Raw genomic sequence first — 576,716 nt, forward strand, 5'->3', positions numbered from 1 at the left:
TTTCCATCCATTTCTGGGTGCTTTTTTAAGTAGGTTTGGGGTAATTGTCCTGCTGGAAGACTCATGACATAGGATGCAAATCCAGCTTTCAGACACTGGGAACTATATTGTGACCCAAAATCCTTTTGTAATCTTCAGATTTCATGATGCCTTGCAAACAGTCAAGACACCTAGTGCCAGAGGCAGCAAAGATACCCCAAAACATTCTTGAACCTTCAACATATTTGACTGTAGGTACAGTGTTCTTTTCTTTGTACGTCTCATTCCATTTTCGGTAAACAGTAAAATGATGTGCATTATCAAAAATTTTTTATCTTGGTCTCATCTTTCCACAATATGGTTTCCCAGAAGGATTACTCATGTAAATTTTGGCAAAGTGCAGTCTAGCTTTTTTTTATATCTGTTTTATATCTCTATATCCTCCTCCTCTGTGGGGTCATCAGTGGTAACCTACTATAGTGTTTAATTTCATTAAAATTTTGATGGATAGTTTGAACTGACACTGATACACTCTGAGCATGTAGGACCACTTGAATCACTTTGGAATTTGATTGGGGATGGTTATCCACCACATGGACTATCCTGAGTTGCAAACTTTCATCATTTTTTCTCTGCCATCCATGTACAGTGCTCTTGATTATGTTGAGCACTGTGGGCAAAGGACCATCAGCTCTGGAAATGGACTTGTAACCTTGAGACTGTTGATATTGTTCAGCAATTTTGGTTCTCAAATCCTCAGACAGTTGTCTTCTCCACTTTCTGTTCTCTGTGTTTTGTGTAGCACACACAGCCACACAATGCAAAGATTGTGTCAACTTCACTTTTTATCTGGTTTCAGATGTGCTTTTGATATTGCCCACACCTGTTACTTGCTTATGGTGCCATCAGACAAGGAATAGGAGTTCACAGGGAGACACTGAGCACATACTGCTCAGTGTTTCTGCTGAAAGACAGGCTATTTGGTCGCATCATGCAACCATGCAGCCTGCAGAACTAGACCCATTATGGAACAAATGGAGTAGAAACATCTCTGGGGAAAGGTAAGGAATATTGATGTTTTTTATTTTTAACTCTTTTGCAGAAGACAAGGGCGTTGGTGGAATGGGTGAGGTCGTAAGTAAGGTTTAATTAAGATTTATTAAAGGAGTCTGCGTCATTCTTTCAATTAAAGGGCTTTATTCTTAATGTCTGCGCTTTCATACAATGTGACTATGGGCTTAGTAATGGGGACGTCTTATTGACGCCTCTCCATTGCTAACCTTGGGGCTTGATGTCACCTGACAATATAAAGATGACATCAACCCTCCAACTATCACCCCATTAGCCACCTCAACAGAGCAAATTGGAAGAGCGAGGCTAAGTGCTAAAATTGGCACATCTTAGAGATGTGCCTTTTCTGGGGTGGCAGAGAGCTGACGTTTTTAGAAGGGGGCTGTGTCCTTCCTAGGTTATTAATATCAGCCTGCAGCTGTCTGCATAGCCTTTGCAGGTTATTAATTAAAGGGGGACCCTACATCTTTTTTTAAGGCTCCTCCATTTTAATAGCCAGTAAAGGCTAATGTACAGTTGTGAGCTCATATTAATAGCCTGGGAAGCTCCATAGGTATTACCCCCTTCCCACGCTATAAACATCGGCCTCCAGCTGTTGGCTTTCCCTCTGCTGGTTACAAAAGTTACATGGAAGCCTACGCCATTTTTTTAGAAAGATTATCTTTCACTCATTAAATAGATGCACAGTAAGCTGCAAGCACTCTACTAATTGAATTTGTCACAGACATTTATATATCTACCTATTATATTTGTATTTATTTATTTATTGAATGTAATCCTTCTATTCTATTCTGTTCTCTCCTGCTATGATTTTACAGTAAGTGGCTGCTGATTTGCTGGCTTTTCGTCAATCTATAAAATATGCATATATACGTCACTGACATCTATATATATATGTATTCTGTTGTGAATTCACTTTCTGGCCTACCTCTGGTTACTAGTGAAGGTAGTGGAGCTGGTTATATTGACAGAGGGGTCATGAGTTCTCTTTCCGGGCTCCCTCTGGTGGTTACAGGAGGTAATGGAGCTGATCTAATTAACAGATGCCTGCCACCTGATAATGAGGTGGACGATTGAAAATCTGGAGTTTCTGACTGGATTTAAGACAGCCGACTCCCTCTATCCCTGCTGGTGATTTTTTCCTGCCTCCTGAGGTCTTAGTTTCCAGTTCAGTCCCTGCATGCTCATGCTAAGTGTTCTTTTGCTATTGTTCACATTTGATTTGGTTTTGTCTATTTAGTTTTGTGTGGTCAGCCAGCCGCGGCTGGGGCTGTGCTGAATTTCTATCCTTATGTTACTGCTTGTGCCAGTTTGTTTTTGTCCCTTATTAGATTGGCCTCTTTTTGCTCTGCTTTCAGAATATGCCAGAGTGCTGATATAGTGGGCGAAGTCGAGTGACTTCAGTATTTTTCAGACGTGTTGGACATTTTTTTGCAGGGTTTTTTGCATCATTGCAGACAGTGTCTTTCCTTTCCTGTTTAGTTAGTGTGGGCCCCATCGTATGTTCAGCCTATTTTCCTACCTGCGTTTGTGTTTTCATCTTGTCTCACCGACAATATATGTTTGGGGGCTATCTATTCCTTTGGGGTCTGCTCTGGGGCAGTTTAGATTTCCCCTTTCTTGCTTTAGGCTTATTTAGTTCTTCCGCTGTGTCGAGGCGTCTAGAATCATCATAGATATGCTCCACGGCTACTGCTAGTTGTGTGGATAGGATCAGGGGTCTGTAATCCGCTTAGTTACCAACCTCTCTGGTTTTCTGTGGCTTAGGCTGGTTTCACACTTGCATTTTTTTGCGCTGGATTTTAGCGCTAAAAAACGCATGCGTTTTTTTCCCTATATTTTGCATGGGATGCACTTATGTGCGCATACACATGCGTTTGTATGCGTTTTTCCGAGCATGCGTTTTTTTGTGGTGTGCGCTCGGATGCACAAAATGCATCCTGTTGCATTTTTTGGGCGTCCGACTTGCCTCAAAAAAACGCATGCGCGCGCAATGCGTTTTTTTACAGCAAGACACCCATTATAAGTCTATGGGTGCGCATATGTGCGCATTGCCATGCTCATGTATGCGTTTTTTTGCGCATGCATTTTTTTGTTGACCATTAGTTAGACAATGGAATTTAGGGGTTTGGGTTATAGTTAGGGTTAGTTAAGGGGGTTTAGGGTTAGGGTTAGGGTTTGGGTTAGGGTTAGTATGGTTTGGTTAAGGGTTAGGGTTTAGGGTTAGTTAGGGTTTAGGGTTAGGGTTAGGGTTAGGGTTTGGGTAGGGTTTGGTTAATGGTTAGGGTTAAGGTTAGGGTTAGTATGGTTTGGTTAAGGGTTAGGGTCAGGGTTAGGGTTAGGGTATGGTTTGGTTAAGGGTTAGGGTTAGGGTCAGGGTTAGGGTTAGTAAAGTCATGGTTTGGGTTAGTGTGAGGGGCCAACTAATGTTGGAAAAAAACGCAAATGCGGTAAAAACGCACTAAAAACGCATACAAACGCATAAAAACGCTGCATTTTTTTCATGCATGCTCATAAAGATGCTTGAAAAAAACGCAGCATTTGTATGCGTTTTTTCCATGCATTTTTTTGCGGGAAAAACGCGCTGCAAAAAAAAGCAAGTGTGAAAGTAGCATTAGCTTGGTCTTGCTTTCCTCCTCAGTGACCCAATCATAACAGAATCACCAGCCTAAACTGCAGATTCTAGGGTACTCAAAAGCAGGAGAGAATTGTAAAAAAAAAAAAGTGTCAGAATTTTTTTTATATATATATATATTTTTTTTTTTTTTCCTCTTTTTCTCTGGGGCCGTAGGAGGATTTTTCTTTAATGGAGATTAAGCAATTGTCTGATCGTGTTGAGCAGGTCGCTGCTGAAGTGCGGGGAATTTCCGCCTATCTCGCTCAATCACCTGCTGTTGAACCAAAAATCCCTACTCCTGATGTGCTTTCTGGGGATCGGTCTAAATTTTTGAATTTTAAGAATAATTGTAAACTATTTCTTGCCTTGAAGCCTAACTCATCGGGGAGCTCTGTGCAGCAGATTAAAATTGTCATCTTCTTGCTGCGCGGCGATCCCCAGGATTGGGCTTTTTCTCTGACACCTGGAAATCCTATTCTTACTAATGTGGACACATTTTTTCAAGCCTTGGGGTTGTTATATGATGAACCTAATGCTATTGATCAAGTTGAGAAAACCCTATTGGCGTTGAACAAGGGTCAGGATTCTGCAGAGTTATACTGTCAAAAATTCCGAAAGTGGGCGGTCCTTACTACATGGAATGACGATGCCTTAGCAGCTCTCTTTCGGAGGGGTTTATCAGAAACCGTAAAAGATGTTATGGTGGGATTTCCTGTTCCCTCTTGTCTTGATGCTTCTATGTCATTAGCCATTCAATTTGATCGGCGTTTATGTGAACGTAAAACTACACGAGAGGCGTTGCCGCCTTTTGAACAAACGTCTGAACCCATGCAATTTTTGGCTAGGGCGCAACGTCAGGAGTTTAGAAGGCGTAATAAGCTGTGTTTTTTTTTGTGGGGACGCCTCTCATACTATTTCTGTCTGCCCTAAACGAGAGAAACGTTTTGCGCACACATTTGCTGTGGGCAGTGAACAACCTAAGTTCCTTTTGGCAATTACTCTGATCTACTCCTTATCTACATTTTCCACTACGGCTTTTGTAGATTCAGGAGCAGCTTTGAATCTGATGGATTTGGACTTTGCTAAATGTTGTGGTTTTTCTATGATACCTCTGCGGACTCCTGTCCCTTTGAGGGGTATTGATGCTACTTCTTTGGTGGAGAATAAACCCCAGTTTTCGACCCAGGTGATAATGCGGGTCGCCTCGGACCACCAGGAAAATTGTAAATTTTTGGTGCTGCACAATTTGCATGATACTATTGTTCTGGGTTTTCCCTGGTTGCAAACTCATAATCCTGTTTTGGATTGGAAATCTCTGTCTGTGGTGAGTTGGGGTTGTCAGTGTGTTCTTAGTGACACTCCTGTTTTATCCACCTCTCCCCAGTCTCATGACATTCCTGATTATTTGGCTGATTTTTCTGATGTATTTAGTGAGAGTAAGTCTGCGTCTTTGCCTCCTCATAGGAGTTATCACTGTGCAATTGAGTTAATGCCCGGGTGTAAATTTCCCAAGGGTCGGCTTTTCAACTTATCGGTACCCAAACATGATGCTATGCGATCTTATATCAAGGAGTCATTGGAGAAGGGTCATATTAGACCATCCTCTTCACCCTTAGGTGCTGTTTTTTTTGTGACCAAGAAAGATGGTTCGTTAAGGCCTTGTATTGACTATCGCTCCCTTAACAAAATCACGGTTAAATATCAGTACCCGTTACCCCTGATTTCTGATTTATTTTCCAGAGTTAAAAGTGCCTGCTGGTTTACCAAGCTTGACCTCAGGGGGGGTGTATAATCTTATTCGCATCCAGCATGAGGATGAATGGAAGACGGCGTTTAATACTCCAGAGGGACATTATGAGTACCTGGTGATGCCTTTTGGGCTCATTAATGCCCCTTCTGTCTTCCAATCCTTTAGGAACGATATTTTCCAGGACTTTGTGGATGTTTTTGATCATTTATCTGGATGATATTTTGATCTTTTCCAGTGATTGGGATTCTCATGTGGAGCATGTCCGGACTGTGTTCCGGATTTTGAGGGAAAATTCCCTGTATGTTAAGGGATCGAAATGCCTCTTTGGTGTACAGAGGATTCATTTTTGGGATTCATTTTGTCTCCGTCGGCTATTGAAATGGACCTGGCCAAGGTACAGGCCATTTATGATTGGGTTCAGCCCACTTCTTTGAAGGCTCTCCAGAAGTTTTTGGGTTTTGCTAATTTCTATAGTAAATTTATAGGTAATTTTTCTGGTATTGTCAAACCACTGTCTGATCTGACCAAAAAGGGCGCTGGTGTGGTGAATTGGTCTCCAGAAGCAGTCTCAGCATTTCAGGAGCTTAAGCGGAGATTAACTTCTGCTCCGATTCTACGGCAACCTGATGTCTCACTTCCATTTCAGGTGGAGGAAGATGCTTCTGAGATTGGTGCAGGAGCTGTTTTGTCCCAAAAAGATCCGGTGACTTCTAAAATGAATCTGTGCCTTCTTTTCTCGAAAATTCTCCCCATCTGAACGTAACTATGACGGGGGGAATCGGGAATTGTTGGCCATGAAATGGGCATTTGAAGAGTGGAGACATTGGTTGGAGAGAGCTAGACATCAAGTTGTGGTCCTCACCGACCACAAGAATTTCATTTATCTTGAATCAGCCAAACGCTTGAATCCTAGACAGGCTAGGTGGGCCTTGTTTTTCACGCATTTTAATTTTGTGGTCTTTTTTCTTCCTGGCACTAAGAATGTAAAGGCGGATGCCCTTTCTAGGAGTTTCTTATTGTGACCAAGCCTACTGCCATTCTAGGTGAGGTGGTAGTTCTTTCCTCCATCTCACCCGATATGAGACGTGCCCTGGAGGAATTTCAGGAGGACAAACATTGCCCTATGAGAAAATTGTATGCTCCTGACCAGTGGAGGAAGAGAGTGATGTCTGAAATTCATTGCTCCGCGTTGGCTGGTTATCCAGGTATTTTTGGTACCAGATATTTGGTGAGTGGGTCTTCTTGGTGGCCTGCCTTATCTCGTGATGTCAGGAATTTTGTTCAGTCCTGTGGGACTTGTTCTTGGTCTAAACCCTGTTCTCGTTCTAGTGGGTTGTTGATGCCCCTGCCGGTGCCCAAGAGGCCATGGACCCATGTCTCAATGGATTTTATTTCTGATCTTCCTGTCTCTCAGAGAATGACTGTTATCTGGGTGATTTGTGATAGATTTTCTAAGATGATCCATCTTCTACCACTCCCAAAGTTGCCATCTTCTTCAGAGTTGGTGCCCTTGTTTTTACAACAGGTGGTTCGGTCGCATGGGATTCCTGAGAACATTGTGTTGGACAGAGGAGTCCAGTTTGTTTCCAGATTTTTGAGAACTTTTTGTTCCAATCTGGAAATTCAGTTATCTTTCTCCTCTGCATTTCATCCTCAGACAAATGGGCAGACTGAGAGAACAAACCAGACTTTGGAGTCCTATTTGAGATGGTTTATATCTGCTGAACAGGATGACTGGTTCTCACTTTTGCACTTGGCCGAATTCGCGCTGAGCAATAGAGCTAGTTCTGCCACTTTGATGTTGCCCTTTTTCTGTAACTTAGGGTTTCAGCCTCGATTTTCTTCAGGGCTAGTGGAATCTTTGACCTGCCCAAGTGTGGACACTGTGGTAGAGAGAATGCAGCAGATTTGGGACCAAGTGGTGGATAAGTTGTCCCTCTCTCAGGAAAAAGCCCAACGGATTTCCAACCGGCATAGGACCATTGGTCCCCGGTTTAAAGTGGGTGATATGGTTTTATTGTAATCAAAGAATATTCCTGTGAAGGTTGTGTCTCCAAAGTTCAAGCCAAGATTCATTGGACCTTATAAGATTTTGGAGATTCTTAATCCTGTTTCTTTTCGATTGGCTCTTCCAGTTACGTTTAAGATCCTTAACTTGTTTCATAAATCTCTGTTGAAGAGGTTTGTGGAGCCAGTAGTTCCTATGGCAGCGCCTCCTGACCCTGTATTGGTTTAAGGCAATGTGGAATATGAGGTAGAGAAAATATTGGATTCTCGTTTGGCTAGACAGAGACTCCAGTACTTGGTCAAATGGAAGGGTTATGGCCAGGAGGATAATTCTTGGGTCTCTGCTTCTGACATTCATGCCAATAGATTGGTTCATGCTTTTCACTGGTCCCATCCTGATCGGCCTGGTGGCGTGGATGAGGGTTCGATTACCCCTCCTCAAGGGGGGTACTGTTGTGAATTCACTTTCTGGCCTACGTCTGGTTACTAGTGAAGGTAGTGGAGCTGGTTATATTGACAGAGGGGTCACAAGTTCTCTTTATGGGCTCCCTCTGGTGATTACAGGAGGTAATGGAGCTGATCTAATTAACAGAGGCCTGCCACCTGATAATGAGGAGGACGATTGGACATCTAGAGTTTCTGACTGGATTTAAGACAGCTGACTCCCTTTATCCCTGCTGGTGATTTTTTCCTGCCTCCTGAGGTCTTAGTTTCCAGCTCAGTCCCTGCATGCTCAAGCTAAGTGTTCTTTTGCTATTGTTCACATTTGATTTGGTTTTGTCTATTCAGTTTTGTGTGGTCAGCCAGCCCCCAGTGTCTTTCCTTTCCTGTCTTGTCTAGTTAGTGTGGGCCCCATCGTTTGCTCAGCCTATTTTCCTACCTGCATTTGTGTTTTCATCTTGTCTCACCGACAATATATGTATGGGGGCTATCTACTCCTTTGGGGTCTGCTGTGGGGCAGTTTAATTTCCCCTTTCTTGCTTTAGGCTTATTTAGTTCTCCGGCTGTGTCGAGGCATCTAGAATCATCGTAGGTACGCTCCACGGCTACTGCTAGTTGTGTGGATAGGATCAGGGGTCTGTAATCCGCTTAGTTACCAACCTCTCTGGTCTTCTGTGGCTTAGCTTGGTCTTGCTTTCCTCATCGCTGACCCAATCATTACAGTATTCTATGTGTTTATAACTATTCTATGTATTCTATTATAACCTGTCACTCTGTGATATTCCTGTGTGCGGCACATGAATTGCCAGCTTTTCAAAGGAAACTGGTGCGTAACAATTGGACAGCACTCGCATGGTCTAAGTGCTGTGTGATTTTTTTTCTTACACCCATAGGCTTGTATTGGCGAGTCTCGACATGCTGCGATTTTACACGCATGCCAAATACGGCTGAAAAAATAAAGGCTGATTAGAGGTGCCCCATAGAGTAACACTGGGCCGAGTGCTATGCAATGTTTTCTAGCATAGTACTCGGCCATATTCTATGGTAATGTGACTCCGGCCTTGGGCTACGTTTCCATAATGAGCTTTTGGTGCATTTTTAACTCGTGCTTCAAAAACACAGCATTTTACAGTTCCTGCAAAGTGAATGGGATTTAGCATAGTGAAAACTGACCTGCGGTGCGTGTTTCGAATCTGCAACATGTAAATTTCTCTTCAGGGTACGCTGAGTTTTCAGTTCAAATTTTCACCAGAGACTTGTATTAGGTGCAGAAATTCTGCCGGTAAAAAACACACATGCATTTTAAGTGTGTTTTCTCAGCAGAAAAACATCAAAAACTCATGTAGTGTGCACGTAAGTATGTCCATGAAGTTAGTTTTGCCAATGTCAAGTACCAGGTAGTATCAAAAATAAAGCAGATTTATATAAAGTGTGACACACCAACAAGAGAAAAAGACACAGACTCAAAAACATGATGAAAATGCATGTTTAAAAACTGCACACAAAAATTCAATGAAAAACCGTACGTAACCTAATTTAAATAATAGGTGCAGAAATTTTGCAACATGATAAAAGCACCAAAAGTGGGAATGTAATCTAAGAATAGGTTTATATTCCCTGTGACAGGTTTGAAAAAAAAACCCTCAAAAAGGTCCAGGGTTCGGGAATGAGGAAAAGCAGAATGGAGTCTTCTCCATCAGAACAGTCCTGATACTTTAGTTGTGAAGCAGAAGTTAGCGCACCAGATATGGGTTTTCTATTAAACTGTGTCTGACTTGTGGTCCTCACTCCAGAGTAAAAGAATTTCTGTAAAGTCACTTCCATGTGCTGGTTTACTCCAAAAGAGTCACCTTGTTACATCGAATAATGGAAAGCAAACGTGGGCAAGACTTCATATTGCAAATAGTGATAGGCTGTAACAGATCAAAAGCTTAATGCATATTTATAAATGACTCATTCTTCTTGATCCAGATCTATTACCTTACATGAATTAGATAAAGCAATGCTGTAATGCATTACAGTATAACTTATAACAATGCAGTCACACTATGACAGCGGCATTCAATGATCAGAGTTTAACTCATCATCAAATCTGAAATGGGAATACAAAGTAATAAAACACAAGTCAGAATTCAAGCTGTTCCAATTAAATGACATATTATCAAAGTACAGAATATAGGCCATGACATAATAGCAGTGGGCTCTGCCTATATGTAGAAACACCTCATTCTGCTGAATGCCAGCACCATATACCACCTAAAGCTTGTCTGGGCAGAGACAATCTCCCGTATTATTGTAATAGTTTACAAAGGAAACATAACTCTTCATGGGCTTATTACATGTAGCAGCTAGTAAGTGCTTGGGGATGGTGTCATTTCATGAATCTGATTTAACAGGGTGTGTACCAAAACAGATTGTTTAAGGTGAAAGATTTTGTAAGGGAACATCTTTGTGGTTGTTTGGGTGAGACATTCTTCATTATAGAACACAGGACAAGAAATGAGTAATCCCGCTGTCTGGAGGAGACTGCATTATCCTTATAGCATGCTTCTTCATAACCTTAGTTACCTTTTATGTGCCTAGTAAGTACAATGGAATTAAGGCGAGGAAAGGCAGACAAAGACCCTATGTACAGAGAGCCATTCTATTTGATAGAAGTCTGTTTTTTGCCTTAAGAATTTCTAAATGATTCTTGCTAACGTAATGAATGTATTTGCACATTGACGACGTCATACATACCCCCTCTAAATTACTGAGTAAATGCTGCTGCTGCAGCCCCACTGAGTTCAACTGGACATTGCTCATGGACATGGCATTGCATGTGCTTGGAACTTAGAGGAGTTTCCTACAAACAAAGTACATTTTAACCCCTTTACCCCCAAGGGTGGTTTGCACGTTAATGACCGGGCAAATTTTTACAATTCTGACCACTGTCCCTTTATGAGGTTATAACTCTGGAATGCTTCAACGGATCTAGGCGATTCTGAGAATGTTTTCTCGTGACATATTGTACTTCACTTTAGTGGTAAAATTTTTTTGCTATAACTTGCGTTTATTTATGAAAAAAACAGAAATATGGCGAAAATGTTGAAAATGTTGCAATTTTCAAACTTTGAATTTTTATGCCCTTAAAACAGAGAAATATGTGACAAAAATAGTTGCTAAATAACATTTCCCACATGTCTACTTTACATCAGCACAATTTGGGAACCAAATTTTTCTTTTGTTAGGAAGTTATAAGGGCTAAAAGTTGACCAGCGATTTCTCATTTTTACAAAAAAGCTTACAAAACCATTTTTTTAGGGACCACCTCACATTTGAAGTCACTTTGATGGGTCTATATGGCAGAAAATACCCAAAAGTGACACCATTCTAAAAGCTGCACCCCTCAAGCTACTCAAAACTACATTCAAGAAACTACATTCAAGAAGATATTTAACCCTTCAGGTGCTTCACAGGAGTAGAAGCAATGTGGAAGGAAAAAATGAACATTTAACTTTTTAGTCACAAAAATGATATTTTAGCAACAATTTTTTTATTTTCCCAAGGGTAACAGGAGAAATTGGACCCTAAGAGTTGTTGTCCAATTTGTCCTGAGTACGCTGTTACCCAATATGTAGGGGGAACCACTATTTGGGCACATGGCAGGGCTCAGAAGGGAAGGAGCGCCGTTTGACTTTTTCAACCTAAAGTTGGCTGGAATTGAGATTGCACGCCATGTCGCATTTGACGAGCGTCTGATGTGCCTAAGCAGTGGAAACCCCAGACAAGTGACCCCATTTAGGAAACTAGACCCCTAAGGAACTTATCTAGATGTGTGGTGAGCACTTTGAACCCCCCCGATGTTTCGCTAAAGTTTATAATGCCCGGGCGTGTAAAAATATTTTTTTTTCACAAAAATGATTTCTAAGGCCAGTTTCACATTTGCGCTTTATAGCGCAGCGACGGCCTGCGCACAACCGCCGCTGAGCCCCGCCCCCTCCCGGCTCCCTGCCCGCCCCATCCGGTCATCGCCGCCTACTAGCGCACATGGACGCTTGTGATCTGCGCACCCTATCTTTAGATTAGGGTGCGCAGATCGTGCACTGGCCGTGCGCTAGCAGGATTTTGCCATGCGCTGCGCACTTTTGAAGGTGCGCCCGTGTGCGCCGAACGCAGCATGTTACAGGAGGGGGCGGGGCTTAGCGGCGGCTGTGAGCAGGCCTTCTCTGCGCTATAAAGCGCAAATGTGAAACCGGCCTTGGTCCCTAATTTTTAATTTTCCCAAGGGTAACAGGAGAAATTGGACCCGAAAATTGTTGTCCAATTTGTCCTGAGTACGCTGATACCCCACATGTGGGAGAAAACTACTGTTTGGGCACACGTCTGGGCTCGAAAGGGAAGTAATGACGTTTTGGAATGTAGACTTTGATGGAATGGTCTGCGGGCATCAAGTTCCTTTTGTAATGCCCTTGATGTGCCTAAACAGTAGAAACCCCCCAATAAGTGACCCCATTTTGGAAACTAGACCCCCTAATGAACTTATCTAAATGTGTTGTGAGCACTTTGAACACCCCAGTGTTTCGCTAAAGTTTATAATGCCCGGGCATGAAAATATAAAATCATATTTAGTTCCCACATAAATGATCATTTACTCCCCAATTTTTAATTTTCCCAAGGGTAACAGGAGAAATTGGACCCCAAAAGTTGTTGTCCAATTTGTTCTGAGTACGCTGATACCCCACTTGTGGGAGAAAACTACTGTTTGGGCACACGTCGGGGCTCGAAATGGAAGTAATGACGTTTTGGAATGCAGACTTTGATGGAATGGTCTGCGGGCATCATGTTCCATTTGCAGAGCCCTTGATGTGCCTTGTTACGTGTTACAGAACCACTCAGCACCCAGAATATGTTGAGCAGTTATATGTATGTATAATAGGTTCTATGTGAGATGCATGTCCCTAATGCATTAGCCCACAGGCTGCGCCCCTGGGCAGAGGGGACACAATATTCTCCTTTTGTCCGCCCTCCCCCCACCTTTGTAATTCCCACAGTAAACATCGGCAGGCTCTGGCCACCTGCAGCTTTTGTAATGCATGTCTGGCCTGCCACTTTTCTATTGGGCTGCCCTCTGTATCTGTGTGATATATTCTGTGTCCTGTGAGTAAAGTGTTGTCAGACTGGAAATACGTGGAGAAGCAGTGATCTTTTATATGCGCCCATGTAACCAAGGAATTCCAGCCAACGTCATTCATTCACACACCAGCCAACGCAGAGCGGACCTCCGTAAACACGGGGTGGTACTGAAAGAGGTACCCCAGCCTAGGTAGACCCCGTTACACTGGTGGCAGCAGTGGGATTTGATACCCCTTCTACAGGAGAAAAGGAATGAATGGAAAATAACTACCAGAAGTTAAAGAGGACTATATTAAAAGATCTGGTGGAAGCCCGAGGGTTGATCGCCAGCAACAAAACAAAAGCAGATTTGATAGCAGCCATCATGGAACACGACAGTGCAGTGCCCCCAATGTGAATGTGGAGGAGACCGAATTCCAGAGGGAGGTAAAGAACAGACTGGCGGTCTATGGCCTAAACCCTGCAGTAGAGATCATACGAGAGGTGATGGCTGATGTGCGTACTGATCTGAAGGAAAAGATGGCCGAGCGGACCAGGATAGAGCTAGCCAAGATGGAGATGGCAGAGCGGACCAAAGTGGAGTTGGCCAAGATGGAGATGGCAGAGCAGAGAGAGGAGAGTCAGCGAGCAAGGGGAGCTCTGGCCTTCGACCAGGTACCTTCAACAGTAACCCACAAAAAGATCCAGTATAATGCCTTCTGACAGTTGGGGGAGGCAGAGGAAGACATTGATGGCTTTCTGCAGGACTTTGAGCGGCAGTGTGCCCTTCATCAAGTGAAGCCGGAGGAACGGGTTCAGATTCTGGCCAGCAAGCTGACAGGCTGGGCAGCGGACGCCTATCGCACGGTACCTGATGAGGACTGTATGGACTATGAGTGGATCAAAGAAGTGATCTTGGCCCGGTATGCGCTGACACCAGAGGCCTACCGCCAAAAGTTCAGCGGACTTATAAAATGCGTAACCGATACCCACGCTGAATGGGCCTGTAAATTACGGCTGTCACTGCTACAGTGGGTACAAGGGAGCCAAGCAACCACTAAGGAGGACGTCCTCCAGCTCTTCCTGTTAGAACGATTCTTTAATGGACTAAACCCCGAGACACAGGAATGGCTTCGGGACAGGCGGCCAACGACTCTTGAGGAAGCCGCTTGTCTGGCCGATGAACATCATGATGCCAGGAGGCCGCAGTTGTCCGGATCAAAGGTGGTCACTAGGGGCCCGCCCATGGACCTGGAGGGCCCCAAACCACCAAAGATTGTAGGGGGACCAGCTAGAAACCCGGCCTACCACAGTCCCCCTGGGGTGCGATGCCACACCTGTCGTCAGCTGGGCCACCTGCAAAGACAATGTCCCAACCGGACTCAGCATACAAAGCGGCCAAAGGCGGGAACAGGTACCATCAGCCGGGCTGCTGTACACTGCTACCAAGGCGAAGCTGACCCAGCATTGGGGGCTACGACTAACCAAGGGGTGGAAGAGATGGAGGAAGTGCTGCATGAAGTAGACCTCGTGCAGGCAGCCCAGGCAGATAATCAACAACAGCATCGACAGGTCGTATGGGTTAATGGGAAACATATGCAGGGACTAAGATTCCGGGGCAACTTTGACCCTTGTGAAGCCTCATCTCGTCCGGGACCAAGAGAAGATGGAGCGGACAGTGGCAGTCCGTGTAGCAGGGGGAGCTATACATCGACTACCCACTGCCAGGATTCACCTAAACTGGGGAGTCGGGGATGGCCTTGTTGAGGTTGGCTTGATGGAGGATTTGCCTGCAGACGTCTTGCTGGGAAATAACTTGGGGCCCATGTTGTCTGCATTCTCGGTGGCCCCTCTGGCTGAAACCTATCCTGTGACCACCCAGAGACAAGCTCGAGCTGCGGAGGTGGAATCACACTCAGAGGAGGCCCAGGTAAAACATCCCAGCCCTGCATGTATTCCCATAGCCAGACACATTTCTTGGGCCACCCCAGATGAATTTAAGAGGGAGTTACTTGAGGATCCTTCATTAGAGGGATATTGTGGGAAGGCACAGGAGGGGAGAGGAGTACTGGAAGGGGAACAGTTTGCATGGAAGCAGGAACTCCTCTACCAGATCACAGAGCAGCACCACACAGGGACGAGCCCCACTATAAAACAAAAGCTGGTAGTTCCCAAGAAGTATAGGCAGGAGTTACTGCGTATCTCTCATGATATAAACTTGGCTGGGCACTTCGGCATCCGTCGCACCAGGCATCGTCTGACACAAAACTTCTTTTGGCCGGGGGTAACCTATGATGTTTGTCAGTACTGCCAGACCTGTGACAGTTGTCAGCGCATTGGCAAGAGGGGGGATCGATGCAAGGCCAAATTATGCCCCCTCCCCATTGTGGAGGAACCATTTAGCCGAGTAGTGGTCGATCTGATAGGGCCGTTAGCCAAACCCAGTTCGTCCGGGAAAAAGTATATATTGACAGTGGTAGATTATGCCACACGGTATCCAGAGGCGGTTGCGTTACCTAACATACTGGCAGAGACGGTGGCGGCCACCCTGCTCCAGGTTTTCTCACGGGTTGGATTTCCCTGGGAGATTATCTCGGACCAGGGTACCCAGTTTACAGCAGAGGTGACCAACCAACTGTGGAAGCTGTGTGGCGTAAAGTCCATTAGAAGCACCCCGTACCACCCGCAAACCAATGGGTTGTGTGAACGCTTTAATGGGACATTAAAACAGCTCATTGGGACTTTTACCAGGACCTACAGGGACTGGGAGAAATTCTTGCCACACCTCCTGTTTGCCTATCGGGAGGTGCCCCAAGAATCCACGTGGTTCTCCCCGTTCGAGCTGGTATACGGGAGACGGGTAAGGGGACCCCTAGACTTAGTGCTGGAACACTGCGAAGGGGAGGGCCTCATAGAAGGGGTACCTATTGTACCCTATGTGCTGGAAATCCGGGACCGCCTACAGGAGCTGACCCAGGTTGTACGTGAGAACCTGCAGGCGACACAGCGGCGCCAGCGCGTATGGTACGATCGGAGGGCCAGAGAGCGCACTTTGGAAATAGGACAGAAGGTCCTGGTGTTAGAGCCCACTAAGCAGAATAAGTTTCAAGCTGCATGGCAGGGGCCCTACCAGGTAGTGGGGAAAGTAGCCGACACAACCTATAATGTCGCCGATTGTGACAACCCCAGGGTTACCCGCATGTTCCACGTGAATATGTTGAAGCCCTACCGGGAGCGCCCTGAAGAGGTAGTGGCCATCTGTGCACCTGAAGCAGAGGATTTAGCCGGACTTCCCTTACCGGATGTGTTAGGGGAAAGGACTCAGTCTAAAACATGGGACCAGGTACACTTGGGTGAAGACCTAGGCCCCCAGGAGAGACAGCATGCGGAGGCGTTGTTGAGGCTGCGACAGAGGATGTTTTCAGAGAGACCGGGGTACACTCACCTGGCACAACATAAGGTTGAGACCCAGGATCAGACTCCTCTGCGACAAAACCCCTTCCGTGTCCCTGAGTCTGTACGAGAGGGGATGCGACAAGAGATACAAGAGATGTTGCGTTTAGGGGTCATTGAAGAGTCAGATAGTCCCTGGGCATCCCCCGTAGTGTTAGTGCCCAAGAAGGATGGGACTACACGGTTTTGTGTAGACTATCGTAAGCTCAATGAGAAAACAGTAACGGATGCATACCCCATGCCGCGTGTGGATGAGTTGTTAGACCGGCTGGCGGGGGCAAAGTATTTGACCACCATCGATCTGTGCAAAGGCTACTGTCAGATTCCCCTTAGTCATGACGCTATTCCCAAGTCGGCATTTGTCACCCCGTTCGGCTTATTCCAGTTTCGAGTTAAGCCATTCGGGATGAAGAATGCCCCGGCGACCTTTCAAAGGCTGACTGACCGGCTTCTGGATGGTCTCCAGGACTATGCTTGTGCCTACCTGGATGACATTGCCATCTACAGTGCGACATGGGAAGAGCATCTAAATCACCTAGAGACAGTATTGGACAGGATCCACCAGGCTGGAATCACCCAGAACCCAAACTAGTGTCACGTGGGCAAAGCAGAGGTTCAGTATTTAGGGCATTGGGTGGGAAGTGGGGAAACAGCCAAGATTAAGGTCATAGCCAAATGGCCCATCCCACGCACTAAAACCCAGGTCATGGCGTTTCTAGGGACAGCGGGGTATTACAGGAAATTCGTTCCCACTTACAGCAGCGTAGCCAAGCCCCTCACTGATCTGACCCGTAAGAACCAACCCCGCCAGGTATCCTGGACCTCAGAGTGTGAGGAAGCCTTCCGCCAACTAAAGGACGCCCTCACCAATACCCCTGTATTGGCCGCACCCAATTCAACTAAACGTTTCCTTGTTCACACAGACGCTTCTATGTATGGATTGGGGGCAGTACTGAGCCAAGTCGGGCCAGACGGCCAAGAACACCCGGTAGCTTACCTGAGTCGAAAACTACTGCCCCATGAAGTAAGCTATGCGGCCATCGAGAAGGACTGCCTGGCGGTAGTATGGGCACTAAAGAAGTTGCAACCATATTTGTATGGATGACAGTTTTCCCTCCTAACGGACCATAATCCCCTAGTCTGGCTTAATCGGGTCTCCGGAGACAACGCCAGATTGCTGCGGTGGAGTTTAGCCCTACAACCTCTGGACTTCACCATCCACCACAGACCCGGCAAACAAAATGGTAACGCCGATGGACTAAGTCGACAAACGGAACTTGTACCAACCCCATAACCTTCGGTCATCCCCAAACCGATCCGTTGAGGATCAGACTGTGTATACCGATCGTGTCGCTGAAAAGGGGAGCCGTGTTACGTGTTATAGAACCACTCAGCACCCAGAATATGTTGTGCAGTTATATGTATGTATAATAGGTTCTATGTGAGATGCATGTCCCTAATGCATCAGCCCACAGGCTACGCCCCTGGGCAGAGGGGACACGATATTCTCCTTTTGTCCGCCCTCCCCCCACCTTTGTAATTCCCACAGTAAACATCGGCAGGCTCCGGCCACCTGCGGCTTTTGTAATGCATGTCTGGCCTGCCGCTTTTTTATTGGCCTGCCCTCTGTATCTGTGTGATATATTCTGTGTCCTGTGAGTAAAGTGTTGTCAGACTGGAAATACGTGGAGAAGCAGTGATCTTTTATATGCGCCCATGTAACCAAGGAATTCCAGCCAGCGTCATTCATTCAGACTCCAGCCAACGCAGAGAGGACTTCCGAAAACACGGGGTGGTACTGAATGAGGTACCCCAGCCTGGGTAGACCCCGTTACATGCCTAAACAGTAGAAACCACCATAAGTGACGCCATTTTGGAAACTAGACCCTCTAAGGAACTTATCTAGATGTGTGGTGAGCACTTTGAACCCCCCAGTGTTTCGCTAAAGTTTATAATGCCCGGGCGTGAAAATATAAAATCCTATTTTGTTCCCACATAAATGATTATTTAGTCCCTAATTTTTAATTTTCCCAAGAGTAACAGGAGAAATTGGATCCCAAAAGTCATTGTCCAATTTGTCTTGAGTACTCTGGTACCCCACATGTGGGAAAAAACTGTGTAGGCACATGTCGGGGCTCGAAAGGGAAGTAGTGACGTTTTGGAATGCAGAATTTGATTGTCTGCTGGCGTCATGTTCCGTTTGCAGAGCCCTTGATGTGCCTAAACAGGAAAAAAACCCACATGTGACATCATTTTGGATACTAGACCCCCAAAGAACAAATCTAGATGTGCCCCCAACTAATCTAATGTAAATTAGTAGTGCATGGAGGTGTGGTACAATTTGAAGCAATCCTTCATACACAGGCCCGGTTTTTCTGGGGCTGGTGTCGCATTGATAAATGGTGTCCCTGTGTATTCCTTTTTTGTAACACACTCAACACCTTTTTTGCGGCTTACCTTTTCTTTGGGTTGGTGGGACCACCCCTGGAAAATGCTGACCTGGTACAATACGATCACCTTCAGTTCCAGAAGTACTGGGGCCCGCTCTTTCCTGAGCGCTAAACATCAGGGCCTTAACCACTACCTCCTGGAAATGAAGGTACAATGTATCGGTGTGGCATGCACATTGTGACAGCAGGAACGCGATAAGCATTGCCATTTGGGCGATGTGCACGTCCAGTTTTTTATACCACACCTTGGCCTTCCTCAATGCATTGTACGGTTGGAGGAGTTGATCAGAGAGATCAACGCCCCCCATGTTTTTGTTGTACGCCACTACACAGGTCGGTTTGCGGACCTGTGTAGAGGTACCGCATACAGTGCAGAGGGTACTGCGATCACCATGTATAGTGGTCAAGAGACCTCTTGTCCTTGTACTTGACCACCAGCAGGTGGTCGCTACATTGGGCTCTGGTCTCACCTTTTCGGAGCATCTGCCTAAGTAGCATCTTTGGGAGGCCTCTCTGATTTTTGCGGACAGTACCGCGGGCTGCGGTACCTCGCTCAGAGAGGGATTTGTAGAGTGGGACGCTGGTATAAAAGTTATCAGTGTAGAGGTGATAAACTTTATCCAGCAGTGGCTGCACCAAATCCCAGACAATTTTCCCACTCACTCCCAGGAAAGGAGGACACTCAGGGGGTTCAATCCGGGTGTCCTTCCCTTCGTACACTCTAAACCTGTGGGTGATCCTGAAGTACTCTCACATAGCTTATAGAGTTTGATTCCGTACCTGGCCCTCTTACTGGGCATGGAAATTGACAGAATCGCAGCCTTCCCTTGAAGTGAATCAAGGACTCATCCACGTCCCTTTGGGGCACGTACACCTCAGCAAACTTTTTGTTGAAGTGTTCAATAACTGGCCGAACTTTGAAAATACGGTCAAAGTTGGGGTCATCTCGTGCGGGACACTGTGCATTATCAGTATAATGCAGAAATTTGTGGATGGCCTCAAAACGCGTCTGGGCCTTGACCATTCAGTACAAAGGAGTGTTATATAAAATATCAACACTCCAATATTGCCGAAGTTCGTGCATTTTCAGGATCCCCATATGGAGGACCAGCCCCCAAAACTGCGTAATTTCAACTGCGTCTACAGGAGACCAGTTTTAAAATGATGAACGCGGGTTTTGCTCCAAATTAGTTTGCTCCACCATGAAGTTAATAAAATCCTCAGAGAAAAAGACTTTGAAAAAGTCAATTTCTGTGAGGCCGGTGGTGTCAAACTTGATTCCTGATTCTGCCACAAAATCAGGAATCAGTGGCTCATAATTTTCGGGGGGCGAGGTCCATACGGGGAGCACTGGGTCAGCTGCGGGCATGGTGGGTGCTGCTTCATCTTCTATCCTGGAGCGTCTGTGTGGCGGTTCCTCAGGACCCGAGGAGGAAGATGAGGAGGGGAAGAGGAAGAGGAAGAGGATGAAGAATCTGAAAAATAAAGAAAAGTGGGATCCTCATCCTCACTATCAGTGTTGGAGGCAAGTATAGCATATGCCTCGTCCATTGAATAGCGCTGTTGGGATGAATTTTATGACATTTTTGTGTAAATACGGTGCTTGGGTGTACACTTTATTGAAAACTGTGTATGTGTGGGGGGGTAGTGATTGGTGTAAACTTTCTGTAAAGAAAAAGCTGTGGAAAAAAGTCTAAAACAGCAGGCCCTAGCTCTGATAAGTGAACAGCATGTCACTTATCAAAATTAGGCTGCTGTATGTGTGCACGGGAGTGGCGCAAGGGGGGGTGAAAAAAGAAAAGGAAACAGCAGGCACAAACTCTGATAAGTGAACTGTGTCACTTATCAAAGTTTGGCAGCTGGGGGAAGTGTGTATGGAGTTAGCGCTAAGGGGGCTGAGAAAAAAAGGGAGCACGAGTGTTGATCGGTGAACTGCGTCACCAATCAACATTCGGCGGCTGGCAAATGGGGGTGGATGAAGAGAGATTGGGCAGGGATCAGTTAGGGTTGTAGTTAGGTGGCACAAAGGGGAGTGAAAAAAATGAAAAACGGCAGGCGCAAGCTTTGATAAGTGACGTGTGTCACTTATCCAAGTTTTGCGGCTGCGGGATGTGTGTATGGAGGTGGCGCAAAGGGGGCTAAGGAAAAAAAGCGAGCACAAGTGTTGATCAGTGACGCAGTTCACCGATCAACGCTTGGTGGCTGCGCACGAAGGCGGCGCAAAAGGGGGGATGGAGGGAGGTAAAAAGAGGGGGAAGGGGAGGATGGGGGGGATTGGGGGGGTGAAGATAGATTGGGCAGGGGATCAAGGATCAGGAACACTTACGATTGGCGCTTTTTTCTCTTTCTTTTTTTTCTGCAGAGATTGTGATGCTATAAATTGTGGCACCACAATACCGAGCACAGGAGCTCTTGCTGTGTCTGACCTCTCTGCCGAAATTCTCAGCTAGAGTGAGGACCCCTGCAGAGATGTCAGATAGGTCATCTGCAGGTCAGAGATAGGTCACAGAGCGGTCACATTGCTGCTGTGACCTGTCATTGGTGGGATCGAATGATTACATCGATCCCACCAATCCCTGCTCTGCCTGGTGACCATGGCAACTGCCTAAGATCGGAGCTATTCCTAGGCAGGTCATTGCCAGGTCACCAACAGGGCACAGAGTGGTCACAGCGTGACAGCAGCTGTGCTCTGTGATTGGCGCGATCGCCGATCTAATCGATCGTGCCAACCAGCTCCTGCAGGCCCTGCCAGGCCTGCACTAGGCTCTGGCCTAGGATCGGTGCTAATACAGCACAGATCCGGGCTCGTACTGGCAGGGCACAGTGGCGATATAGTGCCTCTATGCCCTGTGATTGTTGAGATCGATTAGATCAGCGATCGCGCAAATCCGGGGGCTTTTTGCCAGTGCCTGGCATTGCCAGGCACCGGCTCTAGGATCCAGTACATGGGTACTCCGATCCTAGCCTATGACCTCATTGTTTCAGCTGCTCCGATTGGCTGAAACAATGAGAAATGCTGTGTTTGGCTGTTCAGAATTGAACAGCCAATCACAGCGCTCTGGATGCCAGGGGGACTTAAGTCGCGGTATCGCATTAAAGGGCTGGAAGTACTATCCCGTTCACGGTCATACGGGCCCGGGTACCGTGAACGGGATAGTACATCGGATGTCGGGAAGGGGTTAATTAAAAGATCTTGGAATAATCATAATAATAAGTTCCGCAGTAGGATGAGCTAAAAATGTTTCCCTGTGCTGAGATAATCTTAGAAATGTGCCCCTGCTATGTACTGTGTAATGACTACATCTAACCATGCAGATTTGCTCCAGTTTGTAGACGGCACATATGACAGCTCCTGCCCATGGTAGAAGCATAAGTCACTTATGACAAGTAAGTATACATATGAAACAGTAGGGGCTTGCACCTGCTGCTTTCTGAGGTAACACATTTCCTTGCCATTTCCCTGCCTGTTTTATCACAGGAGTGAGTCTTTTGGCCACATCATGTCACCAATCCTGTGAGCTCATTATAAATCAAGTCAGTGACATATACTGTAAATTCAGATGCCCATGGACTGACTTAATTGATAAGCTCCAATGGGCTGGAGTTGTGATAGAAATACTCACTACTGTGTTACCTGGGACAGTAAAATGCAATACCTAAAAAATGCAGCTTTGAGCGCCACTGTTTCATCTGTATACTCACTTATCATATTTGATATATGCTTTTTGCCTGGCCAGGAGGTGTGTTATGTGCCAACCATAAACTGTAGCATTCGTCATGGTTGTGCACAGTGATTACAGAGTACATAGCAAGGGCACACTTATAAGATTACCTTTGCACAGGATATTATTATTATCTATTTTATTATTTCTAAACACTGTTTTTCAGTGATTACTTTGTATCTCCGTTCATATTCCACCCACACACACAAATGATACACCATTTAAAAGGTAAACTTGCCCCCTTCAACAAGAAAATAGCCAAACAAACCACACATCCACGATTTGATCAGAAAATACAGTTTAAACATTAATTTTCATAAACCTGCAGTAAGGAAAAATGACCTGCAGGTAGCACCACACTACCCCAAAGCTGCTTACAGACATCAAAAACAAATCCAAACATTTGCCTTGGGGGCTTTCGAGCTTGCCCAAGTGCTTGCCCAGCCTATTTCAGGCACATTGAAGGATTGCTCACGTCACTGCAGGCGAGTCCCATATGCAAACACTTGTAAACATGCACTGCTTTTTCGCTGATTACTTCGCCATACACACACACACAAATGATACACCATTTGAAAGGTAAACTTGCCCCCTTCAGCAAGAAAAGAGCCAAACAAACCACACATTCATGATTCTAGCACTAAATACATTTTAAACATTCATTTTCATAAACCTGCTGAAAGAAACAATGACCTGCAGGCGGCACCTCAACTGGCGACATTTATTGGCCTCTACTTATCAAAAATACATATCCAAACAGTCCCTCATAACCAAATGAAGGGCAAAGAAGAGATCCCACAATAAACTTCAATTAAAAGGTATATATTTTTATTAACAAAATTCTAAAAACAATGTGAACAAGCAGCAAGATAGCCATGGTAGAGAATACCTAATAATGAAAAATGGGCTATAACATTGTGCAGGGTATAGGACAAATCCAAACACATGAATAAAGGGATATTTAATATAAATCCATTGTAATACACAATGAGGAATTCCAAGTGAAGAATAATCCCCTAATACAATAGTTAAATATTTCACCCTTAATAATCCATGCTGCATAAGTAAATTACCCCATACACATACTATGTAAAAACCCTAACAATGGTAATTAGCCACAAAGGAAGATAAACCGTTACCAGAGCTCCATTATTAAGGACCATAAATCAGTCGGTAAATAAACCCTAATAGGGAAAAAAATAAATAAAGGAGCAAAAAATTATATCTACCTGTGGCACAGAATCAAAAGGTGTCCCCACACCCCGACGCGCATTTCCCCGGAAGAAGCTGGCGGCAAAATGCGCGTCGGGGTGTGGGGACACCTTTTGATTCTGTGCCACAGGTAGATATAATTTTTTGCTCCTTTATTTATTTTTTTCCCCATTAGGGTTTATTTACCGACTGATTTATGGTCCTTAATAATGGAGCTCTGTTAACGGTTTATCTTCCTTTGTGGCTAATTACCATTGTTAGGGTTTTTACATAGTATGTGTATGGGGTAATTTACTTATGCAGCATGGATTATTAAGGGTGAAATATTTAACTATTGTATTAGGGGATTATTCTTCACTTGGAATTCCTCATTGTGTATTACAATGGATTTATATTAAATATCCCTTTATTCATGTGTTTGGATTTGTCCTATACCCTGCACAATGTTATAGCCCATTTTTCATTATTAGGTGTTCTCTATCATGGCTATCTTGCTGCTTGTTCACATTGTTTTTAGAATTTTGTTAATAAAAATATATACCTTTTAATTGAAGTTTATTGTGGGATCTCTTCTTTGCCCTTCATTTGGTTATGAGGGACTGTTTGGATATATATGGTTGAAGTGCCCTGTTTACTTTTTGGGACTATTGGTTGTTATATTATCAAAAATACAGCAAAAAAGGCAGAGATGCTTACCTTCCCAGGCCTCCAAACAAATGCACTAGCAGGATGCAGTGGACCCATATAGTTAAGATGGCGGCAACACAGGTGCAATAATAACAATGTGACCACCGCTCACATCCTACCAATCCATGGAGGGGGAGGTTGCTTGGTATCTTAATGCACAATTAAGACTTGTATGCGGCGCTGTTCACACTATGGCAATGTACAGCATCCAGGTTAACAGCCTATTAGTTACACCCTTCTATTAGATCAGGCGGGCTGCCAGCGCTATCAAAATGCATCCCATGTGATGCATTACTACTTATCAAACCAATTTATTGTATTACCAATCTACATACTGTGTATAAATACCTGTCTGTGTTCATCATCTCATGAAATACATTTACATATGACCAGCTTGCTTTTTCTGAAATTGCCTGCGCCCCCAACGACCAATGTGTGAAAATTTTGCACGGGCCAACTAGTTATTATTATTATTATTATTATTATTATTTAAAATGTACTTTGTTTCCTTTAAAGAGTTAAGAACATGATCATGCAACTGTTCAGTCTTGTAAAAATGTGAAAAAGAGATGTCATAGGAGTTCAAGAAACCTCCAATGTTGCTCCTCTTGCCTCCAATTTCATACAGCAGCATACAAAAATGTCCTGTCAGATTTGCCATCTGAGAAATAAATGATTACAGTCACAAGGGAGCACTCAGATGGTGGCCACACAAAATTAGTGGGGGGGGAGAGGGTCCACTGCTTCTCCAGCCGGGTGCCTCCAACGGAGGAACAATTGCAATAGTAATAAATACCACAGTCAAACGGAGCGCACAGTACACATAGTGAAGATTAGAGATAAGCGACTTTGCCTTTTTTAGGGTTGAGTCGGGTTTCATGAAACCTGACTTTCTCAAAAGTCGAGTCGAACGAAATCGGCTGACTATCGGGAAAAGTCAGTGGTCCGACTGAAACCTGAACCCAATGCAAGTCAATGGGGAAGCAAAGTCGACAGGGAGTGGAGGACAGTAAACACACCTACAGTGCCCATTTCAATGCCAACAGCATCAATTCTCATTACTTAAGCTTGTCAACCTTAATTTACTTTATAATAATAGTTATGCATTGAAAACAGGAGGTTATTTGGCTAAAGTTGTAGGGGGGGTAGGGCTGGCTCCAGGTTTTCGTGTGTCCCGGGCCAAAGAGTGTCAGTGGGCCCCTTTAACACATACCACAATTCATGATGCTCCAATACGGCAGAGAAATATTGGTATAGTGCAATGAAAAATACTTCACTTCTTACATGACATGACTGATATCTATTTTAAATTCTACAATAGCTCAAAAAACGGACAATATATTACTCCATACAGTATTATGGCCACCACATAGTGCGCCATACAGAATAATGAGCCCTACATTTTTCTCCATACAGAATAATTGGTCCCATACAGTATATGATGAGCTCCACATAATGCTACAGTATATGTTGGTCCCCATGGATGATGCTTCAGTGTCTTATGGGCCCAAATAATGCTCCATATATGATGGGCCCCATTTCTAATGCTCCAGTGTATAATGGGCCCTGTAAATGCTGCTCCATTGTCTGATGTCCCCCTTTTGGAATGCTCCATTATATGATGGGCCTCATGGATGATGCTCCAGTGTATGATGGGCCCAAATAATGCTCCATATATAATCTGCCCCATTTAGAATGCTCCAGTATATGATGGGCCCCATGGATGATGCTCCAGTGTCTTATGGGCCCAAATAATGCTCCATATACAATGGGACCCATTTCTAATGCTCCAGTGTTTAATGGGCCCCGTAAATGCTGCTCCATTGTCTGATGTCCCGAATGCTCCAGTATATGATGGGCCTCATGAATGATGCTCCAGTGTATGATGGGCCCAAATAATGCTCCATATGTAATCTGCCCCATTTAGAATGCTCCAGTATATGATGGGCCCCCTGGATGATGCTCCAGTGTCTTATGGGCCCAAATAATGCTCCATATACAATGGGACCCATTTCTAATGCTCCAGTGTTTAATGGGCCCCGTAAATGCTGCTCCATTGTCTGATGCCCCCCATTTGGAATGCTCCAGTATATGAAGGGCGTCATGAATGATGCTCCAGTGTATGATGGGCCCAAATAATGCTCCATATATAATCTGCCCCATTTAGAATGCTCCAGTATATGATGGGACCCATGGATGATGCTCCAGTGTCTTATGGGCCCAAATATTGCTCCATATATAATGGGCCCCATTTCTAATGCTCCAGTGTATAATGGGCCCCGTAAATGCTGCTCCATCGTCTGATGTCCCCCATTTGGAATGCTCCAGTATATGATGGGCCTCATGAATGATGCTCCAGTGTATGATGGGCCCAAATAATGCTCCATATATAATCTGCCCCATTTAGAATGCTCCAGTATATGATGGGCCCCATGGATGATGCTCCAGTGTCTTATGGGCCCAAATATTGCTCCATATATAACGGGCCCCATTTCTAATGCTCCAGTGTATAATGGGCCCCGTAAATACTGCTCCATTGTCTGATGTCCCCCTTTTGGAAAGCTCCAGTATATGATGGGCCTCATGGATGATGCTCAAGTGTATAATGGCCCCCATATATCATTCTCCAGTGTATAGTGCTCACCACAAATTGCTACCAACCTTTAAAAATTTAAATACCTCTCCTCACTGTGCACTCCTCAGTGTCGCCATCTTCCAGCTCTCTGCACTTGGACTGTTTAGGCATAGGGCATACAGACGTGATGCTATCATGCTCTCTGACCTGAATATCGCTATCAGGAAACACGGAAGACGTCACGGCGGTGGAGCAGGGAGAGGTAAGTATTGCAAGTGCTGTGGCCCTGAGCAAGCAGGGGGGCCCACTCGTGTGAGACGGCACTGGCACAGGGCCCCTCATAGTATGACGGTGTGTCTGACGGCGAGTGGGCCCTCCCACAGGCAGAGACACTTTTGCGTACTATGAGGGGCCCTGTGCCAGTGCCGTCGCCCACGTGTATGCCCCCCCACCAGCTCAGGGAACCAGCACTTTCATCAGCACCTTCCTCTGTGTCACTGTGTAAGGTGGTTTAGTATGCAGGAAGAGGCACCTGAGTTTCATCAGGGTCTGATTCTGGCTCAGTAGATTGCAAGGGAAATGTATTGCTCTGGGTCAATGTACCAGCAGAATCATCTAGCAGTGGCTGTGCATCAGTGCACTCCATGTCAGATTCATCTTGGACTGGGGAATTCAGGATTTGACTTGATAACCCAGGCATGGTATGTGAAAAGAGCTCCATAGAGTAATCTGAAGTGTGGTCTGCCGCATCCTTCACTTTTTGTGTGGGTGAAGGACACGGAAAGGTGTTGTTCCTGACCAGAAGCCTGCACTGACGACTCAGTGCTTGCAGTTTTTGAAACTTCTGAAGAAGAGGCAATAGAGCTGGAGGCTGTTTCAGCAATGTAAGCCAAAACCTGTTCCTGATGCTCCGGCTTTAAAAGTGGTTTTGCTACTCCAAGAAAAGGAAACCTTACAGACCTTCTTGGGCCAGACGATGACGCAGGCTCAACACCTCCTGCCTTAGCTGCTATTGTGCTTTTGCCATAACCAGCAGATGCACCACCACCATCAGTACCAGCTGCATCCCCCCACCCACGAACGCGGCCACTTCCACCATACTTCCTCATGTTTGGGAAAATGTACCAAAAATGCCAGCAGAGATATGGTACTGTATGAGGAGCGTACAGCTGTATAAGGTGTATGGAAAAATTTAAATCCCCGTATATATTTCCTTAGTCACAGACACTCTCCCAGTATGTATTTGACCGTAATCCAACCAGCAGATATACGGTACTGTATCAGAAGTGTACAGCTGTATATGTTTTTGGGGAAAATGTCAATCTCCGTAGATTTGTTTCTGGAGTCACACACAGACGCTCTGCCAGTATGTATTTGACCGTAATACAACCAGCAGATATACGGTACTGTATGAGAAGCGGACAGCTCCATACGGTGTATGGAAAGATGGAAATGTCCGTATAAGTATTTCCGGAGTCTCACACACACACGCTGTCTCTGTATAAATGTGACAGTAATACAAACAGCAGATATACGATACTGTTTGAGAAGCGGACAGCTCTATACAGTGTATGGAAAAATGGAAATGTCCGTATATGTATTTCCAGAGTCTCACACACACACACGCTGTCTATGTATAGATGTGACCGTAATGCGAACAGCAGATATACGATACTGTTTGAGAAGCGGACATCTCTATACGATGTATGTATGGAAAAATGTAAATCTCTGTGTATTTTTTTAACAAAGTCACACACATATAGCATGTATTTGTCCGTGATACCAGAAAGTATGCGGTAGTGTGTGAGTAGTGTACACCTCTATACGGTGTGTGAAAAAATGAACACTCGGTAACTGTGCAGAAAAAAGGAATAAAAGTATTTTTGCTTTGAAAAAAGCAGTCTGCACAGCAGTGTGCACACAGCAATGCAGCTATCAGGTAGCCTTATAAGGCAGCCTAATAACCAGCGCTGCTGCACACAAAAAAATCCTCCCTTGTCACTGCACACTAACTGTAGTGTACAGTGAAAATCGCTATCAGCAGAAGCATAGATTTTTTTTTCTTTCCTGCCTAAACACTCTCCCTATTGAGAAAGAGCAGCAGCAACCTCTCATTATGCTAAGATCGGCAGAAGTAAGATGGCGGTCAGCGTTCAGGGCTTTTATAGCCACTGTGATGCCACACAAAGCAAGCCAATCACTGCAATGCCCTTCTCTAAGATGGTGGTGGCCGCTGCCCCTGTCATCGCATTGCCCACAGTGTGCGTCCTTGATCATTGGCTGAGAAAAGGTGCTGGAAGCATTATGGGAAACGCGATTTTGGCACTCGAGTCGGTGACTGCATGGCCGACCTCACACTATGGTCAGGTTTCGATCGGCGAAACCCGACTTTAGCGAAAGTCGGCGACTTTTGAATTTGACCGACCCATTTTGCTCAACTCTAGTGAAGATGATTGTCTTTAATCCACAAAGTGTTTTGACCGTCAACGCCGTCTTCATCAGGTGGCAGTGTTTGCCATCTGAGCATTGATAATAGCAGCATTTGAGCATACAGTAGATAATAGCAGTATGTGGAATTTTTTTTGCTTCTTACTAGTGAGCTGTAAACTCTCCATACAAGATTTTTCTGCCAGAAAATCTGCTTCTGATGCTGTTTTCTGCATATGGTATTTTTGTTTAAATTTATTCCGTAGCCGAGTTTTTTCTTCCAAGAAGTAACTCAAATACTTGCCATTTTTTTCCACGCTAAAAAAAACATGGATATAAAAACAGTGCCATGTGCAGTAAAGCTTATTCAAAGGGCATTTTGATGACAGAATTTGCTCCAATATTCACGTAAAAAAACTTCATGTGGCATATCCTTTTTTTTTATGCTCTCAGGATGGAATGTGATGAAGGATAGCAAAGTATTTTTTAAACTTCATTAAGGCAGGGTATGACACAGTAGAAATAGCAGGCAGCAGATGTTCTGTATGTTACAGTTATGTATACATAATAATTATGCAGTATGTATAACAAATTGTTTTAGCAAAATGCACTATAAATTGGGGAGGAGTAAAGTTGGATTCATATGCAATGTTTAGGAGTAGAGTTGAGTGACTTTTGCTTTTTTAGGGTCGAGTTTCGTTTCATGAAACCCGACTTTTCCAAAAGTCGGGTGGAGCAAAATCCGCCGACTATAGGGAAAAGTCGGGGGTCCGACCGAAACACGAAACCCAATGTAAGTCAATGGGGAATTAAAGTCGGCAGTGAGAGGAGGACAGGAAACACACCTACAGTGCCTATTTGAATGCCAAAAGCATCAATTCTTCTTACTTAAGCTTGTCAACCTTAATTAACTTCATAATACTAGTTACGCACTGAAAAATGTGGGTTATTTGGCTAAAGTTGTGGGGGGGTAGGGCTGGCTCCAGGTTTTCATGTGCCCTGGGCAAAAGAGCGCCCCTTTAACACATACCACAACTCATGATGCTCCCATACAGCAGAGAAATAGCGGTATAGTACAATGAAAAATACTTCACTTTTTACATCTCATGACGAGGCCCATCTATTTCTCTATACAGAATCATTGGTCCCATATAATGTTTGAAACAGTATATGATGAGCTCCACATAATGCTACAGTATATGTTGGTCCCCATGGATGAAGCTCCACTGTCCTATGGGCCCAAATAATGCTCCAAACATAATGGGCCCCATTTCTAATGCTCTAGTGTATAATGGGCCCTGTAAATGCTGCTCCAGTGTCTGATGTCCACCTTTGGAATGTTCCAGTGTATGGTGGGCCCCATCTATCATTCTCCAGAGTATAGTACTCCCCAAAAATTGCTGTCCCAACATTGAAAACAATGAAATAAGTCTCCTCGCTAGGGAATCCCTGTACTAGTCTGGACTCCTCGTCGTCCCCATCTTCCATCTCACTGCACAGTATTTCAACCTTGCAAGTGCTGTGATCCTGAGCAAGCAGGGGGGCCCACTCGTTGGTGACGGCACTGGCACAGGGCCCCTGATAGTACGGTGGTGTGACTGACGGCGGGTGTGCCGAACCTGCACTTTCATCTGCAGCTTCCTCTTTGTCACCGTGTAAGATGGAACTGTATATGGGAAGGGTAACCTGAGTTTCATCAGGGTCAGATTCAGGCCGTGTAGCGTGCGAGGGGAATGTCGTGGTCTGGGTCAATGTACCAGCAGATTCATCGAGCAGTGGCTGGGCATCAGTGCACTTGTGTCGCCCCCTGGAGTACGGTCGCCACAGTGGCATTACCTTCCTCCTAGGGAGTGTGATGTCATGCTTGGGAGCAACGAAGGATCTCTCTAGCAGGTTAACTTATTGGGCGGCGTTATTTCCATGAGTCACGACCCTCCAAACAGCATTCATGAAGGCAAAGTGTTTGTTTTACGTGGGCAGTATGGTTGCAAAGCTGAACCTTAAAGGAATGTCCAGAAGGGCACCACCTGGAGTGGAGCCTACGGCGTAATTTGATTCATCATGGGCAACCTCAACCATCCAGCCACAAAAAAGATGCACACATTGCAAGCTTAATTCCGTTAACGAACAAGACTCCGTCATGCCCCGCGGTCCGAGTCCGGCTTACTAGAGGGACATGCGAGGCTCTGGCACGTGAGATTGGCCAATAACTGGTGTGTCATGCCCTTACATGTCCGTGGCTGCATGTGCGCTACACTGAAAAGGCCAGCGTTTGTCGCTTACAGTTGCAGATAACCCACTGAACAACGTTAGTGATGGGGATCTGGGATTACAATTATTACCCGTGAACGATGATTTCCCAGTAAGTGCAGGTCAACCGCAGTTCCGGAATTAGGCCTAACCGTCATTCCTGAAAAAATGAAAAACTTACGTGTGCAAACCACAGGTGCTGTAGCTTGCTTAACAGCTCGCCAGCCGTTCTCAGGCCCAGTATGGATTACATGTGATTGCACAAAGGTGAGAAAGGGTACCGTATCCCCGGATAGCATGTATGGATAGCATAGTGTACACATTCAAAATATATGTCTACAGATCAGGAGGCAGGCTCAGACGGTGTAAGGCCCAGTATGGATTACACGTGATTGCACAAAGGTGAGAAAGGGCACCGTATCCCCGGATAACATGTATGAATAGCATAGTGTACACATTCAAAATATATGTGTATAGATCAGGAGGCAGGCTCAAACGGTGTCAGGCCCAGTATGGATTACACGTGATTGCACAAAGGTGAGAAAGGGTACCGTATCCCCGGATAACATGTATGGATAGCATAGTGTACACATTCAAAATATATGTCTATAGATCAGGAGGCAGGCTCAGACGGTGTCAGGCCCAGTATGGATTACACGTGATTGCACAACGGTGAGAAAGGGTACCGTATCCCCGGATAACATGTATGGATAGCATAGTGTACACATTCAAAATATATGTGTATAGATCAGGAGGCAGGCTCAAACGGTGTCAGGCCCAGTATGGATTACACGTGATTACACAAAGGTGAGAAAGGGTACCGTATCCCCGGATAACATGTTTGGATAGCATAGTGTACACATTCAAAATATATGTCTATAGATCAGGAGGCAGGCTCAGACGGTGTCAGGCCCAGTATGGATTACACGTGATTGCACAAAGGTGAGAAAGAGTACCGTATCCCTGGATAACATGTATGGATAGCATAGTGTACACATTCAAAATATATGTCTATAGATCAGGAGGCAGGCTCAGACGGTGTCAGGCCCAGTATGGATTACACGTGATTGCACAAAGGTGAGAAAGGGTACCGTATCCCTGGATAACATGTATGGATAGCATAGTGTACACATTCAAAATATATGTCTATAGATCAGGAGGCAGGCTCAGACGGTGTCAGGCCCAGTATGGATTACATGTGATTGCACAAAGGTGAGAAAGGGTACCGTATCCCCGGATAACATGTATGGATAGCATAGTGTACACATTCAAAATATATGTCTATAGATCAGGAGGCAGGCTCAGACGGTGTCAGGCCCAGTATGGATTTGACGGCCCAGACTACACAGCGGAGGAGCAGGGAGAGGTAAAGATTGCAAATGCTGGGGCCCTGCCCATGCAAGGGGGGCCCACTTGTGGGCGTCGGTACTGGCACTGGGCCCCTCATAGTACGGCGGTGTGTCTGACGGCGGGTGTGCACCACCACCGTCAGAGACACTTGATTGCACTATAAGGGACCCTGTGCCAGTGCCCGCGCCCAAGAGTCGGCCTACCCACCTGTCCAGGGCAACGGCACTCGCATGGTTTCGTGCGCTAGGTGGTGACCCCGGCCATGGGGGGGGGGGAGGCAGCACTGTTAGGGAGTTTTAGAAAGTGGCATATGTTGATGTTGGACATTCAGCTGATGCAAAAGGCGAAATTGTTCAAGTCCCAGGAAGAGGAGGACCAAAGCAAGCCATTTTTCTGTCACCCTATGTGTCATCAGGGGAAGGTGGGACAAAATCCTTGGAAACCCATGCATGGTTCATTTTAATGGAGGTTAGATCATCCACATTTTGGGTTGACAGACGGGTCCTTTTTTCTGTCAGGATTGATCCAGCTGCACTGAAGACTCTTTCCGATAGCACACTTCCAGCTGGGCAAGCGAGCTCCTGTAAGGCATATTGTGCCAATTCAGGCCAGGTGTCCAGTTTAGCCGCCCAATAGTCAAAGGGGAATGACCTGTGTGGGAGAACATCGATATGGGACGAAAAGTAGTTTGTAACCATAGTTGACAACTGCTATCTCCTGTCACTTTCCATCGATGCAGTATTACCAGTTGTGTGACCGGTACTTGAAAAATCAGTCCACAACATTGTCATGAAACCCCTGTCTCCAATGCCACTTCTGCTGTGTGCACCACGAACACCTCTGCCAAGCTGCCCCCGGCCCGTACGGCTCGTGTGAGAACCATCACCGCTGCTGTGTGCTGGGAATGCCTCAACCAACCGGTTTACCAGAGTTGCTTGTTTATTAGCCAATATTAGGTCAAGGTTCTCGTGTGGCATGATGTTTTGTAATTTGCCTTTATAGCATGGATCCAGGATGCTGGCCAAGCAGTAGTCATCATCGTTCATCATTTTGGCAATGCGGAGGTCCCTTTTTAGGATCTGCAAGACATAATCTGACATGTGGGCCAATGTTCCCGGTGTCAATGATGCACTGCGAGTTCTGGTTGGAGGAGCACTTTCTGGCAAATCCACATCCCTCCAGTCATGCAAAAACCCTGTACCAGACCTTGCCACGCCAACATTTTCACTTGCCCCACGAGATGCATCCTCCTCCCCTAAGTAATCATCCTCATCATCATCCTCCTCATCCTCTTCTTCCTCCACCTCGTCCAGGAGAGGTCCCTGAGCAGACAATGGCTGAATGTCATCAAGGATTCCCTCCTCCTCTTCCTCCTTGTCAACATTGGCTGCAGACGCCTGCTCCTTAAGGTGCGTCAAAGTTTGCATGAGCAGACGCATAAGTGGGATGCTCATGCTTAGGATGGCGTCGTCTGCGCTTACCAGCCGTGTGCATTCCTCAAAACACTGAAGGACTTTACAGAGGTCTTTCAGCTTCGACCACTGCACACCTGTCAACTCCATGTCTGCTCTCAAAGTGCCTGGCCGTGTATCCTCCCACAAATGCATTATGGCCTGCCTCTGTTCGCACGGCTGCTCAACCATGTGCAGGGTGGAGTTCCACCTTGTTGCAATGTCGATAATGAGGCAGTGGTTGGGAAGGTGGAGCAATCGCTGCAGCTTCTGCATACGTAATGGATGCATACGTAATTCTGTAATGGAGTGTACAGGCAACCGGCGGATGTGCGCGCACAGTCTTCGCACCTTCTGGAGCAGGGCTGTTAACTCCGGATAATTGTTGAGGAAGCACTGCACCACCAGGTTCAAGGTGTGAGCCAAGCAAGGTATGTGGCTGAGTTTTAAAAGGGCTATGGCTGCCACAAAATTACGGCCATTATCACTAACTACCTTGCCTGCCTCAAGATGTATACTGCCCAGCCATGACTCAGTTGTCGCTGAAAGTACTCGGCCAGCACCTCCGCGGTGTGTCTGTCGCCCAAACACATCATCTGCAACACAGCCTGCTGATGCTTTCCACTAGCTGCTCGATAGGGGGACACCTCGTGTGCAACAGTGGCAGCTGCAGATGAAGTGCTCTTACGACTGCGCTCTGTGGACGAGCTTTCGCTTCTGGAGGAGGAGGAGGAGGGTCGAACGCCTACAGCCAACTGTTTCCTATACCGTGGGCTAGGCAGCACTGCCCCACCACCGCTGTCCCCTGTGGACCACCATCCACCACATTAACCCAGTGCGCGACACATAACGGCCCTGGCCATGCCGACTGGACCATGCATCTGTTGTGAGGTGCACCTTTCCACTCACTGACTGCTTGAGTGCATGGACAATGCGGTCTTTCACATGATGGTGGAGGGCTGGGATGGCTTTGCGGGAGAAGAAGTGGCGACTGGGTAGGTCATAGCGTGGTACTGCATAGGCCATGAGTTCGCGGAAAGCTGCGCTTTCCACCAACCGATAGGGCATCATCTCTAATGAGATTAGTTTGGCAATGTGGGCGTTCAAACTCAGTGTACGCGGATGAGAGACTGAGTACTTTCTTGACCTACTCATAGTCTCTGGGAGGGTGAGCTGGACTTGAGCGCTGCATATGGTGGAACTAGCGGTGGACAGGGCGGACTGAGAGAGGGTTGATGATGGTGATGGAGTTGGTGTTCTTTCTGATGGCCTAGATTCAGTCTTTCGTTGATATAACAGTGGGATTCCCTGACTGCTTTGGTCTTGCAACGACACCTCAACATTTGCTGCTGTGCTAACCGGTGGGCTTACAGTGCGGGAAACAATGTAGCGTTGCTGACTACCTTCTTTGTGATCAGTTGCACATGTGGTACTTGAGGTTTGGTGTTGTGTCCACGCTTGCAAGTGCATGATGGTTAAATGTCTAAGCATGCAACTGGTATTCAAATTTTTCAGATTTTTCCCTCGGCTAAAGGTCTTTGCGCACTTCTTACAGATAACCTTGGCCTGATCATGAGGATTTTGTTCAAAAAAGTGCCACACTGCACTCTTCCTGCTTTGGAAGACATTTTGCGGCCTAGCACGCTGTGCTATTTTGACCGTCTGGACAAGCTGTCCAGCAACTCTTTTGATTTTTGGAACCTGTCTTTGGAGGGCTCCGGGCCTGCCAGATAACAGCTGTTGCGATGTCGATGTCTGCTGTGGATGCTCCTCCACCTCATCTGAGCTATTGGAAGCAGCACCCTCTTCCCCCATTCTGGGTCAACAACTGGGTCATCCATCACCTCCTCTTCAATGTCATATGCACCTTCCTCTGTGTCACTGTGTATGGTGATATAGTATGCGGGAAGGGGCACCTGAGTCTCATCAGGGTCAGAATCTGGCTCATTACACTGCGAGGACAATGTAGTGCTCTGACTGAATGTACCAGCAGAATCATCTCTCAGTGGCTGTGCATCAGTGCACTCCATGTCAGATTCATCTTGGCCTGGGTAATTCACCATTTCACTTGATAACCCAGGCATGGTATGTGAAAACAGCTCCATGGAGTAATCAGTTGTATGGCCTGCATCATCCTTCAATCTTGGTTGAGGTGAAGGACACAAGGAAAGGTGTGGTTCATGAACATGAGCCTCCAATGACGACTCAGTGCTTTTATTTTTTACAACTTCAGAAGAGGAGGCGATAGAGCTGGAGGCTGAGTCAGCAAAGTAAGCCAAAACTTTTTCCTGATGCTCTGGCTTTAAAAGCGGTTTGCCAACTCCTAGAAAACTAAGCCTTCGAGGCCTTGTGGAGCCAGACGATGACGCAGGCTCAACACCTCCTGCATTCGGTCCTATTTTGCTTTTGCCACTACCATCAGATCCACCACCAACACCATCATTACCAGCTGGCAACCCCCGCCCGATTCCACGGCCTCTTCCACCAGCCTTCCTCATTTTTGGTAAAAATGTACACAAAATCCCACAAACTATATAGTAATGTAAAACAAGGTACAAGGTGTATATAGGACAGGGGAGACGTCGACTTTCTGAACACACTTGTGGACACTGTTGGATTGTGTGGGGCCCAGTTAATATCACACGCTATGTCACAAGCTCAATGTCGCAGGTGTGAAAAATGTCACTATAGGACAGGGGAGATGTAGAATTTCTGAACACACTTGTGGACACTGTTGTGTGAGGCCCAGTTAATATCACACCGATATGTCACAGGCTCTATGTCGCAGGTGTGAAAAATGTCACTATAGGACAGGGGAGATGTAGAATTTCTGAACACACTTGTGGACACTGTTGGATTGTGTGAGGCCCAGTGAATATCACACCGCTATGTCACAGGCAGAAATTGGCTAGTGTATGACAAACTACTAGGTGTATAAAGAATTGGGCAGAATAGGAATCTCCCTAGAGTGTAGGTCTGTAAGAACGGAACATGTCCTCGACTTATTCTTACAGAGTGACACACAGATAGCTTCACTGTGGCCGTGATAACAGCCGTTACACGATACTGAGAGAGGAGCGTGCACGTACACCGCTGTCCGGTGTCTGTAAAATTGTCAAGCTCCGTGTTTTTTAAGTATACGGACTGACACACGCTGTCTCTCTATAGTTTTGAATGTGATCAAACAGCAAATATACTTAATTGTTTGAAAAGCAGACAAAACTAGAAGGTGTAGGTCTGTAAGAACGGATCATGTCCTCGACTTATTCTTACAGAGTGACACACAGATAGCTTCGCTGTGGCCGTGATAACAGCAGTTACACGGTACTGAGAGAGGAGCGTGCACGTACACCACTGTCCGGTGACCGTAAAATTGTCAAGCTCCGTGTTTTTTAAGTATACGGACTGACACACGCTGTCTCTCTATAGTTTTGAATGTGATCAAACAGCAAATATACTTATCTGTTTGAAAAGCAGACAAAACTAGAAGGTGTAGGTCTGTAAGAACGGAACATGTCCTCGACTTATTCTTACTGAGTGACACACATATAGCTTCACTGTGGCTGTGATAACAGCCGTTACATGGTACTGTGTGAGGAGCGTACACCGCTGTATGGTGTGAAAAAATGCACGCTCAGTACCTCACCAGGACAAAAAAAAAAATTTGGATTGCTTTTAAAAAAGCAGTTTGCAGAGCAGTGGGAAAACAGCAATGCAGCTATCAGGAAGCCTTATAAGGCAGCCTAACAACCAACACAGCTGATCCAGCAAAATATAACCTCCACTTGCACTGCACACACAGTGACTGGTGTGTTGTACAGGCAAAATCGCTAGCAGCAGAAGCAGTTTTTGGTGTCTTCTTCCCTGCCTAACGCTCTCCCTACAGAATCAGCAGCAGCAGCAGCTCTCCCTATTCTGAGATCAGCATGAGTAACATGGCGGTCGGTGTGCACACCCTTTTATACCCCCTGTGATGCCCCCCAAAGCAAGGCAATCACTTGCATGCCCTTCTCAAAGATGGTGGTGACCCCTGCCTATGTCATCACGTTGCCCACAGTGTCCGTGGATCCTGATTGGCTGAAAAAGAGCGGAAAACAAAGTTTTGCAATGCGACTTTGGCGCTAAAGTCGCCGAGCTCGTGGCCGACCTCACCCTAGGGTCGGGTTTCGTTTCATGAAACCCGACTTTACCAAAAGTCGGCGACTTTTGAAATTTTTCGACCCGTTTCGCGCAACTCTATTTAGGAGTTCAGAGCCCAAATTATCCTTAGGCATTTTGTGGATGGTGGCAAAATTTCTAAATGGAGAATGTTGTATGTGTGCCATTTTTATGGCAATTTTCTCAGTAGATTTAAACATAATGTAAGACCGTGCTTACTGAGTGTGTTGGGGGACACTCGCTTGGCACCGGATTAACGTAGACAGGCACAGTTTTGCACATAAAACAGTCTATATCGGCTTATTTTACACAGCATAAATCACACGGTAGGCCCTGTTGCACATCACAGGCCTACCACCGTCCATCATATTTAAACATATGGTTTTAACTTGCAGTCCCTTGACACTCTGGAGCTGTCTGTCCAGTGACCGGGGGCGATCGCACGCCAAACAGTTCCTTAACATTCATAAAACATGACAAGCGCTAACAGTCTGTGGAGGTACATTACAGGTGCTCCTGCTCCAGACGCCTTGTCAGTTCTCTCTCTTCTCCAACGCAGGGCTGTCACAGACTCTGCTCACACCTGGTATCAGCGGGTGCTATTCAGGATGTCTGTCCTCCCCTGGGACCATCCAACACACCAGCCTCACTGGGTGCTATTCCGGGATCCTATCCTATGACCAGGACCTCCCTACAAACCGGCCTCCAGGTCCAAGGCCTCACCATATGCTCTTCAGGAAGATAGCAGCTCCCAACACAGTACCTTGCATTCTGACCACTCAGGTTCCAAACACACGCCCATGTGACCAGACCTCAGTGAAGCTATATATCCCAAACCACCCCCATATGTGGGTAGTGTACGTGTGGCTAGTCGATCCTGTCCAGCTCTCCGAATAGCCCTATAAGCCACCCTTATAGGTAAATAAAGTCATGGACTTCAAGTCCCAGCACAACATCATTTTTGGGCTTACAGCGCAGAGGACCTCTGCGACACATACCGGCCTTTTACAATCATGCCGGTCACTGTTTCACCACCACAATCAAAGAAACACCCACATGCATATCCTGAGGAGCTCATACAGCGCCTACTAGCTGTAACAGGGGTCACTGCCTCACAATACTTTTCAAGATAATGTTAAAAAAATGCATACCCAAAAATGCTTGAGTTATTAATTTACAAAAACACCAATATTTTGGGATTTTTTGACACAATAGAGGCTACATAGCTGCACACTTGTCCCTTGTGCAGCTATATAATGCTTAGGCAGATGATGCATGTGGAGCGCCCCGCGGGGTCAGGGGTACTTGGTACTGGGCCCGTCGACTTCCATGGGGGACGGTGTCACGGCGGCGATCCGGTTCGTGGCCCAGAGGCGTCCAGTAATAAAATAGGGGAAAGTTGTGTGGTATTTATGTGGTAAAAAAGATGAAAATAAAGTTATTAGATGGTGAAATACGTGTCGCCACCTGTGGTATTCTAGTCAGAGGTTACCAGTGCTGCGGTGTTGCTTCTCTGGGATGGATGTTGGGCGCAGCTATGATGTTGTAGCCCTCCACAGGTAGGGCTGTAGTCCCAGGGCAAAGATGTTAAATAAATAGTAAAGATGGCTGTTAACGTTGGGGTGCAGATAAATGAGAGACACAGAGAGGTGCAGTTTCTTTACCTTTTGCTGGTAATAGGTTGCAGTCCGGAGTACCACATACAGGTGATGGAATGAGTCCAGCTCGCCTGGAGGCATTCAGGGGATCCACCTTGCCAGGTGGGGATTTAGGACCTTCCTTTCTGCGTTTTGTGTGTGGGTCTCCGCTGTATTTAACTATGCTGCGACCCTCTATTCGTGATTAGTGTTGAGCGATACCGTTCGATACCCAAAAATATCGTATCGGATGGTATCGCCCGATACGAAAAAAATATCGGGTATCGCCGATTCCGATACTGGATTTCCCATTCAAGTCAATGGGACTTCCGGTATCGGAATTTATAAAAGCCCTTTATTTCCTTGCTGGCTAATTCTACATAATTGAAAACAAATAAGAATCATGTAGAATGTATTGTGGGAGGTGGAGGAGACATTAAAGGCATAGTGGTTTATTCAAATCATATGGCATAGCATTAATTCCAATTTTTTTTTTCAAGACGTTCGGAGTTAAAAAGATATTGACTATGTTAACTTTTTTATATTTTGTCAGATATGTATGTTTCACAACTTCCATGCTCTTCACCTTCTTTTGTACTTCTCCCACACTTTCTCCTTCATGATCCGCAGCAGTAGCATTTTTTTCATCAACTTTTTCTTCACCTTATTCATCTTCTTCTTCTTCACCTTCTTCCCATTAATTTTTTTTTCCATTCTTCGTATTCTTCTTATTCAGCTATTATTAATTTTCATATGCTATTTCTTCATCTTCTTCCTATTCTTCTTTTTCTTCATTTTCTTATGGTGACAGGCATTCCTGTAGTACTTATCTATAAAAGTTATAAGATTACACCTTATGTTCTGCCTGTCACAAAAGAATTACAACAGGATTTGTCTGCGTTCAGTTTGGCCTGCAGCAGCAGGCATTTTCCAGGGGCACCACGAGGAGGAACGGACTCACCCCCATTTACTGCTTAGTCTTCTTCTGCTTATAATTTTGATTTCTTCTATGCTGATTTTTAGTCTTATGCTTAATGTTCTTCTGCTTTCTGTTCTTCTGCTTTTGCTTCTTCTGCTTCTTGTTCTTCTGTCTTTTGTTCTGTATCTTGGTGGTTGTCTTCATGTTCTTTGTCCTCTTGGTCTTATTATTTAGGGTCATATTTCTGGTCTTCTTTGGTGTGGTCTTCAGGGTCGTCATCATCAGGGTTGTCTTCATGGAGATCAATAAGGATTACCAAAGACAATTTCAAAAAGCTTGATCTTGGAAATGTAGCAGAAGGTACAAGAAGGCTGAGAAACTGGCGAGAACCAGCTGACAGTACTGGAACCCGTAGTGGCGGCAGAAGGAACAATAGCCAATGGCACTACTGAGGAACAGCTGACGGTGCTGGACCCCGGTTACTATGCAGGAGGTACCTGTGCTAGAAACCACTACCAAGGACCAGCTGACGGTGCTGGACCTCGGATACCGAGATGGAGGCACCTAGGCCAAAGGCTCTGGCGAGAACCAGCAGACAGTGCTGGAACCCGGATGGGTAGCAGAAGGAACAAGAGCCAATGGCACTACCGAGGACCAACTGACGGTGCTGGACCACGGTTACTAAGCAGAAGGTACCTGTGCTAAAAAGCACTACCAAGGACCAGCTGACGGTGCTGGACCTCGGATACCGAGATGGAGGCACCTAGGCCAAAGGCTCTGACGAGAACCAGCAGACAGTGCTGGAACCCGGATGGGTAGCAGAAGGAACGAGAGCCAATGGCACTACCGAGGACCAACTGACTGTGCTGGACCACGGTTACTAAGCAGTAGGTACCTGTGCTAAAAAGCACTACCAAGGACCAGCTGACGGTGCTGGACCTCGGATACTGAGATGGAGGCACCTAGGCCAAAGGCTTTGGCGAGAACCAGCAGACAGTGCTGGAACCCAGATGGGTAGCAGAAGGAACAAGAGCCAGTGGCACTACCGAGGACCAACTGACGGTGATGGACCACGGTTACTAAGCAGAAGGTACCTGTGCTAAAAAGCACTACCAAGGACCAGCTGACGGTGCTGGACTTCGGATACCGAGATGGAGGCACCTAGGCCAAAGGCTCTGGTGAGAACCAGCTGACAGTGCTGGCACCCGGATGGGTAGCAGAAGGAACAAGAGCCAATGGCACTACCGAGGACCAACTGACAGTGATGGACCACGGTTACTAAGCAGAAGGTACCTGTGCTAAAAAGCACTACCAAGGACCAGCTGACGGTGCTGGACCTTGGATACCGAGATGGAGGCACCTAGGCCGAAGGCTCTGGCGAGAACCAGCTGACAGTGCTGGCACCCGGGTGGGTAGCAGAAGGTACCCATCCAAAGCAAAGTAGCCAGGCCGCAAGCCGGCCGCAGTTACCGAAACCCACAGTCCTACAGGGGGTCCATGTCCCATTGACACTACGGATCCAGCCTTCAGTGCCAGTTCCCGCAGCCCACATAGGAGTCACCTAAACTGCAGGCACCGTAGAGTCGGCTAACCCGGCCGCAAGACGACAGGACAACGGATTGGTGGCATAGTGACCTTGACACTACCCGGAAACAGCTGGCGTGTTTGAACCAGGCTGGGCAACAGGGAGTACCCGTGCCAAAGACACTGCCGAGAACCAGCTGACGGTGCTGGAACCCAGATGGGTAGCAAAAGCTACAAGAGCCAATGGCACTACCGAGGAACAGCTGATGTTGCTGGACCACGGTTACTAGGCAGGAGGTACCTGTGCTAAAAAGCACTACCAAGGACCAGCTGACGGTGCTGGACCTTCGGATACCGAGATGGAGGCACCTAGGCCAAACGCTCTGGCGAGAACCAGCTGACAGTGCTGGCACCCGGGTGGGTAGCAGAAGGTACCCATCCAAAGCAAAGTAGCCAGGCCGCAAGCCGGCCGCAGTTACCGAAACTCACAGTCCTACAGGGGGTCCATGTCCCATTGGCACTACGGATCCAGCCTTCAGTGCCAGTTCCCGCAGCCCACATAGGAGTCACCTAAACTGCAGGCACCGTAGAGTCGGCTAAGCCGGCCGCAAGACGACAGGACAACGGATTGGTGGCATAGTGACCTTGACACTACCCGGAAACAGCTGGCGTGCTGGAACCAGGCTGGGTAACAGGGAGTACCCGTGCCAAAGACACTGCCGAGCACCAACTGGCGTTGTTGGAACCCAGGGACAATCATGGTGAAGGCCGAGGCCTACTTGGTGGTAGGTTTAGATTGTTTGTAGGCTACAACAGACTGTCAACGTGCTCCAATTAGGCATCTGTCTCCACTCTGTTTCCAGGATTTCACGTGATCACCAACACCGCCAGTTTATGCGTACAGTAGCCGTCTGCCCAATCCACACATGTTACTGTGTTACTGGGGTTCTGTAGTGTCAGCAGATCCCCTGATGTGTGTCTGCCAATGTCTCCTGCTCTGTCCACATTCACACCACTTGCAGTGGGAAGGTGGACAGCGCAGGAGACAGTGTCGGACACACATTGGGGGATCAGCTCACATAACAGAACACTAGGAACACAGGAACAAGTGTGGAATGCGTGGACGGCAACTGTGAGCAGGAACTGGCTGTGTTGGAGGTCAGGGGAAATACTAGAGACAGAGTGGAGACAGAGGCGAAATCAGAGAATGTTTAAATCTGAAGTAGTTACAATTTGGAGGCAGCAGCACTTTGCCCTCCACACAGCATGGGATCAGCTGACGTTACCGAACCCCACTTTCACATGAACGAGTGTTTTTTTCTGTGTGGACAGCACTTCCGAGCACCAACTGGCTTTGTTGGAGCCCAGGGACAATCATGGTGCAGGCCGAGGCCTACTAGGAGCCAGATGTAAATCTGAGGTATTTTGACTTTGGAGGCAGCAGGAGAGTTTGCCGTACACACAGCAGGGGATCAGCAGACGTTACCGAACCCCTCTTTCACATGAACAAGTGTGTTTTTCTGTGTGGACAGCACTTCCGAGCACCAACTGTCGTTGTTGGAGCCCAGGGACAATCATGGTGCAGGCTGAGGCCTACTTGGTAGCAGTTTTACATTGTTTGTAGGCTACAACAGACTGTCAACGTGCTCCAATTAGGCATCTGTCTCCACTGTGTTTCCAGGATTTCACGTGACCACCAACACCTCCAGTTTATGTGTACAGCAGCTGTCTACCCAATCCACATGTGTTCCTGTGTTACTGGGGTTCTGTAATGTCAGCAGATCCCCTGATGTGTGTCTGCCAATGTCTCCTGCTCTGTCCACATTCCCACCACTTGCAGTGGGAAGGTGGACAGCGCAGGAGACAGTGGCGGACACACATTGGGGGATCTGCTGACATTACAGAACCCCAGTAACACAGGAACACGTGTGGAATGCGCGGACGGCAACTGTGAGCAGGAACTGGCGGTGTTGGAGGTCAGGGGAAATACTAGAGACAGAGTGGAGACAGAGGCCAAATCAGAGAATGTTTAAATCTGAAGTAGTTACAATTTGGAGGCAGCAGCACTTTGCCCTCCACACAGCAGGGGATCAGCTGACGTTACCGACCCCCACTTTCACATGAACGAGTGTTTTTTTTCTGTGTGGATAGCACTTCCGAGCACCAACTAGCATTGTTGGAGCCCAGGGACAATCATGGTGCAGGCCGAGGCCTACTAGGAGCCAGGTGTAAAGCTGAGGTATTTTGACTTTGGAGGGAGCAGGACATTTTGCCCTCCACACAGCAGGGGATCAGCTGACGTTGCTGACCCCCACTTTCACATGAACAAGTGTGTTTTTCTGTGTGGACAGCACTTCCGAGCACCAACTAGCGTTGTTGGAGCCCAGGGACAATCATGGTGCAGGCCGAGGCCTACTTGGTGGCAGTTTTAGATTGTTTGTAGACTACAACAGACTGTCAACATGCTCCAATTAGGCATCTGTCTCCACTCTGTTTCCAGGATTTCACGTGACCACCAACACCGCCAGTTTATGCGTACAGTAGCCGTCTGCCCAATCCACACGTGTTCCTGGGTTACTGGGGTTCTGTAATGTCAGCAGAGCCCCTGATGTGTGTCTGCCACTGTCTCCTGCTCTGTCCACGTTCCCACCGCTTGCAGTGGGAAGGTGGACAACGCAGGAGACAGTGGCGGACACACATTGGGGGATCTGCTAACATTACAGAACCCCAGTAACACAGGAACACATGTGGAATGCACGGACGGCAACTGTGAGCAGGAACTGGCGGTGCTGGAGGTCAGGGGAAATACTAGAGACAGAGTGGAGACAGAGGCCAAATCAGAGAATGTTTAAATCTGAAGTAGTTACAATTTGGAGGCAGCAGCACTTTGCCCTCCACACAGCAGGGGATCAGCTGACGTTACCGAACCCCACTTTCACATGAACGAGTGTTTTTTCTGTGTGGACAGCACTTCCGAACAACAACTGACGATGTTGGAGCCCAGGGATAGTCATTTTGTAGGCTGAGGCCTACTTGGAGGCAGTTTAAGATAAGACGTTGTTTGAATTTGGAGGCAGCAGGAGAGTTTGCCGTACACACAGCAGGGGATCAGCTGACGTTACCGAACCCCACTTACACATGAGCGAGTGTTTTGTCTGTGCGGACAGCACTTCTGAGCAACAACTGGCGGTGTCGGAGCCCAGGGAAAATCAGGTAGTAGGCCGAGGCCTACTTGGTGGCAGTTGTCGATTGTTTGTTTCTAGACTACTACTAACTGTCAATGTACTCCAATTAGGCCTCTGTCTTCACTCTGTTTTGAGTATTTCCTCTGGCTTCCAACCACGCCAGTTGCTGCTCTGAAATGCCGTCTGCACAACCCACACTTGATCCTGTGTTACTGGGGTTCTGTAACAGCAGCTTCTCCCTAGAGGTGAGTCAGGCAATGTCTCCTGCTCTGTCAACTTTTCCACTACAAGTAGTGGGAATGTAGACAAAGCAGGAGACATTGCCGGACTCACCTCTGGAGATGAGCAGATTTTACAGGACCCAGGTAACACAGGAACAAGTGTGGATTGTGCAGACGGCACTTGAGAGCAGAAACAGGTGGTGTTGTAGGCCGGAGGAAATACTCAAAACAGAGTGGAGACAGAGGGCAAATCAGAGAACATATTAAATCAGAGGTAGTCAGAAGTTGTAGGCAGCAGGAGAGTTTGCCGTACACACAGCAGGGGATCAGCTGACGTTACCGAACCCCACTTACACATGAGCGAGTGTTTTGTCTGTGCGGACAGCACTTCTGAGCAACAACTGGCGGTGTCGGAGCCCAGGGAAAATCAGGTAGTAGGCCGAGGCCTACTTGGAGCCAGGTGTAAATCTGAGGTTGTTTGACTGTGGAGGGAGCAGGACACTTTGCCATACACACAACAGGGGATCAGCTGACGTTACCGAACCCCACTTACACATGAGCGAGTGTTTTGTCTGTGCGGACAGCACTTCTGAGCAACAACGGGTGTTGCTGTAGCCCAGGAAAAAAAGTTCAGGTCATAGAAACATGAACACAACAGGAGACCTGGATCCTGTCGCCAGCCAATTATTTATTCTGGAAGAGGACTGGCAAATTCAGGTGAGATCCAGGCCTTGTTCATTTTCAGAAAAGTAAGCCGGTCAACATTATCGGCGGATAGTCGCGTGCAACTGTCTGTTACCACACCACCTGCAGCATTAAAGACACGTCCCGATAATACACTGGAAGCAGGGCAAGCCAGCACCTCCAATGCATACTGGCTAAGCTCTGGCCATGTATCCAGCTTAGAGACCCAATACTTGAACGGGGAAGAGCCGTCTGGGAGTACACTAACAGGGCAAGACAAGTAGTCTGTCACCATCTGACGGAAACGTTGCCTCCTGCTGACTGGAGCCGTCTGTGATGGTGTAGCCGTTTGTGGCGGTCCCACAAAACTTTTCCACATTTGGGCCATACTGGCCTTGCCTTGTCCTGCGGCACTGCCTCTGCTACCTCTTTGTGCAGAGCTTCCTCCACTGCCTCTACCCACATGGCTGCTTTGAAAAGCACTACCAGCAACACTTGCGGGGGGAATGGAGAACTTGATGGTCTGCACAAGTGTTTCTTGGTACTGCCGCATTTTTCGCTCCCGGTTCAACTGTGGTATGAGGCTTTTTAAGTTGTCCCGGTAGCGAGGATCTAGGAGGGTGTACACCCAATAATCAGCCATGTGGAAAAAGTTGGCGATGCGGCGGTCATTTAACAAGCACTGCAGCATGAAATCAACCATGTGCTGCAGACTGCCAACTGGACCTGAAACGCTGTCCCCAGCTTGAGGCAGCATCTCAGCCTGCTCAGCATCACCCCACCCTCGCTGTACACACTGACTACTAGAGCCTTGTGTACCTCCCTCCTCTGGAGAGATGTGTTCCTCCTCCTCCATTGACTCCTCGTCATCCTCCTCACTAAGTGTCCCCTGCCTGGGCCTTTGTGTGGAGGCACATTGCGCAGACTTGCCAGAAGCAGATGGCATTTCTGACTCCTCATCCTCGACCTCTTCAAAAACCTCCTCACTTAGTGCTTGTAAGGTTTTTTGAAGCAGACAGATAAGGGGGACAGTCATGCTGACTAGTGCATCATCTGCACTGGCCATCCGCGTGGAGTCATCGGAGGCACACAAAACTTGGCAGATGTCCCTCATAGTGGCCCACTCAGTGGTGGTGAAGTGTGTCCGACGCACAGTGCGACTTGTTTGCGCATGATGCAGCTGGTACTCCATTACTGCTGCCTGCTGCACACACAACTGCTCCAACATATGTAACGTTGAATTCCACCTGGTGGGGAGGTCACATATGATGCGATGTTCTGGCAGGTGGAATCGGCATTGCAGAGATGCAATGCGCGATCTTGCCATGCTGGAACGCCGCAAGTGAGCACACTCTAGGCGAACCTTGTGCAGCAGTGCATCAAGATCCGGATAGTCCCTCAGAATGCTCTGCACGACCAAATTGAGTACGTGTGCCAGACATGGTATGTGAGTGAGGTTGCCTAGGCCCAGAGCTGCCACTAGATTTCGGCCATTGTCACTCACTACCAAACCTGGCTATAGATTCGCTGGCACAAACCACACATCGCTCTCCTGCTTTATGGCATTCCAGAGCTCCTGTGCTGTGTGGCTCCGATTCCCCAAAGAAATTAATTTAAGGACGGCCTGTTGACGTTTGGCCACACCTGTGCTCATATCTGGCCTAACAGGCTCATGCAGTGCTGATTCCGAGGAACTAGAGTAGGAGGAGGACTCAATATGTACAGACTACATTCCTGCAATCCTTGGAGTTGGCAGAAAATGTACAGAGCCACTCTCCAGATCTGTACCCGGCTCCACAACATTGACCCAATGGGCAGTGAGGGAAAGGTATCGTCCCTGTCCATGGCTACTGGTCCACGCATCGGTGGTCAGGTGGACCTTGCTACTGACGGCATTTAGTAGCGCATTTTTAATTTTTGCCTCCACATGCTTTTGCAGGGCAGGGACAGCTTGCCTGCTGAAATAAAAGCGGCTGGGCACATTGTATTGTGGAACTGCCAATGACATAAAGTTCCGGAAGGTGTCAGTCTACACCAGCCTGAATGACAGCATCTCAAGGGCCAGTATTTTGGCAATGCCGGCATTCAGAGCCAGTGCTCGGGGATGGTTTGCCGAGTATGGACGCTTTTTCTCCCATGCCTGTGCTACCGATTGCTGGTGAGTGGCCTGGAAGTGTGCTGATGACTGAGAACGTGGTTCAGTGGGTGGAATTTCACTGGGTCTCTGGACAACAGTGGCAGAGGTTCTTCCATGGCGTTCCAGTGAGGAAGCTGAACCAGCTGTGTGTGAGCTGGAGGAAGAGGCCCCAACACGAGCTGAAGAGGTGGTAGGTGCTGCTGAAGGTGGGCCTACATCTTCAGTGTGTCTGTGTAACTCCACCTCGTGCTTGGTACGCACATGTTTCCACATATTTGTGGTATTGAGGTTGCTCACATTTTTCCCTCGTTTAACTTTCTGATGACACAGCTTGCATTTGACAAAGTAAATGTCATCTGCAACTGTGTCAAAAAAAGACCACGCACTGCAAGTCCTGGGAGCGCCCGTTTTCTGTTTTGGAAGAGGATTGCTCCTCACGGGTGCCAAAGTGGAGGCTACAGGCAACCAAGTCTGCTCCCGCCCTCTCCCTCCTCTTTTGCCGTTCGGGGAATCTCTTCCTCAGAGCTGCTCCCACCACCTTCCTGTGGCTGACGCCATGTTGGGTCAAGGACCTCATCATCTCCACTCCCTTCTTCAAGCACCGGCTGGTCCTGGGTTGTCTCGCCAGCACCGTACGCACCAGAAATTGGCAACTGAGTCTCATCATCATCAGATGAGCACTGAGGTGTGCTGACAATAGGCACTGGCCCACCCGCCTCTTCAGATTCAGAGGGACAAAGCAGTTGCGCATCACTGCATACTCCCATTTCTTCACGCTTTAGAATGCTGCTTGGCTGGCCACCTCTTTCCAAGCCAACAGATTCTGAGAACAGAAGTAAAGATTGAGATGGATCCTGTCCAGGGCTCTCAGACTGCCTGGGCAATTTGGCAGGTGGTGAAGAGACAGATGGTTGCTCTTCAGTGCTCTGGCCCTGGGAGGATGCGGAAGTCATTGAAGTGGATGCGTTAGCTGCCATCCATCCGACAACGGCTTCAATTTGTTCGTCACGCAGCAGTGGGGTACGGCGAGGTCCTACAAAGCTGCGCATGAAGGACTGTTGCCTGGTAAAAGTGGGGGATGCCGGGTCACTGGTGGCCGCAGCAGACACCGAATCCCCACGTCCTCTCCCTGCTGAATCCCCCCGTCCTCTCCCTGCTGAAACGCCACGGCCACGACCACGTGCCTTACTCCCTGCCTTCTTCATCTTGGTAGACTGATAAAGATAGGCAGAAAAGTAAAAAAGGGGTGGCTTATTGTTCTTATTCCCTAACACCTGCTAACCAGTATAAGAAACACTAGTTTGGCTAGGAGTGTGTGTACTACACTTTAATATGATCTAATGTGGCCTACACAACTGTAAAGTGGAGTGTTTGGTGAACTTTATTTCCTTTTTTTTTGGGGGGGGGAAGAAAAGGATGTGACCAAAGTTTGAAAGCTATAGTATCACAAACTTTTTGGAGCGATTACAATGCAGGAAGCTAACCTACAATGCAATTGATGAGGCTCCAAAAAATAGGGTGATACTAGTCTGGCTGGCCCTGAAGGGCACAAGCCAGCAAAAAGGCTCCTCTATCTAATCCTATATAGTGTTTGCAACCAATCAATGACAATGGATGCGGTTGGAAGCACACTAATATAGGAGCAAAAATCTGGCTAAATTTGCTGCAAAAAAAGGACTATGTATGAGGCAGTGACGCACGCTGAGTGGACTACAATGAGCGGTGGCTGTAGAACACACTGCAACGTGAGCTGCACTCACACACAGAGAGACCTATCAGACAGCCAAAAACAGTGCAGAGAAATGGGCTATAGCACTGAAAGGCTGCTGAAAGGCTCCGCTGTCCACTCCTTTAGTGTTTGCAACCAACGTATATGGATACGTATGGAAGCACACTATACAGGAGAAAAAGGAGGAGGTTTTTATAGTGCATCATGACATCATTTCAGCAGCCAATCACAGCCATGCCAGTAGTTAATATGCCTACATGCCTAACAGTATGTGTCCACACTTCTGAGGATTCCCATTGGCTGAATCAAATCGAGCGGGCTCCTAGCATTATGGGAACTTCCAATTCCTGTATTCGATATGAAAAAAGTATCGGAACTAAGTATCGGAATTCCGATGCAGCGAATATCGGCCGATACCCGATACTTGCGGTATCGGAATGCTCAACACTATTCGTGATGGTTTCACTAACCTGTCAGCGTGAGCCTATTCCATGGGTACCGTTCTCTTCACCGTCGGCCCTGGGCTCCTTATCCGGTGAAGTGCCCTCAGGTGATTAATGTGCACAGGAATTTACAATCCCCTGTACTTTCAGATTCGGCTATCAGGATGTACAACTCCTGTCAGCCTTGGACTCTGATGTCCCTTTTCACTTTATGAGCGCTTCAGTCAGGGGTCTGCTATATGCAGTATTTTAGCTACCCTAGAGTCTCTCAGTCTCTGCTCTTGTCCTTTCCCTCTTCACAGATCAGCTCTCTGTTTTTATCTCACAGGATCTTCCAGAAACATCTCTTTACCTCACCTCCTCACGTTTAACTGTCATCATTTTTCCTCACAGCTCATAGCTGTTTCGTTTCCATGACAACCCCCTCAGCTGATTTATAGCTGACTCACCAACCCCCTCTGCTGTCCAGAATTTATAAGGCATCTCCCTTTTCTGACTTGCAGCAGGAATTGTGATTTAATCTTTGCTGCCTGGCATGGGGTCCCTTTCTGCCTCCAAGCATGACTTTACCCATTAGAGGGAGGTAATGTCACTGTGACAACCGGACTCTGGGGTGTCACACATGTATGAAACTATTCTTCCCTAGAAAAATAGTGCAACATCTAAGATATGAAATCCAACAGATAAAAACTATAAAACTGCAAGAAGACAGTTGTAAAGTAAATACTACATATCTACAGGATTAGGGCTTTGCATAAGTCAAAATAATATTACGACTGTGTGCATGAGCCTTATCTCTTGAGATCATAATTTTTGTTGTTGTATAGCCATAATTATGAATTATATAAACTTTTAATCAAAAACCTAGATGTTTCACTTTTCTGGTGATATGATCATGTAGTATTGGTACATTTAAATTTCTATGTAATTAATGGGGTACTTCACTCATAGTATGTAATAATAACATATTGAATGAATATGCTAATAATCTTTCGCTTATTTCGATTTTTTCCTGCAAATTGCCAATGACATGGAGCCAAGTGCAGTGCTATTACTACAACTCAGGCTACGTCCCCATGATCAAGAATAATAGTGTTTTAATTGCCGTCCTTGTTTGTTGGTACATATGAATTCACTGCATGTAATGACATTGAATTGGTCAAAATACGCAGTGGAGACTAGCATCTCCGCTGCAGAAATTGACATGCTGCGGCTCGTAAACCCGCACCGCCAGTGAGTTTACGCAGCGGTAAATAGAATCACAGTGGGCATAGGATTTCTATAAATCCAATATACTGTGCTTGTAATGTAGAATGCAACATTTGGGGCGCAGCACAAATGCATCCAAAAAGCTGCTATTCCTGATCGTGGGCATGCAGCCTCAAGTTGAGTTTTCCAAGAGGAAAAGGCTTCAGGAAACGTCCTTTTTTAGCAATATTTTTGGTTGTTTTTTTTGGTCATTTCCTGACACTAGGGTTTTTTATTTGTATCATTTTTAGGGTGTCTTTTTAAATTGTGTATTCCAGATTTTTTTTTAATCTCCATTCAACAATGAAGTAACCGCTAGCAGTTTTTGAAGCAAAAGATCCCCAGGCATCTTCCTGGTGTCTTTTGCACCTTACCATTAACTTCTATGATAAAGTATAGAGCGTCTTCTGACCAGAAAATGCCTGAAGAATTGTCAACTTACTTATTTTATCCGCTTGGCAACTTTGGAAAAATGAAGTGGTTTAAAAAAGTTCAAAAGACTGAACATATGAACATCAAGTGATTTTTACAAAATATGCATATGTGGCGCCCCTGAGGGTTCAGTCGCCACAGAGGTACTGCACCTCATCCTGAGGTGTAGTATCCCACTTCCCAGGTAAGATGGTAACACCTGACCAGACTCCAGCACCTGCGTCCAGCGCAGACACCTTAGAACAGCAGAGCACCCTTTATGGCAGCTGCTTTGGTTCATGAAGGGTGCTGGGGGTGGGTGGAGCTTAGGAACACTAAGAAGGGAAAGCTGACAGGAAGTTGGGTCAGTCTCCCCTATGGGGGAAGGAGAGGAGGAAGGCAGAAATTCCCCGCAGGGGGTAGCGGAGAGGAGAACTCTCGACAGTGATTATCCCCAGTGGAGGGATAGAGAGAGAAGGTGGTTGCAGCAGCCTCCTGTAAGTTGGAGCTGTTAGGAAGGAAAGAGAAGAAAGAATGATCAGTTGTTCAGAAGGAAGATAGATAAGAACGGAACGTGAGGAGGAGAGAGACTGGGGATGAGGGCTAGAGTAGAGCCTTTCCCTAAGTTCATTGTGCCAAGGCTGGGCGCTGGTATCCAAGGCTGTTTGTGATAGTAACCATCCTGCAGCAGAAACCAGAGGAATAGGAGTTGAGACGGCTCTATTCCCACCAAAGACTCGAAGACACAGTGGCAACCTATGAGTGAGCTGGGACATGATTGATGGAGTCCCCAAAGCAGGCTACAGCCACCTGTCATACGAGTGGAGCTTAAGTAACATCGAGAAGGAGGCACTTGAGTGTAATTCAGAACTGCAAGTACTTCAGATTAGCGCTAGAGAGGAGACGTTCGGAACAGGCACACGAAAGGAAGTGCTGGAAGGGTTAATTCCATCTGCCTGGGAGTTGGCTGAGTCCCTGACCTGGAAGCTGCAGCATTGAAGTGGGCACCTGTCTGTGCCAGAACCGTGAGTAAAAGAATTGGAACTGCAGTCATCTGTGTCATTGCCTTTCTCCTGTGCCAACCTACTCAACACTACACCATCTACCTCAACACCTATTCTACTACTGCCCTAGGACTACAGCTCTACCTGTGGAGAGCTATTACATCTTTGCTGCACCCCACCATCTGTCCCAGAGGATCTGGACTGCAGCGTCAGCTGAACACCTTCCTTGCCGAGTACCACAGGTGGCGTCACGAACTATCTACATATAAACTTTATTCCATTCAACTGATTTTACATTGGACTCTCTGGGCCACTGACCAGGTCACCACCACCATGACACGTCCCTCTGAGACACTGGCCCGGTACCGAGTATCCCACAGCCCTGGGGGTGATCCACATATTTTCATTCTTTTGAGCATTTATTAACACTTTTTCAGGCAGTTTTTGGAGAAGAATCTGCCTGAATAAGGTATTGTGTGCACATGTCCATGGTCCTGTTTATCTAATCTCACCTCCTATCATAGATAGTAAAGGTGCCACAATAAGAAAATGATTAGGGCCCCCTCAATTTTTGGGACTCTTATTTGTTTGCTGTGCTTGAACCCCCATCGATTTTAATGGTACATCCTATTACAGGATAACCCTTAAATATAACATTTCTACAAAGTAATGTACTACACTTAATGTACTACACATACAAACAATTTTAATTAATTCGATAAACTGATTACAATATTTTACTTTCCTGCCATACTGTATAACTTCAGTGCTCATAATACAGTATGAATGTGTTACATAACACAACCCCTGGAATGGTTAGAAAACATAAATAATGTCATATGTTTCAATTTTTACTTAAATGTATGATTTTTACTATTTAGTTTTGCATTGACGCTTTAATTGGATTTTTATAGTAAAGATTTTTTTTTATAATTTAAATCAACCATGGCCTCTTTGTGATTTCCCAATCACGCAGTGCCAGCATGGGACCCTTCTAGATACTGCTAGCAGCACTCCTATCTAATTAATATATCTAATTAAAAATAACCTTTTGTTAATCAACACATACCGGTTATAGAGAGTGCTGCTCTACACAGTATACAATGATGTCAAACTACTGCTCTAGTTAAATGAGTCATTAGGGCAAGAAGCATATCTGCAACTGCATTATACATTGCATCTATCATCAAGCCCAAGCATGTTGTAGAAATATATACCTTTTAAGGTATGTGCAGATGATCTGGAACTGGCAGTGCTTTGGAGTAGTAGACGCATGTTCACTGTGTCCAAAGTGATGCCATCTATTGAACGGAGGTGATTCTGCATATGTTCACTGAACCCTGTGGATTCGCCCCATCCAATAAATTCTATGGGTGAAATTTATCTTGTGGAGACTTGCGTCTCTGCAAGATAAATAGACATGCTGCTGTCTGGAGAGGTGCGCCTCATGTCAGTCTCTGCGGGTGATCCACAGGTGTCTCTGGATGCATAGTGAACATGGTATTTCTCGAAATCCCATCCACTATGCTGTAACAGCTGGACGCTGCAGGTTGGACGCTTCACAAGTACGCAGCATCCAACCTGCAACTGTCATGTCGGACACTGTTCATACCAGGGTGTCCGGCAGACAGCGGTAATACCCTGTTGGGTATTCTGTTCCAGTCGGGATAGGGTTAACCAGGTTGTCATGCTGGCTGAGGGCTGGGCCACGCCCTTGGTCTTTAAATAGTTCGTCCTGACTATGGGCGTCGCCGACTTTAGCTTTAGCCTAGTGCTAGCAATACCGGTTAGCAGTGGTGGTGTTGGAGCATCTGATATCTGGTGCAGTATATCCCTCAGTGGTTCTTTCTCCAATCTGTTATATATATATTTGGTTGCCCTTGCACATTATTGTATTCTCTTGTGTATTAACTGTGTGGTGTTTTTTACCCCTGTCCATACGTATTTGTGGGGTCTGGTGTCTGGTCCCCTCACTGGGTGGAGGGAGGTGGGTTCAGCTTAGGGCTGGACTGGAGACAGGGACAGGGTGGAGGCTCAGGCAGGCACACCTTCAGTGTAAACCCTGGGTAGAGGGACAGACAGGGTTCCCCTAGTCTGAGGGACATCGCAGGGGTCCCGGGGTTTTTGCTTAAAGTAACCTAGGCATACCATGACATTATAGTCGGCCCAAATAATAAAGTGAGAGAAAAAAAAAGAGGTATAGATAGGGAATATAGGGGTTAATTACTATGGATCCTATACTTTCCCTAGCCAAGCAGCTGGAGGCTCTATCCATACAGGTCACTGACCTCAGGGGGGCGGTCCAGCAACAAGGCCTGTCAGCTCCTGCAGTACCTGCTGAGGCTGCAGCCAGGGCAGCTGAGCCCAAGTTTCCCCTTCCTGAACGATTTGCTGGTGATCGTGGTAAGTTCACGGTGTTTCGTGAGTCATGCAAATTGTATTTCCGTATGCGTCCACATTCCTCAGGTAATGAGGCTCAACGCGTGGGCTTGGTGATTTCTTTGCTGAGTGGTGACCCACAGGCCTGGGCCTTTTCACTCCCTTCAGACTCACCGGCATTTGAATCTGTAGATTTTTTTTTCTCTGCTCTGGGTTTGATCTATGATGATCCGGATAGATTAAACTTAGCAGAGTCTAAGATACGCTCACTGCTACAGGGTGATCGACCAGCTGAGGATTACTGCACGGAATTCCAGTGCTGGGCGGTGGACACGCAGTGGAATGACCCTGCGCTTAGAAGTCAATTTTTGCATGGGGTTTCTGGAAGGGTTAAACAGACTCTCCTAATGTACGAGACTCCCGCCTCTCTGGAGGCTGCGATGGCACTTGTAGTACGCATAGACCGACGTCTCCGTCAGGGGGCGCTGGTTTCGCTGCCTCCGGGAGGTGGGGGAGTGGTCGGTGAGGTTGCCGCTGGTGAATCCGTGGAACCCATGCAGATCGCTGGTATAGCACAGACACCGAGTAACAAGCCTAAACGTCCTTGGCACAGAAGGCAGGGGCTCTGTTTTTTTGTGGCAAAGGAGGACATTTTATTAACGCTTGCCCCCTGGTACCTAAGAAGGGCGCACCGGCGGAAAACTGATAGGCTCAGAGGGTTTGGAGGAGTCTAGTCTGAGCCTTTGTGTATCCTCCGTCATGGTTTCCCAGTGTATGCTCCCTGCTAAGGTAGCACTTGGGGGGCAAATGCTCTCTATTACAGTGTTTGTTGATAGTGGCTCAGCTGCCAATCTCATTGATGAGAAGTTCGCGCATACAGCGGGATTTCCGGTGGAGAAATTGCCGAACCCCATCCGGGTGGTTACCATCAATGCTTCCCCGTTGTCTCAAGGGGAGATCACAGAGTGTGTGTTGGATATACAACTCCACATTGGAGTATTACACTCAGAGCGGGTAACTTGTAAGGTGCTTAGTAACTTACCGGCTCAGATGGTTCTGGGCTTTCCATGGTTGTCAATGCATAATCCTGTTATTGATTGGAAGACCCAGGACATAATTCAGTGGAGCAGGGAGTGTCAGGAGAAGTGCCTGGCTACATGTATTTCCGCTTTGACCCCCAGTATCCCGGAGCCGTTGCTGGACTATGCGGATGTATTTTCTGAGAAGGGTTGTTCAGAACTACCACCGCATCGCCCCTATGACTGTGCTATTAGGTTGAAACCAGGGGCCAAGTTACCTAAAGCTAGAATGTTTAATATCTCAGGTCCCGAGAGGCTAGCTCTCAAGGAATACATTGCGGATAGCCTGAGCAAGGGTCATATTAGACCTTCCTCTTCTCCTCTGGCTGCTGGCTTCTTCTTTGTTAAAAAGAAGGATGGCGGTTTACGCCTGTGTCTGGATTTCAGAGAACTCAACCAGATTACGGTCCATGATCCTTACCCTATGCCACTTATACCCGATTTATTCAACCAAGTGGTTGGTGCCAGGTGGTTCTCCAAACTGGACCTCAGGGGGGCGTACAATCTTATAGGAGTCCGTCAGGGGGATGAGTGGAAGACGGCGTTCAATACCCCTGAGGGTCACTTTGAGAGTTTGGTAATGCCGTTTGGGTTGACTATGGCACCAGCGGTCTTTCAACACTTCATTAATGATGTCTTCTCTCAGCTGTTGGGGAGGTTCGTTATAATTTATCTTGACGACATCCTCATTTTCTCTCGCGACCATGATACACATATAGAGCATGTTAGACAGGTTCTGCAGTTGCTCAGAGAGAACAGGCTCTATGTCAAGCTTGAAAATGTGTGTTTTTCGTACAGGAGCTACCGTTCTTGGGTTATATAATCTCCGCCTCAGGTTTTAAGATGGACACCGCAAAGGTGCAGGCGGTACTACATTGAGATCGGCCTGATAATCTTAAGGCGCTTCAGTGATTTCTTGGCTTCTCCAATTACTATAGGAAATTTATTAAGAACTTCTCTATGATTGCCAAACCACTGACTGACATGACTAAGAAGGGTACCGACTTTTCTGACTGGTCTGAGCCTGCGGTACAGGCGTTTGAATTCCTCAAGAATAGTTTTGCCTCAGCGCCCATTCTGGTGCAGCCCGATGTCTCCTTACCGTTTGTCGTGGAGGTGGATGCGTCGGAGGTTGGAGTGGGGGCTGTACTGTCTCAGGGCCCCTCTTGGGCCAAGTTGCATCCGTGTGCCTTCTTTTCCAAGAAGCTGTCGCCTGCGGAGCGTAATTATGATATTGGCAACAGGGAATTATTGGCCATCAAATTGGCATTTGAGGAGTGTCGACACTTCTTGGAGGGGGCTGTTCATCAGATTACTGTGATAACCGACCATAAGAATTTGCTTTATTTAGAATCTGCTAAGCGCCTGTACTCCAGACAGGCTCGCTGGGCATTATTCTTCACCCGGTTCAACTTCATTGTTACCTATCGACCTGGGTCGAAGAATGTTAAGGCAGACGCTTTATCCAGGTGTTTTCCTGGTGGAGAGTTATGTGAAGAGCCGGTGCCTATTCTCCAAAAGGGTGTGGTGGTATCTGCCATCACGACAGAGATTGAGGCAGAGATTGCGGAGGCTCAGGAGGTGGTACCGCCGGGGTTGCCTGCTAATAAATCTTTTGTGCCGCTACATCTACGCTCTAGAGTGTTGGGCGAACATCACGACACGGTACTGGCAGGTCATCCAGGGGTTAAGAGCACTCTGGAACTGGTATCACGTCGTTTTTGGTGGCCTAAAATCCGGCAGGATGTGGCCTCATATGTGGCTGCCTGTACCACGTGCGCACGGGCCAAGACTCCTCGTTCCCGTCCCGCTGGTAGCTTGCAGCCTCTCGGGGTGCCCAGTAAGCCATGGACTGAGATTTCCATGGATTTTATTACTGACTTGCCCGCCTCGGCAGGGAACTCGGTCATTTTGGTAATTGTTGATAGGTTCTCCAAAATGTCACATTTCGTTGCTTTACCGTCTTTGCCCAATGCTAAGACTCTTGCTCAGATATTTATTCGCGAGGTGGTCAGACTTCATGGTGTCCCGTCTGACATTGTGTCTGATCGAAGTACGCAGTTTGTGGCAAAGTTTTGGAGAGCTTTTTGTTCTTGCCTTGGAATCAAATTATCTCATTCATCGGCTTTCCACCCTCAGTCGAATGGACAGACTGAGCGGATGAACCAAAAGCTGGAGCAATACTTGCGCTGCTTTATTTCCGACAATCAGGAAGAGTGGTCAGCGTTTCTTCCTCTGGCAGAATTCGCAATAAACAACCATTGCCAGGAATCGTCTGGGGAATCTCCTTTTTTTTGTGTGTATGGTCAATATCCTCAATTTTGCACCTTGCGTCAGGGGTGCTCAGTTGGCGTCCCTGAGGAGGACCAGTTGGGAGCTCAATTGTCGTCTGTTTGGAGGAGAGTCAAGCAGCGCTTGTTGAAGGTGGGTTCCAGGTACAAACGGGTGGCTGACTGCAGACGTGTGCCAGGTCCAGACCTGTGTGTGGGTGATTGGGTGTGGTTATCTACTAGGAACATTAAGCTCAAGATACCGTCACTTAAGTTGGGTCCCAGGTTCATTGGCCCATTTAGAATCTCCGCAGTGACCAACCCCGTGGCATTTCGTTTGGAGTTGCCGGCTGTGTATAAGATTCATAATGTATTTCACAAAGCATTGCTAAAGAAGGTCGTGGGTTTGGTGGATGGTTCCCCCGGGCCACCACCTCCCGTCTTGGTGGATGGCGCGTTGGAATTTGAGGTGTCCAAAGTGGTGGACTCTAGGGTTGTGCGTCGCACTCTACAGTACCTGGTCCACTGGCGTGGCTATGGTCCTGAGGAGAGGACATGGGTGCCGGCCTCTGACATTCATGCTGATCGACTGGTTACTATGTTCCATCGTCGCCATCCGGACAAGCCAGGTCCTCGACATGGTGAGGTTCCGGAGGTCCCTCGTAGAAGGCGGGGTACTGTCATGTCGGACACTGTTCACACCAGGATGTCCGGCAGACAGCGGTAATACCCTGTTGGGTATTCTGTTCCAGTCGGGATAGGGTTAACCAGGTTGTCATGCTGGCTGAGGGCTGGGCCACGCCCTTGGTCTTTAAATAGTTCGTCCTGACTATGGGCGTCGCCAACTATAGCTTTAGCCTAGTGCTAGCAATACCGGTTAGCAGTGGTGGTGTTGGAGCGTCTGATATCTGGTGCAGTATATCCCTCAGTGGTTCTTTCTCCAATCTGTTATATATATATATTTGGTTGCCCTTGCACATTATTGTATTCCCTTGTGTATTAACTGTGTGGTGTTTCTTTTACCCCTGTCCATACGTATTTGTGGGGTCTGGTGTCTGGTCCCCTCACTGGGTGGAGGGAGGTGGGTTCAGCTTAGGGCTGGACAGGAGACAGGGACAGGGTGGAGGCTCAGGCAGGCACACCTTCAGTGTAAACCCTGGGTAGAGGGACAGACAGGGTTTCCCTAGTCTGAGGGACATCGCAGGGGTCCCGGGGTTTTTGCCTAAAGTAACCTAGGCATACCATGACAGCAGCGTTTACTTATAGTGTGCACATACCCTATCTATCATACCTTACATATTAACATTATCTTGTAGGTTAGTATTTAGGCTTCGCACACTTGGTCAATCTTCTGTATATGATGTCATTGAGAAAAAAACATTTGTGTTAAACAGCCAGAATTTGCCTGCAAGTGTATGTGCACATAATGCTTTTTTGGGCTTGCCCTCTCCAAAACCTTCTTTTAACTATTTCAGGTCTTGAAAGGCACAAAGCTGCAGAAAAAATTATCTGACCATTCTTCAGGTGTCTTCAGTTTATAGGCCACTCTCTAGTTTGTATCTTCTGTAAAGAAAAATGCCAGCAGCCAAGCCACCACAGAAACAATCAATAAGACGCCAAATAAGATGCTTCAGGAAAAACACTGACAACATTTTCCTGACGTGTTTTCCTCTTGGGAAACTCAACAGATTGCCAAAGTTTAAAAGGCCTTGTTTGTTTAAATGACTTGTTTTTCAAATGTCCATTATTTTTAACATCTTTTTACTGCTTTTGGTTTCCAAAGACACCAAGTGGTTAAAACAAATGAGCTAACGATTTATTAGGCGATATAAGATCTGAAGATGCTCTATACTTTGCAATAAAAGTTAATGGCAAGGCTCAATATATGACTGGCAAACTGTTTTTGCTCAAAAAAACAACTAGTGTTGTTTTCATTGTTGACGAGAGTTAGGCCGGGGTCACACTGGCGAGGAATACGGCCGAGTGAGAGGCGCTAAAAGAATGCATTAGACACGGACAAATGATTCTCTATGGGGTAGCTCCCAACAGCCGTATATTTCTCATCCGTATTCTACGCTCCGTGCCAATCGCAGCATGCTGCGATTGTCAGCGTACTACGGCCATAGTACGCCAATGCAAGTCTATGGGTGCGCAAAAAATGCGGATTACACAAGGACCACACATGTGACTTGCGAGAAATACGCACCCGGTGTCTTTTAGCAAAGCCGGCAATTCAGTACGCTATACAGTAAACTCACACTGACAGTTTTAATAAAGAAACTAATTAATAGATATATACACATAGAATACATATATATATATATATATATATATATATATACAGTGTGTATATATATATATATATATATATATATATATATGCATGCATATATATGCATTCTATGTGTCTATATCTATTCTTTGGTTTCTGTTATAAACCCTGTCATAGGACTCCATTATATGTCCATTTTGCAAGACTGCGAGAAAATCTCGCCATACGGATGCCATACGGATTACATAAGGATGCTTACATGCGCAAAATACGTGACCACACCTTGATTACGGATGACATACGGAGCACTGTTTAGGGGCCAATCATCCGTATTACGCATGTAAAATACTGACCGTATTTTGCGTCGGTTAGTGTGACCCCGGCCTTAAAGAAAAAGTTCTGTAAAAAAAAACTACATTGACAAATTCTGGAAAAGTGCTAAAAATATGCTGGTTTCCAAAAACATTGCAAAAGCACTCAAGCACTCAAGAAGTTACCAAAAAAATGCAAAAAAAATTCTTCAGGAAAAATATGCTCTAGCTTCCTGAAATGCCATCCTCTCTCACTTGTGAGAGACTCGCACGATTCTTGTGCGAGTCTCTCACATGAAACCTGGCACTGCCACCGGCACTCAGACCGGAGCATGGAGCTGCATAGAAATACATGTACCCACATGCTCCGGTCCGAGTGCCGGCGACAGTGCCAGGTTTTCGTGCGAGTCTCTCGCAAGTGAGTATGATCCCATAGATATACCCTAACTTCAGTGCCCGGAGCAATCACCAATCACTGTAGTTTAACTGTTTAAATTCCATTGTCAGCTAGTGACAGTGGAATTAAAATTATCTGCATAGGCTCCCACCGACCCCCACCCGAGATGCAATCAGAGAGAGTCTATCAGTTAACAGTGGAGCCAGTTTAGGGGCCTGTTGAGATCCAAACTGCCATTTTAGTATTTCTTTGAAGGTCAGCTATTAGCTGAGTTTTATATTTGAGAATAGCAATTTCAATATATACTGCAATAATTTGTTGTTGCAGAATGTAAACTAAAAACTAAAGTAAATATTGAAAAAAAAATTAACAAACATAAAAATATAAGTTTAAATCACACCCCTTTTTCTGTCTTCAAAAATAAAGGATTTATTTATTTAAATAAACATATTTAGTATTATCATGTCCATAAAAAGTATAATGTATCAAAATATTAAATTATTTAAACTGCATGTTAAATACCAAAAAAGTAATGAAATGTCAGAATTGCCCTCTTTTTATAGCAACAAAAGTTTTTTTAAAAAAAGTTCAGAATTTTTTTAACCACTAAAATATAAAAAAGCTTATGTTTGGTATAGTCTTAATTTTTATGTCTTTTTTTACTGCAGAACGATCGCCATAAAAACAGTTCACAAAAAAAACAATGGCGGAATTCACCATTTCTCCCGACTTGGATCTTTTTTCCCCATTTTCAATACATTATATGATAAAATGAATGGTGTAGTTTAAAACTTTGACTAGTTTCATAAAAAACAAGCTCTCATATGGTTACCGTATGTCTCTTGGAACAATTGGAGGAAAAAATGAAAGCAAAAAAAAGTCTGAGTCCTTAAAGAGTTAAAAGATTTCAGGGGAAGTAAAATATGGCTGTTTTCTTCTAAAATAGTGCCACAAATACAATTGTTGTATGTTGTGTGGCAGCTCAGTTCTAGCATTAACGTGAATGGGGCAGAGCTGCAATGCCACAGACAACCTGTGTGTTGTGTCATTTTTCAAAAGGAAGCATGCATGTATAATCCTGGACAACCCCTTTAACTTTAAAAAAGAATCTCTAACTGAGCAAGGCACTGTAAGTTTTAATGCCCATTTAATCAGACTGCCTATATTTCATCCAGAAGTGAAGCAGTGCTTTACCTATGAAATCCCTTATGTCACCATTTTGTTCTTGTTTCGTTTGGCTCCAGTGTAATGCCATGAGCAGTGTTGAGCGATACCACCCGATATTGAAAAATATCGGATCGGATTGGATCGGCCGATATCCAAAATGTATCGGGTATCGCCTATTCCGATCCTGGAAGTCCCATTCAAGTCAATGGAACAGAAATATCGGAATTAAAAAAAACCCTTTCTTTCCTTGTAGGTTAATTCTACATGAAGAAAAACAACTAATAATAATGTAGAATGTATTGTGGGAGGTGTAGGAGACATTAAAGCCACAGAGGTTAAGCCCAATCAAATGGAATAGCAGGAATAGACGTTCGGAGTTACAAAGATATTGACTATGTTAACCTCTTTTATATTTTGTCAGATATGTATGTTTCACTACTTCCATGCTCTTCACCTTCTTTTTTACTTCTCCCACACTTTCTCCTTCATCATCCTCAGCAGCAGCATCTTTTTCATCAACTTCTTCTTCACCTTATTCATCTTCTTCTTCACCTTCTTCCTATTATTCTTTTTTTTACATTCTTCATATTCTTCTTATTCAACTATTCTTCTTCTTCATATTCTACTTCTTCATCTTCTTCCTATTCTTCTTCATCATATTCTTATTTGTGACAGGCATTCCTGTAGTTGTTATCTATAAAAGTTTAAAGATTACACCTTCCGTTCTGCCTGTCACAAAAGATTTCCAACAGGATTTGTCCGCGTTCAGTTTGGCCTGCAGCAGCAGGCATTTTCCAGGGGCATAAGCGAGGAGGAACGGACTCACCCCATACACTGCTTAGTCTTCTTCTGCTTATAATTTAGATAATATCATTTGCTCTGATTTTCAGTCTTATGCTTAATGTTCTTCTGCTTTTGGTTTTTCAGCTTCTTGGTCTTCTGTCTCTTGTTGTTCTGCATCTTGGTGGTTGTCTTCTTGTTCTTTGTCCTCTTGGTCATCTTCTTCAGGGTCATCTTTTTGATCTTCTTCAGTGTGGTCTTCAAGGTCGTCGTCTTCAGGGTCGTCGTCAGGGAGATCCAGAGTGAGAACCAAAAACCATTTCCACAAGCTCGAACTTGGAAAAGTAGCAGAAGGTACAAGAAGGCTGAGGAACTGCTGAGTACCAGCTGATGGTACTGGAACCCAGATGGTTAGCAGAAGGAACAAGAGCAAATGGAACTATCGAGGACCAGCTGATGGTGCTGGAACCCGGAGGGGCAGCATAAGGAACAAGAGCCAATGGAAAACTGTGTACCAGCTGACTGTGCTGGAACACGGTTACTAAGCAGGAGGTACCTGTGCTACAAAGCACTACTATGGACCAGCAGACGTTGCTAGAACTCGGATACCAAGAAGGAGGCACCTAGGCCAAAGGCACTGCCGAGAGCCAGCTGACGTGCTGGAAACCCGGATGGGTAGCAGAAGCTGCAAGAGCAAATGGAACTAGCGAGGACCAGCTGACGGTGCTGAAACCCCGAGGGGCAGCAGAAGGAGCAAGAGCCAATGGCACAACCGTGGACCAGCTGTCAGTGCTGGAACACGGTTACTAAGCAGGAGGTACCTGTGCTACAAAGCACTACCAAGGACCAGCAGACGTTGCTGGAACTCGGATACCGAGAAGGAGGCACCAAGGCCAAAGGCACTGCTGAGAACCAGCTGATGGTGCTGGAACCCGGATGGGTAGCAGAAGTTACCCATAATAAACAAAGTTGCAAGGCCGCGAGCAGGCCGCAGTTACCGAAACCCACAGTCCAACAGGGGGTGCTAGTCCTATTGGAACTACGGAACCAGCCTTTATTACCAGAAACTGCAGCCCACATAGGAAGCACCTAAACTGCAGGCACCATAGACTCGGCTAACCCCACCGCAACACGACAGGACAATGTATTGGTGGCAAAGTGACGTTGACACTCCCCGGAAACAGCAGGCGTGCTGGAACCAGGCTGGGCAGGAGGGAGTACCCGTGCCAAAGACACTGCCGAGAACCTGCTGACGGTGCTGGAACCCGGATGGGTAGCAGAAGCTACAAGAGTCAATGGAACTACCTAGAACCAGCTGACAGTGCTGGAACCCAGAGTGGCAGCAGAAGGAACAAGAGCCAATGGCACAACCGCGGAAAAGCTGATGGTGCTGGAACACTGTTTCTAAGCAGGAGGTACCTGTGCTAAAAAGCACTACCAAGAAACAGCAGACGTTGCTGGAACTCGGATACCGAGAAAGAGGCACCTCGGCCAAAGGCACTGCCAAGAACCAGCTGATGGTGCTGGAACCCGGATGGGTAGCAGAAGCTGCAATAGTCTATGGAACTACTTGAGAACCAGCTGACGGTGCTGGAACTCGGAAGGGCAGCAGAAAGAACAAGAGCCAATGGCACAACCGTGGACCAGCTGACGGTGCTGGAACACGGTTACTAAGCAGGAGGTACCTGTGCTGCAAAGCATTACCAAGGACCAGCAGACATTGCTGGAACTCGGATACCGAGAAGGAGGCACCTCGGCCAAAGGCGCTGCTGAGAACCAGCTGACGGTGCTGGAACCTGGATGGGTAGCAGAAGGTACCCATAATAAACAAAGTTGCAAGGCCGAGAGCAGGCCGCAGTTACCGAAACCCACAGTCCAATAGGGGGTGTGTGACATCGGCGGCTATGCCCGCCGATGTCCCTCCAGCAGCAGCGCACGCCGCAGCGTCCTCTTACCTGCGCGCCCCCGTCCAGGTGCGCGCCCGTCCTGCGTTCCCCCTCACAGCGGCTCCTGGCACCTGCTCCCTGTCGCGCGCATGCCCCCTCCCGCTATCTCCCTCCAGTGGTGGGCGGCGCTGAGGGGCAGGACAGGGGGACGCACTTCCGGGTGTTAGGATACTTCAGGCGTCCTGCTGTGAGGAGGACGCCTGATGATTGTGTAGCTTTACTGCACCCTCTGGCCGCTACAGTACTCCTGTAGTCCTCCCGTTCTCTGCCTTGATCTCCTCTTTCTCCAGCCCCTCCAGGCTCAGCCTCCCTGCCGTCCTCGGTCTTGATTCCCCCTGTCTCCAGCCTGTCCAGGCTCAGTTCCCCTGCCGTCCTCTGTGTTCCTTTCCCTCTCTCCAGTCAGTCCAGGCCAGCCTTCCTGCCGTCCCCCGTATTGCATTTCCTCTGTGCCCTCCGGTCCTTGGCCGTATCTAAGCCCACCGTCTCCCGAGTCCTCATATGTCCGTGGAGCCGTTCCCTCTTGGTTCCGGCTGTCGCGCCTCCGTCCACTGTGGTCCTGCCCCAAACGATCCCTGTATAGGGGTCGGTCTTCACCTGGCGTGCTCGGCCCAGGGGCTCCGGATCCGCGATCCAGAGGGTCCACTCTCTGACATAGTTTTTACCTAAAAACATTACAGTATCATCAGGCCATGGACCCCGCCGGTGCCGCGGCTGCCACTCAGAAAGAACTGCTTTTCTTAAGAGAGAATCAGACCCGAATTATGTCATTCATGAAGTCCATGGACACCCGGCTCTCCGCCCTGCAAACCGCTGACCCAGCGCATGCCCCTCTCTTAGCCAGCCTCCAGCAGGAGCTCGCGCAGCAGCGCGATGCGCAATCTCACAATTTGGGGTATATGGCGTCCGTGGATGATCGGCTGCTTGCTCTGCAGTCCTCCGCGGCCGCTTCTACCCAAGCCCGGGACGCTGTCTCATGCCCACCTCCCCGCCTTGGAAAGCCGCCCAGGTACTGTGGGGACCCAAAGTTGTGTAGGGGTTTTTTAAACCAGTGCAGACGGCACTTTGAGCTTCTGCCCCAACAATATCCCACGGACCGTGCTAAGGTGGCCTTTATAGTGTCCCATCTAGAGGGAGAGGCGTTGGCTTGGGTGAATCCGTTGTGGGAGAGGGATGACCCGGTGGTTACTAATATCCAGAGTTTTTTGGAAACTTTTCGTAAGGTGTTTGATGAACCCGGGCGCCTAGCTTCCTCTACGGAGGCCCTTTTTAACCTCCGCCAGGGGTCCCTTACGGTAGGGCAATACGCCATCCGTTTTCGGACCTTGTCCTCGGAGCTGGGGTGGAATAATGAAGCCCTTGTAGGTGCCTTTTGGAGAGGTCTTTCTAGTAAAATCAAGGATGATCTGGCTGGGCGTGACTCCCCAACCACCCTGGAAGATCTCATCTCTCTAGCTACTCGTATTGATCTGCGTTTTCAGGAACGCGCAAGAGAGTCAACCAGGGAGAGGAGGCCCTTTAGGTTATACCAAGCCCCCATTCCGCGTGCTGTTGCTCCCTCTAGTAACTCTGCTCCTGAGCCTATGCAGGTGGATCGCGTCAAGCTGTCCGAACAACGGCGCAAGGAGAGGATGACTAATGGACTCTGTTTACATCGTGGAGGGGCCAATCACTTCGTACGCTCTTGTCCTGAGAGACCGGGAAACACATCCACCTAGGCCAGGTAGGAGAGGGCCCCCTAGGTGATCAGACCCCCTCTCTTTCACTTACTGTTTCAGCTCTGCTTATTACAGGTCGGGGGCGAGGCTCCGTGGAGGCGTATGTGGACTCGGGCGCAGCAGGCAACTTCATCCGCCAGGAAGAGGTTGACAAACTCCAGATTCCCGTGGTCGTCTTAAGTAATCCGCGAGCAATCACCTCCATCGATGGCAAACCTCTGCCTGGACTCATCACCTCGGTTACCACCGAAGTTAAGCTTCAAATTGGCGCACTTCACTCCGAGAAGATTGCCTTTTATGTCCTGCCTCAACTATCCCACGCCATTCTCTTAGGGTTACCTTGGCTCAGGCGGCATGAACCAGTTGTCGACTGGCGCTCCGGGGAGATCTTGCGCTGGGGGCACGTCTGCCATGCACGCTGTTTGCGTACCCTTGTTCGTCCCCATTCTCTGCCTAGGCCAACGGATCTCCCGGGCCTTCCTGTTCCATACCACGCCTACGCTGATGTTTTCTGCAAGAAGGAAGCGGATTCCCTGCCTCCACATCGGTCCTATGACTGCCCTATCGACCTGATTCCCGGAGCTGTCCCTCCCAGAGGAAGAACGTACCCTCTTTCTCCAGCCGAGACTTCTGCCATGATGGAATACATTCATGAAAACCTGACCAAGGGGTTTATCCGGAAGTCCTCTTCTCCTGCGGGCGCGGGTTTTTTCTTCGTCCGGAAGAAGGACGGATCACTGCGGCCTTGTATAGATTACCGGGGCCTAAACAATATCACCATTAAAAACCGATATCCCCTTCCGTTGATTCCGGAGCTCTTTGACCGGCTGAGAGGACCTCGGATCTTCACGAAGTTAGATCTGCGGGGAGCTTACAATTTGATCCGGATCCGCGCAGGGGATGAGTGGAAAACGGCCTTCAATACCCGTGACGGGCATTATGAATACTTAGTCATGCCATTCGGTCTTTGCAATGCCCCAGCTGTGTTTCAAGAATTTATCAACGAGGTGTTCCGTGATCTGCTCTATTCCTGTGTGGTGGTGTATTTAGACGACATTCTCGTTTTCTCGCCCGATCTGTCCTCCCATCGCAAGAGCGTACGCTTGGTCTTGCATCGCCTTCGAGAGAATCGACTCTACGCCAAGATTGAGAAATGCCTTTTTGAGCAGACGTCATTGCCCTTCTTGGGATATATCGTCACCGATTCCGGTCTGAAGATGGATCTCGAAAAACTCAGTGCGGTACTCAAGTGGCCCCTTCCAGTGGGGATAAAGGCCATCCAGCGGTTCCTTGGGTTCGCAAACTATTACCGTCAATTCGTGCCTCATTTTTCTACGGTTACTAAACCCATCACAGCATTGACCCGTAAGGGAACGAAACCCAACAGCTGGTCCCCCGAAGCTGAAAACGCCTTCCTGGCTCTGAAACGTTCTTTTGCATTGGCACCCATCTTGCATCGGCCAGTGACCAGCAGGCCCTTCGTCCTAGAGGTGGACGCCTCCTCCACTGGAGCGGGGGCAGTCCTGTCCCAGCAGGCTTCATCCGGGCGGCTGGCCCCTTGCGGCTTCTTTTCTAAAACCTTTTCGCCTGCGGAGTGCAACTACTCCATTGGAGACCGGGAATTACTTGCCATTAAGATGGCCTTGGCTGAATGGCGATATTTACTCGAGGGGGCTGTACATCCCTTCACCATCCTCACGGACCACAAGAACCTGGCTTACCTGCAGTCTGCCCAAAGACTCAATGCCCGGCAAGCCAGGTGGGCCCTGTATTTCTCCCGCTTTGACTTTCAACTTCACTTTCGACCTGGTAATAGGAACATCAAGGCCGATGCCCTTTCCAGGTCGTTACAGTCACCGGAGAGGGATGAAGACCCATCCTATATTATCGAGCCTACTAAGATGATCACAGTGGCTCCTGTGAATTTTTCTTCTCCTCCGCCTGGTAAAACTTTCGTCCCTCAAGGCAGACGTTCAGAGGTGTTGCGCTGGGGGCATTCCTCCAAAGTTGCTGGACACGTTGGGACTAAGAAGACTCTCTTGCTGCTTTCCCGGTATTACTGGTGGCCCACGCTTCGCCAGGATGTGATGGACTATGTAGCCTCGTGCACAACCTGTGCCCAGAACAAGGTGGCTAGGGCTTTGCCCTCCGGTCTTCTTCACCCATTACCAGTTCCAGAGGCTCCCTGGCAGCAAATCGCCATGGATTTTGTGACTGATTTACCCCGCTCAGCTGGATGTACCACCATCTTAGTCGTAGCAGATCGTTTTTCCAAGATGGCCCACTTTGTTCCCTTACCAGGACTGCCGTCCGCCCCGAAGTTGGCCGAGATCTTCATCCACCAGATCTTCAGGCTACATGGTCTTCCTCAGCGGATTGTGTCAGATCGGGGGGTCCAGTTCACCTCTCGCTTCTGGAGGGCTCTCTGCCGGCTTATGGGTACATCTCTCGACTTCTCCTCTGCATACCATCCTCAGACCAACAGGCAAGTGGAGCGAATTAATCAGGTGTTAACTACCTTCTTACGTCACTTCTCCAACGCCCATCAGGACAATTGGGTCGCGCTGAAAACCTTGGGCTGAATTCTCGCACAATAACCATCCCAGCGAATCTACCGCCAAGTCACCATTCTTTGTGGTAACCGGTCAAAATCCAGGTATTCCGCTACCTTTTTCCACGTCTATGGGAGTGCCCGCAGCTGATTCACTCGCAATGGAATTCTCGCAGATTTGGAGAGAGACCAGGGAAGCGCTCAAGAGTGCCAACAACCGAATCAAGAAACATGCGGACAAAAGACGAAAGGACGTGCCTCCGTACCATCCAGGTGACAAAGTCTGGCTTTCAACTCGACATATCCGTCTGAGAGTCCCCTCTTACAAGTTGAGTCCTCGGTACATTGGGCCATTTGAAGTGATCGGACGCATTAATGAAGTGGCTTATAAGCTGAGGTTGCCTGCTTCGCTCCGGGTTCCCAACGCCTTCCATGTCTCGCTCTTGAAACCCATAGTCCTGAATCGGTTCCAACCAGTTTCCATCGCCCCTCCTTCACCAGTTGTCTCGGACAACGTCTTTGAGGTCAAGGACATCTTGGTTATGAAAAGAGTCAAGGGAAAGACCCTTTTTCTTATCGATTGGAGGGGTTTTGGCCCCGAGGAAAGGTCCTGGGAGCCTCAAGAAAATATCAATGCTCCCCGGATTCTGAAAAAGTTTTTGGCCAATCTCAGTAGGGGAGGACGTAAGGAGGGGGGTACTGTGACATCGGCGGCTATGCCCACCGATGTCCCTCCAGCAGCAGCGCACGCCGCAGCGTCCTCTTACCTGCGCGCCCCCGTCCAGGCGCGCGCCCGTCCTGCGTTCCACCTCACAGCGGCTCCTGGCACCCGCTCCCTGTCGCGCGCATGCCCCCTCCCGCTCTCTCCCTCCAGCGGTGGGCGGCGCTGAGGGGCAGGACAGGGGGACGCACTTCCGGGTGTTAGGATACTTCAGGCGTCCTCGCTGTGAGGAGGACGCCTGATGATTGTGTAGCTTTACTGCACCCTCTGGCCGCTACAGTACTCCTGTAGTCCTCCCGTTCTCTGCCTTGATCTCCTCTTTCTCCAGCCCCTCCAGGCTCAGCCTCCCTGCTGTCCTCGGTCTTGATTCCCCCTGTCTCCAGCCTGTCCAGGCTCAGTTCCCCTGCCGTCCTCTGTGTTCCTTTCCCTCTGTCTCCAGTCAGTCCAGGCCAGCCTTCCTGCCGTCCCCCGTATTGCATTTCCTCTGTGCCCTCCTGTCCTTGGCCGTATCTAAGTCCACAGTCTCCCGAGTCCTCATATGTCCGTGGAGCCGTCCCTCTTGGTTCCGGCTGTCGCGCCTCCGTCCACTGTGGTCCTGTCCCAAACGATCCCTGTATAGGGGTCGGTCTTCTCCTGGCGTGCTCGGCCCAGGGGCTCCGGATCCGCGATCCAGAAGGTCCACTCTCTGACATAGTTTTTACCTAAAAACATTACAGGGTGCTAGTCCTATTGGCACTACAGAACCAGCCTTTATTACCAGAACCCACAGCCCACATAGGAAGCACCTAAACTGCAGGCACCATAGACTCGGCTAACCCCACCGCAACACGACAGGACAATGTATTGGTGGCAAAGTGACGTTGACACTCCCCAGAAACAGCAGGCGTGCTAGAAACAGGCTGGGCAGGAGGGAGTACCTGTGCCAAAGACACTTCTGAGCAGCAAGTAGTAAATAAGATGTAGTGTGATTTTGGAGGCAGCAGGAGACTTTGTAGTCCACACAGCAGGGGAGCAGCTGGCATTACTGAACCCCACTAACACTGGAGCATGTGTTTTTCTGTGTGCAGATGGCACTTCCAAGCAACAACTGGCTGTGTTGAAGCCCAGGATCAATCATGGAGCAGGCTGAGGCCTACTTGGAGCAAGTAGTAAATAAGATGTAGTGTGATTTTGGAGGCAGCAGGAGACTTTGTAGTCCACACAGCAGGGGAGCAGCTGGCGTTACTGAACCCCACTAACACTGGAGCATGTGTTTTTCTCTGTGCAGACGGCACTTCCAAGCAACAACTGGCTGTATTGAAGCCCAGGATCAATCAAGGAGCAGGCTGAGGCCTACTTGAAGCAAGTAGAAAATAAGATGTAGTGTGATTTTGGAGGCAGCACGAGACTTTGTCGTCCACACGGCAGGGGAGCAGCTGGTGTTACTGAACCCCACTAACACTGGAGCATGTGTTTTTCTCTGTGCAGATGGCACTTCCAAGCAACAACTGGCTGTATTGAAGCCCAGGATCAATCAAGGAGCAGGCTGAGGCCTACTTGGAGCAAGTAGAAAATAAGATGTAGTGTGATTTTGGAGGCAGCAGGAGACTTTGTCGTCCACACAGCAGGGGAGCAGCTGGTGTTACTGAACCCCACAAACACTGGAGCATGTGTTTTTCTCTGTGCAGACGGCACTTCCAAGCAACAACTGGCTGTATTGAAGCACAGGATCAATCAAGGAGCAGGCTGAGGCCTACTTGGAGCAAGTAGAAAATAAGATATAGTGTGATTTTGGAGGCAGCAGGAGACTTTGTCGTCCACACGGCAGGGGAGCAGCTGGTGTTACTGAACCCCACTAACACTGGAGCATGTGTTTTTCTCTGTGCAGATGGCACTTCCAAGCAACAACTGGCTGTATTGAAGCCCAGGATCAATCAAGGAGCAGGCTGAGGCCTACCTGAAGCAAGTTTTATATCGGTTGTACGCTACTACTGATTGTAACCGTGCTCCACTTAGGCCTCTGGCTCCACTGTCTCTAGTATTTCCTCCAACCCCGCCAGTTGCTGCTCAAAAGTGGCGTCTGCACAATCCACACTTGTTCCTGTGTTACTGGGGCCCATTCACGTTAGTTGATCCCCTGATGTGTGTCCGGCAATGCCTCCTGCTCTGTCCACATTCCCACTACTATTAGTACTTACTACTAGTAAGGCAGGCCAATAACTGAAGCAACAAGACGCTGCACGTGAAGCTGTCCTGTGTGACACGGCCCGCAGGCCGGTAACTGTAAACAACAAGACAAGTGAGTGGGACAACAGTTACAATGGTGGGCCCTGCGATAGGGAAAGGGGACGTGGAGACCTCCTGCACTCCCCTGAGTCAGTGTCCCTAATGCTCCTAACGTTCCCTATGCCGGTTCTGCACCGGGCGCCGCTCAGGATACCTGTCGCCCTAGCACACCCTACACCTATCCCTTGCTAGGGAGCTGGGTGGAGCTTGCACTGGCCCCACCGCTGTACTAATACACACGAAGGGACAACAAAAACAGGGGAACACCACTTAGCTTTACTCTATTGCTCTTGCTCCTGGCAACAGAGTCCACCACCAGAATGCAGCTCTCCTCCTGAAATGCTGCCACCAAGCTCTGTCAGAGCTACAAGGAAATCCCCTATGACTCCTTCCACACCAGGGCTAAGACAGTGCTGCAAGGAACGTTCTCCAGCTACTTCCTCCACCAAGGATGGTTGAAATGAATACTATCACCAACTCTGATTGCAATACCTGTGACTCTTTTATAGCAGAGCCAGCAATCACACCTGCATTATAAATGTGCACTTAACTAAAGAAACAGAGTGCAATGACGCTCACCACCACCGGGGGCAAACTTAGAACAAACGACACCACAGTGCAATAATCCAAATGGCCACCGGGGGCAAAAACCAAATTTAAGCACAGAAAAAAAAGGTTACCTGTGCTTTATATCAGTCCTGATCCAGCATGGATCATGACACCATACCTGTCCGGCGATCAGTCATGTCCCACAGTGTAAATCCATCTTGGGGGGTTAATCAGTTTACAGGCAGAGGGGTGCTAATGCGACTACTCTGACTGTAAACTACTGGGGGATGAATGGAAACAGCCAGCTCATGCTCAGTAACTAGCCGTGACAACACCGCTCATCACTGAGTCTGCCACACAGATGCACCACATATCCACACATAGTGGTGAAACTAGCCTCTCTGCTGCCTGAGGCGAACAGCAAAATGACGCCCCCCACACACACAAAGTAGATTTTTACATCTATCCTGTAAAACTGAGTACAATAGTGGACATTTTGATTTAGATAAATAGAAAAAAAAATGGTAATAATAGGCTTGGCACAGGCCCGGCATTGGACAAAAATGTAGCCCTGTCACAAATCCCACCAGCCCACAAACTATAACACTCATCACCCCGATCAGTGAATTTTTGCTATACTTTGTCGTCCCTTCATCACTCTATCTTAAAGGAATTATTTGAAGAGCCACATGTGAATGGCACCACAGTGCGTATGATCCACCACAGCTCCATTTACATGGTGCTCTTCAAAGCTACATTTCCCAGGATCATTGGATTCCCAGCGGTCAGATCCACAACAAGCAGAAAGTCATCCCCTATCCCCACATAATGCTCCATACAGTATTATGAGCCCATATATTACTTCATACAGTACTGTATATTAGTCCCCATATATTACTTCATACAGTATAATGGGTCCCATATAATTCTTCTTCCCAAACCCTGCTGCTCTGGTCTCCTCAGTGTATTCTGATCCTCCGCACTGCTTGGCACAGGGACATCATTATCTTTACGTATATAATTGTCCACTTGGAGTGATAGTAATAGTGATTTGTTTGTACCCTGTTGCCTGGGGCTGGCCCACTTTATGGGAGTGCTCACGGCATATGATTATACACCAGTAAAAAGTATGAGAGGCTCAATGTGATCAGTGCCACCTAGTTTCCTACTCCTCTTACTCTCCTGGTACTGTGGGCACACTGACTGGTACTGAGGAAAAGAAAGAAAGAACAGAGAGAGAGAAAAAAGTAAACAGAGAGAGAAAGAAAGTACAGAGAGAGAGAAAGAAAGAGGGGAAAGAAAGAAGAAAGGGAAAGAAAGAAAGAGGAGAAAGAAAGAAAGAAAGAAAGAAAGAAAGGAGAGAGAAAGAAAGAACAGAGAGAGAGAAAGAAAAAAAGAAAGGAGAGAGAAAGAAAGAACAGAGAGAGAGAAAGAAAAAAAGAAAGATTAGAGAGAGAAAGAAAGAAAGATTCTATAAAGATATTATAGCAGCCCAGCTCCCATTGTAATGCCCACCTGAGCCTCCCGATGCAGGACATATCATGATCTGCTCACATGGCTGGCTTCCCCGAGTCCAAGGAAATCCCGCTGTCCGCGCTGTTGGAGGAGGACACGGTGATGATCTGAATCATTCCCTGAAGTGCCTCCATGGGTCCGTCACAATCTTCTCCCGAAATTACCTCATTTCCGGTCACCTTCTAGCACGTCACTTCTGGTGGAACGTCACGTGCGAATTTTAAAGTGCTCCTCTGGGCTCCGCCGTGTACTCCTGTGTCTATTGGAAAAATAAGCTCCCAGCTGGGGCAAACTCTCACTCAAAATCGGGACTGTCCTGCTGGGAGGTATGAATGCTCCCCACCATACACCTTGTACACGTATGGCTCCGCACACCTCCTACACACACAGTTCCGCTTTTTATGCCTCATACACACATGGCACCACTCTGTACACCTCACACACATGGCTCCACTCAGTACACACATGGCTCCACTCCGTAAACCTCGTACACATGCGGCTCTGCTCCGTACACCTTTTACACACATGGCCACGCTCTGTACACCTTGGACACACATGGCTCCATTCTGTAAGCCTTGCACACATGCGGCTTTGCTCAATACACCTCGTACACACACGGCTCTGCTCCACTCCGTACACACACAGCTCAGCTCCGTACACACAGGGCACCATTTTGTACGCCCCATACACACGCGGCTCTGCTCCGTACACGCGCGGCTCCACTCCGTACGGCTCTGCACACCTTGTACATACATGGCTCTGCTCCGTACACACTGTACATGCGCGGCTCTGCTCCATACACCTTGTACACACATGGCTCTGCTCCGTACACCTCACACACAATCGGCTCTGCTCTGTACACCTTGTATACACATGGCTCCTCTCCGTACACCTCACACACCAGTGGCTCTGCTCTGTACACCTTGTTCACACATGGCTCTGCTCCATAAACCTTGTACACACATGGGTCTGCTCCGTACACCTCGCACACACGGCTCTGCTACATCCACCCTGTAAACCCCCCCTGACCCCACATATAAACTTACTGATCCAGCACCATGATAACCAGCACAGCAGAGTCCTGCACACACTGAGGGCTGTGCCACAGAACCTGTGATGAGGTCACAGGAGGGGAGGAGTCAGGGATCACATGATCAGGGGGCCCTGACTCCTTCCCTCCTGTGACCTTATCAATTACAAGGCTCTGCACGCTACCGCAGCACCAGTGTGCGGAAGCTAAATTGTAGGTGCTGTGGGTAGGAGAGCACATAATGCCGCCCCCTGCTGCCTGCCACTTCAGCAGCTGGCTCAAATTGCCTCATTATAGGTGCAGCCCTGTCCACACGGACACGGATACCTACAGTACTGTTTTCTGTTTTAAGTGGACGTGTGAGACTGCCCTTAGGCTTTTTTAAATGATCCAATATATGTAATTCAGTAACTAAAATGATTGGTGATGTGCTCAAACCAATCACTCATTTCCTAATTTTTATTTTCAAAAAAGTTATTTTTAATTTTACACAATTTTTAATTGGAAAAAAATTTTTTGTAAAACTTTAATTAAAAGCGTTATACTTTATCCAATACATCCAATATCCATCATTAAATTAGAGCTGACCCACAGGATGTGATGAATATTGCTGATGACATTCTTCTTGACTGTCAACATCTTAGATTTTCTGTAAGAAACCAGGGAGATTCCGAATTGAGAGTCCTCAGTTGTTGATACCTTTTAATGACTAACTGAAAAGATGGTAAAAAATAGCAAGCTTTTGAGACTACTCAGGTCTCTTCATCAGGCACTGACTGGAAACCTGATGCAGTGAGGCTCTTTGATGCACTTTGATGTATCGCCCCTCCCCCAACTGCATGGTCTGCTATGAAATGACTTAAGCAAATGGAAGTGCTTTTCTTCCCTTATTCCCTGTTATTTTGTAATCATTGTGCATATTTCAATTGTCTCATGTTGTAATACCTTTTTATATCTTTTGTAAACACTGCTTACCTTTTTGAAGGAAAACATAAAATTACTAGCTTTGTTTCGCCTTGCTCTATAACGTACTGTCACGTCCTCTGAAGTGAATTACGCTACTAATTCGGGTTAGCTCCAGACCTGTTATTAGTTAAGAAATCGGAGCTGGTGGCAGCAAAGTGTGTTCTGGTCTTGTTGGGTAAAGCTGGCAGTGATGGAATGGGTTTAATAAGCGTATTGCTTGGCTGCGGCTGGGAGTAATTAGCAGCTTGCCTAAAAGCCAGTACACATCCAGGCAGCCCGTCTGGAGACTAACTATCCTGGGTGAAGTTCCCTGACTGACCTGAGGGTAAGGGGGTGCTGGAGAGCAGCAAGTTCCAAACCGGAACTGGAAAGTGGGATATACATGAATCCCTGCAGTTGGTGACATATTGGTGGCAGCAGTGGGATAACTAAATATATCCTCCCTGCAACTGCGATATTTGTATGGTTTCCTCACATATTGTTGAAGAGACCTGAGTAGTCTCGAAAGCTTGCAATTTGTTATCATCTTTTCAGTTAGCCATTAAAAGGTATTAACCACTGAGGACTCTTAATAGTGAATATTTTTCTCTCTACTATCTAACACATTACAAAGATATACATCTTTCCTGTATCAACAGGGAGATTCCATCATTGTGCTCTCTTTCTAGTGAAACACGCCGTACAGTACTGCTTACAAAGAGCACTAAATGAAAATGAAATGCAAGTCATTCAAGGAACACCCTGAAGCTGATTTGAATCACTTACAATTATATGTGCTGACTTAGTTCAAAACATGATTTTTAATTACATTGCAATCTTAATCTAAATAAAGAGAGCCATTTTCCCAGATAAGCCCAGTGGCAAACATTAAATGTCTTATGACTTCGGCTTGACCATACTTGGACTTTGATTAACTGACTGACTTGATGAAAAAATGGCATGAAATGTAAGATTCTGAACAGATTAAGAGCCTTCCAAGTTATGGCCTCGAGATACGGATTTGTCCACTAAATGTCTGCCTAATTACTAAAATGCAGTTGTATTGTATATACCGGGGTAGTGTCGAAATCTTAAATATACATTTGTTCTCAATTATCTTCAGCCCAAATTGCAGCATTTAAGCAGATTAAACAGATAATGTTTTTCTAATGGGCCATCAAAAAATCTGTTTGAAAAATTCTATAATTCAATACGTTGTTGAAAAAGCTAAATTTTAATTCCAAGGTTAATGCATGATTTACAAAACCAGCCTCTCCATGAAATGTTTTTGAGGTTTTATGTGTGTGTATGGTTCTAGTTACAGAGTCAATGTATTAGTTCCTCCTGTCAATTATGTTCATGGACAATTTGAGCCAGCTTTAGTTTCCCATTAGATGCAAATTATAATCTTCAACTAAATTTCCCCTTACGTATATAAGTGTTGAATGATTGGTCTTCAAAAATGATTTCATATGTTAATTTGATCTGCAAGCAAGTACTGAATTTGGAAACAAAACTAAGCCCAACAGAAGATTCTGTGGCTGAGACATATTTATAATATTGTGGTCTCCTAATATGGAAGATGGGCCTTTAAGCCTTCTCAGTTTGCATAAGGCAGAAGAGGTGGTTATGTAGCTATTTTAAAATGTTATTCAGAGTTCGATTTTTATTTTTTTTATATTCAGAGCTCAGTGTTCAATTTTATTGGCAATAAGTAAGGGGGCAATTGAGTGGTAGATGCTTCTGGCTCCGCTCACTACCTTAGAACAAAACTTTAACCCTATTCCTGACTGGAAAACTTTCCTTTCTTGCTTCCCCTTTTTCAAAAAGCTTGACTTTTTTATTTTTTTTCTGCCAACATAGCCATTGAGGTCTTATTTTTTGTACCATAAGTTGTACTTTCGAAATATACCATCCATTTTAACATGGATAGCAGGAAAACAATTCTAAGTGTGTCAAAATGCAAAGAAAATGCCTTCAATAGGTTTATACTCCCAAAAATGATGTATAACAGAGCATACGGTGACCTAACAGGCACCATTATTATAAATGGCCCTGTCGGCGCATGCTCCAGAATCATGTTTTTTGTGGGGATTTGGATGGAGCCACTGAACGTGTGGCAAAGAATGTAGTGTGAAAGCACCCTCAAAAATGCAACTTTTTGATTTACCCTACTAACAAACATAGGGGGCAATGAGACTGTCACCATATATTATAGAAGTAGGAAATCTGCAGAGTAAAAAAAGTGCAAATAGGGTCTTAACTGGTTAAAAACATGGGGTGTACCGGGGAGAGGTACACTCACCTTGTTTTGATGTAGCTAAGCAAAATGTAAAAAGCATGGATCATCTGCTGCAGGACATGAGTCCAAAGACCGTGGATAATGGTGAAACCGGGTGTATGAGTCCAAATTTACGCTGCTGATAAAGATGGATGGTGGACGATATTCTTCAAAGCTTTATTTCAAACAGGTTAATAGTCAACGTATTTCGAGGTCATGCAGGACCTCTTCCTCAGGACAAAACCTTACCTATGTTATGTTTTGTCCTGAGGAAGAGGTCCTGCAAGAACTCAAAGCGCGTTAACCTGTTTGAAATAAAGCTTTGAAGAATATTGTCCACCATCCATTTTTATCAGCAGCGCAGATTTTGACACATACACTCGGCTTCACCATACATTATATATTGTTGGTGAATCCTGTTGGCATCTAGAGATCTTCTGACAACTAATGTGTGTGAATAGTTACTGTATTATACCAATTAATTTTTATATGAGATTCATAGCAACAATGATGCTCATTCTGATAGACAAGAAATTGTTTGTTTCATCTGATCTACTAAAATTAAGAATTCATAGGTTTAAAGCAGACAATTAAGATTACCAATAGAAAATTCAACTGACTAGTTATTTTTTAAAAGGAAAAGTATGGCAGTAGCCTTGCTACATTTCTATTCCTGTCCAAGAAGGGTGAAACAATTATCAAACTGATGGTGGTTTCCCAAGCTTCTTGAATCAAACAGTCCATGAAAAAGAAACTGCACACAGATTGGATTTCATTGCTGTTTGATTTTTTTTTATTGACCTTCAAGTCTGATCCAACACTTAGATCAATACTGTACAAGTCTCCATGCTTTTGTGTGGACCTATCGCTCCAAGGAAAAAAAAGGATATGTGAACAATAGAGATGAGCAATCATCGTCGCCTCCCTCCTTATTCAGCAAGCTAAAGTGCTTACCGAAGAAGCTGCATTGGGAACCCAGATACCTGGAGTGCTCCCGATGATCAGCTGTTCAGTGTCACGGCTGTGTGACAGTCACAACACCCAAGCTCTCCATCCATGTGTTGTGACTGTCACACAGCCGCAACTCATGCAGCTGTGGCATTGAACAGCTGATCAACAGGAGCACTCCAGATATCTGGGTTCCCGATGTAGCTTCTTCTGTAAGCTCTATAGCTTGCTGAATAAGGAGGGAGCTGATGATGTTCCCTCATCTCTAGTGAACAACCCCATAGGCATTCATAGGTACGAGCGCTCTTGAAAAACACTGATAACACTAGTATGAAAAAACCTGATATCCGAGCCCTAACAGTGACAACACTAACAGCGATGAGCACTAACAGTGAAAAGAAGTTTGGATTGTCACACTGAATCATGCTTGTTGGCAAAGCATTCTAGTAGATAGTATAAGTTATATGAAAAATGTCAAATGGAACATTGTTGTATTTGACCTAAATACAATCCTTAATGAAATCTAGTTTTAAAATTCTGTCATGTCTGTAGACTTGGTACATCCTCACCAACCCATTATAAAATATTTAATTAACTTTTGTGAGTCACAAGTATGCTTTTGAAGTTTGTTCATAATGTTATGTCTGGTTGGACAGGTTGTGGTGACATCATGTTGGGCTTGATACAGCAGACATTTTATGGTTTTTATACAATTTTAGAATTGACTGGAGGGCATATTTAAAGACTTTTACTATGATAAAATCATAATTAATACAATTAATATGATAAGCTGCTAACATATTTCATAAATATGTCTCTACATATTTCTGGAAGTTATCAGAACTGCAATGTTCCGAGGGGCGATAGTCTAAGGCAGACTGCTGTCTGAGAAGGCTGAAAACAATTAATAGGCTGTATATTAGGTATTACATTTGTATTACAGATCTTCGACAATCTAAGAGAGCGAAAAAAACAATAATATTATAGGAAAACAAGAATTAGAAATATTTTATTTTTACAATTCAAAGTTCCCTGAGGAGAGAAGCGGTGCTATACATAGTGATGGTCACTTTCACTTTTACTTGCTGAGATCACATGCATGCCTGGCCCATTTAAATGTATTATTAATTACTAAGTTGAGAGCAGGTTACCAACTGTCAGTAAATTTACAAGCAGTCTATAAAAACAGGGGATTGCCGTCAGACCTTTCTACAGCTGTGTGAACAGAGGCTAGAAGAACCTTTCTATCTGTTCACATATGACATTTTTTATTTGTGTGTAGGGATAGAAAGTGGAATGTGAAATTAAAAAAAATATGATTTTAGGTTCACATAATGCAAGGTGTGACATTCATGCTCAAATCTGTGCCCGATGGATGCTTTTCTCAAAATGTAACATATTCCCTTTAAGGCATGAGCTCTCTTCACTTTACTTCACTTAGGTTTAAGGGGTAGCATTTCTCCTTATGGAGACTGACATGCTTGACATGCTTGGGTAAGGACATTTTTAAGCCATGCAATGATCCTCTGGGAAATTGAATATGCAAACTATCTTTTCAGAGAGGAAGAGGACTTCAACTTTAGTGCCATCTATTGGAAGTAGTAATCCTAAGGTCACCTTCAAACATTCAGTATTTGGTCAGTATTTTACATCAGTATTTATAACCAAATGTCCTACACTGTCCAAAACCTGGCACTTCACAATACTAGTAGCCTCATTTCGGACTTACATATAGCACAGCTGAAAGAAGAATTCCAGAATATAAATATAAAACCATACAATATTTTATTCAGTATTTAAAATAACAACAATTTTAAAACATTTAATCAAAAAGCACCCAAAACTAGGGGGGATCTGCAATATGTGCTGAATATCCGGCAGCTCACACACCACTATAAAATATATCCCATACTAGGTTCACAATATAGCGCTATATATCCACATTGAAATAAACAGTAAAAGTCAGGACACATTACCAGGGAACGTAGGTTGAAGGTGAAGGCAGCAGAAACATGGATAATTGCACATCCCTCCTCACCCCAATGCGCATTTCGCATCCAGCTTCTTCCGATGGATGCTTTTCTCAAAATGTAACATATTCCCATTAAGGCATGAGCTCTCTTCACTTTACTTCACTTTACTTAGGTTTAAGGGGTAGCATTTCTCCTTATGGAGACTGACATGCTTGACATGCTTGGGTAATGACATTTTTAAGCCATGCAATGATCCTCTGTGAAATTGAATATGCAAACTGTTTTTTCAGAGAGATAGAGGACTTCAACTTTAGTGGCATCTATTGGAAGTAGTAATCCTAAGGTCACCTTCAAACATTCAGTATTTGGTAAGTATTTTACATCAGTATTTATAAGCCAAAACCTGGAGTGGGTGATAAATACAGAAGTGGTGACATGTTTCTATTATACTTTTCCTCTGACTATTCCACTCCTGGTTTTGGCTTACTAAATATTGATGATAAATACTGACCAACTAAACGTGTGAATATGGCCTCAAAGTCAATATCAATTCTTTAACCATAACTTGCCACATAACTTACTATAAAATGCAAACAAGACTCTCTAATTTACAGACACGTGTTTCAGTGGGGTGCTTCTCCTCAGTGCAAAGCATGAAATCTGATTTGGCTTTATGAGAGGCTTCTGACAGGGTTTTAAGGGGCAGTGTTTTTCTTTCTGGAGAGTCACATGCCTCTCCAAGTCCACGTATGAAAGCAGTCTAGACATGCCGGCAACTACCCAAGCAAAATGCTTGGGATATTGGATGTTTCATGCCAACATTAAAGTCATTGAGTACTTAGTGGATGGTAACCAATAAAACCTTTGATATTTTTAATTGCTATTTAAATTCATTATTAAAAAAGTATATATCAGACACTGGTGATTTTTCACATAGATCAAAAAACAGACTGTCGTTCATAAGTGTTTTGGATCCAATTTGCATCAGAGTATGGTTCATTTTTACCATCAGTGTTTCATTGGTTATTTTCATGTATGAAATTCTAAATAGATTGTTAACCCTCTCCTATTCATTGCAACATTAATCATGAACATCACTTCGATTACTGGATGCAGAAGTTGTGATCTAGTCAGAGATTTAAGATATAGCATGTAGCAGAGCTCAGAAAGTTAACCCCATCCACACCACATCTTTTTGTGTACATTGTATATTGACAGGAAGCTGCTAATCAGTGCTGGGGACATGGTTGGACCAGGGCTCACATGGACACATCACCCTGGCAGTAATTTCCTGCCGATAAAACACTCATTGTACTGAAACTACAGCAAACATCTTAATAACGCCTATTTCACACTTCCTGATATTTCTGGTACCAAAAATAAACAGTACTGGAGATATCAGTGTCTGAGTGTTCATGCGCACGTGTCTGTAATACTTGTAGCGTAAGTGTTGCAACCGTGTGCCACCTGTGTGCAGCATCAGTACCACACGTACTGGCGCCTGGGAAGCAGTGGTACTGTACGTGCTGTTCCCCAGTGTCGGGTGCTGAAGAAGGATGTCATGATTCTTCCCTGCTCTGCCAGTGATCAGTGCAAGTAGGGGAAAATGATGAGAGTTATATTCAACTGATAACAGTGAGAAGAGGAGGTGGCTGATGGGAGTATTCAAAAGCCGCTGCCTGCACTATAAATAAAAAAATAAAAAAACTTTGTGGGTTCCCCTGTATTTTTGATAACCAGTCAGGCAAAACTGACATCTGTGGGCTGCAAAACTCAGCTGTCAGCTTTGGCAAGGTTGGTTATCAGAATAGAATAATTTCTATGATTTAAAATAATTTTAAAAAAGTGTTGTTGGGTCCCTCCCATTTTTGACAAGTCTTTCTAAAGTAGACAGTTGAGGCTGGTATCCTAATGCTGGCAAGAGGCCATGGATATTGCCACCTCCAGCCCAACAATAGCCACCCAAAAACATCTGTATTGTAAAAAAATACACAGCTAGAATAAATATACACAAATAGTCCACAAACAAAATAAATTTGGACAGAGAACCCAAAATTAGCAAATACAACGCAAAACCACTTAGTATAATCCAAAAAAATATTTTTTATTGAAGTTCAAAAAACATCAAAATGAGTAATAAACCAGAGGCTACTAATGCACACAGAAGGACTAAACACTAGCAAAGTATCTGAAAATAATGCAAAAAGCCCATAATTAGATAGTAAAAATTAAGTAAATACCATAAAGACATAAATACAAATATAACTGAGACCTGCAAGAAATAAAATGCATAAAGTAACACAGATTAGTCACGCCTGAATGTTACAAGAGACCCATACATGAATGAAGTGAATTTAATGAATAAATGTGCCAAGTGACAAGAATGTATAATGTAAACACGAAAAGTACTAAAGAGATTATATATGCAAGAACCTGCATTCATTGTCTGCAAACTAAAGTGCTGTTTAGTGCATAATGAAAGGAAAAGTGGTCATGGAAAGACAGTCAAACAGTCAGGGACTCATGAGACATACTAAAAGGATATCAGTATAAGAGGCAAAAATATGCAAAGCAATCTGATGAAGTGAGACGCGAAATGTGCGTTGGGGCGGCTGGACTTCCACTGGCTTCTTGTAAGATTACTTTGCATATTTTTGCCTCTAAGGCCGGGGTCACACTAGAGAGGAATACGGATGAGTGTGAGGCGTTACACACGGACAAATGATTCTCTATGGGTCAGCTCCCAACAGCCGTATAATTCTCGCCCGTATTCTACGGACCATGCCAATCGCAGAATGCTGTGATTGTCAGCGTACTACGCCCGTAGTACGCCAATGCAAGTCTATGGGTGCGCAAAAATTACAGATTACACACGGACCACACGTGTGACTTGCGAGAAATATGCAGGTCTTTTGGCTGGTGACAGGAAATGGGCCAATCCATCATCAGGAAGCTTAGACATGCAAATGAGCTCAAAAAGTACGCCTCCATGGAGTACATCAGCGTCATGGCACCATATTTTCTGAATGTGGAGATGTTGATTGTGTTAGTGCAGGAGCAGCCCGAACTCTGAGACCAACGTGATGCACATTATGCCAGCCGAGCAAGAAAGGAGGCATCATGGAGGTGCATATGTCGCCAGATGTTCCATGATTTTGGTGATCGCCCACGTGAGGAGCAGCAGCAACTGAGTAAGTACAACCCAAAAGCTGTTTAAAAATGCCTCACATCAAAATATGCATATAGAATCAGCCCCCCCTTCCTGCACTTGCACTTTTCTCCTCATGAGGCTGGTAGATTTTGATGTGACCCATGGTTTTAAACTGCCATCATTTGGCACAGGCCACAAGCTCCTCATCCTCCTAGCCAACCAAGTTATTAAGTGTAGTTACTTCATACCTGAACTATTGTGACCCTGTGTATCTGGCCTGGATGGCCCAATTAGATATGCCTCCCTTGGTAGAAAGCACACCCCAGAAGGCCACATGCCTAGGCTACTGGTAGCAAATTTGACCTATCAAATATGTGAAATTGAGAATATTTCCTGTCACATTGCAGTGGAAGATGTGATGAGATGCTGGCACAGCATGCGCGACCAATACAGGCGGGAACGTCAGCAGCGGTCCAGGAGTGGTGATGCAGGCCACCTAAAGAGGAAATACATTTATTATGACCACCTCTCCTTCCTCGCCCCTATTCTGGATCTGAGACCATAAGTAGATACCTCACACCACATTACACACATATTTTACAGAGCCAAAAATATTGATTTATTTTTGGCTCTGTTCTATTTCATAATAGAACTCAGTCCAACCTCACGGAGAGAGGAACTGGCTCAGATACAGAGCCCATCATTGAACCTGTAGGGGATGAGGTGGCTGGCCCATCTTCTCCCCCTACAAGAAGCATGGGTGAAGAATCCTCTCAGGAAAACCCATTGCCTGCTTCATAAACCCCACCACCAGGACCACATCCACAACCAGGACCGTCTGCTGCTGCTCCATCAGCCATACAGGAGGAGCAGGACAACAAGAGCAGCAGCCCAACTGCCCAGATCCCGGGCTCCCCACAGCCTGTTGGACCATCCCAGCGAGGAAGAAGAAGGCGCCATATCCCTGCCCAAGATACCCATACCAATGTGTACACAGGGCTCCTCAACTATCTGTCTACAGTGAATAATGATCATGGCGAGGAGGCATACTCACGCAGCCTGGCCCTTTATCTTCGTGCCCTTTCCCATGAGGTGAGGCTCTGTATTCGAGGATGTTTTCAGATCCTGCTTGATGCAAGCACACACCCAAATACCCCATATGAGTTATTTGACTATCTGGAGAGGTGGCAGCTTTCTTGAAAAAATCTAATGCTCCTTAGACCACCCACACACATGCTTGCTCAAGCAGGCTCTGAGCATCCTCAAATACGTGGGCCTACACCTCACCCCCTTCCTCCCCCTACCCAACCTTTCCAACAGCAGCCACATGTGTCTGCCTCTAGCCAACCTCACCAATATGACCACTTTTTCCCACCCAGTGTTGGAGGCTGGTCCCAACCTGGTTGGGGACGACATAGCTATATTGGTGGGTATGAGACACGGGCCTACCCGATCCAACAAGATGCCCCTGTTCATTATCACTCTGGCCAGTACCAAGCCCAATCCCAGGAGGCAGTACAGTACCCACATAATGGGCAACAGTATGCCCCCACACAGGGCGATGGGCAAGTTGGGCAAAGTAGCCAGCAGCAAACACAGGCTGGTCTTCCGCCTTCTCCTCCCCCAACGTACCAACATTTATAATATTTCCATTTTGTTATTGCCTAATGTTATTTTTGTTGTTTTCTATGTGTGAAAATTTTATTGTTACACAATGTTGACATCTGCAAAAAGGCCAATTTGGGCCATTGCCACATTTCTGATATGGCAAGAATATGTTTTGCTTTAAAAAAAAAAAAAAAAAGGCAAAAGTAAACATTTGTCTACTACATTTTACGGCTCTGTCTCAATTCTAAAAAACCGTGTCAGCATAATAACATACGCTTACCAATGCAATTCAACAGTCATAAAATCAGAAGGGGAATAAATATATATATTTAGACACACAGAAACCAGAATATTATAACATAGACACAGCATGCTCTTGCCAAGAAGTTTCCCCCTCAGGTGACATAAAGTAATTTGTGAAAATATCATGCACTTTGAGGCCAGAGAGCGGTCTACGTTGAGGGTTGATAGGTGGTCTCGTCCTACGCACATTGTCCAACCCACGCACAACACCAGCAGAGGAGGAACAATCATGTATCCTGGTGAAGTTATGAAGAACCACACAGGCTTTAACTACTTCATTAATATTTTGTTCACTCAGCTGAATGGCAGACTGGAGTACCCACCATTTTGCACAAAGAATGCCAAAGGAACACTCCACCAGTCGTCGAGCACGTGATAGGCGCAAGTTAAAAATTCTGCGCCGGTGGTCAAGGTTGTGCCGGGGATATGGCCTCATGACATTGCACGTTAACTGAAACGCCTCATCTGCCACAAGGACATAAGGGACAGATTCTTGAGTGGAGCCTGGTAGCTGGCGTGGTGGTGGTAGATCCAACTGGTTGGTGCGTAGCCGCCGAGCCATTATGGAAGTATTGAAGACTCGAGAGTCTCCCGTCCTTCCATAGGCCTCAATGTCAACAATTATAAACTTGTATTGAGGGTCGACCAGAGCCAACAATACAACAGAAAAGTATTGTTTATAATTGAAGAATTGGGAGTCAGAGTTCGGCGGCTTACGCACCCGATATGTTTGCCATCAAGAGCCCCAACACAATTAGGAAACTGGCAGGCCTCAAAACCGTTAAATGTCCATTTTGCAAGCCTGCGAGAAAATCTCGCAATGCGGATTCCATACGGATTACATACGGATTACATACGGATGCTGACTTGCGTAAAATACGCGACCACACCTTGCTTACGGATGACATACGGAGCACTATTTATGGTCATTCATCCGTTTTACGCATGTAAACTACGGACCATATTTTGCGTCAGTTAGTGTGACCCCGGCCTTATGCTGATATCCTTTTATTACATCTCATGAGTCCCTGACTGTTTTACCACTTGGTCTTTTCCTCTCATTATGCACCAAATAGCACTTTAGCTTGCAGAAAATGAATATAGTCCCATGCATACAAAATTTCTTTAGTACTTTTGATGTTCACATACATGCACTAAATAGCACTTTAGTTTGCAGACAATGAATGCACGTTTTTGCCTCTTAGAGTGGTTTCACATTAGCGTTTCAGGCCGCAGCGTCGGCCTGTGCATGGCCGCGTCTAAGCCCCGCCCCTGCCAAGCCTCCTCCGGTAGCTCCGCCTACGGGCGCATGACGCTGCATGCATCCTGCGTCCCCTATCTTTAGCACTGGGGACGCAGGCCGTGCGCAGGTATGCGTTTGGCGGCGCATGCGTCCTTTTGACGATGCGCCGACCAGCGCCAAACACAACAGGTTGCATTTGGCGTTGGTCGGCGCACCGTCAAAACCACAGACGCGCCACCAAACACATACCTACGCACGGCCAGCATCCCCAGTGCTAAAGATAGGGGACGCAAGACGCATGCAGCGTCATGCACCTGTAGGCGGAGCTACCGGAGGAGGGTCGACAGGGGGCGGGGCTTAGCCGCGGCCGTGTGCAGGCCGACGCTGCGGCCTCAAATGCTAATGTGAAACCACCCTTATACTGACATCCTTTTAGTAGGTCTCATGAGTCCCTGATAGTGTTGAGCATTCCGATACTGCAATATCGGGTATAGGCCGATATTTGCGGTATCGGAGTTCCGATACTGAGTTCCGATACTTTTAGAATATCGAATACCGGAATCGGAAGTTCCCATAATGCAATGAGCCAGTTTGATTTTATTCAGCCAATGAGGAATCCTAAGAAGTGTGGGCACATCCTGTTATGCATGTTAAGCATGTTAACTAATGGCATCGCTGTGATTGGTTGCTGAAATGATGTCATGATGCACTATAAAAGCCGCCGCCGCCATTTTGGGTTCACTCTGCTGTGAATTTACTTAGGGACAGGACGCTGATGTTCTGACTCTGAGTGACAGTTAGAGCTAGTGATTTGCTTTATTGTGCTTTACCCAGGCTACTTTAGCAACCGCTGTGTGAGAAGCTTTCTTTTGCCTTGCAGCGCTGTTCACGGCTGTCTGCGAGGTCTCTCTGTATGAGTGCAGCTCACGCTGTAGTGTGTTCTGCAGCCACCTCCAGTTGTAGCCCGCTCAGCGTGCGTCTCTGCCTCATACATTGTCCTTTTTTGCATTAGTGCTGCTCATTTTTCCAGATTTCTCCTATTAGTGTGGTTCCATCCGTATCCAGCTAGATTGCTTGAAAACACTATATAGGAGTAGATAGAGGAGCTTTTCTGCAGCCTTGCAGCGCTGTTCACGGCTGTCTGCAAGGTCTCTGTGTGTGAGTGCAGCTCACGCTGTAGTGTGTTCTGCAGCCACCTCCAGTTGCAGTCTACTCAGCGTGCGTCACTGCCTCATACATTGTCCTTTTTGCATTAGTGCTGCTCATTTTTCCAGATTTCTCCTATTAGTGTGGTTCCATCCGTATCCAGCTAGAATATTTGCAAACACTATATAGGAGTAGATAGAGGAGCCTTTCTGCTGGCTTGTGCCCTGCAGCCCCAGCCAGATTAGTATTAGCCTATTTTTTGGAGCCTCATCTATTGCATTGTAGGTTACCTTCCTGCATTGTAATAGCTACAAAAAGTTTGTGATACTATCGGTTTTACATCTTTGGGCACATCCAGTGTCTTTTTGCGAAAAAAAAAGTTAATAAAGTTCACCAAACTCTCTACTTTACAGTTGTGTAGGCCACATTAGCTCATATTAAAGTCTAGTCCACACTTTATAAAATTAGTGTTTCTTATACCTGTTAGTAGCTGTTCAGGAATAAGCACACTAAGCCCTTAGTACTTTTCTGCCTATCTTTATCAGTCTACCAAGATGAAGAAGGCAGGGAGTAAAGCATGTGGTCGTGGGTGTGGAGTTTCTGCAGGGAGAGGATTCTGTGCCTGCTGCAGGCACCAGTGACTCAGCATCCCCCAGTTTTACCAGGGAACAGTCCTTGTAGGAGCACGCCGTACGCCACTGCTGTGGGACGAACAAATTGAAGCCGTTGTCGGATGGATGGCATCTAACGCATCAACTTCAATTAGTTCCAGATCCTCTCAGGTCCAGAGCACTGAAGAGAACCCATCTGTCTCTTCACCACCTGCCAAATTGCCCAGGCAGTCAGAGAGCCCTGGACAGGAGCCATCTCTACTTCTGTTCTCTGAATCTGTTGGCTTGGAAAGAGGGGGCCAGCCAAGCTGCATTCACGAATTTGAAGAAGAGGTAGTGATGCACAACAGCTTTGTCTCTCTGAATCTGAAGAGGCGGGTGGGCCAGTGCCTATGGTCAGAACACCTCAGTACACATCTGATGATGAGACTCAGGTGCCTCTTTCTGGTGCGTACTGTGCTGTCGAGACTACCCAGGAGAAGCAGTCGTTTGTAGAGGGTAGTATAGATGATGAGGTCCTTGACCCATCATGGTGTGAGGTATAGGAAGCTGGTGAGAGCAGCTCTGAGGAAGAGATTCCCCGAACGGCCAAAACAGGAGGGAGAGGGAGGGGGCAGACTCGGTTGCCTGTAGCCTCCACTTCGGCACCCATTAGGAGCATGCCTCTTCCAAAACCCAAAACGGGCGCTCTCAAGACATGCAGTGCCTGGTCCTTTTTTGACACAGTTGCAGATGACATTTGCTTTGTCAAAAGAGGGAAAAGTGTCAGCAACCTAGGCCAACCTACAGCGCCACCTACCACCTCTTCAGCTTGTGTTGTAGCCTCTTCCTCCAGCTCACACACAGCTGGTTCGGCTTCCTCACAGGATCGCTATGGAAGAACCTTTGGCACTGTTGTACAGAGATACAGTGTCATTCCACCCACAGCAACACGTTCCCTGTCATCCTCACCCTCCCAGGCCAGTCTACAGCCATCAGTAGCACAGGCATGGAAGCAAAGGCGTCCATACTTGGCAAAAGACCCCCGAGCACAGGCTCTGAATGCTGGCATTGCAAAACTACTGCCCCTTGAAATGCTCTCATTGAGGCTGGTGGAGACTGACACCTTCCGTAACTTCATGGCATTGGCAGTCCCACAATACAACGAGCCCAGCTGCTTTTATTTCAGCAGGCAAGCCGTCCCTGCCCTGCAAAAGCATGTGGAGGGAAAAATTAAACATGCACTACAAAACGCCGTCGGTAGCAAGGTCCACCTGACCACCGATGCGTGGACCAGTAACCATGGACAGGGACGATATCTTTCCCTGACTGCCCATTGGGTAAATGTTGTGGAGCCGGGTACAGATCTTGAGAGTGGCGCTGTACGTGTTCTGCCAACTCCAAGGATTGCAGAAATCCAATCTGTACACATTGACTCCTCCTCATACTCCAGTTCCTCTGAATCAGCGCTGCAGGAGCCATCACAGTCTACCTCCACATGGACCTGTGAATGCTAACCGGTTACGACCGGTATGAGCACAGCCGTGGCCAAACGTCAACAGGCCGTATTGAAATTAATTTCTTTGGGGAATCGAAGCCACACAGCGCAGGAGCTCTGGAATGCCATCAAGCAGGAGAGCGACGTGTGGTTTGTGCCAGCGAATCCCCAGCCAGGCATGGTAGTGTGTGACAATGGCCGAAATCTGGTGGCAGCTCTAGGCCTAGGCAACCTCACTCAGATCCCATGTCTGGCACATGTGCTCAAATTGGTTGTGCAGAGTTTTTTGAGGGACTATCCGGATCTTGATGCACTGCTGCACAAGGTCCGCATAGAGTGCGCTCACTTGCGGCGTTCCGGCATGGCAAGATCGCACATTGCAGCTCTGCAGCGCCGATTCCGCCTTCCGGAACATCGCATCATATGTGACCTACCCACCAGGTGGAATTCAACGTTACATATGTTGGAGAGGCTGTGTGAGCATCAGGCAGCAGTAATGGAGTACCTGCTGCATCAGGCGCAACAAGCCGCACTGCGAGCCGTTCATACTTCACCACCACTGAGTGGGCCTCTATGAAGGATATCTGCCACGTTTTGCGTTCCTTCGATGATTCCATGCGGATGGCGAGTGCAGATGATGCACTAGTCAGCATGACTATCCCCCTTATCTGCCTGTTTGAAAAAACACTGCAAGCACTAAGGGAGGAGGTTGTGGAAGAGGTGGAGGATGAGGAGTCACAAATGCCATCTGTTTCTGGACAGTGTGCACAATGTGGTTCCTCACAAAGGCCTAGGCAGGGGACACTTTGTGAGGAGGATGAGGAGGAGTCAATGGAGGAGGAAGACATCTCTCCAGAGGAGGGAGGTACACAATGCTCTAGTAGTCAGTATGTAGAGCGAGGATGGGGTGATGCAGAGCAGGCAGAGATGACGCCTCAAGCAGGGGACAGTGTTTCTTGGCCAGTTGGCAGTCTGCAGGACATGGTTGATTTCATGCTGCAGTACCTGAGAAATAATCGTCTCATCGCCCACATTCTCAACACGGCTGATTTTGGGTGTACACCCTCCTAGATCCTCGCTACCGGGACAACTTACTAAGCCTCATAACACCGTTGAACCGGGAGCCTAAAATGTGGGAGTACCAAGACACACTGGTGCATTCCATCATGTTCTCCATTCCACCCGAGAGCAGTGCTGCTAGTGCTTTACAAAGCAGCTCAGTGCGTCGAGGCAGTGGAGGAAGCTCTGCACAAAGAGGGAGCAGAAGCAGCACCTCAGCACAAGGCAAGACCAGTATGGCCCAAATGTGGCAAAGTTTTGTGTCCCCACCACAAATGTCTACACCATCACAGACGGCTCCAGTCAGCAGGAGGTAATGTTTCCGTCAGATGGTGACAGACTACATGTCTTGCCCTCTCAGTGTTCTCCCACATGGCTCTTCACCCTTCAAGTTTTGGGTCTCTAAGCTGGATACCTGGCCAGAACTTAGCCAGTATGCATTGGAGGTGCTGGCTTGCCCTGCTTCTAGAGTATTATCGGAATGCGTCTTTAGTGCCGCAGGTGGTGTACTAACAGACCGTCGCATGCGACTATCCTCCGATAATGTTGACCAGCTTACTTTTCTGAAGATGAACAAGGCCTGGATCTCGCAGGAATTTGCCAGTCCTCTTCCAGATTAAATAATTGGTTGGCAACAGTATCCAGGTCTCTTGTTGTGTTCATGTTTCTACCACCTGAACTGTAATCCCTGGACTCCAACATCGCCAGTTGCTGCTCAGAAGTGCCATCTGCACAGTCAACACATGCTCCAGTGTTATTGGGGTTCAGTAACATCAGCTGATCCCCTGATGTGTGTCCGGCAATTTCTCCTGCTCCGACCACACTCACACTACTACAGATATTAAACTTGCTCCAATTAGACCTCTGGCTACACTCTGTTTCTCCTGTAATCCCTGGGCTCCAACACCACCAGTTGCTGCTCAGAAGTGCCGTCTGCACAGTCAACACATGCTCCAGTGTTATTGGGGTTCAGTAACATCAGCTGATCCCCTGCTGTGTGTCCGGCAATTTCTCCTGCTCTGACCACACTCACACTACTACAGATATTAAACTTGCTCCAATTAGGCCCCTGGCTGCACTCTGTTTCTCCTGTAATCCCTGGGCTCCAACACCACTAGTTGCTGCTCAGAAGTGTCTTTGGCACAGGTACTCCCTCCTGCCCAGCCTGGTTCCAGCACGCCACCTGTTTCCGGGTAGTGTCAACGTCACTTTGCCTCCAATACGTTGTCCTGTCGTGTTGCAGTCGGGTTAGCCAACTCTATGGTGCCTGCAGTTCAGGTGCTTCCTATGTGGGCTGCGGGATCTGTCAATGAAGGCTGGTTCCGTAGTGCCAATAGGACAAGCTCCCCCTGTAGGACTGTGGGTTTCGGTAACTCCGGCCGGCTCGCGGCCTTGCAATTTTTTTTTCATGTGTACCTTCTGCTGCCTATCTGAGTTCCAGTACCATTAGCTGGTTCTTTGGAAGTCAATCTTGAATATGTCCCCCTGGGTTCCAGTAACGTCAGCTGGTTCCAGGCAGAGCCTTTGGCTTATGTGCCTCCTTCTCGGTATCCGAGTTCCACCAATGTCTGTTGGTCATTGGTAGTGCTTTCTGGCACAGGTACCTCCGGCTTAGTAACCGGGTTCCAGTACCATCAGCTGGTCCTCAGTAATTCCATTGGCTCTTGTACCTTCGGCTACCCATCCAGGTTCCAGTACCGTGAACTGGTTCTCAGCAGTTCCTCAGCCTTCTTGTACCTTCTGCTACATTTCCAAGTTTAAGCTTTTTGAAATGGTTTTTGGTAATCACTCTGGATCTCCCTAACAATGACCCTAAAGACAATGACCCTGAAGACCACCCCAAAGAAGACGACGACCCTGGAGACGACGACCCTGAAGACCACCCCGAAGATGACGACCCTGAAGAGACCCTGAAGAAGACCAAGAAGATGACCCTGAAGAAGATGACCAAGAGGACAAAGAACAAGAAGACAACCACCAAGATACAGAAGAACAAGAGACAGAAGACCAAGAAGCAGAAGAGCAAGAAGCTGCAGAACAAAAAGCAGAAGAACATTAAGCATAAGACTAAAAATCAGAGCAAAAGATATTATCTAAATTATAAGCAGAAGAAGACTAAGCCGTGTATGGGGGTGAGTCCGTTCCTCCTCGTGGTGCCCCTGGAAAATACCTGCTGCTGCAGGCAAAACTGAACGTGGACAAATCCTGTTGTAAATCTTTTGTGACAGGCAGAACGGAAGGTGTAATCTTCAAACTTTTATAGATAACAACTACAGGAATGCCTGTCACAAGTAAGAATATGATGAAGAAGAAGAATATGAAGAAGATGAAGAAGTAGAATATGAAGAAGAATAATAGTTGAATAAGATGAATATGAAGAATGTAAAAAAAAAAAGAATAATAGGAAGAAGGTGAAGAAGAAGATGAATGCGGTGAAGAAGAAGTTGATGAAAAAGATGCTGCTGCTGAGGATGATGAAGGAGAAAGTGTGGGAGAAGTAAAAAAGAAGGTGAAGAGCATGGAAGTAGTGAAACATAAATATCTGACAAAATATAAAAGAGGTTAACATAGTCAATATCTTTGTAACTCCGAACGACTTAAAAAAAAATTAATTCCTGCTATTCCATTTGATTGGGCTAAACCTCTATGCCTTTAATGTCTCCTCCACCTCCCCCAATACATTCTACATTATTCTTAGTTGTTTTCCTTCATGTAGAATTAACCTACAAGGAAAGTAAGGGTTTATTTTCATTCCGATATTTGTGTCCCATTGACTTGCCTTGGTTTCCGGTATCGGAATCGGCGATATCCGATATTTTTGGGGTATCGGTCCGATCCAATCCGATCCGATATTTCCCGATATCTGAAGGTATCGCTCAACACTAGTCCCTGACTGTTTGACTGTTTTTACATGACCACTTGGTCTTTTCCTTTCAGTATGCACTAAATAGCAATTTAGTTTGCAGACAATGTATGCAGGTTCATGTATATATAATCTCTTTAGTACTTTTGGTATTTACATATACATTCTTGTCACTTGGCACATTTATTCATTAAATTCACTTCATTCATATATGGGTATATTTGTATTTATGTCATTATGGTCTTTACTTAATTTTTACTCTCTAATTATGGGCTTTGTGCATTATTTTCAGATACTTTGCTATTGTTTAGTCCTTCTGTATGCATTAGTAGCCTCTGGTTTATTACTCAATTTGATGTTTTTTGAACTTCAATAAAAAATATTTTTTTGGATTATACTCCAAGTGTTTTTGCATTGTAACAGCTAGAATAAAGTCCTTTATTTGAAATAAAAACAAAACGCACTTTTCCTTTTTATTTAAAAATAACAAACACCAGTTATACTCCCCTAACACCCATTCTATTGAAGCCCTCGCTTTCTGTAATGAAACAAATATTTTATTTCAAATAAGACTTTATACTTGCTGTGATTTTTCTCCAATACAACTATAGGATTAGTAATGGATGGGTGTCTTATAGACGCCTCTTCATTACTAACCCATGGGCTTGATGTAACCAGACAATACAAAGGTGACACCAACCCCACAAATATGAACCACATTTGCCACTGCAACAGGGGCAAGAGGAAAAAGCTGGGCAAAGCACCAGAATTGGTGCATTTAACAGATGCACCTTTTCTGGGCCACTGCCAATATCAAGGGTCCCTTACCAGCCTGAGAATACCAGCCCCTAGATGTCTGCTTTATCTTGGCTAGTTGTCAAAAATGGGGTGGACCCTTTGCCATTTTTTTTAGTTATTTAATTAAATAATTAAAACATATGGCATGGGGACCCCTCTATTCTTGATAACCAGTTTTGCTGAAACTGACATCTGAAGATTGCAGCCCACAGCTGTCAGTTTTGCCTGGCTGGTTATTAAACATATAACACATGCTGTTTTTTTAATTTATTTATAGCGCGATGGCAGCAGCTGATGAATGCTCTCATCAGCCCCCTCCTGCTCTCACCATTATTAGCAGCAACAGGTATTTCCTGATGGGAGTAGTAGTGCCTTCAGCCGCCGCCTGCTCTCACTGTTATCAGTTGAATACAACTCTCAACATTCTGCTAGTGAGCATGGAAGAATGATGAGAACTGTCTTCAGCAACCAGCGCTGGGGAACAGCACTAACAGTACCGTTGCTACCCAAGCACTGGTACGTGTCACACTAATGACACGTGGATGTCATCCGTGTGTCATCAGTGTGTCATCAGTGTGCATGTGTGTGGGACATTTTGCAACCTGTGCTGTTGTTAAAAAATGGTCATGTCAGTGTATTTTGCCAATGACACATGGTCTGTGGAAACACACTGATGTGTACAGACCCATTCACTTCAATGGGTCTACATGCGTAAATGTCTCTGGTACGTGTAAAAACTGTCACCACACATACCAGACACACTGACGTGTGAAAGAAACCTAAGTGACACATTGCTGAAATCAGTGTCTCAGCCTCTACTTCATGCTGTCCTCAGATTACATAGCATAAACCTACTAACAGATTCCCTTTTATGGGTTTGTGCTACATTTGTGAAAATCACATGATTCACACACATCTGAGTGAGGCCTTAATGTGAAAAAATAAAATTGTGTTTATCAATTGTAAAAAGTCCTCCAAGTAACTTTTTAATATTAACAAATTTGATTATGATACAATAGACTGCATCCTTCTATTTGTCAGAGTGTGACCGCCGCTGCTGAGTTCCTAATCGAAAAGCTGAGAAAAATGCTGATGTGTGCACTCGAGCCACATGAAGAATGCACGGTTTACCTAAAAAGTTTGGAGAGGTATAAAGTCATTTCCCTATCCTCCATCATTCATTTAGTTTCATGGTTAGCTGAATGGCACTTCCCCTCTGGAGACAGAGGCATAACACTTAGAGGTGGGCCGCGGGACTTATTTATACAAAGATAAAAAGATTTCCATCTTGTTATACTTTCCTTACACTGCTATTAAACATACATGCTAAAGAGCCTGAGTGGCTGCGAGTGCTGAGCTGCCGGAGATATGGAGATTACATCCGACCCCTATGACAAATCTCTTGCCGTGATGAATCTAGGGGATTTCTCAGTATCTGCAGGTAGAAAATGTGAATTATGAGGTCACCGATACACACTCCTAGTTATAATCCAGTAAAATGGCTTCTCACATGAGAACCCTTATACATTTCCACTATCCCACCAATAATAAAACATCAACAGCAAGTACACAACATGCCTATATCGCTGCATACAGATGTTGCAGAGGTTAGTTTGTATATGTAGCTCGTCTGAGTTTTCCCTAGAGCTTGAATCTTCTTGTTATACATGTTTTTTTGTGGTTTACTATAGCAATACAGGACTATGTTCTGAGAACTGGATTATTTTAATGCAAAAAAACAAAAATACAGCATGTATTTTGGTGTTTTTATTTTGTGGCCAGACATTGGCTGTCATTGAGAAAATACGTGTTTATTGCATTTATTTTACCGTTTTTCCATGTGTGCAAAAATGCATAGAAAGCATGTGCATAAAAAAGTCGAGAAAACTACAAAAACCTCTGGTTTAAGGAAGTGTAATGCTGTGTTCACACATTGCGCTCTTGCTGCATTTTTTATGCAAATGAAAAGCTCCTTTTTACAATACAAGCAAAAGCTATGAGATTTCAGAACTCTTATGCACACGCTTGTTTTTTTTTACTGACTGACTTGGAAAACTGATGTTTAGTTAACAAAAAACCTGAACCATGTCAGTTCTTCCATAATTTTGCAGCATTTTTTCACCTATATAAAGCAATGAGTAAGTGCAAAAAGGCAGTAAAAAACATTGCCATCAGTACAGGGTGGGCTATTTATATGGATACACCTATATAAAATGGGAATGGTTGGTGATATCAGCCTCCTGTTTGTGGCAGATTAGTATATGGGAGGGGAAAACTTTTCAAGATGGGTGGTGACCATGGCAGCCATTTTGAAGTTGGCCATTTTGGATTGCATCTTTTAAGTGGCCCACCCAGGTGTATCCATATAAATGACTCACCCTGTACAACAGGATGTGAATCCCATTTATTTATATTATTTATTTTTATTTTTTGCAATGATTTTGTTGCCAGTGTCTTTTTTCACTTTTTACATAACATATTGACATCTTCCAAACAGAAGCCACCTGAAGAATGGACAGGTCTCCTCTTTTAGCCGATTCATTAGCTTTCAAAGCTTGAAGAAATTATAGCAAGTGACTAAAGAAAGAAGATATGCAAATCAAATAATGTTGAGATTGTTGTGCATAAGTTAATTTTCTCTTTTAGGCTTTTTAGTCCTTTTTCAGTTGGATTCCAGACTGGATCCACCTAAAAATTACATTGTGCTCACTTTTAGGCCACAGTCACACAAGCTTATGGCATCCGATGAATTGACTCCAGCTCTGCTGCGAGCGTGAGCAGAGTGTCAGTGCTCTGTGCTCTGATCCTCTCGCATGTGAGAATCACTGCCCAGGTGTGGAGGAGATGGAGAAAGTAATTTCTTCATCTCCTCCATTGCCAGTATCCTGGAATCGCACTGCACTTGGGTGATATTTGAGTGCAGTGCGATGTTTCACACCCACCCATAGACTTATATAAGACACCTATCTATTACTAATCCTATTGTTATATGGTAAATAAAGACACAGTAAGTATAAAGTCCTCAATTTGAAATAAAAGCAAAACACACTTTTCAATTTTTATTTAAAAATAGCAAACACAGTTATTCTCATGTAATGCCCATTTCATGCTATTGTCTCCTGCAATAAAACAAAAATAAAAAAACAACAAAACAACCATAACCCTTATCTGTCTGTTGTTCTGTCCCATGCCATAATCCATGTCTGGGGATAAACAGTTTTCAACCTGGATGGTGCCCAGATGTGACCGTCCAGGCTGACAACCACTGGTGAATGAGCTTCTGCTAGTGCAGCATCAGTGACTAGAGGTAACGTCATCAAGGTTGCCGCCGGTCACTGAGGCTGCGTGGGATGGAGGGATTGCTGGCTGGATGTAGGGATGGATGGATAGAGGGATGGATGATGAGGAATGAATGAATGGATGGATGAGGGATGGATGGTTGAGGGATGGAGGAATAGCTGTAGGAGGAATGGCTGGATGAGGGATGGATGGTTGAGGCATGGAGGGATAGCTGGATGAGGAATGGCTGGATGAGGGATGGATGGATGGAGGGATGGTTGAGGGATGGAGGGATAGCTAGATGAGGAATGGCTGGATGAGGAAGGATGGAGGGATGGATGTAGGGATGGCTGAATGAAGGATGGATGGAAAGATGGAAGAGTGATGGATGATGACTAAATGTAGGGATGGATGGGTGGGTGGATGAGGGAGGGATGGAGGTATGGCTGGATGAAGAGATGGCTGGATGGATGAGGGATGGATGAGGGATGGATTGCTTCTAGTCTTTCCTTGTGCAAATGAGAATAAAGATGATGCTTCTGCAATGTGACAGCCCTTGAGATATTTGTAGACAGCTATTAAGTCTCCTCTCAATCTTCTTTTTTGCAAACTAAACATTCCAAAATCCTGCAACCTTTCCTCATAGGACATGGTCTGCAGATGGGTCACCATTCTGGTCGCTCTTCTCTGAACTTGCTCCAGTTTGTTGATGTCTTTTTTAAAATGTGGTGCCCAAAACTGGACACAGAATTCCAGATGAGGTCTAACCAAAGAGGACTAGAGGGCAATAATAACTTCACGTGATCTAGACTGTATGCTTCTGTTAATATATCCCTCAATTGTATTTTCCTTTTTTGCTGCTGCATCACACCGTTGACTCATGTTCAAATTGTGATCTATTAGTATACCCAAGTCTTTTTCACATGTACTATTGCTTAGCCCTATTCCTCCCATTCTGTATATGCTTTTTTCATTTTTATTGCTCAGAAATAGTATTTTGCATTTTCCCTGTGAAAAACCATTCTGATAGTTGCTGCCCACTGCTCCAGTTTATTTATATCTTTTTAAATCCTCTCTCTCTCTCGACTCTAGTATTAGCTATTTCTCCCAGCTTTGTGTCATCAGCAAATTTAATTAGTTTACCCTCAATTCCTTCATCTAAATCATTGATAAAGATGTTGAACAATACAGGGCACAGGACAGAGCCCTGTGGTATCCCACTTGAGACATTCTTCCAACTGGATGGGCAGCCATTTACAACCACACTTTGGGTCCAATCACTAAGCCAGTTTTAACAATTATATGGGTACTACAGATCTGATTGTGTAGATAATACAAAACTGAGACCAAAGTTGATGCAAATGAGTATATTAGCAAGAGAAACAAAACTAGCAGAGCACTTCCTGCAATAGTAACAAAAACACAGCACAATATTGAATGATGCAAGTAAAGCAAAACTAGCAGAGCATTTCCTGCAACAGTAACAGTAATGAATGCACAGCACAATATGGAAATGTCCAGTGTAACTGAAGAGTGGGGCACCACTGCTAATATGAATCAGTCCAACAGCAATATGGTGCAGGTATGCACGAGGCACTAAACGTGGGAGTCTAGCAGTAAGTATGAGAGTAAGCACACCGTGTTCAATAAAGAAGTCCAGCTATATTATGAATAAGCAAGCACACAGCACTAAAGTGTAGAAATCCAGCAATCATATGGGTGGAAATGCACACGGCACTTAAGCGTAGAAGACCAGATTTATATGGTAGTGGCATAAACAGCAGAAAGTCCCTATATGTACCTTTTTGGGCTGAAAGTCCCACACAAGTCCAGCACTGCAGCCCAACAAACACAGGTCTAGAGGAGATGGTGATGTCAAGATTCTTTACAGGCCACAGCAGATCCAGAGGTGAATAGTTTCACTCTAGATGTCCAGGCAGTAGTTAAAGGGAATCTGTCACCCCATTTTTGGCCTATAAGATGCGGCTACAGCCATCAGGGGCTTAGCTACATCATTCTGTAATGCTGTAGATAAGTCCCCGATGTAACCTGAAAGAGAAGAAAAACGAGTTAGATTATACTCACCCGGGGATCCGGTCTGGTCCGAAGAGTGATGCCGTCCAGTACGGCGCCTCCCATCTTCTAGAGATGACATCCTCCTTCTTACTTCTGCCATGGCTCCTGCGCAGTTGTTGTTTCTCTGCCCTGTTGAGGGCAGAGCAGAGTACTGCTTTGCGCAGGCGCCGGACTTCTCTGACCTTTTCCGGTGCCTGAGCACTGCAGTACTTTACTCTGACCTCAATAGGACAGATAAAGTACACCTGCGCAGGAGCCACGGCAGAAGTAAGGAGGAGGACGTCATCGAAGATAGGAGGCACCGGACAGGACCGTGACACCCACCACACCTGCCCCCGGTGAGTATAATCTAGCTTGTTTTTCTTCTCATTCAGGTTACATTGGGGCTTATCTATATCATTACAGAATGCTGTAGATAAGCCCCTGATGGCAGTGGCCGCAGCTTATAGGCCGAAAATGGGGTGACAGATTCCCATTAAGCACAGACAGCATCAGGGAGATGCACAGAGGACTGTAGGCAGCATAATGTGGAGAGGCAGAGCACCCAGTAATAAGCAGCAGCGAGTCCACAGTAGACAGGCAGGAGCTCATGAGCCAACAGCAACAAAATACTCAGGCAAGGAGGAACACACGACCCGGACTTAAATCACAAAACAGACAGGAAATTCTATGACAGGGCGAGATACAAGACTCCATCTTGAATAAGAGCAAACAAGCACAAAGGAAAGTCTGGAATCCTTACACCATGAATCCATCTAACAGTTGCCTTGTCTATTCCATACTTAGTCATTTTTTCCATAAAGATTGTGTGAGATACTTTGTTAAATGCTTTGCTAAAGTCAAGATATACTATATCTAAAGCATTTCCCTGATCCACTCAGTCAGTGATTCTGTCCTAGAAGGAAATTAAGTTAGTCTGACATGACTTATTATTTACAAGCCCATGCTGACTCTGGTTAATCAATTCATTCTTATCTGGGTATTTACATACATGTTGTTTAATAATTTGTTCAAAGATCTTTCCTGGTATAGAAGTCATACTCATCGGCCTATAGTTCTCTGGGTCCACCTTCTTCCCCTTTTTGAAGATAGGAACAACATTTGCTCTTCTCCAGTCTTCTGGGACTTCTCTTGTTCTCCAAGAATGTTCAAAGATTATGGACAGGGGTTCAAAATATTCTTCTGCTATCTCCTTCACTACTCTGGGGTGTAATTCATCTGGACCTGGAGACTTGAATTCATTTATGTTAGCTAAGTGTTTCCTCACTATCGTTCTGTTTATAGATATCCTGGATTCTTCTATTCCTTTAATAGGACAGTGAGGATCAGTTGATGTTACATTTCTTTTCTGAGAGAAAACATGCAAAATAGGTATTTAAAAGTTGGGCCTTCTCAACATCCTTTCTTACCATTTCATCATTTTCATCCTGTAAAAATCCTATAGCATCTTTGACTTTTCTTTTACTTTTGACATATCCCCCAAATCCTTTTTTATTGCTCTTGACATCTCTTGCAAGCCTTAATTCATTGTAATGATGTGCATTGGGAGAAAGCGGAAAAAATACTAACAAAATGCTCATAAGGGCTCGTGCAAGCAACCTTATTTTAAGTCCGAGTGTGAGCCGACAAAACATTGGATCTCAATCAGACCAATGTTATTCTATGACGTTGTACACATGTCCGATTTTTGGCTTGGAGCAAGTCTGTTCAAGGAAAAAAAAATTGCAGTATGCATGATTTTCATCCATAAATTGGATCACACTCTGTTCACACTCTATGTGATTAAGACCAATTTCCTCGGATTAGAGAAAATAAGGTCTTCCGACCCTATCCTGAGGCCCCATTCTCATGTTCAGTATTTGGTCACTATTTTATATCCATAATTGTAAGCCAAAACTCAAGGACTCATTATAATGAAAGGACTCCAACTTTAGCTCTTGTTGCTGCGTTTTTATTGAAAAACAAACATCTAGTATGTAATTCAATGCTGTTACCATGGGATCTGTCATTACTTCTCCTGGAATCATTGGAAGATCTTTGAATGGATGCCCATGCCCCCTACATTCTATCATGTGCTACTTATAATAGTGGTGCTTTTTCATGTGGCAAAAGGAACATGTCAACCCCATCAGAAATGTGGACCAAATCTAGATCATTACTGTAATTTGATCTTTTTGACTATTCTTTGGCTAATGCAAGGAGGTCATTCCACCAAAAAAGTCTCATTCAGGCTTCTTTTACAGTTGCCGTGTATTTGCAGCCTATTTTTGCGGGGCTTTTTAAAGGGCAGTATTGCCATAATTTTCATGGTCTTCCGCAAAAATGGGCAGCAAAAATCTTCTCGGATCACCGTTTTTCGGGTTTGGAATAGCTTTTGAAAAGTAGGAAAAAAAGAGGAAATTGTAAATAAAATTGAAAAAAAAAAGTACGGCGTTCCGCAAATACGGTCATCACGCAAATTCAGCACACTGAGCAAGCTTCCGTTGTTTTTGTGGCCCCATTGATTTTCAATGGGGGCTGTATCCGTAAGCCGTGAAATATATCGAGCAGGCTCGATATTTTTTCACGGCCATAAATACGGCTCTCACAACCATACGGCATATGGCGCTCCGACGAATTTTTGTGGCCCATTTTTGCGGCCCAATAGAAATCTATTGGGGCCGCAAAAACAAAAACAGGCTGCAAAAACACGGCAAGTATAAAAGAAGCCTCAAACTACAAAGCCATTTGTACAGAGCTTGCATGGGGGCACAAACAGCTTCTACATTTTAATGTCAGTTAGCCTTAGAAAGTGTGACCCAATTCATCTCTGTTTTTCCACTTTTGAGGAGTAATTTGTCATTTATTATTGGCTTTAGAAATTGCACCATATTCTCCGTTTTTTAATTTGTCTTTTAAATCTTTTTTGCTATTTCATCTTTGCTTATCTAGATGTTTTTAGACTGATTCATGAAAAGTGACTTTTAAAAACATTACTTTTTTTGGCACATCTCACTACAGTCCCTGGTTGGATTAAAGTTCATGGTCAATTTTTATTTTAGCCTATTTTGATGGATTTTTCTTTTTATGTGTCCATACATTTTTATAGGTATGGATCCACACAACATAAATGGACAATACAGCTGTGTGCATGAGCTCTTTGGCTGGACATACTCATAGCACTTAGATTATGCACTTGTTAGGTTTATAACAACCCAATATTTATTTTTTTTTAGGACAATGCATTTTTTTGTACCTTTTTGGGGCATTTTTGACCATAGTAGCGTTTATTCCACAGTTTTGAATATGTTTTCTATTTCTAGATCAGCAGCTTCAAGACTCTATGGTTAACTTTCCACAATGAGTTTTTGACACTACATGTTCTGTAGTAATCTCATGCTCACTGCGTGTTTGAAATCTGCAACAGGTCATTTTCTCTTGCAGGTACGCTGAGCTTTACGTGCAGATTTTCCCCACAAAATTGCATTAGATGCAGAAAATACAAAGGCAAAAAACATATACATTTTTAGTGCATTTCCACTATGGAAACATACTAATAATACATGTAATCCATACATGACTTTATTTATAAAGTTTTGTCAAAGCCAAATACCAGGAAGTCTAAGGGCTTATACTCACATGCGAGAAACTCGGACAAGTCTCGCACCGTCAATACTCAGCACTGCCGCCGGCACTCGGGACTGGAGCGTACAGCTGCATAGAAATACATACAGCTGAATGCTCCAATCCGAGTTCCGGCGGCAGTGCCAGGTATTAACATGCGAGACTCCTCCGAGTTTCTTTCATGTGAGTATGAGACCTTAAAAAGCAGATTTATTTAGAACATAACACACCACAAAGTGACAAAAACCATAGTATCACATAAAAACGCAATGAAAAAAATGCAAGTAATACATTTAAATAGGTGCAGAAATGCTACAGAAAATTTGCAACATCATAAACTCACCAATACTCATTGTGGGAACGTAACCCATCTCACAATTATCTGTGTTTTAAGATGCAAGTAAAAATATGCCCAAATGTCTAAGGCCTTGTTCACATTCTATTTATGTAGTTTGTCGAAGGCTTCCATCTGTATTCCCAAAAAATGGTATTTAGAAGAACCTCCCGATTTGAGCCATAGGTACAATGATACAAATGGACTTTATTTGTGCTTTTTCCTACTTCTACCTATTATAGTATTCTACCCACCTAGACCAACAACCTAGTGAGGATCACTCACTTAACATAAGAATAGCATATATGGATATTCATGAAAGACAATAATAACCTTCTCAAAAATGAACAACCAAAAAAGTCCATTGGAATAAAGACTTGAAAATATTTTTATTTAATTACACAGTAAAAGGGAAATCCTAACAAATGGACATAATACAATACCATAATCTATCATAGTATAAGAAGATAATTACATCATGAGCACATGGGCCATAAGTAAATACCGTGATCATAAGAAATCCATGAACAATATAAAGTGCATATAGTGGACAGACCTAAGGTCTGTATACCCAAATAAAGTGCATAGGAAATGTAATAGGATCATAAATACCCGTGGTAAGTGGCTCAATGTGTCTCCTTGAGAAAGCCACGGTAGGCAAAACGTACGTTGGAGGGAGCTGGAGACACATTGAGCCACTTACCACGGGTATTTATGATCCTATTACATTTCCTATGCACGTTATTTGGGTATACAGACCTTAGGTCTGTCCACTATTTGCACTTTATATTGTTCATGGATTTCTTATGATCACGGTATTTACTTATGGCCCATGTGCTCATGATGCAATTATCTCCTTATACTATGATAGATTATGGAATTGTATTATGTCCATTTGTTATGATTTCCCTTTTAATGTGCAATTAAATAAAAATATTTTTAAGTCTTTATTCCATTGGACTTTTTTGGTTGTTCATTTTTGAGAAGGTTATTATTCTACCAACCTAAAAAGACAAACAGCATCAGCACAATAGCTCAAAACAAGTCCATTTAAACCCCATTTGTGTCATTGCAATCTGCTTCCAAAATGTCTGGCATTTGGCTAGATCCCGAAGTGTACTGCATAGCCACAGTGTGACCAGAGCCTAAGGCATTTTTATGATGTTTTTAATATAGTTGTTTTTTATGATTCTGTGCATGCAATTTTGAATTCTTAAATAATTAAGAAATAAATAATAAAGAAAAAAAAACACTGTAAAGAATGGGGTGATTTTGTGAAAAAAAAATTCACAGAAATCCAAAAATGCTATAAAAATGCCGCAAGCCAAATGCTATGCAGACTTTTGTGGATTTTAATACTCCAAAAAGAACATCTGGCTCCAGCACTTTATTACTAACAAATGCAGGGTGAAATGCAGCATCAAAGAAAACTTGTTGTGTTGCTTTGTTAGGCCTTATTCAGACGTCAAAAGTAGTGAAAATCGTATCCCCCCTTTTCCTTTTGTCTGAGTCCGTATGTTTGTTCGTTTGTGAACTTTTGCTTTATATATTTGAAAATGTTAAACCGAAAGTTAAAGAATTATTATAGAATAATATTGGTTGACAACCTATAAATGATAGCGAAAAATTTAAAATGGATTTTTTTTTTCTTTTCCTGTAAAATTTGAAAAAAGTATTTCTATAAAAATTACAATTTAAAAAAACGGTGTGAGTTTCACCAGTGTTTTCGATCAGAGTGTCATCAGAGTTTGAACAGTGTTAGATTTTACCATCAGAGTTTGGCCACATTCACACTATCAGTATTTGGTCAGTATTTTACCTCAGTATTTGCAAGTCAATATCAGGAGAGGAACAATCAGAGGAAAAGTAGAACCACGTCACCACTTCTGTATTTCTCATCCACTCCTGGTTTTTGGTTACAAATACTGAGGTAAAATACTAACCAAATATTGAATTTATTAGGCCTTAGGCAGCTGATGGCAGCTTATCCAATTAAACAATTCAAGAAAAATGGATAGCACACTGATGGCATCCGAGGGCTGTTTGTTTTTTTTTCACAGAACCATAAGACTTTCATACTGATAGAACTTTTATGAGAAAAACTGATGTATGAATGAGCCTTTCGTCGAACTACTCTATATCAGGGTCCGTCAAGCAGTAGCTTGTGGACCCCTGCTGTGTGCCATTCAGCTGTCTGCTTCCTCAGTGTGATAGTGTCAGAGCAGACAGCTAGAAGCAGGAGGAAGAGGAGGATGAGGAGCCATAAAGAGGTTAAGGCTGCCTCTTCCTCCTTGCTTGGGACATCATCTCATTCAGCATGTGGCTAGCTCCGCCCCCTGAAGAGGGCTATGCATTCAGTATTGCAGCACAGTGAGGGGATGTTGGCAGTCAAATAAGAGAGCAGAGACCAAAGGCCAACACCATGCAGTGCTGTCTGCATGACTTATCAAGTGAGTACTATTACCAGCTTGTGCAGGCACATCTAATGCTGCTGAGACCATTCCATGCCTGTGGGCCATTACTAGCAGTCACTTCAAAAACCCTGGACACAGCTCAAACCTCCCTTAACCTTCTATCAGTTCTGAAAGACAATTGTATGTCACTCAACCTGTGACTGGATAAACAGCATATGTGGCCACCACAGCCGCCAGCCCCATTATTTTAACCCTTTACCAATTTCTGACTAGCGGGTTTAACACCAGTGGGGAGCACCGATTTTACGCACCCATCAGCACACCCGTCAAGTGATCGCAGGGAGGCGATAGGTTGTCATGACAGTCGGGGTCTACTGATGACCTCCGTGCCTGTTATTACAATATTTCTATATTCCTGTGAACTCTTGCCCATGGCGGGCATTCAAATAAGATCGTGGTTTCTGCTTTACATTGCAGTACTGATGCACTGCTACATATAAGGGCAGTTTCACACGTCAGTGTCTCCGGTACGTGTAGTGACAGTTTTCTCATGTACTGGAGACACTGACACACATAATAGACACATTCGAATGAATGTGTCTATGCAGATGTCAGCGTGTTTTCACGGACCGTGTGTCCGTGTGCAAAACACGCTGACATGTCCATTTTTGTGCAACAGCACGGATCACACGGACCCATACAAGTCAATGGGTCCGTGTAAACACGTAACGCACACGGATGCTGTCCGTGTGCAATCCGTGTACGTTTTTAAAAGTCAAAGGGTTAACATTGAAAATAATTTTTCAAAAACACGGACACGGACACATGGACAGCATACTGACAGCACATGGACAGCACACGGATGGGACATACGGATAGCACACAGATGTCACACGGATGGCATACGTATGCACACGGACACAGATAGCTCCGGTACCGGTTTTTCCGGTACCGGAATTATCTGGACGTGTGAAACTGCCCTAACACAGGCGATGAGACGATCACAGCTTCAAGTCTTCTAAGGGGACTATTAAATACAGTGAAAACTTAAAAAAAAGTTTTTAAAAATAAAGTTTAAATCACCCCACTTTTGTCCCATTATAAATAAAACAATTAAAACAAAATAACACATAATTGGTATTGCTGCATTCTTAAAAGTTTAATCTATCAAAATATAAAATAAATTGATCCGTCCTGTAAAATCCTTAATGGGAAAAAATCTAATTGCCATAATTACATTTTTTTCAGCTACAGTATTGCAATAACATGCAATAAGAGGTGATGAAAACATTGTATCTGCCCCAAAACGGTATCAGTAAAAACATCAGCTCATGGGGCATGAATCAAACCCTTATACAGCCCCAGAACCCAAAAAATAATATTGATGCAGGTCTTCGAAAATGGTGACAAAATATATATATATATATATAGATAGATAGATAGATAGATATTTTTTACAAATTTCCAAGTTTTTTTTCACCACTTAAGTTTGAAAAAAAAACTATACATTTAGTATCTGCGTACTCGTACTGACCTGGAGAATCATATTGTCCAGTCAGTTTTTCTATATAATTAACATGATAAACAAAAAAACTATTGTGGAATTGCACTTTTTTTTGCAATTTCAACACACTTGAAAATTTTTCCAGTATGCTATATGGTAAAATGAATGGTGCCATTGAAAAGTACAACTTGTCCCACAAAAAAAAAGCCCTCATACATTTATATGGCCAGAAAATAAAATGTTATGGCTCTTGGAAGAAGGGAAGTAAAAGAATAAAACGAAAAAACTGAAAATTGCCTGAACATGACTGGGTTTAAGGTGATGTCCATGTTAGTAAAGTGATCCCCAAAGTATGAAAAGTATAGAATACAGAAAACTTTTCAGGTACTTGCCCCACCAAGGTTCATCGCCGGCTTCCACTGTGGTTGCAGTCCCGGTGTTATGACTAAAGCAGTAACGTTACATCAGCTTGTCACATCTCTAGCCAGTCACCGAACTCAGCGCTTATGCAGAGGTTGATGGCACGTGATGCAGAGCTCAGTTACTGGCTAGAGCAGCGACATGCACTGTGGATGTGACATCACCCTTCTTGTCACAATACCAGGACCGCAGTAGCAGATGACACTGGCACTGTACCCTGGTGGGGCGAGTACCTGACGAGCTTATGTTATGTACTCTATGCATTTTGGGGACCATTTTACTTAAATAATTAGTCATCCAAAGGGGAATATTAATATTGGTATGTCACTTCTTCATAAGAAATTCTATAATTACACCAGAGTGTAATTGATGTAGGGCAGTATCAGTAAGTCAAATTTAAGGCGTCCATGTTTCACAGTCCGAGTACAGACTGCAAAGCACAGAAGGGAAACGGGTCTCCGGACCCAAATTTAATAGACAGATATAGGTGCTTCTCACAATATTAGAATATCATCAAAAAGTTAATTTATTTCATTTCTTCAATACAAAAAAATTAAACTCACATATTATATAGAGTCATTACAGACAGAGTGATCTATTTCAAGTGTTTATTTTTGTTAATGAATATGGTTTACAGCCAATGAAAACCCAAAAGTCATTATCTCAGTAAATTAGAATAATTAACAAAAACACCTGCAAAGGCTTCCTAAGCATTTAAAAAGGTCCCTTAGTCTGTTTCAGTAGGCTCTACAATCATGGAGAAGACTGCTGACTTGACAAATGTCTGGAAGGCAGTCATTGACACACTCCACAAGGAGGGTAAGCCACAAAAGGTCATTGCTAAAAAAAAGCTGGCTGTTCACAGAGGTCTGTATCTAAGCATATTAATAGACAGTTGAGTGGAAGCAAAAAGAGTGTTAGAAAAGGGTGCACAAGCAACCGGGATAACCGCAGCCTTGAAAGGATTGTTAAGAAAAGGCCATTCAAAAATTTGGAGGAGAGTCACAAGGAGTGGACTGCTGCTGGAGTCATTGCTTAAGTGCAACCACACACATTCGTATCTAGGATATGAGCTACAAGTTTCTCATTCCTTGTGTCAAGCCACTCATGAACAATAGACAATGCCAGAAGTGTTACCTGGGGCAAGGAGAAATAGAACTGGACTGTTGCTCAGTGGTCCAAGGTGTTGTTTACAGATGAAAGTAAATTTTGCATTTCATTCAGAAACTAAGGTCCCAGAATCTGGAGGAAGAGTGGAGAGACCACAATCCAAGTTGCTTGAGGTCTAGTGTGAAGTTTCCACAATCAGTGCTGCTTTGGGGAGCCATGCCTTCTGCTGGTGTAGTTCCACTGTGCTTTATCAAGACCAAAGTCAGTGCAGCAGTCTACCAGGAAATTTTAGCGGACTTCATGCTTCCCTCTGCTGACAAGCTTTTTAGAGATGGAAATTTTGTTCTCCAGCAGGACTTGGCACCTGGCCACACTGCCAAAAGTACCAATACCTGGTTTAAAAACAGCAGTATCACTGTGCTTGATTGACAAACAAACTCACCTGACCTTAACCCCATAGAGAATCTATGGGGTACTGTCAAGAGGAAGATGAGAGACACCAGACCTAACAATGCAGATGAGCTGAAGACTGCTATCAAAGCAACCTGGGCTTCCATAACACCTCAGCAGTGCCACAGGCTGATCACCTCCATGCCACACTGCATTGATGCAGTAATTGATGCAAAAGGAGTCACGACCAAGAATTGAGTGCATTTACTGAAAATACATTTCAGTAGGCCAACACTAGATTTTAAAATCATTTTTCAAGCTGGTGTTATAAAGTATTCTAATTTACTGAGATAATGACTTTTGGGTTTTCACTGGCTGTAAGCCATAATCATCAATATTAACAGAAATAAACACTTGAAATAGATTGCTCTGTTTGTAATGACTCTATATGAGTTTCACTTTTTGTATTGAAGAAATGAAATAAATTAACTTTTTGATGATATTCTAATTTTTGTGAGAAGCACCTGTATATGAACCATACTACTCAATCATTCCTGATTCACAGACATTGTCCTGATTTTAGGGAGCTGTCTTGCTGGAAGTAAGGGCTACAGTATGTTCCGACTTCAGTTTTATCTGTCATCTCAGGACACAGATAATATTGAATATGACGGTGGAGCATGGAACCATCATACTCTTCTTCACAATTCAGTCTATGCAGAGACAAGAGATCTCACCTGGACCCTTGGGTGCTTTGAGCCCAATATGATAAAAGCGCAACATGAATGTTTTGTTATTATGTGACATTCTGGCATGACCAATAGTTCCTGGTAGGATATTCAGCCTTTGCATAGACTGAACAATGGAAGAAAGATCCAATAGCTTGGCAGTGGAAATGAGGAGCAAGACCCATTAAGAGAAGTCTCTCACGTCCAGATAATTCCGGTACTGGAAAAACGGTACCGGAGCTATCCATGTCCGTGTGGATACGTGGTGCAACCATGTGCCGCACATGTGCCACATCAGGACCACACAGACGGCTGCCAGGGAAGAAGCGCTACTGTAAGCCGCTGTTCCCCGGTGGTTGGTGCTGAATGCAGCTGTCATTCTTCTCTCCTGCTCTGCTGGCAACAGTGAGCAGGAGAGAAGAATGAATGAAAACCAGATGTAGTGTCCCCCCTCAGTTTGTGAACCAACCCGGCAAAACTCACAGCTGGGGGCTGCTATTCTCAGGCTGGTAAGGGGCCATTGATCTTGGCCCCCCACAGCCTAAAAACAGTAGCCCCCAGCTGCACAGAAAAGCCTCTCCATTACTAATCCGGGCTTAATGTCACCTTGCAATAGAAAGGTGACATTAACCCCTTATGACCCCACTTGCCACCACTACAGGGCAAGTGGGAAGAACCAAACAAAGCTCCAGAATGAGTTAGTGCATATATAATACAGAGATCGCTAGCAGGACCACATCCCTGAGGAAGGAGACAGGCATCTCTGAAACGCGTAGGATAGCTTTTTGGTTCTCATTGCGATCTCTAGTGGCTGCAGCCCAGCGCATCAAGTGTTTCTGATGTCACACAGGTCCTGTGCTGACGAGCACATTGTGACGATTGGGCACCCAGCATAGCACGCAGGTGCGTGCGCGTGTGTGTTTTTTCTACCCAGCCTGCAATTAGCGTTTGCCACCACCGGCCGGGGCAGCATCGCTAACACTATTGCGGCTCTCAAGCAAGTATTATCGGCAACCCTCCACCAGATTATTATTGTTTACAGAAGAACCTTTGGATCTTTGAACGCTGAATCTGTGCCCACTTGCCAGACTGAGCCCGTCCTCCTCATCTGTGACTGTTAACCCCTACCGCATCAACTGTGACTGTTAACCCCTACCGCATCATCAGGTAACTTTGGTTCTATGAACTGCAAGTGTTAGCAAGCATCCTATGGGTTATATGATCAATTTACTTTTTCACTCTTTGCTCGTTTCTGGTATTTTTACCTATGCTTGATTGTGCCTTGCATTTTGAGTATATTGATTGGTGATCCATCCTGTGGTAGTTGTCAGATACCAGTGACTCTAAGCGCAGTAGTAATTCTTTTATTTATATAGATTTTTCTTCTGACATCTATAATGACTGGTGTCTTTTTACTTATGCTGCTTGAGTCCTTTTATACACCTTAGCGCCACTAAGGTTTTTAAGATTATAAAGCTCCAGAATAGGCCAGCATGGTGTAAAAAACAGGGGGAGGGCCCCACGCGTATCGCCACTTTTCCCCTGAGGAAGCCACGCTGTTAGGTGGCGATATGCATGGGGCCCTCCCCCTCTCTTTTACCCCATGCTGGCATTAGGCTTTCTCTTTGATGATCCTTTGAGTATGTGATCCACCTTCCTCATTGGTTTGTAGCTCACTGGCTCTTAATTATCTGCATTAGAGTACCTCTTCATGCCTCATGCTTTGTCCTTTTTGGACTTCTTTATTCACAAGATTATTGCCATCTTATTACTTTTGCCATCTGTATAGTTCCACTCATTGTTATTTATTTTTGGCTGTTTGTCAGTTGCATATATTTTTTGTTTTTTTTTTTACTTTTCATCTGGTTATTTCTTATGGGTTTGCATTCCTGTCCTCATTCGCTATCATAATGTTGGACAGCAGCATGTGGGTATATTATAATAAGCCACTATATGTGTAGTTTACAAACCAGAGGTGTTGATTTATGATTAATCTTCTTATTGCTTATATTTTCTTTTGCCTAGCATATTGGAGGAGGAGAGCTTTAGATCCTCACATGGACATAGGTGGTGTTTACATAGGGCCAATTTTTGGCTTTTTAATTGTTTTTAAATTTTGTCTCTTTTATGTGTCTTGTTTGCATCAATAATAAAAAATTGTTATTTTTCTATGTATTATTGTTGCTCCTATTGTGCGGTTGATCGTGACCTTTCTACACACTACTTTTTCTTGTTTTCTAGTTCATATGCATTTGTCTGTGGTCTGTGATCCCCTTTAATATTTAGTAGTGCCCTCAAGTTTCTACCTTTGCATCGGGTGCCATATGCTAAGGTGACTCTGACCATAGTATGTTCTCCCTGTGTTTGCATGAATTTCCTCCGATTTCCTCCCATACTCCAAAGACATACTTACTGGGGCTCACAATCTTAATTTCCTATGTAGACAGTAATGATAATGTCTGTAAAGCGCTGTGGAAATTAATGGCGCTATATCCCGTAAGTGAATAAAATAAATTAACTAACTTTGAGTCTTCGGATTTGAATTTACACCCTCATAGGCACATATGGGCCTCAAATTTAATTTTTATATGAAATCTGTTACATAATTAAATGGAATATGGAAGTATTTTCCCCATAGACTCATTGCTTCTATAGACAAAAATGGTTCATAAGACTAAAAGATCATAATAATGTTAATATTCTAATTTTCGATTTTACCTATAAGTGAAAAACTTACGCTATATAAAATGCATTCTCTATTTTTACACAAAACTGAAATGTTGAAACATGTAAGAACAATAAAAATAAAAATAAGATTTGTGACAGCAAAAATATATTTAAGAGTTTCCTGAAACTTTAAAATGCTGCTTAAGAAATGTAGACAGGCGGTGGAGCAGCAAACTTCAGACTATCGCAGAAATCTCTGAAGAAAGGCATGTAACCAAATGCCATATGCCCTAAAAAGCTAACAGCAGCAGTAAAGTGCCCAGGGAGATGTTTGTCATTAGCCCCTCAGTCAGCAGAGGTGGAAACTCATTCAGCCTCATGCTGGACTTTCATTATGGCAGATCTGTATCAGATGGTCTGTTCTCCTCTCAATCAGTTCTGTGTGCTGCCATTGCTTAATTCCTGAACGTCACAGCCTTCAATCCAGGGACTTGCCAAAAGGACATCACGAAACACCATGTTCTGCTGATTCTTAAGGAACGGCACCAAGCTTTTGTTTTATTTGAAAACTGTTCCATCTGAAAAGTATGGTAGAATGTAATGTTAGTTATAATAGTGACGGATAAGCAGATAGATGGCAAAAGTGCGGAACATATAAAACGCTGCATAAAAAAATAATTCCATTTCAAATAAATCATAGTATGACAATGTCCGCATTTCTGCCGTGTCAGGTTTGGAGGGACAGCACATGGCGGAGTTAACAAATAACACCATTCTTGGAAGCAGAAGCGTTTTCCAATGTGCTGCACTATTTTATTCCGTTTGATAGCAAACATGCAAAAAGATACAGATGTAGAGTAATCGATATATTGTATTATCACAAGGTAACAGTATAATTTACTTTTGCCACACTTTTACTTATTTTTACGGAAAGTGAAATAAAAGGGACATGGCCTTTTGGTGCTTAAATATGTAGCAGGGCTGAATTTAAGGCCCTAGTTACACTTTGCTAAGTATTTTTCATCTTTTTTATTGTTTTAATCCAAGATCAGGAGTGGATTTAAAATTTAAGAAAGCCGTATAAGGCCACGTTCACATTATCAATTTTTGTCAGTATTTTACCTCAGTATTTGTAAGCCAAAACCAGGAGTGGGTTATAAATCCAGAAGTGGTGACGGGTTTCTATTATACTGTTCCTCTGATTGTTCCTCTCCTGGTTTTGACCTGCAGATACTAAGGTAAAATGCTGAGTGTTTGGTGATTTTTTTTTTACCTCAGTATTCGGTGAGTTTTTTACCTCAGTATGTTAGCCAAAACCAGGAGTGGGTGATAAATCCAGAAGTGGTGACGTGTTTCTATTATACTGTTCCTCTGATTGTTCCTCTCCTGGTTTTGGACTGCAGATACTGAGGTAATATAATGAGTGTTTGGTGATTTTTTTTACCTCCGTATGTTAGCCAAAACCTGGAGTGGGTGATAAATCCAGAAGTGGTGACGTGTTTCTATTATACTGTTCCTCTGATTGTTCCTCTCCTGGTTTTGGACTGCAGATACTGAGGTAATATAATGAGTGTTTGGTGAGTTTTTTACCTCAGTATCTGTAAGCCAAAACCAGGAGTAGGTGATAAATCCAGAAGTGGTGATGTGTTTCTATTATACTGTTCCTCTGATTGTTCCTCTCCTGGTTTTGGCCTGCAGATACTGAGGTAAAATACTGAGTGTTTGGTGATTTTTTCTACCTCAGTATTTGGTCAGTTTTTTACCTCAGTATTTATAATCCAGAACCAGGAGTGGGTGATAAATCCAGAAGTGGTGACGTGTTTCTGTTATACTTTTCCTCTGATTGTTCCACTCCTGGTTTTGGCTTACACATACTGGTGTGAAATACTGACCACATACTGAATGTGTGAACTTGGCCTAAGGCTTGGGCTACCCTATGACTTTTTGTAGCACTAGTGATTGATTTTAACTATTTGTAGCTACAGCTATATATTGACCTGCATACAATTGCGAGGACTGCAGCTGCCACTTAATAGTTAAAATCAATAAGTCGCAGTGTAGCCCAAGCATATAGATTTCCATTAAATTTCCACTCCTGGTTTTGAATTTCTAAAAACAAAAATTAAGTACAGATAAAAATAAGATAAATAGGTTTATAATAATAATTTTAATTAAAAATAGTGATCAGACGCTAAAGTGTAACTGCATCGATTAAGTAAATCCTGACATATGATATAAAATCTTAGTTTTGCTCCATCTGCATTTATTATAAAGACGTATTTAAATGACTCACCTGGAAGAGAACGATATTGTAAAGTGATGTCTCCATGATGGCCCATTTTCCACATATACATTTTCCAATATACCGGAGATGGAAAAAAAAGTCTTTCTGTAAAATAACCACATGAAAGAAAAATATTTTTCATGTGGCTAAAACGGTAAAGTCTGTGCTGTATTTCATTGACTGAATGTGATTTGTCACTAACTTGTACATATATTTATAGAATATCTTAGAATAATGGATAGCACGAGTGAGCGGCAATGTGAGCTGTGTGAAGGCGCCATCTACTGAAACTTTGCAGTATTACCTCCGTAAGATACGCTCCGAAAGCCGGGGATGATAAATCATTGATATGTTTTGTTGTTTCAGCTTCACCTGCAAATATAAAAAAGTACATTTCCTCGTACGTATCTCATCTAAAAGCATTGCTATGCAATTTAGATGGAGTGTGTTCTAATTCATTGTTCAGATTGCTTCCCCTTGGCTAATCACCTGATTTAGATGAGATGCAGTTTAATGTGAATATGGTGCAATTGTAGTAATTGGATAAACATTGCTCTTCAATTTCAACTTTGACCGTCTTTGAGCAAGAAAGAAGAAAAGCAAAATCGAGGTTGGATATAGCATTTACATAGAAATCTGCCAGAGAACAAGATAGATTTGTTTTAAAAAAAAAATTCAGACAGTTACAAAACGGTACTCAGAAGCGATTACTTGCAGTTTTAATGAGCCATCACCGTAAGTTCAGGTTCACACACGGGGGATATTGTACCATATGTTAAAAATAGTAACATTTGGATTTGGAGTAAATGTAAAAAGTAAAAGGCATTGGTGCTCTCTTCCAAAAATAGTATTTCACATAGGGAGGTAGTTGGGTACTGCAGCTCAGTTCCATTCATTGCAGTATGAAGTCAAGCTGCAATGTCAGACCTAAGGAAAGAAATTCACATTGAAATGAATGGTGGTGAGCAGTAATACACACACAACCTCTCCACAAGAGTAATTCTGTTTTTAGAAGAAAGCAGACACATTTTTCTAATACTTTGTACTGCCTTTATTGGGAACCTATTGCTTTAAAAAGCATTTAATGTGCCGGTATGGGGTTAATCTGCAGGTTAATAGTGTTCTGAAGCCTTGTGGCTATAAGAACAGTTATCGGGAAGAAATAAACTTTATCCATTCTGACGGTCTCTGGCTTTCATTCATGGAGGCGTGGCTTCAGTCACCGCTCAGTACATAGTGAGTGGTGGCTGTAACTATACCCCTCCACTGACTGACAGCCATCTAGGCAGTGCATCAGTGTTGTGAATGAAAGCTGGAGGCTTCCTTCCTGTAGCCGGGCCTTCAGTGCAGTGGCCAGACAGCTTTAGAAGGCTATTAACCTGCAGAATGACCCCATATCTGGAGTATGCTAGTGTTTTGACACGGCAGGTTCCCTTTGCAAAAATTGCCTCAAGTGTTTTTATTACATTCTGTTTTTTTGGGAAAGGGTTGCCACTGTATGAAATATTACATCAATTTCATAGCTGAAAAGATCTATCAGCTTCTTTAGTGAATGGTGGGTAGAGGGGGCTACATATGCACTTAAAGGGGTTGTCCCCTTTCAGTAAATCTGTGCCTTTACTCATTCTTCTGGGGCACACCACACCACTGAGTCTCTGCTACTGCTCCCAGTGTGTGACATTGACTGCACTGCTGCCATAATGACAACATCGCAGCAGCCAATCAATAAGCACACCTTCTCTGCCCGTGTAGATAGGAATCCCGTCTCCGAGCTGCTGAGCTCCGTGATTGTCTGCCCTTGAACAGTAGGGAGACTCAATGGTGGACCAGGGGATGGTGAGTAATGTGATCGGGATTATTTATAACAAATTGCACCCAGGGACAGGGATTTTTTGAAAAAGACAACCTGACTGTGTTCAGACTGTCTTTTGTTTCAATGTTTAAAACATCTGTTTTTCAAGCGGAACGCGCTCATAGGAATTGTCTGCTCCAGAGATTTGTAAACCCAAATCATCTTTTTATATGGAAAACAGAGTCACATATATCATAGCCTAGCGGCTGTGTCCACACATTGCAGCCCCATCAAGAAGACCACAATGTGGACAAAAAGCAAAATCACAGGCTAAGCAGCGTTACTTGTAACAGCAATTAAAATCACTTTAATTGTTAATGACTGTGGGGAATCTTCATTTCATACCCTCAAATCTTGTCTGTACAGTCTTATTTAATATTCTAAGGCTGAATTCACACATCCATTTCCATATTAAATGGATACTTTTTCTTTCATGTGTTAGCCATTTACGTCTATTTTGCATCTATGCGGCATCTATTTTTTAGCATCTATTTGTAAAATATGTAGCAGGTAGATTATCTGAATTTTGTATCCATTGTTTCTAAGCAATGCATCAGTTACAGGGAAATCTGTCAGCAGGTTTTTCTACCTACTTTAAGAGCAGGGTAATCTAGGCAAACGGAAGCTAAATCCAAGGATGTATCAATTAGGCTATGTGCACACGCTGCGGGTTTTGCTGCGGTTCCGCTGCGATATTGGCCGCAGCAGAACTGCAGCAGTTCTGCAGACAGTGTACAGTAGCTTGCTATCCTATGGGATTTACATTCTGCTGTGCACATGCTGCAGATTTTTAACTGCGGAAAAGCTGCGGTTTTTAATCCGCAGAAAGAAATGACATGTCAATTCTTTTCTGCGGATTCTGCTGCGGCTTACCATCTCCTCCATTGTAGAGATGATAAACCGCAGGCCAATCCGCAGGTAAAACAGCAGGTCTTTTTACCTGCGGTTCTGCAGATAAAAAATCCGCAGACCAATCCGCAGCGTGTGCACATAGCCTTCGATTACTGGGTGTAGCCATTCTGACACAATCAGAGCTTTTATATTTAGAATGAAGCAGAGCTGAGAATGCTAACTCCGCCCACATCAGGCTCTGTATATACAATGTCTATAGCTTATCACGCAGGGGGCAGGGTGTTGCTGGACTAGTTTAGTGTGGCATTGTTAATCTCTTAGTGATTAATCTGTCACAGTTAGCAAATAACAGCACATGCACTTTGACAAGTGAAACTTCCCTGAAATCTATGCTTCAGCCTCTATCTCCTGCTGTCTTCAGATTACATAGTAAAAACCTGCTGACATATTCCCATTTAAAATGGATAACACACTGAACACTGATGAAATACTAATGCAAAAAGCATACATTCCATATAAGTGATCCCCACATAGACTTGGTGAGTCTTACCTGCAAAGCAGATGAGACTACAACGTGCTCTGAGTCTCACTTGAAACACATAGATTTATAAAACTGATGTGTGAATGGATCATGAAACTATGACTGAAAAGATGAAACTGTAGGGACGGTGACCTGACGGACGGACTAGTCAGAGAGAAGAAGGAAAGGTTTGCACAGTGTAGGTAGGTGTCAGTTATTACAGTGGGGAAACAGCTAGGAAAGTGTAGTGGACGTGCAGTACCTTGGGTTGACCAATAGATGGCAGGGAGGAGTGTGAGCAAAGGACTTGACATCAGCTTAGGGCTTTAGAAACCGTTGGTCATGGGGGGCGTGGTGACAGTGACAGTTTCAAGGAACCGGGTTAGCTATAAATACTGAGGGAGGGTTCCAGAAGGTTCGAGTCCCCAGGGGGAGCCGCAGTGACAGGAGGACTGCGACGGTCTGTGCGCTCTGAGGAGAATCCGACCAGGGGGACTGAGGAGAGAGAACAACAGGGGGGTGGTCCTGATAGATACACCGCACCAGAGACGAGTTAAAAGGGAATAGGCACACCGCGTAGAGTACGACGTCTGACCAGTGAACGGACTGTTGGTGATTTGGCTTAGGGCAGCCACAGTGTCGGAAGCTGTAACTACGTTAGGAAAGGAGAAAGGACAGGACGTATATATACGTCCTCGCCGAGAAACACGGTGTGTGAAGCGGCTCTAGGTATAGAGGGCCATGAGTGAGGTACTGTGCTGTGTCGTGAAGCGGCTCAGGATGCGGAGGGCCGAGAGAGAGCGATATGGCGATGTGTTGCGAGGGCCGTCAGACGGACGGCGCGCAGAAATAAACTTGGACCTGTTGTACCCAGTACCTGCCTCCATCTTGTCTCTGTTTCGTCTCTGCACGGTAAGAAGAGGGACCACCCCCCCAGCTCGCCCCCACCGACCCTACATTTGGCGTAGTCGGCAGGATCGCCGCCGCTAATACATCATCTTCTGCGGCAGACCTGCCTCAAAGAATGGAAAAGGACTTGGACTACTCTGTTTGGATTACAATTACCTGTGGATTACAAATGACTTACCTGTGGATTACAAATGGAGAGCGCTGTGGTGACTCCGTGGTGCTGACCGAAGATCCAGGGTGGTATCAGGAGCTGCGCAAGATGGCGGCATTACTACAGCGCAGGGGAGAGGTCCGGGTGTTTGCAGTCGTGTTGAATGGACTGGGACCCCCTCCAACGTACCCCAAAAGGAAGCAGTATGTGCCTGGAGATCGACGCTTCCATATATTGGACCCTGACAGGTGGGTGGAGAGGCCTGCCGACACCCCACCTCACAGAGGGAGTGGCACAGAAGAAAAACTTGGCTGCGGCTGTCTGATGCCATTCAAATGCTGCCCAACGGACGGTATGAGACGCTGCGGGTGTCGGGGCATCGGCCGCCTAGAGTGGCAATGGCGGCGAGAGATGGAGCTGCACCAGAAGTCATCTTCAGAACCACGGGCAGGCAGCGGGATGCTGAGCCGGGAAGCGGAGCCTGAGCAGAGTCAGCGAGAACGGTCGCCACCAATACCAGCAGAGGACTTCTCAGCGGAGCCCCCGAGTCCGGAGGGAAGGCCCGCAGGACAGTGGAGCAAGGAATGGAGGCTGCGTGGGAAACCGCGTGATGATGGGATGGAGGCCGCAGCGCCGGGGAAGGTGAGAGTACCCCCGGCCCTACCAGTGCCTCCGCAAGCGGCCCCCGCCATTCTGCTGCAGCATGCGGCCCCCTGCGCATCGGAAGGCCTAGTTACCATGGGCCCCGTGGTGTATGCGGAGCTGAGCGAGGCCCCCGCTCATGTCCCCGAACTACCCCGCCCGGAGTCACCAGTGCAGAGCTCACCCAAAGAAGACGCTGCTGCGCTTCCCCTGCTAATAGCAGCTACATCGTTGGAACCGGCCGTTACTCCAGCTCCGTTGGAAGTAGTGGATGCGGCCTGTCCTGAGGCCGCGGTTATGCCGCTGCTGGACTCGACTGCAGCCGACTTAGTGGGCCCTGTGATTCCAGCCCCCGAGGACCCGGTTGTCCCCATTTGCCACCTGACCCCAGCGGCTGCTGGGCCACAGAAATCTTTGGCCGTTTCTGTCTTGCGGTCTTTTTCAGCGGAGTCCCGCCCGCCGGAATCCAGGGCCCGTGCTGTTCCCTCCGTGTGGGTAGCAGAGGTGATCAGGAAGAAGAAGGCCTGGGAGCAGGAAGTGTGGAACCTGCTCCACACTCAAGGAGAGGCCGACATGGAAAAGAAGAGGACTTGAATGGACACCCTCAGTATCCCCGGGGGCTCCACGGCTGTGGGGTCCCTCACTACTAGCCACTGCGTAGTGAAGTAGGCTGTCAGGAGTTCGATGCATGCACCGTTGTGCAGATTATAAGGACAGTTGCATTTAGGAAAAAATGTTTTTGTTGTTGTTTAACTGATGCAACTATTTTCTCTCTCTCTCTTTCTTTCTTCTTTCTATGTTCTTTATATACGAAAATATGTTTACCTGACAGAACGGGGATACGGAAAAGCGGAGGAGTGTCCAGGTCTAAGGAAGGGGGGGAGGAAGAAAGAGGATCTGCCATGTTATGTTGTTATATTTTGGTTTTAAAAGCAAGAGAAAATGAAAAAAAAATTATAAAAATGGGTACTTGTGATATTGTAAAGTTGTTTTGGTGTACAATATACACAAGAAAATGCAACAGGTCCGGGTACGGGAAGGTCTGCGGGACCAAAGGAAGGTGTGAGATCCGGTAGGGATCTAAGAGTTGAGGAGGTCTGGGAGACCGGGACGCCGACCATGACATGTTATTGAAAGAAAGGAAAATGAGTTGGAAGACGTGAGAGAGACAGCCGTCCTAGGTCAGGTCCCCAACACCACGGACACCCCTGAAGAAGGAAGGCGGGCGCTGGTAATGATCTGGAAGGTAAGAGACCTCGATCATGGCGTACCGAATAGTGGAAGGTGACAGTAGGGGAGAGTAGGGGAAGGTACATGCCATAGAGAGAATATGGGTGTACCTAGCCCAATTTGAAAGACGTTGTCATGTGGCGTGCGCGCTGGTGAGTAGCAGTAGGCTGCTCAGAGCATAGTGCTCCCAGTATGGTTCGGCCCCCGCAGATAGTGGGTTTGGTTCAACAGCTGGTCCGACAACAGAATGTAGGTGTAGCTTCAGAACGACGAAGGCAGGGATGGCGATTGTCGAGGATGACAATGGACAATGGAAGGGAGAGTGTAGGGACGGTGACCTGACGGACGGACTAGTCAGAGAGAAGAAGGAAAGGTTTGCACAGTGTAGGTAGGTGTCAGTTATTACAGTGGGGAAACAGCTAGGAAAGTGTAGTGGACGTGCAGTACCTTGGGTTGACCATTAGATGGCAGGGAGGAGTGTGAGCAAAGGACTTGACATCAGCTTAGGGCTTTAGAAACCGTTGGTCATGGGGGGCGTGGTGATAGTGACAGTTTCAAGGAACCGGGTTAGCTATAAATACTGAGGGAGGGTTCCAGAAGGTTCGAGTCCCCAGGGGGAGCCGCAGTGACAGGAGGACTGCGACGGTCTGTGCGCTCTGAGGAGAATCCGACCAGGGGGACTGAGGAGAGAGAACAACAGGGGGGTGGTCCTGACAGATACACCGCAACAGAGACGAGTTAAAAGGGAATAGGCACACCGTGTAGAGTACGACGTCTGACCAGTGAACGGACTGTTGGTGATTTGGCTTAGGGCAGCCACAGTGTCGGAAGCTGTAACTACGTTAGGAAAGGAGAAAGGACAGGACGTATATATACGTCCTCGGCGAGAAACACGGTGTGTGAAGCGGCTCTAGGTATAGAGGGCCATGAGTGAGGTACTGTGCTGTGTCGTGAAGCGGCTCAGGATGCGGAGGGCCGAGAGAGAGCGATATGGCGATGTGTTGCGAGGGCCGTCAGACGGACGGCGCGCAGAAATAAACTTGGACCTGTTGTACCCAGTACCTGCCTCCATCTTGTCTCTGTTTCGTCTCTGCGCGGTAAGAAGAGGGACCACCCCCCCAGCTCGCCCCACCGACCCTACAAAACTATGGGTTAATGTGCTGTCAATTTTAAAAGAACAGACAGCACATGGACGTGTACAACGGATGTGAGAATGTAGCCAACGGCAGGATTATCACAACATGTTAAGCTCTCCAAGTACGAACCACAGTGCATGAATCTGCTGAAGATCTCCTGACTGGAATTGGATAGCATCATAGACAGTTATATCTGGACTGAAAAACATGGTGAGTATCCAGTCCTAAGGCCTTCAAACACTTAGCTGAATGCACCATGATCTTCTGAGTGCAATTGGTGAATTCAGACAGTTTACGATTTTATTTGCATGAATCGCCCCAAAAATTAACACAATCATTATACAAATTGCAAAAGATTGCAAGGCAACAAAAGGCTCACATGACTTCAGGTGAGATAGGCTTCCTCATAATAATAATGCAATCACATCTCATGGTATAGCACAGCCAATCAGTTAGTGATTTTGAATGATGAGGGGATTTCAAAGCTCACGTCACTAAAATATTGGTCAAATACTCCAGACAGTAGTATGTTGTAGTACAACAGCAAAGGAAATGAGTGTCATAGACTTTGAGTAAGGGTACGCTCACTATTGCGTATAACATGGCCGAGTGCATTCCAATGTTTTATAGGATAGTACTCAGCCCAAAGTTATACTTTTGAGCAGTACAGATCTGCGATTATTTTCTCATGCCAATTAGGCATGCTGAGAGTGACTCCAATATTTGGATCGCACTTACCCATACAAGTCTATGGGTGCATGTGTAATATCGGACTACACTCGGATGTCATCCAAGAGCAGTTCGAAGTACACTCAGAGACGATGGAGAACATGGAGAAATTACCTTCTCCATATTCTCCACAGCTGTGCTGCAATTCTTGCATGCGAGAGAACTGGATGACAGTAAGGCCCACTTTACATGTTCCCTTAAAAAAGCATACACATGAGATTATTATTATTATTATTAATATTTATTTATATAGCACCATTGATTCCATGGTGCTGTACATGAGAAGGGGTTACATACAAATTACAGATATCACTTACAGTAAACAAACTAACAATGACAGACTGATACAGAGTGGAGAGGACCCTGCCCTTTCGGGCTTATATTCTACAGGGTGTTCCATTTTTACAATCTATGTGGTTTTGTGTTGGCTGTCCATGTGTACCTGTGTACCATCCATGTGTACGTGTGTTTCATCCATGTGAAATCTGTCTACCATCTGTGTGACACGTACTGGAATAGAATGCAAAATAGAAATGACAGATTTTTAGGTGTTATAGTTGTGCAAATTGTTAGATATGGGGTAAATAGATAAATAAATATCTGTGAAATATATAATTAATACCTTGCATGTATATTTTACTGTAAATGTACTAACAGTAAATAAATGAAAAAAAATGATGTGTGGTCCCCCCCATTTTTGGTGATCAGCAAAGGTAAAGCAGACATCTGTGAACTGATGTTATCAGGCTGGGAAGGTCCATGGTTATCGGGCCCTTTCCAGCCTAAAAATATCTGTCTGCAGTCTTTGATTTTCCTGATTGCTGGTAGTTGGGGTTGATGTTAGCTGTGAATTGTCCAAAAGCACAGCTGACATCAAACCATGTTGTTAGTAAAGGAGAGGTGTCTATCGGACACCCCATTACTAAATCAGTCCTAAAAAGAAAAAAAACGCACAAATACTTTATTCAGAAATCGCTCAGCAACGCTTTTCCTGGCTCATTAATTTATTAAAAGAAAAATCCCATGCAAGTCTAATGTAGTCCAGGGAATTAAATGTAGTCCACAAATGGATATCTGAAAAACATAGAGAGAAAAAAACAAGACACTGTCCCTTGTTTGCCAATTTATGTGCTTTAAGGCCCTTTTACATTTAGTGATGCACCAGCGATACGACCTGATCAGGATCACTGGTCCATCGCTAAATGATTGCTAGTGAGCTTTCACACAGAAAGATCTCACAGCGATGCAGCAGCGATCTAGCGGACAATACTTACCTTTCAGATGAGGCGCTCCTGACGTCCTCCATCCGCGTCCACGCGTCGCTCGTCGGCGCCAGCAGGAAGCCCAGCAGGAAGCAGACGACGAGAAATGGAGCCGCCCGATCTCACACGATCAGCGATGGACAGCGGGGGAGCCAGTCGGAGGTAAGTATCACACATAGCGATATCGCTAGCAATATCGCTATAACGTCACAAAATCAGTGATGTTTTAGCGATATCGCTATGTGTAAAACCCCCTTTAGTAGCAGCCACTCCCAGCTCACGTGACTGTGAAGAGCAGTAACGTTACTGACATCACCGCTCATCATAGTCACCCAGTAATCATGGACCTTCCTGATAATATTAGCTCTCAAGATTCTACTTTAAATAAATAATAAAAAAGGTGTAGGATCGACCCCATTTCTGACAACCAGCCAAGTCAAATCAGATGGCTGGGGGCTGGTATTCTTCATACTAGGAAAGGGTCCATTGATATTCTCCCTCCCCAGCCTAAAAATAGCAGCCCTCAGCGGCCCCAGAAAAGATGTATCTATTAGATGAGCCAATTCTGGTGCTTTTCCCATCTCTTCCCACTTTACCTAGTGCGATGGCAAGTAGAGTAATATTTGTGGGGTTGATGTCAGCTTTGTTATGTATGCTGACCTCAAGCCCACAGGTTAGTAATGGAGAATTGTCTATAAGACACCCCAATTACTAACCCCATAGTAAGAATAAAGTCCTTTATTTTAAACTCTGCACCTATGGATGTGAACTCAGGTAACCTTACCAGGATTCACAGCCACTGGGTCTCCCAGCAGCTGCAAGGCCTGGAAACCTCCTGGATACTTTGAGGGACATTTTAAGGTTACTGGATTTTCCAGCTGCAGGAACACCTGGAGGCTGTGAACTAAGGTTACCTTGAGAGTATATTTTACTGCACGTGTTAATAAATAAATAGAAAAGGCTAAACAGACGTCTGCAGACTAATATTAATAGCTTAGGTAAGGGACCATGGATATTACCCCCCTCCCAGATTAAGAACATCAGCCCTCAGCCACTTCAGAAATGATGTAACCATAAGATGCGCTAATTCTGATGCTTAGTCTCACTATTCCTATTTGCCCTGGTGCGGTGGCAAGTGGGGTAATATTTATGGGGTTGATGTCAACATTCTAATCTCAGCTGATATCAAACTCAGTGGTAAATAATTGTCATGATCCATTTTTTGTGGTAGATCTGGTTTCTTTAACTTAAAACTTTTTCCTTTCTGGCCATTGGGGGTTAATGTCAGTTTTTCTCCGCTGGCCTGCTGTTGTATTGCATTGCTGCTGGGTCAGCAAATGTGGGTGGTGACCACTCCCACCACCCTTCAAGAGGTCACCTGATGCATCAGCTGACTGTCTGTGTTAGAGAAATCTGCAGTGACCAAGCTGGAGCGAGGAGCTTTCTGGGAGCAGTGGTGCTTTAGCTGAATGCTTTGATCGGGTATCTTTATCCTGCTGTGCGGTGCTTTGCAGCAGAAAGCTAAGTGTTATTTTTGTTTCTTAGTCCCTTCAGTGTCTGTCCCTTCCCTGTATTTCTAATCCTGCAGTGGTGAGGCTAGTGCTCCTTTCTGGCTAGTGCATTAGCTAGGGCAGTTGTAGGTGACATTTATGGACAAGGTATCCTGAAGTTGGCAGGGGGAAGGACCTGCATAGGGTCTTAGGTTAGAACAGGGACAGGCTCAGGTTGGAGCTCAGTGAGTGACTTTCCCTGATTCCCTATTGTCAGGGCCTTCCTCTCCCCTATTCCATCAGCATTGAGTTGTTTTGCTGTTTGGTGACCGACCAACCGTTAGGTCGTGTCACACTGGGTCAGTCACTCCATGACATTAATGGAGAGGCTGGTATATGACACTCCCATTACTAATCCAGTACTGAAAATTAAAAAAAAGACACAGAAAACAATCCTTTTTTTCTAAATAAATGCTGCCCATCCTCCTTTACCTTTTTATTACTGTCAAATTTAAAATGCTAAAACACCACTTTCCCAACCTGTCTGCAGATAATTCATTTGTGCCATGAGGAGCCCAACTCTGCTTCATCTGTATTGAATAGCTGAGCGGTGGTATGATGTGACCGCTCAGCCATGAATCTAGGAGACACTGAGCAGAGCCTGAGAACCGCTTCCTGTTTCTGATGGTAACTTCAATGACATCACCGCAGATTACTAAAGCTCCTTTCAGGTTCACCTCAGTGTCTCCTGGATTCATGACTGAATAGTCGCGCCATGCAATATAGATGTAGCAAATTTGGAGCACATCGTGTGACATATGCATTATATTCAGACATGCGAGGAATATGATGTTTTATTATTTTTAATTTTACAGTAATGGGTGAAAGAGGGTGGAGAGGGTTTCAAATAACAAGTCTGTGTTTTTACTTCAAATAAAGAATGTTTGTCTGTGTCTTTATTATATTTGACTATGGTATTAGTAATGTGGGTGTCTTATAGATGCCTCTCCATTACCAACATGTGGGCTTGATGTCAGCTGACATTATAAAGCTGTCATCAACCCCACAAATATTACACACCAATATTGCCACCACACCAGGGCAAGTGGGAAGAGCCAGGCAATTAATATATGTGCCTTTTCTGATGTGGCTGCAGGCTGCTCCTTTTAAAAAGGAGGGACAATATACTTGGCCCCTTTCCCAGTCAAAGAATATTAGTCCCCAGCTGTCTGCTTTTGCTTGGCTGGTGGTCAAAAATGGGGGGATCTCATACCATTTTTTAAAATTACTTAAGTAATTTAAAATAGTAATGTTTGTATCCCTCTATTTTTGATAACCAGCCAAGATAATGCTGACAGCTGAGGGCTGCAGCCAGCAGCTGTTGGTTTTGTCTTCACTGGTTAGCAAAATTAGAGGGGACCCCAAGCCACTATTTAATTGTATTGATTGCACAGGCACTGGTTGATGAATACTCTCATCATCGTATGCCAGCTCTCACTGCTATCAGCAAGACTAGGCATACGATAGCGAGACCTTTTTACTGACGGTCACAGCTGCTGGCTCACACGCTGTCATTGGTATGACAGCATGGGTACCGCAGCACTCTTACCGACCATAACGAGCTTAATGCCAATCAGAGCCGATGTTCCTCATGCTGTCACACAGAAGAAGTCTGTATTTTGGGTCCATGCACGGACATTAGGAGTTTGGTACAGATCCTGAACTTTACCATTTGGGTTCACCCTTCCCTAGATGTGATAGCGTAGAAAAAAAACATAGCGCAAATAAGGATGTGGCAGCCTCTAGGAGAAGCAGAAGCACCGCCACTAACACTGATACCAGCTATACGGGCAGTAGCACTACCAAACGAAGATCACAATAAGCCCCCTATGCCCCCGTCAAATTTATTAGTGGAGGAGAAGTGAAGGGTATTATGATATTTAAGGAACATCACTTGTCTCAAGCACAGAAGGATAAAGTTATCTATATACATAGAACATCGTTCAAGTCAATATTCTACATAGAATAATCTGTATGACCACAAAGGCTCAACAGGGATAACTTTTGGCCCATTTTTTTAATTTCACAAAGCCTAAAATGTCTGCCAGTGCGCTCTGTTATAATACGTGCTGTTGCCTGCTACCAGTTTACTATCTGTTCCTATGGTGAGGTCACTATTGCATACAGGTATAAAATTTGAAAGGGGTTGGATACAGTTCTAGGAGACGACTGAGTGATACACAAATCTTTTCAGTGCATTTGAGGCTTTGCAGTACTGTTATTTCTGACAAATCAACTTGTTACAAATCAAATTTAAAATATAAACTTATTGAACCTGGTTAATATGAATTTCAAAAGATGAGATCACATCTAATTACAGTAAGTTACATTTCACTGATACTAATGGGTATTCATGAACATCAAGATGGCTTTGACAGAGCTAGATATGCAAATTGAGATTTTGGTTTTGGCTTTTATCTTAAAGGTACTGTCACAGTTAGTTATGCACCAGCGATCCCGACCAGCGATATGACGCGGTCAGGATCGCTGGTGCATCGCTAAGTGGTCGCTGGTGAGCTGCCACACAGGCAGATCTCACCAGCGATATAACAGGGGTCAGGGGTCGTTACTTACCTGTCAGATGAGGCGATCCTGACGTCCTCCCGCCCGCGTCCACGTGTCGCTCGTCGGCGCCACAGGAAGCCCAGCAGGAAGCTGACGACGAGAAACGGCCCAGGACGTTCTCACGCGATCAGCGATAATCAGCGGGGGAGCGGTCGGAGGTAAGTATCAGACATAGCTATATCCCTAGCAATATCGCTGCTACGTCACAAAAACCAGTGACGTTACAGCGATATTGCTAGTGATATCGCTTAGTGTGACAGGCCCTTAAGTCATGTGACAAGGCTCGTTAAAGGGTCGACATTGACTTTTAGGATTGCTACTTCCAATAGGTGGCACTAGAGTTCTAGTCCTCTTCCTCTCTGAAGAGACAATTTGCATATTTCCCAGAGGAGCGTTGCAGCTTTAAGTCGCCTCATTTCGGCATGCTTAGCATGTCAATCTCCGCAAAGAGAAACGATACTTCTTGGATAACAGAGCTAGATAGGAAGGAATGAATATATTTTGAAGGATCCCATAAATACAATAAATACAAGTATAATATACACATAATTGATCATGATATAGATAGCAAGTGTTCCAACAAGTCATTTATCCAATGTTCTGAAATCTGTTAATACTTACAAGACTTAAGTAAGCACAAGAAAAGTAGAAATAAACAAATCTTTAAGTCAATTGCTATAAAGTCTTTGAGCTGTGTATTATTCAGCAATTAATTCACTGAGTTGGAATAATTTCCATAGGTTTAATTCTTTCCTTTATCACCTATTGAGTCTCATTGCTCAACGCTTTGATTGTTTCAGTCTCTGACTCAGCTCTGATGTGTCCCTAAGGCATGCACGCCTGTCTGTAACTCACACAGTTTAACCGGCATTCCCATCTCCCACTAACCAGCTCACTGGATCCTTCTTCTAAATTTATATGGGTAACATTTGACAGACTATTAGTTTAACAGTTGTTTATCTATAAAATGTGCTTAAAACTCAGTAGAGAAAAAAATATTAAGTCAAGTTACGTTAAGAACTAAACCATTTCAAATTCCTGCATAAATATCTACAGTACTATTGGAACAGAAACGGATTTTCCCTAGTAGCTTCTTGCTTTGCTACTCATCTAAAGGAGCCCTACAGGGTTACTGTAAAGTGGCTGTAGGAAAACGTAGCAAGGATCTTAATCTTTATACGTATATGGATAGTAAATAGACATATGATGCACATATGAGGCTGATATAGCATTAATTCAGTATTTTGAGATGTCATAGCAACAGATAATGGGATAGAGGTCTTCATTAAACGCAAAATAAGGACTAAAAAGGTGAAAATATGGTTAGAATGACTTGTGTCTGGGGTGATCTCAAAAGACAGGACCATTATGATGTCAGGCAGCAAAATTCAGATTTATATGTTTACAATTGCTTATCATATCACTATCTTAGGTTCAGAAAAAATACCATTATTGAGCATTAGTTAGCCAGATCATTAGTAGATGTTGGCCTTCTTTAGACAGCAAGTCCATTACAAATTGCGTTCTTCCTGAGAATTATTATTGTTATTATGGTTTTCTTTCTTCTGTTATGTGCTGTGTTTTATCAAATACTGTAAATGAAACTAGTCAAACACATTTATCCAAAATATGTATTGACTGTTAAACGAAAAAGTCCAGTGAAAGCAAACTAAAAGAGAAACTGATTTACCAAATACATGATGTCAGCACAGATACAATGAAAATGTAAAATTATACTAAAACACTTCACTTTTTGAGGTTCGAATATGAACAACGAAGAATGGCATGGCCATGAGTTTCCTAAACCAAACTTGATGGCTCTCGAGTATGGATCAGGACACTCACAGCTGGTCCATGCATTGCCATGTATTCTTACAACATTAAACCCAAATGTTTACATCCAACCCAATATAACAAATGGTTTCTGTAAACTCAACACAAAATGGTTACATTGACAATCCAACACAAGGGGCAGCACTTTGAACACATTTTATAAGTGGACATAAACTTGTAAATAACTCATGACAGAATAAAGTTATGCTAAAACCAAGCACACCATTGTTTTTCTTGTGAAATTCTCAATAAGTCCCTTTTTTGCCATTGGAAAAAATAAAGTTGGATCCAAAATGACCGACTTCAAAATGGCTGCCATGGTCACCACCCAGCTTTTAAAGTTTCCCCCCTCCCATGTACTAATGTGCCACAAACAGGAAGTTGATATCACCAATCATTCCCATTTTAGATGTATCCATATAAACGGCCCACCCTGTATATGAGAGGAGTTTACTGTATGCAAAAGAACTGTCATGAATGACCTGAGCTGTGATGCCATTGTATTTGCATCATGGAGGACAATCATAACAACATCACTTAAGGGAATTAGAAGGAGAGTTCTCTAGATTGGCATTGCTACATCTTTGCCTGAATATACTGCTGCAATTCCTGGCCTGGTCGCTAGGTGGCATTGCACTAATACTGCAGATACTGGTGGGCACTGACAATGTGTGGGAGTTTTGCTTTTAGATTCCTTAGAGTAGTTGCACCTTTCCTGTTCACTTGTGTTTTGCTGCAGTGAGATGCTATACAATTAGCTCTCTGCTGTGAGCCTTGGGTGGGATTCCCTCTGATTTAACTCACCCTTCCTCCAGAAGACTGTCTCTTGCTGTCATTTAGTTAGTTATTTTCAGCTAGAGCTGATCTCTTTGATGCTTTGCTCCTGTGTGTTAGCTTGTATATTTTTTTTCTAATCTTGGCTTGTATTTTGACTACCTGCTAACCCTCTGGTTTTGTCCTTGATGTGACTTTGCGGCATTGATCCCTCATGATGACTCCTCTTGCTTCTGCTTTGCTCCTTTGGCCAGGAAGTCCTTCCATGGCATCAATTAAGTGGACCCAGTTGTAGGACCAGATCTCTCTGCAAGTCGTTAAAGGGTGTAGATCAGGGGTTCCTAAAGAATCTGCCAGTAGGAGTGGCTTGTGCTAAGTCAGTCTGAGGTAGCCTTTTTGAGCCTGGTGGGTTCTGTCAGACGTAACTTAAAGGTAAAATCTCCAGAAAGCTAGTACACATAAGGATCTTGGGACTCTCTTTCACTGTAGGTATGCTTTATGATTGGGCTATATTACAGAATTGCTTGAGTATAATTATTTGAGTTGCTTAATTTTTTATGGGACCAGCTGCTTATTTGTAAAATGGAGCTTTTCACTGTCTCTCAGTTTTCCCTAAGTCAGTAGCTTCTCCAAGAATCCCCTTAAGTTCATGTTAAGGTGTTATCACCATTTCAATAAACAATTATTTGATCATTATATAATATGGATTTTTAGTGTGGAAATTCACGAATGATGATCATTTCTTTCATTGTGGAAGTCTCCTTTGTATACAGGGCTATACATGGTGCTACATTCAACTACATATTTTTTAATATATCTACTACCTCTAACTTGTATTTTTTATTTGTACTAAACTGTTAGTACTAATGAAAATAAAAACAATTAAAGCATCCTTCTATCAATAATCAATGGCATATGGGTGTCAGATGGTTTTGGCCTTATGACACAGAATCTTTTCTTACTTTTACCCAATGTTGTTGCCTCAGGCAAGAGAGATTAGACAGTCTGCCATTTAGCAGTGTATTCCTTGGTATGGTCTTAAGTGTGGAATGCCAAAAATGCTGTATTGGAAATTTTTTTGTGCATTCATTCCAGCTAAGCACACGTGAACAGGTCTTTTAAAAATGTTTTTTCCTATTATCTTTCAATGCTTTGAGTATGGAAGGTTTATTGTTAAACTCATGTGAGGACATAATGACCAAGTAAAGAAGTTTCTTTTCCATCCAAAACAAGTGTCTGTCTTGGTCTGAGCGCCCTAATCAGCCGTACTTCTCTTTCCTTGTATTGTTAAACTCATAGCTTTTATTGACTAACTAAGAAGATTGAGAGTGCAAGCTTTCAAATCAAATCAGTTTCTTCAGCAGACATTGACCATCATTTTATGCTATATCCTCTGAACCCTAAAGTTAAAAAATCCAAAGAAATGACCATTATACCAAGCGGATGAAAAAACATTGAAATTCCTTTTCAGTCAATTGGGACCAGTAATAAAGTTTAAACTTCAAGAAGAGATCTAGTTCAGCCTGAGTGTAGAGCATTAAAAATACTTTCATGTTCTAGAGGAGTCATCATGTCCACATATTAAATGGATAACCCATTAAATGTACTGCAAGGTTTTACTTTAGGCTACTTTCACACATCAGGTTTTCGGCGTCAGGCGCGATCCGGCGTCGTGCCGGAATACCGGATCCGGCAAATGTTTTGTAAAACCTGATGTGCCGTATCCGGTTTTCTGCCGGATCCGTCTTGTTCTTGACAGACAAAACCGGATCCGTCTCATCCGGTTCATCCGTTTTTCTATCCGTTTTTCGACAGATTATGCCGGATCAGGTTTTTAAAATTGACCCTTGTGGCCTTCCGAACGGGATTGGCTACTGGAAAACTATATATAGCATGTTCCTACAGCCCTTCTTTGACAGGTTGTAGAGAAGAAAGTGCAGGTTGGAGAGAAGAGCAAGTTACTGGCGAAGATGGATGTTGTCATTGGAAATATTACCACTAGAAGTTCTGTGACGGTTTCAGGGACAATTTTCCACTATACTTTATGTCACCTCAAGGCAGAGTACACTGGGATGACAGAGTGTGAAAGATTTGTGCCCTAACCAAACTTGTGTACCTTCTGGACCAACAGTATATATCTTTGCCAACCAAAGTTGGCTATCTTATTATGGTCTTACTATTTTTAGCTTTAGGCCACAGGTGTGTACCTGGTTGTGTTTTATGCAAAGTATTTCACCTTTTAACAAAAGTTGTGTACATTGGTAGGAAATCACCAACAATAAACACAACTTTTTAGGTGAAATACTTTGCTTCAAACACAACCAGGAACACAACTGTGGCAAAAAGCTAAAATTTACCCACAGTTATATACCTGGTTTTGAATACCTTTTTACCTTTGAAATACCCTGTATTTAACCTTTTTTTTAAACATAGTTCGCCGCAGAAACAAATGACAGACAACCATTGTGAAACGATAATTTAACTTTTATTTAAAATTTTTTTTTTTTTGTAAAATGTTTTTAAAGTGCAAAAAACTTTTTTAATAAAGGTTTTAAACCCAATGGGCATTTTTATTACAAAAAACACACATTACAAATCTGTGTACTGTGGGGTGGAAATACTGCTGGAGGGGCTGCGGGACACTTCGACACTGGGTGTGTGGAGAGAGGACTGGGATCGTGGTGGGGAAGGAACAGTTAGAGGTGAAGGTGTGGAAAAAGCTACAGAATGGGTGGACATGTGGGAGGCAGAAGAGGTGGTGGGCGGTGGAGTGGAGGGTTGGGCAGGGACTGTAGGAGCAGATGATGTTGATGGAAAGTTGTATGGGGAAGGAGTTTGGTACGGGGAAGGAGTTTGGTACGGGGAAGGAGTTTGGTACGGGGCAGGTTGCTGGAAGTGGGGAGATGTCTGGTACTGGGGAGGTTGCTGGTACTGGTGAGGTTGCTGGTATGTAATAGGAGGGGGAGGATGGAAAGTGGCTGGAGGGGGTGCAGATGTAATAGGAGGGGGAGGATGGAAAGTGGCTGGAGGGGGTGCAGATGTAATAGGAGGGGGAGGATGGAAAGTGGCTGGAGGGGGTGCAGGTGGAGGAACTACAGTGGTGGGAGGTGGAGGTTGGGAGGTAACCTGCTGTAGAGCACCGTGGCACGAATGCATTACATGCATCTGCTGGGTAGGAGATAGTGTTGCCATGCGCTCCACAACAGACCTGAAAAAGGTGTGGTTTGGCGAAGATCTTGCTTCTGAATGCATGGTTTGCAGAAGTGTCTTCACCTCCAGAATGCTGGAGTTGATCTGCTGAAAGCCTGCGGAGATTTGCTCTGACAAGACTTTTAGACAGTTCTGGAAAGATGCATTCAGATGCAAGAACTCTTGCGCATAACTCTTTTCCTGACCCCTCTGCCGCTGCCGCCCAGTACCCGCAGGTGTACTAGAGGTGGCAGGGGCAGAAGGGTGGGGTAAAGGGAAAGCGATCTCCTCACCAGCAGCTTCATGTAATGTAGGCGGCCACGATGCTCCTGTGCTGGTGGATGGGACAGATGGGTCGAATGTGTGGGAAGGCTGGGAAGGTGCAGATGTACCGGGGCGGTCGAAGTGTCCCTCAGTGCCGGTCTCCTCAGGGATCGCCTCAGAAGGGTCCAATCGTGCAGGCTCCCGAGTGCTGCTCACCGTGCTGTGGAATAAAGAGAAAAAAAAACAATTAAAATACTGACATGGTATGGCCCTGGCTGAAAAAAAAAAGTTACATCTAACATTTTTTTCACATGTGGTGTGTAATATTTACCTTCTGGTGAGCATTGTTTCCCGGAGGAACGACAGGGCTTGTGCGTACTTGTACTTGCTCCTGCATCCTCCAGATCCACTCGGGGCCCGCATCTCTTTATTGAACTCCTTCTTGAAACGATCCCTCACAGACCGCCACCGATTCACAATTCTGTTCCCTGAAACGAGAAAGGAGTGGTTAGTATACAACATCAGTGTTTCACAAACTCCAGTCCTCATGGTCCCCAGGGGTCATGTTTTCAGGATTTCCATAGTAAATAGAAATCCTGAACACATGATCCGTGGGGACCACGAGGACTGGAGTTCGGGAAACACTGGTTTACATCAAGCAACCGGTACTGTATATACTTACGCTCTTTAATCTGGGCCCGAACATCGAGGTCCTCCCAGCGGCCCACAAGGAGCGAACAGATTTCCTCCCAGAGTCGTCGGGTAACGATCAGGTCAGCGTGGTGGCGGTCAGCCATATTCCAGAGCGGCTCCCTTTCTCTGACGAGATCGATGAGGCGGTCCACATCAATCCCTCCATCCTCACCGTCAGAGTCGGGAGCACGCTGTGAAGGCTGTTAAAGAAAAAGACAAAAATAACATAATTAGCCTCCACAAAAGAAATGAAATAAAAAGTGCAAAAAAACAAAGCAAAAATATTTATACTTACACGCTGGTGACCGCAGCGTTGCTGTCGCCGACGACCCTGGGAGGCACTGCGAGGACCTCTTGGCCGAGCACCAGATTGGGAAGACTAGAGAAGAAAACAAAAAATGTTATGTCTTTGGATGTAGGCATTTGTTTGCTGTGTGTGGTCTGCAGAACATTGTTTTCTATGTGTTGTGTGTAGTGTGATGTTGTGTTTCTGCGTTTGATGCAAAAAACTTACCAATTGTGAGCCCACTCCAGGTGTCTGTCCACCCCTTCCTTCTTCTTCTGGGAGCTCCTCTTCATCTTGTGATTCCTGTTTTGAAATAAAAGGCAATGAATAGACATATATTACAGAGATGATGGATTTTGGAAATAAAAACTTACCGTCAAACGCTGACGATGCGAGGGAGGGCTCCCAGAAGAAGATGTGCTGTCCTGTTGATGGCCAGACTCCATGGCTGTGGGTATTGCTGCTGCTGTTGCTGCTGCCAGTGATGCCATTTCTGCTGCTGCTGCTGCTGCATCTCTTTGGCGGCTGTTGAATAAAGAGAAACAAAGGGCCAATGAATATCTTGATATTCCATGGCCCTAGTTTGGAGGAATGGGGGATTTGATAATTACCGTCTCTCATCTGCTGCTGGACTCCCCTCCTCAGCATGTTCCATTTGCTGCTCCATTTGGGGTGGTGCTGATGGTGCTGCTGCTGCAGATGTCTGCTGCCTTCTCCTGCTCCTGGTTCTTGGCTTGGGTGGCATGTTGGGTGTGGCTGAGGGTCCCATTGTCTTGCTTTTATATATCTCCTGTGGGCAGAGCTACTGAGCATGCTCAGACCAAAAAACCGGATCCGGCGCATTGCGGCGCTCATAGGCTTTCATTGTGTGAAAAAGCCGGACGCGCCGGCTCCGGCGTGTCCGGCTTTTTCGCCGGAGACAAAAAACGTTACAGTAGCCGTTTTTTCCAGACGCCGGATCGCGACACATTGCCGGATCCGGCGAAAACCGGATGAAACGCATGGCCATCCGGCGCGATCCGGCGCAAATGCAAGTCAATGGGGGGGAAACCGGATCCGGCATTGCATTTCGCCGGATCCGGTTTCTGTCAAAAGCGCCGGATCGCGCCTGACGGCGAAAACCTGATGTGTGAAAGAGGCCGTTAGTTAAATGGAATACTGGCTGCTGGGTAAGGCCTCTTTCACACATCAGGTTTTCGCCGTCAGGCGCGATCCGGCGCTTTTGACAGAAACCGGATCCGGCGAAATGCAATGCCGGATCCGGTTTCCCCCCCATTGACTTGCATTTGCGCCGGATCGCGCCGGATGGCCATGCGTTTCATCCGGTTTTCGCCGGATCCGGCAATGTGTCGCGATCCGGCGTCTGGAAAAAACGGCTACTGTAACGTTTTTTGTCTCCGGCGAAAAAGCCGGACACGCCGGATCCGGCGCGTCTGGCTTTTTCACACAATGAAAGCCTATGAGCGCCGCAATGCGCCGGATCTGGCGAAAGCCGGATCCGGCGGCCGGATCCGGTTTTTTGGTCTGAGCATGCTCAGTAGCTCTGCCCACAGGAGATATATAAAAGCAAGACAATGGGACCCTCAGCCACACCCAACATGCCACCCAAGCCAAGAACCAGGAGCAGGAGAAGGCAGCAGACATCTGCAGCAGCAGCACCATCAGCACCACCCCAAATGGAGCAGCAAATGGAACATGCTGAGGAGGGGAGTCCAGCAGCAGATGAGAGACGGTAATTATCAAATCCCCCATTCCTCCAAACTAGGGCCATGGAATATCAAGATATTCATTGGCCCTTTGTTTCTCTTTATTCAACAGCCGCCAAAGAGATGCAGCAGCAGCAGCAGAAATGGCATCACTGGCAGCAGCAACAGCAGCAGCAATACCCACAGCCATGGAGTCTGGCCATCAACATGACAGCACATCTTCTTCTGGGAGCCCTCCCTCGCATCGTCAGCGTTTGACGGTAAGTTTTTATTTCCAAAATCCATCATCTCTGTAATATATGTCTATTCATTGCCTTTTATTTCAAAACAGGAATCACAAGATGAAGAGGAGCTCCCAGAAGAAGAAGGAAGGGGTGGACAGACACCTGGAGTGGGCTCACAATTGGTAAGTTTTTTGCATCAAACGCAGAAACACAACATCACACTACACACAACACATAGAAAACAATGTTCTGCAGACCACACACAGCAAACAAATGCCTACATCCAAAGACATAACATTTTTTGTTTTCTTCTCTAGTCTTCCCAATCTGGTGCTCGGCCAAGAGGTCCTCGCAGTGCCTCCCAGGGTCGTCGGCGACAGCAACGCGGCGGTCACCAGCGTGTAAGTATAAATATTTTTGCTTTGTTTTTTTGCACTTTTTATTTCATTTCTTTTGTGGAGGCTAATTATGTTATTTTTGTCTTTTTCTTTAACAGCCTTCACAGCGTGCTCCCGACTCTGACGGTGAGGATGGAGGGATTGATGTGGACCGCCTCATCGATCTCGTCAGAGAAAGGGAGCCGCTCTGGAATATGGCTGACCACCGCCACGCTGACCTGATCGTTACCCGACGACTCTGGGAGGAAATCTGTTCGCTCCTTGTGGGCCGCTGGGAGGACCTCGATGTTCGGGCCCAGATTAAAGAGCGTAAGTATATACAGTACCGGTTGCTTGATGTAAACCAGTGTTTCCCGAACTCCAGTCCTCGTGGTCCCCACGGATCATGTGTTCAGGATTTCTATTTACTATGGAAATCCTGAAAACATGACCCCTGGGGACCATGAGGACTGGAGTTTGTGAAACACTGATGTTGTATACTAACCACTCCTTTCTCGTTTCAGGGAACAGAATTGTGAATCGGTGGCGGTCTGTGAGGGATCGTTTCAAGAAGGAGTTCAATAAAGAGATGCGGGCCCCGAGTGGATCTGGAGGACGCAGGAGCAAGTACAAGTACGCACAAGCCCTGTCGTTCCTCCGGGAAACAATGCTCACCAGAAGGTAAATATTACACACCACATGTGAAAAAAATGTTAGATGTAACTTTTTTTTTTCAGCCAGGGCCATACCATGTCAGTATTTTAATTGTTTTTTTTTCTCTTTATTCCACAGCACGGTGAGCAGCACTCGGGAGCCTGCACGATTGGACCCTTCTGAGGCGATCCCTGAGGAGACCGGCACCGAGGGACACTTCGACCGCCCCGGTACATCTGCACCTTCCCAGCCTTCCCACACATTCGACCCATCTGTCCCATCCACCAGCACAGGAGCATCGTGGCCGCCTACATTACATGAAGCTGCTGGTGAGGAGATCGCTTTCCCTTTACCCCACCCTTCTGCCCCTGCCACCTCTAGTACACCTGCGGGTACTGGGCGGCAGCGGCAGAGGGGTCAGGAAAAGAGTTATGCGCAAGAGTTCTTGCATCTGAATGCATCTTTCCAGAACTGTCTAAAAGTCTTGTCAGAGCAAATCTCCGCAGGCTTTCAGCAGATCAACTCCAGCATTCTGGAGGTGAAGACACTTCTGCAAACCATGCATTCAGAAGCAAGATCTTCGCCAAACCACACCTTTTTCAGGTCTGTTGTGGAGCGCATGGCAACACTATCTCCTACCCAGCAGATGCATGTAATGCATTCGTGCCACGGTGCTCTACAGCAGGTTACCTCCCAACCTCCACCTCCCACCACTGTAGTTCCTCCACCTGCACCCCCTCCAGCCACTTTCCATCCTCCCCCTCCTATTACATCTGCACCCCCTCCAGCCACTTTCCATCCTCCCCCTCCTATTACATCTGCACCCCCTCCAGCCACTTTCCATCCTCCCCCTCCTATTACATACCAGCAACCTCACCAGTACCAGCAACCTCCCCAGTACCAGACATCTCCCCACTTCCAGCAACCTGCCCCGTACCAAACTCCTTCCCCGTACCAAACTCCTTCCCCGTACCAAACTCCTTCCCCGTACCAAACTCCTTCCCCATACAACTTTCCATCAACATCATCTGCTCCTACAGTCCCTGCCCAACCCTCCACTCCACCGCCCACCACCTCTTCTGCCTCCCACATGTCCACCCATTCTGTAGCTTTTTCCACACCTTCACCTCTAACTGTTCCTTCCCCACCACGATCCCAGCCCTCTCTCCACACACCCAGTGTCGAAGTGTCCCGCAGCCCCTCCAGCAGTATTTCCACCCCACAGTACACAGATTTGTAATGTGTGTTTTTTGTAATAAAAATGCCCATTGGGTTTAAAACCTTTATTAAAAAAGTTTTTTGCACTTTAAAAACATTTTACAAAAAAAAAAAAAAATTTTAAATAAAAGTTAAATTATCGTTTCACAATCGTTGTCTGTCATTTCTTTCTGCGGCGAACTATGTTTAAAAAAAGGTTAAATACAGGGTATTTCAAAGGTAAAAAGGTATTCAAAACCAGGTATATAACTGTGGGTAAATTTTAGCTTTTTGCCACAGTTGTGTTCCTGGTTGTGTTTGAAGCAAAGTATTTCACCTAAAAAGTTGTGTTTATTGTTGGTGATTTCCTACCAATGTACACAACTTTTGTTAAAAGGTGAAATACTTTGCATAAAACACAACCAGGTACACACCTGTGGCCTAAAGGTAAAAATAGTAAGACCATGACAAGATAGCCAACTTTGGTTGGCAAAGGTATATACTGTTGGTCCAGAAGGTACACAAGTTTGGTTAGGGCACAAATCTTTCACACTCTGTCATCCCCGTGTACTCTGCCTTGAGGTGACATAAAGTATAGTGGAAAATTGTCCCTGAAACCGTCACAGAACTTCTAGTGGTAATATTTCCAATGACAACATCCATCTTCGCCAGTAACTTGCTCTTCTCTCCAACCTGCACTTTCTTCTCTACAACCTGGCAAAGAAGGGCTGTAGGAACATGCTATATATAGTTTTCCAGTAGCCAATCCCGTTCGGAAGGCCACAAGAGTCAATTTTAAAAACCGGATCCGGCGTAATCCGTCGAAAAACGGATAGAAAAACGGATGAACCGGATGAGACGGATCCGGTTTTGTCTGTCAAGAACAAGACGGATCCGGCAGAAAACCGGATCCGGCACATCAGGTTTTACAAAACATTTGCCGGATCCGGCATTCCGGCACGACGCCGGATCGCGCCTGACGCCGAAACCTGATGTGTGAAAGTAGCCTAACACATAAATTACATCTAATCACTAGACCTTTGGTAGCAGATCATGCTTTGATCAGCATACCATCAGGCAATATTCAAACTCATAATGAAACGTACTTAATCTCATTAAACTATAGAAAATCTATACAACTGTAGAACAAGGCATAGATAGCAATACTTTATAAACCACAGCTTCCCACACACAAGAGAGACTGGAATCAAGTGGAAAAGAGGCCAATTTTGACAATTTCCCCACTCAGACTTTAAACCTATTAAACACCATGCACTATAATGTATAATATGTGATTTTTGGATTTAGACTGGTTTTATACACCAGAATTTCATGGTCTCTATATGAACCACAACACATTATTGGAACGTAGGCCTCCCAGTTCAGGTCAGGAAACATGCATTAATTCCATCCATTTGGGTCTATATTGTACGTATCATCAAATGCGGCAATCTGTACCCAAACTTAATCATGCACCATGCAAATGTATGATACAGGTGTTCCCAAAGAGGGGATTTTAAATTATGACTCATCTCTACTACTTAAGAACTGAGATCTAGTGCAAAGAAAGTCCTTGCTATGAAGGACCCAGAATCTAAAGAAACAGGGGAATTGCATCTGGCCATTGAGGTACCTAGATATCAGACAGACAACTGGCTTGTCACATAAACAGAGATTACGCATATATTGCATCATAATAATTTTCGTAGGTGTAAATATTTCTTTGTGTAATTTCAGCCTTTATTCATTCTTTACATTGCCACAATTCCAAATTAAAACACTACAAAATATTACCACAAGTAAAGTAACAACCTGGAGCTTCTTCTTCCTGTCCAATAGGGTGGCAAAACAGGAACCAGGGCCAACATTAGGCAAAGAAAAAACCTTGCTCAGGGACAGAACCTTCCAACAGCAGCTTCAAAGTAGAGTGGAAAAAACATCTCACGCCAAAACATTATCGGTCGTCGAGCACTGTTAAAGGGTTTTTGTTTTTCATATGATTTTTTTTAACCCATTTGGCTTGCTCTAGATACAAATAACAAGATCAACTACGTTCACCCTGTGCTTCACTGCTGCTGCCATTCCTTGGTGACAGGTTGTATCGGTGACATCATGACTTCATTTCGCATGACTGCTGCGATCACTGAGCTCAAGGTCTTAAGCTGACTACATCGGCCAGCACTGTTTCCTTCTTTTCTCCATCCTGTTATCATAAAATAGAGTGCCCCGCAGGGGCCTGGGGGTACTCGGTGCCGGGCCCGTCGACTTCCATGGGGGACGGTGTCACGGCGGTGGCGACCCGGTCTGTGACCCAGAGGCGTCCAGTAATAAAATAGGGGAAAGTTGTGTGGTATTTATGCGGTAAAAATGAAAATAAAGTTAATAGATGGTGAAATATGTGATGCCACCTGTGGTATTCTGATCAGAGGTGACCAGCACTGCCGTGTTGTTCCTCTGGGATGGATGTTGGGAGCAGCTATGATGTTGTAGCCCTCCACAGGTAGGGCTGTAGTCCCAGGGCAAAGATATTAAATAAATAGTAAAAATGGCTGTAAACGTTGGGGTGCAGATAAATGAGAGACACAGAGAGCTGCAGTTTCTTTGCCTTTTACTGGTAATAGGTTGCAGTCCGGAGTACCACATACAGGTGATGGAATGAGTCCTCCTCACCTGGAGGCATTCAGTGGATCCACCTTGCCAGGTGGGGATTTAGGACCTTCCTTTCTGCGCTTTGTGTGTGGGTCTCCGCTGTATATAACTATGCTGCGACCCTCTATTCGTGATGGTTTCACTAACCTGTATGGCTGTCAGCGAGAGCCTATTCCACGGGTACCGTTCTCTTCACCGTCGGCCCCGGGCTCCTTATCCGCTGTCGTGCCCTCAGGTGTTCAATGTGCACAGGAATTTACAATCCCCTGTACTTTCAGATTCGGCTATCAGGACGTACAGTTCCTGTCAGCCTAGGACTCTGATGTCCCTTTTCTCTTTATTAGCGCTTCACTCAGGGGTCTGCTATATGCAGTATTTTAGCTTCCCTAGAGTCTCTCATCTCTGCTCGTGTCCTTTTCCTCTTGTCAGATCAGCTGCCTGTCTTGAACGGACTGGATCTTCCAGAAAGATCTCTTTGCCTCACGTCCTCATGTTTTAACTGTCATTATCATTTCTCCTCACAGCTCACAGCTGCTTTGTTTCCATGACAACTCTCTCAGCTGATTTCTAGCTGGCTCACCAACCCCCTCTGCTGGCCAGAATTTATAAGGCATCTCCCTTTTCTGACCTGCAGCAGGAAATTGTGATTAAATCTATGCTGCCTGGCATGGGGGTCCCCTTCTGCCTCCAAGCATGACTTTACCCATAAGAGGGAGGTAATGTCACTGTGACAACCGGTCTCTGGGGTGTCACAAAAGCCAGCATTGTAACTTGGCATTAGTGGAGATGAAAAGGTTTTAATTGTAATTGAAGACGGGCTTCACATTAGAACTATTCTTTAACCTCACATATATTAAGTAGTATTGCTTTTATCAGGAAACATGCTAGCCCGCTGTGTACCTTAATAACGTATTGTTAGCAAGAAGTGAAACTGTTAAATGGAAAATTTTGTGGTTTCTGTATTTTAAGGTAATTGAAAGAAATCTTTAGAACGACAAATCAGCAAATAGGCCAGCGGCACTGGAAAATAGCTTCAAAGTGGTCATACAAATTAATATTTTAGAAAGAACTATAAAATTGCATCTATGATGTATGGCATACAAAAGCAATATTTAAATGAAATTGTTATGGATGTAAGTAGTTTCACAGGCATTTTAACTACCGTATTTCTAGCTAAAATAAAGTTCAACTTCATGTACAGCATACTCCTCAAAATCGTAATTGCAACACCAAAAAGGAAAAGTTGTGGAACTATGGAAATCACAGGATCGATAGACATGTTAATAATATTTAAATGATGAAAACATTGAAACAAAATTTTCAAAACATGTCAATTTATTCGGTATCAACTATGAGAGATTGGTAGGTTATTCCAGATGTTTGGAACAGCGTCCTTGCTGAGTTCCTTCACAAACTGCATAAGTGTGCCTAGAAAAGTTTGAGTTCTGATTCTGTTTTGAATCATTGATTTAAATTACTTTTTTTGTTCAATCACTTTGTATTTTTAACTGATAAAAATAAAACTAAATAGTAGTATTTATATTTTTGAAAGTATCATTACTTTGCAGCATGTTTTCCACACCTACCTAAAGACTTTGCTCAGTACTTTGTGTATACTCATAGTAATAGATTTTAAAGGGGTTGATCCTGTTCAAATTGAGAAGTCTGCAGTCACTCTGTGTGACTTCAGACTTAGGAATCCCCAAGAGCATGCACTGTTAGAATTCACTGGTTACTGAGCTGGGACCAGAGGGTATCTATGCGTTATACATACTCCAGGCCAGAACCCATCCAGTAAGTGTGGCTTCACTGCATGCACTTGTGTAAAGCAAGACCGCGCCAACTGGATGGCCATTTCACAGCGAGGCTGTGCAGGGGTCTGTCTGGGAGTATGTATAATGCATACGTACCCTCCAGTCCTGGGTCAGAAACCAGTGAATCCTCACAATACACGGTGCGTGTGCTCTGGCGATTCATAAGTTTGAAGGTTAATTGAACAATCGTTGTTTGTTAATATGTTGAATGCTTGTCATTTGCACCATCTGGTTTTTTTGATGGAACTGTACTATAGGTTGTTTACTGATGGAGATCCAATAAATTATTACCATAGTATGCTACCCTCAACTTGTGGTGCCTGAGTAGTATTCTACCCATGGGGAAGGAGTGCGAGTGTTCGGTGGAAAGAGCCCTGGTCCACGCGGTCTTTCTAAAGACATCCAGGCCAATGGATGAGAGCACCTACTGACCTTCGTGTCTCCACACTCGGTGGCAGTGGTGGGATATTACTAAGCCCCCCAAACCTCTGGATAATACACTGAATGACAACTGTGGGTATAAAAGGGACCACGCCTTCTCCAGGGAAACTCTACAGGACAGCAACCAAGAAACCATGTCACCAACTTGAGGAATATAGATCTGCTCCATTGACCATACCTGAACCCTTAAAGATATTTGGAGAACACAGGTTGGAACAATAAGGTCACATGGTTACATAACTCAATATAATCTGTCAGCTTCCTAAGCTTGCCGCTACCTCCTCTCTGTGGGTGTCCGCCAAAAGCAGAGGGCCACTCGTATGCGTAATTGGCCCTGGAAGCCCCAAAGTCACAGATGTTCTAATTCTGGGCGAGCCAGCGGAAGGATGAGGATCTGCCGTTTGCACCATCTTGTGTGTTTGCTGGGACTATACTATATGTTGTTTGCTGTTGTTGATCCAATATCCAATAAATTATTGTCATAGTGTGTTAGCCTAAACCTGTGTAGTCTGAGTAGTATTCTATCCATGGGGAAAGATTGCTGGTGTTCAGGGGAATGTGCTTTAGTCCATGCGGTCTTTCTAAAGGCAGCCAGTTCAGCGGACGATAGCACCCACTCATCCTCTTTCCTCCAAATGTATGTATCTCAATCTTCGGGAGTACAGATAGAACCCCCAACACACTCCAAAATGCGTAGTCAAAATATATTCTGAATATACCCTAAAAAATGCCAGCATACTTTTTGGACATATAGAGGGTGCAATTTAGGAAACAATTGGTCAATATTCAGGGCGTTACCTCATAAAAAATGTGGTTATTTGTGGTAGTGGCAATTTTGTAAATAGATATATAAACTGATGTCTTAAAGAAAATGTTCAGTCAAAACTAATACACTGTATGAAAGTGATCGTGTCATGTGATTTATATTGCCCAAACCACGGGAAGCATGAATTGGAGTCTGGCTGCTTGGATGTAGCCAAGGGTATTTTCCTCTAAAAGGCCACTGGCCAGCTCTTCCTAACAATGCTTCAGGGGATTGATAGGTCTCACCCATAGCCAACAGCAGCAGGACTTGGGGGAACTTTAAAGAATGTTTTGTCTGAAATGCTCTAGCTCTAATTCATGCTGCCTGTGGCAGCTAACACAGGTGACAGATTCCATTTCTGGCAAATGGAAAATGCTTGAGAGGGTGATGCATGATATAGGGATTATTTATTTACTGTTTCTCCCCCCTATTTTTTTTTATCAATAATGTTATTTTTATGGTAGTCTGTCAGGACAAAATAACTGCTCAAACGAAGTACAGACCCTTGATGCCGTTATGCACCCTTGGCATAGCCAAGAAGTTCAATGCACTTTCCCAAATATTTGTTCTCCATCTCTGACCTCCTTTGACTCCTTCAAAGTCAGAATTGTGAATCAAAGAAGCTGATGGACAGAGATAAATGCAAAAAAGTAGGTGAGAAGGTCCACTGAAATGTTTGGCCACGCCAAATGTGCGTCGGGTGCCTGTGCTTGGTTTGAACTATCATTTTGTATTGACAGACTCTCTTTAAATATTGAAGGAAATTGCCTAAAACATAACATTTTAGGAGCAATGGTAAAATAAAATTACTGTAATATTTAATATGCCTTTGCAGGCAATTCCTCAAATATAAGCAGCTGCATAATGTAACTAATGAGCAAAGTAATGGATTTAAAAGAAAACAAATAAATAAAGGTAAATTTACAGTTTGTGGCTGCTTGAAATAGCAAAATAGGAAAAATGGAAATCCCTGATATAATACTATGGAACAAATGCACAGAATGATGGCTTTTTTCTCAGTATTTTCTCACGTCAGCAATATTTTTTCTTTGCAAACGTGAACTTATAATTTCTTATTCAAACATAGTATAAAGGGTTAAATCAAAATCCACTTGATTACAAATTATACATGGTAGTCTTTTCCTTACATGATCATAGTATGTCCTAAATGAACATCAAAGCAACTTCATATACTGTAGCAACAAATTATATACAGGAGAAAAGGAGAGAAGTCTAAAGTGTTTCAAATATAACAATCCTTTTATTTTTAACACATATAATTAGAACCTCCCAAACAAACACTGTTGAAAGATGATCACAACAATGAGCAAGGCTGACACCTACATTAGGTGCAAACAAGTAAAATTGAAAGACTCTCAGCATAACAGTATATGATATTTAAAGTGACAGAAAATGCATGAGTCTTTACAAGTATCTGGCATGAGTATATTCATAGTCCAACATACATAGGTGAACCATAGAATGCAACATATAATGAATAAATACACACTTATAGTCAGAGAGAACATAACAAATTGAGAAGCACCAGAGAGGAAGTTATCCCAGCATGTGGAATCCCGAGGTTACCTACGCGCGCTTGCTTTTTCATATGTGTCACTTCATCATGGGGGGATGGTTAACCATTCACCTGACAGGACCCTTCATTGTTGTGACAACCAGCAATGTTACTGGGATAATACCCAATAGGTATGATAGAGGCGGAGCGCCTCACTGACCGCTTTACAAGCCCATCTCCGCTATAACAAAGCACTGGGCACCTGCATGAGAGCGATGGGCGCATGCGTGGGAGCATGGACTCATCACCATAGCTTCTGGACATGTGCACCGCCCTGAGGTGACACTGTGGAGAATGAGGGCGCTGGGCAGGAGGCAAGCACATGTGCTCATCATAGCCGAAGGCATTCGATAAAAATGCCTGCCGTCTCTTTCAAGTCAATTGTGTATTATCCGTGAGCGGTTGGGAGGACCATAAAAGGTCCTGTCGGGTGAATGGTAAACTATCCACCCCATGATGAAGCGGCACATACGATAAAGTGAAAGGTGTGTTGGGGACCAGCGGGGTTCCACATGCTGGGCTAACTTCCTCTATTAAGCTTCTCAATTTGGTATATTCTCTATGACTATAAGCGTTTATTTATTCATGATAAGTTGCATTCTGCAATTCACTTATGTATGTATTTGAAGCACTTTAGACTTCTATAATTTTCTCCTGTATATGAAAGATAGTATAACACATGACCCACATTCATGTGTTTTATTGCTGATAGGCTAAAGATGTCCTAACCCAGGAAGTTCAGCATTTTTTTTAACCTCCACACATAGGACTAAAGGGTTAATGATAAAATATAAAGGGCGACATTATTAAAACAACCAAACATGATGAAGGAATAATAGAAATCTGCTTTCTACGGCAGCTATTTGTTTAAACACATATGATAAAACCTTCGCACATTTTTGCTCTTTCAAACTTTAGTTTGGTTCATTGTTTGAACAGATGGTATTTTAATAAAGTCCAGTAGGAATATTGTATTGGATAAACATTTAGTGCATGCCAATTTCATAATTGCTACGCACTGATACAGTCTCTTACCTGCTGTATCCAAATTGGGAGAAAACCAACTGCTCTTGCACACCTACTGGCAGCTGCCAATCTCACAGCTGTAGGAGGCCTGCACAGTTACAGTACATTCACAACGGAAGGTAAACTGCAATTCAAGTCCTATATCTTGGCATCAGCGGAGGCTCCTCTGCCAGCTGGCACTAGCTGAGTTCCTGTGTGTTAAAATAACTTGCATTTAGTTGCTATCCAGATACTTACAAAGATTGCTATTATATTAAATAAATAATCATAGATATTAATATTGCAAAAATATGGCTATAAGTAATAGAAAAGCCTTTGTCTATTTAAACCTGGTGAACTCCATAACATTTATTATATAATACAGTGGGAAGCAAAAGTTTTGGACCCCCGGGTCAAAATTACTGTAAGAGCTTGTGCACATGTTGCATTTTTGGTGCGTTTTTGCCATACAGATTTGCTAGCAAAATCTGAAGTAATACTGATGCCAGCAAAGTGAATGAGAAACTTGAAGTGTCTTGGATATGTTGAGCATTTTTGGAGCAGAAAATAATCTGCAGTATTTCAATTCTCTGTGCGTGTTTCACCATGGACCTCACTCAAATGAGTCCAAAAACGCAGCAAAAACTCACCTTTTTGCAGCTGTGTTTTTCCTGCCAAGAGATGCAGAAATGATGCAGAATTTTCTGCATCCATTTTCTCAACATGTGCACATAACCTTACTGTACTGTAAACAAGCGAGTTGAAATTGAAATGATAACTAAATTGGCTAAAGTTAAAAATAACACATTTCCTTTGTTTTTTTTAGGCAAAACCCGAAAAATATATTGTCATTTGTTTCATTTTAAAAATTATAAAAAGGAAAACAGACAAATGCAAAAGTTTGGGCACCCTGCATGGTTAGTACCTAGTAGCACCCCTTTTGCATATATGACAGCTAAAAAAAACACTTTTTGTAGCCAGCCAAGAGTCTTTCAATTCTTGTTTGAGGGATTTCCATCCATTCTTCCTTGGAAATTATTTTTTAGTTCTATGACATTCCTGGGTCACTGCTATTTTGAGGTCTAGTCACAGAATTTCAATGATGTCCATATCAGGGGATTGTGAGGGCCTTTGTAAAACCTTCAGCTTTCACCTTTGAGGTAGTCTATTGTGGAACTGAGTGTGTTTAATCCATTTGTAAAAGCTATCCTCTCTTCAGCTTCAGCTTTTTTACAGATGATGTTACAGTCATATGTAAAAGTTTGGGCACCCCTATTAATGTTAACCTTTTTTCTTTATAACAATTTTGGTTTTTGCAACAGGTATTTCAGTTTTATATATCTAATAACTGATGGACTCAGTTATATTTCTGGATTCAAATGAGGTTTATTGTACTAACAGAAAATGTGCAATCTGCATTTAAACAAAATTTGACCGGTGCAAAAGTATGGGCACCCTTATCATTTTCTTGATTTGAACACTCCTAACTACTTTTTACTGACTTTCTGAAGCACTAAATTGGTTTTGTAACCTCATTGAGCTTTGAACTTCATAGCCAGGTGTATCAAATCATGAGAAAAGGTATTTAAAGTGGCCACTTGCAAGTAGTTCTCCTATTTGATTCTCCTATGAAGAGTGGCATCATGGGCTCCTCAAAACAACTCTCAAATGATCTGAAAACAAAGATTATTCAACATAGCTTTTCAGGGGGAAGGATACAAAAAGTTGTCTCAGAGATTTAACCTGTCAGTTTCCACTGTGAGGAATATAGTAAGGAAATGGAAGAACACAGGTACAGTTCTTGTTAAGCCCAGAAGTGGCAGGCCAAGAAAAATATCAGAAAGGCAGAGAAGAAGAATGGTGAGAACAGTCAAGGACAATCCACAGACCACCTCCAAAGACCTGCAGCATCATCTTGCTGCAGATGGTGTCACTGTGCATCGGTCAACAATACAGCACACTTTGCACAAGGAGAAGCTGTATGGGAGAGTGATGCGAAAGAAGCCGTTTCTGCAAGCACGCCACAAACAGAGTCGCCTGAGGTATGCAAAAGCACATTTGGACAAGCCAGTTACATTTTGGAAGAAGGTCCTGTGAACTGATGAAACAAAGATTGAGTTGTTTGGTCATACAAAAAGGCGTTATGCATGAGCTGTATTGTTGACCGATGCACAGTGACACCATCTGCAGCAAGATGATGCTGCAGGTCTTTGGAGGTGGTCTGTGGATTGTCCTTGACTGTTCTCACCATTCTTCTTCTCTGCCTTTCTGATATTTTTCTTGGCCTGCCACTTCTGGGCTTAACAAGAACTGTACCTGTGTTCTTCCATTTCCTTACTATGTTCCTCACAGTGGAAACTGACAGGTTAAATCTCTGAGACAACTTTTTGTATCCTTCCCCTGAAAAGCTATGTTGAATAATCTTGGTTTTCAGATCATTTGAGAGTTGTTTTGAGGAGCCCATGATGCCACTCTTCATAGGAGAATCAAATAGGAGAACTACTTGCAAGTGGCCACTTTAAATACCTTTTCTCATGATTTGATACACCTGGCTATGAAATTCAAAGCTCAATGAGGTTACAAAACCAATTTAGTGCTTCAGGAAGTCAGTAAAAAGTAGTTAGGAGTGTTCAAATCAAGAAAATAAGGGTGCCCATACTTTTGCACCGGTCAAATTTTGTTTAAATGCAGATTGCACATTTTCTGTTAGTACAATAAACCTCATTTGAATCCAGAAATATAACTGAGTCCATCAGTTATTAGACATATGAAACTGAAATACCTGTTGCAAAAACCAAAATTGTTATAAAGAAAAAAGGTTAACATTAATAGGGGTGCCCAAACTTTTACATATGACTGTATGTTTGCATCTAGAATTTGTTTGAATTTCATTGAATCCATTCTTTCCTCTACCCATGAAATAATCTCTGTGCCATTAGCTGCAACCTTCAGCTGTCAGCTTAAAAAGACTGGTTATCAAGAATAGAGGGGTCCCCACGTTGTTGTTTTTTAAAATTATTTAAATAAATAAATTTAAAAAATGACATCGGTCCCCCCATTTTATACAAGCCAAGCTAAAGCTGATAGCTGGGGCCTGATATTCTCAAGCTGGTAAAGGACCATGGATATTGGTCCCCCAGCCTAAAAATAGCAGCCCACAGTGCAGTCCATTGACTTTAAGTGCACAGGTTAGTAATGGAGAGGTGTCTATAAGACGCCTCTCCATTACTAATCCTATAGTTATATTGTAAATACACAGCCGGTATAAAGTTCTTTACTTGAAAGAATGACACAGACTCCGGAATCAATCAAAATTAATGCATCATGCAACAATGCAGCCTGCCATCTAGAAATAGCAGAGATAGATCCGTCACGGGACAAATGGATTATTAGCTTCTATGAGGACAAGTGAGGAATATTGTTGTTTATTATTTTATTCTGTTACAGGAGACATTCGCTGTGCACTGTACAATGACATGAGTATGGTTTAATTTAGATTCATTAAAGGAGTCGGTGTTATTCTTTCAATTAAAGGACTTTATTCTTGGTAAGTTTTTATACAATATGACTATGGGGTTAGTAATGGGGGTATCTTATAGATGCCTCTCCATTACTAACCTCTGGGCCTGATGTCACCTGGCAATACAAAAGTGACATGATACAAAAGTGACTAAGTGCCAGATTTGGCGCAACTTATGGATGTGCCATTTCTGTGGCGGTTGAGACCTGATGTGTTCATTGTATAGCTTGCTGCTATCTTTTGTGCAATTGGGTAACATCCCGGGGTACTAACCTCTATCTGGCAAAATAGGACATAAATATAGCACACTGGTCCCCCCAACATATTTCACCACGTATGTAGTGTCATCAAGGACATAGGCTACAACAGAATAGATTCTAGCCTATTCTAGCCTATGTCCTTGATGACACCGCAGATGCAGTGAACCATGTTGGGGGACTAGTGTGCTAAGTTTATGTCCTATTCTTTCAGATATAGGTTACCACCCTGGGGTGTTATCAATTGCACAAAACATAGCAGCAAGCTATGCTATACTATGATAAGGTGAAATAATTAGGCAGATTAGGGACATTTTTATACCCTCTCTGAATTTTAATTATTAAATAGTAAAAGTTAGTTTTTAGGCTTTCTAGCAAGGTTTTATTTGGGGTTCTCTCCAATTTGTTAATTTACATACCCCTCCAAAGCATGTATGTCCTCAAATTTGTGATTTATCCTGCGATACTCAATCGAGTAACGAGCGTACCTGAGCACCCCGATGCTTGATCAAATATTGAGCAGTGGCGAGCGCATTCGCTCATCACCAATCATAGCTCTTTTAAACAATGGCTTTTCTAATATGCTTTTAACACCAGCATTTCTTCTATGAGCTCATCTCAATGTGGGTAACGTAACCCTTTGATTTTATGCAGGCACTGCTTTTTGTCTGTTACTTTTCACTGATGACGCGGTAATACGCGAAACGGCCGTCGTTCACTCCTGCACTTCCAGCATTCCTCCCTAGCCTACCAGCTAAAATGCCTGTACCATGTAGGTGAAAAAGGACTTTTGAGATTTACTTCGACGTGCTGAGTGCAGCAAGTTTTTCTTATTATACTTATAATGGACATGTTTTTCATTTCTGACCAGTTGAATATGCTGTAGTTATTCAGTAAAATAGAGGAGCATTCATTGAAAATCAGTGTGAAAAACTTCCCTCTAGTGCAGTTCACTTTTTCTCTGTTTGGATTGGTCGCTTAGTTACTCCCCAGACCATGGCACCATGGGTCCACGATCCACTCACAAGCGTGACACCTGGGGGTGGAAGAATGAACCCTCATATACTAATGCTTTGTAGTGCCATGGATTTCAAGAAGTAAAAGGTTGTTACCATCATTTACATTTATGGAATGACAATAACAAATGTCATATATGTTTGTTAGATGCAGGGTGCATCACTTGGCCCAATATCTGTCTCAAGAATGTAGCCCAGTCACATGCCGCTGTCAGATGAGAAATGGCAATGCATATGTGCTCTCTCCATCTATTTCTAAAGTAGTTCGAAAAATTGTCAAGCACATTTGTTTTCAGCAGTAACATAGAAGTGAATTTCTTCACATTTTTGATTAGATCCTAAAAATATGTAAGTTCATGGAATAAACTTTAGGGCTTGCTCACACGAACATATAACTTGGACGAGTGCTATCTGATATTTTATTGAATAGCACTCGGACCAAGGTTATTCTCTGGGGCAGTGCTGATCTGAATATTTTTTTCATCATGCCGATTTGGCATGAGAAAACAATTGCAGCGTTCTGAGAAAGGCTTAGCAAATCAGAGCATTTTCATCCATTCAAGTCTTATGGGTGTGCTTAAAACATCAAACTGCACTTGGATGACATTCACGTGCAGTGCAGTTTACACGGACACAGACAATGGAAAAGGTGAAGAAATTAAGTTCTCCATCTTCTCCTTACCTGTGCTGTATGAGTGAATCAGATCACAGTAATCTGACACTCGGCTCAAACTTGGATCAGTGTCATTAGCATAATCAAGCCAAATCTCACGCAGCTGAGAATCAATGCTCTTGTGACCCGGCCTTAGTTTGCGTTCAGTCTATTAACTTGCAGCATAAACAGCCCTTTTCTTTAAAGCATTAGAATTATTCTTTTGCAAGATTATAAGTCCTTTCTCCTGAAAAGATTGATTTAAATACTTATGTCCCAAAAAACTGAGAAAAGTATTCAAGGAGTGATACCTTTATTGGCTAACCAGAGAAATTACATTTGCAAGCTTTCAAATGCAATTTCTCTGGTTAGCCAATAAAGGTATCACTCCTTGAATAATTTTCTCAATTTTTTGAGACATAGCATAGCAACATAGTTTTGAAGGCTGAAGGAAGACCTTATGTCCATCTAGTTCAGCCTACTTTTAGTACAGTTGTTCTGCATTGTTGATCCTGGGGAAGGCAAAAAACCCACAGAGTAGAAGCCAATTTTCTCCATAGGGAAAAAATTCCTTCCCCTAAGCTGGGTCAACCATCTACCTATAATATTATGTTATTCGTAACCTTCTATACTGTTACTCACAAGAAAAGCATCCATTCCTTTCTTAAATTCATTCAGTGAGTTGGCCATCACCACTTCCTCAGGAAGAGAATTCCAGAGCCTCACTGCTCTTACCATGAAGAACCCTCTTCTATGCTGGTGCAGAAATTGTCTTTCCTCCAAACGAAGAGAATGACCCCTTGTTCTTGTCACAGTCCTTAGTACAAACAGTTCATTGGAGAGATCTCTGTATTGCCCTCTGATATACTTGTACATATATATTAAGTCTCCCCTAAGTCTTCTCTTTTCTAGAGAAAATAGACCTAATTTTGATAACCTTTCTGGGTATTGTAGTGAACCAACTCCATTTATCATTTTAGTAGCCCGCCTTTGAACCCTTTCAAGTTCAGTAATGTCTTTCTTGAGCACCGGTGTCCAAAATTGCACACAATACTCCAAGTGTGGTCTGACGAGTGATTTGTACAGAGGGAGAATTATGTTTTCATCTCGTGTCCCCAGACCTCTTCTAATGCATCCCAAGACCCTATTTGCTTTGGTGGCAGCTGCCTGACACTGGGCACTCCAATTTAGCTTCTTATTGACTAAGATGCCTAAGTCTTTTTCCATGTCTGATTTCCCCAGCAGTTTCCCATTTAGTAAGTAATTATACCATCTGTTTCTCCTTCCCATGTGCATAACCTTACACTTATCTGTGTTAAACCTCATTTGCCATTTTTCAGCCCAATTCTCCAATTTACTCAAATCTGTCTGTAGTTGCAAACTGTCCTCCTTTGTGTTAACTACCTTACATAGTTTTGTATCATCTGCAAATACTGATATTTTACTGTGTAAGCCATCCACTAGATCATTAATAAATCTATTAAATAGTAGGGGGCCCAATACAGAACCCTGTGGTAACCCACTAGTAACCCTGGCCCAATCTGAGTATGCACCATTAATAACCACTCTTTGTTTTCTATCACTAAGCCAGCTACCTACCCATCTACACACATTTTCCCCTAGCCCAAGCTTTCTCATCTTACTTACCAATCTTTTATGTGGGACAGTGTCAAATGCTTTAGAGAAGTCGAGATAAATGACATCCAATGATTCTCCTTGGTCCATTTGAGAGCTTACATCCTCATAGAAGCTGACCAGGTTAGTTTCACAGGAGCGATCCTTCTTAAATCCATGTTGATATGGAATTAAACATTTATTAACATTGAGATATTCCATAATGGTATCCCTTAGAAACCCTTCAAAAATTTTACCCACAACAGATGTTAAGCTTACCGGCCTATAGTTTCCAGGTTCCCTTTTACACCCCTTTTTGAATATTGGTACCACATTTGCTTGCCGCCAATCAAAAGGAATAGACCCTTTTTCTATAGAGTCTTTAAATATAAGGAATAGAGGCCTGTCTATCACATTACTTAACTCCCTTAATACCCGAGGGTGAATGCCATCAGGGCCTGGTGATTTGTCAATTTTAATCTTACTAAGGCGGTTCTGCACTTCTTCCTGGGTTAGGACGATAATACTTAATGGGGAGTTTACAATATCACTCTGCATTTCCCCTGGCAAATCCTTTTCATGTGTGAACACTGTTGATAAAAAAGTATTTAAAACATTTGCTTTTCCCACATCGCTCTCTATGATTTCACCCTCATTGTTCTTTAAAGGACCGACACCATCAATTTTAATCTTTTTACTGTTTATATAATTAAAGAATAGTTTGGGGTTTGTTTTACTTTCCTTAGCAATGAGTCTCTCAGTTTCCACTTTTGCTAAATGTATTTGCTTTTTACACATTATATTTTTTTCTCTATAACTTTTTAATGCTTCTTCATTGCCTTCTTGTTTTAGCTTCCTAAATGCCTTGTTCTTGTTATTTATTGCCCTTTTTACATTCTTATTTAGCCACATTGGTGTTCTCCTGTTCCTAGCCCTTTTATTTCTGTACGGTATGGCTAGCTCGCAGTGGGTGTGTAAAACTGATTTAAATATTTCCCATTTATTTTCTGTGCTCCTAGTTTTGAGGACGTTGTCCCAATCAATTCAGCGAAGGTCCTCTCTAAGCTGATCAAACTTTGCTTTCCTGAAATTCAGCGTTTTCGTAACCCCCTTCCAGGGCACCTTACTGAAGGACAAGTGGAATTGTATTATATTGTGGTCACTGTTCCCTAGGTGCACATCGACTCGTACTTCTGTTATTCTATCTGGCCTGTTGCTTAAAATTAAGTCCAGAAGGGCTGTCCCTCTAGTTGGGCCCTGCACAAGTTGTGACAGATAATTATCCTTGGTCACTGACAGAAATTGGTTTCCTTTCTGAGATACACAGGTTTCAGTTTCCCAGTCTATGTCGGGGTAGTTGAAGTCCCCCATAATAATCACCTCATTGTGATTAACTGCTTTGTCTATTTGTTTCAATAATACATTTTCAGTGGTTTCTGTTATATTTGGTGGCTTATAACAAACCCCATGAGGATTTTATTACTTTTCTCTCCTTGTATCTCCACCCATAGAGACGCCACCTCTTCTTTTTCCTCTTGTATATCTTCTTAGTGTGGGCTTTAAAGTGGACTTTATGTATAGACAGACTCCACCCCCTATCCTTTTTTTACAATCCCTCCTAAACAAATCATATCCTTGCAAGTTAGCCGCCCAGTCATAGCTGTCATCTAACCATGTCTCAGTTATTCCTACTATGTCGTATTTTTCCTCATACATTACCATCTCCAGATCTTCAATCTTATTGGTCAGGCTTCTTGCATTGGTCAGCATGCAGGAAAGAAGTTTTGCTTCACTTTTCTTAGCTTCCTTCTGAGTACCCTGTCTTGGGTCCTCTTTACCACATCTAGTATCCTTGATTAGTTTGTCCTTCTGCTGCATGTTCTTATCTGCTGTTTTTCCTCCCATCCCCTCTTCTTCTAGTTTAAAGCCCTCCTGATGAGTGTGGCAAGGCTTCTGACGAATGTGTGTTTCCCAGGTTTTGTGAGGTGTATCCCATCTCTTGCGAGAAGTCCATCGTAGAGGTAATTCACGCCATGGTCCAAGAATCCAAATCCTTGCTGCCTGCACAACCGTCGTAGCCGGTTGTTCACCTCTAGTATCCTATTCCATCTTCTGATGCCATGGCCATCGACTGGGAGGATTGATGAGAAAACAACCTGTACGTTCCGTTCCTTTATTTTCTTCCCCAGAATTTCAAAGTCTTCGCAGATAGTTGGTAGGTCATTTCTTGCCGTGTCGTTTGTGCCTACATGTATCAGTAGGAAAGGGTAGTCGTCATTGGATTTGAGGATAGTTGGTATCCTGTTGGCCACATCCTTGATTTTTGCTCCTGGGAGGCAGCATACTTCTCATGCGGTTATGTCCGGCCTGCAGATAGTTGATTCCGTGCCTCTTAGTAGTGAGTCGCCCACATCTACCACTCTTCTTTTCTTTCCAGATGCACTGCTTGCTGCTCGTGAGTGTTTTTGAGTGTCATATGTTTCCGCTTTTGTTGACAGAGTAACTTTTGTTGATAGTGTGTCTTCTCTTGTAGATATGGTATCATCCTGAGCTGTGCCATTTTCGTTCTCCAGCATGAGGGCTTCATATTGGTTGCTAAGCTGTGTGGGTGGTGATGACCACTTGATCCGTTTGCTTCTTTTCGTCACATGGCTCCACTTTTCAGCCTCTGTATGTGCTCTGAAGCTTTTCTCACTTTCCAGAAGTCCTCATGTTCTTTAATTACCTTCAATGTTGCTATTCTTTCTTCCAGTCCCTGCACCTTTTCCTCTAAGAGGGCAACAAGTTTGCACTTCTGACAGGTAAAGTTGAGTTTTTGGGCCGGAAGATCCGTAAACATGTAGCATGTGTTGCAGGTGACCATGTGGATTTTCTTCTCTTCCATATTGCTGATGCAGGCTAAGATGGGTGGAAACTTGCGCGCCGTAAGTAATTACATCAATTTTTCTGGCTAACAGGTTACCAAAGTATTAATTTGTAGTGTACATCCTGAAAATATTCAGATACTTGATTTCTCGTTATAGTTTAGTGACTTTTCATGCTACTTTTCAGAAGATTTTTATTACATGGTAATTAGTATTAACAGGCTGTGTGATTTCACTGTTATTCAGAATTGTATGACTATTTTACATGTCATCATGAAAGCATGTATATCATGCTAATATTAAAACTGCAAAAACAAGCCCAGAACTTCCCCTGCCTTTAAAATACATTCCTTATTTATAGTAATCAGTATATTCCTGCCAATTTCATTTCATAAATGTAGCCACTTTTATGAGTAAAGAATGCACATCTACCACCCAAAGAAGGCTAAAATGCTTAATAAGGTGTGCTACTCTTAATAAAAAAGTAAAACAAAGCCTCTTTGTCTGCCTATTAATATATTAACATTAAACTGTACTAGTCAGGAAAAGATGTTACAACAACTTTGAGGAAAGCTTAAAAATCACTAAAATGATTTGGACTTAACCAGTTAAAAATAATAATTTAATAATATTAATAATTTTGTTTTTCTATAGTGCCAACATATTTCGCAGCACTTTACAATTCAAACCAGTTCAGGATTTTGCCATTTTATCCCTTTCTAAGCATTTCATTTTTTAATGTGTTCTAAACTACTCTAGCTTCCTTCCCATATGGATATTCAAGTAACTTTTGTTTTTTTATATATACTGTGTGCACAATTATTAGGTGAGTATTTTTACATATCCTCCTGTATAAACTTGAATGCTTATAGGTATCCTGTAGAATGTAAGCCAGCAAGGGCAGGTTCCTCTCTCCCCTCTATATCAGTCTCTGATTGTTAGTTTGTTTACTGAAAGTGATAGCTGTAATTTGTATGTAACCCCTTCTCATGTACAGCACCATGGATTCAATGGTGCTATATAAATAATAATAATTATAGTGAGAAGCGAAGAGTGAAATATTCTGAGTTGGGAAATTCGGCAGAAAAACTTTCTAATATCAGTGTATTCGTACCGAACAACAAATCCAATGCAAGTCAATGGGAAAGCCGAATATTTTTCTTCTGGACCGAACAAAACAGGTCTGGGGGCATGGGAAGAAAGCTGAAATGGATGGGAAAGAGCTAAAACTAAATGGGAACAGAATGGAGAAGATGCCTGCATGCCTTTCTGACTCACACCGATAGATGAAAAGCCGGTAATTCATCTGCCGCGCACAGGACCCAATAGGATAGAATAGACAGATTACATACAGTAAATACACATAGAATAGGTACATATATAGGTGTCAGTGACACACACACACATATATATATGTATATATTACATAGATAATTAGAAGAAAAGCTGGCAATTCATCAACAATGTACTGTAAAATCACAGTAGAAGCCGACAGGAAAGAATAGATGGATTACATACAGTAAATACATAAAAAATAGATATGTAGCTAGCAGTGACAAATACAATTAGTATACTGTAGTGTGTGCAGCTTACTGTATGTGTATTTATTAAAATATTATTTTTCTGAAAAAAATGGCGTGGGCTCCCACGTAATTTTGTTAACCAGCAGAGGAAAAGCCAACGGCTGGGGGTCGATGATTATTGCTTGGGAAGGGGGTAATACCCATGGAGTTTCCCAGGCTATTACTATCAGCTCACAGCTGTATACTTAGCCTTTACTGGCTATTAGAAAGGGGGACCCTCAAAAAAAGGCGTAGGGTTCCCCTATAATTAATAACCAACAAAGGCTATGCAGATAGCTGCAGGCTGATATTAATAGCCTAGGAAGAGGCCATGGCTACTGCCACCTTAGACTAAAAACATCAGCTCTCAGCCATCCCAGAAAAGGCGCATCTATAAGATGTGGCAATTCTGGCACTTAGCCTAGCTCTTTCCACTTGCCCTGTGGTGGTGGCGGCAAGTGGGGTGATAGTTGGGGGGGGGGTTGACGTCACCTTTGTATTGTCAGGTAACATCAAGCCCCAATGTTAGTAATGGAGAGGCCTCTATAAGACACCTATCCATTAGTAACCTCATAGTGATATTGTATAAACACACACAACCAGAATAAAGATCTTTAACTGAAAGAATGACACAGACTCCTTTAAATAATCTTATTTGAACCATACTTATGACCTCGCTCCTTCCACCGACACCATCGTCTTCGGCAAAAGAGTTAAAATTAAAAATAACCATATTCCTCACATTTCCACAGAGAAGATGATAATCCATTTGTCCCTCGACTGGTCTAGCTCTGCTACATCTAGATGACAGGCTGCAGGGTTGCATGATGTCATCCAGCAGAGACACTGAGCAGCGTCTGTGACCACTGCCCAGTGTCTCAAGGTGAACTGGTAGGACCTGTCTGATATAACCGTGAGCGTGCGATAGTGCCTTCAGTAAGGTCTTTTGAGTTCACAGCCAATTAACTCACTTCACCTATCTGACGTTAGCATGAGCGCCCAGGGAAATTTTCCCACAGAGTTTGTGCTAACATCAAATCAGTACCGAGGATGTCAGTGTCCATGTGTCCATGTGTGTAATATGTGTGGCACACATGTGGCAACCATGTGGAGCCCATGTGCCGCATCAGTACCACACGACGGGTGCCAGGTAAGCAGCGGTACAGTAAGTGCTGTTCCCTGGTGCCAGGTGACAAAGATGACTCTCATTGCTCTCCCCTGTTCTGCCAGCAATCAGCATGAGCAGGGGCGAGTAATGAGAGTTGTATTCAAGTGAGAACATTGACAGTAGGTGGCTTTTGGGACTATTACTCCCATCATCCGACACCTGCTGCCTCTAATAACAGTGACGCCGCCTGCTCTATAAATAAATAAAATGAATGACAAATCCGATGTGGGTTCCCCTGTATTTTCTATAAGAAGTCAGGCAAAACTCACAGCTGGGGGCTGCAACCCTCACCTGTCATCTTCAGAAAGGCTGGTTATCAAGAATAGAGGGGTCTCCATGCTGTATTTTTAAATTATTAAAATAAGTAATTTACAAAAAATGGCATAGGGTCCCCCTATTCTTGATAACCAGCCTTGCTGAAGATGACAGCTGGGGTGTCCCCTGGGGTGTTTTGTGTGTGAATTTTACTTTATTTTATCCACTTGGACTTAAATTGTAATCTAATATATAAAGCTCAATGTGAGTGTGTATGTATGTATGTATGTATGTGTGCATGTCCGGGATTGGAATCCGCACCGTCGCAGCTACAGCCACAAAATTTGGCACAGTCACACGTCTGGACCCCGATAGTGTCTTAGGCTATGTTGTGAGGCTAAATTTTAACCCTGCGCATTCCAATTCACCAAACAATTTTGCCCCTATCTACATAATGGGGAAAAAGTGTGTGTGTATCAAGCCCCGCCCCTCATTATGATATCATATTTGTTGTCATGGCGACGCTGATGTCATCACAGGTTGCAAGCCCCGCCGCTCATTATGATGTCATAATGGTTGATTATGGGATGGAGAATGTGTGATGGGTATATGGGCATTGGACTATGGGATGGAGGATATGTATGATGGGTATATGGGCACTCGACTATGGGATGGCGAATATGTATGATGGATATATGGGCATGGGACTATGGGATGGAGAATATGTATGATGGGTATATGGGCACTCGACTATGGAATGGAGGATATGTATGATGGGTATATGGGCATGGGCCTATGGGATCGTGGATATGTATGATGGGTATATGGGCACGGGACTATGGGATGGAGGATAATTATAATTTGTTATAGCTATCCACAGTTAGTTACTATGCCCGGGCAGTGCCACGCTCTTCAGCTAGTATTATATATATTCATAAACCAACCCTGCTGCTATATCTGCATTATATTATTTTAAATGTGTTGAGGACAATACCATTTGATTATTAAGCCCACTTCTATATGTGATTTCCCTGTGATTTTCCTAGGTTAGATTTAGTCCCATCTTTATGTATTTTAACTAGAGATGAGCAAATATTTCAATGTTCGGTTCGGCTCATGATCACCAAATTTGAAATATTCACCAATTTAATAGTTGATTAAATCACCAAATATAGCCGAATATACACAGCACAAAGGCCGGTGTTTCCTACACTGTGTGACAGCGTGGGAAACACCGGCATAGTGCTTCTGATCAGGGGTGAAATCATCCCAGCCGGTCAGAGAGCCGTGGTTCCCACACTATCATGAGCACTCATCTGCGATCGGAGGTAAAAAGTTTACCTCTGGTCACTGGTGTCAGCTGATGGGACTACAGCTCCCAACAGCTGACACCTGTTGATGCTAATAACAGTGAGAGCAGGAGTGGCTGATGGGAGTATTCATCAGCAACTCCTGCACTTTAAATAAATAATTTTAAAAAACGCTGTGGGGTCCAGCAGAGCAGACCCAAACCCCATTCACTGCCTCTGATAGGCGGTGAAATCATCCCCGCAGGTCCCTGGTGTCAGCTGATGGGACAACCGCTCCCATCATCTGACACCTGGTGCCGCTAATAACAGTGAGAGCAGGAGTGGATGATGGGGGTATTCATCAGCTGCTCCTGTGCTGTAAATAAATAATTTAAAAAAACCTGCATGGGTTCCCCCATATTTTTGATAACCAGTCCGGCAAAACTCACAGCTGGGGGCTGAAACGCTCAGCTGTCAGTGTTACCAAGGTTGGTTGTAAAGAATAGAGGAGTCCCCACTCCTGTAGTGGTGGCAAGTGGGGTTCATATTTGTGGGGTTGAAGTCACCTTTGTATTGCCAGGTAACATAAAGCCCTGAGGTTAGTAATGGAGAAGCATCTATAAGACACCTATACATTACTAATCCTACAGTTGTATGGTAAATTAAGACACAGCCAGAATAAAGCCTTTAGAACTACCCTGGTATAGGGAGAGAGGAAAAAAGAAAAGTGCGGCGCTTCCTCTGAGCGTAATACGTTTTTACCAACAGTGAAAAAAATTATTTTCATTGTGGCTATCCTCACCTTCAATCAGTAAGACATGCACGTTGAGATTCTCAAGGAATCAATTCTTTGGCACCTCTCCTCAGTGTCTTCTATAATCCAATAAGGTGTGCAACTCACTTTGGATAACTATGTGTTGATCCTACTTAAGGATCTACATAAGTGGTGAATTCTATGTAAAAAGAAACTCCAAGCATAAGTGGCGCTAATCACCTTCGGATTTCTTGAATACATCCATTTCCAGTCAAAATCTATTACTATAAGTTAATTTATTTTCTCAAAAGCAAAAAAAAAAAAAAAATTTTAAAATACAGTACAATGCGTTTCGGCTGCTATTTTCACAGTGCCTCTTGGCTTGAGACAAATAAGGCAGCAGAACCAGAGTTCAGTGTCAAGTCTGTATTATACACACAAAATGTAGGTGCAGCTTGTGAACACAGTTCAAATAAAAACAGCAAACAGAGTGCAGTCAGAAGAAGTTCATAAGCTACACTGCTGCAGGCAATGCGAATAAATGTGGATGCAGCACGAGAGCAACAGTTCAAATCAAATCAACACAGCAAACTAGCAAGTTCATAGGCAGCACTGCTACAAGTAAAATCTCATGGGTGTGGCACTCACTGGGAAATGCTGATACGAAGACACAGTTCAGATAAAGGCTGGCAGTCTCAGAATAAGTCCAGAAACAGTGCAGAGCCGAGTCCAGAACAGTCAAATATACTGGCACTAAATACCAACGAAGTTTAGCAGAAGTGAGCTGAGCTTACGTGTCCTAGCAGGCAGGCTGAAGCAGATGCAGAGAACACAGTGACACAGTTTGTAGCACGAGCACCACTACAAGCTAGGAAGATTCACTGAAAAGGCCGAGACAGCTTCTCTGGAGAGGATCAGTCTCTTGGAACACAGAGCCAGGAATTCCAGCAGAATACACAAACAAGGACTGGGAGGGGTAACCAGGGTTATAAAGACAGGGAAGGCAGATTACATGAGCAGAAGCTAGGTAGCAGACACCATCTGGGAAAAGGGCAAAAATTACCACACATGAAATAGGGAATCCAGAGTCCTGACATTTACGCTTGGAGTTTCATTTTATGTACAAAACAGCTAGAATAAAGTCCTTTAATTGAAAAAATGAGTTGCACGATGCAGAGGCAAGTTCACCACAGTTAAAATTCACCGCAGTGAAATTCTCAAGGTGAACTCGCCTCTGCACCGTGCAACTTTCTCACGGTACTAGCAAGGATTTCACTGAGGTCATCGCAGTTCAGCCCAACTGGGAACGCAGCCTCAGTGACGTCACCGCTAGTCACAGACGCTGCGCTTGCAGCAGTTCAATCACCAGTGTGATTCTCAGCTTGGACGGTCACATCTTGGTACCGTCCAGGTTGAAAACTATTTCTCCCCCCAGACATGGAATACAGCATGGGACAGAATGACGGATAGCTATGGTAAATTGTTGTTTTCTATTTTTGGTTTATTACATGAGAACAAGGGCTTCAGTTGAATTAGGGGATGTTATAAGTATTGTTTATTTAACTAAGATTATTAAAGGAGTCTGTCATTTTTTCAATTAAAGGACTTTATTCTTGGTGTGTTTTCATACAATGTGACTATGAGGTTAGTAATGGGGGTGTCTTTTTGACACCTCTCCATTAGAGTTGAGCGACTTTTGGTTTTTTTAGGGTCGCGTTTCGTTTCGTGAAACCCGACTTTTCCAAAAGTCGGGTCGAGCAAGATCGTCCGATTATAGGGAAAAGTCGGGGTCGTCCCGAAACACGAAACCCAATGTAAGTCAATGGGGAATAAAAGTCGGCAGTGAGAGGAGGACAGGAAACACACCTACAGTGCCCATTTGAATGCCAAAAGCATCAATTCTTCTTACTTAAGCTTGTCAACCTTAATTAACTTCATAATATAAGTTACGCACTGAAAAATGGGGGTTATTTGGCTAAAGTTGTGGGGGGGGGAGGGCTGGCTGCAGGTTTTCATGTGCCCTGGGCGAAAGAGCGCCCCTTTAACACATACCACAACTCATCATGCTCCGATACGGCAGAGAAATAGCGGTATAGTACAATGAAAAATACCTCACTTTTTACATCTCATGACGAGGCCCATCTATTTCTCCATACAGAATCATTGGTCCCATATAATGTTTGAAACAGTATATGATGAGCTCCACATAATGCTACAGTATATGTTGGTCCCCATGGATGAAGCTCCACTGTCTTATGGGCCCAAATAATGCTCCAAACATAATGGGCCCCATTTCTAATGCTCTAGTGTATAATGGGCCCTGTAAATGCTGCTCCAGTGTCTGATGTCCACCTTTGGAATGTTCCAGTGTATGGTGGGCCCCATCTATCATTCTCCAGAGTATAGTGCTCCCCAAAAATTGCTGTCCCAACATTGAAAACAATCAAATAAGTCTCCTCGCTAGGGAATCCCTGTACTTGTCTGGACAGGTGCTGTAGCTTGCTTAACAGCTCGCCAGCCGTTCTCACGCCCAGTATGGATTACACGTGATTGCACAAAGGTTAGAAAGGGTACCGTATCCCTGGATAACATGTATGGATAGCGTACACATTCAAAATATATGTCTCAGGAGGCAGGCTCAGACGGTGTCAGGCCCAGTATGGATTGCACGTGATTGCACAAAGGTTAGAAAGGGTACCGTATCCCCGGATAACATGTATGGATAGCGTACACATTCAAAATATATGTCTCAGGAGGCAGGCTCAGACGGTGTTAGGCCCAGTATGGATTGCACGTGATTGCACAAAGGTTAGAAAGGGTACCGTATCCCCGGATAACATGTATGAATAGCGTACACATTCAAAATATATGTCTCAGGAGGCAGGCTCAGACGGTGTTAGGCCCAGTATGGATTGCACGTGATTGCACAAAGGTTAGAAAGGGTACCGTATCCCCGGATAACATGTATGGATAGCGTACACATTCAAAATATATGTCTCAGGAGGCAGGCTCAGACGGTGTTAGGCCCAGTATGGATTGCACGTGATTGCACAAAGGTTAGAAAGGGTACCGTATCCCCGGATAACATGTATGGATAGCGTACACATTCAAAATATATGTCTCAGGAGGCAGGCTCAGACGGTGTTAGGCCCAGTATGGATTGCACGTGATTGCACAAAGGTTAGAAAGGGTACCGTATCCCCGGATAACATGTATGGATAGCGTACACATTCAAAATATATGTCTCAGGAGGCAGGCTCAGACGGTGTCAGGCACAGTATGGATTTGACGGCCCAGATTACACAGCGGAGGAGCAGGGAGAGGTAAAGATTTCAAATGCTGGGGCCCTGCCCAAGCAAGGGGGGCCCACTCGTGGGCGTCGGTACTGGCACTGGGCCCCTCATAGTACAGAGGTGTGTCTGACGGCGGGTGTGCACCACCACCGTCAGAGAGACTTGATTGCACTATGAGGGACCCTGTGCCAGTGCCCGCGCCCAAGAGTCGGCCTACCCACCTGTCCAGGGCAACGGCACTCGCACGGTGTCATGCGCTAGGTGGTGACCCCGGCCATGGGGGGGAGGCAGCACAGTTAGGGAGTTTAAGAAAGTGGCATATGTTGATGTTGGACATTCAGCTGATGCAAAAGGCGAAATAGGTGAAGTACCAGGAAGAGGTGGACCAAAGCAAGCCATTTTTCTGTCACCCTATGTGTCATCAGGGGAAGGTGGGACAAAATCCTTGGAAACCCATGCGTGGTTCATTTTAATGAAGGTTAGATCATCCATATTTTGGGTTGACAGACGGGTCCTTTTTTCTGTCAGGATTGATCCAGCTGCACTGAAGACTCTTTCCGATAGCACACTTGCAGCTGGGCAAGCGAGCTCCTGTAAGGCATATTGGGCCAATTCAGGCCAGGTGTCCAGTTTAGCGGCCCAATAGTCAAAGGGGAATGACCTGTGTGGGAGAACATCGATATGGGAGGAAAAGTAGTTTGTAACCATAGTTGACAACTGCTGTCTCCTGTCACTTTCCATCGATGCAGTATTACCAGTTGTGTGAGCGGTATTTGAAAAATCAGTCCACAACATTGTCATGAAACCCCTGTCTCCAACTCCACTTCTGCTGTGTGCACCACGAACACCTCTGCCAAGCTGCCCCCGGCCCGTACGGCTCGTGTGAGAACCATCACCGCTGCTGTGTGCTGGGAATGCCTCAAGCAACCGATTTACCAGAGTTGCTTGTTTATTAGCCAATATTAGGTCAAGGTTCTCCTGTGGCATGATGTTTTGTAATTTGCCTTTATAGCGTGGATCCAGGATGCTGGCCAACCAGTAGTCGTCATCGTTCATCATTTTGGCAATGCGGGGGTCCCTTTTTAGGATCCGCAAGGCATAATCTGACATGTGGGCCAATGTTCCCGGTGTCAATGATGCACTGCGAGTGCTGGGTGGAGGAGCACTTTCTGGCAAATCCACATCCCTCCAGTCACGCACAAACCCTGTACCAGACCTTGCCACGCCAACATTTTCACTTGCCCCACGAGATGCATCCTCCTCCCCTAAGTAATCATCCCCATCATCCTCCTCCTCCTCCTCTTCTTCCTCCACCTCGTCCAGGAGAGGCCCCTGAGCAGACAATGGCTGAATGTCATCAAGGATTCCCTCCTCCTCTTCCTCCTCATCAACATTGGCTGCAGACGCCTGCTCCTTAAGGTGCGTCAAAGTTTGCATGAGCAGACGCATAAGTGGGATGCTCATGCTTAGGATGGCGTCATCTGCGCTTACCAGCCGTGTGCATTCCTCAAAACACTGAAGGACTTTACAAAGGTCTTTCAGCTTCGACCACTGCACGCCTGTCAACTCCATGTCTGCTCTCAAAGTGCCTGGCCGTGTATCCTCCCACAAATGCATTATGGCCTGCCTCTGCTCGCACAGCCGCTCCACCATGTGCAGGGTGGAGTTCCACCTTGTTGCAATGTCGATAATGAGGCGGTGGTTGGGAAGGTGGAGCAATCGCTGCAGCTTCTGCATACGAACGGAGTGTACAGGTGACCGGCGGATGTGCGCGCACAGTCTTCGCACCTTCTGGAGCAGGGCTGTTAACTCCGGATAATTTTTGAGGAAGCACTGCACCACCAGGTTCAAGGTGTGAGCCAAGCAAGGTATGTGGCTGAGTTTTGAAAGGGCTATGGCTGCCACAAAATTACGCCCGTTATCACTAACTACCTTGCCTGCCTCAAGATGTACACTGCCCAGCCATGACTCAGTTTGTCGCTTCAAGTACTCGGCCAGCACCTCGGCGGTGTGTCTGTCGCCCAAACACATCATCTGCAACACAGCCTGCTGACGCTTTCCACTAGCTGCTCGATAGGGGGACACATCATGTGCAACAGTGGCAGCTGCAGATGGAGTGCTCGTACGACTGCGCTCTGTGGACGAGCTTTCGCTTCTGGAGGAGGAGGAGGAGGAGGAGGGTCGAACGCCTACAGCCAACTGTTTCCTATACCGTGGGCTAGGCAGCACTGTCCCACCACCGCTGTCCCCTGTAGACCCTGCATCCACCACATTAACCCAGTGCGCAGTGATGGACACGTAATGGCACTGACCATGCCGACTGGACCATGCATCAGTTGTGAGGTGCACCTTTCCGCTCACTGACTGCTTGAGTGCATGGACAATGCGGTCTTTCACATGATGGTGGAGGGCTGGGATGGCTTTGCGAGAGAAGAAGTGGTGACTGGGTAGGTCATAGCGTGGTACTGCATAGGCCATGAGTTCGTGGAAAGCTGTGCTTTCCACCAACCGAAAGGGCATCATCTCAAACGAGATTAGTTTGGCAATGTGGGCGTTCAAACCCAGTGTACGCGGATGAGAGACTGAGTACTTTCTTGACCTACTCATAGTGTCTGGGAGGGTGAGCTGAACTTGAGAGCTGCATATGGTGGAAGTAGCGGTGGACAGGGCGGACTGAGAGAGGGTTGATGATGGTGATGGAGTTGGTGTTCTTTCTGATGGCCTAGAATCAGTCTTTCGTTGATATAACAGTGGGATTCCCTGACTGCTGTGGCCTTGCAACGACACCTCAACATTTGCTGCTGTGCTAACCGGTGGGCTTACAGTGGGGGAAACAATGTAGCGTTGCTGACTACCTTCGTTGTGATCAGTTGCACATGTGGCACTTGAGGTTTGGTGTTGTGTCCACGCTTGCAAGTGCATGCTGGTTAAATGTCTAAGCATGCAACTGGTATCCAAATTTTTCAGATTTTTCCCTCGGCTAAAGGTCTTTGCGCACTTCTTACAGATAACCTTGGCCTGATCATGAGGATTTTGTTCAAAAAAGTGCCACACTGCACTCTTCCTACTTTGGCAGACATTTTGCGGCCTAGCACGCTGTGATCTTTTGACCCTCTGGACAAGCTGTCCAGCAACTCTTTTGATGTTTGGAACCTGTCTTTGGAGTGCTCCGGGCCTGCCAGATAACAGCTGTTGCGATGTCGATGTCTGCTGTGGATGCTCCTCATCTGAGCTATTGGAAGCAGCACCCTCTTCCCCCAATGGATGCCAATCTGGGTCAACAACTGGGTCATCCATCACCTCCTCTTCTATGTCATGTGCACCTTTCTCTGTGTCACCGTGTATGGTGGTATAGTGTGCGGGAAGGGGCACCTGAGTCTCATCAGGGTCAAAATCTGGCTCTGTACACTGCGAGGACAATGTAGTGCTCTGAGTGAATGTACCAGCAGAATCATCCATCAGCGGCTGTGCATCAGTGCACTCCATGTCAGATTCATCTTGGCCTGGGTAATTCACCATTTGACTTGATAATCCAGGCATGGTATGTGAAAACAGCTCCATGGAGTAATCAGTAGTATGGCCTGCGTCATCCTTCAATCTTGGTTGGGGTGAAGGACACAAGGAAAGGTGTGGTTCATGAACATGAGCCTCCAATGACGACTCAGTGCTTTTACTTTTTACAACTGAAGAAGAGGAGGCGATAGAGCTGGAGGCTGAGTCAGCAATGTAAGACAAAACTTTTTCCTGATGCTCTGCCTTTAAAAGCGGTTTGCCAACTCCTAGAAAACTAAGCGTTCTAGGCCTTATGTAGCCAGACGATGACGCAGGGTCAGCACCTCCTGCATTCGGTCCTATTTTGCTGTTGCCACTACCACCAGATCCACCACCAACACCATCATTACCAGCTGCCAACCCCCACCCAATTCCACGGCCTCTTCAACCAGCCTTCCTCATTTTTGGTAGAAATGTAGACAAAATCCAACAAACTATATAGTAATGTAAAACAAGGTACAAGGTGTCTATAGGACAGGGGAGATTTAGAATTTCTGCACACACTTGTGGACAGTGGACACTTTTGGATTGTGTGAGGCCCACTGATATCTGAGCACTATGTGACACGCTCGATGGCACAGCTGCCTGTGACCAAAGTGACGAGAGGATAATGGAGATTTTGAATCTCTGCGCACACTTTTGGACACTGGACACTTGTGGATTGTGTGAGGCCCACTGATATCTGAGCGCTATGTGACACGCTCGATGGCACAGCTGCCTGTGACCAAAGTGACGAGAGGATAATGGAGATTTTGAATCTCTGCGCACACTTTTGGACACTGGACACTTGTGGATTGTGTGAGGCCCACTGATATCTGAGCGCTATGTGACACGCTCGATGGCACAGCTGCCTGTGACCAAAGTGACGAGAGGATAATGGAGATTTTGAATCTCTGCGCACACTTTTGGACACTGGACACTTGTGGATTGTGTGAGGCCCACTGATATCTGAGCGCTATGTGACACGCTCGATGGCACAGCTGCCTGTGACCAAAGTGACGAGAGGATAATGGAGATTTTGAATCTCTGCGCACACTTTTGGACACTGGACACTTGTGGATTGTGTGAGGCCCACTGATATCTGAGCGCTATGTGACACGCTCGATGGCACAGCTGCCTGTGACCAAAGTGACGAGAGGATAATAGAGATTTTGAATCTCTGCGCACACTTTTGGACACTGGACACTTGTGGATTGTGTGAGGCCCACTGATATCTGAGCGCTATGTGACACGCTCGATGGCACAGCTGCCTGTGACCAAAGTGACGAGAGGATAATGGAGATTTTGAATCTCTGCCCACACTTTTGGACACTGGACACTTGTGGATTGTGTGAGGCCCACTGATATCTGAGCGCTATGTGACACGCTCGATGGCACAGCTGCCTGTGACCAAAGTGACGAGAGGATAATGGAGATTTTGAATCTCTGCGCACACTTTTGGACACTGGACACTTGTGGATTGTGTGAGGCCCACTGATATCTGAGCGCTATGTGACATGCTCGATGGCACAGCTGCCTGTGACCAAAGTGACGAGAGGATAATGGAGATTTTGAATCTCTGCGCACACTTTTGGACACTGGACACTTGTGGATTGTGTGAGGCCCACTGATATCTGAGCGCTATGTGACACGCTCGATGGCACAGATGTGACAAAAGTGACTAGAGGATAAGGGAGATTGGATTGCTTTTAAAAAAGCAGTTTGCGGAGCAGTGGGTAAACAGCAATGCCAGCGTGTCAGGAAGCCTTAAAAGGCAGCCCAACAACCAACACCACTGATACACCACTATATAGCCTCCCATTGCACTGCACACACAGTGACTTGTGTGTTGTGCAGGCCAAATCGCTAGCAGCAGAAGCAGTTTTTTTGTCTTCTTCCCTGCCTAATGCTCTCCCTACAGAATCAGCAGCAACCTCTCCCTATACTAAGATCGGCAGAAGTAAGATGGCGGTCGGCGTGCACGCCCTTTTATACCCCCTGTGACGCCCACCAAAGCAAGCCAATCACTTGCATGCCCTTCTGAAAGATGGTGGTGACCCGTGCCTAGGTCATCACGTTGCCCACAGTGTCCGTGGATCCTGATTGGCTGAAAAAGAGCGCAAAACAAACTTTTGAAACGCGACTTTGGCGCGTAAGTCGCCGACCTCGTGGCCGACCTCATCCTAGGGTCGGGTTTCGTTTCATGAAACCCGACTTTGCCAAAAGTCGGCGACTTTTGAATTTTTTCGACCCGTTTCGCTCAACTCTACTCTCCATTACTTACCTCGGTGCTTGATGTCACCTGACAATACAAAGGTGACATCAATCTCCCCAACTTTCACCCAACTTGCCACCGCTACAGGGCAAATGGGAAGAGTGAGGCTAAGTGCCAGAATTGGCACATCATAGAGATTCACTTTTTCTGAGGTGCCTGAAAACTGATGTTTTTAGCCTAGGGGCCAGTATCCATGTCCCCTTCTTGGCTATTAATGTCAGCCTGCAGCTGTCTGCATAGCCTTTGCCGATTGTTAATTATAGGGAGATTATAAGTCATTTTTTTAGAGTCCTCCATTTGAATAGCCAGTAAAGGCTAAGTATACAGCTGTGAGCTGATTTTAATAGCCTGGGAAGCTCCATGGGTATTACTCCCTTCCCAGGCTATAGACATTAACCCCCAGCCATCGGCTTTCCCTCTGCTGGTTAAGAAAATTATGCAGGAGCCCACGCCATTTTTTCAGAAAAATAATCTTTTATTAATTAAATACATGTACAGTAAGCTGCACGCACACTGTGCTAATTATATTTGTTACTGACATCTATATATCTACCTATTCTATTTGTATTTACTGTATATAATCCATGTCTTGTATCCTATCGGCTCCTGCTGTGATTTTACCCTACCGTTACTGCTGAATTGCCAGCTTTTCTTCTATCCATGTAATATATATACAGTTGTGGACAAAAGTATTGACACCCCTGCAATTCTGTCAGATAATACTCAGTTTCTTCCTGAAAATGATTGCAAACACAAATTCTTTGGTATTATTATCTTCATTTAATTTGTCTTAAATGAAAAAACACGAAAGAGAATGAAGCAAAAGCAAAACATTGATCATTTCACACAAAACTCCAAATATGGGCCAGACAAAAGTATTGGCACCCTCAGCCTAATACTTGGTTGCACAACCTTTAGCCAAAATAACTGCTACCAACTGCTTCCGGTAACCATCAATGAGTTTCTTATAATGCTCTGCTGGAATTTTAGACCATTCTTCTTTGGCAAACTGCTCCAGGTCCCTGATATTAGAAGGTTGCCTTCTCCAAACTGCCATTTTTAGATCTCTCCAGAGGTGTTCTATGGGATTCAGGTCTGGACTCATTGCTGGCCACCTTAGAAGTCTCCAGTGCTTTCTCTCAAACCATTTTCTAGTGCTTTTTGAAGTGTGTTTTGGGTCATTGTCCTGCTGGAAGACCCATGACCTCGGAGGGAGACCCAGCTTTCTCACACTGGGCGCTACATTATGCTGCAAAATTTGTTGGTAGTCTTCAGACTTCATAATGCCATGCACACAGTCAAGCAGTCCAGTGCCAGAGGCAGCAAAGCAACCCCAAAACATCAGGGAACCTCCGCCATGTTTGACTGTAGGGACCGTGTTCTTTTCTTTGAATTACTCTTTTTTTCTCATGTAAACTCTATGCTGATGCCTTTGCCCAAAAAGCTCTACTTTTGTCTCATCTGACCAGAGAACATTCTTCCAAAACATTTTAGGCTTTTTCAGGTAAGTTTTGGCAAACTCCAGCCTGGCTTTTTTATGTCTCGGGGTAAGAAGTGGGGTCTTCCTGGGTCTCCTACCATACAGTCCCTTTTCATTCAGACGCCAACGGATAGTACGGGTTGACACTGTTGTACCCTCACTTCAGGGCAGCTTGAACTTGTTTGGATGTTAGTCGAGGTTCTTTATCCAACATCCGCACAATCTTGCGTTGAAATCTCTTGACAATTTTTCTTTTCCGTCCACATCTAGGGAGGTTAGCCACAGTGCCATGGGCTTTAAACCTCTTGATGACACTGTGCACGGTAGACACAGGAACATTCAGGTCTTTGGAGATGGACTTGTAGCCTTCACATTGCTCATGCTTCCTCACAATTTGGCTTCTCAAGTCCTCAGACAGTTCTTTGGTCTTCTTTCTTTTCTCCATGCTAAATGTGGTACACACAAGGACACAGGACAGAGGTTGAGTCAACTTTAATCCATGTCAACTGGCTGCAAGTGTGATTTAGTTATTGCCAACACCTGTTAGGTGCCACAGGTAAGCTACACGTTCTGTTAATTACACAAATTAGAGAAGCATCACATGATTTTTCGAACAGTGCCAATACGTTTGTCCACCCTCTTTTTTTATGTTTGGTGTGGAATTATATCCAATTTGGCTTTAGGACAATTCTTTTTGTGTTTTTTCATTTAAGACAAATTAAATGAAGATAATTATACCAAAGAATTTGTGTTTGCAATCATTTTCAGGAAGAAACTGAGTATTATCTGACTTCACCCCTGCAATTCTTTGCAGGGGTGTCAATACTTTTGGCCACAACTGTATATATATATATATATATATATATATATGTGTGTGTGTCAATGACATCTATATATGTATTCTATCTAATCTATTCTAACCTGTCGCGCTGCGATTTTACTGAATGTGGCAGATGAATTGCCGGCTTTTATTAAATCTTTTACCGAATGTTACCAACTTTTTCCAATTTTAAGAAAAATGCTCATGTTACCGATCACGAATCCGAATGTACCATATTGCTGCAGAATTTATGTTTGGCAATTGTTTTCCGAACATATTCGTTCATCTCTAATTTTAACCTTCTCTGCTAACATGCAGTTTTTATATGTACAGTGTGTCCTGTTATGATTGAGTCACCGTAGGAGGCAAAAACAGAAATGCTAGCTAAGTCCAGAAAACCAGAGAGGTTGGCAGCTATCGGATTGCAGACCCCTGATCCTATCCACAACAACTAACAGTAGCCGTGGGGGGTTCCTACGATGCCCTAGACCCCTCGATCACAGCCGGAGAATTAAATAGGCCTAAAAAAAGAAAGGGGAAATCTAAACTGCCCCAGAGCAGACCCCAAAGCAATAGGCAGCCCCCAACATATAATGACGGTGAAGCAAGATGAAAACACTAACACAGACAGAAAGATAGACTGAGCAAAGACGGGGCCCAAGCTAACTAGATAGGAAAGGACAGGAAGGCTGCTGTCTGCAATCCGTGAAAAACCCTATGAAAATAAGAGCCAACAGACTGACAGTGAAAAAGGCCCTGAAGACGCTAGGCTTCAAAAAAGCTGTGTCAGTACTCAGGAATATTCTGAAGACAGAGCAACCGGCAAAAGGAGATTCAGCTCACCCCGCAGGGAATGGCAGAATCCAGAAAAGCAAGGAAAACAAAAACAAAACACAAAGGCTAACAGGCAAAGCAGAAAACTTAGCTTTAGAGGAGCAGGAATCAGACTGGTGTCCTAGAAGTCCACAGAGAAATCACCCGCAGGGCAGCAGGGCGTAGGCAGCCTTATATCCAGTCCGTGACTCCACTCAGCCAGTCATCCTCATTAGGCTCAGGTGCCTGATAATCAGGCTCATTACCTTCCTTTACCAGAATAGGGAGTTCACCAGACCTCAGTGATGAAGGGGAAAATGAACTCACAACAGTACCTCCCCCTTGAGGAGGGGTCACCGAACCCTCAACCACGTCACCAGGGCGATCAGGGTGAGCCCGATGAAAGGCACGCACCAATCTTTTGGCATGAATATCAGAGGCAGAGACCCAGGAATTATCCTCTTGACCATAACCCTTCCACTTAACCAAATACTGGAGTCTCCGTCTAGCCAGACGGGAATCCAGTATTTTCTCTACCTCATATTCCAAGTTACCTTCAACCAATACAGGGTCTGGAGGTGCCACCCCAGGAACAACTGGTTCAACAAACCTCTTCAACAAGGACTTATGGAACACATTATGGATTTTAAATGTGACGGGAAGAGCCAAACGAAAAGAGACCGAATTAATAATCTCCAAAATCTTGTAAGGTCCAATAAATCTAGGCTTAAACTTAGGAGAAGCCACCTTCATAGCAATATTTTTTGATGATAACCACACCATATCACCAATCTTAAACTGGGGACCAATGGTCCTATGTCGATTGGAAAACCGCTGGGCCTTTTCCTGGGAGAGAGATAACTTATCCACCACTTGGTCCCAGATCTGGTGCATTCTCTCCACCACAGTGTTAACACCTGGGCAGGCAGAAGGCTCCACCTGCCCTGAAGAAAATCGAGGATGAAACCCAAAGTTACAAAAAAAAGGTGACATCAAAGTGGCAGAACTAGCTCTATTATTTAAAGCAAATTTGGCCAAGGGCAAAAATGAAACCCAATCATCCTGATCAGCGGAAATAAAACATCTCAAATACGACTACAAGGTCTGGTTTGTTCTCTCTGTCTGCCCATTGGTCTGAGGGTGAAAAGCAGAGGAGAAGGACAACTGAATTCCCAGCTTGGAACAGAAAGTCCTCCAAAATCTAGACACAAACTGAACTCCTCTGTCAGATACAATGTTCTCAGGAATCCCGTGTAAGCGAACCACCTGTTGCAAAAACAGGGGCACCAACTCAGAGGAAGATGGCAACTTAGGGAGTGGTAGAAGATGAACCATCTTAGAGAACCTATCACAAATCACCCAAATAACAGTCATTCTTTGAGAGACCGGCATATCAGAGATGAAATCCATTGAAATATGGGTCCATGGCCTCCTGGGGACCGGCAAAGGCATCAACAACCCACTAGAGCGAGAACAAGATTTAGACCGGGAGCAAGTCCCACAGGACTGCACAAAATTCCTGACATCACGAGACAAGGTGGGCCACCAAAAAGAGCGACTCACCAGATCTCTAGTACCAAAAATACCTGGATGACCAGCCAATGCAGAGCAATGAACTTCAGACATCACTCTCTTCTTCCACTGGTCAGGAACATACAACTTTCCACTGGGACAACGCTCAGGTTTGTCCTCCTGGAACTCTTGCAGAGCAAGTCTCAAATCGGGCGAGATGGCAGAAAGAACTACCCCTTCGCCTAAGATGGTAGCAGGCTTGGTCACCACAGGAGAATCAGCAAAGAAACTCCTAGAGAGGGCGTCTGCCTTGACATTCTTAGTTCGAGGAAGAAAAGAGACCACAAAATCAAAACGTGTAAAAAACAAGGCCCACCCAGCCTGTCTAGGGTTCAAGCGTTTAGCCGACTCTAGGTAAGTCAAATTCTTGTGGTCAGTGAGGACCACAACTTGATGTTTAGCTCCCTCCAACCAATGTCTCCACTCCTCAAATGCCCATTTCATGGCCAACAGTTCCCGATTCCCCACATCATAGTTACGTTCAGATGGAGAGAACTTTCGGGAAAAGAAAGCACAGGGATTCATTTTAGATGTTACAGGATCCTTTTGGGACAAAACAGCTCCTGCACCAATCTCAGAAGCATCCACCTCTACCTGGAACGGGAGTGAGACATCAGGTTGCCGCAACACCGGGGCGGAGGTAAATCTTCGCTTCAGCTCCTGAAAGGAAGCAACAGCCTCCGGAGACCAATTCAACACATCAGCACCCTTCTTAGTCAGATCAGTCAATGGCTTGGCAATACTAGAAAATTTTGCTATAAATTTCCAATAAAAATTAGCAAAACCCAAAAACTTCTGGAGGGCCTTCAAAGAAGTGGGCTGAACCCAATCATAAATGGCCTGTACCTTGGCCGGGTCCATTTCAATAGTTGACGGAGACAAAATAAATCCCAAAAATGAAATCCTCTGTACTCCAAAAAGGCATTTCGATCCTCTGACATACAGGGAATTCTCCCTCAAGATCCGGAACACAGTCCGAATATGTTCCACATGAGAATCCCAATCCTTGGAGAAGATCAAAATATCATCCAGATAGATAATCAAAAATTTATCGACAAAGTCTCGGAAAATATCGTTCAAGAAGCACTGGAAGACAGAAGGGGCATTAGTGAGCCCAAAAGGCATCACCAGGTACTCAAAATGTCCCTCCTGAGTATTAAACGCCGTCTTCCATTCATCCCCCTGCTTAATGCGGATAAGATTATACGCCCCCCTGAGGTCAAGCTTGGTAAACCAGCAAGCACCTCTAACTCTAGAGAATAGATCCGAAATCAGGGGTAAAGGATACTGATATTTAATAGTAATTTTATTGAGGGCACGATAATCAATACAAGGCCTTAAAGAACCATCCTTTTTGGCCACAAAAAAAAACTGGCACCTAAGGGTGAAGAGGATGGTCTAATATGACCCTTCTCCAACGCCTCCTTAATATAGGACCGCATAGCCTCGTGCTCGGGTACAGATAAATTGAAGAGCCGACCCTTGGGAAATTTACACCCCGAGCTTAGTTCAATTGCACAGTCATAACTCCTATGAGGAGGCAAGGACGCAGACTCATTCTCACTAAATACATCATAAAAGTCCGACAAATTGTCAGGAGCATCATGTGACTGAGGTAGAGGAGGAAAAAACCGGAGCCTCACTAAAGGCACACCGACAATCCCAACTCACCACAGACACAGATTTCCAATCCAAAATTGGATTATGAATTTGCAACCAGGGAAACCCCAGAACAACGGCATCATGCAGACCATGCAACACCAAAAATCTGCAATTTTCTTGATGGTCTGGGGCGACCCGCATGACCACCTGGGTCCAAAACTGAGGTTTATTTTTAGCCAAAGGAGTAGCATCAATCCCCCTCAAAGGGATAGGCGTCTGCAGAGGTGTCATCGGAAATCCACAACATTTAGCAAAATCCAAGTCCATTAGGTTTAGCGCTGCTCCCGAATCCACAAAAGCCTTGGCGGAAAATGTGGACAGGGAGCAGATCAGAGTAATTGCCAGAAGAAACTTAGGTTTTACACCACCAACAGAAAACGTGTGTGCAAAGCTTTTTTCTCGTTTAGGACAGACAGAAATAATATGCGAGGCATCTCCACAGAAAAAACACAGCTTATTACGCCTTCTGAACTCCTGACGTTGCGCCTTAGACAAAACTCTATCACATTGCATAGGTTCAGACGTCTGTTCAACCGGTGGCAACACCTCTCGTGCAATCCTGCATTCACGTAAACGCCGATCAACCTGAATGGCTAATGACATAGAATCGTCCAGACCAGAGGGAACAGGAAATCCCACCATAGTATCTTTTACGGCTTCTGACAAACCCTTCCGAAAGAGAGCAGCCAAGGCATTATCACTCCAGGTAGTAAGGACCGCCCACTTTCGGAACTTTTGACAGTACAACTCTGCAGAATCTCGACCCTGGTTCAATGCCAACAGGGTCTTTTCAGCCTGATCAATAGCATTAGGTTTGTCATACAACAACCCCAAAGCTTGAAAGAATGCGTTCACATTAGTCAGAATAGGATCATCTGGTTTCAAAGAAAACGCCCAATCCTGGGGATCGCCACGCAGCAAAGAGATGACAATTTTAACCTGCTGCGCGGAGCTCCCTGACAAGTTAGGCTTCAAGGCAAAAAATAATTTACAATTATTTTTGAAACTCAAAAATTTAGATCGATCCCCAAAAAATACATCAGGTGTAGGGATCTTTGGTTCAACAGCATGCGAACGAGCAAGGTAGGTGGAAATTCCCCGCACTTCCGCAGCGAGCTGCTCCACACGATCAGACAATTGCTTTATCTCCATTGAGAGAAAAAAAAATTCCCCCTACGGCCTCAGAGATATAGAGGAAAGAATATACACACACTTTTTTTTTTCAAACACAATTCTTTCCTGCTATTGAGTACCCTAGAATCTGCGGTATGGCGGGTGATTCTGTTATGATTGAGTCACCGTAGGAGGCAAAAACAGAAATGCTAGCTAAGTCCAGAAAACTAGAGAGGTTGGCAGCTATCGGATTGCAGACCCCTGATCCTATCCACAACAACTAACAGTAGCCGTGGGGGGTTCCTACGATGCCCTAGACCCCTCGATCACAGCCGGAGAATTAAATAGGCCTAAAGAAAGAAAGGGGAAATCTAAACTGCCCCAGAGCAGACCCCAAAGCAATAGGCAGCCCCCAACATATAATGACGGTGAAGCAAGATGAAAACACTAACACAGACAGAAAGATAGACTGAGCAAAGACGGAGCCCAAGCTAACTAGCTAGGAAAGGACAGGAAGGCTGCTGTCTGCAATCCGTGAAAAACCCTATGAAAATAAGAGCCAACAGACTGACAGTGATAAACGCCCTGAAGACGCTAGGCTTCAAAAAAGCTGTGTCAGTACTCAGGAATATTCTGAAGACAGAGCAACCGGCAAAAGGAGATTCAGCTCACCCCAGCAGGGAATGGCAGAATCCAGAAAAGCAAGGAAAACAAAAACAAAACACAAAATCTAACAGGTAAAGCAGAAAACTTAGCTTTAGAGGAGCAGGAATCAGACTGGTGTCCTAGAAGTCCACAGAGAAATCACCTGCAAGGCGTAGGCAGCCTTATATCCAGTCCGTGACTCCACTCAGCCAGTCATCCTCATTAGGCTCAGGTGCCTGATAATCAGGCTCATTACCTTCCTTTACCAGAATAGGGAGTTCACCAGACCTCAGTGACGAAGGGGAAAATGAACTCACAACAGTGTCCGTAAAGTCATGGTGCACTTTTGACCAGTCACTAGAAAGCAACAAAAAAATGATAGAAATGTGAAATCTGCTCCAAATAAAAGAAAAACTCTCCCAGTTTCACACCTATTCAGTGCAGTTTGACGTGGGCTCTGTTTGTTGCCCTACACACATCCAAACGATAATGAAGTTCTTGCCACACACGGGTAGGGACGTCTGGTGTAACAGAGTGAATAACGTCTGTGATTCTCTGTTTTAAGTAAATAATGTCATTGATACGTTCAATGTACACATGTTGCTTCACATAACCCCAAAAGTAAAAGTCTAAGAGCATCAGATCCGGGGATCGTGGTGTCCATGGTTTGACCGAACCCCTGCCTGTCCGCCACCGGGGGAATGTTCTCTCCAGAAACTCACGAACAATGGTGGCATAGTGTGGAGGAGTGCCATCCTGTTAATTGATTATACCTTCTGGAAATTGTGGCACTGAATACAATTTCAAGATGTCAGGATACATGTTTGCCGTGACAGACCACTCAGCACGTTCACTTTAGGGGTGTTACATTCATACTCATCGTAGGCATGAGGATGTTCAGCAGCCCATATTCGGACTTTATGGCAATGAACATGTCCACATGTATGGAAGGTCACCTCATCGCTAAACATGATCTTCTGCAAAAATCTTACATCATTGTCGATCTCATGAAGCATATCAGTAGCAAACGCGCATCGTTTGGGTCTATCAGTGCAACAGCCGCAATTTGTACTCAGTAAAACAGAGGCATTTCTTTAACACCTTATGAACTGTAGTCTTTCTTAGGTGTAATTGTTGAGCACACGCACACACAGATTTTTTAGGACTGAGCAGCTGAAGAATTCTTTAAGTTCCCAACTGCCCTTCCTGACTTTTATGGACTTTGTTATTGTATATACTGTATACTTTCTTGTGACTGGTAAAAAGTGAACCATGACTTTATGGACACACTTTATTAGTAAAAAAAAATGTATATTCTAATGACTATTCCAGTGTCTATTCACTTTTCGGCAACTCAAAAATACTTCACATGTGCATGACACTTCAGGTTTCTCATTCACCTTGCTGGCATCAGGTTTTGCTTAAGGTTTTGTCCCAGAAGATACATTCCCACATTCAGGATTTGCTGTGGTTTTGACGCAGCGTATTTATGCAGTATCAAAAACACAGCTGTCAGAGGTTACAACATAATGGATGGGATTTTTAGAAATCCCATATCCACTGTGCGTCTATATGCACCTGTGGATCACCTGCAGAAACTGCCATGGGACACATCCTTCAGATCTGCAGCATGTTAATTTCTCTTGTGGAGATGCTAGTCTCTGCAACAGAACTTTCCACAATGGAATATACTGAATGCGGTAAATCTGCACTGTTCAGTGAATACATGCGGATTTAAATGCGTAAATAGAATGCAGCATTTTGGACGCAGCCAAAATACACTGTATCCAAAACACTGCTACTTCCTGTTGGTGGGCACATAGCCTAAGGTATGTGCATATGTTTAGTAAGATTTCTGCATCTCTTGCCAGTAAAAACTGAGCTGCAAAAATGCTTATTTTTATTGTGTTTTTGTCATCTTTTTGGTGCTCATCTGCCTGCATTTTTGCATGGCATTTTTAATTGAATGAAGTCAATGGTGAAAAATGCAGGGCAAAAATGCACAGAAAATTGACATGCTGCAGATTTTAGGTTTCTCATTCACTTTGCTGGCATCAGGTTTTGCTTCAGGTTTTATCACAAATCCTTGCAGAAAAAACGTGACAAAAACGTACCAAATCTGCATTGCATGCACACAGCCTAAAATTTTGAACAAGTTTTTTCAGGCTTATATAGCAACGAACGGTACCAAAGAAGATCTAATACCCTAGGGATGACCAGTATAATACCGATAAATTTTGAATATGTATTTTCAAAGTTTTATATATAGTACCAGCAAAATGTATTCCAGACCAAAGAATAGTCTATTGGAGAGCAATATAATACCGATACATTTTTAACAAATTTTTTGTGGCTTATATCGCAATGAAGTCTACCCAAGAATGTGTAAAAGTCTATGGATGAGCAATATATTATACCGGTTAATTTTTTAAAAAGTTTTTCAAGTCTTATATAGCAGCGAAATGTACCCAAAAACACATTATACTCTGTGGATCAGCAATGTAATGCCAATAAATTTTTGACTCAATTTTTGTAGAGTTTTATACCAGCAAAATGTAATCAAAAACATGTAATACTCTATGGTTAGGCAATATAATACTGAAAAATGTGAACAATTTTTTGGAGGGTTAGATACCATCGAAATGCACCCAAGAAGACATCATACACTGTGGATGAGCAATACAATACCGATACATTTTTAAACAAGTATTTTGAGGGCTATAAACCAACAACATGTATTCCAGACCAAGGAATAGTCTATGGGTGAGCAATATTTCACCGATAAAATTTTGAACAATTTTTTTGATGCTTATATAGCAACAAAATCTACATAAGAACATGTAAAAGTCTATGGATGAACAACATATTATACCAATCAATTTTCTAACAAGTTTTTTGAGGGTTTTATACCAAGGAAATGTACCCAAGAGCATGTATTACTGTATGGATGGGCAATATAATACTGACAAATATTTTAAAATGTATTTAGAGGCTTAGATAGAAACTGAATGCACCCAAGAAGACATAATACCCTATGCGTGAGCAATATAATACATATTAATTTGTAAACACATGTTTAAATTAATAGCATTTTCATGCTATATAACTAGGGTTATTTAGCAAGAAAATGTACCCAAGAACACGTAATACTGTATGGCTGACAAATGTAACCCAGCAAAATTTTGGAACGTTTTTGAGTTTTATATATCACAAAAATGTACCCTAGAATATGGAATAGTGTACAGTTGTGGCCAAAAGTATTGACACCCCTGCTATTGTGTCAGATAATACTCAGTTTCTTCCTCAAAATGATTGCAAACACAAATTCTTTGGTATTATTATCTTCATTTAATTTGTCTTAAAAGAAAAAACACAAAAGAGAATGAAGCAAAAAGCAAAACATTGATCATTTCACACAAAACTCCAAATATGGGCTAGACAAAAGTATTGGCACCATCAGCCTAATACTTGGTTGCACAACCTTTAGCCAAAATAACTGCGACCAACTGCTTCCGGTAACCATCAATGAGTTTCTTACAATGCTCTGCTGGAATTTTAGACCATTCTTCTTTGGCAAGCTGCTCCAGGTCCATGATATTAGAAGGTTGCCTTCTCCAAACTGCCATTTTTAGATCTCTCCACAGGTGTTCTATGGGATTCAGGTCTGGACTCATTGCTGGCCACCTGAGAAGTCTCCAGTGCTTTCTCTCAAACCATTTTCTAGTGCTTTTTGAAGTGTGTTTTAGGTCATTGTCCTGCTGGAAGACCCATGATCTCTGAGGGAGACCCAGCTTTCTCACACTGGGCCCTACATTATGCTGCAAAATTTGTTGGTAGTCTTCAGACTTCATAAGCCATGCACACGGTCAAGCAGTCCAGTGCCAGAGGCAGCAAAGTAACCCCAAAACATCAGGGAACCTCCGCCATGTTTGACTGTAGGGACCGTGTTCTTTTCTTTGAATGCCTCTTTTTTCCTCCTGTAAACTCTATGCTGATGCCTTTGCCCAAAAAGCTCTACTTTTGTCTCATCTGACCAGAGAACATTCTTCCAAAACGTTTTAGGCTTTTTTAGGTAAGTTTTGGCAAACTCCAGCCTGGCTTTTTTATGTCTCGGTGTAAGAAGTGGGGTCTTCCTGGGTCTCATACCATACAGTCCCTTTTCATTCAGACGCCGACGGATAGTACGGGTTGACACTGTTGTACCCTCGGACTGCAGGGCAGCTTGAACTTGTTTGGATGTTAGTCGAGGTTCTTTATCCAACATCCGCACAATCTTGCATTGAAATCTCTTGTCAATTTTTCTTTTCTGTCCACCTCTATGGAGGTTAGCCACAGTGCCATGGGCTTTAAACTTCTTGATGACACTGCGCATGGTAGACACAGGAAGATTCAGGTCTTTGGAGATGGACTTGTAGCCTTGAGATTGCTCATGCTTCCTCACAATTTGGTTTCTCAAGTCCTCAGACAGTTCTTTGGTCTTTTTTCTTTTCTCCATGCTCAATGTGGTACACACAAGGACACAGGACAGAGGTTGAGTCAACTTTAATCCATGTCAACTGGCTGCAAGTGTGATTTAGTTATTGCCAACACCTGTTAGGTGCCACAGGTAAGTTACAGGTAGAGTTGAGCGAAACGGGTCGAAAAAATTCAAAAGTCGCCGACTTTTGGCAAAGTCGGGTTTCATGAAACGAAACCCGACCCTAGGATGAGGTCGGCCACGAGGTCCGCGACTTACGCGCCAAAGTCGCTTTTCAAAAGTTTGGTTTGCACTCTTTTTCAGCCAATCAGGATCCACGGACACTGTGGGCAACGTGATGACATAGGCAGGGGTCACCACCATCTTTCAGAAGGGCATGCAAGTGATTGGCTTGCTTTGGTGGGCGTCACAGGGGTTATAAAAGGGCATGCACGCCGACCGCCATCTTACTTCTGCCGATCTTAGCATAGGGAGAGGTTGCTGATTCTGTAGGGAGAGCGTTAGGCAGGGAAGAAGACACCAAAAACTGCTTCTGCTGCTAGCGATTTTGCCTGTACAACACACCAGTCACTGTGCAGTGCAAGGGGAGGCTATATAGTGGTGTATCAGTGGTGTTGGTTGTTGGGCTGCCTTCTAAGGCTTCCTGACATTCCTGCATTGCTGTTTACCCACTGCTCCGCAAACTGCTTTTTTAAAAGCAATCACAAATTTTTTTTTGTCCTGCTGAGAAGAAGAAAAAAAAACTGCTTCTGCTGCTAGCGATTTTGCCTGTACAACACACCAGTCACTGTGCAGTGCAAGGGGAGGCTATATAGTGGTGTATCAGTGGTGTTGGTTGTTGGGCTGCCTTCTAAGGCTTCCTGACATTCCTGCATTGCTGTTTACCCACTGCTCCGCAAACTGCTTTTTTAAAAGCAATCACAATTTTTTTTTTTGTCCTGCTGAGGTACTGAGCATGCATTTTTTCACACCATACAGCGGTGTACGCTCCTCACACAGTACCATGTAACGGCTGTTATCACAGCCACAGTGAAGCTATCAGTGAGTCACTCTGTGAGAATAAGTCGAGGACATGTTCCGTTCTTACAGACCTGCACTCTAGGGAGATTCCAATTCTGCCCAATTCTACATACACCTTGTAGTTTGTGATACACTAGCCAATTTCTGCCTGTGACATAGCGCTCAGATATTCAGTGGGCCTCACACAATCCATAAGTGTCCAGTGTCCACAAGTGTGTGCAGAAATTAAAAATCTCCCTTATCCTCTAGTCACTTTCGTCACAGCTCTGCCATCGAGCCTGTGACAGAGCGCTCAGATATTCAGTGGGCCTCACACAATCCATAAGTGTCCAGTGTCCACAGAAATTAAAAATCTCCCTTATCCTCTAGTCACTTTGGTTACAGCTCTGCCATCGAGCCTGTGACAGAGCGCTCAGATACTCAGTGGGCCTCACACAATCCATAAGTGTCCAGTGTCCACAAGTGTGTGCAGAAATTAAAAATCTCCCTTATCCTCTAGTCACTTTGGTCACAGCTCTGCCATCGAGCCTGTGACAGAGCGCTCAGATACTCAGTGGGCCTCACACAATCCATAAGTGTCCAGTGTCCACAAGTGTGTGCAGAAATTAAAAATCTCCCTTATCCTCTAGTCACTTTGGTCACAGCTCTGCCATCGAGCCTGTGACAGAGCGCTCAGATACTCAGTGGGCCTCACACAATCCATAAGTGTCCAGTGTCCACAAGTGTGTGCAGAAATTAAAAATCTCCCTTATCCTCTAGTCACTTTGGTCACAGCTCTGCCATCGAGCCAGTGACAGAGCGCTCAGATACTCAGTGGGCCTCACACAATCCATAAGTGTCCAGTGTCCACAAGTGTGTGCAGAAATTAAAAATCTCCCTTATCCTCTAGTCACTTTGGTCACAGCTCTGCCATCGAGCCTGTGACAGAGCGCTCAGATACTCAGTGGGCCTCACACAATCCAAAAGTGTCCAGTGTCCACAAGTGTCTGCAGAAATTCAAAATCTCCCCTGTCCTATAGACACCTTGTACCTTGTTTTACATTACTATATAGTTTGTTGGATTTTGTCTACATTTCTACCAAAAATGAGGAAGGCTGGTGGAAGAGGCCGTGGAATTGGGCGGGGGTTGGCAGCTGGTAATGATGGTGTTGGTGGTGGATCTGATGGTAGTGGCAAGAGCAAAATAGGACCGAATGCAGGAGGTGTTGAGCCTGCGTCATCGTCTGGCTACATAAGGCCTCGAACGCTTAGTTTTCTAGGAGTTGGCAAACCGCTTTTAAAGCCAGAGCATCAGGAAAAAGTTTTGTCTTACATTGCTGACTCAGCCTCCAGCTCTATCGCCTCCTCTTCTTCAGTTGTAAAAAGCAAAAGCACTGAGTCGTCATTGGAGGCTCATGTTCATGAACCACACCTTTCCTTGTGTCCTTCACCCCAACCAAGATTGAAGGATGACGCAGGCCATACTACTGATTACTCCATGGAGCTGTTTTCACATACCATGCCTGGATTATCAAGTGAAATGGTGAATTACCCAGGCCAAGATGAATCTGACATGGAGTGCACTGATGCACAGCCGCTGATGGATGATTCTGCTGGTACATTCACTCAGAGCACTACATTGTCCTCGCAGTGTACAGAGCCAGATTCTGACCCTGATGAGACTCAGGTGCCCCTTCCCGCACACTATACCACCATACACGGTGACACAGAGGAAGGTGCACATGACATAGAAGAGGAGGTGATGGATGACCCAGTTGTTGACCCAGATTGGCATCCATTGGGGGAAGAGGGTGCTGCTTCCAATAGCTCAGATGAGGAGCATCCACAGCAGACATCGACATCGCAACAGCTGTTATCTGGCAGGCCCGGAGCACTCCAAAGACAGGTTCCAAACATCAAAAGAGTTGCTGGACATCTTGTCCAGAGGGTCAAAAGATCACAGCGTGCTAGGCCACAAAATGTCTGCCAAAGTAGGAAGAGTGCAGTGTGGCACTTTTTTGAACAAAATCCTCATGATCAGGCCAAGGTTATCTGTAAGAAGTGCGCAAAGACCTTTAGCCGAGGGAAAAATCTGAAAAATTTGAATACCAGTTGCATGCTTAGACATTTAACCAGCATGCACTTGCAAGCGTGGACACAACACCAAACCTCAAGTGCCACATGTGCAACTGATCACAACGAAGGTAGTCAGCAACGCTACATTGTTTCCCCCACTGTAAGCCCACCGGTTAGCACAGCAGCAAATGTTGAGGTGTCGTTGCAATGCCACAGCAGTCAGGGAATCCCACTGTTATATCAACTAAAGACTGATTCTAGGCCATCAGAAAGAACACCAACTCCATCACCATCATCAACCCTCTCTCAGTCCGCCCTGTCCACCGCTACTTCCACCATATGCAGCTCTCAAGTCCAGCTCACCCTCCCAGACACTATGAGTAGGTCAAGAAAGTACTCAGTCTCTCATCCGCGTACACTGGGTTTGAACGCCCACATTGCCAAACTAATCTCGTTTGAGGTGATGCCCTTTCGGTTGGTGGAAAGCGCAGCTTTCCGCGAACTCATGGCCTATGCAGTACCACGCTATGACCTACCCAGTCGCCACTTCTTCTCTCGCAAAGCCATCCCAGCCCTCCACCATCATGTGAAAGACCGCATTGTCCATGCACTCAAGCAGTCAGTGAGCGGAAAGGTGCACCTCACAACTGATGCATGGTCCAGTCGGCATGGCCAGGGCCGTTACGTGTCCATCACTGCGCACTGGGTTAATGTGGTGGATGCAGGGTCCACAGGGGACAGCGGTGGTGGGACAGTGCTGCCTAGCCCACGGTATAGGAAACAGTTGGCTGTAGGCGTTCGACCCTCCTCCTCCTCCTCCTCCAGAAGCGAAAGCTCGTCCACAGAGCGCAGTCGTACGAGCACTCCATCTGCAGCTGCCACTGTTGCACACGATGTGTCCCCCTATCGAGCAGCTAGTGGAAAGCGTCAGCAGGCTGTGTTGCAGATGATGTGTTTGGGCAACAGACACACCGCCGAGGTACTGGCCGAGTACTTGAAGCGACAAACTGAGTCATGGCTGGGCAGTGTACATCTTGACGCAGGCAAGGTAGTTAGTGATAACGGCCGTAATTTTGTGGCAGCCATAGCCCTTTCAAAACTCAGCCACATACCTTGCTTGGCTCACACCTTGAACCTGGTGGTGCAGTGCTTCCTCAAAAATTATCCGGCGTTAACAGCCCTGCTCCAGAAGGTGCGAAGACTGTGCGCGCACATCCGCCGGTCGCCTGTACACTCCGTTCGTATGCAGAAGCTGCAGCGATTGCTCCACCTTCCCAACCACCGCCTCATTATCGACATTGCAACAAGGTGGAACTCCACCATGCACATGGTGGAGCGGCTGTGCGAGCAGAGGCAGGCCATAATGCATTTGTGGGAGGATACACGGCCAGGCACTTTGAGAGCAGACATGGAGTTGACAGGTGTGCAGTGGTCGAAGCTGAAAGACCTCTGTAAAGTCCTTCAGTGTTTTGAGGAATGCACACGGCTGGTAAGCGCAGACGATGCCATCCTAAGCATGAGCATCCCACTTATGCGTCTGCTCATGCAAACTTTGACGCACCTTAAGGAGCAGGCGTCTGCAGCCAATGTTGATGAGGAGGAAGAGGAGGAGGGAATCCTTGATGACATTCAGCCATTGTCTGCTCAGGGACCTCTCCTGGACGAGGTGGAGGAAGAAGATGAGGAGGAGGATGATGATGGGGATGATTACTTAGGGGAGGAGGATGCATCTCGTGGGGCAAGTGAAAATGTTGGCGTGGCAAGGTCTGGTACAGGGTTTGTGCGTGACTGGAGGGATGTGGATTTGCCAGAAAGTGCTCCTCCACCCTGCACTCGCAGTGCATCATTGACACCGGGAACATTGGCCCACATGTCAGATTATGCCTTGCGGATCCTAAAAAGGGACCCCCGCATTGCCAAAATGATGAAAGATGACGACTACTGGTTGGCCAACATCCTGGATCCACGCTATAAAGGCAAATTACAAAACATCATGCCACAGGAGAACCTTGACCTAATATTGGCTAATAAACAAGCAACTCTGGTAAATCGGTTGCTTGAGGCATTCCCAGCACACAGCAGCGGTGATGGTTCCCACACGAGCCGTACGGGCCGGGGCAGCTTGGCAGAGGTGTTCGTGGTGCACACAGCAGAAGTGGCGTTGGAGACAGGGGTTTCATGACAATGTTGTGGACTGATTTTTCAAATACCGCTCACACAACTGGTAATACTGCATCGATGGAAAGTGACAGGAGACAGCAGTTGTCAACTATGGTTACAAACTACTTTTCCTCCCATATCGATGTTCTCCCACACAGGTCATTCCCCTTTGACTATTGGGCCGCTAAACTGGACACCTGGCCTGAATTGGCCCAATATGCCTTACAGGAGCTCGCTTGCCCAGCTGCAAGTGTGCTATCGGAAAGAGTCTTCAGTGCAGCTGGATCAATCCTGACAGAAAAAAGGACCCGTCTGTCTACCCAAAATGTGGATGATCTAACCTTCATTAAAATGAACCATGCATGGGTTTCCAAGGATTTTGTCCCTCCTTCCCCTGATGACACATAGGGTGACAGAAAAATGGCTTGCTTTGGTCCACCTCTTCCTGGGACTTCACCTATTTCGCCTTTTGCATCAGCTGAATGTCCAACATCAACATATGCCACTTTCTAAAACTCCCTAACTGTGCTGCCTCCCCCCCATGGCCGGGGTCACCACCTAGCGCACGACACCGTGCAAGTGCCGTTGCCCTGGACAGGTGGGTAGGCTGACTCTTGGGCGCGGGCACTGGCACAGGGTCCCTCATAGTGCAATCAAGTGTCTCTGACGGTGGTGGTGCACACCCGCCGTCAGACACACCGCTGTACTATGAGGGGCCCATTGCCAGTACCGACGCCCACGAGTGGGCCCCACTTGCTTGGGCAGGGCCCCACCTTTTGCAATCTTTACCTCTCCCTGCTCCTCCTCTGTGTAATCTGGGCTGTCAAATCCATACTGTGCCTGACACCGTCTGAGCCTGCCTCCTGATGTATAGACATATATTTTGAATGTGTACGCTATCGATTCATGTTATCTGGGGATACGGTACCCTTTCTAACCTTTGTGCAATCACGTGCAATCCATACTGGGCCTAACACCGTCTGAGCCTGCCTCCTGATGTATAGACATATATTTTGAATGTGTACGCTATCCATACATGTTATCTGGGGATACGGTACCCTTTCTAACCTTTGTGCAATCACGTGCAATCCATACTGGGCCTAACACCGTCTGAGCCTGCCTCCTGATGTATAGACATATATTTTGAATGTGTACGCTATCCATACATGTTATCCGGGGATACGGTACCCTTTCTAACCTTTGTGCAATCACGTGCAATCCATACTGGGCCTAACACCGTCTGAGCCTGCCTCCTGATGTATAGACATATATTTTGAATGTGTACGCTATCCATACATGTTATCCGGGGATACGGTACCCTTTCTAACCTTTGTGCAATCACGTGCAATCCATACTGTGCCTGACACCGTCTGAGCCTGCCTGCTGATGTATAGACATATCTTTTGAATGTGTACACTGTGCTATCCATACATGTTATCTGGGGATACGGTACCCTTTCTAACCTTTGTGCAATCACTTGCAATCCATACTGGGCCTAACACCGTCTGAGCCTGCCTCCTGATGTATAGACATATATTTTGAATGTGTATGCTATCCATACATGTTATCCGGGGATACGGTACCCTTTCTAACCTTTGTGCAATCACGTGCAATCCATACTGGGCCTAACACCGTCTGAGCCTGCCTCCTGATGTATAGACACATATTTTGAATGTGCACGCTATCCATACATGTTATCCGGGGATACGGTACCCTTTCTAACCTTTGTGCAATCACGTGCAATCCATACTGGGCCTAACACCGTCTGAGCCTGCCTCCTGATGTATAGACACATATTTTGAATGTGTACGCTATCCATACATGTTATATGGGGATACGGTACCCTTTCTAACCTTTGTGCAATCACGTGCAATCCATACTGTGCCTAACACCGTCTGAGCCTGCCTCCTGATGTATAGACACATATTTTGAATGTGTACGCTATCCATACATGTTATCTGGGGATACGGTACCCTTTCTAACCTTTGTGCAATCACGTGCAATCCATACTGGGCCTAACACCGTCTGAGCCTGCCTCCTGATGTATAGACATATATTTTGAATGTGTACGCTATCCATACATGTTATCTGGGGATACGGTACCCTTTCTAACCTTTGTGCAATCACGTGCAATCCATACTGGGCCTAACACCGTCTGAGCCTGGCTCCTGATGTATAGACATATATTTTGAAAGTGTACGCTATCCATACATGTTATCTGGGGATACGGTACCCTTTCTAACCTTTGTGCAATCACGTGCAATCCATACTGGGCCTAACACCGTCTGAGCCTGCCTCCTGATGTATAGACACATATTTTGAATGTGTACGCTATCCATACATGTTATCTGGGGATACGGTACCCTTTCTAACCTTTGTGCAATCACGTGCAATCCATACTGGTCCTAACACCGTCTGAGCCTGCCTCCTTATGTATAGACATATATTTTGAATGTGTACGCTATCCATACATGTTATCTGGAGATACGGTACCCTTTCTAACCTTTGTGCAATCACGTGCAATCCATACTGGGCCTAACACCGTCTGAGCCTGCCTCCTGATGTATAGACATATATTTTGAATGTGTACGCTATCCATACATGTTACCTGGGGATACGGTACCATTTCTAACCTTTTTGCAATCACGTGCAATCCATACTGGGCCTAACACCGTCTGAGCCTGCCTCCTGATGTATAGACATATATTTTGAATGTGTACGCTATCCATACATGTTATCCGGGGATACGGTACCCTTTCTAACCTTTGTGCAATCACGTGCAATCCATACTGGGCCTAACACCGTCTGAGCCTGCCTCCTGATGTATAGACATATATTTTGAATGTGTACACTATCCATACATGTTATCCGGGGATACGGTACCCTTTCTAACCATTGTGCAATCACGTGCAATCCATACTGGGCCTAACACCATCTGAGCCTGCCTCCTGATGTATAGACATATATTTTGAATGTGTACGCTATCCATACATGTTATCCGGGGATACGGTACCCTTTCTAACCTTTGTGCAATCACGTGCAATCCATACTGTGCCTGACACCGTCTGAGCCTGCCTGCTGATGTATAGACATATCTTTTGAATGTGTACACTATGCTATCCATACATGTTATCCGGGGATACGGTACCCTTTCTAACCTTTGTTCAATCACGTGCAATCCATACTGGGCCTAACACCGTCTGAGCCTGCCTCCTGATGTATAGACATATATTTTGAATGTGTACGCTATCCATACATGTTATCCGGGGATACGGTACCCTTTCTAACCTTTGTGCAATCACGTGCAATCCATACTGGGCCTAACACCGTCTGAGCCTGCCTCCTGATGTATAGACATATATTTTGAATGTGTACGCTATCCATACATGTTATCCGGGGATACGGTACCCTTTCTAACCTTTGTGCAATCACGTGCAATCCATACTGTGCCTGACACCATCTGAGCCTGCCTACTGATGTATAGACATATCTTTTGAATGTGTACACTATGCTATCCATACATGTTATCTGGGGATACGGTACCCTTTCTAACCTTTGTGCAATCACGTGCAATCCATACTGGGCCTAACACCGTCTGAGCCTGCCTCCTGATGTATAGACATATTTTGAATGTGTACGCTATCCATACATGTTATCTGGGGATACGGTACCCTTTCTCACCTTTGTGCAATTACGTGTAATCTATACTGGGCATGAGAACGGCTGGCGAGCTGTTAAGCAAGCTACAGCACCTGTGGTTTGCACACGTAAGTTTTTAATTTTTTCAGGAATGACGGTTAGGCCTTATTCCGGAACTGCGGTTGACCTGCACTTACTGGGAAATCATCGTTCGCGGGTAATAATTGTAATCAGTGATCCCCATCACTAACATTGTTCAGCGGGTTATCTGCGACAAACGCTGGCCTTTTCAGTGTAGCGCACATGCAGCCACGGACATGTAGGGGCATGACACACCAGTTATTGGCCAATCTCGTGTGCCAGAGCCTCACGTGTCCCTCTAGTAAGCCGGACTCGGACCGCGGGGCATGACGGAGTCTCGTTCGTTAACGGAATTAAGCTTGCAATGTGTGCATCTGTTCTGTAGCTGGCATGGTTGAGGTTTCCCAGGTAGAGTCGAATTTAACCGTAGGCTCCACTCCTGGTGGTGCCCTTCTGGACATTCCTTTAAGGTTCAGCTTTGCAACCATACTGCCCACGTAAAACAAACACTTTGCCTTCATGAACGATGTTTGGAGGGTCATGACTCGTGGGAATAACGCCGCCCAATCAGTTAACCTGCTAGAGAGATCCTTCGTTGCTCCCAAGCATGACATCACACTCCCTAGGAGGAAGGTAATGCCACTGTGGCGACTGTACTCCTGGGGGCGACACAAGTGCACTGATGCCCAGCCACTGCTCGATGAATCTGCTGGTACATTGACCCAGACCACTACATTCCCCTCGCACGCTACACGGCCTGAATCTGACCCTGATGAAACTCAGGTTACCCTTCCCATATACAGTTCCATCTTACACGGTGACAAAGAGGAAGCTGCAGATGAAAGTGCAGGTTCGGCCCACCCGCCATCAGACACACCACCGTACTATCAGGGGCCCTGTGCCAGTGCCGTCACCAACGAGTGGGCCCCCCTGCTTGCTCAGTATCACAGCACTTGCAAGGTTGAAATACTGTGCAGTGAGATGGAAGATGAGGACGACGAGGAGTCCAGACTAGTACAGGGATTCCCTAGTGAGGAGACTTATTTGATTGTTTTCAATGTTGGGACAGCAATTTTTGGGGAGCACTATACTCTGGAGAATGATAGATGGGGCCCACCATACACTGGAACATTCCAAAGGTGGACATCAGACAGGAGCAGCATTTACAGGGCCCATTATACACTAGAGCATTAGAAATGGGGCCCATTATGTTTGGAGCATTATTTGGGCCCATAAGACAGTGGAGCTTCATCCATGGGGACCAACATATACTGTAGCATTATGTGGAGCTCATCATATACTGTTTCAAACATTATATGGGACCAATGATTCTGTATGGAGAAATAGATGGGCCTCGTCATGAGATGTAAAAAGTGAAGTATTTTTCATTGTACTATACCGCTATTTCTCTGCCGTATCGTAGCATGATGAGTTGTGGTATGTGTTAAAGGGGCGCTCTTTCGCCCAGGGCACATGAAAACCTGGAGCCAGCCCTCCCCCCCACAACTTTAGCCAAATAACCCCCATTTTTCAGCGCGTAACTTGTATTATGACGTTAATTAAGGTTGACAAGCTTAAGTAAGAAGAATTGATGCTTTTGGCATTCAAATGGGCACTGTAGGTGTGTTTCCTGTCCTCCTCTCACTGCCGACTTTTATTCCCCATTGACTTACATTGGGTTTCGTGTTTCGGGACGACCCCGACTTTTCCCTATAATCGGACGATCTTGCTCGTCCCGACTTTTGGAAAAGTCGGGTTTCACGAAACGAAACTCGACCCTTAAAAACCAAAAGTCGCTCAACTCTAGTTACAGGTGCTGTTAATTACACAAATTAGAGAAGCATCACATGATTTTTCGAACAGTGCCAATACTTTTGTCCACCCTCTTTTTTATGTTTGGTGTGGAATTATATCCAATTTGGCTTTAGGACAATTCTTTTCGTGTTTTTTCATTTAAGACAAATTAAATGATAATAATACCAAAGAATTTGTGTTTGCAATCATTTTCAGGAAGAAACTGAGTATTATCTGACAAAATTGCCGGGGTGTCAATACTTTTGGCCACAACTGCATGGGTAGGAAGCAAACAGGCTAAATTTTTAGATGCTTTTCATAGTGTTATATACCACCAAAAATGCATCAGAAAGCACATAATACTCTATTAATCAGTTATCTAATCCAGAAATATTTTTCTACGCTTTTTGTAAGTTTTACATACCACTTTAATTCAACAATTAGCATGTTAAACTTTACAGATGAGTAATTGAATACATAAAGAAATGTTGAACATAAATCTTTTGAAAGTGTACTTTATGCTCTTATTCACTCATAATGGCTTTGTAGAAAATGCAAAGCCAGACATAAATTATGAGGAGGTTCATCCACAGACTCCTGAAAGGCAACAACTAGTGAGCCTAATTAAAACCTTTCAATAGTGTACTTGCTATACTCCTACACTCATAAAGGCTTTGCACAAAGGACAAAGCCAGGAAAAAATTACAAGCCAGGGTAATACAGTAATCCTCTTCAGGTGCCCGCTTCTTCTTCTTCTCCTTCCTCTTGAGGCTGGGGGGACTGCCTACACCTGTTTTTTGGAGCCAGTTTTCAAGTGCCTGGGCTGTAAGTGACCAGGCTTCAGGTAGTGCTGGAACCTCGACATATAGAAGTGGGCAACAGCCCCCTGTGTCACCTGCACCATTGGCTGCCCATGCATAGGAAGTGGGAAGCCCCAAGGACAGTATGATCTCTCAGGGGTTGGAAGTAGCCCCGTTTTAAGCCACCTTAAGGAGCCTCTCCCAGGCCCATTCATTCCTCAAGAAGGGTTCTTCGTGCTGCCTCCCTTCTGGGATCACACCTACTGTATGTCAGTGATGTTACTGCTCCATTTTTAGGAACGTAATTCTAGTTCCAGTCGTCAGCTCTTGCAGTCTTCGAGTCAAGTGTTCCATCTCATTTGCCCAATGGTTGAATGAGATGTGATGATGGGTCACAAACCCTCCAATGGACATGTTCTCCGCTAACAATCATAAGTGACTAACACCACACCAGATGCCAACTCTCGGTACCTTATGGCTAGCGGGACCAAAAACATTTGTCAGACCTGGTTCTGGCTCACCTCCTTGTCTCTTCTAACCATCATAGGCCGCAGTCTGCTTACCAGTTCCTGAATCCTGGCTCTCCTGTGTGCAGTTCTCAAAAACCTCAGGGGTAAAGGATGTAGCCTAGGTTCAAGCTTTGGTTGGACCAGGATGTCGGCTGGATCAGGAACACAGGCTCCTGCCACCTATGCTGTTGTGCAAGCTTCCTCTTGCTCTGATATTCCTTGGTCACTCCCTCAGGAGTCTCTTATGCTTCTGCAATCCTTGTCACCCACTAAGCAAATGACACTACATGGTTGACAAATTGAAGCAGTAAAAAATTTTACACTTTTTTGGAGTGTTATAAATCACAGATATGTACTCCAACCCATGTTATACTGTATAAGTTGAGAAATATAACCCTGCAACATTTTAAAACACTTTTTCTCAGTTTTATAGATTACAAAAATGTACCCAGAACATGGAATTCTGAATAGCTGAGAAATGTAACCCCTCAAAAAATTAAACATTTTTTCAATTTTACAGATTGCACGAAATGTACTCCAGATCAAGGAATAGTGTATGAATGATAATTGTAATTCAGCCAATATTTTTAATGGTTTTGTAGTGTTAGACACTATCACAGAAATTTACACCAGACCACGGAATAGTATATGGGTGAGAAAAGTAATCCAGCTAACTTTTTTAATGCTTTTAGTAGTGTTAGATAGTGTCAAAGAAATTTACCCCAGTGTATGAGTGAACAGTGAAATCCAGATAATTTTTTATATGCTTTTTTTGAGTGTTAGACATCACAGAAATGTACCCCAAAATAAATTTTTGAACTTTTATTACGTTTTTATAAATTACACAAAATGTACACCAGACCACAAAATAGTGTATGGATGACAAATTTAATCCTTGAATGATATATATATATATATATATATATATATATATAGGGTCATTGTCATGCTGATAGGTGAAATTGATCTGCATCTTCAACTTTTTGGCAGAGGCCTTTAGGATTTGTTGAAAAATTGAGTAATATTTGAAATTGTTCATAATTACCCCCATTTTTACAAGCCCCAGTACCAACTGCCAAAAAACAGCACCCTAAAAATAATTCTGCCTCTACCATGTTTCACTGTAGGCATAGTGTTCTGTTGGCATTTTAGAATTATGATTAGTGATGAGCAAACCTGTGGATTTTCTGGTCCATAATAACGTTTGGCCAATCATTTAAAAAAAGTTTGGTTAGGGTAAGAGAAAAGTACTTGAACTCGAACCCCTTTCAGATGAATGAAAGGACCCGAACATCCATTATTTGCCATGCTGTCATCGGCATAACAGCATAGCAAACACAGTCTCATATCAGAGGTAAGATCTCTATTGGAGCACTGTGGTTCTCATACTGTCAGATGATAGCATGTGAGTCAGCAGCTGTGACTGGCAGTAAAAAGGTTACCACCGGTCACAGGTGTCAACTGATGAGAGTACTACACTCATCAGAGTACGCCTGCTGTCGCTGACAGCAACAAGAGAAGGCTTATGGTGATGATAATATTCATCAGCCAGCACCTGTGATATAAATAAATAAAAAAAATGAAATGGGGTCTATTCTAGTTTTGATAACAAACGCAGGCAAGACTGACAGCTGGGGGCTTCTTCCTGTCGCTATCAACTTCATCAGGGCTGGTTATTAATAATAGAGGAGCTTGTTTTCTCAGACTGGGAAGGTGGCCCTCCTCAGCCTAAATAGCAGCCCATAGCCGCCCCAGAAAATTCACATCTATTAGATGCACCAATTTTGGAACTTTGCCCAGCTCTTCCCACTTGCCCTGGTGCGGTGGCAAGTGGGGTAATAGGTTTGTGGTTGATGTCTGCTGTTTTATGCCCCCTGAAATTAAGTCCTAGGGGTTAGTAATGGAGAGACGTCTACAACACGCCACCATTACTATGGTTAGATTGTAAAATAAACCTAGCCAGGATAAAGTTCTTTAATTGAAATAAAGACACTGACACCTTTATTTGAAATAAAAATAAAAAAGCTAAGTTATACTCACCTTTACTCTTAATCCATTGATGCCAATGTCCCCTGTAAAGGCGAAAAATAATAAAACACCATATTCCAAACCTCTCTGACAACAATTATAATTAATGGGCATGTCTCACTATGATCCTTTTGATTTGGATAACGGTCAGATCAATGGTGCAACCACTATTCACGCCAGTCGACTCACACTGAGACAGGTGCGCTAGAATACTCCAGCAGTGTGTAGCAGTTACATGAGAAAGATCACTGGAGTTCATAGCTGATGAACACTGGTCACCTCACCCATGGCACCACTCGCTGCGTATAATGAATATATGAACTCCATCATGGATGAAAACATTAAAAAATGTAAAAGTGCTTAGAGTTTTTTGATCAAAGAATGGAAAAGCCATCCAACCATGTCAAGGTGAACTTTTAAGATAAGAAAAGAAGCAGCACTTAACCATATCAACAACAGAGAGGATAACACCATCCACAGTCACCATGGCCACATTTGCTACTGAATAAAGACCTGCGTCTGGAAAGGTGAGTGCTGCCTATTTTCTTATATAGGACACTACGTTTTTTGCCTTCTTGGATAAGCACCCAAATTCTCCGGTCTCCAGGATCCCTGCTGTACTGACGCACCAAATAGACGCATTGCAGCGCATGGATGCCAGTGCTGAGACTTTGTCTCTTTTCCTGAACTTTTTTTATGGCTGCTCCCTAGCCACTAAATGTCTTAGGCTACTTTCACACTTGATTTTTTTTGCAGCGCGTTTTTCCCACAAAAAAACGCATGGAAAAAACGCATACAAACGCATACAAATGCTGCGTTTTTTTCAAGCATTTTTATGCGCATGCATGAAAAAAACGCAGCGTTTTTATGCGTTTGTATGCGTTTTTACCGCGTTTGCGTTTTTTCCAACATTAGTTGGCCCCTCACACTAACCCAAACCATGACTTTACTAACCCTAACCCTTGACCAAACCATACCCTAACCCTTAACCAAACCATACCCTAACCCTAACCCTTAACCAAACCTTACCCTAACCCTAACCCTTAACCAAACCATACTAACCCTAACCCTAACCCTGACCCTAACCCTTAACCAAACCATACTAACCCTAACCCAAACCCTAACCCTAACTAACCCTAAACCCTAACCCTTAACCAAACCAACCCTAACCCAAACCCTAACCCTAAACCCCCTTAACTAACCCTAACTCTAAAAAATGCATGCGCAAAAAAACGTATACATGAGCATGCCAATGCGCACATATGCGCACCCATAGACTTATAATGGGTGTCTTGCTGTAAAAAAAACGCATTGCGCGTGCATGCATTTTTTTGAGGCAAGTTGGACGCCCAAAAAATGCAACAGGATGCATCTTGTGCGCCCGAGCGCACACCACAAAAAACGCATGCGCGTAAAAACGCATACAAACGCATGTGTATGTGCACATAAGCGCATCCCATGCAAAATATAGGGAAAAAAGCGCAAAAAAACACAAGTGTGAAACCAGCCTTACCTCTCTATGTTCCAAAGCAATCTCATGTGAATGGGGAGTGAAAAGGAAATCAGGCATAGCTTGCACTTAAAACCTTATATGGGAAAGATGGGTTGATAAGGGTGCCGAGTGCTGGAAGAGGTCACATCTCACTATATGTAATACACAAAAAAGAGCCCACACTCATTTAGTATTAAATTAAGTGTACAAATAAAAAGTTCAGTTTGATGTGTTTGGATTTTTTTTGTGCTCTTTGACCAAAGAATGTAACTAAGTACCTTGCGATTTTAATGTTTGCAGTAGAGTTGAGCGACTTTGGTCAGATCGAGTTTCATGAAACAAAATTTGTTTCAGATGAAACTGGTCCGACTAGGGCAAAAAAAGTTGGAGTTTCGGCCGAAACTCGACCCCAATGCAATTCAATGGGAAATAAAAGTCAGCATTGATCAGATGACATTCATCCACTCAATGCTGACAAAAGATATATACCAAAATATTGAGATGATCTTTAGACCAAATACTGATTTTCCACCATGATTTGAAAAATAAATCTTGCCAAATCAGACAAGGTGTTTTTCTGGATTTGTTTTCTCATTTTGACTCTCATAGTTGTGGTCTACCTATGATGTCAATTACAGGCCTCTCTCATCTTTTTAAGTGTAAGAACTTGCATTATTGGTGACTGACTAAATACTTTTTTCCCCACTGTACATGATGCATCAGCACTCTGGGACCAATGAATACATGAACGCCAATATTGCTGCAAGCTAGAGTTGAGCGACTTTGGTCGGATCGGGTTTCATGAAGCAAAATTTGTTTCAGATGAAACTGGTCCGACTAGGGCAAAAAAAGTCGGAGTTTTGTCCGAAACCCCACCCCAATGCAAGTCAATGGGGAATAAAAGTTGGCATTGATCAGATGACATTCATCCACTCAATGCCGACTTTTATTCCCCATTGACTTGCATTGGGGTTGGGTTTCGGACGAAACTCCAACTTTTTTGCCATAGTTGGACCAGTTTCATCTCAAACAAATTTTGTTTCATGAAACCCGATCCGACCAAAGTCACTCAACTCTAGTCAAAAGCAATAATAAAGGATTTTGGGGATATGTCAAAAGTAAAAGAAAAGTCAAAGATGCTATAGGATTTTTACAGGATGAAAATGTTGAGAAGGCCAACTTTAAAATTCCTATTTTGCATCTGTTTTCTCTCAGAAAGGAAATGTAACATCAACTGTTCTTCACTGTCCTATTAAGCGAATAGAAGAATCGAGGATATCTATAAACAGAAAGATAGTGAGGAAACACTAAAGGTACTGTCACACTTAGCGATGCACCAGCGATCCCGACCAGCGATATGACACGGTCAGGATCGCTGGTGCATCACTAAGTGGTCGCTAGTGAGCTGCCACAAAGGCAGATCTCACCAGCGACATAGCAGCGGTCGGGGGTCGTTACTTACCTGTCAGACGAGGCGATGAAGACGTCCTCCCGCCCGCGTCCACGCGTCGCTCGTCAGCGCCACAGGAAGCCCAGCAGGAAGCTGATGACGAGAAACGGTCCAGGATGTTCTCGCGCGATCAGCGATAATCAGCGGGGGAGCCGGTCGGAGGTAAGTATCAGACATAGCGATATCGCTTAGTGTGACAGGCCCTTTAGCTAACCTAAATGAATTAAAGTCTCCAGGTCCAGATGAATTACACCCCAGAATACTGAAGGACATAGCAGAAGAAATTTTGAATCCCTCTCCATAATCTTTGAAAATTCTTGGAGAACAGGAAAAGTCCCAGAACACTGGAGAAGAGCAAATGTTGTTCCTATCTTCAAAAAGGGCAAGAAAATAGACCCAAGCAACTATAGGCCGGTGAGTCTGACTTCTATACCAGGAAACATCTTTGAACAAATTATTAAACAACATGTATGTAAGTACCTGGATATGAATGAAGTGATTAAACAGAGTCAGCATGGGTTTGTAACTAATAAGTCATGTCAGACTAACTTAATTTCCTTCTATGACAGAATCACTGATTAGGTGGATCAGGGAAATGCTGTAGATATAGTATATCTTGACTTCAGCAAAGCATTTGACAAAGTATCTCACACAATCCTTATTGAAAAAATGGCTAAGTATGGAATGGACAAGGCAACTGTTAGGTGAATTCATAACTGGCTTAGGGATCGGACTCAAAGAGTGGTCGTAAATGGCTGCCATCCAGTTGAAAGAATGTCTCAAGTGGGGTACCACAGGGCTCTGTCCTGTGCCCTGTATTGTTCAAAATCTTTATCAACGATTTAGATGAAGGAATTGAGGGTAAACTGATTAAATTTGCAGATGACATAAAGCTTGGAGGGACAGCTAATGCTAGAGAAGAGAGAGAGAGGATTCAAAAAGATATAAATAAACTGGAGCAGTGAGCAGCAACTAGCAGAATGGTTTTTAACAGGGAAAAATGCAAAGTCCTACATCTGGGCAACAAAAATGAAAAAAGCATATACAGAATGGGAGGAATAGGGCTAAGCAACAGCACACATGAAAAAGACTTGGGTATACTAATAGATCATAGACTGAATATGAGTCAACAGTGTGATGCAGCAGCAAAAAAGGCAAATGCAATTCTAGGATATATTTGTGATTGCCAATGTGTGACTGGACACACCGCCTCCAGCAGGGCGAATTTCTATGGCACACATGACCCTGGATACACCGCCTCCAGCAGGGCGAATTTAAATAATATAACATGCAGCCGAATACACCGCCTCCAGCAGGCGAATTTCAGAAATACACGTATAATTGGATACACCGCCTCCAGCAGGGCAAATTTAAATAATAAAGGGAAACACCAGGGAAACTGATACAATGGAGGGCCCCTCGATAGGGAACAGGGACGTGGAGACCTCCTGCACTCCCCTGAGTCAGTGTCTCTACACTCCTAGCGATCCCTAGGCCGGTTCCGCACCAGGTGCCGATCAGGATATCTGAAATCCCTAGGTCGCCCTGAATCAATCCCTCACTAGTGAAATGGGCGGTGCAGAAACTAATTCCACCACTGCACTGAAACACACAAAAGGAAAGTTACAAAACAGGGGTAACACCACTTAGCTTTGCTCTGTTGCTCTTGCTCCCAGCAACAGAGTCCAGAACCTCAGCACAGCTTTCCTCCAGAATAGCTGCTGCTTCACCAAGCTTTGTCAGAGCTGCAAGGAACTCTCTCTTGCTCCTTCCACACCAGGACTCTGACTGAGCTGCCAGGAACTCTTTCTAGATCCTTCCTCCACCAAGGATGGTTGAAATGAACACTATCACCAACAGTGATTGCAACCACCTGACACTCTTTTATAGGTAAGAGCCAGCAATCACACCTGCTTCATCATCATGTGCACTAAACTAAAGTAACCAGAGTGCAATGACCCTAACGGCCACCGGGGGCAAAACTAGAACTGAAATCACCACAGTGCAATGACCCTAATGGCCACCGTGGGCAAAACTAACTTAAAGCCAAAAGCTTGAAGGAAAAAAAAGGTTACTAGTGCATTTATCTGTCATAATCCAACCTGGATCATGACAGTACCCTCCCTCAATGAGGGGCCTCTGGACACTCAAGACCGCTCCTCATCAGGGAACCACCTACAGCGGGGACACCCAGGTCCAGAGTTCACCCCTGCAACTATCTGCACGTCAGGTTTATGGCAAACGAGCATTGCTGGTATTGGCAAAGTATGTTCCGGAGGCACCACCCATCTCCAAAGCGCCGATCTGGGGAACGAGAGGTGTATGGGCAAGTATGTGGGTAACTCCAGCTGGTAAGTCTCCGGGCCCTGGACAGCCAACACCAGATACGGCCCGATCACCTGAGAATTCCACACCCCCGCAACACACTTCCACTGGATGTTTTTGGTGGCCACCCATAAATGCTCATTCACACACATGTCTGGATCTGAACATTTATTGCCAAACATTCGTTTGTCAAAATTCGGTGAACTCATTCTGGAACTGACAACAGAGGCGTCTCCCTGTGTCACCACACTCACACCCCCACAATTCACCAAGGGAAACACCACCCTCCAACCCCTCCTACTACGAGGTCTGCACCTCCCAAGTTTGGCTAATGGCAAGGGTTGAGACTTGCCAGTACTCTCCTGCAGCACACCTGCTGCTGTCACTGGAGAGAAAGGGGTTGGTTGTAGAGAGACGGCAGAGACAATAGCCCCTAGGCAGCAGCCCTCACACGACTGCTCCAAGCTGACTACTTCCCTAGTCCGCCAATCTAAAACCGGGTTGTGTTTTTTAGACCAAGGGGGGCCCACAACGATAGGTGCTGGATTTCCCTCCAAGACGTAGTATGACTGGGACTCATCATGATGTTCACTATACAGCACAATGTCTTCTACGACTTGGTTTAACCCCCCTGGCTCAGTGGGACAGAGTTAATGGCCTGGACGCTTATGGGTTTGTCCAGCATCTCACCACTCAGACCATGAGTCTGGACATACTGAGCATCCACCAGACTGACTTCTGCTCCACTGTTAACAAGCACCGTATGCCCTCAGGTACCTCGCCAACCATCACCTCTGCTGACATAGTACCTTCTGAGGGCGAGGAGGAAATATACACTCCCAGGTCGTCTTCCTCCACACGACCAGGGGGGCACGGCTTCTTTGATAGTACAGAAATTTCGGCGTCAGTGCCAAGGACTAAATCATTAGTCTGCTCACTACAGGGACGTACCCCTTCACCTAGGGGAACACCAGGCAGCACCATGGGGACACCGACTACACCCACCTGCCTGGGTACGTCCGCCTGTATAAGCAAGTCCTGCTCCCCAGCAGGGACTCCACGGCACATCCTCGCCAAAGCCATATATGGATCCTCTAGTTGAGGCAGAGGATAGGCCTCAGACCCATAATTCCGCTGAAGGTGCTGCTGAAACACATCATGCAGCTCCTCACTAATCTCAGTGAGGGCCAGCAGCAACTGCTCACTGGTCTGAACTTGGCTCATGGCTCACCAGAGAGAGAAAAATGTTGTGGTTGGTGATAATGTGATGGTCAACATGTGACTGGACACACCGCCTCCAGCAGGGCGAATTTCTATGGCACACGTGACCCTGGATACACCGCCTCCAGCAGGGCGAATTTAAATAATATAACGTGCAGCCAGATACACCGCCTCCAGCAGGCGAATTTCAGAAATACACGTATAATTGGATACACCACCTCCAGCAGGGCGAATTTTAATAATAAAGGGAAACACCAGGGAAACTGATACAATGGAGGGCCCTGCGATAGGGAACGGGGACATGGAGACCTTCTGCACTCCCCTGAGTCAGTGTCTCTACACTCCTAGGGATCTCTAGGCCGGTTCCGCACCGGGCGCCGATCAGGATACCTGAAATCCCTAGGTCGCCCTGAATCAATCCCTCACTAGTGAAATGGGCGGTGCAGAAACTAATTCCACCACTGCACTGAAACACACAAAAGGAAAGTTACAAAACAGGGGTAACACCACTTAGCTTTGCTCTGTTGCTCTTGCTCCCAGCAACAGAGTCCAGAACCTCAGTACAGCTTTCCTCCAGAATAACTGCTGCTTCAACAAGCTTTGTCAGAGCTGCAAGGAACTCTCTCTTGCTCCTTCCACACCAGGACTCTGACTGAGCTGCCAGGAACTCTTTCTAGATCCTTCCTCCACCAAGGATGGTTGAAATGAACACTATCACCAACAGTGATTGCAACCACCTGACACTCTTTTATAGGTAAGAGCCAGCAATCACACCTGCTTCATCATCACGTGCACTAAACTAAAGTAACCAGAGTGCAATGACCCTGACAGCCACTGGGGGCAAAACTAGAACTGAAATCACCACAGTGCAATGACCCTAATGGCCACCGGGGGCAAAACTAACTTAAAGCCAAAGGCTTGAAGAAAAAAAGGTTACTAGTGCATTTATCTGTCATAATCCAACCTGGATCATGACAATATTAACAGAAGCACACAGTCTAGATCACGTGAAGTCATTATTGCCCTCTACTCCTCTTTGGTCAGACCTCATCAGGAATACTGTGTCCAGTTTTGGACGCCACATTTTAGAAAAGACATCAACAAACTGGAGCAAGTTCAGAAAAGAGCGATTAGAATGGTAACCGGTCTGCAAACCCTGTCTTATGAGGAAAGGTTGCTGGATTTGGGAATGTTTAGCTTGCAAAAGAGAAGACTGAGAGGAGACTTAATAGCTATCTACAAATTTCTCAAGGGCTGTCACATTGTAGAAGGATCATCTTTATATTTATTTGCACAAGGAAAGACTAGCAGCAATGGGATGAAACTGAATGGGAGGAGACACAGATTAGATATTAGAAAAACCTTTTTGACAGTTAGAGTGATCAATGAGTAGAACAGGCTGCCACGAGAGGTGGGGAGTTCTCCTTCAATAGAAGTCTTCAAACAGAGGCTGGACAGACATCTGTCTGGGATGATTTAACGAATCCTGCTTTGAGCAGGGGGTTGAACCAGATGGCCCTGGAGGTCCCTTCCAACTCTATGATTCTATTCTATGATCTTTTTAAATAGGAGAACTTGCACAATTGGTGGCTGATTAAATATTTTTTTCCACACTGTATGTATATTTTACTAAGGTAAATATTAGTCAGGAAAGCCAGATGACATGAATTTTGTGAAGTTTTCAAGTTGAATAGCATACATCAAATAAGGATAGGAGCACATATAACTGACAATGAGGTATTAAATATTTACCCATGAAGTCTTTCATTCTCATTGGTTAGGCATTCATTTGATCTCCACAATTGTAGCTTGGCATTCCATACATGCCAGAGAAGCATTGCAATTTGAAATGATAGTTATGTTACAGATAGACTGGGGCTATGTGATGATGTGTGGGGTGACACTTCATTCTCAAGTGTATAATGTAACATTGGAAGTAATGATTTCCTATAGTGTCATGTTGTCACATTTGCCATAGACTACATTGCAATTCACAAGCGACATGAGACCTGTGTGCGATTTATCTCCAAATTTGGCATTTATAGAATTACTGTCCTGTGATGCATGTCGCAGCGACGCCGTGTAGCCCCGGCCTTAAGCTTGCAACAATAAAAATGTAAAGGTAATATTTGAAAAGAACATGTGATTTTTACAAATAATGCGCTTGGGGATCAATAATAGGATATTGATGTAAAGTTGCTTTTTAAGTTTGTGAATTGATAATATATTTCTGCCTGTATTTATGCATTCCTATATATCCAAAATAAATGCAGCATCCCAGGTACATTTTGTGGAGTTTATCATGCTGAGGCATGCAAATATACCGAGTGTACTACATTCCAAGCCTAATGAATCACTTGTCAGCTCCTGTTGGGGTGACAACTGACAAGAATGAAAATTCTGGCATGATTATACCAATCACTGTTGTTCTTTAGCATAGAATAGTAATTTGATTTGATTTAACAACACAATTTCCGAACCGAGGCTGTACTAGAGATGTATACCTAGGCTTACATTCAATGTAGCTTGTTTCACATTTTTATGCATCCGCAGAGGTAAATTGAGATGTGCATTTTAATCCAAGAGACACAGGGCAAATATAAATGAATCAGATTAGACACAACGAAAGCTTAAGCAGTGTAAGATTCATTTCTACAACAAGAACACCCTCATGTAGGAAAGTGGAGGACTGAATTCAAGCATCTATAGCATGAGCAAAATAGATTGTTTTCTCTTTGATTATTGCTTTTGCTATAAAGTAAAATAATGCCACTTCTATGTAAGGTTTGTATTTGGTTTTCACTTGAATAGAGATGAGCTGTGCTACCAGACACAGACCTCGGTGGCCCTGTGGCGCTGTTGTAAAAAAAATGCTGGACAGCACTTTTAAGTAAATAGATGTTTGGTGAACATTGCTGAAAGGGGTTGTCCATTAGTGGGCCCAGGGAGGTGAAAAAAAATTAATAGTCACCTACAGAACCGATGCCTCTTCTCTGTACTCAACACTGCACCCCCATTGATTTGCTGGGATCAACATTCAGTAGTGATCTCATGTGAGTGTTGTATCAAATCGTACACATTTTATTGAGCAAAAGTAACAGCCTTAGATGAAATGTAAATGCGGTCAATCAGTGGCCGCTGATTGGCGGCAGTGCTCACATGACGTCCCCATGAATATTTACCCCAGCAGACTAGCAACTGTTAAACAGTGGCATGTACAAAGAAGGTGTGGCGCCCCTGAGGGTCCGGTCACCACAGAGGTACTGCACCTCATCCAGAGGTGTGGTATCCCATCCTCAGGTAAGGAGGGATTACCACCCAGGACTCCTAACACTGCACTCAACACACACACTAGCTAGTCAGGGCACCTAGGCGTACCCTTCGGGAGGATGGCCTCATCCCAGACTGGCTAGGAAAGGGTGTGCGGGGTTAGTGTGGAAGGTAGGTAGAGTGGGAGAAGCTTAGGTAGTGGAGTGATAGTTAGGCATCCAATCAGATTGAGAAAGGTGACAGTTGGTGGGAGGAGCTAGTTCTGAGGTAAAGAGATCCTTCCAGAAACTAGTCAGTCGGTGACAGGACCAGTGAGAGAGCAGGATTGCTGTAGAGGACTGTGGGTGGAAGTGAGAGAAACATCTTGTCCACGCTCCTGGACTGGGAAGAAGGGGTCTAGGGGCACGGGTAGTGCGAGTGGCCACCCGTGGAGCCTGCATCCCGGAAGGGAAGGATCTGTCCGAAGTGGGGAAGCCGGCCCCTGAAACTAGTGAAGGATTATAGGACTCAGCTAGAAAGTCGGAGGCTGAGGTAACTTTAAGTGCCTCAGCCACAGCCACAAGCACCCTCCAAAAGGCAGCGGTATGAGTAACAGACCTCGGGGCCTGACCCACGTCACCTGAGGAGATCCGTGGCTACCAGCTGGGGGCACTACTTGTGAAGGTGCAGGGCAGGGAAAGTAAGGAGAATTCAGAGCAGAGACACGGTCTTGAGAGAAGACACAAGGAGGAGTCCTGAAAGGTGTACCAAATCTGCCTGGGAGTTTGCCGGACCCCTCCCTCGGAGGACGCAGCACTAAGTGGACCAACTTGTACACGAAACTTGTGAGTAAAAACAAAAAGCAGAAACTGTACCCAACCGTGTCCTTTGAGTTATTTTACAACTGCCTGCCTCACACTACAAACACCATCACCGTCACCGGCTCAACTGCCCTGGGACACAGCTCTACCTGTGGAGAGCTTTACCATCCCCGCTGCCCTAACACCGTCCAAGAGGATCTGCAGAGCAGCGCCGGCTTAACACCTGTATTGCCGAATACCACAGGTGGCGTCACGAATCCCCTTTTCCCCTATTAATAATCCTACCATCTTCCCCCTGCATCTGAACTTCCATCATTTACATTGGACGCCCAGGGCCATGGACCGGGTCACTATCACCACTGTGACTAACATCCCCTCTGAAAGAGCCTGACCGGCCAGGTACCGAGTACCCCCCGGCCCTGTGGGGCGTTCCAAAGGCAGCACTTGTTCAAAAAGTGAGTATCAATCTTTTTCTCGGTGTCCATTACTAAGGGGTTGCCCAGTAGTACCTCTTTAACAGAAGCAGCTTATAACACAAATTGGGAATGTCAAATTTTTTCTTTACCAGTCAGAATAGTAGAAAATATTGAATATCTTACATACGTCTAATAATCAGATTATTCTAACTGTCCAATCATTTATTTTAGTATGTTTTTACTATTTTACAATTTCTAAGCTAAAATAAGGTAAACATTTTAGAATGGGAACAGAAAGTGGTTGTTCTAGCAAGACGTATCCAAAGAGCCTGTGATCATTGCACAGATGCACAACACAACCTTCTTAGACAATAAGGAGAAGTTATTAGGGCCAGCAGTTTTTTAAGGCAGTCTCCATAAATAGCATGGTGAAGTAAGATGTACAGCATCTAATTCTTTAAATGATGTATGTGTCTCATTAATTTTGGTGCATTTCTTGCTGTGCATGCTCCAGAAAATCAAGCAGATTTGCACTATTATTTTTGCCACTTTTTGGCATATATTATAGTGAGTTTGTCAAGTCATTTGTGGACCATCCACCTTTTTGATAGAAAAATGGTGTCAGCCATTGGCAAAAAAAGGTCACAAATTATGGTAACAATATGGAATGCACAATAGTTTTTGGCTTTTTTTTAACCAGAAAACCAGCATGGTAGCAATGGAAAATTCTCCCCTCAACACAGTATGGGAGGTTTCTTCATGGCCTGGTGCTTGTTCCCCAGGTCTAATATTAATATCTAGATAATTAAAATGACTGTCTAATTATTATTATTATTACGCATTTATATAGCGCCATTTATTCCATGGCGCTTTACATGTGAAAAGGGGAAATATAGACAAGTATAATAAACATGTGTAAGACAAGGGACACACAAGTACATAAGGAGAGAGGACACTGCCCGCGAGGGCTCACAGTCTACAGGGATGGGTGAGGATACAGTAGGAGAGGGTAGAGCAGGTTGTGCGGTGGTTCAGTAGACCGAGGATCATTTCAGCAACTAGATTTTTGGCTTTAAACAATGCTCGCCATCTCAACAAATATAGGGTAATGTCTGATGGCAGAACATAGCTACATGGTTACATAGGTTGAAAAAAGACCTAGGTTCATCAAGTTCAACCTTTCTCCACCTCTTATAACTCTAGGAGAGAAGGACAAAGAGGGTTTCCTGCCTTTGTTTTGATCAATTAGATGCCATTGAAATTTTTGACACCGCTTCTCACAAAAGTTGCATGGACTCTTGAGACATACTGTTGCCTTATGTACTATCAATGACTGCTGAGATGTCAGTTATATAATAAAGGACACTGTGTTAGTGTGGTATTAGAAAGTTTGTGGAATGAAAGAACAAGACGGATGGTAACAAAGCTTTAAAGTGCAAACATCCACCATCTTTAGAGGACATGGGCAATTTAATACAGTTGAGGTTAATTTCATAAATTGTTATTCTTCTCATGTCAGGCCTATCAAGTTCCAGGCTAATGACTAATTTTTCTTAAGAAAAGTTAAATCTAAGCTAATGAAAAAATACAACCTGAATGACGCTCAATTTTATCTCTTAATAGAGTCCAGAGAAGGTAAAGGTGATGGGGGTAAAAAGTGGGCGCTAGTATTATTATTATTATTACAGCGCCATTTATTACATGGTGCTTTAGTACCAATTTAATTAAACTATGCTAAGAATGAATTTCCTGCTCATGAAAAATAGCTAAAGATAATGCTGTCAAGGAAAAACAACAATTTACACTCAAGAATGGATACTACTGACACAGCATAATATTACAGGGATCCAAATTACATAGTCATGAAATTACAGTTATGAGAGAGATGAATGGATTGTCAGGACAAAAGTAAAATTTTACCACTTGGTAAGTTAGAAAACAAGAAGCAAAACTTTAGTTACTAGGATTCAGTGCAGGATGCTCCGTGGCATGTGGTTTACGTTGGCAGGAAGTCATCACTGTTCAAAGAGGCTGCAGAACCACTGGGACTGGCCATTGGCTTCCACAGTCAGGTGACATTGTTGATGATGTGCTGAGGAAGTCACCTGACTGAAGTTGGCAAATCACAGGTCTTGCCTCCGTTTCGAATGATGATGAGCTTTTATCAGTGTAAATGCAGGCATGTGCTGGATCCTTGTAAGTGCCTGGAGGAAAGTAAAGTTTTGTTTAGGGGTTTTAACTTACCAATGCTAACAGTAAAATTTTAATTTTGTCTCAACAACCCCTTTAACTCTCTCATAACTGAAATTAATTTAGAACCATGCAGAATCATGTTGTATCAATAATATCCATCTTTGAGGTCTAGTTTGCAAATGCAGAGTGCACAGTGATTTCTGCTGGATCCCGGTAACTTTCCGTAGGTGAATATAGCTTTATTTGTTGTTCTTTACATACAATCTCACCAGGAAATTTTCATTCTGCCCGGACACATTAAAATAATCAAGGATTTGTAACAGGATTGAGTGTATGCTATTGAACACATTTTCTAATTTCTTTAATCCGGGCAATTTAATTTATTTGACTATATGATAATTCTAAAAATAATAATCAATAATTCGATAATTTACCATTCTGTAATTGTGGCTGATAATAATGTAGGTCAAAAGGAAGTCAGATGTAACCCTGGTCTGAGAGGTTGAGGGCTGTCGAGAATAATTATCTACGTACTGCTGGTGACATTGGCTAATACATTGTAAGATGTTTAAGATAATTGGATAAAAGTGAGAACTTGATTATACCGGTTAAAATTTTCACAGGAACCAAAGTGATAACAGGCTGTTTTGTCATCAAACGGTAAAGAAATGTGACAATCTGGGAACAGGTTTTAGAACCCCATCTGCTCTACCGGAGAGAAATCAGGATTTTACAGTTCTATAAATATTTTAGTATATGCCATCATTTAGGAACTGTGGCAGCTATCGTAAAATCTCTCTGACTTTTGTTACTACTGCATGTAAGGCCAGAAAATTGCATCTTGTGGTAAAGCATAAAAAGCTAAGTAAAAGACACATTCCTTTCAGTATAGTCTAAAAATATATATGGCTTCGCTCTTGCTTCTTGACAGAGAGTTACTGTACCAATCTGAATTCTTATTTTCGTATTTTAAGTATTTTAATCGATCGAGGAATCTTCCCTTGCTTTTTACAATGGCATCACACATCTTATAGGTATAGGTAATTTAAATAATTTTATTTAATCCATAAAGCTGCAAACAGCTAAATTTTAGTCCTGGATATTTTAGACAGAGATAATGTAGAAAATATGACCTTATAACTTTACTGTCATATTAAAAACTAGATCTTTTATTACTAAAGTGTGAAATACAGATTGACATAGACCATCGCTATAAAGGAATTTATGTTAATTAAGGCACTGAATATACTATTTTTTTCCTGATACATAGGTTTTTTTTAATTTATTCTGATAAATTATTATTATTTTAAATTATTAGTTATTAAAAGAAAAAATAGGCATTGCACAAACAGTACCAATGAGAAAGATTCAAGGGCACCAACAAATACAACTTCATGTATAGTCAATAATTTTTGGGAGGTGCAATTGTGGCGCCCTGCGGGTCCTGTAGCCACAGAGGTACTGCACCTCATCCAGAGGTGTGGTATCTCATGACCAGGTAAGATGGGGGCACTTTACCACACTCCTAACACTGCACCCAACACACACACTAGTTAGTCAGGGCATCTGGGTGTACCCTTCGGGAGGATGGCCTCATCCCAGACTGGCTAGGAAAGGGGTTTGGGGTTAGTGGGGAAGGTAGGTAGAAGGGGAGGAGCTTAGAAAGTGGAGTGATTTAGAACAGCAATGAGTGATAGTGAGTGGGCGGAGCTTAGAGAAAGAGTGGGAGATTTGAAGGCAGTTGAGGGGTTCCCTCAAGGGAATAGCAAGTGAAAGGATGTGCTTGGAGCAGCTCCTGTCAGGAGCTGCTGGACTGATTGGCTTGGAAAGGAAGGCTCCCTGAAGGAAGGAGTGGTTCTTCTAGAGTCCCACGCTGATAGCCATCAGGTGGGGGAAGAATTTAGGTCACAGTAGGGTCTCAGCCCCTAGCCTAGTGGAGTGGACATCAAACTTAACTAGCGAGCTGACAGCTGTGGTTGCCACATAGGATTAAGAAGCCGCCTGAGTGACGAATTCTGACAGGATCCGCGGCAGCTAGCCTGGGACATTGATTGTGAAGGTGCTGGTTAGGAGAGTGGAAACCAGCACAGTGAGATGGCCTAGGAAGGAATATACAGACAGGAATCGTTGGAGGGGTGTACTCATCTACCTGGGAGTTTACTGGACCCCTGACCTGGAGGAGTCAGCACCGAAGTGGGCATATGTGTGCACTAGACAGTGATTAAAGCCCTTTGGAACTGCATTCAACTGAATCCTTGTCTCCTTTCTACATCCAGCACTCAGCACTGCTACATCCTCCACTCCGCTTGACAACATCACTCCTAAAAACAACTCTCAACACCCCTGGGACTATTGCTCTACCTGTGGAGAGCCATTTTCACCTCAGCTGCGTCACACCAACAGTCTCAGAAGAACAACATAGCAGCGCTGGTCACCTCTGACCAGAATACCACAGGTGGCATCACGTATTCATCTATAAACCTTTATTCCCATTTTATTACACTTCAACAACAACAAACAACATCCTTTTTCATTTTACCACCTGGGGCCACGGACGAGGTCGCAGCCACTGTGACACCATCCCCCATTGAAGTCGACAGGCTCGATACCGAGTAGCCCACGGCCCTCGGGGCGCGTCACAATCCATATGGGATTGATTGCTGCTGGAGTTGCCTGGGTCCTAGGGTGTCTTGCTGGGGGTCCTTCCTTACTAGATGAGAAGGAGGAGGAGGTGGAGGAAGAGGAGGAATAGACAAATGTGGGATTTTCCTCACTGGATGAATCTGTGTCAAAGGCAAGAAAGGCATATGCCTCCTCTGGTGAATAGCGCCTTCTTGGGCCATTTTTTTTTTATAAACTCTGGGGATGTGTATGTAAGTTGTGCTTTTACACATGTAATGTGTGGGGCTTGTGTATAGGGTACAATTTATTATTAAAAAAGGGGAAAAAAGGTAGAGCGAAAAGTGTAGACTTAACACTTAGAAGAAAGAAAAAGAAAAGACTACACTAATGCCATCCCAATAAATTAACCGGACGCAACTAATTATTTTTTTACAAAAGAAAAAGGAACGTCACCAACAATGTGACGTACGCTCCCCTAATACACTCGCTAAAAATTTATTTGATGCAACTAATTAATATTTTTACAAAAGAAAAATGGACGTCACCAACACTGTAAAGTACGCTCCACTAATGCACTTGCTAAAAATTTACTCAACGCAACCAATTACACTGGTCAACAGCATTTTTGGTGCCAAAGATATTTCATCGAATTTAGGGTATTTTTGGGGTGCTGATTCTGAATATGTCATCAGTTTTGCCAGATTGGCTCAAGTTTTTGAGATTTTTGGTATCTTATTTATAGCACTTGTTGGTAAATGCGACGCATCATCTCATTAATTTCTTTGGATTAGTACTTGAACTGAGCAGTTCTCAATATAGTTTTGTGTTAATTAGTGTTCTAAAAGTTTGTTCATAGCTTGATTTTTGCACTAACTTTATGTTGTTGTCTGTTTTCCAGTGAAAAGCATGAACTCATCATGAAGAAGTTGTCTTAACGATCCAGACTCATTCTGTTACATTTGTGGTGAATACACACTGCCAAAACATAGAAGAAACATAACAGACTTCGTAAAAAAAGTGTATTTTGCCTATTTTGGGGTTATGCTTGGGGACCAAGACAAGTTTTGGGCACCACACATAGTGTGCAAAGCATGTATCGAATTATTACGAAAATGGAGCAAAGGACAAAGAAAAAGCTTCAAATTTGGTGTTCCAATGGTGTGGAGAGAGCCAAAAAATCATCATGATGACTGTTATTTATGGTAAACACAGGTACAGGCACATCTTCACAATGAGGGACAGGCCTTCTTGCAGATTCCATGTTACTCCCATTTTCGTTTCTTATGCTTATTGAATCCTTGCACTTGCACTGCACAGAAATAACAGTCATCATGATGATTTTTTGGCTCTCTCCACACCATTGGAACACCAAATTTGAAGCTTTTTCTTTGTCCTTTGCTCCATTTTCGTAATAATTCGATACATGCTTTGCACACTATGTGTGGTGCCCAAAACTTGTCTTGGTCCCCAAGCATAACCCCAAAATAGGCAAAATACACTTTTTTTACGAAGTGTGTTATGTTTCTTCTATGTTTTGGCAGTGTATATTCACCACAAATGTAACAGAATGAGTCTGGATCGTTAAGACAACTTCTTCATGATGAGTTCATGCTTTTCACTGGAAAACAGACAACAACATAAAGTTAGTGCAAAAATCAAGCTATGAACAAACTTTTAGAACACTAATTAACACAAAACTATATTGAGAACTGCTCAGGTCAAGTACTAATCCAAAGAAATTAATGAGATGATGCGTCGCATTTACCAACAAGTGCTATAAATAAGATACCAAAAATCTCAAAAACTTGAGCCAATCTGGCAAAACTGATGACATATTCAGAATCAGCACCCCAAAAATACCCCAAATTCATTAAAATATTTTGGACACCAGAAAAAAAATTTTTTTTCGTTGACCTGTGTTATTTTTTACAAAAGAAAAACAAAAGTCACCAACAAAGTGATGTACGCTCTCCTTATGCACTCGCTAAAAATTTACTTGATGCAACTAATTAATTTTTTTACAAAAGAAAAACGCATGTCACCAACACTTTAATGCACACTCCCCTAATGCACTTGCTAAAAATTTACTCAATGCAACTATTTATTTTTTTTACAAAGGAAAAATGGACGTCACCAACACTGTAATGTATGCTCCTCTAATGTACTCGCTAAAAATTTACTCAAAGCAACCAATCATTTTTTTTACAAAAGAAAAAGAACGTCACCAACAATGAAACATATGCTCGCCTAATGCAGTCGCTTAAAAATTACTTGATGCAACAATATTTTTACAAAAGAAAAATGAACTTCACTAACAATGTGACGTACGTTCCCCTTATGCACTAGAAATTACCCGGCGATAGCAGTTTTTTTTATGCAAAAATAAAAAAAAAAGACGCTACCTCCCTACCCATAAGACTACTCTATATGATTTTTTTTTGCTAAAACAAGATAGAATGTCAACAAACACTGAGGCTGGCTACACTGTCACGCAACCTATAAAACTACTCTGTACAATTTTTTTCTCTCAAACAAGATCAGTCATCACTAACACTGTGACGCCGGATACGCTAACATGCTACCTCTAAAACTATGCTGTATCATTTTTTTTCTTCTCTAAAACAAGATCAGTCATCACCAAACACTGTGACGCTGGCTACACTAACACGCTACTTCTGAAACTACCCTGTTCTAACTAGTATTAATATTTCTTTCTAAAAAAAATTGGATGTCGCTTACACTGCAACGTTCACTACTAGAGTTGAGCGATACCATCCGATACTTCAAAGTATCGTATCGGATGGTATCGGCCGATCTTTAAAAAAAGTATCGGTATCGCCGATTCCGATACCGGAAGTCCCATTCAAGTCTATGGGACTTCCGGTATCGGAATAAGAAAAACCCTTTCCTGCCCTTGTACAGCCTCTCTGGGGTCTGTACGGGCCTTTCGGGGGGCTGTGCCGGCCTGCCAGGGGGTCTGTGCAGGCTCCGGTGGTCTGTGCCGGCCTGCCGGTGGTCTGTGCAGGCTCCGGGGGGCTGTGCCGGCCTGCCGGGGGGCTGTGCCGGCCTGCCGGGGGGCTGTGCCGGCCTGCCAGGGGGTCTGTGCAGGCTCCGGTGGTCTGTGCCGGCCTGCCGGTGGTCTGTGCAGGCTCCGGGGGGCTGTGCTGGTCTGCCGGGGGGCTGTACCGGCCTGCCGGGGGGCTGTGCCGGCCTGCCGGTGGTCTGTGCAGGCTCCGGGGGTCTGTGCAGGCATCGTCCGATGGGACTACAAGTCCCATCGGGCGATGCCTGCTACCATGACAGTGATTGACACATTAGCCAATGATGGGACAGTAGTAGTCCCATCATCCGGCTAATGTGTTAAATGTAAAAAAAAAAAAAAAAAAATTACATGCTACATTCATACTACATACTACATACATGCTACATTCATACTACATACTACATACATGCTACATTCATACTACATGCAACATACATACTACATATATACTACATGCATGCTACATATATACTACATGCATGCTACATACATACTACATATATACTACATGCATGCTACATACATACTACATGCTACATGCATGCTACATACTACATACATGCTACATATATACTACATACATACTACATATATACTACATGCATGCTACATATATACTACATGCATGCTACATACATACTACATATATACTACATGCATGCTACATACATACTACATGCTACATGCATGCTACATACATACTACATACATGCTACATATATACTACATACATACTACATATATACTACATGCATGCTACATATATACTACATGCATGCTACATACATACTACATATATACTACATGCATGCTACATACATACTACATGCTACATGCATGCTACATACATACTACATACATGCTACATATATACTACATACATACTACATATATACTACATACATACCACATACATACTACATGCATGCTACATATATACTACATGCATGCTACATACATACTACATATATACTACATGCATGCTACATACATACTACATGCTACATGCATGCTACATACATACTACATACATGCTACATATATACTACATACATACTACATATATACTACATGCATGCTACATATATACTACATACATACTACATATATACTACATGCATGCTACATATATACTACATACATACTACATATATACTACATACATGCTACATACATACTACATATATACTACATGCATGCTACATATATACTACATGCTACATACATACCACATACATACTACATACATGCTACATATATACTACATGCATGCTACATACATACTACATATATACTACATGCATGCTACATACATACTACATGCTACATGCATGCTACATACATACTACATACATACTACATGCTACATACATACCACATATATACTACATACATACAATACATTCATACAATACATACATAGACATACAGTACATATAACATAGAGTAACATACTTACCAATACTTGTCACATTGTTCCCCGAAGCCATTGTCGTCTACGGAATAAATATTAACATAACAAACCACAAAAATACTCACCCACGATCCGAAGCAGTCCACGAGTGTGTCCCACGACGATCTTGGGTAGAGAACTGCAGCATCAGCTGATGCTGCCGTTCTCTACGGGCTGCAGGAATCCAATGACGGAAGGTAGGTATCCTTCCGCACTGTATTCCTCCGCCACTTAAAAAAAAAAAAAGTCCCTAGTCTCACTTTATGCCATTGCTGTGTGGGAATTTCCCACACAGCAATGGCATAAAGTGAGACTAGGGACTTTTTTTTTTTTAAGTGGCAGAGGAATACAGTGCGGAAGGATACCTACCTTCCGTCATTGGATTCCTGCAGCCCGTAGAGAACGGCAGCATCATCTGATGCTGCAGTTCTCTACCCAAGATCGTCGTGGGACACACTCGTGGACTGCTTCGGATCGTGGGTGAGTATTTTTGTGGTTTGTTATGTTAATATTTATTCCGGAAAGACAATGGCTTCGGGGAACAATGTGACAAGTATTGGTAAGTATGTTACTCTATGTTATATGTACTGTATGTCTATGTATGTATTGTATGAATGTATTGTATGTATGTAGTATATATGTGGTATGTATGTAGCATGTAGTATGTATGTAGTATGTATGTAGCATGCATGTAGCATGTAGTATGTATGTAGCATGCATGTAGTATATATGTAGTATGTATGTAGCATGCATGTAGTATATATGTAGCATGTATGTAGTATGTATGTGGTATGTATGTAGCATGTAGTATATATGTAGCATGCATGTAGTATATATGTAGTATGTATGTAGTATGTATGTAGCATGTATGTAGTATATATGTAGTATGTATGTAGTATATATGTAGCATGCATGTAGTATATATGTAGTATGTATGTAGTATATATGTAGCATGCATGTAGTATATATGTAGTATGTATGTAGTATATATGTAGCATGTATGTAGTATGTATGTAGCATGCATGTAGCATGTAGTATGTATGTAGCATGCATGTAGTATATATGTAGTATGTATGTAGCATGCATGTAGTATATATGTAGCATGCATGTAGTATGTATGTGGTATGTATGTAGCATGTAGTATATATGTAGCATGCATGTAGTATGTATGTAGTATGTATGTAGTATGTATGTAGCATGCAGTATGTATGTAGTATGTATGTAGTATATATGTAGTATGTAGCATGCATGTAGTATGTATGTAGCATGTATGTAGTATGTATGTAGTATATATGTAGTATGTATGTAGCATGTAGTATGTATGTAGTATTTTTTTTTTTTTTTTTTTTTTAACATTTAACACATTAGCCGGATGATGGGACTACTACTGTCCCATCATTGGCTAATGTGTCAATCACTGTCATGGTAGCAGGCATCGCCCGATGGGACTTGTAGTCCCATCGGACGATGCTTGCACAGACCCCCGGACATCAGCACAGCCCCCCGGCAGGCCGGCACAGCCCCCCGGCAGGCCGGTACAGACCCCCACAGGGTGCACAGCCCCCCGGCAGGCCGGCACAGCCCCCCGGCAGGCCGGCAGAGACCCCGGGCAGTCCACACAGCCCCCCGGCAGGCCGGCACAGCCCCCCGGCAGGCCGGCAGAGACCCCCGGAAGGCCCGAAATGACGGCGCATCATGATGCGCACACACCGCGCATCATGATGACGTCAGGCCGTCAATCAACTGAACTTCCGATTCCGATGCCGAATTCCGATATTGAAAAAATATCGGAAGTCGGTATCGAAATTCCGATACAGCAAGTATCGGCCGATACCCGATACTTGCGGTATCGGAATGCTCAACACTATTCACTACGCTAACTACAATCATATGTAAAAGTTTGGGCACCCCTATTAATGTTAACCTTTTTTCTTTATAACAATTTTGGTTTTTGCAGCAGCTATTTCCGTTTCATATATCTAATAACTGATGGATTCAGTTATATTTCTGGATTCAAATGAGGTTTATTGTACTAACAGAAAATGTGCAACCTGCATTTAAACAAAATTTGACCAGTGCAAAAGTATGGGCACCTCAACATTAAAGTGACATTAATATTTCGTAGATCCTCCTTTTGCAAAAATAACAGCCTCTAGTCGCTTCCTGTAGCTATTAATGAGTTTCTGGATCCTGGATGAAAGTATTTGTGACCATTCCTGTTTACAAAACAATTCCAGTTCAGTTAAGTTTGATGGTCGCCGAGCATGGACAGCCAGCTTCAGATCATCCCACAGATGTTCAATGATATTCAGGTCTGGGACTGGGATGGCCATTCCAGAACATTGTAATTGTTCCTCTGCATGAATGCCTAAGTAGTTTTGGAGCGGTGTTTTGGATCATTGTCTTGCTGAAATATCCATCCCCTGCGTAACCTCAACTTCGTCACTGATTCTTGCACATTATTGTCAAGAATCTGCTGATACTGAGTTGAATCCATGCGACCCTCAACTTTAACAAGATTCCCGGTGCCGGCATTGGCCACACAGCCCCAAAGCATGATGGAACCTCCACCAAATTTTACTGTGGGTAGCAAGTGTTTTTCTTGGAATGCTGTGTTTTTTAGCCTCCATGCATAACGCCTTTTTGTATGACCAAACAACTCAATCTCTGTTTCATCAGTCCACAGGACCTTCTTCCAGAATGTAACTGGCTTGTCCAAATGTGCTTTTGCATACCTCAGGCGACTCTGTTTGTGGCGTGCTTGCAGAACCGGCTTTTTTTGCATCACTCTGCCATACAGCTTCTCCATGTGCAAAGTGCGCTGTATTGTTGACCGATGCACAGTGACACCATCTGCAGCAAGATGATGCTGCAGGTCTTTGGAGGTGGTCTGTGGATTGTCCTTGACTGTTCTCACCATTCTTCTTCTCTGCCTTTCTGATATTTTTCTTGGTGTACCACTTCTGGGCTTAACAAGAACTGTACCTGTGTTCTTCCATTTCCTTACTATGTTCCTCACAGTGGAAACTGACAGGATCTCTGAGACAACTTTTTGTATCCTTCCCCTGAAAAGCTATGTTGAATAATCTTTGTTTTCAGATCATTTGAGAGTTGTTTTGAGGAGCCCATGATGCCACTCTTCATAGGAGAATCAAATAGGAGAACTACTTGCAAGTGGCCACCTTAAATACCTTTTCTCATGATACACCTGGCTATGAAGTTCAAAGCTCAATGAGGTTACAAAACCAATTTAGTGCTTCAGGAAGTCAGTAAAAAGTAGTTAGGAGTGTTCAAGTCAAGAAAATGATAAGGGTGCCCATACTTTTTGCACATTTTCTGTTAGTACAATAAACCTCATTTGAATCCAGAAATATAACTGAGTCCATCAGTTATTAGATATATGAAACTGAAATAGCTGTTGTAAAAAACAAAATTGTTATAAAGAAAAAAGGTTAACATTAATAGGGGTGCCCAAACTTTAACATATGACTGTAACTAAAGAAAGAAAAAGTCCCATGGCGCAGTCTCTGATCAGCAGTGATACTGATCAATGCGCTGCGGACACCTGAAGAGTACGACACCACACACACAAAAAAAGTGCAAAAACATACGCTAAAGATTAATATGGAAGATGAGGGGAAAGGGAAGGGGTACTAGAACAGGGATGGGGGAATGGGACAGGGATGGCAGAGGTGCTGCTTCTGCTGCTGTAATCACAGATGAGTCACACAGCAGCCAGCACACAGCACAGCAGGAAGATCGCAGGAGGATCACTCCGGGGCAGCAGCACTTGGAGGCAGGAGATCGCAAGGGAGATCGCACTCGCTACCAATGGATTCTTTGACACAGAGGGGCTAGAGAACCGCTCTGTATGCCAAATCTGAGACAAAGATGGTGTGCAGGGCAGTGATCGGTATTTTAGATTAACCCCTTTGGTGCTGATTGGTTGAACAATAGTTTCTGGCCAATCAGCGACAAAGGGGTTAATCAGCTGAGGTGATGTCACGATCACCACACCCATTGTGATGGTTGTGATTGGTGCTATGTCACACAGCACCAATGACAGCATGTCACTTTTTGCTTTTAATTAACTATAGTGACATATTTTTATGATTGGCTGGTCAGAATTGACGAGCCAATCACAGTGATGCCAATCCAAGGGGGCGGTACAGACCCCAGGGCAATTTGCAGGGATGGTCTACTGTCAGGGATGGTCTGCTGTGAGGGAAAGCAGCCATCATAACCCGATCAATGCCGCGCAGTGACCGGAAATGGCGCCACCGTACATATACTGCTCTTTCCAGGAATCCACCTCCCAAAGAGCAGTATATTTTTGGCGCATGTCGGTGAGGGGTTAATAAAGAGACAAAAGTCTTATTTGGGAGCCTGGAAAAGCCAACAATGGTCTTTGTCCAGCACCGGACAATGTAAATTGCTAACGAATATGTATGCCCTATCTAACTAACAATTTGGGAAGAGACATATATGCTTACAAGGGAAAACTGAATGCTGCACTAGGACAACGAACTGAACGTGGTTACTGACTGATGTGTCTGTGCAACTGCAGGTTGTGGGCAAGAGGCATCAGCGCCTCCTTCCTTGACAGCAGGTTGGGAAGGGCATAACACAGAGAAAAGGCCAGTGGTTTCATCCCCAGACACAGATTTTGTACTCAGGCATTCCACCCACCTACTGGGGTGCTGCATATGTCAGCTGTATATGGCGTATGCTAACAGAGGTATTATGTCAAATTTCCCTTTATAAAGGGATGTGTGGGTAAGATTTTCTAACTAGCAGCCTATATATAGAGCATGTTTCATTACTCATATTATTATTCTGTGTAAGGCTGAAACCTGAAGAAGTGTGTGGAGCATATTAATGCATTGATGTTCCACAATGTCCAAGTGTATGCCCAAAAATCAGCATCAGGCTCCCAAATACACCCTTAAAGGGTAACACAATAGAGAAGAGCAGCACAATAAACATTATAATAATAGAATATATAGAGATAGAGAATAGAAATTTGACCTTTGCACAATATACAAAGCTTGCCAAAAATTACCCAAGGAGTCTGTATCATACACTCTGAAAGAGGCCGTGTTGTGGACCTCAAAATAAATTTTGCAGTTATTATAATTGAAATAGCACAAAAAGAGGGCTTAAAAATCTTCCAATAATACATGAACACAGCAAAAAAGCAGAGAGGTTTACCCGTCCAGGCCTCCAGACAGGATGCAGTGGACCCATATAATTAAGTTGGCAACACAGGTGCAAGAATACCAATGAAGCAACTGCTCACAGCCTACCAATACATGGAGCGGGCAGTTGCTTGGTATATTAATGCACAATAAAAACTTGTATGCGGCGCTGTTCACACTATGGCAATGCACAGCATCCAGGTTAATAGCCTAGTAGTAACATCCTTCTATTAGATCAGGCGGGCTGCCCAGCGCTTTCAAAATGCATGCCATGTGAACAGACACCGCAGTTTACAAGACCAAATGGGCCCAACTGCACCCTGAATAAAAAAGTGCAAAAAGCAAATTAAAAAAAATGTGAGGTATTAGCTGATATTTTGGCCAAAATACGTGAGCCTGCAACCTGCGCCAAAAGTCCCCATGTTTTTATTGTGCACTAATATACCAGGCAACCGCCCCTCCATGTATTGGTAGGCTGTGAGCGGTTGTTTCATCGGTATTCTTGCACCTGTGTTGCCATCTTAATTATATGGGTCCACTGCATCCTGATAGTGCATTTGTCCGAAGGCCTGGATGGGTAAACCTCTCTCCAGTTATTATAATTGCTAGAGATAGGGAGTAAATTTTCACCATTGTACAATGTACAAAGGTTTCCAAAAATTACCCAAGGGGTCTTTATCATAGATGCTGAAAGAGACCGTGATGGGGACTTCACAATACATTTTGCAGTTATTATAATTGCTAGAGATAGAGTGCAAGTTTCACCATTGCACTATGTACATACAGTAGATTTCCAAAAGTTACCCAAGGGGTCTTTATCATAGACGCTGAAAGAGACCGTGATGGGGACCTCACAATAAATTTTGCAGTTATTATAATTGCTAGACATAGGGGGTACAAGATTCACCATTGCACAATGTACAAATTTAAAAACATTACCCATGTGGGGTATATGTATATGACCACTAAGTACTTGTAGCAGAAGCAAGATGAGGAGGATGTGATTTCAAGAACAAATTGGGTTTGGATGGTAAGGGATGGACATTAAGACAACTTTGAGAATAGAACATTTGGGCTGCATTTACGTTGGATTGCTGTCATCCGTAGGGTTTAGTCAGTGGAGATCCAGCCCTTGCTCAAATTTAGAAGAGTCAGCCTGTCTGCATTTTCTGTTGACAGGCATGTGCACATATCCATTATGATTGCACCAGTCAAACTAAAAACCCTCTCAGAAAACACAAATTTGCAGCAGGACATGACAGCACCTCCAAGGAGAGGTCGGACGAAGTGTGCAGCTTGGACAAACAATAGTTAAAGGGAACTAAAGAATCAGGAAGAACACTGGTATGGTCACTGAAGTACTTCACCATCTTGGTCAACTTCTCCCTCCTGGTTATAGTTACACCCAGAGATAGCCCTTGCTGATGTGACAGTGAAAATGGCCCAGTTGGTGGACATTACCCCCCTGAGTTGCACCTGGTGTGTGTGGCTCTCCCCTGTGTTCCTTGTGGGTGAAAAGAGCTGATACCTCTGCCAGCAGCATTTTCTGAGGATAATATTTTCAGCAACACTTCAACAATGGCCCTTTGGCATGCATGCACTGAAAATGTCACGTCTGCCGCCAACATGAGAGAAGGAAATTTCTCCCAGCCAGGCCAATGAACTGAAAAAGTCTCACGATGAAGAGGCAAGTTCATCGCAGTTCACAGGGAGATTTTTACTGTGGTGAATTTGAACAGCAGTGAACTCACCTCTGCACTGATATAGAAGGGTTAATGTTTTGCCTTTAATTTGCCTTTTGCCTTTAATTGCAAGAACTTGCTAGAATTAGTTTAGTCGTGCAAGTTGTCCTGTAGTCTCCTATTCAAGAAGAATATACTTCTTATCTTATATGTTTTCAATAATCAGCAACAACATGTTCTGGGTACATGGTAAATAAAGTATGACCCTGAGTAATGGGGGGGGCTACATGAGTTACATTGAGCTACATTTATTGTAAATGGTAGCCAACTGCACGGCTGATCTAGTAGGTAAGAGGCCTATCACACCTGGGCCTTCCTATTTTAGTTAGTGGTTTTGTTGTGGGTGAAAGCCCTGAGCCTTCCCATGGTCCATGGAGCTGGTCTAGTAGGTGAGAGGCCTATCACATCTGGGCCTTCCTATTTTGGTCAGCTGATCTAATGGGTAAGAGGCAAAAGTGCTTTCTCGTTACATCCTGTAGGTCTACCGGGTGAGAGGCAAGGAGCCTTCCCACTACACCTTGACAGGCTCACTCTGACTTGCTACATGTGGCCCGTAGACAAGGTCCAGGCACACTGAAAGGGCATTTGCAGAAAGGTAAGCTGTCTGGAGAATAAGTTGAAGCCATAGGCAACTTGTTCTGTGTGCAGTCAGGGCCCCTTATGGGATCCAAAACAGCTATACAGATTGTAAAAGACAGAGAAAGGAAAGGAAGCAATAAAAGAGGTGGGACCAATATTGAAAAAGGCAAAAATGCCAGAGTGTGGATGTTTGGATGTACAACAAAGGCACACACAAGGGAAGAAAATAGCAAGTGAATAAATGGTGTCTGAGAAAGTGCAGCAGTATGAAAGTAAGGTGTATTATGAATGTTTTGATGCACAAAAGTCTGACTATGACCGATACGTGACTGCTACCATCATAACTCTGTATAACCAGAGACCCAGCAAAACAGAAGGACTTGTAAACACTGTGGTCAGACAAACCCAGAGTGAGTTGCACTAAATCCTGTCCAGACAAGATCACATGTAGTGACATAAGAAGCTGACACAGTAGTGTGGTTAGTCTGTAGTGGGCGCACTGACTTTTGAGGAAGACGCTGACATTAGTCCTGAGAGGGAGGAAGTTGTAGAGCAGCATGTCACTCCACTGATCATCTGGTCACCTCTGCCACCAGACAGCCAGCCACATAAGCACCTAGAAGGGTGACGAGGGTAAGACAGACACAGGAGCCTTATCCCTGGAGCCCCTCTGACCAGCTAGTTATGCTAAAACAGTTGACTTACCCTGAGACCCAATCTTTTCCATTTTACAGACAAAAAGACAATGCAACAGATGTATAAGTGCACCTGGGCAGACCTATAAAGTTTGGTGAGTGTACAGAGGCAGGTGATGAACTAGGACAAATAATTAAGACTCTTACCGATGTGACAAAGGACACGAAATAGACTGATTTTGATTGACACTGGGGCAGCCGGGACTGTGGTGCACAAAGACTTGATAAAGCCAGACATGATTACTAATGAGAATGGAATGTGTGGGGGTAGAAGGCCAGTGACTGAAGCTCCTCTGACTAAACAGATAACACTAAAATTACGAGATAGCCAAGATGTGCTTGCAAAGCTTATTGTTAGTGAAAATACCACTATGAATTTGCTGGAAACAGATGTGTTGAGAGCTATCCAGGCCACCATACAAAACAGCTCCTGAGGGTATTACAGGCACAAGTCCCATCTCAGATAAACACTTGTGTAAGATTGCAGCAATGGTGTATTTGACAAAAACAGTGAAAGTAACACCTGACACCCGAGTGTCAGAGGACAGGGAAGTGAGTCAAGTACCAGACAACGTTTGGGCAGATGGAAAAACTTTTGTGGATCGGCTGCCCATTTCCCCTTTCATGATAAAATCCAAAGAGGGAACCACTCCTCTTTATTTAACACAATACCTCTTAAGCCTAGCCAAATCATTGGCCCTGAGCAGGGATATTGAAGAGTATGTTAAGGCAGGGGCTCTGGTGCAAAGATCTTTCCCGTGTCAAACTCTTTTGTATCCCATTAAGGAAAAAGGACCCAAGAGTTCCCCTGACATTTACAGAATGGTTCAAGACTTAAGGACTATTAATGAATTTACAGAAAGTGTGACCTCAATTGTCCCTAACCCAAACACCTTACTGTCACAGATCCCAGCGATGTCAAAACGTTTCACAGTGATTGATTTGGCAAACGCATTCTTCTCTGTACCCCTGCACCCTGACTGTCAGTATGTTTTTCTTTTACTCACGAAGGTAAACAATACTGTTGGACTGTCTATTCAACAGCAATGGCAGGGATCCTTGAGCAGTGGCAACCACATCATCCACAGATTGTACTATTACGTACGTGGATGACCTCTTGCTCTACTGCCCGTACCAGATGTCCTGCAAGGAAGCTGCAGTTTCTTTGTTATGCTGTTTAGCAGGAAAGGGTTGCAAAGTCTCAAGTGACAAACTACAGTATTGCAATCAAAAGGTTACATTTTTAGGCCACTGTATTGCTAAAGGTAGAAGACACCTGACTGAAGAAAGGCGGTGCTGACACAACAGCATGGAGGAAAACAGAGAACGATAGCTTACTACTCAGGACAATTAGACACATGCAAGAAAAAAGGAGTACCAATCCACTTAATAAAATCAGATCACTATTTTTATTTAGTAATAATATCACACAAGAAGCCCACGCGAAACACACATAAGATCTATATGGTTTTATGATCAGGTGACTTGTCAGTTAGGGACAGATGGTATATTCACACCTCACTTGGGGATTAACTATGTCTCTGCTGATCTGATCTCTGGGGCCCCAGGTTTTCACTTTGACTTTTTGCACTGGAATGGTATATATAATTAAGAGTATCTGAACCCTGCTGCCATACTTTTGGTGCTGTATTTGTATTGCACCGATGTCTCTTGTCATCTTTCTGTCATGATATTTTCTGTTTTTCTAAATTTGTGTGATATTATTACTAAATGAAAATAGTGATCTGATTTTATTAAGTGGATTGGTGCTCCGTTTTTCTTGCATGTGTATAAGATTGGTGGGAGTTATCCTTGGCTAGTGCCATCTGGTGGTGTGGGTTTCACTTGTGATTATGGTTTGATATGATGCTCTCTGCTACTGGGATTTTGTATTATCAGCACAATTAGACCCAGTGATCAGAGGGTCACCTACTTGTGTCCGTGCTGTAGGAGCTGCTGCAATACTGCTAGGCATGTGAGATCACATTGACTTTTCTTTGACAATTTACTCCCCACAAGACAATAATGCCATAATCATACCTGTTCAAACAAAACACCTGTCTATAGCCAGACAGCTCCGACTTGAATGTGAGCTACTAATTCCTGAATACGTCACCCTCAAAAGATATAATGTTATGAACTCAGCCACTCTTCTGCCTGTGGATTCAGAAAAGGGGAAATTGGTGACAGCGTTAGCAAGTGAGGAAGAGTACTTTGACATGACGCATGAACATGACTGCATAGAAATGATGAGTCAGGAGACAGTGGGTTTTGCACATGCAAATGAAAAACCTGTTCCTAATGCAGATTTTGAGTTTTGTGTAGATGGCTCCAGATACCACCAGGATGGGTGATTCTACACTGGATATGCCGTAGTATCCTCACATGATGTAATCCGAGCTGAATCACTCCCTCCTCACATGTCAGCGCAGGAGGCAGAGTTGAAGGCATTCACTGAGGCGCGTAGAGCTGCTGCAGGTAAAGTCGCTAATATTTACACAGATTCAAATTATGCATGGGGAATATCCCATGATTATGGCCCTATCTGGAGAAGCAGAGCGTTTCTTATATCAGCTGGTAATCCCATTAAAAATGCAGAGCTGGTGAAACAATTAATGGAGGCATTGATGTCACCAGTCCAGGTTGGCATAATCAAGGTGAAAGGTGAAAGCAGACACAACCAGTGACTCAGTGGAGGTAGAGGGCAATAGAAGGGCGGACGAAGCTGCTAAAGTAGCAGCAAGGCGGCCTAAGGAGCAGGGGAGTCATCGCATCCCAGCCACACTGAGCCTGGATGTCCTAAAATCCCTCCAGCAACAGGCTGCCCAAGCAAAAAAGGAACACTGTGGGAGAATGGGAGCTGAGCTGAACTCAAAAAGAGTATGGGAGAATAAGGATAAATTGTGCCTACCGAGGTCTGTTGTGAATTCCCTGGCTCAGACTTCTGAGCCAAAGCTCCTCCTGCTCCCTTCAGTGGTTACTGGAGGTAGTGGAGCTGGCCAGATTGACAGAGATTTGTGTTGTGAACTCATTTTCTGGTTTACCTCTGGCTTCTGGTGAGGGTGGTGGAGCTGGCTGTGTTGACAGAGGAGTCGTGAGTTCTCCATCCGGGCTCCCTCTAGTGGTGACAGTAGGTAATGAAGCTGATCTAAATGGCAAAGACCTGCCACTCGAGGAGGAGGACTGTGAGTGGACATCAGGAGTCTCTCACTGGATTTAAGACAGCCGACTCCCTAATTTTGTGCTGTTGATTTTTTCCTGCCTTGAGGTTCTGGTTTCCAGTTCTGTTCCTGCCTTCTCCAGCTAAGTGTGCTCTGCTATTTTTTCACATGAGATTTGGTCTGGTTTACTCAGTTTTTGTGGCCGGCCAGCCCCTGCTGGGGCTGTGCTGAATTTCCATTCTTATGTCTCTGTTTATGCCAGTTTGCTTTTTGTCCCTGATCAGATTGGTCTCTTTTTGCTCTGTCTTCAGAATATACCAGAGTGCTGATATAGGGAATTGAAGTCTAGCGACTTCAGGGTTTTTGTTATCAGAAAGTGTTGGACATTTTTTTGGCAGGGTTTTGTGCGTGATTGCAGACAGCATCTTTCCTTTCCTGTCCTTTCTAGTTAGTGTGGGCCCCATCGTTTGCTCAGCCTATTTTTCTCTGTGTGTTTGTGTTTTCTTCTTGTCTCACGACAATACATGTTTGGAGGCTGTCTATTGCTTTGGGGTCTGATCTGGGGCAGTTTAGATTTCCCCTTTTCTTGCTTTAGGCTTATTTAGTTCTCCGGCTGTTACGAGGCATCTAGGATCATCGTAGGTACACTCCACGGCTACTGCTAGTTGTGTGGATAGGATCAGGGGTCTGCAATCCACTTAGTTACCAACCTCTCTGGTATTCTGTGGCTTAGCTTGTTTTTGTCTTTCCTCTCGGTGACTCATTCATAACAGATTTCCCACCTGATGATGATGATGACAATTGGAGATCTGGGGTTACGGATTGGAGTATATAAGTCTGCAGACTTCCTGCAATCCCTGCTGGTGATTGCTTTCCTGTGCATTCGGAGGTCTGATGTCTCCTGCCCTGTTCCTGTATTGTTCAGCTAAGTGATTCATTTGCTAATCCTTTGCATCTGATCTGATTTTGTCTATCTCTGCTTGTTTTGTGGTTTCAGCTTGCTCCTGCTGGGGGCTGTGCTGGACCACCGCTCCATATGTTACTGCTTGTGTCAGCTTGTTCAGTCCCCTGTTATATTGGTCTCTTTTGCTTTGCTTCCAGTTAATACCGGAGTGCTGATATAGTGGGGGTGAAGTCGTGTGACTTCAGTGTTTTTGTGTATATCAGATGTTTTGGATTTTTCAGGGTATTTTGCATGATTGCAGACAGTGTCTTTTCTTTCCTATGCTGTCTAGTCAGTTTGGGCCCCATCATTTGCTCAGTCTATTTTTCTGCCTGCGTTTGTGTTTCATCTTGTCTCACCGACAATATAGGTTTGGGGGCTATCTATTCCTTTGGGGTCTGCTCTGGGGCAGTTTAGATTTCCCCTTTCTTGCTTTAGGCTTAGTTAGATCTCCGGCTGAGCCGAGGCATCTAGGGCATCGTAGGTACCCTCCACGGCTACTACTAGTTGCCTGTATAGAATCAGGGGTCTGCAATCCACTTAGTTACCAATCTCACTGGTTTTCTGGTGGCGTAGCCTGTTCCTGCCATCCTCCTCGGTGATCCATTCATAACAGAGGACCCTGTTTCCAGTGATGGTGCAAGCAGCACATGGCCCCACTCACGCCTCCAGAAGTCACATGTGTGACATGGTTAATGCCTCATGGATGGCTCCTGTTTTTAGTTACGCAGCTGTGAAACTCGTACAGTCCTGCATCATCTGTGCACAGCACAACCAAGGTGAAAAAGTCCCTAGTAAAGCCACACCCAGGCGTCTCTACCCATTTCAGAGACTGCAGATTGCCTACATACAGCTACCCAAGGTAGAAGTGTATGAAAAATGTCCTAGTATGGGTAGAACTCTTCTCTGGTTGGCTGGAAGCCTATCCCGTAAAATGTGCAAATGCTAAAACAACTGCAGACAAACTAAAGAAATAACTGATCTGCAGGTATGGTGTCCTAGAAACCATAGAAAATGATAGGGGTACTCACATCATGGTAGAAATAATGAGGGAAATCATGCAGGCCCTGGGAATACAGCAAAGATATCATACACCATATAGACCACAAAGTAGTGGGAAAGATGAAAGACTAAATGGGACACTTAAACTGAAAATTCAAAGGCCATGGCAGATACATGAAAGAACTGGGTAGAGTACTTGTCTCTTGCACTCTTTTCAGTCAGACAAACGCCAAATAGAAAGACAGGCTTGCCTTCTTTTAAAGTCATGTTTGGTATTGCACCAAAGACTGGTTTTTACTTCCCACAGGAGCTACAAATGCAACACGGTTCTATGACAGCCCATGTCCAGGCCTTGCAGAAAAGACTTAATGTGGTGCATAACCATGTGTTCTCATCCATTCCAGATTCTAATGAAAGTGCAGACGTGCACCAGCTGAATCCAGGTGATTGGGTGATCATACGCCGACATGTGAGTAGGAGCCTAGATCCACGGTTTGACAGCCCATTTTAAAGTCCAGCTGACCACATTCACCTCAGTGAAACTTGAGGGAAAGCCCACCTGGATCCATGCCAGTCACTGCAAAAAGATCTTTTCACCTGCAGAATGACTGTTCTCCTAATCACCTTGCTGACAGTGGCAGGGTTATTGCACTCTACAGAGACACAGGGTAAACTTTTAATTGTTGACTGGGACAACAAACTTATTTGACATCATGCTCTTCTTATAAAGGACATGGAAGGACAAGAACCAAAAGACTGTTGGATCTGTACACGCAGCCCAGCATCTGCAAGGACTATGCCATACTTAGCCTTACCTCTGGAGCCATGGAAGGTATTAACACCACACTGCATACACAATGAGATTTGGACTCAGATTTTCCAGGTTCCTTGAGGTTCTCAATGAGACTTATACTAAACAGAGACTCCTTTTTAAATCCAGCCAACTGATTTAGTGGCCTAGCAGGGTGAATTTCTGGTGTTGTACAGATTTGCATGCAAATTTTATTGTTTTGTTTATTGCTTTATGTGGCCGTAAAAGCGCTGATATATGTTTTTCCTAAGCTACTGAATAATATATGTGTGAAAAAGAAATCTAAGGCTGAACCTTCCATAGTGTATCATAGACCCCAGAAAAGCACTGCTGATGAGGGAAGTTGGTGTACACACTGAGGGTGGATGGGCAAAGGATGTAGTAAGCCCCCTTATGGGTACTAGATGCAAGAGACAGTAGCTCCTTTGTGGACATCACCTGACTCTGTGGCAAAGGTTATACCATTTATAAAAGGGGGAAATTGATATAGAAGGGTTAATGTTTTGCCTTTAATTTGCCTCTTGCCTTTAATTACTAGAATTTGCTAGAATTTGTTTAGTCATGCAATTAGTCTTGTAGTCTCTTATTTAATGAGACTACTTCTTATCTTATATGTTTTCAATAGTCAGCAACAACATGTTCTGGGTACATGGTAAATAAAGTATGACCCTGGGTAACGGGGGGGGGGCTACATGAGTTACATTGAGTTCTATTTATTGCAAATGGTATAAAATACTGCCTCGTGTTTCATTGTATCAGATAAAGTGACTTGCTCACAACCTGTGTGCAGTTTCCTGACTAGTAGAGGGCAGGGAGGAGTGTGAGCAAAGGACTTGACATCAGCTTAGGGCTTAGGAAACCGTTGGTCATGGGGGTGGAGTTACAGGGAACCGGGAATGATATAAACTTGACAGGAGAATTCCAGAAACTTCCAGTCCCCAGGGGGAGCTCCAGTGACAGGAGGACTACGACAGTTTGTGCACTGTGAGAAAAACTAAACCAGGGGGACTGAGGAGAGAGAAAGTCAGGGGGGTGGTCCTGACACAAAAGCACCGCAGCATAGACGAGGCACCGAGGTAAAGCATACCGTATTGGGAAAGACGACTGATCAGTAAAAGTTCTGTTGGTTTACGGGCCTAAGGTGGCCACAGTGACGGATCTGACAGGAGCGTCGAAGAGTGAAGAGGGGACAGTGCGTATATGTACGTCCCTGGTGTAAAGTACGGTGTGCGTGAAGCGGCCCTGGAAACGGAGGGCCGATAAGTGAAGTGAATTGAAGTGCGGTGTACTTCGGAGGCCGTCAGGCGGACGGCAAGAGAATAAACTTGGACCTGTTGTACCCGACACTTGCCTCCATGGTGTCTCTGTTACGTCTCTGCGTGGTAAGAGAGGGACCACCCCCCAGTCCAGCCCACTGACCCTACAGGGGGCCAATATCCATAGGGCCTTACCAGCCTGAGAATTCCAGCCCCCAACTATCTGCTTTATTAAGGCTGGGTGTCAAAAATGAGGTGGGACCCCATGCCTCTTTTTAAATCATTTATTTAAATAATTTAAAAATCGTGGGGACCCCTCTATTCTTGATAACTAGCCTTGCTGAAGCTGACAACTGAGGGTTGCAGCCCCCTACTGTGAGCTTTGTCTGACTGATTATAAAAAATACAGGGGAACCCACGCCGTTCATTTTCTAAACTTATTTAATTACAGCGCAGGTGCCAGCTGATAAATACTCCCATCAGCTGCTCCTGTTCTCACTGTTATTAACAGTAGTCCCATCAGCCGCCACCAGTGACCGGAGGTAACCTTTATACCTCCGATCATAGCGGCGGGCTCACTCTGTATTTTGACAGAGTGGAAAACCCGGCTCTCTGACTGGCAGTAATGATTTTACCACCAATCAGAAGTAGTGTTTCCTGCACATGACAGCGCGACAAACACCCGGTGTTTGAGAGGCCTACCCAAACAGCAAAACAGACTTCCTGGTGAAGTCCGTGTTCGATATTCATGCCCGAACATTGGATATTTGGTACGGAAGCCGAACTTTACTGTTCGGTTTCGCCCATCTCTAATTGAGAGTTGCCTACTGTTTCTGCTGTTTCTGCATTTCAGAAGATTTGCATTTGCAAGCACTCAAAGCAACAAACCTATAAAAATGCTAGGTTTTCTCATAGTGTGCAGTCTTTTCACTTTTATCTCTGATGGTACACTGAAGTAACCCAACAAAATCCAATTAATCAGTCTTTAACAAATGGATCTTAAGTGGTCATGAACCATGTGAGATAAGAACATGTTTTTCGTAGATTACTCTTTTTAGGTTGGACATCCTCCTGACTTATGCATTAATACAATTACGCAACAGTACTTCAGTGTCCCGATTATGAATGTGAACATGGCAGCATCTGCATGGAGACATTTTTCATAAACTCATACGTACATTTAAAATGTTGAAATTCTTCCAAGCTTGTTTCTAAATGAAATCCATCCATCTACAAATGTAGACCTGTATATAGGCCTTTTTATAATGAACATTACAGCATTATCAAATTACGCTTATAAAAATTCTGGATGGTAGAAACAGTCCATTGCTTCTTCTTTTTTAGCAGATGAAAGAAAAACTCATTTTCCGGAAAGCAACTCGCAACTCTTGTTGGTGATTGTAGAATGAAAGCAGCAGCAAAGTCTAATTACCATCCCTTTAGGAACACTTCTGACAATAAGTTATTGTGCTGTCAGCATTGTTGGCTCGTTCCCCTTTCAACTGTTCTTGATTTTTCATTGGCTTTTTCTTCACACATGCAGACCAGCACAGTCACACACTGGCCTGCCATCTGTACATGCAATACATGAAGCAGCAATCAATAGAGGCACAATGATTTCAGAGAAAATTGTCTAGAGAAACATGCAGCAATCTGATAGAGAGCAATATAGAGGTTTAGTTTAAGCATTTAAAATGAAAATAAAAATGTTTATTTATTAACCAACAATTATATATTAAATTAACCCTTAAATGCTTGAAGGTACAGACTTATGCCTTCAATCCTCCATCCCACAGTTTAATTATTGCTTCACTGCATTCTGTTAGATAGGTATTAGACTCATGCTATATTTTGCGATATTTTACATACACAAAGCTTGTCCGGTTTTGATATTTTCTGTCATAATGCTTACATACAGTCATATGTAAAAGTTTGGGCACCCCTATTAATGTTAACCTTTTTTCTTTATAACAATTTTGGTTTTTGCAACAGGTATTTCAGTTTCATATATCTAATAACTGATGGACTCAGTTATATTTCTGGATTCAAATGAGGTTTATTGTACTAACAGAAAATGTGCAATCTGCATTTAAACAAAATTTGACCGGTGCAAAAGTATGGGCACCCTTATCATTTTCTTGATTTGAACACTCCTAACTACTTTTTACTGACTTCCTGAAGCACTAAATTGGTTTTGTAACCTCATTGAGCTTTGAACTTCATAGCCAGGTGTATCAAATCATGAGAAAAGGTATTTAAAGTGGCCACTTGCAAGTAGTTCTCCTATTTGATTCTCCTATGAAGAGTGGCATCATGGGCTCCTCAAAACAACTCTCAAATGATCTGAAAACAAAGATTATTCAACATAGCTTTTCAGGGGAAGGATACAAAAAGTTGTCTCAGAGATTTAACCAGTCAGTTTCCACTGTGAGGAACATAGTAAGGAAATGGAAGAACACAGGTACAGTTCTTGTTAAGGCCAGAAGTGGCAGGCCAAGAAAAATATCAGAAAGGCAGAGAAGAAGAATGGTGAGAACAGTCAAGGACAATCCACAGACCACCTCCAAAGACCTGCAGCATCATCTTGCTGCAGATGGTGTCACTGTGCATCGGTCAACAATACAGCGCACTTTGCACAAGGAGAAGCTGTATGGGAGAGTGATGCGAAAGAAGCCGTTTGTGCAAGCACGCAACAAACAGAGTCGCCTGAGGTATGCAAAAGCACATTTGGACAAGCCAGTTACATTTTGGAAGAAGGTCCTGTGGACTGATGAAACAAAGATTGAGTTGTTTGGTCATACAAAAAGACGTTATGCATGCGCTGTATTGTTGACCGATGCACAGTGACACCATCTGCAGCAAGATGATGCTGCAGGTCTTTGGAGGTGGTCTGTGGATTGTCCTTGACTGTTCTCACCATTCTTCTTCTCTGCCTTTCTGATATTTTTCTTGGCCTGCCACTTCTGGGCTTAACAAGAACTGTACCTGTGTTCTTCCATTTCCTTACTATGTTCCTCACAGTGGAAACTGACAGGTTAAATCTCTGAGACAACTTTTTGTATCCTTCCCCTGAAAAGCTATGTTGAATAATCTTTGTTTTCAGATCATTTGAGAGTTGTTTTGAGGAGCCCATGATGCCACTCTTCATAGGAGAATCAAATAGGAGAACTACTTGCAAGTGGCCACTTTAAATACCTTTTCTCATGATTTGATACACCTGGCTATGAAGTTCAAAGCTCAATGAGGTTACAAAACCAATTTAGTGCTTCAGGAAGTCAGTAAAAAGTAGTTAGGAGTGTTCAAATCAAGAAAATGATAAGGGTGCCTATACTTTTGCACTGGTCAAATTTTGTTTAAATGCAGATTGCACATTTTCTGTTAGTACAATAAACCTCATTTGAATCCAGAAATATAACTGAGTCCATCAGTTATTAGATATATGAAACTGAAATACCTGTTGCAAAAACCAAAATTGTTATAAAGAAAAAAGGTTAACATTAATAGGGGTGCCCAAACTTTTACATATGACTGTAAGTAAGGTGATAATCAACCCTCAGGTGAAACCAATCTCCAAGGCCATAGTTTCACTAAAATTACTGAATTTTTTTCTGCTCTGCTGTTCTGAGCCATGGCAATGGCCATGATGGCCCGATGAGAGCTGACCCTGTCCTGGGATAGCCTTGCTGGAGATTTCAGAAGTCACAACCCAGTTTTATTCATTAATGCATCAGATCATAAAGTATGAAAACTAGAAAATCCTTCTACTGACACTATCTCTCTATAGATAATCAATGGGATTTAGATCCAAGCTCATTGCTGGCCACTTCAGAACACTCCAGCTCTCTGTTTCCATCCATTTCTGGGTGCTTCTTAAAGTATGCTGGTATCATTGTCCTGCTGGAAGACTCATGACCTATGATGCAAACCCAGCTTTCTGACACTGGCACGACTGGCACCACCCACTTCACCTCTGACAGAAGAGCGAAGCCTGCGCCCACCAGACGCCTGTGCAGGGACTCCTTCTCTGTCACCAACCTCACCCACAGGAGAAATACAGCAATGACCAATGACAGAGGCATGCGTCAAAGGTGCGGGACCATATGAGGATATAGCCCTCCTATCACCGGCACCACCAGTCGAAGGAGTCCGGCACCTCCCAGTGGCCGAGGCAGGAGCACCAACCACCGAGTCCAATGGCGACGTGACAGCAGCAAAACAACCCTAAAATATCTTTGAACATCCACCATCCTGACAGTTAGTACTGTGTTCATTTCTTTGAGACCCTCATTCTGTTTTCAGTGAACAGTAGAATGATGTGGTTTACCAAACAGCTCTATTTTGGTCTCATCTGTCCTCAAGATGCTATGTTATATATATTTTGGCAAATAGCAGTCAACATTTTTTCACTTGTCTGTGTCAGCAGTGTGGTCCTCCTGGGTTTCCTGACATAGCACTTGATTTATTTCAAATGTTGACAGATAGTTTGTGCTGACACTGATGCACCCTGAGCCTTTTAAATCTGTCATACAGTGTCAAGGTCTACATAAATGTTTTCCCACAAGTATGCCCAGTTCATTCCTGTGTGTCTGTGTAGATTCATTCTTGTTTGTACCTTTTGCATGGTTACCCAAATATAGATACTTTCAGGGCAGCTTGTATAGTTGTGTGAAAAAGTGCTTGCCCCTTTCCGGATTTCCTATTCTTTTGCATATTTGTCACACTTAAAGGTTTCAGAGACCAAACAAATTTAAATATTAGACAGAGATAATACAAGTAAACACAAAATGCAGTTTTTAAATTAAGGTTTTTATTATTAAGGGGTAGAGAAATCCAAACCTACAGGGTCTTGTGTGAAAAAGTGATTGCCCCCCCATAACCTAATAACTGGTTGTAACACCCTTATCATCAACCACTTCAATAAAGCATTTGCAATAACTAGCAATGAGTCTTTTACAATGCTCTAGAGGAATTTTGGCCCACTCATCTTTGCAGAATTGTTGCAATTCAGCTACAATGGAGTGTTTCCAAGCATGAACCTCCTTTTTAGGGTCATGCCAAAGCATCTCAATCGGATTAAGGTCAGGAAATTGACTGGGCCACTCCAAAGTCTTAATTTGCTTTTTTCTTACGCCATTCAGAGGTGGACTTGCTGGTGTGTTTTGGATCATTTTACTTCTGCATAACCCAAGTGCACTTCAGCAGAAGGTCACAAACAGATGGTTGGACATTCTCCTTCAGGATTTTTTTGGTAGACAGCAGAATTCATGGTTCTATTTACCTCAGCAAGTCTTCCAGGTCCTGAAGTAGCAAAACAGCCCTGGACCATCACATTACGACCATCATCTTTTACTGTCGGTATGATGTTTTTTTATGAAATGCTGTATTACTTCTATGCCAGATGTAATGGGGCATACACCTTCCAAAAAGTTCAACTTTTGTCTCATCAGTCCACAGAGTATTCTCCCAAAAGACTTGGGGATCATCAAGATGTTTTCTGGTGAAACTGAGATGAGCCTTTATGTTCTTATTGCCCAGCAGTGTTTTTTGTTTTTGGAATTCTGCCATGCAGGTAATTTTTGACCAGTCTCTTTCTTTTGATGGAGTCATGAACACTGACTGTAAAGGGAACCTGTTAGCAGGATTGTGCACAGTAACCTACACACAGTGTCAGGCTATCACCGTTATACAGATGAAAATGATACCTTGGTTGATTAAATCCGTCTTATGTTTTTTTTTAATCTTTATTTTCAGCTTTAAATTAATGATATGTTTGCGCTAAGAGGGCGGGCCTGTGGGGGGCTTCATGTGGTTCTCCGCTTAGGTATTCTTAATGCAAACTGCTGAAAGGTCACTGATCCCTCAGTACAGGGAAGCAAAAGTACAGTTGATTAGGGCGACCTCCAGAAGAAGGCAATAGCCGAAACCTATGTAGGGGCAGGCACTGGCACCCACCAGAGGTAATCTTTGTACTACTGCTATATTTATTCTTTGTGATTTTTTTACATCTGTGTTTATGAATCATTTTTATACCAAGCACCTTGATATTGTTTCTTGATGTAAAATCATGTCTAGTATATCAGTATATCTAGTTTTATGTAGTGCCTCTGTACAATATACGGTGGGCTTCCTTTGCCAGTTTTTGGTTTCCCACTTTTTTAATGCCTTGTCTGTATTTTTCTTTGTCAATAAAATTTTGAATTTTTTTATGATCACTCCTTGTGTACAATTTTTTTAATCTTATTTCATTATGGGAAAGGTGTTAACTATTTTGTCCAGTCCATTTTTGGCGTTTTGTGTGAAATTATGTCCAGTTTGCCTTTTTTTCTTTGTTGTTTTCCTTTTTTCCCCATACACACAAAGAAAATAAACATGAGTATAACAAAATGTGTGTAATTGCAATAATTTTCTGGGAGAAATACTTAATTTCCTGGAACAATTTCAAGGATGCCAATACATTCGGCCATAATGGTATGCTTTCCAGAATGTATCCTATTTACCGTTCAACTGAATATCATGACCTGGTATGATCTATACTATCCCAAACTGATTACTTACCTGTGTCAGGTTCCACTATGGTATATTTTGATACTCGCTCTACATTTATTTAATTAAAAATCATCTCCTATAGTTCTTTCCCTGTGTTTACTACTCTTTCATATTTATACTCACATGTTATATATACATTATTTTTGTTTGTCATAAATGTGTGACTTTACATTTTATCACTTTATTCTGTTGGTTCTCTCATATATGTATAGATAGATAGATAGATACATATCCCATATATGCAGTTGCTTCTCACAAAACTAGAATATCATAAAAAGTTAATTTATTTTAGTTCTTCAATACAAAAAGTGAAACTCATATATTATATAGAGTCATTACAGACAGAGTGATCTATTTCAAGTGTTTATTTCTGTTAATGTTGATGATTATGGCTTACAGCCAATGAAAACCCAAAAGTCATTATCTCAGTAAATTAGAATACTTTATAACACCAGCTTGAAAAATGATTTTGAAAATCCAAAATGTTGGCCTTCTGAAATGTATGTTCAGGAAATGCACTCAATACTTGGTCGGGGCTCCTTTTGCATCAGTTACTGCATCAATGCAGCGTGGCATGGAGGCGATCAGCCTGTGGCACTGCTGAGGAGTTAGCAGCCTTCAGCTCGTCTGCATTGTTGGGTCTGGTGTCTCTCATCTTCCTCTTGACAATACCCCATAGATTCTCTATGGGGTTAAGGTCAGACTACTTTGCTGGCCAATCAAGCACAGTGATACTGTTGTTTTTAAACCAGGTATTGGTACTTTTGGCAGTGTGAACAGGTGCAAGTCCTGCTAGAGAATGAAATTTCCGTCTCCAAAAAGCTTGTCAGCAGAGGGAAGCATGAAGTGCTCTAAAATTTCCTGGTAGATGACTGCGCTGACTTTGGTCTTGATAGAACACAGTGGACCTACACCAGCAGATGACATGGCTCTTGAAATCATCACTGAGCAGTGGCTATTGATGATTTGCATGCCCAAGTTATTTCAGAGTAACAAAGCATAAATCAAAATAAATCAATAATAACTTAGTCCTGATAACTAATCTTGGTGATATCCACACTTTCATATCTACAATAAAGGTACTTTATTATTTTGTCTCTGCTGATCTGGTGCAATTACACTCTCAAATCTTACTGTGTCAAATTGTCAGACAACTGACTTATCTCAACTATCCTGGTGATCCCACGCTTCCTGGTCCTGTGAGTTACAGCACTCCTGCTGCAGGACACCATTTTGTATTAATACATTTTCTGCTCCTATGTGTAACCCCACTCCTGCTGCAGAATACCAGATTTTATTGTATATATTTTTGCTGTTTCTTTAATATCTGCACATCTGGCTTTGCTACATCTAGTGCTTTAAAGTCTGCTTGTTTATCTGCCATTCTGCATAACCTACTGTACCGGTCCTTGTTGACATATGTGCTATCCAGAAAGTCCAGTCCCACTGCATCATCGCTTCTGGCCCATGCTGTTCAACCTGGCCTGTGGCTAAGAGAATCTACATAACCAGGTGAGCCATAACCATTTTATCATAGCATAGGACACACATAAAACCAATAAGTATGTTGGGTCCTAACATATATTTCTTTGAATTTCATTGAGGACTCCAATTTGTCATATAAAAAATACAATATGTAATAGCATCATGCTGGCAAAAAAGTTTTTGGGATTTTTAGTTACGAAGCCGCTCGTCTAGCAGCGCTGATTTCAGGATACCATATGTCAAGCATAGGGGAAAGGTAAGACATGACATATTTGAGGATAACAAAAATAAACAAAAGACATTTAGCACACTTATTCACTTCCTTTTCAGATAATATTGAAAAGATGTACTGTAATAAAGATGTGGTCTTGTCTGATACAGCCCAATATAAAATATCATAGTAGGGTATACTGATGTAATGGTCCTCTTCTAGAAACCGAAAGCAAGAGTTGCAGTTTCACCAGAAACAACAGCAAAAGTATAATACATTTATTTTTAAATCAGAATATTTTTTTTAATTAAAAGTAATAATCTCCTGCTAAATTTTATTGTAAGACATTATTCATTACCGGAGTCAATATCCATCTGTCACTGTTGGGACAGGACAAAAGATAGAATGGTTATTGATGAGAATATCAGATAAATGTCAGGATTTCCACTCTTGAAGCTCCTTATAATGACCTAGTAATGTGTCTTAATCTCTTTTGGGAGCAGTAGTTCCCTTAATTATGTTGCACAGTTATCGGCAAATACAAAGGGATTTAGTCATTGCTGCTTTTTATTTGCTCTCAGTAGATAGCTCATGGATTACAAGAAGAAACACCAAGCGCTCATAAGATGGGTCAATTGTAATGAGAGGCCTATAGTATGACATGTAGTGAATTAAACTGATACCCCTTGGTGCTTGTCCATGTTCTAAAAATCAACAGAGTGCACCCGGGTGTCTGAGCACAGAATGAACCCTGTGCCTGAATATTTAGCTATTGAAAAAGTGCATATGAACATAAGGAGTCCTTCTAGAAAACAGGGATTTAGGAAATGTACAGAATCCCCTGAAAGAAACTAATTCCAGGTCATTATCCAGTTTGAGGTAGATTGATAGGTCTGGGTGAAAGTATTAACTGTGATCCAAGCACAAAGAGTATTTGTTCTATAACAGAATGAAAACTAGATCAATGAAATTTGAACATACATAATTTATACTAGGTAAAGTATTACTTAAATTATACCACTAAACTCAGCAATAAAGATACAAAAGACGTTAAAATAACAGAAAATACATTTTAATTCACATTGATGCAGTTTAATAAAAAATGTGTCAAGTGCTAGGCAACTTTAGCATTTAAATTATTAGAAAAATGCCTAATAATAGTTTATATTTTAATCACATAACAATTATAACAATATATTCAGTAATGACCTTGCCAATGTCTACCAAAGTAAGGGTTCCTGCATACTGCAATGCCATGCCTGGCCAGACAGGGCTTTCCCCAGCAAACTCAGATAGGGGATGCTGCAAGGAGGACCCATCATGATGAGCTGATCAAAGTGCCTAAAATTTGACATGATGGCATGATGTGTTTTGGGTGACAACTCAGCCATGCAATCTGAGACTGGGAGGTACTGAGCTCTCGCCTGATGTTCAACATTCCCTTTTTTGTTCAGTTATATAACTGAACGGGCAGTCCCATATAGCTGTCAGCTTAGCTTCAGCTCTTTGTGATTGTTTTCCCAGTGCCTAGTGCCTTGCTCATTCTTTAATCTGACCTTGCATATCATTCTGACCATTCATTTGTCTAATCCTTTTGCTCTGATCTGCTATCCTCATGGAATTTTGACCTTGGACCGCTACTTGACAACGATTTTATTTCTTCCCTCTGTTTATGATGTACCCTCCTGGCTATTGACCTCAGACTCCTGACTATCCCAACACAGGCCTTGTCTTTGAGAAGTGACTCAGCATCATAGGTGGGACTCATAGACTCATGTGTAAACTTTGACTTGAGAAGATGGTGTTGGATTATTTATTTGTTAAATCAAGTTAACAGGTAGAATGCTGCAAAATTAAAAGATTATTCATAACCAATAGTAATAAAGTAAGTAGTAAGAATATGTAATTAATCTAAACCTATTCCAGCAGTAATTACTGTAATTCTGACCATGAATGCAAGTTTTGGTCACATTGTGGAACTATTTCTTAGCAATTTAAAGGTTATCAAAGTTAAGACAAAGACAAATAAGTACTAGACACATCTTATAAAGCTATATTATATTTCATCATTTTTTGCTGGGCATTACTTTCTGAATTTATCCCTATTTCATATTATTTTATAAACACATGTAGATAAATATATAATCTTTTAAATATTACATACATTATTACCTAAAAGATCAAAGCACTAAGTGTTAGGGTTGGCAGATTGCACTAAATAAAATATAAAATAAAGTGCAATCGCAACCCGAGGTCCACCGTGCAGAGATGTAACCTGCTGCTGGTGTGAAAGATGACGGAACAAGGCAGCAAGCGTTCACCTTACACACACTGTGTTAACACCACACAGTGAGATCGGAACACTGCGTACCAAGCCCTGTTACTTCACAGAGAGGTACTGCACAAAGTATGCTAAAGACTATACCCTGTTAACGTCACAGGGAAGTTAGCACGTGGATAGAGCTAGCTCTGCAACTAAACTGTGCTAACCGCACACACGAATGAAGCAGATGACGCTAGGTACAATACCATGTTGCCTTCATAGAAAAGTATAGCATAAAGATTGAGCTCGCTCTGTAACTGAACTGTGCTAACCGCACACAGGAACGAAACAGATGGTAAGCCAAGCAGCAAGTAAAACCAGTCCTCATACTACTGAAACTGTGCCTAGGTATGTAGCCGACTAAAGAATCAGGTGATGAGCCGTGGGTACGAAGCCGCATAAGTGTGCAACCTGCCTGCCGACGTGAACTCTCACTAAGCATAAAAAGACTCACGCAACCAGGCAGACAGAGTGGTAGAGTAACCACACACACACACACCAAACATAACTGACACTAGCGCACCTGCGTGCGCCCTGGGAGCCTTTTATACGGTAGGCTCCACCCCCAAACACTCATTCCCAGTCAGTCGAGACATCGCCCATGGGCCAATCCGGAGCTGCCACATTACCAGAGCAGCTAACGTCTGACCACCAATAAGAAGACACCACATCACGGACAAGCTCAGTAAGGTGATCTCTGGGCTTAGACTCCAGAGTGCAAGGCTGCACTTGTATATCACTGGTTACCATAGACTTGGCTGGAGAGCCTGCAGTAATCAAATGCATACCACGAGCCTTTGCAAGATGCTGGGACAGACATCTGTGCTGAGCAGCAACTGCAGCGGCATAACCTGAATGAGAGACCACAGTACCAGATAATGCATGGGATCTATCCTGCGCAGCGGGAGAATCCCGACGCCTAACACTAAGTTTCATGATCTTATAAATCCTGTCCTTGTAGCCTTGCTTATTTTTTACCAAAGATAAATGAAGTCAGCAAAATTTGATTAACAGTTTATTGAATTATCACTACACTGGTTCCTCCACTCCAGGATATTTATTTAGGCTATGGGAACCAATGAGTGTTCTAGAACACAGTGACAGAGAATTAGAGGTTAAAGATGAATGTAACAGATTAGTTAAATTTTCGCCACATAGAGCATTTCTGCACACCCCTAGCCAGGGGGACTACTGTTATGCAAAGTGGAAGAAGCAGAACTGCAGACTTGGTTATCATTAGAATGAAACTCAACAGAGTGGATCTGTACACAGCAGAGCTGGATTTTACTATAGAGTAGATGAGCTAGAAATAATCCAAGAAGAGGAAAACTGGCACCAGTGGAAAAAAATGGCACCTTGTCTTAAAAAGCTATGACAAACTTACATGCAGCAGGGATCTCGGGTGCTAGAAAGATCAACAGGGAAATATTGTGGAATGTGAGAAAAGAGAATAGAAATTATGTCACTCAACATCTCTTAAAATCCTCCCTTTATGGTAAAGGTTAAAACATGGCAGCAGGTTGAGAATACAATTCAAATGAGGGCAACGAACGTTTTGTGCTCCTCTGCCATCAACGGGTCCTGAATGAAAGGAAGTCAGGGACTCCAAATATAAATAAGCAAATTTCCGACATAAACGGCGTGTTAACCCTTGCAAGACTGATTCAAATATAACATATATTTTGACATAAGAGCTAAGCAACAAAACATTATTATTATTATTATTATTATTATTATTTGTTTATATAGCACTATTGATTCCATGGTGGTGTACATGAGAAAGGGTTACATACAAATTACAGATATCACTTACAGTAAACAAACTAACAATGACAGACTGATACAGAGGGGAGAGAGGACCCTGCCCTTTCGGTCTTACATGCTACATGATGGTGGGGAAGGAGACAGTAGGTTGGTGGGTTGCAGCAGTTCCGGTGCTGGTTGAGGTGATATCACCGGTAGTGGTGAGAGAGAAGGAGGTAGCAGGGTCATTGCAGGCTGTAGGCTTTCTTGAAGAGGTGGGCTTTCAGGTTCCGTCCAAATTTGGTTGATAGTCGGACTTGTTGGGGCAAAGAATTCCAGAAAATAGGGGCTATTCGGGAGAAGTCTTGGAGACGGTTGGGTGAGGAGCGAATAAGTGTGGAGGAGAGAAGGAGGTCTTGGGAGGACCGGAGATTACGTGAGGGAAGGTATCAGGAGATTAGTTCAGAGACATATGGGGCAGACAGGTTATATATCACCTTGTAGGTCAGTATTAGTAATTTGAACTGGATACGCTGAGGGAATGGGAGCCAGTGAAGAGATTTGCAGAGGGAAGAAGTGGAGGAGTAGCGAGGAGAGAGATGAATTAGTCGGGCGGCAGAGTTAAGGATGGACTGGAGAGGTGCGAGGGTGTTAGCAGGGAGACCACAGAAAAGGATGTTGCAGTAGTCAAGGCGGGAGATGATGAGGGCATACACAAGCATTTTGGTAGATTGAGGGTTGAGGAAAGAACAGATTCTGGAAATATTTTTGAGCTGGAGGCGACAGGAGTAGAAAGAGCTTGGACATGCGGTTTGAAGGACAGGGCAGAGTCAAAGGTTACTCCGAGGCCGAGGCAGAGGACTTCCGGTCCTGGGGAAAGTGTGATGTCATTAATTGTTATAGCTAGGTCGGGTAAGGAAGATCTGTGAGATGGAGGAAAGATGATGAGTTCAGATTTGTCCACATTGAGCTTGAGGAAGCAAGAGGAGAAGAAGGAGGATATGTCTGATAGACACTCTGGGATTCTGGACAGCAGAGAGGTGACGTCTGGGCGAGAGAGGTAGATCTGAGTGTCATCAGCATAAAGGTGGTAGTGGAATCCGTGGAACTTTATGAATTGCCCCAGACCAAGTGTATAGATTGAGAAGAGTAGGGGTCCTAAAACAGAGCCTTGGGGGACTCCAACAGAGAGAGGGTGGGATGAGGAGGTGGTGTGGGAGTGGGAGATTGTTGTGAGTTCATTTTCCCCTTCGTCACTGAGGTCTGGTGAACTCCCTATTCTGGTAAAGGAAGGTAATGAGCCTGATTATCAGGCACCTGAGCCTAATGAGCATGACTGGCTGAGTGGAGTCACTGACTGGATATAAGGCTGCCGACGCCCTTCTGCCCTGCGGGTGATTTCTCTGTGGACTTCTAGGACACCAGTCTGATTCCTGCTTCCCTAAAGCTAAGTTTTCTGCTTTGCCTGTTTGCATTTGTGTTTTGTTTTTGTTTTCCTTGCTTTTCTGGATTCTGCCATTCCCTGCTGGGATGAGTTGAATCTCCTTTTACCGGTTGCTCTGTCTTCAGAATATTCCTGAGTACTGACATAGCTTTTTTGAAGCCTAGCGTCTTCAGGGCCTTTTTCACTGTCAGTCTGTTGGCTCTTATTTTCATAGGGTTTTTCACGGATTGCAGACAGCAGCCTTCCTGTCCTTTCCTATCTAGGTAGTTTGGGCCCCGTCTTTGCTCAGTCTATCTTTCTGTCTGTGTTAGTGTTTTCATCTTGCTTCACCATCATTATATGTTGGGGGCTGCCTATTGCTTTGGGGTCTGCTCTGGGGCAGTTTAGATTTCCCCTTTCTTTCTTTAGGCCTATTTAATTCTCCGGCTGTGATCGAGGGGTCTAGGGCATCGTAGGAACCCCCCACGGCTACTGTTAGTTGTTGTGGATAGGATCAGGGGTCTGCAATCCGATAGCTGCCAACCTCTCTGGTTTTCTGGACTTAGCTAGCATTTCTGTTTTTGCCTCCTACGGTGACTCAATCATAACAGGAGATGCTGAATGTGCAGTTGGAAAGGTATGAGGAGATCCAGGATAGGGCAAGGCCTTTGATGCCGAAGGAGGAGAGGATCTGTAGTAGGAGGCAGTGGTCAACTGTGTCAAATGCAGAGGACAGGTCTAGAAGCAAGAGTATAGAGTAATGTCCATTTGATTTCGCTGTAAGAAACATAAAAACATAGAAACATTATAAAAACAGACTTGTCAAATATTTCATTAAAACCTAATGGACCTTTTGCCCATGTACACATGATCCATCTGGCTTCTCTCCTTAACAGGAGATTATGATGGTTGCCCACTATGCAGAAAAATTGCATTTTAACAAAGGACTGATTTGTTTCATTGATCAATCTGCCTGACCTTGGATATCATTTTGACCGTTGGTTTGTCTAATCATTTTGCTCTGATCCGCTATCATGGTATTTTGACATTGGACCGTTACTTAACTGCATCTTTATTTCTTCCCTCTGTTTATGACGTACCCTCCTGGCTATTGACCTCAGACTCCTGACTATTCTTACTCATGCCTTGTCCATGAGAAGTGAAGTGAGAAGCATTACAGGTGGGGCTTAAAGACTCAAGGGTAAACTTTGACTTGAGAAGATGTTTTTGGATTATTTATTTGCTACAGGGACTCCACCTATAAATAAGTAAACTTCAATTAAGTGACTGCACAGTTATCTGACAGAGCAACTTATCTCCCCCTTGCACAGAATCCAACTTTTGGTTTAAAAAAAGAAGTTAGCTAACATAGAAAAAATTCAAAAAAGCTCACACCACAAGATATGGCCCTCCCAAAACCCTGTCTGATCACAAATGCACATATAGCAGGATGCCTCCACTAATAAAGGCAAGGGACAGCACAGGTGCATACTACTGATGAAACAACCACCCCACACCTACCAGACCATGGAGGGGTTGGCTGCCTAGTAGAAAAAATGCACATTGATAATTCTTGCATAGGACGCTAGTCACACATCATTAATAGGTTGCAAGCCAGACACTTTGCACCACACTTACATGTGTGACTGGTGTCCTTTTTCTATGTTAGCTGGTTTGATATTAGTGTTAGGGACCTGCAAATTATGAGGAGCCCTGACGCAGCTTGCAGGCTCTATCTATTTTGGCCAAAATATTAACCAATGCCTCATTTAATGTACTCATTGTATGCATTAATTTTTTGCACTTATATCATTTTTTGCAGGATGCAGCCAGGCCTCTTTTTGTTGGCTTGGTCTATTGGGGCATCTGTCACCGTGTGTTGCATATTATGGCGCTGCAGCAGCCCGCCTGAGAATACTATGGGCGCCATTAATAGGTTGCAAGCAAGACACTTTGCACCACACTTACATGTGTGACTGGCATCCTATGCAAGCCTTATCAAGGTGCATTTTTCTACTAGGCAGCCAACCCCTCCATGGTCTGGTAGGTGTGGGGTGGTTGTTTCATTAGTAGTATGCACCTGTGCTGCCCCTTGCCTTTATTAGTTTAAAAAAAGAAATTGCAAAATTTGGCAAGAAAATATGTCCATTTAAGGGTTCTAACACCTAAAAAAGCAGAAAAATTATACCCAGAATTTCCTCAGAAGCCACATTGGTACTGTATACCCAAATTACACAATTCTTTTTCTGCTCATGGAAAGCCTTTATAACAGAATCCCACATTAGCAAAGTATAGAAACTATTCATTCCATACTCACAAATACTGAAAATAGGGAGGAGTTCAAAGAATTTGTTTGTGAAGCCCTGGTATTTATTTTGAGAAATAATGCATTCAATTTCATGTAAAAGTGGATTTTGCAGTGTATGGGCACAGCAATGGGTATGCTTCGGGAAGCTTGCACATTTGCTAATCTCTTCTTAGATTCCCTGGAGGATACATTAGCATTTTTCATAAAATAAACCCTTATATTATAAGATATGTGGATGACATTTTTGGGATTTGGCAGTGTACAAAAGAGCAGTTTGAGTAATTTGTCAGTTACCTTAATGTAACCAACACCATGAATATATAGTTTACTTCGGTTTTTGGGGATTGAGTCTATAGTTTTTGATGTCAAAATCCAAATCCTTGAAGGTAATCTGATGACGGAGGTATGTTCAGAGTATATTTGCAGGGTTGAAACTCATTGGGATGAAAAAGCAAAAAGGATTTTCTTTGTTTTTAAATATGGCCCTATGGAGACACATCTACGATCTGCTAGTAATAAGAACTCGCACCTGCTAGAAAAAGACAGTGATTTCCAAGAAGTGGTCACATGTAAGCCTTTGATCACATATAGGAGTAGTACTAATCTTAAAGACATTTTGGTTCACAATTGTTTGAAAACAGAATCCATAAACTGGCTCAGGAGTTCTTGACCTGTGGGTAATACCAGATATGGGAATTGTTCGTCTTGTAGGTTCCATTTGAATGTCAAGATTTTAAAAATAGGAGACATAACCCATAAGGTTAAAGAATTTATTTCTTGTGAAACATGCTTTGTTGTTTACATTAATTTTTGCTCTTGAGGTCTAGGCAAAATGATTAGCCCTCCTTTTGTTCAATTTTGGGAGCATTTCAGATCTATTCTGACAGGTGTAGGTACGCATAGAATAATTCAGCACATTCAAGAGGTACATAATTCAGATGCTGAGGGGTTGTGATTCGCAGCCTTAGGAAAATGCAATTTTCCTGCACAGGGCGGCAACCATCATAAGCCCCTGTTAAGGAGAGAAGCCAGATGGATCATGCATACATGGGCACAAGGTCTTTTATATTTTAATGAAAAATTTGACATGTCTGTGTTTTTCTATATTTTCTGTTTTGTTGCTTAGTTCTTATGTGAAAATATCTGTTATATACAGTTGTGGCCAAAAGTATTGACACTCCTGCAATTCTGTCAGATAATACTCAGTTTCTTCCTGAAAATGATTGCAAACACAAATTCTTTGGTATTATTATCTTCATTTAATTTGTCTTAAATAAAAAAACACAAAAAGAATTGTCCTAAAGCCAAATTAGATATAATGCCACACCAAACATAAAAAGAGGGTGGACAAAAGTATTGGCACTATTCAAAAAATCATGTGTTGCTTCTCTAATTTGTGTAATTAACAGCACCTGTAACTTACCTGTGGCACCTAACAGGTGTTGGCAATAACTAAATCACACTTGCAGCCAGTTGACATGGATTAAAGTTGACTCAACCTCTGTCCTGTGTCCTTGTGTGTACCACACTGAGCATGGAGAAAAGAAGAAGACCAAAGAACTGCCTGAGGACTTGACAAACCAAATTGTGAGGAAGCATGAGCAATGTCAAGGCTACAAGTCCATCTCCAAAGACCTGAATGTTCCTGTGTCTACCATGCGCAGTGTCATCAAGAAGTTTAAAGCCCATGGCACTGTGGCTAACCTCCCTAGATGTGGACGGAAAAGAAAAATTGACAAGAGATTTCAACACAAGATTGTGCGAATGTTGGATAAAGAACCTCGACTAACATCCAAACAAGTTCAAGCTGCCCTGCAGTCCGAAGGTACAACAGTGTCAACCCGTACTATCCGTCGGCATCTGAATGAAAAGGCACTGTATGGTAGGAGACCCAGGAAGACCCCACTTCTTACCCCGAGACATAAAAAAAGCCAGGCTGGAGTTTGCCAAAACTTACCTGAAAAAGCCTAAAACGTTTTGGAAGAATGTTCTCTGGTTAGATGAGACAAAAGTAGAGCTTTTTGGGCAAAGGCATCAACATAGAGTTTACAGGAGAAAAAAAGAGGCATTCAAAGAAAAGAACACGGTCCCTACAGTCAAACATGGCGGAGGTTCCCTCATGTTTTGGGGTTGCTTTGCTGCCTCTGGCACTGGACTGCTTGACCGTGTGCATGGCATTATGAAGTCTGAAGACTACCAACAAATTTTGCAGCATAATGTAGGGTCCAGTGTGAGAAAGCTGGGTCTCCCTCAGAGGTCATGGGTCTTCCAGCAGGACAATGGCCCAAAACACACTTCAAAAAGCACTAGAAAATGGTTTGAGAGAAAGCACTGGAGACTTCTAAGGTGGCCAGCAATGAGTCCAGACCTGAATCCCATAGAACACCTGTGGAGAGATCTAAAAATGGCAGTTTGGAGAAGGCACCCTTCAAATATCAGGGACCTGGAGCAGTTTGCCAAAGAAGAATGGTCTAAAATTCCAGCAGAGCATTGTAATAAACTCATTAATGGTTACTGGAAGCGGTTGGTCGCAGTTATTTTGGCTAAAGGTTGTGCAACCAAGTATTAGGCTGAGGGTGCCAATACTTTTGTCTGGCCCATTTTTGGAGTTTTGTGTGAAATGATCAATGTTTTGCTTTTTGCTTCATTCTCTTTTGTGGTTTTTCATTTAAGTCAAATTAAATGAAGATAATAATACCAAAGAATTTGTGTTTGCAATCATTTTCAGGAAGAAACTGAGTATTATCTGACAGAATTGCAGGGGTGTCAATACTTTTAGCCACAACTGTACTTATCATTTCATTTCAAATGATGCAACGGCTATGCTCAAGAACAAGTAAGCATAAAACTGCTCCTTTGTTTTGTAGACTTATTTAAACCTGGGGCGCACTACTTCAACATCACAATACCCTAGGGCAAAGCCTTATTTCACTGTTTGGTGACGGGGAGCAAGTAGCTCAGCCATCTCATAAGTACTGTAGGTTAAATTTCATGTACTGTATATATTATGTTATTGGCTAAAACAAGAAATGGAGTGTGGAGCATACGTTCAGTGCAGCCTGAAAGCTCGCTTCCAGATTAGCAGCATCTTTCGCCATAGATAATTTTATGGAAAACAATTCAACAATGAGATACAGTACATATTATAAAAGCAGCACACGTTGCTGACACAATTAACACAAATAACATAGTTATTAACAATAAAAATTAAAATATTAAAAAATATTTTATTCCAATCATGCACATGTGGCTTCCACTTAGGGAAGTGCAATGAGTAATCCATATGTCAGACTTTGATTGAGAGCATTGGTCATGCTTCTAAAAGTAAGACTGGCTGACAAAGGTGTACTGACAAAAGAGACAATAGGGGAGTGTAACAAGTCTTTGGTCCCATGATTTATTTATTCTAGCCTCCAGCAATGTAGAGACTCCCAAATTTGACCCAGGCTAATTATATAACATTTCCTGTAACAACAGTGAAAGGGATCCCCTTACTTAGATTTTTTTCTGAATCTGGTGACATAGCAAATCTGTATCTCACTGCTAGCTATTTATACCTCATTTGTCATATGCTTGACTATATGTCAATATGTCATCTTTCAGCTTTTTCAAAAAATTCACATACTTGTAGGAGACATAAGTATAAGTAAAACAAAAATAAGCTAAACATGATATTTAAAAAAAAGTGAAAATGCAACTAATTACTAAACAATTACAGTATGTAAAAATGGAATCCCAAATAATAGCATTTTAAAGTTTAAACAATAGAAAAATATAGTTGGTTTAAGCAACATTTGATATGCAGTTTACTTTTTGTACCTTAAGTCTTAGGTTTCCTTAAAAAAAAACATACTTTAAGTACAGTAACTTTTCAGATTAAGTGGTCCTGCGGGACCACATGAGGAATTGCACTATCTTTGGCCATTTTATATTTGGAATCCTGCATTCTCATCAGATTCCTTTATCTACTTTCCATTTCTTAATTTGCAGTTGATTCTGAACTGTTGGGAGGAAATAAGCTGCTTGATGTCTACTATACACTTTACACACAGAAATGGGTTCCTGCTCTTCATTCCTTAGTTAGCACACAGAAATAGCAGAGGTATAGAAGACTTTGCACAGCAGTACTGTTTAGTTTGAATGTGCATCCAGGTCTGGGGTGAGGCAAAAGACTTGTTGGAAAGCTCAGCACGATGTTTACGTTTTTCTCTCTGCCTAATTTATCACCTTTTTCCTCAGTTCTCCACCACTCTCCTTTCTCCACGGAGTATAGCAGGCTGTGTAATCTGACAACTTATTGTGCTGGCAGAAGGGGCATACCGTGCAGCACTCAAATGGCTTTTATGTGGCCAGAGAGACAGAGGGATAAGTTCTCCTCCCCCATCATCAAAATTTCAGCAGTATACTGTATGCATCCACAGGACAAGGAAATCATGAGACAGAATTGTGGGTCAGAGAGCCAAAAGCTCTGCAATCCTCCATTCAGCATGTTCACTGAAAGCACAATGACTTCTCTACATCACACCTGTAGTGTGGAGCCTCAGTAGTCACACTGCCCACACTCAAGCAGTGCACCAGGGGAATAGGGTAATGAGAGTAGCGTGATATTTTTAACCTCAGTAAACGTTGAGGCATTATATTATGTGAGGGGCTGTAGTGGCTATTGTATTGAATGGAGAGCTGTGAGGCTCTTACTCTGAGTGGGAGGCTGATGATGGCTACTGTATTGAGTGGAATGATGATGGGGCCATTAGACTGAGTGGGGAGTCTGTGGGAGGCTGTGGGGGCCCCCATATTGAGTGGGGTTCTCATTATGCATGTTGTACTGTGGGGGACTTTTTTCTGTGTAGGGTTATGGTGGCCCTTATAATGTGTGAGGGGCTGTGGAGACATTTATATATAATGGTGGGCAGAGGGGGTCATCATATTGAGTGGGGAGTTTTGGGAGCCATTATACTGAGTAAGGGGCTGTGAGTGCTCCCATATTGAGTGTAAGCTAAGACTCTCACTATGTGTGGGTAGTTGTGCGGGCCTTCATTCTGTCTGGGGTCTGTGAGAGCCCTCATACTTATTAGGGGACTGTGGGGACCATCATACTGTGTGGGGGTCCTCATAATGAGTAGGGAGCTACAGTTGTGCTCAAAAGTTTACATACCTCAGCAGAATTTTTGCTTTCTTGGCCTTTTTTCAGAGAATATGAATGATAACACCAAAACTTTTTCTCCACTCATGGTTATTGGTTGGGTGAAGTAATTTATTATCAAGCTACTTTTGAGCACAACTGCATAAGAGCTATGACACTTAGCAGAGGGCTGTGGAACCTTCATACTGAGTGGTGGCTGTTGAAGCTATCATACTGTGTGGGGGATTATACCAGGCCATAATACTCTGTTGGAGCCAAGATACTGGAGGCTTTTAGGATTTAATACTATGGGTGTGCACTTTAAGGGCAACATGCTGTAGTGATATTACACTGTGTTAGTGGAAAAGTGGAAAGATTGTACTTTGTTAAAGGCACTGTCAAGTCACCATACAGTATGTGTTGGGTAAAACTGTGGGGGGGTCACGGTGAGGATATCATACTCAGTGTGTGTGTGTGTGTATGTGGGCATAAAAGGAGTGTCGCTGGTGAGAACACTAAGAGGCTTCAATAAGGGCATAACTACTGTGTATGTGCCACAATACATGCCCTTCTTCTGGTTTATAAAACTTAGGTGATATCACTCAGCAAAATTTTTAGATAGTTATAAATTAGGGATGAGCGAATATGCTTGGTGATACTCGGTTATCACTTGAGTATCACGGTGCTCGGATGTGCTTTTTACTTGGCGAGTAATTGGCAGTGCTAAATGTAAAACTCGAATCCACGCCCTGCATCTTTGGCGCCTGTTATGCAACCAATATGCATGCGGGCATTGTCTGTGAGTCACTGCAATGCCATAGCCATCTTGGTTGTGGCATTCCTTTGAGTGGCTGGCTGTGTGACATCATCAGTTTATAAAAGGACAGGCACCACCTGGCTTAGTACACTGATGTCATTGCACAGCTCTGTGACACTTCATATTGGAGTGAGAGAGGGCTTGTCAATGCCTGTGTGCACAGTGTAATGAATCAAAGGCCTGTAGTGTTGAAATGAGTGATGAATAGTGTTGAGCAATCCGATACTGCAAATATCGGGTATCGGCCGATATTCGCTGTATCGGAGTTCCGATACTGAGTTCTGATATTTTTAGAATATCGAATACCAGAAACAGAAGTTCCCATAATGCAATGAGCCAGTTGTGTTAGCCATGTTAACTAATGGCATAGCTGTGATTGGCTGCTGAAATGATGTCATCATAATGCACGGTCTGTGCGGGCCTGCCAGGGGTCTGTGCGGGCCTGCCGGGGGTCTGTGCGGGCTGCCGGGGGTCTGAGCGGGCTGCCGTGGGTCTGTACGGGGCTGCCGGGGGTCTATGCAGGCTGCTGGGGGTCTGTACAGGCCTGCCGGGGGTCTGTGCGGGCTGCCGGGGGTCTGTGCGGGCCTGCCGGGGGTCTGTGCAAGCTGCTGGGGGTCTGTGCGGGCCTGCCAGGAGTCTGTACGGGCCTGCCGGGGATCTGGGTGGGCTGCCGGGGGTCTATGCGGGCTTGCCGGGGGTTGTGTGTGTGTGTGCAGGCAGCGTCCAATGGGACTACAAGTCCCATCGGGCTATGCCTGCTACAATGACAGTGATTGACACATTAGCCAATGATGGGACAGTAGTAGTCCCATCATCCAGCTAATGTGTTGAATGTAAAAAAAACAAAAAAAAAATACATACTACATACGTACTACATACATACTACATATATACAACATTCATACAACATACATACTACATACAAACTTCATATATACTACATTCATACAACATACATACATACTACATAATACATACATACTACATATATACTACATTCATACAACATACATACATACTACATATATACTACATTCATACAACATACATACATACAACATACATACTACATATATACTACATTCATACAATATACATACATACTACATAATACATACATACTACATTCATACAACATACATACATACATACTACATACTACATACATACTACATACATACATACAACATGATACATACATACAACATACAAACTACATACATACTACATGCATACTACATACAATACATTCATACATTCATACAATACATGCATATAGACATACAGTACATATAACAGAGTACAGAGTACAGAGTACATACTCACCATCACTTGTCACTTTGATCCCCGAAGCCAGTGTCATCTGTAAAAAATATTAAAATAACAAACAACCAATATACTCCCTGATCCGCATAAATCCACAAGTGTCCCACGACGATCTCCTGCAGTGCATCACTGAGAGGTTATTATAGTTCACTGGTCTCACTTTATGGCAAAAGCTGCGTAGGGAACTTTCTCACACAGCAATGCCAAAAGTGAGACTAGGGACTATTTTTTACAGTGATACCTACCTCCAGTCATTGTATTCCTGGAGCAGCTAGAGAGCAGTCGTATCAGCTGATGCTGCTGTTCTCCACGGGAGATCATCGTGGGACACTCGTGAATTTCTGCGGATCAGGGAGTGTATTGGATGTTTGTTATTTTAATATTTTTTACAGATGACACTGGCTTCGGGGAGCAAAGTGACAAGTGATGGTGAGTATGTACTCTATTTTATATGTACTGTATGTCTATGTATGTATTGTATGAATGTATGAATGTATTGTATGTAGTATGTAGTATGTATGTAGTATGTATGTTGTATGTATGTAGCATGTTGTATGTATGTTTGTAGTATGTAGTATGTATGTGTGTATGTTGTATGAATGTAGTATGTATGTTGTATGAATGTAGTATATATGCAGTATGTATGTATGCTGTATGAATGTAGTATATATGTAGTATGCATGTATGTTGTATGAATGTAGTATATATGTATTATGTAGTATGTAGTATGTATGTATGTATGTTGTATGAATGTAGTATATATGTAGTATGTATGTAGTATGTAGTATGTATGTATGTATGTTGTACGAATGTAGTATATATGTAGTATGTATGTATTGTAGGAATGTAGTATATATGTTGTATGTATGTAGTATGTATGCTGTATGAATATAGTATATATGAAGTATGTATGTAGTATGTATGTATGTTGTATATATGTAGTATGTATGTAGTATGTATTTTTTTTTTTTTTTTTTTTGCATTCAACACATTAGCCGGATGATGGGACTACTACTGTTCCATCATTGGCTAATGTGTCAATCACTGTCATTGTAGCAGGCATAGCCCAATGGGACTTGTAGTCCCATCGAACGATGCCTGCACACACACAACCCCTGGCAGGCCCGCACAGACCCCCGGCAGCCCGCACAGACCCCTAGCAGGCCCGTACAGACCCCCGGCAGCCTGCACAGACCCCCGGCAGCCTGCACAGACCCCCGGCAGGCCCACACAGACCCCCGGCAGGCCCGCACAGACCCCCGAGAAGCCCGTACAGACCCCGCCCGCACACGCACAGTCTCCGCCCATGCACTGTCCACACTCTTCCCCCCTCCCAAACTGGATGTGAAAGGAAAGAAAGGGTTTATTTTCATTCTGATATTTGTGCCCCATTGACTTGCATGGGTTTCCGGTATCGGAATCGGGGATACCCGATATTTTTGGGGTATCGGTCCGATCCAATCCGATCCGATATTTCCCAATATCGGAAGGTATCGCTCAACACTAGTGATGAAGCTAAGTCATCATGCTAACAGCCCTTCTAAGTGCCAATCATTTGCAGCACATACAATTTGCATTTAGTATAGGGAGGGAGAAAGAGTAGCAGGAGCAGGAAGAGTAACAAAATAAAAAATTTTTTAAACATTTTGTATGCCTCCATTTCTCAGTCAAACAGTGCTCTGTGGTCTGTGAACATTTTTGTGATCTGTAAAACTGCAAAAAAGCTTTTAAAAATGTTGTAAGCCTCGATTTCTCAGACATACAGTGTAACTTTGTCTGTGAATATTTCTATGATCTCTAAAAGTGAACAAAAGCTTTTAAAAAATTTGCAGGCCTCCATTTCTCAGACACACAGAGTTACTTGGTCTGTGAATAATTCTGTGATCTGTAAAACTGCAAAAAAGCTTATACATTTTTTTCTAAGCCTCCTTTTGCCAGACATACTGTTACTTTGTGAATATTTCTGTGATATCTAAAAGTGAACAAAAATTTTGAAGGCTTCCATTTGTCAGACATATAGTGTAATGTGGTCTGTCAACATTTCTGTGATCTCTAAAACTCAGAAAAAGCATTTAAACATTTTCCTGAATTGAATGTGATTGTCATCCATACACTTTTGCGCTCTTTCTGTTACATTACGGTGGAGTAAACTCATAAGGACCGCTTTGATTGCTGCAGGTGACCAATTTTTTTTCTTTTATTAAAAATAAATTTGGTTTCAAGAGATCTTGCAATTGCAAAATGCATAAATTAATGAACGGGGAAAAGGAAGTGCTGATGATGGTGCAATCAGATACTGAGGACCTGTGGCAGGTGAGACTATGCCTGTTACTGGAGCACAAGAAACACACCCATCCATGACACATAGGTTCCCCACTTTGCAGGGAGGCTGGGTGCACCACTTCTGAAGACAGAGCAGTGTGAACATGTGGCTGGTTGGATAGCAGATAATGCTTCCAGGAGGCTTGGCAGCACCACCCAATCTTCCACACAGTCCTGTTTCATCAGCCTAAAGTCTGGATCACTTAATCCTCACCCTTATCCTTCTTCCTCCCACCATCTTGAGTCCCGGGAGACTAGTGATTCCACACTAGAACACTCCGAGGAACTGTTTACCGCATTTCTGGATTGTGGCCTCTCAATCTGCATGCTCCAAGAGGGACAGGAGGGCATGCTGTTTAGTAATGCATGAAACTTAGAGCAGTCATGGCCACAAGAACATGACTGTGGGGAACGACAAATTTGGTATAAGGAGTAGGAAGATGATGATGAGACACAGTTGCCACTAAGTCTTGTTGTTAAGTCACAGTCAGGAGGACCGGGGTGCGGGCATGGAAGATGAGGTGGTGGGTGACAAAGTCACTGACCCAACCTGGGCAGCTGACATGTAGAGAGGGGCCAACTGCACTTAGGTGGAGAGATTGGCAGCACTCAAACAGACAAGGAGAGGCAGTGGTGTGACCAGAGGGTGAAGGCAGGCAACTGATCTGGGGAGCACCGACAGTCCTTAATTTCTCCATTAAAGAGTTAGATGTTTCCCAGTCCGGTGACTTTTTATAGAGTTCTGAGACAACCAAAATGTCCATTTACAACCTGTGCCATGCAAAAATCAACAAAGGACTGACCTCAAAGAACCTAATCATCACCAGCATGATCAGGCACATGTCATTTAAGCACCTGACTCGATAGGTAGAATGCCTGTGTACACGATTGGCACCATCGGATGACACATCTGTCTCTTCCCGTGTGCATCCCAATCCCCTGTCCAAAACACTGATGTAGATGCCTACTGCTCTTCACCTATCCTTGCACATTCTAACTTACCATCATCAGGGACTTCCAAATCCTTGTCCCAGCCTAGCGTTCAGCTGTCCCTACCCTAGGCCTATGAATGAAAAAGAAAGTTCCCAGCCACCCACAGACCCAAATGCTAAATGTCACATTCCCAGGCTGCTTTCCACAGAAATGTTTCCAATTAGGCTGGTACACATGGAGCATTTCTGCCAACTCATGTCAGCTACCATCCCTAGGTACTTGGTCCCCTGCCACCACTTTTTCTCCCAGTGTGGCGTCCCCGCCTTGTACCACCACTAGTGTTGAGCATTCTGATACTGCAAATATCGGGTATCGGTCGATATTCGCTGTATCGGAATTTTGATACCGAGTACCGATATTTTTACAATATCGATTACTGGAATGGGAAGTTCCCATAATGCAATGAGCCAGTGTTGTGGCTGTGATTGGCTGCTGAAATGATGTCATCATGATGCGTGATCTGTGCTCATCATGATGCGCGGTCTGTGCGGGCCTGCCCGAGGTCTGTGTGGGCTTGCCGGGGGTCTGTGTGGGCTGCAGGGGGTCTGTGCGGGCCTGCCGGGAGTCTGTGCGGGCCTGCCGGGGGTCTGTACGGGCCTGCCGGGGGTCTGTGCGGGCTGCCGGGCGTCTGTTCGGGCCAGTCGGGGGTCTGTGCTGGCTGCCAGGGGTCTGTGCGGTCCTGCCGGGGGTCTGTGCGGGCTGCCGGGGGTCTGTGCGGGCCTGCCGGGGGTCTGTGCGGGCCTGCCGTGGGTCTGTGTGGGCCTGCCGAGGGTCTGTGCGGGCCTGCCGGGGGTCTGTACGGGCCTGCCGGGGGTCTGTGGGGGCCTGCTGGGGGTTGTGTATGTGTGCAGGCATCGTCCGATGGGACAACAAGTCCCATCGGGCTATGCCTGCTACAATGACAGAGATTGACACATTAGCCAATGATGGGACAGTAGTAGTCCCATCTTCTGGCTAATGTGTTGAATGTAAAAAAAAACAAACAAACATACATACTACATACATACATACTACATACATACTACATATATACTACATTCATACAACATACATACTACATATATACTACATTCATACAGCATATATACATACTACATACATACTACATACAGTGGGGAAAAAAGTATTTAGTCAGTCAGCAATAGTGCAAGTTCCACCACTTAAAAAGATGAGAGGCGTCTGTAATTTGCATCATAGGTAGACCTCAACTATGGGAGACAAACTGAGAAAAAAAAATCCAGAAAATCACATTGTCTGTTTTTTTTTCCATTTTATTTGCATATTATAGTGGAAAATAAGTATTTGGTCAGAAACAAAATTTCATCTCAATACTTTGTGATATATCCTTTGTTGGCAATGACAGAGGTCAAACGTTTTCTGTAAGTCTTCACAAGGTTGCCACACACTGTTGTTGGTATGTTGGCCCATTCCTCCATGCAGATCTCCTCTAGAGCAGTGATGTTTTTGGCTTTTCGCTTGGCAACACGGACTTTCAACTCCCTCCAAAGGTTTTCTATAGGGTTGAGATCTGGAGACTGGCTAGGCCACTCCAGGACCTTGAAATGCTTCTTACGAAGCCACTCCTTCGTTGCCCTGGCGGTGTGCTTTGGATCATTGTCATGTTGAAAGACCCAGCCACGTTTCATCTTCAATGCCCTTGCTGATGGAAGGAGGTTTGCACTCAAAATCTCACGATACATGGCCCCATTCATTCTTTCATGTACCCGGATCAGTCGTCCTGGCCCCTTTGCAGAGAAACAGCCCCAAAGCATGATGTTTCCACCACCATGCTTTACAGTAGGTATGGTGTTTGATGGATGCAACTCAGTATTCTTTTTCCTCCAAACACGACAAGTTGTGTTTCTACCAAACAGTTCCAGTTTGGTTTCATCAGACCATAGGACATTCTCCCAAAACTCCTCTGGATCATCCAAATGCTCTCTAGCAAACTTCAGACGGGCCCGGACATGTACAGGCTTAAGCAGTGGGACACGTCTGGCACTGCAGGATCTGAGTTCATGGTGGCGTAGTGTGTTACTTATGGTAGGCCTTGTTACATTGGTCCCAGCTCTCTGCAGTTCATTCACTAGGTCCCCCCGCGTGGTTCTGGGATTTTTGCTCACCGTTCTTGTAATCATTCTGACCCCACGGGGTGAGATTTTGCGTGGAGCACCAGATCGAGGGAGATTATCAGTGGTCTTGTATGTCTTCCATTTTCTAATTATTGCTCCCACAGTTGATTTCTTCACTCCAAGCTGGTTGGCTATTGCAGATTCAGTCTTCCCAGCCTGGTGCAGGACTACAATTTTGTTTCTGGTGTCCTTTGACAGCTCTTTGGTCTTCACCATAGTGGAGTTTGGAGTCAGACTGTTTGAGGGTGTGCACAGGTGTCTTTTTATACTGATAACAAGTTTAAACAGGTGCCATTACTACAGGTAATGAGTGGAGGAAAGAGGAGACTCTTAAAGAAGAAGTTACAGGTCTGTGAGAGCCAGAAATCTTGATTGCTTGTTTCTGACCAAATACTTATTTTCCACCATAATATGCAAATAAAGTGAAAAAAAAAACAGACAATGTGATTTTCTGGATTTTTTTTTCTCAGTTTGTCTCCCATAGTTGAGGTCTACCTATGATGTAAATTACAGACGCCTCTCATCTTTTTAAGTGGTGGAACTTGCACTATTGCTGACTGACTAAATACTTTTTTTCCCCACTGTATATACTACATTCATACTACATACATACACACAACATACTACAGACATACTACATATATACTACATTCATACAACATACATACATACTACATACATACTACATATATACTACATTCAAACAGCATACATACATACTACATATATACTACATTCATACAACATACATACATACTACATATATACAACATTCATACAGCATACATACTACATAATACATACATACTACATATGTACTACATTCATACAACATACATACAGTTGTGGCCAAAAGTACTGACACCCCTGCAATTCTGTCAGATAATACTCAGTTTCTTCCTGAAAATGATTGCAAACACAAATTCTTTGGTATTATTATCTTCATTTAATTTGTCTTAAATGAAAAAACACAAAAAGAATTGTCCTAAGGCCAAATTGGATATAATTCCACACCAAACATAAAAAAGAGGGTGGACAAAAGTATTGGTACTGTTCGAAAAATCATGCAATGCTTCTCTAATTTGTGTAATTAACAGCACCTGTAACTTACCTGTGGCACCTAACAGGTGTTGGCAATAACTAAATCACACTTGCAGACAGTTGACATGGATTAAAGTTGACTCAACCTCTGTCCTGTGTCCTTGTGTGTACCACATTGAGCATGGAGAAAAGAAGAAGATCAAAGAACTGTCTGAGGACTTGAGAAACCAAATTGTGAGGAAGCATGAGCAATGTCAAGACTACAAGTCCATCTCCAAAGACTTGAATGTTCCTGTGTCTACCGTGCGCAGTGTCATCAAGAAGTTTAAAGCCCATGGCACTGTGGCTAACATCTCTAGATGTGGACGGAAAAGAAAAATTGACAAGAGATTTCAACGCAAGATTGTGCGGAAGTTGGATAAAGAACCTCGACTAACATCCAAACAAGTTCAAGCTGCCCTGCAGTCCGAGGGTACAACAGTGTCAACCCGTACTATCCGTCGGCGTCTGAATGAAAAGGGACTGTATGGTAGGAGACCCAGGAAGACCCCACTTCTTACCCCATGACATAAAAAAGCCAGGCTGGAGTTTGCCAAAACTTACCTGAAAAAGCCTAAAACGTTTTGGAAGAATGTTCTCTGGTCAGATGAGACAAAAGTAGAGCTTTTTGGGCAAAGGCATCAACATAGAGTTTACAGGAGAAAAAATGAGACATTTAAAGAAAAGAACACGGTCCCTACAGTCAAACATGGCGGAGGTTCCCTGATGTTTTGGGGTTGCTTTGCTGCCTCTGGAACTGGACTGCTTGACCGTGTGCATGGCATTATGAAGTCTGAAGACTACCAACAAATTTTGCAGCATAATGTAGGGCCCAGTGTGAGAAAGCTGGGTCTCCCTCAGAGGTCATGGGTCTTCCAGCAGGACAATGACCCAAAATATACTTCAAAAAGCACTAGAAAATGGTTTGAGAGAAAGCACTGGAGACTTCTAAGGTGGCCAGCAATGAGTCCAGACCTGAATCCCATAGAACACCTGTGGAGAGATCTGAAAATGGCAGTTTGGAGAAGGCACCCTTCAAATATCAGGGACCTGGAGCAGTTTGCCAAAGAAGAATGGTCTAAAAGTCCAGCAGTTATTTTGGCTAAAGGTTTTGCAACCAGGTATTGGGATGAGGGTTCCAATACTTTTGTCTGGCCCATTTTTGGAGTTTTGTGTGAAATGATCAATGTTTTGCTTTTTGCTTCGTTCTCTTTTAAGACAAATTAAATGATGATAATAATACCAAAGAATTTGTGTTTGCAATCATTTTCAGGAAGAAACTGAGTATTATCTGACAGAATTGCAGGGGTGTCAATACTTTTGGCCACAACAGTACATACATACTACATACTACATACTTACTACATACATACAACATACATACAACATACATACTACATACAATACATTCATACAATACATAATATAGACATACAGTACATATAACATAGAGTACATACTCACCATTACTTCTCACTTTGATCCCCGAAGCCAGTGTCATCTCACTGTAAAAAATATTAAAATAACAAAAAACCGATATACTCCCTGATCCACAGAAATCCACGAGTATCCCACGACGAGCTCCTGTAGTGCATCACTGAAAGGTTACTATTGTTCACTGGTCTCACTTTATGGCAAAAGCTGAGTGGGAACTTTCTCACACAGCAATGCCAAAAGTGAGACTAGGGACTATTTTTTTACAGTGGTGGAGGAATACCGTGCAGAAGGATACCTACCTCCCGTCATTGCATTCCTGGGGCCCCTAGAGAGCGGTCGTATCAGCTGATGCTGCTGTTCTCCACGGGAGATCGTCGTGGGACACTCATGGATTTCTACGGATCAGGGAGTATATTGTTTGTTTGTTATTTTAATATTTTTTACAGATGACACTGGCTTCGGGGATCAAAGTGACAAGTGATGGTGAGTATGTACTCTATGTTATATGTACTGTATGTCTATATGTATGTATTGCATGAATGTATGAATGTATTGTATGTAGTATGTAGTATGTATGTTGTATGTCTGTAGCATGTTTTATGTATGTTGTATGTGTGTAGTATGTATGTAGTATGTACTATGTATGCATGTATGTTGTCTGAATATAGTATGTATGTAGTATATATGTATGTATGTTGTATGAATGTAGTATATATGTAGTATGTATGTAGTATGTAGTATGTATGTATGTTATATGAATGTAGTATATATGTAGTATGTATGTAGTATGTATGTGTGTTGTATGAATGCAGTATATATGAAGTATGTATGTAGTATGTATGTATGTTGTATGAATGTAGTATATATGTAGTATGTATGTAGTATGTATGTTGTATGAATGTAGTATATATGCAGTATATATGTAGCATGTATGTATGTATGCTGTATGAATGTAGTATATATGTAGTATGTATGTATATATGTAGGTTGTATGTATGTAGTATGTATGTAGTATGTATGTAGTATGTATGTATGTTGTATGAATGTATGTAGATCCTCTGTAGCCCATACAGACCCCCAGCAGGCCTGTACAGACCCCCGACAGGCCCGCACAGACCCCCGGCAGCCCGCACAGACCCCCGGCAGGCCTGTACAGGCCCCCGTCAGGCCTGCACAGACCCCCGAGAGGCCCGTACAGACCCCGCATGCACAGTGTCCGCCCACGCACTCCCCACACTCTTCCCCCCTCCCGAACTGGATGTGCAAGTAAAGAAAGGGTTTTTTTAATTCCGATATTTGTGCCCCATTGACTTGCATGGGTTTCCGATATCGGTATCGGCGATACCCGATACTTTTTGGGTATCAGTCCGATCCAATCCGATACTTCATGATATCGGATGGTATCGCTCAACAATAACCACCACATGTCCAGAAACACCACCTGTGCTCTTATCAACACACTTACTGGCATTGTCCACTTAATGACCAAGACTGTTAGGAACTGACCTGAGTTGGAGTACTGGTAATGCAACCTGTAGGGGCAGCACCCAGCAGGTAGTATGGTCATGAATTAGTCACAGATCGGTACACGAGAGCACCAGTATAGTTTGGACCAAGCAACAGGTGGAAAGAGAGCTTGACTAAAAGCTGGGATCTCAATAATCTAGCAAGGAAGGAAGCGCAATGCTAGTTTTAAGTAGGGTGTTCAATAAGGACATTACAGGGTGGAGATAATCCGTAACAACACATATACTATTATCTGGGTTAGCAAGGAACTATCCAGGGAGCTGAATGGCTCAGAGGAAAGAGCTGCTGCCTCGTGCATAAGAGCTGCTGGGTTTGAGTTCTTACAGACACGTAGATAAGCGCTTGTGGCCAGGGATGCTACATTTCCCTGATGGCACCCTGGGTGAACATGTGCTCCAGACACCAAGGATTGCTGGCTCTACTTCTATAAGGGTTTCCTCCACCTCCTACAGCAGTTCTTATACCCCATTATGCCTCTCCTCATCCTCCTTCTCTGATGTGGTATCTCAGAGCACGTAATCTGCATTAGCTAGAAGCTGGAAGCACTGCCTCAGCAAAGCGGCAACAGGCTCTGTTGAAGCTAATTTATCAAGTAGACAAACCGCAAACAGGGATAGAGTTACTTAAGGCAATATCAGACCAGACAGATCTGTGATTTTTGTTGCTGAACCTCCAACCAGGCATGGTCGTGTGTGATAATGGGCGCAATCTTGTGGCAACTGTGAAGCTTGGCAAGCTCCCACACTTACAATGCTTGGCACATGTGCTCAACTTGATGGTTTAGCAGTTTGTGAAACCATACCCAGATTTGCAAGAGCTTCTGGTCAAGGCACGCCGCTTCAGGATCCATTTCCGCAAGTCAGCTACAGCTGCTGTGGCTCTTGCACTACTGCAGCAGTGCATGAAAGTGCAAGCTCACCGACTGGTGTGCGACATCACCACATGCTGTAACTCCACGCTGCACAAGGTCGCAAGGCTTTGTGAGCATAAGAGGCCAGTGGTTGAGTACCAGCTCCATAGAATCATAGAATCATAGAATCATAGAATCGTAGAGTTGGAAGGGACCTCCTGGGCCATCTGGTCCAACCCCCTGCTCAAAGCAGGATTTGCTAAATCATCCCAGTCAGATGTCTGTCCAGCCTCTGTTTGAAAACTTCCATTGAAGGAGAACTCACCACTTCTCGTGGCAGCCTGTTCCACTCATTGATCACTCTAACTGTCAAAAAGTTTTTTCTAATATCTAATCTGTGTCTCCTCCCGTTCAGTTTCATCCCATTGCTTCTAGTCTTTCCTTGTGCAAATGAGAATAAAGTTGATCCTTCTACAACGTGACAGCCCTTTAGATATTTGTAGACAGCTATTAAGTCTCCTCTCAGTCTTCTCTTTTGCAAACTAAACATTCCCAAATCCTGCAACCTTTCTTCATAAGACAGGGTTTGCAGACCTGTCACCATTCTGGTCGCTCTTTTCTGAACTTGCTCCAGTTTGTTGATGTCTTTTTTAAAATGTGGTGCCCAAAACTGGACACAATATTCCAGATGAGGTCTGACCAAAGAGGAGTAGAGGGAAATAATGACTTCACGTGATCTAGACTGTATGCTTCTGTTAATACATCCTAGAATTGCATTTGCCTTTTTTGCTGCTGCATCACACTGTTGACTCATATTCAGTCTGTGATCTATTAGTATACCCAAGTCTTTTTCACATGTGCTGTCACTTAGCCCTATTCCTCCCATTCTGTATATGCTTTTTTCATTTTTATTGCCCAGATGTAGTACTTTGCATTTCTCCCTGTCAAAATCCATTCTGTTAGTTGCTGCCCACTTCTCCAGTTTATTTATATCTTTTTGAATCCTCTCTCTCTCCTCTCTAGTATTAGCTATCCCTCCTAGCTTTGTGTCATCAGCAAATTTAATCAGTTTACCCTCAATTCCTTCATCTAAATCGTTGATAAAGATGTTGAACAATACAGGGCCCAGGACAGAGCCCTGTGGTACCCCACTTGAGACATTCTTCCAACTGGATGTGCAGCCATTTACGACCACTCTTTGGGTCCAACAAGCTCATCTGTATTTTGGTCAGCCTCTGCACATAACAACTGAGCAATGGGCATGGATGTCTGACATTTGTTCTCTAAGACTTTGAGGACTCCACAAAGATGGTGAGTGGAGATAATGCCATACTGAGCACAACTATCCCACTTCTATGCCTGCTTAAACTGATGCTGCTCACAATGAAGCTTTGAATATGGACAAGGTGGGGATGGAAAGAGACATACCACAGATAGATTGTATACATCCCAGCCTCATCTCATCTGCTCAGCCCAGATTGGGTAACAATGAGGAGGAGGAAGGGGAAGAACAGGAGCTGGTGGCTAGCGCAACAGAGCCACATAACCTTCATCCCATCTCTTCAACATGGATGGACTGAGGATGGGAATGAGGAAGAAGTGAGTGAGGAGGAAGAGGAGAAGATGGAAAGTTGTCATCATGGTGGAGACAGAGAAGTGTTGGCTATATGGAGCTTGGCACATATGGCTGACTTTATGTACTACTGTCTTTCCCGTGACCCTCACGCTACATTCATCTTGGCAAAAAGAGAATGCTTGTTCACCCTGCTAAATGCTACAAAGAGAACTTTTCATCTTTTCTTCCTGAGGTGGAGAGGTCTCCTAAAATAGTGCTCTACCAAAAGACCATTGTGGAAAATATGTTGAAAAAATTCCATTCAGATAACACTAGCAGCAGGGGCAAGCTTCCTTGGCCAACCAAGGAGGAGAGGCCAGGTAGACACACAGAGGCAGGAGTACACTGTCAAAGGCATGAACAAATTTCTTGACACCAGTTCAGTGCCCAGGGCCTCATAAACGGGTATTTTTGACAAGAAGGGAAATGTTTTTAAAGATGGTCAAGTGATACCTAGCCAAACAAACTAGCGTACTCCCTAATTCTGCTGCAACTTTCAACTATTGTGTCTCAAAGCTGGACACCTTGCATGAGCTGTCTTTCTATGACTTAGAGGTGCTGTGCTGCCCTGCCACTTGCACTTTATCTGAGCGAGTATTTAGTGCCGCTGGGGTGGTCATAACAGACAGGTGCTTTCGCCTGTCAACAGACAATGCAGGCAGATTCACTCCCATACAATGAGCAAAGCCTGGATTAGCCCACATTTTTCCACACCACCAAATGACAGCACCACATTAAGTGTTTGCAATATTTATCATGTCCTGAGGAAGAAGTCCTGTAGACTTCAAAACGTGTTGAGAGAATAAAACACCATTTCTTCACCATCTATATGACTGGACCGTTATTTGGATAGCAGTGAGGATGATAACCACAATTTTTCCCTTTTATACTAATATTCAATATTGTAATGAGGCCCACCAGTTGTTGCCTTTCAGGAGTCTATGGATGGACCCTAATAATGTTTTCTGTCTGGCTTTGCACTTTCTGCAATGTCTTTATGACTGTATAAGTACATCAACTACACTTTCAAAATATTTTCATTCAAAATGTTATGGATTCAAGGACTCATCTACACAGGCTAACATGGTTATTGTAGCATTATGGTGGTGTGTAAAATATACAAAAACAATAGGAAAATATTTCTGGATTAGATTACTTATCCATACAGTATTATGTGCAAATTTTTGTGGTATTTGAAAATGTTACTTGTTTCTTCACATTTCTTACCAAAACACTATTCCTTGTTCTGGGGTACATTTTTGTGATATATAAGACTCAAAAAAAGGGAAAAATTTTTAGCTGGGTTACATTTCTCAGCCACACAGAATTACATGTACTTGAGTACATTTCATTGGTATATAACCCTCCTAAAACTTTTTCAAAATGTTATCACTATTATACTGATCACCCACAAACTTCCATGGTTTGGAGTACATTTTGTTGCTAAATAAGCCTCAAATGCCATGGGAACATCATGAGTAACACCACTGGAAGCATTTCTGACTCCCAGGTCACCGCTGTGAGCAATATTGTCAGAGTCTTATGCCATTTTTACAGGAGCACCAAAAAACATGCAAAAACGAAAACAAAATGGATTTTCCTGGGAAGTATGTTAAGGAACATCTTTTCCAGGGTAATGACTTTTATAAAAAGGCAAAATAATTAACCCCCAAAAAAATGTTGCTCCACCACTTGGGCTATGTTCACACATAGCGTTTTTGATGCGTTTTTCAACTTTAGCATTGCTTTCAACCAAGACAAATGCATTCACTGGGAAATGTCATTTTAACAGTTTACAACCTTCTTTGGCCATGTGGTGTGTGACACATCATCAGACACAACCTGTTTCATTTATGAAGGAGGGACTCTGAATGTCACAAAGTCTATTTTTATAGGGCCAGCAGTCGGCCCTCACTTTTCTTAGAGAGCCATAAGCCGGCTATGCTTTGCTGTTCCCATTATTAAACATTGGGTCTCTTATACTGTTATTGCATATGCAGTGAGTGGCAGGGCTGCCCAAAATTTGGACGCACCCAAACAACCCACCGAACAGACGTCATGGATGACCGTTTCATGGACTATGATGTAAGCCTTATTGTTCAATCACGCACACTGAGCTCTGCTATATCTGCTTGGGACCTGCCAGCCCATCGCACATGCTGCAGATGTGAACCCCCAACCCTACTTCTCTCTCTCTCTGCCTGCTTGTGTAATCCTCTATCAGGATTGTGTGTGTACTTCTATCTCCACCCCTCCTTTCTGCCTGCAACTGGGAAACTGAAAGTAAAAAGCCCTGAAACACGTGTCTCCTTTGTCCTAGTACAGGGTTCATTTAGGATCAAAATGTAATGATGCCGAAGAGCCATGGAAACACAAAACTTACACTTTTTATGGGTACCGGCAGAACCATACTCCAGGGAATTTTCTAAGCTCAGGGACCAGCAGAATTCAAGTAGTGGATTACTACTTAACCGAGGCATCTAGCCAAGTCATGTTTGGATTTAAATGAACACCAACGTCATGCTGAGTAAAATTATACTTTGGTCTTCGCTCTACGAGGTTCCCTCCCCGAGATATGAAATTAATAAGGTTTTAGCAAGTTTTAAGTTTTTGCCAAAAGGGGAGTGCAGTCCATAGCTCCACCCACTCAGTGATGTCACAAGCAGAGGGTATATGGTCAGGAACCTCCGTCTGAGGTCATTCAGACCTGGGGGTTAGAGTGTATACCATCCATACTGTGGGCTGAATCCTTGCCTTTGGGAACCCCTCCCCTACCTCAGGGCTTACCATGGACTGAGATATCTGAAAGTGTTTATTTTCACCTTTAATCTTTCTTTGTTTTTGTAATTGCCTGTACATTCTATAATTGTCTCAATTTGTAACACTTTTTGTATATTTGTAAACACTACCTACTTTTTGGAGTAAAAAATAAAATTACTACCTTCATATCTCCTTGCTCTATAATGTACTTTCATGTCTCCTGGGGCTAAATTAACGCTACTGTTCGGGTCAGCCCCTGACCCGATATTAATTAAGCTTGATTCAAGGGGCTGGTGGCAGACATATTGGTGGCAACAGTGGGATATACATAAATCCCTGCTCAAGAAATGAGGGCAACCAAACACCCACAGTTTGTGACATATTGGTGGCAGCAGTAAGATATATATAAATCCCTGCTAAAGAATGGGGGCAACCAAACACCCCCAGTTTGTGACATCACCTCTTCTTTACCAGCATGATGAACTAATAGGAAAAGGACATGGTTTTGATGGAGCTGTTCTTTTCTTGCCAAAGAAGCTAAATAAGATCAATGAGGTGGTTAGCCGCGCACGCAATGGAGAAATAGTAAAGAATACAATTACTTTCACAAATGACTTACCCCCAACATCACCAACTTGCTTTCACTTTTACAATATTATGTTCTGAAAGCTGAAGAAGATGATGAATATGAAGCTAATAGGTATGAATTATTATCACCCAAATGATGTTACACAAGTCAGAACACATATCCTATCTGAGTGGCAATGATTTACCACCGAAGTTTTGAAGTATGAGACTAGTATCATCTTGTGGATTGATGTGAGCCACAAAGTCCTTGAAAGTGAAACTGTTCTGGATGTAATGTACAATTTGCACTCAAAAATTGAATCACATGCCTTCTATGATGCTTGCGTGAAAGAACTGATTGGACAGTTATATAAGGAGGAAGACTGGGCTGTTGGTACCTGTGCTGTGCCGGGTCCAGAACTGTTGAGGCTGCGTCTCCTGTTTTCCAGAAGGAATAGGGGAACGGACAGGCCCCATGACCCAGGAAGAGGTGGCGTGTTTAGACAGGGAACCTGGCCGGAAGCTGACAGAAAAAGCACACAAAGCAGGAGTGAGTCCCCCACTGTCATTGTGTGGGCAGCAAGGGGGCAGCGCACTATGCACCTGAAGCACCGGCACTGTGACGGACTACAGCAGACAGACCCAGTGACCTAGAGGCAAGGGGCGAGGCTAAGAGAAAGCACGCACAACCGCAGAGAGTTTTTTGCGGGAACAAGCAGCATGTAGGAGTCTGAGCAGCATGCTCTGTCCTTAGAGCACTGGCGCCACAAAAGACTGTTCCCTTTGGCTCCCGCTGCTAATAGCAGTACTGCCAGTGAGCGAGGCGCCGTGTGCCCAGTGACCGCCAGAGAGTGAGGTGCCATGTGCACAGTGCACGTGCGCAGTAGAGAGAGCAAGTTCTTGTCCTGTGTCCAGCTTGGATAGCCAATAATTATAAGGCACAGAGGAAGCATGAAGGATGTAGGTACAGTCAGCAAGGTACTCCCTCAGCATCTTCCAAAACTTTGCACTCCTTATGAGAGCACCCCATGCCTCAGGACCCAGGCAATGGGAGGATCTGAGAAAACTCTCCCAGAACTTTGCCAGTGTTCTACTGCCTCTGCTGGATTGGAGTTGTGCCTCTCTCACCTGTACTCCTTGGTTGTCCAACAAACTGTGACCTCTGTCTCCAGCGTTTTCAGATGGGAAATTTTTTAATAATTCTGCAAGAAGGGCCTTTTGGTACTCCAACATTCTAGTACACCTGGTGTAGAAATTATAAATAACCAGTTCCACACAATGGTATATCAATAATAAAATTACATCCTTTATTACAATATTTTAAAATCAAAGAATATACAGAAAAGATGCTGGAAGGAAATTAATGAGGGACTACAAAGCCATGGAAGGTCCCATTGTAGCCATAAAGATACCATGGACGTCCACATAATATAATATAATGCTGAATTAATGTTGGGGATACGGGGAGGAGTAAAAAACACACAACTGTTCCTTAATATATGTTCCTCTGGGGTATACTGAAATGAACACTATCCAGTTTGTTGCCATCCCCCTGAAAAATTACCCACTTAGTGCCGCTTTCCTTGTATTTAATGTGGAACACAAATAGTTAATGATGAATGTTACATACCAGTATGGGCTGGTGGAGATTCCTGGAGGTCCCTCTGCCCCAACGCGCATTTCGCACTGCTTCTCCAGGAAGAAGTAGTACGAAGTGCATCGGGGCAAAGGGACCTCCTGGAATCTCCACCAGCCCATACTGGTATGTAACATTCGCCATTAACTATTTGTGTTCCACATTAAATACAAGGAAAGCGGCACTAAGTGGGTAATTTTTCGGGGGGATGGTCACACACTGGATAGTGTTCATTTCAGTATACCCCAGAGGAGCATATATTAAGGAACAGTTGTGTGTTTTTTAGTCCTCCCCGTATCCCCAACATTAATTCAGCGTTATATTTGTTATGGTTCTGCAGCACAGGACTAGGGTAGGAGGGGGGAAACTGACCCTGCACTGTGTCTAGGCTGATACCCTACGATGGAGTGGGTGACCCATTCCTTGTGAATTGACCCACCGATGATCCTCAAGCGAAGACCTATAGGTAGGGGGAAGGGGGTCCCTGAAAGATCTAAGGACTGGGTACAGAAACGGGTCACCTCCTAATAGAAAACAAAGAGGAGGCTGCAGAAACAAACTGAAAACAGAAACTAAGACTAGCAGAACCAGAGGTCCCAGAACTGCACTAATTAAACACACAGAAGGCAAAGCAAGGCTCCAAGCCAGACTTCAAGCGGATTAACACTGTTGTCCAGCAAGGAATGGGAGACAGGTGCAGGTTAATAAAGGGTGAAACAATCACCTGACCCAAGACAAACCCAGCACCAAGGGAAAAAGACCAGCAGCCAGAACACTACAAGAAAATGGCAGATAGTCACAAACTGAACAGATTCTAACAATATTATATTACGTGGACATCCTTGGTATCTTTATGGCTGTAGTGGGACCTTCCATGGCGTTGTAGTCCCCCATTAATTTCCTTCCAGCATCTATTCTGTGTATTCTTTGACTTTAAAATATTGTAATAAAGGAAGTAATTTTATTATTGATATACCATTGTGTGGAACTGGATATTTATAATTTCTACACCTGGTTTCCTCAAAAGTGATATGATCTGAATTTTGGTATATTACCCGTTGAGGGGATATTTTGTGAAAAGGAAAAAGGGTTTGGGCAAAATTTTGTGATTATATTCTAGTACACCTGTCTGCCTCTGGAATAAAAGATATAAATTTCTCCTTTTAGCGTGGGTCTAGAAGTGTCACCAATCAGTATTGTCTGTTACTCCAAATGTGGAGAACGTGATGGTCACCGGAAAGGCAGGGTAACATAAACTCAGCCATGCGTGCCAGACTGATAACAGGCAAGACTTCCATGTCCTCACCAATAGGACGACTGACCATGCTCTCCTCCACCTCTTTCTCCTCCTCCTCCCTGTCTTCAGGCCAACCATGCTGAACAGACAGTATGACAGTTGTGCTTGTACTACCGTCTATAGCTCATGAAACTGTCTCCTGTTCTTCCTCCTCCTCTTCCCCATTGTCAACCAATCCACATTAGGATGATATAAGGCTGGGCTGTGCGTAATCACCCTGTATGGGTCCTTACTCCATTTCAACATGTTCCTCCAGCAATGCATCCTCTTTGCTTGTGAGCAGAGAGCGTTTAATGCTCTATTAATTAGTCTCCTCCTCCCTCGACTTTCCCCTCTCCAGTCCTTCCTTAATGCAGCAGCCAGGGTTGTCCATCTGGCTATTCGGTACACGGACACATCCACTCTTCACCAGTCACTACACTGGCTGCCCATTCACTATAGGATCCAATTCAAAGTACTTGTTCTCACCCACAAAACTCTCCACAGTGCGGCATCCCCTCACAATGGGTTAATTAAGGGTGGGAGTTCACAATTAAGGGCTTATAAGGGGCAGCTGGTTGGGGCTCAACTACTTTTGGAAGTGCATTGAGCAGCAGGGTGGTGTACTGGTAAAAGGGAAAAAGAAATCTTTTAAATCTTCTGCCTGAGCGAGTGTTAACGAGCTGAGTGTGACCTGAGCGTAAGTGTGAACCGTGGTAAGTGTGTGACTTGAGATTGAGTGAAGAGGTGTTTGGAAAACCTATAACAAATACCTGTGTGAGTTGCTGAATTGTAGGTTGCTGAGTGCTTTCTACCTGTTCAATTTTTGGGGGGCTTATTTAACCTATTTTTTCTCTCTACAGGGTTAATCTCTTATTTTACTATCTGTGTTTTAAGGGTTAGCTATATTGCATTTAAATCTTGAGGTGCAACTATATTCACAAGGGGTTAATTAAGGGTGGGAGTTCATAATTAAGGGTTTATAAGGGGCAGCTGATTGGGGCTTAACTCCTTTGGAAGTGCATTGAGCAGCAGGGTGGTGTACTGGTAAAAGGGAAAAAAAAATCTTTTAAATCTGATTTTAAATCATAATCGCCTGAGCGAGTATGAACGAGCTGAGTGTGACCTGAGCGTAAGTGCGAACTATGGTAAGTGTGTGACTTGAGATTCAGTGACTTTGGATTCAGGGATTTCCAAGGGAGGTATTACTGAATTGCTGTAACATTTTATTAATACTTTTTATTTATTTTTGCTTATCTTAATGTCTGGTGCAATCCCCATTAGGATGTGCTCCACTATTGTCAATGCCATCCAGTGCACGTCTTGCCGCATGTATGAAATCCTTGAACAGCCGGTCGAGGGTGCATACTGCTGTGCAAGATGTGAGCATGTGGTGCATTTGGAAACCCAGATGCTGGATCTAAATGTGCAGCTGGCAACACTGAGATCCATAGACACTATGGAAAGGAGTCTTCTGCTCACTGAGCAGACGCTCAATGGAATAGATGAGGGGGGATGCTAGGTTGGAGCTGCAGGACAATGAAGCAGCTAGCTGGGTGACAGTTAGAAGGCGGGGTAGAGGGAAGAGCACCAGGGAGGCTAGTCCTGATCTGGCACACCCCAATAACTTTGCTAAGTTGGCAGATGAGGGGAGTGTTAGTGCAGGAGTAGCACTGCTGCAGCAAGGCATGTCCTCTGAAAGCCAGAGGAGTGTCTGCTCCAGTAAGGGGGGAAATAGGAGAGCAGGGCAGGCCAGACAGGTTCTGGTAGTGGGGGACTCAATTATTAGGGGAACAGATAGGGCAATCTGTCACAAAGACAGGGATCATCGAACGGTGTGCTGCCTAGCTGGCGCTCGAGTCCGACACATCGCTGATCGGGTTGACTGATTACTGGGAGGGGCTGGTGAGGATCCAGCGGTCATGATGCACATTGGCACAAATGACAAAGTTAGAGATAGGTGGAAGGTCCTTAAAGATGATTTCAGGGAATTAGGCTGTAAGCTTAAAACAATGACCTCCAAGGTGGTATTTTCGGAAATACTTCCTGTACCACGTGCCACGCCAGAGAGGCAACGGGAGATTATGGAGGTTAATAAGTGGCTCAGGAATTGGTGTAGGAAGAAGGGGTTTGGGTTCCTGCAGAACTGGGCCGACTTCTCAGTTGGCTACAGGTTCTACACTAGGGACGGGCAGCACCTCAATGGGGAGGGTGCAGCTGTGCTGGGGGAGAAAATGGCTAGAAGGTTGGAGGAGTGTTTAAACTAGGGATGGGGGGGAGGGTATTCTTTTTATAGGAGGGGAAGACAGTGAAGATAGAGACCAAGGCGCAAATAAGGAAATTGGCGGTGGGGGTGGGGTTAGAACAGTTAATAATTTAAGAAACAATAGAGGTACAGAGAGATGCATAAAGTGCATGTATACTAATGCCAGAAGCCTTGTCAATAAAATGGAGGAATTGGAGTTAATGTTGCTGTAACATAATTATGACATGGTGGGGATATCTGTGACATGGCTGGACGAGAGCCATGACTGTGCGGTTAATTTACAGGGCTATAGTCTGTTCAGAAATTACCATACAAATAAACGAGGGGGAGGGTGTGTTTATATGTAAATTCATCCTTAAAACCCATCCTTCGTGATAATATAAATGAATCTAATGAAAATGTAGAGTCCCTGTGGGTAGAGAAAAGGGGAGGGGGGGAAAATAGTAAATTAGTGATAGGGGTTTGTTATAAGTCTCCAAAAATAATGGAAGCAACAGAGAATATCCTCATAAAGCAAATAGATGAAGCAGCGACTCAAGGAGAAGTCATTATTATGGGGGACTTCAACTACCCTGAAATACATTGGGGAACCGAAACCTGCAGTTCCAGCAAAGGTAATAGGTTTTTGACAACTATGAGTGACAATTACCTTTCACAACTGGTTCGGGACCCAACAAGAGGGGGGGCACTGGTAGACCTAATATTAACCAACAGGCCAGACCGCATATCAAATGTAAGAGTTGGGGGGTCACTTGGGTAATACTGATCACAAATTAATAAGTTTTCATGTATCCTTTAATAAGATGTGTAGTAGAGGGGTTGCAAGGACACTAAACTTCAGGAAAGCCAATTTCCAACGGATGAGAGATGATCTTGGTGCAATTAACTGGGACGATATCCTGAGACATAAAATACACAAAGGAAATGGGAGACGTTTATTAGCATCCTGAATAGGACCTGTGCACAATATATACCGTATGGGAATAAACATGCGAGAAATAGGAGGAAATCACTATGGCTAAATAGAGCTGTAAGGGGTGCAATAAGAGATAAAAATAAAGCATTAAGAGAATTAAAGCAAGTAGGTAGTGATGAGGCATTAACTAAATACAGAAGATTAAATAAATTCTGTAAAAAGCAAATCAAGACAGCAAAGATTGAGACAGATTCATTGCCAGAGAAAGTAAAAATAATCCCAAAATATTCTTTAACTATATAAATAGCTAGAAACTAAAAAATGATAGTGTTGGTCCCCTTAAAAATAGTCTGGGTGAAATGGTGGATGAGGATGAGGAAAAAGCCAATATGATAAATGACTTTTTTTCAACAGTATTTACACAAGAAAATCCCATGACGGATAACATGATCAGGGATGAAAATTCTCCATTAAATGTCACCTGCTTAACCCAGCAGGAAGTACGGCGGCATCTAAAAATCACTAAAATTGACAAATCCCTGGGCCCGGATGGGATACACCCCCGAGTACTGCAGGAATTAAGCACAGTCCTAGATAGACCATTATTTTTAATCTTTAAAGATTACATAATAACAGGGTCTGTACCACAGGACTGGCGTATAGCAAATGTGGTGCCAATATTCCAAAAGGGGACAAAAACTGAACTCGGAAATTATAGGCCAGTAAGTTTAACCTCAACTGTGGGTAAAATTCTGGAGGGTTTTCTAAGAGATACTATACTGGAGTATCTGGAGAAGAATAACCTCATGACCCAATATCAACATGGGTTTACAAGGGACCGTTCCTGTCAGACTAATCTGATAAGCTTTTATGAAGAGGTAAGTTCCAGACTGGACCAAGGGAATGCAGTGGACGTGGTGTACATGGACTTTTCAAAAGCTTTTGATGCGGTGCCACACAAAAGGTTGACACATAGAATGAGAACAATGGGGATAGGGGAAAATATGTGTATGTGGGTTAAGAGCTGGCTCACGGATAGGAAACAAAGGGTGGTTATTAATGGAGCACACTCGGACTGGGTCACGGTTAGCAGTGAGGTACCACAGGGGTCAGTTTTGGGCCCACTTCTTTTTAACATATTTATTAATGACCTTGTAGGAGGCATAGAGAGTAGAATTTCAATATTTGCAGATGACACTAAACTCTGCAGGGTAATCAATACAGAGGAGGACAATTTTATATTACAGGAGGACTTATGTAAACTAGAAGCTTGGGCTGATAAATGGCAAATGAGCTTTAATGGGGATAAATGTAAGGTCATGCACTTGGGTAGAACGAATAAGATGTATAATTATGTGCTTAATTGTAAAACACTTGGCAAAACTGTCACTGAAAAAAACCTGGGTGTATGGGTGGACAACAAACTCACATTTAGTGGCCAGTGTCAGGCAGCTGCTGCAAAGGCAAATAAAATAATGGGATGCATTAAAAGAGGCATAGATGCTCATGAGGAGAACATAATTTTACCTCTATATAAGTCACTAGTGCAACTACTAGTGTTGAGCGATACCATCCGATATGCAGAAATATCAGATCTGATTGGATCGGCCGATACAAAAAAAGTATCGGGTATCGTCGATTCCGATCCCAGAAGTCCCATTCAAGTCAATGGGACAGAAATATCGGAATTAAAAAAAACCCTTTCTTTCCCTGTACATCCTGTTCGGGAGGGGGGAAGAGTGTGGGCGGTGCGTGGGCAGACACTGTGCGTGTCTGTGTGTGCGGCCGGGGCCTGTGCGGGCCTCTCGGGGTCTGTACAGGCCTGTCAGGGGCCTGTGCCGGCTGCCGGTGGCCTGTACGGGCCTCTCGGGGGCCTGTGCCGGCTGCCGGTGGTCTGTGCGGGCCTGCCGGGGGCCTGTGCCGGCTGCCGGTGGTCTGTACGGGCCTCTCGGGGGCCTGTGCCGGCTGCCGGTGGTCTGTGCGGGCCTGCCGGGGGTATGTGCCGGCTGCTGGTGGTCTGTGCGGGCCTGCCGGGGGCCTGTGCCGGCTGCCGGTGGTCTGTGCGGGCCTGCCGGGGGCCTGTGCCGGCTGCCGGTGGTCTGTACGGGCCTCTCGGGGGCCTGTGCCGGCTGCCGGTGGTCTGTGCGGGCCTGCCGGGGGTCTTGTGTGTGTGTGCAGGCATCGTCCGATGGGACTACAAGTCCCATTGGGTGATGCCTGCTACAATGACAGTGATTGACACATTAGCCAATGATAGGACAGTAGTAGTCCCATCATCCGGCTAATGTGTTGAATGTAAAAAAAAAAAAAACATACTACATACATACTACATTCATACAACATACATACATACTACATACATGCTGCATATATACTACATTCATACAACATACATACATACTACATACATGCTACATATATACTACATTCATACAACATACATACGAGTACATACTACATACTACATACATGCTACATATATACTACATTCATACAACATACCTACTACATACTACATACATGCTACATATATACTACATTCATACAACATACACGCATACTACATACATGCTACATATATACTACATTCATGCAACATACATACATACTGCATACTACATACATACTACATATATACTACATTCATACAACATACATACATACTACATACATACTACATACTACATGTATACTACATTCATGCAACATGCATACTACATACATACTACATACATACTACATACTACATACAAACAACATGCTGCAGACATACATCATACATACATACTACATACTGCATACATACTACATGCATACTGCATACAATACATTCATACAATACATACATATAGACATACAGTACATATAACATAGAGTACATACTCACCATCACTTGTCACTTTGATCCCCGAAGCCAGTGTCATCTGTGGAAAAATATGAAAATAACAAACAAACAATATACTCCCTGATCCGCAGAAATCCACGCGTGTGTGTCCCACGCCGATCTCCTGTGGAGAACAGCAGCATCAGCTGATGCGACCGCTCTCTACGGGGCTCCAGGAATCCAGTGACGGGAGGTAGGTATCCTTCCGCACTGTATTCCTCTGCCACTGTAAAAAAAAGTCCCTGGTCTCACTTTATGGCAAAAGCTGCGTGGGAACTTTCTCACACAGCAATGCCAAAAGTGAGTCTAGGGACTATTTTTTACAGTGGCGGAGGAATACAGTGCGGAAGGATACCTATCTCCCGTCACTGGATTCCTGGTGCCCCGTAGAGAGCGGTCGCATCAGCTGATGCTGCTGTTCTCCACGGGAGATCGGCGTGGGACACACACGCTTGGATTTCTGTGGATCAGGGAGTATATTGTTTGTTATTTTCATATTTTTTACAGTGAGAATGACACTGGCTTCGGGGAACAAAGTGACAAGTGATGGTGAGTATGTACTCTATGTTATATGTACTGTATGTCTATATGTATGCATTGTATGAATGTATGAATGCATTGTATGCAGTATGTATGTAGTATGTAGTATGTATGTATGTATGTTGTATGTTTGTAGCATGTTGTATGTATGTAGTATGTATGCACGTATGTTGTATGTCTGTAGCATGTTGTGTGTACTATGTTTGTAGTAAGTATGTAGTATGTAGTATGTATGTTGTATGAATGTAGTATACATGTAGTATGCAGTATGTATGTAGTATGTATGTATGTATGTTGTATGAATGTAGTATATATGTAGTATGTATGTAGTATGTATGTATGTTGTATGAATGCAGTATATATGAAGTATGTATGTAGTATGTAGTATGTATGTATGTTGTATGAATGTAGTATATATGTAGCATGTATGTAGTATGTATGTTGTATGAATGTAGTTTATATGTAGCATGTATGTAGTATGTAGTATGTATGTATGTTGTATGAATGCAGTATATATGAAGTATGTATGTAGTATGTAGTTTGTATGTATGTTGTATGAATGTAGTATACATGTAGTATGTATGTAGTATGTATGTATGTTGTATGAATGTAGTATATATGAAGTATGTATGCAGTATGTAGTATGTATGTTGTATGAATGTAGTATATATGAAGTATGTATGTAGTATGTAGTATGTATGTATATTGTATGAATGTAGTATATATGTAGTATGTATGTATGTATGTTGTATGAATGTAGTATATATGTAGCATGTATGTAGTATGTAGTATATATGTATGTTGTATGAATGTAGTATACATGTAGCATGTATGTAGTATGTATGTATGTTGTATGAATGTAGTATATTTGTAACATGTATGTAGAATGTAGTATGTATGTATGTTGTATGAATGTAGTATATATGTAGAATGTATGTAGTATGTATGTATGTTGTATGAATGTAGGATATATGTAGTATGTATGTTGTATTAATGTAGTATATATGTAGCATGTATTTAGTATGTAGTATGTATGTATGTTGTATGAATGTAGTATGTATGTAGTATGTTTTTTTTTTTTTTTTACATTCAACACATTAGCCGGATGATGGGATTACTACTGTCCCATCATTGGCTAATGTGTCAATCACTGTCAGTGTAGCAGGCATCGCCCGATGGGACTTGTATTCCCATCGGACAATGCCTGCACACACACAAGACCCCTGGCAGGCCCGCACAGACCACCGGCAGCCGGCACAGGCCCCCGGCAGCTGGCACAGACCACCGAGAGGCCCGTACAGACCACCGGCACAGGCCCCTGGCAGCCGGCACAGACCACCGACAGCCGGCACTGGCCCCCGAGAGGCTCGTACAGACCACCTGCAGCCGGCACAGGCCTCCGACAGGCCTGTACAGACCCCCGAGAGGCCCGTACAGACCCCCGACAGTCGGCACAGACCCCCCGCAGTCGGCACAGACCGCGCATCATGATGCGCACAGGCCGCGCATAATGATGACATCATTTCAGCAGCCAATCACAGCCACAACAGTGGTTCATAGTATTATGGGAACTTCCGATTCCGGTATCCGATATAGAAAAATTATCGGTACTCGGTATCGGAATTCCGATACAACGAATATCGACCGATACCCGATATTTGCAGTATCGGAATGCTCAACACTAGTGACCACACTTAGAATTGTCATGATCTGAAGTGATCTGACAGTTTTAAAAGCACTGTGTGAACTTTTTTTTCCTTTTGGCAAGTTGCCAAGGTGACTTGACTGTCCCCGGTGGTGGTTAGTGGTATCGCACCTTAGGTTTCAGTTTAATGTGCACGTAATTAGGAATCAGGTGTGGGCCTCTATAAATGAGTCTCAGGGTGTGTAATCACGGCTGGTGATATTGATTCATTCATGGATTCTGAGTTTGTGAGAGCCTGGTGGAAGGATGGAGCTGAGGAGGAGTCCTGCGCAGCTTAGCCAGGGGGGACGTGTGTCAGCTATGGTGTCTGGACGAAGGGCTGGCATGGCGTGGTGGGGTCGCAGTGATGGTGTCAGCGGGAAGTGTCTGCATGGACAGGTGGAGTGGCTGCTATGGAGAGTGGCACTCACCATGTGGGACTTGGCTGCTGAGCTGGACTCAAGCATGCTTGACTTCGTGGCAGAAGCTGAACTCATCCTTGGGACTCTGTTACTAAGCAGCAGCAACTGATGGTGGACTCTGCTCCAAGGCTGCACTATGGTGAAGGATCCTGTTATGGTGATGGATCCGGCTGGAGGAGAAGGCGCATGCAGGTGGAGGGCTCTGTTGCAGGAGTATAAGCACAGAGCATAAAGCTAAGTGGGGTCCCCCTGTATTGTCTCTTTCCCTCATGTGTGTTGTTAGTGCAGTGGTGGGATTAGTCTCCGCACCGCCCTACTCCCTAGTGAGGGTTTAGGTTCAGGGCGAGCAAGGGCTTTGAGGTACGCGTGCGGTGCCCGGTGCGGAACCAGCATAGGGAATGTTAGGAGTGCAGGGACACTGGCTCAGGGGAGCTCAGGAGGTCTCCACTTCCCTTTTCCCTATCGCAGGGCCCACCACTGTTAATGTTTCCCAGGTCCCCCTTATTATTTAAATTCGCCGTACTGGAGGCGGGCTTTCCATAATGTTTATTAACGTGTAATACCTAAATTCGTCAGGTGGAGGCGGTGTATCCATCTGCACGTTTTATTATTTAAATTCGCCCCACTGGAGGCGCTGTATCCAGGGTCACGTGTGTTATGAGTTCGCCTTGCGGTAACACCTGCGCCCAGACACAGAGTGACCATGACATTATCACCAGCCCTACTTACTTTTTTTTTCTGGTGAGCCTTGGCCATGTGGAGACCTGTGAGTAATTGCTGCCGGGCCTCACTGAGGTGAGTGGGGAGCGGCATGGTGTGTTAGAGCCACTGCAGCAGCAGTTATCAGGGTCTGGGGCCTCTGCTCAGGTTACCAGGAAATCAAAATGGCGGCGTTTGGCAAAAAGCCCCCTAGAGTCGCTGCTGGGGAGCGGGACTTGCTCATGCATGGGGAGGTACCCAGGCAGGTGGGAGGAATGGTGCCCCACGGAGCTGCCTGGTATTCCCCGAGGTGAAGGGGTACATCCCTGTGGAGAGCAGACTGGTGTGAAAGTCCGCGGGGCTGACGCCAAATCTTCTATACCACCGAAGAGGCCGCCCCCTCCTGGTCGTTTGGAGGAAGGCGACCAGCGAGTGTATATTTCCTCCATATGCGTTCCCTCTCCTCCTGGTGTGAGCAGCAGGTGTGCTGCGGGGGTGTAGGGACAAATCTCAACCCTCGCCATTAACCAACCCTGGAGGCGCAGACCTCATGGTGAAAGGGTTGGAGGGTGGTGTCCCTTGGTGAATGGCGGGAGAGTGAGTGTGGTGACAGCAGGGGGACGCCTCTGTTGTCATGTCCAGAAGGAGTTTACCAAATATATGACGAACGAATGTATGCAATAAACATTCAGGTCCGGACCTGTGTGTGAACGAGCGTGTATGGGTGCCACCAAAAAACATCTTGTGGAAGTGTGTTGTGGAGCCTGATCAGCTCATAACAAACAAACATACACATACATAAACTCGTTCCCCAGGTCGGCGCTGTGGAGATGAGTGGTGCCTCCAAAATGAACTTTATTGCCAATACCAGCGGTGTGTTGTCATAAACCTGAAGTGTCAGGTAGTGGTGAGTGAACTCAGGATCTGGGCGTCCCCGCTGTAGGTGTTTTCCTAATGAGGGGTGGTCTTGAGGGTCCAGAGGCCCCTCATTAAGGAGGGGGTACTGTCATGATCTGAAGTGATCTGACAGTTTTAAAAGCACTGTGTGAACTTTTTTTCCTTTTGGCAAGTTGCCAAGGTGACTTGACTGTCCCCGGTGGTGGTTAGTGGTATCGCACCTTAGGTTTCAGTTTAATGTGCACGTAATTAGGAATCAGGTGTGGGCCTCTATAAATGAGTCTCAGGGTGTGTAATCACGGCTGGTGATATTGATTCATTCATGGATTCTGAGTTTGTGAGAGCCTGGTGGAAGGATGGAGCTGAGGAGGAGTCCTGCGCAGCTTAGCCAGGGGGGACGTGTGTCAGCTATGGTGTCTGGACGAAGGGCTGGCATGGCGTGGTGGGGTCACAGTGATGGTGTCAGCGGGAAGTGTCTGCATGGACTGGTGGAGTGGCTACTATGGAGAGTGGCACTCACCATGTGGGACTTGGCTGCTGAGCTGGACTCAAGCATGCTTGACTTCGTGGCAGAAGCTGAACTCATCCTTGGGACTCTGTTACTAAGCAGCAGCAACTGGTGGTGGACTGCTCCAAGGCTGCACTATGGTGAAGGATCCTGTTATGGTGATGGATCCGGGTGGAGGAGAAGACGCACGCAGGTGGAGGGCTCTGTTGCAGGAGCATAAGCACAGAGCATAAAGCTAAGTGGGGTCCCCCGTATTGTCTCTTTCCCTCATGTGTGTTGTTAGTGCAGTGGTGGGATTAGTCTCCGCACCGCCCTACTCCCTAGTGAGGGTTTAGGTTCAGGGCGAGCAAGGGCTTTGAGGTACGCGTGCGGCGCCCGGTGCGGAACCGGCATAGGGAACGTTAGGAGTGCAGGGACACTGGCTCAGGGGAGCTCAGGAGGTCTCCACTTCCCTTTTCCCTATCGCAGGGCCCACCACTGTTAATGTTTCCCAGGTCCCCCTTATTATTTAAATTCGCCGTACTGGAGGCGGGGTTTCCAGAATGTTTATTAACGTGTAATACCTAAATTCGCCAGGTGGAGGCGGTGTATCCATCTGCACGTTTTATTATTTAAATTCGCCCCACTGGAGGCGCTGTATCCAGGGTCACGTGTGTTATGGGTTCGCCTTGCGGTAACACCTGCGCCCAGACACGCGTGACCATGACAAGAATACTGTGTACAGTTCTGGTCTCCGGTGTATAAGAAAGACATAGCTGAACTGGAGCGGGTGCAGAGAAGAGTGACCAAGGTTATTAGGGAACTAGGGGGTCTGCAATACCAAGACAGGTTATTACACTTGGGGTTATTTAGTTTGGAGAATCGAAGGCTTAGGGGTGATCTTATTACAATGTATAAATATATGCAGGGACAATACAAAGACCTTTCTAATGATCTTTTTACTCTTAGACCTGTGACGGGGACAAGGGGGCATCCTCTACGTCTGGAAGAAAGAAGGTTTAAGCATACTCACAGACGCGGATTCTTTACTGTAAGAGCAGTGAAACTATAGAACTCTCTGCCATATGATGTTGTAATGAGTGATTCCCTACTAAAATTGAAGAAGGGACTGGATGCCTTTCTTGAAAAGTATTACAGGGTATATATACTAGTTTCCTTAATATTGCGTTCATCCAGGGAGCTAGTCTGATTGCCGTATGTGGAGTCGGGAAGGAATGTTTTTTCCCCAATGTGAAGCTTACTGTTTGCCACATGGGTTTTTTTTGCCTTCCTCTGGATCAACATGTTAGGGCAGGTTAGGATAGGATATGGGTTGAACTAGATGGACTTAAAGTCTCCCTTCAACCTTAATAACTATGTTTCTATCTCCTCCCTCATTTCTGTCTATCAGCTTAGCCGATCGCTTTACTCTGCAAACGTCTTTTGACTAACCTCTGCCCTAATCCGTACCTCATGCTTCTGACTCAAATACTTCTCCCACATTGCGACAATCCTATGGAATACTCTACATAAAGAAGGATTTTTCCAGCGTCTCCAGGAGATAAAATAATAATTGCTTTATTGAGAATATAAAATCTTCATACCATCAGGTAAAAACGACATAAAGAGGCGTATGGAGGAGAGCAATTTCCTACGCGTTTCACCCTGAAAGGGCTTAATCATTGTTTGTGTATGGAATACTCTACCCCAAGAAATTAGGACCAGCCACAACTTGCAGTTTTAGGAACTCACTCAAACCACATTTGTTCAGAGCAGCCTATCACATTCCCTAATCAAAGTCACTTTATTTGTAAGTGTGTGTAGCCCATTCACTATGTCTATCTACCCGCCCACTCCCTCAAGATGGCTGTACCATCATTGTAAATACATCATTGTAAATACATACCTATGCTTTGTATATCCCCCACCTCATTGTAGATTGTAAGCTCTCATGAGCAGGCTTGTTTTATTTTGCTTTAATTATTGTGTTATTGTTAGCATTGTTACTTACGACGGTATAGTTTGAAACTGTTAAACTGTAAAACACTGTGGAATATGTTGGTGCTATTTAAATAACGATTATTATTATTAAAACACAGAGAAGCGGGATGATGACGCTAATTATGGCATCATCACCGCTCACCATCTTGGTGGAGTCATATTAGCTTCAGCACAGCCTGTTGCTGCTTGGCTGAGGCAGTGCTGCAGTGCTTCCAGTTTGTGACTGATGTGGTCATTTCGGAGATGGAGGCTGAAGAGGAGGAGGAGGAGTTGCAGGAGCTGCAGACTGTGGGGGCAAGCCAGATTGACGTAGGGCCCGCAATCCTTGGTGTCGTGAGGACATGTTCCATCCAAAGTACCGTTATTCCACAGCCTATCCTCTCTGCCAGGCCCTTCACTGGCTTCCTATTACCCAGAGGCTACAGTTAAAAACCCCAACTATGACATACAAAGCCATCCACAACCTGTTTCCTCCATACATCTGTGACATTGTCTAACAAGGTCTGACTGGGTCCTGGCTTCTACTTGTACTATGTTTACTCAGTGTGCCATCAGTGAGATGTACCGTCCCTGCCCACAAGCACTTATCCACATGTCCATAGTTAGGTGGACTTTTCCAGTAACAGCATGCTGGAGGGCCCAGGTAATTTGAGACATGTGCTTATGTAATGCCGAGACAGCACAGTGGGAGAAATAGTGGCGGCTGGGGAACGAGTACTTTGGGACAGCCACCACAATAGTGTTGCAGAAAAATTCTGTCTCCATGAGCCTAAAATGTAACATTTAGAGCGCAACCAGTCAAGAGATCTGGAAATTTAGTAGTGTGGCCTGTGGGGCGTTGGCTGCATATTGTCGCTTGCATTCCAATGACTGGGGTAGGGACAAATGAACGCTGTGCTGGGACAAGGAGGTGGACTTGCTTGTTAATGGTGCTAGTTGAGTGTGTGCAATGACGGATGCAGGGCAGGAGGCATCTTAGCATGACCATGGACAGGGGATTGGCTTGCACACAACAGAGGATTAAGCAGTGGTATCACCCGCAGACACTGTTCCTGGACCCTGGGGTTCGGCCAAAAAAGTCGGGTGCTCTGCTGCTATGTGCCTGATCATGCTGGTGGTGATCAGGCTGGTGTTTTTGCTAGCCCTGCTGATGCGGGCATGGCAGGTGGTGCAAATGGACTGTTTGGGGTTATCGGCAGAGTCTTTAAAAAAACAACAAGACTCAGGAACACCTAACAGTTGCACTGCCAACTTCAATTGTGTTGCTGTTACGGGGACATTCAGTGTCTCCCTCTCCCACACCACCTCCTCACCTTGCCCCTGTCTGTCGGTGTTTCCCAAGGCTCAGTTCTAGGACCCCTACTCTTCTTTATCTACACCTTTGGCCTGGGACAGCTCATAGAATCTCAGTTTGCAATATCAGCTCTACGCTGATGACTTGCAGATATACCTATCTGGATCTGACATCACTTCCTTCCTGACCAAAATGCCACAATGTCTGTCTGCTATTTCATCCTTCTTTTCTGCTTGCTTTCTAAATCTGAACATGGACAAAACAGAGTATAACATCCACAGTAAGAAATTCCCAGAAAACAAAATTATAATGAATAAAGTGTACATTTTATTGATACAAAAAATATAAAAATTCATAAAAATTCATATATGTACAGTAATACAACAATATAATCAGGTATCAGAAAGGACACAATACAGGAGAGGACAACAGCATGTCTAATTGAATGCAATGGTCTATACCAAAACCCTATGATAATGTGGCAGCCGCCAAAATTCCATCATAGTGATGTGCAAGGGTTAATGGAAAAGGGGCCCTCACAAACACATAAACCATCATATATCAGCCCAAAATAAAGTGCTCTAGTGCTGTGATGCAGAAAAAGTCATATGGGGAAAGGGTACCCTAATGAACCATGCTTTCCCATGTGGGACATAACTGCTGTGTGTCAAATCCTAAGCCCCAATGCACATTTCGCACTGGGCTTCGTCGGGGGGCTTGTGTGGTAATGCTTAACGTGCAGGGTTTAAATACACAGGGCACAGCTGATACTGATTGACACAGCTACTTCCACGGGCACATGGGAGGCGGGTCCTAGTCACCAGCACATCACATCCAGCTGTCAGAGCCTGCAGGAGAGACAAGGAGAATAACTATTCTCCTGACATCAATGTCCTGCCCTAGGCCCCCATGATGCCTTTTGGAACGCCCATACGACAGGGAACCATCGCACATGCACGCACCGCAGCGGCCATCTTAACTACTGACGTTCTGAGGAAGCTGGATGGGCTTCACCTTGAACCTGGTATGCGGTTTGCGGCTGTTGATGTCGAGTCACTCTACACGAGTATCGAACATAGACATGGGTTGAAGGCTGCTGAGTTCTTTCTTGGCATGAGTAATCTGGATCCTGCACTGTGTCCTTGGTCCTGGAATTATTTGAGTTCATTTTAACTCATAATTATTTTACTTTTAAGGACAAGTTTTATTTACAGCGTCGCGGCACTGCAATGGGCGCGGTTTGCGTGCCATCTTACGCTAATCTCTTTTTGGGATTGTGGGAGCGTGAGGTTTTTGGGGATGGTGCGTGTGCCGCGTCCCATGTGCAGTGCTGGTATCGTTACATCGACGACGTCTTTATTATTTGTCAGGGTTCTGAGTCTGGCCTCCTTGGGTTTATCCAGGATTTGAACCAAAATAATCGTAACATCAAATTGACCCACAGGGTGGCAACAAATGAAATTGATTTCTTGGACATTAAGATCATGTTGTGTGCGGATGGTACAATTCAAACCGACGTTTTCCGTAAGGAAACATCGGTTAACTCTTTGCTTTATGCTTCATCCGCACACACTTTTTCGATGATCAAAGCCATCCCTGTGGGCCAATTTTTAAGAATGAAGTGAATTTGTTCCACGGATGACTCCTTTGAGGCTCAGGCCCATTACCTTACCCAGCGTTTCCAGGATCGTGGATACAGTAGGAGGAATATCAGATCAGATTACTCTCGAGCCAGGAGAACTCCACGCCAACAACTCCTCGACATCAAACAGCATACTAGAGCCCCCAGAGAACAACCGTTGAGATGTATTTTGACTTATAATAATCAGTGGAATAGGATTAGAGAAATTATGGATAAGCACTGGTCTGTGCTCAAAACGGATACCACATTAAAAGGCATTTTACCTGATAGACCCCTTCTCACAGCTAGGAGAGGGAAAAATCTTAAAGATTTACTCGTGCGAAGCCATTATGTGGCGAAATCTACTAATCCCTTTGGTGCAAAGCCTCAGAAGTGGGGCTGTTTTCCCTGCAGTTCATGTGTTGCCAGCCAAAATATCAGCAGAGCAACGACCTTTATGACGGCTGATGGGAGTATAGAGTACCGCATCACAAGTTACATCTCTTGCAGTACCACTTTTGTGGTTTACTATGCGGTATGTACATGTGATTTGATTTATGTAGGCCTAACCTCAAGAGAACTTCGCACCAGAGTGAGAGAGCATGTTAGGGACATTAGGGCAGCAAGGGAGATCACTGATGTCACCATTCTTAAGACTATCCCACGGCACTTCAAGCAGGCTCACAATTATGACCCCCGGGCGTTCAAAGTCAGGGGAATTGATAGAATACATTCTGGTATCAGGGGTGGTGATTCCAGAAAGTCCCTGGCCCAGCTTGAATGTCGCTGGATAGTTACTTTGGGTTCCATGGTCCCCCATGGACTCAATGAAAAACTCTCCTTTGCCCCCTTTCTTTAGTTCCACCAGTTCATTTGGTTGTCCTTTAGGCTTTTGTATTTTTTGTTTGTTAATTTTGTGTTTTTTTAATTAATTTGTATTTAAAAAAATGTTCAGTGTTTAATCAGTTTGATATGTTCAGATGTATATTGCGGGGTCAACATCCATAACCTGGTCACATCTCATCTGTTCAATTCCATGGAATATGAGATGGAGTATTATCTTTGAACTCGTCACCATGATGTGTGGATTTCCACCTTCCATATAAACGATTGGAGCAACTTCAATTTTGAAATGATAAATCTGTAATTAATATGGATGCGTGTTTCTCCTTTTGAATATAGACACATTTGGATGATTATTGTTTAAATGGTGTTTGCACTTGAACTGCTTGGCATAATACTCTAAGTGGGATGGAAATAATATATACCCATATCACTATGTGTCTGTGATAGCCACTTGCATGATGATTTAATTTTGTAGACTTTTATAACATTTCCCTTGTCTCAGTCCAAACATGATAACCACATTATATGTAAATAGTGGCATTCTATAGAGACAATTAGTAAGGGAGTTTCTTAAATTACCATGCTATTATGTTTAGTGGTTTTTACATGAACCTCTTGGTATGGTGATCATATTATATGTTGATAATCCCCCTTCCCTGCTTCACAAGTCGGTCTTTTACCCTTCTTTTGGCCAGCAGTTAAGATGGCCGCTGCGGTGCGCGCATGCGCGGTGGTTCCCTGTCGTATGGGCGTTCCAAAAGGCGTCATGGGGGCCTGGGGCGGGACATTAACGTCAGGAGAATAGTTATTCTCCTTGTCCCTCCCGCAGGCTATGACAGCCGGATGTGACATGCTGGTGACTGGGACCCGCCTCCCATGCGCCCATGGAAGCAGCGCTGTCAAGCATTATCAGCTGTGTATTTAAACCCCGGACGTTAAGCATTACCACACAAGCCCCCCGACGAAGCCCAGGGCGAACCGTGCATTGGGGCTTAGGATTTGACACACAGCAGTTATGTCCCACATGGGTAAGCATGGTTCATTAAGGTACCCTTTCCCCATATGACTTTTTCTGCATCATAGCACTAGAGCACTTTATTTTGGGCTGATATATAATGGTTTATGGGTTTGTGAGGGCACCTTTTCCATTAACCCTTGTGAGAGCACATCACTATGATGCAATTTTGGTGGCTGCCACATTATCATAGGGTTTTGGTATAGACCATTGCATTCAATTAGACATGCTGTTGTCCTCTCCTGTATTGTGTCCTTTCTGATACCTGATTTTATTGTTGTATTACATATATGAATTTTTATATTTTTTGTATCAATAAAATTTACACTTTTTTCATTATAATTTTGTTTTCTGGGAATTTCTTACTGTGGATGTTATACTCCAGCGCTTCTATATAGGTATATATTGTTCAGTGGGAGTTGTCCTATCACCATGTGTTTTGAACTTTTTTCCTGATGTTGAAAAATACGGACGTTCTGAATAATGTTGGATTGTGTTAAACTAATGGACAAAACAGAATTTATCATCTTTCACCCATCTCACTCTACCCCTCCACCAGACCTGTCCATCAATGTCAATGGCTGCTCACTTTCACCAGTCGGCATGCTCGGTACCTCGGGGTGATCCTCCACTCTGCCCTCTTTTTCAAGACACATATCCAAGCCCTTGTCTCATCCTGCCAACTACAACTCAAAAACATTTCATGGATCCATACATTCCTTGCCCAAGAAACTGCAAAAACACTTGTGCACGCCTTCATCATCTCCCACCTCGACTATTGCAACCTTCTACTCTCTGGACTCCCCTCTAGCACTCTTGCACCACTCCAATCTATCCTAAGCTCTGCTGCCCAACTAATCCACCTGTCTCACCGTTATTCCTCAGCCTCTCCTCTCTAACCCTAAAACTATGACATACAAAGCCATCCACAACCTGTCTCCTCCATACATCTGTGACATGGTCTCCCAGTACTTAACTACACGCAACCTTTGATCCTCTCAAGATCGCCTTCTCTACTCTCCTCTTATGTCTTGTTTCCACAACCACATACAAGACTTCTCCCGTGCTTCACCCATACTCTGTAACTCTCTACCCCAACACATCAGACTTTCACCTACCATGGAAACATTCAAAACAAACCTGAAGAACCATCTCTTCAGGCAAGCCTACAACCTGCAGTAATCCTCAGTCTACTGAACTGCCGTACAACCAGCTCTACCCTCCACTAGGCTATCCTCACCGATCTCCTGTAGACTGTGAGCCCTCACAGGAAGAGTCCTCTCTCCTTCTTTACTTGTGTGTGCCTTGTTTTGCTTATGTTTAGTGTACTTGTCTCTGTATCCCCCTTTTTCACATGTAAAGTGCCATGGATTAAATCGCGCTGTAAAAATCACTAATAATAGTGATAATAATATCATCAACCACTTTGTCTTCCACTTATGCACCCTGGTCCCACTCCTGACTTTCTGGAAATTGTGTCTCATCATCATCCACCTCTTGTGACACGTTCCCACCGTCACCTTAATGTAACATGGATGCTCAAATATTTGGGCATCGCTACATGCGATCTCCTGTTGCCCCGCTTCAAGTAGACTGGGCGAGAGGCCCGAGTATGGAAAAGTGAATAGCTCTTTGGAGTGTCCAAGTGTGTGATCAGTTGTCTCTGGGCACTCGGCATGGTGTAAGGAAGGAGGCTCAGGGTGAGGTATATGCGATCCAGACTCACAGCTACTCAGACTTGACCATGTGGAAGACAGGGTGCTAGTAGTGATGGCAAAGTGACTGGAAGCATTATCCGCTATCCAACCAACAACCTTTTGACATTGCTCTGGCTTAAATAGTGGTGTGCTGCTGCGGTCCACTAGTAATTGCTACAGGAAGGTTGAGCGATAAGATGTGGGTGTTTGTTGTGGCCCAATTTCAGCTTGCCCATGGCCTCAGCCTCTGAATGCACCATCACCATCACGTTGTGACATCGGCGGCCGTGCCCGCCGATGCCCCTTCAGCGGCGGTGCCCGCCGCAGCGTCCCCTCACCTGCGCACTCCTGTCCACGCGCACTTCCGTTCTGGTCTCCGCTCTGCTGCGGGTAACCGCGCCGGCCTTAGGCCGCGCACGCGCGTTCCCCCGCTCTCTTCTGCTAGTAGGGGGCGTCGCTGAGGGGTGGGTCTGTAGGACGTACTTCCGGGTTCTGGATATATCAGGCGTCCGCTCTATTCTGAGGGCGCCTGGTGATTGTGTGACTTCCCTGCACTCATCGGCCCCATATCTACTCTAGTGTATCCTGCCTGTCCTTCTGCTGTTTTCCCCTGTGTGCTCTGTGCCCTGCTCCACTTCCGTCTGTCTGTCTCTGCCCTGTTTCCCCCTCTCCGATCTTCCTCCTGTGGACTCCTGCCCAGTATTTTCCGCTATCCCGTCCTGTTATCCTTGTTCTGCCTGCCTGTCCTTCGAGCCGTCCCTCCTGGTACCGGCTGTCGCGGTTCTGCCCCCTGCGGTCCTGCCCCTAACGATCCCTGTACAGGGGTCGGTCTTCACCAGGTGTGCTCGGCCCAGGGGCTCCTGATCCACGACCCAGAGGGTCCACTCTTGGACGTATTAGACCAGAACTGTCACAGTATCACCAGGCCATGGATCCCGCCGGTGCCGCGGCCGCTACACAAAAGGAATTACTTTTCCTTCGAGAAAATCAGACCCGGATAATGTCCTTTATGAAGTCTATGGACACCCGGCTATCCGCCCTGCAGACCTCAGACCCCGGGCATGCCCCCCTCCTGGTCAGCCTCCAGCAGGAGCTCGCGCAGCAGCGCGACGCTCAATCCCACATCTTAAGTTACATGGCATCCGTGGATGATCGATTGCTTGCTCTGCAATCCTCTGCAGCCGCAGCAACTTCCCCCCGAGACGTAGTCTCTGCCCCGTCTCCCCGTCTGGGTAAACCCCCCAGGTACAGCGGAGACCCTAAGTTATGGCGGGGTTTTCTGAATCAATGCAGGCTACACTTTGAGCTAGCCCCCCTTCAGTATCCTACTGACCGCGCCAAGGTGGCGTTCATTGTGTCCCATCTCGAGGGTGAGGCCCTGTCCTGGGTGAATCCCTTGTGGGAGAGGGATGACCCCGTAGTGTCAAGCATTCAGACTTTCTTGGAAACCTTTCGCAAGGTATTCGATGAACCGGGTCGCTTAGCATCCACCACGGAGGCCCTTTTTAACCTCCGCCAGGGTTCCCTTACAGTGGGGCAATACGCCATCCGCTTTCGGACCCTGTCTTCAGAGTTGGGGTGGAACAATGAGGCTCTTGTGGGAGCCTTTTGGAGAGGCCTCTCCAGTAAGATCAAGGATGAGCTTGCCGGGCGAGACACTCCCACCACTCTGGAGGACCTTATTTCGCTGGCCACTCGTATTGATCTACGCTTTCAGGAGCGCGCTCGAGAGGCGGTCGGAGAGAGAAGGTCCTTTAGGCTGTACCAGGCTCCTGTCCCTCGTTTCCCTGCATCTCCTGTTAGTACCGCTCCTGAGCCCATGCAGATTGATCGTGTCAGACTGTCCGAGCAGCGGCGCAGGGAGAGGATGACCAAGGGACTCTGCCTGTACTGTGGAGGGGCCAACCATTTTGTGCGATCTTGTCCGGAGAAGCCAGAGAGGTCGGGAAATGCCTCCACCTAGGTCAGGTAAGAGAGGACCCCCTAGGTGATCAAAATTCCTCTCTCCCCCTTACCCTTTCAGCTTTGATAATTGCAGGTCGGGAGCGTGGATCTGTGGAGGCGTATGTGGACTCGGGTGCTGCTGGTAATTTCATCCGCCAGGAGGAGGTTGATAAACTCCGGATCCCGGTGAATGTATTGAGGAACCCTCGTGCTATTTCCTCCGTTGATGGTAAACCTTTACCCGGACTCATCACCACGGTTACCGTCGAAGTAGACCTTCAAATCGGAGCACTCCACCTCGAGAGAATAGCCTTTTATGTCCTGCCACAACTAGCCCATGCTGTTCTTCTAGGGCTACCCTGGCTCAGACGGCACGAGCCGGTGATTGACTGGCGCTCTGGGGGAGTTCTCCGTTGGGGGCACTCCTGCCAGGAGCACTGCCTACGGACTCTCACTCGTCCCCGTCCATGGTCGAAGCCTGCCGACCTTCCGGGCCTTCCCGCACCCTATCACACGTATGCAGATGTGTTCAGCAAAAAGGAGGCAGACTCCTTACCACCTCATCGCTCCTATGACTGCCCTATCGACCTGGTCCCCGGAGCCACCCCTCCCAGAGGGAGAACTTATCCTCTATCCCCAGCAGAGACCACGGCTATGACGGAATACATACAGGAGAATCTGGCCAAGGGGTTCATCCGGAAATCCTCGTCCCCTGCGGGCGCAGGTTTCTTCTTCGTTCGGAAGAAAGATGGGTCCCTGCGACCCTGTATTGATTACCGGGGCCTGAACAACATCACTGTTAAAAACCGGTACCCGCTCCCGCTGATTCCAGAACTCTTCGACCGGCTGAGGGGGGCCAGGATCTTCACGAAGTTGGATCTGCGGGGAGCTTACAACTTAATCCGAATCCGAGCGGGGGACGAGTGGAAGACGGCCTTCAATACTCGGGACGGCCATTATGAATACTTGGTCATGCCGTTCGGTCTCTGCAATGCTCCGGCGGTGTTTCAGGAATTCGTAAACGAGGTATTCCGGGACCTACTCTATTCCTGCGTGGTGGTGTATTTGGATGATATCCTCGTTTTCTCGGCCGATCTCTCCTCCCATCGGAGAAGTGTACGCATGGTCCTGCAGCGCCTTCGAGAAAATCGTCTTTACGCCAAGATTGAGAAGTGCCTCTTCGAGCAAACAGCGTTACCTTTCTTGGGATATATCATCACGATTCCGGCCTAAAGATGGATCCGGAGAAGCTGTCCGCGGTACTCCAGTGGCCTCGTCCAGTTGGCATAAAGGCCATCCAGCGTTTCCTCGGCTTCGCTAACTATTACCGACAGTTTGTACCCCACTTTTCTACAGTCACCAAGCCCATCACGGTCCTGACCCGTAAGGGGACGAAGTCTAACGGCTGGTCTTCCGAAGCCGAGGACGCCTTCCTTGCCCTGAAACGCTCTTTTGCCTCTGCTCCGATCCTACACCGCCCAGTGGCCAGGAGGGCCTTCATCCTGGAAGTTGATGCCTCCTCCACTGGAGCTGGGGCGGTCCTTTCCCAACAGGCTCCATCCGGACATCTAGTCCCCTGCGGGTTCTTCTCCAAATCCTTTTCCCCTGCGGAGTGCAACTACTCCATTGGGGACCGGGAATTGTTGGCCATTAAGATGGCGCTGGAGGAATGGCGATATCTGCTCGAAGGGGCAGTGCATCCCTTTACTATCTTCACGGACCACAAGAACTTGGCCTACCTGCAATCTGCCCAGAGACTCAACTCCAGACAAGCCAGGTGGGCCCTGTATTTTTCCCGTTTTGAGTTTAAGCTCCACTTCCGGCCCGGCAGTAAGAACATCAAAGCTGATGCACTTTCCAGGTCCTTGCAGCCACCTGAAAAGGAGGAGGATCCATCATATATTATCGAGCCGGCTAAAGTTATCTCCGTGGCTCCTGTGAGATTCTCTACTCCTCCGCCTGGCAAGACCTTCGTTCCTTTGAACAAACGTCTGGAAGTGCTGCGCTGGGGGCATTCCTCCAAGGTTGCTGGGCACGTTGGGATTAAGAAGACCCTTTTGCTTCTCTCCCGGTATTACTGGTGGCCCTCTCTCCACCAGGACGCAAAGGACTTTGTAGCCTCCTGCAGGACCTGTGCTCAGAACAAGGTTCCAAGGACTCTGCCCTCCGGTCTCCTTCATCCGTTGCCTGTGCCAGAGGCCCCTTGGCAGCAAATCGCAATGGATTTCGTGACTGATCTGCCTCGCTCTGCTGGATGTACTACCATCTTAGTCGTCGCAGACCGCTTCTCCAAGATGGCCCACTTCATTCCCTTGTCCGGACTGCCATCTGCTCCGAAGTTGGCCGAGATCTTTATTCACCAGGTTTTCAGGCTGCATGGTCTTCCTCTACGAATCGTGACCGATCGAGGGGTCCAGTTTACCTCCCGATTCTGGAGGGCTCTCTGTCGGCTCCTGGGCACGTCTCTCGACTTCTCCTCAGCTTATCATCCGCAAACCAATGGCCAAGTGGAACGGATTAATCAAATTTTGACTACCTACTTACGCCACTTTTCTAACGCCCATCAGGATAATTGGGTCTCACTCCTACCTTGGGCAGAATTCGCTCATAATAATCATCCCAGCGAATCAACGTCCAAGACGCCGTTCTTTGTGGTAACTGGGCTAAATCCTGGGGTTCCGTTGCCCTTTTCCGCATCGTCTGGAGTTCCTGCAGAAGATACTGTCGCCAAGGAATTTTCACAAATTTGGAGGGAGACCAGGGAGGCGCTCGAGGTAGCCAGCATCCGAATTAAGAAACACGCAGACAAGAGACGAAGGGATCTACCCCCATACCATCCCGGGGACAAAGTCTGCCTTTCTACCAAACATATCCGCCTAAAAGTCCCTGCTTACAAGTTAAGTCCTCGATACATCGGGCCTTTTGAAGTACTTGGGCGCATTAACGAAGTAGCCTACAAATTGAGGTTGCCGGCATCGCTCCGGGTCCCTAACGCCTTCCATGTCTCGCTCCTTAAACCTGTAGTTCTGAATCGGTTCCAACCAACCTCCATGTCCCCTCCTTCGCCAATTTGTTCGGACGATGTCTTTGAAGTAAAGGACATTTTGGCCATGAAAAGGGTCAAGGGTAAAACTCTTTTTCTTATCGACTGGAAGGGTTTTGGTCCAGAGGAGAGGTCCTGGGAGCCCCGAGAGAATGTCGATGCCCCCCTTATCATGAAAAGATTTCTGACCAACCTCAGAAGGGGAGGACATATGGGGGGGTACTGTGACATCGGCGGCCGTGCCCGCCGATGCCCCTTCAGCGGCGGTGCCCTCACCTGCGCACTCCTGTCCACGCGCACTTCCGCTCTGGTCTCCGCTCTGCTGCGGGTAACCGCGCCGGCCTTAGGCCGCGCACGCGCGTTCCCCCGCTCTCTTCTGCTAGTAGGGGGCGTCGCTGAGGGGCGGGTCTGTAGGACGTACTTCCGGGTTCTGGATATATCAGGCGTCCGCTCTATTCTGAGGGCGCCTGGTGATTGTGTGACTTCCCTGCACTCATCGGCCCCATATCTACTCTAGTGTATCCTGCCTGTCCTTCTGCTGTTTTCCCCTGTGTGCTCTGTGCCCTGCTCCACTTCCGTCTGTCTGTCTCTGCCCTGTTTCCCCTTCTCCGATCTTCCTCCTGTGGACTCCTGCCCAGTATTTTCCGCTATCCCGTCCTGCTATCCTTGTTCTGCCTGCCTGTCCTTCGAGCCGTCCCTCCTGGTACCGGCTGTCGCGGTTCTGCCCCCTGCGGTCCTGCCCCTAACGATCCCTGTACAGGGGTCGGTCTTCACCAGGTGTGCTCGGCCCAGGGGCTCCTGATCCACGACCCAGAGGGTCCACTCTTGGACGTATTAGACCAGAACTGTCACACACATCCACTTCCCCGTCCCTTGCCACGTGCCTTAGCCATTTTAAATGTACTACAATATTTTCCATGTTTACTACAAATGGCTGAATTTTAAGCCAACTGATATGGGATCCATGTGCGTGTAAACCTCAGTTTAAAATATCTGTCCTGTCGGCCAAATTTTTTTTTCAGCAAACTGGTGTCAATAACTAGGATAAGACACAGGAAAAGCAGTTCAATGGAGGACTCAAATGCCCCAATTTGTAGCCCACAGATAGATGATGCGTCTGATGGAGCTATCCCACTTTCAAATATCTTGTCTGTATTTTTTCTGATTTTGGGCGCGAAAAATTGTGTGAATAAGTAGGCTAAAACACAACCAAAACAACTCTATGGAGGCCTGAAACCATCGGCATATTAAAACAGACCTGGATTACCTGATCAAGCCTGGGAAGAGAAGATTAAACCGTTTTGTGCTGCCTGTCAGCAGGTCTCACAAAGTATTTAAAATGCCGAGTCCACATGAAAATACACAGCATTTATATGAAAACACACAATATATCCAGTATCCCATAGAAATGATCACTTTGTGGAATACCACATATCTTCCACGTATCTGCAGACACCACCACTAGAACACCAGGATGAACCTGTTCTGTGATGCAACACCCACATTATTGTTTGCAAAGGGGTGTTTTTGGTCTCAGCAGAGTTCACCTATCATTTCTTGTGTCTCCCCCCAATGAGGAGTCCAAATAAATATCAATTTAAAGAAAATTATAGGGTTGGACAGGAAGAGCAAATAAAGTAGATAGTCGTGGTATGGCACTGCGCCCTGCCAACACTAGAGTAACTTTTTTTTAATTACCAGCATTGCATATAAAATTTTAAAGGCAGAGTTGATTGAAAACCACAATCTGTGTCCTCCGAGCATCCCTCTGTACACATCTCAGTATTTAGATCACTACTGCCGTGATCTATTTCCCTTCAGCATTTCTCTGTCTTCAGATCACAGATATCACAAAATGCTTCAGCCGCAGTGCAATAAGTATCGCCTATGATTGAACAGTTCAGGATTACATTTGTACTGTGCAAAACATTAATTAGGCATAAAAAATTTATTTGTCTAAAACACAGTCGGTGGATACTTAGTAATTCCTCCACCATTTAAAGAAATATGAAGGTCTTGAGATCCATTTATAGGAATCCAGATATTAAAACTACAAAAACAACAAAGATTATCTTTTAAGTTGAAACAGATTATTGAAGAAATATAAATAAGTTATTCAACATTTATTTAACCTCCCTTGACAGAACAGTAGAGCCATAATCGTGCTGTATCACAATACTAGAGCAAGGGGAACTTGATGGCAGGGCAGGCCTTGCATTCAATGCATAAGCAAACACTATGGGAGACCCACTTTCTTATAATGGGAACATTTTTTTATGAGGCCCTCCTGTACGTCTCGTCCAAGGGGTATTGGGGTGCGTCTTAATTTTTGGCAGCCCAGCCACTCACTGCATAGGCAAATACAGTATAGGAGATCCACTGTTTAATAATGGCCCTTTAAGAATATTAATGCCACCTAATGGCCCTATAAAAATTGGCTTTGTGATTTTCAGAGTCCCTCCTTCATAAATTAAACAAGATGTGTCTGATGATGTGTCACACACCACATGGCCAGCTAAGGTTGCTAAATGTTAAAATGCTATTTCTTGGTGAATGCAATTGTATTGGTTGAAAGCACTGCTAAAGTTGAAAAACGCATCAAAAACGCTAAGTGTGAACATAGCCCAAGTCTTGAAGGTAGTTTTTTTTGGTTTATTTCTTTTGACTTATATACAAATTATTACCCTGGAAAGGATGTTCTTTAACATATTTCCCAGGAAAATCCATTTTGTTTTTGTATGTTTTAGTGTGCGCCGGTAAAAGTGGCGTAACACTCTGGCAACTTTGTTCACAGCCATGACCAAAGAGTCAGAAATGCTTCCAGGGGTCTTCCCCATGATGTTTCCATGTCATTTGAGCACTGTTGCCATGGATTTCAGATGTTTTTAGACCCTAAAAGGTCCCCTGGGGGGATCATAGCAAAAATGCATGGTTTTCCATAGACTTACATTGGGCTTGTTACTTGGGTCGAGCACCCGAGCATTCCAATTTGCTCAACCCGAGCATTTTAGTGCTCGCTCATCACTAATAACTACCTATAAGTAAGACAAGTAGTTGCTACTCAAGTGGTTTTCGGTCTGTAAAGCTACCACCGCTAATTTTAGTCAGACATACCATGAGTGCTACTTAATTAAGAGTTGGAAATCATAGGGAATATAAACTGTTTTTACACAGTAGTACTCAGTTTTTGACATCTGCCCTGAGCATTTGTGACATCAGCGGAGTACCAGGACTATTGTCTTCAGAGAAGAGGGTGCTTTATTGAGACAAACCTGCACTTTTATTATTGAACTAGTTTCTTTTAGGAGGTGGTATAATATTATCCTTCACAAAAGCACTCTATTTCCAAGAAAAGTTTCTTAAAACAATACTTTGCTTATTCATTTAAAAAAATAGTTTCACAAAATTAAAAACAGGGAATCATGATGAAAATTGCAAGAACCTTCTTACCTTGAACTCATGACAATGAGTAAGAACAACTCACATTAGCCATTTAAGATTCTGTCATTTTTGTCAGCATGTTAATCGTGTAAATCACATTTTTTTGAATATGGATAAAGAACTGCTGTTTTAAGGAATATTTCCTGGAGCTTGAGTGCTGGACTATTTGCTTTTGTATATTTCTATAGTGCTATTCTGACTACAACTGGGGATTTTCAGCTCTACATCACTTGTGGATTAACATAAAAAGCTTTATGAGCTGAACACACATATACTTTTCAAGCATGTGATAAAATACAGCAGGAAACAGATTCAATAGATAATCTCCAAACACATCACTTAACACTGCAAGATTTGCAACATCAAATCCCAAACTCATTTTGTGTATCTCAAAATACGTAATCCAAAAAAAATTGTGAACTGGCAACCAATGGCTCAAGCTTACAAAAATAAACCCTTTAAAATTTAACTTTTAATTAATTGAATAATAATATATATACCAACCTACAGATAACTGAAAACTATTATATATTTTAAATAAATATTATAATGAATAAATATTACCACAGTAAAACAATTGACCAAATTATGCCCCAAGGATATAAGCTATATCTCTCCCCAGGTAGCCCTAGAGTAGGTCCTATTAATTGCTAACCATAATCGATTATTGATAATATTTTAGCAAAACAAAACAGAAATCTAAAAATTCAATCAAGATCTATAAATATATGTGGGCCTCTCATGTGGAGCTCACAAAAATGAACCCACCTAAGATAAAAAGGTAACTTATAACTGGGCTTGCCATGAGATTTGTGACTAAATCTTTAGAAAATCATAGAATTCCCAAAGTCCAAGATATCTTCACCCCTGGAGGTACCAAGCGGAAGATATTAATGTCATATTTCCTATCACAATTTTATCTTTCTATGGATCGGAAACATGGCATGGATATTGACATACATCTGACTGATATTAATTTAGAGGTGTGCTTCAAATTCCCAGCAATGTAAGACAATACAGTAGCAAAAGTTTTGCTTTTTTTAAAGTGTGATAACTTGTGCCTGGTTGCTGTGATTCCATTTTCCTGGTGACTTTAGTAAACCAGAAGCAAATGGTTGTCAGCTATAAGATTGAAAATGTTTTGCACATTTTGTCATAGGTAGTCAAATTTTTCCTAAAAATTTTTTTCTTTGTTGTTTGTGTGTTTTTCGGTTAAAACATTCCAAAGACAGAGCCAAATTTGTCACTAAATGGCAGGAAGCTTAATATTATGAAAGTGAAGTCAGGCAAATGCCAAAAAGAGGAAGTTATGGAAATCAACTGCTCTCATAGTCAATTGTCATGTATAATATCTTCTAGTTGCAATATAAAGAAAGAAAAAGAAGGATATGGAACTGCTGACAGCCCTAGAAGTAGACAACCACGGAAAACATCCTCCAATGTTGATCACATTATTAAGAAAAAGTCAGTATCTGATGTCCATAAAAATACTGTACAGATTTCACACAAAATGAATGATGAATAGGAGGTCAAAGGGGGTTGCCAAACTGTGGTATATTTGAATGTACGAGTTCCAGTCAAGAAGTCTTTCATCTCTGAAAAGAACTGGAAGGTACAACTTGAGGTTGCCAAAGAACACAGCCAATGGAAAGCATCAGATTGGTCTAAAGTGTTGTGGTCAGATGAATCCAAGTTCAGTCTGTTTGGTAGTGATGGCAAGCACTATATATACAGCCCAATTGAAAACCATAATGATGTAAGGTACCAAATATCTACAGTGAAACATGGTAGTGGTAAAGTTACGGTTTGGGGTTCCTTTTCTGCATCTGCCATTGGCTCTCTGAATAGAATTGCTGGAAATATGAATGCTACCATGAACAAGGACACGTATACATATTAGTCCATATACAGCCTAAACCACAAAGCTTGCTGCACTCCGTATCTCAATATGTTTATCAGAACCCAAGAACGAGGGAACAAGGAATGTACGTACAGTTGTGCTCAAAAGTTTACATACAGCGGCAGAATTTTTGCTTTCTTGGCCTTTTTTCAGAGAATATGAATGATAACACCAAACCTTTTTCTCCACTCATGGTTAATAGTTGGGTGAAGCCATTTATTGTCAAACTACTATGTGTTCTCTTTTATATATAGATATAAATCTTATAAATAGATAAATATGTTGATGAATGCAATTAATTATTTGCATACAAAAAAATTTATTTGCATATGCTTAACAGTTCTTCACCTAAAGCTTATTACATGTGTAGGGTTAAAAGCCACCATTATATAAAGTGCAGTATGTCAGCCAAATAACAGTATATATAGCAATAAGTTTACTTAAATAAAAGCACTGGAGACATCAATAATGAAATGCAGGCTACGTCTTTCACCCTGACTCACATTTCGCCTTGCTTTTTCTTTGGGTATGTACTTCTTGGAGTATGATACTAATGTTTAAATTATTAAACATGCTGTTTAATAATTTGTTCAAAAATCTTTCCTGGTATAGAAGTAAGGCTCATTGGCCTTTAATTTTCTTGCTTCATCTTCTTTCCTTTTTGAAGATATGGACAACATTTGCCCTTCTCCAATCTTCTGGGACTTCTCCTGTTCTCCAGGAGTATTCAATGATTCTGGCTAAATGTTCAATTTCCTCTGCTAACTCTTTCAGTACCCTAGGATGTAATTCAATTACCCAGGAGATTTAAATTCATTTAAATTAGCTAAGTGATCCCTCACCATCTCTCTGTTTATAGATAGTGTGGATTCTTTTATCCCTTAGGCCTGTTTCACACTTCCGTTTTTGACCATCAGTCAAAATCCGCCTTTTTTTTTAAAAACGGAGCCGCCATTTTTTTGAGTGGATCCGTTTTTTTTCCCCATTGGGTTGCATTACCGGCAGATCTTGACGGATGGCCAACCGTTGGATCCATTTTTTTGCGGATCCGCCAAATTTTTTGCGTCCGTCGACATGCCTGGACGGATCATGCAATGTTTTTTTTTGCTGCAGGATCCGCATTTTACAGTGCGCATGCCTGGAGAAAGGAAGTCAGCCGGAAATTTAACCCTGAAATCCTTTCTGGCAGATGGAAAAAAAATCTCTCTCTCTCTCTCCTCCCCGGGCTGCCATCAGTTAGCAATGGATCCGCTTTCCGCCATTTTGGCGGATTTTAACTGACACAAAAAAACTGAAGTGTGAAACAGGCCTTAGATAGCACCGTGAAGAACAATTGATACTACAATTGCTTTCTTAGCTAACACAGATGCAAAACAGGAATTTAAAAGTTCAGCCTTCTCAACATCTTTTTAAACCGCTTCACCCTTTTCATCCTGTAAAAATCCTATAGCATCTTTGACTTTTGTTTTGCTTTTGACATGTCCTACCCCCAAAATATTTTTTATTGCTTTTGGCCTCCCTTCCAAGCCTCACTTCATTACTGGCTTTTGCTCTTCTAATGCTTTCCCTGCATTCCCTGCAGACAGCATATTTTTCTTTAGATATGCCCCCTCTTACCACTTAATATACATTTCTTTTTTCTAAGAATCGCTTAAGGCCGGTTTCACATTGGCGTCTTGTTGCGCAGCGCTTGTGGAGCATACGTGCACATGCGTCATGCGCCCCTATCTTTAAAGTGGGGGGCGCATGGTCTTGCGTTTGCACGTGTTCGTATGAGTTTTCATGCACATGCGTTTTTTCAAGGTGTGCGCCTTTGCACTCCAGACGCAACCTGTTGCATTTTTTGGTGCTCCAAAAGGTGTCAAAAAACACATGCGCATACTTGCACACGGAATGTGACAAAATAATGCATCACAGTCTATGGGAACGCAGGCATGCACATGGACATGCGTTCGTCTGCGTTTTTGTGAGCATGCGTTTTTGCCATAAAAATGTGTAGACACTGGTTTTAACCCCTAATGAACGAATGCGCCTAAAAAACGCAAATGCATGCAAAAACGCATGATGCATTTTTTGCATGCGTTTCTATTGCGCACGATGCGCTGCGCAACAAAACGCCAATGTGAACCCGGCCAAAGTTCTGTGTTTTCCATCTTGGTCTCTTTAAATGCTTACAATTCGTCCTTCTTTTTGGGATTTTTACTGATTGTGCTGTGAGAATTTAATCTAGCAAAATCTCCCATCCTTCTTGGACATTTCTGTCCGTTAGATTAAGCCATTGGACCTTTCCTACCCTCTTTCTGAATCATTAAAATTTACCTTTCTGTAGTCCAACCTTAAAAGTCTTCACCCTTTTCATCCATTTTTGGGGATATGTGAAGTAACAAAAAAAACTGTGATTTGAGACATGACAGCGAGCGAACTATGCAGCCTTGTTCACTTGCATATGTCACTCGTGGTGTTGTCTCATGGGCAATGATGTCAGTAACAATGTTCCATAGGTTAAAGGAGAGAATTGCTAGACATTATGTAAACCACAATGTCATGGAGTGACTGACTCAGTGTGACATGACCCAATGGTTGGTCGTTCACCAAACAGAACAACAACACAACACCGATGGAATAGGGGAGAAGAAGGCCCTGACAATAGGGAATCCGGGACGGTCACCTCCTGAGCTCCAACCTGAGCCTGTCCCTGTTCTATCCTAACACCCTATGCAGGTCCTTCCCCCTGACGACATCAGGATACCTTGTCCCTATTTGTCACCTAGATATGCCTGGCTACTGCACTTGCTGGCAAGGAGCACTAGCATCACCTCTACAGATAACACACACAGGGGGAAGTGACAGAGACCAAAGGGACAATGTAACAAAAATACATCACTTAACTTTCTGCTGCAAAGCACCACACAACAGGATAAAGACACTAGATCAATGTATTCACCTGAAGCACCACTGCTCCCAGAGAGCTCCTTTCTCCAGCTTGGTCACTGCAGATTGCTCTATCACCAACAGTCATCTGATGCATCAGGTGACCTCTTGAAAGATAGTGGGAGTGGTCACCAACCACCTCAGCTAACCCAATGCAATACACCAGCAGGGAAAAATTTACTTTAACCCACAATGTCCTGAAAGGAAAAAAGTTTTATGTTAAAGAAACCAGATCTTCCATGAATCCAGAAATGGATTGTGACACACAATGGATTACATTGTCGCTGGTGGGATTATTTTTTAATAATAAATGGTTAAACCAGTGAATGCGGAGTATTTGTTTTTCCTGTGTGTCTTTTTATTTTTAAATACTGGGGTATCTCTCCATTACTAATCCCTGGGCTTGATGCCAGTTGACATTACACAGCTAGCATCAATCTCAAAAACTATTCCTCCGATTGCCACTACACCAGGGCTATCAGGAAGAGTCAAGGCTAAGCGTCAGAATATGTGCAACTAATTGATGTGCCATTTATGTGTTTTGTCCATAGCACATGTTAGTTTTACTCATAAGGAAAGAACTGTTTACTGCATTTGTTGCAGCATTTTTTCACTTTCTCATTGCTATGGATGAAAACATTGCAAAAATGCAGCAAATACATTGAAAGAATTGACATGCTACAGATTTACAAAATGCTCCAGTTCTTAAATTCATTGAGGAAAAACAAGTAGCGTGTGCATGAGATTTCTAAAAAACGCTTAGATTACACTGGCATTGTAAAATGCACCTTATTTGCATGAACACAAAATGCTGCATGTGAGCATAGCCTAAATGTACAGTAAGTTACCCAGCTTCTATCTATTCTAGCCTTCATGTACTTAAAAACTTTCCACGATTTTTACATTTCTGAGTAGGAAAGCTAGCATCATAATATTCCTTCCTTGTAAACTCTTAAATATTTATTCTTTTTTTCCCTGCAACTGAAATACGATTAGGAGAGCACTCTAAATAGTTTTGTTAGACTGCAAACTGAAAAACACAATAAAGATGAAAATAAACTTAATCCAAGACTATTATATGAAAGAAACATTATTTGTTTGGTCTGTGCCTTTGAAAGTCATTTCATTAGATTGTATCAGTTAAGCTAAAACACATGACCCGTCCTCTTATGACATGAAAGAAACCACTTAGATTTTTTTTTACACTCATGTGGAAATATACTTAATGGATCTTTGAGTGCCAGATACATGACAAGTGCATCACATGCATCTCAGGCAATGGAATCTAGTCAATATTCAGGAATTTATATCATTGGAGGCCAGAATAATAACCCCTTATTCCAGCTACCTAGAGTTAAGGTACTGTCACACTTAGCGATGTACCAGCGATCCCGACCAGCGATATGACGGGGTCAGAATCGCTGGTACATCGCTAAGTGGTCGCTAGTGAGTTGCCACACAGGCAGATCTCACCAGCGACATCGCAGGGGTCGGGGGTCGCTACTTACCTGTCACACCAGGCGATCCTGCGTCCTCCCGCCCGGCTCCACGCGTCGCTCGTCGTCACAGCAGGTAGCGCCGCAGGAAGCTGACGACGAGAAACAGTCCAGGACGTTCTCGCGCGATCAGCGTTAACCAGCGGGGGAGCGGGTTGTAGGTAAGTATCAGACATAGTGATATCGCTAGCAATATCGCTATAACGTCACAAGTTATAGCGATATTGCTAGCGATATCGCTTAGTGTGACAGACCCTTTAGACAATGGTGTGTTTTGGATGGCAGAGTCTATACTGAAAATCTACTGTAGCATTAATAGCAACATTACTTGTTGATAGCGCCAACATATTCTACAATTGAAAAGATGAACAAGTAAGAAAATATGACAAATATTAACAAAAATTAAAAAATTTACTAACAATATTGTGCCATTACCTGTATTTCCCTATATTGAAAAACTGATGGACTCAATTATTCACGTCTTTAAAAGTTATGTACAGAATTTCTACCATGCTGTCACTTGTGCTGCATAATGCAATGCAACAATATTGCAGGATATAGAGAAAATCTTGATATTTTATGCAGTTCAGTCTATGGATGTCCGAAATAACTGCGATGGGGGTTTTCAGTGAACAATCAGCACACGGCTACACTGCTCTGTCCTGGGTTCAAATCCCCACAAGGACAACATCTGTGAAGAGTTTGTATGTGCTCCCCATGCTTGCACAAGTTTCTAGACTTTAAAGACATTGACAGTGATAATAATGTCTCTAAACTGCTGTGGAATTAATAGCACTATATTACCAAGTAAAATAAATAAGTGAGCAAACAATCGCAAGTTAAAGTCCCCTAAGAGGACTAAAACATAATGTGAAAAATAAAGAAAAAACTGTGCAATGTCTCCATTTTTCTATAATCGTATCATCCTAGTTTTGGTTCCTTTTCAACCTCTGAAATTGATACTTCAGAAGTTTATAGAAAATTTATTAACATTATTAGCTATTATACATCTTATATCGACTCCAACTCCGACTCCGATTCCACCAAAATGGACACGGACTCCGAATACACAGCGACAACTCCATATCCCTGGGAAGAAATAAATGTATTTACTAAGGCTGGTTTCACATTTGCGTTTCGGTGCACAGCGTATGATCCGCATAGATCTGGATGCGTCATGCGCACATATCTTTAACATGGTGTATACAGAGACGTCGCGATCCCGCGAGAACGGACGTCATCGCTCGCAAAGGCTTACTGGGACCGGGAGCGTGGAGAACGGCGGGAAGGCTGCGCTGGACGTCGGAAGGTGAGAATAACAATATTTTTTATTTTAAATTCTATTTCTTACAGGGATATGGTACCTAAAGCCCGGAGGACAGTCTCCTCTCCTCCAGACCGTGGGTACCATCCGCAAATGTTCTGCTTACTTTTTGCATGGTGTGCACAGCCACATGCGGAAAGTAAGCAGAACAATGCATTCCTATGGGTGCGGGATCACAGCGATTCCGCAAAATTAATGAGCATGCTGCGTTTTTTACCGCGAAGCAATTCCGCTGGGTTAAAAACCGCAGCATTAGCACAGCATTGCGGAATCCCATAGGAACTGCCGCGGAAACGCGAAAAAAACGCCACGTGTGAACCCAGCCTTAAGTATATGTGCACACGCTGCAGATTAGTCTGCGGAATTTTCTGCACAAAATCTGCATCTCTTGGCAGCAAACACTTGTGGAATTCATGCATAATCGATGCGGATTTCTTGTGGATTGTAATGCGATTGTAAGAGAGAGAGAGATTTTTATGTGCCCGACTGGAAAATGCTGCTGCGGATCTGCAATAAGAATTGACATACTGCGGGGAAAAAACGCAGCATGAGCACAGCAATTCTTAATTTACCATAGACTAACATTGCATGTGCACTACACTGCGGATTTGATGCAAATGCGCTGGTCAAAAAATGCTGCGGATCCGCATCAAAATCCGCAACGTGTGTACACAGCCTAAAAGTTCTTAGCTGATGAAATTCGAGGTGCATGTAGGGTTATGCTAGTAGTCTGATTTTCCTAGAACAGAGGGAAGCAGAATCTGGCACTGGAGCATGAAAAGATTCTAAACAGACTACTGGAATGGCAGGATTTCAACAGATAAGGCTGGTTTCACAGTAGCGTTTTTTAGCGCTGCGCTTCGTGCGCGTCCATGCGCATGCGTCCTGCGCTCCGATCTTTAACATGGGGGCTCATGGTCTAGCGTATGCATGCGTTCGTATCCGCTTTCGTGTGCATGCTTTTTTCGTTGTGTGCACCTTGGCGCACCGGACGCAACCTGTTGCATTTTTGGTCTTTCCGACCTGTCTCAAAAAAACGCATATGCACGCTTGCGCAAAAAAAAAATCACATTACAGTCCATGGGAACGCTGGCGTGCGCATGTACATGCGTACGCCTGCGTTTAAAATTGCATGCGTTTTAAGAGTTAACATGGCTAGAAACTGGTTAAAACGCATGCGCCTAAAAAAGCAAATGCATACAAAACACATGATGCGTTTTTTGTATGCGATTCTATTGCGCATGAAGTGCAGCGCTAAAAAACGCTAGTGTGAAACTAGCCTAAGTAACATTTATTTTGTTATTTTATAAAGATGTATTCCTTCTGACAAGTTTTTAAAAAGTGGTGACAAATCTCTTTAATAATTTGTTAATGCAGACAATCCAGAGAAGGGAGACTCCTAAAATTCATCTTATGAAAAGAAAAGGGGGAGACAGCAAGTGTTAGGCTCACCTGATAGGGTTGTGAGAGGCACAACATCTATAATCGCATAAAACAGCTGCAGCAGTCTGCACGAGGTCCATGGACTTGGTACAAAGAGAAGGCTGGTAGTGCAAAAAAAGACTGCGCTGCTGTGGTAGAATTCAAGATATCTTTATTGCCAACGCGTTTCCTGAGCCAGTCCCAGCTCACTTCATCAGGGCATCATTATTGCACTACCAGCCTTCTCTTTGTACAAAATTCATCTTATGGGCACTAAACAATAGTGAGAAGGTTGGGTAGGGCATGATTTATCAATATATTTTTGAGTTGAATCTAAACCATGCAACAAAATGGGATTAAATGAAAGTATGAGATTAAGAGATGCATTAACTGCTATATTTTTTATTTTCATTTATTTTATTTTGTTGTTGGTGGTGAATTCTTTGTTTAATGTTTCTTTTCCATGGTTTAATAACATTCTCTAAAGCACTGTCTTCAGTACTGTCTTAAATTAGCAAAATCGAAAAATTTTAACTGAATGCAATTTGAACTTGTCTATTGTTGAAGATTTTAGCCATACGAACAATAACTTTTCTGAATGAGGACCTATTATTTAGACAATAAGGAGGTCTAAAACCAATAGAAATCATCTGTTTTTACTGTGAGTAGCTGTGTATGGATATTGCATGGGACCACCTTTATCATGGGGAACTTGCTGGAACTTGTTGTGTATTTGTGTCTGGACTTTGATTGTTTTTTGTCCTTTTTTTCAGTGACCTATACAAATTTAGCAATCCATAGTTTGTCAGATGACATGCAACATGGCTTTTATAATAAAATAGTTTGCCATCTGACAACGTAAGAATTAGTATATCTGTATTTATGTTGAGTATCAATCCTTCATGTTTGATAAAGGCAGAAATATGGAAATCCTACCTTGGTGTAGTGTGTAAGCTGTGTACATTCTATTATCTCGTCAAATACGTGTATAACACCTACTACATTATCAATTTTCAATGAAGTTTCACTGGGCATTATTTTGTTATTTCTGGTGTTACATAGGACTGCAGAAAAATGTGCCTTTAATTTTGGGTGCCATTGCTTTCATGAGGAAGGGGAATGTAGCTGGGTGTGGTCAGCAGAAAAGAGCATGGTCTGAAATGGGCATGGTTTAACTCATGCAAACAGTAACCTGTTTTTAAAACTTTGAAAATTTTAATCCCATCCCTGTCATGGTCTGAAAAGTGACTTGGTTTCCCTTACACAATAATGGAAACTCAAAGCAGATCAGAGTGTGTGATGCGGGCTCAGGTCAGGAGGTGACTCTGCTCCAGAAGCAGTAGCATCATTCTCTAATAACTGTGCTCTGAATGCTTCTGTTAACTATTTATATTCTGCTCTCAATTTCTGACAGTGACATTTAAATAGAGCAGTTGCATGCACTTACGTTTCTCATCGACCCCTGTAGCTATTGAAATTATATTATTTTTGCTACAGGCTTATATTGCTCTGCAAGTAGGGCACCATTTAAATTTTTCACCTTAGGCAGCAGTAAATTTACAATGGAACCTTTGACTCTACTTATAGTCGATCCTGTGTTGGCGTTTTTATCTGGCATTTAACAAAAACGCCGGATAAAAACTGATGGAAGAACGGACCTCTTTGGTTGCTAACAATCATTCCCACTTGTCCAGCACACTAGTAGTTGCTCTGTACAGTCATGGCCAAAAGTTTAGAGAATGACACAAATATTAATTTTTACAAAGTCTACTGCTTCATTTTTTCTAATGGCAATTTGCATATACTCCAGAAAGTTATAAAGAGTGATCAGCTTAACAGCAATTACTTGCAAAGTCAATATTTGCCTAGAAAATGAACTTTATTCCCCAAAACACATTTCAACATCATTGCAGCCCTGCCTTAAAAGGACCAGCTAACATCGTTTCAGTGATTGCTCCATTAACACAGGTGTGGGTGTTGATGAGGACAGGGCTGGAGATCAATCTGTCATGATTAAGTAAGAATGACACCACTGGACACTTTAAAAGGAGGCTGGTGATTGGCATCATTGTTTCTCTTCTGTTAACCATGGTTATCTCTAAAGAAACACGTGCAGTCATCATTGCACTGCACAAAAATGGCCTAACAGGGAAGAGTATCGCAGCTAGAAAGATTGCACCTCAGTCAACAATCTATCGCATCATCGAGAACTTCAAGGAGAGAGGTTCCCTTGTTGCCAAAAAGGCTCGAGGGCGCCCAAGAAAGACCAGCAAGCACCAGGACCGTCTCTTAAAAGTGTTTCAGCTGCGGGATCGGGCTACCAGCAGTGCAGAGATTGCTCAGGAATGGCAGCAGGCAGGTGTGAGTGCATCTGCATGCACTGTGAGGTGGAGACTCTTGGAGCAAGGCCTGGTCTCAATGAGGGCAGCAAAGAAGCCACTTCTCTCCAGAAAAAAACATCATGGACACACTGATATTCTGCAAGAGGTACAGGGAGTGGACTGCTGAGGACTGGGGTAAAGTCATTTTCTCTGATGAATCCCCTTTTCGATTGTTTGGGACATCTGGAAAACGGCTTATTCGGAGAAGACCAGGTGAGCGCTACCACCAGTCTTGTCTCATGCCAACTGTCAAGCATCCTGAAACCATTCATGTGTGGGGTTGCTTCTCAGCCAAAGGAATGGGCTCTCTCTCAGTCTTGCCTAAAAACACAGCCATGAATAAAGAATAGTACCAGAATGTCCTCCAAGAGCAACTTCTCCCAACCGTCCAAGAGCAGTTTGGCTATCAACAATGCCTTTTTCAACATGATGGAGCACCTTGCCATAAAGCAAAGGTGATAACTAAATGGCTCAGGGAACAAAACATAGAGATTTTGGGACCATGGCCTGGAAACTCCCCAGATCTTAATCCCATTGAGAACTTGTGGTCAATCATCAAGAGACGGGTGGACAAACAAAAACCTTCAAATTCAGACAAAATAAAAGCATTGATTTTGCAAGAATGGACTGCTATCAGTCAGGATTTGATCCAGAAGTTGATTGAGAGCATGCCAGGGAGAATTGCTGAGGTCCTGAAGAAGAAGGGTCAACACTGCAAATATTCACTTGCCGCATTAACTCATTATAACTGTCAATATAGCCTTTTGTTACTCATAATATGATTGCAATTATATTTCTGTATGTGATAAAAACATCTGACAAACACACATAAAAACCAGAGGCCAGCAGATCATGTGAAAATATAATATTTGTTTCATTCTCTAAACTTTTGGCCATGACTGTACAAATGCATGTGCTTCTCCAGAAGGCGGATCATGTAATGCTGTGATCCAGTCCCAGATCAGTGCCTGAAGGTAAATGGGGGTAAAACCTGATGGAAACTGAAGCATTTTTGCATCAGCTATGATCCAGCTGAGTTGCAACAGGCTCATAAAACTGAGCCTGATGCAACACATACATGTGAACTAGCCTAAGGGATATATTTTTTAAGTTTCTGTCTGAGTAGGTTGCTTCTCACATGGAACATGAATAATAGAATTGATTTATTTCCCTTATTATTGTGACGTTCACATATTCTGCATACATCTGTTTGGCATTTTGTTGAATGTCTCACCTGGCAGTTGCATTTTATTTTCAAGAAAAAATAAATTTTTGGAATAATTTTTTTTTTACTTTTATATTATTCAAATTTATTTTTCACTTAACACTCTACATTAAAATTTTATATGTTCATTATATCTGCTTACAAGCCTGCACATTTACATTGAATTCATCTAAACAATAAAAGGAAAAAAAAACTGCTTCCATTACTTAAAAAAGCATAGTAACAAGAGCATAGGAATTTAGAATTAACTTTACCTACATTTTATAGTTCATGCTTACTTTTCCAAAAAATAAAATGTTGATGTATAGTATAACTCTTTCTAATGTTTCAAACTCAGTACATATACAAGATGCAGTATAATGTATAAACATTATACGAAGACCACCTGTGAATCCCCCTAGTGTTTGCCCTGAGGATTTTTTATGTGTCTTTTGAAGATTTCATGAACTGCAAATATAAGTTGAATCTTGTAAAATAAAAGCATTACACCCATTTTTTCTGTAAGTAGAGCATACAAAAAGCTATCAATGGTGCTTATATATTTTCAAAATCTTTTACTGGAAACTGCGATTTGTATTAAAAGTCACTTGAAAAATCAAATTTTTGTGACACAGAGCTTTGCCAAAATTTTAGGACTTATGAAATTTTCTTGACAGTATTGCCAAGTTTCTCCAAAATGGACACAATTGGGGCAAGACTGGAGCATGACTGAGCATGGCAGCATAGTTGACATAGTTGTATTAAGGCCTGTTTTTTTTTAAGCTTTTTTTAAATTACACAATTAATTTTACCATACTATGTATGTACTGGATTTTTGAAAAAAAAAATAGTATGTTGAATTGGATTAAAAAACACAATTTTTTTTCAACAAACTTTTTAGGGTTGTGCATTTACGATTATTGTGTGGTAAAAATGGCCTTGTAAAATCAAATTCCATCAAAAGAACCTGGGATCATCTGATTGCTTGGTCCTTATACTGCAATGCTAACTAGAGAGGAGCGAACCTGCCAAGATTCAGTTCGCTTTGCCAAACGTCCCAATGTTTGTCAAACGGTTCGAGAAATGTACTCGAACATCATTAAACCAAATGTATACACAACACCTTAAGAGGTGAAAAAAAGCTTCCCAAACAACAAAAATTAGGGTCAGACACCATGAAAAATGGCATCAATTGACCCACAGTAGAAAATTGCTAATGGCACAGCAGCACAGATTCTCCGCATTTAAAAAAAACTATTGTCACACACCACAAAAGTGGCATCATTTTCCACAGAGTAGGAGCAGTATAATAGGTCTCTGATACACATTCCACTACAGGCAACTCACCAGATGGAGACACATCTTGCAGTCTCCATATTTCCAAAAATTGTTTGCTAGGTCCTTATATTGCAAAACTAACTAGTGATGAACGAACCTGCCAAGGTTCAGTTCGCTTTGCCAAACATCCCAATGTTTGTCAAATGGTTCGACAAATGTACTTGAACCCATTAAGCCAAATATATACCCAACACCTTAAGGGGTGACACAAAGCTTCCCAAACAGGTAAAATTAGGGGCAGACACCATGAAATGTGGCATCAATTGACACACAGTAGAAATTTGCTAATGGCACAGTAGCACATATTCTCCACATTTAAAAAAAAAAAACTATTGTCACACATCACTAAAGTGGCATCAATTTCCACAGAGTAGAAGAAGTATAATAGGCCTCTGACACTGCTTAAACTACAAGCTACCCACCAGATTGAGACCCAAATTGGAGTCTCCATATTTCAAAAAATTGTTTGTAACATCAGCAGCAGTAGAAACAGCAGGCATAGAAGCCATGATAAAGGAGTCACAAACTGCAATAACGCAAGATCAATGCAGCAAACTAAAAATGACACCATCACTTAGTCTGACTACTCTACGACTGGTGTACAAAAGTCATTGGACATGCAAGACTTGTTCATTTTGATGAAAGTTAGGCAGTCTGCACTTTCATGGGACAGCTGGGTGCGCTTATTTGTCAAGTCACCACCATCTGTGCTGAAGACATGTTCTGAAAGAATGCTGCCTGCCGGGAATGACAAAAAGTTTAAGGCATGTCAGGCGAGCTCAGGCCACTCTTCCATTTTTAAAGACCAAAATGCAAAATGGTCCAAATGCCCCCTGATGGCATTGATATTGAGCTTGAGATACTTTTGCACCATCCTCTGAAGTCGTTCACAATGTGTGAGACTTGTACTCTGTTCTGCTGGTGCATGGGCTGGTCTGTAAAATTAGTGAAATGACTCACAGAAATTGCTTATGCCACTTATACTGCTGTTGCTGCTAATATTTTTGCGGTGATGCCTTGACAAATCCTGTGGTTGGAAGTCTAGAACTGCGATACACATTGTGTGCATCACTGCTGACTTGGAGTAAACCACTCTTAAGATTGTCTAGCAGCATGTTTTGATACTCCAGTATGCGGGCATCATCCTCTGCTTCCTCCTTTTCCTCTGGGACCACCACCTACTCCTGCAGACTATTCAAAGTATGCAACAGCATGTAGATGACTGGAATAGTGATTTTGATTACTGCATCATCAGAGCTAGCCATCTTAGTAGCTATTTTGAGTCTGTGCAGAAGGGTGCAGAGGTCCTTCATCTTTGCCCACTCTGCAAGCATGATTTGCTCCACATCTGTGCTGCGTTGGACCAGGCTGTGCAAAAGGACATACTGCACCATGGCCCAATGCTGCCACAGTGGCTGCAACATGTGCAGAGTGGAATTCCACCATGTTGTAACATCACATATCAATCAATTAACCGGTTGGCTGAAAGACCTCTGTAGCCAATGCAAGTCGATGATCTGCGGGGTGTGGTAATCGGAAATGAGCACACAGTGACCATTCTTTCTGCAGCAGTGCATCCAGGCCAGGGTAATGGCAGATAAATTGCTGTTCTACCAAGTTTAGGATGTGAGACATGCAAGGCATTTGTGTGAGGTTGCCTCAGCATGGGGCTGCCACCAGGTTTGCACCGTTATCGCACCCGACCTTCCCTGGCTCCAGGTTCAGTGGAGACAGCCATTGCTCTAACTTGGGCTGGATAGCTGTCCACAACTCTTGAGCTGTGTTACCGTGATCTCCAAGGCATATACATTTTAACACTGCCGGATTGCGGTGAGCCACAACTGCACAGTGCAGTGGTGGGGAGATTCTCTCAGCTATGTTGGAACTCGTGGCTCATTAATGGAGGAGTTGAGAGTGCAGGTGAAACCCTAGAAGAGGTGGAGGAGCCATAAGTTGTGGAGGAAGTGTTAGATACAGAGGTTTGTCCAGCAAGCCTAGGGGATCCAAGACTTCTGGAGCAGCTCCTTGACCGCCTGCCCCCACAGCCACCGGAGTCATCCAGTGCCCAGTCAGCGAGACATAACACCCCGGCCCATGTTTGCTTGTCTAGGTGTCAGTGGTGAAATGCACCCTGGTAGACAGATTTTTTTCAGGGAACGGGTGATGTTGTCTGCGACATGCTGGTGTAGCACAGGCACAGCTTTCTGAGTGAAATAATGGCAACAGGGCAACTACAACTGGGTGACTGTGATGCCCATCAACATTTGTAAACCGTCTGTATCCATCAGGTGGAAAGGAAGCATTTCCTTGGCCTACAGTTTGCAGATGGTGGGGTTCAAGTTCATAGCTTTAGCATGTGTAGGAGGAAAAATTCTTTTATGAGACCACAACTGTGGGACAGAGGGCTGGCTGCTGTGCAGAGAGAGAGTTGAGTAGGGTGACGAGAACAACTACTAAACAACTACTGGACTGTAAGTGACGTGCAGATTTTGTAGTGGATTGAGAAAGATTTGTTGTGCTCTGTGAAGCATAAACAGTCACCTCCACTTCAATAACAGCTGACAGGCTCTCACTCAACCCAACTGTAGGGGGTAAACAAGTAGAGTTTCTACGGTGATTGATGTGGTTGATAGGAAGGCTGGTGGTTGGCAAGGCGCACTAGTCTGCATTTTAGCACAGTGAAATTTCCAGACTAAGGAATGTTGATCGCACATGTGCCGGTTCATGCATGTAGAAGTCAAATTACTATAATTTTTACCTCTACTGATTCTTTTTTTTGCAAATATGGCAGATAACTTGAGTTGGGTCACCATTTGCAGTCTCAAAAGAGGCCCAGGCTAGGCAACCCTTGCCGCCCCTGTGAACTGCAGATTCATGATCGGTGCTGGCAAAAGCCATAGTTGTGGATGCAGTGCTTGTCATGGTTGCATAACCCTGTGTCTCTGACAATCTGCAACGTAACCTCTTCATCTTCCTCCTCCTGTAATTCCTCTTCTGAGCTACTCAGCTGAGTGCCTCTGGGTTCACACCAAGTGGGAACTACAACCTCATCATCATCCTCTCAGTTCTCCTACTCTTCGCCCTGAGAGTCACCCTCCTCCTCCTCATGCCCTGACAACACAGTACAGTCCACGTGCACCTCTGGTATCTGAGTTTCATCAGAATCAACTCCACCCCCTGTGGTTAACCTCTGGTGATGAAGGTCTAGAATCTGCTCGGACCCTACTTCGTCTGGCCCCAGATCCAGCATGAAAAAATGTTGTGCATTGGTGCAGGTGCTTTTCTCCTCTGGATTCTGTGAATCTTTGGAGCAGATCTCTGATGCCCATGGAATATAATGTGTGAACAGCTCTGCAGAATGGCCCATCTGTGGTTCCCCACAGTCATTTGGGCATTTGGACATTTGTGATGTTGGAAGAAACAAGTGTTATTGAGATGCCTCCTCTGAGTATTGTACTGTGTGTGATGTTAAGGTGGAGGAAGAGGAGGAGAGGCCTCTTGATGCAGCTCTTGCCATTCACTGGAGCACATGGATAAGCAAATAGGACCTCTGGCTGAACCTCAAAATTTGGATTAATCATTTTTAAGAGCAAATGGGGCCTGATTCCTCAATGGAACACAGTTTAATCCCAAACGAGTTGGGTAAGAAAATAGGGCCTCCTGGCTGAACCCTAATATTAGGACTAACAATTTGTAAGAGGAAATGGGGCTTCCTGATTCATCAATGCAACACAGTTTTTTCCCAAACAATCTAGATAAGCAAATAGGGCCTCCTGGCTGAATCCCTCTGTTAGGCCTAATGATTTTTAAGATAAAATGGGGCCTCCAGATTCCTCACTGCAGCACAGTTTTATCCCAAACGACTTGAAAAAGCAAATAGGGCCTTGAGCCTGAACACAAATATTAGGACTAATGATTTTTAAAAGCAAATGAGGCCTCCTGGCTGAACCACAATATTAGGCCTCCTGATTCCTCTCTGCAACACAGTTTTATCACAAACTATTTGGATAAGCAAATGGGGCCTCCTGACTGCAACACAGTTTTAGCACAATCTAGTTAGATGCTGGAAGATCGATTTCACATAGGACAAGATCCTATCTAGCTAACTGAAAAGTTCACTTTCAGCAGCAGCAGCAGCAGCAAGAATGGCCTCTCTGAGCTCTTACACTGAGAAAATGGCATTATCAAAACAAGATATCCACTTTTTATATGGACAGGGACATGTGACTTCAGCAGCTGATCATAGAAGACCTTATGTCATGATATTGTGGATGGTCTCTGCTCCCTTGTTGGCTGCCAGAATGTACACGCATTAAGTTATCACATAACAAAAGAAAAATGAAAAAAAAAATACACTCCAACGCTCCTCTAACCTAGACACACCCCTCCCCTCATAAAATACGTCTGACCCAATCATCGTACAGCACCACTATCCTAGATAAAGTCAAAACAAAAGCATTAGTGGAAACAAGATCATTTACTGATCTGTCACCGAATTTTGCTGACTTTGAGGAAAAATGGTCGGAAAACCAAACACAAATCCGAATGTGCTATGTTTGTGCCAAATTTGAGATTGGCAAAAGTTTTCCAAACAAGTTGGCTCATCTCTAATACTAACTTTCTGTAGTTTATAGAGAAAATCATGGTTTCCTATGAGACTATCATGGCAACTCATCAGTACCTTATTATCGCATTGTGGGATATTCAATGAGCTAATGGAATGGCACCCCTCCTCAAGCCATGCACCTTAAATGCTGCAATCAGAGATTAGCAGAAAAATTGAAGGGATTAATTGTTGCTGAGCTCTGATCCCTGATGTTTTGATGGATGACAATTGTATAACTTTGCAAACATCTGACAGGTATCTTGAAGGCTCAGCTTATGAGCCTTCTCCGTACATAAAAAGTTGACATTTGATGTATTAGTATGTCCAGTGTCAGTCAGAATTTAAAACATTTGTTAAGCCAAGTGACAAAAGGAATTAAGAAGCTTTTATGCAATGCATCAACAAATTTGTAATGCATAGCAAACAACACAAGAACTGTAATATTAAAAGTGGTCAAATCTTCAAATATGGTATCATGATTTTGAATCTTTGGTATGTGAAAAGCATGTACACACAATGCAGTTTTGCAGTATTTTACCACAATTTTGGAAAATCACAGGGGATGTTCACTTTTCCAGAACCCTCTTTATTAGAAGGGTCCATTTATAAGAACATTATTGCAAAGTGCTTCTCTGCTGTGAGCAAGTATTTGATTGGAAAGCAGGCAAAGTGCTCAATTTCTCTGGAGAACTAGAAGTAATTAACAGGCTCTGTCACCACATTTCACAATACAATCTGTATACATTATTAAATTGATTTTTTTAGACTTAAGGAAACATGGTGAAAATCTATTGAAAATGATTAAAATACTTTGAAGCTCTAGATCAGAATGCTACATAATCTGTCATAATAAAAGAATAATGAGTAATAAATTGTGTTTTTTTTCAAAGTGTGGTGCAAAATTATTTGGGATTATCAAGAGCTTTGTTTTAGGCGTTTAGCCCCCTGTAGTCCATGCAGAACCGAGTTGTTTGGTCCTTCTTTGGGATGAGGATTACAGGCTGTGAGGAATATTAGAGCTATAACATTTCTTGATGGTGGTGTGCTTAGCGGTGGCCTTACAGTGGGGGAAGCGATGGAGCATTGCCGGCTAACTTCAATCGGAGCAGGTGCACATGTTCTACCTGAGGTTTTATAGTCCTTCCATGCATTCAAGTGCATGTTGGTTACATGTTTAGGCATGCAACTGGTATTCAAATTTCTTAGATTTTTCCCTCTGCTAAAGGTCCTTCGGCACTTCTTACAGATAACCTTTGCGTCATCAGTAGGATTTTGTTCAAAAAAGTGCCACACTGCACTCTTCCTACTATGGTACAAATTTTCAGGGCTTGCACACTGTGCTAATTTGACCATCTGGCCAAGCTGTCCTGCAACTCTTTTAGTTTTCTTAGCAAGTTTTTTGACAGCTACGGGCCTGCCGGATAACCGCTGCTGCGATGACGATGCCTGCTGAGGATCCTTCTGTTCTGACCTATTGTCACCAGCACCCTCTTCCCCCAATGGATGCCAATCCAGGTCAACAACTGCACCTTCCTCTGTACCTTCCTCTGTGTCACCGTGTAAGTTGGTATAGTATGCAGGAAGGGGCACCTGAGTTTCATCAGGGTCTGATTTGGGCTCAGTAGACTGCGAGGTCAATGTAGTGCTGTGGGTGAATGTACCAGCAGAATCATCTAGCAGTGGCTGTGCATCAGTGCACTCCATGTCAGATTCATCTTGGACTGGGAAATTCAGGATTTGACTTGATAACCCAGGAATGGTATGTGAAAAGAGCTCCATGGAGTAATCTGAAGTGTGTGCTGCGGCATCCTTCACTTTTGGTGTGGGTGAAGGACACAAGGAAAAATGTTGTTCCTGACCAAAAGCCTGCACTGATGACTCTGTGCTTGCAGTTTTTGTAACTTCAGAAGAGGAGGCAATAGAACTGGAGGCTGTTTCGGCAATGTAAGCCAAAACCTGTTCCTGATGCTTCGGCTTTAAAAGCGGTTTACCTACTCCCAGAAAAGGGAACCTTAAAGGCCTTCTTGTGCCAGACGATGATGCAGGCTCAACTCCTCCTGCCTTAGCTGCTATTGTGCTTTTACCAGAACCAGCTGATGCACCGCCACCATCAGTACCAGCTGCGCCCCCCCGCCCACGTCACCGGCCTCTTTCACCATACTTCCTCATGTTTGGGAAAATGTACCAAAAATCCCAGCAGAGAAATGGTGCTGACTCTGTATAGATGTGACCGTAAAAAGAACAGCAGATCTACAATACTGTTTGAGAATCAGACAGATCAATACGGTGTATGGAGAAATGGAAATGTCCGTATATGTATTTACGGAGTCTCACAGACACACACTGACTGTGTAGATGTGACTGTAATAAGAACAGCAGATATCCGATACTGTTTGAGAATCGGACAGCTCAATATGGTGTATGGAGAAATGGAAATGTCCGTATATGTGTTTACGGAATGTCGCACACACACGCTGACTCTGTGTAGATGTGGCCGTAATAAGAACAGCAGATATCCGATACTGTTTGAGAATCGGACAGCTCAATACGGTGTATGGAGAAATGGAAATGTCCGTATATGTATTTACGGAGTCTCACAGACACACGCAGACTCTGTGTAGATGTGGTAGATGTGACCATAATAAGAACAGCAGATATCCGATACTGTTTGAGAATCGGACAGCTCAATATGGTGTATGGAGAAATGGAAATGTCCGTATATGTATTTACGGTGTCTCACAGACACACGCAGACTCTGTGTAGATGTGACCGTAATAAGAACAACAGATATACTATACTGTTTGAGAATCGGACAGCTCAATATGGTGTATGGAGAAATGGAAATGTCCATATATGTATTTGCGGAATGTCACACAAACACGCTTACTCTGTGTAGATGTGACCGTAATAAGAACAGCAGATATCCGATACTGTTTGAGAATCAGACAGCTCAATACGGTGTATGGAGAAATGGAAATGTCCGTATATGTATTTACGGAGTCTCACAGACACATGCAGACCCTGTGTAGATGTGACCGTAATAAGAACAGCAGATATGCAATACTGTTTGAGAATCAGACAGATCAATATGGTGTATGGAGAAATGGAAATGCCCATATATGTATTTGCGGAATGTCACACACACACGCTTACTCTGTGTAGATGTGAACGTAATAAGAACAGCAGGTATCCGATACTGTTTGAGAATCGGACAGCTCAATACGTTGTATGGAGAAATGGAAATGTCCGTATATGTATTTGTGGAATGTCACACACACGCTGACTCTGTGTAGATGTGACCGTAATAAGAACAGCAGTTATCCGATACTGTTTGAGAATCAGACAGATCAATAGGGTGTATGGAGAAATGGAAATGTCCGCATATGTATTTACGGAATGTCACACAAACTCTGACTCTGTGTAGATGTGACCGTAATAACAACAGCAGATATCCGATACTGTTTTTGAGAATCGGACAGCTCAATACTGTGTATGGAGAAATGACAATGTCTGTATATTTATTTACGGAGTCTCACAGACACACGCAGACTCTGTGTAGATGTGGTAGATGTGACCGTAATAAGAACATCAGATATTCGATACTGTTTGAGAATCGGACAGCTAAATACGATGTATGGAGAAATGGAAATGTCCATATATGTATTTACGGAGTCTCACAGACACACACACTCTGTGTAGATGTGACTGTAATAAGAACAGCAGATATCCGATACTGTTTGAGAATCGGACAGATCAATACGGTGTATGGAGAAATGGAAATTTCCGCATATGTATTTACGGAATGTCACACACACACTGACTCTGTGTAGATGTGACCGTAATAACAACAGCAGATATCCGATACTGTTTTTGAGAATCGGACAGCTCAATACTGTGTATGGAGAAATGACAATGTCTGTATATTTATTTACGGAGTCTCACAGACACACGCAGACTCTGTGTAGATGTGGTAGATGTGACCGTAATAAGAACATCAGATATTCGATACTGTTTGAGAATCGGACAGCTAAATACGATGTATGGAGAAATGGAAATGTCCATACATGTATTTACGGAGTCTCACAGACACACGCACACTCTGTGTAGATGTGACTGTAATAAGAACAGCAGATATACTATACTGTTTGAGAATCGGACAGATCAATACGGTGTATGGCGAAATGGAAATGTCCATATATGTATTTGCGGAAAGTCACACATACACGCTTACTCTGTGTAGATGTGACCGTAATAAGAACAGCAGATATCCGATACTGTTTGAGAATCGGACAGCTCAATATGGTGTATGGAGAAATGGAAATGTCCGTATATGTATTTACGGTGTCTCACAGACACACGCTGACTCTGTGTAGTTGTGGTAGATGTGACCGTAATAAGAACATCAGATATTCGATACTGTTTGAGAATCGGACAGCTAAATACGATGTATGGAGAAATGGAAATGTCCATATATGTATTTACGGAGTCTCACAGACACACGCACACTCTGTATAGATGTGACTGTAATAAGAACAGCAGGTATACTATACTGTTTGAGAATCGGACAGATCAATACAGTGTATGGAGAAATGGAAATGTCCATATATGTATTTGAGGAAAGTCACACATACACGCTTACTCTGTGTAGATGTGACCGTAATAAGAACAGCAGATATCCGATACTGTTTGAGAATCGGACAGCTCAATATGGTGTATGGAGAAATGGAAATGTCCGTATATGTATTTACGGTGTCTCACAGACACACGCAGACTCTGTGTAGATGTGACCGTAATAAGAACAGCAGATATACTATACTGTTTGAGAATCGGACAGCTCAATATGGTGTATGGAGAAATGGAAATGTCCGTATATGTATTTACGGAGTCTCACAGGCACATGCAGACCCTGTGTAGATGTGACCGTAATAAGGACAGCAGATATGCAATACTGTTTGAGAATCGGACAGATCAATATGGTGTATGGAGAAATGGAAATGCCCATATATGTATTTGCGGAATGTCACACACACACACTTACTCTGTGTAGATGTGAACGTAATAAGAACAGCAGGTATCCGATACTGTTTAAGAATCGGACAGCTCAATACGTTGTATGGAGAAATGGAAATGTCCGTATATGTATTTGTGGAATGTCACACACACACGCTGACTCTGTGTAGATGTGACCGTAATAAGAACAGCAGTTATCCGATACTGTTTGAGAATCAGACAGATCAATAGGGTGTATGGAGAAATAGAAATGTCCTCATATGTATTTACGGAATGTCACACAAACGCTGACTCTGTGTAGATGTGACCGTAATAACAACAGCAGATATCCGATACTGTTTTTGAGAATCGGACAGCTCAATACTGTGTATGGAGAAATAACAATGTCTGTATATTTATTTACGGAGTCTCACAGACACACGCAGACTCTGTGTAGATGTGGTAGATGTGACCGTAATAAGAACATCAGATATTCGATACTGTTTGAGAATCGGACAGCTAAATACGATGTATGGAGAAATGGAAATGTCCATATATGTATTTACGGAGTCTCACAGACACACGCACACTCTGTGTAGATGTGACTGTAATAAGAACAGCAGATATCCGATACTGTTTGAGAATCGGACAGATCAATACGGTGTATGGAGAAATGGAAATGTCCGCATATGTATTTACGGAATGTCACACACACGCTGACTCTGTGTAGATGTGACCGTAATAAGAACAGCAGATATCCGATATTGTTTTTGAGAATCAGACAGCTCAATACGGTGTATGGAGAAATGGAAATGTCTGTATATTTATTTACGGAATGTCACACACACGCTGACTCTGTGTAGATGTGACCGTAATAAGATCAGCAGATATTCGATACTGTTTGAGAATTAGACACCTCTATACGGTGTATGTATGGAAAAATGTTAATCTCTGTGTATTTTTTACGGAGTCACACACATATATCATGTATTTGATCGTGATACCAGCCGGTACACAGTAGTGTGTGAGGAGCGTACACCTCTATACGGTGTGTGCAAAAATTTATGCTCAGTAACTACTGTGCAGAGAAAAGGAATAAAAGTTTTTTTGCTTTTAAAAAAGCACCCTGCACAGCAGAGTGCAAACAGCAATGCAGCTATCAGGTATCCTTATAAGGCAGCCTAATCACCAACAGAGCTGTTGCACACAAAAGTGTGAAAAAATGAACGCTTGGTAACTGTGCAGAGAAAAGGAATAAAAGTTTTTTTTTGCTTTTAAAAAAGCACTCTGCAAAAATTAATACATTATTCCGCAGATATGTTTGGAAAAAACAGAAGCCCCTCTTAGCATACAGGACATTAACATTAAACAAGTCGAGGGGTGGGATGGGTGCTCCAGACATAGTAAAGTACTACCAAGCGACAATGCTTACCAGAGTGGTAGACCTGTTGCGGTCTCCCAACAATAAGCAGTGGATTGAGGTGGAGGAAGCACTGGCACCTTATCCCCTGAGATCCACCTTTTTGGCGTATCCTTGTAAAAACATAAACAAAAAACTACTTAATATACACACCAAAGCTACCTTAAAATTGTGGAAGGGATTGGTGAAAACTCTAGTTCCCCCTTTGTCCCCCTTACTCAAGTTGGCAGATATAATGCCGCACGCATCTTATTCCCGAGACAATGATCTAATCAAACCCGGATCCCTGGCAAATGTAGCGGTTGATGAACTCTTGATGGATGGGACACTCCCCTCCTTTCAGGAACTGAAGAAACAACCAGGGCTTTCCAACTTGACCTTTATACAATTCGGCTCTATAAGAGACTCCTTGGCACAGTATCTTTTAGGAGCAGACGTTACCCGCCCACTGACTGCATTTGAGACTCTCTGTGCAACAAAGGATAAACCCAAAAAGATAATGTCGTCTATTTACCAGATTTTAAATATAACTGACTGTTGCCTCAAAAGAGCCTATAAAACAAACTGGGAAAAGGATTTGGGATACAAGTTTACCCCAAACCAAATATCACACATTTATAATTCTTCTCATGGCCCATCACAGTGCGTTAGAGCACAAGAGAATTCTTTTAAAATAGTCACCAGATGGTATATTACACCAAAGCAGAACACTCATTGGCGGACTGGGTCTTCTATTAGATGCTGGAGATGCTGGGACTCGGAGGGAACATACTTACATATGTGGTGGTCCTGTCCACCCCTGCTGCAGTTCTGGCGCCTGGTAGAGGATTATATCGGGAAAATTGTGGGCAAAAAGCTTACATTGACACCGGAGATAGTGCTCTTAAATTTTCTGTCACCGACTGGACATAAGAATACCGCTCTGTTGACTCAACACATTCTTTCAGCAGCGAAACTTCTGATACCTATGAACTGGAAGACAACTACTACTACATCTATATCCCAATTGCAGGAGAAGGTAGATATGCTATATCAGGTAGCCAAACTGGCTGCCTTGGTGAATGGCTCACTTTCAGCTTTTGAAAGAGTATGGCACCCATGGACCCGATTCAGATCCATTAGTAAAAATTAATAAGGCTATAATGGCCTCCTTGTTCGGCTTTATCAGAGTAGACAAAATCCTTGTTGCCTAGTGTCCCCTCTGCCCCCCCCTCCCCTTACTTCCCCTATATTTCACCCCTATCTTCCAACTTCCTCCTTTCACTACTTGACCTCCTGTCCCTTTACTCCCTATACTGTTTTTTTTTTCTTTTTCATCTTTGTTTGAAATCATGGCACATGTGATGTAGCAAGGGCGTGTGGATGGAAAGAACCCAGATTTGAACCCAGATATATCTTGCTACTTGAAGTTCCTTTAAGGCTGTTGTTGTCCTTAAACCTCTGTATATCAATAGTTTTTGCCATGTATTGATATTTCAAACCACTTGTTTAACTCCTGAAAAGTGGAATTTGTAGGTTATATAATAATTTCTTAAGCTACTTGTTGATTGCTTTCTTTCTGATGTAACTGGCAGATTTCAAAAAATAAAACATTAAAACAAAAACAAAACAAAAAAGCACTCTGCACAGCACTGTGCAAACAACAATGCAGCTATCAGTTATCCTTATAAGGCAGCCTAATCACCAACAGAGCTGCTGCACACAAATATATCCTCCCCTGTCACTGCATACTATACAGTTGTGTTGTACAGTGAAAATCGCTATCAGCAGAAGCAATTTTTTTTTCTTTCCTGCTTAAACACTCTCCCTATTGAGAACGAGCAGCAGCAACCTCTCCCTATGCTAAGATCGGGAGAAGTAAGATGGCGTTCAGCGGTCACGGCCTTTTATAGCCACTGTGACGCCACACAAAGCCAGCCAATCACTTGGATGACTTTCTCTAAGATGGTGGGGGCTGCTGCCTATGTAATCGCTTTGCCCACAGTGTGTGTCCTTGATGATTGGCTGAGAAAAGGCGCAGGAAGCATTGTGGAAAAGGCGTCTGTGGCGCTCAAGTTGGCGACCTCATGGCCGACCTCACGCTATGGTCGGGTTTCGATCAGTGAAACCTGACTTTAGCAAAAGTCGGTGAATTCTGAATTTGGCCGACCCGTTTTGCTCAACTCTATGCAGAATGTCAGTGGGAGCGTGAGCACCGGCAACAAATGGTTCATCTCCAACTCCAGCTGCAGACCCCAGCCCATCGCAGGTCCCCTGAGATCCGGATCCTTATGTTAAGGGTGGAGGACTTCCCTCTACTGGACAAATGAGAGGACTTGGACACTTTCTTGCTGGCATTTGAAAAAATTTGCTATCAGTACCATCTGCATGAGGACCAGTGGGTTTGGTTCTTAACCCCTTGCCTCAGGGGTAAGGCCCTGGAATTTTTTGGTTCCTGCCCAGTGAGACCATCCTGAGCTATGAAGATATCAAGAAGGCTCTGGTTCGGCAGTTTAACTTAACCCATGATATGTACCAGAAGAAGGTCCGGAGTATGCAATGGGGTCCTGCAGACATCTGGGGCGATCACATGCAGGCCCTACTGAGAGCAGTTAACCAACGGACCACAGGACTTGAGCTCACCATCGTCCAGCAGCTGAAGAAGCTCATCACAACTGAGCAGTTGTTGAGGAACTTCCAGGAGGACCTCCAGGTGAATCTGGGACCAAGGACTGCTGTACCGGGTAACGGACCAGCGAGGTTGTAATGGTAATGTAAAATATGATGTAAGATTCCCCGGATTATCACATTGCAGAATCTTCTATTTACACACTGAACTATGCTATGTCAGTGTGGGGACTTGACTCCCTCTTCCTTTCCTTAGCTTGTCACACATTGCAGCCTCTGCCTGCATCGGCATTCACAGCTTGTAACTGTTATGGTTCTGCAGCACAGGACTAGGGTAGGAGGGGGAAAACTGACCCTGCACTGTGACTAGGCTGATGCCCTACGATGGAGTGGTGACCCATTCCTTGTGAATAGACCCACCGACGATCCTAGGCAAATCTCAAGCGAAGACCTATAAATAGGGGGAAGATATAAGGACTGGGTACAAAAATGAGTCACCTCCTAGCAGAAAACACAAAGAAGGCTGCAGAAAGAAACTGAAAACAGAAACTAAGAGTAGCAGAACCGGGGTTCCCAGAACTGCACTAATTAAACACACAGAAATCAAAGCAAGGCTCCAAGCCAAACTTCAAGCGGATTAACACTGTTGTCCAGCAAAGAATGGGAGACAGGTGCAAGCTAATAAAGGGTGATGCAATCACCTGACCAAAGGTAAAACCAGCACCAGGGGAAAAAGACCAGCAGCCAGAACACTACAAGAAAATGGCAGATAGTCACAAACTGAGCAGATTCTAACAGTACCTCTCCTTTAACGTGGATCCCCTGGATCCTCTAGGCCGAGCCTTATTCGGAAATCTCCTGTGAAAAGCCTTAATTAATCATGAGGCTGAGACGTCCACAGCATTCACCTAGGAATTGTCCTCGGGACTGAAACCCTTCCAGGACACAAGATACTGTAAGCCTCCTCTGTGCCACCTGGAATCAAGAATGCGTGAAATCTCAAACTCACAGTCCTCATCAATTGGAGGAGCAGAAGGCATAACCACCTTATCAGGCATGTCAACTTTCTTCAGCAAAGATACACGAAATACTGAATTAATTTTCCAGGACGAAGGAATGTCCAATTTGACCACAGCCGAGTTGACAATCTGAACCACTTTGAAGGGTCCAACAAACTTAGGACCCAATTTTTTGGAAGGGATTTTTAAACGCAGATTCTTAGAGGACAACCAAACCATATCCCCAACAACAAACCTTGCCTCCCTTCTTTTCTTGTCAAAATATTTCTTAGACCTCCTATTCGCCTGATTCAGATTATGGCATACACTGGTCCAAACCCTTTCCAAATTTCCAGGCACCGCTGCCCCAATCCTAGAAAAAGGATCGAAAGATGGATGCTTCCCAGTACAACAGAAAAAAGGAAAACACCCAGCCGCAGAAGACGTCTGATTATTGAGAGCAAACTCAGCTAATGGTAGATATTCCGACCTCATCTCCTGATTGTCTGCTACAAAACATCTCAAAAACTGCTCAACGTCCTGGTTCTTCCTCTCGGTCTATCCATTGGACTCCGGTTGATAACCTGACAAAAATGACAAATGAACCTTAAGTCTGTCACAAAAGGCACGCCAAAATCGAGCCACAAACTGTGGTCACCTATCGGAGACAATGTCCGTGAGGACACCATGGACTCTGACAATCTCTTTCACGAATGCCCTGGCAAGTGTCTTAGTGCAGGGTAATTTATTGAACGGGACCAGATGACACATCTTATTAAACCGGTCTACCACAACCCAGATGACAGAAAAACCCTCAGAGACTGGCAGGTCGGTGATAAAATCCATTGCAAGACGCGTCCATGGGGAACTAGGAACCTCTAATGGGCACAGCAACCCTGCCACTGGAGCATGAGAAGCTTTAGACCTAGCGCACATGGTACACTGATGCACCCACTTGACGATTTCTCTTAGCCACCTCGGCCACCAGAAATTCTGACCGATCGACTTTCTTGTTTCGGCACTCCCTGGATGACCCGCCAGACAAGACTCATGATATTCCGTAAACATTCTCCTCAGGGCTTTAGGCACAAATAATTTCCCATATGGAGTGTTGGTTGGTGCTGCATCCTAGGCTTTAAGATTGCTATTTTCCAACTCAGAACCTAAAGCTGCCACCACCACCCCTTTCTGCAGAATAGATTCCTCCTTTTCAGTATTAACCGCTGGGGAGAAACTTTGAGACAAAGCATCAGCTTTAACATTCTTTGTCCCAGGGATATATGTCACAGAAGAATGGAACCGGGCAAAAAACAATGCCCACCTGGCTTGACAAGCATTCAAATGTTTGGCAGCATCCAGATAGATCAGATTCTGTGATCATTAACCCCTTCACCCCCAAGGGTGGTTTGCACGTTCATGACCGGGCCAATTTTTACAATTCTGACCACTGTACCTTTATGAGGTCATAACTCTCGAACGCTTCCATGGATACCGGTGATTCTGACATTGTTTTCTCGTGACATATTGTACTTCATGTTTGTGGTAACATTTTGTTCAAATAACTTGCGTTTATTTGTGAGAAAAACGGAAATTTGGCGAAAATTTTGAAAATTTCGCAATTTTCCAACTTTGAATTTTTATGCCCTTAAATCACAGAGATACGGCACACAAAAAACTTGATAACTAACATTTCCCACATGTTTACTTTACATCAGCACAATTTTGGAACCAAAATTTTTTTTTGTTAGGAAGTTATAAGGGTTAAAAGTTGACCAGCGATTTCTCATTTTTACAACACCATTTTATTTTTAGGACCACATCACATTTGAAGCCACTTTGAGGGGTCTATATGATAGAAAATACCCAAAAGTGACACCATTCTAAAAACTGCACCCCTTAAGGTGCTCAAAACCACATTCAAGAAGTTTATTAACCCTTTAGGTGCGTCACAGGAATTTTTTTGAATATTTAAAAAAAAATGAACATCTAACTTTTTTTCATAAAAAAAATACTTCAGGTTCAATTTTTTTTATTTTACCAAGGGTAACAGGAGAAATTGAACTGCAAAAGTTATTGTGCAATTTGTCCTGAGTACGTAGATACCTGATATGTGGGGGGGAACGACTGTTTCGGCGCATGGCAGAGCTCAGAATGGAAGGAGCGCCGTTTGACTTTTTCAATGCAAAATTGGCTGGAATTCAGATTGGACGCCATGTCACGTTTGGAGAGTCCCTGATGTACCTAAACAGTGGAAACCCCCTATAAGTGACCCCATTTTGGAAACTAGACCCCCCAAGGAACTTATCTAGATATGTGGTGAGAACTTTGAACCCACAAGGGCTTTACAGAAGTTTATAACGTACAGCGGTACAATTAAAAAATCATATTTTTTCCACAAAAATGATCTTTTCACCCCAATTTTTATTTTCCCAAGGGTAGCAGGACCCTAAAAGTTATTGTGCAATTTGTCCTGAGTACGCTGATACCCCACATGTGGGGGTAAACCACTATTTGGGCGCATGGCAGAGCTCGGAAGGGAAGCAGCGCCATTTGACGTTTTTGGCTGGAATTGAGATCGGACACCATGTCGCGTTTGGAAAACCCCTGATGTACCAAAACAGTGGAAACCCCCCACAAATGACACCATTTTGGAAACTAGACCCCCTAAGGAACTTATCTAGATGTGTGGTGAGAACTTTGAACCCCCATGGGCTTCACAGAAGTTTATAACATAAAGCCATACAATTAAAAAATCATATTTTTTCCACAAAAATGATCTTTTCACCCTCAATTCTTATTTTTCCAAGGGTAACAGGACCCTAAAAGTTATTGTGCAATTTGTCCTGAGTACGCTGATACCCCACATGTGGGGGTAAACCACTATTTGGGCGCATGGCAGAGCTCGGAAGGGAAGCAGCGACATTTGACGTTTTTGGCTGGAATTGAGATCGGACACCATGTCGCGTTTGGAAAACTCCTGATGTACCAAAACAGTGGAACCCCCCCACAAATGACACCATTTTGGAAACTAGACCCCCTAAGGAACTTATCTAGATGTGTGGTGAGCACTTTGACCCCCCCAGTGCTTCACAGAAGTTTACAACGCCCGGGCGTGAAAATAAAAAATTCGTATTTTTTCCACAAACATGATCTTTTAGTCACCATTTTTTTATTTTCCCAAGGGTACCAGGAGAAATTGGACCCCAAAAGTTGTTGTCCAATTTGTCCTGAGTATGCTGATACCCCATATGTGGGAGAAAACTACTGTATGGGCACACGTCGGGGCTCGGAAGGGAAGTAGTGACGTTTTGGAATGCAGACTTTGATGGAATGGTCTGCGGGTGTCATGTTGCCTTTGGAGAGCCCCTAATGTACCTAAACAGTGGAAACCCCCCACAAATGACACCATTTTGTAAACTAGACCCCCCAAGGAACTTATCTAGATGTGTGGTGAGCACTTTGACCCCCCCAGTGCTTCACAGAAGTTTACAACGCCCGGGCGTGAAAATAAAAAATTCGTATTTTTTCCACAAACATGATCTTTTAGTCACCATTTTTTTATTTTCCCAAGGGTACCAGGAGAAATTGGACCCCAAAAGTTGTTGTCCAATTTGTCCTGAGTACGCTGCTACCCCATATGTGGGAGAAAACTACTGTATGGGCACACGTCGGGGCTCGGAAGGGAAGTAGTGACGTTTTGGAATGCAGACTTTGATGGAATGGTCTGCGGGTGTCATGTTGCCTTTGGAGAGCCCCTAATGTACCTAAACAGTGGAAACCCCCCACAAATGACACCATTTTGTAAACTAGACCCCCCAAGGAACTTATCTAGATGTGTGGTGAGCACTTTGACCCCCCCAGTGCTTCACAGAAGTTTACAACGCCCGGGCGTGAAAATAAAAAATTCGTATTTTTTCCACAAACATGATCTTTTAGTCACCATTTTTTTATTTTCCCAAGGGTACCAGGAGAAATTGGACCCCAAAAGTTGTTGTCCAATTTGTCCTGAGTACGCTGACACCCCATATGTGGGAGAAAACTACTGTATGGACACACGTCGGGGCTCGGAAGGGAAGCAGTGACGTTTTGGAATGCAGACTTTGATGGAATGGTCTGCGGGTGTCATGTGCGTTTGGAGAGCCCCTGATGTACCTAAACTATTGAAACTCCCCACAAGTGACCCCATTTTGGACACTAGACCCCCCACGGAACTTATCTAGATGTGTGGTGAGCACTTTGAACCCCCAAGTGCTTCACAGAAGTTTATAACACTCGGATGTGAAAATAAAAAAATCATTTTTTTCCACAAAAATGATATTTTTGCCCCCAATTTTTTATTTTCCTAAGGGTAACAGGAGAAATTGGACCCCAAAAATTGTTTTGCAATTTGTCCTGAGTAGGCTGCTACCCTACATGTGGGGGTAAAACACTGTTTGGGCGCATAGCAGAGCTTGGAAGGGAAGGAGCACCATTTGACTTTTTCAACTCAGAATTGGCTGGAATTGAGATCAGACGCCATGTTGCATTTGGAGAGCCCCTGATGTGCCCAAACAGTGGAAACCCCCAATTCTAACTCCAACCCGAACCCCAACACGCCCCTAACCCTAGCCCTAACCCTAGCCCTAACCCTAGCCCTAACCCTACCCCAACCCTACCCCAACACAACCCTAGCCCTAACCCTAGCCCTAACCCTAATGGAAAAATGGAAATAAATAAATTTTTTTTATTTTATTATTTTTCCCTAACTAAGGGGGTGATAACGGGGGGTTTGATTTACTATTTATGGCGGTTTTTATGTTTGGCGGCTGTCGCACGCTAAAAGACGCTTTTTATTGTAAAAATAGTTTTTGCATCACCACATATTGAGAGCTATAATTTTTCCTTATTTTGACCCACCGAGTCATGTGAGGTCTTATTTTTTGCGGGACGAGTTGACGTTTTTATTGGTACCATTTTCGGGCACGTGAAATTTTTTGATCGCTTTTTATTCCGATTTTTGGGACGCAGAATGAACAAAAACCAGCTTTTCATGAATTTCTTTTGGGGGGGTGCGTTTACACCGTTCCGCGTGCGGTAAAATTGATAAAGCGGTTTTATTCTTCGGGTCAGTACGGTTACAGCGATACCTCATTTAGGTCGTTTTTTACGTTTTTGTCGGTTTTATGCAATGAAAACTATTTTATATAAAAAATAATTATTTTTGCATCGCTTTATTCTGCGAGTTATAACTTTTTTATTTTTTCGCTGATGATGCTGTGTGGTGGCTTGTTTTTTGCGGGACAAGATGACGTTTTCAGCGGTACCATGGATATTTATATGCGTCTTTTTGATCGCGCGTTATTGCACTTTTTGTTTGGCGGTATGATAATAAATCATTATTTTTTGCTTCGTTTTTTATTTTTATTTTTTAAGGGGTTCGCTAAAGGGGTTAACTAATGGGACAGTTTTATAGGGCAGGTCGTTACGGACGCGGCGATACCTAATATGTGTACTTTTATTGTTTTTTTTTTTATTATTTTCAAAAAATGAATTTATTGGGGACTATTTTTTTTTTTTTTTACTAATTTATTTGGCGATTTTTTTAAATTTATTTTTACACTTTTTTTTAATTTTTTTTTTACTTTATTACATAGTCCCAGGTGGGACATCACTGTCCTGTGACAGATCGCTGATCTGTCACATCACAGATCACTGTGACAGATCAGCAATCTGTCACAGGCAGTGCACAAGGCTTCCTCATGCCTGCGCTTTGCAGGCACTGAGGAAGCCAGCTTCCCCAGGCCCCCGAAGGCCCCCGTCGCCATCTTGGATTCGGGGGCCTGGAGGAAAGGAGCCCCCCGCAGCAGCGCTGCACATTGCGCTGCCGTGGGGGGCTCAGGGAAGCACGGAGGGAGCCCCCTCCCTGCTGATGCTTCCCTTTAACCCCCGGTACACCGCGATCATGTTTGATCGCGGTGTGCAAGGGGTTAACGTGTCGGGGGCGGTCCGTGACCGCCCCTGACACGTAGTGCCGGGTGTCAGCTGTGATAATCAGCTGACACCCGGCCGCGATCAGCGGCGCTCACCACGTGGGCGCCGCTGATCGCGGTAGACGTACTATCCCGTCCCCGGTCATACGGGCCCGGGTACCGTGGACGGGATAGTACGTCTCATGTCAGGAAGGGGTTAAAGACTTGTATAGGATGTCTAGCGACCTCCAAAAAATGTTGCCAATGCTCAAACGCAAGCTTAATAGCCAGCAATTCTCGGTTGCCAACATCGTAGTTGAGTTCCGCCTCCGAAAATTTCTTAGAGAAGAACGCACAGGGATGCACCCCATCCTCTCCCTTCTGTGACAGAACAGCCCCCACTCCTACTGATGAGGCATCCACCTCTACCAGAAAGGGCTGAGTTTTGTCTGTCTGCATCAATACAAGAGCAGAGCTAAACTTCTCCTTGAGATGCTCAAAGGCCTTAACAGCCTCAGGGGACCATTGGACAGTACTGGCACCCTTCTTAGTCAGATCAGTAAGGGGTTTGGCAATAACAGAAAAATTCTTTATGAATTTTCTGTAATAATTAGCAAACCCCAAGAATCTCTCAATTGCCTTCAAGCATTCAGGTCTTGGCCACTCCAATACCGCCTGAACCTTCACTGGGTCCATCTCAAACCCATCACTGGAAACAATGTACCCCAAAAAGCTAATTTTCAGTACAGCAAACTCGCATTTCTCCAGTTTAGCAAAGAGTGAGTTTTCTCTCAGAATCTGCAGAACCTCGCGGACTCTCTGCCAATGGGACTCCAGATTGGGCGAGTAGATCAAAATATCATCCAAATAAATGATAACACTCCTACCGATCAATGGTCTCAGAATGTCATTGATGACATTTTGAAAGAACGCCGGAGCATTTGTAAGGCCGAAAGGCATTACTAGACACTCAAAATGACCTTCTGGGGTATTAAAGGCTGCCTTCCATTCATCGGTTTCTTTAATTCACAGCAAATTATATGTCCCATGGAGATCAATCTTAGAGAACCATTTGGCTCCAACCAATTGGTTAAACAAGTCCGGAATCAGCGGCAAGGGGTAAGGATTGCATACAGTAATCTTGCTAATCTCGCTGAAATCCAAACACGGCCTAAGACCCCATCTTTCTTTTTGACAAAAAAGAAACCCACAGCCACAGGGGACTTGGAGGGTCTTATATGACTTGACTTGCAGCAAGACTAGTCTGCAGGTACTCCTTTAAGGCCTCCCTCTCGGGGATCGTCAGGTTAAATAAACGACTCTTAGGGAGAGTAGCACCTGGGACGAACTCAATAGCGCAATCGTAATCTCTATGCGATGGCAGAGCTTGTGACTCAACTTCAGAAAATACTTTCCAGATTTCCTGAATGGGCTCAGGTAGCTCATTTTTCACCACAGCAGCGATGTGTACATCACAACATTTCCCATAACACCCCTGACCCCAGGATCTTATAGTATTTGAAGACCAGTCAAGTACACGATTGTGCACTTTAACCAGGGTAACCCCAGAAGGACTGGAAAAGGCAATTTATCAAGTACAAACAAATCTAAAGATTCCTGGTGCTCCATATTCACAGTGAGTGGAAACCCGGTGACCTTTCGGGAAACGCACCCATGCTCTAGCGAAGTGTTAGCAATCGCCACTACAGGAAAAGGGGATGACAAAAGTACAGACTTAATCTTATGCTTGTCAAGAAATTGTTGATCGATCAAATTCAGTGCAGACCCACAGTCCACATCACTTGCAAAGCAATATAATGACCATCACAGATAAAACTACCAGAAAAAGAAACTCCTGACCGGCAGCCAGGAAGTCATTGACTGCTATCTGCAAATGGCCCTGCAACAGATCTCCACCGACAATATGGACAGGCGCCTGCAACTTATCCTGGAAGCTCAAGAGAGAGCTAAGCACCAAGCAGAGGCCCAGAGAGCCGAGCAAGAAGCCCAGAGAGTGGAACAAGAGGCTAAGAGAGCCCATGAACTGGAGCTGCTCCGACAAGGGGTGATACCATCCGCAGCCCGGAGCCGTGAGCCCAGCAGCGCCCAGAGTCCTAAACCCCAGCCAGAGCATTTTCCCATGATGGAAAAGGACAGAGACTTGGAAACTTTTCTGTGGGCTTTTGAGAAAGGTAGAACCCATAGAGAGGTAGAACCCATAGCAGCGCCGGCTGATGGGTCTATGGGAAACTCCGGGGAGACAGCATATGTAGCCGCTGTCACCCGCAGTCAGAGTGCCAGGAACGCCTGTATTGCCCTGCCTTCTGGACCCTCCTCCGCTACAGGAGTGACTGAACCAGAGGTGAACCCAGAGCAGGTTCCAGAGGTTCCCAGTGAGGAAGGGACCATGACATCACTTCTGGCTGCCTCCAGCCAGGAGTTCCAGGCCACTCTGCACTCAGATGCGAGCGTGGAGAAATTGAGAGACCTCGCCAAGACGCCCACCTCCGGGACTGATAAGGAGAGGGTGTTCTGGGAACGAGGAAGGTTTTACCGGGAGACAGTGTCTGGAGAATCCCAAAAGGAGTGGTTGAGGGAAAGACAGCTGGTAGTCCCCTATCAATTTAAGGCTGAGTTGTTACGGATTGCCCATGAGATTCCACTCGCTGGACACTTGGGGATCAGCAAAACTAAGGCCCGGTTGTCTCAACACTTCTATTGGTCCAAGATGGGGACAGATGTGACCCAATACTGCCACTCCGGTGCCACCTGTCAAAGAGTGGGGAAGGCGGTGCCTGATCCTAAGGCTCCCCTGATCCCTTTGTCTGTGATAGAGGAGCCTTTCCAGAGAATCGCGGTGGACATTGTAGGCCCACTGGCCATCTCCAGCAGCTCTGGAAAGTGATACATTCTCACTGTGGTAGACTACGCTACCCAGTACCCAGAGGCAGTAGCTCTGTCCTCAACCAGGGCAGATAAGGTGACGGATGCACTGGTGACCATCTTTTCAAGGGTAGGATTACCCAGGGAGATGCTTACCGATCAAGGGACCCAATTTATGTCTCACCTAATGGAGGCTCTCTGTGAGAAAATGCAGGTAAGGCACATGGTATCAAGTGCATATCACCCACAGACCAATGGTTTGTGTACATGCTTCAACAGTACCCTCAAACAGATGCTCCATATGCTGGTTGAGACCCAAGGGCGCGACTGGGCGCGGTACCTCCCATCCTGCTATTCGCTTACAGAGAAGTTCCGCTGGCCTCAACGGGGTTCTCCCCCTTCGAGCTCCTGTATGACAGACGAGTCCGGGGACCCCTTGGGTTGATAAGAGAATCCTGGGAAGATGAGCCAAACCCCACTGAAGTGTCCATCATGGATTATGTTATGCGCTTCCGTGACAAGATGCAGACCTTGACGCAGTTGGTGCATGACAACATGGTGCAGGCTCAGGCTGACCAGAAGCACGGATACGACCAGAACACCCGGGAACGGACCTACCAGGTGGGTCAAAAGGTGTGGGTTCTGGTCCCCGTACCAGTGGATAAGCTCCAGGCAGCCTGAACTCGGTCACCTACGTGGTCACGCATTTCCATGCTTGGGGTAGGCGCAAGGCCTTTCACATCAACATGATGAAGGCTCATCACGAACGTGAAGCCTGCGTCCTACCGGTCTGCAACCTGCCTGAGGACGGGGAGGAAGACCCCCTCCTGGACATGCTGGCCCAAGCCAAGGCCATTGGGTCCATTGAGGACATGGAGGTAAGTGCCTCCCTAACCGTACTCCAGCAGTCACAGTTGTTGGCCACCCTGAATCTTTTCCGGGCTGTGTTCTCCAACCAACCTGGAAGGACTGAATTAGTGATACACGAGGCGGACACCGGGAATCATGCCCCACTACGGCAAACACCTTATCGGATCTCTGAGGAGGTGCAGCAGGTTATGTGCCAAGAGATCAATGAGATGTTACAGCTGGGGGTGATTCAATGGTCCAAGAGCACATGGGCTTCACCTGTTGTTCTCGTGCCTGAAAAGGATCAGACCACCCGGTTCTGCGTGGACTACAGGGGGCTCAACACCATCACAACCTCTGATGCACACCCGATGCCGTGCATCGAGGATCTGCTTGAGCGGTTGGCGAACACAAAATACATATCCATCATGGATTTGAATCAGTGTTACTGGCTGATTCCCCTGAGCCCTGCGGCGCAGGAGAGATCCGCCTTTATCAACCCCTTTGGACTGTACGAGTCCACGATCATGCCCTTTGGCATGAAAAATGCCCCTGCCACTTTCTAGCGGACGGTCAACCACCTGCTTCAGGGACTGGAAAAGTACGCCGTTTCGTACCTGAGCGACATTGCTGTCTTCAATTCCACCTGGGAGGAACACCTTCAGCATCTCCAGGAGGTGCTCAAGCGTATTCGCCAAGCAAGTCTGACCATCAAGCCGGAAAAGTGCCAAATGGACATGAGCAAGGTCTACTACCTGGGGCACCGGGTAGGTGGGGTTTCCATGAGTCCAGAACTGGAGGAAGAAGATGCAATTGTGTTCTGGCCCACCCCCAGGACCAAGAAACAGGTTATGTCCTTCGGGGATGAACCCACTGCTGTGCGCATGGACGCGTACTGACAGGTCCAGCCTCCTTAGCGCACTCTAAAAGGGGGAGTTGTAGTGGTAATGTAAAATATGATGTAAGATTCCCTGGATTATCACTTTGCAGAATCATCTATTTACACACTGAACTATGCTATGTCAGTGTGGGGGCTTGACCCCCCTTCCATTCCTTAGCTTGTCACACATTGCAGCCTCTGCCTGCATCTGTATTCACAGCTTGTAACACTACACCAGCTCTTTCCTGTCTCTCCCCTCCTCTCTGCAAGGAATGTTAATTAGCCAGGAAAGAATGTTCTTTGTCTAAGAGAACATGTGCTCCTCATATATATATATGGGAGATATTAAAGAGGCCGTATCCCAGACCGAATCAGTGACAGAAATATGAAAATTACATTTTGGGACGTGCGCTGATCGGGCTTCGCTGCAGTAGTTCTTGCTAAATTCTAGCATCAACAGAACCAGAGAAACGGAGTTCTCCTGAACAGAGTGGAATAAACAGCTAGTGTTTGATGTCAAAGCTAATTTCAATATAAGATGAATGATGGTTCTGCCGATATTCTGCTAGGTTCTCAAGCCCAGATATGATGGTTATAAGTTTTCAGAACCCAAATCTGTACTTTGAGAGAGGGGCGGACCGTCACCAGCCAGCGCCTTTGGTGATGTCACAAGCCCAGACTTATAAGTCTGCAACTGAGCTCCCCAGTTAGTTGCTGCTTGCGAGCTGTGCCACAAGACCTCATCCATGAACTATGATGTCTGGCTCCACCCCCAGCATGGTTCTGCCTGAAATGATCTAAGCAATATGTAAGTATCTCTCTGCTTTTAAATCCCTTTTATTTGTAATCGTATTGTACATATTTTAATTGTCTCATATCGTAAAGCCTTTTTTTCATCTGTAAACACTGCCCATCTTTTGGGAATAAACTATAAAATGTATTAGTTCTGCCTCCTTACTCTGTGACGAATTCATACGTGCCTATAAGATAATTACGCTACTGATTTGGGTTTGCTTCGAACCCCTCTATTAATTTTACATATTAATACGAGGAATCTGAAGCTGGTGGCAGCGAAGTGTGTTCTGGCTAGGCGGGTAGCTCTGGCAGTGACTGAGCAGGTTTTATAAGCTGATTGTATGGCAGCGGCCAAAGCATTTATAACTCCCTCACTCCAAGCGGGCCTAATAGCCATTGCACAACAAGTAGCTCGTCCGGTGACTAATTATTCTAGGTGTAGTTCACGGACTGACCTGAGGGTAAGTGAGGCACCGGAAAGCTGCAAGTTCCAAAGTGGAACTGGAAAGTGGGATATCCATAAATCCCGACAGCTTGTAACATATTGTGGCAGTGGTGGGATAACCAAAATAAACCCACCTGCAGTAAATTGTTAGGGCAAGACTAGCTTGCTGTTTTTTATCACATGGTGCCAGCGGTGGGATAACTAAGATAAGCCCCCCTGTGCCTGTGATAGCTGTGTGCAGCCAAAGGTCACTACCCCCATCCATAAAAGAGGTTTACCGGAGATATGGCCCATGGACCGACATGTTGGTGGTGCACTATCCTTTCAGGGTGTAGTTATTGCAGATTGCGCATAAGATTCTGATGGCTGGACACCTAGGGGTCACAAGACCAAGTCCAGGCTAGCCCAGCATTTCTACTGGTCAAGGATTTGAGCCAATGTGGCAATTCGTGCTATTCGTGCTACACCCTGTCAGAGGGTGGGGAAGGCAAGGCGGCACCCTAAAACTCCACTGGTAACTCTGCTCATCATTGAAGAGCCTTTCAGTTGAGTGGCTGTGGATATGGTTGGTCTGATGACTACTCCCTGCAGCTCCTAGAAATGCTTTATACTGACATTAGTAGACTATGCCACCCTTTACCCGGAAGCGGTAGCCTTGCCATGAAGTTTTTTCGAGATTTATCTCCAAACCTCCAGATGAGGAAATTTAGGTTCAGCCCAGAGGGCAGGAGGAGAGTGACCCAAAGGGTTAAATGCTTGTGTGAAGTATATCCTATTGCTCTTTTCTCTGGGAGGTCACTGGGACACATCGTGTAAGGACAAGTTGCACACAGAAGGGAACCACAAACTTCCCATGTGGTAGCCACTTCCCTGCAAGCCAGACCTTTTATCTAACTGGTAAGTGACCATATGTTCTACTTATGTAAGGGAGAAAGCAGTTCGTCTGATGCAGTGAGTAACCAGAGACAGAGAAAGGTTTAACAAGTTTTTACTAAACAATCAATAACAGTAATACTCCTCGCAGGGAGGTAAAGGCAATGGCAAGCGGGAAGGCTGAAATATCTCCCAGCGGCTTTTCAAAGGGTACACAAGGTCTCTGGCTCTCTTACGAAGAAACAAATAACACTGCCATCCAACAGTGCCAAAGGATTCAATCCTCTTTGTCTTTGGTATGCTGGAGCAAAGAAGCAGTCCTTTGCGTGAATGTCCCAGAATTGGTGCCGGGCACGGATCGCGAGCACATACACTAGCCTCAACAACTCGCGGTCTTTCAGAGTAGTCCTTAAGCTGTTGTTCCGGTATCTTGGGTAAAACAAAGACAGTCAGTGGTACAGATACAGATGGTAATTCAATAGCATCAAGAGTGTTCCCAAATTCAGAACGTGGAGGTCTGGGAACAGCGGAGTCATCAGTAGGAGCTGTGGAAAGGGAGTCAACCATCTCCTGTTGCCTTCCCGCCAAGTTTCACCTGTTCCTGCACTCAGGCCCCCTTAAGTACCCTGCTCCCCCTGCTGTCTGACCAGACGGTCTCTCCGTCTCAGAGGAAATCTCCCCCGCTAGCAGTGGTGACAGCCCCGATAGTTCCGGGCTTAAAGGGCACCGCACACCGCTGACTCCGTCTTGTCTCGCCTCCTTATACTTATACCTTTTATCCTACCACTATTTTATTTGCATATCTGACCATTCTATATGTATAATCATTGTGTATACTGTATATTATGTATTGTCTAGTGTACTCTTATAGCGATTAAATATAATTTAACTTTGAGCTGATCTTTTATCTCGATCCACGAATCCACAATTACGTTTCTCTGCCTAATCTCACATGCTACTGGGGGCTGGTTCCTGGCCTGATATATCCCTGTTAACGGACCAGGCATATATATCACTAGTGCTAGTGAAAGGGGCCTTTTAGCCTGTCAGGCTTGTGGGTGCCATGTCAGTGACTGCGTGGGCCACCTTTTCTCACTCACTGTGCCTCACTGGGCCTGTATGGTCAGGGGGGTGTCTGTGTAAAACTGTGCCAAGCTGACCTTACGTGTCCCTAGAGGGTGCAGAATGTCACATTGGTAAAAGTGGGGAGACCTAACCACATGATCCCACTGACGTAATATTAACATTATGTGGGAAGGTGAGGTGTGGATCCTTCATGTTTCCTTCACAATGGTTTTTTATAAAGCCATCTGAAAACTATACCTTTACTTAAGGGAGCATGAACTGGCTAGCTGCTTTCAAAGTGAAGACACAAAAACTTGTGCAAAAAGTTTTCAAAAAATTACTCCTAGTTTAGGTGCTGTTTCATGATTGTGTACCCTCAAGAGAGTATGCTTCCCAGCAGCAATGCTGGCACTATAAAACAAAGTAGGCAGTCAGGAGATGTGTGGTTGGTGTGGCCATGCAGTGGCAGTGGGAGAGCTGTAAAGTTAAAAAATATAAGGGGACAGGCAAGGAGATGTCTGGCAGTTTGGGGCCAGCAACATCAGCCATGGCAACAGCAGTACAACTAATATAATAAAACATACTGGGCAGCTAGGAGATGTATGGCTGGCATGGTAGTCCAGTGACAATCGCAATGGTAGATGCTGCATGGTCAAAAAATTAGATGAATCATGCAATGAGATATTTGTCAGTCAATTTACAGTCACATTGGGTGACATTGTTGGTGCAATACCTCCCTATCAATTAAATCTTTGGATTATTATTAACAGATAGAAACAACCCTTCCCATTTTCAATGTGCTTGAGCTTTGTAGTAGTAAAAACAAAATGTCGCAACTCTATTGTTGGATGTCCCAGGACTAGGAGCTACATCCCTGTCCCTAACGCTAGAGGAGCCTTAGCTTGCCCTGTTCTCCACATTACTTCTGATGGTGAAGGTGCTGGGGCCACGTACCTTGCCTTAGCTCCTGAATCCACCTTAAGTCTCTACCCTTCCTCCACCCAGGGAGGAGGGGAGTAGTCTTGTATCATAATACACCAACCAGACTAACAAGATAATACGAACAGGGGTAACGAAAAATAGCAACCTTGCAAATATTCACATACATATAACAGAAGAATGCATCAGGGAGTGTAGGATGGGGTTAAAGCAAAGTGGGAGAAAAAAGTAATTATCATACGCTCAAAACCTAGCAATAGTCACAGATAAATCCACCAAACTCCTTTCTCCAATAACCACCAGCAACAACCTCCAGCCAATGCTACAAAAGCTAGTCTGACATTGAGTGCTAGCCATGACCCAGTTTATATAGGAGGTGGGAGTGGCTAACTGAGCTGAGAGTCTAGCTTTCCAGGAGCTCTTAACTGAGCAGATTAACTACGGCACTGCCAATGGAAATTTACACTTTTTAATGTGAAGGTGAAGTGCTTATAACCAGTGCAGAAATTGGAGAAATCAGATGCTACGGCCTTCTGGCTCCTCTCTGTCATGGTAAACATGTGACATACAATCAGATTAGGCCTTTTATTTCTCCATATGTAATGAGCTAAGTGCTCTGACCTTCTATCCCTTTGATTTAAAAACCTAAAATGTTACTGGTTGAATTGCACTCATCCTTTATGCTGGCTATGATAGCTCCCTTGGTTGGTTGTGCTAGACCTATGGTGTCATATCAGCATGACATAAAGGAAAAGCCCAGACATCAGCGCTTGACATCATAAACCCGCTCTCTAATTCTTCAGCATTTTGTGAAATGGAAACTGGCATGTTCTTTTTTGGTGATCCTAGATACAGAGGGTTCAAATTCATGAAGACCTGTGATTTGAAATTTGACTTCAAGTCGGCCCTCTGCAGCTCATCATTTCTAATAAATATGAATACTACACTGATCATCATAATCTCTTACAGCTTAAAGTATGTTTATGTAGCGAGTTTAAATTGATAAAGACAAATTCCAATGTTGTATGAATCAGCAAAATATATGTGTCGCACAAGTAATCTCCAAATATCTATTTGTAATATTCTTCAGTAATGTACCAAAGCAAAAAAATGAAATACTGAAATACACAACAAAACTATACAAAACTAAGTAACTGACAAGATTAAATGATTCGAAGCAAAAAGTTTCAGATTCAGCATAATCAGTAAAGGGTGCTATTGGGTCAGTGAACTGGAAACGTTAAGTGAACTTTGACTTCTAGGTCACATATCAACTCTAACGATCTCCGAGACACTCTCTACATATTTATGCTGAATTGCAGTTCCACATATTCACATCCTAACTGAGGAAAGTGAAAGAGCTCAGAAAACTGGAAAGATCATGTTCCATAGCTTGCACATAGCTGGCACTGTAATAAATTCAGAAGCATGTAATCAAACACCGTTATTTATATGGAAACTCATACAGTAACTAAACAGGTCTGTTTTGGAGTCGTTTTACATATTCAAGTTTTGCCCAGATAGAGAAATGTATTACTTGATATTGCTAAATTTCTTTGAGATCCAACCTAAATAAATAATAACAAACATTTTTGAAAAAACAGTAACTATTAATTTAAAACAAAAATAAATGTGTAAATTGCATAAAAAAATACTGCAAGATTTCTAGAAAAAGAAAACGTTTAAGTGAGAGTTTTGGCTGGAATCACAGATGCACTTTTTATTTGATGGATTATTATTCGTAGTATTTTAAGTCAAAGGCAAGCATGGATCCCAAATAAATAGGAAGTGATAGAAGGAAATAATGTGATTTTTATTTTGCATCCACTCCTGTGTTTGTTAAAAAACTGCTATAAAACTGCAAGTATGATAAATATATATATATATTTTTTTTTCTTTCATTCAATTATTCCTGCAGAAAGGTACCCAAATACAGTACAATAGAACAAAATTTCAAAAGGCAATGTGGTAAAAGGATAGAGCAACCAAGTTATGTTAAGAGGCCAGGAGTAGAGTTCAGCGACTTTTGTTTTTTTAGAGTCGCGTTTCGTTTCGTGAAACCCAACTTTTCCAAAAGTCGGGTTGAGCAAGATCGTCCGATTATAGGGAAAAGCCGGGGTCGTCCCGAAAAACGAAACCCAATGTAAGTCAATGGGGAATAAAAGTCGGCAGTGAGAGGAGGACAGGAAACACACCTACAGTGCCCATTTGAATGCCAAAAGCATCAATTCTTCTTACTTAAGCTTGTCAACCTTAATTAACTTCATAATACAAGTTACGCACTGAAAAATGGGGGTTATTTGGCTACAGTTGTGGGGGGGGAGGGCTGGCTCCAGGTTTTCATGTGCCCTGGGTGAAAGAACGCCCCTTTAACACATACCACAACTCATCATGCTCCGATACAGCAGAGAAATAGCGGTATAGTACAATGAAAAATACTTCACTTTTTACATCTCATGACGAGGCCCATCTATTTCTCCATACAGAATCATTGGTCCCATATAATGTTTGAAACAGTATATGATGAGCTCCACATAATGCTACAGTATATGTTGGTCCCCATGGATGAAGCTCCACTGTCTTATGGGCCCAAATAATGCTCCAAACATAATGGGCCCCATTTCTAATGCTCTAGTGTATAATGGGCCCTGTAAATGCTGCTCCAGTGTCTGATGTCCACCTTTGGAATGTCCCAGTGTATGGTGGGCCCCATCTATCATTCTCCAGAGTATAGTGCTCCCCAAAAATTGCTGTCCCAACATTGAAAACAATCAAATAAGTCTCCTCGCTAGGGAATCCCTGTACTTGTCTGGACTCCTCGTCGTCCCCATCTTCCATCTCACTGCACAGTATTTCAACTTTGCAAGTGCTGTGATCCTGAGCAAGCAGGGGGGGCCCACTCGTTGGCGACGGCACTGGCACAGGGCCCCTGATAGTATGGTGGTGTGTCTGATGGCGGGTGGGCCGAACCTGCACTTTCATCTGCAGCTTCCTCTTTGTCACCGTGTAAGATGGAACTTTATATGGGAAGGGTAACCTGAGTTTCATCAGGGTCAGATTCAGGCCGTGTAGCGTGCGAGGGGAATGTAGTGGTCTGGGTCAATGTACCAGCAGATTTATCGAGCAGTGGCTGGGCATCAGTGCACTTGTGTCACCCCCAGGAGTACGGTCGCCACAGTGGCATTACCTTCTTCCTAGGGAGTGTGATGTCATGCTTGGGGGCAACGAAGGATCTCTCTAGCAGGTTAACTGATTGGGCGGCGTTATTCCCACGAGTCATGACCCTCCAAACAGTGTTCATGAAGGCAAAGTGTTTGTTTTACGTGGGCAGTATGGTTGCAAAGCTGAACCTTAAAGGAATGTCCAGAAGGGCACCACCAGGAGTGGAGCCTACGGTTAAATTCGACTCCACCTGGGAAACCTCAACCATGCCAGCTACAGAACAGATGCACACATTGCAAGCTTAATTCCATTAACGAACGAGACTCCGTCATGCCCCACGGTCCGAGTCCGGCTTACTAGAGGGACACGTGAGGCTCTGGCACATGAGATTGGCCAATAACTGGTGTGTCATGCCCTTACATGTCCGTGGCTGCATGTGCGCTACACTGAAAAGGCCAGCGTTTGTCGCTTAGGCTGGTTTCACATTAGCGCTTTTTAAGCGCACGCACGGCCGGGGGTAGCTCCGCCCCCAAGCCGGCTCTCTGCTCGGCGTGCCCGCCCCTTGCTTGTTGCGCCGCCTCCTAGCGCACAGCGGCGCCTGTGATCGGCGCACCCTATCTTTAGCATAGGGTGCGCAGATCGTGCGCAGGCTGTGCGCTAGTTGCGCTTTGACCTGCGCTGCGCACTTTTGACGGTGCGCCGTGCACGCCAAAATCTGAAAAGTTTGATTTTGGCGCGCACGGCGCACCGTCAAAAGTGCGCAGCGCAGGTCAAAGCGCAACTAGCGCACGGCCTGCGCACGATCTGCGCACCCTATGCTAAAGATACGGTGCGCCGATCGCAGGCGCCGCTGTGCGCTAGGAGGCGGCGCTACAAGCAAGGGGCGGGCACGCCGGGCAGAGAGCCGGCTCGGGGGTGGAGCTACCCCGGCCGTGCGTGCGCTTAAAAAGCGCTAATGTGAAACCAGCCTTACAGGTGCAGATAACCCGCTGAACAACGTTAGTGATGGGGATCACTGAGTACAATTATTACCCGCGAACAATGATTTCCCAGTAAGTGCAGGTCAACCGCAGTTCCGGAATTAGGCCTAACCGTCATTCCTGAAAAAATGAAAAACTTACGTGTGCAAACCACAGGTGCTGTAGCTTGCTTAACAGCTCGCCAGCCGTTCTCACGCCCCGTATGGATTACACGTGATTGCACAAAGGTGAGAAAGGGTACCGTATCCCCAGATAACAAGTATGGATAGCGTACACATTCAAAATATATGTCTATACATCAGGAGGCAGGCTCAGACGGTGTTAGGCCCAGTATGGATTGCACGTGATTGCACAAAGGTGAGAAAGGGTACCGTATCCCCGGATAACATGTATGGATAGTGCACACATTCAAAATATATTTCTATACATCAGGAGGCAGGCTCAGACGGTGTTAGGCCCAGTATGGATTGCACGTGATTGCACAAAGGTGAGAAAGGGTACCGTATCCCTGGATAACATGTATGGATAGCGTACACATTCAAAATATATGTCTATACATCAGGAGGCAGGCTCAGATGGTGTCAGGCACATTATGGATTTGACGGCCCAGACTACACAGCGGAGGAGCAGGGAGAGGTAAAGATTGAAAATGCAGGGGCCCTGCCCAAGCAAGGGGGGCCCACTCGTGGGCGTCGGTACTGGCACTGGGCCCCCCGTAGTACGGCGGTGTGTCTGACGGCGGGTGTGCACCACCACCGTCAGAGACACTTGATTGCACTATGAGGGACCCTGTGCCAGTGCCCGCGCCCAAGAGTCAGCCTACCCACCTGTCCAGGGCAACGGCACTCGCACGGTGTCGTGCGCTAGGTGGTGACCCCGGCCATGGGGGGGGAGGCAGCACAGTTACTGAGTTTTAGAAAGTGGCATATGTTGATGTTGGACATTCAGCTGATGCAAAAGGCGAAATAGGTCAAGTCCCAGGAAGAGGTGGACCAAAGCAAGCCATTTTTCTGTCACCCTATGTGTCATCAGGGGAAGGTGGGACAAAATCCTTGGAAACCCATGCATGGTTCATTTTAATGAAGGTTAGATCATCCACATTTTGGGTTGACAGACGGGTCCTTTTTTCTGTCAGGATTGATCCAGCTGCACTGAAGACTCTTTCCGATAGCACACTTGCAGCTGGGCAAGCAAGCTCCTGTAAGGCATATTGTGCCAATTCAGGCCAGGTGTCCAGTTTAGCGGCCCAATAGTCAAAGGGGAATGACCTGTGTGGGAGAACATCGATATGGGAGGAAAAGTAGTTTGTAACCATAGTTGACAACTGCTGTCTCCTGTCACTTTCCATCGATGCAGTATTACCAGTTGTGTCAGCGGTACTTGAAAAATCAGTCCACAACATTGTCATGAAACCCCTGTCTCCAACGCCACTTCTGCTGTGTGCACCATGAACACCTCTGCCAAGCTGCCCCCGGCCCGTACGGCTCGTGTGAGAACCATCACCGCTGCTGTGTGCTGGGAATGCCTCAAGCAACCGATTTACCAGAGTTGCTTGATTATTAGCCAATATTAGGTCAAGGTTCTCCTGTGGCATGATGTTTTGTAATTTGCCTTTATAGCGTGGATCCAGGATGCTGGCCAACCAGTAGTCATCATCATTCATCATTTTGGCAATGCGGGGGTCCCTTTTTAGGATCTGCAAGGCATAATCTGACATGTGGGCCAATGTTCCCGGTGTCAATGATGCACTGCGAGTGCTGGTTAGAGGAGCACTTTCTGGCAAATCCACATCCCTCCAGTCACGCACAAACCCTGTACCAGACCTTGCCACGCCAACATTTTCACTTGCCCCACGAGATGCATCCTCCTCCCCTAAGTAATCATCCCCATCATCATCCTCCTCCTCTTCTTCCTCCACCTCGTCCAGGAGAGGTCCCTGAGCAGACAATGGCTGAATGTCATCAAGGATTCCCTCCTCCTCTTCCTCCTCATCAACATTGGCTGCAGACGCCTGCTCCTTAAGGTGCGTCAAAGTTTGCATGAGCAGACGCATAAGTGGGATGCTCATGCTTAGGATGGCGTCGTCTGCGCTTACCAGCCGTGTGCATTCCTCAAAACACTGAAGGACTTTACAGAGGTCTTTCAGCTTCGATCACTGCACACCTGTCAACTCCATGTCTGCTCTCAAAGTGCCTGGCCGTGTATCCTCCCACAAATGCATTATGGCCTGCCTCTGCTCGCACAGCCGCTCCACCATGTGCAGGGTGGAGTTCCACCTTGTTGCAATGTCGATAATGAGGCGGTGGTTGGGAAGGTGGAGCAATCACTGCAGCTTCTGCATACGAACGGAGTGTACAGGCGACCGGCGGATGTGCGCGCACAGTCTTCGCACCTTCTGGAGCAGGGCTGTTAACTCCGGATAATTTTTGAGGAAGCACTGCACCACCAGGTTCAAGGTGTGAGCCAAGCAAGGTATGTGGCTGAGTTTTGAAAGGGCTATGGCTGCCACAAAATTACGGCCGTTATCACTAACTACCTTGCCTGCCTCAAGATGTACACTGCCCAGCCATGATTCAGTTTGTCGCTTCAATTACTCGGCCAGCACCTCGGCGGTGTGTCTGTCGCCCAAACACATCATCTGCAACACAGCCTGCTGACGCTTTCCACTAGCTGCTCGATAGGGGGACACCTCGTGTGCAACAGTGGCAGCTGCAGATGGAGTGCTCGTACGACTGCGCTCTGTGGACGAGCTTTCGCTTCTGGAGGAGGAGGAGGAGGGTCGAACGCCTACAGCCAACTGTTTCCTATACCGTGGGCTAGGCAGCACTGTCCCACCACCGCTGTCCCCTGTGGACCCTGCATCCACCACATTAACCCAGTGCGCAGTGATGGACACGTAACGGCCCTGGCCATGCCGACTGGACCATGCATCAGTTGTGAGGTGCACCTTTCCACTCACTGACTGCTTGAGTGCATGGACAATGCAGTCTTTTACATGATGGTGGAGGGCTGCGATGGCTTTGCGAGAGAAGAAGTGGCGACTGGGTAGGTTATAGCGTGGTACTACATAGGCCATGAATTCGCGGAAAGCTGCGCTTTCCACCAACCGATAGGGCATCATCTCAAACGAGATTAGTTTGGCAATGTGGGCGTTCAAACCCAGTGTACGCGGATGAGAGACTGAGTACTTTCTTGACCTACTCATAGTGTCTGGGAGGGTGAGCTGGACTTGAGAGCTGCATATGGTGGAAGTAGCGGTGGACAGGGTGGACTGAGAGAGGGTTGATGATGGTGATGGAGTTGGTGTTCTTTCTGATGGCCTAGATTCAGTATTTCGTTGATATAACAGTGGGATTCCCTGACTGCTGTGGCCTTGCAACGACACCTCAACATTTGCTGCTGTGCTAACCGGTGGGCTTACAGTGGGGGAAACAATGTAGCATTGCTGACTACCTTCTTTGTGATCAGTTGCACATGTGGTACTTGAGGTTTGGTGTTGTGTCCACGCTTGCAAGTGCATGCTGGTTAAATGTCTAAGCATGCAACTGGTATTTAAATTTTTCAGATTTTTCCCTCGGCTAAAGTTCTTTGTGCACTTCTTACAGATAACCTTGGCCTGATCATGAGGATTTTGTTCAAAAAAGTGCCACACTGCACTCTTCCTACTTTGGCAGACATTTTGCGGCCTAGCACGCTGTGATCTTTTGACCCTCTGGACAAGCTGTCCAGCAACTCTTTTGATTTTTGGAACCTGTCTTTGGAGTGCTCCGGGCCTGCCAGATAACAGCTGGTGCGATGTCGATGTCTGCTGTGGATGCTCCTCATCTGAGCTATTGGAAGCAGCACCCTCTTCCCCCAATGGATGCCAATCTGGGTCAACAACTGGGTCATCCATCACCTCCTCTTCAATGTCATGTGCACCTTCCTCTGTGTCACCGTGTATGGTGGTATAGTGTGCGGGAAGGGGCACCTGAGTCTCATCAGGGTCAGAATCTGGCTCTGTACACTGCGAGGACAATGTAGTGCTCTGAGTGAATGTACCAGCAGAATCATCTATCAGCGGCTCTGCATCAGTGCACTCCATGTCAGATTCATCTTGGCCTGGGTAATTCACCATTTCACTTGATAATCCAGGCATGGTATGTGAAAACAGCTCCATGGAGTAATCAGTAGTATGGCCTGCGTCATCCTTCAATCTTGGTTGGGGTGAAGGACACAAGGAAAGGTGTGGTTCATGAACATGAGCCTCCAATGACGACTCAGTGCTTTTACTTTTTACAACTTCAGAAGAGGAGGCGATAGGGCTGGAGGCTGAGTCAGCAATGTAAGACAAAACTTTTTCCTGATGCTCTGGCTTTAAAAGCGGTTTGCCAACTCCTAGAAAACTAAGCCTTCGAAGCCTTATGGAGCCAGACGATGACGCAGGCGCAACACCTCCTGCATTCGGTCCTATTTTGCTCTTGCCACTACCATCAGATCCACCACCAACACCATCATTACCAGCTGCCAACCCCCGCCCAATTCCACGGCCTCTTCCACCAGCCTTCCTCATTTTTTGTAGAAATGTAGACAAAATCCAACAAACTATATAGTAATGTACAACAAGGTACAAGGTGTCTATAGGACAGGGGAGATTTTGAATTTCTGCACACACTTGTGGACACTGGACACTTATAGATTGTGTGAGGCCCACTGAATATCACAGCGCTATGTCACAGGCTCGATGGCACAGGTGTGAAAAAAGTGACTACAGGATAAGGGAGATTTTGAATTTCTGCACACACTAGTGGACACTGGACACTTTTGGATTGTGTGAGGCCCACTGAATATCAGAGCGCTATGTCACAGGCTCGATGGCACAGGTGTGAAAAAAGTAACTACAGGATAAGGGAGATTTTGAATTTCTGCACACACTAGTGGACACTGGACACTTTTGGATTGTGTGAGGCCCACTGAATATCAGAGCGCTATGTCACAGGCTCGATGGCACAGGTGTGAAAAAAGTGACTACAGGTTAAGGGAGATTTTGAATTTCTGCACACACTAGTGGACACTGGACACTTTTGGATTGTGTGAGGGCCACTGAATATCAGAGCGCTATGTCACAGGCTCGATGGCACAGGTGTGAAAAAAGTGACTACAGGATAAGGGAGATTTTGAATTTCTGCACACACTAGTGGACACTGGACACTTTTGGATTGTGTGAGGCCCACTGAATATCAGAGCGCTATGTCACAGGCTCGATGGCACAGGTGTGAAAAAAGTGACTACAGGATAAGGGAGATTTTGAATTTCTGCACACACTAGTGGACACTGGACACTTTTGGATTGTGTGAGGCCCACTGAATATCAGAGCGCTATGCCACAGGCTCGATGGCACAGGTGTGAAAAAAGTGACTACAGGATAAGGGAGATTTTGAATTTCTGCACACACTAGTGGACACTGAACACTTTTGGATTGTGTGAGGCCCACTGAATATCAGAGCGCTATGTCACAGGCTCGATGGCACAGGTGTGAAAAAAGTGACTACAGTGATCACAGAGATTTTGAATTTCTGCACACACTTGTGGACACTGGACACTTATGGATTGTGTGAGGCCCACTGAATATCACAGCGCTATGTCACAGGCTCGATGGCACAGGTGTGAAAAAAGTGACTACAGGATAAGGGAGATTTTGAATTTCTGCACACACTAGTGGACACTGGACACTTTTGGATTGTGTGAGGCCCACTGAATATCAGAGCGCTATGTCACAGGCAGAAATTGGCTAGTGTATCACAAACTACAAGGTGTATGTAGAATTGGGCAGAATAGGAATCTCCCTAGAGTGTAGGTCTGTAAGAACGGAACAAGTCCTCCACTTATCCTTCCACAGTGACACACAGATAGCTTCACTGTGGCCGTGATAACAGCCGTTACACGGTACTGAGAGGAGCGTGCACGTACACGGCTGTCCGGTGTACGTAAAATTGTCAAGCTCCGTGTTTTTTAAGTATACGGACTGACACACGCTGTCTCTCTATAGTTTTGAATGTGATCAAACAGCAAATATATTTAACTGTTTGAAAGCTAGACAAAACTAGTAGGTGCAGGTCTGTAAGAACAGAACATGTCCTCGACTTATTCTCACAGAGTGACACACAGATAGCTTCACTGTGGCCGTGATAACAGCCGTTACACAGTACTGAGAGGAGCGTGCACGTACACGGCTGTCCGGTGTACGTAAAATTGTCAAGATCCGTGTTTTTTAAGTATACGGACTGACGCACGCTGTCTCTCTATAGTTTTGAATGTGATCAAACAGCAAATATATTTCACTGTTTGAATGCTAGACAAAACTAGTAGGTGCAGGTCTGTAAGAACGGAACATGTCCTCGACTTATTCTCACAGAGTGACACACAGATAGCTTCACTGTGGCTGTGATAACAGCCGTTACACGGTACTGTGTGAGGAGCGTACACCGCTGTATGGTGTGAAAAAATGCACGCTCAGTAACTCAGCAGGACAAAAAAAAAAATTGTGATTGCTTTTAAAAAAGCAGTTTGCAGAGCAGTGGGTAAACAGCAATGCAGCTGTCAGGAAGCCTTAGAAGGCAGCCTATCAACCAACACCGCTGATCCACCACAATATAGCCTCCCCTTGCACTGCACACACAGTGACTGGTGTGTTGTACAGGCAAAATCGCTAGCAGCAGAAGCAGTTTTTTTTCTTCTTCCCTGCCTAACGCTCTCCCTACAGAATCAGCAGCAGCAACCTCTCCCTATGCTAAGATCGGCAGAAGTAAGATGGCGGTCGGTGTGCACGCCCTTTTATAACCCCTGTGACGCCCACCAAAGCAAGCCAATCACTTGCATGCCCTTCTGAAAGATGGTGGTGACCCCTGCCTATGTCATCACGTTGCCCACAGTGTCCGTGGATCCTGATTGGCTGAAAAAGAGCGCAAAACAAACTTTTGAAATGCGACTTTGGCGCGTAAGTCGCCGACCTCGTGGTCGACCTCATCCTAGGGTCGGGTTTCGTTTCATGAAACCCGACTTTCCCAAAAGTTGGCGACTTTTGAAATTTTTCGATCCGTTTCGCTCAACTCTAGTAAAGACTTCAATCTATTTTGTCAATACATCAATAATCACTAGGCAATATTTTATTCCCTTTTCATTTATTTAATTCTATGAAATCCATGCAGAAGTGTTGGAATGGGTATTGTGGTCATGGGAATTGTCCTCACCTACATATATAAAAACACCATGATATGGCACTATCCCTTAGCACTCTTTCTATAGCACAGCTTGCACTACTTACTTAGCGCTGGTCTCACTGGATCTCCATCCGTTCAAAGTACACGGTAAGCAGTTATATGCATTTATCTATATGCTGTCCATTCTAGAACTCTAATGTATATACTTTGATATCTACTCATACCATTATGGTATTTATAGATTTGCTATCATTTCACAGCACTTTTGAATGTGTATTTTTCTCCATCTCCTATACTTAAAACATACAGGGTCCCATTAAAGGTTTATATATTGGTTAGCAGTGTCATTTTCTGCCATTTTTTATGTGGATACCACTATTTTAGGTGGATTAAATTGTAGCCATGTTATATCCATACCTCTCCAAACCTCCTTGAATTACTAGCATATTGTCACGGGGCAGTAGGGAAAAACAGGAGACGTGGAACCTGGGCACCTGCACTGCCCCTCAGGCTAAGGGGGTGCCCTGACTTTCCTTAACTTGGGGGTACACTTGATGGTAGTGAGGCCCAAGTCCTCGACCTGTCCCTATCTCCTGTTAAGCCCTGAGCAAAACCTCCAACTCCCTCCCCAGGAGGTGAGACAGGGAATACGTGTACTGCACCAATTAGCAAACAAGGAAAGATACAACAGATTCCTAAGGGTAAAATAAACTAAAAAACAGGACTTAGCTTCTCTCTGCTGCTAATGCTCCGAGCAGCTGAGTAAGGCACCAGAACAAGGGGATAGCTGGAGCTCCACTGCAACACAGCCTGCTCCAGCTTGGTTGGTCTCCAAATGAATAATATCACCAACAGTGAGTGCAGCATCTGATGACCCTTTATAGGAAGGAGGGAGTGGTTACACCTGCTGACTGATTAAACATGTAGTAACACCAGCAGCCACCGGGGGGACCCAGCAGCAGACTCACTAAACTTGTAGTAACACCTGTGGCCACCGGGGGCAAAGCAAAAACCCATATTAATCCCCAAGGGCTAGAAAGGAAAAAGGTTTATATAAGAGAGTCCAGACTCTGATACAGATCCAAAAATGGATTGTGACACATATACTAATTGAAAACTGACATATATGAAATTTATATATATATATACAGTATATATATATATATATATATATATATATATATATATATATCATTGGATCAGTTTGTAACTGAAGTATGTCCAAAAATTGATTTTGATGATTCTCATGTTATTGATGTAAAGAAATACAGCAGGCATTCCATACCCTTGATTACCATTCAAGGTCATTAAGTTTTACTTGTAACTCCATTTAGCCACGAGTTTTGATCAATTTATTGTATTAGTTTGTTATTAATTTGTTGTATATCAGTGATATATTACAACTGATTATGTACTATTTTTGTTTCATTTACTGTACTCTAGTCTGAAGAAGGTCTAAGAGAAGATCAAAACGTTACATGAATATAACCTTTTGGACTATTATATTTAAATAAATATTTTTGTTACTGAATGGTAGTGCCAGATTTTTCTTGAAACCATTGCTAGGATTGGTATCCTTTCTCTGTGCACCCTAAGTGTGGACTACGGAGTGACGTGTTTTATTATTGACTTGTCCTCACCTGGGTCTCAAATTTCCCTGGGAATTATGTTTAGCGCAAACATAGCATTCCGGGCAAAACATTTTTTGTATAATTCTTGAATTTATATTCTGTAAATACCTTAGATATGAATTCCACCTTTCCTCCTGTTAAAACATGGCTTGTCCCATGGCTCAATATAGTGGCATATATAAATAAAATAGTAGGATGGGCTTTCCCTGGGCACATACATACCATTTCTTACTGAAGCACTTTTATCCATCCATTTTTGTTTTGCACTAGTATGACTGATACCGCTTGTGGTACCTTAAGCGTAAGGAGATGAAACAATACCAATGTAGCCAATGCCAGCAGCAAAGCCTGTTTTTGTTTGTCCTCGTACTCTTGAGTTAACACTGATGTCATATAACTTACTTTACGTTTGGGGAAAGGTTGTACTGTAGTTGCATAACCTCTGAGCTGACTTGAAGCTGTTGTATTTCCACAAAGCCGTGTTCAGCCTCTGGGTCCATTGAATGGGACCTGTTGCGGCAAGTGGAGCAATTGGTGCTATTACCATGACATAATTTGAGTTCTAACTCCTGATCAAAACAACTGGGCAAGGTTGAATACTTGTCACTTCATTCACTGTTCATTCAATCATCAGATACACATCTAAAGACACATTGAAACATACAATAGACAACAAATTGCACACACAACAAAATTCTGCCAAAGGTTTGATAAGAATGGACTTGTAAGACCACTACGTACCTGCCTAGGACCACTAAAAACACGGAAATGTTTTGTAACACAGGGTTACACACTGCATTCTTTTTCAGTGGCTCCTGGGAAGGTATTTACAGTCAGGTCACAGAAAGGTCCAGGTAACAATAATGGGAGTTTTGGCAACATGCACTGTTGTGGAAAATCTCCCTTTAGTTAGTTTTCTTTAAGGGTTGTTATCAGATATTACTCTTAATAATCCTCTACAAAACCCTCCTCTCTATTAGTTTCCTCTTCAAAAGGTAATACATTATATGGACATAAAATGGAGCCCATGAATCCTCTTTCTGCTGTATGTTCTAGCAGTCCTCTGAGTGAAATGCCTGTAGTATTTCCCTCAAAAGTCAGTCCCATATGAGGATTTAGACTTTTGTAAACTTTTCCCTGGACAAATCTCAGTTCAGGGTTCAATATTTTGGGTAATAAATGCAGTGCATTCTATATTTTACGCTTCTCGGCTTTAAGTATAACTGACACTTTGATCAATTTGCATGAAAGTACTCGATTCATCCACAAGCACCACACTCAGAGATTCTTATAAGATTGTTAGATCCACACAGCCTTCCTCACTTGTTTGAAGGTTAAACAATTAGTACACATACAGATAAATTTTCTATGAAAGTCGCTAGTGTACTTATTTCTTCTTTTTTCTTGCCACTTCTTCAGGGTTTGTGAGAAGGAGAGCGAAAGAGAGATTTTTTTCTTACTCGGGCTCGAAGTTTGTAAAACAACACCATTGTAACTGTGGACTTTGAAAACCAACAGGTAGAACTTCATGGAACCAGGACCTTTAACTAATATCACTGCATACACACACAATAGGGACATGAAGCCATAAACTCTCACTCTCTTTTAATACAGTATTAAAGTTGCATATCATCTTTGTTGATCTTTCCAGACAAAATAACACAGATAAAGAACAAATACAATCAAGAGAACTAGGATTACAACAAATCTCTCAACAAAGTCATTATCAATATAGCGCCAATCACTCTGACAATCATAAGTATTGTTCATGTCAATCAGATTTCTATACTTAAGGCCCCTTTACATTTAGTGATGCACCAGAGATCCCGACCAGCGATATGACCCGGTCAGGATCGCTGGTGCATCGCTAAATGATCGCTAGTGAGCTTCCACACAGGAAGATCTCACAGCGATGCAGCAGCGATACAGCGGACGATACTTACCTTTCAGACGCGGCGATCCTGACGTCCTCCGTCCGCATCCACGCGTCGCTCATCGGCGCCAGTAGGAAGCCCAGCAGAAAGCGCCCGACGAGAAATGGAGCTGCGCGATCTCGCTCGATCAGCGATGGACAGCAGGGGAGCCGGTCAGAGGTAAGTATCACACATAGCAATATTGCTGCTGCGTCACCAAATCGGTGATGCTTTAGCGATATTGTTAGCAATATCACTATGTGTAAAACCCCCTTTAGTGTCAGAGTCAAAATAAAATAAGTCAGTGGTCTATTGATGATAAAGTTTCATTCAACACCATTTGTCAAAGAAGGTTCCTTTATCAGTTTCCATGTCTAAATTGTGTTTTCAACTTATTTCTCCTACTGTGAGGAAGTTGGTTATATTTCTTTAGCCCCCGTCACACACAGCGATCTCGCTAGCAAGATCACTGCTGAGTCACGCAACAGCGATCTCACCAGCGAGATCGCTGTGTGACACCTATCAGAGACTGGTCCCCCTGCCGGGTATTGCTGATCTTTGTGGAAAGGGGTGGACTTTTTTTGATCATTGGTCTCCCGCAGGCCAGCACGCATTGCTGCGTCTGGCAGGCGGGAGACAAGCGATCAGCGAGCTGGAGCTTGTAACCAAGGTAAACAGCGGGTTTCTAAGTGCCGCGCGGCACTTAGAAACCCTCTGTGTGCCTTAGTTACCAGCGCGCTGATGCAGGGAGCTGGTATCCAAGGTAAACAGCAGGTTTCTAAGCGCTGTTTACCTGCTCCCTGCACCAGCACGCTGGTATCTAAGCTACACAGAGACGCGAGCGCTCGTCGTCGCTGGTGCTGATTGCTGATGAAGCTGCCTGTTTGGTGAGTCGCTATGTGTGACGGGACCCTTTCAGACAACCTGACAAGGGTGCCTCATCAATCTGGGACTGCTCTGTAGCCTCTTGTATGCACTTCATACAATTACATTCAGACACCCTTGGTGAATTATTACACAATACAAATTGGTCTATCAGCCAGTTATTTTGTGTGGCATTCACCAGAACTACTGATCCAATTAGTCAGTCACTGAGGATGTGACTAAGACACTGATGATATACAATGAGACACAGATTAATTACCTTAAATAATTAAACAACAATTTAACAACAAAATTACTATATATATATATATATATATATATATATATATATATGCTTTTGATTCATTCCTCACTTGGACCTGGAGGAAGACACATAGACACATGTAGTGTAGAAACATGTTGTTCAAAAGGGATTGACTATATGCAAAATTGTTGCTGAAGAGACATGGAACCTTTTTAAAGGAAAAATAAAGTTATATTTTACTCCACCATTGGACTGATCGCTGGAGAAACAATACTATTTATATATATATATATATATATATATATATATATATATATATATATATATATATATATATATAGTGGTGCAGCAGAGGGGTAGTGCTGGATGGGAGATACATTTCTCCCAGCAGGATAAAGTTTGGCTGGGATTTTCCCTAAAGGTGAGGACCTGCAATGATGTCACGGTCACGTGATCAGCCCATGTGATGTGTACCTCACCTGTGGGTGGGATTATGGGCTATGTAATGGAGATAGACTGAACTTGTATTGCTGGATTAACCATGTTGCAAAGTTTTAGCAGCAAGACTCAAAAAACCCTGGGAATGGCACCCAGTGGATGCTGCTGACCAGGCAGCCACTTAGTAAAGCCCGTCCCATGCAAGGGTGAGTCTGAGACCAGGGGTTCTCCAAGCTGGAGTATGTTTGTGTTTTTCTTTACTTTCTGCTAACTTGCTGTTTGAAAGTGTCATTAAACTACTGAAGTTGAGCTCAAAGCCTGTGTGTTGCCTCAAAACTGCGGCCCTGCCACTGCCTACCAGAGTAAATCCCTACAATATATTGTATATATCTCAGAAAGAGCAAAAAAAATAATTTTCTATTATATTTCTCTCTCTTGTTAGCTTTAACATGTTCTCTTATTACATTTCCCTAGTTCTCAGAACTAGTCCTTATTCCCTCCTCGGAGTAAGCTTTCTCATGCACAAGGAGTTATTTATTCCTGTAGTCTTCTCCTGTAGTCACAGACTATGGACTGACCCTAGTTCCCAGAACTAGTCCTATTCCCTTCTTCCAAAGCTATTCTTATTTGCTTGTTTATATCAGCCTTATTTGTGAACAGTGAGAGATATTTTTGGTTCTGGTTCAAAGGAACGCGCTATTAGAAAAATTATCTCCCGAGGCAGTCATCTGGAACAAGGCAGTTATTTATTCTCATCTTGCAACAAGGGGCAAGGCATTGTCATATGATCTCTTTCTCTTCAAATTTTGCTATACACTCTATTACACTGTGTTACCAAGGTTTTGTCCCTCAGACAATTTTATTGTTCCTGATAGATTTTTTCATGCTGATTTCAGAAATGACTTCAGGTTTTTACTATCACGTAAGGTTTTTGAGAAATGATTCAAAACATTATAATATTCTGTTATAATTCTAAAAACTCATATATGAACTTTTTCTGAAACAGTATATTCAGAATTTTCCACTGGAATAACATAAATCGCAGATCAACACATATGCAAGCACTAATTATGAGAATTCCGCACAGGCGCAGTGAATCATTCGGCTGACCATGTACAGAGCATACCACATCTCCTGGGAGGGGAGGAATCAAAAGACAATACTGACCTACTTAGAGCATGGCTGAATGGATCACGACCTTCAATGCAGTTCACTGTCCCAATGATATGGAGAGAGCAGAAAACTCATGTAACAGATTGCTACTTATGCCTTAAAAATGCAACAGGATATTCAGCAAAGAACAAGAAATCAATAGCATATCCTAATCTTCCTTCAGCCATAAGACCATTGCCACACGATGAAAGTATTCGTGTTCCAAACCCGCCCAAAGTATGGACAATGGAGGACGATGAAGATGAACTAACAATGTCAGTGGAAAATGAAACTGCTGCAGACCCAGACTTTGAGCTTTCAATATCTAATCCACATCTGTTCAGTCAAGCTGATCTGAGTGACTTGGCCAGAGATTTGAAATTGTCAAAGAGGCAGGCAGAATTATTGGGATCAAAGCTACGCCACAAGAATGGAATCTCTTATTGCAGGAACAAAAGTAGACCTTAATCAATTTTTCAACCATGTTGACAGTTCAACCTTTTGCAACAATGTCTTGAGGTTGTTTGGTGCTCTTGGATGCAAACATGACCCGAAGGAATGGCGACTGTTCATTGACTCGTTAGTTTTAAGTCTGAAGGCTGTTTTACTACAGAATGGAAATATCTATTCTTCTATTCCTATTGGACATGCCGTACACATGAAAGAAACGTATGAGAATATGGAGTTACTGTTGACCCACATTAATTATAGAAATTATAACTGGATCATATGTGTTAGGCATCGAATTTCCCCCACTGCACAGGAGGAATTTCAAGCCATGTCCTCTGCGGTCCCCCCTTCCTCTGCAGCCGCAGAGATTCCTGCTCAGCAGAGACATCGGTCCAGGCGTCTTGCCCAGGCCAATGCTAGGTGTCTGGTTGCTCCTTCAGACTCTGCTGTAACACCATGTTTGAGTCCGCAACAAGTAGATGCTTCAGGGACTAAGTCTTGTATTTTGCCTACTGAGCATGCCCGTGGGACGACCTCTCATTGGACGTCGGAGGTCACATGCACAGGTCCCATTCCTGCTCTGATTGGTCCACTGGGAAGGTCCCGGAAGGATGCCGCTATAAAAGAGTCGCATGGCCACTCGGCCATGCGCTAGTATAGACTCTTGTGGCTTATGGTGTGTATGATGACGGATGTTTGTGACTGCGAATGACCCATTATGAAACCCCTACCCTTGTTTGTGACTGTTGTTAGGGCTTAGAAGTTAGAGTCAGTGCCTGTCAGTGGCTAGCTATACACCACAGTGCATCTCAGTCCTCTGCACTATCTAGCGTCCGACTGTGCCTCCCTGCTCAGGGCACTGTTGTACCGCACCAGGTAGCAGTAACCGCCAGTGCGACGCCGTGTGCACCTCTAGCGCTTTCCTCCCCACCCTGGGTGGTTAGTGGCATCTGCCGAAGTGGTACTGTGCACACTTGGTGCGACCATATATATTCCTACCTTTTGCTGACACTGCAGCCACGGCACCGAGCACTGATGGTCTAGAGGAGCTCTAGTTCTGTGCCTCTAGGACAGAGCTCTGTGACCTCTAATTAGCGCTCACTCAGCTGAGCTCTGTGAGTTCAACAGGCTCCGGCTTTTGTTTTAGCGGTTCTGTGGAGCAACAGAGTTCGCTTCCATTCACACTGGGTGAAGTTAACCCACGTGTGAGCAAGTGTTCATTCACCATCTAGTTCCGCCATTACTCAGCAGCAGGTTCCATCTCTGCACGGTGGACCCCAGGCTGCGAACACACCTCGTATCTCCTTTTATATTATTTTGTGTGTTCCACAGGCCCTAACAATATGTGGTGATCTAAAAGTTGTTGCACTTCTTCTTGGACTGCAGCTTGGATATACACGTGCACGAGAAATGCACTATTTTAGAAAGGACTCACCACTCTCCGAAAACCTGGTTGCTGGACAGAAGAATGTTAAACATAATCCTCTCGTTGACCAGCAAAGATATTTCTCCCTCCTTTGCATATTAATCTTGGGCTTATGAAGAATTTTGTCAAAGCAATGAACAAAGAATCGGAAGTCTTTTCTTACTTGCGACAGAAATTCCCAAGAATAAGTGATGTAAAGATTAAAGAAGATATTTTTATTGGCCCACAGATCAGAGATATAATGAATGACAGTAACTTTGATGGTCTTTTGCAAGGTGCTGAATAAATGGCATGGAGATCTTGTAAAGATGTGACCTTTGACTTCCTTGGCAACAGCAGGGCACCAAACTTTGAACAACTCGTGGACAACATGCTCACAGCATATCATTTCATGAAATGCAATATGTCAATAAAAATGCATTTCCTACATTCTCACTTGGACTTTTTCCCAGCCAATCTTCGTGCCATTAGCGATGAACATGGTAAAATCATTACTGCTGGTCAGACAGCCACGGTCATAACGCTGGTCGGGATCGCTGGTGAGTCGCTAGGTGTAACGCTACCCTTAGTAATGAAGAGGCGTCTATAAGACACCTATCCATTACTAATACTATAGTTATATTGTAAATAAACACACAGCAAGAATAAAGTCTTTTATGTGAAATAAAAATAAAACACATTTTCCTTTTTTATTTAAAAATAACAAGCACAGTTTTATTCACCTAATGCCCATTCCATTGAATTCCTTGTCTCCTGTAATGAAACAAAAATAAAAAACAATATCCTTCAGATGATGTTTTGTCCATGGTTGTTCAGGTCCAGTAGGTTCGGCCAGAACAGTACCCAAGACACAACAGGAAACAGAACCTGGACTCCATTCAGATGAATTAGGGGCCTGAAAAACAATTATTTGCCATGCTGTCATTTGCATGACAGCATGGAAAACACTGCCTCTGATTGTCAGTAAGATTATTATGAGACAGTTAGAGAGCTGCGGTTCCCACGCTGTCAAATGACACCATGAGCCAGTAGCTGTGACCGTAAAAGTCTATTTTTGGGGTCCATGCCTGAGCAGCAGGTGTTTGGTATGGACCCCGAATTTTACTGTTTGGATTTGCCCATTTCTACTGATTGGCCTACTTTGTGTAGACAATTTTCATCAAAGATGTTATTGTATTTGAAGGTTATGCACCCCTGTAAGTACAGTATACCATTACCCGGATTTTGTATATGCTATATTTTTGACAATATAATTTATAATATCTTATACAATGCTTTTCTCTATGTACTGATATATTTGCGATATTTGCTTGGGTAGGCACTATTATATCACTTTTATATCATTGTCATCCTGGTGATTATTGTCGTATGTATTTTTTTGGATATCCTACAGTAGCTTTGTTGCTATTAAGTCCAGTGATTGGATTGGATGTCGACTTACTTTGTCAATTTGTGCACGGGTGTCGTGTATTCTACACAGTTTTGGTACTATGGTAATGTCTTGGTTATTGAATGTTTTCCATGGTTATATTTTTGATGCTTACATGATATGTCACTTATGATGACATGGTTGCTCTCCCGATATGTTACTTCCGGTTTCTGAGTATTTCCAGTCATGTGTATTGCAACTGGAAGGCACACCAGCCACAGAGGGATAATGCTCACAGGGTACCTGATTAGGACTCCATTGTCCACTCCTGAGGAACCTTTTTGTCTTTAATAAGAAAATGCATCAGGTGAAAGTGTACTGATCTAAGTCACCTGATTTTTTTTTCTTTTAACTGTTACATATATACTTAATGTACACTTGATTTTCTAGAATTATATTAATTTTTTATTACTATTTTCCAAGGGTTATACTGTAGATGTTACATTTATCTGTTGCATTTCTCTAGCCTTAGATACATGGGAGTTTTTTTTGTAGGGTGAGATGTATTTTTTTATTGTATGATTTTGTATTGAATTTCCTTTATGGTTAAGTACAGTTCTTGGAATACCCAATTTATATTATTAAAAAATCTCTGTATAAAACTCTTTATAAAATCTCTTTTCTAAAACAATATTATTTTTAATCAAATTCCATTTTTTTTCTGTGGACAACACTGTATCGTATGTTAGTTAGTGTTTTCATACTTTCATGTATAATACTATTTTTGGTGCATTTGCTTTTTATTCCATTTTTTTAACTTTTAAACTAATGGTTTATGGCAAACCTACAAATATCTTAAAATGTCACACATTTTTTCTCACGCCTCCATATAAAATTAGAGACAAACAGAAAAATAGGATTATCCAGGGATATTTGAACTTACTTTCATGTTACAGTATTTATAGCTCTGTGAAAATAGATTTGGACCTTATTATGATAAACATATGCTAGTGACATAGCAAAATAAGCTATTGGTAGAGATGAGGGAACTTGTTCGGAAACCGTTTGCCAATCTCAAAATCGGCACGAACGTTGCCCATTCGGATTCGTGTTCGGATTCCTGAGAATTTCCAGCAAAATTCAGTAAATGATCAAGTTTCCACTACAGCTGTGATCATACTGGCCTTTCTGATCATGGTAAGATTATTATCATTGGTCAGAGCGCTGCTGAGACACGCTATCAGATGACAGCGTGACCACGCAGCTGTGACTGTGTCCAGCGGTACTGTAAATCATTACCGTCTGTCAGAGAGCCATGGTTCCCACACTTTTCCACATTTTACCTCCGTTCACAGCTGCTGGCTCATGCTGTCAAGTGACAGCATGAGCCAGCAGCTGTGAACGGAGGTAAAATGTTTACCTCTGGTCACTGGTGTCAGCTGATGGGATTGCTACTTCCATCAGCCAAAGTCTGCTGATGCTAATAACAGCGAGAGCAGGTGGCTGATGGGAGCATTCATCAGCCTGCGCCTGAGCACTAAATAAGTAATTTTAAAAAACCTGTCATGGGTTCCCCTGTATTTTTGATAACCAGTCAGGCAAAACTGACAGCTGTGGGCTGCAGCTGTCATGGTTAGGACATGGTTAATGTCCTGGTTTCTCAGGGTTAATTTTGCCGGCCTCTCTTTGGATCTGCGAGGGGTATTTATACTCACTCCAGACTAGGATTCCCTGTCAGCTATACTATTATTCTGGCTGTGTTACTGACCCCCCTGGTGTGCAGGTAAACTGCATTGCTTGTTTGATTCCTGTGTATGACCCGGTCTGTCCCCTCACTCTGTTCTCTGTCTCAAGTTTTGGTACTATTGTCTTCTCTGGTTCTGACCTCCTGGCTTGGCTATTGTTACTCCGTTTCCGTTTGCCCCTTTTGTACGTCTATTGCCCGTTCTGGTTTTCTGATCTATTGCTACGTCCTGACTATCCCTTTGGTACTGTCCTGCTATCTCGTGCTTTGACCCAGGCTTGATTTGGCTTCCATCCCTGCCTATGCCCCTTGGTAACTTGTCCCGTAGTTACCTTTCTAGCAGTTTCCCTGTAGCTCCTAGCTCTGTGGAGCTTAGGCCATGCCCCCTGCAGTCACATGCTTCAGATCCTAATAGTCTGAAGCACACATTGTCACTGCTGCTGCCCTGCTCCACAGGCATCTTTGAGCACTGTTTTTGTACTCAGGACACGCGCACTGGCTCAGTGAGCAAGTCCAGTGCGGTGTTCCTGATAGCAGCCTTCAGCTGTTAGCGTTAGCAAGGCTGAAGAATAGAGGGGACTATTTATTTAAAGTGGCACTGAGCTCAGGGAATTCACAGGGAGAAATTGAAAATTTCTCCTGGTGAACTCACTACTGCACCATAAGACTTTTTCTCACAATGCTAGAGGTGATCTCACTGAGGTCCCCGCAGTTCAGAGGCTCGGCTGGGAACACAAATCAGAAGCAGCATCATGCAAATCACAGCGTGGCAAACATTGGATGTTCTGGTCCCTCCATTTAAGTGAATGGGATTTGAGTTCAGGCTTGGGTACTGTTCTGGTACTCTAACCAAACCTTTTTTTAACTGTTCGCCGAACCTCCCAAACCCGAACATCCAGGGGTTTACTCATCTCTAGTTATTGGTATGTACTGTAGTACATGTAACAGTTCTTTTCACTGACAACTCTCTAAGTACACAATAAAATCCACATGTAATTAAATACATGAACCAGACGGCGTATCATTGTCACAGGGTTGACAACTGTCCTGTAATTCTAAAACAGTCCATAAATTTAGGGCACTTTTTTTGTCCTGTCCGTGAGAAAAATGTAAAGTGTCCATGATTTTTTAAGCTGAAGAAACTTACAGATTATTTTGACTGCAATTATCCTCATTTTATAGTTTACAGCTATTGCAGCTGATATCTACAGTACATATCAAAATTAAGGGCTGTAGACATGGATTATAATCATTATGATTTATTATGGTTTTCCAATGTGTCCGTAAAAATATTGTCTGTAAGTGAAATACACATAGAAGAAGTCACATTACATTTTATTTATACAATGCATAAACTGAGAAGCAAAATCATTGGTTTTTCATTTGAGTGCTGATAATTGCTAATAAAGAATACAGCCATTAAAATGGCTGGTATTGTATTTCTTCTATTAACCAGACAAGCAATCCAAGTAATACATTGCTATAGGCAAACAAGAGAAGCCAACATTTTACACCTGATTAAACAGCAATATTGTCCTGTTTAGCATAATGCCAAGTATACATTTCTGTTGGGACAAAAGGAGTAAAGAACTATTTGGCTTACTTGGAAAAAGATTAATTAATGCATACATTATCAGAAATTATAACTAACGTAAGTTATTTTAAAATGCCAAAAGGTAACAGCCACATTTTTTTTTGTAGTAGGTCATGTTCATTCTTAACACTGAAAAAGTTACATTTTTACTTGCAACAAACTTTAAAAAAAGTTATGTTTTCATTCACTAAATGCTCTCCCTCATCTCATCTGAGCATTGTAAGGCTTCCGCTCATTAAAGAGCCATGACAATTATGATGAATCCATTTTTAAATGTATCTAAGGAATCTAATGTATCCCAATTACTTAAAAGATTTTAATACTTCAATGGTTCTTCAGAATACACTGACATTATTGGTGTTCTCACTTTCAGAAAGCAATGATATCCCATCAAACAGAGTAAAACAGAAGTGCAAACATATCCGTAGAAGTTTTTAATTAAAAACCTGCTAATAGATTTCTAGTTTTTACTATTTGTAACGTAATAGTGTGAGAGCACAGCATTTTATGAGTGTCCAAAACTTAGTTACTTCCTTGAATAGTTTCAAATTGAACTGATCACAGCGAAAAGACAGACCCCTGTAGAAATTCCAATTTAGTGTACCCTTACAATTGAGTAAGGTAATTTTAATGCCAGCTAGGTAATAAGATCCTCACATAATTGGCAGTACTGTTGTGCCAACTGCAGTAAATTGACCCAATATTGTGCCAACCACATATCAGTGATTTTAGAACAATGATTTTGTGGCAGTGGACAACCCCTTTCAGTTTTCAAGGCAAAAGTCTTCATAATGCGAAACCAAATTTAGGGTATGTTCACACTGGGCATTTTTGCAGCTTTTTTATGTTAATTTTCAGCTGCTTTTAACGGTACGAGCAAAGCCTATGAGATTTCAGAAATCTCATGCACACACACTGGTTTTTTGTGTCATCAGGAATTTGTGCTTTGCTGCATTTTTGGGCACAGAGCATGTCACTTCTTTCAGCATTTTTTCAGTGGTTTTGCAGGGTTTTTCACCCATTGGCTTGAATGGGTGTTGAATAGTGTTGAGCATTCCGATACCGCAAGTATCGGGTATCGGCCGATATTAGCGGTATCGGAATTCCGATACTTAGTTCCGATACTTTTGTCAAATCGGATTCCGGAATCGGAATCGGAATAGGAAGTTCCCATCATGCTATGAGCCTGCTTGCTTTGATTAAGCCAATGGGAATCCTCCGAAGTGTGGGCACATCCTGTTAGGCATGTAGGCATGTTAACTATTGGCATGGCTGTGATTGGCTGCCGAAATGATGTCATGATGCACTATAAAAGCCACCGCAGCCGCCATTTCTGGTCACTCTGCTGTGAATTCAGTTAGGGACAGGCTGCTGTAGAAGACTGTGAGGGACAGTTAGAAATAGCGATTCCACCAAACATCTAGTGCTTTACCCAGGCTACATAAACCACCACTGTAGCCTTCTTTGCCCTAGCAGCAGTGTTCACAGCTGTCTGCAAGGGCTGTGTGAGTGCAGCTCACGCTGTGGAGTGGGTCCTGCAGCCACGTCAGGCTGTAGGCCACCCAGTGTGATCACTGCTGCCTCATACATCTTTTATTTTTTGAGCTGCATTTTTTACATAATTTCAATCTAGTGTGCTTCCATCCGTATCCATATACGTTGGTTGCAAACACTAGTAGTAGACAGCGGAGCCTTTCTGCAGCCTTTCAGTGCTAGTGTCCACTTTGCTGCACTGTTCACGGCTGTCTGAGAGGTCTCTGACTGTGTGTGAGTGCAGCTCACGCTGAGTAGTGTGTCCTGCAGCTACGTCTGGCTGTAGGACGCTCAGCGTGCGTCAGTGCCTCACACATATTTTTATTTGAGTGCAGCTCATTTTTTCTTCTATTAGTGTGCATCCATCCGTCTCCATCTACGGTGGTTGCAAACACTATAAAGGAGTACACAGCGGAGCCTTTCTGCAGCCTGTCAGTGCCAGTGCCCACTTAGCTGCACTGTTGACGGCTGTCTGAGAGGCCTCTGACTGTGTGTGAGTGCAGCTCACGCTGAGTAGAGTGTCCTGCAGCTACGTCTGGTTGTAGGACGCTCAACGTGCGTCACTGCCTCACACATATTTGTCTTTGAGTGCAGCTCATTTTTTCTTCTCCTATTAGTGTGCATCCATCCGTATCCATCAACATTGGTTGGTTGCAAACACTATATAGGAGTAGATAGAGGAGCCTTTTTTTCTGGCTTGTGCCCTGCCGGCGCAGCCAGATTAGTATTACCCAATTTTTTTGGAGCCTCATCTTTTGCATTGTAGGTTACCTGCCTGCATTGTAATAGCTCCAAAAAGTTGGTGATACTATCAGTTTCAATTCTTTTTTCACATACTTTGAGTTTGTTTCCAACAAAGAAACCACAAAAAAAGTTCACCAAACACTACATTTTGAACTTGTGTAGGCCACATCAGCTCCTATTAAAGTCTAGTCCACACACACACACACTTCATAAAATTAGTGTTTCTTGTACCTGTAACCAGCTGTTCAGGAATAAGCACACTAAGGCCCCCCTTTGTACTTTTTTGCCTATCTTAAGCAGTCTTGCAAGATGAAGAAGGCAGGGAGTAAGGCGCGTGGGCGTGGGCGTGGGCGTGGAGTTTCAGCAGGGAGAGGACGTGGGGATTCTGCAGGGAGAGGACGTGGGGATTCTACAGGTAGAGGACGTGGGGATTCTGGGCCTGCTGCGGGCACCAGTGGATCAGCATCCCCCAGTTTTAGCAGGCAACAGTCCTTTATGCGCAGCTTTGTAGGACCTCAACGTACCCCACTGCTGCGGGAGGAACAAATTGAAGCCGTTGTCGGATGGATGGCAGCTAACGCATCGACTTCAATTACTTCCGCATCCTCTCAGGGTCAGAGCACCGAAGAGCAACCATCTGTCTCTTCACCACCTGCCAAAGTGCCCAGGCAGTCAGAGAGACATGGACAGGAGCCATCACAGTCTCTACTTCTGTTCTCGGAATCTGTTGGCTTGGAAAGAGGGGGCCAGCCAAGCAGCATTCCTGAATGTGAAGAAGAGGGAGTATGCAGTGATGCGCAACTTCTTTGTCCCTCTGAATCTGAAGAGGCGAGTGGGCCAGTGCCTATGGTCAGCACACCTCAGTACGCATCAGATGATGACGAGACTCAGTTGCCACTTTCTGGTGCGTACGGTGCTGGCGAGACAACCCCGGAGAAGCAGCTGTTTGAAGAGGGGAGGGAAGATGATGAGGTCCTTGACCCATCATGGCGTGAGCAACAGGAAGGTGGTGGGAGCAGCTCGGAGGAAGAGATTCCCCTACCGGCCAAAACAGGAGGCAGAGGGAGGGGGAAGACTTGGTTGCCTGTACCCTCCACTTCGGCACCCGCTAGGAGCATTCCTCCTTCCAAAGGCAAACCGGGCGCTCACAAGAGTTGCAGTGCGTGGTCCTTTTTTGACACAGTTGCAGATGACATTTGCTTTGTCAAATGCAAGCTGTGTCATCAGAGAGTCAAAAGAGGGAGAAATGTCAGCAACCTCAATACCACAAATATGTGGAAACATGTGCGCACCAAGCACGAGTTGGAGTTGCAGAGACACCCTGAAGACGTAGGCCAACGTACAGCACCACCTACCACCTCTTCAGTTCGTGTTGGGCCCTCTTCCTCCAGCTCACACACTGCTGGTTCGGCTTCCTCACAGGATCGCCAAGGAAGAACCTCTGCCACTGTTGTCCGGAGACCCTGTCAGATTACACCCATAGCAGCACGTTCCCATCCATCACAGCCATCGGTAGCACAGGCATGGGATAAAAGGCGCCCTTACTCGGCAAACCATCCCCGAGCACAGTCTCTGAATGCTGGCATTGCCAAACTTCTGGCAGTTGAAATGCTGTCATTCAGGCTGGTGGACACTGACACCTTCCGGGACTTAATGGCATTGGCAGTCCCCCAATACAACGTGCCCAGCCGCTTTTATTTCAGCAGGCGAGCCGTCCCTGCCCTGCAGAAACATGTTGAGGGGAAAATAAAACATGCGCTACTAAACGCCGTTAGTAGCAAGGTCCACCTGACCACCGATGCGTGGACCAGTAACCATGGACAGGGACGATACCTTTCCCTCACTGCCCACTGGGTCAATGTTGTGGAGCCGGGTACGGATCTGGAGAGTGGCGCTGTACGTGTTCTTCCAACGCCACGGATTGCAGGACTCCAGTCTGTACACATAGACTCCTCCTCCTACTCAAGTTCCTCAGAAACAGCAGAGCAGGAGCCTGTTACGACCAATATGAGCACAGCCGTGGCCAAACGTCAACAGGCTGTACTCAAATTAATTTCTTTGGGGAATCGAAGCCACACAGCGCAGGAGCTCTGGAATGCTATCAAGCTGGAGAGCGATGTGTGGTTTGGGCCAGCGAATCTCCAGCCGGGCTTGGTAGTGTGTGACAATGGCCGAAATCTGGTGGCAGCTCTTGGCCTAGGCAACCTCACACACATCCCATGTCTGGCACATGTTCTTAACTTGGTCGTGCAGAGCTTTCTGAGGGACTATCCGGATCTTGCTGCACTGTTGCACAAGGTCCGCATAGAGTGCGCTCACTTGCGACGTTCCAGCACGGCAAGATCGCGCCTCGCTGCTCTGCAGCGACGATTTGGCCTTCCGGAACATCGCATCATATGTGACCTACCCACCCGGTGGAATTCAACGTTACATATGTTGGAGCGGTTGTGTGAGCAGCAGGCAGCAGTCATGGAGTACCAGCTGCATCAGGCGCAAACAAGTCGCACTGTGCGCCGTTCACACTTCAGCACCATTGAGTGGGCCTCTATGAAGGACATCTGCCTCGTTTTGCGTGCCTTCGATGAATCCACGCGGATGGCGAGTGCAGATGATGCACTAGTCAGCATGACTGTCCCCCTTATCTGCCTGCTTCAACAAACACTGCAAGCACTAAGGGATGAGGTTTCAGAAGAGGTGGAGGATGAGGAGTCCCAAATGCCATCTGCTTCTGGACAGTCTGTGCTACGTGTTTCCTCACAAAGGCCTAGGCAGGGGACACTTTGTGAGGAGGATGAGGAGGAGTCGATGGAGGAGGAAGACATCTCTCCAGAGGAGGGAGGTACACAAACCTCTACTCAGTATGTACAGCGAGGGTGGGGTGATGCAGAGCAGGCCGAGGTCACGCCTCAAACAGGGGACAGCGGTTCTTTGGCAGTTGGGAGTCTGCAGCACATGGTTGATTTCATGCTGCAGTGCCTGAGAAACGACCGCCGCATCGCCCACATTCTCGTCTCGGCTGATTATTGGGTGTACACCCTCCTAGATCCTCGCTACCGGGACAGCGTACAAAGGCTCATACCAACGTTGAACCGGGAGCGTAAAATGCGGGAGTACGAAGAGTCACTGGTGCAGTCCATAATGTTTTCCATTCCACCCGACAGCATTGTTGCTAGTGCTTTGCAAAGCAGCTCTGTGCGTCGAGGCAGTGGAGGAAACTCTGCACAAAGAGGGAGCAGAGGCAGCGCCGCAGCACAAGGCAAGACCACTATGGCCCAAATGTGGCAAAGTTTTGTGTGTCCACCACAATTGTCTACACCATCAGCGACGCCTCGAGTCAGCAGGAGGCAACGCTTCCGTCAGATGGTGTCAGACTACATGTCTTGCCCTGTCGCTGTACTCCCAGATGGCTCTTCCCCCTTCAAGTTTTGGGTCTCTAAGCTGGATACATGGCCAGAGCTTAGCCAGTATGCATTGGAGGTGCTGGCTTGCCCTGCTGCCAGTGTATTATCGGAACGTGTCTTTAGTGCCGCAGGTGGTGTACTAACAGACCGTCGCACGCGACTATCTTCTGATAATGTTGACCGGCTGACTTTTCTGAAAATGAACAAGGCCTGGATCTCCAAAGACTTTGCCATTCCTCTTACAGACTAAATTAGTGGTTGGCAACTGTATCCAGGTCTGCTGGTGTGTTCATTTTTCTACCACCTGAACTATAATCCCTTTGCTTCAACACAGCCAGTTGTCGCTCAGATGTGTCGTCTGCACAGAGAAACACACTAGCTCCTGTGTTAGTGGGGTTCAGTAATGCCAGCTGATCCCCTGCTGTGTGGACGGCAAAGTCACCAGCTCCATCAACATTCAAACCACTACTGATTTTTAACCGTGCCCAACTTAGGTCTCTGGCTCCACTGTCTCTACTATTTCCCCTGACCTCCAACCCCGCCATCTACATCTCTGAAGTGGCGTCAGCACAATCTACACTTGTTCCTGTGTTCCTGTGGCTCAGTCCCATCAGTTTATCCCCTGATGTGTGTCCGGCAAGGTCTCCTGCTCTGTCCACATTCCCATAACCAGTAGTGGGAATGAGGACAGAGCTGGCGAACTTGCCGGACAAACATCAGGGGATCAACTGACGGGACTGAGCACCAGTAACACAGGAACAAGTGTAGATTGTGCTGACGCCACTTCAGAGATGTAGCTGGCGGGGTTGGAGGCCAGGGTAAATAGTAGAGACAGTGGAGCCAGAGGCCTAAGTGGAGCATGGTTAGAATCAGTAGTAGTCCACAACCTCCATAAAAACCGCTGCCCATTGGCCTCTGCATGCGGCATGCGTAATCCTGGGCTCCAACAGCGTCAGTTGGTGTTCAGAAGTGTCGTCTCCACAGAGCCAAACACATTCGTTAGAGTGTTAGTGGGGTTCAGCACTGCCAGCTGTTCCCCTGCTGTGGAGATGGCAAGTCTCCTGCTGCCTTCACCTGACAAAATCCAGTAGGCCACAGCCTGCTCCTCGCCTAATCCTGGGCTCCAACAGCGTCAGTTGGTGTTCAGAAGTGTCGTCTCCACAGAGCCAAACACATTCGTTAGAGTGTTAGTGGGGTTCAGCACTGCCAGCTGTTCCCCTGCTGTAGAGATGGCAAGTCTCCTGCTGCCTTCACCTGCCAAAATCCAGTAGGCCCCAGCCTGCTCCTCGCCTAATCCTGGGCTCCAACAGCGTCAGTTGGTGTTCAGAAGTGTCGTCTCCACAGAGCCAAACACCTTCGTTAGAGTGTTAGTGGGGTTCAGCACTGCCAGCTGTTCCCCTGCTGTGGAGATGGCAAGTCTCCTGCTGCCTTCACCTGCCAAAATCCAGTAGGCCCCAGCCTGCTCCTTGCCTAATCCTGGGCTCCAACAGCGTCAGTTGGTGTTCAGAAGTGTCGTCTCCACAGAGCCAAACACCTTCGTTAGAGTGTTAGTGGGGTTCAGCACTGCCAGCTGTTCCCCTGCTGTGGAGATGGCAAGTCCCCTGCTGCCTTCACCTGCCAAAATCCAGTAGGCCACAGCCTGCTCCTCGCCTAATCCTGGGCTCCAACAGCGTCAGTTGGTGTTCAGAAGTGTCGTCTCCACAGAGCCAAACAGCTTCGTTAGAGTGTTAGTGGGGTTCAGCACTGCCAGCTGTTCCCCTGCTGTGGAGATGGCAAGTCTCCTGCTGCCTTCACCTGCCAAAATCCAGTAGGCCCCAGCCTGCTCCTCACCTAATCCTGGGCTCCAACAGCGTCAGTTGGTGTTCAGAAGTGTCGTCTCCACAGAGCCAAACACATTCGTTCGAGTGTTAGTGGGGTTCAGCACTGCCAGCTGTTCCCCTGCTGTGGAGATGGCAAGTCTCCTGCTGCCTTCACCTGCCAAAATCCAGTAGGCCCCAGCCTGCTCCTCGCCTAATCCTGGGCTCCAACAGCGTCAGTTGGTGTTCAGAAGTGTCGTCTCCACAGAGCCAAACACATTCGTTCGAGTGTTAGTGGGGTTCAGCACTGCCAGCTGTTCCCCTGCTGTGGAGATGGCAAGTCTCCTGCTGCCTTCACCTGCCAAAATCCAGTAGGCCCCAGCCTGCTCCTCGCCTAATCCTGGGCTCCAACAGCGTCAGTTGGTGTTCAGAAGTGTCGTCTCCACAGAGCCAAACACATTCGTTCGAGTGTTAGTGGGGTTCAGCACTGCCAGCTGTTCCCCTGCTGTGGAGATGGCAAGTCTCCTGCTGCCTTCACCTGCCAAAATCCAGTAGGCCCCAGCCTGCTCCTCGCCTAATCCTGGGCTCCAACAGCGTCAGTTGGTGTTCAGAAGTGTCGTCTCCACAGAGCCAAACACATTCGTTAGAGTGTTAGTGGGGTTCAGCACTGCCAGCTGTTCCCCTGCTGTGGAGATGGCAAGTCTCCTGCTGCCTTCACCTGCCAAAATCCAGTAGGCCACAGCCTGCTCCTCGCCTAATCCTGGGCTCCAACAGCGTCAGTTGGTGTTCAGAAGTGTCGTCTCCACAGAGCCAAACACATTCGTTAGAGTGTTAGTGGGGTTCAGCACTGCCAGCTGTTCCCCTGCTGTGGAGATGGCAAGTCTCCTGCTGCCTTCACCTGCCAAAATCCAGTAGGCCCCAGCCTGCTCCTCGCCTAATCCTGGGCTCCAACAGCGTCAGTTGGTGTTCAGAAGTGTCGTCTCCACAGAGCCAAACACCTTCGTTAGAGTGTTAGTGGGGTTCAGCACTGCCAGCTGTTCCCCTGCTGTGGAGATGGCAAGTCTCCTGCTGCCTTCACCTGCCAAAATCCAGTAGGCCACAGCCTGCTCCTCGCCTAATCCTGGGCTCCAACAGCGTCAGTTGGTGTTCAGAAGTGTCGTCTCCACAGAGCCAAACACATTCGTTCAAGTGTTAGTGGGGTTCATCATTGCCAGCTGATCCCCTGCTGTGGAGATGGCAGTCTCTCCTGCTGTCTCCGCATTACAAAGACAGTAGGCCTCTGCCTACACCCTCCTATTTCCTGGGCTTCAACACAGCCAGTTGTAGTTCGGAAGTGCCGTCCACACGGAAAGAGATACTTGCTCCCGTGTCTTAGTGGGGTTCAGTAATGTCAGCTGATCCCCTGCTGTGTGGATGGCAGTCTCTTCTGCTGTCACCTCATTCAAAATACAGTAGGCCTCTGCCTATACCCTCCTATTTCCTGGGCTTCAACACAGCCAGTTGTAGTTCGGAAGTGCCGTCCACACGGAAAGAGATACTTGCTCCCGTGTCTCAGTGGGGTTCAGTAACGTCAGCTGATCCCCTGCTGTGTGGATGGCAGTCTCTCCTGCTGTCACCTCATTCAAAATACAGTAGGCCTCTGCCTACACCCTCCTATTTCCTGGGCTTCAACACAGCCAGTTGTAGTTCGGAAGTGCCGTCCACACGGAAAGAGATACTTGCTCCCGTGTCTCAGTGGGGTTCAGTAACGTCAGCTGATCCCCTGCTGTGTGGATGGCAGTCTCTCCTGCTGTAAACTCATTCAAAATACAGTAGGCCTCTGCCTACACCCTCCTATTTCCTGGGCTTCAACACAGCCAGTTGTAGTTCGGAAGTGCCGTCCACACGGAAAGAGATACTTGCTCCCGTGTCTCAGTGGGGTTCAGTAACGTCAGCTGATCCCCTGCTGTGTGGATGGCAGTCTCTCCTGCTGTAAACTCATTCAAAATACAGTAGGCCTCTGCCTACACCCTCCTATTTCCTGGGCTTCAACACAGCCAGTTGTAGTTCGGAAGTGCCGTCCACACGGAAAGAGATACTTGCTCCCGTGTCTCAGTGGGGTTCAGTAATGTCAGCTGATCCCCTGCTGTGTGGATGGCAGTCTCTCCTGCTGTCACCTCATTCAAAATACAGTAGGCCTCTGCCTACACCGTCCTATTTCCTGGGCTTCAACACAGCCAGTTGTAGTTCGGAAGTGCCGTCCACACGGAAAGAGATACTTGCTCCCGTGTCTCAGTGGGGTTCAGTAACGTCAGCTGATCCCCTGCTGTGTGGATGGCAGTCTCTCCTGCTGTAACCTCATTCAAAATACAGTAGGCCTCTGCCTACACCCTCCTATTTCCTGGGCTTCAACACAGCCAGTTGTAGTTCGGAAGTGCCGTCCACACGGAAAGAGATACTTGCTCCCGTGTCTCAGTGGGGTTCAGTAATGTCAGCTGATCCCCTGCTGTGTGGATGGCAGTCTCTTCTGCTGTCACCTCATTCAAAATACAGTAGGCCTCTGCCTACACCCTCCTATTTCCTGGGCTTCAACACAGCCAGTTGTAGTTCGGAAGTGCCGTCCACACGGAAAGAGATACTTGCTCCCGTGTCTCAGTGGGGTTCAGTAATGTCAGCTGATCCCCTGCTGTGTGGATGGCAGTCTCTCCTGCTGTCACCTCATTCAAAATACAGTAGGCCTCTGCCTACACCCTCCTATTTCCTGGGCTTCAACACAGCCAGTTGTAGTTCGGAAGTGCCGTCCACACGGAAAGAGATACTTGCTCCCGTGTCTCAGTGGGGTTCAGTAACGTCAGCTGATCCCCTGCTGTGTGGATGGCAGTCTCTCCTGCTGTAACCTCATTCGAAATACAGTAGGCCTCTGCCTACACCCTCCTATTTCCTGGGCTTCAACACAGCCAGTTGTAGTTCGGAAGTGCCGTCCACACGGAAAGAGATACTTGCTCCCGTGTCTCAGTGGGGTTCAGTAATGTCAGCTGATCCCCTGCTGTGTGGATGGCAGTCTCTCCTGCTGTCACCTCATTCAAAATACAGTAGGCCTCTGCCTACACCCTCCTATTTCCTGGGCTTCAACACAGCCAGTTGTAGTTCGGAAGTGCCGTCCACACGGAAAGAGATACTTGCTCCCGTGTCTCAGTGGGGTTCAGTAACGTCAGCTGATCCCCTGCTGTGTGGATGGCAGTCTCTCCTGCTGTAACCTCATTCAAAATACAGTAGGCCTCTGCCTACACCCTCCTATTTCCTGGGCTTCAACACAGCCAGTTGTAGTTCGTAAGTGCCGTCCACACGGAAAGAGATACTTGCTCCCGTGTCTCAGTGGGGTTCAGTAATGTCAGCTGATCCCCTGCTGTGTGGATGGCAGTCTCTCCTGCTGTCACCTCATTCAAAATACAGTAGGCCTCTGCCTACACCCTCCTATTTCCTGGGCTTCAACACAGCCAGTTGTAGTTCGGAAGTGCCGTCCACACGGAAAGAGATACTTGCTCCCGTGTCTCAGTGGGGTTCAGTAATGTCAGCTGATCCCCTGCTGTGTGGATGGCAGTCTCTCCTGCTGTCACCTCATTCAAAATACAGTAGGCCTCTGCCTACACCCTCCTATTTCCTGGGCTTCAACACAGACAGTTGTAGTTCGGAAGTGCCGTCCACACGGAAAGAGATACTTGCTCCCGTGTCTCAGTGGGGTTCAGTAATGTCAGCTGATCCCCTGCTGTGTGGATGGCAGTCTCTCCTGCTGTCACCTCATTCAAAATACAGTAGGCCTCTGCCTACACCCTCCTATTTCCTGGGCTTCAACACAGCCAGTTGTAGTTCGGAAGTGCCGTCCACACGGAAAGAGATACTTGCTCCCGTGTCTCAGTGGGGTTCAGTAATGTCAGCTGATCCCCTGCTGTGTGGATGGCAATCTCTCCTGCTGTCACCTCATTCAAAATACAGTAGGCCTCTGCCTACACCCTCCTATTTCCTGGGCTTCAACACAGCCAGTTGTAGTTCGGAAGTGCCGTCCACACGGAAAGAGATACTTGCTACCGTGTCTCAGTGGGGTTCAGTAATGTCAGCTGATCCCCTGCTGTGTGGATGGCAGTCTCTCCTGCTGTCACCTCATTCAAAATACAGTAGGCCTCTGCCTACACCCTCCTATTTCCTGGGCTTCAACACAGCCAGTTGTAGTTCGGAAGTGCCGTCCACACGGAAAGAGATACTTGCTCCCGTGTCTCAGTGGGGTTCAGTAATGTCAGCTGATCCCCTGCTGTGTGGATGGCAGTCTCTCCTGCTGTCACCTCATTCAAAATACAGTAGGCCTCTGCCTACACCCTCCTATTTCCTGGGCTTCAACACAGCCAGTTGTAGTTCGGAAGTGCCGTCCACACGGAAAGAGATACTTGCTCCCGTGTCTCAGTGGGGTTCAGTAATGTCAGCTGATCCCCTGCTGTGTGGATGGCAAAGTCTCCTGCTGCCTACACAGTCGTACCACTACTGATTTTTAACCGTGCTCCAATTAGGCCTGTGGCTCCACTGTCTCTCGTATTTCCCCAGTCCTCCAACCCTGCCAGTTACAGCTCCGAAGTGGCGTCTGCACAATCCACACTTGTTCCTGTGTTACAGGTGTTCAGTCCGGTCAGTTAATCCCCTGATGTGTGTCCGGCAATGTCGCCTGCTCTGTCCACATTCCCATTATGGGAATGTGGACAGAGCAGGCGACATTGCCGGACACACATCAGGGGATTAACTGACCGGACTGAACACCTGTAACACAGGAACAAGTGTGGATTGTGCAGACGCCACTTCGGAGCTGTAACTGGCGGGGTTGGAGGACAGGGGAAATACGAAAATCAGTGAAGCCACAGGCCTAAGTGGAGCTTGGTTCAAATTAGTAGTCTACAACCGATCTTAAAATTTCTTCAATGCAGCCTCAGCCTGCTCCGTGCTTGTCCCTGGGCTTCAACACAGCCAGTTGTTGCTCGGAAGTGCCGGCTTCACAGAGTAAAACACTAGCTCCTGTGTTTGTAGGGTTCAGTAACGTCAGCTGTTCCCCTGCTGTTTTGATGGCAATCTGTCCTGCTGCCTCCCAATTGACAGCACATCAGGCCTCAGCCTGCTAAGTGCTTGTCCTGGGCTCCAACATCGCCAGTTGCTGCTCATAACTGACTTTGGCACGGGTACTCCCTCCTGCCCAGCTTGGTTCCAGCCCTGCCTGCTGTTTCCGGGAAGTGTCAATGTCAGTTTGCCACCCCAAGTTGCCATGTCGTGTTGCGGTTGGGTTAGCCGAGGCTAGGGTGCCAGCAGTTTAGGTGCTTCCTATGTGGACTGCGGGTTCTGGTAAGAAAGGCTTGTTCCATAGTGCCAGTAGGACAAGCACCCCCTGTAGGACTGTGTGATTCGGTAACTGCGGCCAGCTTGCGGCATGCCAACTTTGCTTTTCAGGGGTAACTTCTGATACCCCTCCGGGTTCCAGCACCGTCAGCTGGTTCTCATCAGAGCCTTTGGCCTAGGTGCCTCCATCTCGGTATCCGAGTTCCGGCAACGTCTGCTGGTCCTTGGTAGTGCTTTGTAGCACAGGTACCTCCTGCTTAGTAACCGGGTTCCAGCACCGTCAGCTGGTCCTCGGTTGTGCCATTGGCTCTTATTCCTTCTGCTGTCCCTCCGGGTGCCAGCACTGTCAGCTGGTCCTCGCTATTTCCATTTGCTCTTGCAGCTTATGCTACCCCTCCGGGTTCCAGCACCGTCAGCTGGTTCTCATCAGAGCCTTTGGCCTAGGTGCCTCCATCTCGGTATCCGAGTTCCGGCAACGTCTGCTGGTCCTTGGTAGTGCTTTGTAGCACAGGTACCTCCTGCTTAGTAACCGGGTTCCAGCACCGTCAGCTGGTCCTCGGTTGTGCCATTGGCTCTTATTCCTTCTGCTGCCCCTCCGGGTGCCAGCACTGTCAGCTGGTCCTCGCTATTTCCATTTGCTCTTGCAGCTTATGCTACCCCTCCGGGTTCCAGCACCGTCAGCTGGTTCTCGTCAGAGCCTTTGGCCTAGGTGCCTCCATCTCGGTATCCGAGTTCCGGCAACGTCTGCTGGTCCTTGGTAGTGCTTTGTAGCACAGGTACCTCCTGCTTAGTAACCGGGTTCCAGCACCGTCAGCTGGTCCTCGGTAGTGCCATTGGCTCTTGTTCCTTCTGCTGCCCCTCCGGGTGCCAGTACCGTCAGCTGGTTCAAGAGGACAAAGAACAGGAAGACAACCACCAAGATGCAGAACAACAAGAGAGAGAAGACAAAGAAGCATAAAAAAAACAAAGCAGAAGAACATTAAGCATAAGACTAATACTCTGAGCAAATGATATTATCTTATTTATAAGCAGAAGAAGACTAAGCAGTGTATGGGGGTGAGTCCGTTCCTCCTCGTGGTGCCCCTGGAAAAGGCCTGCTGCTGCAGGCCAAACTGAACGCGGACAAATCCTGTTGTAAATCTTTTGTGACAGGCAGAACGGAAGGTGTAAACTTCTAACTTTTCTAGATAACAACTACAGGAATGCCTGACACAAACAAGAATATGATGAAGAAGAATAGGAAGAAGATGAAGAAGCTGAATATGTAGAATAATAATTGTTGAATAAGAAGAATATGAAGAATGTAAGAAAAGGAAGAAGAAGAAGAAGAAGAAGAAGAATGTAAAAAAAGGAAGTAGAAGAATTTAAAAAAGGAAGAAGAAGAAGAATGTAAAAAAAGGAATAAGAAGAAGAATGTAAAAAAAGGAAGAAGAAGAAGAATGTAAAAAAAGGAAGTAGAAGAATGTAAAAAAAGGAAGAAGAAGAAGAAGAATGTAAAAAAAGGAATAAGAAGAAGAAGAAGAAGGTAAAAAAAGGAAGAAGAATAAGAAAGAAGAAGAAAGAAGAAAGAAGAAGAAGACATACATGTCTGGCAAAATATAAATGAGGCTAACATAGTCAATATCTTTGTAACTCCTAACATCTTTAAAAAAAAAGTTTAATTCCTGCTATTCCATTTGATTGGGCTAAACCTCCATGGCTTTAATGTCTCCTCCACCTCCCACAATACATTCTACATTATTCTTAGTTGTTTTTCTTCATGTAGAATTAACCTACAAGGAAAGAAAGGGTTTTTTTTAATTCCGATATTTTGGCCCCATTGACTTGCATTGGTTCCCGGTATCGGAATCGGCGATACCGATACTTTTTTTTAAGATCGGCCGATCCATTCCGATCCGATATTTTCAAGTATCGGCTGGTATCGCTCAACTCTAGTGTTGAAAGAACGATGCAAAACCGCAGATATCCTTATTTGCAGCGTTTTTGCTGCTGAAAAGTCAAGGACATTAGCATGGACAAAGAAAAAAAAAAAACACTTAAAAAAAACACACCAAAAACGCACCTAAACCTGCATTTTTGCTGCAGCTTCTTTCCTGCCAAGAAGATGAGGTTTTGCTGCAGAAAAAAAAGCAGAAAAAATGCCCTGTGTGAACATACCCTTAATGTGGCAACTGTCATATATACATTAATTTGTTTCAGTAACATCATCCAATTTGCATAACAAGCCAAAAACATTTGATGAGGAAATTTTGTGACTGTTCCAGCAAATATTCTGTACATATATTTAGCCTACAAATACACATATTCTCTATGTACATACAGTATGCAAGCAATGATACAATGTCTACACTGCACACTCTCTGGACACACACACTGCGCATATTTCAGTGGCACACTGTAAACCTGCCTAAGGCAACACAAAAACCCATCTAAAGACCATAAAAATTACCTTTGAATTCATTACTTAATATATATGTGGGGAAGGTGACCTGACGGACGGACTTGTCAGCAAGAAGGAAGGATGGTTTGTGCAATTTAGACAGATGTTAGTTATGACCGAAGGAAACATCTGGGAAAAGTGTAGATTGTGTGCAGTACCTCGGGTTGACCACAAGATGGCAGGGGAGAGCGTGAGTTCAGGACAGTAGCTTAGGGCTTTAAAAACCGTTGGTAATGGGGGGCGGGGTTACAGGGAACCGGGAAAGTTATAAATAGGACAGGAGGGTTCCAGAAAGTTCCATTCCCGGGAGGAGCTCCAGAGGAGAGGAGTCTGTGACGAAGTGTGTGCTGCATGGAGAGCTCAACTAGGGGACTGAGGAGAAAGGAAGTCAGGGGGGTGGCCCCGACACGAAGAACCGCAGAACAGACGAGGCCCGGGGGAGATATACCAAATTGACGACGACCTCTGACCAGTAAATTGCTGTTGGTGAACAGGCCTAAGGCGGCCACAGTGACCGAGCTGGTAGGAACGTCACTAAGCTAAAAAGTACAGTGTATGTACCCGGGCCTGGAAACGGAAGGCTGTGGAAGAAGTGTGGTGTATTGCTGGAGTCGTCAGAAGGACGACTAAAATAAACTTGGACCTGTTGTACCCGAAATCTGCCTCCATCTTGTGTCTGTGACTTTTGTGCGCGGTAAATGAGGGACCACCCTCCAGTCCGGCCTACCCCACTACATATAAATAGTTTTAAAACCTACAAAGGTCAGTGTGTATAAGGAGCAGATCAGATATATATTTGTCTCCTTATTCATATGCATTGCCCTGTATCACGGTTTATAGGGATTTCTTTGTGTGACCACTACCTTATTCCCTTAAAAATCACCATACACATCTCACCAGTATGGATGCGTTAGCGGCGATAGGTCCTAACAGTTTCAAGTCTCTTAAACAGCATGAGGACACATCTGAAGTTTTGTGCAGATCCTGGAGCATTCCAGGGCCTAGGATCCAGAAGAAGCATCATATTACATGGCTCTTTCTTCCCTAAGTGGAAGAGGACAGTTGGGTCACAGCGAGAGGGAAAGCGGGTGGGCCTCAGGGAAGCTGTGATACTGGATAGGAAGCCCCTGATAGCAACAGTCTGTTGAGGCGGGAGCAGTTCGGTCAGAATGGAGGCAAGATCTGGCAGTGTACTGGGCAACAGGAACACCAATCAGAAGTGACTCTGTCTGATAGTGTATGCCGCAGCCAAATATATCCGAATTACACAGTAAAGCCGAACCTTTTGTACCGGACTAAATGTCTACTGTTGTGTGTACAGCTGTTTCTGGTCCCAAGTATGGGGAGTTAGCAAGGACTCCTGAACGGCAATTAAGTAAAGAACGATCCCACAGCACAACACACATATGTCAGGTTTACATTTAGAAGAGGGGTTTCAGGGTGAAGAGAAGTCAGTACCAGCACAAAGTACCTGCCCTGGCACCCTTTACATGCACCAACTGCAGACAACACATATGGTCATACATTTCAATCGAGAGAACTTTTCCATGATCTGACAAAAATAAGGTGGATGAGCAGCTCTAAGAAGAGGAAGAGGCAGCATTATAACTGAGAAAAGTGTACATTGGCTGGGAGCCATGGACTACTGTTTGGAGCAATCTCTCCTGTGTATATAACAAAGATCCTAGGAGGCAGCAATAATGACTGAGCAGTGCTCTTTATCAGCTCATTCTCATTTTTCCCTGCATAGATCTGATGATGTTTCATTAGGGTATAGAAACTTATTTTCAGCCAGCTAAAATTCAGTTTTTCTTGGTACCTGCACCTCCCAAAAAAATATATAATTAAAAGATTAAAATGGCTCATGTACCAAACAATAGCACAATTAAACTCTATAGCTTTCTTTGCAAAAAAAAAATACAAGTTCTCTCAGAACTCCTGCCATAGAAAAATAAAAAAGTTATGGTTCTTGAAAAATGGTGACACAAACCATAATTGTATGCTTACAAACTTCACAATTGTTTTAGAACATTAAAATAATAAAAACAATACATGCTTGGCATCTTCGTATTTGTGCTGACATGATGAATTATATTTCCAGTTAATTTTTTACCAAATAATTTACTTCATAAAAACAGAACCCAAAATTCAATTTTTTTTTCACAATTTTACTTCACAATGAATGTTTCTCCCATTTCACATATATGGTAAAATAAGTGGTGTTTTTCGAAACTACAACTCGTCTAGCAAAAAAATAAGCCTTCATGCATGTGTCTTTGAGGCAGAGGAATCTACACAGGCTTCCCTAAACATCGAAATATCATAGCTAGAGTTGAGCGACTTTTGGCTTTTTAGGGTCGAGTTTCATTTCATGAAACCCGACTTTTTCAAAAGTCGGGTCGAGCAAAATCGGCCGACTATAGGGAAAAGTCGAGGTTCCGACCGAAACACGAAACCCAATGTAAGTCAATGGGGAATTAAAGTCGGCAGTGAGAGGAGGACAGGAAACACACCTACAGTGCCCATTTGAATGCCAAAAGCATCAATTTTTATTACTTAAGCTTGTCAACCTTAATTTACTTCATAATACTAGTTACGCACTGAAAAATGGGGGTTATTTGGCTACAGTTGTGGGGGGGTAGGGCTGGCTCCAGGTTTTCGTTGGCCCAGGGCCAAACATCGCCCCTTTAACACATACCACAACTCATGATGCTCCGATACGGCAGAGAAATAGCAGTATAGTGCAATGAAAAATACTTCACTTCTTACATCTCATGACTGATATCCATTTTAAGTTCTCCAATACCTCCAAAAACGGACAGTATATAACTCCATACAGTATTATGGCCAGCGCTTAGTGCGCTATACAGAGTAATGAGGCCCATATATTTCTCCATATGGAATCATTGATCCCATATAATGTTTCAAACCGTATATGATGAGCTCCACATAATGCTATAGTATATGTTGGTCCCAATGGATGAAGCTTCACTGTCTTATGGGCCCAAATAATGCTCCATATATAATGGGCCCCATTTCTACTGCTCTAGTGTATAATGGGCCCTGTAAATGCTGCTCCAGTGTCTGATGTCCACCTTTGGAATGCTCCAGTGTATGGTGGTCCCCATATATCATTCACCAGAGTATAGTGCTCCCCAAAAATTGCTGTCCCAACATTGAAAACAATTACATAAGTCTCCTTGCTAGGGAATCCCAGCACTACTCTGAACTCCTTGTCGTCCCCATCTTCCATCTCACTGCACTTGGCTGTTTAGGCCCTCCCATCGGCAGAGACACTTTTGCGTACTATGCGGTGCCCTGTGCCAGTGCCATCGCCCATGAGTATGCCCTCCCCACCTGCTCAAGGAACCTGCACTTTCATCTGCACCTTCCTCTTTGTCACCGTGTAAGGTGGTATAGTATGTGGGAAGGGGAACCTGAGCTTCCTCTGGGTCAGATTCTGGCAGTGTAGAGTGCGAGGGGAATGTAGTGGTCTGGGTCAATGTACCAGCAGCATCATCCAGCAGTGGCTGGGCCTCAGTGCACTTGTGGCGTCCCCAAGAGTACGGTCGCCACTGTGGCATTACCTTCCTCCTAGGGAGTGTGTTGTCAAGCTTGGGAGCAACGAAGGATCTCTCTAGCAGTGAAACCAACACACAACACATTTCCCAGTCCAGGCTAGCAGGGAAACCTCTGAACCTGACTGCCGAGGAGCTGCTCTCTGTGGTCGGGAGGAGGTAAGTTAGGGCACTCTGTGCAGGGAAGGGGAAGTGTGTGGACGTGAGAAGGGGAGCTGGAGGATGAGCAGAGATAAGGCTTACTCCTAGCTGGAGCGCATGGTCCCGATTCCGGTCTCCGAGTTTGTAGGGACACTGACGTTCCTGAAGCAGAAACCAGGGGAAGTAGCAGCTATAAATGCTCTGGACCCAACTAAGGCTCGGAGGCCCCAGCATCGACGTGTGGGAGCCAGAAGGAAAAGGCTACAGCTGTCTGCCATACAAGTAAAGTCTGAGGAGCATCTGTTAGACAGGAGGCGCTTCAGTGAACCACGGTCCTGTGAGTGCTTTCCCCACAAGCGCTAGAAAGGAGACGTTCAGGAAGGTACATGTTGGCGGAGTGTTGGAAGGGAGCTTTCCATTCTGGTCCCGGAGGTTGGCAGAGGTCCTGACCCGGAGGACACAGCACGGAGGCAGGCATCTGTGTAACCTGCAGACTGTGAGTAAAGCTTTGGAACTGCACGCTCTGGTGTCCCACAGTTATTCCAGCACCGTTACATCTGGGTACCAGCACCTACACCGCCTGTGCCTTTCCCCCATCACTACATCTACACTTCCCTGGAACTCCAGCTCCACCTGTGGGGAGCTTCACCATCTTTGCTGCACAACACCATCAGTCCCAGAGGATCTGCATGCAGCATCGGCCTAACATCTATGTTGCCGAACACCACAGGTGGCGTCAAACTATCTATATAAACTCTTTACCATTATACCACGCCATTTACATGGACGCCCAGGGCCACCGTCCGGGTCACCGCTGCTGTGACACATCCCACTGACACCGGCCCGGTACCGAGTACCCCACAGCCCTGGGAGGGCGACCCATATGCCGACTGCTGATCGGGCGGCGTTATTCCCACGAACCTCCAAACAGCGTCCATGAAGGCAAAGTTTTTGGTTTCCGGGGGCAGTATGATTGCGAAGCTGAACCTTAAAGGAATGTCCAAAAGGGCACCACCAGGAGTGGAGCCTGTGGCTTAATTGGACTCCACCCGGGAAACCACAACCATGCCACCTAAAAAAAAGATGCACACTTTGAAAGCTGTGTCGATTCTGTGTGTGGTGTGGTATGTGTGTTAGTAGTTGTGCTAGCGATTTCTCAGCTTTTTTCCGTTAACAACCGAGACTCCGGCATGCCCCCGCAGTACGCATCAAGCTTACTAGAGGGATAAGCGAGGCTCTGGCACGTGAGATCGAGCAATAACAGGTCTAGCATTCCCATACATGTCCAGGGCTGCATGCACGCTACACTGAAAGGACCAGCTTTTGTCGCTTACAGGTGCAGATAACCTGCTGAACTCCGTTAGTGATGGGGATCTGGGATTCAGATTTTTCCCCGCGAACGAATGATGATTTCCCAGTAAGTTCAGATCAACCGCAATTCCGGAGTTAGGCCTAACCGTCATTCCTAAAAAAATTACGTGTCCAAACCAAAGGTGCTGTAGCTGGCTTAACAGCTCGGCAGCCGTTCTCAGGCCCAGTATGGATTCAACAACATTGTAGAAAGTTGATAAAGGGTACCGTTTCACTGGATAACACGTATATATGTAGCCTAGTTTACACATTAAAAATATATGTCTATAGATCAGGAGGCAGGCTCAGATGTTCTCAGGCCCAGTATGGATTTGACCAAATTGTACAAAGTTGAGAAAGGGTACTTTATCACTGGATAGCAGGTATATATAGCATAGTTTAAACATGTAAAATCTACGTGTTCTCAGTATGGATTACACAGCAATCTGAAAAGTGGAAAAAAGGAAATGCATTTGAGGCATACACAACTACAGTATATACTTTTGGTGTTATTTTTAAATCTTCATATATATTTCTGTCTCAGTAATACAGTCCAGCCTCTCCGCAATAGGAAATGAGATGCATACAATTACTGACATAAAGGCTAGTGATTGCAGAAATCTAGGAATTACTATTCACGGGAAAAACTTCCATCACAATTCTCATAGGTGATGCTGACCCTCAATTAATTTGTGTGTTGAGACAGTGAAATCATTTTTTGTGAATAAAGTCTTGCTGTATCGCTCTTCCGTTGATTCCATCACTGTCACTCATCTCAATCAAATTTTTATCACAGGGAGCGATGTAAACATGGTGCTCACTGGCTATCATGATCTGTCACGTAACTTTGGAGTGCAAAAGACAGAAGCCACAGGCAGTAGGCGATTCTATTTGATTGGCATGAGAGGGCACATTTTAAAATGTGCGCCGGAATGTCACACGTTTGTTTGTAGGAAAACTGTGAAAGCTGATGATAAACCACCACTGCATGTCATTGTGAGTCGACGTCCATAAGAAATGGAAGCCATTGGTCATCTGGAGCTAGAGCCCGGCCAGCAGGACAGGGCATAGCTACATCTTAACCATCATCTTTCAGTTCAATCAATTTGTAGTGGCACTCCCAGTGAAGGATTTGACAGCCCAGACTACACAGCGGAGGAGCAGGGAGAGGTAAACATTGCAAATGCTGGGGCCCTGCCCAAGCAAGGGGGGCACACTCATGGGCATCAGTACTGGCATTGAGCCCCTCAAAGTACGGCGGTGTGTCTGACGGCGGGTGTGCGCCACCACCGTCAGAGACACTTGATTGCACTATGAGGGACCCTGTGCCAGTGCCCGCGCCCAAGAGTCGGCCTACCCACCTGTCCAGGGCAACGGCACTCGCACGGTTTCGTGCGCTAGGTGGTGACCCCAGCCATGGGGGGGGCAGCCCAGTTAGGGTGGTTTACAAAGTGGCATATGTTGATGTGGGACATTCAGCTGCTGCAAAAGGCGAAATAGGTCAAGTTCGCGGATTAGGAGGAGGACCAAAGCAAGCCATTTTTCTGGCAACCTATGTGTCATCAAGGGAAGGTGGGACAAAATCCTTGGAAACCCAAGCAAGGTTCATTTTAATGAAGGTTAGATCATCCACATTTTGGGTTGACAGACGGGTCCTTTTTTCTGTCAGGATTGATCCAGCTGCACTGTAGACTCTTTCCGATAGCACACTTGCAGCTGGGCAAGCGAGCTCCTGTAAGGCATATTGTGCCAATTCAGGCCAGGTGTCCAGTTTAGCGGCCCAATAGTCAAAGGGGAATGATCTGTGCAGGAGAACATCAATATGGGAGGAAAAGTAGTTTGTAACCATAGTTGACAACTGCTGTCTCCAGTCACTTTCCATCGATGCAGTATTACCAGTTGTGTGAGCGGTACTGGAAAAATCAGTCCACAACATTGTCATGAAACCCCTGTCTCCAACGCCACTTCTGCTGTGTGCGCCACGAACACCTCTGCCAAGCTGCCCCCGGCCCGTACGGCTCGTGTGAGAACCATCACCGCTGCTGTGTGCTGGGAATGCCTCAACCAACCGATTTACCAGAGTTGCTTGTTTATTAGCCAATATTAGGTCAAGGTTCTCGTGTGGCATGATGTTTTGTAATTTGCCTTTATAGCGTGGATCCAGGATGCTGGCCAACCAGTAGTCGTCATCGTTCATCATTTTGGCAATGCGGGGGTCCCTTTTTAGGATCTGCAAGGCATAATCTGACATGTGGGCCAATGTTCCAGGTGTCAATGATGCACTGCGAGTGTTGGTTGGAGGAGCACTTTCTGGCAAATCCACATCCCTCCAGTCACGCACAAACCCTGTACCAGACCTTGCCACGCCAACATTTTCACTTGCCCCACGAGATGCATCCTCCTCCCCTAAGTAATCATCCCCATCATCATCCTCCTCCTCCTCTTCTTCCTCCACCTCGACCAGGAGAGGTCCCTGAGCAGACAATGGCTGAATGTCATCAAGGATTCCCTCCTCCTCTTCCTCCTCGTCAACATTGGCTGCAGACGCCTGCTCCTTAAGGTGCGTCAAAGTTTGCATGAGCAGATGCATAAGTGGGATGCTCATGCTTAGGATGGCGTCGCCTGCGCTTACCAGCCGTGTGCATTCCTCAAAACACTGAAGGACTTTACAGAGGTCTTTCAGCTTCGACCACTGCACACCTGTCAACTCCATGTCTGCTCTCAAAGTGCCTGGCCGTGTATCCTCCCACAAATGCATTATGGCCTGCCTCTGTTCGCACAGCCGCTCAACCATGTGCAGGGTGGAGTTCCACCTTGTTGCAATGTCGATAATGTGGAGGTGGTTGGGAAGGTGGAGCAATCGCTGTAGCTTCTGCATACGAACGGAGTGTACAGGCGACCGGCGGATGTGCGCGCACAGTCTTCGCACCTTCTGGAGCGGGGCTGTTAACTCCAGATAATTGTTGAGGAAGCATTGCACCACCAGGTTGAAGGTGTGAGCCAAGCAAGGTATGTGGCTGAGTTTTGAAAGGGCTATGGCTGCCACAAAATTACGGCCGTTATCACTAACTACCTTGCCTGCCTCAAGATGTATACTGCCCAGCCATGACTCAGTTTGTCGTTGAAAGTACTCGGCCAGCACCTCCGCGGTGTGTCTGTCGCCCAAACACATCATCTGCAACACAGCCTGCTGACGCTTTCCACTAGCTGCTCGATAGGGGGACACCTCGTGTGCAACAGTGGCAGCTGCAGATGGAGTGCTCGTACGACTGCGCTCTGTGGACGAGCTTTCGCTTCTGGAGGAGGAGGAGGAGGGTCGAACGCCTACAGCCAACTGTTTCCTATACCGTGGGCTAGGCAGCACTGTCCCACCACTGCTGTCCCCTGTGGACCCTGCATCCACCACATTAACCCAGTGCGCAGTGATGGACATGTAACGGCCCTGGTCATGCCGACTGGACCATGCATCTGTTGTGAGGTGCACCTTTCCACTCACTGACTGCTTGAGTGCATGGACAATGCGGTCTTTCACATGATGGTGGAGGGCTGGGATGGCTTTGCGAGAGAAGAAGTGGCGACTGAGTAGGTCATAGTGTGGTACTGCATAGGCCATGAGTTCGCGGAAAGCTGCGCTTTACACCAACCGATAGGGCATCATCTCTAACGAGATTAGTTTGGCAATGTGGGCGTTCAAACCCAGTGTACGCGGATGAGAGACTGAGTACTTTCTTGACCTACTCATAGTCTCTGGGAGGGTGAGCTGGACTTGAGAGCTGCATATGGTGGAACTAGCGGTGGACAGGGTGGACTGAGAGAGGGTTGATGATGGTGATGGAGTTGGTTTTCTTTCTGATGGCCTAGATTCAGTCTTTCGTTGATATAACAGTGGGATTCCCTGACTGCTGTGGCCTTGCAACGACACCTCAACATTTGCTGCTGTGCTAACCGGTGGGCTTACAGTGGGGGAAACAATGTAGCGTTGCTGACTACCTTCTTTGTGATCAGTTGCACATGTGGTACTTGAGGTTTGGTGTTGTGTCCACGCTTGCAAGTGCATGCTGGTTAAATGTCTAAGCATGCAACTGGTATTCAAATTTTTCAGATTTTTCCCTCGGCTAAAGGTCTTTGCGCACTTCTTACAGATAACCTTGGCCTGATCATGAGGATTTTGTTCAAAAAAGTGCCACACTTCACTCTTCCTACTTTGAAAGACATTTTGCGGCCTAGCACGCTGTGGTATTTTGACCGTCTAGACAAGCTGTCCAGCAACTCTTTTGATTTTTGGAACCTGTCTTTGGAGTGCTCCGGGCCTGCCAGATAACAGCTGTTGCGATGTCGATGTCTGCTGTGGATGCTCCTCCTCCTCATCTGAGCTATTGGAAGCAGCACCCTCTTCCCCCAATGGATGCCAATCTGGGTCAACAACTGGGTCATCCATCACCTCCTCTTCAATGTCATGTGCACCTTCCTCTGTGTCACCGTGTATGGTGGTATAGTATGCGGGAAGGGGCACCTGAGTCTCATCAGGGTCAGAATCTGGCTCATTACACTCCGAGGACAATGTAGTGCTCTGAGTGAATGTACCAGCAGAATCATCTATCAGTGGCTGTGCATCAGTGCACTCCATGTCAGATTCATCTTGGCCTGGGTAATTCACCATTTCACTTGATAACCCAGGCATGGTATGTGAAAACAGCTCCATGGAGTAATCAGTTGTATGGCCTGCGTCATCCTTCAATCTTGGTTGGGGTGAAGGACACAAGGAAAGGTGTGGTTCATGAACATGAGCCTCCAATGACGACTCAGTGCTTTTATTTTTTACAACTTCAGAAGAGGAGGCGATAGAGCTGGAGGATGAGTCAGCAATGTAAGCCAAAATATTTTTTTCTGAAGCTCTGGCTTTAAAAGCGGTTTGCCAACTCCTAGAAAACTAAGCCTTCGAGGCCTTGTGTAGCCAGACGATGACGCAGGCTCAACACCTCCTGCATTCGGTCCTATTTTGCTTTTGCCACTACCATCAGATCCACCACCAACACCATCATTACCAGCTGGCTACCCCCGCCCAATTCCACGGCCTCTTCCACCAGCCTTCCTCATTTTTGGTAAAAATGTACACAAAATCCCACATACTATATAGTAATGTAAAACAAGGTACAAGGTGTATATAGGACAGGGCAGATGTAGAATTTCTGAACACACTTGTGGACACTGTTGGATTGTGTGAGGCCCAGTGAATATCACACCGCTATGTCACAGGCTCAATGTCACAGGTGTGAAAAATGTCACTATAGGACAGGGCAGATGTAGAATTTCTGAACACACTTGTGGACACTGTTGGATTGTGTGAGGCCCAGTGAATATCACACCTCTATGTCACAGGCTCAATGTCGCAGGTGTGAAAAATGTCACTATAGGACAGGGCAGATGTAGAATTTCTGAACACACTTGTGGACACTGTTGGATTGTGTGAGGCCCAGTGAATATCACACCGCTATGTCACAGGCTCAATGTCGCAGGTGTGAAAAATATCACTATAGGACAGGGCAGATGTAGAATTTCTGAACACACTTGTGGACACTGTTGTTGGATTGTGTGAGGCCCAGTGAATATTACACTGCTATGTCACAGGCTCAATGTCGCAGGTGTGAAAAATGTCACTATAGGACAGGGCAGATGTAGAATTTCTGAACACACTTGTGGACACTGTTGGATTGTGTGAGGCCCAATGAATATCACACCGCTATGTCACAGGCTCAATGTCACAGGTGTGAAAATTGTCACTATAGGACAGGGGAGATGTAGAATTTCTGAACACACTTGTGGACACTGTTGGATTGTGTGAGGCCCAGTGAATATCACACCGCTATGTCACAGGCAGAAATTGGCTAGTGTATGACAAACTACACGGTGTATATAGAATTGGGCAGAATAGGAATCTCCCTAGAGTGTAGGTCTGTAAGAACGGAACATGTCCTCGACTTATTCTTACAGAGTCACACACAGATAGCTTCACTGTGGCCGTGATAACAGCCGTTACACGGTACTGAGAGAGGAGCGTGCACGTACACGGCTGTCCTGTGTCCGTAAAATTGTCAAGCTCCGTGTTTTTTAAGTATACGGACTGACACACGCTGTCTCTCTATAGTTTTGAATGTGATCAAACAGAAAATCTACTTAACTGTTTGAAAAACAGACAAAACTAGAAGGTGGAGGTCTGTAAGAACAGAACATATCCTCGACTTATTCTTACAGAGTCACACACAGATAGCTTCACTGTGGCCGTGATAACAGCCATTACACGGTACTGTGTGAGGAGCGTACACCGCTGTATGGTGTGAAAAAATGCACGCTCAGTACCTCACCAGGACAAAAAAAAAAATTGGATTGCTTTTAAAAAAGCAGTTTGCAGAGCAGTGGGAAAACAGCAATGCAGCTATCAGGAAGCCTTATAAGGCAGCCTAACAACCAACACAGCTGATCCAGCAAAATATAGCCTCCACTTGCACTGCACAGTAACTGGTGTGTTGTACAGGCAAAATCGCTAGCAGCAGAAGCAGTTTTTGGTGTCTTCTTCCCTGCCTAACGCTCTCCCTACAGAATCAGCAGCAGCAGCTCTCCCTATTCTGAGATCAGCATGAGTAACATGGCGGTCGGCGTGCACGCCCTTTTATACCCCCTGTGACGCCCCCCAAAGCAAGCCAATCACTTGCATGCCCTTCTCAAAGATGGTGGTGACCCCTGCCTATGTCATCACGTTGCCCACAGTGTCCGTGGATCCTGATTGGCTGAAAAAGGGCGGAAAACAAACTTTTGAAACACGACTTTGGTGCTAAAGTCGCCGAGCTCGTGGCCGACCTCACCCTAGGGTCGGGTTTCGTTTCATGAAACCCGACTTTACCAAAAGTCGGTGACTTTTGAAATTTTTCGACCCGTTTCGCTCAACTCTAATCATAGCACTCTGACTTACAGAACACAATGTCCTTGATCTGGATTCTCTTCATACTCATTAGTAGAGTTGAGCGATACCGTCCGATACTTCAAAGTATCGTATCGGATGGTATCGGCCGATCTTTAAAAAAAGTATCGGTATCGCCGATTCCGATACCGGAAGTCCCATTCAAGTCTATGGGACTTCCGGTATCGGAATAAGAAAAACCCTTTCCTGCCCTTGTACAGCCTCTCTGGGGTCTGTACGGGCCTTTCGGGGGGCTGTGCCGGCCTGCCAGGGGGTCTGTGCAGGCTCCGGTGGTCTGTGCCGGCCTGCCGGGGGGCTGTGCCGGCCTGCCGGTGGTCTGTGCAGGCTCCGGTGGGCTGTGCCGGCCTGCCGGGGGGCTGTGCCGGCCTGCCGGGGGGCTGTGCAGGCTCCGGGGGGCTGTGCCGGCCTGCCGGGGGGCTGTGCCGGCCTGCCGGTGGTCTGTGCAGGCTCCGGGGGGCTGTGCCGGCCTGCCGGGGGGCTGTGCCGGCCTGCCGGTGGTCTGTGCAGGCTTCGGGGGTCTGTGCAGGCATCGTCCGATGGGACTACAAGTCCCATCGGGCGATGCCTGCTACCATGACAGTGATTGACACATTAGCCAATGATGGGACAGTAATAGTCCTATCATCCGGCTAATGTGTTGAATGTAAAAAAAAAAAAAAAAAATTACATGCTACATACATACAACATGCATACTACATACATGCTACATTCATACTACATACTACATACATGCTACATACATGCTACATTCATACTACATAAATACTACATGCAACATACATACCACATATATACTACATACATACTACATATATACTACATGCATGCTACATACATACTGCATGCTACATACATACTACATGCTACATACATACTACATGCTACATACATACCACATATATACTACATACATACTACATACATACTACATGCATGCTACATGCATGCTACATACATAACACATATATACTACATGCATGCTACATACATAGTACATGCTACATGCATGCTACATACATACTACATGCTACATACTACATATATACTACATGCATGCTACATACATACTACATGCTGCATACTACATATATACTACATGCATGCTACATACATACTACATGCTACATATATACTACATATATACTACATGCATACTACATACATACTACATGCTACATACATACTACATATATACTACATGCATGCTACATACATACTACATGCTACATACATACTACGTATATACTACATGCATGCTACATACATACTACATGCTACATACATACCACATACATACTACATACATGCTACATATATACTACATATATACTACATGCATGCTACATACCTACTACATGCTACATACATACTACATATATACTACATACATACTACATACTACATACATTCATACATATATACTACATGCATGCTACATACATACTACATGCTACATACATACTACATATATACTACATACATACTACATGCTACATACATTCATATATATATACTACATGCATGCTACATACATACTACATATATACTACATGCATGCTACATACATACTGCATGCTACATGCATGCTACATACATACTACATACATACTACATGCTACATACATACCACATATATACTACATACATACAATACATTCATACAATACATACATAGACATACAGTACATATAACATAGAGTAACATACTTACCAATACTTGTCACATTGTTCCCCGAAGCCATTGTCTTTTCCGGAATAAATATTAACATAACAAACCACAAAAATACTCACCCACGATCCGAAGCAGTCCACGAGTGTGTCCCACGATGATCTTGGGTAGAGAACTGCAGCATCAGATGATGCTGCCGTTCTCTACGGGCTGCAGGAATCCAATGACGGAAGGTAGGTATCCTTCCGCACTGTATTCCTCCGCCACTTAAAAAAAAAAAAGTCCCTAGTCTCACTTTATGCCATTGCTGTGTGATCATCTGATGCTGCAGTTCTCTACCCAAGATCGTCGTGGGACACACTCGTGGACTGCTTCGGATCGTGAGTGAGTATTTTTGTGGTTTGTTATGTTAATATTTATTCCGGAAAAGACAATGGCTTCGGGGAACAATGTGACAAGTATTGGTAAGTATGTTACTCTATGTTATATGTACTGTATGTCTATGTATGTATTGTATGAATGTATTGTATGTATGTAGTATATATGTGGTATGTATGTAGCATGTAGTATGTATGTAGTATGTATGTAGCATGCATGTAGCATGAAGTATGTATGTAGCATGCATGTAGTATATATGTAGTATGTATGTAGCATGCATGTAGTATATATGTAGTATGTATGTAGCATGTATGTAGTATGTATGTGGTATGTATGTAGCATGTAGTATGTATGTAGCATGCATGTAGTATATATGTAGTATGTATGTAGCATGTAGTATGTATGTAGTATGTATGTAGTATGTATGTGGTATGTATGTAGCATGTAGTATGTATGTAGCATGCATGTAGTATGTATGTAGTATGCATGTAGTATGCATGTAGTATGTATGTAGCATGTATGTGGTATGTATGTGGTATGTATGTGGTATGTATGTAGCATGTAGTATGTATGTAGCATGCATGTAGTATATATGTAGTATGTATGTAGCATGTAGTATGTATGTAGTATGTATGTAGTATGTATGTGGTATGTATGTAGCATGTAGTATGTATGTAGCATGCATGTAGTATGTATGTAGTATATATGTAGTATGTATGTAGCATGTATGTGGTATGTATGTAGCATGTAGTATGTATGTAGCATGTAGTATGTATGTAGCATGCATGTAGTATATATGTAGTATGTAGTATGTATGTAGTATGTATGTGGTATGTATGTAGCATGTAGTATGTATGTAGCATGCATGTAGTATGTATGTAGCATGTATGTAGTATGTATGTAGTATATATGTAGTATGTATAGCATGTATGTGGTATGTATGTAGCATGTAGTATGTAGCATGCATGTAGTATATATGTAGTATGTAGTATGTATGTAGTATGTATGTGGTATGTATGTAGCATGTAGTATGTATGTAGCATGCATGTAGTATGTATGTAGCATGCATGTGGTATGTATGTAGCATGCATGTATGTATGTAGCATGCATGTAGCATGCATGTAGTATGTATGTAGTATGTATGTAGCATGCAGCATGTATGTAGCATGTATGTAGCATGTATGTAGTATGTATGTAGTATATATGTAGTATGTATGTAGCATGTAGTATGTATGTAGTATTTTTTTTTTTAACATTTAACACATTAGCCGGATGATGGGACTACTACTGTCCCATCATTGGCTAATGTGTCAATCACTGTCATGGTAGCAGGCATCGCCAGATGGGACTTGTAGTCCCATCGGACGATGCTTGCACAGACCCCCGGACATCAGCACAGCCCCCCGGCAGGCCGGCACAGCCCCCCGGCAGGCCGGTACAGACCCCCACAGGGTGCACAGACCACCGGCAGGCCGGCACAGCCCCCCGGCAGGCCGATACAGACCCCCACAGGGTGCACAGACCACCGGCAGGCCGGCACAGCCCCCCGGCAGGCCGGTACAGACCACGGGCAGTCCACACAGCCCCCCGGCAGGTCGGCACAGCCCCCCGGCAGGCCGGCAGAGACCCCCGGAAGGCCCGAAATGACGGCGCATCATGATGCGCACACACCGCGCATCATGATGACGTCAGGCTGTCAATCAACTGAACTTCCGATTCCGATGCCGAATTCCGATATTGAAAAAATATCGGAAGTCGGTATCGGAATTCCGATACAGCAAGTATCGGCCGATACCCGATACTTGCGGTATCGGAATGCTCAACACTACTCATTAGACATCAGGACAGAAGTAAGAGTTTAAATGGATTGTCCGATTTAAATTGATAAGTCTGTAGTCACACTGTGTGACTGCAGACTTATGAATCCCCCCAGTCCATGCATGCAGGGATTCGCTAGTTCCTGACCCGGGAACAGCAGTGATGTATGCGTGATGTATACTCCCAGGCAGAACCTATCTAGTGGACAGCTCTGCGCTCCACACCATACCTGAATATAGGTTACTAGTGCAGTTCGCCTCCTAGATCCTAGTCTATGTGCATATTTGTATTGACTCTACTGTTACCAACCTGGCTTGCATATCCGTTCTGTCTGACCTCTCGCCTCCTGACCTCGGCTATGTATTGTGAACCTGTGCTGCCTGCTCTGAACTCATACTTCCTGACCACATCTCTGCTTATACCCTCAGTGCTTTGCATCCCTGCTTTAACCCATTAGTCAGATACTGCAGGTCCAGGCACTGCCCTTGAGTGGCACATGGTGGCTACTCTAATGGCTCAAGTGTATCCTCACCAAAAGAGGTTCTAGTGGAGATTAGGTAGTCATTAGCCACACTCCTCCAGAGTAAGGCCCAACAATGGCACAGTGGGTCCACACCCATCGTAGTCACAATAATATCAGCCCATGGACCCCACTGACAAATAGAATAGAGTTTCCAAGTCTCATGTCCAAGTACTGTGAGGTTTGTGATCGTTGTGTGCATCAAGACCAGCTGATGCAGGCAATTAATGAAATGGGAACCGAGCTCCAGGATTTGTCCACTTCAGTTTCAACTCTGTCCTGCTTCTCTACTGTGTCTGGCCTTCCTTCCTCAGGAATGGCAGCCTCACCAGGGGAACACCTTAAGACTCCACTTTCAGGTGGTGTTGCTAAGCTCCAGCTTCCACTCCCATTCCACTCTGATGTAGACCCCAAGGAGAGCAGTGGTTTTTAAACTAGTGCCAAATCCACTTCACGCTCCACTACCATCTTTTCCCTTTGGACCAGACCGAGATTGCATTTATGCTCTCACTGCTGTCTGAACACGCCTTGACTTGGAAAAACTCCATTTAGGAATATGGAGGTCCTGAGAATCGAGATTTAGTAAAGTTCTTGGAGATTTTATGAGCAGTGTTCGAGATACCAGGCCACACCTCCTTGGCTGCCTCATTCCTTTTGACTCTGAGACAGGGCATGGACATTATGGCTCAGTATGTTTTACACTTCCAGGCCGTAGCTACAGAGCTGGGTTGGAATGAACAAGCCTTGGCAGTGACTTTCTGTCAGGGTCTGTCTGGTTGCATTAAGGATGAATTGACTGCCAGAGATCAACCATCTTCGCTGGATGCTCTTATATACCTGACTACTAGGATTGATCTCTCTTTCCATACGGGGGATCTGGAAGAAACTCAAGTACCTACTCGCATCAAAAGACCACTCAGGCTGGCTCCAGTCTTCCGGTACCCCTTGCTGTCACAAGCCTCACCTCCTGCTACACAGCTGATGCAGGTAGAGCATGCCAAATTCTATTTATAAGAGTAAAGGCCCCTTTATATTTAGCGATGCACCAGCGATCCGACCACGATACGACCTGGTCAGGATCGGATCGCTGGTGCATCGCTAAATGGTCACTAGTGAGCTGCCAAACAGGCAGATCTCACTAGCGATGTAGTGAAGCAGCAGCGGTCATTACCTACCTTTCACACGCAGCAATGCTGACGTCCTCCCGCCCGTGTCCATACGTCGCTCATCGGCGCCAGCAGGAGGCGCCCGACTAGAAATGGACCCGGCCGATCTCATGCGATCAGCGACAGACGGCGGGGGAGCCGGTCAGAGGTAAGTATCACACATAGCGATATCACTAGCAATATCGCCGCTGCATCACAAAATCGGTGAAACTTTAGCAATATTGCTAGCGATATCACTATGTGTAAAACCCCCTTAACAGTGAATGTCTCGTGATAATGATTGCATGTACTGTGGAGGCAAAAGGCATTGTGTTTGTCAGTGCCCAGTGTAACTTTAGCACCTAGGGTTGGCTGGAAAGACAACCCTAGGTGAGAAAGATTTCTCTCCAAAACTATTGACCGAGGTAACCCTGGTCTTGGGAGAGTGGTGTCTCTCTTTAGCACCTCATTTAGACTCCAGTTCCGTTGCCAACTTCATTCATCAGGTGTGGTTCATAAACTTCAGCTTCCTACGCAATAGCTAGATCTTACTATCTCTATTGTTGTCTATTGATGGAAAACTTCTAGCAGAACCTATCCGATGTCTCACCCTGCCAGTCACGTTGCAGATTGAAGTTCTGCATTTTGAAAGGATTTTGTTATATGTGATAGCTAATTCCATAAACTCTGTTCTTCTGGGCCTTCCATGGTGGCGTTTACACTCACCAATTGTTGACTGGACTATGGGTCAGGTGCTTTAATGGGGACAGTTGTGTTCTTCCAACTGCCTTGACAAGGTCTTGCCCAAGTCTCCACATTCTATGCCTTCAAAACTTTCTTCTCTGCTCGCTGATTATATCAAGCCTGTGCAGATGTGCTTTGTATGAAGAAGGAAGAGGTGTTGCCTCCCCATAGACCTTATGATTGTACCATCAATCTTCAGTTTGGCACCTATCCACCTTGAAGTCGAATGTATCATCTCTCTCTACCAAAGACTAGGGCCATATTAGAGTACATCCAAGAGAACTAGCTAAGGGCTTTATCCATAAGCCCTCTTCTCCTACTGGTGCTGGCTTTTTCTTCGTGACAGAGAAGGATGGTTCTTTACTTCCCTGTATTGACTATTTGAGACTTAACAAGATCACCATAAAGAACAAGTACTCCCTGCCTTTGATTTCTAAACTATTTGTTAGAATCCATGGATGAAAGATTTTCACTAAATTGGATCTACAATGGGCTTATAATTTAATTAGCATCTGCAAGGTTTACGAGTATCTCATAATACCCTTTGGTCTGTGCAATGTGCCCAGTGGTGCTCCACCTCAACCCAAACAGTTTATCCAGGAAGTGGATTCCTCCTTTTCCAGTGCTAGGTCAGTTCTTCTGCAAAGAACTTCTTAGGGGAAGTCTGTCCTTTATGCTTTCTTCCCTAATCTGTTTTCACCAGCCAAGTGAAACTATGCAATTGGAGATCGTGAACTACTAGCAACTAAGATGGAGCTTGAAGAATGGCGACATCTACTGGAAGGTGCCAGCTCTCACAGTAATAATATACATGGACCATAAGAATAAATCCTCATCAAGCCAGGTAGGCTCATTTCTTTGCCCGTTTTGACTTTGAGTTGCACTTTGAGTTTGAGTTGAGTTGCACAAAGAAAAATATTAAAGTAGAAGTCTTGATTCTTTGACGTGTCGTCTGATTTTGAAGATGAGGCACAGCACATCATTAATCTGGCTTGGATTGTTGAAACAGCTCTTGTTCAGTTAAAATACATCACTCCGGGTAAGACCTTTGTTGCTACTGACAGTTGGAGGAGAAATCTCACCTGGGGACATGAATCAAAGCTGGCCAGCAATATGGGCATACGTAAGTCCACTGAGTAGATTGCTCACTGCTTTTGGTGACCATTGCTGGCCAAGGATGTTCAAGACTTTAGGGCCCGTCACACTAAGCGATATCGCTAGCAATATCGCTATAACGTCACAGGTTTTGTGACGTAGCAGCGATATTGCTAGCGATATCGCTATGTGTGATACTTACCTCCGACCGGCTCCCTCGCTGGTTATTGCTGATCGCGCGAGAACGGCCTGGGCCGTTTCTCGTCATCAGCTTCCTGCTGGGCTTCCTGCTGTTGCGACGAGGGATGCGTGGACGCGGGCAGGAGGACGTCTTCATCGCCTCGTCTGACAGGTAAATAGCGACCGCAGACCGCTGCTACGTCGCTGGTGAGATATGCCTGTTTGGCAGCTCACTAGTGACCACTTAGTGATGCACCAGCGATCCTGACCGGGTCATATCATTGTCAGGATCGCTGGTGCATCGCTAAGTGTGACAGTACCTTTTGTGTCCTCCTGTCTACTATCCGCCAGAAACAAGTCTAATAGGATCACTGTTGATCTCCTTCAGCCTCTGTCTATTCCTTTGTTTCTGAGGCAACACATAGCCATGGAGTTCATCATGGTCCTGTCCCTCTTTGAAGACTACAACACCATCTGGGTAGTGGTTGGCCAGTTCTCCAAGATGGCTCACTTCATTCCTTTGGTTGGCCTTCCCTCAGCTTCTGAGCTCGCCATTCAGATCTTTCAGCATGTGTTTTGTCTCCATGGTCCTTCTCTCCAGATTGTCTCTGATAGAGGAGTTCAGTTCACATTTAAATTTTGGAGAGCTCTTTGCAAGCTGCTGAATGTTCAGCTAGATTTGCCTTCTGAGTGCCATCATCAGACCAATAGTCAAGTGGAACAGGCCAACCTGGTTCTTGAGAACTACATACCGCACTTTATCTCTGCCTGTAAGGATGATTGGTTGCTGTTACTTTCCTGGACGGAGTTTTCCTACAACAACCACTTTGGGTATTCTTTGTGCCTCTTCATTTTTTGTGGTATACTCTCAGCATCCTCAAGTGCCCTCTCCTATGTCTAGTTCCTCTGAGGTACCAGCAGTGAATTCTTCATATGGCAAGTTCCTCTAGATCTGGCAGCAAACTGTCTTGCTCCTGAAACAAGTGGTCCAGAATCGCTACACTAAATCTTATACTCCAGCCTCTACTTCTCTTCTAGAGCATTATATATTCTAAGCAGGTTCAATGAAAGACCTTCAATTTGGTCAATTTGAAGGGCTTTGGTCCTGAAAGAGATCTTGCAAGCCTGTGGAAAACATCTGTGTCCCTATAATCTTGGAAAGTTTTGTCTGCTGGTCTGGCCAAAAAAAGAGGGAGCATGAGGGTGGGTTACAGTCACACTTGTAACTCACATGATTTCTTACCACCATTCAATTCACTGAGCTCAACGCTCTGCTCCTCTCAGTCTCAGGCCATAACGCTGAACTCCATTTTGCAGCAGTCCCAGAACGGCTGCATACTCCTCTTGTGTCATGCCACGTTTATCTTCCCTGGCCTATCCTCTGCCAGTAGGGAATATGTTAGGCAGCTCCACCCTTCACATCACGACTGAACTTAGGCTCCTAGTGCAGGTCATATCCTAGCATCCTGTCTATGTGCATGTTTGTATTGACTCTCCTGTTACCATACGAGAGTGTATACCTGTTCTGTCTGACCTCTCTGCTCCTGACCTCTGCTTTGTATTCTGAACCTGTGCTGTCTGCCTGAACTCGGGCTTCCTGACCACATCTCTATCTATGCCTTTATTGCCTTGTATCCCTGCCTTAACCTGTCGGCCAGCTGTTGCAGGTCCCAGGCACTGTCCTGGAGTGGCACATGGCGGCTACTATAACAGCCCAAGATTATCCTTACCGTTAGAGGGTCTAGTGAAGGCCAGGTAGCCACTTAGCCACACCCTGCAGGGTAAGTCCGGCCAGTGGCACAGTGAGTCCACACCCATCACCGTCACACAAAGTGAGGGGAGAATCAGAGTGCCACCACTCACAAATAGTGAATGATGACTGTAGCCACTGCATACACACCTCTATAACTGAAAGCTGGCAGATCCCAGAAGGAATAAAGCATAACTTCCAGTAATCATGCTTTCACTAAAGTGGCTTGACAGAATTGTAAGGCTATGAACTTGAAGTTTAATTCTACATCTGTTCCCTGGGAACATAACAGATTCCTTCTAAAATGCTGTCTGGATACCTTACTGAAAGCATGGCTATCCAGAAAAAATTAACTTGTATCTTCCCAATAGTTGGCACTTTGAACAAAAGCTCATGCTGCACACATGCTGCAGAGTAAGCTTTCGATCAAAGTGTCTGGGGGTGATTACAACAGCCACTCACAGTATTGTGGGCAATAAATATAACTGGTCCATTTCAAGTTTATTTCTTCCCGGTGGCCATTCTTTCAATAAAGGAGGCAGGCAGCATTTTAACATTATTTACAATACCTCCAGATTAATCCTATATATGCAGGTAAATAACATTTTTGTACACAACATGGTCCTTTAAAAACAGGTAATACCCTCTCTTTCTAGAGCTCAACTATTGAAAAACTGAAGTCTGAAATACTGTTATTATTCATGTATACACAACATGTTATTGAATGGCGGCTTCTCCACACATATTCAGGAATTAGCTACTGTATGTTTAAATGGCATTTTTGCAATTGCATTAATCTACGACATGATGTGCTTCACTGTCGGTAAAAAGACCCAGTGGAAATGCATTTTACTGCTCATATATCTGAAATTCATGTGCATGCACCAGCTGGTTTTCAGCAGTGCCTGGGCCACATGGATCTGCAGCCCTACAATAGTAGCCATCTGTGCAGTTTACATGAAGCAAAACAGTGAGAGCAACTTATGCAATTTTATTAGAAGCAAACTAGAAAACGATATATCAAAAACCATAGAGATAAAGTTAATCTAAAGAGCAAGTTGCTGCCAGAAATAACATTCCCCAGGTTACTACGCATGACAGATTCAGTTACGCTAACTCTTTATTATAAGATAACATATTAGCGATGAAATAAACAGTTTGACATCTTATTTCCCCCTTACTGTTTGACGGAGATCAAAAACATATGAGTAAATGAGTCCAATTAGGTGGTACTATGGAAGGGTTTATATATGAAATAAGTTACATATGTCCATACAATAATACTTGTACCTAAGAGAAATATTTCTCTGGGATTGTTTAAATGTGGCAATGGCAGACGCAAAGCAAAAAAAGCACATTTCAGGAACAAATAATATAATTTATATTTCATCCATTCTCTATAAATAGCAGCTTGATTGATTTCCATAATTTGTGACATGTAGTTGCTAAAATAATTTCCATGTAATTACATTGGGAACACTATAAAAGATGCAATCAGTTCTAGCATTAAATAAAGCTTGGTTAGGAAACCAAAATGTATTTTATGGTTTAGATACTATTGTAAAGTTATACAGTATTATTGAGAGCATTACGGTATTATGTTTTTTGCTATAATCCTTAACAGTGACAACAAAGCCGATGTGAATTTTTTTTTGGTTAGCAATGCCATGATAATTCATAAACAAGAACTCTAGCTACCCAGAAATTTGAAGGTGTTGTCCAATACTGGGACAGCTCCTTCTCATTCCCTATGGTTGACCCTGTTAATATAAAAACACTTATACTCACCTTCGGCACCAATTCAGCCATGTCTAACCAAAAAATAAATTGCACTCTGTAGTGCTATAGCATGAAAACATGAAATATATGAAATTTAAATTGCATTACTGCACTAGAAAATATGAAAAATTGACAATACTTAGCGCATTAATTGGCCAATACATGTTTAGCCAGCAGCAACAATAAGGTGTTTCTCGTTGCTGGGAACCTGCCTAAGGGCTCATACTCACTTGCAAGAGACTTGCACGATTCTCGTGAGAGTCTCTCGCATGAAAACCTGCACTGCCGCTGACACTCGGACAGGAGCCTGCGGCTACTTGTATTTCTATCCAGTCGCACGCGCCGGTCCAAGTGCTAAAGCCTACATTTATATGGAAAGGTAGGATCCTGCTGTAGCTAAAAATGCCTGAGGCTGAGGGGTGGAGTGCTCAGTCAGAGAGCCTTTGTTTACAAATATCAAAAGACTGACTGTCACTTTCAAACAGAAATCAGGTGTGAACAGGTGCTTTCTAAGAGTAGCCATCTCCATATATAGCCAATATAAATAGTAGCACTCTGTAGCGCTATAGCATGCAAACATCAAAAATATGAAATTTGAATGTTTACTATTTTCTACTGCTGAAACTAGAGATGAGCGACTTTGCCTTTTTTATGGTCGAGTTGGGTCTCATGAAACCCGATTGAAAGTCGGGTCGGAAGAAATCGGCCGACTATAGGGAAAAGTCGGAGGCCGACTGAAGCACGAAACCCAATGCAAGTCAATGGGGAAGCAAAGTCGGCAGGGAGTGGAGGACAGTAAACACACCTACAGTGCCCATTTCAATGCCAAAAACATCAATTCTTATTACTGAAGCTTGTCAACCTTAATTTACTTCATAATAATAGTTACGCATTGAAAACTGGGGGTTATTTGGCTAAAGTTGTAGGGGGGTAGGGCTGGCTCCAGGTTTTCGTGTGCCCTGGGCCAAAGAGTGTCAGTGCGCCCCTTTAACACGTACCACAACTCTTGATGCTCCGATACAGCACAGAAATATAGGTATAGTACAATGACAAATACTTCACTGCTTACATGACATGACTGATCTATTTTAAATTGTACAATAGCTCAAAAAAAGGACAGTATATTACTCCATACAGTATTATGGCCACCACATTGTGCGCCATACAGAATAATGAGCCCCATATATTTCTCCACACAGAATTATTGGCCACATATAATGTTCCATACAGTATATGATGAGCTCCACATAATGCAACAGTATATGATGGTCCCCATGGACGATGCTCCAGTGTGTTATTGGCCCAAATAATGCTCCACATATAATGGGCTCCATTTCTAATGCTCCAGTGTATAATGGCCCCCGTAAATGCTGCTCCAGTGTTTGATGTCCCCAATCTGGAATGCTCCAGTATATGATGGGCCTCATGGATGATGCTCCAGTGTCTTATGGGCCCTAATAATGCTCCATATATAATGGGCCCCATTTCTAATGCTCCAGTGTATCATGTGCCTCATAGATGCTGCTCCAGTGTCTGATCTGCCCCATTTGGAATGCTCCAGTATGTGATTGGCCTCATGGATGATGCTCCAGTGTATAATGGGCCTCATGGATGATGCTCCAGTGTATGATGGGCCCTAATAATGCTCCATATAAAATGGGCCCCATTTCTAATGCTCCAGTGAATCATGTGCCCCATAGAGGCTGCTCCAGTGTCTGATCTGCCCCATTTAGAATGCTCCAGTATATGATGGGCCTCATGGATGATGGTCCAGTGTCAGATGTCCCCAATTTTTAATGCTACAGTATATGATGGGCCCCATTTTAAATTAACCCAGGCATGGTATGTGAAAAGAGATCCATGGAGTAATCTGAAGTGTGTGCTGCCGCATTCTTCACTTTTGGTGTGGGTGAAGGACACAAGGAAAGTGGTTGCTCCTGACCAGAAGCCCACACTTACTACTCAGTGCTTGCATTTTTTTAAACTTCAGAAGAGGAGGCGATAGAGCTGGAGGCTGTTTCAGCAATGTAAGCCAAAAACAGTTCCTGATACTTCGGCTTTAAAAGCAGTCTACCCACTCCCAGAAAATGGAGCCTTACAGGCCTTCCAATGCTACACCATGATGCAGGCTCAACACCTCCTGCCTTTGCTGCTATTGTGTTTTTGGCACTACCAGCAGATGCACCACCACCACCACCATCAGGACCAGGTGGCCCCCCACATCCACGTCTGCATCTCCTTCCACCATACTTCTTCATGTTTTAAAAAATTGACCCAAAATACCAGCAGATATATGGTACTGTATCAGAAGCGTACAGCTCTATACAGTCTAGGGATAACAGTAAATCTCCGTATATATTTCATGAGTCATGCACAGATGCTCACAGGCTCAGTATGGATTACCCAATAAAATAAAAAGGTGAAAAAGGGTACAGTATCACCAGATACAAGGTATATATAGTATAATGTAAACATTCTGAATCTCCGTATACATTTCAGGAGGCAGACACAAATGCTCTCAGGCCCATTATGGATTACACAAGAATATGAAAAGCTGTAAATGGGTAATGTAACACAAGCGTACAGCTGTATACAGTGTTGGCAAAATTTGAAATCTCGGTATATATTTCCGGAGTCACCCTTAGACGCTCACTCAGTCTGGGTTTGACCATAATAAAAAATGTTGTAAAAAAGGTACTGGATAACAAGATAGCAAGTATATATATTATAGGGTACAATTGAAATCTCCATATACATAGTCCCGTAGTCAGTCTCAGACGCTTACTCAGTATGGATTTGACCATAATACTAAATGTCGAACAAAGGTACTGTAAAACAATATACAAGCTGTGTCGAGCATAGGGTAAAAATTGGTATCTCCGATTCACTGTATATACAGAAGGCGTAAATCACACACGCTCACTCACAATGGTAATGCAAAATTTTGAACAAAGGTTCTGTATCAGCACATACCCGGTGTATCCAGTCTAGGGGTAATTTTAAATTTCCGTCTATACTTCCGGAGTCAGACACGGACACTCACAGGCTCAGTATGCATTACACCAGAATTTAACAAGTAGAAAAAGGGAAAGGTAGTCGAAACGTACAACAGTATGCAGCAGACCTGGGCAAGGGCCCGCCCACTGACTGTGAGCGGCCCGCGGAGGGGTCCGGGACTTCTCCAGTTCCTGCTTTCCTCATGTATCATTCATGAAGAAAGCAGAAAGCAGAGGAGTCCCGGCAGACGCGGCGGTGAGCGGAGCGGACCCTGACCTCCTAAGAGCGGCACAGAAACATTGCCTCCAGCGCACTGCCCACACACAAGACCTGTGGCGCTGACTGGTCAAGGCTGAAGGGGAGCATGGTCTGAGAGAGGGCGGCATAGATGCCGTTGGTGGCGTCTGCTTGCAGCAGTATACATCACACCACGCCTCCAACTCTGTGCTAAAACGTGCGGGTGTGGAGGCGTGGTGTGATCTATACTGCTGCAAGCTGACCAGTGACACTGTGGTGCAACGTAAGGCTAGCATCAATTACTTTAGACTGGGTCTGGACTGGGTGTTTACGTCAGGCCAGGGTCTGGGACTCTGGGTAGAGTGGTCAGCGCCTAATAAAGTCCCTGTGAGCAGTACAGGAGTGGTACACAGATACCACTTGCTTCCTCCCCTGTACCCTGCAGCAGCCACGTTCTTCTGAAACTTGGGCAGAGACTCACATTGGAAGAATTAGGCAAGGTTAGCTGTTCTAGCCCTTAAATATGTCAGCTAAAGAAAGAAAGATTAATGCAGAATGCAGAGTTTTTAACAAGGAATGGACTTCTAAATATTTATTTGCTGAAGCCAAAGGTAAAGCTGTGTGCTTAGTTTGTGGAGAACACATAGCTGTGTTTAAAGATTACAATTTTTAAATGTATTGTAAATCTTTGCATTGTTTAACATACTGTTTGTTTATGAAAAGATAGCATATGTATACTATATATTATATACATATATAGTATTGGGTACAACTGAGTTAATTATATTAGTCCAGCCCTCTGACACCATCCCAATTTCTAATGCGGCCCCATGCAAAATTAATTGCCAACCCCTGGTATACAGTGTTGTTGTACTTTTAAATCTTCGTATATATTTCAATCTCAGTAAGCCAGTCCAGACTCTCCGCTACTGGAAACTACATGGATACAAGTACAGATGGAAAGTCGAGTGTTAGCAGAAATTTAGGAATTACTCATCGCGGAAAAACCTCCTGGTGCATGTTGCAGAGTTGATGCAGACCCTCAATTACTGTGTCTGTGGAGACAGCGAAAACGGTTCTTTGTGAAGAAAGGATTGCTTTATCGCAGTAGCTTGGATCACATCACCGTTACTCGTCTCCAGCAAACTGTGACCACTGGGAGAGATGTAGACAAGGTACTCACTGCCTATCATGATGTGTCTGGTCATTTTGGAGTGCAAAAGACAGAAGCCATAGGCCGTAGGTAATTCTATTGGATTGGCATGAGAGGAGACTTTGAAAAATGGTGGCAGGAATGTCACACGTCTGTGACTATCACAATTGTGAAAGGTGATCATAAAGCACCACTGCATCCACTTGTAAGTTGACGTCCATTACAAATGGTAGCCATTGATCATCTGAAGGTAGAGGCCAGCAGGAAAGGCCATAGCTACATCTTACCCATCATCGATCAGTAAACCAAATTTGTAGTGGCCGTCCCTGAGAAGGATTTAACTGCCCAGACTACACAACGGTGGAGCAGGGAGAGGTAAGTATTGCAACTTGCAAGTGCTGTGGCCATGACCAAGCAGGGGGGGCACACTTCTGGTTGACGGTACTGGCACAGGGCCCCTCATAGTACGCTGGTGTGTCTCACGGCGAGTGGGTCCCTCCACTGTCAGAGACACTGTATTGTACTATGAGGGGCCCTGTACCAGAGCCGTCGGCCATCTGTGGGCCCATCCACCTGTTCAAAGCAATGGCACTTGCCCGGGTGCACCAGGTGTTGACCCGAGCCATTGGGGGGGTGTGTAACCCACTTAGGGAGGTTTAAAAAATGGCATATGTTGATGTGTTGGCTGGACATTCAGCTGCTGCAAAGGGCAGAATTGGGCAAGTCCGAGGAAGAGGAGGACAAAAGCGAGGCAGTTTTCTGGCAACCTATGTGTCATCGGGGGAAGGTAGGACAAAATCCTTTGAAACCCATGCATGGTTCATTTTAATGAAGGTTAGATCATCAACATTTTGGGTAGACAGACGGGTCCTTTTTTCTGTCAGGATTGTTCCAGCAGCACTGCAGACTCTTTCAGATAACACACTAGCAGCAGGGCAATTCAGGATTTGACTGGATAACCAGGCATGGTATGTGAAAAGAGCTCCATAGAGTAATCTAAAGTGTGGGCTGCCGCATCCTTAACTTTTGGTGGGGGTGAAGGACACAAGGAAAGGTGTTTTTCCTGACCAGAACCCTGCACTGATGACTCCGTGCTTGCAGGTTTCGATCGTTCAGAAGAGGAGGCAATAGGGCTGGTGGCTGTTTCGGCAATGTACGCCAAAACCTGTTCCTGATTCTCCGGCTTTAAAACTGGTTTTCCTACTCCAAGAAAAGGCAACCTTACAGGCCTTCTTGGGCCAGACGATGACGCAGGCTCAACACCTCCTGCATTAGCTGCTATTGTGCTTTTGCCAGAACCAGCAGATGCACCACCACCATCAGTACCAGCTGTGCCCCCCTGCCAACGTCCGCAGACTCTTCCACCATACTTCTTCATGTTTGGGAAAATGTACCAAAAATACCAGCAGAGAGATGGTACTGTATGAGGAGCGCCCAGCTGTGTAAGGTGTATTAAAAAAATTAAATCTACGTATATATTTTGTTAGTCACAGACACTCTCACAGTATGTATTGGACCGTAATCCAACAAGGAGATATACGGAACTGTATCAGAAGTGTACAGCTGTATACTTTTTTTGTGTAACTAACAATCTCCATATCTGTATTTATGGAGTGTCACACACACACGCTGACTCTGTATAGATGTGACTGTAATGTGAACGGCAGATATACAATACTGTTTGAGAATCGGACAGCTCTATACGGTGTCTGTATGGAAAATTGTCAATCTCCGTCTATTTGTATAGGGACTGACACACTCTGTCTCTGTCTAGTTTTGACCATAATCAAAAAGTAGATATACGAAACTGTTTGAATGGCAGACAGCACTCTAAGGTGTAGGTATGGAAAAATGGAAAAACTCTGCTTTTTTTTCCAGAGTCACACACAGATAGCTTCTATTTCTCCGTGATACAAGACGGTACACGTTAGTGTGTGAGGAGCGTACACCGCTATACGGTGTCTGTATGGAAAATTGTCAATCTCCGTCTATTTGTATAGGGACTGACACACGCTGTCTCTGTCTAGTTTTGATCATAATCAAACAGCAGATATACAAAACTGTTTGAAAAGCGGACAGCACGCTAAGGTGTAGGTCTGGAAAAACGGAAAAACTCCTTGGCTTTTTTTCCAGAGTCACACACAGATAGCTTCTATTTGTCCATGAAACAAGGCAGTACATGGTAGTGTGTGAGGAGCGTACACCGCTATACGGTGTCTGTATGGAAAATTGTCAATCTCTGTCTATTTGTATAGGGACTGACACACTCTCTGTCTAGTTTTGACCATAATCAAAAAGTAGATATACGAAACTGTTTGAATGGCAGACAGCACTCTAAGGTGTAGGTATGGAAAAATGGAAAAACTCTGCTTTTTTTTCCAGAGTCACACACAGATAGCTTCTATTTCTCCGTGATACAAGACGGTACACGTTAGTGTGTGAGGAGCGTACACCGCTATACGGTGTCTGTATGGAAAATTGTCAATCTCCGTCTATTTGTATAGGGACTGACACACGCTGTCTCTGTCTAGTTTTGATCATAATCAAACAGCAGATATACAAAACTGTTTGAAAAGCGGACAGCACGCTAAGGTGTAGGTCTGGAAAAACAGAAAAACTCCTTGGCTTTTTTTCCAGAGTCACACACAGATAGCTTCTATTTGTCCATGAAACAAGGCAGTACATGGTAGTGTGTGAGGAGCGTACACCGCTATACGGTGTCTGTATGGAAAATTGTCAATCTCCGTCTATTTGTATAGGGACTGACACACACTGTCTCTGTCTAGTTTTGACCGTTATCAAACAGCAGATATATGAAACTGTTTGAAAAGTGGACAGCACTCTAAGGTGTAGGTCTGGAAAAATGGAAGAACTCCTTGGCTTTTTCTTCCAGAGTCACACCAAGATAGCTTCTATTTGCCCGTGATACCAGCCGGTACACGGCAAAGACATACTGATAGGGAATTTAGATTGTGAGCCCCATCGGGGACAGTGATGAAAAATGTGTGCAAAACTGTAAAGCGCTGCGGAATATGTTAGCGCTATACAAAAATAAAGATTATTATTATTATAGTGTGTGAGGTGCGTACACCGCTATACGGTATGTGAAAAAATGAATGCTCAGTAACTCACCAGGACAAAATAATAAAAGTTGGAGTGCTTTGAAAAAAGCAGTTTGAACAGCAGTGTGCACACAGCATTGCAGCTAGCAGGTAGCCTTAAAAGGCAGCCTAATCACCACCAGCGCTGCTGCACACAACAAAAATCCTCCCCATTCACTGCACACTAACTGTACAGTGAAAAGTGCTATCAGCAGAAGCAGTTTTTTTTTCTTCTTCCCTGCCTAATGCTCTCCCTGTTCAGAATCAGCAGCAGCACCTCTCCATATTTTAAGATCGGCAGAAGTAATATGGCTGTCAGTGGTCACAGCCTTTTATACCCGCTGTGACGCCGCACAAAGCCCTTCTCTAAGATGGTGGTGGCCACTGCCCATGTCATCGCGTTGCCCACAGTGTGCGTCCACCTTCATTGGCTGATAAAAGGCGCTGGAAGCATTATTTGAAACGCGACTTTGATGCTCTGATCGACGACCTCATGGCTGACCTCACGCTATGGTCGGGTTTCGATCGGCGAAACCCGACTTTAGCTAAAGTCGGCTATTTTTTAATTTGACCGACCCGTTTCACTCAATTCTAGCTGTAACACAATTCAAATTTCATATATTTCATCTTTGCATTCTTTAGCGCTACAGAGTGCTATTTTATATGTTGGTTACATATGGAGATGACTACTCTTAGTAAGCACCTGTTCACACCTGACTTCTATTTGGAAGTGATGGTCAGTCTTTTGATATTCCAGCCGAGTTGGCACTCATGATCCTGGGGCTCAAGTAAGGTTGTTATGTCTCATGAGCCCTGCATTCAATTAGTGCTGCCGCCACTGTCCCTGCCTTTAGGCCATCAAGAGGAAGTCAGAGAGCAGCCTCAACCCTTACTTCCTGTTGATGTTCAAGTGAAGTGTTTGTGAAGTGGTCGCTGAATGGCGCTGGCAATTCAGCGACCACATGTTTTTTTATTTTACACCGGGGAATATAGCAACTGAGAATGCATTGCATAAGTAGTGGGCAGACCCTTTTATTGATGTTTGTAATACTTGATGTTAATCATTTTACCAAAATCTGTCCAATGTACTAGTGATTGAAATATTAATTGATTTGCTTGTGTGCTGTATTTTCTGATTTATTAGCCAGGGCTACCACCAGGAATTTTAGGGCAAAATTTTAGGGCCCCCTAGAGACTCCGCCCAGGCTCCTCCCTAGCTCTGCCTCCACCCAGCTCCGCCTTCAACCCTTGAATCTTCCACAGTCCCACCACTCACTCTTTGGAAACCTCCACTTCTGCATTACGTCTTCTCCAATCACATATTAACAGTTCCCATCGAACACCATATCATATGCATAGCCAGCAGCTTTTGTTTTTCTCTTTTTAGGCATATTTTTATATATTTTTCTTTAAGAGAATGTGTCACATACAATTTTTAAAATTATTAATTATACTCCATGCAAGCTACAAATACCATCACACCATGACCAGACCACATATTACTACTAGAGATGAGCAAATATTTCAATATTTGGTTTGGCTCACGATCGCCGAATTTGCAATATTCGACGATTTAATCGTCAATTAAATTACTGAATAATATAGCCGAATATACACAGCATAAAAGCCGATGTTTCCCACGCTGCGTGACAATGTGGGAAGCAATGGCGTAGTGCTCTTCTGATTGTCAGTGAAATCATCCCCGTTGGTCAAAGAGCCACAGTTCCCACACTGTCAAAAGATAGCGTGAGTGCTCAGGTGTGATCGGAGGTATAAAGTTTGCATCTGGTCACTGGTGTCAGCTGGTGGGACTACAGCTCCCATCAGCTGATACCTGCCGCCGCTAATAACAGTGAGAGCAAGAGCAGAGGACGGGAGTATTCATCAGCCACTCCTGCGCTGTAAATAAATAATAAAAAAAAAACTGCGTGGCTTTCCCTGTATTTTTGATAACCAACCAGGCAACACTCACAGCTGGGGGCTTCAACCCTCAGCTGTCAAGTTCAGCAAGGTTGTTTACCATGAATAATGGGGTCCCTATGCCATATTTTAATTATTTCAATAAATAATTAAAACTGTGATAAAACTGTGTTTCAGTGATAAATCAGGCCAGATTTCCACTTAAAAATCGTTAGGCCTAATATTGGAGTACAGCCAGGAGGCCTAATTTGCTAGTCAAGATAGTTTGGGATAAAACTGTGTTTCAGCGATAATTAAGGCTAGATTTCCACTTGAAAATCATTAGATATAAAAGTGTTGCTTAGGCACACTATCTAAGAAAATAAATCGTAATTGTTCATTTAGTGACAGGTAACTGACAGTTGTGGGCCTAAGGGCCCCGTCGCACATAGCGACTCACCAGCGATACCGACAACGATATCAACTTGTCAGGATCGCTGGTGAGTCACAACATGATCGCTGGTGAGCTGTCAAACAGGCAGCTTCACCAGCGATCAGCACCAGCGACGCCGAGCACGTGGCGTCGCTATGTACGTTATGCGTCGTCGCTGTGTACGCTGATGCATGGAGCTGGTAACTAAGGTACACATCAGGTTTCTAAGCAGCGCGCGTCACTTAGAAACCCGATGTGTACCTTGGTTACCAGCTCCCTGCATCAGCGCGCTGGTAACTAAGGTACACAGAGGGTTTCTAAGCACAGCGTGCTGCTTAGAAACCCTGCGTTTACCTTAGTTACCAGTGCGCTGATTGCTGATCGCTGGTCTCCCGCCTGTCACACGCAGCGATGCAAGCTGGCCAGCGGGAGACCAGCGATCAAAAAAATGTCCAAGGCTTTCCAACAATGATCAGCGATACCGGCAGGGGGGGTCAGTCACTGATAGGTGTCACACACAGCCATCTCGCTGGTGAGATCGCTGTTGCATCACAAAACTTGTGACTCAGCAGTGATCTCACTAGCGAGATCACTATGTGTGATGGGAGCTTTAGGTTGTGAAACAGCAGGTTAAAAGAGGGGAAGGGTACATGCAACATGAGTGGGAAAAAGCGAGGTCATGGTGAAAGAGGGAATAGGATTGGTGTTCAAAGTGTACGTGGGTTAGGTATTAACATTAAAGAAAACTCACACTATCTAGTTCTATTCAAAGACTACTGACAACATTCCCTTTCTTTGGCAGCCACACAGTGGTATGCCTTGTAGATAAGGGCCAGAAAGAGCATGTGCTCCAAAGGATGGCAAGAGCTGTATCAGGTGGCCTCTCCTCTCCAAAGAAATTCTGCCTTTCTGCCTGGTGGATACAGACGGTTTCAAAAAGTTGATGGCCATCACAGTCCACCTTTGCCAATTGCCCGGTCGCCATTACTTCTCTAAGAAAGTTAAGCCTGTGCGACACCAGCATGTGAAAGATAACATCACCCATTTCCAGAAAAATCTTTGTCTGTCAGGGTGCATTTCACCACTGATACCTGGATGAGAAAACATGGGCAGGGGTGTTGCATCTTGCTGACTGGACATTGGGTGACTCTGGTGGCTATGGGGGCAGGCAGTTGTGACACCCCAGAGTCCGGTTGTCACAGTGACATTGCCTCCCTCTAATGGGTAAAGTCATGCTTGGAGGCGGAAAGGGACCCCCATGCCAGCCAGCATAGATTAAATCACAATTCCTCTGCATGTCAGAAAAGGGAAATGCCTTATAAATTCTGGCCAGCAGAGGGGATTGGTGAGTCAGCTAGAAATCAGCTGAGGGAGTTGTCATGGAAACGAAGAAGCTGTGAGCTATGAGGAAAAAATGACAGGTAAACGTGAGGACGCGAGGTAAAAGGATCTTTCTGGAAGATCCTGTCAGTTGAAGACAGGGAGCTGATCTGTAAGCAGCTGGTGAGGGGCAGCTGATGTGACAAGAGGAAAAGGACATGAGCAGAGATAAGAGGCTCTGGGAAAGCTAAAATACTGCATATAGCAGACCCCTGAGCGAAGCGCTAATAAGGAAAAAAGGGACATCAGAGTCCTAGGCTGACAGGAGCTGTACGCCCTGATAGCCAAATCTGAAAGTACAGGGGATTGTAAATTCCTGTGCACATTAATCACCTGAGGGCACGGCAGCGGATAAGGAGCCCGGGGCCGCCGCCATGACACCGTCCCCCATGGAAGTCGACGGGCCCGGTACCGAGTACCCCAAGGCCTCGCGGGGCGCTCCACAGTCAAGAGGCTGCTCCACAAGTCTTTGAATCCCCAAGGCTTGCAGGACAAACTTCTGAATTTAACACTTCCTGCACTACTTCTGGCTCCTCCACCTTCTCAAGGGTCTCTACCTGTGCCCTCAATCTCTCCCTTAATTAGACACGTTTTCCAACAGTGCTGATAGAATCCCTCCACTTCCATAATTCATATCCATGGCTCACTGAAATCAGGCAGAGTTAAAATTAATATTCCTTGGAAATCGCAGTCACATAGCTCAATCGTTGAGGACAGCTATCAGGTTGAGTTAAAGCAATGACTGACTCCACTGAACCTGGAGCCAGGGAAGGCCGTGTGAAAACCTGGTGGTGGCCCTACATGGAAGCAACCTCACACATGTGCCTTGCATGGCTCACGTCCTCAACCTGATGGTACAGCAATTTTTCCACCATTATCCGGCCTGGATGTGATGCTGCAGAAAGCAAGGTTGCTGTGTGCTCTCTTCCAATGATCACATGCCGCAGGTCATTGACTTGCATCAATACAGCGGTCTTTCGGCCTACCTGTAAACTGTTTAATTTGCGATGTTCTGACACGGTGGAATTCCACTCTGCACATGTTGCAGCAAATGTGGCAGCAGCAATGAGCCCTGGTGCAGTAAGTCTTTTGCATAGCCTAGACCAATACAGTGAGGATATAGTGGAAATCATGTGTGCACGTGTGCTGCTACTAGCATGGCGATTGTGTGTCTAGGCAGGCAGTGAAGGGTGGGAACTCCTGCTTGGCTCAGCATCTGACTCCGGGTGTCCGAAGTCACTGTGCAGTTAGCACAGCCGAGTGTCAGAGCGAGCATAACCATCAACCTAGTCTTCCTTGGGGGGTAGCTATAGGGAACTCCAACTAGCGTCATTCCCTCTATACTCCTGTGATGTCTTTCACGGTATAGTCTCAAGTGCTTCCTCTTGTATTACAGCTCTGTGGAGTAACAGAGTCAGGTATTTTGCCCTCTGTTCACACTGAGAGACATTTAACTCGGTGTGTTTATGGTGCTTGCTCGCAGCTTTGCTGCCCCATTTTTCAATAGCTGCAGTTTCCCATCACCACACAATGGACCCCGGGTTGCGAATACACTTTGCCATCTTTTATATTCAGCGCGATCTGCTAACCCAAACACCTAGTTTAGCCCCAACTTTTCCACACCACCAGATGACAGCAGCTCCTAAAGTCACTCCAGTTGGTGCCTTCAAGGATGTTTGAATGACCCTGCTTGTAAATTTTTGGCAGTGTATGCAGATCTTTTATGAGTATAGAAATATCACTACAGGACAATTTGAACAGAATGCATATGAGCTCTCTATTATGCCTAATACAGGGTGTATCTGAGTCCCTCTTACATTCAATTTTAGGCAGTTATTACTTTCTTCATAAATTACACTGAAATTTCCAATTGTTTATTAAAAATTCTATTTTAGCTTGCTTAAATTACAATTTTTTAAATCATTTTTACATTTTGCCTCATATATAAGTAAATATACAGTAAAGAATGTCTCAATTTTTTTCCTGTAAACTCCAATTTGTCTTTGATTTTTCAATGTTTTAATTGTTCTCAGCAGCGATCTTGGAGTCAGAGATGCTTCCAGTGGTCTGGCCCATGCTGTTCTCCTTCCATTCAGCAATACTTCCATCTATTTCAACATTTTCATTGCCCTCCAGACTTCCTTGTAGGGTCTGCTGGAAAAATTGAATTTCACATGTACTCCCATTATATTCACTATATTCGAAACCAGTGTACCGAGCATTAGGAATTGCTCGGTTTGAGTAACAAGCATTTGAGCACTTTAGTGCTCGCTCATCCTTATCCATCTATTTTCCAAACTGGAACCACCATTTTTTCTTTAGAAAGCCATCTGCAAGAAGTTACTACGTAAGTGACTTTTTCATTTCAGGAGTCCAATTCTTTCCGTATTCAAAGCTGATTTTGGGATATCCCATTTCTAACATAAACTTAAGAACTTCATTAATGATATTAATTTAACTAAATAAACAATCATTTCTTCTGTTTTGTCCACTTTTGCTTAAATATGATAATTAATTCAGCAAGTGGCCCCTTGAGCAACAGTAAAAAAAAGTACAATCAATCTGATCACTGGAGTGATTTTTCTAAATTTATTTCAATGATAATCCAGCCTTTCACTATAATGCTAATGGACTGACATTCTTAATGTGTACGGTTAAATGGGTATTAAATCTTAAGCATGTGGATCAATTAACACCTAATAAAGATTATGAGCTGTGACTGCAGGGATAATTCAAATGATTTTCTTATGATATATAGACAGAAATAATTTTCGTTCCAATTAACCCATAATACTGTTTTTGTCATTTGGGGATTTTATGCGTCACGCTTATTTGTAGGAAATTGTTTTGCACAGGGTAATGAAATTGCCTTTCTTGCTTTTTCAACTGGACAGTTAATTTTTTTCTGAAATGACAATTAATTTTACTGTTAAAATAATACACATTTACCTTGATAGTGTTTCCAAATTCTCCAGATTCGCATTTTTGCCACTTATTTTTAAGTTATATCAAAAACTATCTATTGTGGCCAAGTTGCCACTAGACCAGAAACGATTCTAACAATTGTGAGATAAAAATAAATTTTATTAATAACAAGTTAAAATTATGAATGGATACTTAAAAATAGACAAGGCTGAAACACTGAAATTTTTTTGACATATAGGTATTATTATTTTTAAGTTAGTAGTCTTTTTGATACAGTACAGAATAATAGTCCTAACCAGTATTGTAGCTACCAGGGGAGCAGAAAGGGCAGTGTCCCCAAGCCTCATGCTCAGAAGGACGCACCCGGAGCTACTCTACCCTTAACCCCTTCACTCCTGAGCCATTTATCTTTTTTGCTTTCGTTTTTCCTTCCCCTTCTTCCCAGAGCCGTGACTTTTTTATTTTTCCATCAATATGGCCATGTCAGAGCTTGTGTTTTGCAGAATAAGTTGTACTTTTGACTGACTGCATTTATTTTACCTTATAATGTATTGGAAAAAAGGGAAAAATTTCCAAGTGCGGTGAAATTGCAAAAACATTGCAATTCCACAATTGCTTCTTTTTTTTAGCGATGTTCACTAAATACTAAAATTGACCTGCCATTATGATTCTCCAGTTTATTATGGGTTCATAGACACCAAATGTATAGGTTATTTTTTATTTAATTGGTGAAAAAAATCCAAAGTTTGTTAAAAAAAAATGACGCCCTTTTCTGAGAATTGTAGAGTCTCCATTTTTCAGGATTTGGAGCTGGGTGAGAGTTATTTTTTGTGCGTGAAGCTAACGTTTTTTATTGATAACATTTTGGGGTAGATACAATCTTTTGAATGCCCGTTATTGAATTTTATTGAAATGTTGCAGCGACTAAGAATACATTATTCTAGGTTTTGAATTTTTTCCTCATTACGTCGTTTACCGATCAGATCAATTGTTTTTATATTTTGATAGATTGGGCTATTCTGAACTAGGTGATACCAAATACATGTATTTTTTTATTTTTTTATTGTTTTGTTTTGAATGGGGCAAAATGGGGATGACTTGAATTTTTACATATTTTAAAAAACTTTTTTTTATACTTTTTAATTGCTTCAGTAGTCTCCTTAGTAGACTTGAAGCTGTGATATTCTGATCACTTGTGCTACACATAGCACATATTATTGGTTAAAATAAAAAAAAGCAAGTAGGTGGGCATAAAAGTAGATCGGCGACATCCACAGCAGGAAAGGATGGCATATAAGTATGTGCAAGCTGATTAGGAGTTAAAGGGTACATTGACAGTGCAAATGCTATATGTATAACACAAAAAAAGCCTACCCCCAGATGAATTCACAGAACTGAAATGCGCATTGGGGTTGCACCATTCCAGCAAGAGAGGACTCTCTGTGAATCGGTATTGTTCTCCATATTTGAACCATTTAATTATGCATTTGTAGTCACATAACATATTTACCATCCACTCTCTTATGTTGCATTCATTTGCACAGTCAATGTACTCTGTAACTCCTAATCACCTTATACATACATGTATGCCATCTGCTGTGGATGTCGCCCCTTTGCTACTGTTGTGTCCGCCTACCTGCTTTTTATAATTTTAAACAATAAAGGTTATTAAAATTTTCCCTTATTTTTGGGCTTAAAATATTTTTTTTTCTTTTGTCTTATATTTTTTCTGGTTTAGCCCCACATACAGTATTACTTAGACCCCTGTGTATGTATGCATATATATATATATATATATATATACAGTTGTGGCCAAAAGTATTGACACCACTGTAATTCTGTCAGATAATACTCAGTTTCTTCCTGAAAATGATTGCAAACACAAATTCTTTGGTATTATTATCTTCATTTAATTTGTCTTAAATGAAAAAACACAAAAGAGAATGAAGCAAAAAGCAAAACATTGATCATTTCACACAAAACTCCAAAAATGGGCCAGACAAAAGTATTAGCACCCTCAGCCTAATACTTGGTTGCACAACCTTTAGTCAAAATAACTGCGACCAACCGCTTCCGGTAACCATCAATGAGTTTCTCACAATGCTCTGCTGGTATTTTAGACCATTCTTCTTTGGCAAACTGCTCCAGGTCCCTGATATTTGAAGGGTGCCTTCTCCAAACTGCCATTTTTAGATCTCTCCACAGGCGTTCTATGGGATTCAGGTCTGGACTCATTGCTGGCCACCTTAGAAGTCTCCAGTGCTTTCTCTCAAACCATTTCTTAGTGCTTTTTGAAGTGTGTTTTGGGTCATTGTCCTGCTGAAAGACCCATGACCTCTGAGGGAGACCCAGCTTTCTCACACTGGGCCCAACATTATTCTGCAAAATTTGTTGGTAGTCTTCAGACTTCATAATGCCATGCACACAGTCAAGCAGTCCAGTGCCAGAGGCAGCAAAGCAACCCCAAAACATCAGGGAACCTCTGCCATGTTTGACTGTAGGGACCGTGTTCTTTTCTTTGAATGCCTCTTTTTTTCTCCTGTAAACTCTATCTTGATGCCTTTGCCCAAAAAGCTCTACTTTTGTCTCATCTGACCAGAGAACATACTTCCAAAACGTTTTAGGCTTTTTCAGGTAAGTTTTGGCAAACTCCAGCCTGGCTTTTTTATGTTTTGGGGTAAGAAGTAGGGTCTTCCTGGGTCTCCTACCATACAGTCCCTTTTCATTCAGACGCCGACGGATAGTACGGGTTGACACTGTTGTACCCTCGGACTGCAGGGCAGCTTGAACTTTTTGAATGTTAGTCGAGGTTCTTTATCCAACATCCGCACAATCTTGCGTTGAAATCTCTTGTCAATTTTTCTTTTCCGTCCACATCTAGGGAGGTTAGCCACAGTGCCATGGGCTTTAAACTTCTTGATGACACTGCGCACGGTAGACACATGAACATTCAGTTCTTTGGAGATGGACTTGTAGCCTTGAGATTGCTCATGCTTCCTCACAATTTAGTTTCTCAAGTCCTCAGACAGTTCTTTGGTCTTCTTTCTTTTCTCCATGCTCAATGTGGTACACACAAGGACACAGGACAGAGGTTGAGTCAACTTTAATCCATGTCAACTGTCTGCAAGTGTGATTTAGTTATTGCCAACACCTGTTAGGTGCCACAGATAAGTTACAGGTGCTGTTAATTACACAAATTAGAGAAGCATCACATGATTTTTCTAATAGTGCCAATACTTTTGTCCACCCTCTTTTTTATGTTTGGTGTGGAATTATATCCAATTTGACTTTAGGACAATTCTTTTTGTGTTTTTTCATTTAAGACAACTTAAATGAAGATAATAATACCAAAGAATTTGTGTTTGCAATCATTTTCAGGAAGAAACTGAGTATTATCTGACAGAATTGCAGGGGTGTCAATACTTTTGGCCACAACTGTATATATATATATATACTGTGAGGAAGGGATGGATTCTGGAAATATTTTTAAGTTGGAGGTGACTGGAGGTGGCAAGAGTTTGAATGTGTGGTTTGAAGGACAGTGCAGAGTCAAGAGTTACTCCAAGACAGCGGATTTCAGGTGCGCGAGAGAGCATGATGCCGTTTACCATAATAGATAGATCGGGTAGGGAAGATATGTGAGGTGGAGGAAAGGTGATGAGTTTGGTTTTGTCTACATTGAGTTTTAGGAAGCAAGAGTTGAAGAAGGAGGATATGGCTGATAGACACCCCAGCATTCGGGACAGCAGAGAGGAGACATCTGGGCCAGAGAGGTTGATATGAGTGTCATCCACATACAGGTGGTGCTGAAAGCCATGGGAATTTATGAGTTGTCCTAGGCCAAGGGTATAGATGTAAAAATGTAGGGGTCCCAGGACAGAGCCTTGAGGGACTCCAACAGAGAGAGGGTGGGATGAGGAGGTAGTGTGGGAGTGGGAAATGCTAAATGTGCGGTCGGAAAGGTAAGAGGTGATCCAGGGCAAGGTTATTGATGCCAAGGAAAGAATTAATCTGTAGCAGTAGACAGTGGACGACTGTGTTGAAGGCAGAGGACAGGTCGAGAAGGAGCAGGAAGGAGAACTGTCTGTTAGCTATGGCTGTAAGTCATTAGTAATTTTGGTCAGGGAAGTTTTGGTGGAGTGGTGGGGGCAGAAGCCAGATTGGAGGTTGTCAAGGAGAGAGTTAGATGTGAGTTGGGAGGAAAGTTGAGCATGTTTATCCTGCTCAAGGAGTTTAGAAGCAAATGGTAGCAGTGATATGGGGCGATAGCTGAGCATATCAGTTGGGTCAAGGTTTGCTTTTTTGAGAATGGATGTGATGGTGGCATGCTTGAAGGCAGAGGGGGATGTACTAGAAGATAGCAATAGGTTGAAGAGATGGGTTAGGGCTGGAATGAGTGTTTTATTGAGGTTGGGGATCAGGTGGGAAGGGATGGGGTCAAGTGCACAGGTGGTGAGGTGTGATTTGGAAAGGAGATGAGTAAGCTCTCCTTCAGTGGTGTTGGAGAGGGTGGTTATTAGGGAAGAGTAGAGGTCTGGTACATGCAGTGGTTGGGGTGGTGGAACAGTAAAGGTTTGCCTTTTTTGGGCGATCATATTTTTGAAGTAGGTTGCAAAGTCCTCGACAGAGATGAGGAGAGTAGGAGGTGGCAGTGGTGGGCGGAGGAGAGAGTTGAACATGTTGAACAGTTGTTTTGAGTTGTAGGATAATAAAGATACAAGGTTTGTGAAATAGTTCTGTTTAGCAGAGGTGAGGGCCAATTTGAAGGAAAGTGTAGCTTGTTTAAAAGCAGTGAAGTCATCTGGCAGGCGTGTTTTCTTCCAATGCCGATCCGTGACCCTGGATAATTGTCAAAGTTTTTTGGTGAGATTGTTGTGCCAGGGTTGCTTACTGATTCGCACTTTACCATGCATGAGAGGGGCGACTGAGTCTACGGCTGATGTGAGGATGGCATTCTAAAAAGCGGTGGCGCAGTCCGTGTCGTGGAGTGAAGATATGGAGGACAGAGGTAGAAGAGAATCTGAGAGTCTGTGAATGTCTAGGTGTGTGAGGTTTCCGCAAGGATGTGCTAGTGGCTGGACATGTGGGGCAGGTGAGGAGGAAAGGGATGAGAAGGTGAGTAGGTGGTGATCAGATAGGGGGAGGGGAGAGGTTGTGAGATTAGATAGGGAACAGAGGCGGGTGAAGATGAGGTCTAATGTATGTCCATCTGTGTGGGTGGCTGTGGAGGACCACTGAGTCTGCTGGCTGGTGGGTGGGGATATTAAAGTCACCAATGATGATGTTGGGGATGTCAGCAGAGAGAAAGTGAAGATGCCAGGTGGAGAATTGGTCGATGAAGGCAGTGGCTGTGCCCGGTGGTTGGTATATGACAGCCATTTGAAGATTAGAGGGAGAGTAGATACAGACAGAGTGAACCTTTAAAGAAGGGAGGGTAAGGAAGGGTGAGGGTTAGATAGGGTTGAAGGAGCATTTTTTAGAAAGAAGGAAACCCACTCCTTCACCATGTCTGTAGCCAGAGCTAGGAGTGTGGGTACAGTGGAGGCCACCATAACTTAGTGCAGCAGGGGAGGCCGTGTCAGGGGGCGTCACTCAGGTCTCAGTGAGGGCCAGGAAGGAAAGGTTGTGGGAGGTAAAGAAATCGTGGATCATGTAGAGTTTGTTGCAGATGGAGTGGGCATTCTAAAGTGCTCCAGAGAGAGGAAGCTGGGGGGTGGGGGTCAGTGGCACAGATATTTAGTGTGAGCGATTGCACTAGTTTCTCTTAGTGTGAGAAAGATGGGGGTGAGGATTAGTGGGATGTATGAGGCGGGGCGACCTGGATTGGGGGACATGTCGCCAGCAGTGAGAAGAAGCAGAGAAAGGGAAAGAAGGTAGGTGAAGGAGAGTGACCGGCTTATGTTATATTTTAGTAGGAGAGGTCTGAGGTTAAGGAGCATATCTGCAGATGAAGCGAGGTATGGGGGTAAGAGAGAGGGGGAGATAGTTATTTGGTTCGAGGGTGCAGGGGTTTGGGGATAGCGAAGGAGAATGAGGATTAGTGGAGCAAAAACGGTGAGGGCAAATGTGAGCATGAAGAATCTAGTACAGACTGTAGGTGGCGCTAGTAACTGTAGAAAAGAGAGGAACACTTTCTGCAAATTAGGAACACACACCACCAATGTGATCAATAAAATTTAAATAAATAAATAATAAAAATTTGCACTTAATAATGAACCCCTTTGGCTTGTAGTGAACTAAAAATACACACAAATGAATTGGATTGCTCCAAGTTAGGTAGTTATTACCTTAACGTGTAATCTGAGTAGATGTCTGGACGCCAGAGGACCAGTAAAGAGCACTGTATATCTTGATGTGAAGTCAGATTGAATGATATTTGACAGATAAATGTGGAGTGCTGTCCCGGCCGGTGACAGACACTCCACGCTCCCCTCTTCCAGCAGCGCGCCAGCGTGCAGTGTGCACGATGTGAAGCTGTGGTGTGAGATGAGCCAACAGGACCTTCGTGATGTCACTGGTCTCGTGATAGATTACAGGGAGCACAGTGGTCCAATTCCTCTCCGACTAGTTTCAGAAAAAACACGGTTTCCTTCATCAGGGGTGGTCCAATGGAAGATCCCCTATGGGAACGACAATCACAGGTCTCCAAGTTGTGTGCAAAAGTTGGAGAAAAGGAGACTATAATAAGCAAATGTTCCGCATGGAGAGTCAGTGGATTTTTAATATGGACAGTCTTGCACCTAAGGGCTTAAACTGTGAGGTTGAATTATTTGGATTCAATTAAGGGTTGTACCAGAAGATATTTAAGGTGACCAATTCCTCCATTGGATCATCCCTGATGAAGGAAACCATTTTTTCCAAAACTAGTCGGAGAGGAATTGGAGCATGGACATATCAATATGCATACAGTAAATTTGAAGTATGGTATGGAGCACCTCAGGCGTGCGCGGGAGTGAGAGAGCACGCACGTGTGGTGCAGGACCATGGGGTACTCGGTACCGGGGATGGTGTCACGGCGGCGACCCGGTCTGTGGCCCTGGGGCATCCATTAAATAAAATAAATAGGGGAAGGGGAAAAGTTGTTTGATGTTGAAGTGTGGTAAAAATGAAGATAAAGTTATAGATGATTAAATACGTGACGCCACCTGTGGTTTTCTGGTCAGAGGTGACCAGCACTGCGGTGTTGTTCCCCTGAGACTTGATGTGGCGCAGCTGAGGTGAAAATAGCTCTCCACAGGTAGAGCAATAGTCCCAGAGCAAAGATGTTAGATTAATAGTAAAAATGGCTGTGAACGTTGGGGTGCAGAGAAATGAGAGGAGGACACAGAGAGGTGCAGTTTCTTTACTTTTACTGGCAATTGGTTGCAATCCAGAGTACCACATACAGGTGATGGAATGAGTCCGGCTCACCTGGAGGTGTTCAGAGGATCCACCTTGCCAGGTGGGGGGTTAGGACCTTCCTTCTGAGCTTTGTGTGTGGGTCTCTTCTGTTTATAACTAAGCGGCGACCCTCAATTGCATGATGATTTCACTAACCTGTACGGCTGTCAGCATGAGCCTATTCCACTGGTACCGTCCTTTTCACCATCAGCCCTAGGCTCCTTATCTGCTGCCGTGCCCTCAGATGTTCAGTGTCGCACAGGAATTTACAATCCCTTGTACTTTCAGATTTGGCGATCAGGACATACAGCTCCCAAGGATCACCAAGGACTCTGACGTCCCTTTTCTCTCTATTAGCACTTCGCTCTGGGGTCTGCTACACGCAGTTTTCTTAGCTTCCCCAAAGCCTCTTCTCTCTGCTATCATCCTTTCCCTCCTCACCGATCAGCTCCCTGTCTTGAACTGACTGGATATTCCAGAAAGATCTTTTTACCTCACTTTTAACTGTCGTGTCATTTTCCTCACAGCTCACAACTGCTCTCGTTTCCATGACAACCCCCTTAGCTCACATCTAGCTGACTCACCAACCCCCTCTGCTGGCCAGAATTTATAAGACAGCTCCCTTTTCTGACCTGCAGCAGGAATTGTGATTTAATCTATGCTACCTGGCATGGGGGTCCTTTTCTGCCTCAAAGCATGACTTCACCTCTTAGAGGGAGGCAATGTCACTGTGACAACCGGACTCTGGGGTGTCACAAGTACTGTACATGGAATTAAAGTCAGGGAAAAAGCAGCAGCATACCAATTAAAGCAGAAGAAGGGGAGTACATGGGATTCCAGGGTGCAGTGGGTATTCTGGATTAAGAGATAGTTCAGATGTACCAGTTAAAGCAGAGGAAGGGGAGTACATGGGATTCTGGGATGCAGTTGGTGTTCTGGTATTCATTATATGTCCCCCAAGATGTGCATAGAAGCATAGTAAACCTGCTAGGGAACATAATAATTACAGCCAACTATTTGACCAAGTCAGATTTAAGTAAAACTTGACATGGGCTTTTATTATTGGAAAGATCTGTAGGATGGTGGCGGGATGGATGTTTCCCTTCACTCCAGGTCTTTGGAGTGGCCCATGTTCATGAATCCCATTTAAACTTTCAGATAAGGTTAAGGTTTGGGTGTTTTACTTGTTGGCTTGCAAGCATCAAAGCTGGAGCCATGTGTAGGACAGGTCTGTGTGAGATTGAACACAGACCAGAGCCAGAGAAAGCAAAGTCACTGATGCACCAACGAGTGATACAATGATGCAGTTACCCATAGCAATGGACTGATATGGATGTTCCATCTGTGAACTGGAGAATAAAGTTCTGGATTTATTTTGTGAGTTTGAAATTAAAGATAGTTAATCTGTGCTGTGTGGAGTACTACAAATTCCAATGAGTCAAAATGAGGTTGCTGAGCCAAGCGGAGGCAGCATCAAAGTGCAGAGGCAGCAGATAAGTACACAGTTAAACAAAATATCATAGCTTAACACAAGAGCATAGTTTGGTGTTTTCCTTACTAGCTTTAAATTGTTTTTTCAGCTTTTATCTGTATTGTTTTTCCCCATTTAATATTTGCTTCATGGACAATGCTACCAGGTGTGCATCTTATGAGATGTAAGCATGCCTTGACCAGCTGTTTGAGGATGAATATGTCTGCTCTCAATGTAAGCGAGTTACATGTTTGGAAGCCAAGTAATGGATGTAAATGTGCAGCTTGCAACACTCAGGAGCATGGCAAACCTGTGGGAGTTTAGAGCTCAATGAGCATGCGCTAACTGGGGTCAGTGATATGGAGGAGGGTGGACATGGGAAGATCAGGATCCAGAAGTATATAGCTGGTAGACAGTTACAAGAAGAAGTAGGAGGAAAAGTGCCAGGGAGCTCAGTTCTGATCTGGCAGAACCTATCAAATATGCGTGTTTGGCTGATATTAGTAATGCAAGCCCATGACTAGGATCACTACAGCAGGATGTTGCTCCTACAGTGGGTACGAAAAGTATTCAGACCCCTTTACATTTTTCACTCTGTTTCATTGCAGTTGTTTGGTAAATTCAAAAAAAGTTCATTTTTTTCCTCCTTAATGTACACTCTGCATCCCATATTGACTGAAAAAAACAGAAATGTAGAAATTTTTGCAAATTTATTAAAAAAGAAAAACTGAAATATCACATTGTAATATGTATTCAGACCCTTTGCTCAGACACTCATATTTAACACTCTTATTTAAGTCACATGCTGTCCATTTCCTTGTGATACTCCTTAAGATGGTTCTACTCCTTCATTGGAGTCCAGCTGTGTTTAATTAAACTGATAGGACTTGATTTGTAAAGGCGCACACCTGTCTACATAGACCTCACAGCTCACAGTGCATGTCAGACCAAATGAGAATCATGAGGTCAAAGCCATGGACAAAGCCATGTGCCACCAAGACAGTGAATGCTGAACAGTGCGTTGTCTGACGGGTGCTTGAGTGGATAGACAGATTTCTGGATGGGGCTGGGAAAAAAACAGCAGTCAAGAATCAAGATCCTTAAAAATGATTACAGGGAATTAGGAAAGAAGCTGAAGGCAAGGACCTCCAAGTTTGTGTTTTTAGAAATATTGTCAGGGCCACAAGCATCACTACAAAGACAGTTGAAACTTAGGGAGAAAAATAAATGGCTTAGAAATTGGTGCAGGAAGAAAGGGTGTTAGAATCTGTTCAGTTTGTGACTATCCGCCATTTTCTTGTAGTGTTCTGGCTGCTGGTCTTTTTCCTCTGGTGCTGTGTTTGTCTTGGGTCAGGTGATAGTATCATCCTTTATTAACCTGCACCTGTCTCCCATTCCTTGCTGGACAGCAGTGTTAATCCGCTTGAGTTCTGGCTTGGAGCTTTGCTTTGCCTTCTGTGTGTTTAATTAGTGCAGCACTGGGACCTCCGGTTCTGCAAGTTCTGCAGTTTCTGTTTTCAGTTTGTTTCTGCAGCCTTCTCTTTGTTTTCTATTAGGAGGTGACCCTTTTTTTACCCAGTCCTTAGATCTTTCATGGACCGCCTTCCCCCTATCTACAGGTCTTCGCTTGAGATTAACCTAGGATCGTCGGTGGGTCTATTCGCAAGGAATGGGTCGCCCACTCCATCTAAGGGCATCAGCCTAGTCACAGTGCAGGGTCAGTTTTCCCCCTCCTACCCTAGTCCTGTGCTGCAGTACCGTAATTGTTTGTCCAGCCCGAGAAAGTACAAAAAAAAAAAAAATGAACAGCGTTCAGGATCTCGCTCAACAACTGCAAAGCTTAACATTGGACGTTGCCAGCTTACATCAGCATGTGAGTAATTGCCCAGGAGTCCGCCCCTGAAGAGCCTAAGGTGGGTTTGCCTGAATGTTTTTCTGGTAAACGGCAGGAATTTTTTTTCCGTTTAAAAATGCATGTTTACTTTATTTTCAGCTTAGACCCAGGTCTTCAGAGGCTGAATACAGCTTGTGGGGAGTGTTATGTCTTTATTGCGAGGGGAGCCGCAAGTTTGGGCATTTTCATTGTGTCCAGATGACCCTTGTTTGGTGTCAGTAGAAGTGATTTTTTTCTGCTATGGGATTAATATATGATGATCTTGATCGGGTCGCTACAGCCGAGGCTAATCTCAGACAGCTGACACAGGGTTCTGATGACGCTGAGGGATATTGTACCCAGTTCAGATGATGGTCTGCAGAAGTCAACTGGAATGATCCAGCACTCAAAAGTCAATTTTTAGCAGGTTTGAATGACAGGGTTAAAGATTTACTCATTGCATACCCTGCACCAGCTACACTTGAGGCTGCCATGCAATCAGCTATCAGGGTGGATAGAAGATTGAGAGACAGACAGAATGAGGAGAAGGCTTCAATTTTGCTAGGTCCTGTCTGTCAAGAGACCCCCGAGGACTATGGGGAACCGATGCAACTTGGGGCGATGTCCTCTCATTCCCAGGAAAGGGAGGGAAGGTTCTCTGAGGGGCTATGCCTTTATTGTGGTAAGACTGGCCATTTTATTAAGCAATATGAAGGTCTCATAAATCAGGAAAGAAAAAAAAAAGGTCAGAGTAAACCTCCCATTCGTATTGCAATTTTAAGGTCCACAGGAGTTTCTTTTTCTGGTAGTTCTATCTGTCATGGTAATACTATGGATGGTGATGGTGGACTGTGGGTCTGCACTGAATTTGATTGATCAACAATTTCTAGACAAGTATAAGATTTAGTCTGTATCTTTATCATCCCCTTTTCCCATAGTGGCGATTGATAACACTCCTCTAGAGCATGGGTGCGTTTCTCGAAAGGTCACCTGGGTTCCACTCACTGTGAACATGGAGCACCAGGAATCTTTAGATTTGTTAGTACTTGATAAATTGCCTTTTCCAGTCATCCTGGGGTTACCCTGGTTAAAAATGGACAATCCTGTACTGGACTGATTGTCAAATACTATAAGATCCTGGGGTCAGGAGTGTTATGGGAAATGTTGTGATGTACACATTGCTGCTGTTGTGAAAAATGAGCTACGTAAACCAATTTAGGAATTCTGGAAACTAATTTCTGAAGTTGAGTCACAAGCTCTTCCACTGCATAGAGATTACGATTGCGCTATTGAGTTCGTCCCAAGTGTTACTCTCCCTAAGACTCGTTTATTTAATCTGACGATTCCCGAGAGGGAGGCCTTAAAGGAATACCTGCAGACTAGTCTTGCTGCAGGTCATATAAGACCCTCCAAGTCCCCTGTGGCTGTGGGATTCTATTTTGTAAAAAAAAAAAGATGGGGGTCTTAAGGCCCCGTTACACATAGCGAGATCGTTAGCATGATCACTGAAACATCACAGATTTTGTGACACAACAGCGACCTCGCTAGTGATATCGCTGCGTGTGACACATAGCAGCGACTGACCCCCCACTGCGATATCGCTGATCGTGCTCGAATGTCCTGGGCCATTTTTTGATCGTTGGTGTCCCGCTGGCCAGCATGCATCGCTGTGTTTGACACCATAACAATGACGAGCGACCTCGTTGGTGACTCAGAACTCACACCTATCGAGGTCTGAGTCAGAATAGCTGCTATGTGACAAAGTCCCAATGACCGCCGAGATCATTATAGAGATCGCCGCATCGTTGCTGTGTCGTGAGTAGATCTGCCTGTTTGACAGCTTACTAGCGACCATGTAGCGACGCACCAGTGATCCTTACCAGGACGGATCATTGTCGGAATCGCTGGAGCATTGCTATGTGTGATGGTACCCTTAGGCCATGTCTGGATTTCAGGGAGATTAATAAGATCACTGTGCACAATACTTACCCCTTGCCACTAATTCTGGATTTGTTTAACCAATTAGTTGGAGCCAAGTGCTTTTCTAAGATTGATCTCCATGGGGCATATAATTTGCTGCTGATTAAAGAAGGCAATGAATGGAAGGCAGCCTTTAATACCCCAGAAGGTCATTTTGAGTGTCTAGTAATGCCTTTCGGCCTTACAAATGCTCCGGTGTTCTTTCAAAATTTCCTCAATGACATTCTGAGGCCATTGATCGGTAGGAGTGTTATCATTTATTTGGATATTTTGATCTACTCGCCCTATCTGGAGTCGCATAGGCAGAGAGTCCGCGAGGTCCTGCAGATTCTGAGAGAAAACACATTATTTGCTAAACTGGAGAAATGCGAGTTTGCGGTACAGAAAATTAGCTTTTTGGGGTACATTGTTTCCGGTGATGGGTTTGAGATGGACTCGGTGAAGGTTCAGGCGGTATTGGAGTGGCCTAGACCAGCATGCTTGAAGTCAATTCAGAGATTCTTGGGGTTTGCTAATTATTATAGAAAGTTCATAAAAAAAATTTTCTGTTATCGCCAAACCCCTTACTGATCTGACTAAGAAGGGTTTCAATACTGTCCAATGGCCCTGAGGCTGTTAAGGCCTTTGAACATCTCAAGGAGAAGTTTAGCTCTGCTCCTGTTTTGATTCAGACAGATGAGACTAAGCCCTTTCTGGTAGAGGTGGATGCCTCATCAGTAGGAGTGGGGGCTGTTCTGTCACAGGAGGGAGAGGATGGGGTGCATCCCTGTGCGTTCTTTTCTAAGTAATTTTTGGAGGCAGAGCTCAACTACGATGTTAGAAACTGAGAATTGCTGGCTATTAAGCTTGCGTTTGAGCACTGGTGACATTTTTTGGAGGGCGCTAGACATCCTATGCAAGTCTTTACTGATCTCAAGAATCTGATCTATCTGGATGCTACTAAATGTTTGAATGCTCGTCAAACTAGGTGGGCATTGTTTTTTGCCCGGTTCCATTTCTCTTGCAGGGAAAAAACACTTAAACGCGGAAAAAAACGCTAACGTGTGAACACAGCCTAAAAGTTTGAAAATTGCAAAATTTTTGCCACTCATGTCAAAAAAATTTAACCACTAGCATGAAGTAGAATATATAACGAAAAAAACATTCACAGAATCACTGGGATCCATTGAAGTGTTTCAGAGTTATTACCACATAAATTGACACTGGTCAGAATTGTAAAATTTGGCTTGGTCATTAAGGTCAAAATTGGCTCGGTCACTAAGGGGTTAAAAAAGTTTTTGGAGAGATTTCATCTTGCTTACGCAAATTGTAATAAGCAATTCCTTATTGGATTTGAAGACCCTCCTTGTGGCAGGTCTCCTCACTCCTGAGTTTAGATGTAGCGGTAGCTATTCTTCATGACAAGGGGAATTTCCTTTTGGCTAGGGCATTTTCTGTTGTAGATTTCCATGCGGATTTGCTGTGTAGCTCATAACGTGTGAAGGTACCCTTTGCCTGAAGTCGCACATTTTTAGTTTCAGTTCCTTACCTCATGTAATTTACATTATCAAAAACAGGAGAAAATCCAAAATGAAGGAAAAGTAAAACAGGACGACATGGACTTAAAAGAATAATTATACAAAACCAAAGGCTTGAGCAGGAAATGGTTCATTACAAATGTTAAAAAAAAAAATACATGAGCAGAAATACTCTGCGTTTATAAGGTTGTAAAGATTTGCAAATTAATGACTTTTCCAGCAATTCTTTGTTCTGTGCTTTAATGTCTATTATAGAAATGATATTTCTTAAAATGTCTGGGCAGCATCAATAGTCTCTTTGTATTCAATTGTATAGCATTTATTTTTAGACTGATGAAATTTCCTAGTGATGACGTTACTTATATCAGACACATAATAGGATCAGTATACTAAAAAAAATCATCTGACACGTTTTTCATGATCATTGTTAAGAGCATGCATGACTCTAGCAATAAAATACAGAATGCTGTAGCACACAGAATCGCATTATGCTTATACTGTTAGTAGCTATTGAAATATTAATATTTTGTTACGCATAACTTGTGGCATGAAAATTAAAATATATGTACTAAAATCCTTAGAAATATTCCACACAATAGATGTTTAAATATTTGATTATCAAACCAATATAAAAATTATCAGATTGGGACAAAAAATAACATACACTTAGCAAAATGGAGTTTATGCATTTTTAAGGATATGAACATTATTGACTTTTTTGCATATGTTAGTGGTTACTTTTTGTTAACATTAAAGTTCAAAACCCTAACCATGGCATGCAAAGCCATCCACAACCTGTCTCCTCCATACATCTGTGACCTTGTCTCCCAGTAATCACCTGCAAGCAACCTCCGATCCTCACAAGATCTCCTTCTCTACTCGCCTCTTGTCTCCTCTTCCCACAACTGCAAACAAGATTTCTCCCGCACATCCACCTTCTATGAAACTCTCTACCCCAACATATTAGACTCTCGTCTACCGTGGAAACCTTCAAAAAGAACCTGAAGACCTACCTCTTCCGACATGCCTACAACCTGCAGTAACCACCTATCCCCCAAATCACTGCACGGCCAGCTCTGGCCTCACATACTGTATTCTCACCCATCCTTTGTAGACTGTAATCACTCACAGTCACGGTCCTGTACCAGTCGTGACTTTTATTGCTTAAGATTGCTGTACTCATTTTATTATGTATAACCTTTTTCACATATAAATTGCCATGGAATAAATTGGAGATGCATTACTTTCCAAAGCTATGCTGAACACTTGTTTAAAAATTAATAAAAGGGACAATATCTACCAGAACTAAAATAAAGGATATTTCTGCTTTATTGTAATCTGGCATATCTTTCAATGTACCATATATACTCAAGTATAAGCCAACCCGAGTATAAGCCGAGGCCCCTAATTTTGCAACAAAAAGCTGGGAAAACTTATTGACTTGAGTATAAGCCTAGGGTGGGAAATGCAGCAGCTACTGGTAAATTTAAAAAATAAAAAGAGATACCAATAAAAGTAAAATTAATTGAGACATCAGTAGGTTAAATGTTTTTGATATCCATATTGAATCAGGAGCCCCATAAAATGCTCCATACAGTTCATGAAGTTCCCCATAAGATTTTCCATACAAAATACACCCCATATAATGCTCCACAAAGTTCTTGATGGGCCCCATAAGATGCTCCATAAAGTTCAAGATGGGCCCCATAAGATGCTCCATAAAGTTCATGATGGGCCCCATAAGATGCTCCATACAAAAATATGCCCCATATAATGCTGCAGAAAGGTTAATGGTGGCCCCATAGCATGCTCCATATTAATACATGCCCCATAAAATGCTGCACAAAGGTTAATGGTGGCCCCATAAGATGCTCCGTATTAATATATGCCCCATATAACGCTGCACAAAGGTTAATATTGGCCCCCATAACATGCTCCATATTATTATATGCCCCATTTAATGCTGCACAAAGGTTAATGGTGGCCCCATAACATGCTCCATATCAATATATGCCCCATATAATAATGCTGCTGCGATTTAAAAAAAAAATGACATACTCACCTCCTCAGCGTTGCAGGCTCTCTGCAGTGACCATTCAGGCAGAGGGCGCACACTAAACATGTCATCGCGCCCTCTGACCTGAATGGCACAGCCAGAGGACCCAGGAGACCGCACAGTGGTGGAACGGGGACAGGTGAATATGACATGGCTCATCCTCTCCCAGTCCTACTCACCCGCCTGGCATCTGCATATCAGGCTCTGCTACATTTCAGTCCCGGTGTCTGCTTCTCTCTTCCTGTCTTCTTCCTGTGCAGTCATTATATTCACTTAAAGTCCAAGAATTTATTCCTTATTGTCCTGTGCAGTCATGTGATACCACTCATTAAAGTAATGCATATGCGCTCCACCCATATGGGAGTGGAGACGCGTCCACATTCATTACTTTAATGAGCGGTGTCACATGACCACACAGGAAGAAGACAGAAAGAGAGAAGCAGATGCCGGGACTGAGATGTAGCAGAGCCTAATATGGAGATGCCAGGAGGGTGAGTATGATGTCTTCTGCTCCCCCTCCCCCGCCGACTTTCTGGCAAATGGCTCGTGTATAAGCTGAGAGGGGCATTTTCAGCACAAAAAAAGTGCTGAAAATCTCGGCTTATACACGAGTATATACGGTATTTTGAAAATCCTTATGCTATTCATAACAGGATTATCAGTATAGATATATTTTCTGTTCGAAGACTTGACTCTGAAAACTCTGAGGCAGGAAGTGATGTAATTTCATTATAATATGAGCAAATAATGTGGAGCAGAAGAGGGTATCACAGTGGAAAATCAGTTTGATCTAGTGTAACTATAACTAAATACTATGTGTATCTAAAGAATATTTAATGACTTTTGTTAACGTGTACTTTAACAGGATCCAAAAGTCTACTGCTTTAAAAAAAATCTGGTATTTTTTTAAATTGTCTGACATCATAGTGATTTGGTAATAGTTTGATTCTCAGGTCAGGACTAATATTAAGGGTATATTTTCTCAAAAAACAAGGTATCCCTTGGGATAGGAGATAACTTACTGATCGCTGGATGTCCATCATCTGGGACAGCTAGGGATCCAAAGAATGATGCTCTATAGTCAAATTATGATTGGAGTAGAGGTACACATGATTGACCAAAACTCCATGTATTGTCTAAGGGACTACTGAAAAAAATAGCTACAGTGCTAGGCTTTCTCTGGCAGTCCCATAATCATTGATTGGAGCGAAGATCAATATTGCAAACTTCCTCTCCAGCCAGGATCTTGGGATCATTGGGAGACCCAGTGATTAATAAGTTAGCCACTGTCCAATGGATACCTTTCTTTTTAGCATACAACCCTCTAATGGAAATCCATTCTTACTCAGAGCTATAATTGTCTTCAGCCAAAATATACAGAACTTGCTGTTTCTTAATATTTTTTATTAAAGCTATCTAACCTTTATTTGAAAGTTTATTCATCATGATTAAGTCTTTCTTTAAATGAAGAGTCCTTTTCTCAGTCCTTCAGAATATAAAATACACTTAACTGATCTTGATTCCACCATTTACGTCAGTTGACCCGCTCATTTGAAGTTAATAAAAAAAATTATTTCTCAATTAAGGCTAGTTTAACATTTGCATCTATTGGTGCAGCGCATCATCCGCAGCCACAAACGCATGCAAAAACGCTTTCTACTGCATGCTAACGTAGCGTTTTTTATCTGCATTAGCTTAGGCATGATGGCAAAAAAACTTAGTGTTTGCATGCATTTTTGCATGCGTTTGAGCGCTTTATGTTCATGCGTTCTATAGGAAAATGCTTTTCCAGGAGAATTTCATTGACACAAGCCATGCCCAATGGGCGTGTCTCTTGGAAATTCTGTATATAGACCTGTGTACAGATGAAATCCTCATCTTTTGCTGCTGTATCCAGTGTCAAGATGGATCTTCGCATGGAGAGTTTCTATCGGAATCTGGATTTGGATGTCAACTTGTTTCTTGCCTTTGTATGTGCTTGTGAGCAAGAAAGGAAAGGAGAAAGACTGACACATGTCGTCGGCGCTTTTGGCAACACCCGATTGTTGAACTCCGTGAGAGCCGTGGAGCCTAACACTCCTTATTCAGTGAGCTCCATTCAAGCCCGGATAAATATTTTGAGTAAACAAGAATGTCTCAGGGATTTGCTGCTTCGTGTACAAGGAGCCATCAGCAGGCAGGACACACAGCTACATAGAGCAATTCCTGCTGAGGAACATCTGCTGGTGACAAAAGAAATGCCTGTCATAAATGTTATTGTTCTGCCATGTACATAATTTTTTTTCATTTTTCTGTTTGGCAAAACACCTGTCATAAATATTATTGTTCTAAAATCCATGTACTTAATGTTTTCTTCCTTTCTCTGTTCAGCAGATTCCTGGCTACCGGAAAGAGCTTATCATCACTCTATTTCCAATTCCGGATTGGAATTTCAACACTTTCTGGGATTGTTAGAGACACACGCCGGGATTTGCGGGACATTCTGCTTGAGGAATTTATCCCATTACCCACCCCTGAAATCTGTCAGGAAAATGCTGAAAAATTCTGGGAAATTGGTAATTTCCCAAACTGTTTGGGAGCTGTGGATGGAATACATATTAGAATTACCAAACCGGCTGGAACTAAATCCGAGTACTTTAATTATAAAAAATACTTTTCTATAGTGCTCATTGTGATTGCAGCTGTGGACTGTAAATTTGTCGCTGTGGACATTGGATCTTTTGGACGAGGTAATGACTCGCAGATATTTAACCCCTTAATGTCCAATGACGGACACAGTCGGTCATTGTACGTCTCCCCTGCTTTGATGAGGGCTCCGGCAGTGAGCCCGCATCAAAGCCGGGACATGTCAGCTGTTTTGAACAGCTGACATGTGCCCGCAATAGGCGCAGGTGGAATCACGATCCACCTGCACCTATTAACCCTGGTTGTTAAGGGGTTAAAAACTCAGACATGGGCTGACGCTTGTATAGGAACAATTTCAATTTCCCACTGCCACGACCTCTTCCCAACAGTGAAGGCCCGCCAATGCCATTTGTTGTGGTTGGGGATGAGTCCTTTCAGATGTGTGCAAACCTCCTTAAACCATATTCCAGTCAGGACTTGAACCAGACAAAAAAATTTTAACTACCGACTGACAAGGGCACAAAGAACTGTTGAGTGTGCCTTTGTTTTGCTGGTATCGAAATGGTGCATTTTGGGAACAGCCATTAATCTCAAAATTGATACAATCAATGAGGTTGTCAAAGCGTGTGCGGTTCTGCACAACTACATCATGGCTAAAGAGCGACCCATTGTAGAACGTGATGAACCTGTTTCTAACCCTTTGCCAGATTACCATCATCACTCTCTGAGGACAACAAGGGAAGTTGCCCAAATGAGGGATACATTTGCTGCCTACTTTGTTTCTGATATTGGACTTGTGGCATGGCAAGATGAAATGGTTTAGTAAATTGTTCTTGTAATGTTATGTACCTGGAATGTTAAAATGTACCTTTAATGTTTATTGACAATAAAACACCTCTAGTGAAACAACTGTTCCAAGTGCCCTCTACATTGCAATACTTAGTTTTATAGGTGATCACCGGGTCACAACTACAGTCTTTATTCCACTCCCTGTCTCATGCAGATTGGGTTATGCCACCCATGCTTTACACTACACCTCTTGTCTCTGTCAGTGCTATGGTAGGTGATGTCGGATTAGCTCCATCATCTCTTCAGTCTGAATTAATCTATAGTCCAATAGATTAATGCACACTGAAGAGACGATGGAGCTAATCCACCTCATATCTTTACTCACCTGCCCGTGTGTCATTACTAGTGCACTCAGAATGCAGAAAACCCATGCAGTAAAGATGGCGGCAACACAGGTGCAAAAAACTGATGACACGACAGCTAATAGTCTGCCAATTCAATGGAGGTGTGATTGCTAAGTGTTGTTCTGAGCAGTGGTCTCATCAGTGTTTTTCAACCATGTTTACTTCATTGGTTTGCTGCATCCTGAGTGCACTAGTGCTGACACCTGGGCAGGTGAGCATTGCTGACCCCTGACCCTTTGTGCTGTATTAATTGTTTTTTTTCGAGGATTTTCAGTCCTCTTTGTACTTTTGCCACCTCATAGCTCCATGACAGACACAAGAAGTAAAGCTGCAGTGTAAAGCAAAGAAAGAAAAGGAGGAGCGGATTGTGTCTGTCATGGAGCTATGAGGTGGCAAAAGCACAAAGCATTACACTGCAGCTTTTCTTGAGTGAATACTTCTATAGTGGCAACGGCGCAGTGTATGTTGATGGCGACGTGTGTGTTTACGGCGTGTGTTGACGGCAACGGTGCAGTGTGTGTTGACGGCGACAAAAGAGACAAAGAACATGCAGTGATAGGGGAAAAAAACAAATTTATTTTACAACACAACAATTAACTTTTACAAAAGAATGAGGGCGAAATTACATGGCCCTGGGGGGTGTGGAGCTGGGATGATTGGCTAGGTGTGGATGATGAAGGGGTTCTAAGGGAAGGGTCTACTAAATGTGTGGGGTCTGGGAGGTCAGGGATGGAAATAGACACATTAGGAGTGGAAGCATGGGATGGGAGAGACAAGTTGGAAGGGAGAGACAAACTGGACAAGAGAGAAACATTGGGAGTTGAGGGTGGAGGTAGTTGGACAGTTCTGGTGCCACAACTCTTTTGGGATTTCTGTCCCGTCTTAGGCGGCTGCCTTTTTTTGTGTCTCCTTGGGAGGGTGGGAGTGGTGGGTTCAGCATGTCGTGCAGTCGCATGACTCTCCTTCTTGGATATGGACAGGCGTGCAGGATCTGGACTCAGCCTGGTGGTGTAGGTGGACAGCTGTGTAGGATATGGACTCGGCCTGGTGGTGGCGGTGGACAGCCGTGCTGGATCTGGACCTGGCATGGTGGTGGCGGTGGACAGCCGTGGAGGAGCAAGACTCAGCATGGTGGTAGCAGTGGACTGGCGTTCAGCAGGACCCGTCATAGTGGTGGCGGTATAGTGGTGTGCAGCAGGACTGGGCATGATAGTGACCATACAGTGGTATGCAGCAGAACTTGGTAAAGAACTGAAGCGGCTTAGTGGTGGCTCAGGCGGAAATGCCACGTGTGGCTGCTGGAAGCACCAAGTCTGCTGCATAGCCTGAACGTAAGCAGCATTGCAGGCCTGCATCACATTAAGCTGGAGTTCAGGCATAAGTTGTTCCGACATGCCCCGCTCTATTGCAGTAAAAAAAATGTTGTGCTGGTCTCTGAAGGTCAGCTTCCTGGTGGTCAAGGTGTCGGTTGACATCCTTGAAAAGTGTGTTTATATGGGCGAAACCACTTTTCAGTCTATCTCCGAGCGCCTTCAGGCCATATTGGAAGATCGAGCTCAAGTGAACAAACTCAGGCATTAGTGTCCTGTCCAAGGCCTTCTGCCGTCGGCGGGAAGACCCAAAAAACTGTGGCAGATGCCTGGGATAAGGGAACACCTGAAGGACCAGCTGCCTGTTCTCCAGCCTGTGAAGCCTGCCCACTTGCTGCATTGCTCGTGGATGGCTGGGACTGTTCTGTGGCTGTTCAATGAGGGGCTGCTCCAGAGGACGATCCAGGTTCTTGGGTGCTGCTCCAGGTTCTGTGTGGAAAAGAAATGAAAAACATTTCTACAAAAAAATTGCAATTGTAAAAGCGCCAACATATCCTGTGGAATAGAAAAAATCAGATTAGGGGATACAACACAAAGGAATACAACACAATACAGCACAAAAATACTTACATTCGCTGAGCAAAGACAGGACTCAGGAAAGACAGCATCCTGTGGTACTTGTATTTCCTGATCCTTGCAGCAGCACCACTGCGAACTTGGATCTCCTGTCTCAGGTACTTATTGAAGTGATCCTTCATTGAATGCCAACTGGTTCTGACTGTTCACTGTAAAAACAATGCACTTTAGGCCGTGATCACACAATCGTGTGTGATCACGGCCTACAGGGTCACTGCTGCGTGAGACCACATTGCTATATTTATGAAAATCCTTTTGGACTTGTGGCGTGGCATTGTCCCAGTCATCCATCAGCGATTGGGCCACCTCATTCCACAGCCGCCGGATCACCACAGCGTCCGAGTGCTGCTGCTCCCGGGTGTCCCACAACGGATCTCTCTCTTCCACCAACGTTATGAGGAGGTCATTGTCAATGAATTCTTCATCCTGTTGTGGAACCTAGAAATGAAAGAAAGACATTAATGTTGTAAAGATAAAATACTTAAAACAAAAACAGTCAACAAGAACAAAAAACAGTCAAGAGTACCAAAAACAGTCAAGAATAACTAAAAACTGTCAAGAATACTTACACGCCGTCTTTCCACCAGAACCTGGGCCTGAGTCTGCTCCTCCTGCTCGTCTGCACTTGAAGAGTTCTGTAAAGAAAAAACATGATTTTCACACATGTGTAAATATTCACAGTGAATACTTACCAATCAGTAGCAAATGTACTCACTTCAGTCCAAGGCCAGCATTGGCGGCAGGCAGATGCCTAGGGCCCCCGCTCCCCCAGGGGCCCCCAGCTAGTGGCACATCACGCAGCTGCTATGGGGCCTGTGAGGCAGCGTGGCCCGCCTGCCACCAGTGCGGACTCCCTCCGCCGCCGCTTTGAACTATACCGGTGTTTTTGCCGGTACAGTTCAAAGCAATGATGGAGGAGAGAGCATCAACTGACGCTCCCTCTCCCATCAATCCCTGCTCTGCCTCTGACACTGCGGGTGCGTGATGACTTCATAGCATCGCGTGCCCACTGTGTGCCGGGCAGACTGCAGCTGCTGAGACAGGAGCCAGCCGGGAGCAGCACGGGCATGAGGAGAGGTGAGGATTATTTTTTTTATATATCTGTGAGTACTGCACTGTGGGGCCATTCTCAGGGGAGGGGGGAGGAGATCTGGGCTGCACTATATACTATATGGCTGCGCTGTATACTATGTGGCTGTGTTATATACTATGTGGCTGTGCTATATACCACGTGGACTGTGTTATATACTACGTGGGTGTGCAATATACTATGTGGGCTGTGTTATATACTATGTGGCTGTGCTATATACTATGTGGGCTGTGGTATATACTATGTGGCTGTGCTATATACTATGTGGGCTGTGTTATATACTACGTGGCTGTGCTATATACTCCGTGGGCTGTTATATACTACGTGGCTGTGCTATATACTATGTGGGCTGTGTTATATTCTACGTGGCTATGCTATATACTATGTGAGCTATGTTATATACTAAGTGGCTGTGCTATATACTATGCGAGCTGTGTTATATACTATGTGGCTGTGTTATATATTATTGGGGGTACATTATATTCTATGGGGGAGGCTGTGTTATATGCTATCGAGGGTATATTATATTCTATGGGGGAGGCTGTGTTATACACTATGGGGGGTACATTTTACATTATATTCTATTGGGAAGACTGTGTTATGTACTATGGGGGGCACATTATATTCTATGGGGGAGGCTGTGTTATATGCTATGGGGGTATATTATATTCTATGGAGGAGGCTGTGTATATACTATGTGGCTGTGTTATATACTATGGGGGTACATTATACATTATATTCTATGGGGAGGCTGTGTTATATACTATGGAGGTTACATTATATTCTATGGGGGGGCTACATTATATTCTATGGGGAGGTGGGCTGTATTGTATTCTATGGGGGGCTACATTATATTCTGTGGGGAGCTGTAATAGATTTTATGAGGGGGGATTGCATCATGCTCTTTGATGGGGCTACATTATATTCTATTGGGGGGCTGTATTACATTTATTATATTCATGAGGGGTGATTTCATCATACTCTAAGACTGGTCTACATTACACTATATGAGGGGGCTGCATTATATTCTATGGGGGGTTACAATATACTCTATGGGGTGATTGCATGATACTCTGTGGGGTGGCTGCTTTATACTATATGTGGGCTGCATTATACTGTATCTAGGACTATGGGGAATGCATTATACTATATGAAGAACTATGGGGTGCATTATACTATGGGAAGTGAATTGTACTACATGTATGACTATGGTGGTGCATTATACTATATGGAGCTCTATGAGAAGTGTATTATACTATATGGAGGACTGAGCAGTGTATTTTAATATATGGAGGACTATGAGGAGTGTATTGTACTATATGTAGAATTATGGGAAGTGTATAATACTATATGGAGGACTGAGGAGTGTATTTTAATATATAGATGACTATAGGGAGTGTATTATACTATATGGAGGACTATAGGGTGTGCATTTTACAATATGGAGGACTGTGGTGCACATTATACTATATGAAGGACTATGGGGTGTATTATACTAAACAAGCAAAATGCTGCATATTCGAGTGATTGGATTGTTTATGCCGGAACAAAAATCACTGTTCTCAGCAGCACATCGCCGGTGTAAACTGCAGATGTGCTGCTGATAGCTTGATACCATATGGGGACAGATTGATCTAATTGTGATTGTTCTTTCCCCATCATTCTTTCTCAGTTGGTGCAAAGAGGCCGGGAAACAAGTGTTGAACGATTTCTATATTGTCAATCACACTCGTTTAGCGGCCTGAACTCAGCGCATGTAACTACAACCGAAATGCTTCTGTGTAATATACAATGTGTTTGCATCTGGGGCCCCATTTTAAACTTTGCCTAGGGCCCCATTTTGCCTAAAACCGGCCCTGCTTCAGTCTCCTGTCCAGTGTGTGAGGTCTGCTCTGCACTGGAGGACATAGCTATAGCTGCAAGAGAGACAGAAATGATTACAGAATGCAGGGAGAAAAACAGACAGGCAGACATATAGCTTGCATACTCACATTTTGTAAATTTCTGAGTCTTCACACAATCCGATTGCTTGCAATCTCTTCCAGAGGCCTGAGAGTACTGAACTTCCAGTGCCCACACCCGCTTTTGATATATCTTTGTTTGGGGGTGGCTTAAACCAGTTCCTGGACAGGTTTACTCAGAAAAACAGATGGGTATGCAAATGCAAGCATATGCATGTCCTTGCGTACCTATGCGTTCCCATAGATTGTAATGCGTTGTTTTGACGCACTCCTTCTGCAAGCATACGCATGCGTATGGCCGCAGAAATTTGACGCCTCAAAAAGTGCAACATGGTGCATTAGCCGCGCCCCACCACACACCGCAAAACGTCCGCGGGCAAACGCATGCAAACGCGTGTCCCTGCATACACCTTGTTAAAGATATGTACACTGGACGCATGTGGGTTTCTGCGTTCACCGATGCAAATGTGAAAGCGGCCTAACTTTAAGAAATGATTGTAAAAAAAAAATAATAATTCATTCAATATATTTGCCTCGCTATTTGTGTCATGGTCAATGACAAAATAAAAGAAATTGTGAAAATTCTTTAGCTACATTTCTCCTATCATATAAATAATGTCAAGCACTAACTTATAACTACCCCAAGAAGACAAAAATGGCCTCATACGGTTGGGTCAAAGTAAAAGTAAAAATAAAGTGCTGACAGAGGTGCAGACAACATTCCTGTGGTTAGTAAAGATTATTAAGATTATCTACAGGAGTTATTGCAATGCTTACTCTTTCCTTTAAAATTTAGTTTAAGATTATGTTCTCTCTCTGTTTTATGAAGCTACTTTATCCACCTCAAGAGCTATTTTACACAGCACCGATTCATAAACCAGTAGTGACATTGAGAAATGTTAGTGCAGAACTAATCTGTTTTTTTAAGTGGATAAAATGAAGTTGTGTAAGGACCTCCATGTAAGGCGTACGGACCATGCCATTTATTTGTTTTTCCACATAAAATAAACCATGTTTTTTTTTCCTGCCGGCTTGCCAATGCATCACTTGAGCACTAATCTACATTTATTTACTGAGAAATACATAATAGTGTAAACGCCAAGAAATCTGGTTAGTAAAAACGCCAGAAACTCTGATTTGATGTTATTTAATTTGGTTTGAGACTCTCAGCTTAGCTGTTTAAGTGCATCACTACTGGTAGCATTTAAACATTCATTAAGGAATCCCTGGTGGCTTCATTTATTTTACTGAAGTTCAATTACACTGCCACAAAGACAGTTTTTTTCCCCTTGTAATTAACTGATTTTCCCTGTTTATGTTTTCAGTGCTTTGCCAGTGAGCATATTCTGAACGTGATGCATAGAACAATATGTTGGTTCCTGATATACCCGAGTGGTTAAATATTATGCTGCCGTCAATCTATATTTTTTAAAAGCAACATGGTGAAATCTCTTTTTTTTTTACTGGCGAGACATTACTTTTTATTTGCTTTTAGACTTTTGCAGGTCACAGGTTATAAAATAAAGCAGATTTAACCAAATCTCAGTAGAGTTGTGTCACAGAGATGAATTATTTACCAATAATATTGTACATGGCATGAATTATCTGTATACTGTATGGGAAGCTAAGTGGGTTTGCTCATGTCATCACGTTATGGGTACATGATAGCAACCGAAAGCTTGTCCATTTAAATCCCCAATGTGTCAACTATGAGGGATGATCCAAAAGCAATGCCTCCTGTTTATTAACATGAAAATGCAACAGATACAGAGAGTATAATAACACAGTTTAATATATAAAACATCATTTTTCTACATAGTCACTGTTATGCTCCTAGGTGGCGCATGTGGTTCGTAGACCCACTGTGCCAAAGACCGGACTTACTCTGGAGGGGCATAACTAAGCATCTACCTTGGTGTTCACTGGAGCCTCTAGTGGTGAGGTCAGTCTTGTGCAGCAGGTAGCTGCCAGGTGCCACTCCAGAATGAGGTCCAACAGTAACTGCTGACCCCAAGGGACAGAGATGTTACTTCAGATTTTCAGAGAAAGCAGGACAGTCACTTGGGACAAGTTCAAACATGACAGCCTCTTGGGACAATTTCTGACAGGACAAGTTCCTACTGTGTGGACAGGACAGCAACTGAGACAGGTTCTCCCTGTACATGGCGGCCACAGGGAATATATTCACATGTGCACTGTGGATGGCCACAGGGATAGGTTCACACTTGTTGCCTGGGTATTCAGCCTCCAGGGTGGCAGACAGGTACTATTGATGTGGCCGTGGAATACAGGTACCGCAGACATGGATTTGGACACCGTCAAGGCAGTTGCAAGAAACAAGGATTAGCTATGGTGGTCTAACGGGATGACAGGATATTGGATATGGGACACTAACAAACTAGGGAAGGGGGACCTGACAACATACAGTTGCACACCAAACCACTTAACAGAACTATAGGGGTTTTTCAGGCACCTCCAAATAGGGGAGAGTGTCTTATATACAAGATGTCTCCCAGCATTTGGCTGGGAGACAACTCGCAGGTGAACACACATTAAACTAAATGTCTCCCAGCAGTTGCTAGGAGCATTTACCATGTGCATGTGCTGCTCCTTTAAGAATGGGGGAGCGTGCGCACTCGCACCCTTGGCATGCTGATGAGACACAGTACAGTGTGCACATAGGAGGGAGGAGGCACTGATCAGGCCATGGGCTGGGGCAGTGAGTAAGCTGTCGTCCCTACATGGAGGGATAACAGGACACCATGCAGGGGCGCCGGGCATATTGCTACAGTCACCACCATTCGTAATGCATATTCGCCTGTGCTGAACAAGAGCCTTCTTGTCACGCTCGTAAAAATCTGAACCAAAAGAGACAAGACAATTTTTTACACCTTCCATGACAGTGTCAATGTCTAGAACATATTGCCCACATGATCTATCTTTCTTTTGTCCAAACAGATAAAAGTAGATGTGGTAGGACAGTCCAGTCAAATTTTGCAATGTGCGCAGAGGTCTAAATGGTTCTGACAGATTTGCATTTGCAAAAACTCAATATTGGCATTCCATTGCATTAAAGCGAAGGTTAAACTCTCTCCAGTTTCCTGATCGTAATCTGTCAATTAGCATAGATGAACTGATAGAGGCACTCTTCATTTTAAGAGTTGAAAGGTGTGCAAGGACATTTAAACCTTGGCTTGTCTATCTTTCACATCATTTTCAAACACTGTTGAAACACATCACCCACCATCTCACTGTACTCACATTCATTTTATCACCTCTGTATAGCTTCTTTAAGCATTGATGGATGTCAAGGGGTGCAATTTTTTTCAGCATGGAAGCATTCAATGCCACATCTCTGTTTAGTACAGCCACCTATATTAGACACCATAATCGTAGACTGCCCCTCATAGGCTGTCGGATGACAACAAATTTTGTAAAATATTAGTGGATAGGTTCATTCTTTACTAAAACATCTTCAACATCCCACTCAGCACAATAAAATAGAAGGTGTTACTTTCAGAGTAACTCTTGTACTTGTTTAGGCTCTTGCAATAAAATGCCTACTAAGCAACATTCATCCCTGAAAAAATTCAGAAGAGAAATATTCTACCCAAACTTTTTGGTCAGTAACTTTTCGTCTCATAGTACCCAAGATGCTCATACCGGGAAGCAGTAAAGGAATGAATTAAGCTAGCAGACAAGTTTAATTGAACATGACCCCTTATAACTCTTGTTTCTATTAGTGTCATGGAGAAGGTTTTAGTTCTCAGTGTTAAAAAATATATGTTCTAACCTTTAGGCTTCATTAATACAGCTAAATTACTGATGTATTGTACAGATCCTAAATATTTTACTAATAGAAATCAATTTGTGAGTTATCTAAAAGTATTATTCATAAGAAGCAAAGGAAGAAAAAAATTATGGCACTTTATGAAACCACAGAAATTCTATGTGCCGCCTTACAGGCTCCATGTATACTACGTTGCTGTGTTAATAAGGAAATATGAAGATAAAATATATATTTTTAAGACATCACTTCAAAACTGCATAGAAAAGGGGTTTACCGGGAAGGTGCTCTTCACAAAACTTGTACCAAACCTACAGTCGGAACCATACCATGAGAATTCTACTTAATAAAATGTTACCAAAAATTATATTTGACATTCTCAATATTTTGTAGAAGCAAACATGCATACATTTACACAAACATAGTCACATCGCTATATACCTTGTCCTCAATCTAAGACTTTCTATCTTGCCATAAATTGCAGGGAGTCTAGAGTAGACAACCGGGAATGTAGAGTCTGCATTTAAAAACTTCACTATATAGAAACTCATTGAGCTTTCTGAGATACATTTTGGCAGAATTCCTTGGCTGTGAAAATGTTAATTAATTCTGTTTGAATACTTTTCATTGCTTGCTCCCTCTTGCAAGCATTTCTTTCTGTTTAGCTAAGACAACCACAGATGCATAATCAACTAGTCATTGAAGAACCATATTTCAAAGGCTGCTTGTAAGTGTATACATCCTTTGCTACAATTTAGTCACTTAATGCACATAACATATCCTTTATCTGAGGATTCATATCAAGTGCACCCTCTTGTGTTCTTTCTATGAAATTCTGGGTACTTCATACATATACAGCAGGATCGAGTCAACTATCAAATATACTGATAATATACTGTATATATTTAATTTCCATTATAATGCTCTTCTCTTACATTTATCCTTTAAATCTCAATAGAGATTTATATTGAGTGTATATATAGAGAGAGAAAGTGAGAGACATATACAGAGCTATATATCTACAGTATATCTATCTATTCATCTCTCTGTCTATCTGCACACTAGATCTCTATAGAGATTTATAAGAGAAGTAGAAGAGAAGAGCAATATAAACTATATATTTGAAAAGTAAGATTTTAATCAATATCTCACTGAACAGAAAAACTATTTCCAAAACATTGAGTTTCATATAACATTTTTTAACCCATAACTTGAAAGTAAGGTTAAGAATAATATAACTTTCATTGCAAAATCTTCAATTTAACTCAAGTTTATTGCTGGAAAAATGAATACATCTCACATAAAAAATACTACATGTGTTATTTTGTATGACCTCCATTATTTTTTAAGGACAGCACCAAGTCATGGACTGACCAAGTTGGTGAAATATTGCAACATATTTTTCCATTCTTCAAAAACAAACTATTTTAGAGCCTGGATGCTTGACAGAGAGTGATGCTCAACTTGTCCCTTCAGGATTTCCTATAGGTGGTTGATTGGGTTGAGATCAGAAGCCATACAGTACTTTACCACGTAATCACTTTCATTTTCATCTTGAGTAATGCCAGGGTGGCCTTAGATGTGTGTTTTGGATCATTGTCATGTTGGAAAAGTGCACATCTACCAAGGGTATGGAGTGTTGGTAGCATCTTTTTTTCTCAATATAGAGTAGTATATCTGTGAATTCATGATACTATCATTGAAATGTAGGACTCTGCCACCACCAACTTTTACTGTATGCACCATGCATTCTGTGTGTACTCCTCACCTTTGTGACACCATACAGTTTTCATAGAATCATAGAATCGTAGAGTTGGAAGGGACCTCCTGGGCCATCTGGTCCAACCCCCTGCTCAAAGCAGGATTCGCTAAATCATCCCAGTCAGATGTCTGTCCAGCCTGTGTTTGAAGACTTCCATTGAAGGAGAACTCACCACTTCTCGTGGCAGCTTGTTCCACTCATTGATCACTCTAACTGTCAAAAAGTTTTTTCTAATATCTAATCTGTGTCTCCTCCCATTCAGTTTCATCCCATTGCTTCTAGTCTTTCCTTGTGCAAATGAGAATAAAGTTGATCCTTCTACAATGTGACAGTCCTTTAGATATTTGTAGACAGCTATTAAGTCTCCTCTCAGTCTTCTCTTTTGCAAACTAAACAATCCCAAATCCTGCAACCTTTCCTCATAAGACAGGGTTTGCAGACCGGTCACCATTCTGGTCGCTCTTTTCTGAACTTGCTCCAGTTTGTTGATGTCTTTTTTAAAATGTGGTGCCCAAAACTGGACACAATATTCCAGATGAGGTCTGACCAAAGAGGAGTAGAGGGAAATAATGACTTCACGTGATCTAGACTGTATGCTTCTGTTAATACATCCTAGAATTGCATTTGCCTTTTTTGCTGCTGCATCACACTGTTGACTTATATTCAGTCTGTGATCTATTAGTATACCCAAGTCTTTTTCACATGTGCTGTTGCTTAGGCCTATTCCTCCCATTCTGTATATGCTTTTTTCATTTTTATTGCCCAGATGTAGTACTTTGCATTTTTCCCTGTTAAAAACCATTCTGTTAGTTGCTGCCCACTTCTCCAGTTTATTTATATCTTTTTGAATCCTCTCTCTCTTTTCTCTAGTATTAGCTATCCCTCCTAGCTTTGTGTCATCAGCAAATTTAATCAGTTTACCCTCAATTCCTTCATCTAAATCGTTGATAAAGATGTTGAACAATACAGGGCCCAGGACAGAGCCCTGTGGTACCCCACTTGAGACATTCTTCCAACTGGATGTGCAGCCATTTACGACCACTCTTTGGGTCCGATCACTAAGCCAGTTATGAATCCACCTAACAGTTGCCTTGTCCATTCCATACTTAGTCATTTTTTCAATAAGGATTGTATGAGATACTTTGTCAAATGCTTTGCTGAAGTCAAGATATACTATATCTACAGCATTTCCTTGATCCACCCAATCAGTGATTCCGTCATAGAAGGAAATTAAGTTAGTCTGACATGACTTATTAGTTACAAACCCATGCTGACTCTGTTTAATTACTTCATTCTTATCCAGGTACTGACATACATGTTGTTTAATAATTTGTTCAAAGATCTTTCCTGGTATAGAAGTCAGACTCACCGGCCTATAGTTGCCTGGGTCCACCTTCTTCCCCTTTTTGAAGATAGGAACAACATTTGCTCTTCTCCAATCTTCTGGGACTTCTCCTGTTCTCCATGAATTTTCAAAGATTATGGAGAGGGGTTCAAAAATTTCTTCTGCTATCTCTTTCAGTACCCTGGGGTGTAATTCATCTGGACCTGGAGACTTGAATTCATTTAGGTTAGCTAAGTGTTTCCTCACTATCTTTCTGTTTATAGATATCCTGGATTCTTCTATTCCCTTAATAGGACAGTGAATAACAGTTGATGTTACATTTCCTTTCTGAGAGAAAACAGATGCAAAATAGGAATTTAAATTTAAATTTTTGAAGCCATCAGTTCCAAAATCACTCATCACTTCAGAGTATAGAGTCCCAGTAGTCTTCAAATTTTTCAGTACTGACCTAACAAATTGTAGATGGGCTTTTTTATGCATGGGCACAGGCTCAGACTGGCACAGCGGGGAATTGGTGAATCCCCCGAGAGGCCCACTGTGTTGTGAGTTCATTTTCCCCTTCACTACTGAGGCCCGATGAACTCCCTCTTCTGGTAAAGAAAAGTAGTGAGCCTGATTATCAAACACCTGAGCCTAATGATGATGACTGGCTTAGTGGAGTTACTGACTGGATATAAGGCCGCCGACGCCCTTCTGCCCTGCGGGTGATTTCTCTGTGGGATCCTTGGAGACCAGTCGGAATTCCTGCTCTTCTAAAGCTAAGTTTTCTGCTCGGCTTTTTGCATTTGTGCTTTGACTTTGTTTTGCTTTGTTTTTCTGGATTTCTGCCATTCCCTGCTGGGGTGAGCTGAATTCCTTTAGCTCTGTCTTCTGAAAATACATGAGTGCAGATTTAGTTTTTGAAGCCTAGCTGCCTCAGGGTCTTTTTCCATATCAGCTTGTTGGCTTATGTTTTTGATAGGGTTTTGGCAGATTGCAGACAGCAACCTTCCTTTCCTGTTCTGTTCTGTTTAGTTAGCTTGGGCCCCATCGTTTGCTCAGCCTATCTTTCTATCTGTGAGAGTGTTTTTTCATCTTGCTTCACCGTCATTATATGTTGGGGGCTGCCTTTTACTTTGGGGTCTGCTCTGGGGCAGTTTAGATTTCCTTTTCTGTCTTTAGGCTATTTAGCTCTCCGGCTGTGATCGAGGGGTCTAGGGCACCGTAGGAACCCCCCACGGCTACTGCTAGTTGTGTTGATAGGTTCAGGGGTCTGCAATCTGATAGTTGCCAACTTCTCTGGTTTTCTGGACGTAGCTTCTATTTTTGTGTCTGCCTCCTACGGTGACTCAATCATAACAGAATCACCCGCCATACTGCAGATCCTAGGGTACTCAATAGCAGGAAAGAATTGTTAAAAAAAAAAAAAAGTGTGTATATTTTTTCCTTTATATCTCTGAGGCCGTAGGGGGAATTTTTTTTTTCTCTCAATGGAGATAAAGCAATTGTCTGATCGTGTGGAGCAGCTCGCTGCGGAAGTGCGGGGAATTTCCACCTACCTTGCTCATTCACATGCTGCTGAAAGATTCCTGCACCTGATGTATTTTTTGGGGATCGGTCTAAATTTTTGAATTTCAAAAATAATTGTAAATTATTTTTTGCCTTGAAGCCTAACTCGTCAGGGAGCTCCGCGCAGCAGGTTAAAATTGTCATCTCTTTGCTGCGTGGCGATCCCCAGGATTGGGCATTTTCTTTGAAACCAGATGACTCCTATTCTGACTAATGTGAACGCATTTTTTCAAGCCTTGGGGTTGTTGTATGACGAACCTAATGCTATTGATCAGGCTGAAAAGACCCTGCTGGCATTGAACCAGGGTCGAGATTCTGTAGAATTGTACTGTCAAGGATTCCGAAAATGGGCAGTACTTACTACCTGGAATGATAATGCCTTGGCTGCTCTCTTTCGGAAGGGGTTGTCAGAAGCCGTAAAAGATACTATGGTGGGATTTCCTGTTCCCTCTGGTCTTGACGATTCTATGTCATTAGCTATTCAGGTTGATCGGCGTTTGCACGAACGCAAAACTGCACGAGAGGTGTTGCCACCTGTTGAACAAATGTCTGAACCTATGCAATGTGATAGAGTTTTGTCCAGAGAGCAGCGTCAGGAGTTCAGAAGGCGTAATAAGTTGTGTTTTTTCTGTGGAGATGCCTCGCATATTATTTCTGTCTGTCCTAAACAAGAGAAATGCTTTGCACACACGTTTTCTGTTGGTGGTGTTCAACCTAAGTTTCTTCTGGCTATTACTCTGATCTGCTCCCTGTCCACATTTTCTGCCAAGGCTTTTGTGGATTCGGGAGCAGCCCTAAACCTAATGGACTTGGATTTTGCTAAACGTTGTGGATTTCCGATGACACCTCTGCAGACGCCTATCCCTTTGAGGGGGATTGATGCTACTCCTTTGGCTAAAAATAAACCTCAGTTTTGGACCCAGGTGGTAATGCGGGTCGCCCCAGACCATCAAGAAAATTGCAGATTTTTGGTATTGCATAATCTGCATGATACTATTGTTCTGGGGTTTCCCTGGTTACAAATTCATAATCCAGTTTTGGATTGGAAATCTGTGTCTGTGGTGAGTTGGGGTTGTCGGTGTGCCTTTAGTGAGGCTCCGGTGTTTTCCACCTCTCCTCAGTCGCATGATGTTCCTGATTATTTGGTGGACTTTTATGATGTATTTAGTGAGAATGAGTCTGCGTCTCTGCCTCCTCATAGGAGTTATGACTGTGCAATTGAACTGAGCCCGGGGTGTAAATTTCCCAAGGGTCGGCTCTTCAATTTATCTGTACCCGAGCACGAAGCTATGCGATCCTATATTAAGGAGGCGTTGGAGAAGGGTCATATTAGACCATCCTCGTCACCCTTAGGTGCCGGTTTTTTTTTTGTAGCCAAAAAGGATGGATAATTAAGACCTTGTATTTATTATCGTGCCCTCAACAAAATTACTGTTAAATATCAGTATCCATTACCCCTGATTTCTGATCTATTCTCCAGAGTTAAAGGTGCTTGCTGGTTTACCAAGCTTGACCTCAGGGGGTCGTATAATCTTATTCGCATTAAGCATGGGGATGAATGGAAGACGGCGTTTAATACTCCGGAGGGACATTTTGAGTACCTGGTGATGCCTTTTGGGCTCACTAATGCCCCTTCTGTCTTCCAGTGCTTCATGAACGATATTTTCCGAGATTTTGTCGATAAATTTTTGATTATCTATCTGGATGATATTTTGATCTTCTCCAAGGTTTGGTATTCTCATGTGGAACATATCCGGACTGTGTTCCGGATCTTGAGGGAGAATTCCCTGTATGTCAAAGGATCTAAATGCCTTTTTGGAGTACAGCGGATTTCTTTTCTGGGATTTATTTTGTCCCCGTCAACTATTGAAATGGACCCCGCCAAGGTACAGGCCATTTACGATTGGGTTCAGCCCACTTCTTTGAAGGCCTTCCAGAAGTTTTTGGGTTTTGCTAATTTTTATCGGAAATTTATAGCAAAATTTTCTAGTATTGCCAAGCCATTGACTGATTTGACTAAGAAGGGTGCTGATGTGTTAAATTGGTCTCCGGAGGCTGTTTCTTCCTTTCAGGAGCTGAAGCGAAGATTCACCTCCGCCCCGGTTTTGCGGCAACCTGATGTCTCACTTCCGTTCCAGGTAGAGGTGGATGCTTCTGAGATTGGTGCAGAAGCTGCTTTGTCCCAAAAGGATCCTGTAACATCTAAAATGAATCCCTGTGCTTTCTTTTCCCGAAAGTTCTCTCCATCTGAACGTAACTATGATGTGGGGAATCGGGAACTGTTGGCCATGAAATGGGCATTTGAGGAGTGGAGACATTGGTTGGAGGGAGCTAAACATCAAGTTGTGGTCCTCACTGACCACAAGAATTTGATTTACCTAGAGTCGGCTAAACGCTTGAACCCTAGACAGGCTGGGTGGGCCTTGTTTTTTACACGTTTTGATTTTGTGGTTTCTTTTCTTCCTGGAACTAAGAATGTCAAGGCAGACGCCCTCTCTAGGAGCTTCTTTGCTGATTCTCCTGTGGTGACCAAGCCTGCTACCATCTTAGGCGAAGGGGTAGTTCTTTCTGCCATCTCGCCCGATTTGAGACGTGCTCTGGAAGAGTTCCAGGAGGACAAACCTGAGCATTGTCCCAGTGGAAAGTTGTATGTTCCTGACCAGTGGAAGAAGAGAGTGATGTCTGAAGTTCATTGCTCTGCTTTGGCTGGTCATCCAGGTATTTTTGGTACTAGAGATCTGGTGAGTCGGTCTTTTTGGTGGCCCTCCTTGTCTCGTGATGTCAGGAATTTTGTGCAGTCCTGTGGGACGTGCTCCTGGTCTAAATCGTGTTCTCGCTCTAGTGGGTTGTTGATGCCTTTGCCTGTCTCCAAGAGGCCATGGACCCATATTTCAATGGATTTCATCTCTGATATGCCTGTCTCTCAAAGGATGACTGTTATTTGGGTGATTTGTGATAGGTTCTCTAAGATGGTTCATCTTGTACCACTCCCTAAGTTGCCGTCTTCCTCTGAGTTGGTGCCCCTGTTTTTGCAACAGGTGGTTCGCTTGCACGGGATTCCTGAGAACATTGTATCTGACAGAGGAGTTCAGTTTGTGTCTAGATTTTGGAGAACTTTCTGTTCTAAGCTGGGAATTCAGTTGTACTTCTCCTCTGCTTTTCACCCTCAGACCAATGTGCAGACAGAGAGAACAAACCAGACCTTGGAGTCATATTTGAGATGTTTTATTTCTGCTGATCAGGATGATTGGGTTTCATTTTTGCCCTTGGCCGAATTTGCTTTAAATAATAGAGCTAGTTCTGCCACTTTGATGTCACTTTTTTTGTAACTTTGGGTTTCATCCTCGATTTTATTCAGGGCAGGTGGAGCCCTCTGCCTGCCCAGGTGTTGACACTGTGGTGGAGAGAATGGACCAGATCTGGGACCAAGTGGTGGATAAGTTATCTCTCTCCCAGGAATAGGCCCAGCGGTTTTCCAACCGACATAGGACCATTGGTCCCCAGTTTAAGGTTGGTGATATGGTGTGGTTATCATCAAAAAATATTGCTATGAAGGTGGCTTCTCCTAAGTTTAAGCCTAGATTTATTGGACCTTACAAGATTTTGGAGATTATTATCTTTTTGTTTGGCTCTTCCTGTCACATTTAAAATCCATAATGTGTTCCATAAATCTTTGTTGAAGTGGTTTGTTGAACCTGTTGTTTCTGGGGTGGCACCTCCAGACCCTGTATTGGTTGAAGGTAACATGGAATATGAGGTAGAGAAAGTACTGGATTCCCGTCTGGCTAGACGGAGACTCCAGTATTTGGTTAAGTGGAAGAGTTATGGTCAGGAGGATAATTCCTGGGTCTCTGCCTCTGATATTCATGCCAAAAGATTGGTGCGTGCCTTTCATCGGGCTCACCCTGATCGCCCTGGTGGCATGGTTGAGGGTTCGATGACCCCTCCTCAAGGGGGAGGTACTGTGTTGTGAGTTCATTTTCCCCTTCACTACTGAGGCCCGATGAACTCCCTCTTCTGGTAAGGAAAGGTAGTGAGCCTGATTATCAAACACCTGAGCCTAATGATGATGAATGGCTGAGTGGAGTTACTGACTGGATATAAGTCCGCCGACACCCTTCTGCCCTGCGGGTGATTTCTCTGTGGGATCCTTGGAGACCAGTCTGAATTCCTGCTCTTCTAAAGCTAAGTTTTCTGCTCGGCTTTTTGCATTTGTGCTTTGACTTTGTTTTGCTTTGTTTTTCTGGATTTCTGCCATTCCCTGCTGGGGTGAGCTGAATTCCTTTAGCTCTGTCTTCTGAAAATACCTGAGTGCTGATTTAGTTTTTGAAGCCTAGCTGCTTCAGGGTCTTTTTCCATATCAGCTTGTTGGCTTATGTTTTTGATAGGGTTTTGGCAGATTGCAGACAGCAACCTTCCTTTCCTGTTCTGTTTAGTTAGCTCAGCCTATCTTTCTATCTGTGTGAGTGTTTTTTCATCTTGCTTCACTGTCATTATATGTTGGGGGCTGCCTTTTACTTTGGGGTCTGCTCTGGGGCAGTTTAGATTTCCTTTTCTGTCTTTAGGCTATTTAGCTCTCCGGCTGTGATCGAGGGGTCTAGGGCACCGTTGGAACCCCCCATGGCTACTGCTAGTTGTGTTGATAGGTTCAGGGGTCTGCAATCTGATAGTTGCCAACTTCTCTGGTTTTCTGGACGTAGCTTCTATTTTTGTGTCTGCCTCCTACGGTGACTCAATCATAACACCACTGCAAGGCAAATGCTGACAAGAGAGGTAAGGTTCCTCCTCCTCCAGCCTTATTACAGCTATGCCCTGATGGGCTAATCGGCATGCATAGTGAGGCACTCCTTCCTTCCCTTGCTGTGCTCCTGCTAGGTGTCAGTCAGACTTACACCAGTGGAGAAGTGTCACTGACAGTAATACCTCTCCTGCACAGATGTCAGTCTTACTTCAACACCTAACTTCTGCACAGCAGGGGAAAGAGGAAGTGATCTGCTATGGATGTGTAATAGCTGAGCAGTGCATAGCTAATGAGTGTGCTAAATGACACCTCTTCTGAAGGGATGTCCTTCTGACCAGCTTCAAGTGCCCCTCCACCACCCAGCCCAATCAGAGATTGTTGCATGGGGCTCAGGGGAGGTTACCACATCTGTCTGACCCTCACTCCTTACTTGCACCTTAGAATAGGAGTTTGATGAGGCTGGGCTGCGATTGGTGCTACGTCATTACCCATCGTGCAGCAGCTGCCAGGTAGTCTCTATCTTCTGTCTGCTGCTAATGTTATTAAGAAGATTCCTGTGAATGCGGAAGACTATGAGTGGAAACAGTTTACATTATTAAATGCTATTTTATGTGTAACAGAATAGTGCATCTATATGTATCAATTTTGATGGAGGGAGACTTGGCTATAGACTGCATGATATGTGGGGGAGGGGACTTGACTATATATGGTATATATGTGGGAGGGGACTTGGCAATACATACTATGTATGTAAGTATGGGGCAGTTGAATCCTCTATAAACTTATTTTATGGGAGCAGATTTATTGTAAATGTTTATGTACTGTATGCAATGTGTAGGGAGAAAGATGACTTTATAGATCACATAGACATCATATGTGTTGAGGAGGAGCCTTTCTGTAAATGTTATGTATTGCGTGAGAGATGCACTATTGGTAGAGCATTTTGTGGCTTAAGGCTATGTGCACACATTGTGGATTTGCCTGTGGAATTTTCTGCGCAGAATCTTCCTCACTTGGCCAAAAACGCAGTTAAAAATCCATGTGTTTTTATGCAATCAGAGCAAATTAGAAAGAATATGCAAGAGAAGCCAGAACAACAAATTAGCATTTTTGTGATTTTGGTGCAGATCTTTCTGGTAACTCACTTTGAAAAACAGCAGGGTGCAAAATAAACATAAATAAACTTGCTTGGAGTTGTAGTCTCTCTCATGGCATACTGCAGTGCTATTGTGACACAGTGATGGGTTAGTTAAAAGACCTGTGCCTGCACTTGCACTTGCTGGGAGTTGTAGTCTCCTTCACCGCATACTGCAGTGATATTATGACCTGTGCCTGCACTTTTCACTTCTCTCATTTCCCCAACAGATAGTCAGTCTTTGCCGTGGCACCATCATATAATACAGATACGATACGAATGCATGTGCATGTTACGGATTCACTATTTTCCCATCCTCCCGTTTCTCCCTAATAAAATGTAACAAAAGTAAATCTTTACATTCCATGTGCCACAAAAGTGGTTCTAATATACAATGACATCAAGGTGATGGTTCAGATATCGCCATTATACTCACAGAATCTGTCCCTTGAAAAAGCATTTTCAACATTGCTTACTCCACAAAAGTAATGTAAATACAACAGAAATGTAAGCCAGTCTCTGATTATGGTCAGGGTCACACTAGCGATGAATACAGAAGAGTGCTATGTGATAAAACATCGCATACCACTCGGACCAGTATTCATCTATGGGGCAGCTCCCACCAGCATTTTTTTTATTGGCCGCTTTCAACATGCGAGTAAAATGGCAGCATGCTGCGACTGTCACCGACACTCGGCCGAGTCTCGGCTCATTCGCTTTGCAGCGTTGAAAATCTCTCCCCCCATGTGCTCACCCACCTATCCACTCTCTCTTTCCCCATGTGCTAACTTTTCCCGTCTGTGCTCTTTTCTTTGACCTGTCTATCCCATGTGCTATTCCCCTTGTCTGCTGTCTCTTTCCTTACTGTGCTGTGTTCTCCCCTCATGTGCTGTCCTGTTTGAGCTGTCTCCCCCCTGTGCACTGTCTCTCTCACCCCTGTGTCTGACCATGTACAGAACATACCACATCTCCTGGGCAGGGGAGGAAGCAAAAGACATTACTGACATTACAGCAGGAGAACGCAGAGGATACATTTTGTGAGGTAAAATATTGTTTAAAAACAGTCGGTGAAATATTTTACCTCACAAAATGAATCCTCTGTGATACCCTGCTGTAATGTCAGTATTATCTTTTGCCTCCTCCCCTGCCCAGGAGATGTGGTATGCTCTGTATACGGTCAGGCACAGACAATTTTTAAAATTAATTTTCATTCGTAGGAAAACCCCTTTAATGTTACTGGCTTCCTCTGCCTGTAGACGCGTCGCGCATCTGCCATCGCGATCAGCCGAATCATTCACCGCACCTACACGGAATTTGTGAAGGCGTAGTGCGATGGTGTGCCACTGGTGGTACTGCGCAAGAGGCTGCATGAGTGTGTGAGAATGAGTGAGTGTAAGTGTGAGAGTGAGTCTGAGAGTGTGAGTGTGTGAGTTTGAGTCTGAGTGTGAGTTTGAGCTTGAATGTGAATGTGTGAGTGTGACTGTGAGTGTGTGAGTGTGACTGTGAGTGTCTGAGTGTATGTGTGTGAGTGTGAGAGTGTGAATATGTGAATGCGTGAGTGTGTGAGACTGAGTGCGTGAGTCTAAGTGTGAATGTGAGTGTGAGTTTGTGACTGAGTGTGAGAGTTTGAATGTGTGTGTGTGAGTCTGAATGTGTGAGTGTGAATGTGAGTGTGTGTGTGTATGTGAGTGTGTGAGTGTGTGTCTGAATGTGTGTCTGAGTGTGTTAGTGTAAATGTGAGTGTGAATGTGAGTGTGTGAGACTGAGTGTGTGTGTGAATGTGTGTGTGAGTGTAAATGTGAGCGTGAGTGTGATTGTGAGTGTGTGAGTCTGAGTGTGTGAGTGTGTGTGAATGTGTGAGTTTGTAAGTGTGAGTCTGAGAGTGTGTGTCTGAGTGTGTTAGTGTGTGAGTCTGAGTGTGTGAGTGTAAGTGAGTGTGAGTGTAAGTTAGTGTGAGTGTGTGAATTTGTGAGTGTGTGAGCCTGAGAGTGTGTGAGTATGTTTGTCTGAGAGTGTGTGTGTGTGTTACTGTGAGTGTGTGAGTCTGAGAGTGTGCGAGTCTGAGAGTGTGTGTGTTGTGCGTACGGCGTATAGAGTGTGTGTGGTGCATGTGTGTGTGGTGCATACGGCGTATAGAGTGTGTGTGTGAATGTGAGTATGTGTGTGTGAGTGTGTGTATTGTGTACGGTGTATAGTGTGTGTGTGTGTGTGTGGTGCGACGGTGTTCCGCTGTTGGAACCGCACAATAGGTTGGTACCAGAAGCAGGGTCCATATTGAGACACCCATCACTTGGGTGTTCCAATATGGTTATCGGTGAACTTCCTCCGCTTTGAACATTTTCAAATATAAATATGAATGGGTCCCTAAGCTACATGCAGTGATGCTTGGTGACCACTGCTGTCCCAAAATTGATGCTGTGGTATGGAGTTAAAGGGGCTTTGTCTAGCAGCAGAGGTGCTTTTGCCACCTGGGTCACTCCCCCTACAGGTGCTGTAATGCAGCACTAGAGATTGCCGTACACTGCCACATTTAATATAGTAAAAAACTACTTAAAAGGTCACTGTCATGTGGCCATGGGCTCATACACTGTAATAAAAATGTCAACAAGGAACATGATGTTCATTTTTTAAATTATTTTGCTTAGCCACAGCAGGTCAATGTCACATATTTGATGTGAAGTCCATATATCTTTACTCCATAGACATGGTCTCAAATTAAACTACTAATTGTCATACCCTCAACCACGGACCTGGTCTCTCATGGACAGAAAAACTGGCAACTATCACGCAGCTCCACTGGTACTGCTCACCCTGTCCATGGCTCCAGGCAATCGGCGGCTCGTTTCTCTGCTACAAACTTGCATCCCCTTGGCAGGTCGCCTGGAAATACTCTTAGGAGACACGCCCCGCTTCCTGCACATACTTAAAGCAGCAGGACACCTGTTTTCTATTAAGGCTGTCTGTGCTGTGATGCTCTGTGCATAAAAGGCATCCTCCCCTTAAGGGAGGTGCCTGGGCAATGTGTTCATTCTGTATGATTGTTGCCGCCTGCTCAGGCCACATTCTGCAGGGCTCTGCAATCTGAAGACTGTTGCTTTGCTTTATGCTGATACCTCCGTCTCCGTAGAATCCTCTGCTGGCAGTTCCCTATCCTGGATCCCTCGGGACACTGCAGATCCCACTCCACGCTGACCAAGACTCTCCTCACAGAACTGTCCGGATACCACTACCGACTGGATCAGCCTTTCCAGGATTATACAGAGCTTCTGGGATTCTCTCCACCGACAGAGCCAGTCTGTTCTATCCGGTGTGTATGGGTTGCCCCTCTGGTCCTGGATTCGTGGCATTTAGGCCTCCTTGTGTTAGGTATACCTTGTCCAGTGCTCCACTACACGGTACAATGTCGTGATCAAGAGAGTCCTCCTCTCAGGCACCTTTTCCCTTTTGCTTAACTTTTTTTAATAAATATCCTTGGTTTTGTGAAACTCATTCTCCTGTCTCTTGAGTATCGGTATACAGTTGCCACTGCACCATCAGTGGTCTAGTGAGTCCACTATAAATCAGCACGCCCTGTGGGCATAACACTAGGATACTGATATTCTAAGTTTTCAATATCAGATCAGTAGTAATCAGAAACCCAGCACAACCACTTATCAGCTGTTTGCACATCTGGCTGCAGCAGATTCTTCTTGAACCTCATAGCGCTGTCATTGTGCAGTGGTCAATTTTGGGTACAGCAGTTCTGCTTCTATTAATGTGAATTGGAGCAGAGCGGAAGTACCCAAGAATGGCAACTATGTAGTGTATGGAGCCATGCTATTCAGACTTTGCACACTACATATAAACAGAAGGAGCTGCAAATAGCTAATCAGTGGATGGATTGGTGTCGGACCTGGCTTTTCCGACATAGGATAAGTCATCAATATATAAATCCAGGACAACCTCCAAAATGTGCAGTAACCTGCAGCGTCACTCTCAGAAGACAGAGCAGCTTCACAATTGAGTGTTTCCTACTTGAGGTGGCCACCGCTGACACCAGCAACAGCTGATCAGCGGGGGTGCCGGGCGTCAGAACCGATCAGACATTGATGACCTAGCCTAAGGATAGGTCATCAATGATAAAGTAGTTGACAACTTCTTTAAAGTTATCCAGGAAATACAGTATATATTATTACTCAAATGTTCTAAACTGCCTAAAAAAGTAAAGATTCATGAATCCTCATCAGTAAACTCATGGAAAACCTGTTCTGACATTACCAGGTGCTCACTGGTCTGGTCCTTTTGTTTTTGACACATTGGAGATGCATGAACAGCCTACTACTGTTAACAATGCATCAGCCAATGGAGACACCTTTAATAAACAATGTAAGATGTTAAAGGAAAGGTAGTAAATCAGTTTTGCTCAGAGAAAACTGATACATAAGTGATAAAAAAGATAAATAAACTTCTAAAATGTTCATTTCTGTAACAGCTACGTTACATTCTGAGTAGAAGACAGCAGAGTTTATTTAACCTTTGCAGTGCAGCATGAAAATCTTGCCACTGGTAATTTTAATTTAATGGCTAAGGTCAAAAGTCTACATAAAGAGACTTAAAATACAGACAGTCCATGGGTAAGGGCCCCGTCACACATAGCAACTCACCAGCGATCCTGACTACGGTATCACCTTGTCAGGATCGCTGGTGAGTCGCTATGTGATCGCTGTTGAGCTGTCAAACAGGCAGCTTCACCAGCGATCAGCACCAGCGACACGAGGTAACAAGCGTTGCACATCGCTTAGTTACCCGCAGTGTATCTTAGCTACCAGCGCGCTGATGCAGGAAGCTGGTAACCAAGGTACACATCGGGTTTTTAAGGGGCGTGCAGCACTTAGAAACCCGATGTGTACCTTGGTTACCAGCTCCCTGCATCAGCGCGCTGGTAACTAAGGTACACATCGGGTTTCTAGGCGCAGCGCCCCCCCTTAGAAACCCGATGTGTACCTTAGTTACCAGCTCCTGCTCGCTGGTTGCTGTTCTCCCGCCTGTCACACGCAGCGATGCATGCTGACCAGCGGGAGACCAGCGACCCAAAAAATGTCCAGACATTTAAACAGCGATCAGCGATACCCGGCAGGGGGGGCGGTCGCTGATACTGTATGTATGGTATGTCAGGTGTACTGCCTGTACAGGTATATTAAAGCTTCGCATCAATAGTTTACAAATAGAGAAGGTGGGAACACCTACTGTTCGGACATCAATACTGAACACGGACTTCACCAGGAAGTCGGTGTTATTGTTCGGGTTTGGCCCTTCGAACACCAGTTGTTTGCGGAGCTGTCATGTACTGACAGCGCGGCAAACACTGTTTCTGATCGGTGGTCAATTCATTACCGCCAGTAAGACAGTTGTGGTTCCCATGCAGTCAAATGACCACGTGAGCCGACAGCTGTGATCAGAGGTAAAAAGATTACCTCTGGTCAATGGCGTCATCTGATGGGTCTACTGTTCCCATCAGCCTACGTCTGCTGCCGCTAATAACAGCGAGAACAGGTGGCAGCTGATGGGAGTATTCATTAGCAGGCACCTGCGCTCTACATAAATAATTTTTTTTAAAAATTACATGTGTTCCCCTGTATGTTTGATAACCAGCCAGGCAAAACTGACAGCTGGGGGCTGCAACCCTCAGCTGTCAGTGTCAGCAAGTCTGGTTCTCAAAAATAGAGGGGTCTCCATGCTGTTTTTTTAAATAACTAAAATGAAAAAAAAGTCTACGCTACAATGAACTATAGCTGGATAAATCCTACCTTGTCTCCTTTTTACGAACTGCTGGGACGTACCTCCCTCTGTGCCAGCAGCTCTGTGCAGATAAGGAGATGTGCGGGTGGCTTGATATGGATCCATCCCAGGTAATGAATCTGCTGCTTGGGATTTTTGCATGCCAAATCCTACATCGATGCCATACAGCGTGCCAGCCGGTCACATCAGCATGATATGACTCCCTATTTATCCGCCAGGTAGACTCATAATATCTGGTATAAATTGTCTGACAGTGAATTTGTCTGAATATTTGAATCATATTTTGTAGAAATCTGTTCCAAAACTTCCTACATATATTAAAGATACTAAGCATATATTGTAAATTTTAAAGACCATTAGATGGAAACCACATTATATTTTAGGCACATTGGACATAACATCCCTTTACACCATCATTGATTGTGCGAAGTGATGTGAAGTAGTGATGGGCGAGCACTAAAATGCTTGGGTGCTCGTTGCTCGGGTCGAGCAAATTGGAATACTCTGGTACTCGGACAGAACAACTAGCCCAATGTAAGTCTATGAGAGACCCAAGCGTTTTTACAGCGATCCCCCCAGGGGTCCTTTTAAGGTCTAAAAACGTCTGAAAATGATGGAAACACTGCTCAAATGACATGGGGACATCATGGGGATCACCCCTGGAAGCATTTGTGATTCACTTTATTGGTACACCAAAAAACATACCAAAACGAAACCAAAATGGTTTCTGCTGCTAAAGACGGTATGTAAAGGTACATCCTTTCCAGGTTAATGACTTGTATATAAGGCAAAATAATTAACCCCCGAGGTTGCTGTATGTGGCATGCAAACTAATAGCACGAAAATGGAAGGATTCGGAACCCCCCACTAGGAGGGAATTTATTGCTCAGACACATACGGTAATGCATTTAGAGGAAAGCATTTACAGGCGAAGGCATGGTGAAAGAACTTTCGAAAAAATATGGTCCGCCTGGATGGCGGTGATATGGTTGCTAAGACTCTCAAATATACCCGGCATAAGGAGTATTGGGGGAGGGGGGAGGGGGGGATGGCTTTGATTGTATTATTACAAGATATGTGAATTGTTACATGTATATTGATATCCACTGTTTATTGTTTAAAATCTTTTGAAACCTAAATAAAAATAACTGGTTTAAAAAAAAAAAAAAAATTAACCCCAGCCTAAAATGTTTCTCCCCCATTTGGGCTATTTTCAGATGCAGCGTTTTTGAAGCGTTTTTCAACTTTAACATTGCTTTAAACCAATACAAATGCATTTACTTGGAAATATCATTGTAACATTTAACAACCCTAGACTTGGCATGCCCATACACTTAGAGTATGGGCTGTCAAACATTTTCCCCTGTGGGCTACACCTTAACCGTTTTCAGAACAAGTATTTTACGCACAGCATAACCACCCACCCTTGTTAATAATTCGACACTGGCTGTAGCTGCACGGAACACGTAAACCCTTTTGATCTAGTGGTGGTGGATGATGACACTTGGAGGAAGGCTGGCAAACATTTTCCCTGTGGGGTACACCTCAACCTTTTTCAGAACACTGCTCAAAAAAATAAAGGAACACTTAAACAACAGAATATAACTCCAAGTAAATCAAACTTCTGTGAAATCAAACTGTTCACTTAGGAAGCAACACTGATTGACAATCAATTTCACATGCTATTGTGCAAATGGAATAGACAACAGATGGAAATTATTGGCAATGATTAAGACACCCTCAATAAAGGAGTGGTTCTGCAGGTGGGGACCAAAGACCACATCTCAGTACCAATGGTTTCTGGCTTATGTTTTGGTCACTTTTGAATGTTGTTTGTGCTTTCACACTCGTGGTAGCATGAGACGGACTCTACAACCCACACAAGTGGCTCAGGTAGTGCAGCTCATCCAGGATGGCACATCAATGCGAGCTGTGGCAAGAAGGTTTGCTGTGTCTGTCAGCATAGTGTCCAGAGGCTGGAGGTGCTACCAGGAGACAGGTCAGTACACTAGGAGATGTGGAGGGGGCCGTAGGAGGGCAACAACCCAGCAGTAGGACCACTACCTCCACCTTTGTGCAAGGAGGAACAGGAGGAGCACTGCCAGAGCCCTGCAAAATGACCTCCAGCAGGCCACAAATGTGCATGTGTCTGCACAAACGGTTAGAAACTGACTCCATGAGGATGGTCTGAGGGCCTGACTTCCACAGATGAGGATTGTGCTCACAGCCCAACACCATTCAGGATGCTTGGCATTTGCCACAGAACACCAGGATTGGCAAATTTGCCACTGGCGCCCTGTGCTCTTCACAGATGGAGCAAGTTCAAACTGAGCACATATGCCAGACATGACAAAGTTTGGAGACGCCGGGGAGAGTGATCTGTTGCCTGCAACATCCTTCAGCATGACTGGTTTTGCAGTGGGTCAGTAATGGCTTGGGGTGACATTTCTTTGGACAGCCACACAGCCCTCCATTTGCTCGCCAGAGGTAGCCTGACTGCCATTAGGTACTGAGATGAGATCCTCAGACCCCTTGTGAGACTATATGCTGGTGCGGTGGGCCCTGGGTTCCTCCTAAGGCAGGACAATGCCAGACCTCATGTGGCTGGAGTGTGTCAGTAGTTCCTGCAATATGAAGGCATTGAAGCTATGGACTGGCCTGCCAGTTCCCCAGACCTGAATCCTATTGAGCACATCTGGGATATCATGTCTCGCTCCATCCACCAGCGTCACATTGCACCACAGTCTGTCCAGGAGTTGGCGGATGCTTTAGTCCAGGTCTGGGAGGAGATCACTTAGGAGACCATCCGCTGTCTCATCAGGAGCATCCCCAGGCATTGTACAGTAGGAAGGTCATACAGGCACGTGGAGGTCACACACAATACTGAGCATCTTTTCCTTGTCATGAGGCATTTCCACTGAAGTTGGATCAGCCTGTAATTTGATTTTACACTTTGATTTTGAGTATCATTCCAAATCCAGACTTCCATGGGATATTCATTTTGATTTACATTGATAATTGCTATGCTTTATTGTTCTGAACACATTCCACTATGCAATGAATACAAATTTGCAACTGAAATATTTCATTCAGAAATATCTTGGATGTGGTATTTTAGCGTTCCCTTTATTTTTTTGAGCAGTGTATTTTACGTACAGCATAACAACCCACCCTTGTTCGGAATTCGACCCTGGCTGTAGCAGCATGGAATTCGTTAACCCTATTGATCTAGTGGTGGTGGTCATGGATGATGAGACATGGAGGAAGGCCTGATTAACAAACAGGCCCAATTTCTAGGAGCGAGTCTCATAGACTTGTATTGCCCATACACTAAGTGTGTTGGCTGTCAAACATTTGCCCCTGGGGGTAGATATCAACATGATGTGGCCTTTTTTTGGGGGGGGCATCATAAACACCTTGCAAAACTGTTACGTGGTTTCATACACATTTTCTGCTGGGAAGGTGCAAGTTTTTAGCAAAAATGTGGCGGACGAATCGTTGCATGAAGCGATCTGGAAAAGGGGCATAGTGATGATAAGAATGGGAAAGTACATGATTAATTACACCAGTGGTTATGGGAGGTATGAGATCCAGGATACAGCCAACAATGATTCGTTGTTTAGCCACCATCAATTACCATCATCAGTTTCATGCCCGTCATAAGATCGGTGTAATAGATGCGCATGTGAGACTCACCCTAAGAAATGCCCGTCCAAAATATGTTGCCAAACACATACGAGTCTGTATAAAGGGCAAAGTGCAACATGTTATTAAAATGATGAATTATAGAAAGCAGATCAGTGTAGGAGAAAAACCAAGCAAACTGATGGATGCTCGAGAAAAACTGTTTAAAGAGGAGTGCATCAACCATAACTATAAACACACCCGTGCAACTTCACCCATACATATTACCAATAATATACAAAGGTCACAGTCTAAAATTAATTTTCTGAGTGTAACCAACACTGTTAAAGGAATGCCACAAAACGTAAATTACCACAACCCTTTGAAAAACCTAATTTCCTCTTTACAACATATGGACGATGATAGCATTAATGACGACTTAGAAATTTTCCACATCCACACCAAGAAGATGAAGATCACAGCTTCAAAAAATGTTCCAAAAAGGCAGTGAATGTCTTGAAAATCATTTTCTCTAGGTCAAAGTTTACCTTTTACTAAAGTGGTACCAAATGAGGCATACACAGCTCTCTGGTGTACTCAGCGTGAGATGCTTGACAGATGATGTGCTCTGATTTGTCCATGTCCACTTTTTGAAAGCAAGCAGAAAAGAAGGATGATTATGTGGGAAGACGTGTGATTTTGGTCAGTAAGGAGGTGATATCAGGTACAGATAGGTAGATCTGCGTGTCATCGGCGTTGTGATGATATTGTAAACTGTACCATTACATCAGCTGGCCCAGGCCGAAGGTTTAGATGGAGAAGAGTAGGAGTTCTAGAACAGAGCCTTGGAGAACAACGAAAGACATGTGTCGAGGTGAGGAGGTGGTGTGATAGAGGAAGACAATGAAGGTCCCCTTACCAGTCTTCTTGCTTTTTAAAGACTCTGCCAATAACCCCAAAAAGGACATTTGCACCACTGGCCATGGGCGCATCTGCAGGGGTAGTAAAAATACCAGCCTTACCACCACCAGCATGATCAGCACATGGCAGCAAAGCAACAGACTTTGTTGGTTTAACACCAGGCTCCATGAATAGTGTCTGGGGGTAATACCACCGCTTCTTCTGCTGTTGTGCGTGCAAGCCAATCCCCTGTCCATGGTGCATGTGAAGATGGCTCCTGCCCTGCACCTGTCGTTGACCACAGGCAAATTGCACCATAATCAAGCACATCCACATCCTTGTCCCAGTGCAGCCTTCAGTTGTCCATACCCTAGTCACTGGACAATAAGCGGAAAGACGCAGCCAATGGCCCACAGGACACAGTACTAAATTCACAAATTAGTCATCTGCTTGTGCTCAAAGTGTTGCATTCTAGGCTCTTGGGAAATGGACACTTTCTGCAACCTGATGGCGGTGACTGTAACAAGGTACTCGGTCCCCACCCAGCAGTATTTCTCCCTATCTGCCGTTACGATATTAGACAAGCAAGAACATGTCCCACAACATTACCCATGCCATCAACAATGCAGGTACAGGGAAAGTGCACCTAACCACAGACACGTGGACAAGTGCTTGTGGGCAGGGACAGTACATCTTGCTGACGGCACATTGTGTTTGTGTAGAAAAAGTCATGACCCAGTCAGACATTGGGAGACCATGTCAGAGATGTATGTAGGATACAGTTGGAGAAGGCTTTGTAGGTCATAATTTAGGGTTTTGAACTGTAGCCTATGGGCAATAGGAAGGCAGTGAAGGGCATGGCATAGAGGATAGGCTGTGGAATAATGGAAGGACAGTTGGATTACTCTGGCAGCAGAGTTTTGGATAGATATAAGTGGTGCAACAGTACTAGATAGGAGGTTACAGTGTAAAAGGTTGCAATACTCGAGGAGGGAGATCATGAGGGTATGCACAAACATTTCTTAAATTTCGTGTAATGTACGTATCAAAGAAATATTTTTAAGTTGTAATGGACAGGAGGAGGCAAGGGCTTTGATATGTAGTTTGAAATAGAGGGCAGAGTCGAGGATCTCCTCAAAGCCATGAACATGTGGGAATATTTGTCCCAGTGTGCACAGGCACGTTTCCCACAACATTACCCGTGCCCTCCTCAATGCTGTTATTTGGAAAGTCCACTGAACCACAAACATGTGGACAAGTGCTTGTGGTGAGGGAGAATACATCTCACTGAGGGTACACTGGGTTAACATAGTGGAAGCCGGGACCCACTCTGACCTTGGTATGGTGCCTGTCCTCCCAAGCACAGAGTATTGCGTGCCCTACGTCAATCTGAGTTGCCCCCACAGTGTACAGCTCCTGCACCTCCTCCTCTGCCTTGGCCTTCTCTTCAACCTCCAACTACAAAAGATAGCACATCAGTCACAAGCTGCAAGCACTGCAGCACTGCCAAATCAAAGCGGGAACAGGCTGTACTGAAGCTAATATGCTTCAGTGACAAACCCTACAATGCTGAAGAGTTGTGGACAGCTCTGAAAGTGCAGGTAGATCAGTGGCTGAGATGGCTGAACCCACAGCCAGGCATGGTTGTGTGTGACAATGCCTGGAATCTGGTGGCTGCTCTGTGGCGAGGCAAGCTCACACACGTGCCATACCTGGCTCGTGCGCTTAACCAAATTGGTCAACGTTTTTTGAAAAGCGACACGGAGCAGGCAGATCTTCTCAGAAAAGTGCAATGCACTAAATACTCATTTTAATAGTCAGCTACAGCTTCATCCACCCTTGCCATGATTCAGCAGCACTTGCAGCTTCTGGCTCACTGACTGGTGTGTGATGCCCTAGGCCTTGGAACTCTACACTGCAAATGTTGGAAAGGATGTGTGAGCAGAAGAGGGCAGTTGGTGAATAGTAATAGTCTACCAGCATCAACAAGGTTGTCGGTATTTAGTTCTGTCTACACACATAACATCTGAGGAGTGGACATGGATGTCTGACATATGTAACATCCTCCAAAACTTTGACGAATCCACAAAGAGTGTGAGCATCAATGAGACCATAATTAACATCTCCATCCTGCTTATCTGTGTTCTAATTTGAAGATTGAGAGTTATTGTAGAGCGAAAATATATTTACTGTTTAACAGTTTCAAACACAACAGTTCTAAGTAACAACGATAACAATAATCCAATAATTAAACCAAAATAAAACTACCCTGCTGGTGACAGCTTACAATCTACACTAAGTAACAATGATAACAATATTTAAACCCAAACAATCTAAAATGAGGTGGAGGAGATAAAAAATACAGGGGTGTATTAAAAAGCAGGTATTTACAATGATATTTGTACAATGATATTACTGAGGTTAGTTCTAAGTGTTGGAGGCCTGAGGACAAGGAGGAGGAGAGCATGTTCAGTCATCCTCTTGGCGAGGACACGGAAGTATTGACTGTTAGCAGTCTTGCACACATGGCTGAGTTTATGGTATGCTGCCTTTCCCCCCACCCTCGCGTTATCAAAATTTTGGGTGATGGCCAATACTGATTGGTGACACTTCTAGAACCACGCTACAAGGAGAACTTTACATCTCTTATTCCAGAGGCAGACAGGTTTACTAAAATGTTGGAGGAACAGAGGGACCTTCTTGCAGAATTATTAAAAAAATTCACATCTGAAAACTCTGGCAGCAGAGGTCAAAGTTTTTGGCCAAGCAAGGAGTACAGGTGAGGCTAGTTTCACACTTGCTTTTTTTTGCAGCGCGTTTTTCCCGCAAAAAAACGCATTAAAAAAACGCATACAAATGCATACAAACGCTGCGTTTTTTTCAAGCATTTTTATGCGCATGCATGAAAAAAACGCAGCGTTTTTGCGCGTTTGTATGCGTTTTTTGTGCGTTAGCGTTTTTTTACAGATTTTTGAAAAACCCCACAAAAAAGAAAAAACAACCATTCAACAACACACAAGACCAATGGGACTTCATTGTGGGTGTGGTATGTTAATATATAGACCCTGTCTACAGTATTCTTCACATTTGCTTGATTCTTCTCGTGACCATGGATCTGCACTGGAAGAGTTTTCACTTCAACTTGGATTTGGACATCGCGATGGCTCAGGCGTATGCAGTTGCTTGCCATGAACAAAGGAAGAGAGAGAGGCAGCGAAGACGGCGGCGTATGTGGATACATCCGATTGTTGAACTCCGGGAGAGCCGTGGGGCATACCACACCCTCTACAGCGAGCTACGGGCAAACCCGGAGAAATTTACAGATTATATCCGGATGTCCCACGAAAGTTTCATGGATTTGCTTGCTCGTGTCCAACAATCCATCCAGAGACAGGACACACAGCTCCGTCGTGCGATTCCTCCTGAGGAACGGCTACTGGTGACATTACGGTATGTTTTAAAAACCAAGGGGTGTGGTCTGATGTTTTTTTTTGTAAATTTAGTATTCAAAACCTTGGGTAATTAGTTTTCGTGAATGTACTAATATTTTATTTTATAGTTTTTAAAAATAATATACATAAATATTAATTTTACTTCTTTGTCTGTTCACAGATTCCTGGCGACTGGAGAAACCCTATCTTCACTACACTTCCAGTACCGTATTGGAATCTCTACCTTATCTGGAATTGTTGCTGACACCTGCCGGGCTCTCTGGAATGTTCTTTGCCCAGAATTTATGCCCCTGCCCACCGCTGAAAAGTGGATGGAAATTGCTGACAAATTCTGGACAGTATGCAATTTTCCCAACTGTTTGGGAGCTGTTGATGGGAAACACATACGGATCATCAAACCCCAAAGAACGGGATCTGAGTACTATAATTACAAAAAGTACTTTTCAATAGTACTCATTGCGATTGCGGATGCCGGATGTATGTTTGTAGCAGTGGACATTGGAGCATTTGGCCGTGGTAATGACTCACAGGCTTTTAAAAACTCAGACATGGGCCGGAGGTTGTATGGCAACCAATTTAATTTCCCTATGCCACGGCCTCTTCCTCACACCGAAGCTCCGCCACTGCCCTTTGTAATGGTTGGCGATGAGGCTTTTCAAATGTGCGGAAACTTACTGAAACCCTACTCCAGCCGGGACTTGGACCACACCAAAAAAATATTTAATTACTGGCTGACCAGGGCCAGAAGAACTGTCGAGTGTGCTTTTGGGATTCTTGTTTCCAGATGGCGAATTCTGGGCACGGCCATTAATCTTAAACTTGAAACAGTCGATGAGGTGGTGAAGGCCTGTGTGGTTCTACATAACTTTGTGATGGCTAAAGAGCACCCGACCTTTGAACTGGACGATGATGCTCCTAACCCATTGCCTGAATTCACTCAGCACACTCTCAGGTCATCCGTTGAAGTTGGCCAAATGAGGGACAAATTTGCGGCCTACTTTATTTCTGATGTAGGACGGGTGCACTGGCAAGATGAAATGGTGTAATGTTGTTGTTTGTTTATGGTAATAAAAATCCTTATTTGATACCATTACTGAGTGCACTATATTTTTTAAACTCCAATTAATTAAAAAACTTCCCATGTATAACTGAATTTTTTTATGTTCACACACCTGGGCAGGTAAATACACATATGAGTTAAAATGCAGCATTGCTAGTCTGCGTGAAATATATTGGAATGAGCAAAGCTGCAGGCCATGAATCAGGAAACCATTTTTTTTCAAGAGAAAATTGTGCAACTAGTTTAAAACAAAGTATGTGATTTTCTCAAAACACAACCCTCAAAACCAACCCCAATGAAAGTCCATGGGGAATACAAGTCAGCATTGAGTGGATGAATGTAATCTGCTCATGTAATCTGCTCCATTACAAGTTATTACACTAGGCCTTGGAATGACTATACTAGGCCGTGGTATTTCAAATATGAGTATATTAGGCCTTGTGCCTACTAGTATATTCATATGTGAAATACCACGGCCTAGTATAGTCATAACAAGGCCTACTCGATTTTGGCCAACTAGTATCTTGTTTCACAAAAAACAAACGGGTGAAACTTGACAAGTTTCAACAGTTTGTTTTTCATGAAACCAGATTCTAGTTGGTAAAACTAGAGTTATTACAGTAGGCCTTGGAATGACTATACTAGGCCGTGGTATTTCAAATATGAGTATAGTAGGCCTTGGGGCTAGTAGTATAGTAATATGTGAAATACCACGGCCTAGTATAGTCATACCAAGGCCTACTGTAATAACTCGATTTTTAACAACTAGCATCTTGTTTCACAAAAAACAAACTGGTGAAACTAGAAAGAAACTTATTTTTTAGACAAGTTTCAACAGTTTGTTTTTCATGAAACCAGATTCTAGTTGGTAAAACTAGAGTTATTACACTAGGCCTTGGAATGACTATACTAGGCCGTGGTATTTCAAATATGAGTATAGTAGGCCTTGGGCCTACTAGTATAGTCATATGTGAAATACCACGGCCTAGTATAGTCATACCAAGGCCTACTGTAATAACTCGATTTTTAACAACTAGCATCTTGTTTCACAAAAAACAAACTGGTGAAACTAGAAAGAAACTTATTTTTAAGACAAGTTTCAACAGTTTGTTTTTCATGAAACCAGATCCAAGTTGGTAAAACTCGAGTTATTACACTAGGCCTTGGTATGACTATACTAGTCCATGTTATTTCACATATGACTATACTAGGCCTTGGGTTGGTTTTTAACATGTATTTACCCATCAGTGTGTGTGAGCGGCGCAAACAACATTAATGAAACTTAGTAATGGTGAACCACAAATGTAAATTTATTTTTTATCACAAAAATAAACCTAAAAATTATTTTTTACGGCGTTTGGGGGCAGATGGTTTCAATTTGGGGGTGTGCAGGGAATATGCAACACTTGCAGTTGAAGACGGTGTTTGAGGGGAAGGGGCAACAAAACTTGTGGGGGAAGGTAGTCCAGTTAAGGGAATTAAACTAGGAACACTTTGAGGAGAGGAAATCTGTTCAGGTACATTAGTTGTAATGGCATGTCGCCGTAGGCTTGTGTGCCTGGACCGACTTTGGCCCAATGCCCGCCTTGATTGATTTCGCCTTGAACTAGGGGCAAATATGGAATGTAGGTCCCCCGTCTGCTGGTATGGCTGCTGCTGCTGAGGTGGCGGCTGCTGCTGCAGAGGTGGCGGCTGCTGCTGAGGTGGCGGCTGCTGCTGAGGTGGCTGCTGCTGCTGAGGTGGCGGCTGCTGCTGAGGTGGCTGCTGCTGCTGAGGTGGTTGCTGCTGCTGCTGAGGTGGTTGCTGCTGCTGCTGAGGTGGCTGCTGCTGCTGCTGAGGTGGCTGCTGCTGCTGAGGTGGCTGCTGCTGCTCTTCGTTGTCAGTGCTCGTCCTTGCAGGAGGACTGGTGGCGGCAGTGATGGTCCAGGTTTGCAGAGTGGTGGTGGCAGGGCTACTACATGTTGTTGTAGCGGCAGGGCTGTTCCATGTTTGCCTAGTGGTGGCTGAGCTCCACGCATGCATGGGATTGGCGGTGGTGCTCCAGACAGGAGCAGCGCTTGCCATGGTGGTGTCGGTGAAGTGACCAGCTGCACTCAGACTTGTGGTGGTGTAACGGTGGGTGTCCTGGCTTTGAATAGAGGTGTCCGTGCAGTGGTATGCAGCACAAGTCGGTAGTGAGGTGAAGCGAGTCAATGGTGGCACAGGTGGAAAGGACACCACTGACTGCTGACCGTACCGATTATGCTGCATAGCCTGCAAGAAAGCATTGTTGCAGGCCTGCAGCACATTCAGCTGTTGATCAGGACTAAGGTGTTCCGCCATGCCCTTTTCAATCTTACTAAAAAAATGGTGTGCTGGTCTGTTGAGGTCGGCCTCCAGACGGTCAAGGCGCTGTTCTACAGAATTGAAGCGGTGTTCAAAGTGGTTAAAACCACGTTCCATGAGTGCAAAACCGCTTTCAACTCTGTCGGACAGTGACTTGAGGCTGGAATTAAATGTCTCGCTCAAATGCATAAACTCGGGCAAGACATTCCTGTCCAAGGCCCTCTGCCGCTGGCGGGTAGTGCCCGCATAACCAGTGGCAGAGACCTGGGACAGGGGAACACCTGATGGCCCAGCTTCCTGGTCACCAGCTGTGTGTGTGGTTGACCTGCAAGGTGCTTCCTCGCTGTCGGATGGCTGGGACGGGTCAGAGGACGTCCGAGGAAGGACCGCTCCAGGGCCAGGTTGCAGGGTGCTGCTCCAGGTGCTGTGGAAGAAAGGAAAATCATTACTACCATGCCTTTACAAGAAGCATCAGCTGTGGATTAGAAAAACACAGATTAATAAAAATAAAAACCCAAAATGTATAATACTTACGATCTCGTGGCAAGGACCGGTCTTAGGAACTGCAACGCGTGATAGTGACGGTATCTAGTTCTGGTCCTTGACGCAGATCCACTGCGAACCTGGCCCTCAGCACGAATATCACTGTTGAAGCGGTCCTTGATCGAACGCCAACGTGTTCGGACTTTGTCCACTGTTGATAAAAAAACAGTGCCGTCAAGGACAACAGTCACTGCGGCACAATGTAGCAATACAATACTAAAAGCAGTCACTGTAGACCCCGATGACACTGTTGGGTTTCCTGCTAGAATACACCTAGCACGAAACCCAACAGTGCCGTCAAGGACAACAGTCACTGCGGCACAATGTAGCAATACAATACTCAAAGCAGTCACTGTAGACCCCGATGACACTGTTGGGTTTCCTGCTAGAATACGCCTAGTACGAAACCCAACAGTGCCGTCAAGGACAACAGTCACTGAGGCACAATGTAGCAATACAATACTCAAAGCAGTCACTGTAGACCCCGATGACACTGTTGGGTTTCCTGCTAGAATACACCTAGCACGAAACCCAACAGTGCCGTCAAGGACAACAGTCACTGCGGCACAATGTAGCAATACAATACTCAAAGCAGTCACTGTAGACCCCGATGACACTGTTGGGTTTCCTGCTAGAATACGCCTAGCACGAAACCCAACTGTGCCGTCAAGTACAACAGTCACTGAGGCACAATGTAGCAATACAATACTCAAAGCAGTCACTGTAGACCCCGATGACACTGTTGGGTTTCCTGCTAGAATACACCTAGCACGAAACCCAACAGTGCCGTCAAGGACAACAGTCACTGAGGCACAATGTAGCAATACAATACTCAAAGCAGTCACTGTAGACACCGATGACACTGTTGGGTTTCCTGCTAGAATACGCCTAGCACGAAACCCAACAGTGCCGTCAAGGACAACAGTCACTGCGGCACAATACAGAGCAGGGAAATACTCACTAAACGCCTTTTTGGAGGATGCTGTGGCGCTGTCCCAGCCATCCATCAACGCTGCGGCCACCTCATTCCATAGCCGCCGGGTCACCACATTGTCCTTGTACAGCCGGTCACGGCTGTCCCACAACGGCGAACGCTCCTGGACCAGGCTGATGAGCTGCTCATTATCCAGGTAGACGTCTTCATCCCGTTGTGGAACCTAGACAAAACACATTCATTAGAATAATCAAATTTAAATTGAATAAAAAGTTACAAAAAAAGAAACAAAAAAAAGAGTAAAAATAGAAGATAAAAAATAAAGAACATTACAAATCATTTGATACTTACATTCCGTATCACCACCGGGACTTGGCTTCGCTGCTCCTGCTCTTCGCCCTCACTAGTCCCGTCCGCAGATGATGATGACGATGTCTTAAAAAAGTTGAAAAAAACGTAAGAGATTTGGAGAAGCAGCAGATATACTTACCAGATGCACGAAAATAATCACCTCACGGTCTGCTTGCGCCAATTCCTGCCGCGATGGGGAATACTCGGATTCTGAAGACATACTGCATGTAAAAATAATAAAAATCATTAGTACATACATAATTTAAAAGGACAGGCATATAATGTAATATACTCACATTCTTCGCTGATATAATGGGTTCTTGGTTGACTGTCTGCTCTTCAATCTGTCAGTGTAGTAGTGGCAGAGTTTTGGCAGGCACCTCCTTTATATAGACTTTTTTTTTTTTACTTTAGAAGATTATAACTAGGATAACAAGTGGACACCACCCAAAAAACGCAGCGCTAAAAAAACGCTTACCTGCGCATGCCAGTGCGCACGTATGCGCATCCATAGGCTATAATGGCCATTTTTAGCGCAAAACGTGCGCATACGTGCGCATGCGCTTTTTTCCAGGGCCAAAAAATGCAACATGCTGCGTCTGGAAAATACCAACGCACACCCCAAAAAAACGCAGCGCATGAAAATCGCATACGTGCTCATGCCAGCGCGCAGGTATGCGCACCCATGTTAAATATAGGGGAAAAATCGCATGCGCACGTATGCGTTTTTTTCCAGCGCTAAAAAACGCAAATGTGAAACCAGCCTGAGAGAGACACAACTCCAAGCCAGCTAAGGCAGTGGAACACTGGCAAAGTTTGGGGACAGTTTTCTCAGACCCTCCCATCGCCCTGTACCTGAGGCACAGGGGACTCTCACAAGGAGTGCAAAGTTTTGGAAAAGGCTGAGGGAGTACCTTACTGACCATACCAATGTCCTCTGTCATTCCTCTGTGCCTTCTACTCATTGGTTATCCACACTGAACGAGTGGCATGAACTGGCTCTCTCTACTGCACACGTGCACTGTGCTCATGGTCAAGGAGCACACGGTGCCTCGCTCTCTGGCGGTTACTGGGCAAACATTGCCTTGCTAAATGGTAGTACCGCTTTTAGTGGTGGGAGAAAATGGGAACAGTCCTTTGCAGCGCCACTGCTCTAAGGATGGAGCACGCTACTCAGCCTCCTATGCGCTGCTTGTCCATGCCAAAAATCTTTGATGTCTTGCTCACTTTCTCTTAAGGCCCCATGCCTCTAGGTCACCAGGTCTGTCTGTCTGCTGCATTTTGCCACAGTGTTGGCAATCACACTGTCACACCTGGGGACTCACTCTTGCTTTGCTTTTTTTTTCCCTCAGTTTTTGGCCAGGTGCCCTGTCTAAACACGACCCCTTTTTCTGTGTAATGGGGCCTATCTGTTACCCTATTCCTTCCGCCAGAAAACAGGGGACGCAGCCTTGACAATTCTGGACACGGCCCTGCACAGGTACTTGCAGCCTGGTCATCCTGACTCCGTACATATCTGGCAAATCAGTTCTTTAATACAAGCAACGTAGAAGGCATGTACTTCCAGTTTTCTAGAGAAAATTGTACAGTACATCCAGAACAGTTTCAATTTGAAGGACTTTGTGGCTCATATCATTCCACAAGATGACACTAGTCTCATACTTAAAATTTTTGGTGGAAAATAATTTCCCCACTGATAGCTTGTGTATGTTTAGAATTATGTTACATAATTTGTGTGATTAATTATTCATACCTATTTGTTTCACAATATATTCATCTTTTTCTTCAAGGCTTTGGAATATAATTTAGAGTTGTATCTCAAATGTGAAACTACTTGTCATTTGTCATCTTTACTATTTCTCCTTTCCGTGTGCGGTTAACCACCTCATTGATGTTATTGAATTTCTTTGTCAAGAAAACAACAGCTACACCAATACCACTTGATTTTCCTATTATTTCATCATGCTGCTGAAGTAGAGGTGAAATTAGAGACCTACATAACATCTTGGGACTGTAGTTAACATGACACTGTGCCAACACTCACTCGGGTATAGCTACCAAGTTGACTTAGTTTGTGCACAGCTGAACAGAGTTGTCAGAAAAAAAAATCCTTCAATAACATGTTTGATGGATTATCTAGTGGAAACACCCATATAGAATTATTATTATTATTATTTAGTTATTTATATAGTGTCATTAATTCCATGGTGCTGTACATGACAAGTAGTTACATACATTGTAAAAGATATCGCTTACCCCCCAAAAAAATTACAATGACAGACTGTTACAGAGAGGAGAGGACCTTGTCCTTGCGGACTTTCATTCTGCGGGAGAATGGGAAAGAGACAGAAGGCAGGGGGTGCAGCACCTCGGGTGTTGGAGAGGCAGCAGCTCGTGTGGTGGTGTAGAAGTCACATCTCCAACCACCACGCTTTCCAATTGATATCTCTGGAAATGCAGCCAAAATGTCAAAATCTCTAGCTTCAGTTATAGAAAATGCATGGGCTCCTTTTAAACGTCATTGTCCAACCAGTTCAGTATTAGTAAGTGAGGACTTGTCAGAATCCTGCCCAGGAAAACCAGGCTTCAGTAATTGCGAGTCCTGTCCCCGTGATAGTCAACGTTATCTTGCTATTGCTCTTCCAGGCATGATTTCATCAAGAAGAGTTAGGCCTCATAATACAGAGATGGAATACAATGCGGAGTACAACACCGCCTAAGCGTTCACCCTCTGCTACTCAGACTTTCTATCTGCGCAGTGACTGCCTCTAGGCTGAAGATGATGATGGTGGTAGTAGTTGGAGCATTTAACACAGCCATGAAGCTGCTATAACAACTTGAAACAGAAATCTTTTTACCGACATACCCCACTGTAATTTTTTTTTTTTTCGGATAAAAAAGTGCTGGATATAACAGGAGTGACAGACTGCAAAAAAAGGGAATTTAGGCCTAAAATGCCTCAATTTTTGGCAATCGGATGTATGAGGCATGTCAGAGATAGTCCCCATTGTAAAATGTGGCCTGTTTTTTAAAATAATGCAACATAGTGCTGTATATAACTTGAGTACCAGACAGGAAAACACTGGTGTACCGGCCTAAAATCCACAAATTTTTATCACACGGACATATGAGGCCTGTCACAGATATACCACACTGTAAAATATGTTTTTTTTGTGGATGCAAAAGAGTGCCAGATATAACGAGAGTGACAGACTGCCCAAAAAAGGAAATTTAGGCCTAAAATGCCTCAATTTTTGGCACACGGATGTATGAGGCGTGTCAGAGATAGACCCAACTGTAAAATGTAGCCTGTTTTTTTAAATAATGCAACATAGTGCTGTATATACAGTGGGGAAAAAAAGTATTTAGTCAGTCAGCAATAGTGCAAGTTCCACCACTTAAAAAGATGAGAGGCGTCTGTAATTTACATCATAGGTAGACCTCAACTATGGGAGACAAACTGAGAAAAAAAAATCCAGAAAATCACATTGTCTGTTTTTTTTTCATTTTATTTGCATATTATGGTGGAAAATAAGTATTTGGTCAGAAACAAGCAATCAAGATTTCTGGCTCTCACAGACCTGTAACTTCTTCTTTAAGAGTCTCCTCTTTCCTCCACTCATTACCTGTAGTAATGGCACCTGTTTAAACTTGTTATCAGTATAAAAAGACACCTGTGCACACACTCAAACAGTCTGACTCCAAACTCCACTATGGTGAAGACCAAAGAGCTGTCAAAGGACACCAGAAACAAAATTGTAGCCCTGCACCAGGCTGGGAAGACTGAATCTGCAATAGCCAACCAGCTTGGAGTGAAGAAATCAACTGTGGGAGCAATAATTAGAAAATGGAAGACATACAAGACCACTGATAATCTCCCTCGATCTGGTGCTCCACACAAAATCCCACCCCGTGGGGTCAGAATGATCACAAGGACGGTGAGCAAAAATCCCAGAACCACACGGGGGGACCTAGTGAATGAACTGCAGAGAGCTGGACCAATGTAACAAGGCCTACCATAAGAAACACACTACGCCACCATGGACTCAGATCCTGCAGTGCCAGACGTGTCCCACTGCTTAAGCCTGTACATGTCCGGGCCCGTCTGAAGTTTGCTAGAGAGCATTTGGATGATCCAGAGGAGTTTTGGGAGAATGTCCTATGGTCTGATGAAACCAAACTGGAACTGTTTGGTAGAAACACAACTTGTCGTGTTTGGAGGAAAAAGAATACTGAGTTGCATCCATCAAACACCATACCTACTGTAAAGCATGGTGGTGGAAACATCATGCTTTGGGGCTGTTTCTCTGCAAAGGGGCCAGGACGACTGATCCGGGTACATGAAAGAATGAATGGGGCCATGTATCGTGAGATTTTGAGTGCAAACCTCCTTCCATCAGCAAGGGCATTGAAGATGAAACGTGGCTGGGTCTTTCAACATGACAACGATCCAAAGCACACCGCCAGGGCAACGAAGGAGTGGCTTCGTAAGAACCATTTCAAGGTCCTGGAGTGGCCTAGCCAGTCTCTAGATCTCAACCTTATAGAAAACCTTTGGAGGGAGTTGAAAGTCTGTGTTGCCAAGCGAAAAGCCAAAAACATCACTGCTCTAGAGGAGATCTGCATGGAGGAATGGGCCAACATACCAACAACAGTGTGTGGCAACCTTGTGAAGACTTACACAAAACGTTTGACCTCTGTCATTGCCAACAAAGGATATATCACAAAGTATTGAGATGAAATTTTGTTTCTGACCAAATACTTATTTTCCACCATAATATGCAAATAAAATGAAAAAAAAACAGACAATGTGATTTTCTGGATTTTTTTTTCTCAGTTTGTCTCCCATAGTTGAGGTCTACCTATGATGTAAATTACAGACGCCTCTCATCTTTTTAAGTGGTGGAACTTGCACTATTGCTGACTGACTAAATACTTTTTTTCCCCACTGTAAGTACTGTGACACCAGGACAAAGAAAGAAAACTGCCATAAACTGACCAAACTTTCAGCACTCACAGATATGAGCTGGCACAGAGATGCCACACTGAAAAATGTGTGGCCTGTATTTTGTTTTGCTAAATACTGCTGTATATAAGTGCAGTGACACCCAGGACAAAAAAAGAAAACCGCCATAAACTGGCCAAACATTAAGCACGCACAGATATAAGCTGGCACGGAGATACCACTACAACAAATGTGTGGCCTGCAATTGTTTTATTTTTTGGCTAAATAGTGCTGTATGTAAGTACAGACAGCAAAAAAAATTGAATTTAGGGCTAAAAAGACCAAAATTTTTAGCAGACGGATAGATGAGACATGTCACAGACATACCACACTGTAAAATATGTGGCATGTATGTATTTTTTGGGGGGTTCCGCAAAACAGTGTCAAAAAATTGTGTAAGACACACCACATAAAAGTTAAATATTTATCTTCGCACTCAAAAGGGATGTTTGTGACCCCTTTAAAATTGCTGGTTTTCACACTATGCTAGGAAAAGGATCTGGCTGTATTGTGCACTGTCAAAAAGCATAGGGAGGGAAAAAAAAGGGCTCTGGATTGCTTTGCAGTAAAAAAAGCTCTATTGGCCCTGGCAAAAAAAATTTTCAAAGCCAATTACACCTTGGGCTAGGTATATATGGCCAATATATCCTACCGATAGCAGCAGCACCAGAACATAGGAAGGGAATGGACCCTCTTGATGTATGCAATGATCTATACACGCATGTACAGCACCTGCAGGTCTTGCACTGATGTGTATACAGCGATGTACACCACCCTGCCTACCTAACACTGGAACCTATATACTCCACAATTAGTCCTTAGAAGGACTGTTGGTTTAGCTGGATTTGAGTAGTTTATGATGGTAGACCCCACACTAACTAATACATTCCCAATTCTGACCCTATCTCTGCAGCAGCTCTCCCTATACTATCTAAATCCGGAGCTGAATGCGCCAAGCAGGGCAGCGTCCGGTTTCTTATACCCCTGATGATGCTGTGCAGCCAGCCAATCACTGCATGACCACAACAAAGAAGACTGTGGCGTTTCATTGCTTGGCAGACAATCCCTGCATTGTGATTGGGTCTCTAAAGTCCGCCAAAAAAGCTAGGTGGAGACCCGAGTTCCCGCCGAGTAATCCCGGAAATGCTCGGTGCTCGACGAGTACACCGAGTACCATGATACTCGGGCGAGAAACGAGTAGTGGCGAGCACATTCGCTCATCACTAATGTGAAGCAGTCAATTATTTTTAAAAAAGGAGATGATTTGATACCATTAATACAAATTTCAACACTCAAGCAATTAATTTCATTTTAACACATAATTACTTCAAATATGATGATCAGTTCTATCTACAAAGAATGGTTGCACTCTGTCATGCTGAGGCATGTCAATGTGGAATATATGTAATTAGAATTGCAATACAGCTTTAGAATTAAAGAAAAAATATATGAGACTCTTAGCATAAAATTTGGCCAAATATTATCTGCCCACCAGCCAACGTCAAGGCGGCCTCAAATCTGATGGGTACCTACACTGTGTGAATACCTCTCTAAGACTGATGTCTGAATTCCTGGGTGAATGTGGACACCTCTGTCAGCAATGAAAAAACACAAAAATTGAGCGTGGTTTGAGTTGGTACACATGCAGCATATAAATGCATGTTCACATGGCCAAAAAGCATACAAAACCTACAAAAGACAAAATGAAAAAAAACCCTGCTATAATTAAATAAGTAAAAAGCAAAAGTGCGTTTAAATCATACAGAGTTCTTAGTAATACTGTATTTGATCAAACATAGCATAAAAGCCGTCCCACCGTCGACAAGGTGACTCTGTGGTCGGGGCGGTCCTACACTGTCTAATATTAATAACCTTATCATGTGTCAAAGTTGACGTCTGTGTGAATAAGGGCAGACAAGGACCGGGTCCCAACCAGTGGACACCAGTCAGGGGAAGCCTTTAAATACAATTTCCAGCTCAGGAGAGGGAGGCCACACCCCAGCTTGCACAGAATGCAAAAATACAAAGAAAAACACAAAAATTGAGCTTGGTTTGAGTTGGTACACATGCAGCATATAAATGCATGTTCACAAAAGATAAGGTTATTAATACTAGACAGTGTAGGACCGCCCCGACCACAGAGTAACCTCTGTCAGCATTGCCTGCGTATATGGGTAAGTAGGGACCTGCTATAATTAAAACCACCACCTGGTGGAGGGCGGAGTGCTCGGTCAGTAAGCTAACATGCAAGAGACAAAAAAAACTGACTGACACATCCAAACTAATGTGAATAAGTGCATAACAAGAGGAGCTACCCCATATACAATATACAAAGAATGGTTGCACGCTATCATGCTAAGGCATGTCAATGTGGAATATATGTAATTAGAATTCACACGTTGCTTCGTCAGGTATGATGGGTAAAGCAGACTTAAAATGAATTTTATGCACATACAGTATGCACTGCACTTTAAATTAAATAACACAATTGTTTATGCTCTGCTTTCCCACATCCCAGATACATCATGCTTTTGGGATTATAATCCCTTATGTTCCCTACTGTGTATGCTGACCTGCTTCCTCTATATTTTTGAATTTTTTAAAACTTTGTTGGTGTCTATATAACTAAATAAAATTTAATATATTTAATAGCGATTATTCTAAGAGTTTTTCATTTCAAGTAGTCTTTTTCGGTCATGGATTCTATGGTGTCTACTTAAATCAATATACGTGTTTTAGGGTATTTATCTTTCTCCTTTCTTTTGGAATAAGCTTATCATATATTGTTCCTGTTTGTTCCTGAACAAAGAAGCTCTGTTGTCAAATGCTTGGAGAGTATCCGGAATAATTGAAATAATCGGCTGCCCACAAGAGAATGAATGGATCATCAAATTAACCCCTTAATGGACAGGCCAAATTTTTTAAATCTAACCAGTGTCACTTTATGTGGTAATGACTCTGGATTGCTTCAACTTTTCCCAGTGATTTTGAGATTGTTTTTACATGCCACATTATAATTTATGATAATTGTAAATTTAGGTTGATATATTTTGTGTTTATTTATAAAAAAAAATCAGAAATTTGACAAAAAATTAGCAATTCTAAAACATTGATTGGTTATCACTTTAGTCGAGATAGCCATACCATAGAAAAACATTAATGCATAACATTTCCCTCATGTGTGCTTTACATCAGCACCATTTGTAAAATGTTATTTTATTTTGTTAGCCTTTTAGGAGATTTAAAAATGTAGCAGTAATTTTTCATGGAAATTAACAAACTGTTTTTTAGTAAAAAATTGCGGGTAAGAGAGCATTTCAGAGATATAAAGAAAGCTGAAAATGTGGAAGACTTGTCGGAATTGAAACCTATACCAAGGCACTTCAAAATGGTCCATGGTTGTAATGCTAAGCTTCTTAAAGTGATGGGAATTGACAAAGTGTATATAAATGAACGGGGAGGGAACTGGAGGAAAGATCTGGCACAGTTAGAGGCTAAGTGGATTTTTAGGGTGGGCTCTGTTCAACCAGCTGGCCTGAATGAGATTCTAAGTTTTGCCCCTTTCCTGTAATTAGATGTTTATTTATGTCTTGTCTTTTTATGTTTATATTAATTTTTAATTTTTTAGTCTTTTTAGGTTTCCATATTTATTCATTATTGGTTAATCGTTACATGAGTGGTAGTGTGAATAAGGATTCATCATAAGACTGAAGATGGACCTGTTGCTGTGTTTAGGACGAGAGAATTCTGTCTGAGAGAATGAAGATTTTTATAAATATTTATACATAATTTCACTTTTTTCATTTTTCATAATCTTATGTCTAATGTAGTATTTATTACTTTGTAATGTCACTAAATATTAATATGATAAACATCACTTTTTTAAATTACACTATTTGAATAATAGTTTTTCCAATTTTTTTCACTTGAATTCGTATATTTAAGTTTAGTATATTTAACTGTATGAGTAATTGCTGTATGTTTTACACTCACTAGTCTCTCAAGAATAATATACTCATAAATTTGTATATTTTCTTTTGGTATAGCACATTTAATTTAATGAGCATTTGCACGATATTTTTTATTAATAAATTCTTCTTGGCTTCTGTAGGAAGTAAAGGAGACCACTCACAAACCTGCACTTTAGATTTTCCCTCTAGACAGTATACATAAAAAGCCTCCATATAGATTAGAATTAGAACAGAATAAGGTCAACTGTCCACTCTTCTTTTAATTGCGGTGTGCGCTTTATCTGGCCGTGGGTCAGTGAGTCATTGCGGTGACGTGCCTGTTAGCGCGGCTGGGTCCGCCCCTTGCTTTGACATGTCGAGCGGGGGGTGGATCAGTCACGTGAGACGCCGACAAGCGTGACGTCACTGTCTTTCACGGCGGAGTAAGCACCATTACTAGCCGCTGCCACCAATAAAGACAGGGTTATAAATAGACTCCCTGGACATAATATCAGTGACACTTACCCCCATAAGGAAGAAGCTATATGTGAAACGCGCGTCGGGGCGTCAAGACTGCTCGCAGGTCAGGTACAGCTCTCTTGGTGTTATTTTTTCCATTGAGATTCATTTAAGTGGTAGGATTAATATTATCCCCTAGAGTTGCTGGATGTTATCTTGCATATTGCATTTATAAATGGTTACTTTTACCTTACTTGTTCAAAGTATCAGGATCTCCATTACTCCTTATAGTAGTCGAGTATTGTCTCTGCATTTTGCACATATAAACTGCTATTTGCACATTAATGATTAGTCTAATTTATACCTATATATTCAGCGCTGCACAATCCTTTAAAAATTATTGCAATAGGAAATTCTCCTTGATGAATGTAGTTTTAGTGGGTTTGTTTGTGGCAGTGTTGGCAGATAATTCTTTACTACTCTAAATACCTATTTGAGGAATGTGCAATATTTCAATAGCTGCTGTATTATTAGAGACATATTTACTCAGTGGACACCTATGTATTTGTACTGAATAGGGATTACTTCATATATTTTTAGTAGGAATGAGAATTTTTGTATGCCACATTAGATTGTACCTTTTTTCCCTAAAAAGATTTACAAATACTAAAAGTAGAGAAAAGCAGTATCTTTATTACCTGTGCTAGCAGTATTATTTTGCATATGTATTTCCATTGTCTACTTGTTTTATATTTTTAACAAACTTGTTTGAATAAAGATGGATTATTTTTATAAATAACATGGGCGTTGACTTCCATGGTGTATGGGATTTGTTGGATTAACAGGAAGTGCCTTCCCTTATTTAGGCCAGGCTTTTTCTTCTTTTTGATAAAAACCTGTTTTTTAGTAAACTATCCACGTTTGAAGTGACTTTGGGGGGTCATATATATTGTGAAACCCACAAAAGTGATGCTATTTTAAAAACAACAACTCCTGACATTTTGAAAACAGCTGTCAGGAAGTTTATTACCCCACAGGTGATGTTCAGAAATTAATGCAAAGTGTCATAACAGGAATGAAAACCTTTATTTTTACCACCTAAATGTCGCTAACTTTTGAACAGGCCGCTTTAGGAGGAATACTCTAAGGCCATTATTTGCCCGTGAACTGCCATGGCAAACATCAGGATCACACTGTCAAGATCTTAGGGGGCCACTGGGGTTAAAGAAGAAGCCCCCACACTCTGTTAACAATTTATATGATGTAGCCACTATTGACAACAGCATCTAAGGGGTTAAACAGATATGGATGGTGCCATAACTAATTGTGGCTAATGCAGCAAGTTGTCAGCTATAGTGTACAGCCAGCAGCTGCTGGATTGTCACCTCTATGGGCATTCTATTGTCTTATTTCTCAGGTCAGAAAAAAGATGTATTGGTAGTCATTAAGGGGTCAAACTTTTTAAAACCATATGGTTTGAAGTGTGATCGAATTATTTGCCTTCTGAGCATTATCATCACTTCCACCAATCACTGAAGATGAGTGGATATAAATATCTGTCTGCCCTGTGTACCTAATCCCTGACAAAGGAGGTTGCAACCTTTGAAATGCATCTTATGGTCAGTCGCATCTTTTCTTCTCTGCCCGTGGAAGATAGTTTGCGTCTGGAGTGACGTCACATGGACACAGGACAGAAACTCCTATATGTCAGTGGAATGACAGACGTAACCATCCTGCATGCTGTCTTCAACATTGGTGGAGGATTCGTCTTGCAAAAATCCCCAGCTGCTGATTCATTACCTATTCATTCATCTATAGTTAATTGTAGAGCATACTTTTTTCATTTTTTTATTCAGTTTTTATGCACAGTGGCAGAAAGTGCGTTTGTATGCAGCTTTTTAAACTTTTCATTTACAGTGGGGAAAAAAAGTATTTAGTCAGTCAGCAATAGTGCAAGTTCCACCACTTAAAAAGATGAGAGGCGTCTGTAATTTACATCATAGGTAGACCTCAACTATGGGAGACAAACTGAGAAAAAAAAATCCAGAAAATCACATTGTCTGTTTTTTTTTCATTTTATTTGCATATTATGGTGGAAAATAAGTATTTGGTCAGAAACAAGCAATCAAGATTTCTGGCTCTCACAGACCTGTAACTTCTTCTTTAAGAGTCTCCTCTTTCCTCCACTCATTACCTGTAGTAATGGCACCTGTTTAAACTTGTTATCAGTATAAAAAGACACCTGTGCACACACTCAAACAGTCTGACTCCAAACTCCACTATGGTGAAGACCAAAGAGCTGTCAAAGGACACCAGAAACAAAATTGTAGCCCTGCACCAGGCTGGGAAGACTGAATCTGCAATAGCCAACCAGCTTGGAGTGAAGAAATCAACTGTGGGAGCAATAATTAGAAAATGGAAGACATACAAGACCACTGATAATCTCCCTCGATCTGGTGCTCCACACAAAATCCCACCCCGTGGGGTCAGAATGATCACAAGGACGGTGAGCAAAAATCCCAGAACCACACGGGGGGACCTAGTGAATGAACTGCAGAGAGCTGGGACCAATGTAACAAGGCCTACCATAAGAAACACACTACGCCACCATGGACTCAGATCCTGCAGTGCCAGACGTGTCCCACTGCTTAAGCCTGTACATGTCCGGGCCCGTCTGAAGTTTGCTAGAGAGCATTTGGATGATCCAGAGGAGTTTTGGGAGAATGTCCTATGGTCTGATGAAACCAAACTGGAACTGTTTGGTAGAAACACAACTTGTCGTGTTTGGAGGAAAAAGAATACTGAGTTGCATCCATCAAACACCATACCTACTGTAAAGCATGGTGGTGGAAACATCATGCTTTGGGGCTGTTTCTCTGCAAAGGGGCCAGGACGACTGATCCGGGTACATGAAAGAATGAATGGGGCCATGTATCGTGAGATTTTGAGTGCAAACCTCCTTCCATCAGCAAGGGCATTGAAGATGAAACGTGGCTGGGTCTTTCAACATGACAACGATCCAAAGCACACCGCCAGGGCAACGAAGGAGTGGCTTCGTAAGAACCATTTCAAGGTCCTGGAGTGGCCTAGCCAGTCTCTAGATCTCAACCTTATAGAAAACCTTTGGAGGGAGTTGAAAGTCTGTGTTGCCAAGCGAAAAGCCAAAAACATCACTGCTCTAGAGGAGATCTGCATGGAGGAATGGGCCAACATACCAACAACAGTGTGTGGCAACCTTGTGAAAACTTACACAAAACGTTTGACCTCTGTCATTGCCAACAAAGGATATATCACAAAGTATTGAGATGAAATTTTGTTTCTGACCAAATACTTATTTTCCACCATAATATGCAAATAAAATGAAAAAAAAACAGACAATGTGATTTTCTGGATTTTTTTTTCTCAGTTTGTCTCCCATAGTTGAGGTCTACCTATGATGTAAATTACAGACGCCTCTCATCTTTTTAAGTGGTGGAACTTGCACTATTGCTGACTGACTAAATACTTTTTTTCCCCACTGTATTTAAAAGGGAGCACTTTTTCACAGAATTTTATTTAAATAAATAATTTAAAAACATGGCATGCCCCCCATTTTTGACAACCAGCCAAGCTAAAGCAGACAGCTGGGGGCTGGTATACTCAGGTTGGAAATGACACTGCGGTAAACATTAGATTTTTGGGGCTCCTGTTCAAGTGAATGTGATCCATGTTTGGGTTTGGGTCAAGGTGCTGTTTTGGTACCCAAACCCTAACTTTTTTCAGCTGTTCGTCCAAACCTGCCAGACCCTAACATCCATGGGTTCAAACACCTCTATTTACAATACCCATAGTAATAATGAACTGGTTCCTCAAATGTATAGCCAGGTGTTTCCACCGGTGACAATAAGTAATTTACAATCTTTGCATGACCCATTGGTCAATTACTTTCCTCCTTGTTAGTAACCAAGTGTTCCTCTTGAACAGTGGACTCTTGTCAAAGGTCTCTTATCAAATGGAAGAGGGACAACCAGGGCTGGTTTCCATTTCTTGAAGACCCCATAGAAGCTTTGCGGTTTGTCAATATGGTATTTATAACATTTAACCAAACTAGTTTACAAATACTTAATATATAAATAACATCAGTAGAGAAATGGACAAAAGCATATCATTTCTTGAAAAAGTAAATAAATAAAAGTGAACAATTGAAATTTAATTGCATTATAGTGTACTTTAATGTAAAATATAACAATAAATTCTTCATGAAGTTGAGATATACTACTTTTCATAGTAAACGTTTTTATATAATAGAGTTTCATTGTACAGATTGGACTTCATTACGGTAAAATAAATGCTCTCACTGGCAGCAGAGTGTTAATTAATCAAATGTAAATGTGGACCATCACAAGGAAGCTGACACGTTGGTGCTAACTACTTTAGTGCCAATCGGACATTGAAGCCATTACATAGCTATTTACTCTAGATCCCTTTGGCACTAAAGTATTACAAGACATGGCCTGTTGAAATTACCACCACATTGAAATGGAACTGATTGATTATGGCATGCTAATTATTATTTGTAAGCTAATATATACAAACAGATATAGAAATCACGCAGTGTTAGGAGAACCTTATGTCTCTGACCGTCTGTTAATCTGTTTGCATCCAACAAGGAGGGCTACTGTCTGTTTATTCCCTTTAAAGTCACCTAATATGGAATATAATTTTTAAGCATGATTTACTGTATAATGACGGGAAACTACATTTACATGTTTTAATATATGTGACAAGTCAACTTCGTCAAATATACAATATAATGCTACATATACATTTACTGGATAGGATATTAATCCAGAGGTGGCTGTGCACATGTTCTGCTGTCTCAATCCTGTTAAATGGGAGTGGCAGCAAGTGTCAAGATACAAGATAGATAGGGTCTAATCCAGGGTGATTGAATCAATAAAATAGAGTTTTATTCTGCTATCATATAAAAAAAAAATACAACGTTTTGATCTATTGCAGGTCTTTATCAAGTATGTTACCATTTAGTATAGGGGGGGTTTACCATATTTTTAGGACTATAAGACACACTTTTTTCCCCAAAATTTTTTTGGGGAAAATGGGGTGCGTCTTATAGTCAAAATATACTTACAACTAGTGTGGTGGCAGCAGGAGTGGGCTGATTCTGCGGCGGTCCGACGCTGCAGCTTAATTATCACATTCCCTTCCTAGGCTAGTGTTAGCGTGGGTAGTCTGGAGCCGGAAACTCCAGGAGTGGACCCTCTGGACCATGGCACTGAGGGGCCCCGGGCGAGCTGCCAGGTGGAACCGACCCCTATACAGGGACCGTTAGGAGCGGGCCCAGGGGTTCGAGTACCACGGTAGCAGGTACCGAGAGGGGCGGCTCAGGATGGACCCGAGTAGGACTGTGGGACTGAAGTATAGATGACAGAACAGAAACACTGGAGGCAGTCCTGGAGTAGGATGGCAGGACTGGAGCAGGATGGAACAGGAACACTGGAGGCAGGACTGGAGTAGGACGGCAGGACTGGAGCAGGATGGAACAGGAACACTGGAGGCAGGACTGGAGTAGGATGGCAGGAACACCGGAGACAGGACTGCGAAAGAGAGCAAGGAACCCGGGTAGCAGGACTGAGAGGCTGCTGCGGAGAGCAGGCGAGAACGGAACTGCAGGAGCCGAGAGCACACGATGCAGCGAGGCCAGTGTGCTAGGAAACACAACAATCAGGCCCCTCCCTCAGGGGGAAGCGGCCTGATATGCTCCTGTCTGGTCTGCCATTGGTCAGGGAGGTGCTTCCGGGTCAGGGCATAGCCGGAGCACAAGAAGCAGGAGGGAGACGCGGCCGTGGCATATGGTGCATGCGCATTGCATGCAGGGATGCCACCGGCCGCGCACCTGCCAGAGGTGACCTCCGTGGATGTCAGGTGGCGGGTGGCTGCGGCATGGGAGCGATGGCCGGGTGAGTATGCAGGGATGGCATAACAGTACCCTGTTGTGAGCTCATTTTTGGGTTTGCCTCTGGCTTCTGGTGAGGGTTATGGAGCTGGCTGTGCTGACAGAGGAGTAGTGAGTTCTCTATCTGGACTCCCTCTGTTGGTGAAGGGAGGTAATGAAGCTGATCTAAATGGCAGAGACCGGCCACCTGAGGAAGAGGACTGCGATTGGACATCAGGAGTTTCTGATTGGATTTAAGGCAGCCGACTCCCTAGTTTCTTGCTGGTGATTTTTCCTGACTGTGGCTCCTGGTTTCCAGTTTGGTTCCTGCCTTCCTAAAGCTAAGTTTTCTCTTCTATTTTTCATGAGTTTTTGTCTGGTTTACTTAGTTTTTGTGTTCAGCCAGCCCTGGCTGGGACTGGGCTGAATCCCCATTTTGTCTCTGATCAGTTGATCTCTTTTGCTCTGTCTTCAGCATATACCTGAGTGCTGATATAGTGTTTTGAAGTCTAGCAACTTCAGGGCCTTTTTCTATCAGACGTGTTGGACATTATTTTTGGCAGGGTTTTTTGTGTGATTGCAGACAACGGCTTTTCTTTCCTGTCCTTTCTAGTTAGTGAGGGCCCCATCGTTTGCTCAGCCTATCTTTCTATCTGTGTCTGTGTTTTCATCTTGTTTCACTGACAATACATGTTGGGGGCTGTCTATTGCTTTGGGGTCTGCTCTGGGGCAGTTTAGATTTTCCCTTTCTTTCTTTAGGCTTATTTAGCTCTCCGGCCGTGACGAGGCATCTAGGACCACTGTAGGCACGCTCCACAGCTACTTCTAGTTGTTATGGATAGGATCAGGGGTCTGCAAGCCGCTAGTTACCAACCTCTCCGGTTTTCTGGGCTTAGCTTGCTTTCTGTTTTTTCCTCCTCGGTGACTCACTCATAACAGAATCACCAGCCATACCGCAGATTCTAGGGTACTCAAAAGCAGTAGAGAATTGTTAAAAAAAAAAAAAAAAAAAAACTGTCAGAATTTTTTTTGTATGTATATTTTCTCTTTTTTTTCTGGGGCCGTAGGAGGATTCTTTTTTTTTTTTTCTCCTTGATGGAGATTAAGCAATTGTCTGATCGTGTGGAGCATTTTGCTGCTGAAGTGCGGGGAATTTCCGCCTATCTCACTCATTCACATGCTGTTGAACCAAGGATCCCTGCTCCTGATGTGTTTTCTGGGGATCGGTCTAAATTTTTGAATTTTAAGAATAATTGTAATTTATTTCTTGCCTTGAAGCCTAACTCATCGGGGAGCTCTGCGCAGTAGGTTAAAATTTTCATCTCCTTGCTGCGCGGCGATCCCCAGGATTGGGCGTTTTCTTTGACACCTGAAGATCCTGTTTTGACTAATGTGGATGCATTTTTTCAAGCCTTGGGGTTGTTATATGATGAACCTAATGCTATTGATCAAGCTGAGAGAGCCCTATTGGCATTGAACCAGGGTCAGGATCCTGCAGAGTTATACTGTCAGAAATTCCGAAAGTGGGCGGTCCTTACTACATGGAATGATAGTGCATTGGCAGCTCTCTTTCGGAAGGGTTTGTCTGAGACTTTAAAAGATACTATGGTGGGATTCCTGTTCCCTCTGGTCTTGACGATTCTATGTCATAAGCCATTCAAGTTGATCGGCGTTTACGTGAACGCAAGACTACACGGGAGGCCCTGCCACATTTTGAACAAATGTCTGAACCTATGCAATGTGGTGGAGTTTTGTGTAGGGCGCAACGTCATGAGTTTAGAAGGCGTAATAAGTTGCGTTTTTTCTGTGGGGATGCCTCTCATGTTATTTCTGTCTGCCCTAAATGAGAGAAACGTTTTGCACACACATTTGCTGTGGGTGGTGTACAACCTAAGTTTCTTTTGGCAATTACTCTGATCTGCTCCTTGTCTATATTTTCCACGAAGGCTTTTGTGGATTCAGGAGCGGCCTTGAATCTAATGGACTTGGATTTTGCTAAACGTTGTGGTTTTCCTATGACACCTCTGCGGACGCCTATTCCTTTGAGGGGTATTGATGCTACTCCTTTGGTGAAGAATAAACCTCAGTTTTGGACCCAGGTGATAATGCGGGTCGCCCCAGACCACCAAGAAAATTGCAGATTTTTGGTGTTGCATAATTTCCATGATACCATTGTTCTGGGTTTTCCCTGGTTGCAAATCCATAATCCGGTTTTGGATTGGAAATCTGTATCTGTGGTGAGTTGGGGTTGTCGGTGTGCTCTTGGTGACACTCCTGTTTTCTCCACCTCTCCCCAGTCGCATGATGTTCCTGACTATTTGGCTGATTTTTATGATGTATTTAGTGAGAGCAAGACTGCGTCTTTGCCTCCTCATAGGAGTTATGACTGTGCAATTGAGTTGAGACCTGAGTGTAAATTTCCCAAGGGTCGACTTTTCAATTTATCTGTACCCGAACACGAGGCTATGCGATCTTATATTAAGGAGTCATTGGAGTCATATTAGACCATCCTCTTCACCCTTAGGTGCTGGGGGGTTTTTTCGTGGCCAAGAAAGATGGTTCATTAAGGCCTTGTATTGACTATCGTTCCCTCAACAAAATTACGGTTAAATTTCAGTATCCGTTACCCCTGATTTCTGATTTATTCTCCAGAGTTAAAGGTGCTTGCTGGTTTACTAAGCTTGACCTCAGGGGGGAGTATAATCTTATTCGCATCAAGCGTGGGGATGAACGGAAGACGGCGTTTAATACTCCGGAGGGACATTTTGAGTATCTGGTGATGCCTTTTGGGCTCACTAATGCCCCTTCTGTCTTCCAATCCTTCATGAATGATATTTTCCAGGACTTTGTGGATAAGTTTTTGATCATCTATCTGCATGATATTTTGATCTTTTCCAGGGATTGAGATTCTCATGTGGAACATGTTCGGACTGTGTTCCTGATTTTGAGGGAGAATTCCTTGTATGTTAAGGGATCGAAGTGCCTTTTTGGTGTACAGAGGATTTCATTTTTGGGATTTATTTTGTCTCCGTCAACTATTGAAATGGACCCGGCCAAGGTACTGGCCATTAATGATTGGGTACAGCCCACTTCTTTGAAGGCTTTCCAGAAGTTTTTGGGTTTTGCTAATTTTTTTCGTAAATTTATAGCTAATTTTTTTGGTATTGCTAAACCACTGACTGATTTAACTAAGAAGGGTGCTGATGTGCTGAATTGGTCTTCAGAGGCTGTTTCGGCCTTTCAGGAGCTGAAGCGGAGGTTCACTTCTGCTCCGGTTTTGCGGCAACCTGATGTCTCACTTCCTTTTCAGGTGGAGGTAGACGCTTCAGAAATTGGTGCAGGAGCTGTTTTGTCCCAAAAAGATCCGGTGACGTCTAAAATGAATCCCTGTGCCTTCTTTTCCCGAAAGTTCTCCCCATCTGAACGCAACTATGATGTGGGGAATTGGGAATTGTTATCCATGAAATGGGCATTTGAGGAGTGGAGACATTGGTTGGAGGGAGCTAGACATCAAGTTGTGGTCCTCACTGACCACAAGAATTTGATTTACCTTGAGTCGGCCAAGCGCTTGAATCCTAGACAGGCTAGAGGGGCCTTGTTTTTACGTGTTTTGATTTTGTGGTCTCCTTTCCTCCAGGCACTAAGAATGTTAAGGCAGATGCCCCTTCTAGCAGTTTCTTTGCTGATTCTTCTATTGTGACCAAGCCTACTACCATCCTAGATGAGGGGATAGTTCTTTCTGCCATCTCGCCCGATTTGAGACGTGCTCTGGAAGAATTCCAGGAGGACAAACCTGAGCGTTGTCCTATGGGAAAATTGTATGTTCCTGACCAGTGGAGGAAGAGAGTGATGTCTGAAGTTCATTGCTCCGCATTGGCTGGTCATCCAGGTATTTTTGGTACCAGAGATTTGGTGAGTCGGTCTTTTTGGTGGCCCGCCTTATCTCGTGATGTCAGGAATTTTGTGCAGTCCTGTGGGACTTGTTCCCGGTCTAAACCCTGTTCTCGCTCTAGTTGGTTGTTGATGCCCTTGCCGGTGCCTAAGAGGCCATGGACCCATATTTCAATGGATTTTATTTCTGATCTTCCTGTCTCTCAGAGAATGACTGTTATCTGGGTGATTTGTGATAGATTCTCTAAGATGGTCCATCTTGTACCACTCCCTAAGTTGCCATCTTCCTCAGAGTTGGTACCCTTGTTTTTACAACAGGTGGTTCGGTTGCATGGGATTCCTGAGAACATTGTATCGGACAGAGGAGTTCAGTTTGTTTCCAGATTCTGGAAAGCCTTTTTTTCCAAGTTGGGAATTCAGTTGTCCTTCTCCTCTGCATTTCACCCTCAGACCAATGGGCAGGCGGAGAGAACAAACAAGACTTTGGAGTCCTATTTGAGATGTTTTATATCTGCTGATCAGGATGATTGGGTTTCATTTTTGCCCTTGGCCGAATTCGCTTTAAATAATAGAGCTAGTTCTGCTACCTTGATGTCTCCCTTATTCTGCAACTTTGGGTTTCATCCTCGATTTTCTTCAGGGCAAGTGGAATCTTCAGCCTGCCCAGGTGTTGACACTGTGGTAGAGAGAATGCAGCAGATTTGGGACCAAGTAGTGGATAAGTTGTCTCTCTCCCAGGAAAAGGCCCAGCGGTTTTCTAACCGGCATAGGACCATTGGTCCCCGGTTTAAAGTGGGTGATATAGTTTGGTTGTCATCAAAGAATATCTCTATGAAGGTGGCTTCACCAAAGTTCAAGCCAAGATTTATTGGACCTTACAAGATTTTGGAGATTCCTAATCCGGTTTCTTTTCGATTGTCTCTTCCTGTTACGTTTAAGATCCATAACGTGTTTCATAAGTCGCTGTTGAAGAGGTATGTTGAGCCAGTAGTTCCTATGGCTGCACCTCCTGACCCTGTATTGGTTGAAGGTAATGTGGAATATGAGGTAGAGAAAATACTGGATTCTCGTCTGGCTAGACGGAGACTCCAGTATTTGGTCAAGTGGAAGGGTTATGGCCAGGAGGACAATTCTTGGGTCTCTGCCTCTGATATTCATGCCGATAGATTGGTTCGTGCTTTTCATCGGACCCATCCTGATCGGCCCGGTGGAGTGGATGAGGGTTCGGTGACCCCTCCTCAAGGGGGGGTACTGTTGTGAGCTCATTTTCGGGTTTGCCTCTGGCTTCTGGTGAGGGTTATGGAGCTGGCTGTGCTGACAGAGGAGTAGTGAGTTCTCTATCTGGACTCCCTCTGTTGGTGAAGGAAGGTAATGAAGCTGATCTAAATGGCAGAGACCGGCCACCTGAGGAAGAGGACTGCGATTGGACATCAGGTGTTTCTGATTGGATTTAAGGCAGCCGACTCCCTAGTTTCTTGCTGGTGATTTTTCCTGACTGTGGCTCCTGGTTTCCAGTTTGGTTCCTGCCTTCCTAAAGCTAAGTTTTCTCTTCTATTTTTCATGAGTTTTTGTCTGGTTTACTTAGTTTTTGTGTTCAGCCAGCCCTGGCTGGGACTGGGCTGAATCCCCATTTTGTCTCTGATCAGTTGATCTCTTTTGCTCTGTCTTCAGCATATACCTGAGTGCTGATATAGTGTTTTGAAGTCTAGCAACTTCAGGGCCTTTTTCTATCAGACGTGTTGGACATTATTTTTGGCAGGGTTTTTTGTGTGATTGCAGACAACGGCTTTTCTTTCCTGTCCTTTCTAGTTAGTGAGGGCCCCATCGTTTGCTCAGCCTATCTTTCTATCTGTGTCTGTGTTTTCATCTTGTTTCACTGACAATACATGTTGGGGGCTGGCTATTGCTTTGGGGTCTGCTCTGGGGCAGTTTAGATTTTCCCTTTCTTTCTTTAGGCTTATTTAGCTCTCCGGCCGTGACGAGGTGTCTAGGACCACTGTAGGCACGCTCCACAGCTACTTCTAGTTGTTGTGGATAGGATCAGGGGTCTGCAAGCCGCTAGTTACCAACCTCTCCAGTTTTCTGGGCTTAGCTTGCTTTCTGTTTTTTCCTCCTCGGTGACTCACTCATAACAGAATCACCAGCCATACCGCAGATTCTAGGGTACTCAAAAGCAGGAGAGAATTGTTAAAAAAAAAAAAAAAAACTGTCAGAATTTTTTTTGTATGTATATTTTCTCTTTTTTTTCTGGGGCCGTAGGAGGATTCTTTTTTTTTTTTTCTTTTTCTCCTTGATGGAGATTAAGCAATTGTCTGATCGTGTGGAGCATTTCGCTGCTGAAGTGCGGGGAATTTCCGCCTATCTCACTCATTCACATGCTGTTGAACCAAGGATCCCTGCTCCTGATGTGTTTTCTGGGGATCGGTCTAAATTTTTGAATTTTAAGAATAATTGTAATTTATTTCTTGCCTTGAAGCCTAACTCATCGGGGAGCTCTGCGCAGTAGGTTAAAATTGTCATCTCCTTGCTGCACGGCGATCCCCAGGATTGGGCGTTTTCTTTGACACCTGAAGATCCTGTTTTGACTAATGTGGATGCATTTTTTCAAGCCTTGGGGTTGTTATATGATGAACCTAATGCTATTGATCAAGCTGAGAGAGCCCTATTGGCATTGAACCAGGGTCAGGATCCTGCAGAGTTATACTGTCAGAAATTCCGAAAGTGGGCGGTCCTTACTACATGGAATGATAGTGCATTGGCAGCTCTCTTTCGGAAGGGTTTGTCTGAGACTTTAAAAGATACTATGGTGGGATTTCCTGTTCCCTCTGGTCTTGACGATTCTATGTCATAAGCCATTCAAGTTGATCGGCGTTTACGTGAACGCAAGACTACACGGGAGGCCCTGCCACATTTTGAACAAATGTCTGAACCTATGCAATGTGGTGGAGTTTTGTGTAGGGCGCAACGTCATGAGTTTAGAAGGCGTAATAAGTTGCGTTTTTTCTGTGGGGATGCCTCTCATGTTATTTCTGTCTGCCTTAAATGAGAGAAACGTTTTGCACACACATTTGCTGTGGGTGGTGTACAACCTAAGTTTCTTTTGGCAATTACTCTGATCTGCTCCTTGTCCATATTTTCCACGAAGGCTTTTGTGGATTCAGGAGCGGCCTTGAATCTAATGGACTTGGATTTTGCTAAACGTTGTGGTTTTCCTATGACACCTCTGCGGACGCCTATTCCTTTGAGGGGTATTGATGCTACTCCTTTGGTGAAGAATAAACCTCAGTTTTGGACCCAGGTGATAATGCGGGTCGCCCCAGACCACCAAGAAAATTGCAGATTTTTGGTGTTGCATAATTTCCATGATACCATTGTTCTGGGTTTTCCCTGGTTGCAAATCCATAATCCGGTTTTGGATTGGAAATCTGTATCTGTGGTGAGTTGGGGTTGTCGGTGTGCTCTTGGTGACACTCCTGTTTTCTCCACCTCTCCCCAGTCGCATGATGTTCCTGACTATTTGGCTGATTTTTATGATGTATTTAGTGAGAGCAAGACTGCGTCTTTGCCTCCTCATAGGAGTTATGACTGTGCAATTGAGTTGAGACCTGAGTGTAAATTTCCCAAGGGTCGACTTTTCAATTTATCTGTACCCGAACACGAGGCTATGCAATCTTATATTAAGGAGTCATTGGAGTCATATTAGACCATCCTCTTCACCCTTAGGTGCTGGGGGGTTTTTTCGTGGCCAAGAAAGATGGTTCATTAAGGCCTTGTATTGACTATCGTTCCCTCAACAAAATTACGGTTAAATTTCAGTATCCGTTACCCCTGATTTCTGATTTATTCTCCAGAGTTAAAGGTGCTTGCTGGTTTACTAAGCTTGACCTCAGGGGGGAGTATAATCTTATTCGCATCAAGCATGGGGATGAACGGAAGACGGCGTTTAATACTCCGGAGGGACATTTTGAGTATCTGGTGATGCCTTTTGGGCTCACTAATGCCCCTTCTGTCTTCCAATCCTTCATGAATGATATTTTCCAGGACTTTGTGGATAAGTTTTTGATCATCTATCTGCATGATATTTTGATCTTTTCCAGGGATTGAGATTCTCATGTGGAACATGTTCGGACTGTGTTCCTGATTTTGAGGGAGAATTCCTTGTATGTTAAGGGATCGAAGTGCCTTTTTGGTGTACAGAGGATTTCATTTTTGGGATTTATTTTGTCTCCGTCAACTATTGAAATGGACCCGGCCAAGGTACTGGCCATTAATGATTGGGTACAGCCCACTTCTTTGAAGGCTTTCCAGAAGTTTTTGGGTTTTGCTAATTTTTTTCGTAAATTTATAGCTAATTTTTTTGGTATTGCTAAACCACTGACTGATTTAACTAAGAAGGGTGCTGATGTGCTGAATTGGTCTTCAGAGGCTGTTTCGGCCTTTCAGGAGCTGAAGCGGAGGTTCACTTCTGCTCCGGTTTTGCGGCAACCTGATGTCTCACTTCCTTTTCAGGTGGAGGTAGACGCTTCAGAAATTGGTGCAGGAGCTGTTTTGTCCCAAAAAGATCCGGTGACGTCTAAAATGAATCCCTGTGCCTTCTTTTCCCGAAAGTTCTCCCCATCTGAACGCAACTATGATGTGGGGAATTGGGAATTGTTATCCATGAAATGGGCATTTGAGGAGTGGAGACATTGGTTGGAGGGAGCTAGACATCAAGTTGTGGTCCTCACTGACCACAAGAATTTGATTTACCTTGAGTCGGCCAAGCGCTTGAATCCTAGACAGGCTAGATGGGCCTTGTTTTTACGTGTTTTGATTTTGTGGTCTCCTTTCCTCCAGGCACTAAGAATGTTAAGGCAGATGCCCCTTCTAGCAGTTTCTTTGCTGATTCTTCTATTGTGACCAAGCCTACTACCATCCTAGATGAGGGGATAGTTCTTTCTGCCATCTCGCCCGATTTGAGACGTGCTCTGGAAGAATTCCAGGAGGACAAACCTGAGCGTTGTCCTATGGGAAAATTGTATGTTCCTGACCAGTGGAGGAAGAGAGTGATGTCTGAAGTTCATTGCTCCGCATTGGCTGGTCATCCAGGTATTTTTGGTACCAGAGATTTGGTGAGTCGGTCTTTTTGGTGGCCCGCCTTATCTCGTGATGTCAGGAATTTTGTGCAGTCCTGTGGGACTTGTTCCCGGTCTAAACCCTGTTCTCGCTCTAGTTGGTTGTTGATGCCCTTGCCGGTGCCTAAGAGGCCATGGACCCATATTTCAATGGATTTTATTTCTGATCTTCCTGTCTCTCAGAGAATGACTGTTATCTGGGTGATTTGTGATAGATTCTCTAAGATGGTCCATCTTGTACCACTCCCTAAGTTGCCATCTTCCTCAGAGTTGGTACCCTTGTTTTTACAACAGGTGGTTCGGTTGCATGGGATTCCTGAGAACATTGTATCGGACAGAGGAGTTCAGTTTGTTTCCAGATTCTGGAAAGCCTTTTTTTCCAAGTTGGGAATTCAGTTGTCCTTCTCCTCTGCATTTCACCCTCAGACCAATGGGCAGGCGGAGAGAACAAACAAGACTTTGGAGTCCTATTTGAGATGTTTTATATCTGCTGATCAGGATGATTGGGTTTCATTTTTGCCCTTGGCCGAATTCGCTTTAAATAATAGAGCTAGTTCTGCTACCTTGATGTCTCCCTTATTCTGCAACTTTGGGTTTCATCCTCGATTTTCTTCAGGGCAAGTGGAATCTTCAGCCTGCCCAGGTGTTGACACTGTGGTAGAGAGAATGCAGCAGATTTGGGACCAAGTAGTGGATAAGTTGTCTCTCTCCCAGGAAAAGGCCCAGCGGTTTTCTAACCGGCATAGGACCATTGGTCCCCGGTTTAAAGTGGGTGATATAGTTTGGTTGTCATCAAAGAATATCTCTATGAAGGTGGCTTCACCAAAGTTCAAGCCAAGATTTATTGGACCTTACAAGATTTTGGAGATTCCTAATCCGGTTTCTTTTCGATTGTCTCTTCCTGTTACGTTTAAGATCCATAACGTGTTTCATAAGTCGCTGTTGAAGAGGTATGTTGAGCCAGTAGTTCCTATGGCTGCACCTCCTGACCCTGTATTGGTTGAAGGTAATGTGGAATATGAGGTAGAGAAAATACTGGATTCTCGTCTGGCTAGACGGAGACTCCAGTATTTGGTCAAGTGGAAGGGTTATGGCCAGGAGGACAATTCTTGGGTCTCTGCCTCTGATATTCATGCCGATAGATTGGTTCGTGCTTTTCATCGGACCCATCCTGATCGGCCCGGTGGAGTGGATGAGGGTTCGGTGACCCCTCCTCAAGGGGGGGTACTGTTGTGAGCTCATTTTCGGGTTTGCCTCTGGCTTCTGGTGAGGGTTATGGAGCTGGCTGTGCTGACAGAGGAGTAGTGAGTTCTCTATCTGGACTCCCTCTGTTGGTGAAGGAAGGTAATGAAGCTGATCTAAATGGCAGAGACCGGCCACCTGAGGAAGAGGACTGCGATTGGACATCAGGTGTTTCTGATTGGATTTAAGGCAGCCGACTCCCTAGTTTCTTGCTGGTGATTTTTCCTGACTGTGGCTCCTGGTTTCCAGTTTGGTTCCTGCCTTCCTAAAGCTAAGTTTTCTCTTCTATTTTTCATGAGTTTTTGTCTGGTTTACTTAGTTTTTGTGTTCAGCCAGCCCTGGCTGGGACTGGGCTGAATCCCCATTTTGTCTCTGATCAGTTGATCTCTTTTGCTCTGTCTTCAGCATATACCTGAGTGCTGATATAGTGTTTTGAAGTCTAGCAACTTCAGGGCCTTTTTCTATCAGACGTGTTGGACATTATTTTTGGCAGGGTTTTTTGTGTGATTGCAGACAACGGCTTTTCTTTCCTGTCCTTTCTAGTTAGTGAGGGCCCCATCGTTTGCTCAGCCTATCTTTCTATCTGTGTCTGTGTTTTCATCTTGTTTCACTGACAATACATGTTGGGGGCTGGCTATTGCTTTGGGGTCTGCTCTGGGGCAGTTTAGATTTTCCCTTTCTTTCTTTAGGCTTATTTAGCTCTCTGGCCGTGACGAGGCGTCTAGGACCACTGTAGGCACGCTCCACAGCTACTTCTAGTTGTTGTGGATAGGATCAGGGGTCTGCAAGCCGCTAGTTACCAACCTCTCCAGTTTTCTGGGCTTAGCTTGCTTTCTGTTTTTTCCTCCTCGGTGACTCACTCATAACAGAATCACCAGCCATACCGCAGATTCTAGGGTACTCAAAAGCAGGAGAGAATTGTTAAAAAAAAAAAAAAAAAAAACTGTCAGAATTTTTTTTGTATGTATATTTTCTCTTTTTTTTCTGGGGCCGTAGGAGGATTCTTTTTTTTTTTTTTCTTTTTCTCCTTGATGGAGATTAAGCAATTGTCTGATCGTGTGGAGCATTTCGCTGCTGAAGTGCGGGGAATTTCCGCCTATCTCACTCATTCACATGCTGTTGAACCAAGGATCCCTGCTCCTGATGTGTTTTCTGGGGATCGGTCTAAATTTTTGAATTTTAAGAATAATTGTAATTTATTTCTTGCCTTGAAGCCTAACTCATCGGGGAGCTCTGCGCAGTAGGTTAAAATTGTCATCTCCTTGCTGCACGGCGATCCCCAGGATTGGGCGTTTTCTTTGACACCTGAAGATCCTGTTTTGACTAATGTGGATGCATTTTTTCAAGCCTTGGGGTTGTTATATGATGAACCTAATGCTATTGATCAAGCTGAGAGAGCCCTATTGGCATTGAACCAGGGTCAGGATCCTGCAGAGTTATACTGTCAGAAATTCCGAAAGTGGGTGGTCCTTACTACATGGAATGATAGTGCATTGGCAGCTCTCTTTCGGAAGGGTTTGTCTGAGACTTTAAAAGATACTATGGTGGGATTTCCTGTTCCCTCTGGTCTTGACGATTCTATGTCATAAGCCATTCAAGTTGATCGGCGTTTACGTGAACGCAAGACTACACGGGAGGCCCTGCCACATTTTGAACAAATGTCTGAACCTATGCAATGTGGTGGAGTTTTGTCTAGGGCGCAACGTCATGAGTTTAGAAGGCGTAATAAGTTGCGTTTTTTCTGTAGGGATGCCTCTCATGATATTTCTGTCTGCCCTAAATGAGAGAAACGTTTTGCACACACATTTGCTGTGGGTGGTGTACAACCTAAGTTTCTTTTGGCAATTACTCTGATCTGCTCCTTGTCCATATTTTCCACGAAGGCTTTTGTGGATTCAGGAGCGGCCTTGAATCTAATGGACTTGGATTTTGCTAAACGTTGTGGTTTTCCTATGACACCTCTGCGGACGCCTATTCCTTTGAGGGGTATTGATGCTACTCCTTTGGTGAAGAATAAACCTCAGTTTTGGACCCAGGTGATAATGCGGGTCGCCCCAGACCACCAAGAAAATTGCAGATTTTTGGTGTTGCATAATTTCCATGATACCATTGTTCTGGGTTTTCCCTGGTTGCAAATCCATAATCCGGTTTTGGATTGGAAATCTGTATCTGTGGTGAGTTGGGGTTGTCGGTGTGCTCTTGGTGACACTCCTGTTTTCTCCACCTCTCCCCAGTCGCATGATGTTCCTGACTATTTGGCTGATTTTTATGATGTATTTAGTGAGAGCAAGACTGCGTCTTTGCCTCCTCATAGGAGTTATGACTGTGCAATTGAGTTGAGACCTGAGTGTAAATTTCCCAAGGGTCGACTTTTCAATTTATCTGTACCCGAACACGAGGCTATGCAATCTTATATTAAGGAGTCATTGGAGTCATATTAGACCATCCTCTTCACCCTTAGGTGCTGGGGGGTTTTTTCGTGGCCAAGAAAGATGGTTCATTAAGGCCTTGTATTGACTATCGTTCCCTCAACAAAATTACGGTTAAATTTCAGTATCCGTTACCCCTGATTTCTGATTTATTCTCCAGAGTTAAAGGTGCTTGCTGGTTTACTAAGCTTGACCTCAGGGGGGAGTATAATCTTATTTGCATCAAGCATGGGGATGAACGGAAGACGGCGTTTAATACTCCGGAGGGACATTTTGAGTATCTGGTGATGCCTTTTGGGCTCACTAATGCCCCTTCTGTCTTCCAATCCTTCATGAATTATATTTTCCAGGACTTTGTGGATAAGTTTTTCATCATCTATCTGCATGATATTTTGATCTTTTCCAGGGATTGAGATTCTCATGTGGAACATGTTCGGACTGTGTTCCTGATTTTGAGGGAGAATTCCTTGTATGTTAAGGGATCGAAGTGCCTTTTTGGTGTACAGAGGATTTCATTTTTGGGATTTATTTTGTCTCCGTCAACTATTGAAATGGACCCGGCCAAGGTACTGGCCATTAATGATTGGGTACAGCCCACTTCTTTGAAGGCTTTCCAGAAGTTTTTGGGTTTTGCTAATTTTTTTCGTAAATTTATAGCTAATTTTTTTGGCATTGCTAAACCACTGACTGATTTAACTAAGAAGGGTGCTGATGTGCTGAATTGGTCTTCAGAGGCTGTTTCGGCCTTTCAGGAGCTGAAGCGGAGGTTCACTTCTGCTCCGGTTTTGCGGCAACCTGATGTCTCACTTCCTTTTCAGGTGGAGGTAGACGCTTCAGAAATTGGTGCAGGAGCTGTTTTGTCCCAAAAAGATCCGGTGACGTCTAAAATGAATCCCTGTGCCTTCTTTTCCCGAAAGTTCTCCCCATCTGAACGCAACTATGATGTGGGGAATTGGGAATTGTTATCCATGAAATGGGCATTTGAGGAGTGGAGACATTGGTTGGAGGGAGCTAGACATCAAGTTGTGGTCCTCACTGACCACAAGAATTTGATTTACCTTGAGTCGGCCAAGCGCTTGAATCCTAGACAGGCTAGATGGGCCTTGTTTTTACGTGTTTTGATTTTGTGGTCTCCTTTCCTCCAGGCACTAAGAATGTTAAGGCAGATGCCCCTTCTAGCAGTTTCTTTGCTGATTCTTCTGTTGTGACCAAGCCTACTACCATCCTAGATGAGGGGATAGTTCTTTCTGCCATCTCGCCCGATTTGAGACGTGCTCTGGAAGAATTCCAGGAGGACAAACCTGAGCGTTGTCCTATGGGAAAATTGTATGTTCCTGACCAGTGGAGGAAGAGAGTGATGTCTGAAGTTCATTGCTCCGCATTGGCTGGTCATCCAGGTATTTTTGGTACCAGAGATTTGGTGAGTCGGTCTTTTTGGTGGCCCGCCTTATCTCGTGATGTCAGGAATTTTGTGCAGTCCTGTGGGACTTGTTCCCGGTCTAAACCCTGTTCTCGCTCTAGTTGGTTGTTGATGCCCTTGCCGGTGCCTAAGAGGCCATGGACCCATATTTCAATGGATTTTATTTCTGATCTTCCTGTCTCTCAGAGAATGACTGTTATCTGGGTGATTTGTGATAGATTCTCTAAGATGGTCCATCTTGTACCACTCCCTAAGTTGCCATCTTCCTCAGAGTTGGTACCCTTGTTTTTACAACAGGTGGTTCGGTTGCATGGGATTCCTGAGAACATTGTATCGGACAGAGGAGTTCAGTTTGTTTCCAGATTCTGGAAAGCCTTTTTTTCCAAGTTGGGAATTCAGTTGTCCTTCTCCTCTGCATTTCACCCTCAGACCAATGGGCAGGCGGAGAGAACAAACAAGACTTTGGAGTCCTATTTGAGATGTTTTATATCTGCTGATCAGGATGATTGGGTTTCATTTTTGCCCTTGGCCGAATTCGCTTTAAATAATAGAGCTAGTTCTGCTACCTTGATGTCTCCCTTATTCTGCAACTTTGGGTTTCATCCTCGATTTTCTTCAGGGCAAGTGGAATCTTCAGCCTGCCCAGGTGTTGACACTGTGGTAGAGAGAATGCAGCAGATTTGGGACCAAGTAGTGGATAAGTTGTCTCTCTCCCAGGAAAAGGCCCAGCGGTTTTCTAACCGGCATAGGACCATTGGTCCCCGGATTAAAGTGGGTGATATAGTTTGGTTGTCATCAAAGAATATCTCTATGAAGGTGGCTTCACCAAAGTTCAAGCCAAGATTTATTGGACCTTACAAGATTTTGGAGATTCCTAATCTGGTTTCTTTTCGATTGTCTCTTCCTGTTACGTTTAAGATCCATAACGTGTTTCATAAGTCGCTGTTGAAGAGGTATGTTGAGCCAGTAGTTCCTATGGCTGCACCTCCTGACCCTGTATTGGTTGAAGGTAATGTGGAATATGAGGTAGAGAAAATACTGGATTCTCGTCTGGCTAGACGGAGACTCCAGTATTTGGTCAAGTGGAAGGGTTATGGCCAGGAGGACAATTCTTGGGTCTCTGCCTCTGATATTCATGCCGATAGATTGGTTCGTGCTTTTCATCGGACCCATCCTGATCGGCCCGGTGGAGTGGATGAGGGTTCGGTGACCCCTCCTCAAGGAGGGGGTACTGTTGTGAGCTCATTTTCGGGTTTGCCTCTGGCTTCTGGTGAGGGCTATGTAGCTGGCTGTGCTGACAGAGGAGTAGTGAGTTCTCTATCTGGACTCCCTCTGTTGGTGAAGGGAGGTAATGAAGCTGATCTAAATGGCAGAGACCGGCCACCTGAGGAAGAGGACTGCGATTGGACATCAGGAGTTTCTGATTGGATTTAAGGCAGCCGACTCCCTAGTTTCTTGCTGGTGATTTTTCCAGACTGTGGCTTCTGGTTTCCAGTTTGGTTCCTGCCTTCCTAAAGCTAAGTTTTCTCTTCTATTTTTCATGAGTTTTTGTCTGGTTTACTTAGTTTTTGTGTTCAGCCAGCCCTGGCTGGGACTGGGCTGAATCCCCATTTTGTCTCTGATCAGTTGATCTCTTTTGCTCTGTCTTCAGAATATACCTGAGTGCTGATATAGTGTTTTGAAGTCTAGCGACTTCAGGGCCTTTTTCTATCAGACGTGTTGGACATTATTTTGGGCAGGGTTTTTTGCGTGATTGCAGACAGCGGCTTTTCTTTCCTGACCTTTCTAATTAGTGAGGGCCCCATCATTTGCTCAGCCTATCTTTCTATCTGTGTCTGTGTTTTCATCTTGTTTCACCGACAATACATATTGGGGGCTGGCTATTGCTTTGGGGTCTGCTCTGGGGCAGTTTAGATTTTCCCTTTCTTTCTTTAGGCTTATTTAGTTCTCCGGCCGTGACGAGGCGTCTAGGACCACCATAGGCACGCTCCACGGCTACTGCTAGTTGTTGTGGATAGGATCAGGGGTCTGCAATCCGCTAGTTACCAACCTCTCAGGTTTTCTGGGCTTAGCTTGCTTTTTGTTTTTTCCTCCTCGGTGACTCATTCATAACAGTACCCCCTCCCCTAAGCCGCCCTCCCCGGACATTAGCAAGAAATCTCTTGGGGATACGGGGATCATTGATATTCTCCCGAGGCTCCCAGGATCTCTCCTCAGGACCAAAGCCCTTCTAGTCAACAAGGAAAAATATCCTACCTCTAACCTTCTTCATGGCGATAATGTCCTCCACTTCAAAGACATCACCGGCACCCACCGGCTGAGGACCGGAATCAGGCAAGGAATGGAAGCGATTCAGCACCACAGGTTTCAGGAGAGAGACATGGAAGGTTTTCGGGACCCGGAGCGAAGCAGGCAACCTCAATCTGTAGGCTACTTCATTGATACGTCCGAGAATTTCAAACTGACCGATGTAGCGTGGCCCCAACTTGTAAGAGGGCAGTTTCAACTGGATGAATTTGGATGAGAGCCAGACCTTGTCCCCAACATGATAAGGGGGAGGATCCAATCTCTTCTTGTCAGCAAAATTCTTCATCCGATCAGCGGACGTCTTGAGTGACGTGTTGGTCTCGGCCCAGATCTTGGAAAACTTGGAGGACAAAGCGTTGGCCGCCGGTACCTCGGAGGCAGGAGTTATTGGAAGGGGAACACCAGGATGTCTGCCGAACACAATGAAAAACAGAGACTTGGCCAAGGACTCACCAGCATGGTTGTTGTAAGCGAACTCTGCCCAGGGAAGTAAGTCAACCCAATCGTTCTGGTGGGCGTTGGAGAAATGACGTAGGTACCCAATCAACGTCTGGTTGGTGCGCTCCACCTGCCCATTGGACTGTGGATGGTAGGCTGAGGAGAAGTCAAGGGAAATGTTCATGAGTTTACAAAGCGCTCGCCAGAACTTGGATGTAAACTGAACCCCTCGGTCCGACACAATGCGTTGAGGTAGTCCATGGAGTCTGAAGATTTGGTGGATGAAGACTTTGGCCAGCTATGGAGCAGAGGGGAGACCGGGCAGAGGGACGAAGTGGGCCATCTTGGAAAAATGATCCACCACCACCAACATGACTGTGCAGCCAGAAGAACAGGGCAGGTCGGTGATGAAATCCATGGCAATGTTTTCCCAAGGGACCGCAGGAACGGGCAATGGCAGCAACAAGCCGGACAGCGGTCTTCGTGGCACTTTGTTTTTTGCACAGGATGGACAAGAGGCCACAAAATTGAGTACATCTTGGTGAAGCATGGGCCACCAATAGTGACGCGAGATAAGATCCAGGGTCTTCTTGATCCTGGCATGACCAGCCAGTTTGGAGGAGTGCCCCCATTGGAGGACTTTTCGCTTGAGGTTCTCAGGCACAAGCGTTTTGCCAGGAGGAGGAGCAAGCCAGTTCACTGGGGCCACTGTGATGATCCTAGTGGGGTCAATGATATGCGAGGGTTCCTCCGTGGTTTCGTGTGGCTGAAAGACCCTGGACAGAGCGTCGACTTTGGTATTTTTGTTGCCGGGATGGAAACGGAGCTCGAAGTCAAATCGGGCGAAAAACAAGGACCATCTGCCCAGGGTTAAGCCTCTGGGCAGACTGGAGATAGGCCAGATTCTTGTAATCCGAGAAGATGACAAAGGGATGTACAGCTCCTTCCAGGAGGTGATGCCACTCCTCCAAGGCCAACTTGATGGCCAGGAGTTCCCGGTTTCTGATCTAGTAGTTACACTCGGATGGAGAAAAGGCCTTCAAGAAAAAGCCACAAGGAGGCGGATCTCTGGGAAAATACTGACTCGGCACCTGTCGAGAAAGCGTCCACCTCGACTACAAAAGGTTGGTTGCTCTCGGGGCGATGCAGAACCGGAGCTGTGGAGAAGGCCCATTTTAGGGTCAGAAAGGCCTCTTCAGCCTCCTGAGGCCAATCCTTGGGAGTAGCCCCTTTACGGGTGAGAGCAGAAATAGGTCTTGTGATGGCGGAAAAGTGAGAGATGAATTGGCGGTAATAATTGGCGAATCCGAGAAATCGTTGAATCGCCCTTACTCCATTTGAGAATGGCAGGCAGCTTCTCGGGATCCATCCTTAGTCCAGTGTCGGAGATAATGTATCCCAGAAACGGCAGGGAGGTCTGTTCGAAGAGACATTTCTCAATCTTCCCATACAGGCGGTTCTCCCGAAGACGCTGTAACACCAAGCGGACGCTCTTTCTGTGGGACGATATAACCGGCGAGAAGACGAGGATGTCGTCCAAGTATACGACCACACAGGAGTACAAGAGGTCCCGGAAGATCTCATTGACGAATTCTTGAAACACCGCAGGAGCATTGCAGAGGCCAAAGGGCATGACCAGGTACTCGTAATGGCCATCTCAAGTGTTGAAGGCCGTCTTCCACTCGTCTCCAGCCCGGATGCAGACCAGATTATAGGCTCCTCTGAGGTCCAGCTTGGAGAAGACCCGAGCCCCTCTGAGATTGTCAAACAGCTCCGGAATGAGTGGAAGAGGGTACCTGTTCTTAATGGTAATTTCATTCAGACCCCTATAGTCAATGCACGGCCGTAGAGTTCCGTCCTTCTTTTTGACAAAGAAAACCCGGCTCCCGCGGGTGACGAGGATTTCCGTATAAAAGCTTTGGCGAGGTTCTCTCGAACGTATTCGGACATAGCTGTGGTTTCAGCGGGAGACAGGGGATAGATTCTGCCCCTTGGGGGAGTTGAACCAGGAACAAGTTCAATCGGGCAGTGAAAAGGCGGTGTGGAGGAAGGACCTCCGCTTCCTTCTTATCAAAGACATCAGCGTAGGAACTGTAGGCTGGAGGAAGACCCGGAAGGTCTGGGAGAGGCCGAGGAGCGGCCACCCGGTGGACAGGAATCAGACAGCGAGCTTGGCACGGGTGCCACCAGCGGAGTATCTCCCCAGAAGACCAATCGAGGACAGGCTGATGAGTCCTTAACCATGGGAGACCGAGTAGAATGGAGTGGGAGAGCTTAGGCAAAACGTAAAAGGCTATCTTCTCTCGATGTAAGGCACCAACTCGCAACTCCATTTCCTCAGTGACCAAGGTGACGGTCACCTGTAGCGGTTTGCCATCCACCGCGGCAATCTGGAGAGGGTTAGATAGGGCAACCACGGGAATTTAGTATTTGTCCACCTCTTCCGGCCGAATGAAGTTACCTGCCGAACCCGAATCCACGTAGGCCACCTCGGACCCAAGTCTCTCCCCTGAAACCAGAAGCACAGAAATAGTAAGAGGTTGAGAGGAATCATCATCGCCTAGTGAGACCTCTCTTACCTGACCTAGGCAGAGGAGTTTCCCTGTCTCTTAGGACAGGTGCGGATATAGTGCGATGAAGCTCCGCAATAGAGGCACAGACCTTGTGCCCGCCTCTCTTGCTGACGTAACTCGGTCAAGTTGAGATGGTCAATCTGCATGGGCTCGACCGACTGAGGACTGGCAGAACAGATGAAAAAGGGGGCTGGCCTGGTGGATCTCCTCTCTCTCGCTGACTCCCAAGCGCGCTCCTGGAAGCATAGGTCAATGCGGGTAGCCAGCGAAATAAGGTCCTCTAAGGAGTTTGGGGTCTCTCGACCTGCGAGTTCATCTTTTATTCTGCCTGAAAGACCTCGCCAGAATGCCCCTACCAAAGCGGTGTTATTCCAGCCGAGCTCAGAGGAGATAGTGTGAAAGCAAATAGTGTACTGACCGACCGTGAGAGAACCCTGATGTAGATTAAAGAGTGATTCAGTGAGGACAGCTAACCGACCCGGCTCATCGAAGACCCTGCAAAAAGTATCCAAGAGAACCGGAAGACTCGAGACAATGGGATCGTCACGTTCCCAGAGGGGATTCAACCAGGACATGGCCTCTCCCTCCAGATGGGACATAATGAAGGCTACTTTGGCCCGGTCAGAGGGATATTGCTGCAGCAACCATTCAAAGTGGAGACTACACTGATTTAAGAACCCCCTGCAGAGCTTAGGATCCCCAGTAAAGCGAGGCGGTTTGGCGAGGTGGGGCATCGGGAGAGCTGTAGGAGCGGGGGGAGGAGTAAGAGCTGCGGCGGCAGAATGTAGGACCGACAGGCGGCTATCAATGGAGGCCATATGAGACAAAATATGGGCTTGGGTATCTTGTTGCTGGACTAGCTCCTGTTGAAGACTGGTCAGTAATGTGGCAGTTCCAGGATCGGTCACCTGCAGGGCCGACAAACTCTTTCTGGGTGGCAGCTGTGGTACCGGCGGGATCCATGGCCTGATTGTACTGTTAGCGTGGGTAGTCTGGAGCCGGAAACTCCAGGAGTGGACTCTCTGGACCGTGGCACCGAGGGGCCCCGGGTGAGCTGCCAGGTGGAACCGACCCCTATACAGGGACCGTTAGGAGCAGGCCCAGTAGTTCGACTACCACGGTAGCCAGTACCGAGAGGGGCGGCTCAGGATGGACCGAAGTAGGACTGTGGGACTGAAGTATAGATGACAGAACAGAAACACCGGAGGCAGGACTGGAGTAGGACAGCAGGACTGGAGTAGGATGGAACAGGAACACTGGAAGCAGGACTGGAGTAGGACGGCAGGACTGAAGCAGGATGGAACAGGAACACTGGAGGCAGGACTGGAGTAGGATGGCAGGAACACCGGAGACAAGACTGCGGAAGAGAACAAGGAACCCGGGTAGCAGGACTGAGAGGCTGCTGCGGAGAGCACGAGAGAATGGAACAGCTGGAGCCGAGAGCACACGATGCAGCGAGGCCAGTGTGCTAGGAAACACAACAATCAGGAACCTCCCTCAGGGGGAAGTGGCCTGATATGCTCCTGTCTGGTCTGCCATTGGTCAGGGAGGTGCTTCCAGGTCAGGGCATAGCCGGAGCACAAGAAGCAGGAGGGAGACCCGGCCGCGGCCTATAGCGCATGCGCATTGCATTCAGGGACGCCGCCAACCACGCACCTGCCAGAGGCGACCTCCGAGGATGTCGGGCGGCGGGAGGCTGCGGCGTGGCCGGGTGAGTACACAGGGACGGTGTAACAGCTAGTGCAGGAGGTTCGGCTGTGCTCTGTGGTGCGGGGGCTGCGCCGACATCTTGTGAAATCCCGGAGGCCCCGCAGATCCATTGGTGCGATGCGGTGGCCTCTGGGAAAATGGCCACCACATGCTCAGATTGAGATCTTGGCAACAAGATCTTGTCCCAAGATCTTGTCTCTCGAGATTTGAGGACGAGATCTGAATTTGACCATGCGCCGCCTCGGCAGCCATTTTCCTGGAGGAGCACCGCATTGCATCAATGGATGTGCAGGGGCCGCCGGGCTTTCACAAGATGCTGGCACAGCCCCTGCACTGCAGAGCACTGCCAAACCTTGTGCACCAGCCTGGGATGGGAGTCATATCACCGGACCACTGAATACCCCTGTGACCACGCTCCACCAGCGCTGCTGATATCCCCCGATAAGCTGAATTCGGACTGTAAGGTGGACCCCATTTGACACATAAAAATTTTTTCCCTATTTTCCTTCTGAAAATTGGGGTGCGTCTTATGGTCCAGTGTGCATCTTATAGTCCAAAAAATATGGCATATAGTCTCGTCTCAATTCCCATAAAGTACCACTCCCTAGCACAAACAGCATATAATCACAATTCAAACTACACAATCTTAAATCCTCATGTAAATAGTGTCAGTATTAGACATCATTTACTTATGCAATGATATAGATAATCATAGAAACATTGAATTTTAAAAAACACACAGAAGTCATTAATGATGGGCGAGCACTAAACTGCTCAGGTGCTCGTTGCTCGGGTCGAGCAAATTGGAATGCTCGGGTGCTCGACTCGAGCAACGAGCCCAATGTAAGTCTATGGGAAACTAGAGCATTTTTGCCGTGGCCCCCCCATCTGCAGATGAACTATAACTTGCTGAAATCAATGAGAACAGTGCTCAAATGACAAGGGAACATAATGGGGAACCCATGGAAGCATTTCTGACTCTAAGGTCACTGCTGTGAACAAACATGCAAAAACGAAACAAAAATGTATTTTCATGGGAAATATGTTAAGGAACATCCTTTAAAGGGTACTGACTTGCATATAAGGCAAAATAAATAACCAAAAACAAAAATGCTCCTCCACACCTTGCGCTTTGTTCACACGTAGCGTTTTTGATGTGTTTCTCAACTTTAGCATGGCTTTCAAAAAAGACAAATGCATTCACTGGGAAATGTAATTTTATTCTTTTACAACCTTATCTTGCCATGTGGTGTGTGACACATCATTAGACACATCCTGTTTATATTATGAAAGAGGGGCTCTGAAATTCACAAAGCCTATTTTTATAGGGCCATTAGATGGCCTTTACTATTCCTAAAGGGCCAGCAGTCAGCCCTCATTATTTTTAGAGAGCCATCAGCCGGCTATGCTTTGTTGTTCCCATTATTAAACAGTGGGTCTCCTATACTGTTATTGTGTATGCAGTGTTGAGGTTGAAGACCCGGCAGTGGAGAATTGCAGTGTTGAGGCTGAAGAACCTGCCATGGAGAATTGCAGTGTTGAGGCTGAATAACCTGCATTGGAGAATTGCAGTATTGAGGCTGAAGAACCTGCATTGGAGAATTGCAGTGTTGAGGATGAAGACCTGGCAGCGAATAATTGCAGTGTTAAGGCTGAAGAACCTGCATTGGAGAATTGCAGTGTTGAGACTGAAGACCCAGCAGTGGAGAACTGCAGTGTTAAGGCTAAAGAACCTGCATTTTAGAATTCCAGTATTGAGGCTGAAGACCCGGTAGTGGAGAATTGCAGTGTTGAAGCTGAAGAACCTGCATTAGACAATTGCAGTGTTGAGGCTGAAGAACCTGCAGTGAATTGCAGTGTTGAGACTGAAGAAACTGCACTGGAGAATTGCAATATTGAAGTTTAAGAACCTGCATTAGACAATTGCAGTGTTGAGGCTGGAGAACCTGCAGTGAATTGCAGTATTGAGGCTGAAGAAAATGCACTGGAGAATTGCAGTATTGAAGCTGAAGAACCTGCAGTGAAGAATTGCATTGTTGAGGCTGAACAATGTGCAGTGGAGAACTGCATTGTTGAGGCTGAAGATTCTGCAATGGAGAATTGCTGAGAGGGAGAAACTTCCACCAGAGCAGTGGGCAGAGGTATTGGCACCATACTTGATGGGGGAACTCCAGAAAGCATACTATGATTTAGCTTTGCAGGATGCTAAAGATTATGACAAGCTAAAAATGGAGATTCTTACACGCTTGGGGGTAACAATGACTATCAGGGCACAGCGGGTTCACCATTGGGCGTACCATCAGGACAAACTACCACGCTCCCAAATGTTTGACCTGTTGCACCTGCTCTAGAAATGGTGCAGCCAGAGTCCTATATGCTTGTGCAGATGGAAGAACAGGTGGTGATGGACCAGTTTGTGCACGCCCTGCAGAGGCCCATACAGACGTGGGTTGCCCAGGGTGATTCCCGGAAAGCCAATGAACTGGTAGAACTGGTCGAGAGATACCAGGGGATGGAAGGTTCCATGGGAAAGCAGCCCACTTCATACTGGGAGTCCCAACAGGGGGAGGAGGCCCAAAAGGGGGTGGTTCGCCCATACTGTTTGCTTTTGCAGTGAATGCAAGAGCTGCCACAAATTTGGACACACCCCAATACCCCTTGGAAGAGACGTGGAGGAGGGCCTCATAATTTTTTTTCCCATTATGAAGAAGTGAGTCTCCCATAGTATTTGCCTATGTAGTGAATGCAAGGGCTGTCAAAAAATTTGAGCCACTGCAATGCCCCTATGAAGAGATATAGAAGAGGGCCTCATGACAGAAGGTTCCCATTATAAAGGAGTGGATCTCCTATACTTATAATGCCCATACACTAAGTGTATGGGCTGACAAACATTTATCCCTGACCATACTGTATAACCATTATTTTTTGTACAGGGATCATAAACACCCTTTAAAAAAATTATGTGGTTGTTGCATCACAGACCACAGTCACCCTGGTGATATATTGGTGGTGGATGATGAGGATGAGAAGGAGGAGGACAACAGCAAATAGCCAAAATCATGAAGGGTATACCCAGGTGTGGGTGTGAAGAGGTGCATGGGAATAGACATCCCAAAAAAAGACACTGAATTTGAATTTATGTTATGCTGCTATCATTCGGTGGTGTAGAGAACTCTGGCCCAATCCAGCACTTGTTCATTTATATAAGAGTCAGCCTGTCAGCATTTTTAGTTTACAGGGGAATGCACTTATCAGTTATAATTCCACAAAACGCACTTTGACAAAACGCTAGCGGCAGGGCAGGCCAGGACCTCCAAGGCATAGAGAGCCAGTTCATGCCACGTATCCAGCTTTGAGACCCAACAATTATAGGGCACAGAGGAATCATGGAGGATGTTGGTACGGTCAGAAAGGTACTCCCTCAGCATCTTCCAAAACTTTGCACTCCTTACAAGAGTACCCCGTACCTCAGGGCCTGTGTGATGTGAGGGTCTGAGAAAACTCCCAGAACTTTGAGAGTGTTCCCCTGCCTATGCTGGATTGGAGTTGTGTCTCTCTCGCCTGTACTCATTGGTTGTCCAAAGAACTGTGTCCTCTGCCGCCAGCATTTTCATATGGGAATTTTTTGAATAATTCCGCAACAAGGGCCCTGTGGTACTGTCCTATTTTAGCCGACCTGTCCGACTCGGGAATAAGAGATAGAAAGTTCTCCTTGTAGCGTGGGTCTAGAAGTGTCACCAACCAGTAATGACTGTCACCTAAAATTTTGAGAACGCGAAGGTCACGGTCAAGGCAGCGTAACACATAAACTCAGCCATGCGTGCCAGACTGCTAACAGTCAAGACTTCTGTGTCCTCACTAAGAGGACGACTGACCATGCTCTTCTCTCCCTCATCCCTGTCCTCAGGCCTCCAACACTTAGAACTAACCTCAGTAATATCATTGTACAAATATCATTGTAAATTGCTGAACAGATGGTAAGACAAATGTGCAGGTAGTACCGTAAATGCCCACAAGCACTTATCAATGTGCCCGTGGTTAGGTGGACTTTCCCAGTAACTGCATTGTTGCGGGCACGGCTAATGTTGTGGGACACGTGCTTGTGTAATGCGGGGACGGCACACCGGGAGAAATAGTGGTGGCTGGGGACCGAGTACCAAGGGATGGCAGCTGCCATCAGGTTGCGGAAAGCTTCTGTCTCCATGAGCTTAAAAGGCAACATTTCAAGTGCAAGTAGTTCAGAAATGTGTGAATTTAGTTGTGTGGCCTGTGAGGCATTGGCTGCGTATTTGCGCTTGCGTTCCAAGAACTGAGGTATGGACAACTGAACACTGCGCTGTGACAAGGACATAAACATGCTTGCTGATGGTGTAAGTTGAGTGGGTGCAATGACAGGTGCAGGGTAGGAGGTATCTTCACATGCACCATGAATAGGGGATTGGCTTGCACACACAACAGCAGCAGAAGTGGTGTCACCTGCAGACACTGTTCCTGGGCCCTGGGGTTTGGCCCAAAGAGTTGGGTGCTTGCTGTCATGTGCCAGATAACGCTGGTGGTGGTCAGGCTGGTAGTTTTGCTATCCCTGCTGATGCTGGCCTGGCAGGTGGTGCAAATGGCCTTTTTGGGGTTATCGGCAGTCTTTGAAAAGCAACCAGACTCGGGAAGACCTAACAGTTGGACTGGCAACTTCCGTCGTGTTGGTGTTAAGGTGAATGGTTGCCCGCCTTCTCTCTTCAGCCACCACACTGCTATGCCTCCCTTCCCCTGTGTGCTGCTGTCCTTGCTCTGCATGTCCTCCGCAGCTTGGGTCAGTTACTATATCATCCACCACCTCATCTTCCACTTCCGCACCCTGGTCCTCCTCCTTACTTTATGGCAATTGTGTCTCATCATTGTTCACCTCTTGTGACACTTTCCCACCGTTGCCTTCGTGTGACCATAGCTGCTCAAATATTTGGGCATTGTTACATGCAATCTCCTCTTGCCCCGCTTCAAGTAGACTGGGCGAGAGGCCCAAATCTATAAATGAAAAAGTGAACAGCTCTTCGGAGTGTCCAAGTGTGGGATCAGTTGTCTCTGGGCACTCGGCATGGTGGGAGGAAATAGGATCAGGGTGAGGAATATGCTGCCCAGACTCACGGCTACTCAGACTTGACCATGTGGAAGACAGGGTGGTGGTGGTAGCAAAGTGACTGGAAGAATTATCCACTATCCAATCAACAACTTTTTGACACTGATCTGGGTTCAATAGTGGTGTGCTGCAGTCCCCTAGTAATAGGGACAGGAAGGTCAGGTGAGAAGATGTGGGTGTTTGTTGTGCCACAATTTCAGCTTGCCCATGACCACGGCCTCAACCTCTGCATGCACCATCACTATCACATCCAGTTCCCCGTCCGTTGCCACTTGCCTTGCCCATTTTAAATAGAGGACTATATTTTACATGTTCACTACAAATGACTGAATTTGGAGCAAACTTATATGTGATCCATATGAGGGAGAATTCCAGTTTAAAATATCTGGCCTGTAGGTAAATATTTTTTTCAGCCAGCTGGTGTCAATTACTTGCCCAAAACGCTGCAACAAAATTTAAATTGAGGCCCGAAATGGCACAATTTTGAGGGCACTGATATGCGATCTGTGTGGCAGACAAACCCCAGTGTAAAATATCTGGCCTGTAGGTAAATATTTTTTTCATCAAACTGGTGTCTTATCTAAGACACTACAACAAAATGTAACAGTAGACCAGAAATGGCAGAATTTTCAATGCACTGAGATATGATCTGTGTGACAGCCAAACCCCTGTTTAAAATAGCTGGATTTTTACACTGTAATATAGAAAGGATCTGGCTGTATTCTGCAGTGCCAACAAGCAAATGGAGCAGAAAAATGGTGTGTTCTGGATTGCTTTTAAAGAAAATAATCAAGATTAAGATCCCAAAAAAATATTCCTGGCTCCTGATACCTGGATAATATAATAGCAAAAAGGCAGAAATCAGGATGCAGCGGACCCATGTAGTTTTGATGGCGGCAACACAGGTGCAAAAATACCGATGAGACAACCACTTACAGCCTACCAATCCTATGAAGGGGGTGGTTGTGTTATTGCACAATGGAGACTTGTATGTGGCGCTGTTCACACAATGGTAATGCACAGCATCCAGGTTAACAGCCTATTAGTGACACCCACACTATTAGATCAGATGGACTGCCCAGTGCTATTCAAATGCATCCCATGCGAATGTGAACAGACACCACAGTTTACAAGACCGAATGGGCCCAACTGCACCCTGAATAATAAAGTGCAAAAAGCACATATAAAAATATGTGCGGTATTAGTTGATATTTTGGCCAAAATACGTAAGCTCGCAACCCGCATCAAGGGTCCTCACACTTGTGAGTCCTAACACTAAACAATGATAGCACAAAAAGAGGACTTAGAAATCCTCCAAAAATTCAAAAATAATATTAAAAAGGCAGAGATGCTTACCTGCCCAGGCCTCCAAATAAATGCGCTATCAGGATGCAGTGGACCCATATAGTTAAGATGGCGGCAACACAGGTGCAAAAATACCGATGAGACAACCACTCACAGCCTGCCAATTCTATGGAGGGGGTTGTTGCTTGGCATGTTATTGCACAATGGAGACTTGTATGCGGTGCTGTTCACAAAATTGTAATGTACAGCATCCAGGTTAACAGCCTATTAGTGACACCCACACTTTTAGATCAGGTCAGCGCTATCCAAATGCATCCCTTGTGAACAAGACTGAATGGGCCCAAATGCACCCTGAAAAATAAAGTTGCAAAAAGCACATATAAAAATAAGTGCGGTATTAGTTGATATTTTGGACACAATATGCAAGCTCGCAACCCACATCAAGGGTCCCTGATACCTGGGACTAGACTATGTATATAAATATCTGTAATAGGCAACAGCAGCAGACAGTACTGGTATGGACCCTTTTGCTATATGCAATGAAGTCTGCCACATACACTGCCTGCCTAGCACTGATATCTATATACCCACATACACTGCCTGCTTGCCTAGCACTGATATCTATATACACCTTGATTAGTCATCAGAAGGACTGTTGGTTAAAATGGATTTGTGTATGGCAGATGGTATACCCACACTAACTAATAAAATGCAAATCTCTCCCTATCTCAGCAGCAATTCTCCCTGCACTGCATGAGTCCAGAGCAGACTGTGAAGAGCAGGGCGGCGTCTGGTCTACAATAGACCTGATGACGCTGTGCATCCAGTGGCATTACAGTGTGTGGCAGACAATCCCTGCATGTTGATTGATTCTCTAAAGAGCGCCAAACATGCAGGGCGGGGACCTGAGCTCCCGCCGAGCAACCCCGGAAATACTCGGCGAGCTCCAAACATCGCGAGATGTTCGGGCAAGCACCGAGTAGGGGTGAGCATGTTCCTCATCATGAGTCAATATCAATCAGGAGTATTAGTATCATCATAGCCACAAGCCACCAATCAAAATTGCATATGTGTATATACCTTAATTCAAAACTGCCCCACAGCGAGTCAAAAATATCCCAGCAAGGAAAATGCCAAGATCCTTACGCTGTTAGTCCTACTATGTGATTGAAGGTATATTCACACCCATCCAATCAAGTAAATACATCAAGGTTGCCCCAGGAACACACATCTTCCTGTGCTGCAAGCGCTTTGATCACAATGGACGGGTATACATGTCATTAGCCCATTGATCACATGACCACAATGCAGGCGACTTGCGGGCATATTGTGCATGCACAAGCAGTGCTTACCGCAGCAGATAGGTGTATCCTTAGTGACCAGAAAGCAGTCACATGATGAAGGCAGACCTCTATGCAACAGGGGCCAATGTCAATTGAGTATACTTCCCAGACATCCGCTGAAAAGACAAAAAGTAGAGCCAAAGGAATCCACTTCACTGTATGCTTGGAAAGTGCATTCCTCAGAAGATTCTCCTGTTTGAGTGTGCCGCCCTCAGTTTAAATCTATGAATTGCTGAGTTGGGATAACCGCTAGATCTGAAATTTTGACACATCTCATCCAACCTTTCATCAATCCTGTCCTCACATGAAACAATATGTCTGACTCTGAACAAATGACTCCAGTGGAGAGAGTTCATCATTTTACTCTGATGGTTACTGTCAAACAATAATAAACTGTTCTTGTCAGTATGTTTCACAAACAAGTCAGTACTCAATTTACCATTGTCATTGTATACCAAGGTATCTAGAAACTGGAACTCAGTCATAGAGTAGGTTAATGTGAACTGCAGCTCTGGATAAACACAAATAAGATGACTCTCGAAGGCAAGCATTTCATCAACACTACTATCCCACAGCAAAAGATATCATCAATATATTGCCACCAGGCTCAAGCATGGCACCAAAAGTAGGAGTCATACCTATTCCTGTCCTCAAATACCTCCTAATAAATGTTGGCCTAAGTGGGTCATCAAGTGTGGCTATCTAGTCATCAGGTGCCAGCTTGACCTTTTTTCTATGGGCAGCTTATCAAAAAATCACAGACACACAATATCTTTTATAAACTCATTAGAGTCCATAATAAATCATTATTATTATTTATTATTATAGTGCTATTTATTCCATAGTGCTTTACATGTGAAAAGGGAGTAAACATAACAAAAACAAGTACAATAATCTTAAACAATACAACGACTGGTACAGAAGAAGAGAGGAACCTGCCCGTGAGGGCACACAATCTACAAGGGATGGGTGAGGATACAGTAGGTGAGGGTAGAGCTGGTCGTGCAGCGGTTTGATGGATCTGTGGTTACTGCAGGTTGTAGGCTTGTCGGAAGAGGTAGGTCTTCAGGTTCCTCTCGAAGGTTTCCACAGTAGGCTAGAGTCTGATATGTTGGAGTAGAGAGTTCAAGAGCGGATATATGTGATACATATTTAAAGACCATATTTCTGATATGTAGACATCAGCTGCACTAACTGAAAACTGTAAAATGATAACAACAGTTAAAATAATCTATGTAATCTTCTAAAAAAGCCTAAAAAGATAAAGTGCTCAATTTTTATAGACTGTCCTGGAATCGCTGGACAGTTGACAACCTTGCTAGTCATTCAGGTGCTGCCCAGAAGCGGCAAGCAGCACACAACGCATGAGCTAGGACAGGGTTCTAAATGTAGGTCCTAGAGGTGAATCCTGCATCTATCACACTTTTATGCCAATGTAAATGTGGTTACAATAAATATGTGAGATGGGTTATACGGTATACCCTTTAAAAGATAACATTTAGTAGCAAACATAATTATGTAGCCTATGTAAGAATTACGGTGTAGTATTACCATAATTGTAGAAATTGTAAATTATCCAGATTTGCTCAATTTATACAAGACAATATGAAATTAATTTTTAATACCTTATGTCATAAATGATATCCAGTATTGATGTACAGGAAAAAACCTGAGGAGGCATTGCTAAGTGAACTAGATGTCACACTCCAATTTCTATTTTCTGTCCTTCCTTTTTCTGTATACACTGTGTATAGCACTGCTTTCGTTGTATGAATGTGTGATATCAGAGACTATGCAGCCAAACTTCCATTCATGGTTGCCGCCTCACAAACACTTTGCGATAACAAAATGATCACATTAAAGCACCACTCCATCATTTTTTAATGAAGCTCTGCAGTGGTGCTTCTAATCTAAGTTCCCTTTCCCTACTCTCAAATTTACTAATTGCCATCTTCAGCTAGCTGTTGCCGCCACCGGTCCAGTCAGTCTTCAGCCGTTTTGAACTGCCAGATGACTCCAGTGTTTGCTGAAACAAGTCAGAGGTCATTTTTCAATGCAAGTCTATTAAAGCCTCATTCTGGCTCTCATACAATTACACTGTCAGGAGTTGTGATCACAAGATGATGCCATTAGCCTGGAGTGGTGCTAATAAAAGATGAAGACTCTGGTGTGTAAGTATAAGATGAAGGGTAGGGAACTTACATTAGTGGCACCACTACATTGCTGAAAATAAAACGCTGGAGTGGTGCTTTAAATTGCAGACCTGTACTACTCATCTGGATAAACATTTTTATCACAACATATAAATCTGCTACCCGATTCTATCGGAAAACGTTTGTCCCATTTTAAATATTATAAACCTATAGGTCCAGTGATACATAAAATAAACTGAGTGTTGATGTCACATTGACAGAACTGAAGCTAATCACTGAGCTCAGTAACTCATGTCATGAATATTAGTGGGGTCACTGAGCCCGGTGATTCATTGCAGTGCTGTCAAAGTTAGGTCACTGTTACAGCCTATCAACAATTACTGAAGCAGCCATGGAGATGCATTGCTGGACTTTGGAAGAGTGAGTGAAACTTAGTCATTTTCTACATCATTAAGCCTATCTGGTAATAATATTTGAAACTAGACAACATTTCCAGGACAGGTAAACTAAATGGTTACAATGGACAGGAAGGAAAAAGGGAAATTTTTACTAGGTAATTCATGTGATATTCAGAAGCACTATATGACTAAGCGCTCTGGCCTGAAAAGAGTCAGAATGGGCACGGTTTTTTAACTGTCTGGACATTTTTTGTTTTTAACCATGTGAAATAAAGACTAGAATATTTTTATTCATACAGCCACGTGGATTTTTTTTTCTCTTTTTCTCATGAGTGTCACAGTTTACTTACATTATTTACTAGAGATGAGCAGATTGATCTGCTTCCAATTGATATTAATTCCAATTTTCTGAAATTCACAGGCCCCGGCAAATTTGAACGATTTGCAATTCAACTCACAAGGATAGAAAAAAAATACACAGCACTATTTCACACAACCGTTATGTCTATCACAACCGTGCAAGCTTTCCCATAATGCTATCGGCCTATCACATTACATAGTCTAGCACAGGCAATCAGGGTTGACTATCACATGAGATTTAAAAAGAGGAGGGCAGGGAAAGCAGTGGCCATTTTAGGATTTTACAGCATTAGGGTTAAGAGGTTAGAACCCACAGCTCATTATTACAGCTAGAGATAAAATATCTAAATCTCATTGTAGTTAACTACTGCAGTGCTGAAAAATATTGTAAAAGGGACAATTTTTGGACTGTTTTTACAATTGAATTAGCTGAATATGTCTATAGGTGCAGCACGGTGGCTTAGTTGTTAGCGCTGCAGCCTTGCAGTGCTGGGGTCCTGGGTTCGAATCTCACCAAGTGTTAGGAGTGGCGGAAAAAAAAAAAAAAATTAAAGTGCCTTCGCCACTCGGGGTCCACCGTGCGGTGGATGACAAAACCGCTGCTGAGAGGGGCAGAGCACTACAGTGGTAATATGCACAGGGTTCTAACTCACCCAGGTGCAAAAGGCAAGCTCAGTTAAATGACACAGAGCTGCAGGGAAAAATAATACCTAAGTATTGCTGAGCCTGTAAACAGCACAGGATCTCAGCCGCACATGTGCGGAAGCCGGAAACCGGAGTAGTTAAATACAGTCACTACAACAGAGCGGACTTACCATGTACACGTGTGCTCGGCATCACAACTACGCATGCCTGGACAGGCCCTGAGCCAAGCCAATGAAAGCCAAGCCTCTGAGCTCCTGGACTCGTGGGCATGCTCAGAAGCTGGGAAAAAGGACTTAGCCTCTGGAGAGAGGCATTATAGAGCCCAGATTCCTAACAAATATCTGTTTGTGTGGGTTTCCTCCGGGCACTCCGGTTTCCTGCCACACTCCAGAGCTCTGTCGGGGACAGTGATGAAAATGTGTGCAAACTGTAAAGCTGCGGAATATGTTAGCGCTATATAATAAAGATTATAGGTGCAGTCTGATGTTTAGTAGGCTGTTGATTACTAGTATTGACTATCCTTTTTCCCTGTATAGTTTCAGTTAATTTGGACATTAATAAGGCTGTGTTTGCATTAAAGAACTCAAAAGGAGTTCAATATAGTCCTAGGATACCTCCAAGTGTAATGCACACATTTTCCAGACAATTAGAGGCTTTGTAGTATTGAGAATCGAGGCAAACTTATTAATCTCAAATCAAATTTTGGGAGAAATTTAGCAAAGCTGATGAATTTGAATTTCAACGATTTTCTCTTCTCTACTATTTACAATTATATTTCTATTAATGCATTCTACTATCACTTAGGAGATAAAGCCAAACAACATACACAATCTTTCCATGGAACCCAAACATTTTTATGACATAATCCTAAGAAAAGAAAATAATAGTTAATGTTTGCTGTTATCCTAATAGAACTTAAAAGTTAAAAGTAAAACTTTTCCAAAGTTATACAAATTTAGCCCTCCATGTTATAAAAATGAAGGGAATGCTTAATCAGAAAATTATCAATTTGCTTAAATCAGGCTTTTGTGTTAAATGTTTTGTTTGTTTGTATTTTTAATTTTGGCACTTTCATATTCCATTCCGTATTAAAAATCTTGGAAATCTTGCAAGTGGCTACTGCAGCTATTTTAGAATCATACTTTCTACTCTTTACAGAAAACTTTTCAGAAGTCTCATTATCATAACAGATAGGATTACTATAATAACACGGGATCCACCAATGTTACATTTCCCCCTCATGTCACAACCCATTTTACAATAACTTTTGCACACAGTCATTTGATGCTGCAATGCAAAGTTAGGGTCTGAATCAGCATATTGCTACTACGATAAATGTACATTTGTTGAAATGACAGGAAGAATGAGTCTAGAATAGCTCCTGTGGTCTGTGTGAATATTACATTTATCATGATTGTAATAAGAAAAAAAAACAATTTAAAAAAAAATACATTTAACATAAAAACTATGTCATTTTAAAATGACACATCACCTTTAAAAAATAATCACATATCACCTGTTTTCCATAGCCCTCCACTGGAATCGAAAGTAATGAGATCCCACCGATCATTCACCATAGCAGTCAATCTCTGGTCTTAAAGGGAATCTGTCACCCCATTTTAGCACTATCAGCTGTCGGCATCGTCATCAGGGGCTTATCTATAGCATTCTGTAATGCTGTAGATAAGCCCCCGATGTAACCTGAAAGATAAGAAAAACAAGTTAGATTATACTCACCCGGGGGTCCGGTCTGATGGGTGTCGTGGTCCGGTCTTGCGCCTCCCACTTTCATACGATGCCGTCCTCCTTCTTACTTCTGCCGCGGCTCCAGTGCAGGCATACTTTGTCTGCCCTGTTGAGAGAAGAGTAAAGTACTGCAGTGTGCAGGCGCCGGACCTCTCTGACCTTTCCCGGCGCCTGCGCTCTGCAGTACTTTTCTCTGCCCTCAACAGGCCAGAGAAAGTACGACTGCGCAGGAGCCACAGCAGAAGTAAGAAGGAAGATGGCATCGTATGAAGATGGGAGGGACTGGACAGCAACACCCACCGCACCCAATCCAGCCCCACGGTATGTACAATCTAACTTGTTTTTCTTATCTTTCAGGTTACATCGGGGGCTTATCTACAGCATTACAGAATGCTGTAGATAAGCCCCTGATGGCGCTGCCGGCAGCTGATAGGGCTAAAATGGAGTGACAGATTCCCTTCAACTGTTAAAGTGGTTGGCCACTAATTTAATCTCTTTCATGTGAACTAACTGCATAAATAAGCACTTTTATAAATAATTGCTTTCCCAAATTCTGCAATCTGAGCTGCTTTCCTCGTTAAATGATTTCTGGCTAAGAATCCTCTAAGATCCTGTGATGTCACATGACATTCTCCCGAAGATCTAAGATCTGATCTCTGTGAACTGACATGTGGGTATGGCTTCTCTGTGGGTGAACAGGTTTCATTCTGCAGTGCTCACAGTGCTCCTGCGCATGCTGCTGCAGACACAAGTCATCCGGTAGACACAACACTATTGTATCTGTATGTATACAGCAGGGTGTAGATACATGTACATACTGCTCCATACCCTGTGTAATGCATATACATCCTACTTTATTCCAACTATAATATGAAAACATTAATGTCTCTCTTGCTATCCCATCCATAAGGGAGAGTAGGGGATAGCCTTTTTTGCCAGGGCTGGTATTTTTTGTGCGTTTTTGATGGATTTACAGTATATGAATGGATTAATAACACTTAAAAACTGCTGAAAGGATTAACATGGTATAGATTTGTAAAAAATGCTCTGGAGGTTCAAATCTGCAAGGAAAAATGAAACAGCATGTGTGTGACAATTAAGAAATCTCCTTCACTTTGCTGTTAATGTAAAGCACTGCATTTTTAACACGGAAATTATGGTGAGAAAATGCAGCAAAAATGTAGTGTGTGAACATGCCCTAGCTGTGATCTTCCTCTGCTGTAAAGAGATTGGACTGAGGGTAGTGGATGGAGATACAGTGAGTATGCTCACTGCTGGCTTGCAGCCCACCACAAGGGCTGATGGGAAATGTATTCAGATGTCAGCAGAGGAATCTGAAGAGGAAGTGATGGCTGTAACAGCAGAGCTGATGTCAGGGCACAGGAAGCAAGGGAAAAATGCAGAAAACAACATGAAACTGGCAGAAAAATTATATGGGGCTCATTAGGGGCATTATCCTTAAGCACTTATGGCAAAAAAAAGTAACTGAGTTAGGATAGTGGATGTTAGGTTGAACAATAAATAATGTTCAATAGTTGCCTGCTCCTGGCCCAATGGGTATTGATCAGTGCGCACTAAAAGAATCACACCACACAATTGGATGTAACCTCTCTTGATCAATGTATGGCACAGCTCCAAGGGAGAACAAGAGTAGTAAGAGCTTTACTGATTCAAACATAGGCTTTTATGCCCCTTTTTAGAGGGCTCGGTTAACCCTAAAATGGGAGTGTCCGGATGTATTCCATTGGTTAGTGGGTTGGGCAGTGAGCTGGTCTGGGCGGATCCATGAGGTCATCAGGCTGGGTTGGTCCATGAGGTCATCACAGTGGGCATCGTCATGGGTGGATCCTTGGAGCACATGGTGGTTTGGCCGAACTGGAAATTCCAGTTCCAATAGCATATGGCATGAGTCAAGCAGGAGATGGCAGCCATATTTAGTGTCACACTTTGATCTGAAAAAGCTCATGTAAGGTGAAATAATACACTTGAGGTTAATTAAGTATTTGAACTTAAGGCTCTGCTCAACAGTAGACAACCCCTTTAAATGCTGTATGTGCAACTTTCTTACTGATGTCACTGATTGTAGCATTTAGAGGACTTTTGGACATGAAGTCATCACTTCCATTAACAGGAAGACCCATAGTAGCAGCAGCACTGAAGTAACGGGGGTTCATTGGGTAAGTAGTTTTTTTTATAACATTACCTACCTTTGAGTAATAGTTTAATTAATTATGAAAACCTCCTTAATGGTAAAATAAGCAAAACTTCACCTTCAGTATAATCGTCATGCCCATACTATAAGCATTCAATGTTAATAGTATAGATTTCAATTACAGTTACATTTTCACAAATATTACTACTTCTTGCTTCATCCATTGTGAGTCACACTCTTTTCATTAAAAAATCCTTGAATTTAACTAAACTTCCTATACAAATTCAGAATTTGCTGTTTTGTAAAGGAATAAATAAATAGAAAAGTATGTAGTTCCCATGAATATTACTATCTGATTTACCTGCTGGTGATAATTGCAATGCAGGGAATGTAATTCCAAATTACAGTAGTGTGATGTACAGATGTATCACATCTCTAGCCCTGGAGCTATGCTACAAATACTGTAAGTTATGCTGATAGAGATGGAATCTCACATTTACTTCTCGTCTTTCTGCTGTAAGAGAAGATGATCCAGTGTGGTGTGTTATTACAACTTTAGGAATCCATGTAGAATAAGCGTGAAAATTTCAACAATATCATATTCAGAATTGAGAGTCCTCAGTGTTTGATATCTTTAATGGCTAACTGAAAAGATGTTAACAAATTGCAAGCTTTCGAGACTACTCAGGTCTCTTCATCAGGCTAGACTAATACATCTGAAGAATCACATATTTATACACAACACAGCAGAGAAATAATGCAATAGATAAGACAAGTGACGTGAAGCAGAATTGTCATTATGGGAGAGGGAGAAACATAAATATTGGAACAGGTCATAGATAAGGAGTGTGAAAGTTTTATTGTCCTCTGATTGGGGTCTGGTTCTGTGTTGTGTGATTTTTAGTAAAAAGTAATTAACTCAAAAGTTAAAGAGAATACATCATCAGAAAATTACCTATTGTTTAATTCAGGTTTTGGTGTTGCATGTATTTAAAAAAAGGTCTGGCATTTTTTTTCCATATCATGATCTTTATTAGAAAGGAAATTTTAAAAAAAATTTCAATTATCAGACTGGTCACTAGAGCTATTTGAGACTCTAAGTTCCTGTTCTTTCAGAAACAGTTTTCAGCAGGCTCATTATAATCAAAGGCGGTATTAGGGTAAGTTCACACTGGGCGTTTTTGCTGCTTTTTTTTCTGCAGCAAAACCTGATTTCTTGGCAGGAAAGAAGCTGCGCAGCAAAAACGCAGGTTGAGGTGCGTTTTTCAAGTGTTTTTGGTGTGGATTCGGTGCGGTTTTGGTGTGTTCTTTTGTGTCTCTTTGTCCATGCTAATGTTCATGACTTTTCTGCAGAAAAAACACTGCAAATAAAGATACCTGCATTGTTGCTGCAATTTTTCAACACCCATTCAAGCCAATGGGTGAAAAACCCTGCAAAAATGCTGAAAGAAGTGATATGCTATATGTCCAAAAAAGCAGCAAAGCACAAAATCCTGATGACACAAAAAATAATGTGTGTGTGCAGCTGAAAACTAGGGAAAAAAAGCAGTAAAAACGCTCAGTGTGAATATACCCTTAAAATAACAGATTACACCTCTATATGCAGCTGATAACCCAGGATTTATCATTCACAGTAAATGATGTCATTGCTCACCTTTTCTCCTCTTCTTTCACAATAGCCTTTGCACAAGGTAAGCTGACGCTTCAATACAATAGAAAGGAACTTAATCTGTCTATTTCTATACATATACAGTGGGGCAAAAAAGTATTTAGTCAGTCAGCAATAGTGCAAGTTCCACCACTTAAAAAGATGAGAGGCGTCTGTAATTTACATCATAGGTAGACCTCAACTATGGGAGACAAACTGAGAAAAAAAAATCCAGAAAATCACATTGTCTGTTTTTTTTTTCATTTTATTTGCATATTATGGTGGAAAATAAGTATTTGGTCAGAAACAAGCAATCAAGATTTCTGGCTCTCACAGACCTGTAGCTTCTTCTTTAAGAGTCTCCTCTTTCCTCCACTCATTACCTGTAGTAATGGCACCTGTTTAAACTTGTTATCAGTATAAAAAGACACCTGTGCACACCCTCAAACAGTCTGACTCCAAACTCCACTATAGTGAAGACCAAAGAGCTGTCAAAGGACACCAGAAACAAAATTGTAGCCCTGCACCAGGCTGGGAAGACTGAATCTGCAATAGCCAACCAGCTTGGAGTGAAGAAATCAACTGTGGGAGCAATAATTAGAAAATGGAAGACATACAAGACCACTGATAATCTCCCTCGATCTGGTGCTCCACGCAAAATCCCACCCCGTGGGGTCAGAATGATCACAAGAACGGTGAGCAAAAATCCCAGAACCACGCGGGGGGACCTAGTGAATGAACTGCAGAGAGCTGGCACCAATGTAACAAGGCCTACCATAAGTAACACACTACACCACCATGGACTCAGATCCTGCAGTGCCAGACGTGTCCCACTGCTTAAGCCTGTACATGTCCGGGCCCGTCTGAAGTTTGCTAGAGAGCATTTGGATGATCCAGAGGAGTTTTGGGAGAATGTCCTATGGTCTGATGAAACCAAACTGGAACTGTTTGGTAGAAACACAACTTGTCGTGTTTGGAGGAAAAAGAATACTGAGTTGCATCCATCAAACACCATACCTACTGTAAAGCATGGTGGTGGAAACATCATGCTTTGGGGCTGTTTCTCTGCAAAGGGGCCAGGACGACTGATCCGGGTACATGAAAGAATGAATGGGGCCATGTATCGTGAGATTTTGAGTGCAAACCTCCTTCCATCAGCAAGGGCATTGAATATGAAACGTGGCTGGGTCTTTCAACATGACAATGATCCAAAGCACACCGCCAGGGCAACGAAGGAGTGGCTTCGTAAGAAGCATTTCAAGGTCCTGGAGTGGCCTAGCCAGTCTCCAGATCTCAACCCTATAGAAAACCTTTGGAGGGAGTTGAAAGTCCGTGTTGCCAAGCGAAAAGCCAAAAACATCACTGCTCTAGAGAAGATCTGCATGGAGGAATGGGCCAACATACCAACAACAGTGTGTGGCAACCTTGTGAAGACTTACAGAAAACGTTTGACCTCTGTCATTGCCAACAAAGGATATATCACAAAGTATTGAGATGAAATTTTGTTTCTGACCAAATACTTATTTTCCACCATAATATGCAAATAAAATGAAAAAAAACCAGACAATGTGATTTTCTGGATTTTTTTTTCTCAGTTTGTCTCCCATAGTTGAGGTCTACCTATGATGTAAATTACAGACGCCTCTCATCTTTTTAAGTGGTGGAACTTGCACTATTGATGACTGACTAAATACTTTTTTGCCCCACTGTAGATTTCCTAAAACAGAAGGAACTAGGAGTCTATAATAGCCCCAGTGAATGCAACAAGATTTTTAGTTTTTATTTTTAAATAAAAGTGTGACATGGAAAAAAATGTACAAGTATCTGAAAAAAAATTATACAAAACTAGCTATAAACAATACAGTAGTTCATTTTCTGATGCCACATTCTATTTAACTGCAAATAAGCATGTTCTGGAATTCTACTGCTTTATGCTATTTCCTAGTTTTTTAGCATGCTGGGCCATGTATCAGGATGGAGAAAAGGCTGCAGTGTAGTTTTCATTTCTGGGCACACTACTCGTACAGACATGGCTGCAGAGTACACAGAAGCTTTTTAAACAGTACTCCAACAGGCAGGGTAGCAGAGTATACTCAGCAACTTTTTGGCACAGTACTCCTACAAGCAGGGTTGCAGAGTACACAAAAAGGCATAATGGCACAGTACTTCCACAGGTTGGGTTGAAGAGTACACACAGCGGCTTAAAGGCACAGTACTCCAACAAGCGAGGGTACAGAGCACACACAATGGCTTTTTAGCACATTTCTCCCACAGATATGGGTGCAGAGAATACACTGCAGCTTTTTGGCAAAGTACTTCCATAGATATGAGGGCAGCGTACACACAGCGGCTTTTTGACACAGTTCTCCCATTGAGGCACGTGCAGAGTACACACAGCGGCTTGTTTTCAGAATGCACAACCTAAAACTGTCCCTCACTCCAGCTGCGTCCTGTCTCTACACTAATCAGAAGCAGAATGGTGGTGGCACTCGTGTTCCGGTATTTATACAAGCAGGGTAATGTGGTGCAGCCAATCACGGCTATGCCAATACTGCAGCCTTTAAAAAAACTATTAGGCATCTGACTCCAAAGAGTAAACCGGACATCATGTTAAAAGCTTGTGTTTGAGTTTCAGTACAGGACCCTAGGCGTCTGGTATGGACCCCATACTTTACAGTTCGGGTTCGCTCATCCCTATATAACACTTATTATATGTTGTAACTTTTAAGAGCTGATAAAGCAATCTTCATAAAACAATAACAACGAAACCCCCTTAAGAGAGTAATGCAAAATTGTAGTCAATAATTGGTCTTTTATAAGGAAGGTCAAAACATATAGGATGAAAGAGAAAGGAAAATCTATCAAAGGAAAATCTGGTCTACTTTAGGTTGCAAATTTCAAATTGTAGTCTTTTGTGATTAATATATTTAATCAAAAGCAATCGAGGGTTGGTATTTATAATAATTTCATTTCTGGTGGTCTCAAGTAACTGCAGTCCAACACGTCACACAAGCTACTGTACAGTAAAGGAGTTACCTGGTCCAAATCAATAAGTCTGCAGTCACTCTGTGTGAGCAGACTTATCAATTCCCCCAGCGCACGCACTGTGCACTGTGGGATTGACCATTTTCTGAGCCGGGATCAGAGGATATGTATATGTTATACATACTCCCGGCTAGAGCCTATCTAGTGGTCATGGCCTTGCTCCATACACTTGTATGGAGCAAGGCCATGCTTTCTAGTTGGCCATGTCCACTGCACGACCATTTTACTATATGGATCGTGGCCTTGCTCTATACAAGTGTATGGAGCAAGGCCTTGCCCACTAGACAGGCTCTGGCCGGGAGTGATTGCTGACTTGTCAATTTGGACCAGGCAACCCCTTCAAGGCAGGACATTCATCTACATATGGGGTCTTGGAAGTTACAGGGTTTGACATGAAACTACTATTAGTACAGATTTTAATTCCAAAAAATAAGTGGATACTATAAAACCCCAAACTAATATATATTCTTATTTCTTAAACAGTTTTTATTTTCTGGTTGTAGTTTATTTATTCTATGCTCTGAACATGATTTAGAGAGGCAGCCATTATTAAAAATTAAAAATATATAATTCTAGGAATCATTTAGGATTTAAATGTGCAGACTTTGCCAAGTTTCCCCACCCCCAAAATTTAATTTGTAGTAACTAAATTTGCCACAAATTGAATGGTATTTATTATTCTCTGGGGTCTTGCCTCACCACTCACCTCACTGGGCACTTCATGTTGTAGAATAGCAGCACATGTCATGATGTCACAGTATCCTAACTTTACAATGTGTAATGACCCCCAAAACGTAACTACAGCTCAAAGTCATGGCCTATAATGAAGAGGTTAGAGAGGTGACATGCAACGTTGGAAAGAAGAGGACTGAATGGCTAGCAACATGAGAGAAATGAGCAGAGTGAGGTGAGAATTAGGTTTTTTTGCTTGTTTTTTACCAATTGCTAGCCCTAAATGGTTCATAAAAATTCTCTTGTTTTTATGATTTGAAAAGCAAAGTATTTGAATTCACATGGAATCTTGAATTTCAGGAAATTCGACTTCAACTCTTTCCTCCGCAAAGAGATATGCTCCTCTCTAATATACTGTATAACTTGGCATTAAAAAAAACAATTAACTGCCTATCCAAGTGAATTGTGATAAGTTTTGTAAACTGAAATACCTCTGCTTTCTGATGACACATTGCATTAAGCTTTCAACATAAAAGTATCTCTCCAGATCTCATAGTTTGTATTTTGTTTTCATGTATAAAAAGTAAAATTCAATTTTTTGAAAAATTCCATTTTTTAAAGTCATTATATAAAATATATTAAGATTGAAAAACATTCAGTATAGGTAATTGCCCAAGCTGAAGTTCTTTGGGGAGTTTGCCTAGACTTGGAAGCTATTCAGGATAGTAATTAATAATAATCAACAATTGAAGAACGTTGTATAAATAATGTGCTACACTCTGAGTCCCTTAAGAGCTAACACAAACATGTGAACCTCAGAATGAATTTAGCTGTCAGGAAAAAATCATTACACCAAGATTTATGTGACTTGTAGTATTGTTTGTAGGTTCTGTGTATGTTTTCAAATTCAGTTTACTTCCTTGACCCTAAGGTTATAGGGTAAGGCCATTAGGCTCAATTGCAACCTACACCTCAGCTTTTTCCTAATGGATCCATTAATTTTAGAGTATAAAATAGTAATACAACAACATAAGGTTGTGTTTATGCTTGACGCTGCAGCTATTACTATGCATCACATAAAAAAAATGTATACAAAAGCTGAAAATGTATGCTAAGGTAAAATAATCACTTTTTTTGATATTGCCACTGCAATTTAAATTTACAGAAGCTTCTGGGTAATTGCCATATATAAATCATATATAACAAATTCAAATGCTAACCATCATTTAAAAAAAAAATATATATATATATATATATATATATATATATACTCTTGTGCAAGTTCTCCCACTTAAGAAGATGTGAAAGGCCTGTCATTGCATTGACATCATAGGTAGACCACTATGAGAGTCAAAATGGGAAAACAAACCCATAACATCACCTTGTCTAATTTGGCAAGATTTATTTTGCATATTATGGTGGAAAATAAGTATTTGGTCACCTAAAAACATGCAAGATTTCAGGCTCTCACAGACCTGTAACTTCTTCTTTAAGATGCTCCTCTGTCCTCCACTCATTACCTGTAGTAATGGCACCTGTTTGAACTTGTTATCAGTATAAAAGACACCTTATGTTTATGCTCACCTTTCTTCCTTGTGCTCCAACGCTGTCACATTCTGCCGGAGACTGGAAGAGGAGTGTGGGGGGAGGAGTGTGGCGCCAGAATATGCGCATGCCCATACCACGCTGTCCGGCGCCATATTGCTGAAGACACACTGCAAATGTGTCTTCAGTAAAATGGCACCGGATAGCGCTATGCACATGCGCGATTCCAGCACCACACTCCTGCCCCGGTCTCCGTTGAGAAGAGAAGCGTCATGGCAATGCTCCTCCTGATCAGGTAAGTATGTAATCCCCCGCCCCGCCGGCTGAGCCAATGAGCGATGCCGCGCGGGATTTGAATCCCCCACCAAGCCTCAGCCTTTGGGCGGCTCAGCCAATGAGCGGTGCATGCGCGGCTTGGCGGGGGATATGAATCCATATCGGAATACCCATAACTTGGGTGTTCCAATATGGCGGTCGGCGTACTTCCGGTCATGGTGCATTGTGGAAGCGACACAAGCGCTGGGCGTGTGTGACAGAGTTTATTGGTAATTATATATTAGATATGTGCAGCTTACTGTTAATGTATTGAATTAATAAAACATTATTTTTTGGAAAAAAATTGCGTGGGCTCGCATGCAATTTTTCAAACCAGACAGGGAAAGCCAGCGACAGGGGGCCGATGTTTATAGCCTTGGAATGGATTAAAATTCATGGATCTTCCCAGGTTATGACTATCAGCCCACAGCTGTACATTTAGCCTTTACCAACATGTGGTACCCCTATAATTAATAACCAGAAAAGGTTAGCAGACAGCTGTGGGCTGATATTCATAGCCTAGGAAGGGGCAATGGATATTGGCCTCCCCCTGGCTACAAACACCAGCTCTCAGCAGGCCCAGAAATGGTGCATCTGTAATATGCGCCAATTCCGGCACTTAGCCCCTCTCTTCCCACTTGCACTGTAGGAGTGGCAAAGTGGGGTAGTAGTTGGGAGTTAATGTCACTTTTGTATTGTAAGGTGACATCAAGTCCAGCTAAGTAATGGAGAGGCGTCAATAAGACACCTATCCATTACTAATCCTACATTTGTTTAGGGGTTAAAAAAGACACCTTCAGAAAAGTCTTTTAATTAAATAAAACACTAAACACAGTTTGCCATCTTAAATAAACAGCTAATCCATGCGACGCTCTCATTCTCCTGTAAAAAAACAAAAAAATAACGAAGCAACAATATACCATACCTGTCCGCCGTTGTGTCCCACGCAGTAATCCATATCTGGGGAAATACAGTTTGCAACCAGGACGGTGCCAAGATGTGTCCGAAACCACTGGGGAATGAATGAGATGCAGCTGGAGCAGCCTCAGTGACTAGCAGGGATGTCACTGATGCTGCGCACCCTCACAGACTGACCTGCCGGAACTCTGCAGTGTGGGTAAATGTACTGGCACTTTCCAACACTTCAGAGTTCAGTGCAGGTCAGCCTGTGAGAGCGCGCAGCATCAGTGACTAGTGATGACATCACTGAGTCTGCCTTCCCTACCGGCCTGACCAGCGCTGAACTCTAGAGCATGGGATAATGCCTGTGTCAGGAACACCGCACTGCACTTGCTCACTGAGCCAGTGCGCGTGTCCTGAGTAAGACAAACTGTGCTCAGAGATACCTGTGGAGCGGGCAGCAGCAGAGAAGATGCGTGCTTCAGACCCACAGGACCTGAAGCACATGACTGCTGGGGGCGTGGCCTAAACTCCAGAGAGCTAGGAGCTGCAGGAAAACTCCTAGAATGGTAACTACAGAACAAAGTTACTAATTGGCATAAACAGGGACATAAACCAGATCAGGCCGGGGTCAAAGCACGAGATAGCACGACAATTACCAAAGAGCTAGACAGAATGGATAGTCAAGATGTAGCCAAGAAGTCAGAAACCAGAGAAGCAGACATACAGTACAGAATCAACAGGCAAACTCACAACGGGGGACAGAACCGGATCAGAACCATATAAGCAAGCTATAAGACAACGAACAGGCACACAGGGGTCAAAACACTCAGCCAAAGGCAAAAGCATAACTGACAGGGATTGGAGTTTCTCAGGGCTATAAAAAGCTCTCCCTGAACTTAAGAGAGACCATAATAATTAACCCCAGGCATGCAGGTCAAAGTCTGCACTGAGCTCAAGACATTAACCCCTGACGTGCAGGTCAAAAACCTGCACTGGGATCATAACAGCCTGTCATGCTGAAGAGTTCAGCACAGGTCAGGCCGACAGGGAGGGCAAACTCTGTGACATCACTGCTAGTAACTGAGGCTGTTCCGGCAGTGTCTTATTCATTCAACAGTAGTTTGCAGCTGAGGCAACAGCATCTTAGCACCATCCTGGTTGCAAACTGTGTTTCCCCAGATATGGATTACTGCATGGGACGCAACGGCGGACAGGTATGCTATATTGTTGTCTTGTTTTTTAATTTATTACAGGAGATTGAATGCATCGCATGGATTAGCTGTTTAAGGCCTCTTTCACACATCCGGTTTTCAGCATCAGGCGCGATGCGGCGAAAAGTGTAAAAACCGGATCCGGCGCCGGTTGCCACCGGATCCGGTTTTTCCCCCATTCAGTTTCATTATTGCCGCATCGCGCCGGATACCTATGCGGCGTATCCGGTTTTTGCCTGATCCGGCAAAAACAGCCTGTCCGGCGTCTGGAAAAAACGTTCCATGTAACGTTTTTTTGCAGCGCCGGACCGGCTTTTTCCACAGCGCATGCCCGGACTCTGTGAATGTTAACCCCACAAGTGCCCGGCGAGAGAGAGAGAGATCTCTCTCTGTCACCCGGACACTTGTGAGAGATCTCTCTCGCCGGGCACTTGTGGGGTTAACACTCACAGTGTCTGGGTGAGAGAGAGAGATCTCTCTGTGGGGTTAACCCCACAAGTGCCCAGCAAGAGAGAGAGATTCTCTTGCCTGGACACTAATGTTAACCCCCCATGTCTCTCTCTCTCCACCCCCCTCCCCTCTCCTCCCCTCCCCTCTCCTATCCTCTCCTCCCCTCACCTCCCTTTCAGCAGCTGTCTCATTGGCTGCCTCTGTCCTGCGGCTCCTTTAATAATGTCCGAGCCGTATCATCTCGCCGCACACACATCCGGTGTCACGGCTGCAGGCCGGATCCAGCGGCCCGGCTTTTCGCCGCACGCCGCCGGACCCCACACACCGGATGTGTGAAAGTAGCCTAATAAAGATGGCAAAATGTATTTTTTGTTTTATTTCATTGAAAGACTTTTTTCTGGCTGTGTTTATATTTAACCTCTAAACAACTGTAAGATTAGTAATGGATAGGTGTCTTATTGACACCTCTCCATTACTAAGCCGGGATTAATGTTATCTTACAATACAAAGGTGACATTAACCCCCCAACTATTGCCCCACACATCACCACTACAGGGCAAGTGTGAAGAGAGAGGCTAAGTGCCGGAATTGGCACATCTTACAGGTGCGCCAATTATGCGGTGACTGAGAGCTGGTGTTTGTAGCCAGGGGGGTAATTTCCATTGCCCCTTTCTAGGCTATGAATATCAGCCCGCAGCTGTCTGCATAGCCTTCTCTGGTTATTAATTATAGGGGGACCCCACGTCATTTTTTTTGAGGGGTCCCCCTATTTTATTAGCCAGTAAAGGCTAAATATAAAGCTGCAGGCTGATATTTGTAGCTTGGGAAGATCTTTGGGTATTAACCCCTTCCAAGGCTATAAACATCGGCCCCCAGTGGCTGGCTTTCCCTGTCTGGTTGGAAAATGGCGCGGGAGCCATTTTTTCCAAAAAATAATGTTTTATTAATTCAATACATTTACAGTAAGCTGCACACATAATATACTAATTGTATTTGCCCCACACATCTACAGTATAAATCTACCTATTCTGTATGTATGTACTGTATGTAAACCATCTATTCTATTTTCTTTTAGCTATCTAATATAAATACATATACAGTATATACAGTATATGTGTTTGTCACTGACGTGTGTATATATATATATGTGTGTATTATATGTGTTTATATCTATTCAATCTTTTCTATTCTATACTGTCAGTGTGATTTTACTGTACACTGGACATGAATTGACGGCTTTTCAAAGGACATCGGTGCTTAAAAATTGAACAGCACTCGCATGGTGCGAGTGCTGTGCAAATTTTTTTTCTCGCACCCATTGACTTACATTGGCGAGTCTCAGCCGATATACGGGTGAAATCACTTGCACGTATAATACGGCCAAGAAAAAATGATAATGTGAGCTGGGGCATAGATTAATACTGATCCGAGTGTTATGCGATTTTTTTCTCGCATAGCACTTTTCCATATTTCTCGCTAGTGTGACTCCAGCCTTAGTCATACTCACCAATGGGGGAGGCAGCACTAAAAGTGCCTAGGGCAGCATAAACTTTAAATACGGCCCTGCAGGGTGGCATAAGGGATAAAAAGTAAGTCTTTGTGACAGTGATCAACAGACTTACTAACAATTGAACCCATATACCACTCAAGACTCAGGCCCCAAAATGATCAGCAGCACAAAGAATTCCCAATGATAAATATTGTTTTAATTGATAGGTACATTTTATAGATCAATATCCCACTGATGCTTTAAGATTTCCTGTTAAAGGGGTATTCCCATCTCCATGATCCTATCTCAATATGTAGTAGATGTAATAATAATATTAGCAAATACCTCCATTTAGAAATGTAGTATAGTTTTTCAGATTCGCAATGTCTCTTTCCTCATTTGCAGAAATTGCAGGATCTTAGATATCCATGGTTACGACCACTGATATAGTGACAGTTACCTAGTTATTAGTGGTCGCCACCATGGATACCTAAGGACCTGCAATGCCTGCACATGAGGAAAGAGACATAGCAAATCGGGGAAAACTATACTACATCTATAATTGGAGGTATTTGCTATTAATATTATTACACTTAGTAAATATTGGGATAGAATCTTGGAGATGGTAATATCCCTTCAAACATTTTTGGGACCTTTATGGGAACCATGATAGTGATGTATCAGCTTTCCCAGGAACAGATATAGCTGAAATATTCTATAAAATGTTCAACAATTTTAACCCCTTTCTGCCATGAGACATACTATCCCGTCCATGTGCCCTGGAACTTAATTCCCAGTGACGGGATACTACGTCATAGCGATCAGCGGCGCTCACGTGGTGAGTGCCGCTGATCGCGGCCGGGTGTCAGCTGATTATCACAGCTGACACCCGGCAAAATGTGTCAGGGGCGGTCACGGACTGCCCCCGACACTTTAACCCCTTGTACACCACGATCAAACACGATCGCGGTGTACCGGGGGTTAAAGGGAAGCATCGGCAGGGAGGGGGCTCCCTCCGTGCTTCCCTGAGCCTCCCACGGCAGAGCAATGTGCAGCGCTGCTGCGGGGGGCTCTTTTCCTACAGGCCACCGGATCCAAGATGGCGACAGGGACCTTTGGGGGCCTGTAGGGAGCTGACTTCCTCACTGCCTGCAAAGCGCAGGCATGAGGAAGTCTGCAGCAGTGCCTGTGACAGATCGCTGATCTGTCACAGTGATCTGTGATGTGACAGATCAGCGATCTGTCAAAGGACAGTGATGTCCCACCTGGGACAATGTAATAAAGTTAAAAAATAAAAAAGTGTAAAAATAATTAAAACAAAAATCGCTAAATAAATTAGTAAAAAAAAATATATGTTCCCCAATAAATTCATTTTTTGAAAATAAAAAAAAGCAATAAAAGTACACATATTTGGTATCACCGCGTCCGTAACGACCCACCCTATAAAACTGTCCCATTAGTTAACCCCTTTAGCGAACCCCTTAAAAAATAAAAATAAAAACGAACCAAAAAATAATGATTTATTATCATACCACCAAATAAAAAGTGCAATAACGCGCGATCAAAAAGACGCATATAAATATCCATGGCACCGATGAAAACATCAGCTTGTCCCGCAAAAAACAAGCCACCATACAGCATCATCCGCAAAAAAATAAAAAAGTTATAGCTCACAGAATAAAGCGATGCAAAAATAATTATTTTTTATATAAAATAGTTTTCATTGCATAAAACCGCCAAAACATAAAAAAAACCTAATGAGGTATCACTGTAACCGTACTGACCCGAAGAATATAACCGCTTTATCAATTTTACCGCAAGTGGAACGGTGTAAACGCACCCTCCCAAAAGAAATTCATGAAACGCTGGTTTTTGTTCATTCTGCGTCCCAAAAATCGGAATAAAAAGCGATCAAAAAATGTCACGTGCCCAAAAATGGTACCAATAAAAACGTCAACTTGTCCAGCAAAGAATAAGACCTAACATGACTCGGTGGGTCAAAATACGGAAAAATTATAGCTCTCAATATGTGGTGATGCAAAAACTATTTTTACAACAAAAAGCATATTTTAGCGTGTGACAGCTGCCAAACATAAAAACCGCCATAAATAGTAAATCAAACCCCCCTGTTATCACCCCCTTAGTTAGGAAAAAATAATAAAATTAAAAAAATGTATTTATTTCTATTTTCCCATTAGGGTTAGGGTTAGGGCTAGGGTTAGGGTTAGGGCTAGGGTTAGGGCTAGGGATATGGCTGAGATTAGGGTTAGGGGTGTGTTGGGGTTAGAGTTGGAGTTATAATTGGGGTGTTTCCACTGTTTGGGCACATCAGGGGCTCTCCAAATGCAACATGGCGTCGGATCTCAATTCCAGCCAATTCTGCGTTGAAAAAGTCAAATGGTGCTCCTTCCCTTCCAAGCTCTGCCATGCGCCCAAACAGTGTTTTACCCCCACATATAGGGTATCAGCATACTCAGGACAAATTTCAAAACAGCTTTTGGGGTCCAATTTCTCCTATTACCCTTAGGAAAATAAAAAATTGGGGGCAAAAATATCATTTTTGTGGAAAAAAATGATTTTTTTATTTTCACGCCCAGGCGTTATAAACTTCTGTGAAGCACTTGGGGGTTCAAAGTGCTCACCACACATCTAGATAAGTTCCGTGGGGGGTCTAGTTTCCAAAATGGGGTCACTTGTGGGGAGTTTCAATAGTTTAGGTACATCAGGGGCTCTCCAAACGCACATGACACCCGCAGACCAATCTATCAAAGTCTGCATTCCAAAACATCACTACTTCCCTTCCGAGCCCCGACGTGTCCCCATCCAGTAGTTGACAACAACTTTTGGGGTTCAATTTCTCCTGTTACCCTTGGGAAAATAAAAAAAATTGGAGACTAAAAGATCATGTTTGTGGAAAAAATACGATTTTTTTATTTTCATGCCTGGGCATTATAAACTTTTGTGAAGCCCTTGGGGGTTCAAAGTGCTCACCACACATCTAGGTAAGTTCCTTAGGGGGTCTAGTTTCCAAAATAGGGTCATTTGTGGGGGATTTCCACTGTTTAGGTAGATTAGGGGCTCTCCAAGGGCAACATGACACCTGCAGACCATTCCATCAAAGTCTGCATTCCAAAACGTCACTACTTCCCTTCCGAGCCTCGACGTGTGCCCATACAGTAGTTTTCTCCCACATATGGGGTGTCAGCGTACTCAGGACAAATTGGACAACAACTTTTGGGGTCCAATATCTCCTGTTACCCTTGGGAAAATAAAAAAAATGGGGACTAAAAGATGATGTTTGTTGAAAAAATACGATATTTTTATTTTCACGCCCGGTCATTATAAACTTCTGTGAAGCACTGAGGGGTTCAAAGTGCTCACCACACAGTTAGATAAGTTCCTTGGGGGGTCTAGTTTCCAAAATGGTGTCATTTGTGGGGGGTTTCTACTGTTTTGGTACATCAGGGGCTTTCCAAACGCAACATAGTGTCCGATCTCAATTCCAGCCAAAAACGTCAAATGGCGCTGCTTCCCTTCCGAGCTCTGCCATGCGCCCAAATAGTAGTTTACCCCCACATGTGGGGTATCAGCGCACTCAGGACAAATTGCACAATATCTTTTAGGGTCCTGTTACCCTTGAAAAAATAAGAATTGAGGGTGAAAAGATCATTTTTGTGGAAAAAATATAATTTTTTAATTGTACAGCTGTATGTTATAAACTTCTGTGAAGCCCTTGGGGGTTCAAAGTTCTCACCACACATCTAGATAAGTTCCCTGGGGAGTCTAGTTTCCAAAATGGTGACATTTGTGGGGGGTTTCCACTGTTTTGGTACATCAGGGGTTTTCCAATCGTGACATGGTGTCTGATCTCAATTCCAGCCAAAAACGTCAAATGGCGCTGCTTCCCTTCCGAGCTCTGCCATGCGCCCAAATAGTCATTTACACCCACATATGGGGTATCAGCGTACACAGGACAAATTGCACAATAACTTTTAGGGTCCTGTTACCCTTGGAAAAATAAAAATTGGGGGTGAAAAGATCACTTTTGTGTAAAAAATATGATTTTTTAATTGTACCGCTGTACGTTATAAACTTCTGTGAAGCCCTTGTGGGTTCAAAGTTCTCAACACACATCTAGATAAGTTCCTTGGGGGGTCTAGTTTCCAAAATGGGGTCACTTGTGGGGGGTTTCCACTGTTTAGGTACATCAGGGGCTCTCCAAACGCGACATGGCGTGCGATCTGAATTCCAGCCAATTTTGCATTGAAAAAGTCAAACGGCGCTCCTTCCCTTCTGAGGTTCTGAGGTCTGCCATGCGCCAAAACAGTGGTTCCCCCCACATATCAGGTATCAGCGTATTCAGGACAAATTGCACAATAACTTTTGCAGTCCAATTTCTCCTGTTACCCTTGGTAAAATAAAAAAAATTGAACCTGAATTATTTTTTTTGTGAAAAAAAGTTAAATGTTCATTTTTTTAAATATTCAAAAAATTCCTGTGATGCACCTAAAGGGTTAATAAACTTCTTGAATGTGGTTTTGAGCACTTTAAGGGGTGCAGTTTTAAGAATGGTGTCACTTTTGGGTATTTTCTATCATATAGACCCCTCAAAGTGGCTTCACATGTGATGTGGTCCGCAAAAATAAAATGGTGTTGCAAAAATGAGAAATCGCTGGTCTGTTTTTAACCCTTATAACTTCCTAACAAAAAAAAATTTTGGCTCCAAAATTGTGCTGATGTAAAGTAAACATGTGGGAAATGTTATTTTTTAAATTTTTTTTGTGCCGTATCTTTATTATTTAAGGGCATAAAAATTTAAATTTGGAAAATTGTGAAATTTTCAACATTTTCGCCAAATTTCCATATTTTTCACAAATAAACGCAAGATATATGAATTAAATTTTACCACTAACATGAAGTACAATATGACACGAGAAAACAATGTCAGAATAACCGGGATCCATGGAAGCGTTTCAGAGTTATAACCTCATAAATGGACAGTGGTCAGAATTGTAAAAATTGGCCCGGTCATGAACGTGCAAACCACCCTTGGGGCTTAAGGGGTTAAATAAGGTGAAATAAGAAGTAAAATGAATCAAATACATTTTTGTAATGGATATAGATGTACTGTGTGTTACTTTGTATCCAACACTCTTTAATGCATATGGATGGAAAATAAAGGAGAATGAGATCAGAAGAGCCCTCTAGGGAAAGCTTACAGTTTCTTACTCTTGATAGATAAAAGTATTGTTTGCTACCTTTGAATAGTTTATAAATCAGAGCATGAAAGCAAATCGTATTTTTCAATCTTGCATTTCTCAAACAAACGTGTGATACGTGTTTGTGTCTGTGTGTCTATGTGTCTGTGTATAAAGTGTCAGAACTGACATAAGTTTTTCTTAAGGCTGAAGGTTAAAGTCTAAAACTCAGTACTTTGTCATATAAAAACATATCTGCACGTGTTTAAAAACTATTCTCTCGTGTAAAATAATCCAGAAAATCGTAAACTGACATGTGCACATATATTCCCCGTAAAAAACTTGATCCTTTATTAATACATTTTAAAAAACACCAACCCAGTGAAAAGGTATATACCCAGATAACCCAAAGATAAACCTAGCCTAACAGATACCCTACAATATGCCTATAATGATCCCTACCTGACTGTGGAGGTTGGCACCCTAAAAGAAACTATTTTTTGGCTCCCCCGCAAAGTGTAGGCTTTCACTTGCTCCCCTATTACACCTTACCATAAAGGTGGGAAAACAATATATAATAGGGCAGAGATGAAGAGAGTCTTTAAACTAAAAAGGTATCTGGTAGGTCATATCAAAAAAACCTGATTCATGGTATTCACTCCATTCACATACTCCAATGATGCAAAAAAGCCCCAAAACTGACCTTATAAAGTTATAACATAGTAAATAAAGAGGCAAGTGTAACCAATCATGGCAGTCTAATAACCAATCTAATACTGCATAGAGACAAATAACAATAGCACAATTCTGAATTTTGGTTGCTCAAAAATGTTTAGGGCACAAATTACTGTGGCTCATTTACCCCCAATACTAAATATAGCCCATGCATCATGCCCACAAAGCAGTGTACCAATCATGGGTGCATAAATAGTCTCACAATAGTAGTTGCAGCACTATTCAGTTCATGCAAAGCAGACAATACGCTGAGATCATGGCAATATTAGTTCTCAATAGATGAAAGTTCCCATGGAGTCACTTATCATGATTCAGGTGCACCCCGATGCGTTTCCCCTTCAATAACACGGTTCATTAGGAGGTTAAACAGATGTACATGCCGAATGCCATAATGGATGATGACATACAGCAGTAAACAACAAGTGGACTTAAATAACCACCCGGAACTGAATGCTCCGCCCACCCAATCACTGACAGAAAATTACCGGGTCATAGGTTATGCTGCAATACTGATAAATCAGGATCTCACCCTTCACATGTGGACCGCTGCCTCATTTCTGGTATATTGAAGCATGTGTCCTAGCGGGGCTGGAAAAAATTTCCCGCTCAACTGGAAATGCCCTGAGTTCCTAGCTGTGGAGCGCATACCTCATTTCCGTCCCGCCTTTTCCGTGTACCTAGTGAATCCAGAGCCCGGCTTACATACGTCACATCTTGTTATTACCTATGGGACGTCTGATGGTCATGTGATGCCCTGCAAAGCACCGTGCATTCAAAATATTGCACAGCGCTACCGGGGATAAAACAATAGACATTTTACAGTATATTTTTTTTAAGGATTAGATCCAAAAACAACATAGTAAAAGAGATATTAAACAAATAAAATAACATGAAAATAAAAAACTGTCAATGAATAACCCATAAATAGGGACATGTGAAAACATGTATATAATATGCTGTTTTAATCATATCAAACCATCAATGTTTGCAGAAGACGCAAAAACAAATATGTATATTCAAATGAAGCATGCATAAGATAAGAACTCATTCAACCCCTTAGGGGAGAGAGATTGCAATCTGAATATCCATTCAGCCTCCCATTTCAATATCAGTCTATCAAGGTCTCCCCTCTAATTTTAGTTTCACCAGCTCCACCATAGTAAAAGTTATATCAGTCAATCGACCAGCATGAATTTTGTTAATGTGGCGAGACACTGGTGTATCTCTCTTGTTCTTTATGTCACTGCGGTGTTCACCCACCCTCACCCTCAATTCCCTTTGTTTTTCCAACATAGTCCATAGGACAGGTACAGGTAGCCTTATAAACCATACCCATGGAACTGCAGTTGCCAAAATCCCTGATGGAAAACAGCCTGCCATTGGCCGCACTACAAAAGATCTTCCCTTGAGACATCATACTTCATCTAGAACAATTACCACACCTATAGAACCCCAAAGGTCTTCTGTCAAGCCAAGAACCAGCCCTGACTGGTCTCTGATAAAAACTATGGACCAAACCCCAATCAATCGACCCCTCCTGTATGTGACACTAGGGTTAGGCGAGATAAGTTTGCTAACATTTGGGTCCGCTAAAAGAACCCCCCCGGTGCTTTTTGAAAACCTGATAGACCCTCTCAGACTGCCCATCAAATATTCTATTTGGGGCCCTATAGGTGTGGTAATTGTTCTAGATGCTTCATTTGGCACTGGAACTACCATGCTAGTAGTCCGAGCTTCATAATTGTCTGGCCCTTGAGGCCTCCTTCCTGCATCAACCATGATACAGCCCCTTGGGCTAATTTTTGGAAACACCATGTCTATGCCTGCACATTGGGCACTGAAACTACCATGCTAGTAGTCCGAGTTTCATAATTGTCTGGCCCTTGGGGCCTCCTTCCAGCATCAACCATGATACAGCCCCTTGGGATGATTTTTGGAAACACTATGTCTATGCCTGCACATTGGGGACTGGAACTACTGTGCTAGTAGTCTGAGCTTCATAATTGTCTGGCCCTTGAGGCCTCCTTCCTGCGTCAACCATAATACAGCCCCTAGGGCTAATTTTTTGGAGACACTATGCCTGCACATTGTGCAGTGGCAGTGAAACAGCAAGAACAGTAGTCCAGCCTTTATAATTGTGAAGCCCTTGTGATGATGATGGTTGGCTTCTTCCTGAATTAACCAGCGCACAGCTTTTTACCGCCTGCTTTTAAACAATCATGCACTCATTTCAGCCTTTTCCTCAGGCCTCCAGACCACTTTGTAGGGTCCAGCAGAAAATTATTTTGTATTGTCTCGCAACTTGTTACGAATAAAAAAGTATTTGGACCTACTCGTTACGAGTATAGCGAGTCCAAATATTTGACTACTCCCTCATCCCTAGATGCCACTACTGTGGTGTAAGACCCTCATTTCTTTAAATGTGAGCACTCCTGGTTGGATGTCCATCTGCTGGATTGGGTTTAGTGGAAGACCTGTCGTTCCCTATTATACTATTTATATTGTGGTGTATTGTTGCCACTTTGGTGGTATCTGCAAATAATTTATGGAAATGTGAACACTACTGGTTGAGTATCCATCTACTGGATTGAGTGTAGTGAAAGACCAGTCGGTCCCTCTTATACTATTTCTACTGTGGTGAAATTGATGCCACTTTGGTGGTGTCTGCCAATAATTTTTGGAAATGTGAATACTCATGGTTGGGTCTCTTTCATGCGTGTTGCCTGTAGCAGTAGGCCTCCGAGACCGTCAGGCCTCCACTTCCTTGGATTCAACTACCCGTGTTACTATCCTTAAATTTTTCTGACAATGGTAGTCAAGAAAAATGATATTTGTGCCACCTGAATGTGGCTCAGCATGAAAGCAGGTAGAAGTGTTGCATGTGGTATCAGGGCTCCCAGCAAAGGGGCCCTACACCGATCCCTGTTGTGAGTTCATTTTCCCCTTCACCATTGAGGTCTGATGAACTCCCTTTTCTGGTGAAGGAAGGTAGCGAGGCTGATTACCAAACATCTGGGCAGGATGATGATGACTGGGTGACGGGGGTTGCTGACTGGATATAAGGCAGCCGATGCCCTTCTGCCTTGCTGGTGATCTCTCTGAGGGATTCTAGGAGACCAGTCTGATTCCTGCTCCTCAAAAGCTAAGTTTTCTGCTCTGTTTTTTGCATTTGTGTTTTGGTTTTGTTTTTCCTTGCTTATCTGGATTTCTGCCATTCTCTGCTGGGGTGTGCTGAATTCCTTTTTGCTCTGTCTTCAGAAAATACCTGAGTACTGATATAGTCTTTTTGAAGCCTAGCATCTTCAGTGTTTTTTTCCCTATCAGCTGTTGGCTCTTTTGATAGGGTTTTGGCGGATTACAGACAGCAGCTTTTCTATCCTGTCCATTGTAGTTAGCTTGGGCCCCATCGCTTGCTCAGCCTATCTTTCTATCTGTGTGAGTGTTTTTTCATCTTGCTTCACCGTCATTATATGTTGGGGGCTGCCTATTGCTTTGGGGTCTGCTCTGGGGCAGTTTAGATTTCCCTTTCTGTCTTTAGGCTATGTAGTTCTCCGGCTGTGATCGAGGGGTCTAGGGCACCGTAGGAACCCCCCATGGCTACTGCTATTTGTTGTTGATAGGTTCAGGGGTCTGTAATGCGATAGCTGCCAACTTCTCTGGTTTTCTGGACTTAGCTAGTATTTCTGTTTTTGCCTCCTACGGTGACTCATCCATAACAGAATCACCAGCCATACCGCAGATCCTAGGGTACTCAATAGCAGGAAAGAATTGTGTAAAAAAAAAAAATCTCTGAGGCCGTAGGGGGAATTTTTTTTTCTCTCAATGGAGATAAAGCAATTGTCTGATCATGTGGAGCAGCTCGCTGCAGAAGCGAGGGGAATTTCCACCTACCTTGCTCATTCACATGCTGCTTAACCAAAGATCCCTACTCCTGATGTGTTTTTGGGGATCGGTCTAAATTTTTGAATTTCAAAAATAATTGTAAATTATTTTTTGCCTTGAAGCCTAACTCGTCAGGGAGCTCCGCGCAGCAGGTTAAAATTGTCATCTCTTTGCTGCGTGGCGATCCCCAGGATTGGGCGTTTTCTTTGAAACCAGATGATCCTATTTTGACTAATGTGAACGCATTTTTTCAAGCCTTGGGGTTGTTGTATGACGAACCTAATGCTATTGATCAGGCTGAAAAGACCCTGTTGGCATTGAGCCAGGGTCGAGATTCTGCAGAATTGTACTGTCAAAAATTCCGAAAGTGGGCGGTCCTTACTACCTGGAATGATAATGCCTTGGCAGCTCTCTTTCGGAAGGGTTTGTCAGAAGCCGTAAAAGATACTATGGTGGGATTTCCTATTCCCTCTGGTTTTGACGATTCTATGTCATTAGCCATTCAGGTTGATCGGCGTTTACGTGAACGCAGGACTGCACGAGAGGTGTTGCCACCTGTGTAACAAGTGTCTGAACCTATGCAATGTGATAGAGTTTTGTCCAGAGAGCAACGTCAGGAGTTCAGAAGGCGTAATAAGCTGTGTTTTTTTTGTGGAGATGCCTCGCATATTATTTCTGTCTGTCCTAAACGAGAGAAACGTTTTGCACACACGTTTTCTGTGGGTGGTGTTCAACCTAAGTTTCTTCTAGCAATTACTCTGATCTGCTCCCTGTCCACATTTTCCGCCAAGGCTTTTGTGGATTCGGGAGCAGCCCTGAACCTAATGGACTTGGATTTTGCTAAACGTTGTGGATTTCCGATGACACCTCTGCGGACTCCTATCCCTTTGAGGGGGATTGATGCTACTCCTTTGGTGAAAAATAAACCTCAGTTTTGGACCCAGGTGGTAATGCGGGTCGCCCCAGACCATCAAGAAAATTGCAGATTTTTGGTGTTGCATAATTTGCATGATACCATTGTTCTGGGGTTTCCCTGGTTGCAAATTCATAATCCGGTTTTGGATTGGAAATCTGTGTCTGTGGTGAGTTGGGGTTGTCGGTGTGCCCTTAGTGAGGCTCTGGTTTTTTCCACCTCACCTCAGTCGCATGATGTTACTGACTATTTGGCGGATTTTTATGATGTATTTAGTGAGAATGAGCCTGCGTCTTTGCCTCCTCATAGGAGTTATGACTGTGCAATTGAACTGAGCCCGGGGTGTAAATTTCCCAAGGGTCGGCTCTTCAATTTATCTGTACCCGAGCACGAGGCTATGCGATCCTATATTAAGGAGGCGTTGGAGAAAGGTCATATTAGACCATCCTCTTCACCCTTAGGTGCTGGTTTTTTTTTCATGGCCAAAAAGGATGGTTCATTAAGGCCTTGTATTGATTCTCGTGCCCTCAACAAAATTACTATTAAATATCAGTATCCGTTACCCCTGATTTCGGATCTATTCTCCAGAGTTAAAGGTGCTTGCTGGTTTACAAAGCTTGACCTCAGGGGAGCGTATAATCTTATCCGCATTAAGCATGAGGATGAATGGAAGACGGCGTTTAATACTCCGGAGGGACATTTTGAGTACCTGGTGATGCCTTTTGGGCTCACTAATGCCCCTTCTGTCTTCCAGTGCTTCATGAACGATATTTTCCGAGACTTTGTGGATAAATTTTTGATTATCTATCTGGATGATATTTTGATCTTCTCCAAGGATTGGGATTCTCATGTGGAACATGTTCGGACTGTGTTTCGGATCTTGAGGGAGAATTCCCTGTATGTCAAAGGATTGAAATGCCTTTTTGGGGTACAGAGGATTTCATTTTTGGGATTTATTTTGTCTCCGTCAACTATTGAAATGGACCCGGCCAAGGTACAGGCCATTTATGATTGGGTTCAGCCCACTTCTTTGAAGGCCCTCCAGAAGTTTTTGGGTTTTGCTAATTTTTATCGGAAATTTATAGCAAAAATTTCTAGTATTGCCAAGCCATTGACTGATCTGACTAAGAAGGGTGCTGATGTGTTGAATTGGTCTCCGGAGGCTGTTTCTTCCTTTCAGGAGCTGAAGCAAAGATTCACTTCTGCCCCGGTTTTGCGGCAACCTGATGTCTCACTCCCGTTCCAGGTAGAGGTGGACGCCTCTGAGATTGGTGCAGGAGCTGTTTTGTCCCAAAAGGATCCTGTAACATCTAAAATGAATCCCTGTGCTTTCTTTTCCCGAAAGTTCTCTCCATCTGAACGTAACTATGATGTGGGGAATCGGGAACTGTTAGCCATGAAATGGGCATTTGAGGAGTGGAGACATTGGTTGGAGGGAGCTAAACATCAAGTCGTGGTCCTCACTGACCACAAGAATTTGATTTACCTGGAGTCGGCCAAACGCTTGAACCCTAGACAGGCTAGGTGGGCCTTGTTTTTTACACGTTTTGATTTTGTGGTCTCTTTTCTTCCTGGCAGTAAGAATGTCAAGGCTGACGCTCTCTCTAGGAGCTTCTTTGCTGATTCTCCTGCGGTGACCAAGCCTGCTACCATCTTAGGCGAAGGGGTAGTTCTTTCTGCCATATCGCCCGATTTGAGACGTGCTCTGGAAGAGTTCCAGGAGGACAAACCTGAGCGTTGTCTCAGTGGGAAGTTGTAGGTTCCTGACCAGTGGAAGAAGAGAGTGATGTCTGAAGTTCATTGCTCTGCATTGGCTGGTCATCCAGGTATTTTTGGTACTAGAGATCTGGTGAGTCGGTCTTTTTGGTGGCCCGCCTTGTCTCGTGATGTCAGGAATTTTGTGCAGTCCTGTGGGACTTGCTCCCGGTCTAAACCTTGTTCTCGCTCTAGTGGGTTGTTGATGCCTTTGCCGGTCCCCAGGAGGCCATGGACCCATATTTCAATGGATTTCATCTCTGATATGCCTGTCTCTCAGAGAATGACTGTTATTTGGGTGATTTGTGATAGGTTCTCTAAGATGGTTCATCTTGTACCACTCCCTAAGTTGCCATCTTCCTCTGAGTTGGTGCCCTTGTTTTTGCAACAGGTGGTTCGTTTGCACGGGATTCCTGAGAACATTGTGTCTGACAGAGGAGTTCAGTTTGTGTCTAGATTTTGGAGGACTTTCTGTTCCAAGCTGAGAATTCAGTTGTCCTTCTCCTCTGCTTTTCACCCTCAGACCAATGGGCAGACAGAGAGAACAAACCAGACCTTGGAGTCGTATTTGAGATGTTTTACTTCCGCTGATCAGGATGATTGGGTTTCATTTTTGCCCTTGGCCGAATTCGCTTTAACACTAGGACTACTGGACTCGTGACCCCGCCTAGAACTACTGAAAGGAGTCATTTTGACTCCTTGCTTGTTTTCGTTTATTTTTAGAGTTTCATTTGTGGTTATTTATTAATAATTATATTTTTTGTAATGTATTATTATTGTGAGATCCAACAGTAATGCTTTTGATTGTTTTTTTTCTGCTTTTCTTATTTTTCTACAGAAAATAACAATAATTATAATAGATGTTTTTCAAACTTTTTTTTTATTCAAGTGCACACATATAAACAACAACTGAAGAACAAAAAGCAGAGAAAATGTAGGTGGAGGAGCATAAAAATGAAAATATGGCGCAGAATTCACCTTCTAAACATTTGGTGTTTCGCATTTTAGGCATTGCCTTTGATTTATGGCAGTACATTGCCCACACAAAGACTTACCACAAGTCTTACAATTGCCGACAGATCTATTTTTCTTGCACTTTTCTTTGATCTGGCAAAATTTTGTTTGAACCATCACTTCTGAGCATGTAGAAACTTGGGACGCGGAACCCTTTTCCCTATCTGTGACATAAGGACCACTCAACTCTCTCACAAGCGTTTGCAAAAATGCCTTGCGTGACATTTTTTGGTGGGTAATCTCCTTGAATATTATCCATGCATTTATACCCGCAAAGTCTAAGGCATTTTCAAATGCATGAACAGGCCATCTCCTTGTGCATGTTCGTGTGGTATATTTTCGTGCCATCTGATCCACTACATCTACTCCATATTTTGTTTCATTGTAAAACTTTACCGTTTCTGGAGTTTTTTTAGCGGAATCAGACGCAACAACAACATCTGGATGGACGGAACTCAAAATGACAACATTTTTGTTGGGCTTTCCTTGATATACTGTAAGTGTAAAATTGTCTTCATTTCTAAACATTTTAGTGTTGTACAATTCCTCTTTCATGGATTTTATTTCTTTAGGCACTTCTCGCCTTATCTTGTTCAGTGTTCCCATGATGGTTGTTCCTTTGCTTTTTAGCTGTTTAGCTAATTTTACTGAAGTAAAATAATTATCGGTTGTAACATTGCGACCTTTTTTCAAAAACGGGTCCAATAACTTCATTACCACATGGTCAGCTAAACGGTCCTCAGCACGGCGTGTGTCATCTTTTGCCTAGATAAGGTAAGCCATTTGCCAGATATTTGCTCTCCTTATCAACAGCTAGCCAATATTCGTGGCCATATTTATCTGGTTTGGAAGGCATGTACTGCGTGAATGGACACCTAGTTTTGCTTGGGAAAAGTTGCTCATCCACCGTTATGTATAGGCCAGGTTTGTAACACGCAATACAATTTTCAATAAACCTGTCCCACACAGTAGAAAATAGAGCAAACTTGTCCGTTTGCAGTCTCTCCGATCGAGTAGATTTCTCATCAAATCTGATAAGATAAGAGCCTAGAGTAAACAAGCTATTTTGTTCAGTATTACACAGTAATACAAGCAGGTAAAACACAAGGAAAATGTGAAAAGTTGACATGTAAATTGAACTACATCTATATGAACATCAGGGTAAATAAGACAGAGTGAAAAAATTATGCACAAAACTTTATAGCAACATTTAGTGACAAAAGGACCTCAAAATATAGTAGGGAGTCAAAATGACTCCCTTCAGTAGTTCTTGGTAAATTTTGAAAAAAACCCGCAAATTTTTCACCAAAATTATTTATTCTCACAAAATCTTTTTTCACATCATATTTGAGGAAAAGTCACCGAGTTTCAAGCCGGAATTCTGAAAAATGTAGTCACAGAAGAGAAATAAAAAATGAAAGGAGTCAAAATGACTCCATCAGTAGTTCTAGTGTTAAATAATAGAGCTAGTTCTGCCACATTGATGTCACCTTTTTTTGCAACTTTGGGTTTCATCCTCGATTTTCTTCAGGGCAGGTGGAGCCTTCTGCCTGCCCAGGTGTTGACACTGTGGTGGAGAGAATGCACCAGATCTGGGACCAAGTGGTGGATAAGTTATCTCTCTCCCAGGAAAAGGCCCAGCGGTTTTCCAACCGACATAGGACCATTGGTCCCCAGTTTAAGGTAATATGGATGGTTATCATCAAAAAATATCGCTATGAAGGTGGCTTCTCCTAAGTTTAAGCCTAGATTTATTGGACCTTACAAAATTTTGGAGATTATTAATCCGGTCTCTTTTCGTTTGGCTCTTCCTGTCACATTTAAAATCCATAATGTGTTTCATAAGTCCTTGTTGAAGAGGTTTGTTGAACCAGTAGTTCCTGGGGTGGCACCTCCGGACCCTGTATTGGTTGAAGGTAACATGGAATATGAGTTAGAGAAGATACTGGATTCCCGTCTGGCTAGACGTAGACTCCAGTATTTGGTTAAGTGGAAGGGTTATGCTCAGGAGGATAATTCCTGGGTCTCTGCTTCTGATATTCATGCCAAAAGATTGGTGCGTGCCTTTCATCGGGCTCACCCTGATCGCCCTGGTGGCGTGGATAAGGGTTCGGTGACCCCTCCTCAAGGGGAAGGTACTGTTGTGAGTTCATTTTCCCCTTCACCATTGAGGTCTGATGAACTCCCTCTTCTGGTGAAGGAAGGTAGCGAGGCTGATTACCAAGCATCTGGGCAGGATGATGATGACTGGGTGAAGGGAGTTGCTGACTGGATATAAGGCAGCCGACGCCCTTCTGCCTTGCTGGTGATCTCTCTGAGGGATTCTAGGAGACCAGTCTGATCCCTGCTCCTCAAAAGCTAAGTTTTCTGCTCTGTTTTTTGCATTTGTGTTTTGGTTTTGTTTTTCCTTGTTTTTCTGGATTTCGGCCATTCCCTGCTGGGGTGTGCTGAATTCCTTTTTGCTCTGCCTTCAGAAAATACCTGAGTACTGATATAGTCTTTTTGAAGCCTAGCGTCTTCAGTGTTTTTTTCCCTATCAGCTGTTGGCTCTTTTGATAGGGTTTTGGCGGATTACAGACAGCAGCTTTTCTATCCTGTCCTTTGTAGTTAGCTTGGGCCCCATCGTTTGCTCAGCCTATCTTTCTATCTGTGTGAGTGTTTTTTCATCTTGCTTCACCGTCATTATATGTTGGGGGCTGCCTATTGCTTTGGGGTCTGCTCTGGGGCAGTTTAGATTTCCCTTTCTGTCTTTAGGCTATGTAGTTCTCCGGCTGTGATCGAGGGGTCTAGGGCACCGTAGGAACCCCCCACGGCTACTGCTATTTGTTGTTGATAGGTTCAGGGGTCTGTAATCCGATAGCTGCCAACTTCTCTGGTTTTCTGGACTTAGCTAGTATTTCTGTTTTTGCCTCCTACGGTGACTCATTCATAACAGATCCCTCACCCACCTCGTCTTACTGTGACGTTCAATTGAAAGCTGTATATGCTGTCCCAGACCCTGATACCTCATGCCTGTCTGATTGCTGCAGTGTCATGCTAAAATCTGTACTGTGGGTGAATTGAGGCCACTTTCCTGGTGTCTGTCCTTCATTTGATGTGTTTTGGCAGCATTTGGGGCCGTTATAAGGTGTTGTTCATGCGTTTGTGTTTGCCTCCCAAGAGGTGAATGGTGTTCGGTAATGATCAGTAGGGATGAGCTTTCCGATATTGAAATATCAGAAATCGGCCCGATATTTGGGATATCTTAATTCCGATTTCCGATTCTGATATTTTTTTCACATCGGAAATCGGAAATCCCATAATCCTTCATCCTCTGAGCACTCCGTGGAGCCAATCAGGAGCTGAAGAATTGCTGACAACATTGTGTAACTCCCCTAAGCTTGGTAGGAGGCGTCCAAACTTGCTAGCTAGGGGCTGCGCTGCGATTGGCTGGCTGGATGGTGTGATCAGGCAGTATAAAAGGCTGCGCCTGCCACTTTAGCCTCGCTCTACTGTGAAAGCAGATAGGGATAGGTTGCTGTTGGAGATAGGGAGAGATCTCGGATCTAATAGAAATTGTTTTTCAGCGACTGTAGCAGCCCATGTGTGTTACAGAAGCAGTCTTTTTCCTCACTGAACCCGCTCAGTTTCAACTTTTGTGCTGTGTAGGCTCTCAGTGAGGTGCTTAGTGAGACAGTGCAGAGCACATTCACTGCAGCTGCTGCAGCTCCTCTTGCTGCAGCACTGTGTGGTGTGAGTCTCACTGCCTTTTCTTTTCATCCCTTAAATCCCCTTCCCCTATTTTTTCCTAAAAGTTAAACACTATATAGGGATTGTGCTGTGAGGGACCCAAACAACCTCTGTGGCTGGTGCCACACAGCACCTGGCCCAGTCCCGGAGAATCAATTTTTTTTGGTATCACAGCAGTGTCATTTACTGCGCTGTGACATCTGACCGTAACGTGTACACCAATACCACAAACACACGTTACTCTTTGTGTAGGCCACACTAGATTCAAATAAAGTGTAGCAGACACACCATCATCATACTGTGCCATTAGTGTTTCTTATATCTGTTTGTAGTCCTACAGGAATAAGCACACTAATTCCTAATAATTACTTTCTTGCTGATCTGAATCCATCGATAGAGATGAAGAAGGCAGGGAGCAAGGGACGTCCCCGCGGCGGCCGCGGAAGAGGTGCATCAGCAGCTAGACATGGTGCACATCGAGAGCAAGCAGCAGGCCCAAGTCACTCAGCACCTACTTTCACCCGGCAGCAGTCATTTATGCGCAGCTTGTTAGGAGCGCAGGGCCATAGGCTGATAAGAGAGGATCAAGTAGAAACCGTTGTTGGTTGGATGGCAGCTGAGGAATCCACCTCAATGAGCACAGCATCCAAACAGGACCTCTCCACCACATCAGGTCAGGCCACTGAAGAGCAGCACCCATCTGCTTCTTCACCGCCCACTAAATTGCCCAGACATTCAGAGGGCCAGGAGCCAACCTTAATCCTCTTCTCAGAATCTGTTGGCTTGGAATCTGTATGCCATCCAGACAGCATCCCAGCAGCTGAAGAAGAGGTAGTGTGCACAGATGCGCAACCACTGTGTCCGTCTGAGGAAGAAATGGAGGGTGGGCCAGTGCCCACAGTGACCAGACCCCAGTCAGCAGATGATGATGAAATTCAGCTGCCAGTTTCTGCTTACGAAAGTGTATTGGATGACGAGGTCCTTGACCCATCATGGCATGCTGAGGGGCAGCAAGCAAGTGGGGATAGCTCAGAGGAAGAGCTTGCAGGTGTGGCACAGCGTGGCCGTCCACGTGGGAGAGGAAGAGGGAAAAATTGGTTGTCGGCTCCCTCAACTTCAGCACCCGTTAGGAGCAGGGCTCTTTTAAAGAACACAAGGGGTGCGCCCAAGAGTTGTGGTGCATGGGCCTTTTTCAACCAAGTTGCAGATGAGGTTACAGTAGTCAGATGCAAGCTTTGTCGACAAACTGTGCAGAGAGGGAAGAACGTCAGCAACCTTAATACCACCAATATGTTGACGCATGTCAGGAAGAGGCACCCTGTGGAGTGGCAGCATCACACCCAAGATGATTCACCACCTGCAGCTGGTTCCCCACCTTCCACCTCTTCAGCCACAGTGGCCACCTCTTACTCCAGCTCGCAAACAGCTGCTCCCGCTTCCTCGCCAGAATGCCAGGGTGCATCTGCAGGCAGTGTTGTACGGCAGCACACTGTCTGTACTTCGTCAGCATCAGCATCCCAATCGCTGGCATCCTCACACTCCCAATCCAGTGTGCAGCCATCTGTCACACAGGTGTGGGAGAAAAGGCGCCCGTACTCGGCAAACCACCCACGAGCACAGGGCATGAATTCTCGCATTGCCAAACTGCTTGCAGTGGAAATGCTACCATTCTGGTTGGTGAGGAAGCCAGCCTTTATCGATATGCAATCCCACAATGCAGCATTCCCTGCCGCTTCTACTTCAGCAGGCAAGCCGTCTCCACTCCGCAACAGCATGTGGAGCGTAAAATTAAGCAAGTGCTACAAAATGCAGTTAGTAGCAAGGTCCACCTGACCACCGACGCGTGGACCAGTCAACATGGCCAGAGATGCTACATTTCCATCACCGCCCATTGGGTAAATGTAGTTGAGCCTGGAACTGAAGTAGACAGTGCAAGTGCTCGGGTCCTGCCAACTCCACGAATTGCAGGCCTCTCCTCCGTACAAATTGACTCCTCGTCAGACTCGCCTGCACCCAGACGTACCACAACAACTGATTTCAGCACTGCATCGGCCAAACATCAACAGGCCGTGTTGAAATCGGTTTATCTGGGTGATGTTAGCCAGACCGCAACCGAGCTGTGGAACACGCTCAAGGAGCAGAGGGACATGTGGCTTGCGCCACTCAACCTCCAGCCAGGTATGGTGGTGTGTGACAACGGCTGAAAAATGGTCGCGGCTCTGGGCCTAGGTGGTCTGACTCACATTCCATGCCTTGCCCATGTCCTAAACTTGGTGGTGCAGAGTTTCCTTAGGAACTATCCTGACCTTGAGGAGCTGCTGCACAAAGTCAGATACGAGTGCTCTCATTTGCGGCGTTCAAGCATGGCTGCATCGCGCCTTTCAGCCTTGCAGCGCAGATTGGGCCTGCCCGAGCACCGCATCATTGTTGACCTCCCCACCAGGTGGAATTTGACTTTGCATATGCTGCGGAGGTTGTGTGAGCAGCAACCTGCAATTATGGAGTTGCAGCTGCAGCAGGCGCAAAGTAGGCGACACACATCTCAGCCCTCCCACTTTACAACCACAGAGTGAGCATCCATGAAGGACGTATGCACCATTTTGAAGTGCTTCGAGGACTCCACTCTGATGGTGAGCACGGATGCTGCCCTACTCAGCCTGACTATTCCCCTTATATGCCTTATAGAATCATCACTTAAAGGACTAAGGGATGAGGTTTCTCTGGAGGAGGAGGAGTATGATGTGACACTTGCACTAACCAGGCAATCTTCATCGGCCCGGTTGGTACAAAGGTCTGTGGGTGCCTCACAAAGGTCAAGGCAGGACACAGCAAGCGAGGAGGATGAGGAGGACTATGAGGATGAGCCAGAGGAGGAAAGTACACAGCGCTCTACTAGTAGTCACCAGCTAGAGCGTGGATGGGGTGATGCAGAGCAGCCAAAGCACATTCCTCCAGCTGGTGACAGTGATGCATGGCCAGTTGGCAGCCTTCAGCACATGAGTGACTTCATGCTGCAGTGTCTGAGAAACGACCCACACGTGGCTCGTATTCTCCACACAAATGACTACTGGGTAGCCACCCTCTTAGATCCACGTTACCGGGACAGCCTTCAAAGCCTAATTACACAGTTGAACCGGGCGCGTAAAATGCAGGAGTACCAACCATTACCACTGGTTAATTCACTCATGTACTCTTTTCCACTGCATAGCAGTGATGCGCGTGCACTAGCAGGCACCTCAGTACGTCCTGGATCCAGCGGAATCCGTTCAGAAGCCGGTAGCAGAAGCAGTACATCTGCTACTGACAGGTTCAGTATACCCTACCTGTTTCAACGGTTTCTGAACCCGCAAACAGTTCGGGCACCATCAGCACAGACAGTGCAACGCACTAGGAGGCAACGTTACCGTGACATGGTGGCACAATACCTCTCCACCCCTGTCAGTGTGCTTCAGGATGGATCTGCCCCCTTCAAGTTTTGGGTCTCCAAGTTGGATACATGGCCTGAGCTTAGCCAGTATGCCTTGGAGGTCCTGGCTTGTCCTGGTGCCAGTGTGATTTCTGAACATGTCTTTAGTGCAGCTGGCAATGTACTAACAGACCAACGTACCAGACTATCCACTGCAAATGTGGACCGGCTTAGATTCCTAAAAATGAACCAGGCCTGGATTTCTGGTGACTTTTGCTGCCCTGGGCCAGAGTAGACAGGTTACATTAATGGTTGGTAGCAGTATGCATGCTCTGTCATGTGCCTATGTTGCACACAGCGTCATCTACTACCAACATCTAGCACCTGGTTCTGTGACTGACGCTTTCACCTCATATTGTTTTTCATGGGCTCTAGTACCGCCAGCTAGTGCCCATTTCCATGACTGCTGATTTCACAGCATGCCGTGTTTCTGGGCTCTAGGACCGCCAGCTAGTGCCCATTTCCGTGACTGCCACTTTCACAGCATGTTGTGTTTCTGGGCAATAGTAACACCAGCTGTACCTCGTTAGACCAAAGTGGAAAAAAAGGATGACAGATGCCAAACACCTATAGGCAGAAGCACAAGAGACGAGATCCAGCCACGCCGGCTGTTTCCTGGCAGTGAAGTGCGGACACAGGTGCCTCCCCCGAGGGGTAAACCGAGTTTCAAAATCGCCAGCTGGTTCTCGGGAGTGCCCAAGGGCACGGGTACCTCCTGCTCCAGACTGTGTTTCGACAACACTTGCCGTTACACGGTTGTGTCCGCCGCACTGTTCCACGCCCCAGCCGTACATCATTCCGGCTCAGTTTGCTGTTATTCGTGGTGTCTGCAGTGTAGGAGCCCCCTACGTGGACTCCAGGACCTGGCGCTCAAGGCTGGTCTCGACAGTGCCAGTAGGCCCTCCTCCTCCCCTGCTGTGACTGCGGAGTAAAGAAGACTGTGTCCGGGTTGCGGGGGCAAATGTGGCTCTTGCACCTTCTGCCAAGAAGACATTACTCCGGTAGAAGACCCAAGACAGGAAGACAGATGCAGAAGACCCAAGACAAGAAGACAGATGGAGATGTCCCCGGACTCCTGTCTTTTTGCTCTTGAACTTGGGTCTTTGTGGGGGTTTTTTGGGCTTCTCGGCTGTGCTTTTGGCTTATGTCACTACTACATTGTGGTATCCGGGCTACAGTAATGTCAGCTGTTGCCCAGTACAGCCACTGGCACTTTTACCTTCTGCTGCTTATCTGGGTTCCAGTAACGTCAGCTGGTTCTCAGTTGAGACAATGGCTTAGGTCCCTCCTTTGTGGTATCCGAGTTCCAGTAACGTCTGCTGGTCCTTGGTAGTGCATTCTGGCACAGGTTACCTCCTGCTTAGTTATCGGCCGCCGGTAACGTCAGCTGGTGCCCGTTAGTTCCATTGGCTCTTATGCTAATTTCTGCTGCCTATACGGGTTCCAGACTCACCAGCTGGTTATCTCAAGTTTCTGTGCCTACTGTTACTTCTGCGTATTTCCTCTGGGTTTGGGACATTCTGCGACCAGCGAAAATAGTAAGATAACCATAGACAGAGGTTTAGGAAGCAGTAGGAGCAGATGTACATGAACCAAAAGCAGAATATCAATATGCAGAATTACTGAATAACAGTAATATAATCAGCAGAAGAAGACTAAGCATGGTTTAAAGGGAGTGTATCCGTTCCTCCACGTTGTGTTCCTGGAAACTCCCTGCAAAGCAAGGTGAGCTGAACGCGGACACATGTCAGTCAAAGGGCATATTGACACCACCACCGGCAGTTTTAATTTAATAATGTAAAATCACTAACCCTAACTATCCCTAACCCCTAACCGTTACCCTAACCCTTACCCTACTAACCATAAACCCTAACCCTACCCCAACTAATCCTAACCCAAAGAAAAAACACCACTGTTAAGAAGATGGCGACCAGTTTTCCTGCTACAGCTTTCACTCTGTGCATTTTCTAGCGATTTTTTGCTCCTCTGCCTCTGCAAACTCCTTCCCCATTATCCTGAGGTGTTTCCCCTCCATTTTATCCATTATATAGCACTGTAGTGGTCATTTTGTAATTCCTATTTTTTTCTCCCATTGACTTGCATTGATATCAGAAATCGGAAATTCCGATATCCGATATTTTTTCAATATCGGAAATCAGAATTCCGATACGATATCGGGCAATATCGCTCATCCCTAATGATCGGCGAATATTTGACAAATTAATCAGCGAATATTACAAATTAAGCGAACATAATCCGAGCCAAACATTGAAATATTTGCTCATCTCTACTTAGAATCCTACATCAGACAAGAATAGGACATCATTTCTCTCCCAAATCTTCAGCAATTCGTCTTCTCTTTTTACAGATGTTTACAGACTGTTGTGAAATTAATGGACATTACATGACCTTGCCCCAACGTTTTTGAGACATGTTGCTGTCATTGCATTCTTGTTTTCTTTATGTTTTCCAACATTTTTGAGAATAGGAGTCTAGTATATACATATCATATGTATTTTAAGGCACCAGTTCATGTTATGTGAGAATGGCAAAAATGTAAGAAATTCTTAACATATTGTAATTTTCGCCTTCAATTTGCCCATTGTATTTTCGTTTTTTAAATAAAAATCATATTAATAAAATGACTGATTGTACCCACACTAGAAAAAGTCCCTCAGTACTATATGTACTTACATTTTACTAAATTGCCACTTTGTAGTAAACACCATGTCATGCAAATCTGTCAGAAATATCTAGTAATATTATCTTTATTATATTTTCAATGGACTGCTGGGAGACTTGCCAAAATTTAAGGAAAACAAATATACAGAAAGAATAATTTTGATGTTATCAAATGTGAAGTAAATGTTGTCTCAACATAGATACAGCATTTAAGAAATAGTGAACTTGTTTTCTTATATTGATTACAATCTTAAAGCATTTATTCATATGAAGAAAAACAAGAATTTCATATTATTCCAATATTGGTATGATTTAATGAATGCTGGTCTATATGTATAAAAGTGTAAGTACAGTATAAAGCTTTGTCATATCTGTAAGTAGACCTGAGATGTATCAAAACTGCGATAGCTGAGCTATATACCATAAATCACTGTGATAAAGCAGTGAGATGTTTGTGGCCTTATACAGTATAGAACTGCTAGCAGTCAGTCCCATTGTTTAGCCCCTATGCTCCTGCCTTCATTAGGACAGTGCAAATGCTTTTGTACAGAGATGTAAAACAGCAACACACTTCTTGGGTCTCTACTGTATGTAAATTATTCTAATTTGATACACAGGCACACAGAGCTTTCTTGGATTTTACATGAAATTGTAAAAGTAGTGACAATGTCTGAACAACTTCTCTGAAGACCCTCTCATTATATCTAATGTCCCTGTGTGTTGTTGTGCGTTTATCTTCGTGTATGCAGCAGTTTCTTGTTAGACAGGGGTGGACAGAGTTAACTGTATGGCGAGCCCATAGTTGGCGAGGAGTAAATGGGTACTAGGGGTTAGTTTCTGTTTTTACAGTTAGTGTTGGTTGAGCTAGAGAGAAGTGGACACTCTTCTTGGTCATTTCAGGTCAACATCGGGTGTGTGAAGAGCAGAACTGCAAGGTAGCATATTTCAAGCAAGCAAGTTACAGTGGAAGCAGTCTATCCTCTTAGCAGGCAAGGTGGGACACCTAATGGAAGTGAATTTTAGCAAGTCGGTAAGTGTTAAAAAGACCTGGAGGTGACTAAATATGGAGCAGCCACGCTGGGCCATGTCCATAAGGTGGTAGCTGGAATAGCTCCCTTACACAGATCACAGAGTGCAGTTTGGGTGCAGTGGTCACAATGCAACACATCAATCCATGTGGCCCTGTAGTGGGAGGATGGAGGCCCTCAGTATAGTCTTTTATTTTCTTACAATGTCCTACACAAGTAATGTACCACCTCAAACAACCGTCAAGTGAGAACCTTTGTCCCGCTGTACAGAGTTTGTTTTTGTAAACTTGTCTGTCTTCTTCATCACGAAGTTAAAATGTCCCAGTATCTCACAAACCATGGCAAGACACAGTCTGAAGATGTCAGCAGCTGAATAAGAAATACATGCACAATCCTAAAGACCTCATTGTAGGGTGATTTGCGATGCAGAAGTAAAAGTCACCTTGTGCCTGTCGCATCCAAAAAATCTTGGTATTCATAGGAGGTCCAACTGCTGGGGCTACCACTTATCCCAGAGCCACATCTGAATGGAGCAGAGGTCATGCATGCACACCATTCAATTTTATTGTCATTGGAACTGGGATTAATGGTTTTCTCAGCAGTTGGTAGCTGGTGTCGCATATACTGTATCTGCAAATGATCACATTTTCAAGCACAAAGATTCAATCTGTGACAAATGTGAAAGAGACTTAAAAGCCACATTGAAAGCAATTTTTTAGCCACATGAAACCTCCAATATCAGATCAAGTCTTGTTGAATGATTGCTCGATACCTCCTGCCTGTGGCAGTCAATTATTGCAAGCTGAGAGAGACTGAATCTTTGAACTGAAAGACTTTGGTTTATCAATCTAGCAGTTCACTGCCAAAGTAGGCTGAAATGATCAGCATGGCATGTCCCAGTGGTTGGGAGAACAATGACGAAATTGAATAACAGTAAGAGGAATAAAGAAGCAAACATCTGCATGAACTGATCATCTGATTAGAAGAATGGCACATAGTGAACCATTCTTTAGTAAAATTGGACATCACATACCAAGAATAAGGCATAGAACAGTGTTTATACAAACCATCACAAGGCATTTTCATGACATTGACATGCAAGCAAGACATCCAACTACAGGTATCTCATTGACCATTCTCAAAGACTATCATGGTGCAGAGCAATATGGCAATGGAGACTGGAATTGAGGTCTATACTTTTCACTGATAAATCCCACTTTTTGCCTTGGACACAATGAGAGCCAGAAATTATTTGGAGACCACATGGACAATTCCATAACAAAGCCTTTACGAGGTTATACTACATGGGTCCTACTCCAAAGATTATAGCGTGGGTTTTTATAATTTACTGCAACTGGACTCCAGTAGTCTTCATTTCAGGTACAACAACACCTCGGTGTTACATTGATACAGTCAGAGGACAAGAGGTATGGTCATTTCTCCAAAGTGTCCTCGGAGCCTATTTTCAACATGACTAAGTCAGGCAACATGTTACTCAAGCAACTGTCAGCAGCCTGCACGGCCTACTCTAAATATGCTATCATGACCTGCAGCGCCTCCAGACTTCTTTCCCATTGTGCACATCTGGAATCTGAATGATCCGCAATTGCAAAGGTGCCATGTCTGTCATGCCTGTCATGCCACTTGTGCTGCATGATTCCCACTGTCATGCCTGTCATGCCTGTCATGACGCTTGCGCCGCATGATTACCAGAGCAGAACCCTCACAGCCGCTCCGGGAGCCCCCTCTAGTGCGCACGTGCATCTCACCTTGCGGCTGCTCGCTGTTGCTGGTGCGCACTCGTGTCCCACCTTGTGGCTGTGTGCCTTTGCTGGTGTGCACGCGCATCTCCTGTGCTGGATCTTTCAGCTGCTGCCTGTGCCCGGTGAGCGTGTGCGCGCTCATCTCCATGTTGCCTGCAACGGTTCCTCTCTATGGTCTGGAAGAACCCGACCCAGAGTTCCTCTCTATGGTCCTGCAGGACCTGTTCCAGCGACTCTCTCTATGGTCCTGGAGGACCAGACTCAGCGTTCCTCTCTATGGTCCTGGAGGACCCAATCTGGTGATTCTCTCTATGGTCCTGGAGGACCTGATCAAGCGATCCTCACTATGGTCCTGGAGGACTTGACCCAGCGTTCCTCTCTATGGTCCTGGAGGACTTGATGCAGCAATCCCCTCTATGGTTCTGGAGGACCTGAACCAGCAATCCCCTCTATGGTTCTGGAGGACCTGATCCAGCGATCCTCTCTATGGTTCTGGAGGACCTGTTCCAGCGAATCTCTCTATGGTCCTGGAGGACCTGTTCCAGCGACTCTCTCTATGGTCCTGGAGTACCTGTTCCAGCGACTCTCTCTATGGTCCTGGAGGACCTGATCCAGCGATCCTTTCTACGGTTCTGGAGGACCTGATCCAGCGATCCTCTCTCTGGTTCTGGAGGACCTGGTCCAGCAATCCTCTCTATGGTTCTGGAGGACCTGACCTAGCAATCCTCTCTATGGTCCTTGAGGACCTGACCTAGCAGTCCTCTCTATGGTCCTGGAGGATCAGACTCAGCATTTCTCTCTATGGTCCTGGAGGACCCGACTCAGAAATCCTCTCTGTGATCCTGGAGGACCTGAGCCACAAGTCCAAGTATGCAAGCCCTATATCAGGCCGCCTCTTCCTATGGAAGGGGCCTGATTATCGTGTTGTGTCCCTGCTAGACCTGCTTAGTGTCTGCTTGGTGTGTATTCTGTGCCCCTGTACTCTGCCCTGTAGTGCTTCTTCGCACATGCTCTGTGCTTGTACTTCATCTTGTGTCCTGTTCCTGTCTTGTGTCCTGTACCTTGTCTTGTGTCCTGTACTTTGTCTCTTGTCCTGTACTTCGTCTGGTGTCCTGTACTTTGCCTCATGTCCTTTACCTCTCCTTGTGTGGCTTTCCTTTCCTCTGCTCTATTGTGCTCCTTTAGCACAAGCTATGCTTCTTTCCTATACTCTGTCCTATCGTGCTCTTTTGCACCACCCTGTTTCTGTACTATGCCTCGCCGTGCTGTATGTATGTGCTTTGGCCATGTTCTCTGCCTTCAGCTATATCTTTGTTTTCTGACCTATTGTGCCCCTTTAGCACAAGTCTTGTCTCATACTCAGAGCTCTTCCTTGTACCTGGCTCTGAGCTCTGGCATACGCTCCACTTCTTTTCTCTTATCCGGCTCTGTGCTTCAGCCTAGGTTCCGCTCCTATGTCTGTACCAAGTTTCTTCCTTGACCCGTCTATGGGCTCTAGCATAAGCTCTGCTTCTTTTCTCTTACCCGACTCTGTGCTTCAGCCTATGTTCCGCTCCTAGCTCTGTATCTAGTTTCTACCTTGACCCAGCTCTGGGCTCTAGCATACGCTCTGTTTCTCTTTCTTGTTCCCGGCTCTGTGCTTCAGCCTACATTCCGCTCCTTGCTCTGTACTCTGTCTGTACCTTGCCTAGCCTTGCCTTGCCTTGTTCCTCCGCGTGCCCTACACACACGCCTGGTCTTGCCTTTCCCACCTGTTTGTGCCTCAGCCGCGCCCGCCTGCTTGTGTCAAAGCCGTGCTTGCCGGCCAGTGACTTAGCTGTGTCCGCCTGTTTGGGCCTCAGCCATGCCCGCTTTAGCCGTGCCCGCCTGTCTGTGCCTCAGCCCGACCAGCCTGCCAGTGCCCCAGTCGTGCCATCTGTGCTTCCTTCCACTCACGCTGTCCCTGCACTGTGCACTTCGTGCCTCTTGGCACATGCAGGCCTTGCCTGCTCCCTGTCGTTCCTCCTCGTGCTCCCTAAGCACGCACAGGTCCTAGCCAGAACCCTGCCTAGTACTCAGGGCCTTGCCTGAACCCTGGTGTGTCCGCTAGAATGCACCTAGCCTGTACCCTGGCATGCCAACTAACATGCCCAGGCCCTAGCTTGAAACTTGGACCCTGGCGTGTTCCCTAAAGACACATTCTGCCGTGAACCTTGGACCCTGGCATGTTCCCTAAGCACGCACCCTTCCTTGAACTTTGAACCCTGGTGTGTCTCCTAGCAGGCACCATGCCTTGGACCCTGGTATGCCACCTAGCACATACCATGCCTTGGACCATGGCGTGCCCTCGCACGTGCCTTGCTATGTATTACTGTGTCCTCGCTATTACGTCTTGAACCTGGCGAAACCATGAGACCATGCTTTACTGGAGAAACCCTGTGACCACGCTTTGCCTTGTCTTGTACCCTGCTTGTATCCTGCACCTTCCCTGTTGCCAGGCACTCACTTGTGTCTTGCATAAGCCGGCCATCTGGTTCCAGCAGCCATGGTGGCTCACCCCCTTGGACCTGCCCCTGACACTCCCTGTATAGGGGGTGGTCCTCACAAGGTCAGCTCGCCCTAGGTGGGTGGGTGCCATGACCCAGAGGGTCCACTCTAGAAACCGACACAGCAGAATACATCACAAAAGGAGCTGCCAGCAGCGGATCATAGTGATTTGCATGCTCAAGAGCATTCAGCATGGCAGAACATTCT

At 44.2% G+C, this 576,716-nt stretch overlaps 1 long non-coding RNA gene across 2 annotated transcripts; it reads right to left on the bottom strand.

The window, feature by feature from the left end:
• Positions 1 to 115,042: 115,042 nt before the first annotated feature.
• Positions 115,043 to 118,489, bottom strand: LOC141082886 (uncharacterized). Of its 2 annotated transcripts, XR_012230604.1 has the most exons (3): positions 118,303 to 118,489; positions 118,008 to 118,103; positions 115,043 to 116,292 (listed from the first exon to the last, which is right to left on the bottom strand). It is a non-coding gene; the product is annotated as an uncharacterized lncRNA (long non-coding RNA). The 2 variants fall into 2 exon arrangements; XR_012230603.1 differs by lacking the exon at positions 118,303 to 118,489 and having other exon boundaries at positions 118,008 to 118,288.
• Between the last annotated feature and the right edge of the window lie 458,227 nt (positions 118,490 to 576,716).

The sequence above is a fragment of the Dendrobates tinctorius genome, unplaced genomic scaffold (genome assembly GCF_039654945.1).
Source record: "Dendrobates tinctorius isolate UK_male_01 unplaced genomic scaffold, ASM3965494v1 ptg000004l, whole genome shotgun sequence".
NCBI classification, from domain to species: Eukaryota; Metazoa; Chordata; class Amphibia; order Anura; family Dendrobatidae; genus Dendrobates; species Dendrobates tinctorius.